General features: G+C 39.8%; 4 protein-coding genes, 2 non-coding genes and 2 pseudogenes across 33 annotated transcripts; 4 read left to right on the top strand and 4 right to left on the bottom strand.

Moving 5' to 3' along the window:
• The first annotated feature begins 3,203 nt into the window (after positions 1 to 3,203).
• Positions 3,204 to 210,640, top strand: NEB (nebulin). Of its 27 annotated transcripts, XM_066346076.1 has the most exons (160): positions 3,204 to 3,266; positions 3,842 to 3,925; positions 4,593 to 4,657; positions 8,460 to 8,501; positions 10,196 to 10,396; positions 12,331 to 12,438; positions 12,919 to 13,023; positions 13,705 to 13,809; positions 14,529 to 14,633; positions 20,229 to 20,333; positions 28,137 to 28,241; positions 28,863 to 28,970; positions 31,890 to 32,006; positions 33,976 to 34,080; positions 34,162 to 34,269; positions 34,367 to 34,471; positions 34,886 to 34,984; positions 36,070 to 36,174; positions 37,137 to 37,244; positions 37,329 to 37,442; positions 40,984 to 41,181; positions 43,066 to 43,173; positions 44,782 to 44,880; positions 45,645 to 45,749; positions 45,837 to 45,944; positions 47,448 to 47,759; positions 47,863 to 48,069; positions 50,594 to 50,698; positions 51,604 to 51,711; positions 53,451 to 53,762; positions 55,124 to 55,330; positions 58,399 to 58,503; positions 60,063 to 60,170; positions 61,110 to 61,421; positions 61,971 to 62,177; positions 62,619 to 62,723; positions 62,876 to 62,983; positions 63,635 to 63,946; positions 65,146 to 65,352; positions 71,134 to 71,238; positions 72,219 to 72,326; positions 73,866 to 74,177; positions 74,304 to 74,510; positions 74,963 to 75,067; positions 75,988 to 76,095; positions 78,411 to 78,722; positions 78,925 to 79,128; positions 82,424 to 82,528; positions 83,754 to 83,861; positions 84,213 to 84,524; positions 84,940 to 85,143; positions 85,385 to 85,489; positions 85,576 to 85,683; positions 86,613 to 86,924; positions 87,218 to 87,421; positions 88,276 to 88,380; positions 89,981 to 90,088; positions 92,346 to 92,657; positions 95,013 to 95,216; positions 95,526 to 95,630; positions 97,145 to 97,252; positions 98,486 to 98,797; positions 99,380 to 99,583; positions 100,290 to 100,394; positions 101,433 to 101,540; positions 102,665 to 102,976; positions 104,654 to 104,857; positions 105,062 to 105,166; positions 106,092 to 106,199; positions 107,415 to 107,726; positions 109,692 to 109,895; positions 111,666 to 111,770; positions 111,914 to 112,021; positions 112,363 to 112,674; positions 113,331 to 113,534; positions 114,587 to 114,691; positions 115,883 to 115,990; positions 117,601 to 117,912; positions 118,693 to 118,896; positions 119,608 to 119,712; positions 120,294 to 120,401; positions 121,384 to 121,695; positions 124,445 to 124,648; positions 124,997 to 125,101; positions 130,028 to 130,132; positions 130,233 to 130,544; positions 131,273 to 131,377; positions 132,272 to 132,370; positions 132,551 to 132,652; positions 132,735 to 132,842; positions 133,405 to 133,716; positions 135,065 to 135,169; positions 135,279 to 135,383; positions 136,619 to 136,726; positions 137,530 to 137,637; positions 137,737 to 137,850; positions 138,227 to 138,424; positions 138,806 to 138,910; positions 139,630 to 139,734; positions 139,821 to 139,925; positions 141,177 to 141,284; positions 143,463 to 143,576; positions 143,894 to 144,091; positions 144,418 to 144,522; positions 145,182 to 145,286; positions 146,230 to 146,337; positions 147,681 to 147,788; positions 149,551 to 149,658; positions 151,012 to 151,116; positions 151,218 to 151,322; positions 151,961 to 152,059; positions 152,382 to 152,492; positions 153,721 to 153,825; positions 154,386 to 154,490; positions 154,748 to 154,852; positions 156,958 to 157,062; positions 157,219 to 157,323; positions 157,970 to 158,074; positions 159,125 to 159,229; positions 160,540 to 160,644; positions 161,260 to 161,364; positions 163,576 to 163,680; positions 164,273 to 164,380; positions 167,191 to 167,295; positions 168,813 to 168,917; positions 170,089 to 170,193; positions 170,842 to 170,946; positions 171,033 to 171,143; positions 171,735 to 171,845; positions 172,066 to 172,167; positions 172,277 to 172,381; positions 176,439 to 176,549; positions 177,138 to 177,242; positions 177,788 to 177,892; positions 179,227 to 179,331; positions 180,800 to 180,910; positions 181,328 to 181,438; positions 182,011 to 182,124; positions 183,324 to 183,428; positions 185,947 to 186,051; positions 186,564 to 186,668; positions 187,744 to 187,836; positions 188,834 to 188,926; positions 193,277 to 193,369; positions 193,887 to 193,979; positions 194,984 to 195,076; positions 196,935 to 197,027; positions 198,009 to 198,101; positions 198,679 to 198,771; positions 199,732 to 199,824; positions 200,401 to 200,493; positions 202,096 to 202,188; positions 202,495 to 202,587; positions 202,875 to 202,967; positions 203,729 to 203,836; positions 203,942 to 204,125; positions 204,452 to 204,544; positions 206,236 to 206,385; positions 206,700 to 206,806; positions 209,797 to 210,640. In XM_066346076.1, the coding sequence occupies exons 3-160, from the start codon at positions 4,622 to 4,624 to the stop codon at positions 209,968 to 209,970; spliced, it is 22,020 nt and encodes a 7,339-aa protein (XP_066202173.1). In that variant the 5' UTR covers positions 3,204 to 3,266; positions 3,842 to 3,925; positions 4,593 to 4,621; the 3' UTR covers positions 209,971 to 210,640. The 27 variants fall into 27 exon arrangements, with proteins under 27 accessions (XP_066202173.1, XP_066202145.1, XP_066202146.1 ...); XM_066346048.1 differs by lacking the exon at positions 160,540 to 160,644; XM_066346049.1 differs by lacking the exon at positions 161,260 to 161,364.
• On the bottom strand, positions 187,394 to 187,469 carry TRNAS-GGA (transfer RNA serine (anticodon GGA)). Its single transcript has one exon. It is a non-coding gene; the product is annotated as a tRNA-Ser (tRNA).
• A 3,845-nt stretch (positions 210,641 to 214,485) lies between the features above and the next one.
• On the bottom strand, positions 214,486 to 285,993 carry RIF1 (replication timing regulatory factor 1). 2 transcript variants are annotated; one of them, XM_066345501.1, is made up of 36 exons: positions 285,265 to 285,993; positions 284,985 to 285,098; positions 284,189 to 284,264; positions 279,391 to 279,487; positions 277,911 to 278,038; positions 277,725 to 277,819; positions 276,159 to 276,348; positions 274,687 to 274,779; positions 269,998 to 270,136; positions 265,887 to 266,038; positions 262,747 to 262,864; positions 261,091 to 261,264; positions 259,466 to 259,573; positions 258,276 to 258,338; positions 257,963 to 258,063; positions 256,947 to 257,048; positions 256,055 to 256,128; positions 255,671 to 255,851; positions 253,524 to 253,631; positions 253,005 to 253,154; positions 248,427 to 248,526; positions 244,305 to 244,566; positions 243,234 to 243,276; positions 241,908 to 242,110; positions 241,263 to 241,362; positions 240,080 to 240,199; positions 237,973 to 238,124; positions 237,192 to 237,272; positions 237,058 to 237,112; positions 233,470 to 236,724; positions 224,930 to 225,076; positions 224,567 to 224,644; positions 224,362 to 224,477; positions 223,662 to 223,815; positions 221,338 to 221,446; positions 214,486 to 220,866 (listed from the first exon to the last, which is right to left on the bottom strand). In XM_066345501.1, exons 1-36 carry the CDS (start codon positions 285,288 to 285,290, stop codon positions 220,652 to 220,654), a joined length of 7,479 nt encoding a protein of 2,492 aa, XP_066201598.1. In that variant the 5' UTR covers positions 285,291 to 285,993; the 3' UTR covers positions 214,486 to 220,651. The 2 variants fall into 2 exon arrangements, with proteins under 2 accessions (XP_066201598.1, XP_066201599.1); XM_066345502.1 differs by having other exon boundaries at positions 256,962 to 257,048; positions 285,265 to 285,992.
• Positions 285,994 to 363,640: 77,647 nt separating this feature from the next.
• TNFAIP6 (TNF alpha induced protein 6) lies at positions 363,641 to 379,402 on the bottom strand. The gene is made up of 6 exons (XM_066345238.1): positions 379,254 to 379,402; positions 376,125 to 376,262; positions 372,913 to 373,074; positions 369,480 to 369,708; positions 366,100 to 366,140; positions 363,641 to 364,815 (listed from the first exon to the last, which is right to left on the bottom strand). The coding sequence occupies exons 1-6, from the start codon at positions 379,345 to 379,347 to the stop codon at positions 364,646 to 364,648; spliced, it is 834 nt and encodes a 277-aa protein (XP_066201335.1). The 5' UTR covers positions 379,348 to 379,402; the 3' UTR covers positions 363,641 to 364,645.
• Positions 379,403 to 392,040: 12,638 nt separating this feature from the next.
• Positions 392,041 to 392,664, bottom strand: LOC136378387 (protein S100-A10 pseudogene; annotated as a pseudogene).
• Positions 392,665 to 444,468: 51,804 nt separating this feature from the next.
• LOC136378908 (ATP synthase subunit ATP5MJ, mitochondrial pseudogene) lies at positions 444,469 to 444,652 on the top strand (annotated as a pseudogene).
• A 15,741-nt stretch (positions 444,653 to 460,393) lies between these two features.
• Positions 460,394 to 477,421, top strand: NMI (N-myc and STAT interactor). The gene is made up of 8 exons (XM_066345503.1): positions 460,394 to 460,598; positions 464,017 to 464,114; positions 464,853 to 464,948; positions 467,215 to 467,377; positions 472,314 to 472,420; positions 472,508 to 472,694; positions 474,917 to 475,023; positions 476,257 to 477,421. Exons 2-8 carry the CDS (start codon positions 464,022 to 464,024, stop codon positions 476,440 to 476,442), a joined length of 939 nt encoding a protein of 312 aa, XP_066201600.1. The 5' UTR covers positions 460,394 to 460,598; positions 464,017 to 464,021; the 3' UTR covers positions 476,443 to 477,421.
• LOC136379215 (U6 spliceosomal RNA) lies at positions 462,103 to 462,205 on the top strand. The gene has a single exon (XR_010746709.1). It is a non-coding gene; the product is annotated as a U6 spliceosomal RNA (small nuclear RNA).
• Positions 477,422 to 487,587: the final 10,166 nt, after the last annotated feature.

The raw sequence follows: 487,587 nt of genomic DNA, 5'->3' as shown, positions 1-487,587 counted from the left end.
AATTTTAAGTGGCGGCCAGGTTAGGAGCATACATTACTGATGAAAATATAAACTGGCACCAACACTGGAAAACAGGTAGTATTATTTAATGATGAACATATTCCTTGACCTATAATTTTCACTTTTACTTCATATTCTGATCATTTAGTTGTCTGTGAGCACTAGAATACATTTCAAGAATGTTCATTTCATCTTTGTTCCTAATTGACAAATGCTAGAAAAACTTAATTGCCCTTCAACAGCAGAATGGATAAATTGAAGTACAGTCATACATGGGATATTATCCAATAATAAAAATCAACAAACATTGTAGGGAATCACCCATTTAGCCTTGAGCCCTCTATAACTTGGATTGAGGAACTTTAGTTACTGTAAAAGCCCCGAGTGAACGTCTCTTGGATGCAAACTCCAAGAAAGTGTGAGTGGGTGACCTTTGTGCAGACACAAAAAAATGCATGTGAATGGGTTTTAGAACCCGGGACTTCCACACGCCAGGCCGACGCTCTACCTGCCAGGGCCACACTGGTCACATTTTAAATGCCCCATATTGCATGGCGCTGGCCTAGAGCATTTCCATCACTGCAGAGAATTCTACTGGATATTGCTTGTCCAGAAAAATTAAGCCAAGAGAGAGAAAAAAGAGAGTAAGAAAAATATCAACTCCTAGAAAAACAAACCATTGTGCAGGAAACAAAAAATCATCATAATATATGGGTTTCAATCATGAATAGTGTTTTGCTAATCATAATGATGTAAACATTAAATTCTAAATTACAGAGATAGAACTTGATTACCAGGCTATACTAATAGGAGATGAGATTTGTATCTCAGGAGAATGTGGGTTTACATATATGAAGGAGAGCTAAACCGCATCTCCCAAGGTGGGAACTTAACAGATACTGCCTATGATTGAAAAAATCAGTAAACAGCAATATAGACTTTTTGTAAATGTGTAGAGATAAATAACAAAAGACTCAGCTAAAAGAGTTGAAATTATTTTCTCTAGAAAGAGAAGAATAGAGGAATAGTGGGAACAGGGCACACTGGTGTTAATAATAAGCTTTACAAACTGGGTGATTCTTAAACAATGTGCAGATAGAATTTGATTAAAATAATTAATAAAATCAAATAAACTGCAACAACAAAAACTCTGTCCCAATGCCACCTCCCCATCAAATCTCTTCTGGTCTGCAGACATGACACTGACACGTCCATATTTTGATCTTCAGGAAAGCATTGTCTGATGCTTTGCTGTTGGCACTGAACTGTCCCCTGCTCTGCTTTATAGCCAATCATAGAGGCTTCTAGTCAAACTCCTCTTGATTCATAAATTCTTAGACTAACTAATGTTTGATTTCAGAAGCTGTGCAATATTCTGGTGTTTTGGTCTACTACAGACTCTAATCAAATGTAAAATATGTCCATAATTTACAAATAATAATAGCTAACATTGATTGAGCACTTACTATGTGATAAGAACCTACCGGTGAATCAGGGCAACAGTTTATTCTTCCACAGAAGAGAACATAAATAGGCCAGAAAAATAGATAGAGCTGTTCTTTCATTCCTAGAGGGTGTAATTTCAGATTAGAACTAGAACACTTATTTATCTTTATATTATATAATTTTGTACTATATCTTTTTTTTTTAGTGGGGCATGTATTATTCCTCAACTTAACACCATCTTAATTTTTTTTTTCTTTTTCTTTTACGTGAGAGAAGAGGAGATAGTGAGACAGACTCCCACATGTGCCCCAACTGGGATCTACCTGGCAACCCCCATCTGGGGCCGATGCTTGAACCAATCGAGCCACTGGTTGTGAGAGGGAAAAAGAGAGAAGGGGGAGAAGGAGGGAGAGAGAAGCAGATGGTCACTTCTCTTGTGTGCCCTGACCAGGACTCGAACCCATGATGTCCACACCCTAGATTGATGCTCCATCCACTGAGCAAATTGGCCAGGGCCTTAATATCATCTTTTAAAACACATAATGAATAGTAAGTCACAATTCATCTAGTATACAGCTACCAAGTGAATGATCTCATGTTATACACATGTTTTGGTCATAAGACCTGTAAGAATGTACCAAATTGAATAGGTATAATGAGTAAAGGTGACAAAATGATGTTCAGTTTTATTTATGACCATATGAAACACAGAAGGGTGAGAGGGACATATGTGTAAAATATGCAATTACCTTCTAACATTTCATTGAAAAACAACTGCTACCATATGTTTAATCTCAAATCTATATCAAGATATGGGTGACCCACAGGGTTTTTGCCTCAGTACAAAGGAGTGAAAATTGTCTTTGAGTAGAAAATTTTTAGATAATTTTTACAAAGTCAATGTCTTATATTCTAGTTGCCTAATAAAGCATTATCTTCTCCTTGTAATTTACTACCGTATATCCATTTTATCTACTCATGCAGTTCAGAAATTGCACCCGTTAGTGTCTGCATTCACGCTTTGCTTCTGGAAGCCATCTGAGTAAATGGAAAATCGGTGACCTTATTACATATGAGAGAGGCTCTGTAGTCCTGGCGGCTAGCCTTCCCTCGGGACAGAGAAGATGATGAGTATGATCTTGGCATCCCCCCTTATTGAGTAATAGAAAAACGATGGGGCCTAATTTCTCTAATTATACCCTGTGGAAAGCTTACCTAGTGTCATCATCAAATATTTTCACCTATCATGTCATTCTGTTACATTTTAAAAAATTATGTTTGCCAACTTGATGCTTTCTGGATCTTATTCCTCTATTTCTTCCCCATCAATACCTGCATATTACCTGTAGCTCACCTGGTGATCTGTCTGCGAGTGAGCATGTTTATTTACCTCTGTGAAGACTGGACAAATGATGTGAAGAAAACAGGTACTGGAGGGTCAAAGCCCCACAAAATCATGCTGATTTTCTCCTAAATTCTTTTACACCAACAGGGTATTAAACAGGGTTGCAGTAAATGAGAGATATAACGTAAAATTGAGCCCCATATGCTGGAAGTTGGGTAAAATTTTATTACATTTGACTTGTTCTAAGCAAGCAATTTGTTACCCTTTATCCTTTAGGAATTGATGAACAGGTGGTTTTCAGAAGATCACACAGTATATTTAGCTTCTGAAATTTGAGCGACTCAAGATCTGATTGGCTGCTCTTGCCACATGATAATTCAGAGTGCAGGCACCACGCTGGCTCTTGCGTGGGGTTCTCAGGAGGGGAGAGTTGGGAGAGGCTTTGCTGCTGAGGAATTTATTTGATAGATTGAAGGTAAGGCCGGTTTATGGCTTTTTCTGAACTGTTCTTTCAGGAGACAAACCACAATCTCCCTTGAAGTGTTTTCCAAAGTTTGGGGCCCTAACTGGGGAAATTACTGATGGAACCGGTGGCTAGAAAATTATATAGCCGTATTGCTGTACTCGGAACCTACTAACGTGTGGTTAGATTCAAGTCTAGCACTAACCAATTTCTTGCTTGACTGAGTTGGCTCTCTTGTTTAACAATTTTTTTTCTCTAAATATATTAGTACAGAAAAGGATCTATATTCTGTGTTCCTATATTTATCGTTTTCTACTGGGCTTCATTTGCCTCAGGAGTGGCAGTTTTGCTAGCTTAACAAAACCAGCCATAGCTGGGTATTGGTTTACATGGCAAATATCTTTGGGCGAAGGGACAGCTGCTCCAAGTCATCATCCACTTTTATCAAGAGAGAGTCCCGCTCTCTGGCGTCAAACTGCAAAGGCCTTGGAGATCCTCTCGTTAGTTCCTGAATTAGAAGCTTAGGCGAAAGACCCACAGTCTGATACGTCCTTCAATTAGTACCTCAAAATTTTGTTATTTTCCAGGTTTGAACAGAGCTACAGAAACGAAAGAGAAAACGCCATACAAGCCAATGGTGTTCGGGAAGAAAATAAACCCATTGCCTTGAGGTTTATATTTTTCTTTTAAAATCTTTTGGCAGAATTATTTTAATATGTTCTCTTTTGAGGCATAAGATATATTTCTTATCACGTATTAAAACATACAGAGGCCTAAAGCATCCCTCTTAGAATTCTGGTGCTGCTGGGAAGAAATTACAACTTCTTCCAAAAGCTGAGCGACCTTCCTCTTAACTAAAACGTTTGTTTGAGGCTGCCAGTTCGATCCCCGGTCAGGGCACATACAGGAACATTGTTCCTGTCTCTCTCTCTCTCCATTTCTTTCTTTCTTTCTAAAATCAAGAAAAATAAACATTAAAAAAATAAATAAAATGTTTGTTTAAAAGTGTTTCTCTTCAAGTATTTGGAAATTTAAGAACTCTATTCCTTTGAATCTAAATCCTCTCACTCCCTTACCTCAACTTTGTTTTATTTGAACTAAGTTGATTATGTAGCTACAGGCAGCAATACCCTACATGATCCTGAAGGAGTCAAGAGAAAGAAATGTGAAGTTTCAGTTTTTCAAACCTGCCTTTAAACATCTTTTCTCACTTGGCCTGCAAACATATATGTATATGAAGGATGGATAAGCTTTAAATTCTGTTTTTTATAATGTTATAAGATGATTTCAGTCCTGGATATAAATTCTAATGTGTTTTCATTTTTCGGAATATGAAAGTTTGTAGGTGCCACTACTACTCTGAGAAAATGGCAGATGACGAAGAATATGAGGAGGTGGTAGAGGTAAGATTAAAAAAAACAACTGACTCTGACAGCAAAGTATTTTATATAGCAACAATCAAAGCCCTGGAGGTGAATTAGTCATTTGAAAAATACATTGTCTATTATAACTGCACAGAGTCATCATTAAAGCATGAGAAAGGAATATTTTATGTTCGATTTCACTATAATTACGTGGGCTTTAACATTGAAAAGAAATATCACTGTTTCCCACTTTTAATTTTCTTTAAGCTCTCAAAGAAATAAAGTATAGGGTAAAGGCAGATGTTAATTTGTCTTCTAAACTAAAACTACCTTCTTCCCCACATCCCAACCCCTTTTATCAAAGGGACAGAGAAGATGAAGAAAATATCCTGGAAAATGAACTCTATTTCTTAGTGTCTGCACAGAAATAGCAGAAAAACTCTTTGCTTCAGCCAGCTGAATATCTATTATCAGATATAAATTAAATGTTCAGAATAATATATATGAAATTATATGCACATATGAGATTTTATATACATGTATACATGCATGCACACACATATAAAAATAAACTCAGGAGAGAGTGAGTTTGGATTCAAATGAGAATTGGATTCACACTTTCCCACCAACCTCATTGTATTTACCCCAGAAAACAAAGCTAGCTTTTGCATTTAAATTTTGAAAAAAGCAAAAAAGAATGGCATCTTGAAAAATTCCCTCCAGATTATTTGTGGGTGTCTGACACATTTTACAAAGCTGTTGTTTATTTTATATATTTTTTATGTAATTTTGCTTTTATTATGTTATGATTTTTCTTCACCAGATCTTGCCTTTAGTTTCACATCTATGTAAATATACTGCCATTTAACATAAAGGTGGTTAATAATGACTAATTGGTGATGATCTAAATACATATAAGAACGTAGAGGCTGTTTTGAAAATCTGTGCCTTTTAAGAGGAGTGAGATTAACTTTAAAAGCTACCCAGAATCAAATTTTAAATGAAAGTGCCAAAATTTGTCTTTGGAAGACTATTTTATGGACCAGTCTATATTTAGATGAAGAAAATCTTATTTTATTCTATAAATAAAAATGTTTTTATTACTGAAGGCTATATATATATATCAAATCCAGAATGATTCTCATACAATATAACATTCAAACTCTGGTTTCAATGTCAAAGGCCACATCATCAATGTTCAAGATGATTACTAGTGTTCCTTTTACATATGTGCCTAAGGGCCGAATAATCAGTATAAAACACTAACACAATTATAAATTAAATTGCTTTCCCTGTGATGGTAAAGCCAAGAATACTTTTTTAGCTTCCAACTTAAATATCCCTTGTTTTTCTCAGATAATTGTGCTCATTGGTCACTGGAAACTGTCGCCAGCACTGAACTTGATTGATTTAACTAGGTGTCATAAAAATGGAGGGAGCTATTTTTAGGCATCTCATCCTTGCCATTTTGTTCCTGTTATGCTCTGGGTCTGACCAGCAGGTGTTAAAATAATAGACTTCCTGCCAGAGAGTCTTGAACCAAGGTCTCTCTGACCTCAAAAAGAATGGCATGAGAGTAGGGTGGTGGCAGATTTGAGAAAATAGTCAGGGGAGAGTTCCCAAAACAGACAGGAATTTGTTTTTAAAATACATCTCCAAGGGACCTTGGGCATGTAAATAAAACTGCACTGTCAGTCCACTCAAATTTAAATAAACTTGGAGAGAAAGGAAAAGAAGCAAGAATGTGCTATCTAATTAGTGGCAAAGCTCTTTAGAAAACAGAGAGACTTGGCATATAAGTTAATGCCAACCATTTGGATAATGTTGCCTTTTTTATAAGCTTAGTTCTAAGATACCTTTAACCAATCATGAGAAGCCAGCAAAGGTAAAATTGGATGACTACCAAAGAGCTGCTTTCCCTTGGATGCTAGCAAAACCCAAAACGGTTATGAATCATTCATTGAAGTTTAATATTTCTTTTCAAGTCCTTGAGGTTTGTGTGACCACAGGCATGGTTCCATGTGGCTCAGCATCAAACAGTATTTCCCAAAGGGTCCGAAACACACGGTATTTCCCGTGTGATGGAGGCCCAATTACGGAAAAGACATTCTAAGTCCTGTAAGGGCTCTGATTTCTGCTGCTCTGTGTAAGGACACAGGGGTGGAACTAGATTTGAAATTCAAAAATAGTAAGGGAGCAAGGAAAGTGAAAATGCGAGGGGCATTAGACAACGTTTATAAGAATTTTACTGCAAGGGAAATGGAGCATGTGGCCTACTGACAATGGTTAAATAATTTTGTGAGAATTCACTGAACCAAGAGAAGGGAAAAGGCCACCAAGGGAAATTTTGTGTTTGATGTTCTTCCATTTCCCCAAATATATATTTTGGTGGCAGAAAAAAGGAAAATGAAACATAAAATTTTATACACTTTTTTAAACTGTGAAAATGAGCCAGGTGTTTCATCTTGACCCCCTTCCTCGTGTGTTGGCCCGCGCCAGTCTGCCCCGTTCACCAGCTCTGCTGGGTGAGGCCGGGCGCACAGAATTCCACACTCCTTACGCATCTAAAACAAAATGTCAGCCAGTTCCTATCCACATCTATTTATTGCTAGTGATGTCAGAAGCAGAACAAAAGCAGATGGGATTTCAGGTTCAGCCTGAGGGCACCTCAGAGCCCTCAGTGGCAAATTGCTGCCTAACTTTCCCACTTTGTGGTGAGACGTCTCCTTATTTTTTTTTCACTCTGTGGCATTTGTAAATTTTTATGTTAACTCTCCTGTTAGGATCATCACACTATTGGAAGGGTTTCACCCATCACTGCAGAAGAAACTCTTATTACTTAGCAACCAGGGCGGTGTAGGCAATGGTGGCATTCAAATAATTTAACAACTAGTTCTCTGCCCCAATGACCATTTTAAGTATAAAAAAAACATGCATTTAATACTTAAATAAGAACAATAAAAGAGGTACACAAAACTAGATTATAAGAGTTTTAAAATATTAATGAAAAGTATTAAATACTACCTGACAAAAAACAATACTGTTATTTAAGGTATTTTCATATTGCTTCTTGATTGGGGTCCTCGCTTGCAAATTTTGTCACCCATGGACGGAATGAACATTACTGAGGATGCTTAGAATATGTTGTTGTGCAGGTAAACGTTAAAAGAGAGTAAGGAATGTAAAATTTGTAATTTCCATATTGGGTGACTACCCAGGTGGCAACCTTAGAGAGGACCCTGATTACAAGTGCCATTTTAACAACCGGTTCGCTGAACTCAACACAAAATTAGGTATTGGTTCTGCTGAACCGGTGCAAACCAGCTGAATTCCACCACTCGGTGTACGGATAATTGAGATGTCTATGCCTTTGGATCTATTATTTCCATGATACAATCCATTTAAAAATTTTATTCACACTGAGGTCTGTGTTTTGTTTTATTGTTAGTCAGCAAACAATGAGTTTTATCGGAGTTCTTCTCTGCCCAACCCACACATTCAAGGTATTGTTATTATAGTAGTATATTCTTTTCTCCACAAATTCTACTTAGGTACCAGAAGAAAAAATTCTGCTTGTCCAAGTGAAATAGCATCCCATGATCAATTACCAGCCCCATACCTCTCTCATCCCGTGGCTTCTCCTTGTCCAGTCTGATGGCTTCCCTGAAGTTTCCCAGGTTTAAAATAGGGTCCAAACTATGAACAGGCTCCCTCTTGTACTTCCTCCTCACATACAGCACACAAACCAGGCTAGTGAAGTGACCCTGGTGGCTCAGCTGAGGCGTAGAGAGGTGCTCTCTGCATCGGTTCTCATCATGACATCTTTGTGCTCTGTTTATAGTACTACACAGAGGAGACCGTCTATGAAGAGGTGCCAGGCGAGGTAAGATGCAGCCCAAGCCTGCATGAACTGTATGCTCGTTAGAGTGGGAAGGGCCTCTTCTTTCTCACACTCCCAGAGCCACACAGCTGGCAAGAGCGAGAACCTAGGGGCGAGGGAACCACTCACCTACGTGTGCTCAACAGCTGATGGAACAAGAATGAGCTCCTTGTCCGACAGATTTTATCACTGTTTTTTGCTTTTCAACATATCCAAGATGTTGGGAGATGGTTCTCCCATTGCTCATGTGGTATTGTTAATGCTGGTGATGCCAGTTAGGGTAATGTCAGCGGTTTTCACCATTCTGACTGCAGCACAGGAATGGCCTTGGCCTTGTGATTTGCATGGGTACCAGCAGCTGTATTGTGTAGAGCTGTAATTTGTGGGGCACCATCTCCGACAACAGGGATGGTGCCTCCAACTCTTTGTCCTTGACAGTGTCATAAAATGCTACTTAGATTTTAGCACCTTAAGAATTCTAAGAAAGCTATTCTCATAAATATCCCAGGTTGGAACTATTTTCCCCAAAGATGAAATACTTCACTCATGCCTCATTTTCTGCATGGAACTATTTCTCTTAAACACAACAAACAGTGATATGGATGGCTAGCCCTAAAGCCTACTCAGAGTCTGTGACGGCACCTGTAGAGGCTGTCAATTGGTTAATTTCTCCTGGGAAACCACACATCATTAATCATGAGCAGAAAATGTCTTGTTAGCAGTGATCTGACAACACCAGGAAGAGTTGTCTTAGACATACAATTTCCTTATTACTCAAGTTTCTCTTCTCAACATTGATGCTTGAGCTCTCTTCCTTTGACACAGCTGCTGTTAGCTGTAAAGAAAATTATGCTATGAGATGGATTGAAGATGTGACTACTTATCTTCTTTTCTTACATGCGGTTTGATCTAGACTCCAACTCTGGGCCTCAGTTTCTCCCACTACAGCTTACTGAAAGAAACAGTATTTTCCCACTGCCACACGCATGGGACAGTAGTGAGGATGGTTGCCCCATTAAGTGTCATCACTACATTTGTCCACCTAAGCATTTATTATTGAAAATGACATTCCAGTTCACATTAATTAACTGACTAAGCCAAGAGAATGGTAATCACTTGTAATACTGATGTGATTCATTTTTTATAAAGTTCATTATTCTTTGTCTCATACTATGGAGGGTGGGGGATGCTTAAATACCTTCAGAATAAGCAATTGACTTTTCCTTAGACTTTTTAAAAAGTTATTCATTTAAAAGCTATTAATTTAAAAGTTAATATTAAAGTCAAGAGTTTGAGCCTTATTTGACTATCTTAATCTTTTATTCTCTGATCCTGAGTTTTCTTTTACTTTTCCTAGACAACTTGAGAAAACTTTTAAATGTTTAAGAATATTTTACTTCTTATTTATATCTCACTTTAAAGTGTCTGAGTTCCTTTCTGCAACTGGAATTTGAAGGCAATGTCATAAATTATAAGGAGTAACGTTTTTACTCCTTGCAATCTTGAACAACCAGCGTTAAGTATGTGACATAATGTGCTTTCAAATGGAACAGTGCATGATTTTCTGCTTTGGCCTGTGTTAGTTATGGAGAAGTAACATCAGGAATACAAATGTGACTTAAAGTCAGAATACCAAGATCATGCTTATCACAGTTTCTACTTTTGTAACAATGTTGAACTTCCTGTCAAAATTTCAGACAATCACAGAAATCTATGAAACTACAACCACAAGGACATCTGACTATGAGCAATCACAACCTTCTAAACCAGCACTGGGCCAGCCAGAACCAGGGAAGCCAGTGGAGAGGAAGAAGGTTGTCAGGAAGAAAGTGGACACATCAAAGTTCATGACCCCCTACATTGCACATAGTAAGAAAATGCAGGATCTTTTTAGCACAGTAAGTTTCAACCTGACTTCTGCTAATCTAGTCTTATTATGGAAGAAATTACTAATTTCAACCAGCTCTGTTTCGGATGCTGGCTGGATTGTGTTTCTCAACCTTGTATAAAACAAAACTTATTTTGCAGAAATATATGCTCTTGTGAGTCTTGGGTTTTCCTTTCCTGTAATTTATTTGTATCGTTGCAGCATCAGGAAAAACATCCTTTTGAAATTATTCCTTCAAAATAAGAATATGGCTATAATAAAGCATTTACTGATATTTAGTCACAAATTGTTAACCAATCTAGAATAATGAAATCATAAATGTAGATTTAGTTGATATCAGTTCATGGAAGCTAAATAGCATCTACTTAATCTATGTGGGTCTCTAAAATGGGAGTAGTGAAGAAGAACATGTAGTTTAGAAAACCAGGGTCGGAATTTCATAAGAAATTAAAGATCGAAGTATTCAACTGCTCCCTGGAATGGTGGTTTTGAACTGTGGCTGCACATTAATCCTCTAACAGAGGTCCCCAAACTTTTTACACAGGGGGCCAGTTCACTGTCCCTCAGACCGTTGGAGGGCCGCCACATACAGTGCTCCTCTCATTGACCACCAATGAAAGAGGTGCCCCTTCCAGGAGTGCGGCGGGGGGCCGGATAAATGGCCTCAGGGGGCCACATGCAGCCCGTGGGCCGTAGTTTGGGGACGCCTGCAAAAGTACTAATGCCTGGGACATTCTGGTTTAGTCTGTCTGGGCTTGGGGCCAGTGTAGAAGGATCTTTAAAAGCTGTTCAGGTGATTTTAAGGTATGGTTTAGGTTAGGAATCACAGCTCTTGATGGTCCCTGGTCCTTAAAGTTCTCTAAGTTATACAGATTGGTAGCTGATTCAGACCCATTTGAATGGATCTAATTTGTTAATTATCTATGGTGGGCTGAGGTCTCATTAGGTAGGCTGATTGCATGTCATCTGAAGGCTCAAAAATAATGTCAAGTATCTCAGGGAACATTGGATCATATAAGACTAATGCTTATGTCAGAAGCATCCAGTTGTGGCTGGCCAATAAATATTACTTTTGGTTGAATGTTAACTCTTGGGGATTATTTGGTGAATTTCTAGTTCAGATTCTTAAAATAACCTAAAATTTAGGCTAGATTTCTAAAAACAAGATAATCTTACCTCTTTTATCACTGCAGTATTCAGCAAAAATAGAAATTACTATGTCAATTTATTGTCATAAAAATCTCATTAATTCAGCCACTAATATCCTTGAATTTCTGGTAAGCTGAGCAGAATGTGAGCAAAGTTTTTAATATTTTAAAAGTGGTTGGTAACTAAATCAATACTCTAATTTAGATTGTTGACTACTCCACTCAAGAGTATTTTTTAAGCATTAATAATGATAAATTATGCACATCATATTTAAGGCAAAGATTTGTTATATATTTAGCAGAAATAATAAAATTGCATTTCTTTTCAAAATATTACATAATTGCGACTTTTTATTAGTTCAGGTGGTATCTCAGCTATCCACAGCACTGAGCTTCAGCAGAAACTTCTAAATTGAATATTTTTGCATTTTGTTAGCAATTAAGTCTTCACATTTAGTTCAATTTCTGTATTTATTTTCTAAAATGATTGCAGTTCAAGCTTTTTATGTGTTCATTCAGACAATAAAAACATTGAGAGAATCACTTTAGGGCATTTCCAATACAATAGTCTGTAATACCATTTCTACTGTCTCTGTTATACAACCATGTTTAGGAAGAGCAATTAACAGATCTATTTTAGTGTTTGCTGAGAATCGAATAAGGGGGAAAATGCTGTTATAACTATTAACTATTATAACTTGCAGTATTTTTTTAATCAGGTGGGTATGAGTGCATTGCCAGAAATTTCTGCTGCTGCTTTATAAAGTTTTAAGCTAATATCTGATGTTCTTTTTAGAATAAATACAAGGAAAACTACGAGAAAGCAAAAGGACAGCCATCCACCATCACAACCGATACTCCAGAACATCGCAGAATCAAAAAAGTACAAGATCAGCTCAGTGAGGTGGGCTGCACTTCTAAAATAAAACAGACACATATCAAAACTATGCCCACCACTGGGAACTGGGAATTGCCTTTAAGTAGGTGTGGAGAAAATAAGGGGTTGAATTATTATGAATTAGTCCAGAAGTTGAAAGGAAACATTGGCTATAGATGGTGTTGCTCTACGTGTAAACACTAAGAGGCTTCTAAAAGCTTGGCTTAGTTAGCTTAAGAGGTAATATGCTTTGGAAGTTCCAGCTCATTGTGGTCCTCCATACTGGAGCACAGGGAGGCTGGAATTAGGCCAGGAAAGCAGACAAGCAGTAAACATAGGTGTTCTGCAGATCTTTGGAGATCACAGCTTTCTAGCCGAAATAGAGAAGCTTTGCTTTGTGATGCAGACATAGAGAGAGTGGGTCAATGCGCTTTGGTTATAAGATATTCTTTTATATACTCGCATGGTCATTCTGTCATGATTTCTAACTGTGCATTGCTTCTGCAGGTCAAGTATCGAATGGATGGTGATATTGCTAAAACTATCTGTCACGTTGATGAAAAAGCCAAGGACATTGAACATGCAAAGAAAGTGTCGCAGCAAGTCAGTAAGGTAAGATCATGGTACGAGTGACTGGATAGAAAACAGAATGTGTATCGCCTCTGCTGGTCTCAGAGGAGGCCACTGGACAGGCCTGGTCGTGTGTACCAGGCCCCCTGAACCACAGGCATCGTGAGCTCTGAGTGCACACACGCCAGGGAGGCTGCGCGATGACTGCAAGGCCCGTTGGGAGCTGTGTGCATTGGCGAGCCCATGCGACTCAGCTGCAGGCCGCAATGCACAGAATGCAGTCTCGGTGTCATCAGTCTCTTTTATTTTTTAAAAAAGCTGGGAAGCTGAATGTTTATGACAAATATCCAAATTTCAAATGTGGTAAACTAATTAGAAAAAAACTTTTAAAAATACCATTAAGTCAAAAGAAACACATGTACCATCCAAATTCATTCGGTGACTGATAGGTTGCAACCTTTGAAAGGAATCTATAGAGAATCAGAATCATGATAGTGTTTAAAAATCAGATTTCTCAAGGAAAAGCTTACTAATGCGGAAAAAGTATTATGGGATATTGGCATGGGCAACATTTTCCTAATCAGTGCTAGAAGCACATCAGCATGCCGGCAGCCATTGTGGGAGGACCCCTGGAGTATGAAAAAGTCTTCACCACGCTTGCCTTTGTCCTCTAAATCCTCATGCCTATGGAGGATACATCAAGCCCTCTGCCCTTTCTGTCAGGTTTTATACAAGCAGAACTGGGAAGACACCAAGGATAAGTACCTGCTTCCCCCTGATGCCCCTGAGCTTGTCCAGGCCGTTAAGAACACAGCATTGTTCAGTAAGGTAAGGGCCTTTGCTTTGTCACCACCTCTGTTCTCTGTTTTCCTACCATGTCATTTGGAGAAATACTTGCTAAACTCTTAGTAATCTGAAATACAGTTCCCCAATATTTTTCTAAGTAGCTTTGAGACCTGTGAGGCTGCTGGTATAGGGCTTGGCAAGGAAGAACTGAGAGGAAAGCTCTGGGCCGAGTGGAGGAGAGGGTCCCATCAGGAGCCTGAGCAGCCTGGGGCGAGAGTGTGTCGGGAGAGCAGTGATGCTCCTGACGTCCAGCTCCGGTGACCCACAAAGCAATACTTTAGTTTTTGGCAGACCTTGCCCTCACTGCACTTTGGCTATTCCTGGCTATCACTCTGAGTAAGGGTCTGTTTCCTGACAGAAACTATGCTAAGTAACTTCCTGGCTCCTTCCCCTTTGCATTAGAACTTGTTGCTGGAGACTGGTAAAGTCGCAGAGAGGAGCTGGAACAAAGTTAGACACGTCTGCCCTCTGGGAATAAGACCCTGCCCTCTGGGAATAAGACCGTCAGGAGAAGCAGGAGGGTCCATTGATAAACAGGACGTAGGCTGCATGGGGAGAGGGAGGCTCTCTGTGAGCTCGGTGGGCTTCTGCTCCCCCCTTGCCCTTGGCTCTTTGTGCCAGGGATGGATGAACGGGATATTATGTATTTCGTGTAAGTGTGATTGCATTTTCTCACAGCTTGTCATTCCTTTCTGGTTTAGAAACTGTACACCGAAGACTGGGAAGCAGACAAAACTTTGTTTTACCCATATCATGATAGCCCGGAGCTGAGGAGGGTTGCCCAAGCCCAGAAAACTCTCAGTGATGTAAGTGAACTGTAACCAGCACCTTTTGTCATGTGGAATCAGACACTTCAGACTCCATCCCTGGGCCAGATGTTCATTGCTGTTCTGTAAAACAGACTAAATGCCATTATTGAGGAGGAACACGCCTAGGATCATTTTAATTTTTAGTGTTTAACTTAAATTAGATTTTATAATTTATATTAAGAAGAATTTAGTCCAGTCCCCTTTTCTCATAGGTGAGGAACTAAAGTCTAAGGTCACACAGTTAATTAGTGGTAGAACCGGGCTAGAAGCCTGGTCCTGTGGATCCCAAGACTGCTGTTCTATCTGCTGGAGCCTGTTTCCTTCTGTCCCCTTGGCTGGAGCTGAAGTTTCTCTGTATAATAGAGTAGCATTTAAAAGCCTATTAGAATCTAGCCACCTGCCCTGGTTTGTTAAGTAAATGATATTGTTGAAAGATTTTTATTTTCTATCTTAATCATTGAGTCAGAATTTGGTGTCTTCTTTCCCTGCATGAAAGATCTGACTGATGGGCCTGCCCAAACATGTGTGTAGTTGTCCCACAAAGACCTCTTGTCACTGATGTACACAGAGGATATTGCAAAGTTAGTAAAAAAAATCAGCAGTCCCATTGGCTAGAATTTTAGTATTTGAGACCCTGAAAACTGTTTATTAGGGGAACTGAAAAGCCCTGATGGAGTCCTTAGGGTTGAATAGCAGCAGCAGCAGCAGCAGCAACAGCAGAGACCCTTGCTTGGGCCCAGTGCTTCCCCTTGCTGGGAGTTACTTTATTTGTTGGCCCCTGGATTTGCTAAAGGTCATGCTGAAAATTCAAAGTCTTTAGGAGAGCACTCTATTATAAAATGACAAATTATTTTTTATTTAGTTGTCAGCTAGATCCCTGGAACCTCTTACATTCAATATGAACTTAACAAGCCAGTTGGCATCTGAAAACTCATTAGAATTTACTTCCAATGGATCTTAGAATTTTATCTTGCCCTGAACTAACATTATACATACTCATTTGATGATGTATCCAACTTTTCAGGTCTAATTTTTATTGCCACTAATTTGATAGCACCTGCAAATTTAGTGGACATATTTTCTATCTCCAGTTGCATATAACTGGTTATAATATAAGAGTGTATAAAATATACTCTTATCCTTGCATGAAGTAATCTAAAAACTAAAGAAGATGTTACAAAATTTTAAGGGCATCTAGTGTACCAATTTTAATGTATGGGGATCTCATCCTTTTCTTTTAAGATTAGCTTTTTGGTTCTGTATCTCATGAATATGTAATATTGTATGATCTTTACCATGTGGTCAATAATCAGTTATTGAAAGGTCATTATGCATGCATACCTGGCAGGACAGAGAAGTACAAGAAGTTTTTATTCTTTCCCTTAAAAATCTTACAACTAAGCTGGTCAGATGACAGTGTTATATATTAAACCACAAGAAACAAATTTTAAAAAATGACAAACCCTATAGTCTAATACTTGCTGAGAGAGAGAAGATACATGTGAGTAATCAGAGAGGGCCACGTGGAGGTGGTGATTTGGAGAGAATGGGCTATGATGAACAGGAAGGGAATTTATGTAGAGAGCACCCGAACAAAGGGACAAGCATGAAATGAGTCTGGGGCTTTTATGGGACAAAGAAAGTGAATGCTGTGGGTGCCAAGTTATGAGGGCACTTGAAAGAAACCGGAAGCAGGCCCTTAAAATCAGACAAAATAGCCTTGACATGATATGGAAGTCAATAAGAAGCATCATAAGATTTTGGAGAAATCCTATTACATGATAAAAGTATAACCTGGGGAAGTTTTGATGGACAATATGATAAATTGGGACTAGGCAAAATTGTAGAAGACTATTTGTAGAAGACTATTTTAGTGATATAGATGGATCAAAGGGATGATGGGAACAAAGAAGAGGAAAAAAATTCTGAAGGTAATAAAATAAAGTATTTTAAAAGTGTTAATGATGTTGAATATTGGAGACAAAAGAGAGAAAGGAGCCATAGATGAATTTATAACCCACACTGGCAATCCGGGTGACAGGGGTATAACTGGTAAAGATGCTTTAGTTAAAGAGAAACGGTTGTGACAATGGAGGGAACATTCAGATCAGGATAAACTAGAAATTCCGTACTGTTGCATAAATGTGAGATGACATGAGATTAATATTTGAGAGTCATCAGAATATAAGTGACAACTGAATATGACTTCAGACATAAAAATGTCTGAAGGAGGCAAAACAGTATTTGACCAAAGGCAGAGTTGTGGAGGACACCCACCCTGGGACATCTGGAAAGGAACCAGCGAAAGAACGAGGGAACAGATAGTCAGAGAAGTTGAAGGGGAACCAGGAAAGGCATGTTTTGTAAGCCAGAGGAGAGGTTTCCAAGAACACCCTTCATCTCCTAATGTCACCTTTTTCATAAAATGGAGAGATGAAGGGTTGCTTCTGTGCTACTCTAGTGCTATGGGCTTTGAACAACTACAATTGACCACATTTTTTGAGATAGCTCAAGAGAAGACATAATGAAGGAGAATTAAAATAATGAAGTAAAATCTTCCCATCTTTGCTATGCAAGATTTGGCAGTTAAGGTACACTTTTATTTTTTTGCAGACTAAGTATGTACTAAGTATCAGGTTACTGACATGCCTGTTAATATTGTTGTGAGCACCCTGAACTTTTACAAGTATTGGGCACAGAGCCCCAAGCAAGCTGCTGTTTGCAGAATATACAATTAGGTAGGCACTTAGTTCAAGCTAAGGGTTTGGGATCCAAGGCTCCCTCTCTTGCTCTTGTCCTCCTTTCAGTGTTTCTCTTGACCCTAATTATCATGTTTTCTTTATTAATTAAATAGAAACCAAAGACTTTGCAAACACTAAGAGAGTCCTTAAGCTGATCCAGAGTACAGAATTCTACATAGACAAAATCCTGACTAAGGTCCTGAGAAATTAGGACTTCTAGATTTGATTTCTCCGAAAGTTCTTGACAGGATGTCATACTTAATAAGCATTTCTCCAGGAAAAATGTTGCTTTCTCCTCAAGGACTTTGCCAGCCATGGAGAACTCCGGTTGCCTTTTACCTAAAATAAGTCTTCACTCATTTAACGGAAATGAAGCAGTGGGATTTAAAGATTACATTTTAAAATCTGTCTCTTGTATCCCAATTGATTTAATGTTCATGAAAGCTTTTACTATAAGCACTAGGTAGGTACTTTTGGGATGAGATAGTGTTAGACTTGGTTAAAGCATGAAGAAAATGATTGGGAACTTGGAACTGTATACAACTTCTTTATAAATAAGAATTCTGCCACATGGAAGGAGAAATGATTTGTACAAGTCTCACAGGTGAGGAGCGAATGAATTAGAAGGCTCATTCTTCTCTTCAAACCTGCCCTGACAGGCTCAGTGTGGGACCCACCCATTCAGAAATCAGTCACTGAACCTTCGCTCTAGTCAGGTACTATGCAGGCCACAAAGATTCCCAGATGAGCGGTTATGTCCTCCGCCATCCTGGAGCTCAGAGTCTAAGGAGGGACAGACATGTAAACATCCAGTGACAGTGTCATCTGCTAATTTCTTTAAAGGAGGTAAGGGCTAATTTGAGTGAGACCCCAGAGAAGGTGATGGCGTGAGGGAGGGCACAGGAGGGGAAACTGTGCTCATCCTGGGACTTGGAGAACAAGAAGCAGTTTGCAGAAGAAGGTGGGGTTGGTGCACTCCAGGGAAAAGAAGCAGCATGTGTGAGGACCAGAGACATAAGAGAGCTGCTTGTGCCGGGGGCTCTGTGAATATTCTGTGTTGTTGGAGGCAGGGATCAAGATTGGTGGGGAGAAAAGCCAGAGGAGTCAGTAGTGAAGAAAAGAGGAGAGGTCTTTTATAGTCTGAAGGAAAGGAGCTAATGAAGAGGGAGAGGTTAAAGCTAAAAGAAGGAGGAGAGGTGACTGATAGAATTAAGTTACATAAGGGTTGCTGGAGGGCACGGTAACCTGAGTGCCAGGCTCACGCCCTGTAAGGACACTTCTCCTGAGCCATGCAGGAGGTGGGAGAGGCAGGGATGAGTATAGAGAAAGATAAATGTTTAGCCTTTCTTTACTCTATGAATGAGGAAGTTGTGGGTAAGATGGAATTGACTGGGGGCTTAAGGACAGCGCTGGGCTTTTAGACTAGCCCTTGGGAGTAGAGACTGACCGGAAGCACTTAATGATGTTCAAGCTACAGTAAAGGCAAAGTGGCAATTGAATAAACTTAGAGTATTGGGCACAGAGTTCCAAGCAAGCTGTTGTTCACAGAACATATTGTTGGGTAATTATATAGATTCCAAGCTAAGGGCTTGGGTGCAAGAGACCTTCTCTCTCTCCTCTGTACCTTCTTCCTGTAACCCTTGTAGCCTCGCTTATCATGTTATCACTACCAATCCATAGAGTTGAGTGATTTTCTTCAGTAGCACTCAGCATCCTGGATATAAGAACAGAAGTGTGTGGTTAAGTTGATCCAGAGCTGGCAGTTTGCTAACAGCTTTGATGGAAAGGCAAGACTTTAGAAGTTGAGGATGCTGCTTAAGAGAGTAATTTCAGTTGCAGATGATGACATGGTGTGAAATGGAAGGAAACAGATCTAGGGCTAATAATCTTGGAGAGGAAAGAAAACTCAGAGAAATCACCAGTAATGCCGAGAGAAAGGTCATGTAACGTCTATAAGGATAAACGATGGTTATGTGGTACACTGAAGTTTAAGAAATGATGACATAGTGCCACTTAAGACAACATGGATGACCTTGAGAACATTATACTGAATGAAATAAGTAAATCAGTAAAAACTAAGAACTATATGATTTCACACATAGGTAGGATATAAAACTGAGACTCACGGCTACAGACAAAAGTGAAATGGTTACCAGGGGAGGGGAGTAGGAGAAAGGGAGTAAAAAGGGACAAACACATAAATTATATGTTGACAGAAAACGATTTGACTTTGGGTGATGGGCACACAATGCAATCAGCAGTTCAAATGCTATAGAGATGTTTACCTGAAACCTATGTGTTCTTATAGACCAGTGCCATGTCATTAAATTTAATTTCTAAATTTAAAATAAATGAAGTTTAAAACTTCAAGCAAAGATAAAAACAGTCTTTTTTTTTTTTTGTATTTTTCTGAAACAAGAAGCGGGGAGGCAGAGAGACAGACTCCCGCATGCACCTGACTGGCATCCACCCAGCATGCCCTCTAGAGGGAGATGTTCTGCCCATCTGGGCCACTGCACCGTTGCAACTGGAGCCATTCTAGTGCCTGAGGTGGAGGCCATGGAGCCGTCCTCGGCACTCGGGCCAACTTTGCTCCAGTGGAGCCTTGGCTGCAGGAGGGAAGAGAGAGATAGAGAGGAAGGAGAGGGAGAAGGGTGGAGAAGCAGATGGGTGCTTCTCCTGTGTGCCCTGGCCAGGAATGAAACCCGGGACTTCCATACACCAGGCTGACTCTCTACCACTGAGCCAGCTGACTGGGGCTGAAAACACAGTCTTTTTAAAATGCCAACAAATGGAACATGGCAATAGAATAATTATCTATGGCTCATTTACATCCATTTTATTTTGTCAGATTGTCTACAAAAAAGGTCACGCTGAACAGCAAACAAAATTCACATCTCTGCCGGATCCTCCAGACATAGAATTTGCCAAGAAAGTGACCAGTCAAGTGAGCAAGGTAAGTAAATAGGGCTGGAACACTGTCTCCTGTGAAAACTCTGCTTAATAATGCCAACCCTCAGAAAAAGAAACTAAGGTAAAAAAAAAAAAGACAAGATAAACACTGAATATTTTTGCATATGACCGTAAAAATGCTACAGCAAGAGCAATATATCCATGAACATCATAAACTGTTTATAAATGTTCAGCCAGCTTGAATGCTCGGTAAGTGCTAACTGTGTTTTGAAAACAGAATCCATGTCCTAATATCCTTTGTCATTTGACTTATGGAAGTGACAAGGACAGAACCAAGTAACCACATGGCATCTGACTGTTTCAATTCAGTTTGAAGACTCCATAGAGTTTTGTGCTCTCAGTATGACTTGGAGAAAATTAGAATGCATGAATGGTCTCCCAGGCATAGCTCAGATTGACAGCCAGGCAGAGGCCACCTTATAACTTGTAAGGCCTTGGAAAACAGCCTGGTCTGCTTATTGAGGCTGGTAAACTAGCTCTGAGGAATGCAGAGAGACAGATGGTCAACTGATGAATAGACCCATGTTAAATTCCTTTTTAAAAATGGGTCCAAATCAGGCCACTTTCTCCTGGGATATTACTGCTTTTAAATAAATACTTTTCTTTGCCCTGTGTGGAGTTGAGTCTCAGTTTGGTCTTAAAGTTTGATGAAACCTCAAACCTCAAGATTTCTATCTTGTTCAAGTATTTTTTTTTTAGAAAGGATACCTCCAGTAAAGAAGGAAAAAAGTTATGGATGATGAAGTCTATTCATTTATGTGTTTAGTGTCTGATATTACAGATTACCTAATTGTATAACTAAGAGCTACTTGGATAAAAGATCTAGTAAGTACAAGAAAATTTCACAAATAAGAATGCCATGAACCTGAGATTTTTGCCCAGGGCTGAGTAGAAATTAACTTCAGAACTGTCCATCAAGAGATGTCCTACTGAAAGTGTTGATTTTGTAAATAAGACTGGGGAGCAAGGACCATTTCTTTTCTTGGAATAAAAAGAAAAAGCTGTTTTCTAATAATCACTTAGAAAGAAACAAATCTATTTTAATTTTTTAAAGCATATTTTAAAAGACATCTTACTGAGGCAGCATTCTTTTACCTTATTTGAGTATGCAGTGTGGGTACTTGAAAGTGATTTTTTTAAAAAGCCACTTTCAAACTCCCCTATAATCAGTCTCTGTACTAAATTAGGCTTACCAGTTAGTTTAGAGCTACACTCTTCAAAATAGAAGCTTCTAGCCACATATGTCTATTGAGCACTTGAGATGGGATAGTATGAACTAAGTCAGGGGTCGGGAACCTATGGCTCACAAGCCAGATGTAGCTTTTTTGATGGCTGCATCTGGCTCACAGACAAATCTTTAATAAAAAAATAATAACATTAAAAATATGAAACATTCTCATGTATTACAATCCATTCGTTTCCTACCGCTCATGTTCATGGTTGTGGGTGGCTGGAGCCAATCACAGCTGTCCTCCAAGACAACACCAAATTCTTATTGGATAATGCATAACGTACACGGGTCATTGTATGGCTCTCACGGAATTACATTTTAAAATATGAAGCATTCATGGCTCTCTCAGCCAAAAAGGTTCCTGAACCCTGAGCTAAGTCCTACATGTGTGAAATATACTCTAGAACTTGAATATGCAGTATGACATTATTTTATATTGCTATATGTTTTGTTGCAATCGTGAAGGGGATTATTCTTTTGAGTTCCTTCTCAGTTGTTTCATTGTTGGCATATAGAAAGGCTATTGACTTCTGTATGTTAATTTTGTATCCTGCGACCTTACTGTATTGGCTTATTGTTTCTAGTAGTCTTTTTGTGGATTCTTTGGGGTTTTCGATGTATAGGATCATATCATCTGCAAAAAGTGATACCTTTACTTCTTCTTTTCCGATATGGATGCCTTTTATTTCTTTGTCTTGTCTGATTGCTCTGGCTAGAACCTCTAGTACCACATTAAATAAGAGTGGAGAGAGTGGACAACCCTGTCTTGTTCCTGATTTAAGGGGGAAAGCCTTCAGTTTAGTGCCATTTAATATGATGTTAGCTGATGGTTTATCATATATGGCCTTTATCATGTTGAGATATTTTCCTTCTATACCCATTTTGTTGAGAGTCTTAAACATAAAATTGTGTTGTATTTTATCGAAAGCCTTTTCTGCGTCTATTGATAAGATCATGTGGTTTTTGTTCTTTGTTTTGTTGATATGGTGTATTACATTAACCGTTTTACGTATGTTGAACCATCCTTGAGATTCTGGGATGAATCCCACTTGATCATGATGTATTATTTTTTTAATATGTTGTTGTATTCGATTTGCTAGTATTTTGTTTAGTATTTTAGCATCTGTATTCATTAGAGATATTGGTCTGTAGTTTTCTTTTTTTGTGCCATCCTTGCCTGGTTTTGGTATGAGGGTTATGTTGGCTTCGTAAAATGTGTTTGGAAGTATTGCTTCTTCTTCAATTTTTTGGAAGACTTTGAGTAGAATAGGAACCAAGTCTTCTTTGAATGTTTGATAAAATTCGCTGGTATAGCCGTCAGGGCCTGGACTTTTATTTTTGGGGAGGTTTTTAATGGTTTTTTCTATTTCTTCTCTACTGATAGGTCTGTTTAGGCTTTCTGCTTCTTCTTGACTCAGTCTAGGAAGGTTGTATTTTTCTAGGAATTTATCCATTTCTTCTAGGTTGTTGAATTTAGTAGCATAAAGTTTTTCATAGTATTCTACAATAATTCTTTGTATATCTACGGTGTCCGTGGTGATTTCTCCTCTTTCATTTTGGATTTTGTTTATATGAGTTCTTTCTCTTTTTTCCTTGGTAAGTCTTGCCAAGGGTTTGTCAATTTTGTTGATCTTTTCAAAGAACCAGCTCCTTGTTCTATTAATTTTTTCTATAGTTTTTCTGTTCTCTAATTCATTTATTTCTGCTCTGATTTTTATTATCTCCTTTCTTCGGCTGGTTTTGGGTTTTCTTTGTTCTTCTTTTTCTAGTTCCTTAAGGTGGGAAGTTAAGTGGTTCACTTGGGCTCTCTCTTGTTTGTTCATATATGCCTGAAGTGATATGAACTTCCCTCTTATCACTGCTTTTGCTGCATCCCATAGATTCTGATATGTCGTATTGTCATTTTCATTAGTCTGTATATATCTTTTGATCTCTGCACTTATTTCTTCTTTGACCCATTCATTTTTTAAAAGTATGTTGTTTAGTTTCCACATTTTTGTGGGATTTTTTTCCTCTTTTTTGCAGTTGAATTCTAGTTTCAAGGCTTTATGATCAGAAAATATGCTTGGTACAACTTCAATTTTTCTGAATTTGCTGATGTTGTTTTTGTGGCCTATATTGCTATATGTTGAAATGATAATATTTTTGGATTTATCAAGTTAAGCACAATATATTATTAAAATTAATTTCCCGTTTGTTCCTTTTTCTATTTTAAAATATAGCTACTGAAAAATTTTAAGTTATAGTGGTGGCTTGCACTATATGCTAATTAGACTACACCACTCAGTTGGATATACAGCTAGTGCTTGACTTACGACCACAATTGGTTCCGACAGACCGGTCATAACACAATTTGGTAGTAAGTTGAGTAGGCTATATGTACAGTACTGTGAAATGATGTTATAAAAATCTTTAAGTCAAAGTCAATTTCCTCTTGGTAGACATCTTGGGAGGGGTTTGATGAAAAATATCCAAGACACAAAACACAAATTGCTGTACTGAGTCTGGGATAACAGTTGAAATGGTGCATGCGGAGATGGTAGTGCTGCCGGAAGCTGGTCCACACTGTCGTACACCCAGCTGGGCAATGCTTGCGCTGCCAGACGCGGAGCAGTTGTGGCTAGCAATTGTGGTTGTAAAGTTGAATGGTCGTAAGTTGCATAGGTCGTAAGTTGATCAATACCTGTAGAGGTATCATTAGGAACTGTGAAGGCATTTCCAGAGCTGGGTTTGCCCTTCTGGAATAACAGTATGAGCCAAGAGGAGGATGGTTGTAGATAAAGGTCACAAGATTTGGTCATGGTGGTTGCGATTTATCCGAATCTTACCCAGATTTCCAAGTTCTTAATGGCTGTTGTGCTTCCCAAATAATGGTCATGTTGAGAAGAAATGCTTGTGAGTGGTAGTAGCCCATTTGACAACGAGCCATCCAATAAGAGATGTATAAGGCTGCTGGGATTACTTAGATGTGAGACACACTTCCTTTTTCTTGAAGTCTTCCCCACTATCAGGAGGCTTGGCCCCATGCTTCAATATCCTTTTCTTTCTCTCCCCAATAGGTAAACTTTCCTTTATCTACTCACTCCCATACATTCAAACTCTCACCATTTTCTTGTGGAATCATGTCTCCCAGATTGATTGATTTGTCTTACGTTCTGTTTACCAGCTTTCCTTACTATACCTGTCAGACACCATACTCTCACACTTGTCTTCGGCCAAAGCCATCAACTACATGCCAGCACCTCCTCCTTCCTCAGCTCACTTTGTAGCTAGAGCACAGGTGGGCAGACAAGCGGGCTTGTTCATGTACACAGGCATCCCAGGTGAAGAAACCGCGCACACTACCACCAGCAGCAAATGGGGTTCTGAATGCAACACTGGAAAGCCACTTTAGTTTCTCTGTGCCTGCTTCTCTGCAAGATTTCAGTTTGTGATTTCCAGTTGATGCTCAACTGGGTTCTAGACATAAAAGGAAAAAGTTTGCGCTTATAGCACTTCTGATAGTCATGTAGTTAAACAAGACGTTAGGATACCTAATTTATGGTCCAATGAAAGTACCCTCAGCTGATTTCTGGGGAGGAGGGACTATGATTTGAGAAAGCGAGCTTAAGCTTACTACATCTATCGATATGTGGTTACCTTCTTGCCCACAGACAGTGTCCAAGAGCTTATAATTGGACTAATGTACCTTCCTCTGTTAAATGAACAAACACAAAATCTTAGAAAACGTGAAATCAATTCTTGCCTCCAGGTTTCCATTGACTGACTCCAAACAGGACAGAGTTGGAGAGAAGCGTAGGGTGGAGGATGGGGGAAAGTTGGACATTGGGCCCCTGATGTGGCGAATGCATCTCCCTGTATCACACCCCCAGGCACTGCTGTCACACAGGCAGAGGGACAGGAGGTTGCCGGAGGGGGGTCTCACATGGACACCTACTTCTCTCTCTTTTTCATTTCTCTAGCTGTGTTGTAGGCCTTTATCTTTTCAACTTTTCAGCTCCCCACAAATGAAGGTGCAGACCACAACTTTCTCAGAAGGTAATGGGCCCTAGCCTCCTCCCTTGTAGTGAAAATCTTCCCAGACTTGGGGGTACTCAGACATGTGTTGTGGGATATCCGCCTCCCCCTGACTCACTTCAGCTCTGGGTAGGAAGAAGCGATGAGTTTTGGTTCACGAAGGGTAAGGAGAAAAGGACTCTGGATAAGGTGGTGTTCCAAAACTCTTGTTTTGCTTCTTATTTTAATATCTTTTAAAAATCAGGCATCTCTTGCTGTGAGAATTAATCTCCTACTCAATTTTGCTTAGCAAATCAGTATATGTGATTCTTATTTCCCTATAATAGCTAACTTTTTTACTTCATTAAGAATATCTGCTGCACACCATGGTATACTATTCAGCCATAAGAAATGATGGCATTGGATCACTTACAACCAAATGGTGGGATCTTGATAACATTATATGGAGTGAAATAGGTAAATCAGAAAAAAACAAGAACTACGTGATTCCATACATTGGTGGGACATAAAAATGAGACTAAGAGACATGGACAAGAGTGTGGTGGTTACAGAGGGGGGGGGAGGGAAGTAGGGAGGGGGGAGGGGGAGGGGGAGGGGCATAAAGAAAACTAGATAGAAGGTGACAGAGGACAATCTGACTTCGGGTGATGGGTATGCAACAGAATTGAATGACAAGATAACCTGGACATGTTTTCTTTGAATATATGTACACTGATTTATTGATGTCACCCCATTAAAATAAAAATTTATTTATATAAAAAAAAAGAATATCTGCTGCCTTCTCAACTTCAAATTATGTTACAAAGTTCTCAATATCTCAGTTTGGGGATGCATTTGGCCCAATTGCTCCCCACCCCCAATCCTAGAGTTTTCTTCCTTTGTCAGTAAGCAGAGGAATGGCAGTATCTCGACAAAATGTTGTAGGTTAGGAGATCTTAACCTCAGGTGTGTGCATATCAAATATCTTTGAAATTGTATGTATTTATGGGCATTTTGTAGTTTTCTCAGATTCCTGTTGAGGTCTATTCTCCCAAAATATTAGAAACACTTCTATAGGCTCTCTTATCAAATTGAAAAATCAATGTTATTGACTTCAATTCTTTAAAGCTTCAAAAGAAGAGGGTGGGAAAATTAACCAGCAGTATAAAGCAAATTTTATCCCAACAAAACTTTCCATTGAAGAGTATACACACACACACACACACGTGCACACACACATGTATGCAATTTTCTTTTCTTTAGTTTCTTGCTCTCTATTATGTTAGTTATTATACTTTACATTTGTTTATCACTGTAGAGTTTACAAAGTATTTTTTAGTATATGTATGATCTTATTTAATTTTTTCAACAATCCTCTGTGTAAGTATTATTGTCAGCACATATGGTTAAGAAAACTGAAGCTTAGAGAGGCTAAATTAACACCTTTGGAAAGATGGAGTCAAGTGTTGGGCCCAGGAGTTCTGAACTCAGGTCCAAGGCTCTAAAGTTTATAACTATTAAAACAATGTAGTTATTAATTAGCACACAAAGCTTTGGAGAAGGCAGGATATAGGACATTTGAGAGGGAGGGGGGCTTCCTGTAACTCAAACTCACTGGCTCTACTCATCTGTTGCCCTGGGTATTTGTTGTTAAAGGTATACCAGAAAACTATTTTCTTTTTCTGTAAAGAATATGTTGGAGGGTTGGGCATTTAAACACTTTGAAACACATTAGTTACGTTTCTTAACACATTCTGTGAGCCGAGGAAGGGAAATTGCTTTAACCCAGCTCTGACTCCGGTTCGTGCTCAAGTTTGGGATTGGCTAGGCTGATTCTGTTCAAATAACACTCAAGACAAACTCATTAAAACCACATACCATGGACTCAGTTCAATTTAGTGTAGTTGAACAAACATTTATAAGGTTAACTTGTGCATGCTGCATTTTGTGTTAGATTCTGAGGAGACAAAGCTAAGAAGATATAATTCCTCTTTCCAAGGATTTCACAACCTAGGATCAGGTGCTATGATATTTAGGAGTAAAATGTGGCAGCAGTTTAATTTTTTAATTATTTGCCAGTTTTCACTAAAATTTCTTGAATTCTAAACTAGAAAGTCTTATTCATTGGTCTGCAAGCCAAATTTTGTTGTGTTATTGCTTTCTGTATAACGAGTTTTGTTAAAACTCAGAAATTAACAGCTAAGTTCATCTGGCATGGAAATTTGGGGTTGAGTGGTTTTGTTATACCAATTAATTATAAATGGAAAATACTTTTATCTCTCTCCTTTCTCGAATGTCAGGGAACATCTATGAGTTCTGAAATTGACTAAGTTCCCGTACTCATTAAGAGGAGGTAGAATTAATACCTCTATCCCCCTCGCTCAACTTATTGTTGAGTAAATTGACACTGTATTAGAAGGTTTGAAGATATCTATTAAGGGGCCAAGAAGGGTCTGGTCAAGATATTTTTGAAAGCTCACCAATACCAATTAGTTTCATCTTTCATTTGTCAAATCCTGTATTTTACTTGTCTTATTTTCTTTCTTTATATTTTCTTAGCTAAAATACAAGCAAGACTATGAAAATAAAGTCAAAGGCAAATGGAGTGAGACGCCTTGCTTTGAAATTGCAACCGCCAGGATGAATGCTAAAAACCTCAGCACAGTAAGTAGGAGGAGGGGGGGCCGGTTGACAGGAGACCCTCCCTTTATGACTGGTACCACCGGCTGCTGCACCTGAGGTGGCACTGGCACATGTATGTCCTGGGCACGTAGTACCTTTTCTCGGGGGTAAGACTTGTGTAGAGTTCCTATTAAGAAACAATTCACAATCTTTCCTTCTTGTTGAGAAATATTATTTGAATCAGATACCATTATTCTTGCCTCATAGGAACAATATGGTTTCAAAGTTAAAGAGGCCCTTTTTAATTTATTCTTTGCTGGAAACAGTACATTTATGAAACTGCTTAGATTCTTACCAGAATTTCCTCACTGAAAAACAGAAGTTTTTTCCTTTTTTTCTTTTCTCTTAATTGTCTGTTCCTGGTCTTTGAGACCTCCTTATTGAAGTCTGTCTTTCAGCCTATTGTAACTGCTCCAAATCTCTGTTAAGTTGCTAATTGTTTTGCTAATAGCACCACATTCAATCATTGTAACTGAGTTTGTGGAAGCCAAGAGAACACGGTGTGGGTAACTAACTTCTCTCAATGGCCTCTGTCTTCCCATGCAAAAGCCTTACCCAGGTTGTTTTCTACAGCAGTTCTTTTGTATGTTTAATGTCTTACAGAGGAAATATCAGGAAGGCTTCGAGAATATGAAAGACCAGATCTACTTCATGCAGACGGAAACACCAGAGTACAAAGTGCAAAAGCAAGCTGGAGTGGCAGCCAGCAAGGTATGAAGAAATTCTCTCACTTATCTTCATGGTCTCAATGTGGGTGAATTATTCACAACTCTTGTTTTTGTACGTAATGAAAAATATCAGATTCTTTGGAGACAAAAAAAGTACTTTGGGACTGTAATAAGGCTACCAAAATTTAAAAAGAATTTGCTATGTATAAGCGTTAACAATATTCAGTTACTATCTTCACTATTTCATACAATTAAGGGCCTTTCATACCCAGAAGTAGAAATGCTATAATCTCAGACAGAAGATAGAAGAGCGGTCTTGAGACCCTCTCAATAAAAAGCAATTGGAACCTGACCAAGGTTGCTGCAGTGGATAGAGTGTTGGATTGGGACGTGGAGGACCCAGGTTCAAAACCCCAAGGTTGCCGGCTTGAGTGCAGGCTCACCAGCTTGAGTGCAGGGTCACTGGCTTGAATGTGGGATCATAGACATGACCCCACGGTTGCTAGCTTGAGCCCAAAGGTCGCTGGCTTGAAGCCCAAGGTCGCTGGCTTGAACAAGGGGTCACTTGCTCTGTTGTGCTCCCCGCCCCCGTCAAGGCACATATGAGAAAGCAATCAATGAACAACTAAGGTGCTGCAGTAAAGAATTGATGTTTCTCATCTCTCTCCCTTCCTGTCTGTCTGTCCCTATTTGTCCCTCTCTCTGACTCTTTCTCTATAAAAAAAGGGGGTGGGGTAGAAAAGACAATAGGCAGCCTTCTGTGAATATAGACACTCCCACCATCACTTTGTTTTTATATTTCTACCAACTGGTGAAAATATATTCATAAACAAGGTATAGGAGTCCATGGATATGCTCATATATGCTATAGAGTGACTTCGGTAAATCATCAGAATCCCTGGCATTCTGGAGCATGGTGGGCACTGGAAAGAGAACAAACTTCAAAGCCAATCAGATTTGACTCTTACGCTGGCCTAGGCTCTACTAGAGGAGTGAGAGAAGAAAGATAACATCATGTAGGAGGCTATCTCAATATCCAGCTGCAAAACAGTGATGCTTTGAACCAGGGGTTAGCAGGACAAGTGATGAAACATATTTTGAAAGGAGAGTTGATCCAATTTGATGATGGGTTGGATGTTAAATATGAGAGAAAAGTTTTGGTCTAAGCAAGTATATGGATGGGGTTTCCCTTTATCCAGATAAGAAAGACTGTGAAAGGAATATATATATATATTAGATTTTTTTTTAAAGAAAGATCTGAGCTGAGCTTTATACAAGTAAGATTTGACATTAAAGTGGAAATGTCAAGTGGGCAGTCAGTTACATGGGTCTGAAATTTCAGGGGAGATATCTGGCAAGGTTGTATAAATATGCGAGTTATTAGCATACGAATAGTATTTAATGTCATAAGAGTGGAGGCTATCAAGGGAGCAAGGGGGAACGGTCTAAGGACTGAACTCTGGAATGTTCCATGTAAGATATCAGCAAGATGAGGTAGGAGCAAAGTCCTAAGAGTGATGTGAAGGGGAAAAGGAGTGATCAACTGTATCAAATATTTCTAAAAGGAATTTACCAATGTATGGTCTCTGATAAAGTTAACAAGAGCAATTCAGTTGAGTCTGCTTAAAGAGTGTTTATGAGTGAATGAGAAGAGAGGAATAGAAGAGTATGAGCATACTCAACTCTTTCAAAGTATTTTGCTGAAAAGAAAAAGTTGCAGTAGCTGATGGATAAATTGCGAAGAGGGATTTTTTTTAAAAGATAGGAAACAAAAACACCATGTTACTATGCTGATGCCAACAATCCAGTGTGGAGGAAAAAAGTGATGATGTTGGATGGGCAAGAGTGGCCTAGTGATGTCCTTGAGTAGTAAAAGAGAAGGGGACCTGACACGTAGAGGAAGGGTTGGCTTTGCCACAGGCCCTGACGATTCACCTGTGAACAGGAGAGGAGGCTGCGTGTCCCAAATGCAGCTGGGGGGATAGTAAGGCTTGTGGAATTTCCTTTCTGGTTATTTCTGTTTTTCAAGGAAATACATAACTCTATGAGACAGCAGTTATCTATGCCTTCCATCCCCTGTGATACCTCTGTGTGGTCTGTAGGGGGCAGTGCATCAGTGCATCTGGTTTTCAGTTGTGCACCTCCACCCTTGGGTACCAAGCTGATTGCATTTGTTTTCTGAAGGTCTTAAATGTTGATAGATTATCTAGGATTCTTTGAACTTGTCTATATTCTATGGTTATATTGGCTAAACAAATGGCTGGCCCTGGGAATCATGGTCAGAACTCAGATCAGTTTCTTCTTCTCCTCTCGTTGGCACATTCCCAACAGGGGCTGTTGAGCCCTCTTGTAAAGCTTCTGCTATAGCTAGAATTAAAAGTGCAAAGTGGGAAGGGCAGAGAAAAAAAGTTGAAGTTGTCACCATTTGTCCAATCTTCAACCCCTTCCTCCTCCTATGTGTACATTAAATATACACATAGTCACAGATGAGACCTAAAAAGGTCGAGTCATGATGCTTCTTTTCTTTAAAAATGTGTTGGCAAGTAGGCAGCTGGACATTAAAACTGAGCGAGGATCTAGAGCAGCAGATATCTGGGATATGTGCTGTCGTTATTTGTGTTTCTTTCTCCCATTATTACATATCTACCTCTATCTTTCAGGGCAGGGACCATGTGTTATTATTCTTTCCTGTGTGTATCCCAGAGCCTGGCACATAATCAATACCCAAAAATAGCATAATAGATATTTTTGAATGAATAAATGAATAGGAAGAAAAGATATCCTGAAAGTGTATGCAGTTTCTCTGCTACTGTTAGGAGTTACTGCATTTTGTTTATAAAATGCTGAGCTGTTATTTTTCTAAAGAGGAAACTGCTTTGTGGAATGGTCCTAATATTCATGATAGAAATGACAGCAAAAATAACCCCTAGAGTTTCTTTATCATTTTATTTCACTCCTATAGGTAAAATACAAAGAAGACTATGAAAAGAATAAAGGAAAAGCAGATTACAATGTACTTCCTGCTTCTGAGAACCCACTGCTCAAGCAGCTGATGGTGGCAAAAAATACCCTAAGTGATGTAAGTATATCCTTGTCAAAACGTGGTTTTTTAGCATTAGCTGCAAGAGAGATGAACTCTCTCTCCTTCTATTATGATTAAATGCAAGTATAACTTTGCAAATACTTGAAAGTTATGGTTTAGCTGTTCTCCTAGAACCATCTAAGCAAGGAAGGCCATAGTGCCCCTGAGTATGGTGTGTGTCAATGGTGTGTGTGCATGTGCATGTGTGTGTGTGTTAGCGTGTGTGTATGTGTGTGTGAAGCCTGTGGATTAAGTTCAACAGGCATGTGTGTGTGTGTGTGTGTCTGTGAAGCCTGAGGATTAAGTTCAACAGGTGTGTGTGTGTGTGTGTGTGTGTGTGTGTGTGTGTGAAGCCTGTGGATTAAGTTCAACAGGCATGTGTGTGTGTGTTAGTGTGTGTGTGTGTCTGTGAAGCCTGTGGATTAAATTCAACAGGCGTGTGTGTGTGTGTGTGTGTGTGAAGCCTGTGGATTAAGTTCAACAGGGGTGTGTGTGTGTGCGTGAAGCCTGTGGATTAAGTTTAACAAGCACAAAAATTCTAGTTTGCTTAACCGCTCCTGGAGCCTGTGCTTCCATGAGTGTACATTGCAGGAGATGTGTTGTAATTCAAACAGAGGTAGAAGGTTCTGAAAGGGGAGGGAGAAGGTGAGATGAATCAGCATTAGCCCCTGCCCTGTGTTCTTCATGCCCGTTGCTGGCAGAAGAAGGAAAATGTCCTGTGTTGTACAACTTCTCTCCCTACCTCTGCCACTGTTTCCTCAGATCTTGACCACAGAATCTGTCACTTGCAGAGAGCAGGACTTAAAAGAAGGTCCCCTAAATCTTCACAGGAATTTCTACGTGTGGAATTGTTAAGAACATTACTAATCCATAGGAATTAAAAGAGATTAGATAAGAAAGAACTGGGTCTGGCATTAAGACTCTCAGTCCAAGTTCACTTGGACGATATATTTAAAGACACTGAGCATGTGATGAGTTGAGTTTTTCCCTTATGGTGAGGTTATATTAAGCTTTCCCAATACTTGAAGATTATATATGGCTCTCTGGGTGAGTTACTTATCTTTTGTTTGTCCCTTGGGTTAAGTCAGCACTGTTGAAATGAGCACACGTGATTGAAAAGTGGGTGAATGAAGTGACAGGTGAGAGAGTGTAAATGAATCTGTCCAAATAGGCCTGCAGAGAAATCAATGCTTGTCTCCTGCTTCCCAAATGAAGGCCACCCTTATCAAATACAGAAAAGCCAAAGTTTAAATCCACTCTGCTGATAGACAGGATATGAAAATGTTAAAAACAAATAGTACCATTTATGCTGTCAAAACCCAACATGAAAAAGTGACAATCTGCTTCCTCAGTTGTTCATTTATAGTCTAATAATAATTGTTTATTGTTATTGTTAGAGCAGAGAAGAAGAAAAGTTAATAAATTCATGATCTGAGTTCTTGTTTACACGTTATTTTTATGGTACAGTAAGAAATTTTTTCATGGTAGAAAGAGGAAGAAAGAGTGTGTATTTCTCAACATTTACTAACGTTTTTCATGAAGGGTTGTTTAAAAACATTTGCTATTTCTCAGAAGTGTCCTTCTCATTCCTTGTGGCACTCTCAGGGAGGGAAGGCATGTGAGCTGGGAGACGAGGCACCAATTCAGAATTCTGCAACTATGGGTTTGGGCTGAGGCAGCACATTGGTTTCTTAAATTTTTTTTGAAGAATATTAAAAACTTAGGCCTGACAATAATTGCTAATAGAGAAGGATTATCATTCATGACACCCAGATATCTGATTATCAGTTTTCTTTTTTTTTTAATTTAGAAATTAAATGTAATGGAGTGACATAATTATCAGTTTTCAAAACAGTTGATAGGTGATAAATTTTTTCCTTCTTTAGTTTATTGTTGGAAAATAGGAGTGTTATAATCAGTGTGGAAGTGACAGGGATCTACTTTAACTAATGTTTTTTTTTTACAGAAAGTGTACAAGGAAAACTATGAAAAGACAAAGGCAAAGAGCATAAATTACTGTGAGACCCCCAAATTTCAGCTTGACACAGTTCTGCAGAAATTCAGCAGTGATGTAAGTAATCCCGCGACCACTCCAGTTAAAAGGAAGACCCATTGTTTCACAAATAAATAAATGAAATGCCTTGTCTTTCAGACTAAATATAAAGATTCCTACTTAAAGAATATTTTGGGACATTATATGGGCAGCTATGAGGATCCATATTATACCCACTGCATGAAAGTCACAGCTCAAAACAGTGATGTAAGTTCTAAGACAATTGTTTGACTTTCCAGGTCACACATTTTTCGGGCACAAGTACAATGATTGAGTCCTTATATATGATTTATTTTTTTCATAGAAAAACTACAAAGCAGAATATGAAGAGGACAGAGGTAAAGGTTTCTTCCCCCAGACCATAACTCAGGAATATGAAACAATCAAGAAACTGGATCAGTGTAAGGATGTAAGTCTGTGTGTGAACTGTGAACATCGCTGTCCTCTGTAGCATCTAGTGGTCAGGATATGTTGAACATTTTGACACTTTTACAAATAAAGGCAAGCAATACATGCAAGAAAGAAAATGTATTCTATAGTAGATATACTATGTTTTTTATTGTCCATTCATTTCAAGAATGAATGCTAGTTTATTTACCCAAGGAATAGAATTGGGCACCGGAAGTATGGGAAAGTTTCTTGTACAGATAGATGTAAAAGTGTCTCTCAAAGACACTGCAGTCTAATTAGAAAGAAAAATAAGTGTTTTATTAACAACAGGTATCTTTTCTTTTTAGGAATAGGGCTCTACTCATTTGTCCTATAGGCCAGTGTGGATTTGACAGGTGATATTGCTAAACCTGACTCCTTTTCTTCTCCACAGCATACCTACAAAGTCCATCCGGACAAGACAAAATTCACTCAAGTAACTGACTCACCTGTTCTGGTGCAAGCCCAAGTCAATTCCAAACAACTGAGTGATGTAAGTTTCTTTCCATATCCAGGAAATACAATTATGAGGGATAACGTAGCATAACTCTAAGTAGAAAACCCAGTAACTGGTCACAATTACAAAAAGGCTAAGTTGTACACATGTGTAATCACCTAAAATGTTTTCCCATTTAGTTGTCTTGCATCTTTTGCATCTCTTGGGTGGATAATGATTATATTAAAATGGTTCTGTAAGGAAAACTACTGTAGCTTAATGCACTGAAAAGAATGAGTTCTGAAGTCATGTAAAACTGAACTCAAATTCCAGCTCTGTTTTGGCAAATTATTTAACTTCTCAATGCCTCTTATTTCTTTTTTAAAAATTGTGGTTGCTTTGAAAATTAAGTGAAGGGAGACATGTGCACAGTATACACCTGGCTCAGAGCAGGTGTTTTAACACATGGGATTTCTCTCTCAAAGAAGTTTTTGGAAAATGGAGTATTTTCAGTGTTTTAGCATGTGAGTTTTAAGTATGAATTTCCTAAATTATGTTAAACTAAAAAAAGTAAAAATAAAAGTAACCTCAGTAGATTTATGGACAGAAATGAGAAGCTCTAACGAAAGTGTGAACACACTATCGTGTGTGGGACACAACCATACGGGCGGGACCAAAGTAGGTTTACAGTTGTGAGCATGCACAGCTCAGAGATTATTCTTGTGTTGTTATTTACTAATTAGTGTATTATTTTCCATACACACAAACTTACTTTTGCCTCGCCCTGTTTTTGTTAGAAAGGATTCTCCTATGAGAGTTAACACTGAAAAGGAAGAAAAGGCTGTCACTTTCCGAATCCGTAGGCCCAATGTGATACATGCAAAAGGGACCACATATGAGAGAGCCACCTCTTTCCATTGGGTCTTACATGGTAACAGATATGACAGCTGTAACATGGCCAGCACACAGGTTGTCAATAATGCGAGGTGGCCTACCCTAGCTCTGGGTTTCTCTTTCAATCTTAACAATTTTGTCCGTTGTTATTTAACAAAATGTACTTTGCATTTCATCTTATAAAAATTTGTTTTTGTACAATTCTTCTGAACTGATTCTCTCTCTCTTTCTCTCTCTCTCTCTCTCAGCTAAATTACAAAGCGAAACACGAAAGTGAGAAGTTTAAATGCCATATACCTCCAGACACACCCATCCTTATCCAGCACAAAGTCAATGCTTATAATCTGAGTGATGTAAGTTCCTTACCACTATGCCGTGTGACATGTTGACAACTCGTGCTTTTATTTTTTTAATTGTTTCATTAAATAAATATCCCAATGTTAAATATGGGAAGAACGGTTAACATTTGTATCATGTTTTTATGTCTCTGTCAGTGTAACTTTGAATGTACCTTATAAAATGTGTGCAGCAATTGTGTAAGTAGCTTCATACAACTAGACAATCCTAATTTATTCTAATCAACCTTCAAAATGCCACCACTCATGTATGTCTAATTATAATTTAATGTTAGATTTATTTGTCATATAGTCTTTTACACTATACTATTAATTTTCTTCCAGGATTTGATTTGTTAAAATTTAGCTTTATATCATTTGTTACCCAAGCTTATAATGTCTTTGTTTTACACAAATGATACTTATTTCTATATGTCAGAGTACTTACACTAAAAAGGATATGGGTATTCAAAAGGCAAAAGGCCAGATATTCATAGTTTTCTTTCATTTTCAAACTTAATTCTATAAAAAAGTCAAATTACCTTTAGGGGTTTCCATTTCTTGAACGATCTTATAAATAAGTACTAAGATTATCCAGCATCAGTGAGTACTATAATTCATGAAATAACCTTTGCAGAGGGCTTTGAGATCAAATTAAAGTAATGTCATAAAATGTTAACTATGAACTGTTTGTGCCATTCTATAAAATATTCAATGTTAGGAATCAAATATTAGTATGATTAATTTGAATTAAGTTAATTTGATGAAATATTCCAATGGAGAGTAGAAAAGATAAATCTTGTAGAATTAGAAACTTCAGCTTGAGGAGAATTATGTAAAATATGCATGATTTCATAGATGATGAAAACAGTCTCTTTCTTTTATATTAAGACACAGTATTGGATTACCTTTTAGTCTTCCAAGTGTGATAACATGCATATTCCTTTTTCCAATTTCTATATTAAAAATTTCCTGTCCAGACTATTTATAAATATGACTGGGAGAAGAGCAAAGCTAAGAAGTTTGACATTAAAGTGGATGCCATTCCCCTGCTGGCAGCCAAAGCCAACAGCAAGAATGCCAGTGACGTGAGTATGACCAGGGGACGTGGGCAGGAGGGGCGCAGTGATGTTTCCTGACGAGTGGGATCTGGCATGTGTGGTGTTTTTCAGGTGATGTACAAGAAAGACTATGAGAAAAACAAGGGGAAAATGATTGGCGCCCTAAGCATTAACGATGATCCCAAGATGCTGCACTCTGTGAAGACGGCCAAACTCCAGAGCGACGTAAGTGCTCTTGTCGATCTGTCTTGTTTTCAAAATGGCATCCCTGTTAACACACCCAAGGGTGGTAGCATGTTAGAGGATTCTACATCCATGGGATCTCTTGGGTTCAAAACTACAAAGTCCTGGGGAGAACTTCAGAAGTGGAATGATCCCCAGGATCTTATGGCTCTCATGATTGAGGAATAAAATCGCTGATTTGTACCTGATGTCCATTTCCCTTTGAGAAAAGGGTTAATAGAATATCGGTTGTAATTCTTCTAATTGAAAATAACCTTTAAATGATGGTTTTAAAACTGTCTTTATTTTAGAAGAAAATCTTGAGTCACAGATGAAAGTCTTAGCTATCATTGCTCTTCACTGACTTTGCTCATTAATATTGACCTAGGTCCAAGAAAAAACACTTCATTAATCAGAAGCCCCCTTGAGGATCTGATACAATATTTGAATCATCTAGAAAAACAAACTTTTTTCATGCCTTTTGCCTGAATTACAGAGAATATATGAATTTCTTAAGGCTTGTTTATGGGCTAAATATTACCTTTTGGTTAAGATTCTTACCATAAAGAAGAAAACATTTACTACAGCAAATTGCAGTATAGAGTGTATTTTAAAATGTTTAGAGAATCACTTAAGAGTGTTAAGAATGTCCAACATAGCTTTCAAATACTAATTTTTCATGATTAAATAGAGGATGTTTGTATTATTTGCTTTCACCTTACCAGTGTGCTCATTTTGCATTTACTGTATACTTTAAAGAACTTCATAACATCCCACTCAGTTAATTTATTTAATAATTACATGCTAAGGGCCCTGGCCGGTTGGCTCAGCGGTAGAGCGTCGGCCTAGCGTGCGGAGGACCCGGGTTCGATTCCCAGCCAGGGCACACAGGAGAAGTGCCCATTTGCTTCTCCACCCCTCCGTTGCGCTTTCCTCTCTGTCTCTCTCTTCCCCTCCCGCAGCCAAGGCTCCATTGGAGCAAAGATGGCCCGGGCGCTGGGGATGGCTCTGTGGCCTCTGCCTCAGGCGCTAGAGTGGCTCTGGTCGCAACATGGCGATGCCCAGAGCATCGCCCCCTGGTGGGCAGAGCGTCGCCCCTGGTGGGCATGCCGGGTGGATCCCGGTGGGGCACATGCGGGAGTCTGTCTGACTGTCTCTCCCTGTTTCCAGCTTCAGAAAAATGAAAAAAATAAAATAAAATAAAATAAAATAAAATAATTACATGCTAAATTATGTCATATACAATGCTTACATAGTTCCTTATCCCTCCTTAACTCACAAAGGTTCTAGCTCCCTGTTGAGAATGCATGTATGTTTATCATTTTTTTATTTTTTTTTTTTTATTTTTTGTATTTTCCCGAAGTTAGAAGTGGGGAGGCAGTCAGACAGATGCCCAACGGGGATCCACCTGGCATGCCCACCAGAGGGCGATGCTCTGCCCATCTCGGGTGTTGCTCCGTTTCGGGGAGCCATTCTAGTGCCTGAGGCAGAGGTCATGGAGCCGTCCTCAGCACCCAGGCCACCTTTGCTCCAATGGAGCACTGGCTGCAGGAGGGGAAGAGAGAGATAAAGAGAAAGGAGAGGGGGAAGGGTGGAGAAGCAGATAAGTGCTTTTCCTGTGTGCCCTGACTGGGAATCGAACCCGGGACTTCCACATGCCAGGCCAACACTGTACCACTGAGCCAACCTGCCAGGGCTTACCTTTGTTTTTCATCCTATCACAGAACTCATTAGAACACTGGGCACATAATAAGTACTCAATAAATAGTTTTTAATTGATTGATGTTGGCCACCAAAAAAAAGGTAGTTGATGATGAGTCATTCTCACATATATCTGAGCTCAATGCTAAGTTGCAGTTATAGAGCATGCTTAGCTTTTTAAAATAGACTTTTAAAGCCATTTGGATCTTCGACAACATTTTGTATGTGCAGTTATGTGTGAACTGGTATGAACATGAGCAAGAGTCAAAAACATATCTATACACCAGCTGCTGTTGCAACACTACTATAAAGCAGCTTATTTTAAATGTTTTTGCATACCATCAGAAAGATTTTATATTTTATTTTCATTAAACTTGAATCTAGATTTTATAACTAAGTAATAAATTTATTCAATGAAAGTTACTATTTACAACATATTAGGAGGAAGATCACATTCCTTAAAAAAGCTAAAAGACTAGATCGTTTGCAAAACATTTCTACAGAAGATTTATAATGCACAGCTCTACTCACTAGCGTGGGTCACTGTTTCTACTGCTTATATGACTACGGGGGGAAATGAGGGATTAGGAATTTTCCTAAAGGAGACTAGGTCAGAATTTTTCTCTCTGTCAAGGTAATTAATGAGTAGACCTGATGAAGCTGGGACTTTGACCTAATTAGCAATCTAACCATTCCAGAAAACCAGCCAATGGAAGGGCCTCTGAGACTCAGTCAGGACATTTGGTTTATGAGATCACTGTACATGAGGGCCGAGGTCACTTGAACAGCTCAACTCCACAGGCTTCCCTCCTTTGAGGTGTTATAACCGCTGCCATCTGAAGCTTCTTTTAAACTGTTACCAAAATTAAACCTGGTATGAAAAAAACCTTTGGGATTCTCAATGGGTCTTATCTACTGACAAAAGTAGAATAGTTAGGTTGAAAAATCAGAAACTATTTACTTAAAGATGACTTTAGAAAAGACAAGAAGTCGGCCCTGGCCGGTTGGCTCAGTGGTAGAGCGTCGGCCTGGCGTGCAGAAGTCCCGGGTTCGATTCCCGGCCAGGGCACACAGGAGAAGCACCCATCTGCTTCTCCACCCCTCCCCCTCTCCTTCCCTCTGTCTCTCTCTTCCCCTCCCGCAGCGAGGCTCCATTGGAGCAAAGATGGCCCGGGCGCTGGGGATGGCTCCTTGGCCTCTGCCTCAGGCACTAGAGTGGCTCTGGTCGCAACAGAGCGACGCCCTGGAGGGGCAGAGCGTCGCCCCCTGGTGGGCAGAGCGTCGCCCCCTGGTGGGCGTGCCGGGTGGATCCCGGTCGGGCGCATGCGGGAGTCTGTCTGACTGTCTCTCCCCATTTCCAGCTTCAGAAAAATTAAAAAAAAAAAAAAAAAAAAAAAGACAAGACAAGAAGTCAAGTGTACAGTTCTATTTATCAAGTAGAGTCATTTTTATAAAATCAGAAGTGTGAAATGATTGTCATATGATTTTGGTCAATAAAAAGAAAATAGTCCCTTACTGCAAAACTCCTCCAAGGCTGGATTATCTCAGGCGATCATAATACTTGTTAGTGGTCTTTGAAAATCCCTGTTTTAAAATAAAGTAATACCTAGCTGCAGCGGAAGCTGTGGTCAATTCCTAAAGTCTGATGGCTGTGTTTTGATCTAAAAAGAGATTTGAGAAGATCTGTCCAGATATGATTTTGAGGGGTATGTCAGCACTGTGTAACATATGAACACATTTGGATCTGTTTTTATTTTTCTAACTCATATCTGTTGTTTATGAAAGATCTCTGTGCTTTTCTGGAAATCCATTAAGGTAACAAATGGTAATTTCTTATTCACAGCGTGAATATCGTAAAGACTATGAAAAGTCAAAAACTAACTACACGGCACCTCTTGATATGCTCCCTGTCACTCAAGCTAAGAAGTCTCAGGCGCTTGTCAGTGATGTGGACTACAAACACGTTATACATAATTACAACTACCCACCTGACAGCATGAATGTGGACCTCGCCAAGAAGGCTTATGCACTGCAGAGCGATGTGAGTAATCAGATTTTTTTCTGTTCCTCTTTTAAGGTGGAAACTGAAAAGAACTTCTAAATTGAGTGAGTGTTTTGGCAATTCTCAGAGGTGTCTGCATGATCTCTTGTATGTAGAAAGTATGGAATGGGAAAGTTACCCTTGCAGTTCTATGAGAGCAAATTCTTCAGAGTTAGAGACCTGGGTCTAGCAGGCACCCATCACTGTTTCCCTTTGGGGAAGTTATCAACCTTGCTGAGCCTAGAACCCTCCTTGTAAAATTAGAGTAAAACAAATTAATTGTCCTGAGGATTTAAATGTATGCAAAAATACTTAGCAGGGTGCCAGGCCGTGTCAAATTCTCAAAAAAGAAAAAAAATTCACTATTATAATCATCATCACTATCATAACAATCACATTCATCAGTATCAATAATTTTTTACATAGATTGCTATCTTGTCTAAAAATAAAAGCTATGATTTACAGCATCAATTTTTTATAATATCTAGGGTTATTTTTCTTGCAGATGAAAATCTCTTTAGGCAAATTATTTGTCTGAACTTCATATCAAACATTTTATCCTAACAACTTTATATTCTAAAAGTAGAATAAAATGCACTTAACATAAAATTTGCCATCTTTACCATTTTAGGTCTCTACTTCACTAGCAGTTAATTATAGTCACACCTCACTCAATCAATCCCCAGAATTTGGTCATCTTGTAAAACTAAACTCTATGCACATTAAACAACTTGCCATTTCCTCCTCCTCTTAGCCCCTGGAAACCATCCTTCTTCTATTTTCTGTTTCTATGAGTAGGATTACTCCAGAGACCTCATGTAAATGGAATAATCTAGTATTTGCCTTTTTGTGACTGGTTTATTTCCCTTAGCATAATGCCCTCAGTATTGTAGCATGTGTCAGAATTTCCTACCTTTTCAAGGCTGAATGGTGTTCCCTTTTCTGTTATACCACATTTGTTTAACCATTTATCTGTCAATAGACATTTGGGTTGCTTCCATTTTTTTGGCTATTGTGAATAATGCTGATATGAACATGAGATACCAACATTTTCCATCACTAAGAATTTTGTTTTATACATTATCATCTTATCTGTTTGTTTAATTTTTTTATGTTTCTTCCTCCCAAATAGATTGTAAATCTTTCAAAGGCAGGAACCAAGTGGTTTCTTGATTTTTCGTTTCAATTTAAAAGCCCACACTAAAGAACAGCAATCTGAATTTTGTATCTAGAGTGCAAGTTTTAGGCACCATCTATAACCAGATCACAAGAGTAGTTCATTATTTTAATAACACTAAGTAACTGTCCTTAATATGGAACCAACTCCAAATGATAACTGCTCTCTATAAGCAAATTAATGACTGAAACTATATTAAATTGAATTATTAGCCAATGTAGAAAAACTTCTGAGCTGAGTATTACACATGAAGTACATTTGCACTAAACTGCAAACACTTAGTACAAATAACTACTATTGCGTCTTATCTAATCAATAGGCAAAATTATCCACCTTTAATGTGGCCTTCAGTCTTAATTCGACCATTGAAACATAGTATATATTAGAGCTCTAGTGAGCAAACATCTCATATTTGATTATCTAAATATATCAATTTCACTTATTCCTTGAAATAAAGCTTTGAATTTAGCACTTTCCAGATTGAACTTCCATTTAGTTGGAGATAAGGATGAAGTGAAACATATGCCAACTGGAAAAACAATGAAAACCTAAGGGCTGTTAAAATCTCTCATCAAGAACATGTTTAAAATAACCTTACTGTATGGAATAAAGAAGCTGGTCAGAAATCTTAACATCCTTTCGGGTAAAATGTTGATGTTTTACAAATAAGGACGGTGCTAAGTTCAACTGTTCTGTTGGCATTTCAGGTCGAATACAAAGCTGACTACAACAGCTGGATGAAAGGCTGTGGCTGGGTGCCCTTTGGGTCCTTGGAATTGGAGAAGGCAAAGCGAGCTTCGGAGATCCTGAATGAGGTAAAGCCAGTGCATCTGTCACAGAGAGAGGTCTGTGCATGAGCCACGTGAGAAGTCCCCAAACCATGGAAAGGGCCTCCTCTCCTCCTTCATTCTGTAGTACTTGTTGGTGAGGGAAAAAACTAACCACATGCATGAATTACTCTAATAAATAAACATACACCTTTACATCACCAAAATAATACATGTGAACAGTTCATGATAAAATATTTTAACAACTTCATGTACCATAAAATACTGTATTATGTGTACTTCTTCGTAAGTTTTAATAGGTTCATATAGTTGTACAGTCATCATTCCATTGAATTTTAAATTTCTGCTAGTGCTCCAAGAAGATTTCTTGAAAAATTCCTGCCCCCTAACTTCAATGCAAAGCAGCCCCTCATCTGTTTTCTGTCGCTATAGTTTTGATTTTCTAAAAATTTTTTTTATGAGTCTTCTTTCATTTAGCATAACGTGTTTAAGGTTCATTTATATTCTTATATGTTATTGAGTAGCATTCCTCTGTATGGCTATGCTGCGTTTTGGTAGTCCAGGTAGTGGACATCCAATTTTTGGCAATAATAAATAATGTATATAATGACTATTATAGACATTGTGTCAAGTATTATATACTATGTCATATTCTTGATGACTTTGAAGTATTATACAAGTTATTACTCAAGCTAAGAAAAAACAATGATAATCTTGCCATCTTAAACAAGCCAGGCTATTTGTCACTTCTCTGCCCACAGTGAAACTTTCTGCTACTGTCAGGCAAAGCCATTATCAAGGAAGTTAGACTACATGAGGAAGGGACAGAGGTGCTCAGTGAGAGTTGTCTTCCACACTCAAGATTTTGTTATTTTGTGCTTTTGTTTGTCTTTGGTAAAAACCATTTTATCTACTCAGAAATTCCTCAAAGTTCTGATGAGTTGGTAGTTGTCAAAAGTCCGAAGCTGAGAGAGTAATAATGCAGCCGTGGGAGAGTGAATGGAGAAGAATGCAGGACTCAGGGCAGCTAGGAGTCGGCAGCTCCCAGGGGCACAGCTCCCAGTGTTCTCTCTTCAGTGCCTTTTCAGCACTTTAGTGACAATCTATGTACTAACCATTTTAAGGCTTGCAGAGCAAAAGTCCTCTCTCTCTTTTTTAATATTCTCTAGCCATTGTCCTAATTCCTCAAATAAAAAGCTTTTTTACTTTATCTGCTGACATTGTAACAGGGAAAATAACATCTCTAACACTTGTTAGTGTCATGCAAAGACACTCTAAATTGTTTTTCTGCATGGTATACTGTTAATGCTTTAGAAAAAATTGGCACATTTCTGGATTCTGCTTAGCTGGATGTGCCCTCTTTTATGTCATAAGCAAGAAATTAAGAGAGTAAAGTCTGGTTCCTGAAAGTTGTATTGATCTGTCATGCCCCATTAAATCGAAGATTAAGTCAATTTTAAACGGTTTTGTATTGTATTCATTTTTTTCCCCCAAGCCAACCAAAAACCTCGTGTTTTTATATTTAAAAATCAAGGAAAGTCCTGTCTATCCAAACTAATTTTAAGAATTTTTATAGCTCAGCCTTCAGTGAAAGTTATTTTATTTTTCTCCTTTCTTTTTAAATTCACCAAACAGAAAAAATACCGCCAACCTCCAGACACTCTCAAGTTTACCGCGATTGAAGATGCTCCAGTTATAGTCCAGTCTAAAATCAACCAGGCCCAGAGGAGTGATGTGAGTGTGAACCCTATCTGTGCCTTGATAAGTGTTAACTAATACAAATATATTTGTGTTCCAAAGGTACCAATTACCTGTAATTACTATAGAATCTGAAGAGACTCAATTACATGAGCAACTGTAATTCCTGATCAGCAATTCCCTCAGCTTTTCATTGATAAAGCACATCTAATTCGTATCATTAGAGTATCAGGTACCGTGTGCTGATTGTCCTTTCACTATTTTGACATTTCTTTCCAAGGAGAAGGTAAGAGAAGCTTCTTTGGATAACAACACTATAAGCTTATTTCTAGAAAAGGACAAGAAAATAAATATAGTCACTGCATCATATTGAGGAGTTACATTTTAAGTCAGAGCTCAGACAAAAATCATCTGTAAGTATAATATAGATAGTTGGTGTAGTCTACATATTTGCCTTTCTTATGCACAGGAAAGTGTCTGCAGGTTAACATTTTCATCAGGTCACCTTCCTGGGCTTATTTCCACCAGGTGCCCCTACCTAGGTCCAGAGGTTCCTAGTACATAGATACCAAGGGGCCTATGTCCAGGATGAACCAGCACGAAGATATGTCCCTGTGTAATTGCATGTGAGACCTTGAATACCTACAGACATTTGCAGGTGAACACAGGGCCCACACAAAGAGTCTTCCATAAAAAGCATCTCTCTGTGCAGTATGATCCTTTCTGAAATCCTTTTCCTGTGCCATTCAATCCTTTTTCCTACTTTATTAGTTTGTTGAGGCATTTCTTTTCTCTTTCAGATTGCCTACAAAGCCAAAGGAGAGGAAACTCTTCACAAATACAGCCTCCCTGCGGACCTGCCCCAGTTCCTTCAGGCTCGAGCGAATGCCTACAATATCAGTGAGGTGTGCGCCGGGGCTCTGCGGCTGAGTGCAGGATGAGCCTTTTCTCAGTGTGCACTGACTTCTATTTAAATGACATTTTTCTTTCAGAATATTTACAAAGCAGACTTGAAAGATCTGAGCAGGAAGGGCTATGACCTGAGAACCGATGCGATTCCCATCAGAGCTGCCAAAGCTGCCAGGCAGGCGGCGAGTGACGTAAGTCCAGCTGGTGGTCACCTGTGTGTCACTAGAAAATGTGGGTGGGATGGACTCATTATCCAAACGTCACCACATCTGTTGTCCCTGACTGGAAGCAAGTCTGGTTGAAAACTGTTTAGAAAAGAAAGTTCCCTAAGCAGATCTAAATTGGGGGGAGGGGTAAGGATTTGTATAACCTTTACTGATCGGTTCCAATCAAACATCTTAATTAAAAATTCTCATCTATATTTCTACTCAAGTGCACTTTATCCTTCTTGTGGAAATAAATAATTTACATATTATTCAAATCATAATAGCCTCCTGATGGTACAATTTTATTTCAAAACTTGCTTAATTTATATAAATTCCCTATTGCTTAAATAAGAAAAATAACTTTTTTAAAATTTCATTACTTCTACAAATGATGACTTGGCTTCAACTTTTGTAGCCTTTCATGATCAGTTATTGGGTTCCATTAAAGTTAGGAACTCTGTTTCTTTTGTTATCTTACTTTAACCCAGCTGTGAATTGAAGTCACTTTGCTCTTTCAGATCTAAATAAAATTGACTCGAGCCCCGCCCTGTTGCCCTGTGGGGAGTGGGAGGCCCTCCCTGTGATTGTGTGATTGCGGCAGGTGCCCGGAGGTTGTTGCCTTTTGACCACCTGTCTCCTGGTTTGCCCATGGTGCTTTCTCTCTGGCTCACGTGGGGTCTTCTCCCCTGAAGTCACTTCTCTTTCTGCTCTGCTTGATCCAGGGACAGAACACAGCCCCTTGCTTTTCATTTCCCCCAAGTTCCAAGCACAACTATACTGATTGTTTGAAAGGAAGTGGACATTGCACCAACATAAATTTGTGACAATTGAATAATAAATACCTGTGTCCTAAAGGCCTCGCCCTACAAAATTTCTCACTGACTCCCATTCCCCGTGGATAGTTTCCTCCGGCCACCCCCCCCCCCAACATTTACACAAACCTTCCCTCACATATCTGCTTCTCAGTTCCCCATGTTTCTTCCCAGGTCTCCCCAAGGAAGCTCGGTTCTCTTTTCTTTACTAATCAGAGCCGATTAGTTTTTATACACTACTGGCTCTTGCTCTCCCTTTGAATATGCAGACTCATTAAAATTCTACTACTACCACTATGTTCTACTACTAATCAAACAGCCTGCTGTTTGGGATCCTCGTTAGCAGCACAACACAACTGGTAGAGTTGTGGATTATTTATCTCTTCATTGGTCTCTCTCGAGTGTCTAAATGGGAAGGGACTTACTTTAGCTGGTCATTGATATGAATTATGTTAACGTCCCCCTCCTCAGTCACTCGTGTGGCAGAAGCAGCTATCAGCAATCAAATGGGTTCAAAAGAACATTTATTTTTACCTGGCTACTTACAAGGGAGTGTCTAATTATTTGGTTATTGACATAATTTCCAAAAAGCTTAATTGCTTCAAACCATGGTCTCATTATTCAGTACAATCTTCCTTACTGCATTTTAAAATATGCCCACTCTTGTTTCTAATAGGTTCAATACAAAAAAGCTTATGAAAAAGCCAAAGGAAAAATGGTTGGCTTCCAAAGTCTCCAAGATGATCCTAAACTGGTTCATTATATGAATGTAGCCAAGATTCAATCAGACCGGGAGTATAAAAAAGATTATGAGAAAACAAAGACAAAATACAACACACCCCATGATATGTTCAATGTTGTGGCAGCTAAGAAAGCTCAGGATATTGTCAGCAATACCAACTATAAGCATTTACTCCATCATTACACCTACCTGCCTGATGCCATGGACCTGGAGTTGTCTAAAAATATGATGCAAATACAGAGTGATGTAAGTGACATTTACTTCACAAGACAATGCCCCTTCAAGGTCAGAGCCCGTGCAAGAGGACCCGTGCCTGGGTGCTCACTCTTCTCTTGTCCCTTTGCTGCAGAACGTCTATAAAGAAGACTACAACAACTGGATGAAAGGCATTGGCTGGATACCAATTGGGAGTCTGGATGTAGAAAAAGCTAAAAAAGCAGGTGATGCTGTGAGTGAGAAGAAATACAGGCAACACCCAGACACCCTCAAATTTACCAGCGTTGTGGATTCCCCAGTTATGGTCCAGGCGAAACAAAACACACAGCAAGCCAGTGACGTAAGTGCAACGAAACAGAGGGTGCAAAGCGTGGAGGGAGGCTTTTATCAAATAAGTATCAGTTCACATTTTATTCTCTGAACCAGTGTTTTTTTCTTTTGAAATTATTTAACTTAAAATGAATAATTACAATTATTTTTAGTTTGGTCACTAATATTTTCTTTTTCTTCTATTTTGGGCCTTAGCTTCCTTTTTAAAAATTCTTCCACTTTAACTACTTTGAAATACTGGATTATTAGATAATTGGACATGGTGCAAAAAGTTCTACTCTACTGCCACTACTACTACAGACACACACAGAGTACATGTAAACTTTAAGTCCCAGACACTTTTTATTATGGCAAATTTATTATATCCAATTTTATATTAATTTCTTAATATTTCATTTTCATATGTAATACAGAATAATACACACGAGTATATGAGTTTGCTCCTCAATTCATCATATACAATTATTATAGAGAATTTTTATACTTACGTCTTGGTGAAAAGTAGTACATTGCTTGCCTGCCTGTCCACAAGCCATGTTATGGTCTGGCTAAAGTCAGATCTAAAAGAAGGTCTGGTGCATAGAGGAGTTAAAGGGACATCAAAAGCATTCATTCATTAATTCAATGAATGAATGTTTTGATCACCTTCCATTTGCCAGGCACTGTTGTAGTGGAATAACCCATTGCATGGCCTTGGATGGGAACACAGCCAACAAGAAAAGAATGTTTTGCCAAGAGAATTGTTTTGTGACTTGAAGGCGGGTCACTGAAACAGGTCTATGTGACTGAAGGCAGTTGCTGGGCTTTTCTCAGAAAAACATTCTCATAAGATTTCTGTAATTTCCAAGGTTATCCCTTAAGGCTTAAGATAAGGAGAGGAATGTTGTGGGATCCATAGAAGCAATAGCAATTAATGCCTTCTGATATTATGTTGTTACTAAGCTATCTTGCAGGTGCACTCCATGTATCTTTAAGTAAAAGTTACACTTGATGTTATGCCAATTTCTCAGTAAACAAGCTTTTTGAAGTCTTGTGAATAAAATTAGGACACTGCATGAACTCGGGGCCATTTGCCTGAGCGAGTGGTGGTCCTTTGCTAGTCCTTGATGATTCCATCTGCTGATCTCTCTCTCTGTGCCCCCGACTCACAACAACACACTGTATTATGTACTGATGGTATAAAGGTTAAATAGACGAGGATTAGTGGGATATAGGACATCACAAGGATATAGGACAAGCATATAAGACAAAGGTATGGATAGAAACAGCATTGCCATAGAGACAGATGAATGCTACAGGAGAGGCATGTGCTAAGTAAGCACAGGGAAGAGGGCAACTGCCAACCAGAGCTTCCCTGGCAAATAAGGGAGGGAAGGGTGCATTCCCAGCAAGGGGAAAACATGACGGTCAAGAAGTAATGAATGGAAGAACAGTGAAAGGCTCAGGATTGTAAACTGATCACTGATGGATGGTCTTGGATGTTAATTTATAGTCTGGACATTATGGGGTAGGTAATGGGATTTATTGAATATTTTTAATCTATGGAGTTGTATTATCAGGTCTGTGTTTTAAAAGAGAACTGTGGCAAAAAGTACAGAGGCTATATTGGAGAGGGGAAGAGTTTGGAGGCAAGGCGATGAATTAGAAAACTGTTACAGATGTCCAACAGAATGCTTATTTGGACCAACTAAGGCAGTTGGTTGGATTCCTAGGAGAAACTCTTTAGTATTTGAGGATTCACTTAGATATCAGCCATTCAGACTTTACGTGCGATACGTACACACCAGTTCGCATGTGATATTCCACATAGATATGCCTGGAATGTGCAAGTATATATGACAAATGACAATCAATCAAGAGATTGAAAATCTACTTGAGACTCTGGTTCTGTTTTAGTTTTAGAAATTAAACAATTTTTTTATTATCAAGAGGAGGATATAATATGATTTCTACATCATATACTTTGATATCTTTCAAGCATCTTTAAAATAAGAAGCTAGGGTAAATACAAAAGAGTAAACCTTTTGAGTATATTGGGTTTATGTATAAGCACCTTCATTTTATAAGGAAATTATTATATGCTTTTTACTGATACAATTATAATTGGAAAGTTTTTTAGCAGAAGTAAAAGACCCATTCTAACTATCATTTTCTGTCTAAAAATAAAAAACCCAAACCATGAAAAAACCACAAGATTTCTAATTTTACTAGCAAAGAATGAATCTGGCTTTGGTGAATTATGTCATTCACGTTAGAGTTTCCCATCTGAACTTATTTTTTATCTATCTCTGGCAGTAAATGATTTCTGTTCTCTTAAGGATTTTTTTCCTCTCTGTTATAATAGAGTTGTTGGGTCTTCCTAAAGATAACAAAATGCTTGAATTTCTTACAAATAGGAAAATGCCCTTGATACTTTTAAACAATAAAAATATTGGGAGATTGTGCTAAGAGTAACTCCTTTAAGCATTCGATAAATGCATTTTCCTTTTTGTGCTATTTGCGACGCATTTAGTCTTTGTGGCTGTGTGTTGCAGATCGTGTACAAAGCCAAAGGAGAAGATGTGAAGCATAAATACACTATGAGTCCCGATCTTCCTCAGTTTCTTCAGGCCAAGTGCAATGCTTACAATATAAGCGATGTAAGTAGCGTCTTCGACGGGGTGTGAAATAAAATCATAGAATCATAAGGTCTGATAGGACAATTACTGAGATCAACTTCCCACACAGCCTCCTTTGCAGCATGTCCTGCGATGATGGCTCTGTGCCTCTTTTTCAGTTTGTTTTCTTTTCCTTTTTATTGGATTTACTGCCCTTTTCAAGTGTACGTAACTATAAAGGATTCTTTTTTAAAAAAAATTTCATTGAACTTATTGGGGTGGTACTGTTTAATAGAATTATGTAGGTTTCAGGTGTACTGTATATTGTATTGTGTGTTCACCACCTTAGGTGAGGTCTCCTTCCATCACCATTTATGCCCCTTCACCCTCCTCTACCTCCCCTACTCCTTGTCCCTCTGGTGATCAGTAGAAAGGGTTCTTTTTTACGTAAAGCTTAACATCTAGTTCACTAAAACTTTTATTTAGTTTTTCCTAGTTTTGCATGTGGAGGAGGTTATTATCCTCCAGAAAAAATAAGAATAAAGAAAATCCTTTTCTTTTCTGTTCTTTTTTTTTTTTTTTAACAGCAATCCAGTAATCCAGAATTCCTGAAGGTAGCCACCAGGTCTCCCCTTGACCTTCTTTCCATAAGACTGGGCAGCTTTATTTCTCCCGTTAGTCCTCACACACTGTGGTTTCCAGAGCCGTTACTGTGCCTCCGGTGCACCCCGGTTTCTCAGGTCCCCCTTCACTAAGTGCCACAACCACTCGGGGGGATAATTAGTGCAGAGTCCAACAATTTCATGCCACATAAAGTGTGACATTTTGCTATAGGAAATTCTTTTAGCTTCTACCTTCAGAGAAATTAAACAACCCCAGCTGTTGAGGAATCGCTGTAGCTGATTAACGCACAACGGGCTGACATCCTTTTGATTTTCCTGTCTCAGGTCTGTTACAAACGGGACTGGCATGATTTAATAGCCAAGGGCAACAACGTGCTGGGCGATGCTATTCCCATCGCTGCTGCCAAAGCATCGAGAAACATTGCCAGTGATGTGAGTAAACATTTTAGGGGGAAATCTGAGTGATTGCTTTTTAAAAAATAAACAAATGTATGCTTGTTGAAATGCTATCACATTGAAGAGAGTATTTTGAATTAATGACACTCAAATTCTCCACAAAATATTGTTTTGAGAAGCTGTCACTTTTTCAGTGTTGTGATTCTTTTTAGTTGACCGCCCCCTCCCTGTGACGTTGTCATAAGCCTGACAGCACCTTCCCCCCTGATTCATGGCCCAAATTACCTTCACTGATGTGTTCCCTGACAGCCCACATTTATTCTCAGTGAGAACACCCTGACTGACATTTACACATTAAATTCAGATGCCTGCCTGTGTTGTACTTGTATTAAGAAGATTGAAAAGGTGTTACATAAAATGTACAGATTTTATACAACAAATGGAAAAGGGCCCACTTTTCTAGAATATAATTTGGATTTATGTAAATTGATGCCCATTTCATCCGTAACAGACCAAGTATACATTTATTCTTCTTCCCATCATTGAAAATCAAAATTTTCAAAAAGCCTACATGCCCTGCAGGTGTCACACAGTGTTTCAGGGCTACAATCTTGGTTTGAGAAAGGAAGATAGACCACACAGGAGACAGGGGTATAAGAATTCGACAGCTTTTCCTTGTAGGGCTGAAAATGTGATCTACCAAGATTTGCACATCACAGTGAAACACATTTCCAGTTTAAAGAGAAAGTGAACGTCTAAAGTGTGACGTTACCTTTTTATTTTTTTAACACTTGCACTGAGTTTTTCCTAACATGCTTAGAGATTACTCGATAACCCTCTTGCCTGCCAAACTCTTGTTGATAAAGCCATGCTTAAATGGCAGGAGCAGTGTGTCTGCAGAGTTTAGGTGGATTTGAATTCTTTGATGTAAAAATTGAGGTTTTCACCTGTTACCTACAGTAGAGCTCAGTCTACACCACATTGCTGAGCCCAGTGAGAGAGATTCTGGACCGCAGGGCTTTGTGGTTAGATTTTTACTGATGGAAAACTCCCCACAGTTCCTTCCCTGACTATGTGGTTCCTTTATCATCTGTAGCTGCTTCAGCCGAGAGCCTGGAGAGTAGCTGCTGGCAAATGGGTGGCAAATGGGGTGATGAGGCCCAGCCACCTGCCAGTGCAGTGCTAATCTGACAAAGAAGAGGGTTCTTGTTTTAACCCTATTAGGTCAACATGAGACAAAAATCACAGTAATGATTTCCTCCCCGACCCCAGGACTATCTAAGTGCAAACATCTCACATGTAGAGTTTTTTAGAGTTTCTTCTGCACCTGTTGTGTACATACTACTAGGCCAATTGGGACATAAAATGGAAGATTTTTCTCAATAATTTCTAATATTCCATGATGTGTAGTAATAGAATGGATTGGGTAAATTCACATTCTTAGAAATCCAAAAGATATTGGTCTTATATTTAGAATGTGTCATCTTTATAAATTCAGTTGGCCTTTATATAAAGTTCCAAATGCAAACATCTGTCGGACTGATAACAAAAGAAGAAACAGGTCCTGAGTGTATCACACCCACATATAACCAGGAGTGATGAAAATAAATGCTGTCACTGTGAACCTTCTGGGGACTGCAGGGGGGGTATGGTTTGCATTTTTGTACAATCTTCCAGAAAGTCACAATGTTCTGAGGGTGTTTGTGTGTGAATGTAATTGCTTCACCTAATATTATAATGTCTAGGACTTGGCTAATTGAATTCTGCCTCTGCAGTATAAATACAAGGAAGCTTATGAGAAGTCAAAGGGCAAGCACGTGGGCTTTAGAAGCCTCCAGGATGATCCCAAGCTGGTCCACTATATGAATGTAGCAAAGTTGCAGTCTGATCGTGAATACAAGAAGAACTATGAGAACACCAAAACCAGCTACCATACCCCTAAGGACACGGTTAGCATTACAGCTGCAAAGATGGCCCAGGATATTGTTACCAACGTCAACTATAAACAACCGGTGCATCACTACACATACCTACCTGATGCAATGAGTGTCCAGCACACCAAAAACGCGAATCAAATTCAGAGTGACGTAAGTACGGAGGTCAAAACAGATCCAGAGATTTTGGCAGTTACACGATGACCATTTCTTCCTACTTTAATAGACTTAACAATACAATATTTGAAAAAAGGGTACTATAAAATGAACAATCATTATTGAAAGACTAACAAAAGCATGGTAGACAAGCTGTGTTTTTGCTGGCTTTCTGTGCTCCTATTGTAATCATTGACGCTGCCTTTATTAACTTTTGGATCAAAGATAAAGCCATATTCCGCTAAGCAAATAAAACAAGAGATTCTCAAGAGGAAATGGCTGTTCCTGGGAGGTGGGTGGCTGCTTTCATGGTAATATGTGTAATGCAAAATAGGAGCATTCGTTATTCTTTTTGAATTTAGGAAAGTTATTTTTGACGTTTTTAAACTCTCATGCTTGAAAATCTGTGCAGCGAGTCATCTAAAATGAACTGGGAAGGCTTAGTGATTACAGAATGATTCACGGAGAGCTGCATGGGAGGGTGTTTAACATTCAGGGCTCTTCCTTCTGCAGAAGTCAGATTTCTATAAGAATCGTCCTTCATAAAGGGAAGAAATGGTGTCTGTTTATTGTTGCTCAATGAAAATGTCTCTCCCCAACTGAGATCAGGAATAGCTAGGTGGACAGTGAGTGTGAAAATTCAAAATTGTGGAGTTCTCAGTGAAATGAAAAGGAAAGCCAGTTTATTGTCAAAAGAGAATATTTTTTAGCAGAACCCATGGAAATACTATATGTGGCCTACATTAAGGTGACCAATGTTTTTACAATGAAAAGGAGGACAAAAATAAATGGAAGAAAACAATACCGTAAATAAAAGAAACATTTTATTCATTGCAACAATAATACAGTATAATATGATAAATGCATAATAGAAACATTTGTAATATTTTATATTGTAATTATGCTTACATGCCTATTAATTTTTAATAATAATTGTAAGAAAAAAGTACTCATTTAGATACAAATACGTCACATCACACGCAATGGATCAACTCTGCATCAATCAAATATGGACATTTACAGATTAGTCTTCCAATATCAAAAAGGAGGACATGTAGGAGGACACTTTTTGAGGGAGGATGGAACTTACAAAAGAAGGACTGTCCTCCCTAAAGGAGGTGGATTGGTCACCTTACCTACATTTTCTCTGTGTTGTATACTGCACTCTAACAACAGAACTGCTTCTTTTTCTTACCAAGTTCCGAGTAAAATGTGGTGGCAGACATACCAAAGCTCCGTTACAGACACGAGCATGCTGGAAAGGTTGCATTCATCCCCCTGCAGAGAATTGCCGGTTTCAGAAACACTGCTTGACTATTTGCTAGGCTTTCTCCTCATATGAGATTACTCTTTTACAGAATGTATATAAAGACGAGTATAACAGCTTCCTCAAGGGCGTTGGATGGATCCCTATTGGTTCTCTGGAGGTTGAGAAGGTCAAGAAAGCAGGCGATGCATTAAATGAGAGGAAGTATCGGCAGCACCCAGACACCATCAAGTTCACAAGTGTGCCTGATTCCATGGTCATGGTTTTGGCGCAGCAGAACACAAAGCAGCTAAGTGATGTGAGTGGTTTCCCTTCAAAAGGATTTGTTCATGAATAACCCCATGACCAGCCATCCCACCATCCTTCTTAATTAGATATGTGAGACTGCGTCTACTGTTACAAAATCAACCACTTCCAGAGCTATAATCAAAAGGGTTTACTTTTTTTTTTTTTTTTTTTTTTTTTGCATTTTTCTGAAGCTGGAAACAGGGAGAGACAGTCAGACAGACTCCCGCATGCGCCCGACCGGGATCCACCAGGCACGCCCACCAGGGGCGACGCTCTGCCCACCAGGGGGCGATGCTCTGCCCATCCTGGGCGTCGCCATGTTGCGACCAGAGCCACTCTAGCGCCTGGGGCAGAGGCCACAGAGCCATCCCCAGCGCCCGGGCCATCTTTGCTCCAATGGAGCCTTGGCTGCAGGAGGGGAAGAGAGAGACAGAGAGGAAGGCACGGCGGAGGGGTGGAGAAGCAAATATGCGCTTCTCCTGTGTGCCCTGACCGGGAATTGAACCCGGGTCCTCCGCACGCTAGGCCGACGCTCTACCGCTGAGCCAACCGGCCAGGGCAAAAGGGTTTACTTTTGAAGCAACTTGGAACTTGAACATAAACAGAGCAAGGAGGGGAGAAGGAGACTGTTTCAAATGTGCTTTATTTTCCAAAAGTAGGGAATCTGTGCTATTCACTAGACATATGAAATGAAATTGTATCTATCACCGTGTCTAAATTGCAAATCAAGCTGTTTGTTGCTCTGAGTTGCAATTGTTCTACTTAGCTATGCAGGGAAAAGGCATCATAATGTCCTAATCCCCATGCACACAGCTCAATGTTCTGAGCAGCAATCCTGAGAGCAGCCCCTGAGGAGGCAAACAGTTCACGCTCAGAGCCATCCGGGTCCCCTCTCCCAGCGCAGATCTATTTGGAGCCTTATTCTTAGTCAGAGTGTCATTACAGTGCTCAGTACTTCACCCCGTTTGGTCGTCCCAGAGTTCTGTTAAAATGCCTCCACCAGAAAGAGGGAGATAAGAAAAAAACAAGGAAGGGAAGACTTTGTGCTTTAGCCCCAGATATTAGAGGGTGGGGGGAATGCTTTGCTTGGCTCAGATTTGAGGCATATCTGTGGATTTTATTTCTCAGGCCGGTCCCTGATAGCACATAACCACAGATGTTTCCAGATTAATTCTATTTCAGTGGCAATTAAAGGGTGTGGAGTCTTCTGATTTCTTTTGTACTGACCGAGGTGTCAATTCTTAATGTGTTTTTTTCCAATTAGCTAGGAAAACTGTGCTCTCACTAATTATGTGCTCCCCAGCCCAATAAATGCCATCAGGATCTACCTGGTTACTCAAGCCAGAAACCTGGCTGTCCCCAGGGATGCCTCTCTGTGTGAGCCTCGCATCCAAAACCTCTGCTGAGTGCCCCTCCCACATCTCTCCCTGCCACCCTGTGGGAACACCTCTCCATCTTTCAGCCGCCACCAACCCCGTTCCAGCTTCCATAACCCTCATGTGGACAACAGCGACCATCTGTTATTGGGATTCCATCCTGAGGCGCACACCACAGCAGAGAGACCACCTTAATCAAGTCACACCTCTCCTATACTTAAAACCCTTTAGTAGCGTCTCCTTGAACTGAAAATAGAACCTAAACTTACTAACTTGGCTGAAAAGGCCCCCAACCGGGTGGCCCTGCCCCCGTCCTGTCCAGCCCTCTGCCCTCCTGTACACACCCCAGCCCTGCCCCCGTCCTGTCCAGCCCTCTGCCCTCCTGTACACACCCCAGCCCTGCCCCCATCCTGTCCAGCCCTCTGCCCTCCTGTACACACCCCAGCCCTCTGCCCTCCTGTACACACCCCAGCCCTGCTCCCCTCCTGTCCAGCCCTCTGCCCTCCTGTACACACCCCAGCCCTCTGCCCTCCTGTACACACCCCAGCCCTGCTCCCCTCCTGTCCAGCCCTCTGCCCTCCTGTACACACCCCAGCCCTCTGCCCTCCTGTACACACCCCAGCCCTGCCCCCGTCCTGTCCAGCCCTCTGCCCTCCTGTACACACCCCAGCCCTGCCCCCGTCCTGTCCAGCCCTCTGCCCTCCTGTACACACCCCAGCCCTCTGCCCTCCTGTACACACCCCAGCCCTGCCCCCGTCCTGTCCAGCCCTCTGCCCTCCTGTACACACCCCAGCCCTGCCCCCGTCCTGTCCAGCCCCCTGCCCTCCTGTACACACCCCAGCCCTGCGACGCGGCTGCCGTCCGCCTTCTACACTGGCTGTGCCCTTTCCAGACTCAGGGCCCAGGATGCTGCTCTTCGTCTTCCTGGACCCCACCCTTTTCTTAAAGTTTGGGCATAAATATCACCTCCTTAGAGAGCCTTTGCTGGCCACCTTTGTTTCTTTCCTAAAGTTACTTTATTTTACAACATATCACAAATTCTAACTCTGTCTTCTGGTTTCTGTGTTTATTCTCTGCCTCCTCTACTGGGCTCTAAGCCCCAAAAGTACAGAGCTGCTATTTCCAACCCTTTAAACACAGAACCTACCACCCTACCCGGCCCACGGTGCTGTCTAAAAATTACTGGTGAAAGAAGCCAGTGACTGTCCCCCCGCCCCTTGGTATGGCAGTGCTGGTGTTTGCCTTACCGGGCACACCTCGTTTTATCGTGCTTCTCTTCTTTGCCCTTTGCAGATTCTATGTCTTCTTCAACTAGAAGGTCATGCCCTCTACCAGCAAAAAGGTTATGACTCACTAAAGGCTCAGCTGATAATTAGCATTTTTTTTAGCAACAAAGTAGTTTTGAATTACGGTAGTAGTACATTGTTATTTAGACATAAAGTTATTGCATACTTGATAGAGTACCGTATAGCATAAACATAACTTTTATGTGCACTGGGAAACCAAAAAAATTCTTGTGACTCACTTTACTGTGATAGTCACTTCGTTGCAGTGTTCTGAAACCAAACCCACAGTATCTCTGGGGTAGGCCTATCTATAGGAAAACACGAATGATAGCCTTGCTTTTTGAAGGAGTATGTGCTTGATGAAACTTACATTATGTGAGTTACTGACATTTGTCTGCTTCCTCCTTTGTTTTTAGTTGAACTACAAGGTGGAGGGGGAGAAAGTGAAGCACAAGTACACTATAGATGCCGAATTGCCTCAGTTTATTCAAGCCAAGGTCAACGCCCTCAACATGAGTGATGTGAGTATTTGTCCTGGTGGCAGCCTGATATTGCTAACGTGGGCCTTTCCTTCCCAGTTCTGGGTAACAGCAGAACTTAGAATATTGAGGGGAGCAGACTGAGTGGTGCCCCCTTTGAGTCTCTGTCAAAGGAGGACATAGGGAAGCTGCAGCTGCCCGTCGGCTTTGAGCTGGATGAGGCAATTGCAGGCTGCTCAACTTCTTCCCTATCCTCCGAGTGTACCTTCTGCCCCTTCCTACCGTGGGAGTCATTGTCAAGGGCACAGCCTTGACAGAGCAATGTGTTGTTGAGACCACCTGGACAGTATATGAGACCGAACTCCGTTAGGGCCTCTATATAAACTTTTAAGATTCTGGAGGGCAGGTGCAGAGATCTACTACAAGGCCACTCAAGACGAACTTCATGTGTAAATTCTCTTGATTATTAAGCCTGCACCTGCCAATCTGGAGTGACCTGCTTCTTTCCTCAGTCTCTCCTTCTCCTCGGTGTGCAGGGCCCAACCAACAGTCTTCGGGTTTGACTCTTTACAGAATATGAGACTAGAGGCTACCACAAAATTTCGCTTAATGCAGACTTTTCCAAGCTGTGGGCTATGACTCTATCGTGGGTTATAAAATCAATCTCATAGGTTGTGTTCCATTAAAAAAAAAAAGAAAAGGAACCAAATGGAATAGACAAGATTGGAAAATTCAATAGTATATATATATAATCTGTAGATAAATTTTGCCTTTTAAAACCTTTGTTTCAGATATTTATTAAAACTTCTTAGAAAGTTTACTGTAATTTTCTTTAAAACTTTTTTTCTTTGCTTTTTTTTTGTATGTAACTAGCCTCTCTCTCAGGTAGTCTATCTACGTAATTGGTAGTGATGTTTAAATTCATTAATATGATTTGGGGTTTTTTGCTTGTTTTTTTTAAAAAAAGTTGGTGAATTTTACTTTAAATACATAATCAAACCTTGAGAAATTTGTTCATTTCTTAAAAGGTATCTTAGTCATTCTTCCTAATATTTAGGCTCTCTCTTATCTTCAAATAAATATTCTTTTAGTATTCATTTCTATGCTTTTATTTATTTAAAGTTTTTTTCTGCTGTTATAAGTAATATATTACCTTAAGGTTAATTTAAACTGGATGATACTATATCTAAATTTTTAGTTTCAGTATCAAATACTGTACCTTTCTATAAATTAAAATGTTTTATTATTAAAAAGACAAGAAAATGAAAAGATTATATTCCTGTTATAGGATGGTTGGAAATATAGAAAATTATGAAAAAAATTAAAATCTATTATTCCACATTTAGAGCATTACTTTTCAGTTGCTTTATTATGCCAACATATATATGTTTAAAGCAGTTGAATCATACTATGTATAGAGTTGCTGATGTTTTTTTCAAAGAATGTGATAGATACATAAAAGATGACCTACTAACCCTAACTCTGTGAATTCTCTTTTAAAAAGAGGTATATTATGACATGTTTCATAAGAGAGATTTTGGCATCCTGTTTCATTCTTCTTTTAATAATGTCAAATAATAAAATAATATCTTTTTTTCAAGGCATATTATAAGGCAGACTGGAAGAAAACGCTTGCTAAGGGATATGATTTGAAAACAGATGCCATTCCAATTGTTGCTGCAAAAAGTTCAAGAAATAATGCTAGTGATGTAAGTCTAATCTGGAAGTAGTAAACTCTCTTTCTCCATATTTTCAAAATCTTTACATGGAAGCTATATGAAACTGTCTTAAGAAGGAAATAAAAGTTATGATACTAAAATATTTTTTAATATTCTAAGTACAATGATATTTTTATATTACCCTACTTTAAAATCTTTTAAAATTAAATACAGTTGTTACAAAAAAGAAAATTCTTTTTTAAAAACTATAAAATATTTGGAACTCCCATTAGTATCATTGTTATGAACTTGAAAACTGATTTTTGTTTGAATTTTGTCAAGAAAAAGGCTTGGTATATTAAAATCTCACTAAATTGAAAAGTCTCCAAGTGTTTTAAAAGAATACAATTTTTTAATATCATTTTCATGAAGAAATTTTGGTGAAATATAGAATCAAAAAGAATCATGGACTAAAATGACAGGATTTTAGTTACTTACTTATTTTTAACTAGTTAACTTATAATTTCTATATAAATTGATATAATACCTTGATAGAATAAAAACTTTTATGGAGTCCAATACACTAATCCATGTAAGGGCTTTGCTGAAATTTACTCAGTATTATACAAATACTTTATAAGATAATGCAAAGTAATTATGAAAATAAATAATTGAAAAAATGCACAAAATACTTAATAAACAAACTTTTCAGGAACCTTTGATTGTATTCAATATGCTTATGAGTAATTTAGGTATCTTATGAAAAATCTAGATATAAACTGCAAACTATTCCACTCTTAATTATCCCCAGAGCACCTCAAGACCAACCATTAAAAATACCTTACTAGTTATTTATTTAACAATACTAAAACACAAGATTTAGACTGAATTTACCTATTGCTTAATTTGTTACATAAATTCAGTTTAATACTTTGGTATTCCTTACATTATATCTTATCAAACTTCTGTCTACCCGTCTTTTTCATATAGTTCAAATACAAACAGGCCTACGAGAAGGCCAAGGGCAAGCAAATTGGATTCCGTAGTCTTCAGGATGATCCTAAACTGGTTCACTACATGAATGTAGCCAAAATGCAGTCAGATCGTGAGTACAAAAAAGGCTATGAAGCCAGCAAGACCAAGTACCACACACCCTTGGATATGTTCAGCGTGACAGCAGCCAAGAAATCTCAGGAAGTTGCTACCAATTTCAATTACAAACAACCCTTCCACAACTACACTCTGCTGCCCGATGCCTTGAATGTGGAGCACTCCAAGAATGCGATGCAGATTCAAAGTGATGTATGTAACGATCAACACATTGTTGACATGGATTTATTTATTTCTAGCCGGTGGGAGGGGAGAACAAGAGACCCTCCATTCCACTCCCACAACTCCAAACCTGACTAGACTCACTGCAATTAGGGGTCTTCTCCAGAACTTGGAGTTTTAGCATTTTACTGATTTACACTGTGTGTAGCTTCTTTTAGGGGATACTATATTATATTATAAAACTTTGGCTGTTAGACCCAATATATAATGTACCTTTAAAGAAAATAAGAGATTCAAATGGGTGCTATGTAATATGTTTTCTAGCACAAAATTCTCTTTACTTTAGCCTCAAGAAAGTTAAATTTTAAAAGAAATTACTAGGTAAGTATTTATTATATGAAACCACCATGAACACTACTATTTTTATAATTAATTGTTTTTCCAACAAGATGATAGGGAATAAAAAGCAGATTATTCTCCCCCAACTTCCTTTTTGATAATGAATGAATCATTTAGCCAAAGAAACCCAAACCCTGACTCTTTCTGAAATGAAAATTTCCCTTTTTTTTTGATGTAAAGAATCTATACAAATCCGACTTCACCAATTGGATGAAAGGGATCGGTTGGGTCCCAATTGATTCGCTGGAAGTGGAGAAGGCCAAGAAAGCAGGGGAGATTCTTAGTGAGAAGAAGTATCGCCAGCACCCTGAAAAGCTGAAGTTCACATACTCCATGGACACGATGGAACAAGCACTTAACAAAAGTAACAAACTGACTATGGATAAGGTAAGAACTCACCTGCTGGCCCCAGCCCGAGAACCCTCAAGCCATTGAGTCTGGCACTGCCATCGTGATCTTTGTCAGCATTTCAACCTTTCTGAAGGTGCTGCTGGTGGTGGGAAGGGCATTCTATAACTTTTATTATGACTAGAGACCGCTCACTTATATAGACCTGTCTGTCAACACTAGGCTGACAGTACCACAAAACCTACATAGTGTGAGGTTGGGGCAAGATGGTATTTGTTGTTTTAGTGGAAAAGGACTCCCTTGTTTCATCATTTTTTTTCCTCATCATGTGTCTAGACTCCTCAGCCCTTCTTGCTATTTCACTCACTTCCCAATGTCAGATTTAAGCTCGTCTACTGTGGAGTTGTGAATCTTCCTCTCGATAACATTATTACACACGGGTCCTGCTCTACAATCATGTGCCTGTCCTTCTTATTATAGAAGCGCTACATTGAGAAATGGAACAAAGACAAGACCACCATTCATGTCATGCCCGATACACCAGACATTTTACTCTCCAAAATGAACCAAATCACCATGAGCGATGTAAGTAGATGAACGACAAAAGTAGGGGAGAAAGTAAAGGGAACTAATGTTAATGGGACATTTCTCTTCTACATGCCAACCACTTTGAAATCAGAATCGCCGTTCTAACCCAAGTGACAAGATGTTGATGTTCTTTCTATTTGATCACTTAGAAACTGTACAAAGCTGGCTGGGAAGAAGAAAAAAAGAAAGGATATGACCTGAGGCCGGATGCCATCCCAATAAAGGCTGCAAGAGCCTCAAGAGACATTGCCAGTGATGTAAGTACTTCCACTGGGCCTTCTCTAGCCTGACCGAGCAAGAGCCAATGAGCCAAGCATGCGTGTTTTCAGGAGCTGCAGTCAGCTCTACCCAGTGTGGGCGGACCATCCCCTGTACCACACAAGCCACATTCCTCCACTCTGTCCTAGGGCCCTCAATAATTTGTTCATTATTTATGTAAAAAGTGACTGGGTCTTGTTAAAATGAGTTGTTTTTAGAGTATTCAGATCATTTGTAGTAAGCAAACATAAAGATGCAAGCTATAATTTTGCTTATGAGACCCATGACCAGGCTCTTCCTGAACTTAAAGATGCACCATGAAAAACTATATCTGCAGCCTTTCCTGCTAGTTAGACAACTGAGTGGGGAGAGCTGCTTTGTTAAGCACCTCAAATAATTCATTTCCACATCTCTTTGATTAATTCTGAGGTCATTTTTTCCCCATGGACTCAAGTCAGGCAAGAAATTTGAAGTAAGAAGATTTTGCTCCTTGCCACCATGAGCTCTTTTCTTTCTAATTTTAGAGTAGCTCTGAAAATCTATACCTATGACAAAGCTAATGGCATCTAGTTTATTATATTTTCTTCCATTTCCTCCACTATCTTCATCACCATGTCTTTTGTTTTGTTTTGTTTGTTTTCTGTCCGTAGTTCAAGTACAAGCGAGCCTATGAACAAGCCAAAGGGAAACACATCGGCTTCCGGAGCCTAGAAGACGACCCGAAGCTGGTGCACTTCATGCAGGTGGCCAAGATGCAGTCAGACCGGGAATACAAGAAGGGCTATGAGAAATCTAAGACTTCCTTCCACACCCCGGTGGACATGTTCAGTGTGGTGGCAGCCAAGAAGTCTCAGGAAGTGGCCACCAACGCGAACTACAGGAATGTGATCCATACCTACAACATGCTTCCTGATGCCATGAACTTTGAATTGGCCAAAAACATGATGCAAATTCAAAGTGATGTACGTGACAGCCACAACGTTTGCAGAGTATTCACTGTAGATAATAAGCAAATCATTAATGACCATGATTAATGACTTTTTGAAAATCTTGAAAGAAGTTCATGTACAATTTCCCACAGAGGTGTTTCATTTTTAAAGTTAAAAAAAGTTTTTTAACAAAAGGGGATCAATTCTAAAAACTAAAGTCTTATTTTCTACTATTATTGCTGTGAGCCTTGTTCATGCTGGATTCAACAATGGCAACTGAAATTTGGTTTCAGACAGGATGTGTTGGAAGAGTATGCCTAACAGAGGAGTCATAAGCATGAAAGGCTCCTAATAAAGGAGTAGGAGGGAAAGCAGAAAGCCCAATGGCTGAGAGCTCCTCCCCCTCACTCCCAATCCGCTTTCATTCTACTGTGTCCAAGTGTGTAGCTGCCTCTCTGACTTCCTGAGGAGGTGGTGGCTGCAGCGGCTTATTAGAATGAATGTGAGGAAGGCACAGACAGTGGAGAGCCAAGAATTCAGCAATAGAGGACATTTGGTGGCTGGGAAAAATGAATTTAAATTAAAAACTAAAAGCAGGCCTCACAATGCCTGTATTTATATTTCTCTTTGGGAATGTAGAAGCTGAGTTATTATCTCATATATATATTATTGACATAATATCTCATTATAGACATATAACATATATGGGGAGGTACCTAAGTGCCCAAATGAAAGCAATCATGTGTACAATTGTAGAGGAAAACGCCAGAGTTGAGAGGAGAAAAATGAAATTTGTGCAAAGTACCAATAAGGTTTCCGGTATACCTGGGGGAGTTGTAACCACGGTAACTGATCAAAAACTTATAGGAAACAAGAGAAATGGGGTCCCTATAAGTCATCTGTTAACCAAGGGAACTTGAGAATTTTTGTAAGGAGGTTAGGCCAGCATAGTCACCTTTCTCAAGATAGAAGTAACATGATAAATTAATTGGTAGTTTTTAGCACTTCTTCAGAAAGGCATTGAGAAAAACAAATCACCAAAATATTCCTACTTATATTGAATATCTCATGCAAAGAAATGTGTAAAAGATAAAGTTTATGGATAAAAATAGTAGATGTTCAATATACTACTAGTTGAAAACTAAAATGGAACTTATAGAATATTAAATACCCAAATATGGTTCTTAGAAGTTTCGGTTTCTTCTCATCCTTGAATGTATCTTCTTTTGCAGAATCAGTACAAAGCTGACTTCACTGACTTCGTGAAAGGTGTTGGATGGGTCCCTCTGGGTTCCCTGGAGGCTGAGAAAAACAAGAAAGCCATGGAGATTATCAGTGATAAGAAGTACCGCCAACACCCAGACACTTTGAAGTATTCCACGTTGATGGACTCAATGAACATGGTTTTGGCCCAGAATAATGCAAAAATTATGAATGATGTAAGTCTTTCAATAATGTGGTGTGTCAGCTCCATCAGGAAGAAGCTAGGCACATCTTACACTTTATCTACAGATTTTGCTGACAGTTTTAGGGCATCGTAATTAATGTTTACTCTACCTTGAAAGAGGGCTTTGTAACTTAAAAAAAAAAGATAGAAGTTAGTCCTAATAGGTGCCCCCACTAAAATGTTCAAAGAATCACTCTACCCAATAGATGTAGCAAAATAAATATAGACTCTCTTTTTAAAAAACAAACCTTAAAAATGAGTCCTGTCTGTCAGGTGAGTTTGACTAGATGTTTACAAGATTGAATCAGAAGATTGCCTGCCTAAGCACAGCTGTGTGTTGCATCTCACCCCGCTTCCTAGCTGCTTTGATGGGATCATGTGGCTAAAGCAGCATTCTGAACAAGGACTTTCTCTGGTCAATCTTGAGAGCAATCTTCCTCCCCAGTAGTTAGTTAGTTCCTTGCATTACTAATTATTCTAGCCTTTAGAAAAGCCTTAGTGTGTTTTTACATTTTTTAGCTATAAGTTGATATTAGGACCAACAAACAGTATGACATCCTTGGACATCTGTTACAAATCATAAAATAACTGCAGCAACATTAGCTGTATTGTGTGGATCACAATTTAAAATGCTGTTAATTAGCAAAAAAAAAGTAAAACTATTTGGACTTTAACATTAGGCAGTTGCAGAAAATGATGGTCCTAAATTTAGAGCTGTATTATGTATAATGCTAAGTCTCTGAGGAAATCCCCTGGAGTCTCCTGAGGAAACCGATTTGTCAAGAAGGTCAATCTCCCTGAAAGGAGTTTGCCTAAAAGCCAAGGCACGACTGTCAGTGCCCCCTTTAGCGTTTAATATTTAAACCACAAGTGTACATTTATTTTTAAAACAGTAAAACTTTCATTTTTTTTCCTTCATTGTTAATGATTACCATTTCAGAATAATGATGCCAAGATGAGAATCGAACAAATGATAACATTGAGAGATAGCTTGGTGATCAGCAAGTTGAATCCTCTCATTGAAGTGTGAAGGAAATTGTGGCCCAGAGAGGCAAGGCACCTTTCCTAAAGACACACAGCAGGTTAACTACTGGGTCTGAACTAGAATCAGACTGATGACTAGTTATTGTTTTTCCCACTAGAATTGTGCTGTCTCAACTATAGCCACTAGCCAAGTAGCCATTTACATTTAAAGTAATTAAAATATTGCATACTGTCTGCTTTTGTACTACAACAGCAGAGTTGAGTACTTGGTGACAGAAATCTTCTGACCTACAAAGTTTGAAGTATTTGTTATCAGGTTTTTTTCAGGAAAAGTTTACTGATCCCTTGTTTAGAGAAGCCTCCAGAAGTTTTGTTTTTGTTCTCTCATTAAAATTGGCTAAGACAAAAAGATAGCTTTTTTTTTAACCAATCATATTGCAAAGATTAAAAAGTTGTGTTATACGCAGAATTTGCAAGAGAGTTCATCTTAATGTAAACTTTTGATTAATATTTTGTTCATATTTGCTAAAATTAGATATTCACATGCCAAATAAATACCCTATAGAAATGTTTATATATGTGCAAAGATAGACATGCATATGTATACATGATATATTTTGCAGGTTAGAGTTTCCAGAAAGAGATGTTGAGATGGAAGGTAGAGTACGAGGCATTTTTTAGGGTTTGGTACCTGTGGGAGAGAGAGCTGTGCAGAAGGAGGGTCTGACTGTGAGGCAGGCCCTCAGTATACACAGCCTGCTGGGCATGCCCTGCCTCGGCCTGGCCCTGCGCACACACACTTGGATAAGTCACCAGCTGTGGCCACCAGGGAGAGGTGTGCTCCTGAGTGAGGCAGCAAACCCTGCAGCGCATGACAACTGGCGGCTGTCTGCCAATTGTTGGGGCAACGTGTTCTTTTTTGAACGGGTGTCTGGGCAGTGCATCTCTAAGTCCACCACAAAGGTTATGGTGCCATTACTTGAGGAAAAAGAGACCGAAAACAACAAATAAAGGTCTGTCAATGGAAAACTGCCTAAATCAGGCGTCCCCAAACTACGGCCTGCGGGCCGCAATGCAGCCCCCTGAGGCCATTTATCCAGCCCCCACTGCACTTCTGGAAGGGGCACCTCTTTCATTGGTGGTCAGTGAGAGGACCACTGTATTTGGCAGCCCTCCAATGGTCTGAGGGACAGTGAACTGGTAAAAAGCATGATGTACAACATTATGCATTATATGACCTCATCCACATTAGAAAAGACTATATAGCCCTGGCCGGTTGGCTCAGCGGTAGAGCGTCGGCCTGGCGTGCGGGGGACCTAGGTTCTCTACCCCCCCCCTCCTTCCTCTCTGTCTCTCTCTTCCCCTCCCGCAGCCGAGGCTCCATTGGAGCAAAGATGGCCCGGGTGCTGGGGATGGCTCCTTGGCCTCTGCCCCAGGCGCTGGAGTGGCTCTGGTCTTATAATTTTCTGAGTACAAGTCTTTTACCTCCTTGGTTAAATTACCCGTAGGTACTTTATTTTTTGTTGTTGTAATAGTGAAGGGGATTATTTCTTTAATTTCTCTTATAGACAGTTTATTGTTGGTGTATAAAAATGCCACTGATTTCTGAATATTAATTTTATATCCTGCCACCTTGTTGAATTCATTTCTCAGTTCCAGTAGTTTTTTGACTGAAACTTTAGGGTTTTCTATGTATAGTATCATGTCATCAGCAAATAATGATAGCTTTAGTTCTTCTTTTCCAATTTCAATGCCTTTATTTCTTCTTCTTGTCTGATTACTGTGGCTAGGACTTCCAAAACTATGTTGAATAACAGTGGTAAAGGGGGGCACTTCTGCCTTGTTCCTGATCTCAAGGGATTAAGAGAATTCTCTCTTTTAATTTTTGTCAATTGAGTATTATGTTGGCTGTGGGTTTGTCATAGATGGCCTGTATCATGTTGAGGTATATTCCCTGTATTCCCACTTTGCTGAGAGTTTTGATCATAAATCGATGCTGCATTTTATCAAATGCTTTTTATGCATCTATTGATATAATCATGTGATTTTTTATTTTTCCTTTTGTTTATATGATGAATCACATTGATTAATTTGCAAATGTTCTACAGCCTTGCCTCTCCAGAATAAATCTCACTTGATCATGATGTATGATTTTTTTAATGTATTGCTGGATCTGGTTTGCTAATATTTTGTTGAAAATTTTATCATCTATGTTCATCAAGTATATTGGTCTATAGTTTTCTTTCTTTGTAGTGTCTTTACCTGGTTTTGGAATGAGGATAATGCTTGCCTCATTAAAGGAACTTGAATGTCTTCCCTCCTCTTGAATTTTTTGAAATAGCTTGAGAAGGATAGATGTTAGTTCTTCTTTGAATATTTGGTAAAAATTCACCTGTGAAGACATCTGATCCAGGACTTCTGTGTGCTGGGAGTTTTTTGATAACTGTTTTAATTTCATTTGTTGTAATCAGTCTGTTTAGGTTTTCTGATTCTTCTGGATTGAGTCTTGGAAGAGTGTATGTTTCTAGCAATTTATCCATTCACCTAGGTTGTCCAATTTTGGGGCATATAGATCTTTATAGGATTTTCTTATAATTCTTTGTATTTCTGCAGTGTCAGTTGGTACTTCTCTTTCATTTCTAATTTTATTTATTTGAGTCCTCTCTCTTAATTTCCTGATGAGTTGGTTAAAGATTTGTCAATCTTGTTTACCTTTTCAGAGAACCAGATCTTGGTTTCATTGATCTTTTGTATTGTTTTTTTTTTTTAGCCTCTATGTCATTTATTTCTGTTCTGATCTTTATTATTTCCTTCCTTCTACTTCCACTGTGCTTTAGTTGTTATTCTTTTTCTAGTTCTTTTAGATGCAAGGTTAAGTTGCTTATTTGAGCTTTTTCTTGCCTCTTAACGTATGCCTGTAATGCTATGAACTTCCCTCTCAGGACTGCTTTTGCTGTGTCCCATAAATTTTGAATTGTTCTATGTCCATTTTCATTTGTTTCAAGGAAATTTTTTATTTCTTCCTTGATCTCATTGTTAACTCATTCGTTATTTAATAACATGCTATTTAGTCTCCAAGTGTTTGAATATTTTTCAGATTTTCTATTGTAGTTGATTTTTAGTTTCATGCCATTGTGATCAGAGAAGATGTTTGGTATGATTTCAATCTTCTTAAATTTATTGAGACTTGTTTTGTGTCCTAACATGTGGTCTATCCTAGAGAATGTACCATGAGCACTTGAATATACTGTATATTTTGCTGCTTTGGGGCGAAAGGTTCTGAAGATATGTATTAAATCCAGTTGATCTAGTGTGTCATTTAAGGCTGCTGTTTCTTTGTTAATTTTCTTTCTGGAGGATCTATCCATTGATGTTAGTGGAGTACTAAAATCCCCTACTATTACAGTATTGCTGTTGATCTTGCCCTTTATGTCCATCAAACTTTATATATTTAGGTGCTCCTATATTAGGCCCATAAATATTTACAATGGTTATATCCTCCTATTGGATTGCTCCCTTTATCATTATGTGGTGACCTTCTTTATCCCTTACTTTTAAAATCAGATATAAATATTCCTATCCCAGCTTTTTTTTCATTTCCATTTGCAGTAAATACTTTTTTCCATCATTTCACTTTCAGTCTATGTGTATCTTTTGTTCTGAGGTGGGTCTCCTGTAGACAACGTATGTACGGGTCCTGTTTTCTTATCTATGCAGCTATCCTATGTCTTTGATTGGGCATTTAATCCATTTACATTTAAGTTTATTATTGACATGTACTTATTTATTGCCATTTTATTCTTTCGACCTACAATCATCTTTTTCTAGATTTTTTCTTTGTTCTTTTTATAGCTGGTCTCTTAGCATTTCTTGCAGTACCTGTTTGGTTGTAATGAATTCCTTGAGTTTGTTTTTTGTTCTTGAGGGTTTTTTTTGGTCTTGAATGTTTTTTATTTCTTCTTCAATTTTAACTGATAACCTTTCTAGATAAAGAAGTCTTGGTTGTAGGTTCTTGTTTTGCATCAGTTTGACTATTTCTTGCCAGTTGCTTCTGGCCTCAAGTGTTTCTGTTGAGAAGTTAGATGTCATCCTTATGGGGGCTCCTCTGTAAGTAATTAAATGCTTTTCTCTTGCAGCTTTTAGTATTCTTTCTTTGTCTCTTAACTTTGGCACTTTAATTATGATATGTCTTAGCGTAGGCCTCCTTGGGTTCCTCTTTAATGGGACTTTCTGTGCTTCTTGAACTTGTGTGACTCTCCTTCATCAGTTTAAGGAAGTTTTCAGCTATGATTTCCTCAGTCTTTTTGAGCCTTTTTTCTTTTTGCTGCTCTGTTTCCGCGCTTTCATTTATCTTATACTCTAAATCACCGATTTGATCCTCTGCTTCATCTGATTCCTTCTAGTGCAGTCGTCATTTCTGAGATTGTATTTGTCATTTCTGACTGGGTTTTTTTTTATAATTTCAATGTCATTTTTGATGCTTGCTATCTTTTTATTTAGGTGCTCATTATATCCATCCATTGTTGCTCTAAGATCCTTGAGCATCCTAAAAATCATTATTTTAAACTCTGCATCTGGTGAGAATATTTTACTTTCTATTCTACATTCTCTCAACTGTCTTGTTTGAATGAGCACCCTTTTTAAATTTTGTAAAAATAAGACTTAGCTAATAAAAATACATAAACTCTTGATATTTATGTACAATGACATGTATGTACTAAGCAAGGCTCCTTTTAAGATACTAACTTGTGCTGAGGTTTTTGTTTGTTTGTTTGTTTTTACTTTCTAGCACCTCTACAAACAAGCATGGGAAGCTGACAAGACCAAAGTCCACATCATGCCTGACATTCCCCAGATTGTTCTGGCAAAGGCAAATGCAATTAACATAAGTGATGTAAGTATAATACCCCTTGTTGTCATCTTTCTTTCCTGCCTTTTTGAACCAGTAAAAATGAATTAACTAATTAATATGCCTTAATTATGAGAGTAAATGTTTTGAAAGTAAGAGTGGGAATCCAAAAATGAGAATCTTTCTCCGTCTTGCTTTGCTGACAGAGGCAGCCTATCGATGGGACTTGGGCCAGAGCAATTAGGAATTTGAAAGGCAGGTCGTTTTGTTTTAGGGGCAGGTCTTTCTTCTCAAACAAAGACACTTGGCAAGAAGAGAAGAGCTTGGGGGCCAAGAGAAGAGAAAAAAAATGGGAATCCTAGAACTTTATTCCTAGAGAGTCCATCACCAAGCTTTTGAGATGGTCCTAAAGAAGAGTCTGGGAAAGGTTGAATGGAAAGGAATGATGCACATTTTGAAGAATTTGGGGCAATCTTCATAACAGAAATGTGCAGCACTTAATGTTAGAAAACACATAGGTGTTATATTTCATTTCCTTTCTTATCCTAATCATAGTTGCTAAGATATTGTCTAATTCTGCCAGGTTTTTTCTTTTCTTTATTTGAATTACATAGTGATTTAGTATTGCTGACTTCTTTTTGTATTGTAGAATTCACACAATTACATAAATAAAAATGTGAACTGCAAAACAATGAAATGTTCTTCTGATGTAAGAATATGGCTGTTTTGCAGTTTTCCCTTAATGCCTATTTAATAAAATGCATCAAAAACAATCTACTGGGCTTTGACATTTCTAAAAGGCATATTTATAACCTAATAGTGATGGAGAGCTTCTACTTTTCTGGTGGTTTCTTGAAGATATGTTTGAGTTTGTAATTGATTCTTTTCATACACAATTATGTTATTTGTGAGAACATTCAACCATTGAACCACGAGTGAAACAATCTGTTCTAAAATAAAAATAATGCCACATTGCTAGTTTGACTCTATTTAGACAAAAACTATTCCCTTTCCTTTATCTACAGAAACTCTACAAACTTTCTTTGGAAGAGTCTAAAAAGAAAGGCTATGATCTTAGAACCGATGCAATTCCTATCAAAGCTGCCAAGGCTTCAAGAGATATTGCAAGTGATGTAAGTCCGAGGGAGAGCAGTCACCTGGCTGGGGGTTCTAACTTCACGAAATAAGAAGGGCTAGGTTCTGGAAAAACTGAGTGGATAAAATGTGGGGGCAGGGGGTAGTGTGCCTGGTAACAATAGCTTCATTCTATTTTGTGAACACTTCTTAGCTTTCCTCTTTTGTTTTCTCTGGTATTTCTAGGGAAAAAAAAAAAAAGAATGCTGACCATATTATTACCACAATGAAGTCTGCTCCCTGTCTCATGAGATTTAGGTGAATTTACCTTGAACTCTGTCACCAAGGCTATGGCCTGCAGAAATCCATCACCAAGGTTATGGCCCACAGAACCCTGTCACCAAGGCTATGGTGTACAGAAATCCAAAGAGCTGCATTGTTCTTGCCTCTTAGGACCTGTCCTTCTAACAGGATGTCTCGTAAAGTGGTGTGCTGGGGACACTGTTCCTTTGCGTTTATGACAGCTGATTGTCAAATAATTGGGAGTTGTGCAAACCAGTTGTTAAGCTGTTGGTCACTTGCCATCAGCCACGGCGGGAGTATTGACACCACAAAAATTGACAAACCCTACAACTTAGGACTTTTCCCCCAGAAAGCTGCTATGCCAGCACACCACTGCCATAACACAAGCTTTGTGAAACTCAATTCTTTCATCTGGTTGTTCCCTCTTGGAATCCACTCACAGAGAGTATGCAATGATTTGGGCATAGTGAGAGGAGCTCATTTCAGAGCACTTTTTCCTTAACTAATCCCCAGTTATACTTTCTCTTTCCTCCTCTTTCTCTGTTCTCCATCTTTCCTTTCCTGCCAAGCCATCCCTATCTCACTTCTACATTGTCCTGATAACTCCGAATTCTTCTCCCTCTATTAGGCTAGAAGAATTTGGCTTTCCTAGCTCCTGCCCCCTAACTTGCACACGCAAACCCACAAGAGGTAGGTAGAATGTATTCATGTGCCAAAATCTTCCCTCTATAGAAGGAAATTGGGTGATAAATAGTAATATGTTTCCCCATCAGACCAGTATAGAGAGTCTTAAAAGAAAAGAAGCCACAAATACAAAAGTACTCTAAAATCATGCTGTGTATCTCATAATCAAACCCATTCTTACCAGTAGAAGACTGACTGGATGATTTCTCATGGAAGCATTATGCTGCTTAGAACTTTCTGCTTTTTTCTTTCATTTGTTGTACTCTTATCACCAACTAAAGGCCTCTTTACCACTAACAGAGGATAGGTGTAGAAGTCAGTGTTGTGTATCATCACAAGGTCTGGGTAATAATCCTTATTAACCTTACAAATCCTTCACTTCTGGTTCTCAGTTTACTCATCTATAAAGTGAGGGCAGTAACAATAACTCTGCTATCAACTTCACAAGGTAAAGTCCTATCAAGTTACACAAAAAAATGTGAAAAATGTGTTTTGTGAACTGTAGAATTCTATACAAGTATTACTTCTTATGAAATACAGGGTGCCAACACTAGAATGATTTCTCTAGTCAAGAGAATTGCTCTAAATAAATATTCAAATTTTCTTCACAGTATAAATACAAACATAATTATGAAAAGGAGAGGGGGAAGATGGTTGGTTTCCGTAGTCTTGAGGATGATCCCAAATTAGTCCATTCCATGAAAGTGGCAAAGATACAGTCTGATCGTGAGTACAAGAAGAACTATGAGAAGACGAAGACCAACTACCACACCTCTGCTGACATGCTCAGTGTCACGGCCGCCAAGGATGCCCAAGCCAACATCACCAATACCAACTATAAGCGCCTGATTCACAAGTACATCCTTCTTCCGGACGCCATGCATATCCAGCTGAACAAGAATGTGAATCAAATGCAGAGTGATGTAAGGCTCTCTTCTTTCTGGGTGATGGTTGGATTCCTAGCATGGGAAGGGAGATCACAGTCTTTTATGCCACCCCCTTGTCTCTAAATTGATAGAGTAAAGTAGGTTTGCCTCTTCTCTTCATAGAATGTGTATAAGCAAGACTACAATGAATGGTACAAGGGGCTCGGCTGGAGTCCAGCTGGTTCCCTAGAAGTGGAGAAGGCCAAGAAAGCAACTGAATATGCCAGTGATCAGAAATACCGCCAGCATCCTAGCAATTTCCGGTTTAAGAAGATGACCGACTCCATGGACATGGTTCTTGCCAAGCAGAATGCACATACTATGAACAAGGTATGGACAGAACAGCCATCCTTCCACACAGTTCCAGCAGGGCAGGCTAACTGCCTCTGGCGCTGGTCGGGGACCTTTGATTCTGGTTCCTCACGTCTAGGCAGTGTCAAACCATTCCCGAGCACGCCCCTGTGCCGTTTCTTCTGCTGCTTACCTCTTATTTTTATTTCTCATGCCCTTTTAATTGAGTTAGAAATTATTTTTTAATTATTATATCTTAAGCATTTGATTTATCCTAGAAGATAGAAGACATTTAAAGGGTTATTTTTTAAAGTCTGAGTTTGGTTTTGATGTCTCCTTTGAATTATATACTTACTTTAGTTACTAAATTAATTCAGTCTAATTCAAATTGCACACATTCAAATACTCTGCTATGTATATATACTTCTTTCTTTCCAGTTTGTCCTAAAAAGTGATTCAAATTTCAAATGCCTTTTTTTTAAACTTTCTAGCACTTATACACTGTTGATTGGAACAAAGACAAAACCAAGATTCATGTGATGCCCGATACACCAGATATTTTACAAGCCAAGCAGAATCAAATACAAAACAGTCAGGTAAAGCTACATAAAATTTGACTTGAAACTAATTAAACATATTAAACAATGTAATAGTAAATGATTGATGTAAATGCTGAAGCATTGGAACTGGCTGGCCTGGGGATGTTGCAAAGTGTGGTCAAAAGCAAGAGCTTCAGCTACGATGTCTGTTCCATGGGTCCAGGCGCTGTGCCTGTTCTGTTTTTCTCAGTACTTGTGCTCCTCAGAGAAAAGAAAATCAATAAATAATTGTAGGAAGAAAATATTGTAACAAACGGATCTGGTGTGAGTTTTAGTTTTGCCAATTTATAAGTTGTATACTATTAGGTCTAAACCTTAGTTTCCTCATCCCTAAACTTGGGACTATAAAAATGCCTATTGCATTGACTTGCTGTGTGGACCAAGTGTGAAATTTCACTTAAGGCTCTCAGCATAGTGCCTGGCGCATAGTAAGTAGCTGTTTTGATTATTATCCAGTGTTCACACACATGCATCTGTTCCATGAATTTGACTCAGAAAGTTTAATTCATTTATTGCACCTTATAAAAGGCATTTCATCATCTATTACTTTTGTCACTTAGATAACTAATATTATTGCCTAACTTTTTGTTATCAAGTATTTTAACATGTATGTTCAAAATATGAATATGTAGCATGAGAAAGTTACTTGATATACCTGATATGCCCATATTGTGTCTGAACTGAAAAGGCCATACTCAATTATACCCACTGCCCTGGGGCAGAAGGTATATCAGAGCCCAAAATCTGAAGCCAGATCATGTGATGCTTAGTCAGTGCTTTATTAAACAACTTGTTTTGTTTTTATCCTTATTTTTAGGGTTGAGGCAGATCTCTATCCTTTAGGTAAATTTTTATTCACTGATCTGTTGGGGTTTTAATAAGCACTGAATAACATTAAATCTTTTTTTAATTTTTAGAAACTCTATAAACTTGGATGGGAAGAAGCTTTAAAGAAAGGCTATGATCTCCCAGTTGATGCAATTTCTGTACAGTTGGCCAAAGCTTCAAGAGACATTGCTAGTGATGTAAGTATTACTTTGATTTCTATGAGAATATATTTTTATCTGAATCAGGCACCTGAATGCCTCATTTTGTTAATCCCAAGAATTAACAACAACAACAAAAACTTCAGAGGACTTTGACTATGGAGAATAAATTACCAGAATTTCATAGGGAAGCACAACCTCTTAACCAAAATCTTTAAAACCAAACAAGATAAGGAATTGGTTTGGAGACAAAGCCTGTCTGAAGACCAAATCTAACAAATTCTAAAATTATAAGGGAAGATTCTACCTAATTTACATAATCTGTGGTACTCCAGAAGTGTTGGAAAACTAATTAGATAATGTATCTAATGTACCTAAAAGCATGTTCTTTCTGGCTTGAAGGTCAATTATTGTTAAAATAATCAATGAGTGATGAAACCAGAGGACTAATGGCAGTATTGATGATAATAAGTTCCCCAGATCATAAACTCATTTTTTTTTGTATTTTTCTTAAATGAGAAGTGGGAGGCAGAGAGACAGACTCCCACATGCACCCAACCAGGATCTACCCGGCAAGCCCAGTAGGAGGCAATGCTCTGCCCATGTAGGGCCGCTGCTCCATTGCAACTGGAGCCACTTCAGCGCCTGATGCCAACCTGCTCCAATGGAGCTTTGGCTGCAGGAGGGGAAGAGAGAGATAGAGAGAAAGGAGAGGGGGAAGGGTGGAGAAGCAGATGAGCACTTCTCTTGTGTGCCCTGACCCAGAATTGAACCTGTGACTTCCACATGCTAGGCCAACACTCTACCACTGAGCCAAATAGCCAGGGCCTAAACTCATTTTCATTTGATCTTATGTGCTCCCCATGAGGTAAAACTAGTTTAGGAAGTGAAGAAATAGCAATAATTTTTTAACAACACAACATTTGATAGTACCTGTTTTCTTTCAACGTGAACCTATTACTTAGAAACTTTTGAAATCTTACCCTAAAATTAACTATAAGTGAACTTTTCTACTATTGTAGAGATTGTATCTTCTCTCAGTTTCAAATGGTTCTTGTATCTATAAAATTTAAGAAATTAGAGCTATTTTTATAAATAATAAATTAAAATGATAGAATTTAGAGGTAGAAGATAATTTAATGCCCTACCTTCTCTCAGTTTCCAACACGTGGTCATTCAGTCTGTGAACACAAATATAAGAATTTTTGTGTTCATTTTTTTGTTGGATCATCTCAAATTGTTAGTATACATTTTCTTACGTGGAACTCAACTATGCTACCGAACAGCTCTAGTTCTACACCACACAATAGTCTATTTCCTCTTCCACCTGATAGCTCTTCAAATATTTCAAGTTCCTTATTCTCCTTTGATTTTCATTTTATAAGTCCTTCTATATTCTGATCATTCCACTTGTGATTTATTTTACTCTATTTTTTCAAAACTTTTCTCAATTGTTTTCCTGTTAATAAGTCAGTCAAAAGTAAATGAGCTTCTGACTTGTCTTTATCTGTGTTCTTAGAGAATCTGTGACACTACTTTTTTACAAGCAATTTTGTCAGATTGCCCATATAGAAGTTATAGAACCCCTGAATATTTTTAATATACATAACCAGGAAGTTTGGTGTCAAGAGAGTAGAACCCATTCCCATGAGGTATACTGTGTGCTCAGCATCTAAGATCATGTAAATTTTATTATTACTACCATTATTATCATTGTATTGTCATCCAGTACTAATGCAGTTTTTCCAGTTGAATCTAAATACTGGATTTCACTTTTACTTTCTTAATTTTATGTAGTTCATTTTGACCCACCTTGACAGTATGTTGAGATCATGTAGAATTTTCTTTCTAATCTAACATATGTCACTGTTTTTAGCCATATGCGCATTAAGAAATGAATCCTGAACAGGACAAATTTATAACATAACCATATGGCAAACCACTAACAATTCTGCTGCTTAATAAGTTAATCTACACTATTAAACTATTCATCAAGTCTCGAATCTTCCTAATTATTTTTTGCCAGTCAGCCCAAACTTTCCCATTAATCCCATAAGGACATCACAAGTGCTTTATCATAGTCTTCCCTAACATCAGCATACACAATATACACATCTTCCAGAATATATTTCTGCCTCTAATTAGAATTAATTTCTGACTACAACCTCTCTTGATACTCATCTACCTTACATTTGTTTGGAAGCCTCTACTTATGTGTTTATATTTCTTGCCAAGTTAACATAGACATCCTTTCTCTTGTTTCAATTTTGGAAAACACACATACAAATAAAGCAAACTGAGCTTAACTTAACCTCTGTTTATGTTAATAAAAGAACTGTTTCATCTGATTTCAGTTTAAATACAAACAAGGTTACCGCAAGCAACTCGGTCACCATATTGGATTCCGAAGTCTGCAAGATGATCCAAAGCTTGTGCTGTCCATGAATGTGGCCAAAATGCAGAGTGAAAGAGAGTACAAGAAGGACTTTGAGAAGTGGAAAACCAAGTACACCAGCCCAGTGGACATGTTGGGAGTGGTGCTGGCCAAGAAATGTCAAGCTTTGGTCAGCGATGCAGACTACAGGAATATCCTGCACCAGTGGACATGCCTGCCTGACCAGAATGATGTTATTCAAGCTAAAAAAGTTTATGAACTACAGAGTGAGGTCAGCTTCTATTAAATCTAATACTGTAGTTTATATACTACTTTCTATCTCCTTTGAGTAGCCATTTAGTCATAGAGAAACAAAAACTACAAAGAATTATCACTGAAGATCTAAAATGCATCTGTTTGTAATGCGTAGAATCACTTGAGTCAAGGGTGCAGATAAGGATGGGATTTTGATGGCTTGCTCTGTATTTTCACAGAATCTGTATAAGTCTGATCTTGAGTGGTTGAAAGGCATAGGATGGAGTCCCCTGGGTTCTTTGGAGGCAGAAAAGAACAAGCGGGCTTCAGAAATCATCAGTGAGAAGAAATATCGTCAGCCTCCAGACAAAAACAAGTTCACCAGCATTCCTGATGCCATGGACATAGTTCTGGCCAAGGCAAATGCTAAAAATAGGAGTGATGTGAGTACAATTCTTTGGAAATAAATTATACTGCCTGGTACTTGGTAGGTATTCAATACAATTTTCTCAATAGATTAGTAGAATAGCATAGTATCACATCACATAGCATAGCACAACACAGCATAATGTGTTATATTTAGTTGTTTTATTTGGATTATCAACTACTTCACAATGGATCATGTAAAAATTGGTTAGCATCAACTTTTGTCACTCAAAGCTTGTTTGTTTATCCAAAATGTAATGAAAAACAATTCAACATGCTTTTTTTTCTTTGAAACTTGAGTGCATAAAACCCAGATATTGTTGTATGTCCCTTTGGGGGCATGATGGAGATAAGCTGAGTACTATACAAGGCACAATGGAAAGGTTATAAAGAGTATATTTTCCTCCAGGTGATTACAATGCATTTTGTTTATCGGATTAAGATACATAGACAATTATATATAATATATAAGATAATATAATAATATATCTGTCTATCTATCTCTCTATCTTTCTGTATCTCGTCTTCAACTTCCTTCTTCAACACTGTCATCAGTGTCTGGCATATACTAGGTGCTCAATAAATATTTATTGAATAAAATAAATGAGAAACAGTAGTATAGAATAATTTTATGCAGAAAAGAGAAAGAATAATCATCATTTGCTCGGTTAGAAGCATAACCCTGAAAATTACAAAAAGTTGAACTATGTTCACTGAGATTCTAGAATTGGTAAGAAAGCTTAAATGTATAATAATAACCAGTTAAGTCTTAGAAGGATGTAAATATATATATATAAAGTGCTAAATATTTTACATGTCATACATATTAGTTTTCATATAATATATATAACCAGCTTATAGTAAGCATTTGATAAATTATAGTTCCTCTCTTCCCAATCCACCTCTCATAGATTTCTTGCTATTTTGGTATTCAAGATTCATAGTAGATTCTGACCTGTCAGCTTCATTTGAATGTTTAAGTTTTCATTATTCTTTTTTGTTTTTCTGATGGAAATTTGAATCCAACTAGCTGGCAAATAAAGCAACAAATTTAAGCAAAATATTTTTCCCTTTACAATCCAAGTTTGTTTGTTTTTCTCTCCATGTAACAGGCCTTTTTACAAAGCTCTGAGCTAATAAGGTGGCCAAGAGTAAAACCTTTGATGAAATTTACCAACATTAATGCCTCAGGACAGGCTTCTCAACAGTGTGCACTGGTTACAGAAATGCTGAGATACTAATTCCCTTAAGTCTCAAGAGAGGGGCCCCAAGATCCTTGAGCCTGCTCTTTTTCCTTGACCAATACATATATCTCAGTATAAACAAATATTAGCATTTTCTCTGTTTTCCATGGGGTACAAATGACACATGCCATTAAACAAATGGGTTGCTTACTTGTTCTCAACCAGGAACAATTTTGTCACACAGGGTTATTTGGCAAGACCTAGATATATATATATATATATATATTTTTGGTTGTGACAATTTGAGGATGGTATACTACTGGCATCTAGTGGATAGAAGTCAGATACGCAGGAAACATCCCGAAATACACAGCACAGGCCCCTTCCCGCTCTGGTCCTGCAAAGAATCATCCAGTATACAAGACTTGTAATACAGGTTGAGAAACTTGATCTTAATTAGTCAGAAAGGTTAGTACAAAACCAGGATAAATTCATATGGAAATTCACAAGCCTTGTTTTGTTTTTGCCTTGAAGTTTTTAATCAGCTTCTCTGGGTTATAGGGACTGTAGTAAGCGTGTTCAGGAAGGAGAAAAGTGCCAACCTCACACACCCCAAAGAGAAAAACTGAGAAGTCCAAGGAACTAGCGAGACTTAAATTTTTATATTGAAATAACTTCAGGCATACAGCAAAGTTTCAAAAATAGTACAAATGATTTATACATATATACATATATAAATATATGTGTATATATATAATATATATATCTTCCCTCAGATTCCCCAATTGTTAACATTTTGCCACATTTATTTATTTTTTCTCTCTCTCCACTCTATTCCTAAATACTTTGTTGTGTATTTCCTGAAAATAAGAACTATTCCACAAGAACATAACCACAGTACCATGATCAAAAACAGGAAATTAGTATTGAAACAACTCTAGTATACAGAATTTATTTAATTTACCACTAATATTCTTTTTTTTTTAAGTGAGAGGATGGGATATAGTGGGAGACTCCCATATACACTCCGACTAGGATCCACCCAGTAACCCTTGTCTGGGGCCATTGCTCTAGTAATCAAGCTATTTTTAGCACCTGCGGCTAATGCACTGGGACCAACTGAGCTATCATTAGAGCCCAGGCTGATGCTTGAACCAATTGAGCCACTAGCTGAGAAAGGGGGAGAGGAGGAAAAGAGGGAGGGAGAAGGAGAGAGAAGCAGATGGTCACTTCTCTTGTGTGCCCTGACCAGAGATTGAACCTGTGATGTCCATATATCAGGCTGACACTTTATGTATTGAGCCAATCAGCTAGGACCCACTAATGTTTTTTAGAAAAATTTTTTTTAAGTTTTTCTTATCCACTATGCAATTGAAGATCACACATTGAATTCACTTGTCATGTTTTAGTCTCCTTGAAACTGAACTGGTTCCTCATTATTTCTGTGTCTTCCAAGTCCTTGACATTTACAAAGAGCACAGGCCACTCATTTTTTAGACTCTTTCTGAATTTGGGCTTGTATGGTGAATCCTCATGATTAGATTCAGGTTTTGTATTTTTAGCAGGATCTCTCTGACAATGTTAACATTCTAGTTTGAGTAAATCAGTAAGATTTTTGTTTGCGTCCCCTTCCCTTCTGTAAAGAAAAATACAGGATGGCCAGGGACAGTCAAGAATTTTTGATGAATTTCCATACAGTATCCTTTTGGGAATCCTGATTTCCCCAAATAATTATGGGTATAACTATAAATAATAAACCACAAAGAAAATGAGATACCCTAACTTCTAGAAATATCTTGACTATGTCATCATTTGAGTAAGTAAAGGCTGTCTCCCAGTTAAACCCTGAGGAAGACTTTTACAATTTAACAGATAGAGAATTACTGCATATGACAGTAATTATAACAATATTGGCAAAGGCTCCAATTACTTGGGTCATCCATAATCTCTATTTTGAAAGGCAACTATGTCCCAGATAAATCAAGAAGAACTGTAGCTATTTTCTGCTTATGTTATCTGCTTATGCTATCAATCATAAGGCTAATTCAGTTGAAATATTAAGCCTGTTTGAAGTTAACTGTGTCACTAATCTAACAACACCACTGAAAACCCTTATTTCTCATTTTAGAGACTTTATAGAGAAGCTTGGGACAAGGACAAGACTCAAATCCACATCATGCCTGATACACCTGACATTATTCTGGCTAAAGCAAACTTAATCAACACAAGTGATGTGAGTTTCCAATTCAGCATGTGTTTTCAGAAAGTTCATTTCAATTGTTTCTAAGGCAGTAAATTTGTTTGGAGTTATTTTGAATGCCTGAATTATTTTCATTAGTGAATTACATGTGACTCAGGTTCCGCATTTAGTTGCTTTTAGCTTGAAAATAAACATAATTGTCACTCCCTATGGTAGGCAGAGATGCGGGCACGTGCTGTCTCTTCCTTATAGTCCATTATTACACATATTGTCACAATGTAATGGTTTATTATCACTCTCCTCCTATATTAATAGGAACTTCTGAGGGGCAGAAACAATTACTATTGGATCTGCAGTGTTTTGCTGGTATAGTGCCTGACACACACACAATTCAATGCAATTTCAGATGAATAAGCATAAAAAACTTGTGCAGAGAATTTCATATTTTATTTTTATTGTCATTATAGCATAATCTTCTGAAATTTATAGACATAAAAATTAAATATTTTATAGACAAATTCTAAACTTTAATAGAAAGACTTTAATATTAAGTAATGAATGAAAGTAATACCACAAAGGAAAAAATAGACATATAAACACAAACCCAAAATCAATAGACATTTTAAACAATCTGATTTCTGGATAAGGTACATTAAATTCCATTCTCAACTATATGATTATATAACAAATCTGAAGAAACAAATTATTTCACTTAAGTTTTTTAAATTCAGTATTTCAATTTCCCTCAAATAATCTTATATTTTAAAATTTATGAAGGACTTTGTTTCATACTTACAGATGTGATCTTACTTAGGATGACCTTATACTGTGAAATAGACCTTATATCACAATGCTTTAGCTACATGGAAGAAACAGCTCATTGGCCATGTTTTTTTCCCCCACTAGAGGTGTTAAATGAAAAGGCATTGCTCTTTTCTAACAAAAACTTCTAATGAAACACTAAGTTAATTGGAAAACAGCACCTGAATAATATTTCATTTCATCTCTTTATCAATTTACTTCTGCTTCATTCTCCTAAGCATTTGAAAAGAGCTGACATTTGATTTTGTTGATCTAGGTCATCGAGGAGCTTTGAAGTTTAAAACAAGATCATTAGCAATCAATTGACTTAATTTGCAATTAAATTTGAGTATTCTAAGCATGGATACTATTCCCATGAACTCTTAAAACATTTAGCACATTGGATTCCTTAGGCTGCGGTTGTTTATTTCTCAAAGTGACCTTTATCTCCTAACAGAAACTCTATCGGATGGGCTATGAGGAGCTGAAGAAAAAAGGCTATGATCTTCCCCTTGATGCCATACCAATCAAAGCAGCAAAAGCATCCCGAGAAATTGCCAGCGAGGTAAGACTTTATCCTATTTATATTGATTGAAATTTATCACTTCCAAGCAGTCTCAATTTCATTTTAAATTGAGCAAATTTTTTCAAGGAGTAACAAATTAGAACAGGGTGAAATGATTCCAGAGGTGTAGTGTGGGTGAGGATGAGCTCAAGGATGCACTTCTTATGTAGGAAATTTGAGCTGGAGTTAGCCTTTAATATTTCTTATCAAAAAAAACAAAACAAAACCAAAACTCTGCAGCTCTCTAGGCTTAGTGAAATATTTGCAGTTAATGTGCTTTGTAATCTGCCACAAAGATAGCAACATAAATTAATCTAGAAAGGAATGAGACATCTTTCTTTTTTCCTTTAGTACAAGTACAAGGAAGGCTTTCGCAAGCAGCTCGGCCACCACATCGGAGCCCGGAACATCAAAGACGACCCCAAGATGATGTGGTCCATGCATGTGGCCAAGATCCAGAGTGACAGGGAGTACAAGAAGGACTTTGAGAAGTGGAAGACCAAGTACACCAGCCCAGTGGACATGCTGGGGGTGGTGCTGGCCAAGAAGTGCCAGACGTTAGTCAGCGACGCAGACTACAGGAATATCCTGCACCAGTGGACGTGCCTGCCCGACCAGAATGATGTCACCCACGCTCGGCAGGCCTATGACCTCCAGAGTGACGTGAGTATAAGTTTTTCCTTTGGCCAACAAAACACTGTGTATGTTTTTCTGACTAGCAAAGGTCCTCAAAGTAAGGGGAGGGGAGTTTATACAACTGAACTCTACTTCCCTGGACTAATGCCTACAATCTATCTAGTCACCCAAACATTATTCCACAAAGAAAGAGCCCGCAAAATCCCCATTGCTTTGGTAGAAACCTAGGGTGTTGTCCTAGAAGAATTGGGTTTTTCTCTACATGCTTCTATTTAAAATGTTTTTCAAAATATTGCTTCTATCTGAATATTTTGTTGATCCATGAGACATACCAAAAGTTTTTAGTTTCTCATGAATTCAAATGTTGAAGTATATACTATTAATATTTTATTTCTTTAGAGGCATATTATTATGTTTAGTGATCTGTCACTTACAATTTCAGAATTTGTACAAGGCTGACCTTCAGTGGCTAAAAGGCATTGGCTGGTTACCGAGTGGTTCTCTTGAGGCTGAGAAGAACAAGAGAGCTATGCAGATTTTGAGTGATCATGTATACCGTCAACACCCAGATAAACTCAAGTTTTCCAGCCTGATGGACTCCATTCCAATGGTCTTGGCAAAAAACAATGCGATTACCATGAACCGTGTAAGTTCTTTTTTACCTAGAAGGAGTATTAATTTGTGTGTGTGTGCGTGTGTACACTAAAATTTATTTTTATAAAAAAAATCATATTTAACTCTTTTGCTTTTTTTTTTAAGTGGTTTTTAAGTGAGTGTTGTGCTTCTTACTGACATGAGACTCTTTTTACTCTTATTAAGAGCTAGATTATTTTTATATACTATCCATTACTGGTCTGTGCTAGTCATGTCTTATTTCTTTGTTTTAGCGCCTCTATACGAAAGCTTGGGATAATGATAAAACCAGTGTCCACATTATGCCAGACACCCCTGAAGTTCTACTAGCTAAACAGAACAAAATAAATTATAGTGAGGTAAGCAGTATATTCATGATGCCTGATATATTTTCCTTACACTGTACTTTATAAATCAAACTTCGGATGATTTGTATCTATTTCAGAAACAATATAAACTTGGCCTAGAAGAGGCCAAGAAGAAAGGCTATGATTTGCGGCTAGACGCCATTCCCATCAGAGCAGCCAAGGCTTCCCGGGACATTGCAAGTGAGGTAAGTGCACCTGGAGAGCTCTTTGCCTTCGCTTTGGCTCAAAGATTTGTTTTTTTCCCCTCTGGATATATAGTAGAGCAATTAATCTATGAGGTTAAAGTTCTTGCTAACAGTTTTTTCCTCCTCAGTAAATAGTTTAAAATAATGGCAATAAAATTCTCAACTCAAAGGCTAGTTGTGGCTGAGTTCATAGCAACATGCATTTCAAAATATTGTCTATTTTCTGCTGAACAAAAGCGCTGGGTGCTTGATTATAGCTCAGACATCACTCTGGCTTTTCCACACAATGTATTCTTATATAAAACCAAACTTCATGGATTCCTTCAGCAACGAATCCATGTCCTAGGAACCAGTGAACCTCCAATGGCTGAATAAATGGGACACATTATTCTATACTATTCATGTGTACCATATGTTTGTCCCTGCATCCAGTGATTGCCTACAGAAATTTATTTACTTTAAAACATAAATTTATTCAAAAATATTTTTAATTATTTCTAAAATATGGGAAGGAACCATCATAACTTAAAAATAAATGTGCAATGATCACAGAAAGGTTAAAAATATTAATATATACCAATATAATAGAATGCCTGCTGCCATTAAAATTCATGTTTATAGAGAATATTTAATGATATGGAGAAATGCTTATGTGATCATTGAAAAAAGCTGGCACAAACTCATATATAGTATGACTTATTTTAATTTTTCTCTCTCTCACATACACACCACAAAAAGCAGTTTTTTCAGTGGTTATCACTGAATGGCAGAATGTCTTCATTTTTATTTTTCTAAATGGTTTATAAGATGCTTATTTATATGTTTAGGGTCAAATCATTATTTTTTCAATGAATAGAAAAATTTGGTCTTAGTAATTGCTTTCTACTAAAAGTTAAAATGGTTAATGTTCAGCAATTTTCTTCTCCTAGTTCAAGTATAAAGAAGGCTATCGTAAGCAGCTCGGCCACCACATTGGAGCCCGGAACATCAAAGATGACCCCAAGATGGTGTGGTCCATGCATGTGGCCAAGATCCAGAGTGACAGGGAATACAAGAAGGACTTTGAGAAGTGGAAGACCAAGTACACCAGCCCAGTGGACATGCTGGGGGTGGTGCTGGCCAAGAAGTGCCAGACGTTAGTCAGCGATGCAGACTACAGGAATATCCTGCACCAGTGGACGTGCCTGCCTGACCAGAATGATGTCATCCACGCTCGGCAGGCCTATGACCTCCAGAGTGACGTGAGTACTGAGAATCATAATGGCATGCAAAGATGGGAAATTAGTGAACTCACACCCCTAGGAGAAGGTAGCAATAGGTGGTACCAGGTTCACCAGTTTCTGCAAAGGAGGGGAATAGCATTTTATTCCTTATATTATTTGTTTAACCTTCCAGACCAAAAAGGAATGTTGTCTAATACCCTACCTCTCCACCAAACTATATTTTCAAGAGTGCTTTTACTTTATTTCATAACCTTTAAATGAAATTTTTTCCCAATGCAGGATAAATATTTATTGACTGTTTTTGTCAACAGAATATGTACAAGTCAGATCTCCAGTGGATGAGAGGCATCGGCTGGGTTCCCATTGGCTCTTTGGAGGTGGAAAAATGCAAAAAGGCAACTGAAATTTTGAGTGATAAAATCTATCGCCAGCCTCCAGACAAAATTAAATTTACCAGTGTGACTGATTCTCTGGAACAAGTGTTGGCCAAAAATAATGCTCTCACCATGAACAAGGTGAGGCTTTAAAATTCAGAGAATCAAGGTAGGATTCCTAAAGTTGAATCAAAGGGGAAGAAGCATAATCAAGAAAAGAGAGAAAGAGTGTTGAATAACAAAAGACATCTAGCTATCTATCATCTAACTATTTATCTATAAATTTGATATGGTTGTTTTGGGTTTTTTTTTGTATTTTTCCGAAGCTGGAAATGGGGAGACAGTCAGACAGACTCCCACATGCGCCCAACCGGGATCCACCCAGCATGCCCACCAGGGGGCAATGCTCTGTCCATCTGGGGGCGTTGCTCTGCCACAATCAGAGCCATTCTAGCACCTGAGGCAGAGGCCACAGAGCCATCCTCAGCGCCCGGGCAAACTTTACTCCAGTGGAGCCTTGGCTGGGGGAGGGGAAGAGAGAGACAGAGAGGAAGGAGAGGGGGAGGGGTGGAGAAGCAGATGGGCACTTCTCCTGTGTGCCCTGGCCGGGAATCGAACCTGGGACTCCTACATGCCAGGCCGATGCTCTACCACTGAGCCAACCGGTCAGGGCCTATAAATTTTATATGTTATTTATAATATTTACTTCAGTAATGTTTTCTGGGTTTTTTGAAATGGCATATTTTTATGGAAAATCATTTTTGCATAAAAGATATTCTCAATTTTCTTAGTTAACATAAGAGTCAGCTTATCAGAAATATCCCATTCTACTGTGTACTAATTATGTCACTTGAAGAAATGTGTATAAAATATATAATGTGTGTAAAATGCATAGCGTTTTGCTATTTTTATTTATAAAGTTTAGTGGCCCTGAGACTCCTACTAATTATACACTGAATTTTTTCCCTGGTGACATTATATGTTTCCTTTGATAGCGTTTATACACAGAAGCCTGGGACAAAGACAAAACCCAGATCCACATCATGCCAGACACCCCAGAAATTACATTGGCAAGAACGAACAAAATCAACTACAGTGAGGTAGGAGCGGATGCTGATTCCATAGGATTTTCATGCTGTTTCTTACTTCAATTAATCTCTCCCATGGTGATATAATACTAAATGATAACTTTATAAAAATTTCTTTTTGCTCCATGTGAAAACCTACTCTTGCATTTCTCAATCACCATCTTACACATCAAACTTCAAATACAAATTATTATTTAAGAAGTACAAATTATAAGGACTAAGTAACCATAAGATTAATTAGATCTTTTCCTTTTATTAATTTTCTTAAGTTAAGAAATTAGCAATAGACCAAATGTGCATTTATTTCCTCCTTTGATACATAGCTGTGCCAGGTGTATATTTCTCTACAAGATTTATTTATTTTTCTATATTATTATTTAGGATCAAAATTTAAGATTTTATCATATAAGGTTAAGTCAAGGATGAAAATCACAGTAATACTACCAAACAACACAGAGAAAGAGAGAACCAGAGAGAGGATCTGTCAGTAGATATATTAGCAAGCCTGTTTTCTTTTCTCTCTGTGAGTGTAGGGCCATGTGCCCCCGTGGCAGAAGCACAGATGTCTAGGCTGAGAGGTCAGCCTCTCCTGGCACAGGAGTCCCACCCAGTAGGTTGTCATTCTGCTTTTGCTGAAGTGTCTTCAGCGACAAGGAGCTTATCTCATAAGTCAACTCATTTGCTCTGGGAAATTTCGTCAGAAGATGCTTCTGATGTACTGACTCAAAGATTACTCATTGTGGGCCCATGTAGTCTTCCGAGGCTATGGCAGAACCGATCTGTGCCAAAACCATGAAGAGGGGAATAGCAACTATTGTGCCTCTGCTGCCACTTCACCCCAGATTCTCTCCTACTCTAAACATCCCAAGATCCAGGCCGTCTCTCACATGACATCCCTGCTAGAGAGTGACTCTCAGAACCAAACAAAATTCTGCAAGTGAGGAATGATCAATGTAGAATACAGCTGGCATTTTATTTCCTCTTTTGGACATTTGACCTGCATTTCTGCATAGCGTGTCTCGGGGCACGTTTGCAGCTATGTCCCTGCAAGGTGCATCAGCTTGGGAATGGCTGAAACCCTACCTAAGGCATCTTCCATGGGCATCAGCTAGGTTTCCTCCAGCCTACATGTCTATGTTTGACAATTTAAATCTCAGTTCAAAGATTACCGTGTATCTATCTCCCTGAGGTTTCTTCTTCCTAGATTGAGCCTCTTTGTTTCAGCCTGTGGAGACTTTTGTGACTTTAAGATTCTGTCAGATGATGTATTAGTTATTTTTCCTAGCTTCGTGCTACCAAGCAAAGAAAATAATGGGGTTTTTTTAGAGTAAATCAACAGTATATTACTCTCCCACAGAATATAGTTTAAAGAGTTTAGATAGGTTTGGCATCATCTGAAGTCATTTTATTGGGGTAAGAGTGCAAACTATTATTTTAGTGCTTATGTAACTACCTCTTGATTCTCACCAAAAACTAAAAATGTGTAAGGCTTAGAACTCTCGAAAGTAAGATTATTATTGGCACATACCTGGGTAGAACTTAGTAAATTATTTCAGTCTCCATCAGTTTTTGGATATTAATGTCAACATCTTTTTTTTTCCCTGAAATTTAGAGTCTGTATAAACTCGCCCACGAAGAAGCAAAGAAGAAAGGCTATGACCTGCGAAGTGACGCCATCCCCATCGTGGCCGCCAAGGCTTCCCGAGACATTGCCAGTGATGTGAGTTATCAATTTTATTCCAAGAGTATGATCTGTCAGAAGGGACATTTTCACTGAACTAAATCTTTAAAAAGAACTTTCCTGGCCCTTTGAAAATATATCCTGGGCCTGACCTGCGGTGGCGCAGTGGGTAAAAACGTTGACCTGGAATGCTGAGGTCGCCAGTTCAAATCCCCAGGCTTGCCTGGTCCAGGCACATATGGGAGTTGATGCTTCCTGCTCCTCCCCCCTTCTCTCTCTCTGTCTCCTCTCTCTAAAAAATGAATAAATAAAATCTAAAAAAGAAATAAAAAGAAAAGAAAATATATCCTGATGTATTAATGTAGGATTTTTCAAAAACCTAATTTTGAGGAAATGAAAATGTGATGTTTAAAAAAAGGAGTTTGTAACCTTTAAGACACAGTATCTTCAGTTAAAACTGGCTCATCAACAAGAGGAAAAGATCCATTCTTGTGGAAATTGTTAGACGGTAGCTGCAGGCTTGGAGATGCTTGTATAAAAATGATCACAGTACTTATAGAAAGTGAACTCAAAAATGTGAGTTCTCTCTGTGAGAATCAGGGTTTGGCTTCATGTAATATTTTAGTATGCGATATTTTCTTTCTTTCTTTTTTTTTTTTTTTTTGTATTTTTCTGAAGCTGGAAATGGGGAGAGACAGACAGACTCCCGCATGCGCCCGACCGGGATCCACCTGGCACACCCACCAGGGGGCGATGCTCTGCCCACCAGGGGGCGATGCTCTGCCCCTCCGGGGCATCGCTTTGTTGCGACCAGAGCCACTCTAGCGCCTGGGGCAGAGGCCAAGGAGCCATCCCCAGCGCCCGGACCATCTTTGTTCCAATGGAGCCTTGGCTGCAGGAGGGGAAGAGAGAGACAGAGAGGAAGGAGAGGGGGAGGGGTGGAGAAGCAGACGGGCACTTCTCCTGTGTGCCCTGGCCGGGAATCGAACCCGGGACTTCTGCACGCCAGGCCCACGCTCTACCACTGAGCCAACCGTCCAGGGCTAGTATGCGATATTTTAAAAATGCATAGGACACTTGCACTACAGTTCACTCTTACAGGATTACAAAAAGAAGACAGTTGATCAGAACCAGCGGTGGTTGCTAACCCAAGCTCTACCCTTAACAATAACTCCTGGCTATGTAGCTGATGCCTTCCAGAGTAAAATCATTATCCTTTCCTGGAGCCTCAGGGTGTTCCCAAGGAACAGACCCCTGCTCTGAAAATCAAGGCCCAATGTTCAGGAATATGGTAACACCCTGCGCACTGCTCTTTTTAACTGGAAGATCATGTTAGTAGCTTACTTTAATTTATGTATGTAGGACTTCCCCTACTAATGGATTTATGCCAATAATAATAAATAATGAAATAATAATAACCCAAAGTATTGATAACTCCGTGCTAAGAGCTTTACATATATTATTTTACTCACTCTTCATAATTACTCATAATAAACACTAGTAAATGTTGTCACTATCGCCATTTTGTGGATTGCTTAAACAACTTGTCTAAAATAAAAATCTTGGTGGTGGAGTTGAAATTCCAGACAGCCTCGTTGCTTTCCACTGTGCTGTACTGCCTCCTGCTGATCATTGATACTGTCTCGGCGTTCCTTAAAACTGGAAGCATGTATTTTAGGTGACTGGTTCAGATTTCAGGACATTGGACGTAGAATAATAAAAACATTGTTGGCCCATGTGGAACCATGACTTTGTAAGGAGCATGCCCTACCCAGTTGGGTTGCTATAGCAGCTTTATCACAACCATCAGTTTTCAAAGTGATGCCAAACATATACCACCACCAATGAATGTGTGGGTCCATTATGAAATAATAAATTCTCCTCTGTTGCTATTGTAGGTAGCCCTTGATCTAGAATCATGTCATTACTTATTAAACATACCATGTCACCAAAAGCATCTCTTTTCTAACATGCTTTTAGTGCATAAAATCCATTTCTCCAAGGTTCAAGTGGGCTCTCCCCCAGTTCCGCAGGCAACTCTCCCCACTTCCTGCCTCCAAAACTATTTCTCATTACCAGGGTGTAAATGATTTAGGGCATACACTGCAATTATACTGATTACACCTATTCAACTACCTCTATAAACTTTTAAGGTAAAAGGTCAGGATACAGACTTGAGTTAGTGCTTATTAGCAAAAGTCAACTTACAACTGAGATGTAAGCAAGATGACTTTGTACAGCCTTGGGGCCTCTAAAGGTTTACAATCAGGATCTTACCTGTACATTTTTATTTCAGTACAAATACAAAGATGGTTACCGCAAGCAACTTGGCCATCACATTGGAGCCCGGGACATTAAGGATGATCCCAAGATGATGTGGTCCATGCATGTGGCCAAGATCCAGAGTGACAGGGAATACAAGAAGGACTTTGAGAAGTGGAAGACCAAGTACACCAGCCCAGTGGACATGCTGGGGGTGGTGCTGGCCAAGAAGTGCCAGACATTAGTCAGCGATGCAGACTACAGGAATATCCTGCACCAGTGGACGTGCCTGCCCGACCAGAATGATGTCATCCACGCTCGGCAGGCCTATGAAATCCAGAGTGACGTGAGTACACCATCTATAACAAAGCTGTGTGCAGAAATAAACTAGACAAACATTGTTCTTTGTATACACTCAATGGCCTCCTCAAACTAGCATTTATTGAATGATATTTGATACTTGAATCTATGTATAGTTTTATGGCTTTATTGTGAATGTGTGAGTAGGCTTTATAGGGAAGTAAAGTTTATAAACTAGGCTTGATCTTATAAAAGTAAAACCAGTATTAAATAATATTAGAATTCAGAGTCCACCAGAGGGAGATGTATTTCTTTATTCTTTTAAGGGGGAAAGAACACATTTTTTTTTTTCTGAAATTGGTTTTTAGCTCTCCTTACAAAACAAATGAGGTTATAATTAATGGAATACTAATGCCTGCTATGCTACTAAATGTTATTCTTATAAAATAAAAATGTCACTGGGCCCATAAGCTGCTGGACCCTTTCAGTGGCATTTCCCTCAGCACGGCTCTCTTTGTGGAGGGGTCACATAGTAATGACAGAACCTGAGACCCGGGATCTATGAGAAGCAGGTGCACCTTCCCAAAACTGGGTGTGAGAAGTACATTTCCGGCAGCTTATATTTGATAAATGTTTGAAGGAATTATTAAACATTAAAGAAATTTGGAGAATAAAACAAATTAATAATAATTAGACACAAACTGGCTGCTCCTAGAAACAGTACAGCCCACCTGTGAAAACTCCCACATCTGCTTTGTGGCTTTCAACACACAGAACCCTGTGTTTTGAAATTGTTTCCAAGAAGAAAGACTTTGCCTGCACATGAAACATAGTTTAAAATGGTTACTGTTGCCCAGAGTGTGATCACAATGACAGACTGCTTGCATTCATCTGTTGACTGAGTACTTTTTCAAGGTCCCTTTCCGCACACTGTGATCAGTCCTAGTAATGTGGGAAGCATTTGGACATTTAAAAACCCTCCAGAGGTAAAATGTTATTGCTTTCATTCTTTCTGAGTAATAACTAGTCAGCACAGAGTAATTCCAATAGTTTTTTTGTCTAGAATGCAAAATATCAGTCTATTTTTCTACTTAGGTGTTGTTACAGGTGAAATTCTTCAAATGGGTTAGGCAAAGGTCCAATCCCGTTGTTGTGAAATAGCTATAAATATTTAAGGGGTACACAAAAATCCTTTTTAAATAAATATTTTAAGCTTTTATTTATTTTTTTCAATTACAGTTCACATTAATATTATTTTGCATTTGTTTCAGGGGTACAACATAGTGGTTAGACAATCACATACTTTACAAAGTATCCCCTGATATTTCCAGCACCTACCTGGCGCCACACAGTGGTTACAGAGTTGCTGACTCTATTCCATATACTGTACTTTGCATCCCCGTGACTGTTCTGTAACTGCCAATCTGTGCTCCTCAATCCCTGCCTCTTTATCACTCAGCCCCCAACCCTCTTTCCCTCTGCTAACCGTCAGCCTGTTTTCTGTATCTACGAGTCTCTTTCTGTTTACAAAAGTCTTTAGTGGAAAAAAATGATTTACAATAAAGTGAGAAAAAAAGATATGAGAAGATGATTCTGGGAAAGAGTTCATGCTTCTTATCCTGAAAACTTGGTAGGAAAGAGACTCAGGCCTAGACCGACGAAACGGTCCTTTATTGCCCTGAGTCTTAGACAGTGTTATAGCCATCAAAGTCCTGCCTCTGGTTTCAAGAATTCTACATCATTATGATATTTTAACCTCTCTCTCTCTCTCTCTCTCTCTCTCTCTCTTTTATAAAAGAGCACTAGAGATATTTTGAAATATAAGAAAAAATACATAGAAGGCAATAAAAATCCAACATAATCCAAACACTGAAAGAGCCCACTTTGGTTTATGTAATTTACCCACACAATATACCTACATAAGTTATATGCTATTTTTTCATTTAATATTATATTAATGACATTTCTACAAGCCATCAGTATTCTTAAAAGTATGGCTTTTAATAGCTGCAGACTATTTCATTTGACAAGTCCTAACATTTATTTACTGATGACCTGTTGATGGACATATATGTGGTTTCTCTCTGGGTTGGCCTTCTTTTCCTGTTCACGTGGACATTAAAATAACATTCACTGAACGGACTCTCAGAAGATAGCAGTTTGCATCCCTTCTCTCCTAACAACTTGAAATATTTGGTCACTTTTTCTTATGGCTGGGAGATGTTTCGGGGTAATTTTTTCTAACATAGTTTTTCTTTACATCAGCCTAATGTAGTGAGCTTATTTTCTATGAAAAACAACAACAACAACCAGAATTGTACTTTATTAATGATTTCATTTGCATCTTTACCTTAAATCTTTTGGTCTTGCTGAAGTGTATCTATCTTTTTTATCTTCACAGAATGTATACAAGTCTGATCTCCAGTGGCTGAAAGGCATTGGCTGGGTCCCCATTGGGTCTCTGGATGTGATCAAGTGCAAGAAAGCTACAGAGATACTCAGCGACCACATCTACCGCCAGCCCCCAGACAAGCTGAAATTTACCAGTGTGACTGATTCCCTGGAGCAGGTGCTGGCAAAGAACAACGCCATCACCATGAACAAGGTGAGCCCCAGCTGCCCCAAACCTCTCCAGGATGCCAAAAGGTGTCATTATACTTTAACAATTAGTGAAGATATAATTATCCATGAAAGTGTGGGGTCATATTTGCCTCCTAAATTACATACTTGAAAGCCTGTAAATCATTTCTGTTATTCTTGGCTTTAACCTTGATAACTAGTATTAAGACTCAAACCTCCAACTGAATACTTTATATTCAAATTTGGTTTATTTCCTTTAATTAGATCAATAATAATCTTTGACATTTCGTAATTCCTATTTCAAATGGCTTTCCGTCAACATCTTCTTTGATAGCGTTTATATACAGAAGCCTGGGACAAAGACAAGACTCAGATTCATATCATGCCTGACACTCCGGAGATCACGTTGGCAAGGCAAAATAAAATCAACTACAGTGAGGTAGGAGCGAATTTCTGCGGTACTACTTACTATGTTTCTGCTATTGTTTGTTTCTCTACACTTACTTTTATGGAGGTGCTCAGCTATCATGATGCATGTCACTCCATGATATGAACACTCGCCATTCAGCCTTTCATATCTGGCTTGCATATTCTATGCTATAGGGTTCCAGAGGCAAACTGAAGTCACAAGATCTTTGCAGTTTGTGGCCACTGCTACTATGAGTAGTATTTTTGACATTTCCAAGAGGAGAGATTTGCCAGATAAAATATGGCTCAATACTTACACTAAAATATTATTTGTTATTTATCTGAATTCAAGTTCAATTGGTCAAGCTATCTTTTTATTTGCTAAATAAGACAATCTGTTAAAGGGGCTCTAAAAATATACACCTCTTTTCCACTTGGATCCTCAGTAAAATTGAGAAGTAAAACTAAGGAGAAATAAAACTCAAAATCTCACATTTTTTATTACTAGTTAAGTTCAAGGACACATTTGTATAAGAGGCAAACAAGCTGCTAACCAAACCACAGAATTGGGTTCCTCATCCAGACACAGGCCTCACTGGAGGAGGACCATCAGCTCCACCCCTCTCAGGACCGAGGTCCTGCTTAGAGCCCAGAGAAGCAGAGAATGGCACTGAGCTTATTCCGAGAGGCAGCAGCTTAGGGTGGAGCTGGGCAAGGCCAATTACCCCCTCCCTTCCAGTTAGATAAATCAGTGAATCACTACACCTCTTCAGTGGCAGAGAGTAAAGGTGCGGAGAAAAGAGTAAGGCCATAGATCAAAGAACTGAGCTAGCTTCTCTTATCTGAAGAAAACCTCAGGTGTGGAAAGAAGTGTTCTTCATTAACAACACTGATTACTGTTTATTTGTTTTTAGAGTAAAATGCAATTTTATAGGTACATGTTTTAATAATACAGCTAAAATTTAGAATCAAAGTTGTACTATGATTATGATTGAATGATTTACATTTTAAATTATACTTCAATTTTTTTCTCTTTTGTTTTTTAAACATTATAAAATATTCCATGATTGTCAAAAATTTTTCAAGTAATAAAGAAATGAGTAAATGTATATAAGTATATATAATAAGCAAATACATTAAACATTGTTCTACAATTTCCTTTTTGATTAGAAATATGTATAGATTGATGTCTTCTCCATTGATCCACATTACTAGATTATATTAATCGATGTTCATATGCATAATATACTATATGATCTGCTAATATTAATATACTAATATTAATATATAATATTAATCTATTATATATAGATTAACAATAGATTAATGTAGCAATCTGTGTTTACATAAATACATATCATTTGTTTTTAATGCTATAGTTTTTCTTTTTTTCTGGTAAGATATAATTTATTTACTTTCAATATTGATAGAATTTTAAATCCTTTACATAGCCTTCCCTTTTTTAAATGATGTAGTATGTCACCTGATAACCTCTAAATGGCTACTGTCAAATTTTTTGCTTTAACTCTGAGTCTCTTTCTATAGAGTCTGTATAAACTTGCCAATGAAGAAGCAAAGAAGAAAGGCTATGACTTGCGAAGCGATGCCATCCCAATCGTGGCAGCCAAGGCTTCCCGAGACATCGTCAGTGACGTGAGTAACAGCACCCCACATATGTGTGTGCCTGGATGGGGTAGGGGTCGTCACAGGCATTATCACAACACAAAGATGCATCTGGGTGCCAGTTCAAGCACATTTACTGTGATTTAAACGGGAGAAATATTTTTCATCTGAAAAAGCTTTTTCATGTTTTTAACTCCAGAAGACTTTAGGAAGGGGGTGTCCTAAACATCAGTATAAAATTGAATTTGAACCTACCATTGTTCATACACACAGTGATGAGACATTCATCTCCATATTTTGAGCACGTAGCCCACACAGAAATAAGAAAGTGTCAGAAATGTTAGAAACAAAACAAAATAGAAAAACTTAGTTTCATGTATTGGTTCAACATCAGAAAAAGACCTGTTTACAGGTCTAGGGAAATATACCTTTTCACAAACCTGCTCTGGATATTTGTCAACTCTTTCTTTGAAAAGTTACTTAAGTGCTTCTTTTTGAGTTCTTTTTAAATGAAAATAGAAAAGGAAAGGTGAACAACCAAAAACAACAAAATGATGACCCGGATTTCTCTTTCCGCCATCTCCAAAGGAAATGGATCCTTTGGTGGAGAATTAAGACTTCCGCCAGTACCCATTAGGATTTGGGTGATGTTGTCACCTCAGTGGAGAGATGATATTGAGAGTCAGCACTTAACCACCACCTCCAACAATATGCTAGTTTATAATTATATAATCTATTTTTCTACTGGAGTAATCCCAACAAACCTCAGCCAAACTTGATCTCTGACAGAGCAAGACATGCAGGGTGGAAAACCCAAGCCGGACCATTTTATAGAGTCAAGTAACCCGGTAGAAGTCAGCAGAGCCAAATTTGGGAAGGATAATAGGTGGCTTGGAGGGTGAAATGATAGGTGTTGACTCAGAGGTAGCATTCTCAAAATCATATGTAAAACTTCTGGGTTAGCGATTTCACTGACCCAAAGTGAAAAGGCAGCAAACAATTCCGACTGATTTTCTTAAAAGTGTCGCTACTTTTATTTCCAGGAACTTACTGCCTGCAAACCATAAAACTATGTAGTTTGGCGTATCTTTCCATTAGAGTATTATTGTGAAGTCTAATCAAAGTTAGGAAGAAGAGCTAAGTTAATATTCAGATTATTCCACTTCTTGGCAAAATTATCAATTTTAAAATAGTATACTTTAATAAGACTTTTAGCCTTTTTTATTTTTATTTTTATTTATAAAATGGCTGTTTTTATTTCAGTACAAATACAAGGATGGTTACCGCAAGCAACTTGGCCATCACATCGGAGCCCGGAACATCAAAGACGACCCCAAGATGATGTGGTCCATGCATGTGGCCAAGATCCAGAGTGACAGGGAATACAAGAAGGACTTTGAGAAGTGGAAGACCAAGTACACCAGCCCAGTGGACATGCTGGGGGTGGTCCTGGCCAAGAAGTGCCAGACGTTAGTCAGCGATGCAGACTACAGGAATATCCTGCACCAGTGGACGTGCCTGCCCGACCAGAATGATGTCATCCACGCTCGGCAGGCCTATGAAATCCAGAGTGACGTGAGTACTGAGACCTGTTCAATGACACTGGTGACCACACTCACGATAGTAATACAGTGATTTTCAACTGGTATGCCGCAGCAGGCACACTGGTGCGCTGCAGGAATGTTTAAAATATGCAATACCTGACTATATATATAGTCAGGGGCGCTGACCTCTCCTTCCTTAGATTGTCAAATAAAAATGACAACAGCCAACACAATAATAGCCATCTGGTGTGAATGAATCAAAATTATACCTATTTGTTTTTTGTCAGATTGGCAAAAAATCTTTTTTTTTGGTGTCCCACAGAATTATAGTAACTAGCTTTTATGTGCCACGATGAAAAATGTTGAAAATTGCTATAGTAATGTGTATGATCTAGGATTAGGTAAAGCTCTCAGAAAGAATATTTTTTCTCTACACTCCTCGTTCACTGTGCCGTACTTTTCTTTTAGAGAGAACATACATGAAGCTCTTCAGATTTTAAAAGACATAGACATGAAGTTTGGCTATCCAAGTTTTCCAGTCTTTTTCTTTTGTTTTTGAAATCAAATGTCATAACAACTTGACTAATACTTGCTTTTGTGTTTTTCTCACCAGAATATGTATAAAGCAGATCTCCAATGGCTGAAAGGCATTGGCTGGGTCCCCATTGGGTCTCTGGATGTGATCAAGTGCAAGAGAGCTACAGAGATACTCAGCGACCACATCTACCGCCAGCCCCCAGACAAGCTGAAATTTACCAGTGTGACTGATTCCCTGGAGCAGGTGCTGGCAAAGAACAATGCCATCACCATGAACAAGGTGAGTAACCAATTTGGGAGAGAGTAAGACAGTTCTTGAGAATATTTATAATTAAGTTGATCTTTTTTGTATTATTCAATTGCCATTCTATGTATAGTAATTTGGGTGAGTTCTTTATTCAGTTACATTAGGATTTCAAAAAGGTATGTGAGAATTTCTGCTTTGATATCTGTTGTGAAATACCGGAGTGAAGAATAGGACAGCTTTTTGGTGTACACATTATTTGAAGTCTGTGAGAGTTATACATGGTTTGGTATCAAGGTTTCTTTCTTGTTGGATACTTATCTAGGTAAGTACAAAGCAAACAAGTCAAATGAAAATTTCCTTATCATTTATAAAATAACAAATCTAGAGATGGCTAATCCAGGTATATTTTCAGTTAATAAACAACAAACAAAATTCTGGAAAGAATTTATTTATATACTAGCCACAGTACAAGTGGATTACGTATATATTCTTGGAAAAATACTTGCTTTTCATTTAAATGGAGTAGAGGTGATCTTGTAATAAAAGACACGTTTATTTGTTATATTTAGTGATAATAAATATCTTGCGATGTCAAAGAGACTGAAGAGTATTGGCATATAGCGTACAGCCCAGATAGTGAGGATGCCGGCTTTCATCTTTGTCGTAATCTCTAAATTGTAAACTGCTGTTTACATCAAACTTTGTGTTTCTAATTCATTCACCGTTTTGCCTTTCACAGCGATTATACACAGAAGCCTGGGACAAAGACAAGACACAGATCCACATCATGCCTGACACACCTGAAATTACGTTGGCAAGACAAAATAAAATAAATTATAGTAAGGTAAGACTATTTATTTTATTTCCTGATCTGACCAGATTGAGTTTTGTTGATGTAGTAGAAAAATCAGGATTATGGGTTTAATTCTCATGTGGATCAGTTTGTTTAGTTTTATTTTTATGCCCATTATGCTACTCTGAAAATATGTATTATTGTGTTCAAAAAAGTAGATAGATAGAAAAATAGATACAAAAATGTCTCCATATCAGAAGAGAAAAGCTCTCAAAGTCAATATTAATGATGGAAACAAATGGTAGTTTTTAATTAAAAAATAATTATTGCTATTTATCAGATGAGTGCTTCTTTCAAAATTTGTTGAGTTTTTCTTCAGTTGCTTATCAGTAAAACAGGATAAAAATGCCTATATTGAAGAATTTCTGTGATGACTAAATTAAGTCATATATATAATTTGCCCAGTGTGGAGCCTGGTACAAAATAGTTGTTTAATAACTTTAATATTTTCTTTTTCACATTCAAGTCACCATGAAAACTAGATTTTTAATATGCTCAACATAACTTAAGGTTTATTTGTAAAATAAAAGAGAATTCTTAAATCCATTCCTTTTAGACTTGTCTGAGGACAGTAAAATACATTCTTTTATGAGTTATCCAGATAAATTGTCACCATGTATCTTTGCTGTCCAGGAATACTGCTGCAGAAACTGTTTCTTGCCCAATTGTTCTTAACAAAGAATTAATCTGGTTTATTTGGGAAGACTTCTGATTTCCTGTGTATATGTGGGGGTGGGGATGAGTGTGTCTTTAACAAAAGGTGGAAGGCAGACTTTTCTTTAGTTTGAGAACACTGAAAAATTTAAGTGCTGATTTTTAAGACTTGGCCATATTAATTTTACCCATATTAATTACTTTTGCTTATAACGAGGAAGCCCTAAAAAAGAGATATGCTTATATCTTTTTTAATTCATTTAAGGCTGAATATATGAGTGCAGTTCTGCATCCAAAACTAGTCTTCTTTTGTCAAAAATCCATTTTTAGAGTGAACGCGGGTGCTGTATCTAAAAGCCCTTCTTCTCTCCTCAGAGCCTCTATCGCCAGGCCATGGAAGAAGCCAAGAAGGAAGGCTATGATTTGCGAAGCGATGCCATTCCCATTGTGGCGGCCAGGGCCTCCAGGGACATTGCCAGTGATGTAAGAGCCGATTAAGTCCCTGCCATTGTTACTAACAGACCAATCCCTGCACAGGGAATCACATTATTGGAACACAGCTGGCAGTCTCTTTGGTCATCATCCATCTTAACCACCTTTATTGTATAGGCAAATAAATTGAGGCTTTGAGCCAGACGAGGCTTTGAGCCAGTAGGTAACCTGCTCATGATCATAAGCATCATAGGACAAAGCCTGAACTGGGATGTGGTTCCTTTGATTCTTGTCATTTGGGCTTTGCTTAATAAAACTGAGTGTCTTGATTAAAGTTAGCTGGACATATGTGAACTACTCCTAAAACCTCATGAGCTCTCCTCAGGATGAACCCAAGGCAAAAGTTCTAGAGAGAAGTGAGTTTAACTGAGTTCTACCCCATAACTTGAAGGACAAAGAATAGCAAAAAAGCTGTAAATTTCCTTGCTGAGGCGTCCACAAAATCAAGATTCCTTTACCCTAGAAATAAAAATATTATACATCTTGCCAACTTAAGTATCAATCCATAGGCAACGATATTGTCCATTTGTGTAGGTTTTTCTTTTTTATCATGATAAAACAACATATAACATAAAATTTACTATCTTCACCATTTCAAGTATACAGATCAGTAGTGTTAAGTATGCTCTCACTTTTTCATCTTGCAAAACTGAAACTCTATATATGCATCAATGAACAAAAACTGCCCAGTTTTAGGCTACCCCCCAGGTTATTTATGCAGAGAAAATAATTTCTCAGAATGCTTTAGAAAAAAATAAAATTAATAATTCGTGTAAACACATCTCAGATATACCCACCCACATGACTGACTTCTGAGACACTGTTGATCATTCTAATTGAGCTCACCCTTCAATGTTCACTTTTAATCACTTTTGGTCAACTTATAATTTTAAGCATAATATAAAGGAGTCATTCCGGAGTTACACTGTGGGAGTGTGACAATGAGCACACCATCCCCTTCTTCAGGAGTCAGCACGCCCTGGTGTGCGACATCACAGCAGCACGTGGTGACGCTCCCGAGCGTGTTAAGGATTTCACAGAAAAGCATCACCGCAGAAAGAACAACAGGGACCAGCTTTGTGCTTCCTCCTCATTTACTGGGTTCTCTCTTTCAGTACAAATATAAAGAAGCTTATCGTAAGCAATTGGGTCATCATATCGGTGCCCGAGCAATACATGATGACCCCAAGATGATGTGGTCCCTTCACATTGCCAAAGTGCTGAGTAGCCGAGAGTACAAGAAAGAATTTGAGAAATACAAGACCAGATACAGCAGCCCGGTGGACATGCTTGGTATTGTTTTGGCCAAGAAATGTCAGACCTTGGTCAGTGATGTCGACTATAAACATCTTCTGCATGAGTGGACATGCTTGCCTGACCAGAATGACGTCATCCATGCTCGGAAAGCTTATGACCTCCAGAGTGATGTGAGTATTCCTGATGTTGGTTCCTCTGTTAAAAGCATATCTGAGCCTGACCAGGTGGTGGTGCAGTGGATAGAGCGTCGGACTGGGATGCCAAGGAACCAGGTTCGAGACCCCGAGGTTGCCAGCTTGAGTGCAGGCTCATCTGGTTTGAGCAAAAGCTCACCAGCTTGGACCCGAGGTTGCTGGCTCAAGCAAGGGACTCACTCTGCTGAAGGCCCACAATCAAGGCACATATGAGAAAGCAATCAATGAACAATTAAGGTGTCGCAACAAAAAACTGATGACTGATGCTTCTCATCTCTCTCCATTCCTGTCTGTCTGTCCCTATCTCTCTCTCTCTCTCTCTCTCTGTCTCTGTAAAAAAAAAAAAGGAAAGAAAAAAGAAAGCATATCTGAAACATGTCCATGGGTTCTCACTACTTACTGCCAATGGACTGGAATTTGTTTGCATATTTCTAAAAAATATACAATTGAATATTCATAAACAGTTACCCATTGGTAGCATTACAATTTTTTTTTTTTTTTTGTATTTTTCTGAAGCTGGAAATGGGGAGAGACAGTCAGACAGACTCCCGCATGCACCTGACCGGTATCCACCCAGCACGCCCACCAGGGGGCGACGCTCTGCCCACCAGGGGACGATGCTCTGCCCCTCTGGGGTATCGCTCTGTTGCGACCAGAGCCACTCTAGCACCTGGGGCAGAGGCCAAGGAGCCATCCCCAGAGCCCAGGCCATCTTTGCTCCAATGGAGCCTCGGCTGCAGGAGGGGAAGAGAGAGACAGAGGAAGGAGGGGGGGAGGGGTGGAGAAGCAGATGGGTGCTTCTCCTGTGTGCCCTGGCCGGGAATCGAACCTGGGACTTCTGCATGCCAGGCCGACGCTCTACCACTGAGCCAACTGGCCAGGGCGGTAGCATTACAATTTATTTCACAATTTTCCCCCAAAAGTTATATGTGAAAAAGGAAATAAAGTCTATATTAACAATTTAATACAGGTGTATTTCTTCCTGGTGTTTCAGGCTTTCTGTGTCTGAGTCAAATAAAACTTAATCCTCAAAGATATATAGCTATACCTTTTTTAGGAGAAGTGGTGGAAATGTATGTATATGTCAGTGGAGGGCAGTATAGAGAGAGGAAACAGAAGTGTATTAGGTTAAATTATTTTCACAAACACTCATATTTTATACCTATTGACAGGAAACTACTAAGATATTCTTATCCTTTTCATGATGGTTTGTTGAGTTGTACACTTGAAACCTGTGTGTTTTTGTGAACCAATGTCAAATTTAATAAAAAAATAAAGTTGGTTCTTGAAAAGAAAAACCCAGTAATCTAATTTTATTAGCCTTAGCATGCTTTATTGAGCGTAAAATAAAATGAATAATTAGGAAAATATCTAAAATATTATCTTGTATAAAAATTTTGTAATCACTCAAAGGCATAACTGTGTCTTTCACTTAAAAAAATCTTTCATAACTTTTGGTATAATCCTCTGTACCAAAATTGCTTAGGGGAAAATATATGCATACTCAGAATTCAATAATGACTGAGTTGTCAACTGTGCTGGGAGCCTTATCTGTTCATCAACACTTTTGTATTTTCTCTAGTATGGGCCATTTTGTTACTATGAATCTGAAATGCTAATTAATAAATGTTTTTTTTATCTGTTAATTTACAGAACTTGTATAAATCAGATCTTGAATGGATGAAAGGCATTGGCTGGGTTCCAATTGGCTCTTTAGAAATTGTTAAAGCCAAGAGGGCCACAGAGATACTGAGTGATACTATCTACCGTCAGCGACCAGATACACTGAAATTTACCAGCATCACTGACACCCCAGAACAGGTGCTGGCAAAGAGCAATGCTATCACCATGAATAAGGTGAGTTAAATTAAATCAAAATTAAAATTAAAGAATTTTAATAAGAAACAATAAAAATTGTAAGTCAATAAAATTCCTAAAAGGTAGGAATTTATGCAAATTTAATAATTTTATTTCTGCTTTGCTTGGGTGAGGGGTGACTGCCACATAATCAAAAAAATGTCTTGAACTCCAAAATAATTTTTCTCATCAATTTTTCCATAGCGCTTGTATACTGAAGCCTGGGACAATGATAAGAAAACAATCCATGTCATGCCTGACACGCCAGAAATCATGCTAGCCAAACTCAACCGAATAAACTACAGTAATGTGAGTAAACTGTTGATCCTATAATGAACAGAAAGGCAAAAATGAACTATTGTAACTGTTTCCTTAGTGAATGGTTTTGTCTAATTCATTATACATTCTCCAAACTAACATTGTCACTAAGAGATAGTTCTCCCTTGATTCGACTTTAGGCTATGTGATAGGTCCAAAGTAGGCCTGCCCTTAAGCAGTAGAATGAATGCTTATGGAGAAATATTCCAATAGGAGTTTTACTCCAAAAGTGTTTTCCTACCTCTCAGTATGGGTATCAGTCATTATTTTATTCAACAACTATTCATTAGGCAGGCACTGGCTTGGAATTCACTTGGTAATCAGTGAGTTTTCATGCCTTCCATTATTTTGCTGCTTCCTTAATGTTCTGGTTACCATTTAATGATATTTGCAAACATTTTTTAGGCATCTCATTCAGAACCAACATTTTCATCAGGGCAATGATTTGAACCCCTACCCTACAGATAGATTATAGTGTGTGGTGATTGTCCACACAAAATGAAAAAAAAAATAAGGAAAATTCATTGAGTTTTTATGAATTCAAATATAGTATTCAATTTTAAAATACTTTCCTTATTATTTCGCCTTTAGTATTAAATTGGCCTTTATTTTACATCGTGACAGTGATAGTAAATAGTTTTTTTTAACATGTGCTTGTTTGGCAAAACAAAATTTTGGCAACAATATGCTGATCTCCTAAAATTTTTGTAATTTGCCAATCAACAAAATTCCAAAGTTTACAACGCTTGCTTAAAATTCATCAGTGCCCATGAAACCAAGTTTTGTACAAACCCATCTTAATACTTCACTTTGTGGATTCATTTCTGTAGTTTAAATGAGGATGGAGAAATTTTTATAATTAACAGTTTTATTTTTTATGAAAAGAGGAATAATTTAGTTACTCTCTTTTCTGCAGAAACTCTACAAGCTGGCTTTGGAAGAGTCCAAGAAGGAAGGGTATGACTTGCGTGTGGACGCCATTCCAATCAAGTCCGCCAAGGCTTCACGAGATATTGCCAGTGACGTAAGTTGATGCTTTTAGAAAAGGCATTTCTTATTCAAAGATGTTCACAAATGGAAGTTTTTCCATAGTTTTTCTTGACAGAATTTTTGTTGTCCCTACATTTTATTTAGTAATCCCCATGCACAAAGTTGCAAATAAAAACAAAGAAAAGTATAAGATACAATGTCCATTATACCTATTGATCATTAAAAATTGAGGTATTTTCTTTAAAAAATAAATATTTTAAGGACATTAAAATGGGTTCTTAATTTTAAATGTCAGAAATTGAGCAGCAGTTGACCCAGATATCTGTTAAAAATGAAAAGAAAAGAAAAACATTAATACCACATGCAAATCAACCAATATACATGTGAATATTTTTCTACTACTTCTATCCATTTAGTCTGGCATTAGAAGAAGATTCAATGATGGATGCATATGGATGTGTTTTAGAGTTTTGGTTCATACTTTGTAACTTTTAGTGTGGTTTTCCTACTAACTGTCCAATGATTGCTAAGAACCCAAATCCAGACTTTCCTTCTTCTAGAAAGATTCCATGCCTTAGATTTATGCTTCATTCCTTCTATTATTTAAATTTTTTTCTGGTTGTTAAACTGGAGAAGCCTATACTATGATCACTTCATTGTAAAATGGACCATAACATGTTATTCTTGAATTATAAAAGAAGATAGAGTATTGATCCAAGGCACAGCTTTCTCATGGTAAAAGTTCAATGATATTTACAGGCTAATAGGGAGCTATTTCCTAGTGAAATCTAAATGTAACCCATGTCTTCAAACAAAGAAATCATTATAAAGTCTAATTATAAGAAATATATTCTAAAATACTCTAAATATTAAAGCATTTTTTTAAAAAAGCCACATCTTTAAATTGCATTGATGCCCCTTTAAATTATACAATGTTTTACCTTTACTTTTAAGCAATCCAGTGTAAACTAGGTAGTATAGTTTAGGAGAAAGTCAAAAATAGTAAAAACTAGAAACTACTTCATTCTGGTCTTAGCTCTGCCACCTTCTTGTGATGTGACCCTGAATAAATACTTAACCCTGCTAAACTTTAGATTTCTATTTTATAAAATGGGATTGATAATATTAACCTTTCCTCCCACACTAGTGGTAGAAAAATTCCAAAGAAGTAATGTGTGTATGAAACTATGAAATGTGAGATAAGTGAAATGTTTTTATCATTAAACTCATATCCTTTTTCTTTTTTCAGTATAAATACAAGGAAGGCTACCGTAAACAGCTTGGCCACCACATTGGGGCCCGAAACATTAAGGATGACCCCAAGATGATGTGGTCCATGCATGTGGCCAAGATCCAGAGTGACAGGGAATACAAGAAGGACTTTGAGAAGTGGAAGACCAAGTACACCAGCCCAGTGGACATGCTGGGGGTGGTGCTGGCCAAGAAGTGCCAGATCCTTGTAAGCGACATAGACTACAAGCATCCCCTGCACGAATGGACCTGTCTGCCGGATCAGAACGACGTCATTCAGGCGCGGAAGGCCTATGACCTTCAGAGTGATGTGAGTCTATCTAATATTATTTATCATGTGTTTAAATGGCTTAAAAAATAAAGTCTAACTTTTTTTGTGCCATGGAATCTTTTGGTAATCTAGTGAAACCTATGGATTATTTCTCAGGACAATGTCATAAAATGTGTAAATTTTAAAAATATGTACATATTTATACATATATAGGTGTATATGTATATAGATGCTTTTTTATTAACACATTAGATAAAAAGATCTAGCAGTGGGTGTAATAACTACTTTAATTTCAAAGAAGTGATGAGCATAAATATTTCAGGAAGTCTACAACAACTATAATAGGATATGAAAATATTTGTGATTTCTACTGTTGATCAAGTCCCACGTAATGTTAATACTACTATGATCTTTGGTCTAAACTTATAATCGAAAGAAATGCTATATTTCAGTTATAGGTTAATTAAAATAAATATATTATGGGTTTTTTTAAGAATTCCTGGTTTAACACAATCTAATTTTCCAATGAATTGATTGCATTATCAATTCTTTGACTACTTAAGTTACAAGAAATATCTATTCTAACTTGTAAAAGGAAGTTTAAGAATGAATTCTACATTAAGATAATTTATCTAAAAAGCTAATAACAATATCTGCCTAGGAATATGTTAGGCACTTTTATTGTAAACCTGTAAATTGTCCTCAGGACCTAAATGCTACCTCATTGATTTAGTAGCTCTTAGTTTTGTTTTAATCAGGCTTTAACAAGTAGTTACTTTCAAAAGAATGATAAAAGTAGTCACATTGTCAAAAACAGTTTCAAAAAAATGTATAAAAATAGAAAAGATTGTTACCTTAATAAAAAGAAAAATTCTTCTTCAACCAATTATTTAAATTCAAAGAAGAAAACTGAAAGATGAAATGTCTTTTACTTAAATTATAATAGGAAAAGGGGACTGAAAATAAGATAAACAAGAGTAAAAAATATATGTACTATTTGGCTTAGAAGCATGTATACAGAATTATATGGGAAAAAATACCCTTTTCGTTGCCCCAGAAAACACATTAATTCAACATGTGGTCAGCAGTAGGATTCATCCTTGCTTTATATGACAGGACTGGCTGTGAAAGCCATTATCCAATTAGATAAGAACAAACTTTATTCTACCCAAGTGTTAGGCTTATACAGGGAGCTATGGGCAATCAAATCAGAAAATAAAATCTTTATATCAAGAAGTAAGCAGTAATTTCCTTAAAAATGGTTTTGTATAAATGAAATCACATATTATTAGAGAGATTTTATGGGTCTTTAAAACAGGGCTACCCTGCCTGACCAGGCAGTGGCACAGTGGATAGAGCATCAGACTGGGGCACAGAGGACCTATGTTCAAAACCCCGAGGTCACTAGCTTGAGTACAGGTTCATCTGGCTTGAGCGCTGGCTCACCAGCTTGAGCGAAAGGTCACTACCTTGAGTATGGGATCATAAACATGACCCCATGGCTGCTGGCTTGTGCCCAAAGGTCTCTGGCTTGAGCCCAAAGGTCACTGGCTTGAAGCCCAAGGTTGCTGGCTTGAGCCCAAGGTCACTGGCTTGAGCAAGGGGTCACTTGCTCTGCTGTAGCTCCCCCGCCCCGGTCAAGGCATATATGAGAAAGCAAATCAATGAGTAAGCAATCAAAGAACAACTAATATGCCACAACAAAGAATTGATGCTTCTCATCTCTCTCCCTTTCTGTCTGTCTGTCCCTATCTGTCCCTCTCTCTGACTGTCTCTGTCTCTATCAAAAATAAAATAAATAAATGAATAAATAAATAAACAAACAAACAAGGCTACCCTCAGGGACAAAGCATTTGACGAGCTCCTCTAAACCTAAATGGATCCTCCCAGAAAGTTACACAAGTAGGGTTCAGAAATACACATCCTGTGTATATGCTAAACCTGGGTCAGACACCAGGTTGTCTAAGTAATTTCTATAAATATTTGACATTATTTCATTTTCAGGCTATTTACAAGGCAGATCTTGAGTGGCTGAGAGGCATTGGATGGGTGCCCATTGGCTCCGTAGAGGTTGAGAAGGTGAAGAGAGCTGGAGAAATCTTGAGTGACAGGAAGTACCGCCTGCCTGCTGACAAGATCAAATTCACGTGCATTACAGATACCCCAGAAATTGTCCTGGCAAAGACTAATGCCCTGACCATGAGCAAGGTTAGTCTTCAGCTGTGTCCATTTGCCTGAGTCATGACCGTGGCTGATAAAGTGAGAACTATATAACCATTTAGCATTTTGTTCTAAGGTCTGGGAAGCATGGTGTTCATAGCAGTGCATGCACAACTCAGATGAGTTGCTTGGTTCATTCTTTCTCTTTAGACCAGGCGTAATCAACCTTTTTATATCTACCGCCCACTTTTGTATCTCTGTTAGTAGTAAAATTTTCTAACTGCTCACTGGTTCCACAGTAAAAGTAGGGAATTTATAAAGCAGAGTTACAGCAAGTTAAAGCATATAATAATAATTACTTACCAAGTACTTTATGTCCTATTTTCGCTAAGTTTGGCAGAATAAATCTTTATAAAACAACTTACTATAGTTAAATCTATCTTTTTATTTATACTTTGGTTGCTCTGCTAGCACCCACCATGAAAGCTGGAATGCCCACTGGTGGGCGGTGGGGACCAGGTTGACCAGCACTGCTTTAGACTATGGAAATCTATTTTGAAAAGTGAGCTGCTACTGTTGCTTTCAGTTTTATTATACAAGATAGATGCTCAGTTCTTTTTCCAGAGTTCCAGTGCTCTGTTTATTGGGACTGCATTAATTCTTTAGCCAATGAGTAGGGTCTCAATATGCACAGTTTAGATTGAATTCAACTTACCCAAATTCTCCCACATCTGCCTGGATATCTACCAAACATTTGGGTGGTGAGATTGAGTGCTTCCCCAATGAAGAATGTGAAATTGGCTCTCGGCAAACTCCAGAGTTAGGGATATTAAATTTCCAGAAATTCTATCTATATCACACCCATCAATATCACCACAGTGATAACAGCAATAGAAAACAAAATTGTGGTGTGTGCCACTATGACTAGTCCTTTCATGTATGTTATGGTTGAACTTCAAAAAGTACTCCATAAAAAATATATGATTATCTTCCTTCAATAAATGAGAAATATGAGGCGTTATGTAACCTTTCTCAAGATCACACAGCACAGATACAGTAGAATTGGGTTGGAACTTGGAATTCACTCTGACGCCTAGGGGTTTCTACTATATCACATTCTATAGCCACGCTTCATCTTGGAGGTCCTATGAGTAAACTTGAGTTTTAATGGATAAAAAGAAGTAATAATTGAAATCATTATGTTGTTTCATTAGCTATAAAACGATCATATTGCTGTTTAAATATCACCATATTTGGGCCCTGGCCGGTTGGCTCAGTGGTAGAGCGTCGGCCTGGCGTGCAGGAGTCTCGGGTTCGATTCCCAGCCAGGGCACACAGGAGAAGCGCCCATCTGCTTCTCCACCCCTCCCCCTCTCCTTCCTCTCTGTCTCTCTCTTCCCCTCCCGCAGCCAAGGCTCCATTGGAGCAAAGTTGGCCTGGGCACTGAGGATGGCACCATGGCCTCTGCCTCAGGCGCTAGAATGGCCCTGGTTGCAACAGAGCGACGCCCTAGGTGGGCAGAACATCACCCCCCCCCCCCCGGGCATGCCAGGTGGATCCCGGTCGGGCGCATGCGGGAGTCTGTCTGACTGCCTCCCCGTTTCCAACTTCAGAAAACTACAAAAAAAAAAAAAAAAAAAAATATATATATATATATATATATATATATCTCACCATATTTGACTCTCTTCACTATACTTTTGCTTCCTTCACATCCAAATAACCTTTAAAAGGCTATTTTATAGTTAAATTAGTTCAATTTGATAACAACTGTTATGTATTGCTTTTAAAAAGGGTTTTACCTCACTTTCCTCATAGCGTTTATATACAGAAGCTTGGGATTCTGACAAAACTTCCATCCACGTGATGCCAGACACCCCGGAAATTTTGCTGGCCAAGAGCAATTCTGTCAACATTAGCCAAGTAAGAAGTTTTCTGATTGTTGTTTAAGTCTTCCTAGGAGTAATTCAAATATATTTTCTGTCTTACCAACTTCCTTTTTGGAATTAGCCTGTTAACCTTCTATATCACTTTTCTTTTTCGGTTGTGTATTATTCTTTACATAGAAACTTTACACAAAGGGATGGAATGAATCAAAGATGAAGGACTATGACCTAAGAGCAGATGCTATTTCCATCAAAAGTGCCAAGGCCTCGAGGGACATCGCCAGTGACGTAAGTGCCACACTTTGTACTGCTTCAGCATGTATTCCTCCAGTCCTGCTTCCTATGTGCTAAGAGCTTTTTCCCTTTGTCGTCACAGAGAAGAAAAATACACTTTGGAATTATAGTTAGAATTGATGCAGGTAAAGGTTACACCAATGAAGATATATGATTACACAACAGTTATGTTTATGATAGTATAAAATGTTAGTTTAAAATTATCTAGAGATGCCAAAATGTTTGCAATATAAAATTCTTATCTTTTTGCTTATGGATGGTCATGTTGTCTGTATTTGTCAATGTGTATCTGGTCATGGAACTGGGTTTCTAAACCTGTATTTCTGATACTTTAGTTCAAATACAAAGAAGCATATGAAAAACAGAAAGGCCATCACATTGGAGCCCAGAGCATTGAAGATGACCCCAAGATTATGTGTGCTATACATGCAGGGAAGATTCAAAGTGAAAGAGAGTACAAGAAGGACTTCCAGAAGTGGAAAACCAAGTACAGTAGCCCAGTGGACATGCTAGGCATCTTGCTGGCCAAGAAATGTCAGATACTGGTCAGTGACATCGATTACCGAAATTACCTGCGTAACTGGACATGCTTACCTGATCAAAACGACGTTATCCAAGCAAAGAGGGCCTATGACCTGCAGAGTGATGTACGTAACATGAGTTTTGGGAAAGGCGGACTGGGAAAACACAGATTTACTACTTGTTCAGGCACTTTCTCTGTGGACAGATCCATAGGTTGTGTACTGCACAGCCCCAGGGGACGCCATTCTCATGTTTAATAAAAACCACATATTTAGGAGTTATGTCATGGGAGCAAAGAATGTAGATAAAGAACCCTACTTGGGTCATGCCCTTTATTCCACGATCTATATGCCAGACCATTTTCCTCGTGTCGTTTTTATTTTGCAGCAATGAAAACATATTTCAGGCAAACATAAATTACATGAATGATTTTTAAAAACTGCACTGCTGTGCTATAGCCAAAACATTAAATGGACCTCCCATGGGTCTCTTATTATAGGATGAACATGGAATGGCAGTCAACAAATTTCTTTTTTTAAATGTTTCAGTTATATAATTTATCATGAAATGTAGCATTACTACTATTGTATTTCTATTCATGGCTCATCTAAAAAATTATAGTCTTACAAGTTACTCTGTTATTGATATTAAAATGCCCAAGTCATGTAAAATCTCAGGTCCTACTTTTTTGGAACCGTCCTCTCCCTATGAACTTTATTTTTTAATTAAGGAATGATAACATCTAATATAAGAACAAAATTTCACCCTAACATCTCTTTAGAATGTGTATAAAGCAGACTTGGAGTGGCTGCGGGGCATCGGCTGGGTGCCGGAAGGCTCAGTGGAAATGACCAGGGTGAAGGGTGCCCAGGACCTGCTGAATGAAAAGCTCTATCGAACGCGACCAGATGCCTTGAAGTTCACTTCCATTACTGACAGTCCAGAAGTCGTCCTGGCAAAAGTCAACTCTCTGCAAATCAGTGATGTAAGAACCATTTGACCTCAAGCTTTTCTTTGGTGGGTCTGGGCTAGCAGATGAGGCCACCCACACCGGACAAGAGGACTGTTTCTAATCAAAGACTCTAGTGATGGGAGCAGTTCTGAGAATCCTTTGGCTAGTTCGGTGAAGGCACATGCAAAGTAGAACTCTGATGAATGCCAGCATGCTTTTCCCCTACCACATACTTGGAAGCACTAAAATTAGAAAAATGTTACTCTATTATGATTCAGGAAATCAATATTCATTTAAGTCCTATGAAACAGTGATTTTTCAACCATTGTACACTTGGGGACCAATGAAAAAAGGAGAATTATTTCAGGGACTGCTAAGGCAGAAATCACCCTGAGCATAGCAAATTTGGCAAAGATCACTGGGTCTAAAATCTTTTACAATATCAAGGTGGTTAACTCTCATGGATTGGCTGGAAATTTCTGGCACACCAGCAATGGTCCACGGACCAATGGTTGAAAAACACCACTATGAAATACTAAAATGTGTGGCATATGACTACGTATTGAATGGTATAACATCGTATTAGTCAGGGTTCTCCTGAGAAACCAAGCCAATGGCATGTGTAGGAGAGAGACTGGTTTTAAGGAATCGGCTCACACTGTTGTGGGGCCAGCATGTCCAAAATCTGCAGAGTGGGCTGGCGGACTGGAGACACAGGAAGGAATTGCAGTTCAAGGCCAAGGGCAATTGACAGGCAGAATTACTTCCTGCTCAGGGGAGGTCAGTCTTTTTTCTATCAAGGACTTGGACTGGACAGAGCTCACCCACATTACTAAAGGTAGTCTGCTTTACTGATATACCCAAAGTTTACTGATATGTTAATCTCATCTTTAAAATACCTTCAGAGAAGCATCTGGAATAATGTTTTACCAAATATCTGGGTAGCGTGCTTAGACAAATTGACATGTAAAATTAACCATCACAGACATACCGCATATAAAATCGTTAAATGATTGCTAAGATTTTATGTTTCAGATCTCCCTTCTCTATTAAATATTAAAATAATATTTCTCTTCTCTCCACAGAAACTGTATCAAGAAGCCTGGAACAAAGACAAAACCAACATCAGCATTCCCTCTGACACACCAGTCATGCTGCAGGCCCAGATCAATGCCCTGCAAATCAGCAATGTAAGAGGCATGAATATGAAGTGTAAATGCCTTTAGGAAACCATATCTGTAAGCTTATGGAATGTATTATAACCAACAAATTACCTCTCTTAGAAATGTGTACAGCTTTTGATGCTGGACACTTTCTCTTTAGCGACCATTCCCAATGCAATATAAATGGAAATTCTCTTTTAAATGCTAATTTAGATACATGGCTGGGTCTCGGGACTGCAGCATTTGGGATACCAGTATCTCATTGTTGTAGTCCTTTCAGCCTTGAAAAACCACTGTCCTATATCCAATGTTTACAGCTCGGTTTCATTGTATGTTATTCGAGAATAATGGAATCCCTAATTAAATGCCTCTTATGCAAGAAAGTATAAGGGGTAACAGTCTCTATTGTCTTCTTAGATTTTTGATGGATCCAGAACTTTCTCATTTGACATTTAAAGACCACAAAAAAAGCCAAAAGCACTTTTAATTATATGCAAAGTGCAGGTTATGTATGATATCTATGTCAGTGGTCCCCAACCTTTTTTGGGCCATGGACCGGTTTAATGTCAGAAAATATTTTCACAGACCAGCCTTTAGGGTGGGATGGATAAATGTATCACGTGACCGAGACAAGGGTCAAGAGTGAGTCTTAGACGGATGTAACAGAGGGAATCTGGTCATTTTTAAAAAATAAAACATCGTTCAGACTTAAATATAAATAAAACAAAAATAATGTAAGTTATTTATTCTTTCTCTGCGGACCGGTACCAGTCCGCAGCCTGGGGATTGGGGACCACTGATCTATGTCACATCTTGTTAGCAGAGACCTCAAAAGACAGCATTAGGGAGAAAATCTAATCAGGTCTCACGTGGTACTTTGTGAAGGTGCATGGTTGATGCTTAGTTTTCACGTGCTGTGTAATGGGATTTCTTCACACATGGACCATAGAGTAATGACTGCAAATATTCAAACATTAATTTGAATTCAGATGTTCAGATTTAGAGAGTTAGCTGTTAGATTTAGATGTTTACCTTAAAGCTTTTATTAGAAGTATCCTGCATTCCACAAAGTAAGTAACCAATAACCAACAGAAAAAGTGACAGGTTTTTTCCTTATGTTGCCTTCCTCGACATTATGCCTTATGATTCATAAGACTACTTTGAGTATATGCACTTATTTTCAATTCATGTAAACAAACCTGTGTTTGCCCTCAATAGAAACTCTACCAGAAAGACTGGAATGAGGCCAAGCAGAAAGGCTATGACATAAGAGCAGACGCCATTGAAATCAAGCAAGCCAGAGCCTCCAGAGACATTGCCAGCGAGGTACAGCCTGTTTCCCTGTGATTTTCTCCTTTATACAGCAAATAGGGGTGGTATTTTTTAAGAATTTAAGTGTTTTTATAAAAATCTACACTAACAATTGTGTTTTGTCTTTCAATAAAGACTTTATTTAAAAACATTAAAATGAGACCAAAAACACTAAGGTAAGCATAGATGAGGTAAATAACTTCTGAGTTGCTCCTGAGTAGAAGAAAAATATTGTGAAAGGTCTGAGGAAAATTCTCGAGAAAAATTTAGAAACCAATACAATGGATTTTTTTTACCCCCAAAATATTTATGACATTCTCCATAAATATAAATCAGAGATGAAATTTCAAACAAGAAGACTTAAGAATAAAATCACATTTTGTAAAGATTTTATATCCTGGAGGCTTAGGTATAATGCTCTTAGTAAGTTTTGGAAGTTCATTTAACAGGAATTTTAAACCTTAATAACAGTCAAAACAATTATCCTATCAAGTTCCAAATCTTTAAGCCACCTTTTTTCCCCTTCTTTGAGTTCTTTTCTATTTTTTATTACATATACCAACTGTTTCTTCCTTCTTATTCCTCATCTTTATCTTTAAAAACCATAGTCAAGCACCATATCTGCTATTCCCATTGTTTCTATTTTCCTTTTGTCCAAACTTGTCTCTGTTATCTAAATAGTATAGGAAAGAAAGAGAAACCATCTGACTCTAGTCCTAAGACACTTAAGACAAGTGTGGATCAGATGAAACCCTTGTCCACAGGTCTTTTACTGTCATCTTCTGATTCAAACCAACAACGTTCCTTTCCATTTCCATACACCTTGTCTGTCTCCTAAATCACATGACTTCTTCTCCTTAGTTACCTTCATGACTCTCGGGGCACCATCTGACTTAATGTTCCACCTGCCAGGTAACCTTGGTGACAATGGTTACCCTAACTGTGCCTTATTTTCCCCATCTGAAATATGTGATAATAATAGTAGTACCACATAGGTATGTTGTGAGGATTAAATGAGCTTATAATTGCCACTGTCAACCATCTTTAACTAAAAAATTCAGCAATATCATATGGATCAACCTAATACATTTGAAGCACTCGTAATAGTGTCTGAAGTATAGTGATTGCTCAGTAAATGTTAGCTATTATTATTTTTTATTACTCTTGATCACCTTACTGTTTCCCTCTTGATTTACTCATGTCCTTTATAAAACTATACTGCTCACAAAAATTAGGGGATCAGGAAACATGCAGATACTCCAGTACTTTTAGCCTTTTGTACAGTACATTTTCACCAATGAAATAAAAGTTGGTTTTGCATCTCATTTGCATAATCAAACAACTTTCTTGGACTTGTTGTTTGCTTTTCTGATGTTCTTATTTAATAAAAGAAATCAAATGCTTTTTTTTTTTATCACTTCTTATTTATTTTGAAATGTCCCCTAATTTTTGTGAGCAATATATCTAAATAACCCTATCTACTTTCCTTAAAGTGAGCTGACGTATGTAATGACTGCCAATGTTGAGCCAATTTACATTAAGAAAATATTATGACACATTTAATGAAAAATCCTCTTAATAAATTATTTTCATATGTCTTTTCATCTGATTCTTGACAACTTTAGTACAAATACAAAGAAGGTTACCGTAAGCAGCTGGGCCACCACGTGGGTTTCCGCAGCCTACAAGATGACCCCAAACTGGTATGGTCTATACATGCTGCCAAGATCCAGAGTGACAGAGAATACAAGAAAGCATATGAGAAGTCTAAAGGAATTCACCTGACACCATTGGACATGATGTCAATTGTTCAAGCCAAGAAATGCCAGGTCCTGGTTAGCGACGTTGATTATCGCAATTACCTGCACCAGTGGACATGTCTGCCAGATCAGAATGATGTGATCCAGGCTAAGAAAGCCTATGAACTGCAGAGCGATGTGCGTATATTATCACCAGAATCTTGGGGTGATGTGTGTCTGTGTTTAATCACAGTGTATTCTGTACGGATATAATTTAACTGGTAATCTTAATAGAACCTAATATGTTCTGTACATTTAATAATAGTAGAATTTTTCTGAACATTTTTTTTTATCTTAAAGAAGGTTCCTTCTTATGCGGAAAGGCCTTAATCATTAAGATGAAAATCATTCTGCTATTCTATGTAATTAGGTAGAAAATTTCAGTCCCAGTCGTTCTGATCCAGTAGATTTACACTATCAGATATCTAAATTTCAGAAACAGGTTGAGCATAAGAAAATTTTGAAATTTAAGTTTATTGATGCCTATAAGAAAATATATACTTATATTATATTTTATATTGGAGAGTGTATATAAATGCATATTTTCTCAGTATTCATGCATCTGAGCACCATTTTTAACTAAATTCTTACAGATGTTTTCCCAATGGTACATAAAAGGCAGATTTCAGATGGTGAGCACAGAAGCTCAACCTTGTATTTTATGCCATTACTGTCTGTCTTTCCCCAAATGCCACTTGTTAGCTCTGCTCCAATTCCTGTAGGATACTATGAACTTCTCCCAGAGACATGTGCCAGAGGCATAACACACAAATGTTAGCATTTAATGCTAATCCTTGAATTTCATGGGATTTGGCCACCCAACTAATTTAGACAGAGATAGCTGTGTGGTTTGTTGGCATTGTGCTCCGGTGGGCAAATTTGACTCTTCTGCACTCTGTGGTCCTGACCTTCATGTAGAATGTGTACAAATCAGACCTGGAATGGATGAAAGGTATTGGATGGTTGCCAGAGGGTTCTGTGGAAGTGGAGAGAGTGAAGAATGCCCAAAGTCTCCTCAATGAAAGGCTGTATCGTACAAGGCCTGAGGCCCTCAAATTCACCAGCATTGCTGACACCCCTGAGGTCATTCTGGCAAAGACCAATGCTCTACAGATCAGTGAGGTAAGCGAGTTTATGATAAGTTCAGACAAACTGAAGAAGTCACAGTAAAAATTCTAATCATGCTCTTTAAACTGCTTAAAGAAGTCAAGGTGAACAGTTGCCTGCAAACCTTAGAATCTTAAAGATATATGTATCTAGATGGAATTTTACATACTCAATCCATTAACAGGATTCACATTTAATTTGCTTAGATAACTCTTTAAACAATATAAGTGTGGTGAGCATCTTCAAGTTTTACAAATTCTTTGAACACATTTTGAGACCTTGCCTACAATACAGGTCAACCAGTTAATACCATGATTACAAAATTGCCACCTTTTTTTTCTTGGCATTCAATCTTGAAGTAAGTTGAAAACTCCAGGGGCAACAATATTAGACATTATTTGAGCTAAGAGAACTAGGACTTGATTATCAATGTGGAATACCATAGTTACCTCTAATGTGGGTATACCTGCTTGATAATTACGAGTGAATAAATGCAAAAATAAATAAATGACTACCTGTTTCTGACTCATTTTACATTTTTAATTATATTACACATGAATTCATTCCTCTTGTTGTAGTCACTATTGGCACTTTCTAAATAAAAGGAAAATGTGATCTGTATTTATATAGGAGAACCTCCCAAGGGACAATTGTCCATATGATTTTATTTATATGGTAATTGACTTATTTCCTGATCAATCATACTTTGTTTTTCATTTTTACCAGTCATTGTATCGCGATGCCTGGGACAAAGAAAAGACTAATGTGAACGTGCCGGCCGACACTCCAGTGATGCTGCAGTCCAAACTCAACGCCATGCAGATCAGCAATGTAAGACACGCCACTGCTCTTGCTTTATGCCCTCTCTCTGCCTGACTGAGCCTTTCAGCAGTTTGCTTCAGAGAGAGTTTAGCAAAAGGCATTCCCCTACCATTCCTTTTATTTCTAGTCTGTAAGCTAATGATAAGTGCGCTCTGTGTGTGAGTGCTGTGTGTACACGCACCTGTGTGTGTGTTTAAAATATAGAGATGTGTTCCTTTATCTTTGATGGAAGGAAAAATGCAGTGGTTTTGTCAAAACACAACATAAACATACATAGACATATATAGTAATATTTGGTTCTCTATATAGCAGCCCATCATTCTAAAAGCCAAACTATGTATTTTCTTCTCATTTTTACATAATTTACTATCTCCTAAATTTTCTTCTTAAAAAAAGGTTATTGGAGGACTTTACTATATTCTGTTAAAAATTTATTGGACCTTATGTTCAATATGAAACCAGCCTATTTTATAAATCTTAAAGGGAGATTAATTTTCAGTGTAACTGGTAACATGATCTTGAACACAGCAGTAGTGCTGAGTCAGTAGCTCCCTTTCAGATTGACTGTGGCATTGCAATCTCTATTTCAGAAACAGTACCAGCAAGCTTGGGAAGACGTCAAGATGACGGGCTATGACCTGCGAGCAGATGCCATTGGGATCAAGCATGCCAGGGCTTCCAGAGATATTGCCAGTGATGTAAGAGCTCCTCACCGCCCAGCTTTAACAGCACTAACTAGTAGGCACACAGGGAGTTAATACTGTACTAATCTTTAACTTACTTCCTCAGGAATTACCGTATTTTTTGCTCCATAAGACACACTGTTTTCATCCAAAAGTGGATGGGAAAATGCCTGTGCATCTTCTGGAGAGAAGCATATGGTATTTTATTAAATATTTTAACACACCATTTGGTTCAGAATATTTTTTTCTTATTTTCCTCCTTAAAACCCTAGGTGTGTCTTATGGTCAGGTGCATCATATGGAGCGAAAAACATGGTATATTTAAGTTGTTATGAATGTCTTGTTTTAAAATCCCCAATTCAAGAACAACTTTTATAACAATTTTTCATACATCTCTGCTTAGTTCTGCTCTTCTTAGGTTCAAAAGCAGATTTTTATTTTCTTTCCAATATCTTCTCAATACAAGTTAATTTACAATCACTTAAAGACTTATATGCCAAGTGAATTCTGTTGTTTCCCGAAGTGCAGTGTGCATAGGTGGTTCCTGTGATCATTTTATGCACTGCATAAACAAGCATTTTTTAAAATGGTTATATAATCACTTTCATGTGTGCTAAAAAATACTGATTTTATCCCATTTTGGTAGAATTACAAATTTGAAAATAAAAATTTAAATAAGCTTACACTTTAAGAGTAAATTAATTTAAACAAAGAGCCAAGTTGACTTAAAGTATGAAATACACGTGGTACGTGTGTGTGGAAAACCTGTGAGGGAACCGAGCGGGGACTGAAGTGTGAGAGACACTGGCAAGCCTACGCTGAAGGCCAATCTAGAAGCACAGTTCTTGCCTTAGAGGGGCTCACAATGTTCTTGCCTCGGAAGTGTTTACAGTGCCCACAATGGGTAATCTAAGGGAATGAAGCTATTTTGAACAACATTTCTAGAAAAATTGAGTTTGATAAAACAACTCCTCTTTCTTCTGTTCACATCCACCAGTATCTATATAAAACTGCTTACGAGAAACAGAAAGGTCATTATATTGGATGTCGCAATGCCAAGGAAGACCCTAAACTGGTTTGGGCAGCAAATGTGTTAAAGATGCAGAATGACAGACTATACAAAAAGGCCTACAATGACCACAAGGCCAAGATCTCCATCCCGAAGGACATGGTGGCCCTCAGTGCTGCCAAAGAAGGCCAGGCATTAGCAAGCAATGTGGACTATCGCCAGTACCTGCACCAGTGGTCTTGCTTTCCTGACCAGAACGATGTGATCCACGCCAGGAAAGCGTATGACCTGCAGAGTGACGTAAGTGTGTGCTTGTGAGGGGGGCACCAACCTGGTGCCTGAGGGATAAGCTATCCCTAGGAAGGAAGCCTTCCACAGTTCTGCCTGGTCCCTCCTTCCAGTGCTTGGGAAAACACAGCTCTTTCTGCACAAGCACTTTTCTTTAGTGTTTTACCAAGTTTATCAATTGCCTACCTTACGGCTGAGTTTATTTGGAAAGTTTTTATTTTCATTGTTAAGTTTTCACTTGTATAATTTTTCTATAGATTTGTTAATAATACAGTGTTTATACTTTAACATAAGAATTGTCAAAGTCCTTCAACTAAGTATGGAAGAGGACAGGGCTGTCTTCCTTGAAGTTAATTTCGATCGTTAGCAGCGTGCTCCAGCCTCACTAGTTTCCCTTAACTTGGTGTTCTTCACATGTTGTTCCGTCAATTCACCTAAAATATTTTTAGATTTAGTCATATTTTATGCCAATTCACTGTTTTGGAAATATTAGGTTCCCTTAGGCTGTTTATTTCTTCTATAGAAGAAATACCTTTTTTAATTATGTAAACTTGGTTCCCCTTAGCTTTAAGAGAGGCTTTCTCATAATGAATGAGTTTCCTCCAGGAAAGCATGCCCATCCCCTGAAATGATGGATGTAGGCTGTTTTCTAAAGAAATACAAGCTCTTCATAACCTGAACCACGTTAGTGTACTGAGTCATGCGCATCAATCAAGTTCTTACAGAATGAGGAAGGGAAGTTTCCAAATCTGTATGTACTCTTCTTTGAGAATCCTTTCTTCTGAATTCTGGATATCTGTCAAACTTTACACACTAAAACATATATGTCATTCTTCATTAAGATAGAAATTTCCCTACATTTCTCACTCCTCTTACTACCTTTTAGTCTGGTATTTGTATCTTATTAACTAGTTACTAAAATATCATTTCTGAAAAACATCATGGTTTTTTATAAAGTTAATAACTGGTATTTAACGTAGAGCAATGTCTTATGTCAATTATTTACTTATGTCTGGGGAAGCAGGTTTAGATAACCAGGAAAGTGAAATCTCAATTCAAAGGGAGGTGCTTTCTTAGAAAAAGAAAATTCAATAAGGTCAGAATTGTGGAGCTAAGGTAAGGATTAAATTCTTCTTCTTCTTCTTTTTTTTTTACAGGGACAGAGAGAGAGTCAGAGAGAGGGATAGATAGGGACAGACAGACAGGAACGGAGAGAGATGAGAAGCATCAATCATCAGTTTTTTGTTGTAACACCTTAGTTGTTCATTGATTGCTTTCTCATATGTGCCTTAACCATGGGCCTTCAGCAGACCGAGTAACTGCTTGCTCGAGCCAGAGACCTTGGGTCCAGGCTGGTGAGCTTTTCTTTTTTTGCTCAAGCCAGATGAGCCCACGCTCAAGCTGGTGACCTCAGGGTCTCAAACCTGGGTCTTCCGCATCCCAGTCCCACTGTGCCACCGCCCGGTCAGGCATAAATTCTTAATTGTCTTTTAAAAAAAATTATTAAATTTATCATGTGCCAAACATTGAGCTAAGTATTAAAGATACAATTGTGAATAAATAAGAAGAAATAGGACCAAGTTCCTGAAGTTAGGGAAATTCAGGGAATTCACATTGTTAACAAAGAAAGAAATATTAGAGAACATCAGTAATAATGAGACGGCTGAGAAGTAGTTGTCTTTGTCTCTACGAGAGGTAGGAAAGCTTATCTAAGGAAGTGCTGAGTTAGTGGGGATACAAAGAGAAAGTAAATGGACACAGAGGACATTCTTGCAGAATGACCAACATATACTAAGGGGCTTGTATGCAAACCATTATCTGAAAGAAGGCCAACATGGTCAGAATGCACAGGTCGAAGGGAAGCACATATAAGATGAGGCTGGAAGAACAGGTTGGGACTGGTGCCAGGTCATCCCTTGCCTTCCAGCCCATGTTAAGGATTATGATCTTTATCCTAAGACCAATGGGAAGCCACAGAATGGGAGGATATTGTGACAGATTTGAATCATGAATTTTGAAAAGATTATTCTGGCTGCTTTGTGAAGAACTTACTGGACAGCCTCTATCATTGCTTTTAAAGTGCCCATTGACTAGTAAGATGATTAGTTAGTTAATTTTATTCAAAAATTCGCCATGCTTCCCCCAAACAGAGAGCTCCTTCTACATCTTTCTGCTTTTTAAAATGTACATATATAGACCCTGGCCGGTTGGCTCAGTGGTAGAGCGTTTGTCCAGTGTGTGGAAGTCCTGGGTATGATTCCTGGCCAGGGCACACAGGAGAGGCAACCATCTGTTTCTCCACCCCTACCCTTTTTTCCTCTCTCTTCCCCTCCCACAGCTATGGCTCAATTGGCTCGAGCAACTGGCCTAGGGTGCTGAGAATAGCTCCATGGCCTCTGCCTCAGGTGCTAAAAACTGGTTCTGGTTGCAGTGGAGCAATGGTCCCAGATGGGCAGAGCATTGCCCCCTAGTGGGTTTGCTGAGTGGATCCGGGTCCCGGTGAATGCAAGAATCTATCTCTCTGCCTCCCCTCCTCTCACTGAAAAATAAAACATAAATACATATCTACCCCAGTGTAGACCCCTGCCACAGAAAACAAGAACAAAACATTGCTGTGCTCATGAGAAATTATGTTTGTCAGGACAGTGCTCAATTTTGTTATTGTTTGTGGGAAATAAAATATAATATACAAGATTGCTTCTCTATTTTACTAGAGTTTTTTTTTTAAACCTGTTCTAGCTAACTTTGTTTCCTGTGCCAGGCTATCTACAAGGCTGACTTGGAGTGGTTGCGAGGCGTCGGCTGGATGCCCGATGGGTCTCCCGAAGTGCTGAGGGTCAAAAACGCCCAGGAGATCCTGCGAGACAGCGTCTACCGAACACCTGTGGTGAAACTCAAGTACACAAGTATCGTCGACACACCTGAAGTTGTCCTCGCTAAATCAAATGCTGAAAATATTAGTATTGTAAGTTACCATTTTCTCTATAATAAAATCAGGTTAGTGTCATAAATAAATGAAACAATTGACCTAGTAATTTAATAATAATAATAATGATGATAGCAAAGATTTTAATAAGTAATGCTGACAGGGTTGTTTTATTACTACTTACCAATTTTAAACAAAAAACTTAAAGATTAATAAAAGGTATAAATACCTTTGAGATTTCATATCAAGTTTGAGTAACTTACGTGAAAAAAACTCTAGAAGTTTGTACCTTAATATGAAAAGATTTTGGATCAGAAAAATTGAAATTTATGCACTGAAACTAGCAAAATTACAAAGTGATTTACTTACCATTGGTTCTGTCCATAGCCAAAGTACAGAGAAGTTTGGGACAAGGATAAAACTTCGATCCATATAATGCCAGATACTCCAGAAATTAATCTCGCCAGAGCCAATGCTCTTAACGTGAGCAACGTAAGTACTGCAGCAGACTCCCTTTCTGTTTAAAAAGTCACTCAGTTGGTGCCGCAATATCATCAGTGAAACTTGTCATAGCCAAGGGGCTGAAGACTGACTAGGGAGGCAGGGGAGACTCCTCCCATCGGCCCCGGACCAGGGAGGCAGGGGAGACTCCTCCCATCGGCCCCGGACCAGGGAGGCAGGGGAGACTCCTCCCATCAATCAGCCCCGGACCAGGGAGGCAGGGGAGACTCCTCCCATCGGCCCCGGACCAGGGAGGCAGGGGAGACTCCTCCCATCGGCCCCGGACCAGGGAGGCAGGGGAGACTCCTCCCATCGGCCCCGGACCAGGGAGGCAGGGAGACACCTCCCATCGGCTCCGGACCAGGGAGGCAGGGGAGACTCCTCCCATCGGCCCCGGACCAGGGAGGCAGGGGAGACTCCTCCCATCGGCCCCGGACCAGGGAGGCAGGGGAGACTCCTCCCATCGGCCCCGGACCAGGGAGGCAGGGGAGACTCCTCCCATCAACCCCAGACCAGGAGTGACAAAGGAGCAGATCTCTGGCTCAGAGTCACTGGGCAGATCAGTTACTGGTGAGCCAGTGTCAACATGATACAAGGGAGAGGGGAATAAGGATAAGAAAGATGAACAAGGAATGAAGCGACCCACAAACAAGAAAAAGGAATTAAGGACAGAGTCAGATGAACTCAAAACATGAGAATTCTTTGCAAAACCCTCCAAATTAATTTTAAAACCTGGATTATAGAATGTTTTAGGAGATTACAAATTACCAAAATTGACACCCAGAAAAAGAACAAAAACATATAGCAAGAAATTAAGAGGGTTGTTAAACACTTTCCTTTCTCTTCTCAAATGCCAGGGTCACCCACATGATTTCACAGAAGAATTCTTTCAAAACTACAAACCACCGTAGAGCCCAATAAAAGAAAAAAGTCATCACAATTACCAAAACTTGTCAAAATAGTTTCACAAGTGAAAGCTAGGAAGATCTTAAATAAAAAGTGAGCAAATCAGAGTCAGTTGTTCATAAATATATGACACAAATAACTAGGAATCATCTAGGAATTCTAGGAGGGCTCTATATTTAGAAACCTAATAATGTAATAGAACAAAGGGGAAAAAGTCACATGCTCTCTTAATTAGATTTGAAAATGTAACAAAATTCAATCTGTTCTTATCCTTTAAAATCAAATATTAGGCAAGTGAAAATTAATGGACATTTTCTTGACATGACTAAAAAAATAAATCTCAAATCAAAGGTCAGGCTCATCCTCAGTAACTAAGCTTCTCAGTCAAGTAAAGATGCCCACTAACATTATCATTGCACTGAAAGGTCTAGCAGAGGAAGTTTCACATTTGATCCAAGATAAATAAGATAAGAGATAATTTTTTTAAAGAAAAAAGGCAAATTTTTTATTATTTTCAGAACAAATCATTATATACCTGGGAGAAACAAGGGAATCAACATTAGAAATCTGTTAGATGAAATTAATTTAGTGCCTGACCAGGAGGTGGCGCAGTGGATAGAGCATCAGACTGGGATGTGGAGGACCCAGATTTGAAACCTGGAGGTCGCCAGCTTGAGTGCAGGCTCATCTGGATTGAGCAAAGCTCACCAGCTTGGACTCAAAGTCACTGGCTTGAGCAAGGGGGCACTCAGTCTGCTGTTGCCCCCTGGTCAAGGCACGTATGAGAAAGCAATCAATGAACAACTAAGGTGCCGCAACGAAGAATTGATGCTTCTCACCTCTCTCCCCTCCTGTCTGTCCCTATCTGTCCCCCTCTCTGACTTTGTCACACACACACACACACACAGACACACACACACACACACACACACACACAGAAATTAATTTAGTTATGTGGTTAGCAGCACAATTCAGTGATGTTCAAAAAAGCACCACCTTTGTGGATCACAGAGGTTTCTTACATGTACAGTAAGACCTTAGGTACTTCCTGTACCTACCTTAGTACAGTTCACCATAGTTTGAATCTTTCAAAATACAATACATCTTTGTGAGAAAAAGAATGTGCCAAGCATCGTTTCCTCACCATGTGCCAAACTGTGCACCATCAGCTCGATTATAATGAGCCACTTGGGAGCTAATTTTTTCCAGGGATTAAGAGGAAAACACACAAAATTTTAGGCCACTAAACACTTTTTTGGATCAGAATCAGTAGAATGGGGCAGTGCACTGAAAACTCTGGAAAGTCACGTGCTCTCCTTCTGCATGATCAGTTTCTTCGCTGAAAATGCCAGAACCCCACCATTGATATGATGACATAAGAAAGACTAATATTTGAAACCATGCCAGAAGTAAATTTGTTAACTTTAGATATTTAGATATTAATGAGAATGGCTTGCGTTTTGGAATAAATCAAACATCCCATTTGCATGTTAACCAAAATGAACATTTTCATTACACATGGTGTTATTATAATCTTTATATAACTTGCTATTTAAAATTCTTTTCATCATTTAGAAAGTGAAAATTGTTAGACTATTTGTATATAATTATATAGGTAACCAAGCATATTCATATTAAATCAACTCATTTAATCTTCAAACTAACCACATAAGTAAAATATAATTATTTTGTTTTTATCAGATAGGAAAGTTAAGACTAAAAAAAAAATAAGGAGGCCCTGGACGGTTGGCTCAGCGGTAGAGCGTCAGCCTGGCGTGCGGGGGACCCGGGTTCGATTCCCGGCCAGGGCACATAGGAGAAGCGTCCATTTGCTTCTCCACCCCCCCCCCTCCTTCCTCTCTGTCTCTCTCTTCCCCTCCTGCAGCCAAGGCTCCATTGGAGCAAAGATGGCCCGGGCGCTGGGGATGGCTCCTTGGCCTCTGCCCCAGGCGCTAGAGTGGCTCTGGTCGCGGCCAAGCGACGCCCCGGAGGGGCAGAGCATCGCCCCCTGGTGGGCAGAGCGTCGCCCCTGGTGGGCGTGCCGGGTGGATCCCGGTCGGGCGCATGCGGGAGTCTGTCTGACTGTCTCTCCCCGTTTCCAGCTTCAGAAAAATACAAAAAAAAAAAAAAAAAAAAAAAGGAATTTGCCTATATTCTCAAAGTTAATAGATGAAGAAGCTTAGTCTCAAGCCAGATTTTTTTTAGTTCAAATAAAAAATATATTTGACCACATAAGCAAACAAAAAATAAGACATAAGAAAAATAATAATGTAATAATATATGTAATAAACTGAAATAAATAAAAAACAAAAAAATTAAAAACAACATAATGACAAGTTTGCATTTAATATTCTCCAGTATAATAGATTTAAATGTGGGGAATGGTTTTTCTTTTGTATAGAAAACAAGTCAATTGTTAAAAGAGGACCCCAAATTCATACAAAAACTTGAATGAAAATTTCTACAAAACATATCAATACTTACAAACACAAAATTTATCTGAGCACTCACAGTTCAGATATGCAAAGGCCATGAAATGGTCAATAACTAAAATTTACCTCTCCTTTCTCCACTGTTCAAGATTCCATACTGATTGATATGCTTTTAAATTATACATTTAAATGATTATTTCTGAGTCTTTTTGACATTTTTAATACAGAGTATGCCTATTTAAATATGATCATATATTTTTAAAGTTATCTATGAACCAGTCACTCCCTTAATTAACTTCTCTTTACAAACAAAGAGACACTACATTTTTTTCTTTTTCTTTCTTTCTTTCTTTCTTTCTTTCTTTCTTCCTTTATTTTTGTTTAGACAATTAATTTTAATGGGGTAACATTGATTAATTAGGGTACATATATTCAGAGAAAACATCTCCAGGTCATTTTGACATTTGATTATGTTGCATACCCCTCGCCCAAAGTCAAATTGTCTTCTGTCACCTTCTATTTGGTTTTCTTTGTGCCCTTCCCCTCCCTCTACCCCCTTTCTCTGTCCCTTCCCCTCCCCCTGGTAACCACCACACTCTTGTCCATGTTCCTGAGTCTCATTTTTAGAGATACTACATTTTTTTAAAAATGACTGGTGGCCCTGGCTGGTTGGCTCAGCGGTAGAGCATCGGCCTGGCGTGCGGGGGACCCGGGTTCGATTCCCAGCCAGGGCATATAGGAGAAGCGCCCATTTGCTTCCCCACCCCCCCTTCCTCTCTGTCTCTCTCTTCCCCTCCCACAGCCAAGGCTCCATTGGAGCAAAGATGGCCCAGGCACTGGGGATGGCTCCTTGGCCTCTGCCCCAGGCATTAGAGTGGCTCTGGTCACGGCAGAGCGACACCCCAGAGAGGCAGAGCATCACCCCCTGGTGGGCAGAGTGCCACCCCTGGTGGGCGTGCCGGGTGGATCCCGGTCGGGCGCATGCGGGAGTCTGTCTGTCTCTCCCCGTTTCCAGCTTCAGAAAAATACAAAAAAATAAATAAATAAAATAAAAATGACTGGTAACATCCAATTGTACCTCAGCAGGAACTTAAAACAATCCCAAATAATATGCATCTTTAATCACATAAGATCTAGGAAACCATATTGGGGGAAGAAAGAACTCACAAATCTAAAATGTTTATACTTTTGAAGATTACAAAATTGAATTAACTTAAAATTTAAATAAGTTGAATTATTGAATTAAGGAAATTCCATAATAGCCCATTAATATCTGAACTTAAATTTATCCCAAAGCTACCAATGTAAGAAGCAACTAAACTCTTTTACCTGAACCATAAACAACTACATCAAGGCTATGATTCAAATTAAAGGGAAAAAACTTTTGTTGAGCCGAAATATTGGGACTCCAGTCTCAGTTTTGAATTTCATCCCATGGTGCAGAATGTTTCTCTCATCTATTCTCTTTTCTTTAACTGGTTCTGGGACTTCAAAACTGTACCCCTCTGATAATAATTCTACGTGAGCACTTGGAGTTATTAGGAACTTTGAACCTGGAACGACTCTTTGTTCTCTTCAGAAAATTTACCGTGAAGGTTGGGATGAAATGAAGACGAGCTGTGACATACGGCTGGACGCTATCCCCATACAGGCTGCCAAGGCTTCCAGGGAGATCGCCAGTGACGTACGTATGGCTTGTTCAACTTCTCAGTGTTTTCAGCAGATGTCCTTGGTGCATCGAGAGTACCAGTTGCGATCCATCTGTTTTGTTTTTGCATCTCCAGTATAAATACAAGCTTGACCACGAGAAGCAGAAGGGCCACTATGTGGGCACCCTCACAGCCAGAGATGACAACAGGATCCGGTGGGCCCTCATAGCTGGCAAGGTTCAGAATGAAAGAGAGTACCGGCTGAATTGGGCCAAATGGAAGACAAAGTTCCAAAGCCCTGTGGACATGCTCTCTATCTTGCATGCTAAGAACTGCCAGACTCTGGTCAGCGACGTGGATTATCGCAACTACTTGCATCAGTGGATATGCCTGCCCGACCAGAACGATGTGATCCAGGCCAGGAAAGCCTACGAACTGCAGAGCGATGTGAGTGGACACCTTGTGAGAGGTGCTCTTCTATAGGTTGCCAGGACTCCCAGAAAGTTTATGTCTTTAAGTCCTTGTAATGTAATTTCATGTCTTCATATAGCCAAGATTTGGGTTTTAGTCATACCTTATAGTTTGGTATCAAAATCACCAAAACCATAAATGATAGAGATTTTGTGTCAAGAAATGAATGGTAGTGTGAATATAGTTCTTAACTGTTGCAGGATAAGGAGAAGTATGGTGAAAATATTTACAAATTCACAGAATAAAGCTCTGAATGTGCATTGGCCCTGACAACAATAACCTCTAGATCAGGCATCCCCAAACTACGGCCCCGTGGGCCGCATGTGGCCCCCTGAGGCCATTTATCCGGCCCCCCGCCGCACTTCCAGAAGGGGCACCTCTTTCATTGGTGGTCAGTGAGAGGAGCACTGTATGTGGCGGCCCTCCAACCGTCTGAGGGACAGTGAACTGGCCCCTTGTGTAAAAAGTTTGGGGACCCCTGCCTAGATGAATTGAAGTGAATTCCTTTTAAATAGAAAATATGTTTCTTAGTTTGTCATACCACCTGGCCTCCTAATTTTTCATACCACCTAAAATTACTTATGTTACCTGCCTGACTGCTTGAGTCTATCATTGTTAAATTGTAATTCTCCATCAGACCGATGGATAAAATAAACAGGACTGTGGCTACAGTTACTGACTTCATCCCGACCTTGTTTTCACAGGCTATTTACAAGGCTGACTTGGAATGGTTGCGTGGGATTGGTTGGATGCCCCAGGATTCCGTTTCTGTCAATCATGCCAAATATGCTGGGGATATCTACAGTGAGGTATTCCTATGTTTTATCCTGCCATTCATTACATTTCCTAAAAGACTGAGAAAAAATACACAAACTGCTTGGCAGGTGGTAGCGCAATGGACAGAGCATCAACCTGGAGCGCTGAGATGCCTAGCTCAAAATCCCCAGGCTGACAGCTTGAGCGTGGACTCAGTTTGAGCACAGGGTAGCTAGTTTAAGCAAAGAGTCACTGGCTGTCCTTGAGCCTTTCCCCACCACTGTCAAGGCACATACAAGAAGCAATTAATAAACAACTAAATTGAAGCGACTATGAATTTGAGGCTTCTCACTCTCTCCTCCCTTCCTCTCTCCCTCCCTTCCTGTCTCTCTATTTATATAAAAAACAACAACAAAACAAAACACAAAAACCCAAGCCAAAATTTAGTCATTCCTTATCAACAATTTAAGCAATTTTAATTGCTGTCATTTAAGCCAGGCATACTTTTTTTTTTTCAAAATAATTCTGTACTGTTACTATGACACTATAGGACCACATCCATAACATAATATTTAGCATATTCATTGATGTTTGGAGTTGTAGATATAAAAAACATTTTTGGCAGCAATAGGAACATACTTGAGTGAAGTTTGTCCCATTGAAAAATAATGTATTGAGTATTATGATACATATAATGTGTATAATGACACATTACATGACTTTGGGAGCTAAGAAAACCTGCTACTTTAAAATCTGTGGAAGGTATAGGAAGCCAACCCATTTGTTAAAAAGTAAAATGCTGAGAAGAAAGATTGCCAAGAAGACACCATTCAAATATGGTGCTTTCTGCTTGTAGTAGAAAAGGATCCTTTTTTTTTAGCATATCTTTTTCAGCTCACACAGGGCCAGTGGCTACAATTGTCTAAAAGATATTTTCTTTTCCATAGAATAAATATCGCACAAAAATTGAAACTCTGAACTTTACTCCTGTGGATGACAGAGTTGATTATGTGACAGCAAAACAAAGCAGTGAGATCCTAAATGATGTAAGTACATGACTGTTCTTCTAAAATGGCCCAATCATAAAGATGTCATTTCCAAAGCTTTTCCACCTGCTTACACACGGCATGCAATCATTGCCTGAACTACAGGTTGTAATCATTGAAATCATTTTACATTATGTTTTCCTAACACCCAGTAACTTACCCCTTGTCTCTTGTTTCCAGATTAAATACCGGAAAGACTGGAACGACACCAAATCAAAGTACACCCTCACGGAAACCCCGCTGCTGCACACGGCCCAGGAGGCTGCCCGGATACTGGACCAGGTATGGGTTAGGCCCGTGCACGTCTTGTCCCCCCATTCGGACTCCTCAGTTTAACCCTTTGCTGTGGCCCTCTGTCTTCTAGCACCTCTACAAGGAGAGCTGGGAGAAACAAAAGGCTACGGGTTACCTTTTGCCTCCGGATGCTGTGCCGTTTGTTCATGCCCATCATTCTAGTGATGTTCAGAGCGAGGTAATTCATCCTGCCATGAGTGCACGTTGCAGACTGGACCCTGCCCGTGGGACTACCCAGTTACGTTGAGGCTTGGCACGGGGGAGTGTCCCTTGTGGCCCAGCAAGCCTGGCCAGGCCGTGGGATGGTGGGAACACCTGCTCCCTTCTGGTCCTTTGTCCGTGGGCTGTGAGAGTCCCTCCACATTGGCTTCTTTAAGGGCTATCCTTCGAGTTCTTTACTTTTTCTTTTTTATGTATTTTTTTAGATTATCAACACAGTAAGACTGGTTTATCCCCATCACCATCTTCAGTTTTTCTCCTATTTCCTGGCTTTTCTAAGATCTTGAGGCCTTCAGATAAAATAGTGCCAGAATTAGAAAGCACATGTCTTTTTTTTTTTTCATTTTTAAGTTGATATATTTTTAATATGTATTTTTTTTTCAGTTTTTTGTTATTTAATCTCGTAGTGGGGATGTGTGACACAAAAAGCTGGGGGTGGGCTGAATTTACGGATATTCAAAGTCCCTTGTGCCCTGTGTGCTTAGCTAAGCTGATGGAATCACTGTGCTTCTTCCCACCAGCTGAAATACAAAGCTGAACATGTAAAGCAGAAAGGCCACTATGTTGGTGTCCCGAGCATGAGAGATGACCCTCACCTGGTGTGGTTTGAGCACGCGGGCCAGATTCAGAACGACAGACTGTACAAACAGGGCTATCATAAAACAAAGGCCAAAATCAATATTCCCGCTGACGCAGTATCAGTGTTGACCGCCAAGCAGGGGCAGAGCCTTGTCAGTGATATTGATTACCGTAATTACCTGCACCAATGGACATGTCATCCTGACCAAAACGATGTGATCCAGGCAAGGAAAGCCTATGACCTACAGAGTGATGTAAGTGATTTTTGTTTCTTAATTAGCTACAAACATATGGTATAGTCTGAGAATTATTAAGTAGCATTCCAGAATCACCACTCTTTGAAACTTGGAGCCATAAATATTTAGTTTGCTCCCAGCAGGCACTGAAGCTGGACGTGAAATAGAGGAAGATCAGGAGCAGTGATTGAGTGACAGCGTTGCCCACTGGCTACCTTTCTGAATACATTTTAAAGTCAGTTATTTAAAAATCTGCTTTTGTACCATTGCATTGTTCCTCACTCACATTTACATGAAAAAATATCAACTGATTTAGAATAATAATTGGCGTAGGTGGGAACTGCGATTGAGTTGGGATTTTGACAATCTTGCATGAAAGAATACTCAAGGCCCTGGGCGGGACCCATGCTTGCTTTGCCGGGTGTCTCATTCCTCAAGGCATTTATGAAGTTAGTTGCTCATAGGAATCAAAGCAAAAGGGACACAAAATACTGGCAGGCCGCAGGAGGGCCAGAATTTCTCGTGCAGAGCTTTGGTAAAGCCAGGGCAGAGAATATCACTAGGCCGCCACACACTGAGGCCTGAGTCAGGGTCTCTACCTGACAGCAGCAGTCTGTAGGGAACAGAAACACGATGCACCAACACGCCGCGCAGGGCATCACGGAGCTAACCTTACAGGGCCTCCCCTCACTGCCCAAACAGGAAGAGCAAGCAAAGACTGCCTGCCACGCAGGTGCCGAACTCGAGTCTCCCCCTCCCAGGTCGCTGCAGCAGAAAGACCGCTGTGGAACTGGACTCAGATTAGTGACACCGCTTCAGTCGGTGTGGGTGGGCTGCGAGAATCCAGGAGCAAAATGGGAAGTGGAGAGGCAGGCTTGATGGGAAGGTTGCCTCCCAGGCCCTATAATACATCAGCATTTACTTATGTGACTTCCTTTATTCTAAATGGCCCACGTATTTCTTGATAACTAAATTTACTAAGTTCATCTAAAATTCCGCCTCCTTGTGAAACCCTTTGTTCAAGCTCCCAGAAGAAGATGCCGGCTCCGCCCTTACCTCCCAGGGTACTTGACCAGCCTTGCTCTCACCGCGCTTACCGCCCTCCACTCTGTAAAGGATTTCTCTCTGCACCTAGACCCCTTCTTAACACTTCTCCCTCAACGCACCTAGCACAGTACTTCATTCATAGTAAGAAGTTCAAGAAATACGGCCCAGTTATACAGAGGAAATCACAACTGAATCAATGAGACAACAGCTATAGGAGACTGAACTCCTTTAAAAGCTGTAAAAAAAAAATTGTTTTTAATCTGCTGTCTGTAACCCTGTGTCTGGGTCATTTTTCATTCTGTCTCACTTCCTGCTCTAGAATATCTACAAAGCTGACCTGGAGTGGCTCCGAGGCATCGGCTGGATCCCCCTGGATTCTGTGGAACACGTGCGGGTTACTAACAACCAAGAGCTGGTGAACCAGGTACACGAAGCCTGTTCTTCTTCCCTGACGCCTGCCCTCCTTCCCTGCCAGGTGGGGACAGGTACTCTGTAGGGCGAGACCTGCCTTCATCATCTCTATTTCTTTGCAGGTGAAATACAAGAAAGCTGCTCTTGACAACTATCCTAACTTTACAAGTGTGGTAGACCCTCCAGAGATTGTTTTGGCCAAGATGAATGCAGTCAATCAAAGTGATGTAAGTTTGCTTTGTGCATGATGAGGTACATTGACTAGGAGCTAGTGGTCTATCATTGAACAGACTGGCTTATAAGAAAACTAGAAAGCCCGGCAGTCATACGAAATGACCGCTGTTCTAGATATTATAAATTGTAATTAAAATGATTTGTGCAAAAGTGTTTGCTAATTCAAACTGAATTACCCAGGGCAGGCAGCGAGGACACCCCTTTGCTTAGTGCCCCACGGGGTTTCCCCCTTCTACTTGCTTAATTGCTTAGAGTGCAATGAAGGAAACCACTGGCGGTACATTTCTTAAGAGCCACCACTAGCTCAATAAATAAAGGTGATTTAAATAATAAAATGTTAATTCACATGTCAAAGATCTCTTTGTACACAACATTTCTTGTATAGATCTTTCCATCATTTTTAAGCTCGCCTTGCAGAGGACCATCAATTATTTTTAATTTTACATCTGTTCTTTCACGAACTCTTGAACAGGCAACATAAAGTTGACCGTGTCCAAATGCAGGCTCAGGTAAAAAAATGCCAACACGCTTAAGCGTTTGGCCCTGAGACTTATTGATGGTCATAGCAAAGGCAAGTTTTACAGGAAATTGTCTACATCTCAATTGAAACGGCAACCCTGTTTGAGATGGAGCCAAATCAATTCTTGGAATGACATGTATTTCACCTTTAGAGGAGCCAGTCAAAGGCTTAGCTATTATGACATTATTTTTCAATTGGAGAACCTCTAGTCTTGTACCATTGCAAAGACCCCTTCTGGTGTTAAGATTTCTTAACAGCATAATAATTGCTCCAATCTTTAACCTCAATTTGTGAGGTGGCATGCCAGAAGGCGGGACTATTTGAATGCCATGGCAACTTCACCCCATTGGCTAGTATAGTTACGCAAGCAACCAATAAACTATCGGCGACAAACAGACACTTAAGCCGCTTATATATAAGATGAGGGGGCCGGGGGTTGTAAGATAATCTTTGGGAGAGAAAGTCTTACAAGTCACTAGCAGGTGGTACAGTTAGTTGTACCCACTTTCAGTTAATATCCATATCCTTGCCCAAGTTATTTTATTGGCTTATCTGCAATGGACTGAAATTAGTCCCTTTTCATCTCTAGTCCATTAGTTGGTTTTAATCTCAAAATGTAGGCTGATTATTATCTTGCTAGGTAGATCTTATGAAACTTTAAACGTACATTTTATTAATCAAAGGTTTTTTTTTGGTTTTCCTCCTTAGATAAAATATAAAGAAACATTTAATAAATTAATAAAGGGCAAGTACACGTTTTCTCCGGAGACACCGTATATCACCCACTCCAAAGACATGGGGAAACTCTATAGTACTGTAAGTTCTGTCTTCTGCAATACAGCTTAGTTCCTCATTTTAAGCTCTTGTCAATATTCATATTCCTGGATGATTTTGTGAACAATCGAACTTATAAGGAGATCAATCTATTATTTTTATTGTATTGAATCTTGTTTAGTGAAAGTAGCATATTATTCAGAGCACGTAGCTTTTATTCAGCTGGTACTTTTTGAGCTGCTACGATGAGCCAGGCACTGAAGAGGTAAAGCTCAAATGAGTCAAGCTGGTCAAGGGTTCATGAAAGCCAGAGGAATAGACATGCAAATAAAAGGATAATAATGTAGCAAGTGCTCTACCTGCTCTGGGTGCACACAGGCCCCAGCAACTACCCTCTGAGAAAAGACAGAAAAGGCTGGTCCCACTTCAACAATCACCTACAGACATCTCCAGCCACTGAGTGGAGGACTTGCCCTCCAAATTTTAAGTCAGCTAATTTAAAGGACATGTGTGTGTGTGTGTGTGTGTGTGTGTGTGTGTGGTGTGCATAAGTTTAACTTCGGTCGTAGACGATCTTCAGCGACTCTCTCCCTTGGAGCAAATTTGTTTTCACTTTTATTAGCACTCTAAATACAGTTGATCTTCATTATAAAATGCCTCAGAGTTTGTTGATTTCGTTTGCAACAAGCCAAAAGACTCTCTACCTTGTTCTTAGGTAGGTACACTAACAGCTATAAAGATTTAAGCCATGCTTTTAAACATAAATATTTTACCTCGATTTTACCACTTTCTTTTTCATGGTATCTGAGAGCAAGCTTTTGTTGACACCCATGTCTTTGTTCCAGATCTTGTATAAAGGGGCCTGGGAGGGAACCAAGGCCTATGGCTATACCTTGGATGAGCGCTACATCCCCATCGTCGGAGCCAAAAACGCTGACTTTGTGAACAGTGAGGTCGGTAGGACTCTGTCCTCTCACAGATTTCAGCATCTTTATTGGGGAGCGAGGGCTGGTTAGAACCTCCCAGTGGTTCTCACTGTTCCCACTTCACAGCTTAAATACAAAGAGACGTATGAGAAGCAGAAGGGTCACTACCTGGCTGGAAAGGAAATCAGCGAGTTCCCTGCTGTGGTTCACAGTCTGGATTTCCAAAAGATGAGGAGTGCAGTAAGCAAAGTTCACTTTAATTTTGTTTCTGCCCTGCCCTTTGGTTTGAGATCAGCTGGGGAGGGGTGGGGAGGGAGGAGCAAGTCCTGAGACTTTCCCCCGCCCCTGCAGTGAGCCTGTGTGGCTTCGATGGCTTTGGACTCCCCCTTCCCTCCCGCCTTCACCACCAGTGATGGCTCTGCATTTGACAAGGCCGCTGCTTACCCTGTGTTATAAAAGGATGGGAAATTTTTAAAAAGAATATACTAAAGTATATTTGTTTAACCTTAGTCTATTCTAAAGGTATTGATCTATATTGGAGATAAAATTAAGAGATTGAGCCGGATAATTTACATTTTCCTTTCTTATTTTTGTCTTTTTTTTTTTAATTCTTTAGTTGAACTACAGAAAAAATTACGAGGACACCAAAGCAAATATTCATATCCCCAATGACATGATGAACCACGTGCTGGCCAAACAGTGCCAGTACATCCTCAGTGACCTGGAGTACCGACACTACTTCCACCAGTGGACATCGCTTCCAGAAGAACCCAGCGTTATACGGGCCCGGAACGCACAGGAGATCTTGAGCGATGTATGTCTTCTCTGCAACTCGACTTAATCACAGGCTTCACCCAGCCCTGCCTTGGCTCCCCTGCCCCCTAGGTTCTAATTAACCCTGCTCTTCTTCATTACAAACTGACATCTATAACCATTTTTGGTGTAAGAAGTCCATCTGGACCATGGACACCTATGTTCAATATTTAGTTTGTTCAACACTAGACTAACACTTAGCTATTGCTTTCCTCCTAAGCTTCTTCAGGCCAGAGCATTAAAGACCCCTCAGCTGTTGAGAAGCCCTCCCTATGACCATTAAGCACCAAGCACAGACAAGAGCTGATATGAAATCATCAAAACGTTCGATTGTAAATTCATTTGATACCTATTGTCTTTCACTGTTCCTTCTTTCTTGCAGAATGTGTATAAAGATGACTTGAATTGGCTGAAAGGCATTGGATGCTATGTTTGGGATACACCCCAGATCCTCCAAGCCAAGAAATCGTATGAACTCCAGAGTCAGGTGAGCCAGTCATTCTAAAAGGACTAATTCGCTGTGGATTAATGGACTCTATGGTGCTGTCAGTGGCGTTTTGGCAAGGTTGTCCCTGAGCCCAGGTAGAGAAAGCTTTCTAACAGTGCATGATCAAAGGGAACCAGGATCCACTGCCCAGTAAGAACCTCTCCTAGTGCCCTGCTCTGATGTTGGGCCTTAGGGTTTGAGTCTCTCAGTAATTGAAGGCATTAGACATTTCTAACAGAAAGTATCTGGAGGTGTTCCATAGTAAATGACTCTCAAGCATTGATACCTTAGTTGACCAGGTTAACTTATAGATAGTAGAATGCAAATGCATACTTTGACCGTAAATAGATATGCTTTAAGGTAAAAAAAATAGCTATTTGGAAAATTTCCCAGCATGTGGTTCAGCTCTGATAGGGCAGACTAATGGAATGTCGAAACTGAGGGGCTGCTGTCCAGGGCGGAGTATAGGCGTGGAAGAGACAACAAAATAAACAGGGGAACCTAAAAAAGATCCAGACCTCAATCTTGGTCAAGAGAAACTAATTAGTTTTGACAAATATACAAAACCTGCAGAACTATACAATAGTAGTCTCTCTGTTAGGATTAAAGCCAGAAACCCAGACTAAAAATAAGGGCACATCTAAGTTGGCACAAAGTGCTGACGCTGACGGCAGACCTGGATCTTACCATCTGAGATTGACTTTTGGTTTTCTTCACAGCTACAATACACGGCAGCAGGCAAAGAAAATTTCCAAAATTACAGTATGGTCACAGATACTCCAGTTTACGTGACTGCTCTCCAAAGCGGCATCAATGCCAGCGAGGTGCGTCCCTCTTGTCTTAACAAGCCATTATTTGTCTTTACATCATTTCAAACAGAAAAGAATAACCCATCTTTTTTTTACTGTAGGTGAGGTACAAAGAAAATTATCATCAGAATAAAGACAAATATACAACGGTACTAGAAACAGTGGATTATGACAGAACCAGGAATTTGAAGAATCTTTACAGCAGCGTGAGTTGAGCTTTCTTCCTCTTTCATTTGAGTTACCTTTCCATCCTTTTAGAGACCATAAGAAAATAAGGATAGGCACTTTACTCCCAAAGTTTCGTCCAGTTTTTTTTTCTGGACCCTATGATATATTTACTTATCTGTGCAACTCTGGTATGCACATCAAACATTTCAGAATTGCTAGCTTATATCCCTGTCAGAATCAAATTTCCTAACTAGAGCACAATATTCTGTATAGTTTTTTTTGTCGATAGCCTTAGAGTATCTTGTCAAAATACCATTTTTCAAAATATATTAGTTTTCTTCCCCACTTCCTTCACTGTAGTCTTGTTATGCATTTGTGATACAATTAGATTTATTTGTTAAAGTTTGTATTCCATTTTAGTCCCCTCCCTCATTCTGATTGTTTTAATTTACATACAGTAAATTTCACTATTTGTAATATATAGTATTGTGGCTTTTTATAAATACCTTAAAGTCATGTATTCACCACCACAGTCAAGATACAGAAAAATTCTGCATCACTTTTGAATTTCTCTCTTGCTGGCCCTCTCCTCTCTCTTGGCATCCACAGAGATGTTTGCTATCCCCAAAGTTTTACCTTTCCCAGCATGTCATGTGAATGGAATTATACAGTAATTTATGCATTATGCACATTGCTGCATAAATCACTAGTTTATTTATTTTTTTATTACAGAATGGTATTCCATTGCATGCACATACTACAGTTTGTTTATCCATTTATCATTAAAGGAATTGGAGTTGTTTATAGTTTTTTCCAATTATGAATAAAGCTGCTATGTATTATATATTTGCATATAGGTTTTTGTGTATGCATAAGTTTTCTTTTCTCCTGGAGAAATACGTAGGAGTGGAAACAAATGTATTTTGAGCTCCCACTAGCTACATAAAAGTGGGGAGGGGGTAAAGAGGTGTGTTTTTTTAAAATGTTAGTGTTTTTCACCCTCCAGGAATTCCTAGATCTATGGAGAATTGATATGGCATCAAAAACTCTGGTACCTATCAAACTGTGTTAAATACTATGGGAGAGAACAAAATAACGGACTATGAGAGGATGGCTGTGGCATTAAACCAGTTATTCCCTTAGGGGCCCTTGGATCCACAGAGTGAGACAATCGGTGGTTGTTAGGAAATGACTGAGAAGGGCAGAAACAGAGAGGAAAACATCTGCTGCTCAGAAGATAATCAGAATGTATTTTTTCATACTCACAAGAAGGTTTTTAACCCCTACAGAACTTGTACAAGGAGACCTGGGAAAAAGTGAAAGCCACCAGCTACATCCTGCCTTCTAGCACCATGTCCCTGACACACGCCAAGAACCAGAAGGACCTGGTCAGCAGTGTAAGTCAAGTGCAAATGTGATAGCCTTCCACCCACTCTCTGCCCTCCCCTGCTCTCCACTCCCAGGATTCTTCTGGCTGATACATATGTTGCCCAGAAGTACCCCCGACAGTTTCGGAGGAGTATGCCGTGAGCAAGTAGTTCCAGATGCACAGGCATCACAATCTCTGTGCGCTCACGTCTTCCTCCTGAGGGCCCCGAAGTCCAGGGAGAATCACAAACACTCGTATGAAGAATGCAGATGTAGCCTTTTAGGCCGGTTGCTTGCAAATGACATAGATGGACATACTGTTTCAGCCAGAAGTGGGGCTAGATGGAAGACATAACATACCACACAAAACGGACTCTTTTTCAATAGAATTATGTGGGTGGTAGTACAAAAATAACCCAGCGACTGTGGTAACTAGTCATTGCGTCATCCTTGAATAAATGATTAAAAAGTAAATGATTATCTTTATAACCATGAAACATAAAATTCTTTGAGTCTTTTGAAATTCTACTTTTGTAAAGCACAGCTCCTTAGCGATAGCTGTGATAATAAAAAATCCTAAACCACATAAGCTGTTTAAATATGCTATAAAGTCTTATGCTCTTTAACCTTTTATGCCTAAAATGTTCTTAAGTAAAACCATTTATTATAAAATTTCCTGTAACCTTCACTGCAGTTCTAACAAACCCAGTTCACTTCCAAGAACTTTACCTCTTTCAGAAACTTTTTCCTCTTAATTTTGAATATTTTATATAATATTTTAGACCGGTATTTCTCAAGACTTTTTTTTTCATTAATACCCACAGTGAGAAATTTATTTTATATTGCACATTAACACATATGCATGCACACACACACACACACACCTGAAGTTTATTTGAGTTCCCTCTAACATAAATGTTTTAGATAAGAGTACTTACTGCTACAATAAAGACAATGAAATTTGACCATTTTAATTCTATTCTATTCATTTCAAATGATAGTGACCTAGTATATTGATTTTACTGCCATCTAATGGACCTAGAGATGCATAGTTTAAAAAAAAAGACTTTGTTATATTAAATATGAAATGTGGAAGACTGCAAACAGACTAGCGCAAAGGAGCAAACATTTCATTTGGGAGCAGAAAGTTTGTAGATAAAAGTTTAGATAATTTAGCAGAGACTTTTTTGTTCTTTTAAAGTCATGAAAAAAGTTACAAAGGCAGGATTCTTGGCAACTCATTTTTGGAGCAAGGTGGGGCACAGAGAAATTAATCCTTTAATAGGAGGGTTCCAACAGTAGTTTTTTTTAAAGGTACCTTTGGATACTATCTTCTTTATAATTGAGCAATCTTATAATTGGGTTAGATGTAAGGAGTATGTGAGTTAATGTTCTGGAAAATTCGGATGTGAATTTTGGTTGGTTTCTAATCAGTGAAGAACTTTGCAAGAATTCTAACACAAATACTCTCATCTCCCATTATTTTTACTGAGAGGTGGGCCTCTGAGTTGGGAAAGAATTATTATTTTATCGTGTGCTAGGAGTTTGTATCCTAGTCTCCGAAAGGGCCTTGCCTCCTACTTCATGAAATCATGCAGCATTAATTAATAAGCAATACAATTTATAAATTAAAAGTTGGTTTTCTCATAGATATTGATTGCATTGTAGTTTTGGAAAAACTTATAGGAAGTAAAACTCAAAGATTGTGTCTCTTAAGTACCAGACTTGTCAAAAGCAAAGAAATTCCTGAAAAACACCTTTTTCCTCTCACTTACGATTAAGAAAAAAAGCTATGATCACAAGAGATTAAAAAATTACATAATCTTTGAAATGAGTTAGTTGTAGTAGCAATACAGTACTAATATTGGTATAAAAGTATTACATACATTTTTATACCAATGTATACTAAAATTATTATTAATATAATAATAGTTATTAGACCAGTAACTGAAATTTTATAGCTCTCTACAGCTTAAACAGTTCTTTGAGATCTAGTCTGAACTAAGCCTCAAGATAACCTGTGGCAGGTGCGACTACTGTACCTCTACCTGTGTGCACAGGTGAAGAAAGGAATTCACAGAAGCGGTGACCCCAAGTTGACCAGATCTCAGAGATGGGTTCTTCCTATTAAGTCTCATGCTCTTATAACAACATAGATCCGTTACTCTCCCAAACTATGTGTCTTCCTCTGTGCTTTCTCTCTGTAGGTAAAGTATCGGGAAGAATATGAAAAGTTCAAAGCTCTTTACACTTTACCAAGAAGCGTTGAAGACGATCCAAACACAGAGCGATGTCTCAGAGTTGGCAAGTTCAACATTGATGTAAGTAATCTTGAAGGCCTTCCTTCAAATTGAAGCCAAATACTGTAGTCATCCATTCTAAATGAGGATGGTTTTTATTAAATAATGCATATGGCACTGATTGTGCACATCTGAGGAAGCTAGGGCTTATTTCAGCCCGGGCTGCTTCTTCTGCCCACAGAAATGTATAGAAGGTGTCAGAAAGCTCCAGTCCCTGCCCTGCCCCCAGCTGATTGCTGTAAGCTGGTCATCCTGACTTCTCCGCTGTATAAGGAAGTCATATATTGCCATGATTCTGTACACAATTTTCTAAGTGGCATGTCATTTGAACTTCACAGCGCCTGTACAAATCAGCATATGAAAAGAACAAGATGAAAATCCACATTGTGCCCGACATGGTAGAGATGGTTACTGCCAAGGATTCTCAGAAGAAAGTCAGTGAAATTGATTACCGTCTACGCCTCCATGAGTGGATTTGCCACCCCGACTTGAAAATCAACAATCACGTCAGGAGTGTCACAGATCAGATCAGCGATGTAAGCTCGTTGCTTATGAAGGGCCACCCCACCCAGCCCCACAGGCCCACCCTGAGGAGAAGCAGACTAGCCTATTCCTTCACCTCAGCCTTTTTCCAGTATTGCTTTCCTACAGACCCGTGGGTTCAATTAGAATTCAAAGGTTTCCCTGGAAGCAGGGCTCTGTGTGCCAATGTCTGCATGACACCCTTGACCTCATTGCATAGTGCCTTTTGCTTTTCATTCCACAAAGTCAACCTCAGTCCTGAAGGTGCCCATGTCTTTGGTGTTAAAGTTATGGTCAAATTTTACTTTGCCAATCCCCTTCATCTGTTTCGATTCTGTAGATTGTGTACAAGGATGACCTCAACTGGTTGAAAGGCATTGGTTGCTATGTCTGGGACACTCCTGAAATCCTCCATGCCAAGCATGCTTACGACCTGCGCAATGATGTGAGTGTGCCTTTATATTGGGGTGGGGGGCAGTTATGTATGTTTTCTTCTTTACGTAGTCTAGAGTCAAGACGAGAGTATGTAAACTGAGGACATTGTCATAGACCAGATGTGTCTTAAATGGTGGTGAGGATGGCTGAGCTAAAGGAAGATGATGAGGAATAGAAAGCAGCCATTTCTCAGGAGTGCATACAGCACTCCTGGTCGACACGCAGTTAAGCTAGCCTGTTGTGTTCTGGGGGAGAAGGGACACATGGCTCTCCTCTCTGCCCTTTGGGCTATTTTTGGATACATTAATGAGCAAGTGATTGTCACTATAGGAAAATCTCATTTGTTAGAAATTTTTGATGCTATAGACAGGTTCTATTGGTAAAGAGAGAATTTGCTGGGCAAATTAATACCATAATCAAGATTTTAGTAAGAAAGCTTAAACATTCTTAGAAGAGCAATTGTCAAACCTCTTAGAAGACTCTAGAAGTTCCAAATGACTGTAAGCATTGGTTATGCTGATTGTCAAAAACTTTAAGCACATCCTGGTCTGTTAAATAAGTACTAATGAATGTAAAAACCATGAGTTAAAAAAGAATCCTACTGTGAAAACTAGCAATTTCTAACATAGTGAATGGTCTAACACAGGCTTATTTTCTTCCTCTTGGCAGATCAAGTACAAAGCTCAAGTTCAAAAAACGAGGAATGACTACCATTTGGTCACTGATACTCCAGTCTACGTCCAGGCTGTCCAAAGCAGGAAACAAATAAGTGATGTAAGTGCCCTTGGGGATGTTACCATGAGCAGAAGTACAGATAGGGACCACCATTCAATACAAGCAGCAATAGCAGAAGTGTGGGCAGTGACTGGCCTTTTCTCACTGGGAAACCAGAATTGGTGCCTGAGAAGCTACTTGAGAGTCTGCTCTTCACCTAAAACTAATATAAATCAACACTGACTGTCAACTATAATTGAAAAACAAAAATAAAAGATTTTGCTCTTGCTTCCTAAAAACTTGATGTGCTCAAGTAGCTCCCTGGGGTAGGATTGTAATAAGCTTTTAAAATACTAGTTGTTTCAGAGATTGCAAAGTTGCTTTTTGTAAACTTGTATCAAGAGCAATGGTTTATGTGTCCCTGTCAAGACCTTCTAATAACTTAGAGCCAACTAAAGTGGAATGAGGAGGCAGCAGGCTCTGAAGTTAGGGATGTGGATGAAGCTAAGGAAAAGCAAGCACATCATCCTCCAAGCCTCAGCATCCTCATCTGTACAATGAGGAAATGGATGAACAGCGCCCACTATGATGCCTGGTATAAAGCAGGAAGGACAAGCATGAAGCTGCCCATTTTTTAATGAACCCCACAGGTTAATAAATAAATACCATCCCACCAGTGAGTTACAACATGAGACCTATTATAAATATTTTTTAACATGTAGTGGTATAATGACCACTCTTCCTCTTCTTATGCCTGAGCCAACTCTTCCAGTTATTTCTCAGTGTGGGGTCCACACCCTGGCTCTGATTTTACTGACAAGTCACAGTAGTCTATCATCTAGAATTCTCCACACAAAGGGAAGCAGGCAACCCTTTACAAGAGAGAGAGAGAGAGAGAGAGAGAGAGAGAGAGTGTGTGTCTTGGGTTTCCATTCACTTTGCTGCTTTCTATCAATGCTGCCATTAGTCCAGACCAACTCCTTCTGCTTCTCTCTGCACCCAGGCTGTCTACCACTACGACTACGTGCACAGTGTCAGAGGCAAAGTGGCTCCAACTACAACAACTGTGGATCTGGACCGGGCTCTTTATGCAAATAAGCTCCAGAGTGAGGTGAGCAGTGAGAACCTTACAAAGTGCCCGGCGAGTATTCTGGGTGCAGCTTACAAGGGCCAGGTCACTGGCTTCTCTAGAAGATACCTCAGCTTGCATAGCCTCTTAGCCTGACCTGTTCCATACTGTACATGCTGTTCCAGTCACATGAGTTATGGTAAGAAAAAAAAAAAATTTTAAGGGCATAGCCTGTTTTCCTTCTCGTCTGGCTAGTTCATCATTTTAAGCAAACAATGGGCATTTTTAGAGCAATGTTTACAAGTTACAAAAAAGGCCACTCTAATATCTCTGTTCTCAAAAAGCTTAAAATCAAGATGGCAAAGATGAGGCATATAATCATAAAATTCTATTAACAATAAGAGATAATAGATAAAACTAGAAATTGCTGTTGAAATTCAGACAAGAAAGAATGTGGATTCCACTTGCACATTTAATATCTCTATTTTGTTTTACCTGATGCTGCTATTTTGTTTTCAAACCTTTAGTACTATCCTATATTGAAGTAATTTGATTTTTAATATTTTAAATACCCCTCACTCTACCCCTTCTCTGCCTCTTTCCCTCCCGCAGCCAGTGACTTGATTGGTTTGAGTGTGGCCCAGGTGCTGAAGATAGCTCTGTTGGAGTATATTGACCTCAGGCACTAAAAAGAGCTTAATACTCAAGCATTGGCCCTAGGTGGGGTTGCCAAGTAAATTCTTGTCAGGGTCTGTGCAGGAGTCTGCCTCGCTATCTCCCCTCCTCTCACATAAAATATATATATATATACAATATATTTTTAATACTGTTTTTACTCTTGTAGCTCCCTCCCCTGAGAGACAGACTGAGGTCACAGGTAGAAACTCCTTCTGACTTTTGCCAGGAATAAAAGCATCTTGCCCATGTCTTAGTCTGACACTGAAGCTGTGTTTATAGAGAAAGATGGGATTCCAAAGATGTGCTTTATAATTATGACTTCCTCTGAGATTGATGCCAGCTTGAATATCACCTAAGAGTGTGGTTATGAACAGAGATAGCACTTGGCAACCAGTTTTCTCTGCTTATCCCAATCCTTGCTCATTGCCATGAAGCCAGTTAGGCTTATGTTCAGAAGCATAGAAGAATCCATTTCTGTAAGTCTCCATATTCATTGCTCTTTTTCAAAAACAATTGATTAAGAGTAATTTGATAATTTCTTAACTCTCAGAACTTATTTTATCTCTTTCTGAAACCAATTCAGTAGCATACCGGTAAGTACTTTAAGTTTTTAATTGGAAACCTCATGTGAGCTGGATGGAGCTTGTTTAACATAGGTCAGTTATCTGATGTAGACGTCGTTTGACCCTTTCCTCCTCATTCGGCAGAACATGTACCGAGATGCTGGCAAGCGCTCCCTGCCTACTGGATACAGCCTTCCCGTGGACACTCCTCACTTCAAACACTCCAAGGATGCCCAGTACATGAGCAGTTATGTGAGTGCTCTCCTCCGCATTAAGATGTGGTCTGAAGTGGGAGTGGGCGCTAATATTCACTAATAGCCCATTCTCAACCCCCATCCCACCCCAAAGACTCAACTGATACAATGATAAGAGCAGAGGAGGGAGACAGCACGTTTCCCAAGGGTGCTGTGGAATTGGCGTGCTCCTTTAGTTGGGCACAGCCCAGTGTGTTAACATAGAACCTCTGTGGGATGACACCTGCGTGACTCAGTTACCTCGGCTTGGGTCTCATGGCTGCCGTGGTGCTTCTACTTCTGCTGGCTTTGGCACAAAAGCATCCTGAACGATCCCCGAGCCATGTACTGGAAATTTAAATCACACATTCACTACTGATGTGTGACAATAGTATTGTCTTCCTCCTGCAATGTTCCATTGAAAAAGATACATCACTGTACATTTCTGTGCAAGGAAAGAACTTCTTGTTTGGCTGCTGGCTCAGGTACTTGCCTCACTGCTTACCCTCTGTACCCATTTCACAGAAAGCTCAGAGGAATAGGTAGGCTCTTACTACCTGTAGCTTGCCTAGGCGTTAGCTCTGATACCAACCTTCCCCACTTTTTATTTAGTTATTTATTTTAAAATTTTTTTAAATTTTATTTAGACAATTAATTTTAACAGGTTGACACTGATCAATTAGAGTACATATATTCAGAGAAAAACATCTCCAGGTTATTTTGACATTTGATTATGTTAAAATTGCCACATTGGGACTTGACACCATTCACCTGAAGGACAAAGCCTAGGAAAGTTTTGTTTATCCCAGTGATTCTAGCCTGTAGACCATATACACAAACTATCAGCTGAAGAATAGGCTCTCCCAGTGGTGGGATTCAAATAACTTAACAACCGGTTCTCTGCCCTAATAACTGTTTTAAGTATAAAAAAACAATATACCGAAAGGTAGTTTATTATTTCATGCATTTAATACTTAAATAAAAATAATAAAAGAGGTACACAAAACTAGATTATTTTATAAGAAAGAGTTTTAAAATATTAATGAAAAAATATTAAATAATACCTGGACAAAAAACAATAAAGCTGTTATTTAAGATATTTCCATATTGCTTCTGATTGGCATCCTCACTAGCAACCTTTTTCACCTGTGGATGGAATGAACATTACTACAGGCGCCTAGAATACGCTGTTGTACAGATGCACGTTAAACAAGAGTAAGGAATGTAAATCGGTGGTTTCCACATTGGGCAGCTGCCCAGGCGCCCACCTTAGAGAGAACCCTGATTACCAGTGCCATTTTAACAACCAGTTCACCAAACCGGTTCTACCGAACCAGTGCAAACCAGCTAAGGCCTCCACTGGGATGTCCCTTCCATGTTGCCCATCAGAGTCCTGGAATCAAATGGCTGGCCAAGCAGGATCCAATATCAATTCGTAAAGCTATTCATCAGTCTTTGAAATATTCTCCTACTTCTTCTTTGCATTTCTTAATTTACTGGCCATATGGAGGCTAAAAATATAAGTGCTTTTTGCATTTTTTTATGCCTCCCTACAAACAGATTTCATTGAGGCAACCTTAAATTTTATTGCTTTCTGGACCTGCCTTTATTAGCCAACAAAATAATTTTCAAGATTCAGATTATTGAAATTTTGTCAATGACTTTTCCTTATGCTTAGAGAATAATCTTCAAGTGAAAGTGGCAGCTCTTTTCTATTTGAGAAATGTGATTCTTCTCTTTGTTTACCCATCTGTGATCTCATCCTGACTTTTACTTTGCAGTTCAAGTACAAAGAAGTTTATGAACACATCAAGGCAAATGGGTATACACTTGGCCCCAATGATGTTCCATTTGTCAATGTCCGGAGGGTCAACGATGTTACCAGTGAGGTACTGTGAATTCTAATTCTGTGGGGAAAATACTGAGTTTCAAAGACTATGGCTTTGTTTGAAATGCATTAAAAATTTATTGTATTTCAGCTATAAATTTACACATCAGCAAATAGTAAAGGGGTCTTCTTTGTCACAGTTTGATACTGGTATCCCATGACAATGTTTTTCTATATTTAGAAATGCCATTGTAATCTGACCAGGTGGTGGCACAGTGGATAGAGCATCAAAGTGGGACACGGAGGACCCAGGTTCAAAACCCTGAGGTTGCCAGCTTGAGCACGGGCTCACCAGCTTGAGCATGGGGTTGCTGGCTTGAGCATGGGATCATAGACATGGCCCCATGGTTGCTGGCTTGAGCCCAAAGTTCGCTGACTTGAAGCCCAAGGATGCTGGCTTAAGCAAGGAGTCACTCACTCTACTGTAGCCCCCTGGTCAAGGCACATATGAGAAAGCAATCAATGAACAATGAAGGTGCTGCAATGAAGAATTGATGCTTCTCATCTCTCTCCCTTCCCGTCTCTCTATCCCTATCTGTCCCTCTCTCTGACTCTCTGTCTCTGTCAAAAAAAATGCCACTGTAAAAACTCTGACTCATAAATTATAATGCAGATTAATTTCATCTTTTGACATTTGAATTAAAAAATCTTTAATAAATTTGTATTTTAGCCTGACCTGTGGTGGCGCAGTGGATAAAGCGTCGACCTGGAAATGCTGAGGTCGCCGGTTCGAAACCCTGGGCTTGCCTGGTCAAGGCACATATGGGAGTTGATGCTTCATGCTCCTCCCCCTTCTCTCTCTCTCTGTCTCTCCTCTCTCTCCCTCTCTGTCTCTCTCTCTCCCTCTCTAAAAATGAATAAATAAAATAAAACTTAAAAAATAATAATAATTAAAATAAATAAATTTGTATTTTAATCTCATTCATCACCCTAGTTTTCTACATGAACTATTAGTTTGTATATCTGATCCACTATTCAACCATTTGATAGAAAATGGAAGACTTTGTGCTCAAAATTCTTCACCTAAATAAAATATTATTTTCTTTTTTTGTTCATAATCTAAATCATTTTCTATATCCTCAATCTCTCATCTCATAGCTCTTTTTTTTATTGATTTTACAGAGAGAAGGGGGGGGGGAACAAGAAGTATCTAGTTGTTCATTGATTGCTTATCGTATGTCCCTTGACCGGGCAAACCAGGGTTTTGAACCAGTGACTTCCGTGTTCCAGGTCCATGCTCTATCCACTGCACCATGACAAGCCAGGCCTCTCATTGCTCTGTAGGTAAAATATGTTCTTTTGATCAGTCAATATCCCACACTCACCACCTGAAATGGTGTTTCCTCCAATGTAGAGGCTGTATCGACAACTGTACCACAAACTAAAGGACAAGATTCATACAACCCCCGATACACCTGAAATCCGCCAAGTCAAGAAGACACAAGAGGCTGTCAGTGAGGTGAGTATTTTCTTAGGTGAGAAGGCAGGCCAGGGAACCCAGGGGTGATTGTCAGCCATTCAGTCTCTAATGTGTATATTTCTGGACATTTTTTTTTTTAGTTGATCTACAAATCAGACTTCTTCAAGATGCAAGGCCACATGATATCACTGCCATACACACCCCATGTGCTCCATTGCCGTTATGTGGGAGACATCACCAGTGACGTAAGCATCTCATAGAATCTTTCTGGAAGACTCTTACCGGGAGGCTGGCTTCTTTCAGCATTTAAGCCGACCAGTGGTCTTTGAGTAATAGCCTTTTCCAGTAAGTACTTCTAAACTAAGTGTGCAAGTTGGAGGTGAAATAGTGTGGAAGCAGGAACCCACATTTTACCAGGTTTGGAAACAGTGGTAAGAGGACTACTTGGGAAATACAAGAATTTAAGGCCACTATTCTTCATTCAACACTGAATCATCTTCACTCTCTAAGTGGCCTGTTTCGAGTCATATTTAGTACCTTTCTATTGTTCATCCCTACTTTCACCACCTTAAGCAAGTTTCTGGTGCCATTTTCTTTTCCTCATTGGATATTTCCTTCTTTTAAAAGACCATTTCATTCAATCTAGGCTCTTCTCCCATAGATACAGTAATAAAATAGTAGCATGTCCTCTCCTCAGCTCAGGGTTAAAGGTTTAAATTTAAAAATCTGTGATTTACTTGTGTGCAAGCAAACTAAGAGTACGAGGTGCATGTGTTGAATTAAAATGAAAGATATATCAATAAAAATTTGTCACTACTCTGTCTTATTTATTCTGGATTTATTTTTGCTCATGACTAGCTATATTTCTATTTCTGCCACACAGATTAAATACAAAGAGGACTTGCAGGTCCTGAAGGGAATAGGCTGCTTCCTGATGGACACTCCCGACATGGTCCGTTCTCGGCACCTGCGGAAGCTCTGGGTGAGTGCCGCCTTCAGTCTTCACAACACGTGGCTTCAAGGAGCTGGGCAGAAAGAATCTTGGCCTGCAGCTACTTTTAAAGGGAAAAGTGCCATTAACCTACTTGAGCAAATCATGACCCTGTTAAGCTGATCTGTGCCTCCTAGGAAAGGCAATGAGCTTAGGTCGGTGAGAATTGTTTTTGTTCCCTCCTGGGAAGACATCCAGAGTACATAGAGGGTCAGCTTGACTTGCACATACCGGCCATTTGAAAGACAATGTGTGACCGTGACATGCATTTCCTTAATTGATGAATCAACTTCTATTTTTGTATTTTTTTAAGTCTAACTACCTGTACACTGACAATGCAAGGAAGATGAGAGACAAATACAAAGTGGTGCTTGACACTCCAGAATACAGAACAGTTCAGGAACTGAAGACACACCTGAGTGAGGTAAGGATGCCAAACCTGTCACTACAAGGGATGTGTTCCTCTAGGGATCATTTTTTAGGCAACTATGCTAGGCAAAGATCTCCCCTCTGCCTTTAACTAGAGAGTCACCACCATGTGTAAGCAAGTCAGCTGATCTCACTTTGCCTCCGTTTACTTATTATGTCCCCTTTTAATAAGATGAGGCTATTGATACTTGCTCAATCTATGACTAGGACTGCTGAGAGTTTACCTGATTTTATAGATTAGAAAGTCCTTCTATCTTATACTATTATTATAGTCTACAAACTGAATTATTTCAAAAGTTGTTCTTTTTTTCATTTCTGCTATTGGGAGCCCTAATCATGGTAGTGTCCTTTTAAATGTCTTCAGTGGCACACTGCTCTGTTTGGGTCTATAGCTCAGGGAAGACACTGGATACACAGATTTGGATGTAATCGGTCTCAAATTAATGGTTGAGGCCCTGGTACAAATGAGGTCATTCAAGGAGAATATATATGGCGAATGGAGCCAACCCTGACTCCAGAGAATAGCAGCCTTCAGGAGAGGGCAGAACCATAGAAGAAAGCTGAGAAGGAAGTTGCTCCCCAAGCACGTAGGGGAGAATGGTGGAATGGTAAAGGCAGAGAAGAGAGTTTTCAAGAATGAAACTGCTCAGCAGTTTCAGTTGCTACAAAGGAGCATTCTTGCATTTGGCAAGTATAGAGGTTTTGGTAATCTTACTGAGAGTGATTTCATTGCAGTGGTTGGGGGGAAGCCAAACTTATCGCCTTGAGAAATTAATCAAAAGAAAGAAAAAGAACAAACACTTAGCTGCTTGGTTGTAAAAGAGAAACAAGGCCATTGGTAGAGGTTGGAAAAAGCTTAATGAAGAAAGAGACTTGAGTCCATTTGCAGATGAAGTGGGCAGATCAGAAACACAAGAGGGTTGAAGATATGGAGAAGAAGGGGATAACAGCTGGAACAGTGTCCTGGAAGGGACAGGAGAGAAGGGACCAAGATCACAGCAGGAGGCTTGAATCTTGGAGAGGCTACAGAAGGTATTTTGTTAGAAGGGGGGGAAAGTAACGAAAGCCTATGCAGGTAAATAAATTGTTGGTTTACTGGAAGAAGAAACTGATAATGTTACAGTGGGAGGGCCCCTGCTTCTTCCATGAAGTAAGCAATGAAGGCATCTGCAAAGAACATGTTGATGAAGCAGAAATGATGGTGATGACTGTTTTATGTCCAGCTGGTGTACAGAGCTGCAGGCAAGAAGCAGAAGTCAGTCTTCACTTCAGTTCCTGATACTCCTGATCTGTTAAGAGCCAAGCAAGGGCAGAAGCTTCAGAGTCAGGTAAGATTAATAAACTAAGATTCATAAACCTTCTGTGGTGGCATCACAGGAGTGGTTGTGTGTGCCTGACCACTTCTGGTCAATAGCAGCCTCTGGCACGAGGTTGTCCTTGATGCAATCACATGCCTATGAATTTCAAGAGGCAATGTTTGTTTAGGTTATCATAACTACAGTCTTGTTCTACATGAGGGGGTAATGCCATGTCTTCTTTTTCAAGTTTTTACACCTCCGTCATTGGATGAGAGTTCTGTGGACTCTAGGTACTGAAAATAAGTTGCTGATTCATTCTATAAGACCTATCTGTTGTCACAGATGAATGAAACTATATTTCAGGCATTTAGGCAAAAAATGGGGGAAAATATGTTGAAGGGTCTGTCAGAATCCTCTGGTTCTTCTATCAGCATTATTTATTATATAGGTTTAGATTGACATATACTCAGCCACAGACTATTAGACAACTGGAGTGTGAATATGTTTACACCTGCTGAATAAAGAAGACTGAATAGTAAATAAGAAATGTTTTCTCTCTATAACATCCGATCCCTATTCTGATTATCTAGTATCTATATGTTGAACTTGCCACTAAAGAGAGACCCCATCATCACGCTGGAAACCAGACCACAGCCTTGAAGCACGCTAAAGACGTGAAGGACATGGTCAGCGAGGTAAGTGGGCAATTTGGCACCAAGGCACCGAGTTGAAGAAAAATACCCTTCATTAAAACCTTCCTCTGCTGCCTCTGATGGGAGAGCTCATGTTCATAAACTGGGCTCAGCAGCATCAGGAACAGAAGGCAGAGCCATTCTCCTAATGAGCACAGTACATTGTGTCCCTAGAGAGGATTTGTGACATGGTTGTGAGTTGTGAAGAATGAAAGCAATTGAACTGAAGTTTGTCTCTCTCTTCTATCTTTATTTCTTAGAAAAAGTACAAGTTTCAATATGAAAAGATGAAGGACAAGTACACGCCGGTTCCAGATACACCAGTCCTCATCAGAGCGAAGAAGGCTTACTGGAACGCCAGTGACGTAGGCATCCCTTCCTTCTTTCCTTCTTTCTTCCATTGTGATAGGGAGAGCTGAGGTTGGCACCTAAGAAACGGAGATATTACAGTCTTATCTGTACTTCAAAGTCCTGACCCACAACATGGACCAGGAAAAAAGCCCAAAACTTAAGAAGAAAAAAAAACCCAACAACACATAGGCACAAACGATACCATTCAGGCAAAGTAGTAGCTAAGAGTAATGTTGAGAGATGCAAAAAGCCTATGACTCTTCTCATTGCTCTTCTAGGGAGAATAATGACCCCTTCTTGTGATTGTTTACTAGAAGTTCTTAGGGTTACTTGATAACTAGTTGTTACCTATAAAATCATGTTCTTGGAGTCAGCCAAACATGGTTTTAAATCCTGATACTGTCACCTGTCTGCTGTATGGCTCTGTAAACCTTACCTAATTTTTCTGAGACTGTTTTCTTGTATGTGGAATCAGGATAAGAATTGTGATAATTAAATTAGACTAAACAAGACAATGTTTCTCACATGGGGCAGTTCTCTTAATTACTCCTCAGGAAATGTTTGTTCCCTTTCTTCTCTTGATTAAATGAAACGTTTGTTAGAATTAAGAGGGACAGACTTTTACTTCCATATCACATGATAAAGGACAACACTGCCTGCTAATGGTAATGGGGTTATCTGTCAACAAAGACATGAAATTAATAAACTCAGAGTAGAAGGCCAGTCCTTACCAGTTTTGTGTTTCAGACCCCAACTGTAAGTGAATGGACCCATTGCCAGAACCGGGAACCCTAGAGGACTGGCCATGTCGGGACATAAACTCAACCAAAACAAAAAACAATAAAAGCTCAATCAATCTCATAACCCCTCAATTTAGCAACATAGCTCTGGGATTTCAAGGCATCTTAGAGTAATTATAGTAATCCCCAAACAGAAACGTGAGAGGGTACAGCAAATTGGAACAATATCTCAGTTCCCTAATTTTTTTAGAAATTATTATTTGGAGCTGAAAGGAGTCTGCTAGTTGGAAAGAGACAGTGCCAATTTACTTCAAATATAAGCTGGGAAAATTATATGCTACCCTTCAAATCTATCCCTTAAGATATTTTTAGTCTCCTTGTGACATCCCCATCTTTATCAATGCAAAGTTACCATTGAATATTAATTTGAAGCACACTTCCTCTGTATCACCACTTTTGGGGTGGCCACCCTGTGAAATTGGCCCCTGGAGTTCATTATGCCCCAACTGGACAGCCCCATGCCTAGGGCTCTGTCAATACCAAACCAATAACTCTAACCTTTAAACTAGTCCAACGTAGCAAGGGTGGTACGTAGCATTAAGTTTAGCCGTTCCTCTGTGGTTATCCTGACAAGTAGAGGTAAGCAATCTCATGAGATTATCCATCTGAAGAACAAAGCTAAAGAAAAGACATCTTGTATCCTGTGTTTCCTCAGCTACCCAAAAAGAAAAGATATTTTAGAAGTGACTGCTTGGAAAAGTACCCATCTTATATAGATGGGATAAAGCTTCCATGATATTCTTAGGTTAAAGTAAGAGTTGTTGTCTCTTGAAATATGACAAAGATAAAGAAAACAATGAAATAAAATTTCAGAACTGCTTCATGGAGAACACATTGTAATACCAGAAGTTAGAAACAAAGTCTTTCTCCTCCTTCCAAGTACCCCACTATGTCTCGGGCTCAACAAGGTTACGTTTGGGTTCTTTTTTCCTCCTCTCAAATGGGCTTTTTGCTTGTATGTTTTACATTTAAGGAAACTTTTTATTTAAGTAGGTTTAGGTTTACAGAAAAATTGAAAAATAATACAGAATTGCCTTACAGTCTATGCCTACTCTCCCCTATTAACACCTTACATTGGTCAAAATCAATGAACCAATATCAATACATAATGAACTAAACTCTATATTTTACTCAGATTATATTAGGTTCTTCTTCATGTCCTTTCTCTCTTTTAGGATTTGAAATGAGTTTTTAAATCTCTTCTAAATTTATTCATGAGAAAACCTAAGAGAGAAAACTCCAGAGAGTTCAAGCTTAAAAGACCTCAGTTATTTAACTCAGTAATCCTTCATAGGCCTTGTGCATTTTCCCCTTTCCAGCTGCGCTACAAAGAAACATTTCAGAAGACCAAAGGGAAATACCACACTGTGAAAGATGCCCTGGACATTGTTTATCACCGCAAAGTCACCGACGACATCAGCAAAGTACGTCCCTCCATATTTCTGCTTGGGTGCAGCTCAGTAACCCGCCGTCAATTTTAAAAAAGATCCTCCCCTTTCTAATACTTTCTGGAGATAAGTAGACGTTTTTACATGAATCTAGGGTAAGATTTTATACCCGTCTTTGTGTTTTTACCACAGGTGAAATACAAGGAGAACTACATGAGCCAGTTGGGAATCTGGAGGTCCATTCCTGATCGCCCAGAGCATTTCCACCATCGGGCAGTCACTGATGCAATCAGTGATGTGAGTCTTCAAAGTTCCCATTTTTACATATAAATTCTTATGCCCATATGACTTAGGGGATCAAACACTGCATAAAAACTGATTAAACCTTTGACTCAATGTTAGTTCTTATGTATGGATACTTAAATCTTAAAACTCATTGATAAGTGAGTGAACTTCAACTTGGGAGAGAGGTAGAGACAAAATATATTCAAATTTATAAACCTATATTTTTCTTCTAAATATATTATATCATATTGAGTGTCCAGAAGAGATATACTTCATCTAACCAATAACCTATTTTGGTCAATTGAAGAGACAACTTCATGAAGTAATTAAGACACATAACAATGCTCACTAAGAAAGATACTTCAGCTCTCTATATGAAAATACAGCTGCCAAGTTAATGATATTCTCTTTAGGAAAATATACCTGTTAGATCTGAATTGCTTTAATTAGTATTAAAAATAAAAATGTTTATTTAAAAATATACCGTAAAATGGGCAGAAATCATATTACTGAAAACTTCTCTTAAAAAGCTGATATAATACCTTATTATTCTATATGTCTCAGTGGTCAGTTTCTATTTGTTCCATTTGTATCAGTCCTAACCTATTGCTATTTAGACATAGATTCTTACCACTCCTTGATGATATTCTTCTACCAGGTAAAATACAAAGAAGATTTGACCTGGCTTAAAGGCATTGGTTGCTATGCCTATGATACCCCTGACTTCACTCTGGCTGAACAGAACAAGGCTCTCTACAGCAAGGTATAACTACCCCAAAATAATGGCCACATCCGTTTAACATATTTCAGTGCCCACAAAGAGAATTAGCACTGAGGATCCAACCTTTTCATATTGCCACCCTTATCCCTGCTTCTAGCCCCTGTAGTGGAGCACGTACTGAATTGTTCACCATCTGATGGGCTCGGCCAAAATGACGTCTCAAATTGTTTTAGTACTGACCTCATCGACTGTGGCCATCATTTGTTTATATCATTTATTGGAAGTTGATGAATGATCATTTCAGTACAACTCCTCATGTCACTGTCAGAATTCTCTCCCTATTAATAATGTCTCTGGGTAACCCACCTTGTTAGAGTGGACATGGTAGCAAATATAAAGTGGGATTATTTTAATCCACAAACTTGATGTCTGTCTTGAGGCAAATGACTGCTTTTATGGCCTCGTTTTCCTATTTTCAAAATAAAGCAGTTGGATTAGCTTCCTTTGAGTTCTAAAATAGGAGTCAGTCAACTTTTCTTAAAAGTGCCATATAATATATATTCCAGACTTTGTGAGCCACATTTATTCTGTCACATATTTCTTGTTTACAATTCCTTGAAATTGTTAAAACATACACAAATACACACAACATTCTTAGTTCATGGGGCCATTTAAAAATAAGTGGTGGTTTAAATAATAGCCCACCCCTGTCCTAAAATATGACTATCTAATTAATTACTGGAAAATAATTTCAAATTAATGGCCTTGAAAAATGCCACATGATAATACCTTCAAAGTAAAATAATAATCTTTATAATATGTAGAAACAAGGGAAGAAATTACTTGGATTTTTGTCTAATTTGAAAAAGAGATCTGTTTGTCATCTATTCAATAAAAGTATATACTTTGGGGTGAGTTTTTAAGAAACCCAGATGCATATACCCTTCGTTGCCTTGGGAGACAGAGTAATCATTCAGTCATTACTTGTTAACTCCATGAATAAATGGTCACAATTGTATGATAAGATAAATGGTATGTCTTGTTTTTAAGATAATAGCCTGCTATCAAGTTACCACATTCTGTTTTCTCTAGTACAAGTATAAAGAAGTATTTGAAAGAACGAAGTCAAATTTCAAGTATGAAGCCGATTGTCCAATCAATAGGCATTTCAAGTATGCAACTCAATTGATAAATGAGGTATGTATGACCGAACCCAGTTACACCTATTCAGTTCCTTTAAGGAGTCTATAGAGTTATTTGATTATAACCCAATAAATAAAATGACAGGAAAGCCATTCTAAGTGCTGATTCAAGGTAAAGATTTGGAAAAACTCTTATAAAGTCACCATCTGATGGGCCCTGCCAAAAGCCTGAATTAGAACAAAGGGAGGGACTGTGTGTGGTGTGAGAACCACAGCCATCACCACCCCTGCTCACACTAGGGTGGGGCAGCACAGCCTTTGGGTGATGAGAGCAAGGGGGTAAAGGATTTTGTTGACTATCAGATAAACTCCTTTAAACATGATATTGTGTATTTGGAAGACATAGAAGTTCAAAGTTAATTTAGTATCCCTTATTATGGCACAGAAATGATGGAGGTTACAAAGTCACCCCTATGGGGATAGTTATGACTCAGCATTCAATTGTATTGCCATCGTTACTCAGCCATTGGTGCAGAGAGTATCCATTTGTACCCAGAATATTCCTTTATGTTCTTCTCAGTCTTTCCTGGAACTGTCTTTGTAATAATTTAAGTTAAATTTAACCTAAAATGACTGAAATAAGTAAGCTATAAATTAACTTACCTTTGGATGGTTTTATATTTAATTTCCTGTCTTTGGATTTCCACAGATTTATATAAATTAAAAAACAATGTTAGAAAATTAGCATAATGTACCTAAAAAATGGAAATGTTGCCAATGATATATTTATTTCAATATATAACTTTTTCATTGTTGTTAAATTGATTTTGTTCATTTTCAGTAGATTTCCAGGTGGGACAGCTCTGAAGAATTACTGTTAGTAGGCTTCCTAGAATACAGTCTTGATATAGTTTCTATTTTCCACATTCACAATGGATTTCCAGGTCTCTTTTCTAATCAAATAAATTAACTAGTATTAGAAGACTATTAGAATTTTTCATGAATATTCTTTTTTATTCTCACAGCCTTATATAGTAGACCTATAGATTATCAATGCCTTATTTTAAACACAATGTAAGGTGCCATAAATCCTAACATTGCGAATGGCATCACTGTGTAGAAGGGGAAATGTTTAGACACAAGGCACTCCAACTTTGGGGTCACAAATGTCATCTAGCCCCCCCAGCCTTCTCCATCTTCCTTCACTTGACTTTCTTTGCCTCCCTGTGTTTACTACTCTGGATGACTTGGGAGTCCATCTGCCAAAATGACATATTACTGGCTCTCTGGAGTGATTATCTTGGGACATTTCTGTGTAGTCTTGAAATTGTACTCTTGCTATAATTTGATCTGATGTCTGAGCAGAAAAAATACAGAGCTGATTATGAGCAGCGGAAAGATAAATACCACCTGGTAGTCGATGAGCCTAGACATCTGCTGGCTAAGATCGCAGGCGACCAGATCAGTCAGGTACTGTGATGGGGCTGTTTGGATGGCCCAGGCAGGATTGTGCTCCAGGTTTCTCATGAGATGTCGTCTGTCTGCTGCAAGGATGTCATAGGTTCTGCCTATGATATTGGGATGTCCTGTTTCTAAGTATCTGTCTAGCCACCCAAAGAGCCCATGAGCTATTTGAGTGTGCCAGTCCATGCTCTGTGTCCTCACATGTGCTGTGGTGAAGGGGAAAGAAGAGCTGGGTCCTTCCACCCTTTGTTCTTCTGGAAGGCCCGTTTATAACCTGCAATTGTAAATTGCAAACCAAGTTGCAAATGCAAAAACAAATTGATGGAAGAAAAGTAGACAGAACTTTCTACCATATTTTTCTTCTCCAGTGATATCTTTTTTCCTATAAGGAATTTTGGTGGCACTAGCTATGTCATTCCCCACTCACAAGGACTATGAATGGTCAACTGCAAGTATTGCAGTCATTCTGCTTGGCATTGTAATGTATTTGGTGCCTTCACCCACACGTATTATGTGAGTACATAAAGTGTGTCTGCCTACATCTCTTCACTCAGAGGTGACTGGGATATAGAGCCACGTTCTTAAGTCTCTTTTGTGCTTCACTGCTCTTTGCATGAACAGAGAAAATATAAATCTAGTGCCAAGATGCTTCTGAAACAAGGATGTAATGAACTTCTGCGCCCAGATATGTTGACTGCCCTGTACAACACATACATGTGGAGCCAGGTAATTTCAGATGTGATGTGAAGAAGAGCTCTAGAAGCCTTGGGGGTGTTCGCCTTTATGCTTTCCTTGATGTCCTTCCCCTGCCCCCTGCCTCTTGCCCCCTGCCCAAGCTGGCTTCCCATGATAAAGCTGCATAAATAACTGATTCATTGTAATGAACTCTAGATGTGGCTAATGGTGAAGATGCAGTAGCCACCACCTGTATGTCACCTGACACTTTCAGAACTCCTAGGAAGATTAACTGAGACTTTTCCAAACTTTATTTCCAAATCAGTATAACATTAACTTATATTTCTCAATATTTACTCCCTGAATCGATTTCTAAGAGATTGAGGATATTAAGTAGATTCAACAGCATTTAAAAGAGCTGAATATTAAATATGTCTTCATCTAATTTGGCCATTGTTCAATAATCACTACAAGTGTACCACTTAAGAGAGACAAAGATTACAGTACAGCTCTTTGAATATTGTATTCATGGCCCCTGTTGAGTTTGATGCTGAATCTGCTCAGTAATTTCCAGCATATCTGTACTCTCACACACTTGTTAACAACGTTGCCGAGTAACATGACCTTCCTCCAAGGTCAGCAGGAGCACACACCAACCACCTTTCCATCATATCCTGAAAGGCAAATTTGAAGCAGCAAAAAATGGTGATAATTGCTTTACTACCAGATACAATGTTAATAAAATGCCATTGTTCCCATACAAAAGTAAATTTCTAATTGATCTTTTGTATTAGGAAATTGTTTATCACTTTAGTTTGACATCAAATCAACACATGAAATGAGGGCGATGAGGTCTGGCTAAGAATATTCTATTTACCAGCCACTTTTTTTGTCCTGATATGATATCAAATAGTTGTGCATGAAATTTTGTTGTGTTTTCTGTATCTGCACTGCTTGAAACAGTTCATATGCATGAAAAAAAAATTACTTGGAAATTATAATAATAAATTTTTTTTAAGTGATAAATACTTTAAACTGTATATACTCATTTTTAAATTTTACACCTATTTTATCTTTGCTATGAAAACATTCCTTAAAAGCAGTGGTGGGATTCAGTCAGTTTGCTCCGGTTCAGTAGAACCGATACCTACTCCTTTGTTGAGTTTGGTGAACCGGCTGTTAAAATGGCACTTGTCATCAGGGTTCTCTCTACGGTGGGCGCACGGGCAGCCGCCCAATGTGGAAATCACAGATTTACATTCCTTACTCTTTAACATTCATCTGTGCAACAGTGTTTTCTAAGCACCTGTAGTAATATTCATTCCATCCATAGGTGAAAAAAATATGATGGAACTATGCTTGTAATATTTATTTACTCATTTCATAAAACTCATTATACCTTTGATGAAATACTACACTTTAATTCCCTCGTGTTAGTTACTTCAGTAAACCAACTTATACTGTAAAGAGAAACAGTGCCCAACAACCAAGGGGTGACAACTTGTACAGTTTTTGTCAGGTATTATTTAATATTTTTTCATAATATTTTAAAACTCCTTATAATCTAGTTTTGTGTACCTTTTTTATTGTTCTTATTTAAGTATTAAATGCGTGAAATAATAAACTACCTTTCGGTATATCATTTTTTTATACTTAAAACGGTCTTAGGGCAGAGAACCGGTTGTTAAATTATTTGAATCCCACCACTGCTTAAGAGGTCACACATATTCAATGTAGCATACAGGATGGACAAAAGTAAGTTTGCAGTTGTGGGTACACAAAACATGGAATTGATTCCTATATTATTATTTATTAATTATTGTATATATTATTTTCCATATGAACAACCGTAAATCTACATTTGCCCACCCTGTATTGTCAGTGAATCATTGCTAATTAGCATCCAGAGAACAAGGGTCTGCTACTGGCTCTGAGACTCAGTCTGTATGTGCCCTTAGCTTAGTCTCATAACCCCTCGGGGCCTCAGTTTCCGCATGTATAAAATATATGAAAATTATCACTTATTATTATTATTATTATTATTTTACTTGCTCACTCTACTACACAATAGCTACCAAATACAGGTTTGTGTTAAATATTTTCAGTCTGTATGTAAAGAGAAAGCATGTCCCCCTCCCCCACATCTGTGGCCTGTATAATAATCCTGTTTGCTGTGGGACTCTCTCAAGAGGAAAATTAGATTCCTTAAAGCCCTCTCTCCTACTTCTTAGAGGTAACATATTCTTCTCTTCCACAATTTAGATCAAGTACAGGACAAACTATGAAAAAACTAAGGACAAATTTACCTCAGTTGTCGACACTCCAGAACACCTGCGTACCACAAAAGTCAACAAACAAATCAGTGATGTAAGTACAAGAAACATTGAATGGATTCTCAAACTCAGGGGGCATTTGCAAATATGGAGGAGCATTTTAGATTGTCACAATGTCTGAAAGACACTACTGCCGTTGAAGGGGAGTGAGACAGGGGTGCTGAACATCCTGCCACGCTTAGGACTTCTTTTACAGTGAAAAACTGTGCCAGCCGAATTGGCAGACATCCCATTGCAGAGGCATTGGCGCCTTACTAGAAAGCACAGAATTTATAGCATTCTATCTCTTTTATACACACTCAAAAAGACTCTTGCTTGACCTGTGGTGGCGCAGTGGATAAAGTGTCGCCCTGGAATACTGAGGTCGCCGGTTCGAAACCCTGGGCTTGCCTGGTCAAGGCACATACAAGAAACAACAACTACAAGCTGATGCTTCCTGGTCCTCCCCCACTTTCTCTCTCTCTCTCTCTCCTCTCTCTAAGAAATCAATAAATAAAATAAAAAATAAAAGTAATAAGATAATATTAGAAACAATTTTTTTAAAGTTTTACGTTTATAATTTTACATTACATTACATTGTAAATTAAGATGTATAACACTCTTTCTGCTTTTTCAAACTCCTTTAGATACTTTATAAATTGGAATACAACAAAGCCAAGCCTAGAGGCTACACCACCATCCACGACACGCCCATGTTGCTGCATGTCCGGAAGGTCAGAGACGAAGTCAGTGATGTAAGTACCAGAAAGTCTTTGCAGTGCCTCTCAGCTTGGCTGCTCTAATGTGATGTAACAAGCCCTGGTCCATTTATCGATTTCTGTGTACCAATCGCCCTAAGACTTAGTGACTTAAAAGAACAATCATATTTTTGCTCATGATTCTGTGAGCTGACTAGGCACAACCAAATTCCTTAAAGCCCTCTCTTCTACTTCTTAGAGGTAAGTTGTTATTCTCTTCCACAATTTAGTGGAAATGAGTGGATCTTCGTTCCTCAAGCTGTTGGCAGACAGCTGAGGCTCAGATGGGCAAGATCTCAAGGTCGCTCCCTACAGGGCTAGTAGTTGGTGCTGGCTGCAGGCTGGGAGTGTGGCTGTGATACAGTCAGGAGCCCTTTCGGGTGGCCCTTCATGTGAATTGGATGCCTCACAGCACAGTGGGTATATTCCCAGAGGCTGGATAGAAGCTTTCATACCAGTTAAAGACGACTCCTAGAACTGACCCCAGTCATCTCTGCTATATTTGACTGGGCACAGTAGACACCAGATTTATGGGTAAAGAGATAAATGCCACCTCTGGATGAACAAATGACAAGGTTACACTGCAGAAAAGTGTGTGTGGGGGGAGGGAGGTATTGTAGAGACCATTTTGAAAAATGCAGTATGCCATCATTGCTATAAATACTCTGTAAGCTATATCTTGACTAAGAGGAACAAGGTAGCCATTAAATTCTAAGACCCTGAATTTGAGAAGAAATTATATTCATAAATTTTCAGATATATAGCTAAATTTAATGGTTGAAAACTATGATAATTTTAAAAAAAAATGTAAAAGGCCCTGGCTGGTTGGTCAGCAGTAGAGCATAGGCCCTGTGTGTGAAGTCCCGGGTTCAATTCCCGGCCAGGGCACACAGGAGAAGCACCCATCTGCTTTTCCACCTTCCCTCTCTCCTTCCTCTCTGTCTCTCTTTTCCCCTCCCACTGCCGAGGCTCCATTGGCTCTGCCTCAGGTGCTAGAATGGCTCCGGTTGCAGTGGAGCAACGCCTCAGATGGGCAGAGCATTGCCCTCTGGTGGGCTTGCCAGGTGGATCCCGGGAGTCTGTTCTCTCTGCCTCCCAGCTTCTAAATTCAGAAAAATACACAAAGAAAAAAATGTATAGAGAAAAGAAAACTCCATGGCTACATGTGCACTCAAGACAGGCAACCGTGAAGTGAACTCATCCTCACCCCAAGACTTGATTATGGCTGGGGCTTTTTGAGAGATGAATAAATGTGTTCACAGTGTTGACCCTGAGTTGCCAAGAAAAAATGTAACTACGTGTACATTCAGCATACCGTTCATGAAGGGAGAAATCTATAAAACATTTAAAAATATTTTTCATGTTAAAATAAGCTTTGGCGTTTCAAATGTGAACATCAGGTATTCATAAACATCTGTCAGGTGGACCCTTCTGAGGGACAGCCCTGTTTCTCTCACCATAGAAAGTGAAGCTTTTCTGGGTCCATTCTCCCATGCTTCCTGACGATAACAATAACCTGAGCTATTGATGAAAAATATAGATTTCCAGGCCTTTCCCTTAAAGATACTTATGATGAAGTGCAGGAATTTTTTATTGATTTTACTGAGAGAGGAGAGACAGAGAGACAGAAACATGGATCTGTTCCTGTATGTGCCTTGACCAGGGATCGAACTAGCAACCTCTGTATTTTGAGAGAATGTTCTAACTAAGCGAGCTATCTGGCCAAGACTGAAATGCAGGAAATCATGATCAAGCAAATTTAGTAATACTACTGAGTTTCCTTAGGACAGTTTCACTTCAATTGAGCAAAGAAAGACAAAAATAAAAAAGAAGAAACTCAAACCCTTATGGACAGGAACAACAATACTGTGATTGCTGGGCGTTTGGGTGGCGGCAGAGGAGTACAGGGGAAGACACAGTGATGGATGGAGACTCGACTGCGGGGGTGGAGAACACAATGCAGTGTACAGGAAAAGAAAAGACAATGTCACTTCCGATTTCATCACCTTAAAACCTTAGCTCCCTCAGCAACAATGAGTGAGAAAATCCAGATGAGGTTCTAGGGCCCTGAAATCTAAGAGGAGAGAAATGGAATGAAGCTAGAATTTCCAGGCCTAGGACGGGGAAACTACCTACTGGGCCCTCAGAGACGAAGCCTTCCCTGACACTCCCCCTCCCATGCAAACCCACATATGCCCAAACTTACTAGATGTGGCTCTAACCGTGATGACAGAGAGGACCACATCCACCCATCAGTTCATTCATCCATCATATATATATTGGGTTTCTATGTATGCCACACTAGGCACAGATGATGAATGACACACAATTTTTGCCCTGCAGAGGTTCAGCCCAATAGAAAGCATAGACAGATAAACAAATAATTATAACACAAGGTAGTAACAGCTGGAACATGGGGGTCACAGAAGGAGGGCGAGACTCATTCCATCTGGGTGGGAAAAGTTTTTCTTCCATCAGCAGTTTTCGGGATGTTTTGAACTTAGAATTTTCTGCTTTGGAAGAGAGGAGACATTCAGGGATGGCTGTGCAGCTGGCCCTTTCAGCACAACCTCAGGGGATATAAATCCCACGGTGACACTAGTGAGCACACAGTGTGTCCTGGAAGATGATTTTAAGATCTGAGACAAGAAAGTACACGTCTGCATGGCTGTGTCCTTTCTACGTGCAGATTTATTCTGTCTTAAGGAGCATTATATACACTACTCAAGGTCTTTATTTCTTATTTTTTTAAATGCTTAGTAGGCTGCTATAAAAAGTTAACGTTGTCATTGTGTTTCCTCCCACAGCTGAAATACAAAGAAGTTTATCAAAGAAATAAGTCCAACTGCACCATTAAACCAGATGCTGTTCATATCAAAGCAGCCAAGGACGCCTACAAAGTCAACACCAATGTAAGTTCCGGAAACTTCCCCAAGCCTAACAGGGAAGTTATCAGCTTCTGCAGGAAATATGATCTCTTTTACATCTCTTCAGGGGATTGGGCTCTAATGAGTCCAGACCAACCAAGAGTTAGTCCCTAAGACCATGCGCGATGACGCTGAAATCTACAAGCTGCCTTTGGTTCTCGCAAAGGACGGTGGGGAAGAGCAGGCTGGCCTAGCCCCTGCTACAGACACCACATCAACTCAGCCCTTGTGCACAGTGGTGGAGAAATAGGAGGCTTAATTCTGAATGAAAGCTGCATGTTGGAAAGTGTCTCAGCATCTTTCATCCCTCCCACCCTCTGTGTTCTTTTCCTGCCCCAAACCTTAGAGCCTACTTCTTATGAGAAAAAAAATTGTTTTAGTCATTTGTTCCTGTCAGGAGCTGGCCTAGACCCTCTTTCTGCTCAGAACTACTTGGGCTGACTCATTTCTTTGTGATAGGACATCTTAAAGCCTCAACCACAGGAATATTTTTGTGCATTTAGACGAGTATTAGTTTTTTAAAGCATATATCAATGGTATTATAATGCAACTGTTATAACCCAACTAGTGCACACAAGTGTCAGAGAGAACATGTCTGTGAGGGCTAGCAAACTGAAATGCCTGTAGGCGGGCAGGTGACTTACAGGTGTCCTGAGGCCGGATTAGTAGCAGGACAGATGTGAGAAAAGGCAAGTGCCGTAAAACGTAGAGTGCAGGCGGTGGGTGTTCTCTGTAACATTCTTGCAACTCTGTTGAACGTCCAAAAAATTTCACAGTAATATGGGAAAACACTCACCAAATAGTATCCATAGATGCATATACATTTTGTGTGCAAATTAAACTTTGACATAAAGAGAGAGAAAGAATGAGGAAGAGAATGTGCCTGACAGAGAGGACGCCTCCCAAGCATGCTCAAAGTAAACCACAGACACTCAGATGCGGCTCGAGGCAGCCAGCTCTCCAGCTCAGGGGGGTCTAGCAGTGCACAAGCACCCTAAGGCCGGGTGGCCTGGGTCAGACTCCCAGCTTCACGTTTTCTAGCGGACGTACCCCCAGCAGGTTATGTTCATTTCCTGCAGTTACACAGATTGAAGAAGTTAGCCTTTATAAAGTACTTAGAAAAGTGCCTGGTACAAAATAATTTACTATATATGTTTAATATTTCTTTAATTAAGGATGAATTTAGTTAGAAATGAGAAGTTCTCAAGTACTCTGAAAATGATTAAGCTACACTGGCAGAATAAGAAAGATTATAGTCATTTCACCCATAGGCCTTTAAAATTTGTAGCCCCTATTTTCAGACCACAGAGTCCCACAAGATGACCTCTTGAGTGGCTGAGTAGCTGCATAGATTGTAGAGGAGTGTTCATCGGGGCTCTCTCTTGCATGAAGAACTGGTTTGTTGTATGTTGAAATGCAAGACGAGTCCTTCTGTGCCACACGCATGGTTAGGAGTTCAACCCACTGACTGACATGGCTTGTTTTCCTCTTGTTAAAAACAGCTGGACTACAAGAAGCTGTATGAAGCCAACAAAGCCCACTGGAAGTGGACCCCTGACCGACCGGACTTCATCCAGGCCGCCAAGTCATCCCTGCAGCAAAGCGATGTGAGATAGGAGAGACATGGCTGAGACAGAAAATTAATTATCAGTCATAATAGGCACTGCCGTGGGTGTTAGCCTGAGCTGATTAGAGATCCAAGAAGGGCAGGCGGGTGGTGGGGAGCGGAAGGCAAGCTCAGGAAGCAGCCCCGGCCACAGAGCCTGATCTCCCCCGGGTGGGCCCAGACACGAGTGGTTCAGAGTCCTGAGCGAGGCTGGGAGGGGCTTGAGGCAGGCAGGCTGGGGGGCTGGGAGGAGCTTGAGGCAGGCAGGCTGGGGGGCTGGGAGGGGCTTGAGGCAGGCAGGCTGGGGGGCTGGGAGGGGCTTGAGGCAGGCAGGCTGGGGGGCTGGGAGGAGCTTGAGGCAGGCAGGCTGGGGGGCTGGGAGGGGCTTGAGGCAGGCAGGCTGGGGGGCTGGGAGGGGCTTGAGGCAGGCAGGCTGGGGGGCTGGGAGGGGCTTGAGGCAGGCAGGCTGGGGGGCTGGGAGGGGCTTGAGGCAGGCAGGCTGGGGGGCTGGGAGGAGCTTGAGGCAGGCAGGCTGGGAGGCTGGGAGGGGCTTGAGGCAGGCAGGCTGGGGGGCTGGGAGGGGCTTGAGGCAGGCAGGCTGGGGGCTGGGAGGAGCTTGAGGCAGGCAGGCTGGGGGCTGGGAGGAGCTTGAGGCAGGCAGGCTGGGGGCTGGGAGGAGCTTGAGGCAGGCAGGCTGGGGGGCTGGGAGGGGCTTGAGGCAGGCAGGCTGGGGGGCTGGGAGGAGCTTGAGGCAGGCAGGCTGGGGGCTGGGAGGAGCTTGAGGCAGGCAGGCTGGGGGGCTGGGGGGGGCTTGAGGCAGGCAGGCTGGGGGGCTGGGGGGGGCTTGAGGCAGGCAGGCTGGGGGGCTGGGAGGAGCTTGAGGCAGGCAGGCTGGGGGGCTGGGAGGAGCTTGAGGCAGGCAGGCTGGGGGGCTGGGAGGGGCTTGAGGCAGGCAGGCTGGGGGGCTGGGAGGGGCTTGAGGCAGGCAGGCTGGGGTGGGGCCCTGGCCCTTGGTCTTTGTCTGGGGCTGGAAAGGAGGAGCTCAGCACGAAGTGAGGGGCCGGGAAACCCCTGCTCCCATCCTGGTAGCAAATCTTCGTTATGAGGAGGATGGTGTAGGGATTTAACCAAATTCTGGCTTTCCCATCTTCCTCTTTTTCCTTCCGTGACAGTATGAATACAAGCTGGATCGAGAGTTCCTCAGGGGCTGCAAGCTTTCCGTCACTGATGACAAAGACATGGTGCTGGCGCTGAGGAACTCCTTGATAGAGAGTGAGGTAAGTGTCCAGTCCCGCCCAGCATGCTGGACCTCCATCCGGGCAGGGGCTGTCTGCTGCCCACCCCCCCAGGGACACCCAGAGGAGGACCGGGGACTGCTGCCGCAGGAGCTCGGGGGTGGGTCCTGAGGCACAGCCTGCCCCCCCCCCCCCCCCCCCGGAGCGCCAGGGACATGGCAGCGGGGCAGCAGCACGAGGAAGCTCCTAAATCCAGGTGACCGTTCTTGCACCATGAGATCATTCACACAGCAAGAACTGGGAATCTGAAGGCCCCGCTGAATTCTATAAGGAAATTAATTCATATTTGTAGGATTCTGTCCCTCCCATGCTGCAGTTTCCTCATCTGGAGAGGAGAACTAGTAATGCCTCCCAGGCTTTGGGGGAGGTCACATGACTTACTTGAAAGTGCTTTGAACCAGACTCTATGTAGAAAGACTCATCGCGACACCCATTCTGATCGACATTAAAACCTCAACAACCTGCAAGAGATAAAGAAAATTGTTGCTATTTCCCAAGATTTCCAAACACCAACTATTTTATTGAGTTTAGTGTTCCTCCTCTGTCGACCATGCTATTTCCCCAGCTCTATCTAGTGACTTAATAAAAATATGCAGAGCTGCTAAAATTATGTTTTTTTCACCCCTGCAGCTGAAATACAAAGAGAAGCATGTCAAGGAGAGAGGAAGCTGCCATGCTGTCCCCGACACTCCTCAGATCCTCCTGGCCAAGACCGTCAGCAGACTGGTGTCCGAGGTAACCGTCCAGCTGCCACATGCTCCGCTTCTACCTCGGGCTAACGCCCAGCCAGACTCTAACCGCCTTTCTGTGGGTTCCCTCAGAACAAGTACAAGGACTACGTGAAGAAGCACTTGGCCCAGGGCTCGTACACCACACTGCCCGAGACCCCGAACACTATCCGCGTCAAGGAAGTGACCCAGCATGTCAGTGATGTGAGTGACCAGCCCCGGACGCTGGGCAGCCGGGAGGCCACTTTACCTGAGAATGCAGCCACAGGCTGCAAGCTGCCGTGTTACTTACAAACACTTTCCTTTATGTGACTTCACTCTTGCCATCAGTACCTGTCTGTGAAATTTAAACTCTGGTTTCAAGGACAACTCATTATTTAGCTTTCAAACTATGGCAACTGTGGCAGATGTGGGTTTTGCCACACATGTTATCTGGCAATATCAGAAGTAAAATCACCTCATTGTATCTCGGTAGTCTCTGCCTACTATGAATTAATCAATAATACTTTAATAATCACAGTATCATATTTTATTCCGTGTATTTTAAGAAGGTAGAAGTGGTGCATGGGAGAGTGTAGGTTCCTTGTGGTCATTTCTCCAAAGATTGGTGTGTGGGTCAAGTTTAAGTTGCAGGACAGAAACAATAGAGAAAAACTAGAATGTGGATCAGAGATGGACCCAAGTTTCAGAAGGACCCAAGATGGGGAGCTGTGGGTTGTCCTGGAGATCTTCTCAAAGCTCTCAAGTAAATCAGTTCTGTTCCTTTGCTCACTATGTAATTCTGGATCTTTTTAGACAAATTACAAAAAGAAGTTTGTCAAGGAGAAAGGAAAATCCAACTACTCCATCATGCTGGAGCCCCCAGATGTGAAACATGCTATGGACGTGGCCAAGAAGCAGAGTGACGTGAGTCCTTCCTCTCCACACCTCGGGGCCCGCTGAGCCTGTGGGCTTCAAACTGGTGCATGCTGGTTCCAGTCAGCGTAGTTTTTGTATCTTCTAGTTTAATAGATATGGCGGTGGCATTAATTTGGTTTTAATAGAAAGGTTCCTTGTACTTAAGGAGGACTTTGGAAAAATAGCACATCTCTCAAAGGAATAAACATTTTGTTTTCCCAATGTCAAGGTCGCTTACAGAAAAGATGCCAAGGAAAACCTGCATTACACCACTGTGGCTGATCGGCCAGACATCAAGAAGGCCACGCAGGCAGCCAAACAGGCCAGCGAGGTAAAGATGTGGTTAAAATGTACCTGGTCCCCAGTGGTCACTGCCATCAAATAGTAACTGGCACCTGGCATCTGGAATGCATTGCCCATTCTGGTTCTCTCTGATGCAGGTGGAGTACAGAGCCAAGCACCGGAAGGAGGGCAGCCATGGGCTAAGCATGCTTGGTCGCCCAGACATTGAAATGGCCAAGAAGGCAGCCAAGTTGAGCAGCCAGGTAATGCAGATGGGCAAGAAGCAGATCTAATGTGAGGAGATTTTTTTAAAACCTTTCAGGAGGAAGTGATTCTCAAAAGGGAAATGCAATATTAGCACCCAAAGAGGTCCTGGGTCTTGGATAAACACTACAGAGTTTTGAAACGTTGTACCATAAGAAGTGTGCCATAAGACCTTCTTTCTTGTTTCCAGTTAACATCCAGCCTTTCTTTTCCTTCACTTTTCCATTTATGGGTATGTGTCTAGGTGTCTAAACGCTTAACCACACTTCACATGACAAGAACATCATCTCATTCGGAACCTCCCTCCAGGCATTGAGAGTTATGTCCCAAAGGCTTGATTCATACCTAACTCACCTGTGGGATCTTGTCAACATGCAAGAGTCATGAAATTCTGACTTCTAGAATCCAACCAGATGCATAACCTTTATTCTTTTATTCAACATACATATGTTAAATGCCTGGGTTAGGAACTAGGATGAGTAAATGTCCTCAGACTATATACCCATGGATAAATAAGTTTAATGGGGGCGGTGAGTGTTTGATCAAGGTATGCACAGGGTGCTGAGGGGAGTGCTTCATTCTAGCAGGTTTTATACTGTTGAGAAGATGGACTCAGAAATGTGTTGCCCAAACCTGATTGCCACCTCACCTAATTTCCCTTGGTAGGCCAGTTACCTAGGACACCCCTGAGTGGTGACAGGTTTTCAGACGTTAGCTCAGAGACCCCATGGTCTACCACCAGCTCTTTTAGAGAGCAAGCTTTAGTCCTATGGGACTTGAGCTCAAGAATATTTTATTTCTTCTCCAATCTAGAGGTCCTACCTTCTTCTTCACTGTCTGTTCTCTCAAGTGTTTGTTTAAAGAAATAGGCTTGGGATAGATTAGGCTGTTGTATGTATCACTTTCAGGAATAGCACACATGGGATTCCAATCTTTTAGAGGATAAAGAAGTAATATCAAGTGACAAATCAAGTCACAGTTATGAAGATACAAAAGGTTTAGATGAGTGATGACAAGCAGATAAGATTTTTTGAAGTTTTTTCCTTTAACACTCTTATGCAATGTTTTTACTATAAATTTATGGAGTTGTATAAGCATTTGAGACCAAGATATGAAATCACCAACAAAAAACAGTGTCATCTCTAAGAGTAATGAAATATAACAAGAATTTTTAATGTAAAAAAAATGGTAATGTGTTCAAATGCCCAAGGTCATACCATTATCAAGTGAAAAACTAAGAAATGACTTTGATGTTGAAATTTTGAAGACTTTGCTGTTTTTAAAAATCAAAAGGCTCATATTTCTAACTCTAAGCCAATGCTCTGATGTGGAAAGGGAGACCCAACCAGATGCTTTCACAAGCTCATCTTCCTGGGTTTGTTCCTGGGTGAGGCTCGCCTCGGGACTTGGAGCCCCCGGTGCAGCCCTGGCCCAGCGGGCGGCACTCACCTGGGGCCTCCCCGTTCTCACTCTGCTGTCTTGCTGGCACTCTAGGCAGAATACCTCAAAGGCCAAAGGAGAGGACACGGGCACGGCGCCGCATCTTATGACACCCCTATGATGAGGCATCTTAAGAAAATTAATGCACTCATCAGCGATGTAAGACTGGCACCAGCAAGCCGAGATCTCTGTCTTTCTCTTTTTCTTGTCGACTTTCCTAGCCTTGGTCAGGGAACTGACCAAGTGGCACTCTTTTCTGTTGATTTTGTGTTGGAATGTGTAGAATGCTGTGGAGACTTGTCAAAGAATATACTTTTGTACACACCCATCTTTTCTTGCATGAAGCTTTCCCTCGGGAATCTATCATTTGCAATGGAAGATAGACTAGACTTGAACATGGCCTCCCAATGTATTCTGGGTTGCTGACAAAGATCAAATTGAAAGATGAAATGAAAACAAATGAAGAATCTAACCTTCAACCCCACAAAGAAAACCTCTGCCGATGGCCGCTGTTGATTTAAGACCAGTACTTAGTAGTCTCTCAGTTGGGGCATACTGTGAACCAACAGAATAGGCTACTTACGTGTTTTACTCACAGTTCTTTTACCCTCTGTTTTACAGTCTTAACCGCAAGAATATGTCTAATTCATGGGTTTGTTCTTCTGTCTTCAGAAGTACCAATTTGATGATAAGGAGCTGAACAGTTAGATGTTAGACCTTTAAGTATAAACGCTGAAAGAATAACTACTTTAAAATCACTTCCTGTTCTATATCCATACAAGCCAGTGTCTGAGCGTGATGGGATTATAAACACTGGCGCACAGCATTGCATGGTGCCTCTCAGGCTTCCATGATTAACAAGAAAAAGAAGGCTTTACCATTCCATAGTGTACGTGTGTATAGTTGTACTATACTCACTACCTAGTCCATTGCCAGGAATTTACTATACCTTCTGCCTAGGCCAAGAATTCCTGGAGTCCTGAATCTGATGTGTGTCCATATCTTTCAAAATGTAGTGAGTAGTTCTTAAGAAGATCCAGTCAAAAAGGAAGGCTTTCTGTACTGGACACGTTTGTATTAGTAGTTCGATAGGCTGCATTTGCTGGAAGGCCTTTCTGTGAAACAGGGAGGCATAGATATATCTAATTTAAAAGTTGAAAATTCAAGTTTACTGGAAATTAACAGAAGAAAAAGATACTGAAGTGAGAGACCAATCAGTTTGCTGCTCTTCAAGTATGTATTTCTTCGGAAACAAGTTATTTTCTTAAAGACAGAGGAATTTAACGTACTTTAAATGAAGTGGATTTTATTCTCGCCCCAGCTGGGCCTTTGCAGCTTCTCTTCCTCAGCCTGAGTCTGGACACCTAGTTTACTTTGCCTGTGTGTGTTCCACAGCTCTTGGGATCAACCCTAGTCTTTCAGGTTCTTACGTCCCATAGAAAGTGTCCTTTGGGCCACGACACCAGCTCACCACCTCTGACTTCCTTTTTCATTTCTTTACCTTGAGGATGGGTATTTTCCGGAGAGGAGCCATTGCAGCATTTATTGACATTCTCTTTTCCTTCCATGGCGTGTTTCCACCTCTTCCTGGGTGTCTGTCGCAGTGTGCTTGCATCACACAGTCCTGTTTTGCATGCTTATTGTTTTCTATGCATTTCCATTGTCGGTTTATTCAAAATTAGTGAGTCTTAACCTTGTGAATGCGTTTTCTCCAAGGTGGCAGATTTCGTTGTTCTTAGCATTGAGTGGTCTCATTTTGTGTCTGTTCTGCGGACCCTGTAAGCTTGGGGGGAAGTACCGTGAAGTGAGCAAGCATGAGGGTACTGACTTTTAATGTCTACACAGTGACGTGTCCAGGGGCCTGGATTCTGCTGAGCTAACTTTGAATGAGCGAGGCTTCCATCTTGCCACTCACAGAAATTCTAGATTTCTCAAAGAGCCAAATATTGTCCTTTTCACTGACTAACATCTAGAGATATCTTGTTTTCATTCTTAGAGTGAATAACTAGGGAGAGTTTTATCTGGACTTAATCTTAGAATACTCTTAACAAAGACATTAGTCTTTTTATTCAGTAAGGAAAGGTTTCTGTCAGTTTCAGTTCATACAGGAGGAAATACGGTAAATGATATAGCCAAATACTATTTTAAAATAACAATAAATTCTCCTAATTTAACAGTTGCCTAGCATCTCACCCTTCTTGATGATAGACAAACCCTCTTGGAACTCCTTGCAATAAATCTAAAACAGTTTCAGCTTTTTCAGTTAGGAGGGCCAAGGTGTTCCGAATCAAATACATCAGATCGCCTCTCTGAATTTAGCCTAATGTGTTTTCCACTTATTTTTGTTTTGTATTAAAAAGAGGTGATCATAACTCTGAATAATATAAAAATGAACAACTCAAATACTATATCATTAGATCTTATTGTTGATTGACTGTTGTCCCAACCTAATTACTAATAGTGCCCCTTTTACTGTTAAAAGCATCCTAGTTTAGATAAATTACATGATCACTTTATGTATAGCATATATTCTTTTATATTTGTATTTCCTCCATTACTCAGTTCTCAAATTAATGTGTGTTCAGGAATAATTTTGATTTTTCCATTTGCTGTTAGGTTAAATACCGAGAAAATTTTGACAAAGAGAAGGGCAAGACACCAAAATACAATCCAAAAGACAGCCAGCTGTACAAAGTCATGAAAGATGCTAATAATCTCGCAAGTGAGGTAAGATGTTTTAAATTGTGGTAAAATATATAACATGAAGTTTGTCCTTTTAACTATCAGTATTTTAAGTGCACAATTCAGTGATATTACTTACACTCATAGTTTGGCCCAACCACCATCATAATTTCCAAGACTGTTTTTAAAGCCCCAAATAGAAACTCTATATTAAGCAAATAACTCTCCATTCCCCCTGCAACCAAACCCTGGTGATCTCTGATCGATTCTGCATCCCTGTGAATTTACTTACTAGAGATTTCATCTGAGTAGAATCACACAATATTTGTTTGTTTGTTTTTTTTCTGGCTGATTTCACCTCACATAATGTTTTCAAGCTTTATCCACATTGTAATATGTATCAGAACTTCATTCTTCTTTATGACTAAATAATATTCCATGGTATGTATAAACATTTTGTTTATTCCTTCATCTGTTGATGAATTTTGTTGATTCCACTTCCGGGCTACGTGAATAAGGAATGGTTTTTCATTACCATTCCAGCATTTGTTTCAGGATGTCTTACTATGGTTTCCATCTGTGCTCTTTACCTTTTCCTATTTATGTGATATCCTTTTTCCGATTAACATACAGGTGAAATATAAGGCTGACCTGAAGAAACTTCACAAGCCTGTGACTGACATGAAGGAATCTCTGATAATGAACCATGTCCTGAATACAAGCCAACTGGCCAGCTCCGTAAGCTGTCATTTGCTCCAGAAACAGCTTGGTTCACCCATTTGCAACTAAATTCCTCCTCTGAGCTCACACACTTCTCCTCCCCTGCTACTGACACTAGCCTGATTAGCAAGCTCCTCTCTTGTTTGACTGCATTCTTCCAAATTGCAACACTAATCTACCACTATGCCACTAACTGTAACACCTCTCAGAATATTTTTAAAAATGCTTTTTCTTAGAATACTTAAACTCTTTTTTTCTTCAATTAACCAATCCCTTTCCTCCTTTAAAGGACTTCTTTCACTTTTAACTGTTCACTCTTACAACTGCTCTGAATAAGCCATAGAACCGAAGTGTTTACACCCTTCGGTTGAACCCTTGTGTTGATTGACAGTGCTGAACGTGAATCGTGGATTGTCATCCTTTAACACTTCTGCTTAACCCCCCTGTTCGTGTTTGCTCATTTTAATGTGGCCCTGATGCGGCTGCTGTGTAAACGTCTGATCTAAAGAGGAACACCGAGCAGCTTTGACATCAGTGTGCCTCTCTGCCCCCTCCCCCGCCAGTACCAGTACAAGAAGAACTATGAGAAGAGTAAGGGCCACTACCACACCATACCCGACAACCTGGAGCAGCTCCACCTGAAAGAGGCCACAGAACTGCAGAGTTTAGTGAGTCGATCCAGACTGACCTTCCCCCTGACAACCATGCATCTGCAGTGTCGGAAACTTCCGTGGGTTCCCCCCAGCATAGTGCTGATAGTTTTAGTAACTACTGCTTGAGAAAAGGCCCAAAGGAAAAAGGGGTTTTGAATTTAATAACATTTTGAAACAAATTTTTATGTTATAAGCATAACAGTATCAACATGTATTGGAGAAACAGTGTATACACAGGCTGTGTGTGTGAATCAGTGTGTGAGTCAGGTTACTGACTGGGACCAGAAGCATCAAGTTATGTTACACGGGAGAAACCCCCATACAGGAACCCTGCTGTGCCCCCCCCAGCCTGCACCGCAGGGTAGGAAACAGTGGATGATAGGGAGGCCTAGGGAGATTTTAATCGGAGAAGATTTTAATATGATCAGATGTTCCACTGAAGTAGTCTCTGGCTATTTTAGAAATTGCACATTTTGTAAAACAATTAAGATTATCGGAGGAAAGAACTCAGAGAAGGTGCTGCTGTCACATAACCACCTGTGTTACAAATTCAGCATTGTTAAGGTCCTCTGTTGGGCATTAACCAAGAGCCACTAAGATACTCGAAATGTCCCCTTATGGTCTATAAAGCGGCCCATGCCCCCAGGCCTCTGTATTAAAGTATTGTTACAAGAAAAAGAGCTTATACTGACTGAGAGCCTCGCCACCAAGATGCTGCACAGACAAAGGCCTCTGCCCTTTCATCCCATGAGGATGAGGGGAGTGTGTTTGTAAAAGAGTGTTGGGCGTTTTAGAGAATGTCAGGCTTATTTGTAAGTCAGTCAATATGTTAACTAGTTTTCATTTTTATAACAATTTATGTGGTTGCATTAAATATGTGACCCAGATAGAGTTATTAACCTATAAAGTGGCATACATTATCTACTCATTCAAGACCCCAGGTGTCTGATAATAATAGTTCTTTTGAAAGAAAAACTGGAGATTTTTTTAAATCGGAAATATTGACTACTGCCATGGTTAAAATGTTCACCCCTACACATAACAAAGCTTGGGCAACGTGACCTGTGTGGTTGTTTCTGGGCAGTTCCTCCCTCAGCAGTTCCCTCTGCTGATCCTTCTGCAGAGATTCATTGTCTCTCTGCATTGTGCACACATCCTGATTCTGCCTCGCAGACAGTGAGGGTGTTTCCCCCCAAGCAGCAACAAAAAGGTTCTGGATCCGTTTCAAGTGGCAGAGATGCCACCCAATTGGACATATTATATCAGTGGAAACATACTATCCTTAAACTAGTATCTGTCTACAAATTGACCTAAGGAGAGAGATCTCTAATAAGGCTTTTCATCACTAGGTGAAATACAAAGAAAAGTATGAAAAGGAACGAGGAAAGCCCATGTTGGACTTTGAAACACCAACGTACATCACTGCCAAAGAGTCTCAGCAGATGCAAAGCGGGGTAAGTCCTACAAAAGCACTGCACAGCAAACACACCATCCACCTGAAGAAAACAAGCTCTGCCCACAAGTGTACCCAGCTTTGTGTTATCCGAAACCAGTAGATGATGGGATTTTTAATATGTGATCACTGAACTCTTTTCCATCTCAAAAACCTATGATTCAGTGATCAAAAATGTTCTGAATGGTATAATTGACCAGATATGTTTTACTTCAACTATCACTTTTATAGAATTAGAACATAATAAACTATTCCTTACACTAAAAGAAATTATATTGGGTATATATATATATATATATATATATATATGTATTTATTTATTTTTAATGAATGAAATGTTTCCTCTGTATAGACTTACCATCAGTTTTGGATTGCTCTTTTCTTGATATGTAGCCCCAAGCCGAAGAAAAGGAGATCAGTGATCAATATGCTTCTCAAGCCCTGACGGGATACCTCCTTTGGTTAGAGTGTTGTACCGAAGTGCAGAGGTTGCCAGTTTGATCCCCGGTCAGGGCACATATAGGAACAGATTGATGTTTCTGTTTCTCTTTCTCTGTCTCTCTAAAATCAGTGAATAAATAAAAAAAAAAAGATGTTTATCAAAACATCCAAAATCAAGGTGACATAATGCCTATTTTAGAGATGTAAGCAGAAGCATCTAAAAATAATTTTGTCCACATACTCTAGTTAATGATTAAAAATAATTATAGATCATGATTATTAAAAAAAGCCATGTTTCTATTTGATGTCCTCAGGCTCTCCTTCCTCTGCATTGTTTTTTTTTCTTCTTCTTTGAATCACTTACTTCTAACTCAGAAGTAAAACCTTTTATTGCCTTAAAAAAAATGTCATCAGGCCTGACCAGGCAGTGGCACAGTGGATAGAGCATCAGACTGGGATGTGGAGGACCCAGGTTTGAAACCCCAAGGTCGCCAGCTTGAGCGTGGGCTCATTTGGTTTGAGCAAGGCTCACCAGCTTGAGCCCAAGGTCGCTGGCTCGAACAAGGGGGAGGGTCCCTCGCTCTGCTGTAGCCCTCTGAGCAAGGCACATATGAGAAAGCAATCAATGAACAACTAAGATGCTGCAATGAAGAATTGATGCTTCTCATCTCTCTCCCTTCCTGTCTGTCCCTCTCTCTCTGTCTCTGTCACATAAAAAAGAAAAGAAAAGAAAAGAAAAATGTCATCAAGAGAGATGACAGTGACTTCCAAGTATGGATGGCACACACGTCCTTCCTTCTGCTCTGGTGAAGGGCCAGCCCCAGTCACAGCATTGAATACAGGGCTATTTGCTCCAAACAAAGAATTTCCATCTGACATGTTTCAAACGGGTGACCATTAGCAGAACTATGATCAAAGTAACACGCCAACATTGAAAGAAAATGTACTATTTTGCCTTCCTAAGATTAAGAAATAAATTATAATAAAGGTTCTTCTCTTAACTTGTCTTTCCTTCCTACTTATATTAGAAAGAATATAGGAAAGAGTATGAAGAGTCCATCAAAGGCAGAAACCTGACTGGCCTGGAGGTCACGCCAGCTTTATTACATGTCAAATATGCAACCAAAATAGCCAGCGAGGTAGTGCCCAGTCGGTCTTTTCTTTCCCTCTCGATTCAATTAACTGCACTATTGTCACTTATCAATATGTTCCTTCTACCATGTTTTACCACCACCTAATTTTGCGTGTTTCAAGTTGGGTTCACATTTGGTACTACCACCTAATCTATTACCCATGTTAATTCTTCTAATTTTTTAATTGACTAGCTAATAAAATGTGTTTACCTTACCATTCCATTAAATTCTAGTTTTTTATTGAATATTTAATATTAAATGATAAAGCTTATATCTTGCTTTTGTTTGATATCTTTATTTACTAAACTGCAGCAGTTTAAAATTGAAAGGGTTTGTTATCTTGTGGGAGATTTTTGGCTCTTTACCTGAGAGGAACAATCCAGGCTTTCTGGTGATTATTGCTGCTTTTATTTTGTGGTATAGAAAGAGTACAGGAAGGATCTAGAGGAAAGCATCCGTGGGAAGGGTCTCAATGAAATGGAAGATACTCCTGATATGTTAAGAGCAAAGAACGCCACTCAAATCCTCAACGAGGTGAGTCCACAGACAACTGCATGCGCATAATTCACAAAGCACCTTCTCCTTCCCAGCCAAGTCCCCCCTTCACACACACACACACACATGCACAAAGAAATAAAAAGTGTTTGAATTTCATATTCTATATCCAACATGAACTAAAATATACTTTAACATATCAACTAAAATATATCTTAATTAATAATGAATGGATATTATAACAGCCTGTGTCTGTAGTGCTTATCACTATCATAACCTGTTATTTCTCTACTATTATTTGACTTAAACTTGACTCATTTGGTGTGCTCATTTAAATAAAAATGCCCACACAGGAGTGGTGTGTACCTAAATTTAATCCTAGTTGTGTACCAAACCAGATTTAAAGTTTGCTTTATACTTTAATTTTCTAACTAGAGGATGCTGAAGTGTTCAAAAGGAGGCCTTAATACAGGCTGTGGCAGTCGCCTGTCACAGGGAAGGGCAAACACTAGCGACCGAGGAGCATGTTGTGTGGACATGTATTTGCTCTGTACATCTATCATCTAATTGTGGAAATGGGGTAACTTCTTCTTTTTTTAATGCTACTCTAGAAAGAATATAAGAGAGACCTGGAAGTAGAAGTCAAAGGAAAAGGCCTGAACGCCATGGCCAATGAAACTCCTGACTTCATGAGGGCCAAGAATGCCACTGACATCGCCAGTCAGGTCGGGGTTCCCGCTCATGCCAATCTCCCCCCTCCAAAAGGAGTAGCTGTGATTACAAGGGCACAGATTCCCTTCCATTATCTTATTTGTTGGTCAATAACAATCAAGTGCATGTAGTATCATTCTTAAATATCTGCCTGGTGAGTCCATTCTAATAAAAGATTTAAGGACTCTTTGCCAGGCCTACTTATACCTGCCGTTTCAAGTCTATCGCCATAGGAGACATTCAAAGCAAAGGCTAGAAGTTGGTGAAGCAAATAGCAGCTTGAAAAGAAGGTAGACTGACATCCAGGCCTTGTTTCTTAATCAATACACTCCCTATTTGGCACGAAGAATTTCTTGCTTAGAATATTTTGGGAGTTCTTTCTATCTCTCCTTTCAAGGCCTAAATTTAAAACACAGTTTTTAGGCATACACATTGTCTCACAGTGATTGGTATGGGTCTTTTTCTTACTTGTCTTGCTTCTAGCTCTTATGTATATAAACAATCCATGTCTCACTATTTACTGATTATCTTTCTCATTTCCCATTACCCCTTCCCTTCCCCCTCACTCCCTTCTCTCCTGTTTCCATGCCTAACTAGTCTTTCACCAACTAGAATTCAATCATTCTTTCTGAATTTCACTCTTTATAAATATAATAAGAAAAAGTCTGTTGAATGTCAAATGAATAAATTTTTTTGGAAAAGAAATATTGAGCCTGACCAAGCGGTGACACAAGGGATAGAGTATCAAGCTGGGATGCAGATGACCCAGGTTCCAAACCTGAAGTCGCTGGCTTGAGTAAGGGCTCACCAACTTGAGCGCGGGGTCACTGGCTTGAGTGTGAGATCATAGACATGACCACACGGTCACTGGCTTAAGCTCAAAGGTCACTGGCTTGAAGCCCAAGTTTATTTACTTGAGCCAAAGGTCACTAGCTTGAGCAAGGGGACACTGGCTTGGCTGTAGCCCCCCAGTCAAGGCACATGTGAGAAAGCAATCAATGAACAACTAAGGTGCCGCAATGAAAAATTGTTGCTTCTCATCTCTCTCCCTTCCTGTTTGTCTGTCACTATCTGTCCTTCTCTCTGTCTCTCTTGCAAAAAAAAAAAAAAGAAAGAAAGAAAAAAGAAATAGTGACTACTTCTTAATCAAACTAAACTAAAAAGTATGTGCATATTGTAAATATTTACCCAATCGTTGGGTGTTCTTTTGCAGATTAAGTATAAGCAATCAGCAGAAATGGAAAAAGCCAATTTCACTTCTGTGGTTGATACTCCAGAGATTATTCATGCCCAGCAAGTCAAGAACCTTTCAAGCCAGGTAAGGATATTCATCAGAATATCACACATAGGCCTGGCCGGTTGGCTCAGTGGTAGAGAATCAGCCTAGCATATGGATGTCCCAGGTTCAATTCCCAGTCATGATGCACAGAAGAAGCACCAATCTTGTTCTCCACCCCTCCCCTTCTCCTTTTCTCTCTTTATCTCTCTCTCTTCCCCTCCCACAACCATGGCTCATTTGGAGCAAGCTGACCCTGGGCTCTGGGTATGGCTCCATGGCTTTGCCTCAGGCACTATAATAGCTCATTTGCTGAGCAATGGAGCGACAGCCCCAGATGGGCAGAGCATCACCCAGTAGAGGGCTTACCGGCTGGATCTCAGTCAGGGTGCATGTGGGAGTCTGTCTTTCTGCTTCCCTGCTTCTCACTTAAGAGAGAGAAAAAAAAGAGTATGACACATTGACCCAATCATAGAGAATGAAATCTTTCAACTTGACCAGTGGTGGTGCAGAGGGTAGATCATCGAATTGGGACGCTGATGTCCCAGGTTAGAAACCCCAAGGCCGCTCGTCCAGCTTAAACATGGGATCACAAACATGATCCCATGATCGCTAACCTGAGCCCAAAGGTTGCTGGTTTGAAGCCCAAAATCGCTGGCTTGAGCTCAAGGTCACTGGCTGGAGCAAGAAATCAATGGCTCAGCTGGAGTCTTCCCCACCCCGCCCTGGTCAAGGCATTGATGAGAAGTAATCAATGAACAACTAAAGTGATGCAATTGCAAGTTGATGTTTCTCATCTGTCTCCCAAACAAATAAACAAAAAACACAAAATCTTTTCATTAATTCTTAAGGAGGTTCTTTTAAATCAGTTTTGCCCAATGAAAGGGAAGGTATTTATATATAATGCAAGTTTGATTTAAACTTTGAGATTCAAGGTTCAGAATTAAAAATAAATTATATGACAGAATTTTAAGATACTGAAAAACTTTTACATGAAATCCATAATTAATGACTCAGTATCTTAACACACAAAGTCTTTTATAATGTGGATGTAAAATTTGTGCTCAAATATGGAAGAAACAAAGTAGGGAATTCACATTTGTATTATCAATTTCTTTAACCAGACAGATGTCATCACTGCTAACCACACAGTCTAGCCCCAGTTCCTCCCATGGTGGATAACTCTCTCTCATCCTACAAATAGAGAAGTGAAGAAATGTAAGATGTCCTTCATACACCAGGATGTACCCTCATCTGTTTTCATCTTCCATAATATCAGGAGTCTGCACTTTATCTGAGTAGCCCCGAACTAGAATTTTTGCTGTCTTCTGATCAGCGAGTTCTAAGCAGTAGTTACCTGACCTGGTGACATTTTTAAACACCTGGGAATTAGATTTTTCCCAGTTCCACTATAGAATTTTTAGCTAGTAAGTCTGATGTAGGCCCTAGTAATGTTTTATTTATTTGTTTGTTTGTTTTTAACCTTCACAGATGATCTCTTAATGACAATCAGCTTAGAGGATCATAAATTTAAACACTTCCTTAGCAGCATATAATTTTAATCATAAAGTTTAGACATAAAAAATACAGTTACCGCCTGACCTGTGGTGGCGCAGTGGATAAAGCGTCAACCTGGAAATGCTGAGGTCACTGGTTCAAAACCCTGGGCTTGCCTGGTCAAGGCACATATGGGAGTTGATGCTTCCTGCTCCTCCTCCCCCTCTTTTCTCTCTCTCTCTCTCTTCTCTAAGATGAATAAATAAATAAAAATAATAAATAAATAAATAAATAAATAAATAAATAAAATACAGTTACCACCAGAGAGTGACTTAATTAGGAAGCAAATATATTCAAATAGGAGACCTGAATCTTTTATTTTAGAGGTGGGAGGTGGGAAAGAATTTTATTACCAAATCATATGGGCCCCAAACTACCATGTTGTGCTCATTGGGAGAGCCAGGGAGACCAACATTCTTGGGGCTACGCATGGCTCACCAGCCAAATATCCTCTGCCCTTTGACCTTATTAATCTTTAAGGTAAAACTCAGCATGGGGATCTTTCCTAGGGAGAAATTAATTCACTTACTGTGCTTCTGTGTGCTTTCCTAGGCCTCTCCTGGCTTCGTCCCCAAAGTCTAAGCTATGGCCAGCCAGGCTACTCCCTCCAGTTCAGAGCAGTGTTCACCTCTGGTCTCTTACCCTCCTGCTTCCGTCCATCTGCCAGCTGAACTATCTGGCTCCATCCAGTCTGCTGTAGGCATCCCTGTCTCCCAACCAGGAGCCTCGCTGGCTGTCACCTCCCTCTGTGGACAATCCAATAGCACCTTCCTCTGCCAGTTTCACCATGACAGTGGGTCCTGTTGAATCCCTAGGCTCGGGTCTTCAGGAAAGAAAAGGCATGGTGCTTACTCACCGAGAGAGCTCTGCTTTATAACTCCCTACCGTCCTTGAGCAGTCAAGAGCAGAAAAGATGTTCCCTCTGCTGAGCGGAAGGGGCTAGGTCCCGTTGGTTCGGAGTCATGTGTTGGTAACCACCCGGATTTTTGCAATCTATTTCCAGAAAAAGTACAAGGAAGATGCAGAGAAGGGCATGTCATATTATGAAACAGTTTTGGACACCCCAGAGATGCAGAGAGTCCGGGAGAACCAAAAGAACTTCAGCCTCGTAAGTTTTTACTGAATCTACAACACAGCCCACTGGCACCCGGGAAGAGGCAGGGCAAGGGGGCTGCCTCCGCGCACCCCCACTTGGGGGCCATGGAACAGGCCCCCAAATGTGTGTGCCATTCTTCCAGACTCCCCTCATACTTCAATCCCAAATCAAAACATGAAAGACCCCTCTGTCACTTTGTTGGTGACTTTCTGTCACTGAATATGAACTTTCACCATTTTTCATTAGTGGCAACATCCGTCTTTTTCAAAAGTTAATTCTAGGTAAGCTGTACATTAAAAAATAATAATAATTTGACATGTTACAAGTTTTAGGGTTTTAAAAAATTTAGCCTCTCCACACCATTCTTATTAAAGAATTTCCCTTTGGCTATCAGACTATGATTATTGTGACATAGACATTTTTCTTAAACACAGGATTTTAACTTCCTTTACACAATATAAGACGATTAAAAATATATAAAACAATGTTGAAATCTTAACAAGGTGTTTACTCTCTCTTCATAGCTCCAATACCAGAGTGACCTTAAAAACACTAAAGGAAAAATTACAGTTGTTCAAGACACACCAGAAATACTGCGTGTGAAAGAAAATCAAAAGAATTTCAGCTCGGTACATTTACTATTTATTTTCCATTCAATGCTAACCTAATAATTCCATTTTCCTTTTTAAAAATATATAAGCCTCACGTTTATTCAGACAAATAACATCTAACTTCCCCAGTTAATCCTAGCAGTTCTTTGAAATTTCCCGTACTTTGCTCTAAAATCATCATTCCAGAGACCATTTGAATAACAATTTAAATCTGCTAACAAAGTAATTTCTCTTTCTTTAACTTTTTTTTTTTAAATCCCACAGCAGTAACATGTGCTGTCTTGCTCCAGGAAGATGGATTTCTTTCTGACATTGTGATTTCTTTTAGTATGCCTTCCCCCAAAGTAACTAACTGACTTTGTATTTCTTTAATGAAGTTTTTATTTCGTATGAGCGCGGGCTTTTTTTTTTTTTTAATCTTTTTTTTTTTTTTTTTTTTTGTATTTTTCTGAAGCTAGAAACGGGGAGAGACAGACAGACTTCCACATGTGCCCGACCGGGATCCACCCGGCACGCCCACCAGGGGCAACGCTCTGCCCTCCAGGGGGCGATGCTCTGCCCCTCCGGAGCGTCACTCTGTTGCGACCAGAGCCACTCTAGTGCCTGGGGCAGAGGCCAAGGAGCCATCCCCAGCGCCCGGGCCATCCTTGCTCCAATGGAGCCTTGGCTGCGGGAGGGGAAGAGAGAGACAGAGAGGAAGGAGAGGGGGAGGGGTGGAGAAGCAGATGGGCGCTTCTCCTGTGTGCCCTGGCCGGGAATCGAACCCGGGACTTCTGCACTCCAGGCCGACGCTCTACCACTGAGCCAACCGGCCAGGGCAGCACGGGCTTTTCTAAACCAGTGTTTTCTGGGGTTCCTCATTCTGTGTTAATATGGTGTGATAATCTTAAAAGAAATCTCAAAATGTGGAAAGTGAACGGTCACTGGGCCGGAGTCACTCGGGCTGATGCAGAGACACCAGGTATTCGGGCACTTGCCTGAGACACTCTCTAGTGTCTTTTGTTTCCACAGAGCCATGTTTCCTAGAGTTTCTCCAGGAATCGCTGTGTTTTCCCTTCCTCTGTGTAACACTGTTTTGATTCTGAATGTCCAGGTTTTGTACAAAGAGGACCTCTCACCAGGAACAGCGATCGGAAAGACACCGGAGATGATGAGGGTGAAGCAAACTCAGGACCACATCAGCTCGGTAAAGACGCCCACTGTGGACTCACTCGTCCTATTTTCTACCTCCCTTTGACAGCTGACTCTGATGTCTGAGCTGCACTCAAAACCTTTGTCACCCAAAGCAGCTTAAGTTGGTAAAATCGGTTCCTGTGGCTAGGGTCATCTGACAGTGCAGTGCCGTGGTGATTTTCCTGAGGTGAGGTTAGATATGGAAAATGGAGAAGCCTGTGTCAGAGCAAACCAGAGCGGGATGGTTGTTAAAGTGGTAAAAAACAGATTTTATTCAGGACTATTGCAATACAGGGGGAAAGAGCTCTCAGTATAGAACCAGACCTTATTTCAAACACAACAAGGAAAAGTGAGACTTTATAGCTCGGGGGAGGGTCAGTGGATGGAAAGTTCCTTAGAGGTAACACCATGGGTAAGGAGGCTTGTGGCTGAACCGGCCTAACAGGACTCCTGTGGAGGCAAGCCGGGTGACCAGGCTTCACCAATGGGATGGGGTTGGGGACAGAGGAACTTGATCAGATATGGAGGGTGGGAGATTCTGGCTAAACTGACTTATCAGGATTTTTGCTAAACTTGGGTAATGCAGAGATAGATGCTATAGTCTGAAAGTCAAGGTCCAGTTGGGAAGAAGATTCAGAGGAGCCCAACTAAAGTTTGGTTAAGGAGAGACTCTTTGTCACCTGTAAGAAAATAGAGTATGTTAAGAGGCAAAGAATTTACCTTCCTGAATCTATCTGTACTCGTCAAATGAACTGTTAATAAAAACACCCGAGTACAGAGGAAAGAGAAGGGACTACAGTCCAAGTATGGAACCCACCACCCCCAGCCCACCCCACAGGGAGAAAACAGACCAACCAAGTGTCCTTGTCCTTGGCATTGTTCTCCTCTGACCTAATATCGGAATGTGGCCCCATTCAAAATAAGTGTAGAGCTTATGCCATTTGTGATTTTAAAAATTGAAGAACTACTAATCAAACACACTGCACATGGTCCCCCTTTTATATCTGCAGGTCAAGTATAAGGAAGCAATTGGACAAGGAACCCCAATCCCCGACCTGCCGGAAGTGAAGCGTGTCAAGGAGACGCAGAAGCACATTAGCTCGGTAGTAGCCCTGATGCTTGCTCCGTGTGTGTGTGTGTGTGTGCACACGCGTGTGCGCGCGTGCAGCCAGCCCCATCACAGTCGTTACCCAGCTCCATCTCACCCCTTCTTTCTTTGGCCAAGGGCTCCCCATGCCTTGGGGATGGTGTGAACTCTCACTTGGTCCTGAGAAGAGCACTACAATTTGCAAAAGTAGATTAAGACAGTTCTATTTTCACATGATCAAGGAGCAGAAGGCAGGGGCTTGGCTTCTTGATTAATTACACTTGCAATTTGTAAACTGAAATGTGCCGTCAGTAGTAATAAGGTTATTGGGATGATCTCAAGTTAATTAGCCAAAGGCACATACAGGGGGTCCCTGGGTTACGACACAGTCCGTTCCTATGACAGTGAAGTAACCCGAACTTTAGTGTAAGTTGAAACACCCTAGACTGAGTCACTTACCTATCCTAACACAGTTGTAAAATCATAATCTAGAACATAAAAACACAACTAAGCCACAGAAAAAGGAAAAGAACATAAATATACTATACTGTACACTGTAATGTAGTAACAGAAAAAAAAATGACAAAAAATGAATGTTAAAAAAAAATTCTGCCTGACCAGGTGGTGGCACAATGAATAGTGTTGGACTGGGATGTGAAGGACTCGGGTTTGAAACCCAGAGGTTACCGGATTAAGCGTGGGCTCATCCAGCTTGAGGGTGGGCTCACTAGCTCAAGTGTGGGGTTGCTGGCTTAAGCATGAGATCATAGATAGGACCCCATGGTCACTGGCTCAAGCACAAAAGTCACTGGCTTGAAGCCTAGGGTCACTGGCTTGAAGCCCAGGTTCGCTGGCTTGAGCCCAAGGTTGCTGGATTGAGCAAAGGGTCACTTGCTCTGCTGTAGCCCCTCCCCCATCAAGGCACATATAACAACTAAGGTGCCACAATGAAGAACTGATGCTTCTCATCTCTCTCCCTTCCTATCTGTCCCTATCTGTCCATCTCTCTGATTCTTTCCCTGTCTCTGTCAAAAAAAAATTCCTTGCCATTATTTCTGTGGTTGGCTTGCACACTGGAAGGGGCATTGCAAGGTGGGAGAGAGTGGCCTATTGGGAGGAGGAAGCTGGAGAGGCAGGAGAACCAGAAGGTGCTGGAGATGCTGGGTCAGGTGAATGAGGATTCCTAAGGAACGTGCAGGAGACGCTGGAAATGATTCTACCTGTACTACAGGTGTCTCATCTCAAGAAGCAGTTGATGTAGAGGGTACAGGATGTGTTGTAGGCCTTTCCACCTTCTTAAAGAATTGTTCCCGGTTAGTCTGGAACTATATAGTTTGAGCACATACTCCATAAGTACGATGCTAATGGTATAAGCTGAAACATTCATATCTCAATTTTTTTAAGGTATTTGTTTGTTTGTTTGTTTTTTTGGTATTTTTCTGAAGTGAGAAGCAGAGAGGCAGAGAGACAGACTCCCACATGCACCCGACTGGGATCCACCTGGCATGCCCACTAGGGAGTGATGCTCTGCCCAACTGTGGCATTGCTCCATTGCAACCAGAACCATTCTAGCGCCTGAGGAGGAGGCCATGGAGCCGTCCTCAGCGCCCAGGCCAACTTTGCTCCAATGGAGCCTTGGCTGCGGGAGAGGAAGAGAGAGATGGCGAGAAAGTAGAGGGGGAAGGGTGGAGAAGCAGATGAGTGCTTCTCCTGTGTGCCCTGGCCAAGAAATGAACCCAGGACTTCCACACACCGGGCTGACACTCTTCCGCTGAGCCAACTGGCCAGGGTCAATTTTTTTAAGTCTTTATGGGAGTGAGCATGGTAAACTCAAAACATCATATGTCGGGACTGTTGAAACCCAAGGATCACCTGTATATATAAACAGAAAGTAATATAAAATAATTTTTATATATCCAGCCTGACCAGGCAGTGGCGCAGTAGATAGAGTGTTGGACTGAGATGTAGAGGACATAGGTTCAAAACCCCAAGGTCGCCTGGCTTGAGCACAGGCTCATCCACTTGAGCGTGGGGTCGCTGGCTTGAACATGGGATCATAGACATGAACCCATGGTCACTGGCTTAAGCCCAAAGGTTGCTGGCTTGAACAAGGGGTCACTCAGTCTGCTGTAGCCCCTCTTCCCTGTCAAGGCAGATATGAGAAAGCAATCAATGAACAACTAGTGTGCCGCAACGAAGAATTGATGCTTCTCATCTCTCTCCTTCCTGTCTATCCTTATCTGTCCCTCTCTCTGATTCTGTCACCAAAGTAAATAAATAAATAAGAAGAAATTTTATATATCCATATATTTGTGTGTATGCATGTATGTGTATATCTAAAGACAATCTCCATCATCCGGAAGGCCCTAGGTAGACTTGTGAAGTCTCTGCAACTTTCTCCCCTCCCTTTTAAGATCTCTTGCCCTGCACCTTCTGCTCTCTTTTTGTGTGTGTTTAAGGTGCGAGCTGTAATCTACCCACAAAATGTTAAGCCTGTTCTCTAACAGGAATTTCATGTGTGCTTCTACACACACACATGCACACACTTTCTCATCCATCAACAGATTCTAAGCAATTGCTGGCTACCAGCAAGAGACTGTATGAAGTTTGAGAAATAGTTTATGGCCAACAAACAGTGAACACCCTGTTATTCAAGATTCTTTTAGTCCCGGAATACTGGTTTCTCATTTAATTTTCATTAGAAGACATTTCTCTTGCATGTCTTTCCTATTGTTTAGACCTCATTCCCTTTAAACTCCCTTCTTACACTCTGGCTTCCTGGTGGTTCAAGCTTCACTTAGAGTTTTGTGCCAGCTAATCCAAGAAAAGTAGCCTACGGCTCCTCTGTCATTTTATTGCAAGCTCCAGTCCTACCTGACTTTATAATGTTGTTCTGTCCGTGGCTAGTCTGCTGCCTTACTGGGTGAAGAAACACAACTTGATACCAAGATAGACTTTTAACGATCTCCAGTAGTCTCCTAGCAAAACAAAGATAGCAACACTAGTTGATCAGTGATTTTAGGAAATTCATCTGTGACACAAATCCCTAGATTTCCCTGTTGCTCCCACCCCAGGGACTAGTACACCATAGAATCCATCCATTTAAAAAGAGCTCATTCATTCGATTAGGCTGAAAATCTTAACATTCAGAGGGAAGAAGGCTAGAGGTTCAGGAAGTCCCTCACTCTCATGAAAATGTACCGTCCACTGATATTGCCCCTAACAAATAGAGACTTACCCCTTTAACAAAACACCAATTTACAGCTTACATGATCCAGCATTCACCAGTAAAAAAAAAAGATGCTCTTCTGAAAAAGTAAACTGTTTTAGTCTCACATTAAAGGTACCTGCAAACTAAGGGCCAGGTACGCTAGGTATTTTCTAATCTTTCATAGAAAATACAAAACACACACCTGACGTCACTGGTTCAAAACCCTGGGCTTGCCTAGGCAAGGCACATATGAGAGTTGATGCTTCCTGCTCCTCCCCCTTCTCTCTCTCTCTCTCTCTAAAACAAATAAAAATTTTAAAATCTTATAAAAATAAAACAAACTCTCAGTAACCTTGAAGGAATACAGTACTGTGTGATTAGAAAAATTTTAAGCAAGCGACCTATTTATTAGGTAAAATAGATTTTTTTGTGGACCTACTATATTAAAGGCACGAATATGAGATGTGACAAAATGGAGAGATTTTTCCCATCGTTGAAATTATTACTACTACCAGTATATAGTGCATTTTATTTTTTATTTTTTGCATTTTTCCGAAGCTGGAAACGGGGAGGCAGTCAGACAGACACCCGCATGCGCCTGACTGGGATCCACCTGGCATGCCCACCAGGGGGCGATGCTCTGCCCATCTGGGGCGTTGCTCTGTTGCATCCAGAGCCATCCTAGCACCGGAGGCAGAGGCCACAGAGCCATCCTCAGCGCCCGGGCCAACTTTGCTCCAGTGGAGCCTCAGCTGCGGGAGGGGAAGAGAGAGACAGAGAGGAAGGAGAGGGGGAGGGGTGGAAAAGCAGATGGGCGCTTCTCCTGTGTGCCCTGGCCGGTAATCGAACCCGGGACTCCTGCACGCCAGGCTGACGCTCTACCACTGAGCCAACCGGCCAGGGCCATAGTGCATTTTAGGAACATGCTATGTGTTGACTATAAAAAATGCACAATTTAGGTGCAGTTTTCAAGGTAGTAAAACTGCTTTTGAAAAGAAAATGTAAATATTTGTAGAATTTCTTTTCCTTATTTCTTGAGTGTCATAGTTAAAAGCAATTATTTTTCTGAGTTTCCACCAAATGATAAACACGTAGCTGTAATCCGAAGCTCTGCGGTCATTTTACCTTTCTGGGTATTCTAATTATCTCCTACAGGTGATGTACAAAGAAAACTTGGGAACAGGCATTCCAACCTCTGTCACTCCCGAGATTGAGAGAGTCAAACGCAATCAAGAGAACTTTAGCTCGGTATTTATAAATATATCAGATAAGAAACTCTCTTTCTCATTTAAAAAATTACCAGAATAACCCATCATCCTTTTCTTAAAAAGTAACATCTTAACAACAATTCTATGTGTATTTGTGTCTCTGTGTGTGTGGTTGTGTGTGTGTGTGTTATTACCTGACCAAAACCCTCTGGACTCACACAAAGTGACTCACTTTTCTGATGGTATTTTAACACTTTCAGCAACTGACAAGTGTGAGTACTTAGATGTGAGTACTTAGAAGTGTGAGAACTTAGATGTAAATAAAATTAACACAAGATTCTTCATCATTATACTCATATCCTTTAACTCAATGTGTACTTTTCCATGATTAGAATTAGCATTGGAGAGTTTGTCAAAATTGTGAAGTAAAAGCTAAATGACTAAATATTATTCACTAAAAAACTCCCCCCTCACACATCCTAGCCTTTACATTTCTCTCTTCCTTAATCTTTGTGCTCATTCTGAATGTCTTCTGGGTACTTTCTTGTATCTCACAGGTTTTGTACAAAGAAAATTTGGGGACAGGAACCCCAACACCTATCACTCCAGAGATGGAGAGAGTCAAACGCAATCAAGAGAACTTTAGCTCGGTATTTCTTAGGGGACAAAAATAAAATCCCTTCTTATTTAAAACATTTTAACACATTACAAACATCTGACTTTTCTTCCTATAAAATTACTAAATTCATATGTATATAATGATACCAAATATTACCTCAGCTTTCTATCTAAACCTAATTTAGTATTTACTTTAGTTCTGGTGTGAAATTTTAACTGTGTTTTCCCTGAAACATAGTATTGATCACTCCCTTAAACACCTGTACTATTCAGTGTTTCCTTCCTCAGATCCTGTTTGAATAACAATAAGTGTTTCTAACTGGTGTGGCACACCTCAAGTAAAATCTAACACCCCTTTAAAAGGTCAATCTTAATTAGAATTTTAGTTGTATTTATTCTGGCCTCTGTTTGATGTATTTTTTGTGTTTTCAGCTTCTCTTAAAAGAATATGATTCTTAAATATTTTCATTCAAAAGACAATATAGCAATTTTTAGTAACTCAGAAATACTGTACAAATTTCCTTGACTTAGCTATTTTTGTATACTGTGCAAGATAAAATTGAGCTTTCTTTTGGAATAATTTCAGGATCATTGAAAGCTAATATTTATTTAGCTTTTTAATATTTGTTAATATTTATTTTATTCCCCCAAACCTTTCTCCCTCCCGTTCCCTAATTCATTGTTAGCAACAACTCATTATGGATATTAATTAGAATTGACTTGAATGCTATCTGATAAGGTCCAATCCTCCTGTCCCTGAGAGAAGGCTTATTTATGTGAGTCCTGCCTTATCCTGGCAGTTGTGTCTGTATTATTCTACTTAGAGACAGACATCATATTGTGTGTGACTAAATGTCCAAAGGTGGCCTAGATTCGCTCTGTTTCTTAAAGTTATTTAGGCCTATTTTATGTAATTATGGAAACAAACAAACAAATATTTTTAGAGACTATTTTAAAGGTTACATCTGCCTAAAAGAGGCTGATGTGTCCAGGCTTCCTGTCCAGGCTGATTTGATTGTTGGTTTTGTGCACACAGATTTTGTACAAAGAGAATTTGAACAAGGGGACCCCCATCCCTGTCACTCCTGAGATGGAGAGAGTCAAACGCAATCAAGAAAACTTTAGCTCGGTACTTGGAGAAAGCTCCTTTAACTCATATTAAAAAAATAATAACTCTATAAATCCAAACTTCCTCATGAGTCCCTTTAAAATGATCAATTTAACAAATTGTCTTCTTAATCTCAACTGAATCCTTCTGTTTTTCACATCTTTAATCACCATTTGATTCTAACATTTTATGCTTTTGATAATATTTCCGTAAAATTTTTAATTGGTTCTTTTCCTTCCCTTTTCATCTTTTATGTTACTACTGGGACTTTCAAGTTAATTGATGTTCCGAAGGTTTCTACCACTGTAGTTCTTATTTACTTAGAACTCGTTGTGTTCAATGTTTCTGGGTTAGCATTACAAGAAAAGACACAGGATTGAGGCCTCATGAAAAACCAGTGGCTCTTGCTTGGGAACAGGCATTAATTACCTTCACATTGTATCCTATCTGCGTAAACAGCAGAACCAAGAAAGAAAATGGCTCAGTAGCAGGACCCAAGCAGCCTCGTCTTGATACGTGTCTTAAGCCATTCCATGGGTAGAAATCCAAATCTTCTGATTTGTTTTTAACACATAAATCAGATCATAAGCTTATATTTAATGTGATTTTCGCTTGTATTTTTATTGCTGAAAACCTCTAAAATCCTCAAAGAGTCTATGAAACTGTAATGTAAAGATCTTAGATTCAGATCTAAAAATTTGAGTCTGATCTAATCAAATGTTATTAGCTGGATTTTGGGGGTAGGAGAATGGGAGGAGGTTTCATGCAAAATGTTTTTTAATTATCAGTTGAAATTTTTTTTTTAAGTTTGATTCTTCCACATAATTAGATCATTAACTTTCTTTGGTTGGTCTCACTAAAGAATTTTTTTAATAACTTAAAAAAATTTTAGTTACAGTTAATATACAATATTATTTCTGTTTCATGTGCACAACATAGTGATTAGACATTTATGTAACTTACAAAGTCATCACCCCAATAAGTCCTGGTGTGTTTTTGTTTTGTTCTCCTTGGTTTTTAATTACTCACTAACAATCTTGATTTTGTTTAAATTTTCAATGTAAATTAATATTATTTTTAGAATGGTATAATCACTGTTTTCCTTGTGGATTTATTATTATTTTTAAAAGGTTTGCATTAATTTTTCAAAATTATTTTCAATTATTTTCTTTTATGTTAGAGTAAATATATTATTATTATTTATATTTGTTTAAAATCTTGATGACCCTGCTGATCCTAGACAATTTCTCTTTTTTAAGTAACCATTTGTGTTAATTTTTACACAAGTTGCATTTAGGTAAGTAGTCCAGTGGCGCAGGGAGCCTTTATGATACTCTGGTGGATAAACAGTGCTAGGTATTAAAACCTTGACTTGTGCCTTGACCCACCTCCGCAACTTGAATTTACTCAGCAAAGACCAATTTTGCCAAATTGCATAGGTATGGCCTGGGGTTTTAATTCTCTATTATTCTGTAAAACAGATGTTCTGGGTAGGGAAAATACATATTTGCCAACCTAACTTAAAAGTAATCTTTCTAAAAAAAAAAAAATCTTTCTACTGTACACTAAGTATTTCAGTGCTCTTATAAAATTAGCATTTGTATTTGTTTCTTTATTTCCTGATACCGGAAACAGCATTTAACATATGAGTTAGACTAAGGTTGAGAAACAAATACCCTGGCACTTTAGCTAAGGATATGGGGGTGCGAGTTCTAATCCAGATTTGTGCTTGAAATGACAGGCTGACTTAATGAAGTTAAGTTAAATGACAGTCTCTCCTGTTTGATGTCCTAGTCCCCTACTAGGCCCTCTACAAGACAGAGAGGAAGGGCTGTGTTGACTGTTCTGTTTTTCCTGGCTGCTCTCTTGTGTCACACAGGTGTTGTATAAAGAGAACGTCGGGAGCGGAATCCCGATTCCCATCACTCCAGAGATGGAGAGAGTCAAACACAATCAAGAAAACTTTAGTTTGGTATTGAACACAGAAAAAAAAACTCCCTTAACTATTTTTAAAACATTTTAAAAAGATTAATGGCTATTTTTAAAAATCTAATCAACTTATTTCAATAAAATCTTTGACATGTCTTTTTTGCAAATTAATGCTACCATTCCCTATGAATCAGTTTTCCCATTTGAGTTAAACATTAATATAATCCCTTGATTTTTAAAAAAAAGTACTCAGTAGTATACTCCAGCCTATAAAAGCATAACATTTTCCATGTCTAAGCACCCACATTTATCCTGCTTTGGAAAATTTTATCTGAACTTACGCTTGTGAAAATTCTGCAATAATCAGACTGCTGGCCTGATTTCCTATTCTAACCTTAGTCTCTGCCTTACTGGTATTGGTACAGATATTTTCAAGTTTCTCTTCTCTTTTCTTTTATTTTCTCTGCATCTCCTCGTTACCCTGCATTTACCTTAAAAATGATTAATTCTTCCAAATATGTTCACCCAAACTAAAAATCAAATACTTGGATTTCTTTTGAAAGTCAACAAAAGATGGGTGTGTGCTATGTATCTTCATATGTGCAATGTTTAAAGGAAACCTCAGTATCTTTATGTGGTTCATCAATAACATTTCCAAATCAAAAATAACCTCCTCTGTTGTCTTTCTGTCTCTTGCCCTTTTAATTTTATCCCCCCACCTCTTTAACAAGCTGGGAGGGGCTGATTGATCCCTTCAGTAGTGCTCTTCCTTGCTCAGCGCTGCAGAACTTAAACAACACGATTATGAAACTTTCCTTTCCTGCCTCTTAGTTTTCACTGCTCTTTCCTGTGTTCCCATGCTTTCCAGCGTGCCCCGGGCGCACACAGGTTGGATCTAGAAGCTTGCGGAATGTCCCTTCCTTTAACTCACACTCTTCCCTCTTCCTCTACCCTCTGCGGCCAGCTGCTCCACAGAGGGGGGAGGGGCTGATGGCCCTTGTCCTGGATCTTTCTTATCACACAGGTGCTATACAGAGAAAACGTGGGGACAGGAACTCCAATCTCCATCACTCCTGAGATGCAGAGAGTCAAACACAATCAAGAAAACATTAGCTCGGTATTTTCAACAGACAGGGAAAAGAAGATTTAACCTCAGAATCAAATTGATATTTAATTGTGATATAATTGTTAAACCCACCTCCCTCCCTTTGCTTATAATATGTCTCACTTAGCAAAAGGACATACGACTTTTGCATTTCACTGATGCTACTATCAATTCTTTTCTTTCAAATTTCAGTTAATAGAAATTAACTCTAATTTCTATTCCATCTGGTATTTTAACTATTTTTTAACACCTTATCTTTTAGTTTGCTTGGATAACAACACCACCAAGTTCTAACCATCCGGAATCCCTGTATGTTCATAAGAATGGTACCCTGCTCATAGGAATGAAAATATAACATGACTTAGCCTTCTCCACAGCTGAGGTCCTTGGTGCCTAGAGAGTGTGCTCCTATCCCAAGTATGGCTGTCATAAAGTATCTTGTGGCATCCTGTCATTATATACAGTAACCCCTGGCTTCTTTGACTACTGTGTAATTTGGCAACAAGAAGGTTGAACTCACCCTTAAAAATCTCACAACAAACAAAATGTTACTTACGGTTGTTTCTCTGGATGCTTTCTCATCACACAGGTGTTATACAAAGAAAACATGGGCAAGGCAACCCCTTTACCTGTCACTCCAGAGATGGAGAGAGTCAAACACAATCAAGAAAACTTTAGTTCGGTATTTAAAAAGAAACAAAATTTCTTAACTATTTTTAAAGTATTTTTAATTTAAAATCTAATCAACTTATTCCAATAAAAACTTTGACATGTCTTTTTCGCAAATTAATGCTACCATTCCCTATGAATCAGTTTCCCCATTTGGGTTAAACATTAATATAATCCCTTGATTTTTAAAAAAAAGTACTCAGTAGTATACTCCAGCCTGTAAAAGCATAACATTTTCCATGTCTAAGCACCCACATTTATCCTGCTTTGGAAAATTTTATCTGAATTTACGCTTGTGAAAATTCTGCAATAATCAGACTGCTGGCCTGATTTCCTATTCTAACCTTAGTCTCTGCCTTACTGGTATTGGTACAGATATTTTCAAGTTTCTCTTCTCTTTTCTTTTATTTTCTCTGCATCTCCTCGTTACCCTGCATTTACCTTAAAAAATGATTAATTCTTCCAAATATGTTCACCCAAACTAAAAATCAAATACTTGGATTTCTTTTGAAAGTCAACAAAAGATGGGTGTGTGCGTATGTATCTTCATATATGCAATGTTTAAAGGAAACTCCAGTATCTTTATGTGGTTCATCAATAACATTTCCAAATCAAAAATAACCTCCTCGGTTGTCTTTCTGTCTCTTGCCCTTTTAATTTTATCCCCCCACCTCTTTAACAAGCTGGGAGGGGCTGATTGATCCCTTCAGTAGTGCTCTTCCTTGCTCAGCGCTGCAGAACTTAAACAACACGATTATGAAACTTTCTTTCCTCCCTCTTAGTTTTCACTGCTCTTTCCTGCCTTGTGCTTTCCAGCGTGCCCCCAGGCGCACACAGGTTGGATCTAGAAGCTTGAGGAATTTCCCCTCCTTTAACTCACACTCTTCCCTCTTCCTCTACCCTCTGCGGCCAGCTGCTCCACAGAGGGGGGAGGGGCTGATGGCCCTTGTCCTGGATCTTTCTTATCACACAGGTGCTATACAGAGAAAACGTGGGGACAGGAACTCCAATCTCCATCACTCCTGAGATGCAGAGAGTCAAACACAATCAAGAAAACATTAGCTCGGTATTTTCAACAGACAGGGAAAAGAAGATTTAACCTCAGAATTAAATTGATATTTAATTGTGGTATAATTGTTAAACCCACCTCCCTCTCTTTGCTTCTAATATGCCTCGCTTAGCAAAAGGACATACGGACTTTTGCATTTCACTGATGCTACTATCAATTCTTCTTTTCTTTTTAGTTTCAGTTAACTCTAATTTCTATTTTATCTGGTATTTTAACTTTTTTTTTTTTAAACGCCTTATCTTTTAGTTTGCTTGGATAACAACACCACCGAGTTCTAACCATCCGGAATCCCTGTATGTTCATAAGAATGGTACCCTGCTTATAGGAATGAAAATATAACATGACTTAGCCTTCTCCACAGCTGAGGTCCTTGGCACCTAGAGAGTGTGCCCCTGTCCCAAGTATGGCTGTCATAAAGTATCTTGTGGCATCCTGTCATTATATACAGTAACCCCTGGCTTCTTTGACTACTATGTAATTTGGCAACAAGAAGGTTGAACTCACCCTTAAAAATCTCACAACAAACAAAATGTTACTTACGGTTGTTTCTCTGGATGCTTTCTCATCACACAGGTGTTATACAAAGAAAACATGGGCAAGGCAACCCCTTTACCTGTCACTCCAGAGATGGAGAGAGTCAAACACAATCAAGAAAATATTAGCACGGTACTTTGGCAAGAAAATAAAAAAACTTTTTAATGATCTAAAATAATACATATTAACCCTACTTTTAAAGACAACTTAAATTTTGTGAATTTATCACATTTATCCTTTTTTCCCATTGGGCTAGTCTTAGCCTTAACCCCATAATAACAAGGTTGTTTTAATCCATAATTTAAAATTCTAATATCAGGAAATAACAGATTTTCCAATAAAATATTTTGCACATCTCTCCCCAAACTTACTGTCTATTCACTACCCCCAAGGTCTCTGTTTTCCGTGTGAAATTTGGGAGGCAGCCTTGTATGTGTAAAGGGGTTCTTTCCCATCCATTGGAGTTAGGATTTTGTGTGTGTTTTTGAGCCTATTCTTCAGATTTTAATCTATTCTGTCCGATTTGGACTAAGAGACCTTGGGGAAAAATAACCCCAGTCCTCTCCTTCAGAAATAATGATATAAATTAAGACTCAGTAGTGGTTTTGGCAAATGGTTAGCAATTAACTTAAAAAGTGTCACTAGAACTGTGTTTTGTTTTGCCAATTTTAGTTCTTTTTTGTTCTTTTGTCTTTATCATGGTCTTTAACCGCTAATTTAGTAAACTGTGTCCTGTAAGCCTGTGTCTGTGATATTAGATCTGTTGACAAGTTACCAGGGGCTGGGCTTTGCGCCCGGAGGAGTTTAGCTCACATAATGAAGGCCCTGTGTTCCTCCGCATCAGCGATGCCTACAGGTCTCCCCGTAGCTGAGCGCAGTGCTCTGAAACCTCAGTGTGCGCCTGAATCCCCCCGAAGGGTTTGATAAACCAGATTGCTGGGTGCTGCCCCCACAGTTTCTTAACTGTAAGTCTGGTCTGGGGCCAGAAAATGTGCCTTTCTAGCAAGTGCTCAGATGATACTGACCTCGCTGACCAGGAACCTCACTTTGAGAACCACCATGTCAACAGAGGTCTTCCTCTAGCATGACATTTCCCAAACCTCTGTGTCCCCAAGAATGACACTGAGAGGCGACATCGAGGTTGAGGATTTGTCATGATGTGTTACTCTGTGTTTTATTGATTGACCGTGATATAATTGTTGAACACATTTGTCCTTACTGAGAAGTTTGAGGTCATAGTAAATTACAGCAAGAGAAACGACACAGATGATAGCAAGAAAAAGAGAGAAGAGAAACCCTCTGCTTGTTTAAGGACCCACGTTTCACAGAGGTGTCTGTAAGATTTTAAGTGCTGCAAAAAGGTCAAGTTCCCCACTGCTGTATCAGAAGTGGTCTCAACCTTCTCAGTGATATGGAAGCCTGGTCCCTAAGTCCTGCGAGGCGCTTGAAATTCATAGACAAAGGCAGCGTGAGGGTCCCTCGTCTCCGCGGAGCACGCGCAGTTCTGTCTTGCCAGCTGCCAGAGCTCAGGAGGGTCCTACGCTGGAAATGTGTGTCCGGCTGTAACTATAATACATCAACTTCCTCTGGAAGAGTATTTCTTTGCATCTAATCTCACTGCCCAAACGGTTTGGCACCCTGCACCTCCTAACAAGTTATTTGTTCTGTTTGATCTTTTGGTAACTGCAATTTTTTTTTTCTTTTTGGCTTTTTGGATCCATTGGACTCGTGTAGGTTTTGTACAAAGAAAATATGGGTAAAGCCACCCCAACCCCGGTCACTCCAGAGATGCAGAGAGTCAAACGCAATCAAGAGATCATTAGCTCGGTATTGTCTTGAGAAACGAAAGTGTTTTTCATATTGCAAAGTAACCCCTGCAGTTTGGCCTGCTCCTAACTCCATCCCAGGTTAAAAACAAACAAAATGCCAATATTCTAGAACCTCCTCTAAATACTACACTTAGTGTTGCCATTAACTGTTTTGTTTTTTGTTTTTTAATCTTTCTTCTTGAGAGCTCTTCTCACTAATAATAGATTAAACATGGAATTTTCTCCCCCAAGTTGCATTATATTATACTTATTAGCCTGAGAATTGCCTCCTCGTGACTTTCGGGTCCAACTTTGTATCTCACAGGTCTTATACAAAGAGAACATGGGGAAAGCCACCCCCACACCTTTTACTCCTGAGATGGAAAGAGTCAAACGCAATCAAGAAAACTTTAGCTCGGTATTTCAGAGAGGAAAAAAGAAACTGTTACACTTTTAACAAGCCTGGTTATACCACTAATTTATCTCACAGTTTTCCCCAAACTTTTGTTCATCTATTAAAATTCTTCTTAAAAACAACAAACCAACCCCTCTAGCCCAAACTTCATCTTTTGCTTTATACAATAACATTTTAATGGCTTTATCTTATAGAGTGTGATTTAATTGAGCCGTAACACCAGCTAGATGATGGTTTTTAGAAATGGTTTTCTGCTCTCTGATGTCTGGATGCTCTCTTGGCTCCTCTAGGTATTGTACAAAGAAAATATGAGAAAAGCAACTCCGACACCTGTTACTCCAGAGATGGAGAGAGCTAAGCGCAACCAAGAAAACATTAGCTCGGTATTTTCTAGGATTAAAAAAAAAAAAAAAAAAGGAATGCCACAACTTGGATAATAACATGTTAACATCATAAAATGTGCCTTTCTCATTCGACTGAAAAACACACTAAAATGAAATAAAGAAAGGGAACTGTAACATCTTGGAAAATAACATTTTAACACCATAAAAATGTGACTTTCTTATTCCACTGAAAATTTACACTGAAATTAACACAACTGTGCTTTTAAATTCCAAATGATCATGCTAAGACGTAACAAGTTAATTGCCAAAGGTTTTTTCACCCCTTTTACTTTACTCTGAGGTAGTTTTATGTAACGAACTGTAACAAATTGACTTCCTAACACCCTTAGTCTTCAGCTTTCCTTTATTTTTAAGGCACTCCATGAAACAGGTAATACTCTGAAATGGATGCCTTCTCCGGTTTTGATGTGGGTTTTTCGTGTCTGGAGGACTTTAAATTCTGTGTTTGTATATTGGTTTATGAAATCTTTTCCTTTCAAATTTATACTGTGCACCTTCTCCTTTGAAAATGAAAAAGATATTTTCAAAGTCAAAGCAGGTCCTTTTGCTCTGAATGCGAGCCCTGCCCACCACCCTCACACTAACCCATTCCGCCGTTAGTCACGGGTCTTGCTGGGTCCTTTCAGTTGACTCAAGCTTCCCTCCCCAACTCCTTTTATCTCCATCTGCTGGAAAGGTTTTGAGGCTTCAGAATGAGGACAGTACCGTGACCTGTACTCACTCATGCTTTCTCCTGTCAGGTTCTTTATTCGGATAGCTTCCGGAAACAAATACAAGGCAAAGCTGCCTATGTCTTGGACACCCCAGAGATGAGACGGGTGAGGGAGACCCAACGCCACATCTCAACAGTGAGTCAGGAACTTCTTAGGATGGGCTGCCAGCCTGTGGGAGCCTGGGGAAAAGGAAGTGGTCACACCGTCGTATTTTCATAAAGCTGACTCGTGAAATTTCAGGTGAAATATCATGAAGACTTTGAAAAAAACAAGGGCTGCTTCACACCAGTGGTGACAGACCCTATCACTGAGCGAGTGAAGAAGAACACACAGGACTTCAGTGACATTAACTACCGAGGGATTCAGAGGAAAGTGGTAGAAATGCAACAAAAACGAAATGAACAGGATCAGGAAACAATTACAGGTGACTGAGCCCTGGGGTGGGCGCAATCGACTTTTAGTTAAAGGGGTAGAAGAACAAAGATGGCATTATCTATAACAAGGCGAAGGATGAAGGTCCCTCAGTAGGTGTTTTCATTAGATGTGAAAGAAAACCTCTTATTATTTTACAGTTTGCAAATCTGACCTCTCTTCTACCTTCTGCTTTGATCTCCTCTGAAGAGAAGACATGATGAGAACCTAACCTAAATTAGTATTATTCTATCCTCCTCTGATTAAGCTTGTACCTTGGTTTCCAAGTTACTGAGATAGTCCAAGAATATCTGCTCTGATCCTTAATATCATTCTCAGGTTTACGTGTCTGGCGTACTAATCCTGGCTCCGTTTTTGACTATGACCCAGCAGAAGACAACATTCAATCACGAAGCTTACACATGATTAATGGTATGTTATGCCACAGAAGGATTACGACAAAAATGTCACCATTGAGTGGGCTAGAGTTCATAACTTTCTGAAGTTCTTTTCCTCTAGCGTTTTCAGTTTCCTGAGTTGCCTGTTCAGCATGAAAACCCCTTGACTACGGGCCAAACTTATTTTCTAGACAAATTTCACTGCCTTGGTGTCAGTCTCCCTCAGGCTACATAATTTTTTTTTTTTCCTAAAGAAAAAAACAGGTAGTGGATCTTTCTAATATAAAAATAATGAAAAAAATACACAGGCAAAGGGAAGAGAGAATGGATTTGACCTTTAGCAACTTTCTGAACTTCAAGAAAGAGTAGTCATTCAACAGAAGCCACATGCATGCCTTTGTGCCTTCTCTTTGCGTTAAAATGTGAAATGTGTAGTGCCTGTCCTCAGAGGATTTACACTCTGTCTACTGACGAAGAGAGATGGGTGAATCCGTACTTACACTCTGATGGGGCAGTGTTAAAGAGCCACCCATGGGTTGTGGGACCACAGAGAAAAGGCATTTAATTTTTTTTTTGGGGGGGATTTTTCTGAAGTTGGAAACTGGGAGGCAGTCAGACACACTCCCACCTGTGCCCGACCGGGATCCACCCGGCATGCCCACCAGGGGGTGATGCTCTGCCCATCTGGGGCATTGCTCTGTTGCCACCAGAGCCATTCTAGCACCTAAGGCAGAGGCCACGGAGCCATCCTCAGCACCCGGGCCATCTTTGCTCCAATGGAGCCTTGGCTGTGGGAGGGGAAGAGAGAGACAGAGAGGAAGGAGAGGGGGAGGGGTGGAGAAGCAGATGGGCGCTTCTCCTGTGTGCCCTGGCCGGGAATCGAACCCAGGACTCCTGCACGCCAGGCCGACGCTCTACCACTGAGCCAACCGGCCAGGGCCAGGGCATTTAATTTTGATTGGAAAGTTAAGGAGGACTTTCTGGAGAGGTCAGAGGTGGAGCTTAAATGTGAACATTACTATCTTTTCATTTTGGTGCGCCAGGAAGATGAGCTGGGTGGGGGAAGGAGTCATCTCACGGACAGACTCTGGGACCAGTAGCTAGCTGTACCACTTAGCTGTTACCTGTCTTTTGGTAATTTACTTACTCTCTTTTCCGGAAAACAAGGATGACACCACATATCGTAAGAGTTTTGAGGGTTTCATCCATGGACATCTAGTTAAGACCATGCTTGGGAACAAGCAAACAAAAACCAATGGAGATTTGGCCCTGGCCGGTTGGCTCAGTGGTAGAGCGTCGGCCTGGCGTGCAGAAGTCCCGGGTTCGATTCCCGCCCAGGGCACACAGGAGAAGCGCCCATCTGCTTCTCCACCCCTCCCCCTCTCCTTCCTCTCTGTCTCTCTCTTCCCCTCCCGCAGCCGAGGCTCCATTGGAGCAAAGATGGCCCGGGCGCTGGGGATGGCTCCTTGGTCTCTGCCCCAGGCGCTAGAGTGGCTCTGGTCGCAACAGAGCGACGCCCCGGAGGGACAGAGCATCGCCCCCTGGTGGGCGTGCCGGGTGGATCCCGGTCGGGCGCATGAGGGAGTCTGTCTGACTGTCTCTCCCCGTTTCCGGCTTCGGAAAAATACGAAAAAAAAAAAAAAACAATGGAGATTCAATTACTGTGTGGGGTTACTGCCATCAAAGTTTCATCTCTGCCCCCTCTCAAAATCTCACCTCCTCCAGCCCAAGCTCAGCGCAGGAGCCGGGAGCAGTCACGATCGGCCAGCGCACTGAGCGTCAGCGGTGGCGAGGAGAAGTCTGAGCACTCGGAGCCCGCCCCCAACCACCTGTCTGCCTACAGCAACAGCATCTTTTTCTCTGCAGCCTCATCAGGTACAAGCAGCTGGTGCTGATTCTGACAGTACGGCCGGCCAGCTCACTGGCTGTTACTATAAAGATCTTTGAGTTAAAAATATATACATAAATGTATGTATGTATACCTATCTGGGTTATTTCTTCTAATGAGAAAAGACCAGAGCTGTAGAGGGATACATGAGTTAGACGTTTCATTTTCATCTCTCCTTTCTTTGAAATCACTCTTTTTAAATTAGGGGGGGGGGGGGGGAATAGCCGCTAAGCACAGCTGCTAAACACAGATCTAATGTCTCGCTCTGTTTTCTTCTTATAAACTATGTCATTTCTTTCAGCTTACAAACATGCAAAAACCACAGAGCTCCCACAACAACGGTCATCTTCAGTTGCCACCCAGCAGACCACAGGATCCTCTATCCCATCCCATCCATCAACTGCTGGGGTAAGTAAATAATAAAGCACTTACTCGAATAATTTCATCTTTTGATATGTGCAAAAATAATTATAGGTATCCGGATTTTTTTAAAACCAAACCTTCTCTTTTATATAATGCTTTTTTACTATGCATCTCAGGTTAACAGTAATGTTCGAAAACCTGCATTACAAGGCTATAATTAAAAAGCATGATTCAATGATTTAAAACAAAACAAAAAACTAAAGCAAATGATTAGCTTAGGCTCTTTGGTTCCACCTACTATGTTATCTTAAATCAGCGGTTCTCAACCTGTGGGTCGCGACCCCGGCGGGGGTCGAACGACCAAAACACAGGGCGACCCACAGGTTGAGAACCATTGTCTTTTTTTTTTTTTTTTTTTGTATTTTTCTGAAGCTGGAAACGGGGAGAGACAGTCAGACTCCCGCATGCACCCGACCGGGATCCACCCGGCACGCCCACCAGGGGTGACGCTCTGCCCACCAGGGGGCGATGCTCTGCCCCTCTGGGGCGTCGCTCTGCCGCAACCAGAGCCACTCTAGCGCCTGGGGCAGAGGCCAAGGAGCCATCCCCAGCGCCCGGGCCATCTTTTGCTCCAATGGAGCCTCGCTGCGGGAGGGGAAGAGAGAGACAGAGAGGGAGGGGGGACAGAGAGGAAGGAGGGGGGACAGAGAGGAAGGAGGGGGGACAGAGAGGAAGGAGGGGGGGTGGAGAAGCAAATGGGCGCTTCTCCTATGTGCCCTGGCCGGGAATCGAACCCGGGTCTCCCGCACGCCAGGCCGACGCTCTACCGCTGAGCCAACCGGCCAGGGCCGAGAACCGCTGTCAAACTAAAACGTTTGCTGCTTGGATTCATTCTTCAAGAGTATATATCTTAGCACATGTCATACATATAAACATGTCATATCTTAGACCTCTCATATATATATATATATGTTGAAGAGTTAAGTCAAATCATGTTCATAATTCACCAGATTACTTTAAAACTCTCAGTTTAAGACCATGCATCTCATTCATAATAGCACAAAAATATAATTCTTTAGGATTGAAATGAATGTATCTATGAAGAAAACCCCTTTACTAAATGGAGATCTAAATAAGTGTTGAGACTGATTATATTTCAGGAGGGGAACCTTGTAAAGCGGTCATTTCTGCTACAACAACTTCATAAATTTAAGGCAGTTCCAATCAAAATCTTAATAGGATTTTGAAAAATGTTGTATGTTAATCCTAAATTTTTTTTTAAAAGAGTAAAGATGCAAGAATAACCAAGTAAATTTTGAAATGACAATAGGAGAGAACTTAACCATGTTAGAGAAAAACATATATAAAGCTATCATAACCAAATATGGATTTAGCCCAGGGATAGTTTTTTTTAAAAAGGTAAAGTCAAAAAATGAATACTAAAATAATTATAAATCAGCAGGAAAAAAAAGCCACAAAATTTTAAAATACTATAGCACACTACTGTTATGTTCCCCAACTCCCTGCAATATTGTTAGGGTTTTTCAAATTCTTCTCCAAAACATAAGTCTGACCTCCCCAAAGGGAAAATAAAGGCCATATATAAAAGAAGTACATTGTTCTTTATACAGACACATATCCATGGTTTTACGAATACATTATTAATCAAGTTCATCATTTGAAGTGCACAGTTCCAAAATTTTTAGTTCATTTACAGAGTTGTTGAACATGACCGTAATGTAATTTTAAAACATTCTGATCACCCTAAAAGATACCCTTGTATCCATCAGCAGTCACTCCCCGGCATGAGCCTTTTCCTCCACCCTCCATCCAATGCCGGGTATCCCACTACTATACTTTCCGTCTCTATATATTTACCTCTAAACACATAATGACATTTCATATGAACAGAATCACACAATTATGTGGTCTTGTATGACTGGCTTCTTTTACTTTGAAGTTTACCGATTATTATTTAGTAAAGTGGTTTAGTAAAATAAGTACCGATACTTATTTAGATCTCCATTTAGTAAAGTGGTTTTCTTCATAGATATATTCATTTCAATCCTAAAACTTTACTTTGAAGTTCATCCATGTTGTATCATATATCAGTACTCACTCCCTTTTATTACCAAATAATATTCCATTGCATGGAAATACCACCTTTTTTTTTTTTTTAATTATTCATTCATCTTGATGAACATTTGAGTTATTTTTACTTTTTGGTTGTTATGAATAATGTCACTATGATGAATGAATATGTGTGTACAAGTTATTGTATGGACATATGTTTTCATTCCTCTTGGGTATATAAAACTAGGAGTGGAATTGCTAGGTCATATGGAAACTTTATGTTTAACATGGGAAGAACTCCCCCAACATTTTTCAAAAATGTTTGTACACTTTACATCCCCATCAGTAGGTTATGAGGGTTCCAATTTCTCCACATCCTCCCCAGCACTGTTACTGTGATTTTGATTACCGTCACTCTGGTGTGTGTGAAGTGGTACTTAACTGTGGTTTTGATTTCATTTCCCTGATGACTAATGATATTGTTCTTCAGATACCTCTTTTGGAGAATTTAGATCATTTGCACCCTGCTCTCTCTCTCTCACTCTCACTTTTTTTGTATTGAATTGTAGGAGTTCTTTATATATTCTGGATAGTAATCCCTTATCATATATATGATTTGCAAATATATTCTCTTATTTTGTGAGTTGTCTTTTTACTTCCTTGGTGGTGGTTGCCAGGGGTGGATTTAATGGTGGGTGCACCGGGTGTGCGCCCTGGGCCCCGACTTCTGAAGGGCCCCACAAAACCCTCCCTAACTTTACACTTTTTCCTAATGTTAGGGGCCCAACCTTTTCTTCCGCACCCGGGGCCTCAACCAACCTTAATCCGCCTCTGATGGTTGCACATTCTCTTTTGGGCAACTTAAATTTATGGAGTAAGCAATCAGAGACCTTAAAATTGAGCGTTTGGATTAATTGTTGCAAACCTAATATATTCCCTCTTTTTTCCATCCTCACGAATAGAAAATCTTCCGTGCCATGTATGACTATATGGCCGCTGACGCTGACGAGGTTTCCTTCAAAGATGGAGATGCTATAGTAAATGTTCAAGCGATTGATGAAGGTTGGATGTATGGCACTGTACAGAGGACCGGCAGGACTGGCATGCTCCCAGCCAACTATGTTGAAGCTATATAGGCATTTCAAAGCATCATGCCCGTCTGCAGGACCCACACACCCTGCAGTCCCCGTTCCCATTTAGACTCTCCACTACTACCCAAGTTCTCAAGCTGCCTAATGGTTTTCCGTATCATATGATTTATGGTTATATAATCCTTTAATTTTGTCATATATGAACCCAAATAACTATCCAGTAAAAAAATGTTAGCATCATTAATCTGTGCAATGAGTGAACAGGGTACTTCCTCATTATCTTTTGGACTTACACATAAAACAAGAGAAAATATTAAACCACAAGTTCATTATTTTTTAAATCACTACTGTCAAATTTTCTTTTGGTTTTTAAAATAAGTTTAACTTCAGAAATTTTTTTTTAAAGTTTCTGCAATGTATCAACACAGATCTTTCTCCATCATTAACATGTTTAACATTATTTCTTTTCTAAAACAAGAATTCTGAACATGTGCACGTTAAAGAAAAAATTGCAGAGATATTCACCTTTTCCTTGCTTACTGAATGCTGATGCTTTTATTTCTAACCCAGTTCTGAAGTTATAAGCTGATAGTCAATATAAAATGGTGTAAGCTAATATAATAAAGTCTGTAATTCTGCAACAAATACCACCAATGGAATGAACATTATTTTTAAGTTTTCAGATCTACAAATAAAAATTTCAATAGAGAAAATACTCTATTTACACTAGACTTCACTAAAAAAATTAAACTTGAGAAAAATGTACTGTTAAAAATGCATAAGCGTAGACTTTCTCAAAACTCTATCCATACTTGTGGTCAGCAACCTACCCTAATGGCTCAGCTTACATTTTACAAGGTGTGGGATCCAATCCCAATTTTGGGACCTTTTTCCTTTGGATCCAGTGGTCTGGCAGAACTTGGCCAAGGCATTAAATGGCAGAAGGTGGAATGCCAACCAATGATGGCTTAATGCTCAACTTTGCGGAATATCTTTCTAAAAAGCAAAAGATCTGTCCATGTTACTTTAGAGCTGTAGTAATACTGCTGTCCTCATGAGGCAGGATAGTAAGAAGCCAGGAAAATTCCTTGGCAAGTGGAATGGGGAAACTGAGACAGCGGAAGCAAACTGGCCCCACCCAGCACCCTGACCCACCCGCCTCCTCTCCCTTGCACATTAAGCCCTCAGGACAATGAGGTTCTTTCTTTAAAGGACTCAAAAACTTTTTTTTTTTTTTTTTTTTTTCTGAAGTTGGAAACGAGGAGACGGTCAGACAGACTCCCGCATGCGCCCGACAGGGATCCACCCGGCACGCCCACCAGGGGGCGAGGCTCTGCCCATGTTGGGGTGTCGCTCTGCCGCAATCAGAGCCATTCTAGCGCCTGAGGCAGAAGCCAGAGAGCCATCCTCAGCGCCCGGCAAACTTTGCTCCAGTGGAGCCTCGGCTGCAGGAGGGGAAGAGAGAGACAGAGAGGAAGGAGAGGGGGAGGGGTGGAGAAGCAGATGGGCGCTTCTCCTGTGTGTCCTGCGGGGAATCAAACCCGGGACTCACGCACGCCAGGCCGACGCTCTACCACTGAGCCAACCGGCCAGGGCCTGCCTTTTTTTTTTTTTTTTATTTTATATTTTAATCCACTTTATTAATGAGGCAGGGGAGAAACCTGAGCCTGGTGGGTTGGTGCTCCTGCTCCTCCAGGGAGGCGAGCATGATGGGAGGAGGCAGGATAACTCTCTGGAGCATAGAGTTGGGGTCTCTACCACCCCGGGCCCCCTGCAGTCGGGCCTCTGTACGTTTGGGAAGGCAGTGGGAGGAGGAAGCAGGGAGAGGGCGGCTCACTGGCCCTCCGGAGAGCTCAGGTGCAGCGGGTGGTACAGTGCGCAGCAGGCAATGGGAAGCCAGTGTCCCAGGCATCCCCGGGCAGGAAGCACTAAAGGATAGGGCCACGTCCCTCCTGTGTTTCTTGAGTCAGCCCCACCTATCTGTTCCTGTGCACTTACCATCTGTCCACTTCTCTTCCCATCGGACCTAGGGCAGTTCTGACTTCTCAGCTCTCAACACCAGGGTATCAAGGAATGAGTGTTTCTTTGTTTGCTTTTAAGACTTTACTAATTTTCGAGAGAGGAGAAAGTAGGAGTTGATTTCTGTATGTACCTTGACTGGGCAAGCCTAGGGTTTTGAACCGGTGACCTAAGCATTCCCTGTTGACTATCCACTGCGTCACCACAGGTCAGGCAGGATGGCTGGTTTTGAGTCACCCTGGATGCCTCTGGGGCAGGGACATGGAGCTGGGAGTGGAACCCTGGGCATCCAGAGGGAGGCAGCTGTGGTCAGGTAGGGCCTGAGTGACGGCACTGGAGAACAGGGATGGGAATATGGGAGACGGATAAACGGACTTGTGGGGGACAAGAATACAACCATGGAAACAGCAATGTCGCTATGGGGTCGAGAGGTCTGGGGGAACAGAGAAGTGGCCGCCGGGACAGTGATGGGTCTGTGAGCACAGAGATGGCACCATGGAAACTAAGTACAGTGAAGAGAGATGGGCCCACAGTGGCAGAGGAGAGCCAAGGGCATCAAGGATGGGCCAGTATCAGCTGGGACCAGCGACCAGGAATTTGCTGTGGTAGAAATGGGAGGTGGGTCCTAGAGGCCCAGGGGCTATGCCAGACAGGACAGGAGTCACAGGAACCACTGTGAACAGAGGTGTGACGGGAAGGGTCACTGGCATTGCCATGGGGTCATGTGGGTCTTGATATTCTGAGAAGGGACCACTGGCTGGGCTCAGCCCAAGAGTGAGCACTGTGCCCTGGGCCAGGGTCAACTAGCCCTCTTTAGCCAGCCTCACCCCTGGCACCTGCCATGAACCCTTACAGGCACCAACCTGAGCCCAGAGGACTGAGCCACCGTGGGCACAGCTCCTGGGGCCAACTCGCAGGCAAGGCCAGTTGGGACATGGTGGTGCATCACGAGTGCTTCTCATCTTCTCTATGATGCAGGGCACTGTGTCCATCGTGCTGGTGCTGGCCTCTGGTGCTGCCCCTTGGCCGCCACCTTCCTGCTCTTCCTCACCAGCTTGCTGGCCACCAACCTGACCGGCCATATGATCCTGGGTGTGCTGGCACCGCGTCTATACGGGGGTGGAAGAGGGGTTAGGGAGTGGTACGTGCTGGCCCCGGGCGCCTGCCATTCCTAGGTAGCTGCATGGCCACAGCCTGGCGTGGAGCACTGCGTGGGAATCAGGCAGTCCGGCCGCCCGCACTGCGTGCATGAGCCACGGTGGCCTTGGCTTGGTGAAACATCAACCCAGGAAAAGGCAGACCATTCCTAAGCATTCTAATGGTGGGTAGCTACTCTTGCCCTCTCAAGTCCTCAATCTTCTCCTAAACTGGGTTAAAAATCCAGGTTAAACCTGGCAACAATCTCATTGGTGCACTATAAATCCCCCTAAACTTTGGAAACATCCAAAGTGTATCTCAGTTCCAGGAAATGCTTTTTAAATTTCCCATTCACTTTATAAGGATGCCAAAGCACACTTTTATAGTTGTTATACAAAGAATAAACATATTTCCTAATTTCGTTTTAATACTTCAATGTTTCAACATACACAAAAGTAGAGAATCCTACCATATCCACCTTAGTCTCAAATTAACAAAAGGTTCATCTGTCCCTACCCCACCGACACTTCCCATTACCTCCAAGTGGTTCCTAGTAATCACATTTCCTAAACATTATGATAGCTGACACACCTCAGAACACTGACAATATCTAGTTTCCAAATTTTCCTGTTCAATTTTCTAGCCATTTCTTGGGTCCCCATTTTGTAAGTGCACAGACACTGTATGTATCTTAAGAACTGCACACTCATAGCACATAAGGCTGCTTAGAATCTCAGCGACTACTCATCCTGTAACTGAAAGATTATAGACATGAATGATATAGATTACACGCTAGGCAAAACTCAAACATGGTTCCTCCATGACCAGTGCTGCTGGCACTACTCATTGATAATTCTGTGAAATGTTGGGCTTTTTTTGTTCCCCCACCTACTGTGACCTTGTGAACAGGGTAATTGCAGAAGTTATGATGATTAGCGCATTAATCCAATGGAACTGGTGTCTTAATGAGGGAAATTTGAAGAGACAGACACACCGGGAGAACATCATGTGACGATGAAGGCACAGCTCAGTGTGGTGCTTCTACATGCCAGGACAGCCCAAACTGCCAGCAAACCAGAAGCGGGGGGGGGGGGGGGGGGGGGGGGGGGGGCACGGGGCAGTCTTCCCGCCAGCGCTCACGCAGAAATGAATATTGTTTAAGGCACTGTTTGTAGTTGTTACAGCAGCCATAATACACTCATATATCTTTCAACATCAAGTCTATATTTTTAATTTAAAAAATGTAGATTTAAAAGTGTGTAGAACTCATAAAATAAGAAAACCTAGTTAAAAACACGCTATAAAAGGAAGCAAGCATGAATGGTTCATGTGTTTGTAGAAAACAATGTTCACTTTAATTTGGCACTTGGATTGAAAAAGAAAACCAAACAAGCACCAGAATGGTTTAGTTTTTAGTTTTATTTCAGATTAAAGTGCATTTCTTTAAAATGTTTCAACGTCCAGTTTCAAGTGGCAAGAGAAAACAGTCAAACTCTTAATAGGTCATGAAAAGTTTTACTGTGAATCAATCATAAGATTTCCCCTCCCTCAACTCAGTCATAATGAATCTGAAAATACACTGTTAGTATAGGTCCACTTTCTGCAAACATTGTATAAAGCGTAACACAGGTAAAACTGCACCCTTACTTATGATCTACTACTGCAGTCAACTGAGGGATGAACAGGTACTTCTGTGAAGTTTTAACTTAAATCATTTGACTTACCAAATATAAATACTTTTTGAATGCAAAACTAAGCTCTCTTACAAAGTTTATCAAGTCACGAGAACAAAAATATTACAGGGTAATAAATGTCTGATTTGGCTTCTCTTGTTTCCTCTAAGTGCATATTAGTCAAGTCTATCCACAGGAGGTAGTGTTAAGATTGAAAGCAATTCAGTAATTCACCAACACAGAAAGCAAACTGTGACTTAACCAGTTAGTGCCAGATGCCTTCCCCTGACACATCCAAGTCCCCTAATAACCATGCCAAACACAAACTATATTTTAAGTTTACAGGCAAGGAAAAAAGTACTCCTAAAGAAGTACAAGAACCTCCTAGAATGTGTATCTGAGCAATATTAAGACAAATGGGATAAGGGGAACCCATTTTACACAGCAACAAAACTAAGAAATTAAGGAAGCAAGATGCCCCTCCTGCCAGCTGGGACCAAATAACTAAACCGACTACATGCCACGTGTCAAAAACTATTCTTTACAAGACTCTGCACTAAAATTTTAACTTCATATATTTTCATGTCACAAAATATTGTTTTTATCAACCATTTATAAAATGTAAAAGACATTCTCAGCTCATAGGATTTTTAAAAAAACAGGTGTCAGGCTGTACTTTATAATAACCCTCTAAAAATGTACTAGGGTCAGACTGCCATCTTTGTCTTTATATTCAAAACTAATTGTTAATTCCATTTTTCTATTACAAAGTTCCCATTAGATAATAAACTATTCTTTAGATACTTGCTAACAATACAAAAGAACTGTTACACTATATTCCACTTTCAGTTCCATGACACTATTTTGAAGGTGTTAATTACACTTTTATCCAAATAAGAAATAATGCTGTTGCCTGACCAGGCAGTGGCGCGGTGGATAGTGTCAGACTGGGATGCGGAGGACCCGGGTTTGAGACCCCAAGGTCACCAGCTTGAGCGTAGGCTCATCTGTTTTGAGCAAAGCTCACCAGCTTGAACCCAAGGTCGCTGGCTCGAGCAAGGGGTCACTTAGTCTGCTGTAGCCCCACGGGAAAGGCACATGAGAAAGCAATCAATGAACAACTAAGGAGTCACAATGTGCAACGAAAAACTAATGATTGATGCTTCTCATCTCTCTCAGTTCCTGTCTCTCTGTCCCTTATCTATCCCTCTCACTGTTAAAATAATAAAAAAGAAATAATTCTGCCAATAGAATAACTAAGTGTAACAAGTTGATGATTCTCTCTGCCCCCTCAAAACAATGAGAAAAATTTAAATGTTGCCTTTTGTTTGAAATTTTATCATTTATCAGTGCATCAATATCTATCAGCATATAAACTTGACATATATAAGCTTAGTTTTGCCCACAATTATAAATCAGTATACTCTGGCCTAAAGATAATGTTTCCCTCTGATAATAAGAACAAAAGCTAGGCAGGCTTTCCTTCTTCCTCATGACATCAATTTAAATTATTGCCTTCAATTTTATACTCAGGTAAAAAGATGATCATTTACTCAAATACTTCAGGGGAGTAAGAATTTACAGCTTGGCACTTGAACGGAATAAACACTCATAATTCTGTTTGACTCCTATTCTATTAACTATCTATACATCTTTTTTTTTTTTTTATTCATTTTAGAGAGGAGAGGGAGAGACAGAGAGAGAGAAGGGGGGAGGAGCTGGAAGCATCAACTCCCATATGTGCCTTGACCAGGCAAGCCCAGGGTTTTGAACCGACGACCTCAGCATTTCCAGGTCGACGCTTTATCCACTGCGCCACCACAGGTCAGGCTATCTATACATCTTTAAATACAAATGGTTCAGATTTTAATGGATACTTTCAAAAAATATAAAAAGCCAGAAATATGTAATAGGCACATTAAGCGATCCATCAGAAACCATATAGCCCAGATTTGTTTTACAGACTGAAGAGGCAATTTTGATAAAACGATTTTAAAAATACATCCTTATATTCTGGCTACCTTTTTACTTTGGATGAGGGCAGCTTTTACAAAAAGGAGTATTTAAATATATGAGAGCAATATAACTCTGTCTTTCAAACTCCATTTTACATGGAACAGTTTTCAACCATGTAATGTAACAGCAAAATCACCAGAAGTCTTCTCTACAATGAAAGGGCAGACCTATCAACACATGACTTATTTTGGCACTAACTTGACTGCCAAATTAATCTCAGGGGTAATCTGTTTTAAACAAAAATATACGTTCTATCACTTAGAAGGCAAGATTCATTTAAAGACTAAATGGCATCTCTAAATTTTTATCTTCAAAAAATCATAATTTACATATAATCATAGGGCTCACTGTCCAAACTGCTTAATAGGGTTCTTTATAACAAATACTTAACTATCTGCCTACTTGACAATCTGAACCCGTTTCTTCCCCTTTTATTAGCACGCACAAGAGACAGGAAGGGAGATGAGAAGCATAAACTCCTAGTTGCGTCACTGTGGTTGCTCATCGATTGCTTTTTTTGTATGTGCTTTGACTGGGGCTCCAGCAGTCAGTGACCTCTTCTTGGATCAAACCAGTGACCTCGGAGTTTCAAACCTGGGTCCTCAGAGTCCCAGGCTGATGCTCTATCCACCGCGCCACTGCCTTGTCAGGTTACAATCTGAACTTTAGTTTGAAACATTTGAGACATGTCTCCATCTCCAATTCATAAACTTGAAAAACTTCTTTTAAAAAAAACCCAGAAAACTAATTTTTTAATTTTTGTGGCAACAGGTCTTAGGACTTCAACCTGCTTGGGCTATGAAAACCTCCCTCACAGCTTGAAGCCTCCTCAGACTACCTATTTCCACGTGCAGACCACAAACATCAGCACTGTATTTGGGTCATGTGAAAGTTTTTAGAGTCGAATAACCAGGCCCCACTACAGGCCTGCTGAATCAGAATCTGCATTTTTACACACCCATGCAAATTTCAAAAGCATTGTTAAAAACAAACAAACATAATTTTGTTATTTGCATACAAAATACAAAGACTTTTCTAAAGGTTTGGGAATAAATTGGACATGGGGTTGTACTGATGAGCAAATAGCTTCTCACCCCTACTCAAGTCTTAACCCAATGTTCACAATTTATTTCCCTAAAAATCGATAATGTAGATTATGAGATGGAATCTAAGCCTTTCTCACTGGATTATCAAGTTAAAACTGGAAGACACAGCATTAAGGGAAAATGTGGCCTGTCACCCTTAACTTCTCTCTTGTTCAATTTCAACTAAGTCAACTTTTTAAACAGCACTTACACTTTTAATTTTTTCCATTCCTTTACATTTAAAAATTCTATTTTGTTTCTTGCTTTTATTGATGCTTTTATTTTAGGCAATATATAATCTTTTTTGGCAGTCATATGATTCTTAAATATATAACAGAATCCCTAAATATTTTCAAGCTGTATAGAAAAAACCCACTGGCAATGTCATGAACTACCACGCTTGTAGTGTTCAGGTTTTTCAGATGTAAGTCTTACTTTTGACTGTATTATTCAATGGCATTATTACTTAACTTGACTCACCCAATACTATATGGAATCAGAGCAAAGTCACAGAGTATTCAACAACGCTTTCAACTGTGTTCAAACAGCAGAGCATCTTTAGTGGGCTTATAAAATATTGAAAATTTATATTGACTATGAAATCCATTTGGAAACATAAAAAATTATAGTATGCTTCTGCATGCAAATAGGTTCTTATAATAACTACATAATAAAATCACATTTGAGTGTTATAATATTTGTCACTTGTTTTCTCAGTCATCAGAAAATATCTGAAGAACCTGTTTCACTTAATAGTGAAACAATTCAATGGAGCTAATCAAGAAACATTAATGCATTTTGCTATTCATGAATCATTCAAGGAAAAATTTGTAGAAACTTTTAAGACAAGTAAGTGTTCCTCATCCAAGATACACTTACAATTGTATCAACAATGAAGACTTCAGCAAACAGGTTTTTGTCCTCAAATATTTAACAAATATCCTAGTTAAATCAAAATGTTATAAAATTACTAACTGTGCTTGGGTCAAATTCAGTGCTTTTATTTTGGTCCCATTTTCACAATACTGTTCAGATTTCCAAGAACTTTATTCCACAGCAGGTTAAAATTTATATGCCACTTCACTATTAAATATTTGGGAAATGATAGACAATATAAGACACAATTATGATTTAGTAAAAAATATTTTTTCATTAGTTATATTTTCAAGCTACAATCCTGTTAAACAGTTCCAGAATTTCTTGTAAAACCATCCTTAGTATAGAAATACCAAACTTAAGACTAAAAAATATTTGTCATGATAATGGATTTACGATTACAAAAGACACTTTTATTGTGGCTGGCTGGTGGTCCCCTTCTGAATATAGAAGCTAATTAGACACAAGGATTAAAATTTCTGTAACTTGAACAATGTGTGCCTTTTTCAAGTAGGGATTAGTTCTGAATAAAGTGTGAAACTGAGATCATTCAAAAAAATGAGATATTCTCACTAAATTAAAAAAATACATGGAAAGTCAGGCACTACTAATATTAGTTGGTAAAATTTATAAATGTTTTAATTATATACACCCTATTTTTAAAAATTAGACAAAACACATTTCAAAAAGAACAGTATTAAATTTCTTCCAAGTTTGCTTTAGGTGCAGGTGAAAAGCACAGGTAAACTCTATATTTCTTACAGTCCAAGTTGTACTGAAAATACTCTTAACTCTCCATTAAAAAGTAATTCCACTAGGCATGCTGTCAAGTGGCTTATACCCTCTTTCAAACCAAAAGAAAAAAAAACACAACAGAAAACAGTAAGGACACAAATAGCAAAACTGTCACATAACACTTTCTCTTTTCCAAAACTTGACCCATTCTGGTTACTTTGGAAAATACTCATGTTTTAACTAAGACTATTAACTAACTAAGTACAAAACTATCTGCTGATTTATTTGTAAACACAGAATCCTACAAACATCTGCAGCAAATCCACAAAGCATTTCTATTGTCCATACCGATATTTCGTCTCAGTTCTTAGTATATACAAAATATATTTCTATTAAACAAAGGTATTCACAAGCTGCAGAAAAACTCACGCAGTTAATGAAAGCTGAAATTTATAAATTAAAGCATTGTAATCTATACATAATATACAAATAGTTCTGCATTTTAAAATGAATACTATCCTCTTAAGAGTATATTTCCACAGACAAATGCTGCTTCACAAATATTTGCTAACGCAAGTAAAAGTGAATGACATCTTAGTAAAATCTGCTTTAAAACTTTAACTCAAAGCTAAAACTTTTGGTATTTTTCTTTAAAGAGTCCAAAGGTGACATTTCTGAAAAATATTCTAAATCTTTTACATTGCATATAAGGTATTTTACCAAGAATAAATTTCTAAAAACTTCAAGCACAACAAAGATAAATTAAGAAAGGAAAAAAAAAGTCAAATATAAACATCCTCTATCAGTCCAGCAAAAATTTTAAATAAAAACAATTTCAATTTCACTTCAAATAAGGTATTTAACATAAAGTATTTTATCATAATATGCATAAGTTTAAGTGAAATAAATGTATGCTTGTTTCTAGTCCTTGCTTTCACGTTTCAATAAGATATTTAAATTTCTGGGAAAACTATGCACAGTAGCCAACAAAATACACAATACAGAGTGGTCTTACATAATGTACGTACAAAATTGAACTTATAGAAGTCATTGCCCTTCAGGTACTGAAATGTTACCAACTTTGCAAATGTTCAGTATGAAATTGTATTATATTACAGAACTTCCTTATGAGTCAACAAATTCAGTGACATTATTTAAAAAGCCCTTCAATTTTCTCTTACAATACTAAACAGAATTATCATAGGCTGGTGACCTCCAACGTGACTGCAGATTTTTTATTATAGAATTTGCCATGCTTCCCAGCTTCTCGTGCATTTCAAACAGCTGGCTCCCTGAATAATTATGGAGATCCTCAGAGTCCAGCTGAAGGGCAAGCGCACTAACCTGGGCCACAAGATTCTTAGACAAGGGCGTTTCTAACGTGACAGGATCAATGAAATCTGAAGAAAGAGAAAAGGTACAATTAGATCTACTTCAGACAAAACTTAACTTGTGCATATGTTTTGACAAGTTAATGGAAGGCTTAAGTGCTTAGGACTCAAATGGAAAGTGCAGGCTGGGTATGCACCTGTTCCTCAAGAGAACAAGCGACAAGAAAAGCTAACAGCTGATCCTCTGCCACTGAAGACATCACCAGCCTACTTCATTTTTAGGAAAAGCATGACCAGAACACAGTATTTAGTTCATATCCATATTTAAGACCTTAATGAAGTACAGTTGACAATTAGATAGAAACTAGACATACTTGAAGTAAAGCCAAATTTTCATGTATTTGGTAACTAACACAAAAATGAAAAACGTGTGTAATTCATATGGCATGGTCAAACTAAAACTAATAGCCTAATTACAAAATATTTACAGAAAGTCAGCTGATCTTGTAAGTAAAATTGTTATACTTTGATAAAATATACCTGACACAAGTCTTTCTTCCTCAGAAGAGAGAGGCTTATTTTCTGTCTCATTTATCGTTTTTTCAGATATATCAAAAACTGGAATCTCTTCTAGTCCACGAGATCTCACCTTGATTATACATTCAGGCCAGTAAACATAAAAACAAAACCAACAAATTGAAAGTTACTCTTAATAGGATGAACAACAGTACCAACACCAGTAAATAATTTGACAGCTCATCACATGATTATTAGCTTAGCTAATATTGCTAAGAAACAATATTCTACTCGTACACATACAAAAACTACATGTGAGCCTCGAAAACATTATGGTCAGTGAAAGCCAGTCACAAAAGACCACAGGTTATATGATCCCAATTTTATAAAATGTCTATGATAGGCAAATCTATAGAGAAAAATGATTGGTAGTTGCCTAAGGGTGGAGATGAGTGACTAACAGCTACAAAGGTTTCTTTCTGGAGGTTAACATTCTAAAATGATACCAGTAGTAGTTTTATACTTTGTAAATATACTAAAAAAACAAAAACAAAAACACACTATGAAATCGTGTGTTGAGGGTACAGTGAGTTTTATAGTATGTGGATGTCTCAATAAAGCAGCTTTAAAATTTTTACTGGTTGGAGCATCAAGGTTGCCAGTTCGATTCCTGGTTAGAGCACATAAAGGAACAACTTGATGTACCCACCCCACTCTCTCCCCCTCTCACTGAAATTTAAAAAAAAAAAAAAAAGTAGTGTTCAGAGACAATTCCCAGGGCTCATGGATCACAAAAATACTGCAGAAACTAATTCTTGCTCTATGAGACTAAAAATTACCAATATACTTTTTTAAAACTAATAAATGTTTTTAAAAATCACAAATAAATTAATATTAAATTTAGGTCTTTCAAGTCCTCAGGATTCAGTAGTTGCTAAACTCGTCTCAAAAATTCTCCTCTAGAATGCTGGTCTTCATCTCTGACAGTCCCTAGTTTTCCTTTACTCACTATTCTGCATGTCAGTGGATAACGTGTCCCTGCACTGGTTTCAGGAGGGCCAGTGAACCCTTCTGAAGTGATATACAAAATTTCCCATTTCTATTTTTATAGGGAAAAGACTCCAGCTTTCATCAGAAACTCTGAAAACATCATTGACCGAAATGTTTAATGTGAGAAAAGGTCAGACTGATCAAGACAAAAAAAGTCACACTGCAAGATTTTTGTAAATGTTTAGATTTTAACTTTGGGGTTTTAAGAACAGCAGCCGTGAAACCAATTGCCAGTTTGGTGGTAGGAAAACAGAATTCAAAGGATCAAGAGGTGCACTGCATAAGAACGGTTCAAAATAAATGACAAAAACTTCTCTGTGAAATTGTAAAATGATCTTTTAAGTTACTCCTGGCTACAAGGGAGAAGAAAAGGTGCCATGAAATGAACTTTTAAGCATATGTATAATTGAAGTACAAACTTGTGTTAATTGTATTACTAGATTATTTACAGTCATGCACTGTTTAGAATAGGGATACATTCTGAGAAATGGGTTAGGCCCCTGGTCAGCAATCTGAGGCTCATGAGCCACATGTGGCTCTTTGGTCCCTTGAGTGTGACTCTTCCACAAAATACCATGTGCAGGTGCTACCTCGATAAGGAATGTTCCTGCCTATATAGTTTAAGTTTAAAAAATTTTGGCTCTCAAAAGAAGTTTCAATCGTTGTACTGTTGATATCTGGCTCTGTTGACTGATGAGTTTGCCGACCACTGAGTTAGGCAATTATGTTGTTGTGTGAACACAACAGGGCAGTCACACAACCTAAATGGTAGAGCCTCCCATACAAGTTAAGCTATATGGTATAAGCTACTCCTCTGAGGCTACAGGTTCAGCATGTTACTGTACAAAACACTGAGGTTAAATCAAGCCTAAGCAAAACAGATGCAATCAAGAGATGCAGTACATGTGGAAGTTAGGAGGCTGACAGGGTAACATGGCAAACTGTTTCACAGCAAACTTTTTTAGCATATGAAGAAAGGGTACACTAAAATAACAACACTTTAGTGTAGCAAATACATAAACCAGCAACACAGCTGTTCATCCAAGTATTACATACTATACATAACTGCAAGTGCTATACTTCTATACAACGGGCAGAGCAGTGGGTCTGTTCTCACCGGCATCGTCACAAACATGTGAGCAGTGCACCTGCACTACGATGTCAACAGGAGCCGGGAATCTCCCAGTCCATTATAACCTGGGACCACTGTTGTACATATGATCTCTTGTTGACGGAAACATCTTTGTGTGGCACAGGGTGTCTTTATACATGATTTATAACTGACACTGAGTTTTTACCTGTTGCTCATGATATACTCTGAGAGCCTTCTTTACATTGGACACTTTTGGTGAACGGATTGGAAGAGTTTTTATTTCAGATGCTGTAAGAGCACTCAAATCACCAATTGTTCTTATATTCTTGGCTCTAATGAGTTGTCCCAGTCCTCTTGCCCTGAACAAATGAGAAGGTAAAATGTCATTATACAGTTTCATTATTTATTCTATTTAAGGACCTACACCCAGCTGAATTTCCTGATTTAAGGTCAATCAAAACTGGATTAATACAGGCCCACCTAACCTACTGTGAGGACAGGCACGTGTACATTTAAAAAGAAAAGTTATCTGATGTGTATACCTGGTTTAAGCAATAGCACTGGAATTAGACAAAGCCTAATGTGTGTCTCATGCTTCACTAACACGATGACCATTAACATTTGTACAATTCATCTTATAAAATGTTCTTACACGGTTTATGAGTAAAAATAAGTTAATGCATACAAAGAATTCAAAACAGCACCTGGCAAATAAGCACACAATTATGAGAAACGCTTTGCTTGTTGTCCTGTCAGGCCCATCTTTCCAGAAGAATTTTCATTTCTAAAATGTGTGTAAAGGTTTATATAAATCAATCCTAAATATAAAAACTTTGGTCATTTAAATAGTCCTCTTAAGTAAGTGGCATCTTTAAGAGCAAGGCAGACGCTAATTAATCGCTTACCACATGTTTGATGTAATCTGAGGTAAAATGATGTCGACTGGTGCCATGCAGTTCACCAGAGCTGGGTAAACGCTCTCCGCTGGGCACGGGATGGATTCTTGAGTCATTTCTGTAATCTTAGAATAAATTTCAAAAGTCACTGAACAGAGATCACCATACTAAACATGAAAAAAAAAATTGCATGAATAACTAAAGCACTTCTTACTAAACACTTCTTTGAGCTCTTAAATTTAGGGCTACGTGATCCTGGAAACAGAAATCCTTTGCTTGAAGTGGTATTATGCTAGACAGAAGAGAAAAAAACAAAAAAACTCAGAACCCTAGAGAACTAAAATTTTACAACTTAATTTTCACAAAATCTGAAATGTAATAAACTACATTAGCAATTATTTGTTGGATAATCACTGCCTCTTACCACCTCCTCTCTTCATGTGGGCTTATAAGTAGCAGACAAAAGAACAATGTATCCAAACAAATCACACTTTTTTTTTAGTTAATCTTAAAACAAAACTATGCAACAGAATTCTGTCTCTGCATATACATGTGTATTTTAAAGCCTACAGCTTACCTTAGATTGTGCGGTAGGTGAAGTTTTAACACCTTCTGCTATGGGGGAACTATTTGAAGAATGGGCCCTAAAAACAGAACATCGCCTATCAATGTCATCTGCCAATCCTGCTTGATATATTGGATCTGCAAAGGAGACACGGCGAACCTAAAAACACAGGTCATGTTTATTTGACAATAATAAAGTTTTTTAAAATAACACCATAAATTCTTATTATAAGGTTACCCAAAAATAGAATGTGAGTTTAGAGTCTTAATTTATTTCACTAGAACTGCAGGCAGTTCTTCCGATTGACTGCTTTTGCAGATCTATGCTTTAGGTGATCTATGTTCTACAGCAACAGAGTGAACTGGGGACAATAGCGGAAATTTGATCGTGCATGTGGCAGTGAAAACTGTATAATCCAATCCTGCTAGGGTTATGGGCTTAACTATATGCCACACGGACAGTAAAGAATAAGGTAAAGAGGTAGACAGAATATGAACTGGCCCCTGGTATATATTACTAATCTCTGTTCTGAACTCTTGGAGGGTACTAGACTCATAGCAAATGGGTGGTATTTTTTTTTTTTGGAGCCAGGAAGGGGGAGAGAGGGGGAAGAAAGGGATGAGAAGCATCAACTTGTAGATGCTTCATTTTAAGTTTTACTGACTGCTTCTCATACGTGTCTTGACAGGAAAGGGGAGGAAGGGGGAGCCCAAGGTTAGCCAGCAACCTTGGAATGTCAATGATCCTGGGTGGAAATTTTTGTTTCTTTTTTTTTTTTAATTTTTATTTATTTATTTTTTTTTACAGAGACAGAGAGAGAGTCAGAGTGAGAGATAGACAGGGACAGACAGACAGGAACGAAGAGATAAGAAGCATCAACCCTTAGTTTTTTGTTGTGCATTGCGACACCTTAGTTGCTCATTGATTGCTTTCTCATATGTGCCTTGACCATGGGCCTTCAGCAGACAGAGTAACCCCTTGCTTGAGCCAGTGACCTTGGGTCCAAGCTGGTGAATTTTTGCTCAAACCAGATGAGTCCATGCTCAAGCTGGCGACCCCGGGGTCTCGAACCTGGGTCCTCCGCATCCCATCTGACACTCTATCCACTGCGCCACCGGCCAGTCAGGCAATTTTTGTTTCTTATCTCCAGCTTGAAGTCATTTCAGTTTCTTCTAAACTCTTACAATATGTTCACTCTACTTGATATAAATATGCAAAAGAACATTTACATTTTGTTGTATATGCATGTTTCCTAGTCTTGATCCCCAAAACGTGGGCAGATTCTGTATGTATCTACCATAGAAAACTACAATGTTATACTGTTGCCTAAATAAAAGTGTAATATGAAATTCTATCAAACAAAACATAACTAATTGGCAGAACAATCTAAAGCATAATAAAAACCCAGAAACAGATCCTCCTTATAGGTCAATTACTCTAAAACAAAGGTCATATAGTTGTCTCTGGCCGTATCACGGTTCACTTTTCACGATCTCACTGTAAAGTGATTTTTAGTATGTTGTATATATCTAATTTTGTATTGAGGATTTTTTGCTGTCACAGGATTTTGCAGTATATAGGAATTTTTATATATTTATTATTTTAATAATTTTGCAGTAAAATAAGCAAAATAAGTGTGGGAAGGTTTATAAGAGTGTGGGGCGGATTTATAAAGCCTTAAATATATATAAATAATAAACATAAGTTAACTACCAGCAGATTTTTGCCTATTGCAGGGGGTTGTGGAACCTCTACAGTAGGGTAAAGACAGTTTTCATTAAGTGCTACTGGGAAAACTGGACAGGCAGATGCAAAAAATGATATTGGACCACTTCCTTATACAACATACAAAAATAAACTCAAAATGGATTAAAGACCTAAAACCTAAACCAAAAACACCTAGGAAACAACACAGGCAATAAACTGACATCAATCTTAGCAATATTTTGGTTGTGTCTCCTTGGGCAAGCACAACAAAAGCAAAACTGATATAGGACTATGTTAAAAGTTTCTGCAGTGAGAAACCACTAACAAAATGGAAAGACAACCTACCGAAGGGGAGAAGATATTTGCAAATGACACCTTTGATAAGGGAGTCTATATACAAACTATATAAAGAAACTCATCGTATTAAAGTAACACCAAAAAACCAAACACTGAACATCACTAATCACCAGAGAAATGTAAATCAAAACCACAATGAGGCCCTGGCCGTTTGGCTCAGTGGTAGAGCGTTGGCCTGGCATGTAGAAGTCCCGGGTTCGATTCCCGGCCAGGGCACACAGGAGAAGCGCCCATTTGCTTCTCCACCCCTCCCCCTCTCCTTCCTCTGTCTGTCTCTTCCCCTCCCGCAGCCGAGGCTCCATTGGAGCAAAGATGGCCTGGGCGCTGGGGATGGCTCCTTGGCCTCTGCCCCAGGCACTAGAGTGGCTCTGGTTGCGGCAGAGCGACGCCCTGGAGGGGCAGAGCATCGCCCCCTGGTGGGCGTGCCAGGTGGATCCCGGTAGGGCGCATGAGGGAAGCCTGACTGTCTCTCCCAGTTTCTAGCTTCAGAAAAATACAAAAAAAGGCAAAAAAAAAAAAAAGGCAAAAAAAAAAAAAAAACCCAAACCACAATGAGGTACACTTGTCAGAATGACTACCACAAAAAATAAACAAATATAGTGGGCCCTCGTCTATCGCGAGGGAGGGGGGATTAGGTTCCAGAACCCCCGCCCCCACAATAGTCGGAAATCCGCGAAGTAACGACCTTATATTTATTTATTTATATATATTTTAAGGCTTTATAAACTCTACCCACACTCTTTCATTATTTTTTAAAAACTATTTTATTTATTCATTTTAGAGAGAGGAGGGGGAGGGAAGGAGAGAAAGAGAGGGGGGGGGAGGAAGGGAGGAAAAGAGAAAAGGAACAGGAAGCATCAACTCCCAAATGTGCCTTGACCAGGCAAGTGCAGGGTTTTGAACCGGCAACCTCAGCGTTCCAGGTTGATGCTATATCCATTGCGCCACCACAGGTCAGGTCCTCCCCACTTTTATAAACTTTCCCCACACTGTTATTAACCTTTCCCACAATTAAAATAATAAATATATAAAAACACCTACATACTGCAAAATCCTGCAATATAGTGAAAAATCTGCAACACAAAATTAGACATATACTGTAGGGCCAGTAGTTGCAGCCACTGTCATGGCCATGCCCATGCAGGTTCCCACTGGGATTTGGGCAAATGGTAAAGAAACAGTGGAGCCAGAAAATGGTGGGCCATTCCTTTATTCAAGTCTCTCACAATGCCTGACCAGGCCAGTGGCGCAGTGGATAGAGCATCAGACTGGGCTGCCAAGGACTTGGGTTCGAGACCCTGAGGTCGTCAATTTGAGCACGGGGCTAATCTGGTTTGAGCAAAGCTCATCAGCTTGGACCCAAGGTCGCTGGCTCAAGCAAGGGGTTACTTGGTCTGCTGAAGGCCCACGGTCAAGGCACATATGAGAAAGCAATCAATGAACAACTAAAGTGTCACAACGAAAAACTGATGATTGATGCTTCTTATCTCTCTCCGTTCCTGTCTCTCTGTCCCTATCTATCCCTCTCTCTGACTCTGTAAATAAATAAATAAAGAAAAAGTCTCACACTGGTTGACGAGCAAACACACAGGGAAAACACTTCCCTTTCAATCAGGGCTCCCAAAGCCACCGACTCATTCTCTGGTTCCACAACCAGGAGAATATTCTCTTGTTCTTCCTAGAATCACAGGGCCCACCAATCTTGGTGGAGTTCACAAAAGCCCCTTACTTACATCTGGTTCCCCATCTGCACACCTTCTCCTTTCTCTGCCAACATGGCTTCTTTCTCCCTTCTATCCTTCTCTCTCTACTTTTCAAAACTTTCTGGCATGAATATTTCTCCTCCAGCAAACATTAGAAAACAATGGCCCTTCCCAAGAAGGAAGGCAATTTGCAATTTCAGACTACATATACCTGGCGCTGCCCAGCCCCCAATGCAAACTATAAGTGAGAAAACATAAAAATCATATTTTACAGTTATCTGACCAACACAGTTTAAATATCTGCGATACAGTGAGATAGTGAAGTGAACTGTGATATGGTGAGGGACAACTGTAGTAAGTGCTGGGTGGTGGGTATAAGGGGAAGTGAAGAAAAGGGGCCCTTCATAAACCTGTTGGTGGGATTGTCAATTGGTGCAGCCACTATGGATAACAGTATGGAGAGTTCTCAAAAAATTAAAACAAAACTACCACATGACCCTGCAATTCCACCTCTGGATAGCCAGCCAACGATAGATAAAGTGGCTACGCAGCAGCCATCTGGAGACCAGTGCAGGCCCAAAGGAGGAAGAAAGGCTCGAAACAGAACCTTCACCCCCACCCCCCCCCCCGTAAGGTTCCAGTTAATTTGCTTGCTATTCTTTCTTTAAATTTTCCTCTTTGAACACACACTAGCTTCATGTTTTCAGTTTGGTCCATGGTTTCTATCTTTCAGCCAACACTAGATGCCTATTGACAGCTGAATGGATAACGATGCAACATATATATAAAATGAAACGATACTCAGCAATCAAAAAACAAAACAAAAAAACCCAGGATAAAATCTTGCCACTTGCAACAACATGGATGGATATTGAAGGTATTATGCTAAGTGAAGTCAGAAGAGAAAAACAACTATCACATGATTTAACTTATATAACTTCTGTTATCTAAAGAACAAAACAAGCTTGACCTGTGGTGGCATAATTGGTGAATACGTCAACCTGGAATGCTGAGGTCAGTGGTTCAAAGCCCCCATACTTGCTCAGTCAAGGCACATGCCAGAAGCAACTATAAGTTGATGCTTACGGCTATACCCTCCCCGTCTCTCGCTCTCTCTAAAATCAATAGATAAAACCTTTAAAATAAATAAATTAGCAAAACCAAACAAAGATCAACTGTTACAGAGAACAAGCAGATGGTTAGCAAAGGGAGTGGATGAAAAAAAAATTTTTTTTAAAGTTTAATGTGAATAAAAAAAGAATGCTAAGTAGTTCATAGAAATAACAGGAAGGCAAGAAGGCCAAGCCTGGGGAAGGTATAGATGGGTAATAAAAATAAAGTACACTGAAGACAGACATAAATCTCAACGCACTGCCATCTTCATAAACTTTTTAAGAACTTCTATGCCCTATTTAATTAAAACTTAAGATACTTAAATAGTAAGAGCCTCAAAACAAAAGCAAAAAACTAAAAAGCAAAAACAAACAAAAAAAACCTTCAAAAAAGGTATCTTTACAAGGACTAATCTCTAAATTTTCAGTTTAAGAATTTACAATGCATCCTGGGGAAGTCTTCACACTGTGCTTGCTAAGAACAAAATCATCATATCTATATACGTATACACATTTGTATGTATGAACACACCTACTGTAAATGGTAGGCTCAATTTAAGATGGCAGTGGAAGTCAATGTGACTCATCCTCCCATAACCATATCAAAAACAAAACTGCCTGACCTGTGGTGGTGCAGCAGATAAAGCATTGACCTGGAAACACTGAGGTTGCTGGTTCGAAGCCCCAGGCTTGCCTGGTCCAGGAACATATACAATGTGTCTGTAAAGTCATGATGCACTTTTGACCCGTCACAGGAAAGCAACAAAAGACGATAGAAATGTGAAATCTGCACCAAATAAAAGGAAAACTCTCCCAGTTTCATACCTATTTAGTGCAGTTCGATGTGGGCTCACGCACAGATTTTTTAGGGCTCCTTAGGTAGGTAGTTATCCCGTATAGCCTCTACAGACTCGTCACTGACTGATGGTCTACCAGAACTGGGTTTCTCCACCAAACTGCCGGTTTCCCTCAACTGCTTATTCCACCGAGTAATGTTATTCCTATGTGGTGGCGCTTCGTTATAAATGTGCCGATATTCACGTTGCACTTTGGTCACGGATTCGAATTTAGCAAGCCACAGAACACACTGAACTTTCCTCTGTACCGTCCACATCTCGACTGGCATGGCTGTCAGCTGCTCTGCTGTATACATGGTGTTACGTCATCATCTGCGCATGTGTACATGCTGCCACATCATCCTACAGAAACTGGGAGTTTTCCTTTTATTTGGTGCAGATTTCATATTTCTATCGTCTTTTGTTGCTTTCCTTGTGACCAGTCAAAAGTGCACCATGACTTTACGAACACACTGTAAATGGGAGTTGATGCTTCCGACTCCTCCCCACCTCTTTCTCCCTCTCTCTCTCCTATCTCTCTCTAAAAATATGAATAAAAAAAGAAGAAAAAAAGGTTTGACTTAAAAAACTAAACTGAGTGTTATATTTAGTGGGACACTTGAAAGCATGTCAACATAAAAAATTAAAAAATACTGAACTGCAGAAAAGCTGTCACTCAGAACCACTTGAAATCTAGTTGAACCATTGTCCTACAACTAAGAATATAAAGAAGCCACATCAGCCTGACCTGTGTTGGCGCAGTGGATCAAGTGTCGACCTGGAATGCTGAGGTTACTGGTTCAAAACCCAGGGCTTGCCTGGTCAAGGCACATGCAAGAAGTAACTACAAGCTGATGCTTCTCTCTCTCTCCTCTCTCTAAAACCAATTAAAGAAAAAAAAAATTTTTTTATAAAGCCACATCATGACTGGCAGAAGGGCAGAGACAGTGAACAGGCTGGATGAACATTCACGTGTGGCTGATAAAACTCAGGAGGGATACCTTGGGCTGTGGAGGTCCCCTCCAAGGATAAAGGGGCCCCAGCCCCACACTAGACACCCCAGGCCAGGGTTCCGGTGCCAAGAAATCTCATAACTTGACTGTAAAACTAGAGAGAACTGTGGCTGAGTGAGATGGAGGGTTGCTATAATCCCAGGCAGTTCCACTTAAAGGGTACATACACTCTCTTACTTCAGTCTGGGGGGTAAATCCCTACCCTGTTGACTGCCAACAACAATCAAGGCTCAACTGTAACAGGAGGGTGTATATAGCTCACATGGGAGGGGAGGGGGAGGGTGTGTATAGTGGGGAGGGGGGGCCGCATGCACCCAGACTGCCTAGCATGGGTTAACAGGGAAGCTGTGCCAAAGGACTCTACAGAACAAAACTCAGAAAAAGAACTAAACAAAATGGAGACAAAAAATCTACTAGATGCAGAGTTCAAAACTCTGGTGATAAAGATGCTCAATGAACATAGGCGAACAGTAGACAAATTCAGAGCTTCAAAAGCATAAAAAAAACATAGACAGGGGCTTGAAGGGTTTGGTGAAAAAGGTGGAGATTAAGAAGTACAAATTGGCCTGATTAGGCGGGTACACAGAGGACCCAGGTTCGAAACCCCGAGGTCGCTGGCTTGACCACAGGATCCTCTAGTTTGAGTGCTGGATCACAGACATGACCTCGTTGCTGATTTGAGCCCAAAGTCGCTGGCTCTGCTGTAGCCTCCCCGTAAAGGCAAGTGAAAAAGCAATCAATGAACAACAAAGGTGACATAACGAAGAACTGATGCTTCTCATCTCTTTCCTTTCCTGTCTGTCCCTCTCTGTCTCACTAAAAAAGGGGAGGAGGAAGAGGAAGTAGCAGTAGTACAAATTGGTACAGTGTAGGAATTATAGTCAATTAACATTCTAGTAACTGTGCATGGTCTTAGATGGGTATGAGATCTACAATGATCACTTGTTATGTAATGCCTAATCACAGGGGTATACATCTGGAAACAATATTGCATGGCAACTATAATTAAAAATTAATGTAATAAAGTTAAGTCACCCTAAAAAAAGATAGGCTTTATTTTAAAACTGAGAAATGGACCTGGCCAGTTAGCTCAGCTCTTTAGAGTGTCATCCTGAAACATCATGGTTGCAGGTTTGATCCTTGGTCAGGCAAATACAGGAAGCAACCAATGAATACACAACTAAGCGGAACAAGTCTAAAAATCATACAATCAGAAAAAATTAGTTTTAAGATTAAAATAAAAATTAAGAAAAGCCCACTTTGTTAATAAAGTACAAGTTAATCTATCTTATAACACGTAACTTGCCTTTTAAAATTAATTCAACAAATTTTAGGGCCAGGAAGTAAAACAGACTTAGAATAAATATTCCATGTGTATAAACTAAAGGAGTTATACTTTACTGAAGATGGAAAAATAATTATAAGTGAATTCATATCTAGAAACTGATGAAAGACACAACTAAGATTTTTAATTAGGCAAGGCCTGGAAATAAAGTTCCACTTAAATGTTGAAACTGCAAGCATAATGTCCTAGTACACACAAGGGCTAACAAAGCCACTGCACCAGATTTTAAATGTGTCTCCATATATTAGGGTATGAACAATGCTCCCAATTGTATCAAGATCTTTAGTGTCCTGAAATAAAATATCTAAGGGCTCGTCTCCTTTTCTCACATCTTTCTTCCACCTGCCCCTTTCCCTGGCAACAGGAAATATTCCAAATGAGTGGCTATTTAAGTCTAATATTCTGTCATTCACCAGCTGTCACCATGTGGCCAAAATATTCCAATTAAGCATGGGTCATATTCAGCCTCAAACCCCTACCTTGTGAACAGGCGATGAGATCTCATCTTCTTGGGGTCTCTTCAGTCCTCTCTTTAAAATGCTGCTGGATGGAGAAGCCAAAGGAGACCAAAAACAGCGTGTCTGCATGCCACTAGGACTGTTAGTTCCCGAAAAAAGTAAAGAATCAAATTCGCTTAACTTTTGAGGAGATGTATTATTGTCTCCTGTTATTAGTTCAGAGATAGCTCTTTCAGATGTCAGAGATTGTGGTGTTTCCTTCATTTTCTCTGAATGGGGAACTTCCTGTAAAATTTCACCATCATTTTCCACTTTCATTTGACTGGCATCTAATTCTGGTTCTTCAGGTTTATTAAGTACAATGTTTGTTTCAGTTTTATTGGAATCAACATTTTCTTCTTCAGTGGTCTTCTCCAGTGAGTGAGAAACAAACTTGTCCATTTCTATCTCCAATCTGTTTGTTTTAGCTTCTACAGGATTTGGTGCATTGGTAGTCAAGTCCCCATCCACTGCTTCATAGATACGGTTAGGTTCAGTCTTCACCTCACCAATCAGTCTTTCTTCACAATTTTCCATTTCAACATGCACTGCTTCAGATATGCCTGGATCAGATTCATCATTTCCCCCATCTAGTTCCCCAATTGCTGTTTGGTCAGAAACATGTACCTGAGCTCTTACTTTTATAAGTGTGGTATTATCAGGAGGAAGAGCTGAATCAAATTGCTCGCTTACTGCTTCTTCAGTATTCAGTATTTCAGCTGCATCTGATTCAGATTCATCCCTTCTTTTACTGTTTTCCTCTGTTGCCTCTTCCTCAAAATTATCAGTTTTGGCATTCTTTTGTTCAGAGACGCTAGCTTCAGATTTACTATGTTCTACATCCAATTCCATAGCTTCTACTTCTTCTAGATTAAATTCTGGTTTTACTTCACACACATCTGCTTTTAAAACATTAACTATGTTCTCTGCACTTACTTCCTTTGTCACGATAGCCTCTGGCTTTCCTTCTTTGGTTTCCAAAGCAGAACATTGTAGTGAAGTATCTCTGTCATCACCTAAACATGGGCCAACAGTTGTACTTATCTTATTGGACGTCTCTTGGTTTTCAACAGGTAATGCTTCCTTAGAATCTGTATCACAAGTTTCTTCTGTAAAATTTACTATTTCAGAAGGAAGAGAGTCTTGAATATAGTTTTCTTTCAACTCAGTTTCGGGTACAATTATTGAATCATGAATAGTATCATTGTGCTCCTTGAGACCCAAATGAAAATTCACACTATGATGCTCGTCTAGAAGTTTACCCCCAGAGTCCAGATTAGCATTAGAAGTCTCTGATATAGTTACAGGTGTCTGCACATCTGTCTTTTCCATTTTACTGATCTTTACTTCGTCATTTCCTGTATTCATTAACCCAAGGAGTGACTTTTCTGAAGGCTGTGATTTTTCCCTACAGCAATCACAACCTTTATATCTCCTTACCCTCCTACTTCTTTTGTGTTGGCATTCAGGTGTCTGAAAAGATTTTTCAGAAAGCAAAGAAATGTCTGATGTCCCTGTTTTGGGGCTTTCTTTCACACTGTTATTCTCTATGGACTCTCGCTTATGTAATCTCTTATTGGTATTTCTAGTTCTCAGATTTAATTCTGATACAGAATTTTTAAGAGAATGTTCTATACATTTGTTGGTTTTACTTTTTCCTTCGTAAGTATTCAGTGCATCAGAAACTTGCAATAAATCTGAAGGCAGTGTAGAATCTTGAAGAGCTACAGTATTACTTTCATCAGTTTTTTCACAAATTTGAGCTTTTATATTTATGCCCACTTCAGAATTTGCTTTATAATCATGTGTCTGATTTTCAACTCTTATATATTCCCGTTTTTCCATTTTCTCTTCTAGATCTTCAATGTCAACACCCTCACTGTTTTTGTTTTTCCATTTTCCAGATCTCTTCTTTCTAGAACTTTCTTCCTTTGCCTCAGAATTATCAGATTCAGAGTTTTCAATGCTGGAAAGTAAGCCCTGGGATGCTTTTCTGGTTTGGTATCGTGTTCGTCCCCTTACTGGTTTCTCAGAGGACTTATCTGCAATGTCCTGAGCAGCATCTCCGTCAGATTTAATATTCTCAAGGTCTGGCTTTCTTCTATCTTTGTCAATTTCAGCATTAGTGCTGGTTTCTCCGAAAGTCTTTTCATGTAATGTACTTTTCTCAGTTAAAACTTCCTCTACAGTTTGTTCAAGAATCAGCTCTTGCTTAGGCAGCGTATCATCTTTTACATGCAACGGACCCTTCTGAAGAGTCTTTTCTTCTTCGTTAAGTCTTTCCTTTTTTTGATGATTATTTTCTTTATCTTGGCTATCAATGGTAGGCTCTGTTATTTCTGAACGTCGCCTTAATGATCGTCTAAGGGTTTTCTGATTTGGAGTTATTTGAACACGACTATCCTCATTTACCATTTGATCTTCTGGAATCATGGCTGGGGGTGTATTTTCTTTAGACTCCAGATTACTTCCTAATGAGGTTTCCTCCTCCACAGTACTGTGTTCTAACATAGCACTTTCTGTTGCTGGTTTAAGCATTGTGTCCTCATGTTCTAGTGCAGATTTCAAGAGATGAGCTTGATTATCTAACACACATTCTGTTTGACTAAGCAAACCAGCTGAGTTATTTTCTAAGGCTACCATGCCATCAATAGATTCCTGAGCATTTTTCTCTTGATAAGATCTCATTAAGAACTTAGACCTTTTATTCCCTATTTGCTCAGCAGTACTTGACCTTAGGCCTGTTCGCTTACTTCCATAAACTATTTTTCCAGAGTCAGATTTTGAAAGAACTACTTCTCTTTTCCTTGCTTTTGGTGGAACATCTGTATTAGTCATGCCTTCCTGGTTATTTTTCACTGTAACAGCTGACAACATATTATTCAAGGGGGATGGACTAAAAGGTCTATTTTCTGAACCAAACTTCTCCAAAGTAATAAAGGTTTGCCTTCGACTTGTAGGCTGTGGGGGTGTTGCAGAAATAGTGGTGTTGGAAACTGAGCTACTGCTGACACCAGAAGTGTTTTCTGGTCTAGATTCACAGTGAGATGACATTTTCTTTGATGAAATTAAACCTTTTTTTCTGGCATCATTATTACCATTCAGTACTCCCAGACTGGTTTCCTCAGGAAAATCACACTCATTATTTGAAAAAGAAGTCTTTTCAAGATGTTCTTCCACACCACAGTTTTCTGTGACATCTTGAGTAATGACAGGGTCTCTCTTCATTTGTTTCTCCTGCACAGAAATGTACATATACATAGATTAACCAGCAAATAATTGACTTTCTAGGGAAATTTCAGTGTAAAATCTTAGTAATTCAAAATGCCATCACCAACTTTCAATGTTTTGTAAATATTCCAAAGGTAGTGGTAGGGCCCACTAATTTTTTCTTATTATAAATATACAATAAAGCCAAATACATTTAAACACACCAACATCCACACACCTACACAATAAGTACAATTCTGTTCACATTTGCTAGTGGGAGTTAAGAGATTAAACAGCAAATCTTAAAAGAACGCAAGAGACCCCATAAAGGAAGAAGGATGTGAAAACCCCAAAATATACCTTAAACAGCATCTTGGAATCTTCCTTTGATTTTTCAGCTAAACAAGAAATTTCCCTGAAATAAATAAATATAAATTAGAATAGTTTTAATTAAAACTTTAAAAACCAATTACTTCAGCGTCTTCCATACTTACATAGACTCTTCCTGGCTATACTGAGAAAAAAATGCATCTTGTGAAACATCCAGATTATTATACATGGCAGGGATATCACACCTGAAAAAAGATTTTTTAAGTTCAAAATCTGATATTCTGATAATTAGAAATTAAAACCTACAATCTAGTTCTAAGAACAATATACAATCAACGCTTAGATTCTTATTTTCCATAAAATCACCTGTACCCTCCTATCCAACACTAATTCAATAAAGGAATTCAGTTTAGAAACAACTGGTGCAATTACTAGGGAGCTTTATACAATTTGAAATGTAGTTTATGTACAATTTATCTTAATAGCCTTAAAGTACAATATATTATACATGGTGGTATCTTAGCTTGCTGCATGAAATCTAAGCATGATTACAAATACCCAATTCAAGATAAAAGAACTGCAGGCCCTGGCCAGCTGGCTCAGTGGTAGAGCATCGGCCCGAAGTGTAAAAGTCTCAGGTTTGATTCCTGGCCAGGGCACACAGAAGTGCCCATCTGCTTCTCCACCCTTCCCCCTCTCCTTCCTTTCTCTCTCTCTCTTCCCCTCCTGCAGCCAAGGCTCCATCAGAGCAAAAGTTGGCCCAGGTGCTGAGGATGGCTCCATGGCCTCTGCCTCAGGCACTAGAATGGCTCTGGCTGCAACAGAGAAATGCCGCAGATGGGCAGAGCATCGCCCCCTGATGGGCACGCCGGGTGCATGCAAGAGTCTGTCTGCTTCCCCACTTCTAACTTTGGAAAAATACAAAAAGATAAAAGGACTACAAACCTTTTTGTTTTGAGTACTTCTTTCTGATGGTCAGTCAGTATTCTTTCCTTTCCTTCTTTTCCTTCCGGAGATATAAACACGAAGTCAGTAGACTTTTCTTCTTCCAAAGGCACTTCACTCTTTGTCTTGGGAGACGAAGATTCTAGTTTCAACTGCAAATTGTTAAAAAAGTAAGTGTATGCCTTACTGTGGTGGCAAAGTGGATAAAGCATCAACCTGGAATACTGAGGTCACCTGTTCCAAATCCTGGGCTTACTTGGCCAAGGCACAGATGAGAAGCAACTACTACAACTTAATACTTCCCTTTCAACCCTCACCTTTCTCTCTCTCATGTCTCTAAAATCAGGAAAAAAAACTCTCTAAAATTAGAAAAAGAAACTTTTTTCTTTTGTATTTTTTCGAAGCTGGAAACAGGGAGGCAGTCAGACAGACTCCTGCATGCACCCGACCAGGATCCACCTGGCACGCCCACCAGGGGGCGTCGCTCTGTCGCGACCAGAGCCACTCTAGCGCCTGGGGCAGAGGCCAAGGAGCCATCCCCAGCGCCCGGGCCATCTTTGCTCCAATGGAGCCTTGGCTGCGGGAGGGGAAGAGAGAGACAGAGAGGAAGGAGAGGGGGCGGGGTGGAGAAGCAGATGGGCGCCTCTCCTGTGCGCCCTGGCCAGGAATCGAACCTGGGACTCCTGCACACCAGGCCGACACCCTACCACTGAGCCAACTGGCCAGGGCCTAGAAAAAGAAACTTTAAAAAATAAAGGGCGTCGGCCTGGTGTGCGGGGGTCCCGGGTTTGATACCCGGCCAGGGCGCACAGGAGAGGCACCCATCTGCTTCTCCACCCCGCCCCCTCTCCTTCCTCTCTCTCTCTTCCTCTCCCGCAGCGAGGCTCCATTGGAGCAAGGATGGCCTGGGCGCTGGGGATGGCTCCTTGGCCTCTGCCCCAGGGGCTAGAGTGGCTCTGGTCGCGACAGAGCGACGCCCCGGAGGGGCAGAGCATCACCCCCTGGTGGGCAGAGTGTCGCCCCCTGGTGGGCGTGCCGGGTGGATCCAGGTCGGGCGCATGCGGGAGTCTGTCTGACTGTCTCTCCCCATTTCCAGCTTCGGAAAAATAAAAAATAAAAAAAAAACAAAAAAAAATAAATAAATAAGTAAATACATGTACACTTCAGTTACTAAATTACTTTTCCAATATGTCAGTAAATCTCTCTCCTAACACACTCTGAAGAGTTGAAAGGTTTTAAGTTCAAACCCATACAATATTCCTGGTAAATAACAATTAGTACAATGTCCCTCCCTTTTACTGCACTTCTAATGTTCAGAAAATAAAAATTATTATTCCTCTTTTAAAAGTAGACAAGTGTGCGCCTACCAACAAAACAAGGGAAAATATGTTTTTCAGGCCACATAGAAATAAAGTTGTTTAACAGGAGAAAAGTATATCTGTGGCTGTCAAGGTGAAACATGAACTAGTCAAGGTTCAGTTATCAAAATACTATGTGCTACATATCAATACATTGGTATTATAATGTTATTTTTACAAATATTCAGCATGACTATTATTTTCATTCTACTTCACTATAGCTGCAAGACTATATTGGAATGTCCTTGAAAAATAACATTTTTCTTTTATTTTGCCAGGGCCATGATCTCAGGATTCCAAAATATCCCTTATTAAGAGGTCATAAAAGAGAATCACTATCAAAAATTGGTTAGATGACAAGATATTTAGTTTTAGAATTGAAGTTAAAATAGATTCTTAACCCTAGTATTGGTTTTTATTCAATCAAAAAATTCTAAAATTTTCTCCTCTTACACTAACTCTGTTATAGCTATTCATCTCTAGTATTATTCCATCTCTGGGAGCTTCTCCTTAATGGATGCTAAGTAGCATGCAGATCTAACTTTACTAGGAAGGAATTATCTCCAATGTTTCTAGATTACCATGCCATCCTAATATAGTCTTTTCTAGATCAACCTCATTTTCTCCTGCAATCCCATCTTTTGTTTGGTCTTTAACAGCTTTTCCTTCCAATTAGAAGTTGTGTGTTTTCAAGCTTCCATATACTCTAATTTTGTAAGTTCTAGGAAATAAACTTTGGAAAAACATACTTTAGCTGGTGCTTTCATACTTTCTTTTGTGCCCTTCGATTGTGCCAAAAGAGACTCTCTTTTTCCACTTGATTTTCTTTCCATGCCACTTATCTTCATATTCAATTGTGAATTTTCTGTCTGTTTTATGACAAAACAATTTCATTAAGTGCAACTGTTCTACTTTATTATTCCTTTTCACGTTTTAAATATTCCAGTGTTATGAACATTTATTTCAAATTTCTAATAAAATCAAGTCAAAGAAAAGAAAGGTATCATCTAATTCAATAACAGCAACAAGATTTGGTTATCTCCAACACACACAATAGCTGTTTTGTACTATTTAATTTTATGAACTCTAAAAAGATATACTACATAAATATTACAAAAATAAATCAAACTGCTTGACTCAAATACCCCTTCCCATTACTGGAAATAGTTCTAAAAGCAAAGTCAAAGACACAAAACAATAAAGCAAGGGCATTAGAAAATACTAAATATCAAGTTCTTCCCTATTGACTATATGGGTTTTTCAGGCCAAACTACAACAAACAAGTCTCAACAAATCTAAATAATATTTTTATTTTAGCCAAAAACCAAAGCCAATACATACAAACAAACAAAAAAAACAGGTAGATTATATTGTTATTAGAGGAAAATGTCATCTAAGGATGAAATTGTCTTAAGGATGTTTCTTCTACCTCATGGGGAAAACATTATCCTTGCCTTTACTCCCTGACCTTCAGAGAGTAATCAAGTATCATTAGCTAAAGTAACTTTAGTCCAAATGCGTGATGTAATAGCAGAGATGTGTTTTTCTGACAGTAGAAATTACTTATGGAAAAAAATGAGAGAATGAAAAGGAGCTCTTGCTTAGATGTAGACAAGTAACTATGACGCCTAGTTTATCTAAAGGAACATTTAACGATGTATTTTAATAAATATAGCCTTTCCAAACAGTACATATGAAGTTCAGTAATTCAAGAGATTAGTGAACAAGCATCAGAGATTATTTACATAAGAATCTATGGTGAAATTTACTGCCCTTAATTCATAAATTTCAAGCCAGACAACTGACTTTACCAAAAATATCCTATATTATGAAACATCTCTATTCAAGTTGTATTTAACTTATCACTAAAAATCACATTACTAAAAATCCTAACTGAACATTATTCAAAAGTAAAAAACAAAACAAACTTACTGCTTCTGAATACAGTCCACTGGATTCCTCCACAATTTCAACATTTTCCAAACCAGGCAACAGAAGGAGAAATTTTTGTTTGGCTTGTCTTAGTATTGGTCTTTAAAAAAGTACATAAATATATATACCTTGAGTCAAATAATATTGATGAGTACTGACAATATTACAAGAACTCTTTAATTATAATTTTAAAGTGACAAAATACATATACCTTAAAGACTATTTCTTACTCTATGTATACAAAACTGGAAGGAATTACTGACAATAAATTTTTTCCTAAATTCTTTGGTTTCCAAATTTTCTTTTTAAAAAAACTTTTCAAACTTTCCAAATTTTTATTGTGGAAAATTTCAAACAAAGGCAGACTCATGTGCGTATCACCTTGACTGAATAACCATTTCCTGCCCTCTGGGTTTCTTTTGTTAAGATTAATTTCAGATTGTCTTTTATGCTTCTAAAACGAATAGGTTACTATTCTAAAATTAAAACAAAAGGGTCAAAAAATGTTTAATAATTACACATAGTCCACATATTTCAACTTAAGAATCCTCTGCATTAACACATAAGAAAAATTTATGCTAAAAACAAAAAGAATTTACATGATCACAATAAAACAACTATATAAAAGTATAGTGGTCAGCGTACTTTAACTCTTCAGGATAAATCAACGTCGTCCCTTTAGCAAAAGTGGCATTCCAAAACTGAGCACTCTGTTTTCGAATCTGCTTATTCTTATGCAAAAATATGACGCATAATAACGGTGCAATCTCTTCGAGAAGTTCACTGTCGTAAGTTCCAGTATAGGTGAAGTGTAGACAAGCAATAATTTCTCCTAGTAGCTTTTCTAACTAGGGGAAAAAAAGTTTATTAGGGAAATACTTGGAAAAATTACTTTGTAAGGGGGGAGGGAGAAGCATGACCCATATTAAAATTAAAAACTCACAGAGCATGTGTCTATTTCAATTTTTAAAATGTATGTAAATGGCTTTTCACAAGATCCCATCTAGGCTTGGCCAAGTGGCTCAATGGATAAAGTGTTGTCCTGTGTGCAGTGAGGTTGTGGGTTCTATCCCTAGTCAGATCATGTACCTGAAGCAACCAATGAGTACACAACTAAATGGAACTAAGAAGAACAAGTTGATGCTTCTCTTTCTCTCACCCTACCCTGTCACCTCAAATCAATGAAAAAAATTAAAAAAATAAAAGTAAAAAAAAAATTTAATCAAAACCTCCCATTCATCATCTTAAATACATATATACTCCTCTTTATAAGCTGACACCTAAGTTTACTTTATTAATATTATAACCTTATTTCAAGATTTTCCTTTGAGAAAAAAAGTTTTTGCAGCAATTATAATAGATTAATAGTGTACATACAGTTATACATAAAAAACAGTGAAACCAAGAACCCATATAAAGATAAGATGGGAGTGCCTGAGATATATGAATTTAAAACAATATTATTCCATCCTTCTACGAAAAAAAATAAAGCTTTGCTGAGAACCAGCACCAAGAGAAAGTGGTCCAGAGGGAAAAAAACAGGGATTCTCAAAGCATGGGCCTCAGACCAGCAGCATCACCATAATCTATAAACTTGTCAGAAATGCAAATTAGTAGGCTCCACGCAACTCCAGGCTCTAGCCTAGAATTTGTGTTTTAATAAGCCCTCCAGGTAATTCTGGTGCAGCGAAAGTTTGAATGCCAATGGTATAAAGCATTTGTATCAGAACCAGGAAAGAAGCCCAGAGAGCCCTGATTCGGGCAGGCCCAGGTTCCTCATCTGCAAACTCTGTAACTAAAACATTTAAACAAACAAAATAAACAAACTATCCTTTGATTGTTTTTGTCATGTTATTAAAGCTGAAGTATAATAACCCTTTCAAAAATCAGCAAAATTATATTTAAGGAAGACAATTATTTAAACATATTTTCTCATCATAAAAGTGTATTTATGGATAACTTAATTTTTACCTTGTTGCTCATACAACTATATACTTTAGGAACTTCATTAAGCCTGTGAAAAAAACAAAACAAAAATATGCAATATCATTATAGAAAGTTAAACCTAAAAGTATTGTAATGCAGACATAAAAATCATACATGCATGCATAGTGATAAGAGGTGCCCCAAGACTTTAATAAAAAAAAAGCAAACGGTCAACATGATACACACCTATCTTTAAAAAATGAATCATAAGACAAACACCTGGAATAAACCCCAAAGTATTAATTCCAGTTATTTGTTTCTATACTTTTAAAAGGTATGATTTCTAATGAAGCTTAAGAATTATAAAAAAAAATTTCCAAAAGGTTGATACAAAATTCTATTTTGTACTTTATAAAGTCTGTTCCTAAAACTTTCTGTGAATTTAAGTTTTAAAATACAGGTTAAATTTTGATTGAACCACACAAGCTTGCTATAAAGAACACTGATGAATCCTTGCAACTGCTTTTTAAAAAGTATTTTATTTACAATTTTTCAGGTTTTTTAAGGCATTATTTACTTGTTTCAACTACATTTAAATTAATACAAACTTTGGGAAGTAATTAAGAAATTTAAATAAGCCTATCCCTTTGAACCAATAATTTCACTTCTAGGACCTTGTTCTGCAGAAATGATTTATGTACCAATATATTCAAGTCTAACGTTGTTAGTTAAGAAGGAAAAGGCTAAAAAAAATATGTCCACCAACAGGAATATGAGTAAAAAGTTTCATGAAACCCTATACAGATATTAACAATGAGATTCTTAGATGTTAAGATCCAAGCAAGATAGGTGCATACAATATATTCAGTGCACACCATATACTTAATTGCAAGGTAGCATGTCAAATATGATTGGACATCATACATTTAATAGGTATGCTTGTTTGTATTAACGAATCTAAAGAGATATGCACTAAAGTGAAAAGGGGGTTGGATTATCCTCTCCACTAAATTGTAAAATATTACCATCTGTAACAAAGGTGAGAGAAAATTAAGTTTGCCACCTAGATCTAAATTACATACATATACTTCAAAGCTATTAAGCCCAAATACTTACTTTGAGTTTTTGTAAAATAATGCCAGAGGTCTTGATAAAGTTGCAAATATTTTTCGGATCATAGAAGGCAAAGATATATGTCCAAGTACATTGGAAAGAATGCTGGTGATTGAGTTGCCGACAGCGAGGAGAGTATCAGAATGTACTTCCTTGAGGCTCAGAGTGTGGAAAGAATCGATGACTCTCACAATAAGTTTAAACAGAGAAGCCAACTTTCCTAGGGGCTCCTTCTTTTTGGACCACCCTGATGTTCGCTTCAGTGCTAAGATAAAATTAAATTTATTAAAAACTCAAGTACTTTAAAGTGTCACTATCTTTTTATATATAATACAAATGACAGACACATCTAATATACTTGCTTCTGTAGTAAATTAGACCTACAAATCTTAAAATGGTATATATACAATTAATTGACAATTATAATACAGCATTATCTTTAAAACAAAATTACAGATAAAATGAAATGTTCGCAGATCTAGAATAAGAATTCCAGAAAAAATAAATCTTTTTTCTCGAAAGGATTATAAAATGTGCTTCAAATTTTTATTTTAGTCTCAGAATTTCAACAACTAATTTGTAAAAAAGTACTAGATCATGGTAGGTTGTAAAATTAAATTTTAAGTCAGTTTAGAAAATTTAAAACAAAAATTTCCTTAGAAGTTTTTACTTCCTAGCTCAACTATAGTATTAAACCCATAAATAATACTGAATAAGTTAAGAGATCCAAATTCTAAAACAAACAAAAAACCCACAAAAACAAAAAAAGGGCGCTTATATTTAAAGAAAGAAATGTATCTTAAAAGCACTGTCAACTTTTCTTGTACAGCTTCTTAAGACTCCTGGAGAGACTTACCTATAGAGACAAACCTATGTCAAAAAAACTTCTCATTCCAAAATTATCCTTGTTTCCCTCAGAGTCCATTATTTTAAGCTAAGACATTTCAGATTTAACAAAAAAAACTCAATTCAGTGCTTGTTAATAAAAAATATCATGTGGTGAAAAGAATAACATGTGTTGCTACTAAAAGAAAGTCAATAATCCTCCCTAGAAAGTTTCCCAGACATGAAATTAAAATTGGAAAAGCTACCTAAAAATTCTTGGTCAGGATGTTGAGGCTGAGAAGATAGCCCTTGAGTCAGAAGACATGTTACATGTAAGAAACTGATTAAACAGTAAATATATTGAGGGTAATGGGGAACAGGTTCCTCACTACGAGAGAAGGTAGGTAAATACAGGAAAGAGTAAGACTCAAACCACGTGACACTAGGTGGTAACCAAAAGTTTATCTAGAAAAATAAATAATAACTGTGCAGTTCACAAACACATGTATTTTTTTTTTTTTACCTGTCTACTGAGAGGATCCAGACCAGGGGTCCCCAAACTTTTTACACAGGGGGGCCAGTTCACTGTCCCTCAGACCGTTGGAGGGCTGAACTATAAAAAAAACTAGGCCCTGGCAGGTTGGCTCAGTGGTAGAGCGTCAGCCTGGCGTGCAGGACTCCCGGGTTCGATTCCTGGCCAGGGCACAGAGGAGAAGCGCCCATCTGCTTCTCCACCCCTCCCCCTCTCCCTCTTCCCCTCCCGCAACCAAGGCTCCACTGGAGCAAAGTTGGCCCGGGTGGTGAGGATAGCTCTGTGGCCTCTGCCGCAGGTGCTAGGATGGCTCTGGTTGCAACAGAGCGATGCCCCAGATGGGCAGAGCATCGTCCCTTGGTGGGTATGCCGGGTGGATCCCGGTCGGGCACATGCGGGAGTCTGTCTGGCTGCCTCCCCGTTTCCAGCTTCAGAAAAATACAAAAACTATGAACAAATCCCTATGCACACTGAACATATCTTATTTTAAAGTAAAAAAACAAAACGTGAACAAATACAATATTTAAAACAAAGCAACAAATTTAAATCAACAAACTGACCAGTATTTCAATGGGAACTATGCTCCTCTCACTGACCACCAATGAAAGAGATGCCCCTTCCGGAAGTGTGGTGGGGGCCGGATAAATGGCCTCAGGGAGCTGCATGCGGCCTGCAGGCCGTAGTTTGGGGACCCCTGATCCAGACACAGAAATAGCTTAGTAGCAGTGAACAATGAACAGATCTTAATAGTTTCTAAATACCATTTTCAAATAAAGAGAACCATAGTTCTCTTGGAAATATAAACCCTCACTTTGGGAATCAGTGAATGATAAACTCATGGCTGCACGTTTGCTGAGGAACAGGATTATTTACATATCTCAAAGCATCTGCCAAAAATTATTATTTTCTTAATTACAAGTATTTTCTAATTTACAGTGGAAAACCTGGCAGATACCATCTTAACCAAATAGACTCAGGAATTGTTCCACAATTACTTCAAAATGGTTTCCAAAGGTTCAGAATGAATAAAATGTATATGTTGGGGTGTGTGTGTGAAAATTAAAAAAAAACTGCAATCAACTATTTTATTTATCAAGAGACAGAGAGACAGGGAGAGAGAGAGAGAGAAAGACAGACAGGAAGGGACAGAGATGAGAAGCATCAGACTGTGTTGCAGCACTTTAGTTGTCCACTCATTACTCTTTTATGTGCCTTAAGGGGAGGGCCCTCCAGGTGAGCCAATGACCCCTTGCTCAAGCCAGAGACTGTGCGCTCAAGCTGGTGACCTAGGGGTTTTGACCTGGGTCCTCAGCATCCCAGGCCGATGCTCCATCCATTGCACCACCATCTAGTCAGGCTGCAATCAACTAATTAATTCAGGAGTTTAAGTAAAGGATATAAGGTGTCAGTCAGTGTATAATTCCTGTAATATTTCTATAAAATAAATTATTATAAAATAAGTTATCAAAAACTCCAACAGATCCTGACAAGACAGAGTGAAAAAAAACCTGTAATTGTAGATTTAATTCTAGTCTTTCAGAACTAACAAAAAATGTGTCAAAATAGGGGTCATCATGGAGGTCTTACAAAACTTGAGTGCTTTACAAAATAACCAAATAGTAATACAACCTTTTAACAGTTATGGTATTTAGAGAAAATTATATTTTCCTGACAAACTGAGGTAATCATATTAGGTCCTGCTCAATCAACCCAAATGGGATGTTGAGATAAAAAATTTAAGTACATCTATAAACTGTTTCTATGGCAGTCGGGCTGGGATGATCTGACCTGTAATATACTTCAGGCACTTAACATTTCTCTATATTATTATTTAGTAAAAAGTAAAACATCAAAAAATTTTTCTAAAAATATTTTATGTTCTAGAAATATTTATACTAATTCATCAATGATTGACCTTATTAAAGAAAAATAAGTATTTTCCTAGTCTTTATAAAAAAAATCAGTATCTTCAAACATTACTAGAAGGTTATTTTCATATAATATAAATTAAATATATGTACTCATTGGTGGAAACATTTAATTTCAAAGAATCAATTAGATTAAAATAGGCCAGAATTTATTAGAATATAATTAAGAATTAACAAAGGCATGTAGTTTTAAAAACCGTATCACTCACAGTCACTGGCTCAGCTGAGGCCCCTGGTCAAGACACATACGAGAAAGCAATCGATGAACAACTAAGGTGCTGCAACAGAGAACTGATGCTTCTCATCTCTCCCTTCCTATCTGTCTGTCTCCCACCTTTCACTTAAAAACAAATAAACAAAAAAACACCACTTACTGTCAATTGTCCAATTTTAACTAAAGTTTTTAGAATAATTTTAAATTTTCTGTAAATCATAACCAATTAACTGTCATCATTTTCTATTTAATTTAATGTCAACTCAATGATTATTTCAAATCAAGTGACCCAGAACATTTTAACAAACGTTAAAGTTTTTTGACTAGATAGTTCCTTGCACCAGATGAAAGAAGTAAAATCACTTGTAGTATTAACCAATGTCTAAACAGGATATTTATCTGAGTTAAAAAACGAAATGAAGGCATTTTGTGTGCATGTGTGTTGAGAGAGAGACAAGAGAATGAGAGCACTTTTGAAGCCCTTGCATAGTAACTGACAGGATATATATAACATCAAAAGTAGGTAAAATGAGTAGGAAAAAAAATCATCAGGATTTGCCATGACAACACACAGCCATGTTTATAAAATTATTTGGCAAACAAATAAAGGTAAAGGAAATACTTACATTTAACTCTGGATTGATATTTAATATTATATGGTGAGAAGTCAATGCAATCAACCATTACAGTAATAATATGAATGATCCTATCCAAGAACAACAAATTCTAGAAAAGAGTTTTTAAAAGTATATTAGAACCTTTCAATTACTGGTATAGTTTTCAAAAATAGTAAGCATCAACAAAAACACATATAAGACTTTTATTACATTATAAAATATATATTAACAAATAAATAACACCTTGTACCATATAAGCTATATTAAGTACATGGTTATGAGTATTTCCAGTTAACTGCTATGTGCCAAATACTATACTTCTGTTTCTCAACATACAGAGAAAATAATTCAGCTTTAAGATGTCCATAAAATTAAGCATACAAACCAATAAACTGAGAATGAAAGAGCTAAGTTCAAAATTAGATTCTTTAAGAAATTCCTCTTAAAAATTATGTCCTCATTAAACCCCCCAAAATACAAAACAAACAAACAAAAAAAATCAAAGTTACTAAAGCTTCCTTAACCCTTTCCTCCTCCTCCAATCCAACTGAAATAAACTCATAAAAGCACTGGAGATTTTTCTAGAAATATATTTAAAGGCGAGAGCTGGGTGAGGATAGATGTGGGGACAGATTTTGGGGGGAAGACTAAAAGTGAAAGAAAATCCCAGCACCATGAGTCAAAGAATACCTCAAAAATAGATTTGCTAGCAGAACCTGAGTAATGGAAAACAGTGAGGGTTCTGTGAAAACAATGAGTTATTAAAAAATAAATGGTTAGGGAGAAGATCCCAGCTGGACTTTCTTTTTTTAATGCTCTAGTACCTTCCATTTGTCCACTTCACAGGACTAGTTACACATGTCTGTCCCCCAAAGACAGCCTCCTTCAATGGGTATAAAGGAATAGGAGCAGTAAGGCAGTATACCAATTAATCTGAGAAAGCCGCATAGAAGGTCGGTCCATATGACAATCTACATACTCATATAGAAAAGGTGTTTCCTGCCTGACCTATGGTGGATCAGTGGATAAAGCATCAACCTGGAATGCTGAAGTCGCCGATTTGAAACCCTGGACTTGCCCGGTCAAGGCACATAAGGAAAGCAACTACTATGAGTTAATGTTTCCCGCTACTTGTCCCCACCCTCTTTCCCCTAAAAATCAGTAAATTTAAATAAAAGGGGGGGGTGTTTCCTTCTTGCTCACAGTGACAAGGTAAAGGATGCCTATAATTTGCTACCAAAACCAGAAAACAGGGGCTCTTTCCTGGATTAGAAAACATATGCCAGTCTGACTTGTGGTGGTGCAGTGGATAAAGTGTTGACCTGGAAATGCTGAGGTCGCCGGTTCGAAACCCTGGGCTTGCCTGGTCAAGGCACATATGGGAGTTGATGCTCCTCCCCCATCTCTCTATCCTCTTTAAAATGAATGAATAAAAAAAAAAAAAAAAAAAAAAAGAGGAAGAAAACATATGCCAAATAGCAATATATATTTTTTTAATTTTTATTTATTATTTTTTAAAGGTTTTTTTTTAATTTATTCATTTTAGAAAGGAGAGAGGGACAGAAGAGAGAGACAGAGAGAGAGAGAGAGAGAGAAGGGGGAGGAGCAGGAAGCATCAACTCCCATATGTGCCTTGACCAGGCAAGCCCAGGGTTTCGAACCAGTGACCTCAGCATTTCCAGGTCGACGCTTTATCCACTGCGCCACCACAGGTCAGGCCTATTTATTATTTTTTTTTACAGGGACAGAGAGAAAGTCAGAGAGAGGGATAGATAGGGACAGACAGACAGGAACGGAAAGAGATGAGAAGTATCAATCATCAGTTTTTCGTTGGGACTTCTTAGTTGTTCATTGACTGCTTTCTCATATGTGCCTTGACCGTGGGCCTTCAGCAGACTGAGTAACCCCTTGCTCGAGTCAGCGACCTTGGGTCCAAGCTGGTGAGCTTTTTTGGCTCAAGCCAGATGAGCCCGCGCTCAAGCTGGCAACCTCGGGGTCTCGAACCTGGGTCCTTCTGCATCCCAGTCCAACGCTCTATTCACTGTGCCACCACCTGGTCAGGCCCAAATACCAATATTAATTAACATTAGCACCCATACTGACAAATAGGCACAGTCATGAGGAACCAGTACTGAAGGAATGCTAGATACCGAGAGAACTAATCCAAGAGGAAAAGAGCTAATAACTAAAAGGGAGAAAACTAATATCCTCAAAAGTAAGAGGAAGATCATAGCCACTTAAAATACTAGGTGTAAAAACAAAAACATTATAAAATACCTGAACATCTAAACTGCAAAGGAAAGGACTCAAAAATATCAAGCTCCCAGAAAGCAGTACCAGTACCAAAAGCAAGAAAGAAAAGGAATACAATGTAAACCCAAAGGTCTAAAAATCATTTAATATGGTACTCAAAAAGGACTGAGGTGAGCAACTAAAGCAGGAAATTTACGATACAAACACAGCTCTTTACACTATAAAGATCAAGTAAGTATTTAAAGATTAACATAAAAAGATGTCCCAGAATACACGCTGGTGAAATACCTAATTCAAAAGACAAAAAAAATTCCTGAACTACAGAACAAAAAGGGAGGCTAATAAGAAAAAAACTAGTATTTAAACTATGTATTTTGCAATAGAAGCCATAACAAACAAACAACATCTTCTATAATACAAATTTTCTGGAACCTAAAAATCATATCTAATCAATTTATTGCACATTAGATGAGGAAATACCAGTCATATACATGTGAGTTTGCTGACAATACTTGTCTTAAAAAATAAAATATCGATGAAGTAAAACGGGGAGGAAAAACTGAGATTTAAGAAACATGGTCACAGGGCCCTGGCCGGTTGGCTCAGTGGTAGAGCGTTAGCCTGGTGTGTAGGAGTCTCGGGTTTGATTCCCGGCCAGGTCACACAGGAGAAGCGCCCATCTGCTTCTCCTCCCTGCCCCCTCTCCTTCCTCTCTGTCTCTCTCTTCCCCTCCCGCAGCCAAGGCTCAATTGGAGCAAAGTTGGCCTGGGTGCTGAGGATGGCTCTATGCAGGGGTCTCAAACTTGCGGCCCGCCGAACAATTTTGTGCGGCCTGCGGGCCGCGAGTTTGAGACCCCTGCAGTATGGCCTCTGCCTCAGGTGCTAGAATGGCTCTGGTAGCAACAGAGCAATACCCCAGATGGGCAGAGCATCGCCCCCCTGGTGGGCATGCTGGGTGGATCCCGGTTGGGCGCATGCGGGAGTCTGTCTGACTGCCTCCCCGTTTCCAACTTCAGAAAAATACCAAAGAAACAAGGACCCAAAATCAAATGTCTTCATTAAAAACAAAACAAAACTTATTTTGGCCTGACCAAGCAGTGGCAAAGTGGATAGAGCATTGGCCTGGGACACTGAAGTACCCACATTCAAACAAAACCCTGAGGTCGCTGGCTTGAGCAAGGGTTGACCAGCTTTAGTATGGGATCACAGACATGACCCCATAGTTGCTGTCTTGAGCCCTAAGGTTGCTGGCTTGAGTAAGAGGTCACTGGCTTGGCTGGAACCCCTGCTCAAGGTACATATGAGAAAGCAATCAATGAACAACTAAAGTGCCGTGACTATGAATTGATGCTGCTCATCACTCTCCCTTCCTTTGTGTCTGTTCCTGTCTGTCCCTCTCTCTCTCTAATAATTTATTTTGCAAGTTTTATGATATCTATACAAGTAGCTACAACTAAAATTCATACTAAACCCCCCCCCCGAGGTGGCAATACAAAAAATTTTGGAATAGTGATATCATATTAAAATCTTCTTTGCTAGAGTCAGATGTTACGTTAACTCTTCAAAGCTTACAGATTTATAATCTGAAAGAGTGTATATGTATATAATATAGAAAATGATAAAGTATGAAGCCTAATTAAAATGGTAGTAATGGAAAAACAGAAACGATGTAAAGGATAAGAGCATACTCATTGTATATGAAAATTAAACATCCCATCTTTACTTATATGCCAAATAAGACACAGAAAGATTAATAAAACTGAGAAATACATACAAAAAAAAAAAATTCCTAAATCAACAGTGGAATAAGCAGCAAGGAAACTGAATGAACTCAGTGAAACATAACATAAATAAAACTTTCAACTATAACACTGAGTCCGAAAGACACACAGTATGATTTTGTTTATATAAAATTCAAAAATGGGACAGTGCTAAACAAATGTGTCCAGTATATTCAAATCTGCAAACTTCCAAAGGGTTGACTTTAATGTTCTAACACCTAATATGAGGACGTAAGGTCCTTGTATCCAGAATGCAGAGCAGTAAAAGGGCATCACTGCTCATGATCCTGTAACATGGACCTTGGAGTCCAAAGACAAAAACATTTTTTCCAAAATCTGGTCCTAATTTTATGTATTACCTTAGTCATTTAGAAACGAAAAGCCATTAGTAACTGAGAGTTCACAAATGTTATTTCCAAATATACACAGCTCACAAAAATTAGGGGATATTTCAAAAATAAATATGAAGTGATCGAATATCCCGTTAATTTCGTGAGCAGTGTACTTGATAAAAAATCCTTTAAATACAAAAAAGGTATCAGGATAAACTCACTGAACAGTTTTCATCTTCCAAACTGGCCATTATCTTGGAAGAAAGCTCCTCACAGCACAAATTCTCTTCTGCAGTTGCCACCAAAGCAGCACAGCGGGCAAAGGCTCTATATAATTCCGACCAAGTCCTAAGTAAGGTCTTCATGGTGGCCTAGCATTCAGAGGGGAAAAAAAATTTAAGTATATTATTTACCAATCAAACACCTAATAGAATAAATACATCGCCAACATTTTTAAAAACACTGTAATATTAACGTGTCATAGAAGAACTAACGTAAAGTAGTAAGTCTGCCCACCCTCGACAGAGTTCTAATGGAAGAATTGTAATAATGCCACAATACCAGCAATCAGCAAGGATTAAAAGGAACATCTCTTTTCCTTCACCAGTTTTCTTTCCTCTACACTGATTAAGTTGTAAGGAAGTCTTATTTTAGAAAATATTGCCATAGGAGTTCACTGTAAAAGTTGTATTGTTTTCAGAAAAATATAAATTCCTTAAGTAAAATTTTGACTGCCTTACCACTGGAAATTTCTGTACTGAGAAAATATGGTTTATTGGTAAAGTCAATGCACCATAGATGGCATTAAAATTATGTTCTAAGGCATCACCTTGATTCACTTCATTGGTCTGAAACAAGAAAAATTACAAAGTTAGACAAATCATCATCTAATTCAAGAGTCATAGTAATAAAATCTTACTATGTGTAATGAGTAAAATTGTATCCCCCAATGTTAAGATGTTCTAATGGCAAATATTTATAACTGGATGTGACCTTATTTGGAAACAAGATCTTTACAGATTAAAAGTCAAACTGTATTAGGGTGTGAATCTTAAATCCAATAACTGGTGTCATAATTGAAGTGAAATTTACACCAAGATATAAAGAACAATACCATGTGAAGATGAAAGGCGAGGCTGGAGTAATATATTGTATCTCCCCACGTATAAGACACACCTTTTAAAAAAATTTTGGGATCTAAAAACTGGGTGTGTCTTATACAGTGGTTATAGATATTTTACTTGCACTTTCCACCTTTTTGTGTTCATTGTTGAAGACTAATTCGTCATCAGACAAAAATGAGGACAAGCTAATGCATGGGAGTTCTGACAGTGATGAGTTGTATGAATGTTATGATGAATAAAACTTGAGTTCAGTAACTTTATATAATACAGTTTTGATTTTTTTTCAAATTTCAGGCCCCAAAATTAAGGCACATCTTATACACGGGAGCATCATATACAAAGGGAAATATTGCATATACAAGCCAAGGACAATCAGAAATTGCAAGCAAGCATAGGAAGCCTGGAGAGGCATGAAACATTACCCCTCAGAAATCCAGCAAGACAAACCCTTCCAACACCTGATTTTGAATTTCTGGCCTTCAGAGAATAAATTTCTGTTGTTTTAAGCCAGTAGTTTGTGGCAAATTGTTACAGTAACTATGGGAAACAATAGTTTCATGTGCTTAAAAAGAATCTCAGAAATGACTCCCAAAATCTTTTAATATATACTGAAGGTAGCATTCAGATAAGGACTTAAAGAGAGGGTCTTGCTGGCCTGGCCTGTGATAACTCAGTTGATAAAGCGTTGACCTGGAATGCTGAGGTCACCGGGTAAAACCCCATGCTTACCCAGTCAAGGCACATACTGAGAAGCAATTACTATGATTAGATGCTTCCCACCTCCTTCTCCTTTCTTTAAAATCAATAAATAAGATCTTAAAATAAATAAATAAATAAATAAATAAATAAATAAATAAATAAAAAGGGTCTTGCTATCCTTCAAATTGTGGGAAGCTATTTAAGAAATGTAAACAACTTTCTTCCAGAGTGTATGTTTAACAATGTGCTGGCTTAAGTAGCCAACATAAAGCCTACTACATTATCACTTATTAAATTCTTTGGAATAATGCTTCATTTGAAAATTATAGTGAAATATCCCCCAAAGAATAATTCCATTTAAAGATTGATGAAGTAGCTGATGAACCACCAATAGTGACATAAATTGAGCTCCATACGTTGCCATTATTGCCACATTTAATGTAACAGTTAATCAACTCTCAACAGATTTTGGTGGTACTATGTAGCTTCACCATTAAGGCTTGGATCATGGCAATCCTAATGTAGTCTAGTCAAGAAGGCCCTTATTATTCCCTATAATACAAATACTGCAAAAACCCAAGATAGAAACATGAAAATTTGTTTCACGTGTGAGTCTTCTGGCTTTGTAATCTCTATTGGAGAAAATAAACCTGATTACCACATTTTTAGCTCCAGAAGAGGCACTCCCCCCCCCCAAAAAAAAAGTGGAGGGGAAAATGCCTGTGTGTCTTAATGGAGCGAAAAATATGGTATTTTATTAGATATTTTAACACACCATTTGGTTCAGAGTATTTTTTTTCTTATTTTCCTCCTTAAAACCCTAGTTGTGTCTTATGGTCAGGTGTATCTTATGGAGGGAAAAATACGGTAGTTCCTCAAAATTCTACTTTCGTGAACAGGCAGAAATGCAGTGAAAAGAAATCAATCTAAAGAGCAGAAAATTAACCAAAAGCAAAGGAAAAAATATTTAATATCTTCTATTCAAATTATTGCCCCATATGCTCTAACAAGGGAAAAAAGTTCTACTTTGGGGAAAGCAAACATTTAGCAGACTTATTTCATACCTGATTAATCAATTCAGTTAATGGGGTGACTATTACACTCCACATTCTCCAGAGATGCTCCTTGTTCTCCAGCAGCTTTGCATTTTGATCAATAACATTTAAAACAGTGTCACTGAAAGCTAGTGGTGAAGTTGGACCAGAAAGAACACAACCTACAAGTGTTTCCAGATTAAGAAAAAACCTGAAGAAGAAATTTTGAGCCATGAATTAAGTTATACTTTTTGCCAAAATACACTAATTACACTGCAAAAAATATTCTACAAATAACTGACAAACAAGAAAATTTCAAAACTTATTTTTATGTTAACTCAGAAGAATCTCATTCATCACATAACCAACCACCTTTTCAAGATGAACATGAAGAATAATTTCAGTTTAAATTACCTTTCGTCTTCTACACCATATCCCAAGAGATTATTGTTGAAAATTAACTGAATTAAGAACAAAGCAGGAGTTCCCTGAAGAAAGATGGGAGACTGCAGTCAATCTTCTTGTTATAGAGTATAATCTTCTTGTTACACTTGTTTTCTACAATCAATTATGTGAAACATGATCCTTTTAAGATTGAGAAATTTAACTTTTGACATTACTTAGGACATAACAAAAATGATAGCAAATATACTGTATTTCCAAAAATTACCCAAAGAATCAAGCTCTTTATATTTTAATCATAGCTGTTTCATCTACAATTGAGAAAAGGTGAGATTCCAAAATAAAAAGAGTAACTTAAAAAATATCTACATTCAGCAGATTATTTGGTATATTTCACAATTTAGCTAATATTACTAAACTCCAAAAATTTGTGAATAGTAACTAGCATCACTATGTATAAGCAAATAGAAAATTTTTCTTCCGAAGCCTTTTTTTAACCCAAGAAAACAGTTCATTAATAATGCTGTATTTAATGTTTAACATTAATCACTTGGTCTATTGATTTTTAACATCATCAGCAAAATCAAATCCAATTCTCTGAAAATTTCAATATCTAAATCTATTTTTTTTTAATTTTTATTTTTTATTTATTCATTTTAGAGAGGAGAGAGACAGAGAGAGAGAGAGAGAGGACAGACAGAGAGAGAGAAGGGGGGAGGAGCTGGAAGCATCAACTTCCATATGTGCCTTGACCAGGCAAGCCCAGGGTTTTGAACCAGCGACTTCAGCATTTCCAGGTCGACGCTTTATCCACTGCGCCACCACAGGTCAGGCCTCTAAATCTATTTTTAAAAAAGAATATCATAGAACTTTTCCCTTTAGCTAATTTTAAACATGTAATTACATTTAAGATACTTGCATTAAGAATATCCATATTAGCAACCTGATATGCTGGTGAACCTAACACTTTCTGAGGAAGTCCTTTAATTGTAATTTCCATGAGGACCTAAGAAAGACAAAAGGTTTTATTGTAAGTTATCCATAAAAATATATAGTACTTTACATAGTAAAAATCCAATATTGTTTAACTATATTTTTAACTTACCAATTTGTTATAACACTCATTAAATACATTGTCATTAGTTGAAAAACTTCAAATACAGCCATGTTTATGTATTAATGTAAATAAGTTTACATTAGTTTAAAAAGCTCAAATACAGGCCCTGGACAGTTTGCTCAGTGGATAGAACACCATTGATATCCTGGGTTCAATCCCTGGTCAGGGTACACAAGAGAAGTGACCCATCTGCTTCTCTCCTCCCCCCTTTTCACCTCCCACAACCAGTGGCCCCACGGGTCCTAGCATTGACCTGGGTGCTGAAGACAGCTCAGCTGACTCAATCATAAGCCCCAGACAGGGTTGCTGGGTGGATCCTGATCAGGGCGCACTCAGGAGTCTGTCTCACTATCTCCCCTCTTCTAACTTAAAAATTTTAAAAAGTATATCTAACTAGCTTTTTTTCTTCTCTGCATCATTATATTGGCTAGAGAGTTCACTTAAAATGTAAAAGCTCTGCAAGGTTTTTACCAGATATTTTTAAATGCATAAAATAAGTTAGTGGAGCTTAGCAATCTTGTCATAAAATTAGTGTTCATCTTGAGTTCCTTCAATTCCAGTTTCATGTCCGTCACCCATTTTGTCTATGTACCTTATCCTTTTTATCACAACAGATTTTTTGTTGCCATTATAGCCATTAACTTTATTAGTTTCAAATGACTCTAAAGTCAATGGAAAAGTATTCATTCCTGATTAAAATTTAATTTATTTTCATCAAAAATCCTGATTTATCCAAGTATCGTCAATATAAAATTCAATTTGAGTGTGGTTTTTACATCCCAGCACACAGGAATTGCACTTACCAGTGTCTTAGAAACAGGAAATACTTCTGATTTTACTACGGTTTCCAAAGATTTTAACAAGAGGGTCAGAACCTCAGAACCTGGTCTCTCTTTTTTGTTACCTATCAACAAGCAAAAGGAGGAATATAGGTTTTTGCAAGTATTTTTAAGGGTAAAAACATACCTTTAAGAGAGCTATAAAAATATTTTACTAAATCAACAAGTACTTTTGTTAAAAAGAAGCTATACTTCAAAAAATTACTTTAAAATAAGTAAAAGCCATATAATTCACTCAGTGCTGTAAAAATCATTTGATCAATATTATGGTACTTACCTGACTCAATAACTGACCTCACCAAGTTAATTAGCTCCTTCCAAATAGCACAGACAACTACATCTGTTAAAAATAAAAAAAGGAACTTTAGAACAAAATAGATGACTATAATGGCACCCCTTTCATCCTTATACATACTAAAGAAATAAATAAACTGAGCAATATTTAATTTAGAAGATAATTTTCCCTATAATATCCAGATTTGTAATCAGTATATAAAACACTATCAATTCATTTGTTTAAAAAAATGTGTTTTTTTTTAAGGACTAGTTTTTTTTTTTCTTAAGCAAGACAGGGAGAGAAAAGCATCAACTCAATGTTGTTTGAAGTTAGTTGTTCATTGTTTCTCATATATGCCTTCATGGTGGGGGTGGGGACTCAAACTGAGTCAGTGACTTCTTCTTACTCAAGCCTGCGACCATGGGATCCTGTCAAAGATCCCACGCTCACGTGACCTGTGGTGGCGCAGTGAGTAAAAGCGTCAACCTGGAATGCTGAGGTTGCCGGTTCAAAATTCCTGGCCTGCCTAGCCAAGGTACATATGGGAGTTAATGCTTTCTGTTCCTCCCCCCTTCTCTCTCTCTCTAAAATGAAAAAAATAAACAATAAAATATATATCCCATGCTCAAGCCGGTGACCCAGCACTCAAGCTGGATAAGCCTGCATTTAAGCAGGTGACATGGAGTTTCAAACCTGGAATCCCAGAATCCCAGGTCAACACAGTATCAACTGAGCTACCACTCATCATGCCAGTTCACTTTTTCAATTTTTAGCATATTTTTTTTCTGTCTTGAACATCTTTAACTTTTGAGAAAGAAGAAACAATGATCAGGGTACCAGAAAACCACTAGAAAAAGATTTCCCAAGCCAATTAAATAGCAAACTATTTTATTTATGGAATTTCTTCTCCACTGATTGGCTATTGAACAGTTTAGGTGCAAATGCTGCTGCATTAGAGCCTGGATTTGAATCAGGCTCTACAACGTCCTATGTGACATTGCACAAGTTCTTTACTTCTCAGAACACTGGAATTTCCTAATCTGCAAAACGGACTAACAAAAAAGGTCATTCATTGTGCGGATTAATTATATTGCTCTTAAAGCACAATTTGGCAACAAGTGACACAATGTAAATATTTGGTATTTTGTTTTCTGGATAAATAATTTTTAAAACTTCTCTTTAATATTTACCAGAAGCCTCTTTTCCAACTGCAACAAAGCTATCATGAACAGCAGTAATAAGTGTATTTGCATATTTGGAAAAAAAAGAGTTGCTAGTTAACGGATATTCAAGTGGTTCTAGAAAAGAAAAAAAGAGACAATTATGTAAAATCAAAGCTCTACAAATAAACTTCTCAACATAAAATTTTAGGTGATCTGACTGACATGTTTTCTAATAAAAAAATTTATACATATTTCACACATAATCACAATAGTTTTATTAAACTATATTTGTCCTAAATGCAAATGATCTATAAATTTCAGTTCTAAATTCCAAATTATACACAATTTTTACAAATAACATCTACCTGAGCTTTAATGCTACTGGTAGGCTTATTTAAAGCTTTATAAAAAACACATCACTGGTGGGATTCAAATACTTTAACTACTGGTCCTTTGCCCTAATGATTGTTTTAAGTATAAAAAAGATATACCAAAAGGTAGTTTAGTATTTCATGCACTTTTTTATTTCTTTCTGAAGTGAGAAGTGGGGAGACAGGCAGGCAGAGAGACTCCCACATGTGCCCGACCAGGATCCACCTGGCAAGCCCTCTAAGGGGTGATGCTCCAGTTGCAACTGGAGCCACTCACGCACTGAAGGCGGAGGCCATGGAGCCATCCTCAGTGCCAGGGCCAACTTTGCTCCAATGGAGCCTTGGCTGCGGGAGGGGAAGAGATAGAGAAAAAGGAGAGGGGGAGGGGTGGAGAAGCTGATGGGCGCTTCTCCTGTGTGCCCTGGCTGGGAATTGAACTCGGGGCTTCCACACGCCAGGCTGGCACTCTACCACTGACCCAACTGGCCAAGGCCTATTATTTCATGCATTTAACAAATAAGAATAAAAGAGGTAAACAAAACTAGAATGTTATAGGAGTTTTAAAATATTAAAAATATTAAATATTATGACAGAAACAATAAAACTGTTATTAAAAATATTTCCATATTGCTTCTTGATTGGCATCCTCACTTGCAATTTTTTTCACCTATGAATGAAATGAACATTACTTCGGGCACTTAGAACACACTGTTGTGCAGATGAATATTAAAAAAAAGAGTAAGGAATACAAATTTTTAATTTCCACATTGGGAAGCTGCCCAGGTGCCCATCTTAGAAAAAACTCTGATTACAAGTGCCATTTTAACAACTGGTTTGCTAAACTAAAAAAAAAATTATGTAGTTACTGGTCCTACCGAACTGGTATGAACCAGGTGAACCCCACCACTGAAACACATAATAAATAAATACAAACTAAGACAACTTCAAGCTCATTTCTAAAATTATTCCAGTAACAGTCAAATCACCTCAAAGTATTGTTCTTAACTGTTTTAACCCTTTTGAGGAGTGAGTTTCTTTCATGCTCGCTGACCCCCCAGGAGTGAGTTTTTTTTCAAAAAATGAAATTATTTCTAGTTTTATTAACTTAAAATCATGTTTGATAACTAACTTATGGAAACAAGAACATGTATTAGCTTTCTTTGATTGTTGCCTTGCACATTTTTAATATAAATCGATCATACTCTGGATGGTGAGGAGGCATGAGGACCACGTTTGCACTACTCAAAGGGTTAATAAATGAAATTATTTTTAAAACAATACCTAAGCTCAGTACAAGTTTGTTTTGCTTAGCAAAACTTAAAACTTCTGGACCCAACAAAAAATGAAGTAACATTTCAAGTCCTAAAAGTTGAATGGAGGGGATTGTGGCCATTACACCAAAATTCGAACTCAAGTTCACCCGGGTGGTTACAGAGGCTCCAAATGGGGAAGAACCTTTAAAACAAAGAGAGAAGTTATATAAGTTTAAATTATCTAACCAAACAAATATATTGTTTACTTCCTTTCAATGAAATGCATCTTTAATTATAAAGTGTGTGTCTCAAATAAAATTTGAGTTTTTGTTTAAAACCCAGAGTTACAACTAAAAAATCTTATTAGATTAAGAACGAGGGTAGAGTTAATATAATTCTCAGGCATTAATCCATACCTTGAATTACATTATTAACATGCAGGCACTCCTTAAACATTAAAATTCGGTTCAGAATGGCTAACAGAAAGTATTTTCTTTCAAATAGTGTACATGCTAAACCAATTTCTTTAATCTATTAAGATCTATTGTTTTTAATACAGTAGTACCTTGACACACAAGTTTAATTCGTTTCATGGCTGAGCTCATGACTCAATTTGCTCTCGTGTGTCAAATTGAATTTCCCCATTCAAATTAATGGAAATGCAATTAATCTGTTCTAGCCCCCCAAAACCACATGAATTTTATATGCTTTAAACAAGAAAATGCACTTTATAAATAACAAATACATACAATGTATACATAATAAAAGAAATAACTGGTTTATGAAGTGTATTTACCTTCAAGGTCAGGCTAAGATGCTGGCAAAGGGGGAGAAGACTGGTGGGGGTTTTCGTTTCCTGCGCTATTACTTAACGTAACTTACTCTACACACATTGCTACATTTAATCGCAAATTTTAACTTACACACTATGTATATGTAACTTTATCGCTAAACTTAATTGCTATTTTTTTTACTTTGCTTAATCATCATCATTTTCTTCACTGACTTTTGGCTTTTTTGCCACCCCTTTCCTAGCTTTCACTTAGAGCCGTTTCAACAAAAACCTTTCCATGGAAGTTTGTTTCTTCCTCCCTCTCAGAACATTCGGCAGGCCATCTAGTGGAGGGTGGCGGGAGCTTGTGATTCCAATATCCGCTCATGACTTAAAGCAAAAAATCCCACGAGTGACTGCTCATCTCTCAAACCGCTCGTGATTTAAAGTGCTCGTGTGTCAAGGTACCACTGTATCTCCAAGATTCTGGTTCTGAAAGTCTAATGCACCTCACACGTACAGTGCAAAGGTTGATCTTTCCAACTACAACAATGCAATTACAGCAGCAAACATTAACACATACAGAAAACAAGTATGCAAGAATATGCAACGGAGTTTGTAGTGGTGGGGCCAAAATTACAAAGTGTTTCACTTTATGTAATACTAAACAAAGTCTTCATTCAAAGCATTTTTAAAAAAAGTAAAAAAATAAAAAGGTGCTCTCCCTCTCAGGAGTATGCCCATGCCTTTCTCTCTTGTAAGCCCCAAAAGACTTTCTACTGTCTCTTTAACTTGTTTCCTGAGCCTATGCAGCCCAGCTGCCTTACTTCTCTCTCTGTAACTTTCTAAATAACCTTTCTCTTAAGATTTCAGAAGAAAAACCAGATAAAAACAAGTACGTCTATCCCTTACCTTTGTGTGGTGGAGTCATAGGACTTAAGCCAGGAGAAGTAGGCACACGCAATGAGCTGCCTTGATGTAGAGCATTAGCATCACTGCTTATTGTGCTCTGAATTAGAGGCACACAAACCTATTGAGGTAATAATTTTAAAAAAGCAATTATTTGTAAACTGCGTAACTTTCCTATTTTCATACGAGCCTTGCATAATACACTTAAATTTCTTTAAGAAGCAGTCTAAATTCTTTTATGGACTGTTTCAATGCACAGGCTAAAAACTGAAATTTGGAAAAGTCAAAATTGTTATTAAACTGTTATTTGTGCTAAATGTGTACTACCTATAAATTCCAAATTATACAAAATAATTTTTGCAAATAACATCTACCTAAGTTTTAATTGCTACTGGCAGACAGAATCATTTTAAGCTTTTTAAAAACACATGCTAAAAATATATAAACTAAGAAATCTTTAAGCTAACTTCTAAGAGCATTCTAATGCAAATCATATCTAGCCAGTGAATAAATTACACCAATGAATATATGGACCAACTAGGCATGATTAACCTAAAAGGGCCTTTCAATGGTAGAATTTGGAAAAATTATGCTCAATTACATATTGCTATCAATGTTCATTTTTTTTTAAAGATTCCATTTTATTCATTTTAGAGAGGAGAGAGAGAGAGAGAGAGAGAGAGAGAGAGAGAGAGAGAGAAAGGGGGAGCAGGAAGCATCAACTCCCATATGCGCCCTGACCAGGCAAGCCCAGGGTTCTGAACCAGAGATGTCAGCATTCCAGGTCGATGCTTTATCCACTGCGCCACCAGAGGTCAAGGCTCAATGTCCAATTTTTTTTAATATATATTTTTTAATTTATTCATTTATTTTATTTAATTTTTAATTTTTTTAATTTTTTATTTTATCAATGTCCAATTTTAATTAGTTCATCTTCTACTAAGTTTAAAAGCCCTAATATATTAAAACTAGTAATTTAAAACTTGACTAACAGTTCAAGTATATTTAACGTCTCCCTTTCCAAGAATATACTTACTGCTTATCAGTTAATCACATAGACTAGAAGGACTACAGGTCAAAAGTAAAATGTACTCGAAAATCTAAGATAAGCAATACTGAAATAAAATGATAGAAAAGTTTGTAAACCTGCCTGACCAGAGCATTGACCTGGGATTCTGAGAACCCAAGTTTGAAACCCTACGGTTACTGGCTTGAGCAAGGGGTCACTGGATTGGCTGTAGTCTCCACCACACCACCACCAACCCCCGGGTCAAAGCATGTATGAGAAGCAATCAATGAACAACTACAGGTGCCACAACTATGAGGTCGTATCTCTCCCTTCCTGTCTGTCTCTATCTGCCCCCTCACCATTTCTTGCTGGTAAAAAAAGTTATCAAACCTGTCTTTTTTTTTTTTTTTTTTACAGAGAGACTCAGAGAGAGGGATAGCCAGGGACAAACAGACAGGAACGGAGAGATGAGAAGCATCAATCATTAGTTTTTCGTTGCGCATTGTGACACCTTAGTTCATTGATTGCTTTCTCATATGTGCCTTGACCGTGGGCCTTCAGCAGATCAAGTAACCCCTTGCTCGAGCCAGCGACATTGGGTTGAAGCTGGTGAGCTTTTGCAGATGAGCCCGCACTCAAGCTGGTGACCTCGGGGTCTCGAACCTGGGTCCTCCACATCCCAGTCCGATGCTCTATCCACTGCACCACCGCCTGGTCAGGCAAACTTGTCCTTTTTTACTTAACTTTTACTTTACTAATAAATAAACAGCCTGACCAGGCAGTAGCGCAGTGGATGGAGCGACAGACTGGGATGACAAGGACTCGGGTTTGAGACTCTGAGGTCGTCAGTTTGAGCACGGGCTCATCTGGTTTGAGCAAAGCTCACCAGCTTCAACCCAAGGTCGTTGGCTCGAGCAAGGGGTTACTCGGTCTGCTGAAGGCCCACAGTTAAGGCACATATGAGAAAGCAATCAATGAAATAACGTGTCACAACGAAAAACTAATGATTGATGTTTCTCATCTCTCTCCATTCCTGTCTGTCCCTATCTATCCCTTTCTCTGTCTCTGTTAAAAAATAAAATAAAAAAATAAACAAATCAGGAACCAAAGATAGGATTAATTGTGAAAGAGAGGTGTATAGATAAGATTAAGCTTGCAGCTAAATGTCCCCTAAGACATCAAAATTGAAATTTATAAAATCATTTTGCAATGCTGAATAGCTATGATATGATTTGAATGATTGGAACTAATACAATTATCACCTGCCCAGGACAGTGCTTGATTTCCATTTCAGTAATATTAAATCTACTCTCAATTATATTTTAAGCCCTATAAAATTTTTTTTTATAATTCTTCATGCCTTGCTGTGGTGGTGCAGTATATAGAGCGTCAACCTGGAACAATTGAGGTCGCTGGTTCGAAACCCTGGGCTTACCTGGTCAAGACACATATGACAAGCAACAAGCAAGCAATGAACAATCAAAGTGAAATAATTATGAGATGATACTTTTCCCTCAGTGCCCCTCTCTCTCCTCTCTGTTAAACCAATAAATCTTAAAAAAAGCAAACTCTTCATAATGCTTCTAAAAAATAGGTATTTGAGGGTCTGCTGATGTAAATGACTTTACAGACTTCATTTCAGGCTAGAAAATATCCTATTAGGAAAATGAACTAAAGTCTGTATTAAGAAAAAGATACTTTATATATTATGGTCTGCTAACGTAAAGCAAAAATAACACTGAAAGATTAAAGATATTACATTAGCCTGGTCAGGCGGCGATGCAGTAGATAGTGTCACACTGGGACACGGGGAACCCAGGTTTGAGGCCGTGAAGCTGCTAGCTTGAGCGCAGGCTCATCTGGTTTGAGCAAGGCTCACCAGCTTGAGCCCAGGGTCACTGGCTTGAGCGAGGCATCACTCAGTCTGCTGTAGCCCCCGGTCAAGGCACATGTGAGAGAGCAATCAATGAACTATGGTGCCACAATGAAGAACTGATGCTTCTCATCTCCCTCCCTTCCTGTCTCTCTGTCCCTGTCTGTCCTCTGACTTTCTGTCTCTGTCACAAAAGGGAAAAAAAAAGATATTAAAAAGAAAAAAAGAAAAGGAAATTATAGTCAACATTTGTAATGTTACCTGTTCAAAATTAGCAGAAAGATGAGGTCCAAGTCTCACTAGTAAATACCACCAGACTTCTAGTTTTGTGAGTGCCAGAGCTTCTGTTCTCACATGGATGGAACTCAAAGGCTGCATTAACAACTTGAGTCTTTTTGCACTACACAGTATTTCTAAGCAAAAAAGAAAAAGAAGCGCACAGGTAAAAACATTTAAGAGCTAAAGATTAAATTTTAAGGAGTAAGCAAGTCTTTTACCATAGCAAGAGAATATAATTTTTTTAACCAACAGCTTTTCCTATTTCACCCAAAATTTCCACTGACAAACTCCAGTATGTATAGACCACAACACTTAGGAAGGCAACAAGTAAAAAGTACTATTTATTGAATACTGTGTGGCAGGGGTGATTTTTCCAATCAAGTAACATTTGGCAATGTCCAAATTTTGTGTTGTTACAATCTGAGAAGCAAGGATATGAAGAATGTCACTGGTATCTAGTGGGTTACATCCAAGGATGCAGCTAAACTTCCCATAATACAGAGCAGTCCCCAGCCACATACTGTCTAGCCCCCCTGGTCAGCAAACTGCTGCTCATGAGCCACATGCGGCTCTTTGGCCCCTTGAGTGTTTAGCAAAGGCCAGCTTAGGAGTACCCTAACAAAATTAATAACAATGTACCTACCTATATAGTTTAAGTTTAAAAAATTTGGCTCTCAAAAGAAATTTCAAACATTGTACTGTTGATATTTGGCTCTGTTCACTAATGAGTTTGCCGACCACTGGTTTAGCTCAATATACCAAAATCTTGAGAAACTGTCCAGGCTGCTTTAGTATTCTGCTTATCTCCATATTACAAATTAAAAAGAGATATATTTTTTACATTCTGTCTCAAATGGTAATTTTTAAGTTTTACTAGTTTATCTTACAAAGCATTGACATTTTTGGTTGCCACTTGATTTTGGAAACCTAAATAGATTCATTCAGATTCAGATCTACTCTACATGAACAATAATCATATTATTAAAATCAGCAAAAAATTAAATCCAAGTCTTTAAACAAAATATTTCTATCAGAAATATCTAGTATGTGTGACTAGGAATATATAAAAATAACAGTTTTTGCTCAAGTAACTTATTAAAAACACTTAAAAGGACTTTGAAGTATCTGTCAAGCCATGTATTTGGTAAGATGACATTCATCAATGTTTTCTTACAACTATTTTGCCATTTAGCTTTTAATTAACCTTTCCAGCCTGAGCAGTCGGTGGTGCAGTGGCTTGAGCATTGGACTGGGATGCGGAAGGACCCAGGTTCGAGACCCCGGGGTTGCCAGCTTGAGCGCGGGCTCATCTGGCTTTAGTAGCAAAAAGCTCACTGGCATGGACCCAAGGTCACTGGCTCGAGTGGGGGTTACTCAGTCTGCTGAAGGCCCAACGATCATGGCACATATGAGAAAGCAATCAATGAACAACTATGGTGTCGCAAGGAAAAACTGATGATTGATGCTTCTCATCTCTCTCCGTTCCTGTCTGTCCCTATCTATCCCTTTCTCTGACTCTCTCTGTCCCTGTAAAAAAATTAAAAAAAAAATTAATTAACCTTTCCATAAAAGAAGATAAAATCAGATAACTGTGAAAACAAATCCTCTATACTTGAACTACTTACGAGAGGAGCTCCACAATAACACCCCCACAGCAGACTGCCACCTGCCGTACAATAAACCATTCTCTTCTAGTCACAAGACCTGCTTTCACTCACATTGATGGGTTGCCAATTTTGACTTCATCTATTCTCTTTAGCCATTCTACCCAATGAGATTTAAGTGACAGTGCATGTGGAATTTCTAGAATGCTCATTATAGATAGCTGCTCAGCCTAACCTATGGTGGTGAGTGAGTAAAGCAGAATGCTGAAGTTGTCAAGTTGAAACCCTGGGTTTTTCCAGTCAAGGCACATATAAGAAGCAACCTCTATGAGTTGATGCTTTCTGTTTCTGCCGCCCTACCCTCTCCCCCCACAACTTAAAAAAAAAAACCACAACACAGACACACATATTTCTTCTTTTCCAAAAGAGAAGGGAGATAGACTCCTGCATACACCCCGACCTAGATCTACCTGGAAACCCCCGTCTGGGGCCAATGCTCTGCCCATCTGGGGGCTACTCTCAACAGAGCTATATTTAGTGCCTAAGGCAGAGGCTCCATGGAGCCGTCCTCAGCACCCAAGGTCAATGTGCTTAAAACAATCTAGCCATGGTTCCAGAATAATGGGGGGAGTGGGAGGGAGAGAGAGAGAGAAAGGAAAGGGGAGGGGTGGAGAGGCAGATGGTCGCTTCTCCTGTGCGCCCCGACTGGGAACCAAATCTGGGACATCCACGGGTCAGGCCAATACCACTGAGCCAACAAGTCAGGGCCAAAAAGTTAAGTAAACTCCAGTAGAAAGCTGGATCAGCAAGAATTTAATTGTTGCTCTCTTTTCTCCCTCCTTCCTATAGTCTACAACTAAGGTATATTGAAGATGACAGGATAGAAAGTCAAGCATCGGATTCCATAATGACTTCCTGAACCCATACCAGTCATAAAGACTGTAGCTCTGAACTTATTTTATCTTCTTTAAACCACTCCTATTTTATGCTATAACATTGGAATTATATATAATTCCAATATATTTAGTTCTGAACATCATTTCAAGCTGATGGTTCATAACCAACAACAAAAAAAGGTGGCATTTATCAATGTCCCGTTGACATTGATCAATAAGGGTACACAGGTTTCAGGTAAACAGGTACCTGGCAATGCACCTTTTTTTTAAAACATTTTTTTTCTTTTTATTTATTCATTTTAGAGAGGAGAGAGAGAGAGAGAGAGAGAGAGAGAGAGAGAGAGAGAGAGAGAGAAAGGGGGAGGAACAGGAAGCATCAACTCCCATATGTGCCTTGACCAGACAAGTGCAGGGTTTTGAACCGGCAATCTCAGTGTTCCAGGTCAACGCTTTATCCACTGCGCCACCACAGGTCAGGCTGGCAATGCACTTTATCAATAATTTTCAATAAAAGCAATTCTGGTTAATGTAAATAATAATTTTTTTCTAAAACACTTATTAAAAGAGAAAGAAAAGGATTAATGATCTTTTGTAAAAAAGATATAGGATGAAATAAACATTTCTTAGCAGACCTGGTAAATACATACCCTTATTTCCCTTATACTGACCCATTTTTGGCTAAATATTCTATTCATTTATTTATTTATTTAAAATGATTTTACTTATTCATTATAGAGAGGGGACAGAGAGAGAGAGAGAGAGAGAGAGAGAGAGAGAGAGAAGGGGTAGGAGCAGGAAGCATCAACTCCCATATGTGCCTTGACCAGGCAAGCCCAGGGTTTTGAACAAGCAACCTCAGTGTTTCCAGGTTGACGCTTTATCCACTGCACCACCACAGGTCAGGCTATTTATTTTTCATATACATGTCAAACACCTTCACTAGATAACAGAAGATTAAGATAAATTTAAAGAAATCACATAAATAATATTAACCTATTAGGTATAGTTCTAAAGATAAAATATCATCACTGACATGTTTACTCAATAACATTCATAACTGTTTCCTATCATCCATCTACTGCCCACGTGACCTTTGCTAAATTCCTTATCTCTCCAAAACAGCAACAATACTTACTATCAGATATAGTGCTATGACATTTTTGGCTTTTTTTTTAACTTTTTATTATTTAGAAATTAAATAATATTTATCAATGTACTATTAACATGGATCAATAAGGGCACATAGGTTTCAGGTAAACATCTCTATAGCATTTGAACTGTTGACTGTTGTGTGCCCAACCCAAAAGTCAAATTATTTCCTGTTACTATATATTTGTCCCTTTTTATTCACCTCCCCTGTAAAGACTTCATTCAGTTTTATCTATGTCCATGAGTTTCAGTTTTATAGTCTACCTATGGGTGAAGTCATATAGTGCTTAGCTTTTACTGATTTACTTACTTAACAATGTTCAGATGATTAAATGAGATAGATAAAGTGCTCAACTAAGTGTTGGGATTTACTAAGAAAGCCACAAATGGTATGTCAGTTTGTTCACTTTTTGAACATAAATATTTAGAATATTTAAATATTACCTGGATTTAACGCAAAATTATCTATTAAACTCTTCCAAGCAATAAAAGCTATTTTTTTAATTACAGGTGCTCCACTACGAAATCCCAGTTCTTCCAGCTGTAACAGAGAATTAATGAAACTCCCACTTCGATGCAAGGTCTAAAAGATAAAAAATCATTAAGTTATTTACCTGTCTGAAACAACACATAATGCAACAATAGCATTCATTCAAATTAGAAAGGTGAGAGAGCCTGTCTAGGTGGTGGCGCAGTGGACAGAACATTGGCCTGGGACATGAGGACCCAGTTACAAAACCCCGAGACCACCAGCTTGAGGACTGGGTTGCTGGCTTGAGCCCAGGGTCACTGTCTTGAGCAAGGGGCCACTCACTCTGTAGTCCCCTGGTCAAGGCACATATGAGAAAGCAATCAATGCACTAAAGTGCTGCAACTATGAGATGATACGTCTCATCTCTCTCCCTTCCTGTCTCTCTCTCACTAAAACAAAAAAAAAAAAGGTAACAAATACCAAAAAGGGAACACCTGTATAAAAAAACCATTCATTAAATAAGAAATGTTAAACAGGCAAGAAAAACAATTAAGAAAAAATTATTAAAAACAAACATGAACCATTAAGAAAATTAAAAAAATATTATAAGTGGTTATAAACCACATATTATATAACAGAAATATAACAGAAGAGAATATAAATAACAGAAAAAAAATGGCTTAGAAAAATCACAAGAAAGCTCTTAGAGCTGGTGAAATTAATCCAACAGTATTTCAGAGTATAAGATCAACACCTGAAAATCAGTTGTTTCTACATCAACAACTCGAAAAGCAATTTGACCTATAGTACCTAAAAGAATACATAGGAATAAATCTAATCAAGAAGGTGAAAAACTTATATAGTAAAAGTGATAAAACAATGCTGAAAAAAATTTAAAGATTTTAAATAAGTGGGAAACTATCCCTCTTCATGAGCAGAAAGATTTAGTATCATTAAAATATTGCCTGACCAGGCAGTGGCGCAGTGGATAGAGCACCGGACTGGGATGTGGAGGACCCAGGTTCGAGACCCCAACGTCGACGGCTTGAGCAAGGGGTCACTCACTCTGCTGTAGCCCCACGGTCAAGGTACATATGAGAAAGCAATCAATGAACAACTAAGGTGTCACAAGGAAAAACTGATGATTGATGCTTCTCATCTCCGTTTCTATCCGTCTGTTCCTGTCTATCTCTCTCAGTGACTCTCTGTCTCTCTGGTAAAAAAAAAACACCACCACAAAAAAATAAGCCTACCAAAAAGCAATCTACAGATTCTACTCAATCTCTATCAAAATTCCAACTGCCCTTTTCACAGAAAAACAATCACTTCTCAAATTCAATATGGAATTTCAAAGAGCTCCCCAAAGCCAAAGTTTTTTGAAAAATAAAGTGGAAGGACTCACACCCTTGCAAGACTTCTAAACCTAATACAAAACTATAGTAATTAAAACATATGGCAGTGGCAGGCCCTGGCCAGTTAGCTCAGTTGGTTAAGTGTCATCCCAAAACAACATTGTGGGTTCAATCCCTGGTCAGGGCACACATGGGAAGCAACCAAAAAATGCACAACTGAGTGGAACAACAAAAGCTTCTCTTCCTCCTCCGCACTCTCTCCCTTCCTCTCTTTCTAAAAATTCAATAGAAATGTTAAGCCCTGGCCGGATAGCTCTTGAGAGTCCTCCTGTAACACAGAGGTTGCTGGTTTGATTCCCCAGTCAGGGTACATACAGAAGCAGCTCGACAGGAAAGGCGATGAAAAGCAACTCATGGTTTGAGGTACCTTAGTTGTTTACTGATTGCTTTCTCATAGGTGCCTTCACAGGCAGGATGGGGAAAGACGGGGGTGGGGGAGTGGGGAGTAGCAGTTCCAGCTGTGCCAGTGACCGTTAGCTCAAGCTAGTGACCATGGGTTCAGGTCTATGATCCCACATTCAAGCCATTAAGCCACTGCGTGGTCAGGCACCATATTTACATTTTATTAAGTCATCTTAAATACTGTATTAAGGAATAATGAGTTATCTCTCCTAAGAAAAATACATTAGGTTCCTTTAAGTTTCTGGTCATATTTGCATCAACCAATCAATACACAACCTTATTTTATGTTTATTTTTTAAAAGAAACCTTAGTTAATATACAGCCGTGTACTGCTTAACAGGAATATGTTCTGAGAAATAAATCTGGCAATTTTGTTGTGCAAACATTAGAGTGTGCTTACACAAACCTAGATGGTATAGCCTACTACACACCTAGGCTATATGGTACAGCTTGCTAATGCAGAAAAGCAAGATTAAATCAAGCACAAAAGAAAACGATGCAATCAAGTGATGAAATGGGGAGAAGCCCGAGCCAAGGTACACAGCATACTACTGTATTTTATGGCATATGCTTTTTTTTAGTGAGAGACAGAGAGGGACAGAGAGACAGGAAAGGAGAGATGAGAAGCATCAATTCATAGTTGCAGCACCTTGTTGTTCACGGATTTGCTTTCTCATTCGTGCCAGGGGGAGGGGGCCTCCAGTGAAACCAGCAACCATGGGGTCAGGTCTATGATCCTGCGCTCAAGCTGGCAACCTTGGGGTTTGAACCTGGGCCCTCAGAGTCCCAAGCTGATGCTCTATTCTCTGAGCCACAGCTTGGTCAGGCTATGGCAAACATTTTTCTAGTTAAGTAGAAAGTGTACACTCTAAAAGAGCAATAAATAGTATAGTAAATACACAATCCAGTAAGTCGTTCATTATCATTATTATGTACTGCATGTAATTATATGTGATATACTGTTATGCAACTGGCAACGCAGTAGGTGTGCTTATACCAGCATCACCACAAACACCCATCACTATGCAATAGAAATTTTCAGCTCCATTATAACCTCACAGGACCACCATTGTATATGCAGTCTGTTGTTGACCTAAACACCGTTATGCGGTCCACAATTGTATAGGGTTATTTCATTAACACTAAACTCCTGACCAATAGCATTATAACTCAGGCCTTATCTAACATCCACATTTTCTCCACAAAGCAAATCAGTCTTCCTATACTTAAGAAACTTGAAAGTCTTTTAACACTACATTTGGGGGCCATTTAAAAGATGCAAACAGCAAAAAAAGCACAAAAAGTAAAAATGTGCCACTGTATGGATCACAAAAAGAACCCTGTTTAAAAGATATAGAGAAGCTCAGCCTGATCAGGTCGTGGCACAGTGGATAGAGCTTCGGACTGAGATGTGAAGGACCCAGGTTCAAAACCCCGAGGTCACCAGCTTGAGCATGGGATCATAGATATGACCCCATTGTCGCTGGCTTTAGCCCAAAGGTGGCTGGCTGGAGCCTGGGGTCACTGGCTTAAGCAAGGGATCACTTGCTCTGCTGTAGCCCCCCCCCCCCCCGCCCCTGTCAAGGCACATGAGAAAGCAATCAATGGACAAGCAATCAACACACAACTAAGATGCTGCAATGAAGAATTGATGCTTTTCATCTCTCCCCTTCCTGTCTTTCCCTATCTGTCCCTCTCTCTTTTAAAAAAAAAAAATATATAGAGCTCAAACATCAACTGGGAACAAACCCACTGGGGAATTCAATTTTAGGAAATTATAGTCTGGCCTGTGGTGGTACAGTGGATAAAGTGTCAACTTGGAATGCTGATGTCCATGGTTCGAAACCCTGGGCTTGCCTGGTCAAGGCACATATGGGAGTTGATACTTCCTACTTCTCTCATCTCTCCCCTCCCACCCCCACCCCTAAAATGAATAAAAATCTAAAAAACAAAACAAAACCAAACACTCTCAAAGTGAGAAAAAGGAAATTATACACCACCAGTATTGAAGTTGGGTTTACAAATGAATTTTAGTGAGCAGGTGATTTTATACATTATGGGATGATGAACAATGAGGATTGACTAAGCTACGTAGATCAAGTTAAGAGCCTGACCAGGTGGTGGTGCAGTGGATAGTGTGTCACTCTGGGGACACAGAAGACCAAGGTTTGAAACCCCGAGGTCACTGGCTTGAGTGCGGGCTCATCTGGTTTGAGCACAGCTCACCAGTTTGAACCCAACGTCACTGGCTTGAGCAAGGGGTTACTCAGTGTACTATAACGCTCCAGTCAAGGGACACATGAGAAAGCAATCAGCCTGACCAAGCGATGGTGCAGTGGATAGAGCGTCGGACTGGGATGCCGAGGAACCAGGTTCGAGACCCTGAGGTCGCCAGCTTGAGCGCAGGCTCATCTGGTTCGAGCAAGGGCTCACCAGCTTGGACCTAAGGTCGCTGGCTCCAGCAAGGGTTTACTCGGTCTGCTGAAGGCCTGCGGTCAAGGCACATATGAGAAAGCAATCAATGGACAACTAAGGTGGCGCAATGTGCAACAAAAGACTAATGATTGATGCTTCTCATCTCTGTTTCTGTCTGCCTGTCCCTGTCTATCCCACTCTCTGACTCACTCTTTCTGTCACTGTAAAAAAAAAAAAGAAAAAAGAAAAAAAGAAAGCAATCAATGAACAACTAAGGTGTCGCAACACAGAATTGATGCTTCTCATCTCTCTCTTTTCTGGTCTGTCTGTTCATATCTGTCCCTCTCTGTCTCTGTCACAAAATAAAGTTAAGAAATGAAAGGGTCTGGCCTGTAGAATAGAACTGTGACCTGTTCTTTAAATGGGACTTACCTTCCCAAGAAGTTTGATAAACAAAGGCCATAATTTTAAAACGTAAGTCTCATTTTTATTCATGAATAGCTTTTGGAGTTCTGAAAGTAATTTCTGCAAACAAAAGCAAAGAGGACTCTTAAAAAGGAAAATATACTCAAAAAAAAAAAAAAAAAAAAAGGAAAATATACTCTATCAAATTGGCTGATTGTCTCAGCCAAATAACTTTAACCATGTTTTATCAGGATAACTTTCAAAGCAAAGCTGAGAGTTGTATAATCAATGTTTAAATATAAATAGCTATTTAAGCTTTCCTATGCTTGTCTTATCACAATCTGGCCATTTTTGCAAGAATCAATGCAGCCCAATATTCTTTCTACCAATATTCTTTCCCCTAAAAACTTCAGCATGCATTAATCAAGAGTTGAAATTACAATGTTTTAACTTCATACCCTCGTAACTTTAAAAATACATTAATTTCATGGATAACATATTTGAGAAAATTTTAGTTCAAAATTATGAAGAATTTTATATATGCTCTTAAAAATAAGTAAACTCATCAGAATAAACAAACTTCCAAAGACAAGAGAGATGCTTTATTGGACTCCAAACATTACCATGAAGTAACTTTTTTAAATGAACCAACAAAACCCCAGCACTTTGAATCTGGAAAGTTCCCTCATTGTCTGGATTACTATAGTATGTCCCTAAACTAGTTTTCCTGCTCCTACTCAATCCCCTTTTGAGTCTATTCTCAACACAGGCAGAGTAATCCTCTTAAAACCCAACTGAAGGCCCTGGCCAGGTAGCTCAGTTGGTTAGAGCATTGTCTCTATAGGCAAGGTGGAGGGTGCAACCCCTGGTCAGGGCATATACAAGAATCAACCAATGAATGCATAAATTAGCCGAACAAATTGATGTTTCTCTCTAAAAATTAATAAACAAACAAGTCAGTAACTATACCACTCATGGACTCAAAACCTTCAAATATGGTTTTCAATAGAACACAGTCTTAAATGATCCCCAAGGTCCTTTGTGATTTATCCGTTTCTCTGAAATGATCTCCTACACTTCACCCTCATGAAGTTCACTGTAATACTCTCCCTTCACCCCCAGATTTCACGGAACACAACTAACAGAGCAGGGCCTTTTGCTCTCACATTTCCTCCGAAGACCTAACTCCTTTATGACCTTCAAATCACTGTTCAAATATCCGATTCTTTTATTCCCTGACCACCCCCCCTTCCTCCTCTGCAGTGACCCTTCCCCCTCCCCATCCTGGCCCTGCTGTTCTCCATGTTTGTCACTTAATCTACTATATATACTTTACTATCTCTATCACTACAAAACAATCTCAAGTTACCTTTTTCCCCTAGTATATTCAGTGCCTAAGACACTCAGCATATTATAAATGATCAGTAAATGTTACAACAAAGGTTACAAAACATAAAGCCTGGGGCAAATAATTTTAGAAAACTGAAAGTAATACTTACAGTAGTCATAAGCTGCTCTGTGATGGATGCTATTTCTTGTTGTTTGTGAAGCAACAATGGCATTCCCATCTCTAAAGCAGTCGCTCCCCGTAAATGTACTTTTTGAGCCGAATGAACAACCAAAGGTATTACCAATTTTGCCCACCTAACTGACTCTTCTCCCATTTGAATTGGAGCTTGTTCTATTAGCCTACAATAGAGAAATCAATGAATAAATTACCTTGACCTCACTACCAGGAAAATACACACAGAAATATGCATAGTACGGTCCATTTGTTTTAGAATAAGTACATGTGTATACACGCCAAAAAGATCTATTTTTTACCTGTTTTTTTGGTTTCTGTATTATTCTTATACATTTTTATAAATAAACACTTATTCTGTCTTCTTTTAAAAATTTTTAACTACTACTTATTTTTTTTTTAGAATTAAATTGGAAAAAAAAAAAAAAGAATTAAATTGAGCCTGACCCGGCGGTGGTGCAATGGATAGAGCATCAGCCTAGGACGCTGAGGACCCAGGCCTGAACACTGAGGTCACTGGCTCAGATGGAGACCGCCCCCCCATAAGGTATGTATGGAGAAAGCAATCAGTGAACTAGGTGTTGCAACTACGAGATGATGCTTCTCATCTCTCTCTCCCTTTCTCTCTCTCAAAAAGAAATTCAATGCTTTTATAGGACAATCAAGAGAACTGTGACATAACAATGATCAGGGCATCAGAATACTAAAGTAGTTAAAGCAAAACGTTCATTACAAAAAGCAAGGATGTAGAAAAAAAGTAAGGCATTTTCTTGTTCTCCCTTTTCCTGCTAGGCACTGTTAAATGACACCCTAAATATCCCCTATAGCTCACTCGGGAGTCTACATTATTTTTTAAATTCTTACGAGCCTGACCAGGTGGGGACGCAGTGAATAGAGCGTCGGACTGGGACACAGAGGACCCAGGTTTGAAACCCTGAGGTTGCCAGCTTGAACATGGGCTCACCAGATTGAGTGCAGGGTGGCCAGCTTGAGTGTGGGATCATAGACATGACCCCAGAGTTGCTGGCTTGAGCCCAAAGTCACTCACTGGCTTGAAGCCCAAGGAGCTGGCTTGATCAAGGAAGGGGTCCCCGCTCTGCTGGAGGCCCCTGGTCAAGGCACATATGAAAAAGCAATCAACAAACAATTAAGATGCCACAACAAAGAACCGACGCTTCTCATCTCTCTCCCTTCCTGTCTGTCTGTCCTTACCTGTCCCTCTGTCTGTCACAGAAAAAAAAATTTTTTTTTCTTGCGAAAACTTTAACAGGAACAATTTCTAAACCAGAATTGTGTTAATGGCAATAGTAAACCAAGATTTTATTTTTAAGACTCTCTCAGTAAATATAAACGTAAAAACCTACTAAGTTAACACAACTACTTCCTTCTTCCTGCTAGTTTCCTCTTGAGACTTTTAGTCCAGAAGACATTCCCTTCTTTTAATGTCTAACTCAAATTCAAATACCAAAAACTCCACTCCTAGGGACAAATTCTAATAGTCCTGAAACTATTCCTCCAATCTGCAGAGCATCCAAATTCATACCTTATGATGACATTTAATGCTTCATAATCAACAACAGCAGAATGCATCTCTCCTTTATTATATATTACTTCTAATGAATCAATTATATTGGATACCTAAAAGACAGGACAAGATAAATACAAAGCAAGGAGTAAGCCTAAGTTTTTTAAATGGCATGTAGCTAAAAAATATAAAAACTATACTCACTACTTTACCAACAACTTCAGTGGGAAACGTCTGCTTGGATATCACCCAAAGTGCCCTACTACGTACATTTCTGTCTGAAGTCTTAACAATATCACTCAATTCTGAAAACAGTTCTTGAATATTCTTCTCTGAAAAACAAGCAGCTTTAATTATGTGATTACTCTACATCCTTTAAAACATCAAATATAAAAAAAGAGGTAAATACCAGTTTTCCCTGTCAAAAAATTTAATGCATATCCAAAGAAAAGGAGTAGAGAACCAACTTTTCCCACTTCTTCCCAAACACTAAGATGACATTGAAGATGTTAGTTAAAACAGTAGACTCTAAATCAGGTATTTGTACAATAAAATAATTTTATAGTTATCATTAGTAGGTTTGACCATAAAAGAAAAATTTTGCCAAAATGTTATGAATCCTACATTTCTGCTCTAAAATAACTCCTACTTTAGATTGCTAACATTCATATACAAGGTGGGGCAGTGTAGGTTTATGGTTCCGAGTATGGGAGTTTAAATTCTTGCGTTAATATTTATTGTATTGCCTGACCAGGCGGTGGCGCAGTGAGTGGATAGAGCGTCGGACTGGGATGTAGAGGACTCAGGTTCAAGACCCCGAGGTCGCCAGCTTGAGCACGGGCTCAACTGGTTTGAGCAAAGCTTACCAGCTTGGACCCAAGGTCGCTGGCTCAGCAAGGGGTCACTTGGTCTGCTGAAGGCCCATGGTCAAGACACATATGAGAAAGCAATCAATGGACAACTAAGGTGTCACAACAAAAAACTGATGATTGATGCTTCTCATCTCCCTCCATTCTTGTCTGTCTGTCCCTATCTATCCCTCTCTCTGACTCTCTCTCTGTCTCTGTAAAAAATAAAGATAAAAAAATAAATAAAATATTTATTGTATTATTTCCCATCTGAACTGTAAAACCTACTTTTGCCCCATCCTGTATTACAAAAAAAAGGCAGAAACTTCCCTCAGAAAATGATGGCAGCAACTTTCTTTTATTGTTATTCCCTGTTTCCCCTTCTCTAAAGATCACATCCTAGGTTTCCTTTACTATGACAAACTACTAAGAGCAACAATTTAGTTGAAAACTTATAGAAAGCATCAGGTCAGTCTTGTATTCATTACCATTTTAGTTCCAAATTATCCCATTTACCACTACGGAAAAACTTCAATTCAGCATATTTTTTAGTGTAATGACCATCTAAATCAACTTCTAAAGTAGGTAAGGGTTTTATAAAAGAAAAAGTTCAGTTTTCATAGCAATTATTTATAAATAGGTTTATTTCCTTTTAGAGCAGATTTTGTAATTATCAAAGAGCTATCTATGTCTAAGAAAAAGAAACTTTCCAATGATAACCGAAATATTTCTATCTCAAAAGCAAACTCTAAACTATGAGTCTAACAGAACAGTACTTTGAACAGTATTAAAAGTATTTACTTATAAACTCTTAAAAATATAATAAACTTAACTACCTGATAATCCTGAGGTAATTCTGGGATTATATACGCAAAACCCCAAGGCCTGTAGAGCGGCACAACTGACCTCCGAGTTTTCACTGGAAATGTGAGTCTACCAAAAAAGAAACAAACAAACAAAAAAGGGAAAAATTAAACTTGTTACAAATAAGTACAATTGTGAATCAATGTTTAGACATAATCTGATTAAAAAGCCGAATTACATTTTAGTGCAATCAATCAACATATCTTTGAAAGTGGGTGAGATAAAATCAAGAGGCCATGTACACCGCTTGGCAAAGAGGCAAACTAGACAAAGACAAACTAAATAAAGGATATTTTTCTTAAAAGAATAAGAACACCTCCACACATTTGAAAGCAAAGAAAAAGCCAAAAAAAAAGGTGAAGATGTTACAGACACTAGACAGGAAATAGTAGTAAAGCCCTTCCACAAAGGTGAGGAAGACTCAAACACAAAAGCTGACATTAAAAGTGGAGTGATATCTTTTTTTTTTTCTTTTCTATTTTTCTGAAGCTGGAAACGGGGAGAGACAGTCAGACAGACTCCCGCATGCGCCCACCCGGATCCACCCGGCACGCCCACCAGGGGGCGACGCTCTGCCCACCAGGGGGCGATGCTCTGCCCCTGGGGGGGGGGGTCGCTCTGTTGCGACCAGAGCTACTTTAGCGCCTGGGGCAGAGGCCAAGGAGCCATCCCCAGCGCCCCGGGCCATCTTTGCTCCAATGGAGCCTCAGCTGCGGGAGGGGGGGAGAGGGAGAGAGAGAGAGAGAGAGGGAGGGAGGAGGGGGGAGGGGTGGAGGAGCAGATGGGCGCTTCTCCTGTGTGCCCTGGCCGGGAATCAAACCCGGGACTTCTGCACGCCAGGCCGACGCTCTACCACTGAGCCAACCGGCCAGGGCTGGAGCGATATCTTTTAAGACTGCTGTTGAACTGTAGCATTTACTGAGTAAAGTGCAAAGCTTTAAATATTATCTCAATAATTAAAAATCCCTACTTCACAGACAATTCAAATACAAATCCACCTAGAAGTAGAAGTCCAACCCATACTTTATATGTAAAAAATATAAAATCCCAAACTTCTCAAATACAGCGTTGGGCAAAAGTAGATTTACAGTATGAAAAAAAAAAAAAGACATGCAGGTTATGATTACAATAGTTTTAACTGTTTTGTGTACTTGCCAACTGTAAACCTACTTTTGCCCACCCAATATTTCCCCTAATCCTGTTACTTGAAAGCCTATGTCTATCTTGGCACCTTTCCTATTCAAAAGTGATTTGTGGCCCTGGCCGGTTTGCTCAGTGGTGGAGCGTCGGACTGGCGTGCAGAGGTCCCAGGTTCGATTCCCGGTCAGGGCACACAGGAGAGGTGCCCATCTGCTTCTCCACCCCTCCCCCTCTCCTTCCTCTCTGTCTCTCTCTTCCCCTCCCGCAGCTAAGGCTCCACTGGAGCAAAGATGGCCCGGGCGCTGGGGATGGCTCTGTGGCCTCTGCCTCAGGAGCTAGAGTGGCTCTGGTCGCAACATAGCCACGCCCAGGATGGGCCGAGCATCGCCCCCTGGTGGGCGTGCCAGGTGGATCCCTTGCGCATGCGGGAAGTCTGTCTCTCCCCGTTTCCAGCTTCAGAAAAATACAAAAAAAAAAAAGTGATTTGTCTTCAAAATCCTTCCATTTCTCTGAATCAGCTATGCAAGGAAACTTCTGCTATTTGTTACTCTTTAGAAGAATAAATGCTGGTAGTAAATACATGAATAGGCACTTCCGTACAGCATCCCTTTTATAATTTATCAAACAAACCAACAAAGAAACCAAACCCTGGGGCATAAGGGACATTCAAGAACTCTATTCAGACAACCATAAACAGTCCTATACACATAAGATTCTGAGAAGTACCACTAGTATCTCCTGGGTTACAATCAGCATGTGCCTGCAATCAACTTCTTTTTAATACATGTTGCATTCAAGGGTTCTTTAGAAGTGGTGTGTCTTATCTTCAAGAATGCTGTGGGTTCACAGAAACAGTACTAGCAGAATTCTAAATAACACATTTTACTTAGTATAATTCTTCTTCTAAAGAAATTCAAATATCCTCTTGGTGCTTAAGAAATTCACACACAAAGCTTCTGTTGAGTGTCCTATCACTAATCACCCATGTACTTCTAAATACTGTATAATTAATTTTAGGAGTCACAAGTTATAAATGGATTTTTTAATGCAGGGGGTAAGTGGAATTTTGGCATTCCTAACCCCTACGATGTTCTAGAGTCAACTGTAAGTACTCATCAGGCATTTAAGTTACAAACTCTATATACAAACAGTGCAACTTGACTCAAATGCATGCAACTGACTTCTTGACTCTATACTGTCAAGTACCAAAAATACGAAGATGCATGTTTTCATAATATCAAATACAGTTTTGTGCCGCTTAATGGGGTTATGTTCTGAGAAATGCATTGTTAAATAATTTTGTCACTGTGTGAACATCAGAGTGCACTTGCAAAAACCTAGATGGTATAGCCCAGTGGTCCCCAATCTTTTTTTTGGGCCACGGACCGGTTTAATGTCAGAAAATATTTTCATGGACCGGCCTTTAGGGTGGGACGGATAAATGTATCACGTGACTGAGAAAAGCATCAAGAGTGAGTCTTAGACTGATGTAACAGAGGGAATCTGGTCATTTAAAAAAGATAAAACATTGTTCAGACTTAAATATAAATAAAACAGAAATAATGTAAGTTATTTATTCTTTCTCTGCAGACCGGTACCAAATGGCCCACGGACTGATACCGGTCCATGGCCCTGGGGTTGGGGACCATTGCTATAGCCTACAACGTAAGTTGTATATAGCCTGTTGCTCCTAGGCTACAATCCTGTACAGCGTATTACTTCACTCACAATGAGACAAAAATCAAGCATCAAGAGATGTGATTAAGTGCAAGATATGAGGCTGCTGCCAGGGTAACACAGCATGCTATTTTACATTCTAAAAAAACAAAAAGTTTAGTATAGTAAATACATAATCTGGTAACACAGTGTTTATCCTTATCAAGAATTAGTACTGTACATGCTGTATGTAATTGCATTCATGATCCTTTTACATGACTGGCAGTACCGATGTTTGTTTACACTAGCACCACCACAAAGGAGAGTAAAGCAGTGAGCTGTACTGTTATGAGGGCCACAATGTTACTAGGTGATAGGATTTTTTCAGCTCCCTAATAATCTTATGGAATCACCTTTGTTTATGGTTGGTCCAAATTGTTGACTAAAATCATCATTATGCAGAGCATGATTATACTATTGGAATGCCAAACATGATGAAGAAAAATGGGACAATATCACTGATATTGTATAATAATACTATTAGTTCCTGCTTACATGAACAAAAAGCACTGATAACTGTTAACAGGAATACTTAAGAATAGGCAGTACCTCAAATGCAGCAACATTCAGCCAAAAATCATACTAAAATGTACCATGAATATCTTGATAGAATATTTCTACTTACAAGCACAAAAACAGGTTCATAAAAATAAAAACTTGAGCCTGACCAGGCGGTGGCGCAGTGAATAGAGCATCCGACTGGGATGCGGAAGACCCAGGTTCAAGACCCCAGGTCGCCAGCTTGAGCGCAGGTTCATCTGGTTTAAGCAAAGCTCACAGCTTGGACCCAAGGTCACTGGCTGGAGCAAGGGGTTGCCAGGTCTGCTGAAGGCCTGCAGTCAAGGCACATATGAGAAAGCAATCAATGAACAACTAAGGTGTCACAACGAAAAACTGATGATTGATGCTTCTCATCTCCCTCCATTCTTGTCTGTCTGTCCCTATCTATCCCTCTCTCTGACTCTCTGTCTCTGTTAAAAAACAACAAAAATACTCGAAGGGACTTTGGAGATTGAATTCAACCTTTAATTCTAAAAACAAGAAAACTCACAGTTTAAGTGTTAAAGATGGTACAAAGCCAGTGTACTCAAGCAAGGACAAGAATATATATATAGGTTTGATGTTAAACTGTGTCACTTTCCTATAAACAAGCAATAGATAACCTTAACGGTTTTTAACCAGGCAAGAGTAGCAAAATCTGATGTATGAAGATTAAAGAGGAAAGCGCGGCGGAGGGGTGGAGAAGCAAATGGGCCCTTCTCCTGTGTGTCCTGGCCAGGAATCGAACCCGGGTCCTCCGCACGCTAGGCCGACGCTCTACCGCTGAGCCAACCGGCCAGGGCCTGCTTTTTTTTTTTTTTTTTAACAGAGACAGTCAGAGAGAGGGATAGACAGGAACGGAGAGAAGAGAAGCATCAATCATCAGTTTTTCGTTGCGACACCTTAGTTGTTCATTGATTGCTTTCTCATATGTGCCTTGACGGCAGGCTTCAGCAGACCGAGTAAACCCTTGCTCAAGCCAGTGACCTTGGGTCCAAGCTGGTGGGCTTTGCTCAAACCAGATGAGCCTGCACTCAAGCTGGTGACCTCGGAGTCTCGAACCTGGGTCCTTCTGCATCCCAGTCAGCCGCTCTATCCACTGCACCACCGCCTGATCAGGCTGATCACTGCTTTTAAACTAAGAGCTAGATTCTCATTCAAATGGCCCTGGGCAATTTTAGACAAATTAAACCAAATTCTTCTGCAAAGTGGGGATTAAAGACTAACCTCACAGGAACATGGAGTTCAATTAAATGGGAGAATACTGTAAATTCAGAGTACGTTATATAATCTCAGATAGTACTATAACTTGCTTTTGTCTTCTTGAAATCCAAAGTTTCCCCCACAAATAAAAAATATTTAACAGATACATACCTTTAAAATATCAAAGAGCTGAGAATTTTTCTCAATCTCTGTAAAGACTTCTTTCCCATCTTCTCCAGTAATACGACTTAAAAGCAGAAATAATAGGTTATTATGCAAACAGATGCAAAAAAGTAATCACTCCCTAAAATACCTGTATAATCTTTTTAAAGTTTATGTTAGAATTCTGGCACATTAACTTGACCTATTGCTTAAAACCCTTAAATACAGAATGCAATATACATTTGAAGCAAAAAAAAAAAAAAAATCCGCAGTGTACAAGTTTGGACAGTTTCACCGTGTGAAGAGGGAAAAGAGAAAGCTTCCCTAGTTACAAACACTACATCTTTATGGTTTTGTATCGCTTGTTATCCTCTCCTTGCAATTTCCCAGTAACTACAAAAAACTCAAAATGGTTTGTGCGGCGGGTAATATTATAAAGTATTTGAAATTCAAATAAAACTCAGGTTATTTCCTTGATTTAAAAAAAAACAACAAAAAAAAAACAAACCAGTCTGGGTTGCCACACTGTCTCAATACACGTGCGACTTACGCTAGAAACCACTCCTCCAGCATGCCCGCTTCCAAACTTTTCCACCTTCGATCACAAGGCACAGGAGCTGGCTTCCTCATTCCAAACGTGCCGCTCGGCAATGCAGCAGCAGCAAGCCCCCCCACCGGCCGCGACCCCGGCGTCCTCCCTGCTGCCTGACCTCGACCACACACAGACTCGGGTGCGCGCCCCACCCCCACTGCGTGCACCCCGAGGACCACCAGACCGCCCACCCCCACTCCCAGCGAGCCTCACCTGGCCAGGGCGAGGTAAGCGTCCGTCAGCTCTCCGGGGGAGGCGGAACTGTCTTCCAGCGTCTCCAAAAGCGGCGCGAGGGGGCTCTGATCCGCGGCCGTCATGCTGACCACCCTGAGCGACCGACCGGAAGAGAAAACCCAGTGACCAAGGGCAACAACTCCCGGCCGCCGGCCGGCGCGATTCCGAGCCCCAGCCCCGCGCACCCGCCCGGGGTCCGGTCCCACCACACACGTCCACAGCCCGGCCGCGGGCGCACTAACCTAACCCAGACCCTAACCTGCTCCTGCGCCCCGCAACCCACATCCAGCCCACCCCGATGCGGCCCAGGCGCTCTCCCGCCACTTTCCCGGGTAGCTTTCAACAGGGGGAGGAGACCGGCGTGGGGCGGGAGAAGCCGGGAGTACCGCGCGTCTCACGGCGAGGGATGGGGGCGCTCGGCGGAGGGTTTCCCGAGACCAGCACCGTGACCCCGATATTCACCCCCACGTCTGAAAACCAGAACTGCGTCCTCCCCGCCGCTGCGCCGCACCACCCACCGCGGGCCCGCCTAGACCTTCCCGGCTTGACCTGTTTACTCACGCGTGCAGCCCGCTCCTTCCTAGACCAAGATGGAGTCAGGGGCGGGCTCAGGAGCGCGCGGGAGCAGGCAGGCCTGGCGGGAGAGGCTCGAGCGGATCCAACAGGCAGCAGCGCGCCGAAGTCATCGATCTCCGCCCTTCGCCGCCGGCGGCCCCGCCCCGTGCTTCAGGGCGCACCTACGGGTGGGGCAGTTTTGGCCTGATTTTCAACAAGAGGAACTTGTAACTCGAGATGTTAAGCTCCCAAATTCATCAGAATAAATTTAATGAGACTTCAGACTGTTTTCAAACGCCGCGTTTAATGTTTATTGAAGTATTAGCAACAAATCATTTAGCAAGAGGACATAACTGTACTGCAGTGTTTTTTCTTTTTAATTAGATTTATTGGGATGACATGTACTGCAATGATTAAAACTAAGAGCTGCGTCTAAATTTGTCTAGATTCCAACCCTAACTAAATGTAACGTTAGCAAGTTCATCAACCTTTATATGCCTCCGTTTCGTCTTCAGTAAAATAATGATAGTAGTACCTACTTCATATATACTGCTCACAAAATTTAGGGGTTATTTCAAAATAAATACAAAGCGATAAAAAAAAGCATTTGATTTTTTTTTATTAAACAAGAACATCAGAAAAGCAAATGAGAAGTCAAAGAAAGTCATCCAATTAGGCAAATGAGATGCAAAACCAACTTTTTTTTATTGGTGAAAATGCACTATACAAAAGGCTGAAAGTATTGCAGTATCTCACGTTCCCTGATCCCCTAATTTTGATGAACAGTATAAAAGAGAAGTGAGAAAAGGTAAGAACCAATGGTTCTCAGGTTTTTAAGTGTGCATAACAATGGCCTGAAATTATTCCTGATTAATTTGCTGATTTCTGGGCCCTTCCCTTAGACATTGTGATTCAGTAGATTGAGGTAGTCTAGGATGTGCATTCTATTAGGCCCCAGGTGGTGAAGGGTGGGGACTTGGCTGGGACTTCACAGCTAAAGAAAATGCAGTAAACCCTTAATGCGGGGGTTCCCAAACTTTTTACACAGGGGGCCAGTTCACTGTCCCTCAGACCGTTGGAGGGCCAAACTATAAAAAAAACTATGAACAAATCCCTATGCACACTGCACATATCTTATTTTAAAGTAAAAAAACAAAACAGGAACAAATAAAATATTTAAAATAACGAACAAGTAAATTTAAATCAACAAACTGACCAGTATTTCAATGGGAACTATGCTCCTCTCACTGACCACCAATGAAAGAGATGCCCCTTCTGGAAGTGCGGGGGGGGGGGGGGGCGATAAATGGCCTCAGGGGGCCGCATGCTGCCGAAGGCCATAGTTTGGAGACCCCTGCCTTAATAGAAGTCAGTTCTTATGTTCCTCCCCTTTAAACAGGCTTCTGAGCGCTCCCTACAGTACACTGGATTGTATTCACTTCAAACTAGTCACCTTAAGGCTCTGCACCTGCAGCCACAGGCGCTTGCACTGAGGCCTGAGGGGTTCCAGGCACTGAGCTTGAGCCTCCGCTTACTCAAACTATCAGCTCCAGAGATGGGGCTGTGTTTTGCTCTTTTCTGTGTTATCTGCATGTAGCAAAGTGTCAGTCAAACTAAGCATATGGATACATAATTTGCTTCTTAAAGGAAAAAAAAAAGAAGAGAGGCAAGGAGCATACAAGTTCTTGGGAGCCAACCTATGGATGTTCTGAGGGTGTTGCTGCAGCACTTAAGGTGGATGTTTGGAATAAGACCCTGGTCACCCTTATTGTCCTGCCTTACCTCCACTAAAGTCAGGTTCTGAACAGTCTGTCCTGATTTCTAATTTATCTCTGTCTTTAAAGGTCTGTGTTGCTCCCTTTGTTTGTTTGAAACTAAAACCACACCTTTTTGTGACATCTTTGCCTCAAAGGAGAATAAAGCTTTCCACTTCCATCTGAGGTAGCTCTTTACACATAGGTTAATTTACTATTGATTGGCTACATATCTCTACTGAGGTGAGGCTCTGCCTGAGAGGAATTACTTCAGGCCACAATCTCAGTCAGTGCCCCCTTCCTCTTCTTTGGTGTTTTCTGAATCTGATCTAAAGTGCTAAGAGATTAAGGAGATAAATCCCCTTCCCCACACAAACCTCTCCACACATCCTTCCAAATAGGTTGTGTTGGGCAGATATAATATATTATGCTCACTTTGTTAAAGATGGCACTGCCCACATGTACGCCCGTCAACCAGGTGATATTAATGTGTGTTGGGGGCGGGCTGTGAGCAGGCAAGATCCTTGTAGCCTGGGGCTTGGTTGTAGGACTAAGCCTTTCCCACCCTTTTTGATGTGGGGTGGTACAATCCCATCATGCCTCAGATAAGTGACTTTGTATTAGAGACTTCCCTATTTTGTATATTGGATTAAAGGTTTTAATTTCTGCACTATAAAGTGGGGCAAACCAGGAGTTTGCTCTCTCTTGGTTCCTGAGATTAGCATTAGAGGAGACAGCAGAGAGCAGAGAGAGGCCACATGGAGGAGACCAAAAGAAGCAGCCAAGATGGCGGAGTGCTGAATGAGAGGCCAGTTTGTGCAGGGAGAAGGAAAGAGTTGGGGAACGGAGGTGAATAAGTCTGGTGAGCTAGAAACCTTTGATCCTAGGAAACTTGGATAAGTCAGTAGCTTTGTGAGCACTGAATGAGTGGGTTTTGGAGCCCAGTGTGTGTTTTGACTTGCCCGCCGCGTGAAAGCTAGGATTAAAGATGATAGCCTACCAGTTCTTGACTCCATTGCTTCATTACCATCTGTCTGAATCCAATGTGAACCTGCATGGGCCAGGCAGCTATGATGGTGGCTGTGGATACTGGCTTTACAAATTACTACTCCCAAACTTCACTTTTATAGGAATTCTGGAGCCACCACCATGAATCAACTCATACAGAGCAATGTGTTCATAGTATCTGGCACTCAATAAATAGATTTTTAGTTAATTTGTTCACGTGTTCAACTTATTTATTTATGTGTTCAACTAATACACAATTTCTATCTCCTTTGCCTTGCTAAGTCTTATATTTCTTTTTCTCCTCAGAGCATCTTTAGGAGTCAAAAAGCCTTTTACTTTGAATCTTGTTGGTCAAATAAGTTTGTAAATATGATATATATGTTTGCTTGCTTGTGACTTATATTGGGTGTGGGGGACAGGCTATAAGCAGGCCAGGTTGTTGTAGCCTAAGGTTTGGTTTTGGGACTAAGCTTTTCCCCACACCCTTGACTGATTGTATGATCTGGGTGGTGCACTCTCATGAGGAATCCAATTATGCCTTGGATAAGTGACTTTGTATCAGAGACTTCCTTGTTTGTATATTGGATTAAGGGATTTTGGTTTTCTACACTATAAAGTGGGACAGACCAGGAGCTGGCTCACACAGTTCCTGCTATCACAATTGCAGGGGCTTCCCTGATCCCTTGCCCTTCATGGGAAGAGCTGGTTTTCTGCTTTTCCCTTGTCTTCTTTTGTGGTTTGCCTCTATTGGTGAGACACCAATAAATAGGATGGCCCCCCATCCTCTGACTCCGCCATATCTTTATCGTCTGCCCGAATCCAATGGGAACCTGCATGTGAATGGCCATGATGGCGGCTCCTGGCCCTACAAATCTAATTCTCCTTTCTAACTTCCCCATTCTTGTCTTTAACCACATGTCAGGTATCACATAGCAAATTAAAGTCTATTGTTGGTTAAAGAAGCTTGTAAATATGATATATATGTTTGCTTGCTTATAGTTTGTGTTGGGCGAATAAAATGTATTATGCTCACTTTGTTAAAGATGCCGTCGCCCAGGTGATATTAATGTGTGTTGGGGGCAGGCAGGATCATTGTAGCCTGGGGCTTGGTTTTGGGATTAAGCCTTTCCCACCCTTTTTGATGTGGGGTGGTACAATCCAATCATGCCTCAGAGAAGTGACTTTGTATCAGAGACTTCCCTATTTTGTATATTGGATTAGAGGTTGTGAAGCTACACTATAAAATAGGGGTAGAACGGGAACTTGGGCTCTCGGTTCCTGGGATTATTAGCATTAGGGGAGAGAGTAGAGCCAGCAGCGGAAGGAGGCCACGTGGAGGAGGTCAGGAGAAGCAGCCAAGATGGCGCAGTGCTGAGTGAGATGCCAGTTTGTGTAGAGTTTGTATCTGGGATAAGGAAGGAGATGGGGAACTGAGGAGAATAAGTCTGGTGAGCTAGAAACCTTTGATTCTAGGAAACTCAGATAAGTCAGTAGCTTTGTGAGCACTGAATGTGAGTGGGTTTGGAGCCCAGTGTGTATTTTTACTTGCCCGCTGGGTGCAAGCTAGAATTAAAGACTATGGCCCATTAGTTTTTGGCTCCGCTGTTTCTTTACCGACTGTCCGAATCCAATGCGAACCTGCATAGGCCAGAAGGCTGCTGTGATAGTGGCCCAGTCCGTGGCTTCTGGCTTTACAGTTTGCATTGGGTGTGGGGGACAGGTTGTAAGTAGGCAGGGTTGTTATAGCCTAAGGCAGTGGTAGTCAACCTGGTCCCTACCACCCACTAATGGGCATTCCAGGTTTCATGGTGGGCAGTAGCAGAGCAACTAAAGTATAAATAAAAAGATAGATTTAACTATAGTAAGTTGTTTTATAAAGATTTATTCTGCCAAACTTAGTGAAAATCTGACATAAAGTACTTGGTAAGTAATTATTATTATATGCTTTAACTCTGCTTTATAAATTTTATAAAGTAAAGTTACTTCCTTACTTTATAAATTACCATTACTGTGGAACTGGTGGACAGTTAGAAAATTTTACTACTAACAGATACGAAAGTGGGCGGTAGGTATAAAAACGTTGACTACCCCTGGCCTAAGGCTTAGTTTTAAGACTAAGCTTTTCCCGACCCTGGCCGGTTGGCTCAATGGTAGAGCGTCGGCCTGGCGTACAGAAGTCCTGGGTTTGATTTCCAGCCAGGGCACACAGGAGAAGCGCCCATCTGCTTCTCTACCCCTGCTCCTCTCCTTCCTCTCTGTCTCTCTCTTCCTTTCCCACAGCCAAGGCTCCATTGGAGCAAGGTGGGCCCAGATGCTGTGGATGGCTCGATGGCCTCTGCCTCAGGTGCTGGAATGGCTCTGGTTGCAACAGAGCAACGCCCCAGATGGGCAGAGCATCGCCCCCTGTTGGGCATGCCGGGTGGATTCCGGTCGGGCGCAGGTGGGAGTCTGTCTGACTGCCTCCCCGTTTCCAACTTCAGAAAAATACAAAAAATAAAAAAGACTAAGCTTTCCCCCACACCCTTGACTGTTGCATGATAGGGGGTGGTGCACTGTTATGAGGAATCCCATTTATGCCTCAGATAAGTGGCTTTGTATCAGAGACTCCCTTGTTTGTATATTGGATTAAAGGTTTTGATTTCTACACTGTATAATGGGGCAGACCGGGAGCTTGCTCTTTCCTGAGAACTTCAGTGTAGTCATGTGTGTAAGGCCAGTAGCCACGGCCACCATTCACAACCGCTTGGCCCGTGCAGGTTTGCATTTGATTTGGACAGACGGTAATGAAACAATGGAACCAAAAACTGGTGGGCCATTACCTTTAATCCTAGCTCGCACCCAGCAGGTGAGAAATACACACAGTGGGAAAACATTTCCCTTTCCATTCAGGGCTCCCAAAGCCACTGACTTATCTGAGTATTCCTAGTGTTGTAAAGTATTGTACCCCAGATTCTGCAAAGTACTGTACCTCACTTCAGTGGGTTTACGTAGAGACACCAAGTCCAGATGAATTTTGAAAGGTTTTATTAAAGGAGAGATTTATTACAATATGCCAGGTGCATATAGCTGACATGGGGAGGTCTGGAAGCCCAAATCATGTGCCCCAAGTATATTTCAGAGACTGGTTATATACCCTTTGACTACATACAGGTTGAGGGGGCATGACACCATGACACAATCATTAACAAGATTATAACCTTTGTCTAGGGGATTTACAAAAAACATTAAAAATTTCAAGGTAATACAATCAAAGACATTCATAAACCTTTTAGTATCTATCTTTCCTCCTTTGCCTAGAGGTGCATGTTAATCTCAGATCTAGGAAGAGAGGGAGAGCTAAAATCCGTGTAGGGTGGTATGTAAACTTAGCCTCTTATTGAAAGTGAAAGGGTGTTCTTTAGATAACCTTAATCCTTTCAGAGAACTTAAAATCAAATGACCCTAGCTTGACCAGGGAGTGGCTCAGTGGATAGAGCATTGGACTGGGATGCCAAGGACCCAGGTTCAAGACCCCAAGGTCGCCAGCTTGAATGCGGGCTCATCTGGTTTGAGCAAAAGCTCACCAGCTTGGACCCAAGGTCACTGGCTTGAGCAAGGGGTTACTCGGTCTGCTGTAGCCCCATGGTCAAGGCACATATGAAAAAGCAATCAATGAACAACTAAGGTGTCACAATGTGCAATGCAAAACTAATGATTAATGCTTCTCATCTCTCCGTTCCTGTCTGTCTGTCCCTGTTTATCTCTCTCTGTCTCTGTAAAAAAAAAAAAAAAAAGAGTGACGTCAGAGAAATGGTGCCATAAGGAGCAATACCAATAAATCTCCCCCAAAATTCAACAAGATCTTCAACCAGAGACAGAAAAACCTATCCTTGGAGCCTCCAGAAGTTCCACACTAAACGTGAAGTACTCTCAACAAAACCACCCCCAGATGCCATTAAGGAAAAGGAAATCGAATATCATGGATACAAAAGACAGAGAGGTAGCACAGATAGATGAGGAAAAATCTATGGAGAAAAAATTTAATACATTGGAAAACTTGGAACTAAATGACAGACAATTTAAAATAGAAATCTAAAAATACTCAGAGATATACAAGAAAACATAGAAAGGCAATTTAGGGAGCTCAGAAAACAACTCAACGAACACAAAGAATATATTACCAAGGAAATTGAAACTATAAAAACAAATCAAACAGAGATGAAAAACTCAATTCACGAGCTGAAAAACGAGGTAACAAGCTTAGCTAATAGAACAGGTCAGATAGAAGAGAGGATTAGTGAAATAGAAGACAAGCAACTTGAGGCACAACAGAGAGAAGAAGAAAGAGACTCAAAAATTAAAAAAATGAGAAAGCCCTATAGAAATTGTCTGACTCCATCAAAAAGAATAACATAAGAATAATAGGTATATCAGAAGGAGAAGAGAGAGAAAATGAAATGGAGAACATATTCAAACAAATAATAGATGAGAACTTCCCAAGCCTGTGGAAAGAACTAAAGCCTCAAATTCAAGAAGCAAACAGAACTTCGAGTTTTCTTAACCCCAACAAACCTACTCCAAGGCACATCATAATGAAATTGGCACAAACCAACGACAAAGAAAAAATTCTCAAGGCAGCCAGGGAAAAGAAGAATACAACATATAAAGGAAGACCCATTAGATTATTGTCAGATTTCTCAATAGAAACTCTACAAGCTAGAAGAGAGTGGACCCCAATATTTAAAGTCCTGAAAGAGAGGAACTTTCAGCCAAGAATACTATACCCATCAAAGCTATCCTTCAAATATGAAGGAGAAATAAAAACATTCACAGATACAGAAAAGATGAGGGAATTTATCATCAGAAAAACCCCACTCCAGGAATTATTAAAGGGGGTTTTCCAACCAGATACAAAGAACAAAACAAAACAAAACCACAAGCAAAAGCTCCACCAAGAACACAATAAAACCACTGACCTCTGGTGGTGCAGTGGATAAAGTGTTGACCTGGGAACACTGAGGTTGCTGGTTCAAAACCCTTCACTTGTCTGGTCAAGGCATATATGGGAGTTGATGCTTTCTGATCCTCCCTCATTTCTCTCTCTCTCTCTCTCTCTCTCTCTCTCCCCCTTCCTCCTCTCTAAAAATGAATAAATAAAAAAAATAATAATAAATGAAATGAAATGAAATTAAAAAAAAAAAAAAAAAAAGAACACAATAAAACCAAATTTAAACTGTGACAACAAAAAGAAAAAGGGGAGAAGACGGAGATTAACAGTACCAAAGGACAATGGAGTGCAGAAGTACTCACAAGATAGTGCACTTGTGAATAGGGTAGGAACCCTTTTTGCCGGGGTCCAGCCCCGGGGGGAATCCAGGGGTTCCACAGGAAGAGACAGCATCGGCACGAATCGAGTGATAGAGCCGAATTCTTTTCTTTCTCTTTATTCTCTAGTTAGCATTTACTGCCAGGCATCTCTGCCAAATGCTGGTCTAGTTTTCTTTTTATGTACACACACTAAGTTACAATCACATGGTATTTTGTTTCACTATGGTTACATATTTCCAGATAACAGTTAATTCATATCTATAAGCTGCAAATCAGGTGGTAAGTCATTCAAAGTACAGATATACAATAACTTGAATAGCAATAACAATATCAGTACAAACTTCTAAAAGATTAGTACTAATTAATAACTCTACTTTACTGTTGTTGTGAGTCAAGGGCGCAGAGAGAGATTAGCAGACGAAATCATCAAGGACTAGCAAAGGACCACCGCTTGCTCAGGCAAATGGCCTTAAGTTCATGCAGTGTCCTAGTTTTTCTCACAAAACTTCAAAAGGCTTGCTTATTAAGAAATTGGCATAACATCAAGAGTAACTTTTGCTTAAAGATATATAGAGTGTACCTGCAAGATAGCTTAGTAGCAACATAATATCAGAAGGCATTAATTGCTATTGCTTCTACGGATTCCCCCATATTCCTCTCTATTATCTGAATGAAAAACCTTGGAAAGTATATAAATCTCATGAGAATGTTTTACTGAGAAAGCCCAGCAACTGCGTTCAGTCATAAAACAAGTCTCTTAGCAAAATATTCTTTTCTTTTTTCTTTTTTCTTTTTTTAATTTTTATTTATTTATTTATTTATTTTTTACAGAGACAGAGAGTGAGTCAGAGAGAGGGATAGACAGGGACAGACAGACAGGAACGGAGAGAGATGAGAAGCATCAATCATTAGTTTTTTGTTGTGCGTTGCGACACTTTAGTTGTTCATTGATTGCTTTCTCATATGTGCCTTGACCGCGGGCCTTCAGCAGACCGAGTAACCCCTTGCTGGAGCCAGTGACCTTGGGTTCAAGCTGGTGGGCTTTTCCTCAAACCAGATGAGCCCGCACTCAAGCTGGCGACCTCGGGGTCTCGAACCCGGGTCCTCTGCATCCCAGTCTGATGCTCTATCCACTGCGCCGCTGCCTAGTCAGGCCAAAACATTCTTTTCTTGCCGACTGCGCTCCCATCCCAGGCCATGCAACGGGCCATTCCATAACACCTTACCTAAGATTCTATTGTCTAGTCAAATTTTATTTATTTACTATATTCACACACTACTTAAGTTCTAACTATATTCTTCTCAGACTGTTCCACCATCTGCAGGTCAGGTAAGCAAGAAGAAAGGAAAGTTTCTCTACTCTATCACATGAAAAGGCTAGGGAGGAAAGATGATGAATTAAGTGAAGGCCAAAAGGTGCTCTGTGCACAGCCACTGCCTCCTATCCATTTACAAGTCACAATCTATTCTTTCTAACATGATTAATAAGAAGAAATTCTCCTACAAACTTAACCCTTTACGAGGGATATCATAGCCAGCCTCTTATGTTTATGAGCCCAGTTCAAGGGGCTTACAGGCTTTTCTGTGGAACTCACACCCTCTGTCTCATTTCCAAAGAAATCACTACAAATCTACAGGGAAAGCACGGTACTATTATCCCTGTGCCACAAATAATAGCACACATCCAGAAAAGGGGGGATATAAGGCCAGATCAATTCAAAAAGTCAAAGGGGGAAGTATCGTTATGCCTTTCCTTTGCGGTGACTTTGTCAACCCGCAGCCATTGGTCTTCACTGCGGTGACTTTGTCAACCAGCAGCCGTTGGTCTTCTCTGCTGTGACTTTGTCAATCAGCAGTTTTTGATCTTCTCCTGCTGTGACCTTGTCAGACAGCAGTTGTGGGTCTTCTCCTGCTGTGACCTTGTCAGCCAGCAGTTGTTGATCGGCTCCCGACACCTTTTCATTACTTAATGGTAACCACCTCTAAAAAAAGCCACAGAAGCACATGATTTAAAAAAGATAGCAACAGAGGAAAGAAGTATGGAATACAACCAAACAAAAACAAAGGTTAGAAAAACAAAAGAGAAGAATTAAACAAGACACAAAACTAACAGAAAGCAATGTATAAAATGGCAATAGGGAACCCACAAGTGTCAAAAATTACACTAAATGTAAATCGATTAAACTCACCAATAAAAAGGCATAGAGTAGCAGAATGGATTAAAAAAGAAAATCCAACTGTATGCTGCCTACAAGAAACTCATCTAAGCAACAAAGATAAAAACAAATTCAAAGTGAAAGGCTGGAAAACAATACTCCAAGCAAATAACATCCAAAAAAAAGCAGGTGTAGCAATACTCATATCTGATAATGCTGACTACAAGACAGTAAAAGTACTCAGAGACAAAAGTGGTCATTTTATAATGATTAAGGGGACACTGAATAAAAAAGACATAACAATTCTTAATATATATGCACCAAACCAAGGAGCACCAAAATATATAAGACAGCTACTTATTGACCTTAAAACAAAAACTGACAAAAATACAATCATACTTGGAGACTTTAATACATTGCTGACGGCTCTAGATCAGTCATTCAAACAGAGAATCAATAAAGATATATTGGCCATAAACAAAACACTAGGGCACCTGGATATGATAGACATCTACAGGACATTTCATCCCAAAGTGACTGAGTATACATTTTTCTCCAGTGTACATGGATCATTCTCAAAAATTGACCATATGTTGGGCCACAAAAATAACATCAGCAAATTCAGAAAAATCGAAGTTGTACCAAGCATATTTTCTGATCATAAAGCCTTGAAACTAGAATTCAACTGCAAAAAAGAGGAAAAAAACCCCACAAAAATGTGGAAACTAAACAACACACTTTTAAAAAATGAATGGGTCAAAGAAGAAATAAGTGCAGAGATCAAAAAGATATATACAGATAAATGAAAATGACAATACGACATATCAGAATCTATGGCAGGGGTCCCAAAACTACGGCCCGCGGGCCACATGTGGCCCCCTAAGGCCATTTATCCGGCCCCTGCCGCACTTCCGGAAGAGGCACCTCTTTCATTGGTGGTCAGTGAGAGGAGGCAAAGCGCGGCGTCGCTCACATACAGTACTACTTCCGGTGACGCAGGATGCACGCTTCACGGCTCCAGAAGCACGTCATATCACTTGTTATGGCTAGCAGTGACAAATATGGAACTGGTCATTGACCATCTCATTAGCCAAAAGCAGGCCCATAGTTTTCATTGAAATACTAGTCAGTTTGTTGATTTAAATTTACTTGTTCTTTATTTTTAATATTGTATTTGTTCCTGTTTTGTTTTTTTACTTTAAAATAAGATATGTGCAGTGTGCATAGGGATTTGTTCATAGTTTTTTTTATAGTCTGGCCCTCCAATGGTCTGAGGGACAGTGAACTGGCCCCCTTTGTAAAAAGTTTGGGGACCCCTGATCTATGGGATGCAGCAAAAGCAGTGATAAGAGGGAAGTTCATATCACTTCAGGCCTTTATGAACAAACAAGAGAAAGCCCAAGTGAACCACTTAACTTCACACCTTAAGGAACTGGAAAAGGAAGAACAAAGACAACCCAAAACCAGCCGAAGAAAGGAGATAATAAAAATCAGAGCAGAAATAATTGATATAGAAAACAGAAAAACTATAGAAAAATTTAATAGAACAGGAGATGGTTCTTTGAAAAGATCAACAAAATTGACAAACCCTTGGTAAGACTTACCAAGGAAAAAAGAGAAAGAACTCATATAAACAAAATCTAAAATGAAAAAGGAGAAATCACCACGGATATCATAGATATACAAAGAATTATTGTAGAATACTATGAAAAACTTTATGCAACTAAATTCAACAATCTAGAAGAAATGGATAAATTCCTAGAACGATACAACCTTCCTAGACTGAGTCAAGAAGAAGCAGAAAGCCTAAACCCATGTTTCCCAACGTGGGGCCCACGCCCCACAGGGGGGCAATTTGATAGTTAAGGGCGGCAATTTGAAAATGGACTCGACACGACTTTAACTCTTTCGCCCCGGGCCATTTAAATGCAATGCTAGATATCGGTGCCAAATTTAACCAAAAATGCAATTCTTAAATAATTGCGGTAAATAATTATTAAGTATAATTTCATTTGACGAGACCAAAATATCAACTGGGTGATTGGCGTCGTCAAGTAAACTTCGTCCTGGGTTCACCGCGGAGCGTGCCGTCTTCCGCAGGGAACCCCAGATGTTTTAAAAACTCACTAAACAATGCAGTTATTCTCACCTAATTGGCCCATCGCAACTCCTGTAGTATTTCACATCATTCAGTTGGTGTTAATTTGAAATAAGTGTCAGTCAAAACTGTTGTAAAAGCTCGTTGATTTAATAAATATACATATATATATATTGTATAGATATAATTGGTAAGTATTTGATTTTATTTTATCAATATTAAACTCTTTATTAAGTACTTCTTGCATCGGGGCTAGAAAGCACTAATATTTTATAAATATTATTGGGGCTATAATAGTGCATGCACGACAATTTTAATTTTAGAAGCATAACTTTCCAGAAAATTTTGTCAAGTGGAAAAAATATAGATACCTTTTGATTTGTGGTGGTAGTATAGTAAATGTGTTATATACATTTAAATAAATATGAATTTTTAGTATACATTTACTTTATGTCACATTGAATATATTTTTACACTTTTTTTTTTTTTTTTTTTTTCATTTTTCTGAAGCTGGAAACAGGGAGAGACAGTCAGACAGACTCCCGCATGCGCCCGACTGGGATCCACCCGGCACGCCCACCATGGGGCGACGCTCTGCCCACCAGGGGGCGATGCTCTGCCCATCCTGGGCGTCGCCATATTGCGACCAGAGCCACTCTAGCGCCTGAGGCAGAGGCCACAGAGCCATCCCCAGCGCCCGGGCCATCTTTGCTCCAATGGAGCCTCGGCTGCGGGAGGGGAAGAGAGAGACAGAGAGGAAGGCGCGGCGGAGGGGTGGAGAAGCAAATGGGCGCTTCTCCTATGTGCCCTGGCCGGGAATCGAACCCAGGTCCTCCGCACGCTAGGCCGACGCTCTACCGCTGAGCCAACCGGCCAGGGCTATTTTTACACATATTTTAATATTAGTTTTTAATTGATCTTATTTTTATTTCTTATAGCCCATAGTAAAATGAGTGGTGCAAGCAAGAAAAAAACTTGTCAATATTCAGAGGAATATTTAAAATTTGGGTTCATACCCCCTGTTCACGATGAGCGGATTCCTTTTTGTCTTTTATGCCAGCAATGCTTGACCAACGCATCAATGAAACGAGGTTGTCTTGAGGCGCATTTGAAGGTGAAACATAGTGCTCATATTAATTCAGATTTGAGTTACTTTAAAACTTTAAAGAAAAATTTTGAAAAAAGAACAACATTAAAGTCTCTATTTACTGCTCATACTTCAACTAATAATCGTGTTCTTGAGGCTAGTTATCAAATTTCTTTATTCATCGCTAAAACTGGAGAAAATCACACTATAGGAGAGAATTTAATAAAACCGTCAATATCAGCATTTCTTAAAACGGTTCTTGAAAAAGATGACAAAGATGTAAAAGCTATGCCACTCAGTAACAATTCTGTTAGCAGAAGAATAGACGAAATGAGTGAAGATATTGAAAAACAACTTATTGAAAAGCTGAAAACAAGAAAATTCTCCTTGCAAATGGATGAATCAACTTTGAGAGACAGTGAGGCAGTATTGATAACTTACGTAAGATATATTGATAAAGGACATTTTGCTGAAGAAATGTTCTGTAAAAGATTAGAAAGCACCACTACCTCCAAAGATATATATAATAAGCTAAACAACTACTTAGATGTCAATGAAATACCAATGAAAAATATAACATCTTGTGCTGCAGATGGTGCTCCCAATATGATGGGCAAGAAAAATGGCTGCTTAAAATTGATGAAAGATGCGAATCCAGAAATGATTCTTGTGCATTGTGTTATTCATAGGGAAAACTTGGTAGCTAAAAACATCTCGCCTGTTCTGAATGAAGTATTACATACAGTAATAAAGTGTGTTAATGCTATTAAAGCTAGTGCCAAATGTGAGCATCTTTTCAAGCTACAATATTTGGTGAAGAACAAAATGAAGACCATGTGAAACTTTTACTTCATACTGAAGTCAGATGGCTATCTAAAGGAAACTGTTTGAAAAGATTTATGGAACTGTTTGATACTCTTAGTGATTTTTTAAGCGACAAACCTGAAATGAAGTATCTGTTAACAATAGATGGTAAAGCATTTGTGAGTTATTTAGCCGATATCTTTGAAAAACTAAATATATTAAATAAGCAACTTCAAGGAACAAATAAAACTCTTGTCGATGCAAAAGCAAAGATATTTGGTTTCACTACCAATATTGAGTTATGTCAGAAACATATTAACAACAAAAACTTTAAACAGTTTCATTGGCTCCAAAAATGTGAAGTAACTGATACCGCTTTACTTGTTATTGTCAATCATTTGAATATTCTATCGGCTGATTTAAAAGAAAGATTTTCTGATTTAAAACAAATTGATTTCCCAACATGGATGATGCAGCCAATGTTAGTGGATTTGTCTGATATATCAAATATGCAGTATCAAGAAGAACTCGCAGAATTGCAAAATGATGAGTCAGTTAAAGCTTTATTTAATATCAAAGGAGTGATAGCATGGCTTTGTGAGGCAACAGAAATCAAATACCCAAATTCAACCAAATGTGCAAGAAAACTATTGCTATTGTTTCCATCTTCATTTTTAGCTGAATGTGGATTTAGTGCTGTAAATGATTTACTGGTAAAAAAAAGAAATCGGCTGGATATAACACAACGTGGAGACTTGAGATTAAAGCTAACCAAATTGGAACTTAATATAAAATCTCTGTGCAGCAAGCATCAAGCGCAAAGATCACTAAATTAAAATAATAAATTAATATAGAAAAATCTGTATTAAAATTATTTGGAATTTAAATTTGTTTTTCATTATATGTTTTGAAATTTTACTTACTGTGTTTTGTTAACAATTTCATAGTGATTTCTTCCTAGAACCTATCATTTATGTTTATTAAGTGAACAAATCAATTTTTTAATGTTAAAAATTATGTATGTTACATGGGGGGGGACATAAAAATTTTAGAAAGGTTAAGGTGGGGCATGGCACAAAAAAGGTTGGGAAACACTGACCTAAACAGACCAATTAGAAGGGAAGAAATAGAAAAAACTATTAAAAACCTCCCCCAAAATAAAAATCCAGGCCCAGACGGTTATACTAGTGAATTCTAGCAAACATTCAAAGAAGACTTGGTTCCTATTCTACTCAAAGTCTTCCAAAAAATTGAAGAAGAAGCAATACTTTCAAACACATTTTTATGAGGCCAACATAACCCTCATACTGAAACTGGGCAAGGATAGCACAAAGAAAGAAAACTACAGACCAATATCTCTAATGAATACAGATGCTAAAATATTAAACAAAATACTAGCAAATCGAATACAACATATTAAAAAAATAATACATCATGATCAAGTGGGATTCATCCCAGAATCTCAAGGATGGTTCAACATACGTAAAATGGTCAACGTACTACACCATATTAACAAAACAAAGAACAAAATCCACATGATCTTATCAATAGATGCAGAAAAAGCATTTGCTAAAATACAACACAATTTTATGTTTAAGACTCTCAACAAAATGGGCATAGAAGGAAAATATCTCAATATGATAAAGGCCATCTATGAGAAACCATCAGCTAACATCATATTAAATGGCACAAAACTGAAGGCTTTCCTCCTTAAATCAGGAACAAGACAGGGTTTTCCACTCTTATTTAATGTGGTGCTAGAGGTTCTAGCCAGAGCAATCAGACAACACAAAGAAATAAAAGGCATCCATATTAGAAAAGAAGAAGTAAAGGTATCACTTTTTGCAGATGATATGATCCTATACATCGAAAACCCCAAAGAATCTACAAAAAAACTACTAGAAACAGGCCCTGGCCGGTTGGCTCAGCGGTAGAGCATCGGCCTAGCGTGCGGGGGACCCGGGTTCGATTCCCAGCCAGGGCACATAGGAGAGGCGCCCATTTGCTTCTCCACCCCCCCCCTCCTACCTCTCTGTCTCTCTCTTCCCCTCCCGCAGCCAAGGCTCCATTGGAGCAAGGATGGCCCGGGCGCTGGGGATGACTCCTTGGCCTCTGCCCCAGGCGCTAGAATGGCTCTGGTCGCAGCAGAGCGACGCCCCGGAGGGGCAGAGCATCGCCCCCTGGTGGGCGTGCCCGGTGGATCCTGGTTGGGCGCATGCGGGAGTCTGTCTGACTGTCTCTCCCCGTTTCCAGCTTCAGAAAAATACAAAAAAAAACCAAACACAAACAAACAAACAAACAAACAAACAAAAACTACTAGAAGCAATAAGCCAATACAGTAAGGTCACAGGATACAAAATTAACATACAAAAGTCCACAGCCTTTCTATATGCCAACAATGAAACATTTGAGAACGAACTCAAAAAAATAATCCCCTTCACGATTGCAGCAACAACAAAATACCTAGGAATAAACATAACAAAAAATATAAAGGACCTATATAATGAAAACTACAAAGCATTGTTAAGGGAAATTGAAAAAGATACAATGAGATGGAAGAATATTCCTTGTTCTTGGATAGGAAGAATAAATATAATTAAGATGGCCATATTACCCAAAGCAATATACAAATTTAATGCAATTTCCATCAAAATTCCAATGACATTTTTTAAAGAAATGAAACTATAAAATACCCTGAATAGCCAAAGCAATCCTAAAGAAAAAGAATGAAGCAGGGGTCATTACAATACCTGACTTCAAACTATATTATAGAGCCTCAATAATCAAAACAGCATGGTATTGGCAGAAAAATAGACACTCAGACCAATAGAATAGAATAGACAGTCCAGAAATAAAACCACATATATATGGTCAAATAATTTTTGATAAAGGGGCCAACAACACACAATGGACAAAAGAAAGCCTCTTCAACAAATGGTGCTGGGAAAATTGGAAAGCTAAATGCAAAAGAATGAAACTTGACTACAGTTTGTCCCCTTGTACTAAAATTAATTCAAAATGGATCAAAGACCTAAATATAAGACCTGAAACAATAAAGTGCATAGAAGAAGACATAGGTTCTAAACTCATGGACCTTGGTTTTAAAGAGCATTTTATGAATTTGACTCCAAAGGCAAGGGAAGTGAAGGCAAAAATAAATGAATGGGACTGTATCAGACTAAGAAGTTTTTGCTCAACAAGAGAAACTGATAACAAAATAAACAGACAGCCAACTAAATGGGAAATGATATTTTCAAACAACAGCTCAGATAAGGGCCTAATATCCAAAATATACAGAGAACTCATAAAACTCTACAACAAACAAATAATCCAATAAAAAAATGGGAAGAGGACATGAACAGACACTTCTACCAGGAAGAAATACAAATGGCCAACAGATATATGAAAAGATGCTCATCTTCATTAGTTATTAGAGAAATGCAAATCAAAACTGCAATGAGATACCACCTCACACCTGTTAGATTAGCTATTATTAACAATACAGGTAATAGCAAATGTTGGAGAGGCTGTGGAGAAAAAGGAACCCTCATTCACTGTTGGTGGGAATGTAAAGTAGTACAACCATTATGGAAGAAAGTATGGTGGTTCCTCAAAAAACTGAAAATAGAACTACCTTATGACCCAGCAATCCCTCTACTGGGTATATATCCCCAAAACTCAGAAACATTGATACGTAAAGACACATGCAGCCTCATGTTCATTGCAGCATTGTTCACAGTGGCCAAGACATGGAAACAACCAAAAAGCCCTTTAATAGAAGACTGGATAAAGAAGATGTGGCACATATACACTATGGAATACTACTCAGCCATAAGAAATGATGACATTGGATCATTTACAACAAAATGGTGGGATTTTGATAACATTATACGAAGTGAAATAAGTAAATCAGAAAAAAACAAGAACTGCATTATTTCATACGTAGGTGAGACATAAAAACAAGACTAAGAGACATTGACAAGAATGTGGTGGTTATGGAAGGGGGGAAGGGAGAGGGGGAGTGGGAGGGGGAGGGACACAAAGAAAACTAGATAGAAGGTGATGGAGGACAATCTGACTTTGGGGGATGGATATGCAACATAATTGATAGACAAGATGACCTGGACATGTTTTCATGTCACCCTTGTAAAATTAATTAAAACAAACAAACAAACAAAAAACAAGTGCTTAAAACCAAATGATTGTAGTTGTCCTTGTAAGTCAGGAGACTTCTATATTCTTTTTCCTCCATTTTCCAAAGAAAGGACAGGACAGAAAGCCTGACTTTTCCTTTTAAAATGGCATTGCCAATACTTAGTTTTACAGTTCTCTGGCATCTTACAACACTAGAATCAAAGGTTTCTATCTCACCAGCTTTATTCACTTCTGTTCTCCATCTCCTCTCTGCACAAACTGGCTTCTCCTTCAGCACTCTGCCATCTTGGCTGCTTCTCCTCTGCAATTCTAATGTCAGGAACCGAGAGAGAGTGCCCTTGGTCTCCCTCATTTTATAGTGTAAAAATTTAAGTCCTTAAGCCAATATACAAATAAGGAAGTCTCTGATACAAAGCCACTTATTTGAGGCATAAATGGGATTCCTCATAAGAATGTACCACCCCACATCATGCAACAGTCAAGGGTGTGAGGAAAAGCTTAGTTTTGAGAGGAACTTAGTATTAGAAGGATGTTGAAAAGATCTTAGTATTAAAAGGGTGGGAAAGGCCTAGTTTAGACTAAGCCTTAAGCTATGATGACTTTGCCAGCTTACAGCCTGTTTTTCACACCCCATGCAAACTATAAGCGAGCAGACATATATATCATATTTACAAACTTATTTGACCTACACATGTGTAACTTCAAAACTAATCTGTTTAAGCTACATTTGTTTATCAACATTTAATGAGCTCTGCTCTGTATAAAACAATGTGGTGATATAATTTTCATAGCAGATTTGAAACCAGAAAATATATTGGAACTGTGCTGCCTGTCACCAATTCAGTGACAGAGATTGAATCTTTATGGGTTGCTTTATTCAGTTGACTGGCAATCTGGGGAGATGGAGGTTACATTCCCAAATCATCTTAAGCCTCTATTCCCAGCCAACCTTTCTATAAAGAGAAGGAAAGGGTAGGTAAGGGTTTTGGATCATAGGGATGTTCAGTTCTTGGAACAAAAGCTTTGCTTGAAATGCCCTGGGGCATAAAGGTAGATCACTTGCAACTCACATTAAGCCCTGTAAGTTTGACAAAGGTGGATCAATCAAAGATCTCATTATGTCACATAGGTCTTGTTCAGGCATTCCAGTTCCTGGAACAAAGCTTTTACTTGCACTAACCATTCTGCCCACTGATCATAACCAAAGCCACTAGAACTCAAGCTAAAATTTTAACTCTTGAGTTCCCCCTATCAGAGTTACTCTTGAACATTGTAAGAAAATTCAATATAAAGAGTCCTATGGGCTCTGGCCGGTTGGCTCAGTGGTAGAGCATCAGCCTGGAGTGCAGGAGTCCTGGGTTCGATTCCCGGCCAGGGCACACAGGAGAAGCGCCCATCTGCTTCTCCACCCCTCCCCCTCTCTTTCCTCTCTGTCTCTCTCTTCTCCTCCCACAGCCAAGGCTCCATTGGAGCAAAGTTTGCCCGGGCGCTGAAGATGGCTCTGTGGCCTCTGCCTCAGGCACTAGAATTGCTCTGGTTGCAGCAGAGCGATGCCCCGGATGGGCAGAGCATCGCCCCCTGGTGGGCATGCCGGGTGGATCCTAGGCGGGCACATGCAAGAGTCTGCCTACCCGTTTCCAACTTAAGAAAAATACAAAAAAAAAAAAATAGAGTCCTATTGAAGCTCACCATTTAACGAATTCCTATAATAATTCATTTAGTAAAATAAAATCTCCATGCATAATCCAAATTACTAATTTTTTTTTGTTGTTGTTTTTTTACAGGGACAGAGAGAGAGTCAGAGAGAGGGATAGATAGTGTTGGGCAGATAAAATATATTATGCTCACTTTGTTAAAGATGGCGCTGCCCACATAGAGGCCCGTCACCCAGGTGATATTAATGTGTGTTGGGGGCAGGCTGTGGGCAGGCAGGATTCTTGTAGCCTGGAGCTTGGTTTTAGGTCTAAGCCTTTCCCACCTTTATTGATGTGGGGTGGTGCAATCCCATCATGCCCCAGATAAGTGACTTTGTATTAGAGACTTCCCTATTTTGTATATTGGATTAAAGGTTTTGATTTCTACACTATAAAATGGGGCAGAATGGGAGCTTATTCTCTTGGTTTCTGAGATTAATATTAGAGGAGATAGCAGAGAGCAGAGAAAGGCCATGTGGATGAGGCCAGGAGAAGCAACCAAGATGGCGGAGCGTTGAGTGAGAGGCCAGTTTGTGCAGAGTTTGTATCTAGGAGAAGGAAGGAGATGGGGAACAGAGGTGAATAAGTCTGGTGAGCTAGAAACCTTTGATTCTAGGAAACTCGGATAAGTCAGTAGCTTTGTGAGCACTAAATGTGAATGGGTTTTGGAGCCCAGTGTGTGTTGTACTTGCCTGCCAGGTGCAAGCTAGGATTAAAGATGATGGCCCACCAGTTTTTGGCTCTGTTGTTTCTTTGCCGACTGTCTGAATCCAATGCGAACCTGCATGGGCCAGGCGGCTGTGATGGTAGCCCTGGCTATTGGCTTTACAGATAGGGACAGACAGACGGAAATGATAAGAGATGAGAAGCATCAATCATCAGTTTTTTGATGTGACACCTTAGTTGTTTATTGATTGATTTCTCATATGTGCCCTGATCGCAGGCCTTCAGCAGACCGAGTAACCCCTTGCTGGAGCCAGCGACCTTGGGTCCAAGCTGATGAGCTTTTTTGCTAAAGCCAGATGAGCCCGTGCTCAAGCTGGCGACCTTGAGGTCTTAAACTTGGGCTCTCCGCTTTCCAGTTCAAGGCTCTATCCACTGTGCCACTGCCTGGTCAGGCCAAGTTACTAATGTTAAAGCAATGAGCCCAGTTTGGGAGTCAGATAAATGAGGATTCAAATACTGGCTTGCCACTGTGCAACCTGAGATCTTGCAGAAAAATGCTTAGCTTCAACATGTCTTTATCCATAAAATGAGAAGAAATACACCAAAATCAATGTTCAGTAAAGGGTAATTATTATTACCCGGTGCCTAGCACAAATCCTGACACAAAATAGGTATTTAAAAAGTGTTTATTACATGAATGAACGAATGTTGGGCAAACAAGTTTGTAAAAGGTTTGCTTGCTTGTATTTGGGCAGCGCCATGTGTGTATAGTCTAGACCAGGGGTCCCCAAACTTTTTCCACAGGGAGCCAGTTCACTGTCCCTCAGACTGTTGGAGGGCCGGACTATAAAAAAAACTATGAACAAATCCCTATGCACACTGCACGTGTCTTATTTTAAAGTAAAAAAACAAAACAGGAACAAATACAATATTTAAAATAAAGAACAAGTAAATTTAAATCAACAGACTGACCAGTATTTCAATGGGAACTATGGGCCTGCTTTTGGCTAATGAGATGGTCAATGTGCTCCTCTCACTGACCACCAATGAAAGAGGTGCCCCTTCCGGAAGTGCAGCAGGGGCTGGGTAAATGGCCTCAGGGGGCCGCATGCGGACTGGCCGGGCAATAGTTTGAGGACCCCTGGTCTAGACTCTATGGAACACTGTGGGTGCTTGCCCTCAGGGCTGCAGATTGCAAATTGCAGGTTGCCTTCCTGCTTGGGATGGGCCATTGTTTGCTATTGTTTGGTAAAGAAGGGTTTTTTTTCCTCCCAGCCTATTTTGCTGGAGAGTGCAGAGAAAGAGAGGGAGTGCTGAGGGGCTTGGGAGCCTTGAGATTTGGGCCTGGCCAATTTTGCCTGTAGAGTGCTGAGGCTGGTAGGGGCCTAAGTCCAAGAGAGTCCAGAGAAGGAGTCCGGGTTGTGAAACCAGAGATCAGGTTGGGCCTTGGGAGCCCTGAGGAGAGAGAAGCAGTCTTCCCTGCCTGTTTGCTTGTCTGCACTTATGAGACTTTAATAACGGAATGGCCCACCATTTGCTGGCATCACAGTTCTTTTACCATCTGCTCGAATCCAATGAGAACATGCATGGTGTCCCAGTAAAGCCCAAGCTCTAGGTCGATCAGGCATCCCTGATTCGACCTCCCCGTGCAGTGGGACATTCCTGCTTATCAGCAGGGCTGGCAGCCTCTTTGAGGCTACTCTTGAGGCGGCTATGAGGATTCTACTTATCAGTGCCGAGACCAACTGCCACAGGAGGAAAGACACACCAGTTAGTTGCAAGAATCACACAGGCAGTTTATTACTCACAAATCCTTTTGGCGTGCCTGGGTACAGCTTAAGGGGGCCCCGTCAGCGTGCTCCTCTCGGCTGTCTTTTGTCAGAGCAGTGTGGAGAGAGTCCACGTTCACGTTGGAGTCTGGGTGACTACCACAGCAGGGGGACCCCTTAGCTTTAGTACCTTTTCTGGCCAACGCCTTCTAACAGGTGTCAATCTACAGGATTATCACTTCAAACTATACCTTTTTGGGAGTGTATGGCCAGTATCCACAGCCACCATCACAGCAGCCTGGCCCATGCAGGTTCACATTGGATTCGAACAGACGGTAATGAAACAACAGAGCCACGAACCGGTGGGCCATTATCTTTAATCCTAGCTTGCACCTGGAGAGCAAGTAAAAACACACACTGGGCTCCAAAACCCACTCATCAGTGCTCACAAAGCTACTGACTTATCCGAGTTTCCTAGGATCAAAGGTTTCTAGCTCACTAGCCTCATTCTCCTCTGTTCCCCATTCCCTTCTCTCTACACAAACTCTGCACTAACTGGCTTCTCCTTCAGCACTCCACCATCTGGGCTGCCTCTCCTCTTCTCCATGTGGCCTTACTCTGCTCTCCAACCTGCTCTCTGCTCTAATGCTAATCTCAGGAACTGAGAGAGAGCAAGCTTCAGGTCTGCCCCATTTTATAGTGTAGAAATCAAAACCTTTTATCCAATATACAAATAAGGAAGTCTCTAATACAAAGTCACTTATCTGAGGCATGATGGGATTCCTCATGAGAGTGCACCACCCCACATCAAAAAGTGTGGGAAAGGCTTAGTCCTAAAACCAAGCCCCAAGATACAAGGATCCTGCCTGCCCACAGCCTGCCCCCAATCCATATTATTATAATCACGCCATCCCAAGCAATCACCTGGGCGATGGGCCTCCACGTGGGCAGCACCATCTTTAACAAAGTGAGCATAATATATTTTATCTGCCCAACAGGGAGTTCCTCACAGAGAGCCCTTTTTATGTTAATCTACTGAAATGTTACATCAAGCCATTTTTAAGATGTTCAAGGGAAGCCTCTTGTCTACATCAACCCACAGAGTTAGGACATCAAGCCACTTCTTATCTATCTGTAACCACACACACACTAACTGAGCCCTGCGTGAAAGGCAGTCTGTTTATCATGTCTGTACACATTAAATTAATTCCTATCTAGACAGCATAACTTGATTTAATTTAATTGCTTTTTAAATATATATATATATTTAAATTTATTTATTTATTTTAGTCAGAGAGGGAGGGAGGGAGAGAAAGAGAGAGAGAGACAGGAACATCAACCTGTTCCTGTATGTGCCCTGACCGGGGATCAAACCGGCAACCTCTGTGCTTCAGTCTGATGCTCTAACCAATCGAGCTATCTGGCCAGGTCTCTTTAATTGCTTTTAATATTATATCCTAATTATTTTTATATATCTTCCATATTTTTCTATATTTCTATATACTATTTAATTACTATAACCTTATATTACTGCAACACATGGCCACCACGGCCTCAGCCTCCAGCCCTACAATAAATAAATTAATTGAAAATATACAATTTTAGTATATGAATTAGTTTAATGTTTGTCGTTTAGAAACTGTGGAGTATAAAGTTTCTGAGGGACATGTGTAGCATTACCCAACAGGATAACACTTTACTGGATTTATGTATTTCAAGAGAAAATTGCTTTGAGGTTTTTTTTTGTTTTGTTTTTTGTTTTTCCTCCTGCTTTGAGGTCTTTTTAGCCTTTAATTCTGTATTGCTTAAAGATCTTACAATAGACTTTTCGACAATTAATGGATGGGAAAAAGATTTTTAACTATTTTATTCCACCACTAGTCCATATACAATAAATATACACAGCTAGTAACATGCCCTATGACTAAGATGAAATCTGCTACCCTTATATTCAGACCTACTATACCATGTTACCAAATTGTATTAACTGAGAGTTACTTTAATTTTTTAACAGACCAAAAGTCTTCTTTGGACAAATAATTTCACTCTTTTCACTCAGCTGTACAGAGTTCCACCATTAATAATCAAACCAATTTATTTTTAGATAAAAAATTTGAACCCCTTCAGGTTCAAATAAAAAGAGACAAAAATAGTATAATGGCTAAACTTGGAGTTTGATGGATAAGGTTTGGATCCTGACTCTACAAACTTCTTAGCTGTGTGACTCAACCCCCTGTGCCTCGGTTTCCTGTTTTATAAAATGGGAACAACTGCATTTACCTCATAGACTTTTGAGGTATATGTAACTTAATATGTGGAAATTGCTTAAACAGTGAATGGGTACATGATATAAATATCAGAAAATATTAGCCATAGAAACACTGGTTTCTCAGGTTGAAGTAAAAACACATTACATATACAACCATGAATTTTTGCCCCTGGCTGAGGAGCTCAACTGGATTAGAAAATTGCCAGACACACCAAGGTTGCGGTCAGGGTACATCCAAGAATCAACTAATTACAGCATGAATAAGTGGAACAACTAATCAATGTTTCTCTTTCTCCCTTTTTCTCTCTCTCTAAAAATCAACTTAAAAACAAAATAAAACCACGAAGGTTTTAAAAAATACCACTTTGTCCTTGTAACGGGTTTCCTGGCCCACACTAAAAATATGAGACTACAGCCAATCAGCAATAATTTAATGTTATATTTTTCAAAGTTTGGTTGCAAGATCATTGTATCAGAATCAGAAGGAAGCATCTTTCTATGAAAATATCTGGACCATACCTGTCAGACTCCTGGACTAGAAATCTCCGTGCAAGCCCAGCCATCTAACATTTAAGTGTGCATCTGAATGGTTCTTTTCACTTCCACAGTCTGAGCTTCCTACTGCGCTCCAGGCACAAATTCTCTTTACCATTAAAGAATAGCTCTTAACTAGTCATTTTATTTGCAATTGAAATATAAGATCTATTTTTGAAAGATCCTTTATCTGTATCTCAAAACATATGGAAAAAAACAAAACAAAAGTCTTTCAGAAACTCAAGAACTAAAAAAATAATTTAAAGTGACAGCTGTGAGGAAGCAAAGGGTAAAGTGACTCATTGTTATGCTTTAGGCCTTTGTGGAAAAAGAATGTAATCACAAATTTTGAAAATTGGTCCAGCTTGAATTCATCACCAGGCCTACTCACGGGCAGGGTTAAATGCCTTGTTTTTCTTGATCACTGGGTTAAGAAAAGAATTTTTAAACCGACTCTTCTAATAAACTAATATAATTGAAAAATTTAAATAATCTAAATGTAATATGGATAAAACTGAATTTTAACCTAAATGTCTAAGCTTGGTTGTTTGCTTTCATATGATACTGGTGGAAATATAAATCAGTACAGCTTCTAGGAAGGACAACTTGCAGTATATTTCAAAATAAAAAGTCCTCACCATCTCTGATGCAAAAATTCCCCTGCTAGCTCAGGCAGGATAACTTGGTTGCCTCGAGTGTCGTCCCCATGTGCTCTCGGTGGCGTATTCCATCCCTGGTTAGGGCACATACAGGAATGGGTCCATATTTCTATCTCTCTCTTTCTCCCTTCTTCTTTAAAATTAAGAAATAGTCCGACCAGTGGGGGCATGGTAGATAAAGCGTTGACCTGGAACAGTTAGGTCAATGGTTCGAAACACCAGGCTTCCCTGGCCAAAGCACATGCGGAAGCAACTACGAGTTGATGCTTCCTGCTCCACCCTCCCTCACCTTTCTCTCTCTCTCTCTCTCACTCTCTCTCTCTCTCTCCTCTCTCTAAAATCAATAAGTAAAATCTTTAAAAATAAATAAAATTAAATTAATAAATAAATTCTCTAAAAATTCCTTCTAGATGATTATTCTACAAATATACTCATTCATGTGCAGAGTAAAATGTTGAGACTATTAACTTAAAGATAAAAAGGACTTTCAAAAAATGAGAAACAAACAAGCATTTATTTGAGATCAATAAGAATTGATACATGTGGCTGCATTGGCTCAGTGTAGAGTGTAGGCCCAGCATGTGGAAGTCCCAGGTTCGATTCCCAGTCAGGGTACACAAGAGAGGTGCCCATCTGCTTCTCTATCCCTCTCCCTCTCACTTCTCTCTCTCTTCTCTCCTGCAACCATGGATCGATTGGAGCGAGTTCCCACCCTCCCCCCGCACTAAGGATGGCTGGATGTCCTCTCCCCAGGCTCTAGGAAGAGCTTGGTTGCTAAGCAACGGAGCAACACCCAAGATGGGCAGAGCATCACCTCCTAGTGGTTTTGCCGGGTGGATCCTGGTTGGGGCACATGCCGAAGTCTGTCTCTGCCTCCCTGCCTCTCACTGAATAAAAGAAAAAAAAAAGAGTAGATACACGGGAATCATTAATTCAGGCAGAAGGCCATATAATGTTCCATTAGGATACAGCTCCAAGGTAGACAAGAGCACCCAGCAATTACTAATTCTTTTTTTTATTTCCCAAAGGAACCACAATAGCTTTTCTGTTTATATAGGTATCACTTATCTAATAATAGTTCCACCTTTACAGCAGAGTAAAAATTTAAGTTTCTTAAAAAGCAAAAAGAAAGACAAACTAACTTTGCAGTAGAAAGAAAACCAGAAAATATGTATATTATAGTAGAAACGGCAGTGTCAGATTATGTGAAAAAAGGCACGACAAATTTGAATCTATACGGTAAGTTGTGAGAAGAAATAAAGTTTACCTCAGTTTAGTAGAACCACTGAAGTTAAAAATCTTTTTTTTAAACATCTTTAATTATTTTTATTTATTTATTCATTTTAGAGCAGAGAGAGAGAGAGAGAGAGAGAGAGAGAGAAGGGGGGAGGACAGGAAGCATCAACTCCCATATGTGCCTTGACTAGACAAGCCCAGGGTTTTGAACCGGCGACCTCAGCGTTCCAGGTCGACACTTGATCCACTGTGCCACCACGGGTCAGGCAAGTTAAAAATCTCTTAATTCAATGTCTCAAGTGTAATGGATAATTAGAGATCATTTTCTGAAGAACATTCTTTATTCTATGTGATACAACATTGTGCAGAATATAGTCAACATAGCAGGCTTGAACTGTAATCCTTTGAAAGGACTGTTTGTAAGGTTGGCCCTTGGCTGGCATCTGAGAACTTAGATTTGGGGAGGTTCCCTGGATTAAAGGATACGAGTGCCTCACTGAACTCTTTATAGAAACAATATGGTTTTGGCTGAACAGTTGCTTTTCCTCCTAAGTGTCTAGAATTTGGGCAGTGTGTGCCTGTGTCATTAGCCCCCAGTAGAAACCCTGGACACTGAGTCCTGAGCTTCTGAAGATGGTAACTTTCCACACATGTTGTCACAACTCAGTGCTAGGGAAATAAAATGTGTCCTGTGTGGCTCACTGGAAGGAGAGTACCTTCGGAAGCTTCCATCTGGTTTCCCCCAGACTTTGCTCAGGTGCCTTCCCTTTGATGATTTTGGTCTGTATTGTCTATAGTCCTGAACCATGAATACAATTATATGCTGAATTCCATGGTCCTCCTAGTGAATCATTGTACCTGGGGTGGTCTTGGGGGTCTCTAATCCAAACATCTACAAGCATAATAAGTAAGATCTATTTTTAGACAAAAATATACTGCAGCTCTAGTACATGATCTAATAATAGTTGATTTAGATATGAGGATGTGTACACTATGTATGATTCAAGAAACTACCAAAAAAATAGCTATGATTGCAAAATGTTTATGAATGATAGATTCCATAGACATAGGCAGGTTAATATGTAACAGAGTCCATAGATTACAGATTGATTTTTTTCACCCTTAATTACATAAGTCTTTCTCTCTGTATAAACATGAAAAGGTTACATCAAGTTTTAGGTATTTTAACTCATTTAAAAATATATCTATATGACCTATCTCATAAATTAAAAGAAAAGTAAGCTTCCTTGTTTCAGAGCAATTCCAAGACTCAAATAAGAAGTCAGAACAGCCTCTGTTCTCACACCAGGCCTTGTAATCTAATGTCGGCACATGAACTCAATTACTATTGCTAGCAGGAACAACTCAATATTTTTGAATTATCACTCTCTTCTTATAAAATGAAATATTAGTGTAGCATACTTAATCCAGCAACTCCATAACCCTATGAAGGAAACTCCTATACCTGTGTTTCTGTAATTCAAGATGTCCATAATCAGAAAAGAACTTTTGATACTATAATATCAAGTCCTAACTCAATATTGTTTGTTGATAGATTTTATATATATATATATATATATATATATATATATATATATATATATTTTTTTTTTTTTTTTTTTTTTTTTTTTTTTTTTTTTTTCATTTTTCCGAAGCTGGAAACGGGGAGGCAGTCAGACAGACTCCCGCATGCGCCCGACCGGGATCCACCCGGCATGCCCACCAGGGGGCGATGTTTTGCCCCTCTGGGGCGTCGCTCTGTTGCATCCAGAGCCATTCTAGTGCCTGAGGCAGAGGCCACAGAGCCATCCCCAGCGCCCGGGCCATCTTTGCTCCAATGGAGCCTCAGCTGCGGGAGGGGAAGAGAGAGACAGAGAGGAAGGAGAGGGGGAGGGGTGGAGAAGCAAATAGGCGCTTCTCCTGTGTGCCCTGGCCGGGAATCGAACCCGGGACTCCTGCACGCCATGCTGACGCTCTACTGCTGAGCCAACCAGCCAGGGCTGATAGATTATATATTAAAGTATGAAAAATATCAGGCTTGATATATAAAAAATAGCCCTGTCTCTTATAAAATCCAATTTTATACCAAAAGGTAAATTGTTCAAATAACTGAACCATGATCCTCTCTAGGGCATATTAGATTGTTAATATAAAAAAGTACATATATACATATATATGTATAAATTAAGACTGGTAAGCTTTTAGAATAATTCACTTCTTTTAAAAGGGCATACAAACACAGATTTTTAAGGTAACCTTTAAAATTGACTAGTAAATATATCAATTATTTGATATTTTCATGCTAGAATACTTGTTGTCATAAAGCTCCAGACTCACAGTAGAAGAGATAGTATAGAAATGAATATACTATACTACAGTCACTAAACAAATACTTTATATATATTATAAAAATACATTAACAGATCATTATGGTAAACAAATTTTTCTGATTAAAGTTCTAATGCAGGACATGATATAAAACACCAGAAAAAAAATACTAACAATATAGCTAGCCATGTAGAAGTTCAAAGATTGTATTATCAGTTCACAAAACCTAGACACCCAAATTCTGAAAATAATCATTGGGAATGATCAGGTTATAAGATCCATAAAGCCTGACCTGTGGTGGCGCAGTGGATAAAGCGTCGAACTGGAAATGCTGAGGTTCCCGGTTCGAAACCCTGGGCTTGCCTGGTTAAGGCACATATGGGAGTTGATGCTTCCAGCTCCTCCCCCCCTTTTCTCTCTGTCTCTCTCTCTCTACCTCTCCCTCTCTCTGTCTCTCCCCCTCCTCTCTAAAATGAATAAAAAAAAAAAAGAAAAAAAATATTAAAAAAAAAAAAAGATCCATAAAGATAAAATCTGGCAAATCTAGAATATCCACTTGAAAGCACCCATTAAACCCCAAGTGAATGCTTGTGGAAATCTTTCATGAAATAACCCATCCATGGTAGGGATAAATTGGCCACAGAATCAAACTCTCATGTAACATCTTCTAGGACAGAAGATTTAGCCAGTTCATGTCCCATCTGAAACTAAATGAACCAGGAAATATTGTAAAGGTAGGGCATAAGCTAAGACCATGCTCTACAAAATCCTTTGACTCTCACTGAATGAAATGTAACAATTGCTTTCCCCCATCATTCATAAATATGTACGATTAATAGTACATTTGTGTTCAGGATAGGACATTTCCTGTTGAAAAGCCAGGACACTCACATGGTTAAAATACTATTAGATCTTGTGTTTCCTATGTAGGGTGTTCCATCTTTTTTAAGATTTTATAGAGAGGAAAGAGAGATAGAAAAGGGTGGGTGGGGGAGCAGGAAGCATCAACTAATAGTAGTTGCTTTTTATATGTGCCTTAACTGGGTAAGCCCAGGGTTTTGAACCAACGACCTCAGAATTCCAGATCAACGCTTTATCCACTGTGCCACCACAGGCCAGGCTCGTTCCATCTTATTGTATCCAATAATATAGGAATACATTTAACTGGATGTTGAACAACTTTCATGAATAAGATTTATGTAGAATTTTGTTCTTTTCTCCAAAACCTTATTGTCTGTATCACTGACAATCCTATAGAAAAATATAAAAGACCTTTAACATAACCAAAATTACATTTATAGAGATTCTAAACTGAGATTCTTTGGAGAACCTCCTCCAGAAGTTGATGGTCCCGAAAGCTGACTGCTGGTCCCAGGTCTTAGGAAGAAGGTGAAAATTGCACACTGTAGAATATGTCTGCCCAGGACCATTGGAACAATATTCTTCTGTATGTCACATTCTTTTTTTTTTTTCCAATTATAGTTGACATTTAACATTATATCAGTTTCAGGTGTGCCACATAGTAGTTACATTTATCTAACTTATAAGGTGATCCTCCTGACAAGTCTAGCACCCATCTGACACCATACCTAGTTATTACAATATTATTGATTATATTCTCTATGCTGTGCTGCACGTCTTCATGTTATACTTTTTAAAATACTTGGTTTGCCCTGGCTAAGTAGCTCAGTTAGTTAGAGTGTCGTTCAGACACGCCAAGGTTATGGGTTTAATCCTGGGTCAGGGCACATATAAAAATCAACCAATGACTGCATAAATAATTAGAACAACAAATTGATATTTCTCCCTTAAAAAATAATAAATAAAATAATTTTATTGATTTATACTTGTTACTTATGAACATTGTTTACTTTTAACTCTATCATGTTCCCTTAACCAATAACGATGTGTTCATATAAAACCTTTACTAAATAAATCATTATCTCTACCCAATACATTTGGAAGTAAATGAAGAAATAAATAAAATTTTTAATGTTGGGAAAGAAAAAAAAATTGAAAATAAAAATATCACTTTCCACTCTGGCCAGATAGCTCCATTGCTTAGAGCATCAGCCCGAAGCACAGAGCTTCCCAGTTTGATCCCAAGTCAGGGTACATACAAGAACAGAGTGATGATACTGGTTCTCTCTCTCCATTCCTCTCTGGCTAAAATCAATAAAATACAAATTTTTTTTAAAAATCACTTTTCGAGGTTCTGGCTGGTTGAGTCAGTGGTAGAGCGTTGGTCTGGCATGTGGAAGTCCCTGGTTCGATTTTTGGTTAGGGCACACAGGAGAAGTGCCCATCTGCTTCTCCACCCTTTCCCCTCTTACTTCTCTCTCTCTCTCTCTCTCTCTCTCTCTCTCTCTCTATATATATATATATATATATATATATATATCTTCCCCTCCTGCAGCCATATCTCAACTGAGGCAAGTTAGCCCTGGGTGCTGAGGATGGCTCCATGGTCTCTGCCTCAAGCACTAAGAAGAGCTTGGTTGCTGAGCAAAAGAACAACACCTCAGGTGGGCAGAGCATCGCCCCCTAGTGGGCTTGCTGGGTGGAGCCCTGTTGGGCACATGGTGGTCTGTCTCTGCCTCCCCTCCTTTCACTTAATAAAACAAAACAAAACAAAACAAAAACTTGTTGAATAGGTAGTTGTACAATACTTCCTTCAGGTCTGCTGGTCCCTTGAAACAGCCCTGTCTCTTCAGGGCTGAAATTTCTCACATTTCTTGGACATTGTCTTGTTTTTCAAATGTTATACAAGTTTTGTACTCTGTAAAAAAAAAATCACTTTGCTAATTTTGTAATTTTATCCTCCTCAGCTTTGTTAGGACAATCAATTTGAAAAATAATATGAAGGTATGTTATATAATAAAAATATAAAAACTTAGCCTTACCTGTAGTGGTGTAGTGGATGAAGTATTGACCTAGAATGCTGAAGTAGCAGGTTCAAAACCCCAATCTTGCCTGGTCGAGGCACACATGAGAAGCAACTACTACAAGCTGATGCTTCTCACCCCTCCCTCTCTGCCTTTCTCTCTCTCTATCATTTCTCTAAAATCAATAAATATTTAAAAATGTATATATAAATTTATATTATAATATAAGATTATATCATAATATACATGTATTAGTCATTTTAAAAATGTTTACTTATTGATTTTAGCAAAAGAGGAAAGGAGAGAGAGAGAGAGACAGGAACATTGATCTGCTCCTATCTGTGCTCTGACCAGGGTTCAAACTGGCAACCTCTGAGCTTCCAAATGATGCTCTAACCAACTGAACTATCTGGCCAGGGCTGTATTAATAATTTATATTAATGTAATATATAATATATTAGTTAACAACAATATATAAGAAAATGTATTCTATAAAATTATATTGGGCTCTGGCTGGGTTGCTCAGTGTATACAGTGTTATCCCAGTGCACTGAGGTCACGGGTTCAATCCCCAGTCAGCAAACATATGAGAAGCAACCAAGAAGTGCACAACTGAGTAGAACAATGACTTGATGCTTCTCTCTCTCTCTCTTCACCCCTCCCTTCTTCTCTCTCTATCTGTCTCTCTCCCTCAAGTCAATGGAAAAATTAAAATCATATTATTATTTTTTACAATAATGAAGAAAAATGTCCTTTTGCTAGAAAAGGGGGATAGAATTATTGGGCTATAGCAGTAACTGTTCCTCATAACCACACCGAGAGTCAATGTATCTATAATTCCACTGACATTAAACATATCTCTTAGGCACCACCTGGATTCATTTCCTTATGTGAAAACCAGACTCTTCAATGATGACCCAGAACAGAGATTAAGTGATTTATAGGGTATGCCATGGATATAATTCCCAACACTCAATGAAATACGGATTTTTTTTTTTTTTACAGAGACAGAGAGAGAGTCAGAGAGAGGGATAGGTAGGGACAGACAGACAGGAACAGAGAGAGATGAGAAGCATCAATTATTAGTTTTTTGTTGCCACACCTTAGTTGTTCATTAATTGCTTTCTCATATGGGCCTTGACTGTGGGGCTACAGCAGACCGAGGAACCCCTTGCTTGAGCCAGTGACCTTGGGTCCAAGCTGGTGAGCTTTGCTCAAATCAGATGAGCCCGTGCTCAAGCTGGAGACCTTGGGGTCTCGAACCTGGGTCCTCCGCATCCCAGTCCGATGCTCTATCCACTGCGCCACCGCTTGGTCAGGCTGAAATATGGATCTTAAAAAAATAAATTCTGGAGGATAAAACCCCTTCTGGAAAAAGACTCCCAAGGGTGATATTTTCGCATTATTCAGAATCAAAAGAGAGGACTAAGAATAACAGTCTCCACAAATGCAAACAAACAAAACAACCCCCCCCAAAACTCTGCTTGTTCAGGAGCCATGATAACAAGTACCCATTAAAACTGGTCTTAAGCCTGCTCAATTGACTGGCAACTCACCTCAATCAAAACAATTTTAAAAGACCACTAACAATGTTGGGATTCAATTAATTTAACATCCGGTTCTCTGCCCTAATGACCACAAAGAAAAGGATATACCAAAAGGTAGTCTCTTATTTTATGCATTCAATACTTAAATAAAAACAATAAAAGAGGTACACAAAACTAGATTATGTTATAAGAAAGCTTTAAAATATTAATGGAAAAATATTAAATAATACCTGACAAAAAACAATAAAACTGTTATTTAAGATATTTCCAATGACAGTTTGTCATCCCCTGATTGTTTGGCACTTTTCCTCTTTACATTATATGTTTGTTTGCTGAAATACCAAATGCGAGAGAATTAAAATGTAGTATTTCATCAATGGTATAATGAGTTTTATGAAATGAATAAATAAATATTACAAGCATAGTTCCATCATATTTTTTTCACCTATGGACGGAATGAACATTACTACAGGTGCTTAGAAAACACTGTTGAGCAGATGAAAGTTAAAAAAGAATAAGGAATGTAAATTTGTGATTTCAAAATTGGACACTGCCCAGGTGCCCACCTTAGAGAGAACCCTGATTACAAGTGCCATTTTAACAACCGGTTCACCAAACTCAATGAAAAATTAGGGATCAGTTATGCTGAACCGATGTGAACCGGCTGCATCCCACCACTGTGGCTATTCCTGTTCATTCCAGGAGATTCCTGAGCCTGCCATGTCCTGGGCTCCCAAGCTCAGGGACGGGCTGAGCCCCTTGACCCTCCCATGGAAGAGTGACTGGGAGATGGTGGATGTGCCAGGAAGGAGGGGCCCCTCCAGAGCACCAGCCTGCAAGACGTTCAGGTAAGAGAGCAGGGTGCTGTCCCACGGCTGCGAGATAGGAATGAACTACAAGCTGATGCTTCTCACCCCTACCTCTCTGCCTTTCTATCGTTTCTCTAAAATCAATAAAATAAAATATTTAAGAATGTATATATAAATTTCTATTATAATATGAGATTATATCATAATATACATGTATTAATCATTTTAAAATTTTTTACTTATTGATCTTAGCAAAAGAGGAAAGGAGAGAGAGAGACAGGAACATTGATCTACTCCTGTCTGTGCCAACTCAGGTTGTAAAAGGACTGCCCTGGTTCTGGCCCGAGGACTGCCTCTGCTTATGTCTACAGTGCACACAGTCATGCTCAGGCAGGGCTTCAAGATCTCTCTCTAGAATTCTCTGCCTCTGAGGTCACAAGGACAAAGCGTGAGGTAACAGAGGCAGACACCTCATAGTCCAGAACCCCACGGTGCCTGGACTCTCACTCTGCATCTGCGAACAATGAAGAGAAAGCAAGCGACCCGTTTTCCTGCTCTCCCTGCACCTCCCCTGTCCTGCTCCACTGTCCCTTTCCACTCACCTTCCTGCCGGGAGCTCTGCCTTGGGCCGGCCCCCACTGCAGGCCCTGGGCCTCAGCCTGGCCCTGCTCCTGTGCCCCCACTGGGCCCATCCAAGAGCTGTCCACGCACCAGCAGGCCCAAACCTCTCTTGGCAGCCAGCAAAGGCCGCAGCCTCCATGGGTCCTCTGTGGTCCCCAGCTTCCCCCGCTCTGCCTGTCCCCCTTCCCTTCCTTCCATCTTCCCCTGCCACCTGGCCTCCAGCTCTGTTTCCCAGCCTACCTTTGTCCCTCACCCCCCTCCTGGCCCTTGTCTGCCCTCCAGGCCCCTGGGCAGACCACAGATCTCCATCCCCTCCTCCTCTCCTGCTGCCCAGTTAAAACTTCCTGCCATCTCGCCACTCTTGCACCAATCTTCAAACTGTCCCCCAGGCAGGAAGAGCCTGCGAGTGGGGACGCGGACCTCTCACAGTACCATCAGTCAGGCCCCTGCTGACCGCCGGGAGCAGGCCGTGGTGGGCAGCAGCCTCAGGTAATCCTGGGGGGCCCTCCAGCGACCCAGGAAGCCCCCTCTCCACCCTGAGTTCTCAGCCATTGGTGGTCTGGCCCGTGTCACCGGGTGGCTGCCCCTACGGGGAGAGGTCCACAGGCTGAAGAAAATGTAGCAAGCTCCTCTGTGCCTTCACATGGGCCCCCCAGGCTCTCCAAGCCGCCATTAGAAGGGGGTGCCTGCGCTTGATGGACTCCGGGCATTTCTCCCTGCAGGGCCCTGGTCCTTCATGTGGCCGAGCACCGTCCACTTCTCAGAAGGAGTGGCTGTGTCCTGGGCCTGATATACACCCCACTCTCCAACCAGCCCCCCCAGGAGACAGTGACTAGGGGTCCCTCGGGAAGCATAGGGCCGCCTGGGTGGGGCCGGCGAGGCCGTGGGAGAAGAGGTGAAGCCCTGAGTAGGGTGTTGGGGCCTGGAGACTGGGGGAGGGCTGGGACCCCCATGGGACAAAGCGCCTTGTTCACGTGGTCCTGGGCACTCAGCGGGCAGCTGCTGAGCTCTGCACGTGTGGCTGACCTTCACCCTCCTGGCTGATCAAGACCCTGTTCTTGCCGCCTCCCTGGGGGCAGCCCTCGGCTTCAGGGGGTTATGAGCCTCAGTTGCAGCTGGAGGTGATGTCTACCTGGAGGGGTCTCTCGGGGGGGCCTCTGGGCCCCCACACCCTCCTTCCTTCCCTTTCCTGCAGGAGGCAAGGCAGCCGGAGCTCCTCCCACTTCCCACCCTGCTTCCCAACCCGGAAGATAGCAAGCAAAGTCCCCACTGCCCAGCAGTCGGGGAACCCACGTATTGATCCTGCAGTCGGCCCGGCTGGGCCCGACTTCCTCCGATTGGACGGGCAAAAAATGTCACTGAATGTCCATAAAAAGTATGTCTCGGGAACTCTGGCAGAGTAGAGGGAGGACCCTAAAAACTCACAAACCACACAGGCTTCCAGGGGGACATCCTGGGCTGGCTCTCCTGACCACAGCCTGGTGTGCTCAGGGGCCAGAATCACACTATTTCTTTTGTCCCTTTAGACATCCAAGTTCTGATAAGTGCCTTCCTGTGAGCTCAAGTCCTGGCCTGAAGACACCACCAGCCACCGGTGCCCCTCCTCCAGGAAGCACAGCGTTTCAGGCCCAGGGAGCCCAGATCCCTCCTGATGTTGGCCTCCTGTTTACACCTGATTATCAAGTGGATACAGCCAGCCAGGAAGCCCTGTCACTCAGCACTGCTCTCTAAAGCCAACAGCCTGGGGGGAGCCTGGCAGAGTTGGAGACCCCCTGCTAAGACCCTGCCTGAGCAGTTAGCTGTCCTCTCTCCCTGTGTCTGCTCCAAGTGGAGGTCTTACCTTAAGTGGAGCCTCTGCCGGGGCCTGGTCCAGGATCAGGTCAAAGCCAAGTCGGAACCTGCTCCCGGACACTGTGGCTTCCCCAGGCCCAGCTCGGCAGGACCCCAGAGGTGCCACCCAGACTGAGGGGGAGGGCTGCCTCGGTGCTGCAGCCTGTGTGCTGTCTGGGAGGGAGAAGAGTCATCTCCCGACCCTGCTCAGAGCAAGGTCTGCCCGGCCCGCCATGTCCAATTGTTATACTCACTCCTTCCTGTTCACTATCTGCACACACACACAACACGCATGCACACACACACACACACACCAGTTCTCCAAATAAGGTATGGTATACCTTTTTCTACCTTAGACCTCACACTTTTCTGTATCCTTAGTCTCTCTTCTTGATGGGGTAAATGGACACTGTGGGCCTGTGTCACTGCTGAAACCCACGGACACTTGTGATTTGGGGTTTGAGAAGTCCTTTATTCTCTTGCTCAGTGACCTAGAAGTTACCCCTGTGAATGACTATGGTTTCATTTGAATGAGGCCTGGACTTCTGTGGCTTGGAGGACCCTCGCAGCCTGGAAGGCACAGGCAGTCTTTTTGGGACAAGAGAAGTAGATTATGTTTATGAATACCACCTTGGACCACACCCACAGTTTAGGGTTTGAAACTTCTCTAGGAAACATCTGGAGTTTCAAATAACTCCATTCCTGAGGAACCCCTCCCTTCTTGTCTTCCTGACCTGTGGGCCCCAAGCACCAGCTCCTCAGACAAAACTGATGAAGGACTGACCTGTGCAAGGTCAACTTAAGTATGGAAACCAATGACTTAGCTGTATTGTTTCTTGAGGCAAAAGAAAATATTTGTTAAAAGTATATCACAAATAACAGGACAAAGGACCAGAGTTTGCAGGGCAGGCTCAACCATGTTTTGGTCATCTGGAAACAGAAAGATAACTTTGATTGTATTTTATAATGAATAAATGTCATTAAATGGTCTTTGAAGTTAATTATTTTTTAAATTATATTTTAATCATTTAAAAATGATTTTTTTTTTTTTTTTTGTATTTTTCTGAAGCTGGAAACGGGGAGAGACAGACAGACTCCACATGCGCCCGACCGGGATCCACCCGGCACGCCCACCAGGGGGCGGAGCTCTGCCCACCAGGGGGCGATGCTCTGCCCCTCCGGGGTGTCGCTCTCGCTCTGCCGTGACCAGAGCCACTCTAGCACCTGGGGCAGAGGCCAAGGAGCCATCCCCAGTGCCCGTGCCATCTTTGCTCCAATGGAGCCTCGGCTGCAGGAGGGGAAGAGAGAGACAGAGAGGAACGAGAGGAGGAGGGGTGGAGAAGCAAATGGGCGCTTCTCCTGTGTGCCCTGGCCGGGAATCGAACCTGGGACTTCTACACGCCAGGCCGACGCTCTACCACTGAGCCAACCGGCCAGGGCAAAAAATGATTATTTTTTAAATGATTAATTTTTAAAAAAATATTTTTAAATCAATAATACATTTTTTATTTATTTAAAAATAAGGTTAACATATACTTTTATTTTCCTTGTCTCTTTTTTTATTGATTTTAATTTATTGTGTTTACATAGATTCAAGTGTCCCACTGAATACATCCCCCTCACCCCCGTGTTCCCCTCAACATCCCCCTTGCTCCCCTACCCCCAATGCCTTCCACCCTTCCCTTCAGGATTTGCTTTTCTGCTCTCTAGAACGCTGTGTTATGTATATATAATTTCACCAATCTCTTTCCCTTCTCTGATCCCATCCTCTCATCCCCTTTCCCTCTGTCCCCTTTCCTTCTATCCGCTTTCCCTCTGGTCCCTTTGATCCTACCTCTGTCTCTATTCCATTCCTCAGTTCACATTGTTTATTGGATTCTTCAAATGAATGAGGTCATATGATATTTTTCTTTATCTGCCTGGCTTACTTCACTTAACATAATAGTTTCCAGGCCCATCCATGTTATTGCAAAAGGTAAGATTTCCTTCTTTTTCATGGACCCATAATATTCCATTGTGTGTAGGTACCACTGCTTTTTGATCCACTCGTCCAATGACAGACACTTGGGCTGTTTCCAGATCCTGGTTATAGTAAACAATGCTACAATAAACATGGGGGTGCATTTCTTCTTTTGAATCAGTGATTTGGTATTCTTAGGATATATTCCTAAAAGTGGGATGGCTGGGTCAAAAGGCAGTTCCATTTTTAATTTTTTGAGGAATCTCCATACTGTTTTCCACAGTGAATGCACCAGTCTGCATTCCCACCAGCAGTGCAGGAGGGTTCCCTTTTCTCCACATCCTCGCCAGCACTTATTCTGTGTTGTTTTGTTAATGAGCATCATCCTCATTGGTGTGAGGTGATATCTCATTGAGGTTCTAATTTGCATTTCTCTAATGATTAGTGATGTTGAACATTTTTTTATATGCCTATTGGCCATCTGCATGTCCTCTTTGGAAAAGTGTTTATTCATGTCTTTTGCCCATTTTTGATTGGATTATTTATCTTCCTGGTGTTAAGTTTTACAAATTCTTTATAAATTTTGGTTTTTAAACCCTTATCAGACATATTGTTGAATATGTTTTCCCATTGTGTGGGTTATCTTTTTATTCTGTTCATATTATCTTTAGCTGTGCAAAAGCTTTTTAGTTTGATATAGTCCCATTTGTTTATCCTGTCCTTTATTTCACTTGCCCTTAAAAATCAGCAAATATATCACTGCAAGAGATGTCAGAGAGCTTACTGCCTTTGTTTTCTTCTAAGATGCTTATGGTTTCACGATTTACATTTATGTCTTTTATTCATTTTGAGTTTATTTTGTGAATAGTGTAAGTTGGTGGTCTAGTTTCATTTTTTTTTTTTTGCAGGTAGCTGTCCAATTTTCTCAATACCATTTGTTAAAGAGACTGTCTTTACTCCATTGTATGCTCTTACCTCCTTTGTCAAATATCAATTGTCCATAAAGGTGTGGGTTTATTTCTGGGTTCTCTGTTCTGTTCCATTGATCTGTATGCCTGTTCTTATGCCAGTACCAAGCTGTTTTGAATACAATGGCTTTGTAGTATAACTTGATATCAGGAAGTGTGATACCATCCACTTTATTCTTCTTTTTCAAGATTGCTGAGGCTATTCGTGTTTTGTTTTGTTTTTTTTTTTTGGTTCCATATAAATTTTTGGAATATGTGTTCTATGTCTTTGAAGTATGTCATTGGTATTTTAATAGGAATTGCATTGAATTTATAAATTGCTTTGGGTAATATAGACATTTTAATGACGTTTATTTTTTTTTATCCATGAACATAGTATATGCTTCCACTTGTTTGTATCTTCCTTGATTTCTTCTATCAATGTTTTATAATTTTCTGAGTACAAGTCTTTAACATCCTTGGTTAAATTTACTCCTAGGTACTTTATTTTTTTGGTTGTAATAGTGAAGGGGATTGTTTCCTTAATTTCCCCTTCAGACAGTTCATTGTTGGTGTATAAAAATGCCTCTGATTTCTGTGTATTAATTTTATATCCTGCCACCTTGCTAAATTCATTTTTCAGGTCCAGTAGTTTTTTGACTGAGACTTTAGTGTTTTCTATATGCAGTATCATATCATCAGCAAATAATGATAGTTTTACTTCTTCTTTTCCAATTTGAATGCCTTTTATTTCTTCTTCTTGTCTGATTGCTGTGGCTAGTGTTAGATTCAGGGAGTACTGATATGCTGGGGCTGCCAAAGAGTGTAACTATTGAAGGAACAGGGAGTGCTGATATGGCCCCTGTGAGGCTGAGAACAAAGAAGGTCAGAGACCCTTATCAGAAGTTTATGTTTGAAATTCGCCACTAAGCTAAAACAGGCCCCTGTTGCTATGCCGGCCCTTGTTGCTATGCTGCGTGCGACCTCCCTAGCCAATAGCTAAACTGCCACATTTGCTTCTGTATAATGCTTGCTCACTTAGGATATATAAGGACCTGGCTGTAAGCGCCAGGTGCGGCTTCCGTTTGCAGCTCCTCGTGAGCACGTTGTCTCCAGACATCTTGGGAGTTCGCCCCTGTGCAGGTTAAACTGGCCAATAAAGTAACATCTAAACTCCTGAAAGTCTCTGACGTTTGTTCTCGTACCCGGTGGATGCAACATTTTGGGGGCTCACCCGGGATTCTCCCTTGGCGGAGTTTTGGGTCGGAGACCAGAAGGACAGCTCGAGCTGAGTAAGTATTCATGGAGGATCATCATTTGGTTTGGCTTTTGGGCTCCGGAGCACACAATCCTGAGGTAGTAGGTGGGATGCTGCCGGTAACCTACCCAGGGCTTTCAGAAGCGAGACGCCGCTCTCTGAAATTTGGATATTTGGATTTGTTAACTTTAGGATTGACCGGTCACATTAGGAATCTGTTTTGCGCTGCGCTGCACTGCATTTTGTCTGAGTTCAAATGACTGAGTTGAGTGTGAGAGAGACAAGTGTGTTCCTTGTGTTAATAGTGTGTGTTGCCTGTATCCTACCCTTTCTCATTATTCCTGAGTCATCTAGGATGGGACAACAGGAGTCTGTGCCGGGATCCCCGCTCGAGTGCCTGTTGAAGAGTTTTTCTGATTTCTAGAAGAGGGCTCAGGGGTATGGAGGTCCGCAGCTGAGTCCAGGTTTCCTCCGGACCTTGAGCCAGCTGGAATGGCCTGCATTTAATGTGGAATGGCCCACAGAGGGCACTTTTGACATTCCAACTTTATTTGCTGTCAGAGCCACGGTCTATAGGGCTCCCCACCCAGACCAATACCTGTATATGGATGTGTGGGTAGATACAGCCATTTTGCCTCCTCCTCCGGGAGGCACAGCCATTTTGCCTCTCCGGGAGGCACAGCCGGCACCAGATGCTGGCCCACGGGCACCTCCTCACCTCATCTATGTGCCTTTTTCCACTAGTGATTTATACAATTGGAAACATCAGAATCCCCCATTTTCCGAGAAACCTCAGGGACTAATATCTCTCCTTGAGACCATTTTTAGGACCCATCAGCCCACATGGGATGATTGTCAGCAGATTTTATAAACCCTCTTCACTTCTGAAGAAAGGGATAGAATAATAAGAGAAGCTGCTAAGGCGGTATTAGGAGAAGAAAGGGAAACTCGGGAGGGAAGAAGGGAAATAGAAGATGCTCTCCCATCTCAACCTCCTACCTGGGACCCTAATACTGCTAGGGGAAGGGACGTGCTCCTCCAGTATCGCCAGGCTCTGTTGAGGGGGCTCAAGGTAGCAGCTAGAAAGCTAACCAACTTCAGTAAGGTTAGTGAAGTCATCCAGGGAAGAGAGGAATCCCTAGCAGCCTTTCTAGAAAGAATCATGGAGGCTTATAGAGTATATACCCCTCTAGATCCTGAGGCAGAAGAGAACTGGAGACTAGTAAATATAGCCTTTGTGACTCAGGCCGCTGCAGACAAAGGAAAAAGCTTCAGAAGATTGAGGGGTTCGAGGGAGAGAATAGAAGCAAGCTATTAGAGATAGCCCAGAAGGTGTATGTCAATAGGGATGATCCGGAGGTTGGCAGAGCAAAGGAGGTAGCCAAGATCCTGATTGCTGCTCAGAAACCTCCCCCCAAAGGAAAAGGGGGACAGAGGAAGGGTCAAGGACAGCGAATAGACAAGGATCAATGTGCCTATTACAAGGAAAAAGGACACTGGAAGAGAGAGTGCCCAAAGTTGAGGGCCGACAGCCAGAGGCCAAAACAAGCCCCAGAGGTATTGCTCCAAACCTTAGACTGACGGGGCCAGGGCTCCATTCCCGTCAGCTCCCAGGAGCCCGTGGTCAGCTTAACAGTCGAAGGAAAGCCAATAGACTTCCTAGTCGACATGGGAGCCACCTACTCAGTCCTAAAGAAACCACAGGGCCAGATGCAGATGACAACTACTAAGATAATAGGGGCAACAGACAAAGCAGAAGCCTACCTATGGGCCACCGCAAGAATTACTGACTTAGGTCGAGGCACCATCACCCACTCTTTCCTAGTCATTCCAGACTGCCCTTACCCACTGCTTGGAAGGGACTTATTGCAGAAACTTCAGGCCACCATAACCTTCCGACGGGAGGAAAGCCCTATGGGGAACAAAGAGGCAGAGGTCAGCATAGAAGTAACTGTCCCACTGTCTGAAGAACACTTACTTGCCACCGTCCTAGAAGGTAAGGAGGCCGAGGAAGGGGTTCCAGATGCCCTGCGTGCCCGGGTACCTGAGGTTTGGGCGGAAACCAACCCCCCAGGTTTGGCTGCTCACCAACTGCCTGTTCTGGTGCAACTGTTTAGCACTGCTAGACCGGTTGGGATCAGACAGTACCCGGTCCCAGCCCGAGCTAGACAGGGAATCGCCCGGCACTTGCAACACCTGCTGGAGGCAGGCATCCTTCGAAGGTGCCAATCAGCCTGGAACACCCCGCTGCTTCCCATCCAGAAACCAGGGAGCCAAGACTATCATCCGGTCCAGGACTTGCGGGAGGTGAATGCACAGGTAGAGACTATTCATCCCATGGTGCCCAATCATATACCTTACTGAGCTCATTGCCCCCAACCCATACCTATTATTCTGTCCTGGATTTGAAGGATGCCTTCTTTTGTATTCCCCTGGCACCTCAGAGCCAAGGGATCTTTGCCTTTGAAAGGAATGACCCAGATAATAGACTAGTGGGGCAGTTCACTTGGACCAGACTACCACAAGGGTTTAAGAATTCCCCCACCATTCTTAATGAAGCCCTCAGCAAAGATCTGCAGGCTTTCCGCTCCTCCCATCTGTTGATCGTACTGCTCCAGTATGTAGATGACATTCTCATAGCTGCCAAGGACGAAGGAGAGTGTGAGGAAGCTACCTCGGACCTGCTTCAAGATCTTGGGCGAATGGGGTATCAAGTCTCCGCCAAGAAGGCCCAGATTGTGACGCAAACTGTAAGTTATTTGGGGTATAACTTACAGGGAGGGCAAAGGACATTGTCCAGCCAGCGAATTCAGACGGTCTTGCAGATCCCCAAGCCTACTAACAAGAGACAGGTACGAGAATTCCTGGGTGCAGTAGATTACTGCCAATTGTGGATATTAGGCTTTGCAGAACTAGCTAAATCCCTGCACAAACTGACCAGGGGTAAGGAAGAGCAGTTCACATGGACAGATAAGGAGAAGCAAGCATTCCAAGCGCTTAAAGAGGCCCTGGCGGCTGCCCCGGCTTTGGCCCTGCCAGATCTGGCCAAACCCTTTCAGCTATTTATAGCAGAAAGGGGTGGGGTAACCTTAGGAGTACTGAGCCAGGAACTTGGGCCGTGGAAGAGGCCTGTCACCTATCTGTCCAAGAAACTTGATCCTGTAGCCTCAGGATGGCCAACATGTCTGAGGGCACTTGCTGCCACCTCCATACTAGTAAGGAGGCTAGTAAATTGACTTTAGGGCAGGACATCAAAGTCATTGGGGAACACTATGTAGAGCAAGTGCTGCGAGCACCTCCTGACAGGTGGCTATCTAATGTGCGGCTAATGCAGTATCAGGCTCAGCTGTTGAACCCTCCATCTGTTCAGTTCTTCAAAACTGCTGCCCTGAACCCAGCGACTCCATTTTGGTCCACAGTTGCAAACAAATCCTTGACACAGTGACTGGCTCCTGCCCGGACTTAAGGGATCAAGCATATGGGAAGGCAGACCTGACTGCTCTTTACTGACGGGAGCAGTTTTATTAAGGATAGACAGCAACATGCAGGGGCAGCAGTGACCATGGAAAATAAGGTCCTGTGGCAGAAAGCACTGCCCGCGGGAACATCTGCACAAAGGGCAGAGCTAATAGGACTAACCCGAGCCTTACAGATAGCAGAGGGAAAAGTTGCCAACATCTACACTGACAGCCGGTATGCATTCGCCACTGCCCATGTCCACGGAGCCATATACAAGGAGAGAGGCCTCCTGACAGCAGGGGGGAAAGACATTAAAAATCGCAATGAAATTCTTGCCCTCCTAAATGCCATTTGGCTACCTACCAAAGTTGCCATCACCCACTGCAAAGGACACCAGAGAGGGGACTCGCCTATTGTAAAGGGTAACAACCTAGCAGACTCAGCTGCAAGAGAGGCAGCCACTGGGCCACAAGAAAGCCTTCTGCCATTGCTGCCTCAGCCAACACTACCTCTGGATCCTAAATATTCCCCAGAAGAAGAGCAGGAAAGGATACAGTTGAAAGGAAAGAAAAATTAGCAGGGATAGATAGAGCTTCCTGACTCCCGGCTCTATTTACCCCAGGGGAATAGTAAGAGAAATAGTAGAAAGTATTCATACTAGTACCCATCTAGGACAAAACAAGCTAGAACAACTTATCAGGAAGTATTATGTAGGGTCCAACATCAGGGATATTGTCCACTCCATTGTCTTGAGGTGCAGCATCTGTGCCAGAGTAAATGTGCAGAATAAGAAGCTACCCCACTTTGTGAGGTATTGGGGGGGGGGGAAGCTCCGGGAGAACTGTAGGAAATAGATTTCACAGAGATGACCCCTGGGAAGTCAGGTTATAAGTATCTATTAGTATTATTAGACACCTTCTCAGGATAGGTGGAAACATTCCCCATGCGAGGAGAGGCTGCTTCCACAGTCTGCAAAGTCTTATTAAGGGAAATTATACCTAGATATGGCATTCCCCTAGCCCTAGGATCAGACAATGGATCTGCATTCATATCCAGGATATCTCAAGAATTAGCCACCAAGTTAGGTATTAATTGAAAATTGCATTGCATTTATAGGCCCCAAAGTTCAGGACAGGTAGAAAGAATGAACAGGACTCTGAAGGAAACTATAATTAAGCTGAGAGGGGAGACCGGCGAAAACTAGGTTGAGCTCCTCCCTTTCGCCCTTTTTAGAACCAGATGTACCCCCTGTCTCAATAAATAGACCCCTTATGAAATCTTATTTGGGCAACCTGTGCCCCTTGTACCTCGATTGACCAGAGGGGAACTAGAGATTTCTAATCATAATTTCCTCAAGTCCTTGCAGGCCCTGCTCCAGAGTAGAAAGAAAGGTCATTGAACTGAAGCCTGCCAGGCTTCCCGGCCCCATCAAGGGACACGTCTGTGCTGTGGAAAGAGGGACATGAGAAGGTTTTACAAGTTACTCAGCAAACTGTTCAAAGACTGTCCAAGAGGCACTTCTAGCAGTACACCACCCAAGGACTGACTCCCACGTAGACGGGTCCACACACCATGATCCTGAGCACCCCCACTACTGCCAAGGTAGAAGGCATACCCACCTGGGTCCACCGCAGCTGGCTGAAGCTTGCAGTCCCAGCAGAGACACCTTTGTGGACAGCAAAGACTGACCCCCGCCAACCCTTGTAAGCTGACCCTGAGAAGGACAGCATGCCCTGCTTCAGCCACAAACCAGAAGTTAACTGGTCCACGCATGGCTAATGCCTAGAGGAACCAACTAAGGACTCTTTTAATCAGGCTTTAGGAAAAGGGAAACTAGGATAAAAAGAAAGTCAACTTAATTGTCACTAAAGGTTAAAGATTTTTAAATCAAGAGTTCTGACTAGAAAGGAATTGTATAGTTTTGATAATAGAAGGTATGAGGTGTAGAGGTACTTTTGAAAGGAAAAAGTAAGTTGTTGTGAAAGCTAGTTATATATGAAAGTGCATAAAAGTTGAAGGTTTGTGTAAGTTGTAAGAAGTTAGTACAGAGAAGAAAATAAAAGGCAGAAAGAAATTAGTGTAAGAATTTATTCTCTTCATCCCCTTAGCTCACTATGTTACTTACTGCTCTTACCGGACCCCTCGTTTTGCTTATAGTAGGGGGGTCACCATTAGTCCGTATATTATCAACTGCCTCACGCAGTATGTACAAAAGAGAAATTAGTCCATAAAGCTTGTAGTAATAAGGACACACTATCAGCGTGCCAGCACATACTAGGGATGACCCTTGACCCAATTAACTTATAGCTACAGCTAAAGTAGAAAATTCGCATGAGTCCCAACCTTATACCATTCTCCCCATGGATGAAGAATCAAGGGTTTGATTTATGCCCAAAAGAGATGGGGGAATGTTAGATTCAGGGAGTACTGATATGCTGGGGCTGCCAAAGAGTGTAACTATTGAAGGAACAGGGAGTGCTGATATGGCCCCTGTGAGGCTGAGAACAAAGAAGGTCAGAGACCCTTATCAGAAATTTATGTTTGAAATTTGCCACTAAGCTAAAACTGGCCCCTGTTGCTATGCCGGCCCCTGTTGCTATGCTGAGTGCCACCTCCCTAGCCAATAGCTAAACTGCCACATTTGCTTCTGTATAATGCTTGCTCACTTAGGCTATATAAGGACCTGGCTGTAAGTGCCAGGCGCGGCTTCTGTTTGCAGCTCCTCGTGAGCACGGTGTCTCCAGACATCTTGGGAGTTCGCCCCTGCGCAGGTTAAACTGGCAAATAAAGTAACATCTAAGCTCCTGAAAGTCTCCGACGTTTGTTCTCGTACCCGGTGGATGCAACAGCTAGGACTTCCAGAACTATGTTGAATAAGAGTGGTGAAAGGGGGCACCCCTGCCTTGTTCCTAATCTCAAGGGGATTGCTTTTAATTTTTGTCCATTGAGTATGATGTTGGCAGTGGGTTTGTCATAGATGGCTTTTATCATGTTGAGGTATGTTCCTGTATTCCCACTTTGCTGAGAGTTTTGATCATAAATTAGTGCTGGATTTTATCAAATGCTTTTTCTGCATCTATTTATATTATCATGTGGTTTTTATCCTTTCTTTTGTTTATGTGGTGAATCACATTGATTGATTTGCAAATATTGTACCAGCCTTGTCTCCCTAGAATACAGCACACCTGATCATGATGCATGTTATTTTTCATGTATTGCTAGATTCGGTTTGCTAATATTTTGTTGAGAATAATAGCATCTAAGTTCATCAGGGTTATTGGTCTATAGTTTTCTTTCTTTGTATTGTCTTTGCCTGGTTTTGGAATCAGTATTATGCTTGCCTCATAAAAGAAGTTTGGAAGTCTTTCCACCTCTTGAACTTTTTGAAATAGCTTGAGAAGGATAGGAGTTAGTTCTTTGAATATTTGGTAAAATTTGCCTATGAAGCCATGTGGTCCAGGACTTTTGTTTGTTGGAAGTTTTTGGTAACTGTTTCAATCTCATTTGATAAAATCGTTCTGTTTAGGTTTTCTGATTCTGCTATATTGATTTCTGAAAGATTATATGTTTCTAGGAATTTGTTCATTTCACCTAGGTTGTCTAACTTATGGCATACAGTTCTTCATAGTATTTTCTTACAATTCTTTGTATTTCTGCCTTGTCAGTTATTTCTCCTCTATCATTTTTAATTTTATTTATTTGAGTTCTTAAAGTATGCCTGTAGTGTTATGAACTTCCCTCTCAGGACTGCTTTTGCTGTGTCCCATAAAGTTTGAGGAGTTGTATATTCGTTTTCATTTGTTTCAAGGAAATTTTTGATTTCTTCCTTGATCTCATTGTTAACTCATTTGTTATTTAATAACATGCTATTTAGTTTCCAAGTGTTTGAGTGTTTTTTGGTTTTTCTATTGTTGTTAATTTCTAGTTTCATGCCATTGTGATCTGAGAAGATGCTTGATATGATTTCAATTTTCTTAAATTTGTTGAGACTTGTTTTGTGTCCTAGCATGTGGTCTATCCTAGAGAATGTACCCATGAGCACTTGAAAAGAATGTATATTCTGCTGCTTTAGGGGGAAAGGTTCTGAAGATATCTATTAATTCCAGTTGATCTATTGTGTCCTTTAAGGCTGCTGTTTCTTTGTTTTCTTTCCTGAGGATTTGTCTAGTGATATTAGTGAAGTATTGAAATCCCCTACTATTATAGTATTGCTGTTGATCTTGACTTTATGTCCATCAAAATCTGTATTATATATTTAGATACTCCTATATTAGGTGCATAGATATTTATAATGGTTATATCTTCCTGTTGGATTGCTCGCTTTATCGTTATGTAGTGATCCTTATCGTTTACTATTTATTGCCTTTGTTTTGAAGTCTATTTTGTCAGATGTAAATATTGCTACCCAACACTTTTTTTCATTTCTGTTTGCATGAAATATTATTTTCCATCCCTTCACTTTCAATGTATGTGTATCTTTTGTTTTGAGGTGGTTCTCTTGTAGACAGCATATGTACGGGTCCTGTTTTCTTTTTTCTTTCTTTCTTTTTTTTTTTTACAGAGAGTCAGAGAGAGGGATAGACAGGGACAGAAAAAAACAGAGAGATGAGAAGCATCAATCATCAATTTTTTGTTGCGTATTGCAACTCCTTAGTTGTTTATTGATTGCTCTTTCATATGTGCCTTGACCGCGGGCCTTCAGCAGACCGAGTAACCTCTTGCTCGAGCCAGTGACTTTGGGTCCAAGCTGGTGAGCTTTGCTCAAGCTGAGCCCACGCTCAAGCTGGGGATCTCGGGGTCTCGAACCTGAGTCCTTCACATCCCAGTCCGATGCTCTATCCACTGCGCCACTGCCTGGTCAGGTGGGTCCTGTTTTCTTATTCATGCAGCCACCCTATGTCTTTTGATTGGGGCATTTAATCCATTTATATTTAAAATTATTATTAATATGTAGTTGCTTATTGCCATTTTATTCTTTAAATCTATATTTCTCTTTTACTAGATTCCCTCCCCCCCCCTTTGTTCTGTTTACAACAGGCCCCTTAACATTTCTTGCAGCATTGGTTTGGTTGTAATGAATTCCTTGAGGTTTTTTTTTTGTCTGGGAACTTTTTTATTTCTCCTTCAATTTTTTTTTTTACAGGGACAGAGAGAGAGTCAGAAAGAGGGATAGATAGGAATAGACAGACAGGAACGGAGAGAGATGAGAACCATCAATTATTAGTTTTTGTTGCAACACCTTAGTTGTTCATTGATTGCTTTCTTGTATGTGCCTTGATCATGGGCTGTCAGCAGACCAAGTAACCCCTTGCTCGAGCCAGAGATTTTGGGTCCAAGCTGGTGAGCTTTTTTTCTCAAGTCAGATGAGCCCACACTCAAGCTGGCGACCTTGGGGTCTCGAACCTGGGTCCTCCACATCTCAGTCTGATGCTCTATTCACTGTGCCCCTGCCTAGTCAGGCTCTCCTTCAATTTTAAATGATAGCCTTGCTGGATAAAGAAGTCTTGGTTGTAGGATCTTGTTCTGTATTATTTTGAATATTTCTTGCCATTCCCTTCTGGCCTCAAGTGTTTCTGTTGCAAAGTCGACTGTCATCCTTATGGGGGCCCCTTTGTGGGTGATTGACTGCTTTTCTCTTGTAGCTTTTAGTATTCTTTCTTTATCTCTTAGTTTTGGTATTTTAATTATGATGTGTCTTGGTGTAAGTCTCTTTGGGTTCCTCTTTAATGGGATTCTCTGTGCTTCTTGAACTTGTGTGACTTTTTCCTGCATCAATTTAGAAATGTTTTCACATATGATTTTTTCAGTCAGATTCTGTATCCCTTGTTCTTTCTCTTCTTCTTCAGGAACCTCTATTACAGGGGTCGGGAACCTATGGCTTGCGAGCCAGATGTAGCTCTTTTGATGGCTGCATCTGGCTTGCAGACAAATCTTTAATAAAAAAATAATATCATTAAAAATATAAAACATTCTCATGTATTACAATCCAATTCCTACCGCTCATGTTCATGGTTGTGGGTGGCTGGAGCCAATCACAACTGTCCTCTGGGACAACACCAAATTTTTATTGGATAATGCGTAATATACACTGGTCATTGTGAGGTCAGGAAATAAACTTCCCTCCTTTTAATCAAGTAGTCAGCTAGCTAATTGCAGAAACCCTTTTGATGAAGAAGATGGCTAAAAGAAAAAAGATGAGGAGTATCATACTTTTCAGCAGGAATGAACAGAGGAATCACCTTTGTGGAGATAGCAGGTTCTGCAGTGTGTCTAATATGCAATGATAAAATTGCATTGATGAAACGGTCAAATATAAAGTGGCACTTCGACACATGCCATACTACATTTGCATCGAAATATCCAGCGTGAGACAGCAGGAAGAAAGCATGTCAAGAACTACTGTGCAGAGTGCAAGCTAATCAGCAGCAACTCCGTGTTTGGACCCTACAAGGTGACTGGAATTCAGCTAGCTTTGCTGGTGCTTTAGCAATTGTGAGAAACGGAAAGCCATTCACAGATGGGGAGTATGCCAAAACATTCATGCTTGATGTTGCCAATGAACTTTATGATGACTTTTCGGATAAAGATAACATAATCAAATAAATAAAAGACATGCCTCTGTCGGCAAGAACTGTTCACAATCGTACCATCATGATGGCAAGTCAAATTGAGGCAACACAAGTGAAGGACATAAATGCAGCACCATTCTTTTCTCTTACTTTGGATGAGTCAACAGATGTAAGTCATTTATCCCAGTTCAGCGTGATTGCAAGGTATGCTGTCGGTGACACACTACGTGAGGAAAGTCTTGCTGTTTTGCCTATGCAAGAGACAACAAGAGGGGAAGATTTATTCAAGTCTTTCACTGAGTTCGCTAAAGAAAAAAGTCTACCGATGGATAAATTTATTTCGGTGTGTACTGATGGTGCTCCGTGCATGGTGGGGGGAATACAGAGGATTCGTAGTGCTTCTTCGTGAACATGAAAAGAGACCCAACCTAAGTTTTCACTGCATCCTACATCAGGAGGTGCTTTGTGCTCAGATGTGTGGCAAGCAGCTTGGTGAGGTGATGTCGCTGGTCATTTGGGTGGTTGACTTTATTGTTGCCCGAGCTTTAAATGATCGCCAGTTTAAAACACTGCTGGATGAAGTGGAGAATAATTATCCTGGTCTGCTTCTGCACATCAGTGTGCATTGGTTGTCAAGAGGGAAGGTGCTCAGCTGTTCCGCTGCTTGTTTGAGTGAAATCCAGACTTTTCTTGAAATGAAAAACTTCGAGCATCCTGAGTTAGCTAACACTGAGTGGCTCCTGAAGTTCAACTATCTCATAGACATGACTGAACATCTGAACCAGCTCAATGTGAAAATGCAAGGCATTGGAAATACAGTCTTATCTCTTCAACAAGCAGTGTTTGCATTTGAAAACTGCTGGAACACTTCATCACTGACATTGAAACAGGTCGTTTACTATACTTTGAAAAACTGGCAGAGTTTAAAATGTATATACAGCAAGTGACCCTGCTCAACATCTTGATCTCTAGCAGCTAGTGGGCTTCACATCTAATCTGCAGTCATTCAAAGCATGCTTTGGAGAATTTCATGAGTGCGTTCGTCTTTTTAAGTTCATCACCCATCCACACGAGTGTGCAGTGGACAGCGCCGACATGAGTTACATCCCTGGTGTGTCTGTCAGAGATTCTGAGCCACAAGCTGCTGATCTGAAGGCCTCACACATGTGGGTGAATAAGTTCAAGTCACTGAATGAAGATTTGGAAAGACTTGCACGACAGCAAGCAGAGTTGGCGAGCAAATACAAGTGGGGAGAAATGAGAAAACTTCAACCCGCGAACCAGCTGATTGTCAACACTTGGAATGCACTTCCCGTCATATACCACACACTGCAGCGTGTAAGTATTGCTGTACTGACAGTGTTTGGCTCTACATATGCATGTGAGCAGTCTTTCGCACATCTAAAGAATGTTAAGACCAACCTATGATCACATTTAATGGATAGAAGTCTCAACGCCTGCATGAAGCTTAACCTTACTACATATCAACCAGACTACAAAGCCATTAGCAAAACCATGCAGCACCAGAATTCGCATTAATGGTAAGAGGTACTTTATTCATCATTGGTTAGCAACAGCATAACAACGTTATTAAAAAGAATTCAGAGAGTTATTGTACTTTAAAAGCGTTGGTCTTACATAAAATGCACACATTTACTTGTATTTAGTGTTAAACATATTGTATGGCTCTCATGGAATTATATTTTAAAATATGTGGCGTTCATGACTCTCTCAGCCAAAAGGTTCCCGACCCTTGCCCTATTATGTGGATGTTGTTTCTCTTCATGTTGTCACAGAGCTCTCTTAGAGTTTCCTCAGACTTTTTGATCCTCTTTTATTTTTGCTGTTCTGCTTCCATGCTTTTGCTTATCTTGTCCTCTAAATCACTGATTCGATTCTCTGCTTTATCCAGCCTGCTTTTAATTCCTTCTAGTGTAGACTTAATTTCTGATATTGTGTTTGTCATTTCTGTCTGATTCTTTCTTTCCTTTTTTTAGATTTTATTTATTCATTTTTATTAGAAAGAGAGGAGAGAGAGAGAGAGAAAGGAAGAGATACAAAGAACGGGGGGAGAAGCAGGAAGCAACAACTTCCATATGTGCCTTGACCAGGCAAGCCTGGAGTTTCAAACCAGTGACCTCAGCATTCCAGGTTGACACTTTATCCACTGCACCGCTGCAGGTCAGGCTCTGTCTGCTTCTTTTTTATGATTTCAATGTCCGTTTTGATATCTGCTATCTCTTTGTTTAGGTGCTCATTTTGTCCATCTATTGTTGCTCTAAGATCTTTGAGCATGCTAACAATCATTATTCTAAACTCTGCATCCGGTATCTTGGTTAGTTCCATCTCATTCAATTCTTTTTCTGGGGATTACTCTTGTTGATTTATTTGAATTGCATTTCTCTGTCTTCTTATTTTGTCTCTGTATAGACTGCTCCTTTGTATGTGTTGTTTGTGTAGCTGAGTATAGGGTTAGTGTTGTCTGCCTCCAGCTTTCAGTTGTGTTGTTTCTATATCTTCTTGGGTTGGTTTTAGCTGTTTGTATTCTTCTGTGGGCTACTTGTCTGTTGCTACTGCTCTTTTTGCTGTTTGTGACAGCGTTTTCTATGCCTTAGCTGGGTCAGGTGTGAGGAGCCTTTCCTTAAGATACCACTCTAACTATGGTTGTTAGGTCCTAAGCTGATGCTCTCCATATCTGGCTGCTGGATGTACCAGTCCTGGACCTCCCTGGCTGGAATTTGGTGCAGACCAGTGGGGGGTCACTGCTTTTGACTGGCCCTTAACAACTTTCTTGGAGCTACAGGTGATCCAGAATTTGTGGCTGCCTCTGCTGGGCCATGATGCCATTGTAAATATCAGCTGCACTCCTAGGCTGGCTTTTATTTACTCTTGGCCAGTGTGTGTGGCCTCTCTATTCCTGAAGTGTGGTCTTTCTGCCGGCCCCCGCTGCCTCCACCTCCTTGGGCACTCAAGCACCTGCGCGGGTTCATGGGCCACAGCTTGGGCTGCTATGCGGGCGCGGGGGACTCCTCACCTCACTGGGCTCCATCTGCTGCAGTCGCGCCAGCTTCCTCTTTGGTCTCCTTCCCCCATGGGCGTGCAGGAGGCCTTGCCCCGCTGGGGGACCCTGCACTGGTGCAGGGGACGTCTGCCCCACAGGGTTCTGCTCTTCATGTGCACGTTGGAGGCCTCTCTGGGCTTTTCCCCCTGCCTCAGTCACATGGGCCGCCTCGCTGGTCTCCACTCCCATCTGCCCCACGGGGCAAGCGCCACAGCCGCCGCAGCATCCAGACCCTCCCGCCCTTTGGAGGGTACTCAGCAGGTTGTGGGGGCCATGTAGCCCAGACCTCAGCACTCAAAACCTGTGTCCCTGATGCACCCCGCGCTTCTAAGTGTCTCTGCACTGACTGGAGCAGGAGAGCCTCAGGTAGGCGAGGTAATTGCTTCCCTCTGCTGGCTTGGTTCTCCCAGGAAGAATGGCCACTGTAGGTTTGGGGAGTGACTCAGTGCAGGATTCAGAGTGGTCATTCCCCACAGTCTCTCCCTGTGACTCTGAGACTACACGGTCTTCCCACAACTCCAGTCCTCTCGGCACTCCCCGCTCCTGGAGCCCAGGTAAGTGGCTGTGAACAAGGTTTTCTGCATGGTCCCTTTAAGATGGAACCTGGGTTTGAGAGTTCTGGCTCCCTCTCGCAAACAGTAACCCGGCTCTTCTTTCAGCTAAATACTGTGTTTATGCCTCCTCTAGTCTCTGGGGCTCCAGGCTGGGGTTCTGGACCAGTGGCTGAGGACTCACAACTCTCCGGGCAACCCACCCCACCATGAGAGACTCTCCAGGCCACCTCTCACTCCTGGGAGCAGGACAGCCCTTTCTGCATTTCTGCCTTTCCTACCAGCTCAGTGTGGTTCCTTCGGTAATGCTTGGTTATAGATTCCTCTTAATTTAGTCCAGAGTTGGTTTTTCAAGATGATTGTTTCTAAGTTAAGTTGTAATCCACTTTGGTTCTGGGAGGTGGGAGTTGTAACGTCCGCTTACTCTGTCGCCATTTCCCCCTCCTCTCTATTCTTTTAAGGGTCCACTATTTTATTCTCTGCCTGGGGCCTCAACTGACCTTAATCTGCCTCTGTCTACATGAACTGTACTAAGTGGCACAGCTGTGGACGAGTGAATGATTAGCTGTGGACCAGCCTCCAGGGTAATGTGAAGACACATCTACTGAACCAACATTCATGGCAATACCTGCCCAAATGACCCCTGCTAACAAGAAGGGTGACTTAAATCAACCATCTCATCAAATGAACTGTTTTTTCAGCTCCCTTTTCCCCTCCATGGAGGCACTTACCCCTAAAGCTGAGTGGACCCTGGTGAGGTGAAGGACTGGGATTGGATGTCCGGCAGTGCCATAGGGTGGTCCCTGCTGAGGGGCGCCTGAAGAGGCTCTCACACTGTATCCGGGTGGCCCAGAGCAGAGTGAGGAGCAAGGCTGCTGCCGAAGCCACAGCCCTTTCAAAGGCTTACCATGGCTGGGGCGGGGTTTGCACCTTCTTGGGTGAAAGTCAGAGGCTCTGGAAGATCTTCAGTAGAGGGACAGAGGGGAAGACCAGAGATCAACCCACCAGGAACTACAGTGACCACTGCAGTGACCCCGCACAAGATGGCAGTGGCTCTTACCCTTGGTGATAGTGATGGGGTGACATTCAGTGAGTGACATTGGCTGGACTTGGGGAAGCCTGGGAGGTAGGCATTGAGGGCAGAATGAGTCCTGGGTGTCCTGAGGGACCAGCTGTTTTGTCGTGAAAGGAAGCACCTGGCCTGGGATCTGTGGCACGTTGTTATAGTAATGTAATGTTATAGTAATTAAATAAATAGAAATATAGAAAAACATAGAATATATATAGAAATAAGTTAGGATATAATATTAAAAACCATTAAGGCATGTGAATAAGGCTACACCCTCCAGGTGGGAGCTAATCTAGTGTGTAGGGATATGATAAGGAAGACCATGCCCTATGCCAGGGGTCCCCAAACTTTTTAAACAGGGGGCCAGTTCACTGTCCCTCAGACCGTTGGAGGGCCAGACTATAAAAAAAACTATGAACAAATCCCTATGCACACTGCACATATCTTATTTTAAAGTAAAAAAACAAAATGGGAACAAATACAATATTTAAAATAAAGAACAAGTAAATTTAAATCAACAAACTGACCAGTATTTCAATGGGAACTATGCTCCTCTCACTGACCACCAATGAAAGAGGTGCCTCTTCTGGAAGTGCGGTGGGGCCGGATAAATGGCCTCGGGGGCCGCATGCGGCCCGCGGGCCGTAGTTTGGGGATCCCTGCCCTATGCAAAGGGCCCAGTTACTGTGTGTGTGAAATTATACATAGATAAAAAGAGCTCTCTGAGAAACTCCCTAAAATCATAAATTCAGAATTGGCTTGATGTGCCAATTCTGTAGACTAACATAAATTTTTAAATATAGATTAACATAAAAGGGAGCTTTTTGTCAGCAACTTCCCAAAAGTGGCTGGTGTGATAATCTGGTTGATTAACACGTGTTAGAAGGCGTCTGCCAGAAAAGGTTCTTAAACCAAGGGGGCCCCAGCTGTAGTCAGTTGTCCAGTCTCCAACGTTGAACGTGATTCTCTTCACGCTGCTCTGACGAAGGACAGCCAAAAGGAGCACGCCGACGGGACCTCACTAAGCTGTGTACCCAGGCACGCCATAGGATCCATGAGTAATAAACTGCCTGTGTGATTCTTGCAACTAACTTTGTGTTGGTTGTGTCTTTCCTCCAGTGGCAATTGGTCTCGGTAACAATAAAATGAATCCTCATAGCTGCCTCAAGAGTAGTCTCAAAGAGGCCACCAACCACTGCACAGGGAAATCAAATAGAGTAGGCTGGATCAACGTAGAGCTTGGGCTCTACTGGGACATATGTCCTCGCCCCAGGATAGCCACCTGCCACTATAGTAGCTCCCCAATAAGATTACTGCTCTGTCTGTACTCCAGTGTGACCTGCACTCTTCCTGGTAGATTAGACACGTGGGCCGATGCCCCTTCTGGCTGGTGGCAGAAGGAACGAGGTGGCAGCTACACAGTGAGAATCCTGTTTCCTGGAGGACAACGTGGGGCCCGGTTTTCTGCCTGGATATCTCCTTCTGCACCAGGCAGCCCAAGCCTGTGACTAGGTGATGCCCCAATTCATCATTGTGTCCTTAGGATCTATCACTGTCACTTGTGACCTCAAGAATCTTTCCTTGACAAGGGTGTGGGCTGTGTACTGTCTTTGTTGTCTTTGGGAGGATGACCTGTGCCCAAGGAGTTGTGACCAAAAAGCCCCTTATGAATTCATCTCTACTCTTGAAAGATTATGTGAAGCTCTGACTGAAGCAGATGTGCTGCACAACATGGGTGCTGAGTCATCCTCGGGCCTCCCACATCCATGACAACCGTGTTTTTACTGAGATCATTCTCTTGTGTGCCACGGTTATCCTCTCTGCAGGACTTTCCCTTCCATTATCCAGCGATGGTTAATGGAGTAGAAGTTCCCTCTCCCCTGGGGGTTTGCCCACACTGCAAAGGCTGAGACACAACTCAGTTCCCAAACTCAGGTGTGATGGGGCCATAGCTGCTCCATGTTGTCCAGGGCTTAATTTTTGTTTGGAGCACATTTCTTTTTGCTTAGCTCAGAATTCTTGTCCTCTTTCCCTAGGATGACACAAGTGTGGCAGGTGGGGTTCTGTAGGGTGTGTTGGTAGGGTAAGACCCAGGCCTTTGAGAGTTCTTTGATCTACTCTTCATAAAACTTGGAGAAGCCCTATCCCGACACGGCCTGGGCCATGGGCTCCTCGGGCTGTGCTAACCCATCACAGCCCTCTCCTGGATTCTCACCTGCTTCCTCCCCACTCACAGTCTCGGCGACCATTGCATGGCCCCTGACGTAGAATCCCCAGGACTGACTGGATGAGGTCCTCATGGTTTCCCACCACTCACAGGTGTGCAGGGGTCAGTCTGGAATCCCACATCAGTCTGGGTCACCGGGGTAGGCACACGACCCTGCTCTCCGCCTGGGCAGGGGGAGCAGCAGAGCCACCTGCCCACTTTCTGATCCTCACAGCCTCTCTAGAACTCTGTCATTCTCTCCCCTGGCTCCCTCACTGTGGGGATATGAGAGGCAGGCACAGGGCCCTTTCTCAATGACCTGCCAATATCTTGGAGTGTCTGCAGGGAGCCATTATAATGGGGTGAGTGAGGAGAGGAGGGCAGTGGAAGACAGTGAAGAGGTGGTGAAATAACAATAATGGATGACTGTCCAGGGCCCTGAGAGGGGCTGGAATGGAGCTCTAGAGGAAATGCAGGAGGTGGTGCTCAGTGAGATGGAACAGACGTGAGGGATGGGGTCTCACAGAATATGAGCTCTTGGTGGCTTGATGGAGCTCAGGATTCTTGGACATTTACTTGGGGACAATGCAGCATCTAGAGGAGAACACATGAGGGTGGATCGATTTCTCAGGTGAGGCCACTAAGACTCCAAACCCCAGGTCCTGAGCCCTGGGGTTCAAGCTCATGGAAGTTCTAGGGAGACTCATTCAGTCCCATGTAGAGAGTGTGGATTGGCTCCTCCCTGTCAGGTTCCTGAGTCAGGTGTCCAGTGCTAGGTCATCTCCATCCCTGTCCTGGGAAGTCTTATTGAGGTCCTTCCTGACACCCAGGGAGCAGGGGATGTCACTGTGTGAGTGACAAGTGACTGTACAAAGGTGTTTGCTCCTTGACTTCTCTCACTGGTCCTTCTCCTGGGCCAGGGGGGCAGCTTTGGGGGCCTGTGCCTGGCTCACTGTGTCCTTGCTCACAGTACTAGGGGGACTCAACTCTCCAGGCTCTTGCTTCTTGATCAGTATTCATTGCTGCTTCTGTTGCCCTGCACCCCTTGGCCAGGGGTGCCCAGAGGTGAACATGGTTATCCAGTGGTGGGATTAAAATACTTTAACAACTGGCTCTCTGCCTTAGTGGCCAAGTTAAGTATTAAAAAATGATATACCAAAAATTAGGTTATTATTTCATGCAGTTCATACTTAAATAAGAACAATAAAAGAGGTACATAAAACTAGATTATGTTGTAAGAAAATTTTAAGATATTAATAAAAAATATTAAATAATATCTAACAAAAAACAATAAAACTGTTATTTAAGATATTTCCAATGATAGCTTGTTATCCCCTGGTTATTTGACACTTTTTTTCTCTACATTATATGTTTGTTTACTGAAGTAACAAGTGCAAGGGAATTAAAATGTATTTCATCAAAGGTATGAGTTTTATGAAATGAATAAACAAGAATTACAAGCATAGTTCCCTCAAAATTTTTTCACTTGTGGACTGAATGAACATTACTATGGGTACTTTGACTATACTGTTGTGCAGATAAACATTAAGAAAGAGTAAGGAACGTAAATTTGTGATTTCCACATTGAGCATCTGCCCAGGCACCCACCTTAAGGAGAACCCTAATTACAAGTGCTATTTTAACAACTGGTTCACTGAACTCCACAAAAAATTAGGTATCGGTTCTGCTGAACCTGTGTGAACCAGCTGAATCCCACCGCTGCCCCCTAACCAGCATCAGGTCATCACTTTTGAAAGTCTGCTAAACAGGTATGAACTCACTCTGGTAAACAAGCCTTGTAATTCCAAACAATCAACAGTAGCACCACCTGACTAACCACACTTCTATTGATGACATCAATTTATGTATGCCTCTGAAAACCTGCCAATCCCAAAAGCCTTATAAAAAGTCCTTTTCTGTGGTAAACAATGAACTAAACATTAAACAAAAAAATTTAATTTATTGATTGATCTTAGAGAGAAAGGGAGAGAGAGAAACATTGATTTGTAGTTCCACTATTATGCATTCATTGGTTGATTCTTGTGTGTGCATTGACCTGGGATCAAACCTGCAACCTTGGCATATAGAAACATCGCTCTAACCAACTGAGCTACCCAGCCAGGGCTCAACAATTTTTATATTACGTATTATTGAGTGTTGGTCTTATAACCATACAATAAATATGACCCTGTTCTTAAAGCATAGATACATATGAAATATTGAGAGTAAAACATGAGACGTCTGCTACTTAACTTCAAATAATTTAGAAAAGTCCATTTCTATTAAAGGCAGAGAGATAACAAATGTACCAAAATATTCATATTTTGTTAGTAAATCTAGGTGAAAGTTCATTATAGAAATATGTAACTTTTCTTTAAATTTAAAATATTTTCCAAATTAAAAAATATCAACAAGGATGGTGGTGTCAGCAAGATGGCAGAATAGGATGGTCCAAGCCTTTGTTTTCCCATGGTGACACTGACTTATCAATGCAAGCGGTGCCAGCTTGCCTTTGTGGGAACTCCAGGAAGCAGTTAACAAGTTGCAGCGCCCTGGCTGACTGCAAAGCCAAGAAGAGACTTGTGTGACAGATAGGAAAGTTTGTCCCATTTATTTGTCCTAGCTCTTACCCTCCCAAGCAAAACATCATGCTAACTCTCAGAAGAAAACCCCCTAACTTCCAGCTTTTTTTCTTGGGGGAGAAAAAGAAGATGGAACCTGCATTTTCATGTTCTGGTTTTTCAGTGGGCTGTTCAAAGGGCTGGTTTCTGCCTTGCCTGACTCAGACTGCTGACGGGAAAGGAAGTGTATTTGGATGCCGATTCAGTGCAGCTGGGAACAGTGGCCAGCACCACAGCTTGTTCCTGCACCAAAGAGCCCACAGTTCTGCAGACAGACGGTAGGGAGAGAGGAGATGATGGGCTCCTGAGACGAAAGAGTGCCAAACCTCGCTGTCTGGGAGATTAGCTCCACAAACCCTGAGAGGACAAACTGTCAGAAATAGTCTGAGTAGTCCCCAGAATCTCTAGCCAAGATGACTGGTTTTTCAAATGCCTAAATCTTAACAAATGAGCATAAGGCATACAAAGAAACAGGGAAACATGGCCAAATCAAAGGTATAAAAATAATGATAAAAACAAAACAACTAAAACAATTTTGAAAAATAAGCAGAGATTTGCAAAACTTTCTAATTTCTAAAGTTGTTATTAAGCTACAGTAATCAAAAAGAGATGGCGTTGGTCCCTGATCAGTGGTGGCACAATGTGGGTGGGATGTTGAGGTCCCAGGTCCAAATCCTTGAAGTTGCCAGCTTGAGCACAGCCTTGCTCAGCCTGAGTGCGGGGTTACCAGTTTGAGCATGGGATCAAAAACATGATCTCATGGTCTCTGGCTTGAGCCCAAAGGTCACTGGCTTGAGCAAGAGGTCACTGGCTTGGTTAAAGACCCCTCCCCCCAGTCAAGGCACACATGAGAAGCAACCAGTGAATAACTAAAGTGCCACAACTATGAGTTGATGCTTTTCATCTCTCTTTCTCTAAAAATAAATAAATAAATGAATGAATAAATAAATAAAAAGAAGAAAAAAGAAAATAAATAAAAATATGGTATTAGTAAAAATGTAGACCTATATAGGTCAACAGAACAGAATAGAGTCCAGAAATAGATCCACACATATATGGTCAATTGAATTTCCTCAAAGATGCCTGTTCAATTCAGTGGGGAAAAGGATAGTTTTTATTATTTATTTATTACTTTATTTCCTTTTTCAAGTGAAAGGAGGAGAGATAATGAGACAGACCCCTGCATGTGCCCCAACTGGAATCCACCCAGCAGACTCTGTTTGGGACTGATGCTCAAATCAACCTAGCTATTTTTAACTCCTGAAGCTGGCACTTGGATAACCTGAACTATTCTTAGTGCCTGGGGCAGCGCTCAAACCAACCGAGCCACTGACTGCGGGAAGGAAAAAGGGAAAGAAGAGGGAGAGAGAGGGGGAGAGAAGCAGATGATTACTTCTCTTTTTTTTTTTAATTTTTATTTTATATTTATTCATTTTAGAGAGGAGAGAGAGAGAGAGAGGAGAGAGAGACAGAGAGAGAGAAAGGGGGAGGAGCTGAAAGCATCAACTCCCATATGTGCCTTGACCAGGCAAGCCCAGGGTTTCGAACCGGCGACCTCAGCATTTCCAGGTCGACGCTTTATCCACTGCGCCACGACAGGTCAGGCATGGTTACTTCTCTTGTGTGCCCTGACTGGGAATTGAACCTGGGACATCCATATACCAGGCCAACACCCTATCCACTGAGCCACTGGGCAGGGACAGGAAAAAGATAGTTATTAAAGAAAAGATTGTTAGAACAAATGGATATCTATAGGCAAAAGAAAAAAGAAAGAAAACAATTTTTTAAAGAATTTATTCATTTTGGGAGAGGAGGAAGAGAGTAAAAGAGAGAGAGAGAGAGAGAGAGAGAGAGAGAGAGAGAAGGGGGTAGGAGAAAGAAGTGTCAACTCCCATATGTGCCTTGACTGGGCAAGCACAGGGTTTTGAACTGACAACCTCAGCAATCCAGGTTGACGCTTTATCTACTGAGCCACCACAGGTCAGGTAAAAGAAAGAAATTTGAGAGTTACCTTATACTGTATAGAAAATTAACTCACATTAACTGACTTAAATGTCAAAATAAAAACTATAAAATTTTTGGAAGAAAACAGAAGAAAATCTTAGTAACTTTGTAGTAGGCAAATGTTTCTTAAATAGACACAAACCAAATAAAAACACAAATTAAAAAAGAAAAAATAATAAGTTAAACTTCCTCAAAATGTAAAATTTTGGGTATAGGCTTCCAGTAAAGTGGTGGTGTTAGTAAATATGGTATTCATATTCTTTCATGACTACATCAAAATTACAGCTAAATTATAGAACAATCATCAACCAAACCACCTGAAGTCTAGCTGAACAGAAGTTCTAGAAATACATATATTGTTATGGTGGAAGAGCGAGATAACAGATGTCTTGCCACACAATCAGCCAAATTAAGAAATTAAGAAGTCTTTAATTAACCGGCTGTGCGGACCGCATGGAGACCTAAGTCATTCAAATCAGTGCGGTGGGGAACTCAGTTTGAGGCTGGCTTTTAAAGGGAAAATTATGTACTGACTGAGGAATGGGGAGGAGAGGAAGCATAGTAGTAAAACAAAGCGGTGAAACAAGTTTTCTTACAATGTTTATCTATAGAGTTAATTCAGGGAGAAACATTCTGAGAACACCCGCAACTTTGCAAAGCTAGCCGAAGGCCACACAGTCTGGGAGACTGGCCTCAAGGCCGGCCAGGAATAGGGAGTCTTTTCAGAAAAAGTAAGTTCTGCTAAAAGTCTTTGTTTTAGAGAAAGTAAGTTTTTGCCAAAAATTATTCATGTTAAGAGACTTTCTTTTCCACACTTCAATATAAAGAAGAAGTCATATTGTGACTGGTAGCAAGGGTGGAGATTCTGAACATGTTGGTCCTGCACCCACGTATGGCAGTTAAAACTCAGCAGGGATATCTCAGCTAAGGGGTGTGCTCAGAGCAGAAAGGAGTCTCAGCTCCTCACCAGGCTTCCTAGCTCAGGATTCCGGGGCTAGGAGGAGAAGTTTCCATAACTTCTGGCTGTGAAAACCATCAGAAATTATGGCTGAGTGCAAATGGAAAGTTGCTGGAGTCCCAGACATTCCTCTTAAAAAGGCTGTGCATGAACTGACGCAAGGATGGACATCTGTGGGGTCCAGCCCTGGAACAGCCATTTGAAAAGAACCAGGGACATAAGGGGAGAAACTGAGTTGTCTAGCTTACGGTACAACTGGCGGGGCAGCTTTTTCCAAGACAAAAGGACTGGCAAAAGCTATAATTTCTTTGCTGAATCCTCCCCCTGCAGATGAAGGTTAGTGTCATATCTGAGTCTCCATCAATCTGGCTAACACTGTTCACCTGGTCCTGGTGATTCCCTGAGATCCCACTCCATCCAACCCACCCAAACCACTTCTAATGGTTTTCCATACAAATGGCCTGTCTTAGATCAAGATTTGAACTTTACTAAAATCTCTCAAAGGTTCACAAACCCTAAACAAGTAGCATCTGGCATCTGCATGCTCTGTATCTCCTGCTAAGTGGCCCAAGCCTGGTACTAGCAGCAGCTGGCCTCAATTCACAGCACAAGTAGCAGTCATTGACAGATAGCTCTGTAGCTCATGCTGGGTGGCCCCACACAGAGCACAGAGGATGGCATTGGCTTGTACCTCCTGGGAGGCCCCAGAGCCAGTGCAGCCAATGCAGACAGTGGACAGAGTCAGACCACATCAAAGCATCAACCCAATCAACTCCACAAACAACATGCTCAAGTGGTTGACTAATCAGACACCAGAGCTCCAATGAAGTGAGTTTTACTCCTTGGTGTTGGCCCCTGCAAGCAACTCTTCCACTGTAGTCATGGTGGGTCCTTAGAGCCAATTGGCCTGAGTGTCAATCCCTCCCATTCATGTGCCAACAACAATAAAAGGTCAGTTACAACAGGAAGGTGCACATAGTCCACATGGGAGTAGGGGTGGGGAGAGGTGTACCTGGAGCGCCCAGCTTAGGGCACCAGGAAAGCTGTACCATTGGGTCTTACAAGACACATACTACATAAGGCCTCTCTACCACAACTGGGAGATGTGACAGGTCTACCTAATATGTAGAACCAAATACAGGAAGGTATACAATATAAAGAGACAAAGAAACCTGTCCCAAATGAAAGAACACGAGAAATCTCCAGAAAAAGAACTAAATGGATGAAGTATCAGACTACCAGATAAAGAGTTCAAAATAATGGTTATAAGAATGTTCAAGGAACTTAGTGAGAACCTCAACAGCATAAAACAATGGACAAAGAAACCCTAAAAAAACCAGTCCAAAATGAAGAATACAATAACTGAAGTGAGAACTACATTAGAGGGACACAATAGTTTAAACAAAGCAGAGAAGTCAATCAGAGATTTGGAATATAAGGTAGCAGAAAACACCCCATCAGAATAGCAAAGAGAAAAAAGAATCCAAAAAAATGAGGATAGTATATGGGTATACCAACATTCATGTCATTAGGTACCGGAAGGAAAAGAGAGAGAACAAGAAATTGAAAACCTATTTGAAGAAATAATGATGGAAAACTACCCTAACCTGGGAAAGAAAATAGACATATGATCTCAGGAAGCACAGAGGGTTCCAAACAAGATGAACCCAAAAAGGTCCACACTAAGACCCGTCATAATTAAAATGCCAATGGTTAGAGACAGAGAGAGAATCTTAAAAACAGCAAGAGAAAAGCAGTCAGATACCTAAAGGGAGTTCCCATAAGATTGTTAGCTCATTTTTCAAGAGAAACTGGGCAGGCCAGAAGGGAGTGGCAAAACATATTCAAAGTGATGCGAAGCAAGGACCTACCACCAAGATGACTCTACTCAGCAAAACTGTCATTTAGGATCAAAGGACAGACCTGGCCAAATGCTCAGTTGGTTAGAGTATTGGGCCCATAAACTAAGATTGCAGGTCTTACCACTGGTCAGGGCACATATCAGAAGCAACAAATAAATACACAAATAAGTGGAACAACAAATTAATGTTTCTCTCTCTCTCTTTTTCCATCTCTCTCTCTAAAATTAATAAATAAATTTAAAAAGAGAAATATCAGGGAGGAACACTTTGTAAAGTATATGATTGTCTAATTATTATGCTGTACACCTAAAAATAATACAAAATAATATTGAATGTAAACTATATATATATTTATATATATTCTTTTCTTTTTTCTTTTTTTTGGACAGAGACAGAGAGAGAGTCAGAGAGGGGAACAGATAGGGACAGACAGACTGGAAGGGAGAGAAATGAGAAACATCAATTCTTTGTTGCGGCACCTTAGTTGTTCATTGATTGCTTTCTCATATGTGCCTTCACAGGGGGGCTACAGCAGAGCGAGTGACCCATTGCTCAAGCCAGTGACCTTGGACTTCAAGCTAGCAACCTTTGAGCTCAAGCCAGCGACCCAGCACTCAGGCTGGATGAGCCTGTGCTCAAGCTGGCGACCTCAGGGTTTCAAACCAGGGTCCTCCACGTCCCACTCTGACACTGTATCCACTGCGCCACTGCCTGGTCAGGTGAATATAAAACTATATTTTTAAAAATAAAAAAAAGAAACCAATTACAAGTCATTCTTACCTGTGTGTGTGTGTGTGTGTGTGTGTGTGTGTGTGTGTGTGTGTATTTTTTTGAAGTGAAAAGCAGGGAGGCAGACAGACTCCGCATGTGCCTGACTGGGATCCACCAGGCATGCCCACCAGGGGGCGATGCTCGGCCCATCTGGGGCATTGCATTGCTGCAATCTGAGCTATTCGTGTGCCTGTGGCAGAGGCCATGGAGCCATCCTCAGTTCTCCGGGCCAACTTTGCTCCAGTGGAGCTTTGGCTGTGGGAAGGGAAGAGAGAGACAGAGAGGAAGGAGAGGGGGAGGGGTGGAGAAGCAGATGGGCGCTTCTCCTGTGTGCCCTGGCCAGGAATCAAACCCTAGAATCGAACCCAGGACTTCCACACAACAGTCCGATGCTCTACCGCTGAGCCAACCGGCCAGGGCCAAGTCATTCTTACCTTTTCACTTCGCTCTTTCAGGTTTTATTAAAAATGATTCATACTCTGGAGCAATTTTTTCTACTTCTGCCTAGAATATGTTAAAACCTATTGATGAGCGTATTTATCATCTGGTATATAAATTTATTAATAATGTGGGAAAAGCCTAACCAGGTGGTGGAGCAGTGGATAGAGCATTGTCCTGGGACACTGAGGACCCAGGTTCAAAACCCTGAGGTCACCAGCTTGAGTGTTGGCTCATCGGCTTGAGCCCAAGGTTGCTGGCTTGAGCAAGGGGTCACTGGCTCGGCTGGAGCCCCCTACTCAAGGCTACGTATGATAAAGCAATCAATGAACAATTCAAGTGCTGCAACTACGAGCTGATGTTTCTCATCTCTCTCCCTTCCTGTCTGTCTGTCCTTGTTTGTCACCCTCTCTTCCTCTCTCTCTCTTGCTAAAAAATAAAATAAGATAAAGTAAAAAATTATAAAAAAGTAATAATGTGGGAGAAGTTGATTTCAAATGCAACAAACCTTCGAGACTGAGCTTTCGGGGTTCTGCCAATGACACCTCCTTAGGCACTCCTCCGTCTGATTTTCTGTGACCTTTAAAAGCCTTATGCTCCCTTATATTTTCAGGTTGACTTTAGGGAAGGACCTATGTCTGATATATCTTAAATAAACTCGTATAAAGAAGAAACTGTGGGATCTTAGTGGGAAATGTTCTGAGTGTAACTGTGACCAAGATCCCTTGAGACAGAATGTTTAAGAGCCTTGTCCAAGAACATTCTGGTCATTTTGGATCAAAAAGAAACATAACAAATAGAAGTTTAAGTTAGTAAGAAACACGCAATTTTCATGCTTGATGTTATTATAGTGGACCCAAGTTTTCTTAGAGTTGGCATTTCTTAGACTTCTGTCCAAAGTATACCACAATATTTTAAGCAAATCTGTATTACTGTAATTCAAATACGTAACCAAAAATGACAACATAGAAGACGTTTTGTAATTGCTGCAGTTAACATTAAAGGTTTCCAGTTCTAAACATACTCCCTTTTATCCTTTTATATTTTTACCCCTGAATTTACGTACCATTCCTGAACAGCTTGTTAATTTATTAATATAGCTATCACTTGTAAAACTTGAATGAGTTTGTCCAGTAGACTCTGAACACAGATGGGATTTAAAAAAAAATATATTTTTAATTTATTCATTTTAGAGAGGAGAAAGAGAGAGAGAGAGAGACAGACAGACAGACAGGAGGGGCAGGAAGCATCAACTCCCATATGTGCCTTGACCAGGCAAGCCCAGGGTTTTGAACTGGCGACCTCAGTGTTTCCAGGTCGACACTTTATCCACTGCATCACCACAGGTCAGGCATACAGATGGGATTTTTAATTTAGAAAATCCAAATACTCTGAATGCCTACATATTTCAGATGGTACTTCTGTAGAATAAAGGATTGACCTATATCATGTAGTCCTTTAAGAATAAAGGTTTAGAGTGGGATATATACATTTTCCCAAATGTCCAAGGTTATGTAATACAGTACAATATTTATTATGATAATTTTTGGATGTAGATATTGTGTTTACAGTATTCAGTTTATTGCTTCTTAGTTCTAACGCTTCACTGCTTACCCTGTGAAAATAGAGATGGACCCTATTAAACTTATTTTACTCACATTGAACAACCTTATCCTTTGTCAGTCAAGGGCACTGGAGAGATGGGGAGCAGGGAGGGCTTCTTTCTGGTGCCACTGTGCTTGCCCAGCAAGTTCCTGTAATGTGCATGGTTTCTTCAGCACACACCTCTTGCATCAGCACCCAGCTTCCCCTGACACCCACCTCAGATGATTTTGGTAACGAAGCGTCACCCGTGAAGCACCTCTCTATGAATAGGTTTCCTTGGCAGGGTGCTTTCCAGCAAGTTCCACCAGAGCCGCACCACAGTGACTTCTCTGCCACCTAGGAGCCACTTTTACCCTCTCCAGCAGCATCTCCACCTCAGTCCTGAGGGGAACGTTATCTAGGGTTCCTTGTTTCAGCCCTAGGGGTCGTGGCTGCTCTATATATCTGCTTTATAACTCTTTACATGTTTACTTTTCAACAATCTGTTGTTGCTTCCTTCCCCTGTAGTAGTTAATAATTCTTTATATAATCTTTCCCTAGTCAAGTTATTGTGTGATTTCTGTCTTCTGACTGGACCCTAAATGATGTAGAAGTAAAACAGACATTTTGTATTACTCAACTCTTGGCAAATATTAAGAATGTTTATGATAGCTCATATCTTCACAGTTTTCCCACTGGCTTTAGGATTTTTAACTGGTTATATTTTATAAATCATATTTCAATCTGAAGAAAAGGCTAATTATAATCTGACCCTTTATTAGTTGTTTCAGGGTGTGTAGATACAACAATGGGGAAAAAACACCAGCAGAAATTACTGTTGTTATGAAACTTACATTCTAGTAGGGGACCAAACCAAGGTAAATAATTAAAATATGTAGTATGCTAATGTTGACTTTAACCGAATAGACAGCCAGATAGTTCTTTAATGAAATGAGTTTATTTGGGAACAAAACAAGAAATTGTAATTTAGGACATGGGGTTTATTGGTGATACAGCACAGGTCCAGAGAGCAAAAGAGAGGAACAGTTTTTTATTTATATATACAGAGAGAGAGAGGAAAGAGGGAGTTCAGAAAGGCTGTTGTAAACAAAGTGTCTATTGGAAAAAACTGGAGGTTTGAAGTGCAGTTAGTGGCTTTTCATTGCCTGCGTTGTAACCGTCTCTCACTGGCTGAGTGGTTGCTGGGTAAGGAGAAGATCCTCCTTCTGCTGCAATAGTAGAGAAGATAAAAATCTCTCTGTTGGAGATGACAGGTCAGTGTCTTCATGTTTGGGATAATTGATGGTGAGTGATAGAGTGTGAGAGCCATCCCTACAGGTTCTCCCAACTCTAATTTAAATAAGGTTTCTGTTTATTAATCTTTACACTAACTAGTGATATTAGGATAATAAAGTAGGGGAGGGGATAGGAGATTCTAGAAAATAATTAAAATAAAGGGTCCAGGAAGACAGAGGATGTGACTTTAAAGACCTGAAGGCAGTGAAATATGAGCCGGGCCTGACCTGTGGTGGTGCAGTGGAAAAAGCATCGACCTGGAATGCTGAGGTCGCCGGTTCGAAACTCTGGGCTTGCCTGGTCAAAGCACATATGGGAGTTGATGCTTCCAGCTCCTCCCCCCTTCTCTCTCTCTCTCTCTTTCTCTCTCTCTCTCTCCCTCTCTCTCTCCTCTCTAAAATGAATAAATAAAAAATAAAAATAATAAAAAAAGAAATATGAGCCGGGTGGCTATCTAGCAGAGAGTATTCCAGGCAGAGGAACAGCATCGCATCAAAAAAGGTCCTCAGATAGAAAGGAGTGTGCTCATATGTCAAAGTAGAGTGAGGACACCAGTGTGGCTAGGGTGGAGATAATGGTGGAAAAGGGGGAGAGAGAGAAATAAGAGGAGATGAAAGAGGTCAGAGGCGGAGCCAGATCATGATGGGTCTTCTGGTTACAGGAATAACTGGCTTTCCTTCTGAGTGAGATAGGAGGTTACCATCATTGTCCTCATCCATACACTATTATTTAAGTGCAATTCTGTTTGAAAAGTATTGATTACTGAAATATTTGGTATTTTAGAATAGAAAAAGAAAAACCCTTTTAAGATTGTTTTGTAAGTGATTCCCATTCACTCTAGTGTACATATACTTTTATTTTAAATAAATATCTTGATTCAATTTAATCTAGTATCATGAAGCCTTTCTTTGACATCATGAGAATCGCTGGTAGGTTGTTAATAGTTAGGCAAGGAAGTCCTATTTATAATTGTTTGACAGTCAGATAAATACTCAAAAACTATTTTGTATTTTATAAATACTTGTAAGGATGTGGCTCTTCCAGTGAAAGCTCAACAACCTATGTTAGTAGGCAGTTTAGTTTTATACATTTAGGTTTTGGGGATGTGATTTCTTCTCGTGTTTTTTTTTTTTTTTTTTTTTTTTTTGCTAGCCATTTGTTCAGAAGGGAATGAAACAGCTGTGGATACATGTTTTAGACATTTTAAAAGTTATGCAAGACATGTAAACAACTTATCTTCACAATAACATAGCCTGGAAAAAAACCTTTTTTTGAAGGAGATTTGTTATAAAGCATATTTTTAAAAAAACTTCCTTTTCAAAAACTGTTCTTCCATAAAATCTGAACTCTAATATTATATTAAATATGATATTCAGAAAATGAAATTGATACAAAGATCACATTACACTGAACATAAGTAAAACTTAAGAAACAGAACCTCCCAAAACCACACATAAAAATGACAGAGAAAAAAAGAATTTTAATACATCTGAGCAGATATTAAACTGAAAACATTCAAATAAAGTGTAATAAGTAGAATGTAAAGAATACTAAAGTAGACATAGAAAAGGATATTTTTTCTGTTGGTTTCTTTTTTTTGACAGAGATAGAGAGGGAGTAAGAGAGAGGGACGGATAGGGACAGACAGAGAGGAAGAAAGAAAGATGAGAAGCATCAATTCTTCATTGCGGCACCTTAGTTGTTCATCGATTACTATCTCATATGTGCCTTGACCTGGGGGGGGGGCTACAGCAGAGCGAGACACCCGTTGCTCAAGCCAGCAACCTTGGGCTTCAAGCCAGTGACCTTTGGGTTCAAGCCAATGACCATGGGGTCATGTCTATGATCGCATGGTCAAGCTGGTGAGCCCATGCTCAAACTAAATGAACCTGCACTCAAGCCGGCGACCTCAGGGTTTTGAACCTGGGTCCTCCGAGTCCCAGTCTGATGCTCCATCCTCTGCACCACCACCTGGTTAGGCAAAAAAGGATGTTAAATTGAATAAAGAAAATCAAATTTTAAAAAATGTTCTATAAGGTCATTTAGCAATTCACCTTAAAAAGTCATCTATATATTATAACTTTTCCTTTCTGATTATTTCTCTATGTCTTAGCATTCTAATTATAATGTATCCCAACCCTTAGGGAGACTGGAAAATGATTCAGCTAAATCTCTAAAAGTCTTTTTTAATTTTATTTTATTTATTGATTTTAGAGAGAGGAGAGAGAGAAAGGTGATGGGGTGGGAGGAGGAGCAGGAGGCATCAACTTCAGGGGTCCCCAAACTTTTTACACAGGGGGCCAGTTCACTGTCCCTCAGACCGTTGGAGGGCCACCACATACAGTGCTCCTTTCACTGACCACCAGTGAAAGAGGTGCCCCTTCCGGAAGTGCGGCAGGGGCTGGATAAATGACCTCAGGGGGCCGCATGCGGCCCGCGGGTCGTAGTTTGGGGACACCTTTTAGTTGCTTCTTATATGTGCCTTGACAGGGAAAGCCTGGCATTTTGGATTGGTGACCTGAGCGTTCCACTGCAGCACCACAGGTCAGGCTCTAAAAGTCTTTAATAACCCATCTTTGATCCTGTATATACACAACTCTTGCTAACTATTGAGATATAAGGAAATATAGGTCAGTGGGAATAAATGACATTTAATATCATTCTAAATATTTCACACATCTGAATATTTTTAGGGAAATTTTAGTGGTGTTGCATTCAGCATCATTATGAATAATAACACCTTATATCCTAGAGTGCATTATACTTTTCAAATTGATACACATTCTTCAATTTCCTATTTAAATCCCATTCATCAAAACTTCTAAAGAAAACAAACAAAAAAAGTGAATTCTGATAAAGACCAAAAAGCTTATGGAGATGAAGAAGAGAGTAAAGAAAAAAGTGAAAAAAAAATTCATGAGCAAGGAAGTAAAAAATTAGATGTAGGCAAGACAACAAATAAACAGACAGATGTTCTACTAGTCTTAAATATTATTTATCTCAGTCAATTTCTCAAAGTTTAGAGAAATAGCTATCTTCTGTTTACTGCTTCTCCTTGTTTAGGCTTTGTCATCTAGAATTATACTTTAATTCTTCTAAGTCTAAGCCTGCATAAAACTGATTAAGAGGTGTGTTCATTTTTTATCACTGCCATAAAGAAATTGTAACACAGTTAGTGGTTTAATACAATATGAATTTATTATCTGTTTGACATGGGTCTCATTGAGAACCGATGCGTCTGTAGGGATATACATAACGGAAGCTCTAGGGGAGAATCTCTTTCCTTGCCTTTTCCAGCTTCTAGAGTCAAAATGAAACTGGAAAATGCCAGAGCTCATGCTGCCTGTCACCACAAATCAATATGACAAAGATCAAGTCGTGATAATGTGCTTTTGATCAGATGGCCAGAGACCTGAGAAAGCAAAGGGCTTCAGACTCAAAGTCTGCCTTCCCATCGCTTTTCAAGCTGGGCTTTTCATAGTGATTTTTAGGGTGATTAGTAGCATTTAAAATCATAAACATAAGTGATTAGCCAAGCAAACATAAAGATGGTGAACTTTTCTCAGGATTGTCTTCAAAGACTTTGAAATTTCTCCCTTCAGACTGTCCAGTCAGGTTTTTCTGTCCTGAAGATCTTGTGATTGATATCAGGACATCTGGTCTACTCCCAGATCTCAGGGGTGATCCATCAGGCCACCTAATCCTGCAAAACAATGTTTTAGCCAAGTATCTTTGGAGAAAAGGAAAAAAGCAAATTATTAAGACACATTGTCTAATGTTACCCTCTGATCTCCCTCTCCTCTTTCACACCCACACTGCTTGGCACACAGCACCTTTCCTCCATCTTCACAGCCATGAAAGCTGCATCTCTCTGATCCCACTTCTGTTGTGACATCTCTTTCTCCGACTCTATTTTTTTAGTTCCTCCCTCATTCACTTTTTATAAAATTTATTGACTTTTTTAGAGAGAGAGAAACATCAGTCTGTTCCTGTATGTGTCCTGACTAGGGAGAGAATCTTCAAACCTCTACTTATCAGGATGGTGCTCTTTCCAACCGAGCGTCTGGCCAGGGCTCCCTCATTCACTGTTAAGGGCCCTTGTGATCACACTGGGCCCCCGGGATACTTCAGGATAATATCCCATTTTAAAGTTCTTCACTTACATGTACAAAATCCCTTTTGCCACATAAGGTAAAATATTTACAAAATCTGGCGATTAGAATGTAGACATGTTGGGACAGGTGCACTAGTCTGTTTACCATAAAAGGTTATATTTAAAATCTTGGTTTTTGATCACTACTTTCTTTCTTTTTTTTTTTTTTTTTTTTTTGGTATTTTTCTGAAGCTGGAAACGGGGAGGCAGTCAGACAGACTCCCGCATGTGCCCGACCGGGATCCATCCGGCACGCCCACCAGGGGCGACGCTCTGCCCATCTTTGGGGCATTGCTCTGTTGCGACCAGAGCCATTCTAGCACCTGAGGCAGAGGCCACAGAGCCATCCCCAGCGCCCGGGCCATCTTTGCTCCAATGGAGCCTCTGCTGCGAGAGGGGAAGAGAGAGACAGAGAGGAAGGAGAGGGGGAGGGGTGGAGAAGCAGATGGACGCCTCTCCTATGTGCCCTGGCCGGGAATCGAACCCGGGACTTCTGCACGCCAGGCCAAGGCTCTACCACTGAGCCAACCGGCCAGGGCCTTGATCACTACTTTCTATCTCTTCATATCCTGATTCTACAATCTTTTGAGCCCTGTGGATTCTTCACTTCATTGAATCTACCACCTTTTTTACTCTCCTTCACTTTCTTGATATTCTCTTTTCTCTCCTAATTAAACTAAATTCCATGGGTTATCATTACATTTCTTCTTATGTACATCCTCTACTCCCTGGGCCTCTTTTGCTACACTCAGTTGGCAGAATCCTAACTTTGGTGATTCCAACTCTCTCCCTAATATGCCTTTGTTTATGTGTACTTGAAGATTGGTGGAGGAAAACATAACCTCACTTACCAGTCTCCTATTTAACTCTCCTACAAACTTCAAATGGGCCCTTAATGCCACTTGATGATGACATGCTATTTTCCTAGTCTGTTTATTTTCCCACTCTCCTGTCTTGTCAAACCTAATACATTTCCTTCTCCATCCTCACTCTTGGTTCATAAATTGACTCTTTTTTCACTGAGAAAAGCAAAGTAAGCAGAAGGGGGCTCAGCATTTTCCCATGTGTCTCTCCATGGCTCAGCTGGGGAGACTAAATCCAGGCATTCGTGAGCTTGCATGCAAAAATGCATCTTCATCTCCATGAACTCTTAACTTAAATCCAGCATTTTCTTCTATTATGATGTAGGTAGCAAAACACAATAGCATTAATAGTGCCTATGCTTTGTCACCACTAGACATCATAAGTACATACATTTATATTGTGAAAGGGTTTTCTCAGATATCTCACAATGTTGTGTACACATGGATCCCTACTTTGAAATTGTACTTATTAGGTCCACTCCCAGATCTTACTATTTATAACATTAATAAAGAAATATATACATTAAGATATCACAGATTTGACTTTTTAGACAATTTGATAACTGTTTCAATAAAATTAGTTTTCTTTCTGGTCCAATGTATTTTATGCATTTAAAAACACTATTTTGGCCTGGCCTGTGGTGGTGTAGTGGTTGGAGCACTGACCTGGAATACTATGGTTGCCAGTTCAGAACCCTGGGCTTGCCCAGTCAAGGCACATACAACAAGTAATCAATAAACAAGGTGAAGCAACTCTGAGTTGCTACTTTTCATACCCTCTTCCTCTCTCTGTAAAATCGATAAAAAAACAAAACAAAGCAAAAAAATCCCCTTAAAATAAAAACATTAAGAGCCCTGGCCGGTTGGCTCAGTGGTAGAGTGTCGGCCTGGTGTGCAGGAGTCCCGGGTTCTATTCCCAGCCAAGGCACACAGGAGAAGCGCCCATCTGCTTCTCCACCCCTCCCCCTCTTCTTCCTCTCTGTCTCTCTCTTCCTCTCCCGCAGCCAAGGCTCCATTGGAGCAAAGTTGGCCCGGGCGCTGCGGATGGCTCCACGGCCTCTGCCTCAGGCGCTAGAATGACCCTGGTTGCAACAGAACAATGCCCCAGATGGGCAGAGCATCACCCTTTGGTGGGCATGCTGGGTGGATCCTGGTCGGGCGCATGCGGGAGTCTGTCTGACTGCCTCCCCATTTCCAACTTCAGAAAAATACAAAAAAAAAAAAAAGTGGAAAAAAATAAAAACATTAAGAGATGTGTCCATAGGTTTCATTATTTAAAAGTTAAATGGCACACAAAAGAATTAAGAATCCGTTCTGTAAAGGCACTGTCCACGTTTCTATCTAAAACCAGTCCCTTTGCTGGTACACTTGAGCCTGTCTCCTTTCACCTGCTGAGCAAGATGTGCTCCCTTTACTCTTTCAGACCTGTATTCTACCTTCTCCTCCTTGCTCTGGGCAGAGGAGCTGATGTTTGTGGATATATCAACTGGATTCCTTGTATTCTGATTTCTGCTTGGACTCAGAAAAGGGGAGGTACCATCAGAGCATAGAAGGGAAAAGTAGGGATATTTAACCACAATTTCTCCCCACAGTCTTGAGTTGGCAGAGACACTGTTCCAACTTATGTTTACAACTTTTTCCTAGCACTGAAGCTCCTTCTCTGGATTTAGATAATTGTCCCTGATCTTTCCCGTCAGGGAGACCTCCATCTGTTTGAATGTCCAGTGATTCACCATCCCTTGGAAGTTTCTCGTAAGTCAACCCATAGTCTCTTCAGTCTCCCTCTTTTGAATATGTTATTTACTTTCTGCCAGGACCCTGAGTATTACATTGACTCAAGGAAATTGCCCCAGCATCTCTCCCTTCTCTAAGTTTATTCCCTTCAAGAAAGCCTTCTTTCAACCCAGTTCCCATGACAGTTACCATTTCCTTGATAGCCACACTCACTACCTCCAATTCTTTCCTTTAGATCAGTGGTAGTCAACCTGGTCCCTATTGCCCACTAGTGGGTGTTCCAGCTTTCATGGTGGGCGGTAGTGGAGCAACCAAAGTATAAAAAGATAGATTTAACTATAGTAAATTGTTTTATAAAGATTTATTCTGCCAAGCTTAGCAAAAATCCAACAGAAAGTACTTAGTAAGTAATTATTATTATATTCTTTAACTTTGCTTTATAAATTTTATAAAGTAAAGTTACTTCCCTACTTTATAAATCACCATTACTGTGGAACCGGTGGATGGTTAGAAAATATTACTACTAACAGAGATTCAAAAGTGGGTAGTAGGTATAAAAAGGTTGACTACCCCTGTTTAGATCAATCTCCAATAAACTCCAATTAGGCCTTTGTCTTCTCCCATTGAAAATGCTCATCAAAGTCACCAACGATCTTCATGTTGCTAAACCCTATTGCCATTTTCAGTACTCATTTGTAGATTTACTGGCAGTATTTAACACAATTATTTCCTTCAACTTAATACATTTTCCACTTGGCTTTTAGGACCCCACAGGATTTTCTTTTTAACTCACCCTTTGCTCCTTCTCAGTCTTCTCTGCTGATCTTTTTCTTTCAAGGTTTAGTTCTTAGCCTTTCTTTTTTTAAAGCTACACTTACTCCTTTAGTAATTTAATAACTTATGTTCTATTTTTAATATATAGTTTACTAATTTATTATGTTAATTAGTTATTGTGTCTCTCTCTATACCAGAAGCTTCCCCAAGCTTAGGGATTTTTGTTTATTTGGCTCTTGGTTATTGTTCAAGTGTCTAGAACAGTACCTGGAAGATAATTTTTTGTTAAATTTAATTGGATAATGACAATTACCCATCATATGCAGAATAGCAACTATGATCTTTACCTTCTAAAAAAACAAAAAAAAAATCATAAAGCAACAAAAATAAAATACAAATGACTAAATATCTAAACTTTGAAGAATAGAGTGAAGATATAAAATGGAGTTACTATGGTCAAACTGCTAAATTATTAAAATAAAGTAGGTTGAGCCATGAGGAAATAGTTCTATTATTGCCATTTACTAATCTGGGAACTTAAACTTGTGAAATTTCCAGTCTTGCATCAGTACCTAGATGGACATCAGGTCATTGTACATTAATACCTGGCCATACATCAAACGCTCAGATGACCATCTGAATGACCTCAAGAAGAAATTGTTCCATTAGACTACTGGACGTCTGAATATTACCATTGTCTATGTAAGAAACATTGAGACATGTAGAGAATTTTTATGAGTTTATTTGAGCCAAACTGACAACCATTGCCAGGAAACAAAATCTCAACGGACTAAGAAAATGCTCTGGAGAGTGGCAGTTTTGCAACTTATTCTGTACATTAGAATTAAATGAGAAGACGTCAGCAGGGTTATATGAAGTCTATTGGTGGTAGATTAGAGAAGTGGGAAAAAGCAAAGTGAGGAAATCACTGAGATCGGGTAAAGAGTAAAATGGAGAGACACAAACTTCTTTAAATTGGTGGATACAGGATAGTTAACACTTACAGTCATATGGAGATAGTATGTAGGGAACAAGATAACAATGAGGGTTTTGTGATCTCTGCTCTGGTCCAGTGGGTATACCCTGAGGGGTCTGGAAAAGGGGGATTATTCTGACATTTTAAGGGTATGTTATCTTAGATGCAAAAAGATAAGACAGGCTCTCTTAAGGTAATGATTGACCTTTGTCAAGGAAGCTATGGGGTATTCAATGATATTTATTGAAGCAATATTTACAAAAACAATCTAAAATTCCCACATTAGAGACAAGCTTAAATAAAGTATAGAACAATCACAACATAGAACATTTTACAGCTGTTCAAAATTATGTTTTGTATAATACTCAATGATATGGGAAAATGCTTAAGCCATATAGTTTCAAGGTTTAAAAAAACCTTGAATATAAAATATAAAGGTATGAGCAGAATTCCAAAAATTCAAATACAAATATATATATATAAAAACACATATACAGATACCACAAATCAACAAGTGAATAAAGAAAAAAATATATAAATGGTAACACCTGTTATTTTCATGCAGTGAAATTAGGAGAGATTCGTTTTTTTCATTTAGAATTTTCTGCATTTTACAATTTTTCAAAATTATCAGGTATTGTATTTACATTTAGAAAAGTAATAAATAAATGTTAATAACAATAATAACATTACAAAAGTGAGATCCAAAAGGTTCCAAAAGGTATAAACATAAATACTAAATGTCCTTTTTGGTTTTATAAATGGCTAAATCTTCCGGCTAAAAAGTTTTTATTTCCAGTAGAAGTACTATTTGTATTTTTTCCTTGACTGGATTTCGATAGAGGATCCACTGCAACATACTTGATTTGGAAACCTCCTGCCGTCACTGAAGCATCACTCAGAAACTTTAAGGTCATGACATTTCCTGGGGAGAGGAGGATGCAAGAGAACAAAGATGATACTGTCCTTCAATTTAGCTAACAAAAATGTCACGTTTCAGGGCGTCCTTTGGACTCTCCCTCCCTCTCTGTAAAAATAGGATTCTTATCTTCTAATTACCTCTTCCAGCCCTTACGGTATTTTCTTTCAACTTTCTGTTAATATAAAATATGTCCTCAAGAAAAGAATCTGAGATAGACCAAAGGTTGAATAGCTTACAAAGCCTAGGAAGATTGTAGCAGAGTAATGAATTAGTAAGTTTCAAGCATTGTCCATTCAAGAATTGAACAAGGAGTTACATCTCTCGTAATAATGATGAATACACGAGAATTGTGTCCACTGCAAAGCTAAAGGGTAGAAGTAATCTAGGTCTTAGTATCTGAGCTTGAGGACTGTTATTTTTAGTTGCATAAGCACTGTAATCATTTTATGACTTGGAGAAAAATTAGAGCATGTAAAATGCCAACTATTAATACTGGTGATTAAAAAAATCTAAAAAAATAAAGGTCCTTAGAAAATAACAGTTTTGGTTAATAGTGGTATTGCCTACTGAGATAAACTTTGGATACTACAGGGACATTTTTTGAGGTACATTTCATGGAACAAAGTCACACAAAATAATTTGCAGGACGTAAAAGGTTTGGAAAACATTGCCTACCATAGCTAAGTTTTTGAGATTTACTATGTGAAATTAACAAATTAAAAGGATTCTGACATCTTCTAATAAAGAAACCTGTTTAACATTATTTAACCCAATGTTACCCAAATTTATTTGCCCTTAAAACCCCTTTCTCATTTACCATCTATTGAAAACATTTCACAGTTCTGTGTTTTTTACAACTCTCCCTGGGAAATTCAATACTAAGATAAAAATGCAATAAACATGATGTAAAATTTTTTCAGCGACAGAAGACATTTTTAACAACTTTATAAATTACTTCAATTCTTTGTCAATGAAAAAATTTGGCCTTTTACTACATTTTATGGAAATCATAAGCTCCAGCAGTATTCATGGATTTGCAGATTCAAGACTATCTCAGACTACATTTGCTGCAAATAATAAGACTCTATACATTTTCAGTGCATGGAGTTGGCATAAATCCTTAAGTATAAACAAATACATTTGTGAATTTTATAAGCCAGCAAGCTACGTCTGTCCATAGATCTCTCCACTATAAAAAGTGAGTACTAATGACTATTGGGTCCTTCACTTTCAAAGATACCATGAGAAAATAAATCATAGTTTTTCTCCTTAATTTAAAGCCATTACCTGTACTAATGATATCTTCTGGAAGCTCATCTCCACAGTATCTAAAAGGGAATTTTTAAAAAAGAGAGATCACATGAATGAATATTATACAATTATTGCAAGTAGCTCTTACTGATAACTAAAGTGCTTTATTTCCCTTAAGAAACAGCTTATTTCCTAAAAGGAAAAAAAAAAAAGAAACGGCTCATTTTTTATTACTTTATAGTGTTTTACTGTTTCTTTGTAAAATTTGTATTTGTAAGAAAAAGAGGATAAAACATTGTTTAAAGTAACCTTCTCAAAGCATTAATGAGATTCTTAAGAAGAGATATGTAGCTTTTTGATTCTGTGTACCTGCAAAACTAATTGTGTAGTAGACAATTTGAATCATTTTGGAAAAATTAAAAATTTGTTTCTGATTAATCTCAAAGTTTTCTTCAAACTTGAAGGAAAATTGGTGTATATGGTAATATGGTGGTATTATATTTTGAATTCTAGAGTAGACAGATTTAAATGTGGAAAAATTATATTGGAACTTATAGATATAGGAAGGATTGGTTTTTATATGAATCATGTCTTGAAAGGAACTTTCTTGCACATTATATAAAAGTTAAAGGTTTTGTCAGTTTCTGTAAAGTGCAATTCATTCCAGATGGGAGGAGAAATCTATTATAAAGGTACCGTATTTCTCCATGTATAAGATGATCCCATGTATAAGATGCACCTCAATTTTAGGGCCTGAGATTTGAAGAAAAAATATATTACATAAAGTTATTGAACTCAAGTTTTATTGATCATAAAATTTATACAACTTCATCACTGTCAAAACTCCCATCCATTAGCTTGTCCTCATCTGTGTCTGATGACAAACCACTGTCTTCAACAATGAGCACAAAAACAAGCATGAAAAAACAGGAAATGCAAGTAAAAAAATCTACAACCATTGTATAAGATGCATCCAGTTTTTAGACCCCAAATTTTCCAAAAAAGTGAGTCTTATACATGGGAAAATATGGTAAATCACACACTATAAATTTATAGCCTGTTTAAAACCTTTGAAAAATATTGTATGTGTGTGTATATATAAATATATTTTTATTTATTTTATTTTATTTTTTACAGAGACAGAGAGAGAGGGATAGATAGGGACAGACAGACAGGAATGGACAGAGATGAGAAGCATCAATCATCAGTTTTTCGTTGTGACACCTTAGTTGCTCATTGCTTTCTCATATGTGCCTTGACTGTGGGCCTTCAGCAGACTGAGTAACCCCTTGCTCAAGCCAGCGACCTTGAGTCCAAGCTTTGCTCAAACCAGATGAGCCTGTGCTCAAGCTGGCGACCTTGGGGTCTCGAACCTGGGTCCTCCACATTCCAGTCCGACGCTCTATCCACTGCACCACCGCCTGGTCAGGCTATAATATTTTTTTGCCTAGGCTTAGTAGCTCAGTTGGTTAGACCAGTGGTCCCCAACCTTTTTTGGGCCACGGACTGGTTTAATGTCAGAAAATATTTTCACAGACCAGCCTTTAGGGTGGGACGGATAAATGTATCACGTGACTGAGACAAGTGTCAAGAGTGAGTCTTAGACAGATGTAACAGAGGGAATCTGGTCATTTTTAAAAAATAAAATATCATTCAGACTTAAATATAAATAAAACAGAGATAATATTATAAGTTATTTATTCTTTCTCTGTGGACCAGTACCAAATGGCCCATAGACTGGTACCAGTTCGTGGCCCCGGGGGTTGGGGACCACTGGGTTAGACCATTGTCCCAATATATTAATGTAGTGGGTTCAATCTGCAGTCAGGGCACGTACAAGAATCAACTAATACATAACTAAGTGAAACAACAAATTGATGTTTCTCTCTCTCTGTCTAAAAATTAGTAAATAATAATTAAAAAAATTTAATAGTATACATTTTTATCTAGGGCTATAATTGATTTTTAAAACTATAGAACAAAAGCACCCTGATTCCCAATGTAAGAGGTACATTCTTTCAAAAAATATTTTCTTTTTAATTCCTCCAACATACTTCATGTCTTCTTCAAAACACTTTAAAATCTATTTGTACTTGTTCTATAGCAGTAATCTCAGCCAAAGAACCAAGCAAAACAAAGCAAAAAACACTTCCTTCCAAAAATTGTTGTTCATTTATGCAAGAAATGCCTTTGTTTTTCTGTCTTTTTAATTACGCATTTCAAAGTCAACATAAAAACTATTGAGTCTGCCATTTTTAACTGTCCCATATTTCTTTATTAAATTACTGTCATCGGTAATGGAGATTTGATAACTGACAGTCTGTTGATAATGGATAGTCTAAAATACACATTATTAAATGGTGACCTGAATATATAAAACACTTAATTGCACACCTTTTAAATTGAAATATTTTGTAAGGCTCTCAAAATTTAAACTATATATATGAAAAATTTGGGGTGAGGACACAAAAATATTGTGTCCAGCATGTTAAAAACCAAGGGAAAAATATTAAAGCAAGGACCATCTGTTTTTATGGCAAGGAAAGAGATTTTTAAGAAGCTACCCATTGGCCCTGGCCTGTTGGCTCAGTGGTAGAGCGTTGGCCTGGCGTGCAGGAGTCCCAAGTTCAATTTCCGGCCAGGGCACACAGGAGAAGCGCCCATCTGCTTCTCCACCCCTCCCCCTCTCCTTCTTCTCTGTCTCTCTCTTCCCCTCCCACAGTCGAGGCTCCATTGGAGCAAAGATGGCCTGGGCGCTGAGGATGGCTCTGTGGCCTCTGCCTCAGGCGCTAGAATGGCTCTGGTTGCAACAGAGCAACGTCCCAGATAGGCAGAGCATCGCCCCCTGGTGGGCATGCCGGGTGGATCCCAGTCGGGCGCATGCAGGAGTCTGTCTGACTGCCTCCCTGTTTCCAGCTTCAGAAAAAAAAAAAAAAAAAAAAAGAAGCTATCCATCATAGGTTTAGCTAAATCGTATGAAAGAAGGGGCTATGCTTTGTTTATTTACCTTGTACCTATAAAAGTTATCACAATGCTTTGTACACAGAACAAAGGCACCAATTACTGAATTTGTGATTATTTTTAGAGGCTGACAGAAATTAGAACACTTAGAAACCTCAACAAATTTCCCATCTCACATCTTTCTTTTTCCTGCTGTTAGTCAATCTTGAGATATTTATAAGTAGACTAATTGTTACAACTTAATAATCAAAAGGCAGCTATCATTTTAATAAGTAGCAGCTGACTATAGCTTAACTTGTTAAGAAAAATTTTTGTTAAAAAAAGATACGGTATTGTAGGAGTATAGAAGCACCGGAAATCAATATTGTATGGACAGGTGGGGAAAAAAATTGAAGAAACATCAAACACAATTTTGAATGTTCCTTTACCTTCCTGTATGGGGAAACAACACGTACCTTCCCACAAAGCCATGAACATCATCATAACTGTCATATACTTCAACATAGTCAGCCAAGCAAGCTGGGTCATCTTCAAGGTCAAAGTCCAAAAAACTCAAGTGTACACGCTGACCATACTTAAGTCTAATATGCCAGTAGCAGATTTGGTTATCCTCATACTCATTTGGGAAGCCTGGAGATTTAAAAATTCTTTTTGGATCTGTAAAGACACCACCACATTCTTTTGCTGAAATAAAAAACAAACAAACAAAAAAGATAAGAAAGCAATAGAAAAAAATTATTCTTACTTTAAAATGATATTCATGTCTTATTGTTCATCTGTTGATTACTCTTTTTTTCAATTGGTTACTCTTTATGAAATAATAAAGAAATTACTTAATATACAACATCTTTAATATGTAATACATTCTTGTAGCTAAAGAATAAATGTATTTTGCCTGACCAGTGGTAGTGCAGTGGATAGAGCATGAACCTGGGATGCCGAAATCGCAGGTTTGAAACCCCAAGATCACCGGCTTGAGCACGGGCTCATCTGTCTTGAGCACAGGCTCACCAGCTTGAGCATGGAGTCGCTGGCTTGAGTACGGGATCATCTGTATGATCCCGTGGTCACTGGTCACTGGCGTGAGCCCAAAGATTGCTGGCTTGAAGCCCAAGGTCATTGGCTTGAGCAAAGTGTCACTGGGCTTGGCTAGAGACCCCCAGTCAAGGCACATATGAGAAACAATTAATGAACAACTAAAGTGCCACAACTTCTTAAGAGTTTGTGTTTGTTTGTTTTTGTGACAGAGACAGAAAGAGAGACAGATAAGGACAGACGGACAGGAAAGGAGAGAGATGAGAAGCATCAAGTCTTTGTTGTGGCACTTTAGTTGTTCATTGATTGCCTTGGCCGGGGGCTACAGCAAAGTGAGTGACCCCTTGCTCAAGCCCGTGACCTTGGGCTCAAGCCAGCGACCATGGGGTCATGCCTATGATTTCACGCTCAAGCCAGCTACCCGGCTCTCAATCTGGTGAGCCTGCGTTCAAGCCAGTGATCTTGGGGTTGTGAACCTGGGTCCTCTGCATCCCAGTCTGATGCTCTATCTACTGCACCACCACTTGTCAGGAGCCACAACTAAGCTGATACTTCTCATCTCTCTCCCTTTATCTGTCTGTCTCTCTAAAAGAAAAGAAGAATAAATGTATTTTTCATCTATAGTTGTTCAACTCTGTAAAATAGATACAGTATTTGCGATTTTAAAAAAATGGCAATAAAATAGTAATTTAATTAATTGTTACATTAATTATGTTACATTAATTTAAAAAATGTGGTTACAGCCTGGCCTGTGGTGGTGCAGTGGATCAAGCGTTGACCGGGAATGCTGAGGTCGCCGGTTCAAAACCCTGGGCTTGCCTGGTTAGGGCACATATGGGAGTTGATGCTTCCTGCTCCTCCCCCTTCCTCTCTCTCTCTCTCTCTCTCTCTCTCTCTCTTCTCTAAAATGAATAAATAAATAAAAATAATTTAAATTTAAAAAAAATGTGGTTACATTTTTTTGCTTCTTTAATTTTTTTTTTTTTTTTTTTTTTTTTTTTTTTTTTTTTTTTGAGTGAGAGGCAGGGAGAGAGAAAGACAGAAGGACATAGAGCTGTTTTTGTATTTGCCCTGACTGGGAATTGAACCAGCAACCTCTGCACTTCAGGACAATGCTCTAACCAACAGAGCTATTTGGCCAGGGCATCTTTTTATGTTTTGAGCATAGAATACACAAAGCTTATGTGTACACTTCCATGTGCTTTGACAAATAAATATATCCATGTTACCATAGCCTCATCAAGATAGCAGGGATTTTAATTAATTAATTTATTTTTTTGTCCTGTGGTATCACCACTGTGTTTTCAGGAACTTAAATATTTAGAATAATGAGTCCAATAAATTCTGCTTGGAAAATCATTAAAGAATTTTAGGATTACAGAGACCTTGAAGGTCACTTCAACACAGGTAAAAGGAGTAATTTATAACCTTCCTATACGTTTTTTTTTGTTTGTTTTTTTTACTGGTTTTAAATGAACACCTTAATCTTATTTGAAGATTTAGTCAAAATATTTATGTTTGTTTTTTCAAATAAATTTTCATTTATAGGTTTATGTTGTGGCACATAACCCACTATAGGAACAACCTCTGCCAGAACCAGTGACTTGCAGTGTGACCTAGAGAATTGCCTGTATAAATATATTGAAGAAACAGAGAGAGAGGAAGCGAGAGGGAGGAAAAGAAGATATTAGTGAATTAGTAACAATGACTAAAGTATGTCAAAGTGATTTGGAAATTATTGTCCTATATAAATGCACTATAAATATTTATTCATATTTGATGTCAAGTGGGAGTAAGTGATAGCTCTAGGTAAAATTCTTTTGTACTTGAAATATATATTATTTATATATTGAGATATAAATTAGTTACAAGGATGAGAGACTGCTCTCTAGTGGTTAATATCATTAAACAATAAATTCTATAATAATATGCTAAAACTTTACTATAACTCTCCTACTGTGTCACGGACTTTCTTATAAGGTAGAGCCAAATGTGACACCTCTTGAGGGTGTTTACAATTATAAACGAAGGAAAGGCTTAGTGACACGTTCTAACACCTTGTAATATTATCCTGGAGGAAATACATCCAAAAAGAATAGTCTCTAATTTTCTCCAAGAACATGAACAAAAAGTAAACTTATAGTAATGATAATGAGTTAATTTTCTCTTTAAATTTTTCCTAGCTACTATCTACCCTGGAAAAATAATAGGAATAAAAATATATGATATGATGATAACAAGTATATCCAATAGGTAATTGTTAAAATAAACCGCAGAGTGAGAGTTGCTTAGTTTGGAAGTTGAAGAATTGATGCACAAAAATAAATTAGGGAGTTTGTCTATTCTGTCTCCTTTTCCCCATTCTATAAAAGGGATAATTTTGAACAGTTAACATTTGGAAGTATCATTTAATTATTTTAGCTAATTAAGTGTAACAAGTTCAGAACCTGCTTTTTTTTCCCATTGTGGTCAGGAAGTTTCATGGCACAAAAAAAATCCAAATTAAAAAAAAAAAAAAAAAAAAGATCCAAATTCATGATCTTACCTGCCTACTAATTATTGGCTGTGTAATTTTGAATAAGTTACTTAAGCTCCTAAATTCTCAGTTTCTTGATTTCTAAAATGGGTATAACAATAGCTTTTTGCAGGGTGGTGAATATTGAGTAACAATGTAGATTAAGAAACATAAAATTAGTGTCTGGCACAACAAAATCACTCTATGAATGGCAGTTATTAATAACTATCATCACCAAATTGATTTATCTCTGGAAGAACAAGCTATTTTATTTTAATAGACTCTTAGTGACATATAACTGTTTTTGCAAAACATTAAACTTGTTATTTTTAACAAACCATGTGGGTTGTAGCAATAGGCATCCCATCTTTCACTTCTGTTGAGACGGACTCCGTAATCAATAATACCAGTTTTTCCAAATCCACAGTTGGACCCTGGCTTCACAATGGGGTATCCAACTCTGCCCTTGGCCATCCACCCAGCAGCACAGACATGAAATCCTGCAGAAGAATGAAAGAGTTTAACGCTTAACTGGTAAATCTCTTCAGCCAAGAAAAGGTCATCTTTACCAAGGTACTCCCTTCCAACAGTGAGTTTCTTAGCTGCCCAAATTCAGTTCATGTAAAAGGGGAAAACTGTTTTCTCAAAAAATAAAATTGGGCCTGACCAGACTGTGGCGCAGTGGATAGAGCATCGACCTGGGACTCTGAGGACCCAGGTTTGAAATCCCAATGTTGCCAGCTTGAGCTTGGGCTTGTCTGGTTTGAGTGCAGGCTCACCAGCTTGAGTGCGGGGTTGCTGGCTTAAGCATGGGATCATAGACATGACCCGATGGGTGCCTGCTTGAGCAAGAGGTCACAGGCTTGGCTGGAGCCCGCCCCCTCCACCCTCTGTCAAACCACATATGAGAAAGCGATCAATGAACAACTGAGGTGCTGCAATGAAGAATTGATGCTTCTCATCTCTCTCCCTTCTGTATATCCCTGTCTGTCTCTGTCTCTCTCACTCTCTAAAAGTAAATAATTAAATAAATAAATAGAATAAATAATAAAAATAAAATAAAATTAGGGCTCTGGCCACTTGGCTCAATGGATGGAGCATCAGCCTGGCATATGGACATCCTGGGTTCAATCTCAGGTCAGGACACACAAGAGAAGTGACCATCTGCTTCTCTCTCCCTCCCTTTCCTTCTTCTCTCTCCTCCTCTCCCATAGCCAGTGGCTCAGCTGGTTCAAGTGTTCATCCTGAGTGCTGATGATAGCTAGTTTAGTCCTAGCACATTCCCCTCAGGTGCTAAAAATAGCTTGGTTGGTTCAAGCATTGGCCCCAGACAGGGGTTGCTGGGTGGATCCTGGTCAGGGTGCATGCAGAAGTCTGTCTCACTATCTCCATTCCTCTCACTTAAAAAAAAAAAAAATAAATAAATAAATAATAAAATTAGAACACACATATATAAAATATAACATCTAATTTTTACTAGAAAATGATATCTTAAATAAAAAAGATGCAGATAAACTAGAAATTATAAAACCAAGGATCTGAAAACAATCTAAGTTCAGAGCTGGTGTCTTTTTACCAATGAGCTATCCAGTACTAGATAATTTCTGAAATTAACATCAATTCTGAAAAAAAAAATTTAAATGGTAGTTTAATTAATTTTTATTTCAGGATCAATTAAGATACTGCTAATATTTTTTTAATTGAAAAGGAATAAAAGCATTCATAAATTTCAAACAAAGCCTCAGCTGTTTTTTTTGCTCAACTTTGGAGGATGTTTAAATATTTGCCAGTGCCATCTATGACAATTGTATTTGAAGTCCAGGGCAGCTAGTAATGGCTCTGGTTTTTGTATCCATTATTCCAGTTAATGTCACACTCAGTCCTGTGGGAACAGATTGAGCAGTTATCTGAGGAGACTGTGGGATATTTTAGAGCAGTGGTCCCCAACCTTTTTTGGGCCGCGGACTGGTTAATGTCAGAAAATATTTTCACGGACTGGTCTTTAGGGTGGGAATGGATAAATGTATCACATGACTGAGTCAAGCGTCAAGAGTGAGTCTTAGATGGATGTAACAAAGGGAATCTGGTCATCTTTAAAAAATAAAACATCGTTCAGACTTAAATATAAATAAAACGAAAATAATGTAAGTTATTTATTCTTTCTCAGCGGACCGGTACCAAATGGCCCACGGGCCAATACCGGTCAGTGGCCCGGGGTTGGGGACCACTGTTTTAGAGAACACCTGTGTTTTTGCCTTAGGTAATGTACAATAATAGCCTAAGTCTTCCAGGGATTCTCCTATCAAGCAAAAGTGTTTCTTCACTGGTGAAGAGTTCCAAATGGGGTGGCCTGTTGGAGTCTCCTGAAAGTCCAGGAGAGACAGTAGCAGCTATTTATTTTTTTAAATAAAGAAACAAAAAGCATTAGTTAACTACTGGGTTTTCAGCAGGTCTCCTGACATTATCTTCCAAGTTCCTTTCACCTGCTATCTTACAACTTGCTCATCCTTCTTTTCCTCATAGCTTTTGATCCTGAAATGCATTCTCCAACTTAGGGTTAAAAAAAAAAGAAAGAAAGGAAAAAGTTGAAAAATTTGAAAAATGTCACTAAATTCAATATTTCTCCCACCAAGTAAATTTCCTTGTCAGACTCAAGGAAGCAACATCATTCAACAGCTGCTGAGCCTGACCTGTGGTGGCGCAGTGGATAAAGTGTCAACCTGGAAACGCTGAGGTTGCCGGTTCAAAACCCTGGGCTTGTCTGATCAAGGCACATATGGGAGTTGATGCTTCCTGCTCCCCAACCCTCTATAATGAATAAATAAAATCTTAAAGAAAAACAAACAGCTGCTGAAAACCATACTCAGCAGTCAAGAAGAGATAGACTAGTATTAAAAATGAGTAGCAATGGGCCTGACTGGTGATGGCACAGTGGACAGAGTGAGGTCCCAGGTTCCATACTTTGCAGCTGCCGGCTTGAGCACAGGCCCATCAGCTTGAGCATGGGGGTGCTGGTTTGAGTGTGGGATCATCGACATGATCCCATGGTTGCTGGCTTTAACCCAAGGTCGCTGGCTTGAGCAAGGGGTCACTGACTCAGCTGGAGTCCCAGGTCAAGGCACATCCGAGAAGCCATCAATGAACAACTAAAATGCCACAACTATGGGTTGATGCTTCTCATCTTTCTCCCTTCCTCCATCTCTCTCTCAAAAAAAAAAAAAAAAAGAAAAGAAAAGAAAAGAAAAATAGCAAAGGCTTTAAATTTATGAAGTATGTGAATGATATTGAGATAATGTCTTCATTTTTAAAAATTTTTTATTTATTAGCTCATACTGGGTTGTGACCTCAAATAAGCTGCTAGTACTAGAAACTATCGGTTAGCTAGCTCTAGGCACAGACGATGGGAAAAGCCAGAGGGCAGAGATGTCACAGGGGCTTAGCGAACTGTTAGCACAGGGAAATAGACAAGTCTTATGAAGGGCTTACAGGAAAGATGCCATATTTTTTTTCCCACAAGAGTGAAAAAGAAGACCATTGTCAAGTCAGTTACCAATTTTTCTGGCTGCCTCCAGCTGCTTGTAGGTGGCGAGACGGCCACCTTCGTATTCACACACCGCCTTGGCCTCTGCGTAGGTGAGCTTGTATTTGCCAGACCGAGCTTCTCTGTGGTATACGCCTGCAGCTTGTTCTGTGAATTCACAAAATGTAAATGCACTACTATTATTCTGTGGAACAAGGGAAATTTTGTGGCCTCAGTTGGAAGATTACATCAGCTATTGTTCCTGCCAAAGTGTTCCCTGGATCAGCTGCCTTGGGTAGCTAAGTTTTCTTTATTAGAAAGCTTTGGGGAAAAATATGAATGAGGGGAATTTTAAGGGAATCTGGGAACACAGACAGAAACTTGAGGGTAAATTACGTTTCTGAACTGACAGCCTGAAAGAGTTGTAGTACAACATTGTGTTTCTACACTACCAAAGGTGACAAAGTTTTGACTATTTCTGGCTTTAAGCCATTTAAAACTTGACAAGGTCACTAATAGGGGAGGAAAGGTGGTGAAGTCAAAAGAAACCATAGAAATTGATTCATTACATAGACTCACAACGATGGAGAAAAATAAGCAAAATATCCATTTGAGGGAAATGACTAATGCAATATAATTGAGGATTTAGTAAACAAATCAAAAACTGAGGGAAAGTTTAAAGAAATCCAAAGCAAACAAATGTTGCATTAAAGAAGGAAGAAGTAGATTCAAACACAGCAGAGAAGAACTTGGGCACATCTAACTGATGGTTTCTACGTTCTTTATCTGTTTTGTCTTTTTAAGTTCACATTTGTTCCCAACATATTTTCGGTAGTGTTAAATCATACATGAGTGGTCTCCCAGTAGATCACTATTTAAATGGATTGTTTTGAGTTTGGAGTGCATTTTGCCATGGAAACAATGTGAAAAGACTCCCAGGACAATAATAACAACATAGCTCTAATAAGTTCTATGTAGACTCTCAGATTATGGTTCAGACCTTGTACCCTGACCTGGGCAGTCAGCCACCGTCAAGACCATTTCCAGTGAGAGTGGGTAGGTCTTGGCATGCAGTGACAATAAAGCCAGCAGTATTAGAAATATTATTTCTTGCTCTTCTCCCCAGGTTGAGGTTGGCACTGCTACACTTCAGTAAGAGATGCTGTTGGGCACTTTCTCTGTTTTTCTGGACTCCAAGGGTTCTTCTTACACATTAAATGGTAAAGACCCATTACTGAAGACCTTAGTCAATCTGATCCTTACAGGTCAGAGAACTCAAGGACATGGAAGTCATTTCCCCTTTGTAAGTCACCTACTGCCCATTGCCCTTCATATGGTAAAGCCTCAGTAACTTAACTTTCACTGGTTTTCAGTCTGGTTGTTTTGAGCATACAGGATGAAGTACTTTGCTAGGTGCCATGGATCAAGTCCTGTTCCCAAGCTAGTGGGCAATGCAAGTACAGACAATAACAATTTACAGTGGTTCAACTTACAATACCAGAGTTGAAAATCAACGTTAGGGGTCCTCTATTTCACTCAATCTTAGTCAAAAGGCTGAGAAACTTAGGGGTTCTCTATTTCAACCATCTCATATTACTAGGGTGGAACCGAGACCAAGGGTTTAAAATTCTTTGTTCTTGATAGTTGCTAGCCAATTTCTGCCTTCTAATCCAGCTCTTTTTCCTCTTTAAATAGTTTCTCACACTATATTGACCCAACCAACTGTAAACGATTTTTGCTAGTCTGACTGGTCAATAATTTGTCTCAGATTGAAGCAATGTGCAATTACCCCAAGCCTCAAACTTGCAACATACTATTAACAAGCTTTTGGGTTTGCTCTTCTTTACCTCTAGGACAGAACTTCTGTTGTTTAGGTTGATATTTAAGTAAAGTAAAAATTCACTTAAAAAATCAACAACAGCTCCAAATTACTTGATCATTAGAGCGTTTTACAGCATTTCAAAGTTCATCCATGTGGGTTTAATTCTTACCAGCTTCGTGACTAACAAATATGTGCATATTTCCTAAGTTTGATCGTGTGCAGTGAAAATAAACAGAGACCTGCTCGTTCCTCTAGTAAATCCCAGACCCTGTCTAGGCCAAATGAACCCCACTGCTCAGCACAAAACTAGTTCACTGGATCAAGCTGAAAAAGGAGGCAGTAAGGCTGTGCATTACAAATCAAGCTTTTTAATGAAATCCACATGCCTGCAGTTATTACCAGGGAGAAACATGCTGAAATATTCTACAGTGTGGACTGCATAGCAAGCATAAAATCAGGATGAAGGTTAATTTTTGCTTTCTCTTTATTTCTTTATTTTATAAAGGAATTCCATTATTTTTTTCTTCAGAATTCAAAATATTTTCACTATCAAACACAATCATGAACATAAAGCAATATTAATTTGTATCATTAGAATTAAAGCAATCCTTGAAATACTATAATGGGTTTTCAGTATTTGGCTTTTCTTGGTCTATTGTTTGTACTCATAGTTAGGCCCTTGTCATTCCTCACTTACATTTAACAAAACGAAACGACAAAAGAAACTTCTCATTGTGTAACAAAAAAAGTAGAAAAGTACATGGCTAGCTCAAACAGAAAGAATTGAAGTGGTGAGAATGCATTTAGAAATAAAAGGGTTTTTTTTTCATTTTTTTTCCTGTGTCACAAGCTATCTCTGTCAAACTAGTCAAAAGATGTTTGGTAAATGCAGGACATACTCTACAGGTCAGAGTACATGGAGCAATAGTTATAAAGTTGTTGTATATTCCATTTACCTATGTTTCTGTTACAATTACCTGCTACAAAATCTGACTGCTAATGCATTCAAATAAAACCAAAATAATATATTGGTGCTTTTGTTAAAGATATATTCCGCACTATACCACCACATTTGATTTTAAAATGGAATATAAATATTAATCTCTATTTCCTACTGAACGGTTTACTTTATAGAAAACTATTTTCAAATTTTAAAAGGCAAGAACACAATTTTAAACATGGTATAGGCATTCCAAAAGCTATCTGTCCTAAGCATTTTCTCTGAAAACATCAAGCCTGAGCAGAACCAGAAAATCTACTGCTTTGATTCACTTCTCCATGAATTCAAAGAAGTGACATTCCCCACAAGAAGCTCAATGATTGAAGAAGTTTCTTACCAAGCCATATGGAGTTATGAAAAACTCCATTCTTGTATCCCCATCCGTGAGCCTCTTCCCACAGCAAGACAAATAAGTACATTAAGATGATCATATCTCAGTTGTAGAGAAGTAATAGCCTATTAGGGGCTCCACAGGGTAAATTCTCAGAGCAGAGGCTGAAATGCAACCGAAACATCTGGTTTCCACATCTTTTAAATGGTTTTTTCAACTGTGAGGTCAGCAACTACTCTCCAATGGCATTTCCCGTTGTAGAGTTTCACAATTAACTCAGTGTCTGAAGCAAATCCTCTGACTCATTTGCATTGGCAACTGCAGCTAAGGATATAGTGATCATCTACATTTTAAAATTCACTTATTGGGAAAGGGTTCATTAATTCTGTCTATCACAAACACTTTTCTCTTAGGAAGTTTGTGTAATTTGGTGCAGATTCAGCACTGATTAAAAACCACAACTAAAAACTTTGGTGGGAATTTTATGAAAAAAATCTGAATGTCTTATTTATAGTAAGTCAATCATGGAGTATGAGGTTTGGGATTAAGCACCAATTTTGAAGTAGATCCTGGTAATATTACTTTTGTTTCCCCTAAACATTGCCAAGCTTGCATAGACAAAATAAATCTGCACAATCTGGAAAATCCTAAACCATCTCCAGTGGTGTAGGATATTTTTATACCCTCTGTCTGCCTTTCTCCTGGGGTAGAGTGTGTTGCAGTCCTTGGTTTATTGTGGTTAGCAGGTAACTACATCAGCCTTCTGAAAAGTAATTGTTTCATAGCCTTAGGGTCAGTTGCTATTCTAAAATAAAATTTTTTCCAAGCCACATATCCTTGAAGTTTTGGGGAAAAGGTGAATGGATAGATTATAATAAAGTTAATAAAAATATGGTCCTACCTTCCCCAAATCACTTTAACTTTGGAGATGATCAAAATTGTAGGTAATAATTATTATCATAAAGTCACTATACCTTAAAATACCCCAAACTTTGTTCTCCTTTTGTGTAGGGTCCTTCAGTCTGGTGATAGCCCCAGGGCTGTGATGCTAGTGGCATTTCCTGTTGATTGACAGCTGATTTTTGACAGCTTTTGCCCTCCTTCCCTCCCTCCCTCCCTCCCTCCCTTCTTTTCTTCCTTCCTTCCTTCCATTTTTCCCCCTTCTTTTTCCAAGTGAGAGGAAGGGAGATAAAGAGAGACTCCCACATGTGCCCCAACTTGGATCCACCTAGCAAACCTCTTCTGGGGCTCAGGCTCTGCTCAACAGGGGGCCATGCTTGCAGGTGAGCTATTTTTAGCACCTGAGGCAGAGGCTCCACAGAGCCATCCTCAGTGCCCAGGGCCAATGTGCTTCAATCAATAGAGCATGGCTGTGGGAGGGGAAGAGAGGGAGAAAGAGAGAGAGAGAGAGAGAGAGAGAGAGAGAGAAGGGAGAGGGGGAGGGGTAGAGAAGCAGATGGTTGCTTCTCCTGTGTGCCCTGACTTGGAATCAAACTGGAATATCTACAAGCCAAGCTGATGCTCTATTACTGAACCAATTGGCTAGGGCCACTTTTGCTCTTTCTGGAAGGTTATTTTTTGCTAGTTAGTATCTCCATTCTTGCTGCCAAACTGCTTTCCATTTGCTCCTGTTATATTCATTTCTTTCAGACTTTCTTAGTTTCCCCAGTAATATTGGAATCCTTTGAAAAAAAACCCAACTTTCACTCAGCACCAATGGCGCAGTAGATAAAGCATCCTCCTGGATGGAGCACTGAGGTCTCTGGTTTGAGCCCTGGGTCAGGGCACGTATGAAAAGCAATCAGTGGGTGCACAACTACGTAAAACAAGTTGATGCTTCTCTCTCTCTCTCAAAATGAAAGAAAGAAAGAAAGAAAGAAAGAAAGAAAGAAAGAAAGAAAGAAAGAAAGAAAGAAAGAAAGGAGAAAAGAAAGAAAAAACCAACTTTCTGGCCATGCTGTGTCTGAAAGTAGTCTCAAATCCCTTAGGCATCACTGCATTGAACATTGAAGGCTTGGCCTGGTCTCATCTTTCCTCAGAAAAGCTGTTTTGGGGTTGAGGGCACAGAACTATGAAATGCTCACTGAGGTATGCAAAGTTATTAAGATTCTAAATCTTTATTTGGGGTTCATGGAAAATGAGAGATGAGAGAAATGTATCGCAGTTCAAAAAGTGAGGGTTAGAAAGTTTAAGTTTGGTGCAAAAGGCTACATAGTCTAGACCAGGTGAGCATGACCATGGAGAAGACAGGAATGGTCAGCAAGAACAGTGTTGGTCAAATAAGTTTGTAAATAATGATATATCTGTTAGCTCGCTTATAGTTTGCATTGGATGTGGGGGGACAGGCTGTAAGCAGGCAGGATTCTTATAGCCTAAGGCTTAGTTTTAAGACTAAGCCTTTCCCACCCTTTTTTTTTATTTTTTATTTTTTTATTCGTTTTTAGAAGCTGGAAACAGGGAGAGACAGTCAGACTCCCACATGCGCCCTACCGGGATCCACCCGGCACGCCCACCAGGGGCGATGCTCTGCCCACCAGGGGGCGATGCTCTGCCCATCCTGGGCGTCGCCATGTTGCGACCAGAGCCACTCTAGCGCCTGAGGCAGAGGCCACAGAGCCATCCCCAGCGCCCGGGCCATCTTTGCTCCAATGGAGCCTTGGCTGCGGGAGGGGAAGAGAGAGACAGAGAGGAAAGCGCGGCGGAGGGGTGGAGAAGCAAATGGGCGCTTCTCCTGTGTGCCCTGGCCGGGAATCGAACCCGGGTCCTCCGCACGCTAGGCCGACGCTCTACCGCTGAGCCAATCGGCCAGGGCTCCCACCCTTTTTGATGTAGGGTGGTGCACTCTCATGAGAAATTTCATTATGCCTCAGATAAGTGACTTTGTATCAGAGACTTCCTTGTTTGTATATTGGATTAAAGGCTTTGATTTCTATACTATAAAGTGGGGCAGACCCGGAGCTTGCTGAGATTAGTATAGAGAGGAGAGCAGAGAAAGGCCATGTGGAGGAGGCCAGGAGAAGCAGCCAGGATGGTGGAGTGCTGAGGGAGAAACCAGTTTGTGCGAAGAGAAGGAGATGGGAAACAGGGGTGAATAAGTCTGGTGAGCTAGGAACCTTTGATTCCAGGGAACTCGGATAAGTCAGTGGCTTTGTGAGCACTGAATGAGTGGGTTTTGGAGCCCAGTGTGTGTCTTTACTTGCCCGCTGGGTGCAAGCTAGGATTAAAGCTAATGGCCCACCAGTTCTTGGCTCCGTTGTTTCATTACCTTCTGTCCGAATCTAATGCGAACCTGCATGGGTCAGGCGGCTGTGATGGTGGCTGTGGATACTGGCTTTACAAACAGGATGAACAGATAGTGGGAAGGAAAAAAACTGACATTGCTTTGGGAAGTAAAATTACATGAGTATTTTAAGTTTGTGGTTTAGGATGTAAATATAACTTCACTTGTGCAAGGCTACAGCAAAACCCGCAGAGCCTTCCCCATTCTTTGTCTGGTCACAACCTCTGATTATGCTCTTGCTGCATCTCTTCACAGTACTCAATTCCCCTATTTTTTGTTTATCAAAAATTACTCTCAAGAATGGGTTGGAAATTAATCTTTACTTAGGTCAAATAACTAAAAAGAGATAACTTATCTTTCTTCATTTGCATTTTAATGAAGCTCCAGATATGGCAGGGTATGAATGTTCAACTTGTTTTAACATGATAATTTAATGACCGTTTTGATGGATTAGTCCAGTCTAGGGTAGAGGATTTCTTTTTCCCTTTCCCAGTTCTTCAAACAGAAGACAATTATTTCCCCTCACCCCTGTATAGTGTTTGGAAACCTTGTCCTCCTTATTATCCAGCAAATACAAAAGAGTGACAACTGATGTGGGATCTGTTTTTGATTTAGAAATGTCCAGCCCTGGCCAGGTAGCTCAGTCGATTAGAGCATCTTCCTAGTACACCAAGGTTGTGAGTTTGATCCTTGGTCAGGATATATATAAGAATCAACCAATGAATGCATAAACAAGTGGAACAATGAATAGAGGTTTCTTTCTCTTTCTCCTTTCCTATCTCTCTAGAGTCAAGATATAAAAAAGTTATTTTTAAAAGAAATTATAAGAAATGTCCAAACCTGTAGAGAATTTTCATGAGTTTATTTGAGCCAAACTGACAAAATTGTCAGGAAGCAAAATTTCAACAAATTGAGAAAATGCTTCAGAAAATTTTGTAACATTTTGAAACAGTTTTGAAACATGTTATATGTTAGAATCCAAGGTGGAGATATAAGGAGGGTTACATAAAATCCACTGGTGGTAGATTAAGGGATGAGAAAAAGCAAAGTGGGGAAATCTTTGGGATTGGATGAAAAATAAAATGGAGAGACACTTCTTTTAAACTGGTGGGTACAGGACTGTGTTGGGCAGATAAAACATATTATGCTCACTTTGTTAAAGATGGCGCTGCCCACATGGAAGCCTGTCTCCCAGGTGATGATATTAGTTGCCCTTATGCTTGGAATGGGCATAATTATATTAATGTGTGTTGGGGGCGAGCTGTGGGCAGGCAGGATCCTTGTAGCCTGGGGCTTGGTTTTGGGATTAAGCCTTTCCCACCCTTTTTGATGTGGGGTGGTGCAATCCCATCATGCCTCAGAGAAGTGACTTTGTATTAGAGACTTCCCTATTTTGTATATTGGATTAAAGGTTTTGATTTCTGCACTATAAAGTGGGGCAAACTGGGAACTTGCTCTCTTGGTTCCTGAGATTAGCCTTAGAGAGCAGAGCAGAGAAGGCCACGTGGAGGAGGCCAGGAGAAGCAGCCAAGATGATGGAGTGCTGAGTGAGAAGCCAGTTTGTGCAGGGAGAAAGAAGGAGATGGGGAACAGAGGTGAATAAATCTGGTGAGCTAGAAACCTTTGATTCTAGGAAACTTGGATAAAGTCAGTAGCTTTGTGAGTACTGAATGAGTGGGTTTTGGAGCCCAGTGTGTGTTTTTACTTGCCCGCTGGGTGCAAGATAGGATTAAAGATAATGGCCCACCAGTTCTTGGCTTCATTGTTTCATTACCATCTGAATCTAATGCAAACCTGCATGGGCCAGGTGGCTATGGTGATGGTTGTGGATACTGGCTTTACAGACTGTTAATAACAGTTACAACACATAGTTATGGTATGTTGTAAAGCCAGTGGTCACTGCCATGGCCATGCAGGTTCTCATTGGATTCACGCAAGTGGTAAAAGAACTGTGGAGCCAGAAAATGGTGGGCCATTCTGTTTATTTAAGTCTCGTAAAAGTGGACGAGCAAACAGGCAGGGAAGACTGCTTCTCTCTCCTCAGGGCTCCCAAGCCCGTCAGCACTCCGGACTCACAGGGCTCCTAGGCCCCTACTAGCCTCAGCACCCCCCAGCCAAACAGGCAGGGCTGAAAATACCCTTCTCCAGCAAACAGTAACAAACAGTGGCCCTTCCCCATGGAGGCAGGCAATCTGATTTTTTGAAGGAACTGTGCCACCCTGAGTGCAAGCACCCACCCCGATACAAGTGTGCAAACCTAAACACACTTGTTACAAACTTGTTTGCCCAACACATGGGGAAAACAAAATAACAATGAGGGGTCCTGTGGTCTCACACTCTGGTGCCTTGAGGGGTCTGAAAAAGGAGACTACTCTGACAATTTAAAAATATGCTATCCTAAGTGCAAAAAGACAATGGACAGGCTCACTTAAGGTAAAGATTGACCTTGTCAAGGAAGCTACAGACCTAGGACATGAGTATTCTTCGTGACCCTCTTTTAATTAGGAATGTGTATGTATGTGTGTGTGTGTGTGTGTGTGTGTGTGTGTAATTTTTATTTATTGAGTTTAGCAAGAAGAAGGGAGAAAGAGAGAGAGAGAGAGAGAGAGAGACAGCAGCATAGATTTGTTCTTGCATGTGCCCTGAGTAAGGATTGAACTGGCAACCCCTGCCCTTTGGGACAATGCTAACCAACTGAACTATTTGACCAGGGCTAGGGCTAGTCAGGAATATTTAAGTTCAAACCATCTTATGTAGTTACTATAAGGTCTCTGAGTATAAAAGGCTTGCCATGTGAGCTTTCCCTGAGCTTGTCAGGTTTAGTATGTGGCCCCTTTATTGTCCACAAGAGGGTGTTTGATTCTTTTGTGGAAGAAAAGAGAATGAGGTTTTTAAACGGAAAAGATGTGGTGGGCGTGAGTGGGAACTAGGGGAGAATGAGAGGGAGATGAAAAGTAGCAAAGAGACTGTTGTCTATCAAACTACCTTGGAAGTTGCTCAAGATAAGTGGACACCTCCACTGAACTGCCAGTACACACTACCTAGGATGTGTCTGAAGAGCAGAGAGAAGATGCACTGGAATAAAATTCCGTTGAAAAGCTCAGGAGAGCTCTGGCCAGACAGCTCAGTTGGTTGGAGCGTTGTCCTGAAGTGCTGAGTTTGCCGGTTCAATCCCTGGCCAAAGTACATTCAGGAACAGATTGATGTTCCCATCTCTTTTTTGCCCTTCTTCTCTCACTAAAATTAATAAAAAAATAAAATAAAATAAAAAGGCTCAGATGACTTTACCAGTCAAATGCTCTGCCTTCATGGATGAATGGCACTACCCCCTCAGGAAGTCCCCCAATCTCTTGATCTGTTGGCAGGGTGAGCAGTGATTCCTTTTGCACATGCCAGTGACTGTGGAAAGCCCAGCAAGACTCTGTTTTGCAGAGGCAGCTCCTCTTGTGGTTGTTTTCCCACAATGTTCCAATGCCATAGGCCTGAACATCCACTCGCTACCTAAAGACACAGTGGGAGAACTCCACATCCGGTTTGGGCCGAGACAGCACTGAATAAGCTTAAGATCTCATAAGTTGGCAAAGTGGTTTAGTGACATCATTATTACACAAACACTCTTAAAAAAATGAAACTCTATTCTGACCTGTGGTGGTGCAGTGGACAAAGTGTCGACCTGGAGTGCTGAGGTCGAGGGTTGGAAACCCCAGGCTTGTCTGGTCAAGGCACATATGTGTAACAACTACGAGTTGATGCTTCCTGCTCCTTTCTCCCCCTTTTCTCTCTTTCTAAAAATCAGTATATAGCCGGGTTCGATTCCCGGCCAGGGCACACAGGAGAAGCGCACATTTGCTTCTCCACCCCTCCGCCGCGCCTTCCTCTCTGTCTCTCTCTTCCCCTCCCGCAGCCAAGGCTCCATTGGAGCAAAGATGGCCCGGGCGCTGGGGATGGCTCTGTGGCCTCTGCCTCAGGCACTAGAGTGGCTCTGGTCGCAACATGGCGACGCCCAGGATGGGCAGAGCATCGCCCCCTGGTGGGCAGAGGGTTGCCCCTTGGTAGGCGTGCCGGGTGGATCCCGGTCGGGCACATGTGGGAGTCTGTCTGACTGTCTCTCCCTGTTTCCAGCTTCAGGAAAAAAAAAATGCAAAAAAAAAAAAAAAAAAAAGAAATAAAAATCAGTATATAAAGTCTTTAAAAAACTACAATAAGGAATGCCCCACCCACCCTAAGATTTCCGAAAGGAACTAGGATGGAGATAAAGGCAAAATAAAAAATAAATCTCATTCTCTTTCAATTAATACAATTGAAAATAAATTCTAATGCAGAGCATCAAATAAGTGTAAAACATGAAATATGTGGCATTCCATTTATTTATTCAATAAAGAGTTAAGAATCTTGAAGTAAAATGCAAACTATTACAGGGCCAGTGAGCAGGAAGAAGCCTGTATAGAACAATGGCAAATATATGGAAAAGTGAAACATTTAATTTTTTATATCAAAAAGCTTTTAGAAAGTGAATGACACTGAATAGAATAATGTGTTTTCAAGTTTATGGGAAAACATGTGTCAGAAAGAGATGTGAAACTGCCATTGAACTTTCCATAGGTATATGGTATGCCAGTCATTAGTAATGGCTACTAGGAATTTCCTGCAGGACATTAGCACTGTACTCCCTGGCCCTCTGTGGTTTGGTGGGATCATGTGACTATTTCTGGCCTATAAAATGTGAACAGAAATTATACATGTTATCTCAGAGATGAGCATTTGATTGCTGATGCTCCAGAACTCTCTGTCCCCCTGGCAGGGAGGAAAACATTGAGATGGTGGCTACTCCATCACCTGAGTCCCTGGTCTTACATAGCATGAACAAAATATAAATCTCCAGTATTTTAGGTCACTGGTATTTTGGGGTTGTTCGTTACTGTCCTGATTTATAAGAAGCAGTAAGCTTATACAGATATTAAGACAAAGGATAACTTCAGAAGACTGGGGGCCCAGGGACACTTAGAGGTAAAATTTACTACAAAGAGGAGAAAGAGGAAGAGGAGGAGGAGAGAACAGGAGAAGGAGACAATGATTAATGTACTTAATATTCTTTCTTTCCCCCATCTCAGCTTCTTACATCATAAAGCTGCCCAACTGGTCCATGAGCTGCCTTCCAAATTTTTTTTACCAATACTCCTCCACATATATTCATTCCAACCAACTGTTCCCTATCTCTTTGATTGTCTTCACATTGCTTTGTGTCTCCTTCCACTCATCACCCCTCCTTTCAGTACAATAGGTGGAGCCCCAGGACAGAGAGGAATCGAGCATCTTTCCCAGGTCCCCTTTCACCACTGTTACCAAGCATCACTAGTGAGAGAAATCCGAGGCCATTCTTGATTCCTTTCCTCCTCTCACCAATTTCACCCAACCCATTTCCATGTTCTGTGGTCTCTACCTCCAAAACAAATGGTGGCAAAGATTATTAGACAGTCACTAAAACAGGTGCCCTTTCTGCCTAGACACAGTCACACATTACACTGCTCTGCCTCCTTTGCTGTTTGGTGCATACAGAGTGTGGGTTTACTTGACGTATAACAGTTTCAGATCAGGCCCATGGAAATCTCTCACATGTGGTCACCTGTTTGCCATCTGATGACTGAATGAGGAGGACTTTTGTGGCCCTTGAGGATGGGCAAAATGTAGAAGGGGTCTCATTCTCTATGTGACCAGATAGAAACACACCAGTCAGGAACGTGAGATAAAATTCTGTGTTAAGACACTGAGGTCGGAATTTACTTGTTTCCCTAACTTGTACCGTTATACTGTATGACAGTAGTCCTCCCTATCCTTGGTTTCACTTTCTGAATTTTCAGTTACCTGCAGTTGGTGTGATCCAAAAAGATGAAGTGGAAAAGTCTAGAAACGAACAATTCATAAGTTTTAAGTTGCATACCATTCTGAGTAGTGTGACGAAATCCTGCACTGTCCTTCTTCATCCTGCCGGGACCTGCAGCCCCCTCGGCCCAGCGCACGCACGATGTATGCTCCTAGCCCTTAGTCGCTCACAGCTCTTGTTATTAGATTACTAGTTATCAGAAGGAGACCACATTCACATAGCTTTTATTACAGTACATTGTTATAATTTTCCTATTTTATTATTATTTTTTTAAGTGAGAGGAGGGGAGATGAGACAGATTCCCGCATGTGCCCTGATTGGGATTTACCTGGCAACCCCCATCTGGAGCTGATGCTCGAACCAACTTAGCTATGCTCAGCAACTGGGGCCAACACTTGAGCCAGTCTAGAGGGGAAAAGAGAGAGCAAGGGGAGAGAGAGGGAGGGGGGAGAATTAGATGGTTGCTTCTCATGTGTGCCCTGAGTGGAGATTGAACCCAGACTTCGGCATGCTGGGCCAATGCTCTACGACTGAGCAAACAAGCCAGGGCCAATTATTATTAATCTCTTACTGTGTCTAACTTATAAATTAAATTATTATAGGTATGTATATATCTGAAAAACATGGAATATATAGGGTTTGGTACTATCTGTGGTTTCAGGCATTCACTGGGGTTTTGGAACGTATCTCTGCAAATAAAGGGAGACTAGAGCATCTGCCTCTTTTAATCTATATGCCTCCACTTTAGTTCAGAACACCATAATCTTTTGCTTAGACTATTACAATAGACCCCTGGTTCCCTCCTTCTACTCTTGTTTCCTACAAGCCATTTTCTGCATAGCAGCCTGAGTGATCTTTTATTTTATTTATTTATTTTTTTTTTCATTTTTCTGAAGCTGGAAACAGGGAGAGACAGTCAGACAGACTCCCACATGCGCCCGACCGGGATCCACCCGGCACGCCCACCAGGGGCAACGCTCTGCCCACCAGGGGGCAATGCTCTGCCCATCCTGGGCGTCGCCATGTTGCGACCAGAGCCACTCTAGTGCCTGAGGCAGAGGCCACAGAGCCATCCCCAGCGCCCGGGCCATCTTTGCTCCAATGGAGCCTTGGCTGCGGGAGGGGAAGAGAGAGACAGAGAGGAAAGCGTGGTGGAGGGGTGGAGAAGCAAATAGGCGCTTCTCCTGTGTGCCCTGGCTGGGAATCGAACCCGGGTCCTCCGCACGCTAGGCTGACGCTCTACCGCTGAGCCAACCGGCCAGGGCCTGAGTGATCTTTTAAATATGTAAATTAAACCCAAGGTTTCTTGTGGCATTAAAAATAACATCAGCCTTTTGATCTTGGTTTCTAAAATCCCCTCATTCTCTGGTTCCAGTCCACATTGCCAACCTCACCCACCCTGCTCTAACTTGGACATACCAAGCTCATTCCCACAGTAACGATTTTGCAACTATTTCCCTTTTCTGGAATAAACTTCCCCTTCATTTTTTTTCTTGTACTCATATCTCAATTTAATTACTACTCTCCCAGTCATGCCTTTGTTTCCCAATTTAAAGTAGCTACCCATCACTTTTTATTGTAGGATTCTATTTTTTAAAGGTCAAGTTTATTGTGATACAATTTACATACAATTGTGGAACCACCACATTCAAGCTGTAGAGCATTTCTATCACCATAGGGAAGTCTTCTTTTTATGGTCTTATTTTATTTTCTCAAAAAATTTTATTTATTGCCTGATGAGGCAGTGGCACAGTGGATAGAGCATCTGCCTGGGACACTGAGGACCCAGGTTTGAAACCCTGAGATTGCTGGCTTGACTGCAGGCTCACCAGCTTGAGCACTGGGTCCCCAGCTTGCAAGGGATCATCCACATAATCCCATGGTCACTTCTTTGAGCCCAAAGATCACTGGTTTAAGAAAGGGGTCACTGGCTCAGCTGGAGCCCCCTGAACAAGGCACATATGAGAAAGCAGTCAATGAACAACTAAGGTGCCACACTTTGAGTTGATGCTCTCATCTCTCTCCCTTCCTGTCTGTCTGTCCCTGACTTTCTCTCTCTCTCTCTCTAAAAACAAAAGCAAGAACAAAAACAAAAACAAAAACATCCCATTTAGAGTACTTGTGAGGACCACAGGAGATGTTGACTATAAAAGACCTTAGCATCATGTTGGTGTTTAGTAGTGGTCAGTCTAGAGTTCCTGTTGCATTTGAAGTCAGTTTATGAATTATTTTTGGCTTGTTTGACACTTTCTTTCTTTAAATTGAATTTATTGGGAAACAGGTTCAGGTATGCAACTCACTAAAACATCTGCACATTGTACCATGTACCCATCACCCCAAGCAAAGTCTCTTTTGTCATATTTCCTTCCTCTGTGCCTACCTCCACCTACCTTTCACCCTTCTTTCCCTCTGGCTATCACTATATTGTTATCTGTGTCTATGTGTTACTGTGATCTAGTCATCTGACCTCCTCCTCTCTGACAGCTGTCATTCTGTTCCATGTCCACGGCTGTTTTGTTCATCAGTTTAATTTGTGCCGGTGTCCAGCCCCGGGGAGAATCCAGGGGTCCCACAGGAATAGACGGCGTCGGCACGAATCGAGTGAGAGAGCCGAATTCTTTTTTCTCTTTAGCATTTACTGCCAGGCATCTCTGCCAATGGCTGGTCTAGCTTTATTTTTATATACACACACTAAGTTACAATCACATGGTATTCAGAATACATTGATTAATCATTGTTTTTGTTTCACTATGGTTACATATTTCTAGGCAACAGTTAATTCATTTCTATAAGCTATAAATCAGGTGGTAAGTCATTCAAAGTACAGTTATACAATAACTTAAATAGCAATAACAATATTGGTACAACCTTCTAAAAGGTCAGTACTGATTAATAACTCTACCTTACCTAAGATTGTATTGTCTAGTCAAATTTTATTTATCTACTATATTCATACACTAGTTAAGCTCTAACTTTATTCTTCTCAGAGTGTTCCACCACCTGCAGGTCAGGTATGCAAGAAGAAAGGAAAGTTTCTCTACTCTACCACATGAAAAGGTTAGGGAGGTAAAGTAATGAATTAAGTGAAGGCTGAAAGGTGCTTCTGTGTATAGTTACTGTTTCCTACCTATTCATAAGTCACAATCTATTTTCTCTAACATGATTAATAAGAAGAAATTCTCCTACAAAGTTAACCCTTTACGAGGGATATCATAGCCAGCCTCTTATTTCTATGAGCCCAGGCCAAGGGGCTTACAGGCTTTTCTGTGGAACTCACACCCTCTCTCTCATTTCCAAAGAAATTACTACGAATCTACAGGGAAAGCACGGTACTATTATCCCTGTGCCATAAATGATAGCACACACTCAGAAAGGGGAGATATAAGGCCAGATTAATTCAAAAGGTCAAAGGGGGAAGTATCGTTGTGCCTTTACTCTGCGGTGACTTTGTCAACCAGCAGCCATTGGTCTTCTCTGCTGTGACTTTGTCAATCAGCAGTTTTTAATCTTCTTCTGCTGTGACCTCGTCAGCCAGTAGTTGTTGATCGGCTCCCGACACCTCCCCCTTTTTTATTTATTTATTTATTTTTTATTTTTTATTTTATTTTATTTTATTTATTTTTTTTTTAAGAACTAAAAAAGACATTTGTTTATTGAGGGCAAGAGGATGCAAGCAATATAAAAATCAAAAGCTTATCTGGCTTTAGTTGGCTTTTCTTTCTCTTGTCGAATGGGAGTGGGATTTTATTTATACATTTTCTAGGGGTCCCAATCTGCTCATGAAATCCTTATACAGGGGGAAGCTGGGGGGCAGAGATTTTTTAAGGGACTCATTGGGAGAACTCTTATCAGGGTGGAAGGAACTGCTCAGCACTGCCTACTTCTTCCCCTTCTGCTTCATGTGTACTACAAAATAGTCATTGCACGCGATGGTGAGCCCAGCGATTAGTGAGAAGAAGCTCTGGAAGCCCACTCTGCCGTCTCGGCACTGGTCCAGGTCCTTCATTATTTTGTCTATAGCCAGAGGGTCTTTCTGATTTTCCAAAAAGCCAGGGAACTCCTTTTCCATGAGTACTCTCAGGTCCTCCTTTGTTAAGTAACCTTTATCCCCAGCAAATTTATGAAACGTGAACATCATGGTTTCCATGGCATGTTCCATTTGAGACGGCATTTTGGTGAGGTCTTGGCCGGAGGCTCGGCTGAATCGCTCGTTGGGACGCGAGGCCAGTGAGCGGAGCGCCGTGGGCTGGGCGCCTTAGTAGGTGGGGGTAGGGGGAGGCAGGAGGAGCCTTTTTTTATTTTTTAAATAAAGCTTTTGCATTTTCACCGCTGTTTCCCTGAGACCGTTGTTTAAGAGTCGGAAGATGACTGGAAGGACAAGAAGAGCGATAATTACCACAGCTATTATTATGCCTATATCAGTAGCCAAAGAGGTCAGGCCATGCATAGAAAACATACTTTTTATATTTTCAACAAATTGATCTGCTACTTCTGAGGCAGAAAGTAAAGAGCCTGAATATCCTAAGTTTTGTATCTGCTGATGTAATTCCTTCAAATCTAAACTAATATCACTATTATTCCATACACCTAACAAATGATTCTGTGTATCATTCCATGCTATGATAGACTGATTGTATTCTAAAGGAGTCACACATATCCACTTGAATCCTGCATGGCATCTAAGAGTCATCCTAGCCTTCATAGCTAACAGCTCCTTACCTATGTGAATAAAAGCCTCCTCTAAAACATTCACTTTCATCTCTAACTTCCTATCTATAGTCTCCTGTACTGCTAGTGCAAGAGATATATTACGAGATAAACTGCTAATGCAAGAGATATATTACGAGATAAACTATCTACATGATTTGCAGTATGAACCGATTGAGCTAAAGAAGTGGTGGAAGCAGCTACAGATCCTATAATAGCAATAAGAGCAGTAATTCCTAAAATCAATTCTGCAATAAATCGCTTTCCTCGATGACGAGCAAGCGCTTCAGAAGCAGCCTGTAGCGCATGCAACCCTGGGTCATCATACCAAGGCTGAGACAGACTAACAGGTAACATCACATAAGGTGGCTGCTGCAAAATAAACATGACTTGAGCTTTGGTGTCATAAGATAGACAGTTTGTTAAAACACAGCGAGAGCAGGAAATGCTAAACATAGAATTATAAGTGCTAACAGAAAGATTACTGTCCATTGTAGCAATCAAGAGTACATAAGGAGCCTGTACACAAGCCTGAACAAAAATATTCTGAACAGGATAAGGGCAAGGCCTAACCATATATGCAGGTGCAGCAGCTGCAATTAGCTGCCAAAGCTTTGTTTGATATCTGGTGGTTGATTCATCCTGATAAGTCAGCTGTGCCGGTATCCATCCAGTAGACTGCCAATGTGTGATGATTTTATTTAAAAGATTATATTTATTTGACCAATTGTAAACGTCTTTCATTTCCTGCACTAATTTTCTATAATCATATTCAAAATAAGGACTAGACCAATCTTGCACAGTGAAATTAACAGCACATAGAGTATAATTCATATAATTGGAATATGCACATTCTTGCCTTGGGGGGAAACTAAGTCTATTCTCCACAGACCACCAGGAAGGCTCTTGAGTTGCCTTTTTTGGAGGATAAAGTTTACAATTTTAATGCCTGGAGGCCCTGACCCCCATGAGTGTAATCCTGTTATGTTGCCTCCTAAGGGATTTCATCCATGTAAACCATGATTTGTTTTGTCCAATAGCCTCAGCATTAAGTACCTGAATTGAAAGTACAGCTAGCATAGCAATAAATATACTAGCAGGGTTACGATGTATATTTTGTTGATGACAAATTAAATCAGCTCTTTCAGACAATGCCCTCAACTGGTCCCAGGTTGGTGGGATGACAGTTCGAGTAGAGTGAGTCACCTGTTGACCACGATAGGGAGGTTGTCTAGCTTCCTGTAGTGACAATCGCTGCATCACTCGAGTAACAGAATCATATGGAGAGTTCCTTGATGGCCTTTGCTGGGAAGTCACTGGTGTTGTGGGTTGCACAGGAGTCTCCTCCTGGCTGGACGTACAAGGAGGATGGAGATAAGGAGGGGGCAGCGGCGACCTCCGATGAGACATGGCGATTCAGCCGGTTGGTCTGGGATCCAGAGTGGCGAGCCAGCGTCCCGTGAAAATACACAAGCACACCCTCTCCCCTGGGTCAGAACCACATCTGGCCCCTTCCACCGACCTGTCAATAAATCCCACTGACTCAGGCCCACACAGATCCAGATTCCAGTGACTCAGCATGCGAGTGTGGCCTTGATAGTCTGAATTAAGATTGTTAATAACAAAGCATGATTTAAAAGCTGATGTGGGGAATTATATTTTAATTCACCTTCCTGTAGTTTTTGAATTTGCATTTTCAGGGTCTGATGAGTCTTTTCTACTATACCTTATCTCTGTGAATAATAAGGGATGCCAGTAATATGTGAAATGTTAAAGGTGTTACAAACCTTTTAAAGACAGGCTTTAGCTCAAATTACCTTTCTTTTCACTCTTGCTCAGATTTTGTTGAGGGATTTGAGGGTTCTTATTCGCCTACATAATTTTTTTCCGTATATCTGGAGCTATTTGGAAAAAGACAAAACAGTGTTATTAGCTGGATCAAACAAAAGAGGGTAAAAGTTTGCAGGAGAAACGGGTTCAGCATTTCCTGTAGGATTCCAGAGTCTCTCAGCTGTTGAATAATCCTGTATATCAGCATTCAAAAGAATTTTTTTTTAAGTAAAAAGCATGATAAAGAAGATTTGCAGGAGTTCTAGTATATGACTTTCCTATATTCATAAAAACATTTCTACTCCATTAACTAACAAGCAATTTAAAGAACACATTAAAGCTGGAAAATTCTAGTGTGGCTCTCATTATTTTTCTATATTAAAAAAATCTATACCTTTGTTAGGTAAATCTACTCTGCTTCATGCTCTGCAGCCACAGCAAGCAGCCTGAAGCTTGAAGCAGTTTAGTCAAAATTAACAAGTCTTTAGAATTCATATTTCATACTATTTAAATTTAAATGAGCGTACTTTACTTGTTTCAATTAAAATTATAAATTTGTAGGGATGATATTTTTATAATATTAGAGCCGGCATATTCAATTTTTGCATACAAGAACTTAAGAAATCATATTTAGACAACATTAAACAAAGACCAAACACAAACAAGAATCAGACAATGTAGACAAATCAGACAAAATAGAGAGAAACCCAGGATTTTAGAGATTAGAATATGGCCTGCTTGATCTTTACACAGGGCTATTTTGATTGGAACATAAAGGATAGAAACCAAACAGAACTCTCTCTCTCGAAAAGTTTTGAGAACGGCCATTTATGAGATTCTGTTTAGCCATATTCAAACAGGTGTTTCCTTTGCCCTTTTTTCAGGCATAGAACAGGAAAGAAATAAAATGAGTTTAGAGAAAGAGAAGAACAGAAAAAGCTGTATTTTTCCAAACTCTTAAGTCCTTCTATTTACTAAAGAAAATCAGATAATAGCACAACTTTAAAACTCATCTCAGTCTTCTAATCATTCTTAAATTCTAATAGCTGCTACAACCAGCAGCCGAAATCCCTCCATTTCAACCCCCGCAAAAGCCTTGCTTCTTGTATTCTGCATTCCAAAGGAGGTAATTTTCTCCAGATAAACAAGCTTTAGCTGCCTGTTCCCAATCATAAGGAGTTATCCAATTATGAGAAACTGTTTCCACCAAGGACATAGTATAAGGAGAGGTGGGTCCATATTGACTGCAAGCCATTTTCAACTCTTTCAATAATTTATAAGGAAGCGGCTCCCATGTAGGGATCTCCTCATCATCAAATTCACCAGCCACAGCCACAGGGAAACATAATGCCAAATCAGTTTCCCCTTGGTTGCAAGAAGCTTGAATTGCCTTCTGCAACCCTGTTAACCCTGATGATTTTTTCTTCTTATTAACATCTGGTGATTGTACTGGTAGAGGCAAAGACATTCTAATAACCTTATTTTTATTCTTTTTGTCAGTCTTGGGGGGATATAATATGGGCAAGATTGTTTTTGAATCCCAATCCTCATTATCCCTATTATATTTAGCTGCCTCATTTTCTAATTCAGCCTCATCAGATGGCAATAAATGATCTTCATTATCATCCTGTTTACTTAATTTTAAAGAGGCCATTCCATAATCTGCACTATCTTGAGACTGCCTTCTATTTCTAATTAATGGAGTCTCTTCTTTTGAAGGAGCAGTTGCCTTAGAAAATTTATGCACCTCATGTTCTGGATCTAAGGCATCTTTAATTAAGCTCCATAAAGCAAATGTATCAACTGGGACCCTTTCTGGTCCATGTAGCTCATAGTAAAGTGTTAAATCTTCTCCAACCTTAGCCCATGTCTCGAGACCCAGTGTCCCCTCATCTGGAAACCATGGAGAACATTCTTGTACAAAATGCAGAAAACGAGCTACTTGTTGAGAGGAAACACTAACTCCTTTTAGAGAAAGTGTATACTGAATAACTTCTATAAAGAGTCTTCTTTCTTTAGACTCAGTATGGCCCATGACTTCTCAAAATCTTAAATTATGTAATCCTCCACCTATGCTCACCTTGTCTTCCTTACAGGGGGGTCTGCAGCACCCTGAGTGGAGTCCCAGCCATCCTGCGACAATGAGGGGGCTTACCTGTGGGTCCCTTTTCGGGCACCAAATGTCGAGGTCCAGCCCTGGGGGGAATCCAGGGGTCCCACAGGAAGAGACGGCGTTGGCACGAATCGAGTGAGAGAGCCGAATTCTTTTTTCTCTTTAGCATTTACTGCCAGGCATCTCTGCCAATGGCTGGTCTAGCTTTATTTTTATATACACACACTAAGTTAAAATCACATGGTATTCAGAATACATTGATTAATCATTGTTTTTGTTTCACTATGGTTACATATTTCTAGGCAACAGTTAATTCATTTCTATAAGCTATAAATCAGGTGGTAAGTCATTCAAAGTACAGTTATACAATAACTTGAATAGCAATAACAATATTGGTACAACCTTCTAAAAGGTCAGTACTGATTAATAACTCTATCTTACCTAAGATTGTATTGTCTAGTCAAATTTTATTTATCTACTATATTCATACACTAGTTAAGTTCTAACTTAATTCTTCTCAGAGTGTTCCACCACCTGCAGGTCAGGTATGCAAGAAGAAAGGAAAGTTTCTCTACTCTACCACATGAAAAGGCTAGGGAGGTAAAGTGATGAATTAAGTGAAGGCTGAAAGGTGCTTCTGTGTATAGTTACTGTTTCCTACCTATTCATAAGTCACAATCTATTTTTTCTAACATGATTAATAAGAAGAAATTCTCCTACAAAGTTAACCCTTTACGAGGGATATCATAGCCAGCCTCTTATGTCTACGAGCCCAGACCAAGGGGCTTACAGGCTTTTCTGTGGAACTCACACCCTCTGTCTCATTTCCAAAGAAATTACTACGAATCTACAGGGAAAGCACAGTACTATTATCCCTGTGCCATAAATGATAGCACACACTCAGAAAGGGGAGATATAAGGCCAGATTAATTCAAAAGGTCAAAGGGGGAAGTATCGTTGTGTCTTTACTCTGCGGTGACTTTGTCAACCAGCAGCCATTGATCTTTTTATTTTTTTTTTAGTTTTTTAAATTTATTCATTTTAGAGAGGAGAGAGGGAGGGAGAGAAAGAGAGGAGAGAGAGACAGGGGGGAGGAGCTGAAAGCATCAACTCCCATATGTGCCTTGACCAGGCAAGCCCAGGGTTTCAAACCGGCGATCTCAGCATTTCCAGGTCAACGCTTTATCCACTACGCCACCACAGGTCAGGCAGCCATTGATCTTCACTGCGGCAACTTTATCAAGCAGCAGCCATTGGTCTTCTTCTGCTGTGACCTTGTCAGCCAGCAGTTGTGGATCTTCTTCTGCTGTGACCTTGTCAGCCAGTAGTTGTTGATCGGCTCCCGACAAATTTGTTCATTAGATTCCACATATAAGTGAGATCATATGGCATTTGTCTTTCTCTAACTGGCTTATTTCATTTAGTAGTGTCAATAATCATCAGAGAAATACAAATTACAATTACAGTGAGATATCACCTCACACCTGCCAGAATGACTATCATTAAGAAATCAACAAACAGCCCTGGCCGGTTGGCTCAGCGGTAGAGCATCGGCCTGGCGTGCGGTGGACCCGGGTTTGATTCCCGGCCAGGGCACACAGGAGAAGCGCCCATTTGCTTCTCCACCCCCCCCCCTCCTCTCTGTCTCTCTCTTCCCCTCCCGCAGCCAAGGCTCCATTGGAGTAAAGATGGCCCGGGTGCTGGGGATGGCTCCTTGGCCTCTGCCCCAGGCGCTAGAGTGGCTCTGGTCGCGGCAGAGTGACGCCCCGGAGGGGCAGAGTGTTGCCCCCTGGTGGGCGTGCCGGGTGGATCCCGGTCGGGCGCATGCGGGAGTCTGTCTGACTGTCTCTCCCCGTTTCCAGCTTCAGAAAATACAAAAAAAAAAAAAAAAAAAAAAAAGAAATCAACAAATAAATGCTGATGAGGATATAGAGAAAAGGGAACCCTCTTGCACTGCTGGTGGGAATGCAGATTGGTGTAGCCACTGTGGAACATAGTATGGCGCTTCCTCAAATAATTAAAAATGGACTGCTTGACACTTGAAATAGGATTGGTTTTCTTATTTTTCTCTTTTGCTATTTTGTGCTGTGGTGCCGCCCTCCACTGGTCCAGGGCTTCTCTCTCACTAGTGCCATTTCTTCAGGTCAGGTTGGTCACTGACTTTTCTCAGCAACCTTCCTACTAGCAGAAGAAAGAAGTTTCCAGTTTCCTTTCTTCTCTGACTAGTGATTACACGTGTTTCCTCTGCAAGACCCACGAGCAAGAGAAGAGACTCCCTGTTGTCTCCCTTTTTTATGGCTCTAAGTGACTCAGCAAACCAAAGGGTTCATCTTGTTGTGAGGTTCTGGGCCTGTCTTAAGAATTTACTCCTGCCCTGGCCAGTTGGCCCAGCAGTAGAGCGTTGACTGGCGTGTAGAAGTCTTGGGTTTAATACCTAGTCAGGACACACAGGATAAGCGACTATCTTCTCCTCCACCCTTCAGCCCCCCCCCCCCTTTCTTTCTCTCTCGCTTTCTTCCCTTCCAGCAGCCATGGCTCGATCAAGCCAGTTGGCTCTGGGTGCTGCAGATGGCTTCATGGACTTGCCTCAGGCGCTAAAATAGGTTGGTTGCCAAGCAATGGAGTAGCAGCCCCAGATGGGGCATCACCTAGTAGGGGACTTGCTGGGTAAATCTTGGTTGGTTCACATGTGGGAGGGAGTCTGTCTCTCTGCTTCCTTGCCTTTCACTTAATAATAAAAAATAAAAAAAAAGAAAGAATTTACTCCCCTCTGTAAGTCCCTTTTAGCATTCAACTTTGGTCCAAACCTCAAAGGGATCAGCATCCTACATGTCAGCCCTGACATCTTTTTCTGAGCTGCCCACAGCTGACACTCATTCAGCTCCAGATTGCAGTAGATTTCCTGTGGCATTCAAGTGAAAATGCTTTGTCACTATTCTGAAGCTCCCATGTCAAGGACTTTTATCTGAATATGCTGAAGGCTTATGCTTTCTTTCTTCTTAGTTGATTTGTGTTGGTGACAAAGCCTGGAACACAGATGTTTTGCTCTAAGTAAAGCAGAAATACATTAGAAAATATATAACTTCTTACCAGGATGTTCACTCTAACATTGTATATGATAAGACGAATTAGAAGCAACTATGATGCCAGTTGACAAAGGAATAAATAAATGATGGCTTGCAAGGAGAACATCTTTTATTCAGTATTATTTGAGTGTTTAAATGACAGTGTGTCAGAGAAAGACAAGTACCATATAATTTCACTCATGTGTGGAATCTAACAAACAAAATGAACTAACAAGCAAAATAGGGACAGACTCAGACACAGAGAGCAGGCTGACAGCTATGGGGTTGGGGGGCTGGGTGAGGGAAGTGAAAGGATAGAGCAAAAAAGAAGAAAAAGCTCATGGACATGGACAACAGTGTGGTGATGCCAGGAGGTGGGGGAGGCGAAGGAGGGTATGGGGGATAAATGGGGTTGGACAAGGACTTGACTTGGTGGGGGTGAACGCACAATACGGTGTACAGAGATGTGTTGTAGAATTGGGCACTTGAAACCTGTATATTTATGTTAACAGTGTTACCTTAATAAATTCAATTAAAAAATAAAAAAGAAGTGGGAAAAATAAGAGGGACCAGGACCAAGGGCAGCTGCCCCAGGATTGTCTGGAATGTGTAAACTATTCACTTCTATTTAAGTGTCCTTGGTTGGGGAGGACAAAACTTTGTGATTCATTGAAAAAATAAAGAAAAAGACAATGTAGTTACTGAGTAAGCAAATTAATCTAGAAATAAAATAAACCAACGTAAGGCCAGGGGCCACCGCCATCGCGGCCATTCACATGCAGGTTCTCATTGAATTAAGACAGACAGTAAAGAAACAGTGGAGCCAAAGAATGGTGGGCCATTCCTTTATTCAAGTCTCACACTGGCCAATGAGCAAACACACAGGACATTCAGGGCTTACAAAATCCTGACACGTTCTCAGGTTCCACAACTCAGAGAATCTTCTCCGGTTCCACCTAGAATCCAAGGCCCCCACAAGCCTCAGCAGGGCTCCCAAAGCCCCTCAGCTCCGGTTCCCCATCTGCACACCTTCTCTTTCCCCGCCAACATGGCTTCTCCCTCCTTTTTCTTCTGCTCTTTCCTTTCAAAACTTTCTGGCGCAAATACCTCTCCTCCAGCAAACATTAGCAAAACAATGGCCCTTCCCAAGAAAGAAGATAATTTGCAATTTCACAGACCACATATACCTGGCACTGCCCAGCACCATTTTTTTTACAATAAAAGTGAGCAAACTCAAAAAAACCAAATTTTACAAACTTATTTGCCCAACAACCAATTATCTGATCTGTTAGCTAATTTAAACCTTAGGAGTGAACTTGGGGAGCTTCTTACTAACACCCATATGCTGAGGGTACATCCTTAATGTAGAGATGGAGGCCTAGAGAAATAAACTGTCTTAGCTTGTCAAGGTCATACTGTATTTATAAGAATCTGGACTAAGGCCCAAGTTTTTGTAAAGTAGCTGAATCCACAAATCTGCGGGCATTCGTCGAGGCACGTAGACCAAAGAAGTTTTTGAAAAGTTTTATTGGCCCTGGCTGGTTGGCTCAGTGGTAGAGTGTCGGTCTGGTGTGCAGAAGTCCCGGGTTCGATTCCCTGCCAGGGCACACAGGAGAAGCGCCCATTTGCTTCTCCACCCCTCCCCCTCTCCTTCCTCTCTGTCTCTCTCTTCCCCTCCCGCAGCTGAGGCTCCATTGGAGCAAAGATGGCCCGGGCGCTGGGGATGGCTCCTTGGCCTCTGCCCCAGGTGCTAGAGTGGCTCTGGTCGCGACAGAGCGACGCCCCGGAGGGGCAGAGCATTGCCCCCTAGTGGGCAGAGCATCGCCCCTGGTGGGCGTGCCGGGTGGATCCCGGTCCCGAGCATGCGGGAGTCTGTCTGACTGTCTCTCCCTGTTTCCAGCTTCAGAAAAATATCAATACAAAAAAAAAAAAAAAAGGAGTAAAAAACATGAAAAGTTTTATTAAAGGAGGAAATTTATTAAATACGCCAATCGCATATGACTGACACAGGGCAACAGACCCAAATTGTGCAGCCCCTAAAACAGTTTAGGGGCTGTTTATATACTCCTGATTATACAGGGGAGGGGAGAAAACCTGACATCGTGGCATAAGTTTATACCTTTTGTTTAGAGTTACATACATTAATTACAAGCTTTCAGGAGGAGAGGGGTGGTTTCCATGGGAACAAATGCCTGCAAATGGTCCATCAGCCCAAGAAAAGATTTAATTCTTTTCTTCCTACACCTGGGTAGCCATTGACCCTTCCCCCATAGGCATAGGCCAGGGGAAGGTCAGGAAATCCAAGTCTCCTTCCTCTTTCTGCATTTACAACACAATGCCATCTTGGTCTAATGCTAATCACACAGATATAAGGATTATTTTCAAATCTCTCTTTACACGCCTAGCCCAAACCAATAAAATGTTCTTTAAACTTTCTAAAATATTAATATTAATTCTGTAGCTTTTGGCACCTTACAACAAAGTCTGTTGAAACCTGTTCACATATCATTGATAAAGTTAACATACTATCTTTTAGTGAGGGGAACAGGGTGTTTTCTGAAAGCCTTTATACCCATCTAACGCCCCATCACTGCACAGCTAAGGCTCTGCAATACGACGGCCTTGAGATCAATTGGACACTGGCACGTTGATCATGCTGTGGTGTCTTTGAAAAGGAAGATGATAACCGCATATACTGGGGTGAAACATGGTAGCTCATCTCAACAAACACACCAGCAATTAGGTTCTTTAAAGAAAAAATTATCTTTGAACAGTATGAGTATTCGGATGAGACATACTTGCCAGGGCCAAAAAGTTCCAAACAAGGGCAAGATTACAGGGAGGTTCAGAAACTGAAACAGCTGCCTCCCTTGAAAAACAGCAAGTTCTTCCGCAGGGCTGGAGAACAGGGCGTAGCAGGAGGGGGAAAGTGGTTGGAGATGAGGCCAGACGGAAGCACAAGCCAAATCTTTGCAAACTTATGAAGTTTGTATTTTATCCTGGAAGTTAAAGGGCACCATTTAGGGGCCAAGAAATTGTCTACAACATGTTTCTTCCTTAACAACTATAATTCAACTTTCAAGACTCTTTTCAAGAGTCCTTCTTGTTCAGGAACTTCTATGACTTCCTGGACCAGATAAATGCATTTATTTGAGAGATTTAAGAGCTGTAATCTTTTTTATTTATTTATTTTTTTAAATTCATTTTAGAGAGGAGGGAGGGGGAGAGAGAGAGAGAGAGAGCAAGAAAGGGGGGAGGAACAGGAAGTATCAACTCCCATATATGCTTTGACCAGACAAGTGCAGGGTTTTGAACCGGCAACCTCAGTGTTCCCAGGTCGACGCTTTATCCACTGCGCCACCAGAGGTCAGGCGAGCTGTAATCTTTTAAAGAAAGAGACTTTTTAATCTAATGGCAAAGTGTGTGTGTTTGTGGTGTGTGTATTCACCATATATTTGGCATACCTTGTCATCAGATGCTATCAGAAGAATAAGTAAATAAAAATAAATGTAATAAAAAACAAACATATATTTTAAAAATAATTATTTACCCATGCTTCAACAGCATCTTATGTATACTATTAGATTTAAAAGTGTCTTCCTTAGAAGCCAGTTGTAACCCTTAGATCTCTCCTATGTAGAAATTTCACAGCTGCCATAAAAAAAAATTCAAAAAGAACATATCCATAAAATGACTAAAAACCAGGAAAAATGCTATCATCAAGCAGAAATTTAAAAAAATTCCAAAGAGATACAGATGTGGTTAGCTGAGTAGCAGAGAATGCACAGCAGGAAAGTACTACTATGGGTGAGCTTGATTCCAAGAATGCTCTGAGTGCACAGCACTGGCTGTAAGGAATAGAAAGAATACCTCTAGCAATCATTACTGCGATTGGGGGAAACATCTCTGTGGTCAAGCAGGTCAGCCCTGTCGGGCAGGAGGGAGACAGCAGCACTCTTCTCTCCTAGATGGAGCAGCAAGGGTGAACACTTGGTTCAGAGACAGGACAATACCTTGGGAGACTTTTTAGCTTCAGAAGGAAAGGGGAACTGGTATTTCCAAAAGATAAGCTACTGTAACATCACATTAGGCATCAACTTCTACCCCCTCCCAACAATAACTGGTTCAGAGAAGAATTCTCAGACAAGAAAACATGGGATCTCAAGGACACAGATGAAATAAAAAATAAATATCACCAACCATTAAAGTAAAAGTCAAAACCATGAAAGGAAAGTATCAAACTCCACTAACAACTACCATCTTAGGAGGCTGAATTTATAGAGTAAGAGATAAGAGTGGATCATAATTATGAAACAAGAACAGAATATTAGGAAAGAGAACAATGAACAATGATGGTAATTGATAGATACGTGAATTCCAAACTGCCCTCTTGATGTTCCGCTTATCTGTCAGACCTCATCCTTACTGGACTATCTCCCCTGAGACAAAGGAATTCCAAAAAGCTGACAAGCCCTGGCCGGTTGGCTCAGCGGTAGAGCGTCGGCCTAGCGTGCGGAGACCCGGGTTCGATTCCCGGCCAGGGCACACAGGAGAAGCGCCCATTTGCTTCTCCACCCCTCCGCCGCGCTTTCCTCTCTGTCTCTCTCTTCCCCTCCCGCAGCCAAGGCTCCATTGGAGCAAAGATGGCCCGGGCGCTGGGGATGGCTCTGTGGCCTCTGCCTCAGGCGCTAGAGTAGCTCTGGTTGCAACATGGCGACGCCCAGGATGGGCAGAGCATCGCCCCCTGGTGGGCAGAGCGTCGCCCCATGGTGGGCGTGCCGGGTGGATCCTGGTCGGGCGCATGCGGGAGTCTGTCTGACTGTCTCTCCCTGTTTCCAGCTTCAGAAAAATGAAAAAAAAAAAAAATAAAAAAAATAAAATAAAATAAAAATTAAAAAGCTGACAAGCCGCCCCAAGGAGGGGCTCCAGATATACCAGGACTTTTGGTTCAACACCCACATGCTCGAAGCCCCCCAAGGAGGAGCATTCTGGACATACCAGGACTTTTGCCTCAGTATCCCCTCAGGCTCTCCCAAACACTATATAATTCTCCTCTAGTCTGTAACCGTGCTCTTCTCCCCGGGAGAAGTGCCCAGCAGGGTTCCTTTCTTCCTTTCAATAAAGCCTGTTACTCTGGTCTTTCGGACTTCCATGGATTCCAACAGTAATGATAAATACAACCATTGAAACAAAAACTCAATAAATGTGGGGAACTGGAAAGAGGAGTTATTTCAGGGCTTAATACAAAAAAATAGAAATATGAAAAGCATGTGAATTGTTGAGAAGTGACTTACAGCCCCATTGTTCTCACATTTATTTAGGTAGATTCTAAAACAATGAGGTTGAATATATTCTCAAATGTTTATTGATTATTTGTATTTCTAGCCCTGGCGCTTCTCTTTTATGTTAGGTTAAACTACTAAAGCCAGTCACATTTTAAGGATTGGCAAGAATAATGACTCAAACGTGCCCACGGTTAGTTTTGCACAAGGTTGAGGACACAGGGGGTCCGCAAAGGGGTCCGCTCCATTGCACTTCATAGTTAAATGGAAGCACGTCTAGGGTTGGATGATCTCTGTTCCCTGTAAGAATGTGGAATCTCTCAGACCAGGAGCTCCCAGAACTGTGGGCCTTTTATGTCTTTTCGGCTTGAGGAGGAGGAAATGAAGGTCAGGAATGACAGCACTCATGAATCTACCTTGAGGCCTGCACATTGTTTTTCACATAACCTTTGCCTTTCTTCACTGGGTATTTGCCTTTTATATATTTTTTGAGAGACAGAGAGGCAGGGAGAGAGAGAACAGCAAGCTGCTCCTGTATGTGCCCTGATTGGGGAATCAAACCGTCAACCTCTGTGCTCTGGGGCTCTGTCACAACCAAATGAGCTATGGCCAGGGCAGGAAGAAGGGAAGCATTCATTTGTTGTTCCACTCAGTTGTGCATTCATTGGTTGCTTCCCATGTGTGCCCTGGCCAGGGATCAAATCTACAACTTTGTCGTTTTGGGATGACTCTCTTAATTGACTGAACTAACCGGCCAGCTCCACTATTGACCTTTTTTTTTTTTTTACAGAGCAGAGAGTCAGAGAGAGAGGGATAGACAGGGACAGATAGACGGGAACGAAGAGAGATGAGAAGCATCAATCATTAGTTTTTCGTTGTGACACCTTAGTTGTTCATTGATTGCTTTCTCATATGTGCCTTGACTGTGGGGCTACAGCAGATCGAGTAACCCCTTGCTCAAGCCAGCGACCTTGGGTCCAAGCTGGTGAGCCTTGCTCAAACCAAATGAGCCCTCGGGGTCTCAAACCTGGGTCTTCTGCATCCCAGCCTGATGCTCTATCCACTGCGCCACCGCCTGGTCAGGCTATTTACCATTTTTAAGCATACCACATACATCTATGTTTCCCCTCCTTTCATAAAAAAAATCTATTTAATATTTAAAAATTTGCTTCCTATCCCTTATGAAACCTTTCTATTATCCTCCCAGATAGAATGAATTTCTCTCAGACTTTCTTAGAAAGTCTTATCATTCTTATGATAACAATATTTTCTGAATCAAAAGTAAGTTCAGTAAGTTCTGAATCAAAAGTAAGTTCAGGACACAGTAAAGTTTGTTGAGTGAATAAATAAGCATTCTTTGAAAACAACACTGTTTTGGAAAAGCCCCGCCAAAATATAGCAGTTATTCCATTGAATTAATAGGTGTGGCTTGAGAAATAGCACTTTCTCCTGACCAAGTGGTAGCGTATTGGTTAAGACATCGACCTGGGAGGCTGAGGACCCAGGTTTGAAACCCATCAGTCTCTGGCTTGAGCATAGGGTCACTGGCTTGAGTATGGGATCATAGACAGGACCCCGTGGTCTTTGGCTTGAAGTCTAAGGTTGCTGGCTTGAGCAAGGAGTCACTGGCTCGGCTGGAACCCTCCTGATTAAGGCCCGTATGAGAAAGCAATCAATGAACAACTAAAATGTCACAACTACAAGTTGATGCTTCTTATCTCTCTCTCTTCTTGTCTGTCTGTCCCTGGCCCCCCTAACCTCTCTCCCCCCTCTCTTGCCAATAAGTAAGTAAATAAATAAATAAATAACAGCAGTTTCAATCTGAGAAGCATGTCAATCATAATAATAATGATATCCTGACCAGTAGTGGCACAGTAGATAAAGCATAGACTTGAAATGCTAAAATGCTGAGGTCATGGGTTTAAAACCCTGGGCTTGCTGGGTGTAAGGCCAGTGGCTGCTGCTGTGATGGCCAGGCAGGTTCTCATTGAATTCAGGCAGATGGTAAAGAAACAGTGGAGCCAAAAAATGGTGGGCCATTCTATTTATTAAAGTCTCACATCGGCTGATGAACAAACAGGCAGGGAAAGCACTTCCCTTTCATTCAGGGCTCCCAAAGCCATGAAGTATTCGGTTCCACAACAGGAGAATCTTCTCTGGTTCCTCCTAGAATCAAAAGCCCCGCCAGTCTCAGTGGAGCTTGCAAAGCCCCTCAGCTCTGGTTCTCCATCTGCACAACTTCTCCTCTCTGCAAAACTGGCTTCTCTCTCCTTCTTCTTCTCTCTGCAAAAACTTGCTGGAGCAACAAAAACCCCTTCTCCAGCAAACATTAGCAAAACAGGGGCCTCTCCCAAGCAGGAAGGCAATCCGCAATTTGCAATCAACTGCCCTGCTCTGAGGGCAAGCACACATGTGGCCGTCCTGAGCCATTTTGTAACAATAAAAGTAAGCAAACTAAAAAAATACAAATATTACAAACTCATTTGCCCAACGCCAGGTCAAAGCACATAGGAGAAGCAACTATGAATTGATGCTTTCCGCTCCTCCCCACCCCTGCCTTTCTCACTCTCTTTCACTTCTCTCTAAAAGCAATAAATAAAATCTTTACTAAAACAATGATAATGATAATAAGTGAGAGACAATGTGGAACTGGCAAGCTTTGTGACCCTGAGCTTGTCGTTTTAATCTCACTGAACTTCAATTTACTTGTCTTTAAAAGGTAGGTAAATACAGGGTGGGGCAAAAGTAGGTTTACAGTTGTGAGTATGCAAAACACAGTTTATTCTTGTACTATTATTTATTAATTATTGTATTATTTTCCAAATGAGCAATTGTAAACCTACTTTTGCCTCACCCTGCACATACATGCTTTGCAGGGTTCCTGTGAGATTTAAGTGACCTGACATATAAGGGTGTTGGTCAAATAAATTTGTAAATATGATATATATGTTTGCTCACTTATAGTTTGCATTGGGTGTGGGGACAGGCTGTAAGCAGGCAGGGTGGTTATAGCCTAAGGCTTAGTTTTAAGACTAAGCTTTTCCCCTCAAACTTGACTTATTGCATGATGTGGGGTGGTGCACTCTCATGAGGAATTCCATTATGCCTCAAATAAGTGACTTTGTATCAGAGACTTCCTTGTTTGTATATTGGATTAAAGGTTTTGATTTCTACACTATAAAGTGGGGCAGACTGGGAGCTTGCTCTCTCGTTCCTGAGATTAGCATGAGAAGAGGGATTATCTTCTAGGAGGAGCCCATGCTGTAAGAGAGCAGGGTAAGGCCACGTGGAGGAGAGGAGAAGTAGCCAAGATGGTGTGTGTTGAAGGAGAAGCCAGTTTGTGCAGAGAGAAGGAGATGGGGAACAGAAGTGAATAAGTCTGGTGAACTAAAAGCCTTTGATTCTAGGAAACCCGGGTAAATCAGTAGCTTTGTAAGCAGTGAATGAGTGAGTTTTGGAGCCCAGGGTGTGTTTTTGTTTGCCCACCAGGTGTAAGCTAGGATTAAAGCTAATGGCCCACCAGTTCTTGGCTCCGTTGTTTCATTACCATCTGTCTGAATCTAATGCAAAACTGCATGGGCCAGGTGGCTGTGATGGTGGCTGTGGCTACTGGCTTTACAAAGAGCCTCTGGTACCTGGTATACAACAGGCACTCAGTGAATGCTAATTCTGTTGGTGCTTTATAGCACATTTTTCGAAGTCCTCATTAAGTATTTCATTGGAGTATTGCAATTCAGCTAATACTCTTAAGTTTGGAAAATTAGTTATGGTACATGAAAACTTGCCCCTGAGTATTTCACTGGCAAATTAGAATAAAACATGAGTCCATATTTTAAGTTGTCATTCTCCTTATATCTTTCCCCCTCACCAAAAGAGTGGTGTGGAGATGGCAGCAACACTGCAAACCAATTGGCAATTGAAAAACTTCAAATCCCCCCCTACTCTCCTCCTTCTGCTTGTCTCTGTCTCACTATTGCTCTCTCTCTCTCTCTCTCTCTCTCTCTCCTCCACTCCCCACACTGGTTGCTTGAGAAAATTAACGAGAAGAAAGACATTCTAGGAGATAGCAATGCATTTAGGGGTCTCCAAGTGGAATTTCCTTGCTTTTTCCCCCTTTTTGGAGTTTCCCCTCCTAGGGCGTCAGAGAAAATTGTGCGCTACAGGATGTGCAGGCACGGCAGGGTGTCCTGAGGGGCACTCTACTCCTCACTGCTGGCCCAAACCCTTCCCAGTCAGGCGTTTCCCAAAGGAGAAGGGATGGGGAGATGGAAGAAGAGACTTTTGAAGGAGGAGACAGAAAATCACTCTGTTAAGCCTAATCCGGAGGGACCCGAAACATTGAAGACACGAACAAAGTCCGTTAATTACACACCAAAGCTTTATTGTCTAGCTTGGCCAAGCGGCGGCTCCTCCAACCAACAGTGGTCTGAGAGAGAGCGTGCCGGCCCTTTGTTCTACCTAGTTTTTATAGTTTTGTAAGTGGGAAGTACAGAAGCAAAAATTGCAATTAGGAGCCCCTTACCACTATTGGTTATAGTCATATGTCCTTTAACATGATAGGACCATGTTCAATTTGCAAGCCATACATCCTTTTGGAGAAAACAAAATTTACAAGTCAACACAATGGTAGGAAGATGTCTCTTTACATATTAAAAGGCTTTCCTATATTATCTAGTGTTTATCTGCTATCTCTCTGTCTAGAGTCACACGTGTTAACCACATGCATTTACATAGGAGAGGTAGTTTCTGTGGGGACAAATGCCTGCAAATGGCTCATTGCTATAAGAAAAGGTTTATTTTGGCTTTTCTCTCCCTGGACCTGGTTAGCCGTTCACCCCTTTCCCCACAGGTGTGGTGGAATGTCAGGGAATCCATGTTTTCCTTCCCTTTGCATTTACAATACAATGCCAAGGGCCATCCTGGTCATGCCAATCACACAGTACAGGGACTATTCTCACAATTTCTCTGCACATCTTAACCCAAATTAATAAAATGTTCTCCAAGCCTCCCAAAATATTAATATTAATTCTGTAGCCTTTGGTACTTTACAACACCTGCGGGTGAGGTGGCGCAGTGGCTCCTCAACTCTAAACCAAGAGAAGAAGAAAGGAAGCTCAAGGTGCAGGCAGACAGACACCCAGTGCTCTTTCTTCTCTTCGTTAACACCAGTGCCTAGCAACTGCTACCTGCCGCATCCAGACCTTGCTGGGCTTCTCTTTCCTTTTTTTTTTTTTTTTTAAAAAAAACCCTATTTCAAATTCTCTTGATTTGTGTCACCTTCCTGGTGTGATTACAGATGAATGGTTATAGAAGTTCATTTGTAAAAGTTCTCAAAATAGTCAATATAATTATCATAAACAAAATATCATTATTTTATTCTTTAAAAATTTAACATAATTCTAATTGGAGATGTGGCGCTGACCCTTTCGTGCCCTTCCATTCTTTGTGAACCTGGCTGCCCTTTTGCATGGAATGAATGCTACTTCAGCTTCTGAAATATTTGCCTCTATGTTAGCCTTGTTGTTTTATCTTCTTTTTTCCAGACTGGGAATTTTTTAGTGGTTGGGTGGGAGGGGTTGTTGCAGATGGGCAATTCTTAACTTCTCTCTACCTTGTGATTTTAAAAACAAAGTTTATCTAACTAAAAAAGCAGATGTTTTTCCTCTCTTCATTGCTCACCAGTTTTTAAATGATGAGTTTTGTCCTTCAGCACCATTTCCTAGCTTTCTAGCCACATCAGAAGTCTCACTGTTGATGAAACGCTTTCCCTTCCTGTTAAACCAAATTTGGAGGGACCCAAAATATGAAAGACACGAACAAGGTTCCTCGTTTACACATCAAAGCTTTATTGTCTAGCTTGGCCAAGCGGTGGCAGCTCCAAAAGAAATCTGAGGGAGAGTGCGCCGGCCCTTTGTTCTACTTAGTTTTTATAGTTTTGTAAGTGGGAAGTACAGAAGCAAAATTTGCAATTAGGAGCCCCTTACCACTATTGGTTATAGTCATATGTCCTTTAACATGAAAGGACCACGTTCAATTTGCAAGCCATACATCATTTTGGAGAAAACAAAATTTACGAGCCAACACAATGGTAAAAAGATGTCTCTTTACATATTAAAGTTACTCCTATATTATCTAGTGTTTATCTGCCATCTCTCTGTCCAGAGTCACACACGCATTTACATAGGAGAGGTAGTTTGTTTCGGTGGGGACAAATGCCCGCGAAAGCATCTTATAATATTAATATTAATTCTGTAGCCTTTGGTACTTTACAACACCTGCAGGTGAAATGGCTCAGTGGCTCCTCACTTCCCACACCTCCACGCTTTTGTGTAGTGGTGTGTAATTCATGAGAAGGGTGACTACTCCTGAAATACTTCTCTCTGCAAGTGAACTTTTATTACAGTATTTCTCCATGCATTTTTTGGGAAAAAAATTTGGGGTCTAAAAATTGGGTGCATCTTGTACAGTGGCTGTAGCTTTTTTAATTTGCATTTGACAATAATGAGGAGTTGTATGAGTTTTATGATGAATAAAACTTGAGTTCAATAACTTTATGTAATACATTTTTTTTTCAAATTTTGGGCCCCAAAATTAAGGTGCATCTTAAACATGGGATCATCTTATACATGGGGAAATACGGTACTTCTCCAAAATCCATTCAAATGCCACTTGTGTTGTGAAGTGATCTTTGCTTCTTTTGAGCAATTAATCACTTGAATTATTTCTACCTCTGTGTTTCCGTAAGACATGGGACACATCTCTATTGCATAGTATGATATATTTAGTCTGTCTCCTGCACTAGACTGGGATGAGTATGAATGTTTTAAGGACTTATAATATGTAATATCAGCTTGCTCTCTAGAAAGGATTTTCAACTTCAACAAATGAATGAAAAGGGGCCACATGCTGACCTGACAAGCTTAGGGAAAGCCTTCACAGCGGCCTTATTCAGAGACCTAAAGTAATCACACAGGGTGGTCTGAAATTAAAACTTTCTAACTAAAAGCAGTTCAAGGCAGGTAGATGTGTCCTAGGAAAGTATTTTTCTCTATTTTATTTTACTTATTTTTATTATTATTATTTTAGTGAGATAGAGACAGAGGGGGGGGACAGATAGGGACAGATAGACAGGAAGGGAGAGAGATGAGAAGCATCAATTCTTCCTTGCAGCACCTTAGTTGTTCATTGATTGCTCTTTCATATGTGCCATGACCAGGGGGCGATAGCTGAGCCAGTGACTCCTGCTCAAGCCAAAGACCTTGGGCTTCAAGCCAGAGATCTTTGGGCTCAGGCCAGTGACCATGGGTCATGTCAATGATCCCACGTTCAAGCCTGTGGCCCCACATTCAAGCCTGTGACCCCACACTCAAGCCTGTGACCCCACACTCAAGCCTGTGGCCCCACACTCAAGCCTATGGTCCCACACTCAAGCCTGTGGCCCCACACTCAAGCCTATGGTCCCACACTCAAGCCTGTGACCCCACACTCAAGCGTGTGGCCCCACACTCAAGCCTGTTACCCCACACTCAAGCCTGTGGCCCCACACTCAAGCCTGTGACCCCACACTCAAGCTGGTGAGCCTGCGCTCAAGCCGTGGACTTCAGGGTTTCTAACCTGGGGCTTCTGAATCCCAGGCTGATGCTCTATCCACTGTGCCACCTTGTGGTCAGGCTATTTCTTTCTTTATTTATTGGAGATAGAGAGAGAGAGAGAGAGAGAGAGAGAGAGAGAGAGACGGTGTCAGATAGCGACAGACAGGAAGGGAGAGAGATGAGAAGCTATAATTCTTCACTGCGGCACCTCAGTTGTTCACTGATTGCTTTCTCATATGTGTCTTGATGGGGGGTAGGGGGGCTCCAGCTGAGCCAGTGACCCCTTGTTCAAGCCAGTGACCTTGGGCTCAAGCCAGCGAGTTTGTGGTCATGTCTATAATCTATGATCCTATGCTCAAGCCAGCGACCCCACAGTCAAGCTGGCGACCTTGGGGTCTTGAACCTGGGTCCTCTGCATCCCACCACCTGTTCAGGCTCTTACTCTAACAAAGGTCAATGCTTACCTTTATCTAGTCTCTCTATTGACTTTTGCAGCTACAATATTGTATCTGATAACATGCAGATATTCTTGCCCCGCCTTAGAGCAAGTGTCCACCAGGGTAGGAACCCACAAATCCCCTTAATGCTACTGTTACCATGTTAATTAACTATGAACTATTTTATTCTTGCCTATATAAAAGAAGTTTCAGTACTTTTAAATCCAGTCCCAGAGATTACACCCCCCTCCGCCCTCCCTTCCTTCCTCCTGCCTCCCTAATCTGTCACCAATCAATTTCATGTAAACCCCTTACATCTTTCCTTTGGTTCTAATATATTGTATAAAATAAGTGGTAAAATTGCCATTTTCTGAGCACTTTCTCAATTTGTTGAGACTTTGCTTCCTGGCAATTTCAACAGTTTGGCTCAAACTCATAAAAAATTCTTACAGATTGGGAAGTTGTTTTATGTTGAGAACTAGATAACATGATTTTTAAAATCTTTGCTAATTTCATCAATCAAATTTGTCATCTCATTATCATTTAGATTTACATTACATTGATTAGTTTTGAGATGAAACATGGAACTGTATGTTTTGGCTAGTAATGGCTATTTGATTAATCATATTTTGAAATCAATTCAATTCTATTATGTTGTTATAGTGTCCCATTCACTCCAACATCTTATCTCATCTTATTCTCTTATTCAGCACTTCTGGGGACTATGATATTTATTTTTTAAAATATTGCACTATGGTGATATGATTAAGTAACTTCGTGGGAAGATACTATTAAGGTCATAGCATTTTCTTGGAAAATGGTATTGCTAAACCAGTTTTATAGTTATCTCTGCCCTGTCACAGTACTTCTGAATCCCACATCACTACCAGTAAGTTCAATAAAAGTTATTCCAAATGATGTGTCAGTAATAAGCCTCGAGAAAATTAGAAAGGTCCCTGGGAGTTAGTGAAAAGTTGTTTCTTGCACTAATAAAATTTTATAGTACATCTTATTTTTTTAGAGAGAGAGAAACATTAATTTTTTTGTTCCACTCATCTATGCATTGATTCATTGATTCTTGTCTGTGCTCCTACTGGGGATCAAACCTGAAACTTTGGTGCATTGAAACAAGGCTCCAACCAGCTGAGCCACTCAACCAGGGTACAATACATTTTATATATTTGTACTGAACAATCTTATTAAGGAAAGAGGAAAGGGATTTGAAAAATGATTAGAAAGTTTGTCAGTATTTGACTTCATGTAAATTTTTATAGTGCCTTCTTAATAACAATAATGATGATAAAATTAACAACAATAATAATAGCTAAGACACTTTCTAAAAAAATTTATTAGAGATTTCTTTTCTTTTCTTTTTTTGAGACAGAGAGAGGGATAGACAGAAAGATGAGAAGCATCAATCATTAGTTTTTCGTTGCGCGTTGCAACACCTTAGTTGTTCATTGATTGCTTTCTTATATGTGCCTTGACCGCGGGCCTTCAGCAGACTGAGTAATTCCTTGCTCGAACCAGTGACCTTGGGCTCAAGCTGGTGAGCTTTGTTCAAACCAGATGAGCCCGCGCTCAAGCTGGCGACCTCGGGGTCTCGAACATGGGTCCTCCGCATCCCAGTCCGATGTTCTATCCACTGTGCCACCGCCTGGTCAGGCAGCCAAGACATTTTGAAGACTTAAAAAGTGGTGGGCATTTTCCTAAAGGCTTTATACATTTTAACAAACTTAGTCTTTATAGTATAACTTACTCTACCAGTCTCTACCTTACACAATGTTCTATAGAAGGCAGAGGTATATAGACAAAATTGTTGGAGTCACTTCCCATCTGTCCTTCAAACTGTCTGGCCAGTGGAAACCAAGGGCTGGAGAAAGGCAGGAGAAGGCGGATTGGAGAAAATGTTTTTTGGCCTCCCTCTTCCCAGCTCTACTGAAGGATGCAGCTCTTGTCTTGTGGCACTCTGTGTGTAGCCCTCTTCTGGGTGCTGGTAACTTGTTTTTCCTTTTGTGCCTCAGTGGTAATGATGCTCTACCCAGACCTTTAGAGCCAGTCCTTTTATTAAACCCTCCACCATTACTCTCCCGGAGAATACTTAATTGATAATTTATAGAATTCTCAGAAATAATTCTCCTAAGAACTTTTTTTTATTGATTGATTTTTAGAGAATGGAGAGAGGGAAAGAGAAATGGGGGATGAAGGGGGAGGAATGAAAAGCATCAACTTCTAGTAGTTGCTCTTTTTTTTTTTTTTTAGTGAGAGAGAGACAGACAGACGAGAGAGAGATGGAAGCATCAACTCATAGTTGCAACACTTCAGTTGTTTACTGATCGCTTTCTCATATGTGCCTTGATGGGGGGGGGGGGGCTCCAGCTTAGCCAGTGACCCCATGCTCAAGCCAGTGACCATGAGGTTTTGAACCTGGGTCCTCAGCGTTCGAGGCTGATGCTCTGTCCACTGCGCCACCATCTGCTCAGGCAGTAGTTGCTTCTTGTATGTGTCTTAACTGGGAAAGCCTGTGGCTTTGAACGGATGACCTTAGCATTTGAGGTGGACGCTTTATCCACTGCACCAACCCAGGTCACACAATCCTCCTAAGAATTTTAATGATATCACTTCATCACTTCAAGCTTCCAGTGTTGCTGTCAAAAAGTCTGATACTTTGTTTCCTAAATTTCTGTCTCTTCAACCCCAGAATTTTGTTAAATCTTTTTTTGGTTGTTCTCGGTGTTGTGAAACTTTACAAAATTGTGTTTTTTTTGAAGACTTTTCCCACCATTGTGTTGGAAAATGGGTTCTTAGAATCTAGAAGTTTAAGTCCTGGAGTATTGGAAAGTTTTCTCTATTATTTTGCTATTGATTTTCTTCTCTGTGTTTCCCAAATTCTCTCTTTCTAGCACTCATATTACTGTATATTAGATACTGGAACTTCTTGTCTTATTCTCTAGTTTTCCTAATTTTGTCTCTTGTCTTTTATGCTTCTGTATCTTTTTTGTTTATTTTCTGAGTTATTGACCTAACTTTATCTTTCAACACTTCTACTGAGTAGTTTCATTTCTGCCATCATTTTTTTTAGACTTTCAAGATAACTTTCCTCCTCCTGAAATGAATCATTTTAAAAGTAAATATTTATAAGGCCCTGACTGGTTGGCTCAATGGTAGAGCATTGGCCCAGCATGTGGAAGTCCTGGGTTCGATTCCCAGCTAGGGCACACAGAAGAAGCACCCATCTGCTTCTCCACTCTTCCCTCTCTCCTTTCTCTCTATCTCTCTCTTTCTCTCCCACAGCCAAGGCTCCATTGGAACAAAGTTGGCCTGGGTGCTGAGGATGGCTCCATGGCCTCTGCCTCAGGCACTAGAATGGCTCCAGTTGCAACTGGAGCAACACCCCTGATGGGCAGAGCATCTCTTTCTAGTTGGCATGCTGGGTGGATCCCGATTTGGTACATGCAGGAGTTTGTCTGTCTGCCTCCCCGCTTCTCACTTAAAAAAAAAAAAAGTAAATATTTACATTTCATGGATATAACATCTTCTTTTGACTATATGAAGATATTGATGATGTTGAAAATTAAAGTTTTATTCTCCCTTCTTAGTCTGCTTTCACCAACTTTTTTTCGTTTGTTTTCATCACCGGTTTTTTGTATTAGATACTTTCTCAATTTCTGGTGACCTTTGCATGTTTGGGGAGAGGGGAAGTGGAGGAGGGTATAAAAGGGATAAATGGTGATGAAAGAAGACTTGACTGGGGGGGGGGTGAACACACAATACAATGTAAAGAGATATTTTATAGAATTGGGCATCTGAAACTCGTATAATTATGTTAACCAGTGTCACACCAATAAAATCAATTAAATTTTTCTTTTAATCATTAGACTTTCAATTCTAAAAACAACAACAAACCAAAACTGAATGGAAGTCCTGATGCAAGGATGAGTCTGGCTGGCTATGATTTCCATTCTAGGGTGATCTGGCTGGGCTGTGTTGATGGAAAACCTCAGAGCCGGTGTCTTAAGGTCTGAGTTCTTTGACTTATTGAGTAGATAAGAATCTTCCAATGACTTGCCTACAAAGTACAGCCCGGCTGCCTGCCTGGGAGCCGTGTGAGGGAAGAAGGCCAGGTCCTCATTATCCATTATACAAATAGCCACTTAATCCTCCTGTTTGTAGTACACCACCTCCGCTCTTCGTTGTAACTGATTTTGTCCTGTCCAGAGATCCTTTATTTTGTATCTTCAAAGCAGAAAACTCTTTAGCCTTCTATAGGGGGTGGAGAAGACCAGTGACCAAGCTGATCAGAGTTGCAGCAGAGATTTGGAAGTTACGTGATTTCTCAACACATGTTTAACCAATTCTCACATTTTTACCATTTCTACAAGTGTATGGCACTATCATTTGTTGAGCTTGAGCCACCTTTTCTCTGTACTTTAATAGTTACTTCTCAGAATCCTTCACTAGTAAGACAGGATTTAGCTTTCTTGTTCTGCTAAGGTGGCCGCCACCCTTACATCTGCTTTCTAGCTTCCAAAATCTTCATATTAAATAAAGATCTTTTCAAATACAGTAGTCCCTCCATTATCTTTGAGGGATATATTCCAAGACCTGAAGCCATGGATAGTATCAAATCCTATATACACAATGTTTTTGCCTACACATACATACTTATGATAAAATTTAATTTATAAATTAAGCACAGTAAGAAATGAACAATAACAAATAACAAAATAGAATAATTTTAAGAATATACTCTAATAGAAGTTATGTGAATGGCTTTGGGGTCATTATTAAGTAAAGGCAGGTTTATTTAAACACAAACACTGCAATACCACGACAGTCTATTTGATAACTAAGATGACTGCTAAGTGACGAAAGGGCAGGTAGGATACACAGCATGGGCACACTGGACAAAGGGATGATTCGTGTCACAGGTGTGAGATTTCATCATGCTACTCAGAACAGCACATGACTTAGGACTTATAAATATTCATTTTTGGAATTTTTAATATATATTTTTGGACCACCCTTTACCACAGGTATCTGAAACTACAGAAAGCAAAACTGTAGATAAGGGGGGACTACTATATATTCATTTAGTATCATTTTAGTGTGATTTCAGAAGGGAGAGAATATTAACGCACTTGTCGCACCTATCATCTTTACCTATTTAAGGCTGATTATGACTTCTTATGGCTAAAAGAAGAGATCCACAATAGCCTATTCTGTGCCTTCTCCAAAATTCAGTTGCTTACTGATTGCTAGTGAAATAATAGCACTTTATAATAGGTGAGACTGGTAAGATCTATTATTCTTACATTGAACTGGGTGCTCTTGTAAAAAAGCAAAGACAACTCAAGAACTATCACTGTTAGCGTGCCATGTAACAAGTTAATGCTAAGTTCACAGTTGGGCTGGATAATTTTGCCCTAGGTCATGGCCACTTTGCAAACTATGACATTTTGTTACAGCACTCTCACCATTTAAGAAATCTTCCAAAATGAGGAGCCACTGAGTCATTTCACCCGCAGATGTTGTAAAGTACCAAAAGCTACAGAATTAATATTAATACTTTGGGAGGCTTGAGAAACATTTTATTAATTTGGGTTAAGGTGTGCAGAGAAATTGTGAGAGTAGTCTCTGTACTGTGTGATTGGCATAACCAGGATGGCCCTTGGCATTGTATTGTAAATGCAAAGGGAAGAAAAACATGGATTCCCAGACATTCCACCACACCTGTGAGGAAAGGGGTGAATGGCTAGCCAGGTGCAGGAAGAGAAAAGCCAAAATAAACCTTTTCTTATAGCAATGAGCCATTTGCAGGCATTTGTCCCCATGGAAACTACCTCTCCTATGTAAATGCATGTAGTTAACACGTGTAACTCTGGACAGAGAGATGGCGGATAAACACTAGAAAATATAGGAAGGCCTTTTAATATGTAAAGAGACATCTTTCTACCATTGTGTTGACTTGTAAATTCTGTTTTCTCCAAAAGGATGTATGGCTTGCAAATTGAACGTGGTCCTATCATGTTAAAGGACATATGACTATAACCAATAGTGGTAAGGGGCTCCTAATTGCAATTTTTGCTTCTGTACTTCCCACTTACAAAACTATAAAAACTAAGTAGAACAAAGGGCCGGCGCGCTCTCCCTCAGATTTCTGTCGGAGCTGCCACCGCTTGGCCAAGCTAGACAATAAAGCTTTGATGTGTAAACGACGGACCTTGTTCCTGTCTTTCATGTTTTGGGTTCCTCCAAATTTGGCTTAACACAAAACATACATTTTCAATGTGAGATAGTAGCCACTTTGGCCTTGATAGATGCAAGGGACATATGACTTTGGATTCTCTTATTGGACACTCTGTCCTGCACTTTGTCATGCAAGGTTGTGGGAACAGATGGAAGCCAGATTTAACACAGTGTCAGAGATTTAATTTGTTGTCTTGTTGGGTGATTGTTGCTAGGGTTTCTGTTAATCAACCTGGACATTCAGTCCTTCCTGAAATTATTCCCACTCCTTAAGCCTGGCCATCTGGCTTCTCATCAACTCACTTAGCCCCGATGACCTTCTAGCAAATTTCTCCTTTGTTTAGTTAGCCAGTGATGTTTTAGTCACTTGCAATCAGAACTCCTGACTGATAACATGACAACCACAGGAAGGCAGTTTGCAAGTGCCACAGGAGGTGGGGAAGCTGGCACGGACAGACGCAAATTCAACAAGCCTTCAGAAAATAAACTTAAAACACTTGCTTATTAGGAACTGAATACCAGTATCCCCTATCTATGAAAACTGTGATGGACTTTTTCATCTCTGCTGTGTACAGTCTGAGAGTAGGTCAATGTTCACTTCAGTGCAAAGCCACATTTGCTTTATCAGGGCCAAAGGGAATGACTCACTAATGAGCACCAGATCTTGTGCCTTTGTCTAAAATGCCAAGGGGGTTGTTTAGAAATATTTGGGAGAAATCCTTGAAAACAGCACAAATCTAGAAGTCTGATATATTAGATGGGAAATTCAACTGATTTCAGCTGCCAAAATCATATCACTCTTATATACTCAGTTAAATCAGATACGTTTGGTTTGACTTATGGTGAGAGTTACTTGACTTGTCAGCAATTTAACACGTGCAAAATAACATCTTAAAATATTATAAGTACTAAAGAAATGTGCGAAACAAGCTTAATGTAAACATAATTTCCAACAACAAAGAAATATATAAAGTGGAACCTGAAAGGCCTGTTCTCTAGCTGTCACCATCCCCAATCTATCCCAATCCCATCCCGCCATACACAGCCTCTGTTAACTGTCAGATGTATCTGTTTCTCCAGTTTATTCCTGCATATCTCTACACACATTTACAGATCTGTATTTTTACATATTTATAGTTTTATTATACATGTAATACTATGACATGCATTTTTTATTTATCCAGTGTATCTTAGAGATATTTTCATTTTATACATAAAGATTGCCTTTGTTAAAAAAAAAAAGGAAAACCTACATGGTATTATATAATATGGTTAAACAGAACTTGATGTGTCCCTTTTTATTAATTTAGCCTGTTTGCATTTTTATCTGTTAGAAACAATGTTAACATGATGCCCTATTTCTGTATACATTTAAGTATTCTGTATGATTCTTAGAAGTAGAATTGTTAAAGACTGTACATGTTTAACATTTTGAAAGATCTTGTCCCCCAAAGTCTCCTATGACTTCACTTTGTGTTTCTAAACTTACTAGAGAGTTTGAGTATCCTTTATGTCTTTGTTTTGTGAAGTTGTCTTGTTTTCTTTTTATTTATTTATTTTTTTTAGCAAGGGAGAGAGAGAGAGAGTGAGGAACAGACAGGGACAGGCAGACAGAAAGGGAGAGAGATGAGAATCATCAATTCTTTGTTGCGGTACCTTAGTTGTTCATTGATTGCTTTCTCATATGTGCTTTAACCTGGGGGAAGGGGCCTCCAGCTGAGCCAGTGAATGACCCCTTGCTCAAGCCAGTGACTTTGAGCTCAAGCCACAGACCTTGGGCTTCAAGTCAGTGATCATGGGGTCATGTCCATGATCCCATGCCCAAGCTGGTGACCTTATGCTCAAGCTGGTGAGCCCACATTCAAGCCAGTGACCTCGGGGTTTTGAGCCCAGGTCCTCAACATCCCAGGACAATGCTCTATCCACTGCGCCACTGCCTGGTCAGGCTGATATTGCCTATTTATACTATTTGTTCACTTCCTTAATGGGTTGGTTTTCTTTTTCTTATTGGTTTGATTGAATGATGTAGTCATTATAAATCACTTTTATGCTATGCAGAAGTCTATAAAAAAACGGCAGTATCACCTCTGTACTCCGTCACCTTAATTGAAGCACTTAAAAGCCTAATGACTTACTCAACAGTATAAATTGCAGAGCTAAAAAGTCAACCAGTGCCAGGCATGTGCAGTACTCTAGCTGGTACTAAATATCTCAAAATAATCTAAAAAGGCAAATAAATTACTAAAGTAACATTTTCTAGGTAGTTTTTAAAAGCTGCATACATGTAATAAATGTAAATATTAGGATATTTGACAATTTTATTCTAAAATTTATATTGAAAGGCACAGGTCATGATATAGCAAAAACAATCTTGACAGGGACAAGTGGAGTGGGAGGAATCACCCTCCCTGATATGAAGTCCTACTGCTTGGCTTACAGTGGTCATGACAATGTGATACTGGCAAAGCAACAGACACATAGATCAACAGAGCAGATAAAAAGCTGGAAATAGGTTTATACAAATATGTCCAACTACTTTTGACAAGTATGAAACACTAATTCAGTTGAGAAAAAATACAAATAGACTTTCAACAAATGGTGCTGGAGCAATTGGACATTCATAGATCAAAAAATGAAGCAAGACAAATCTCACATCTTATTTAAAAATAACTCAAAATGGAAATATATTTAAAGGTAAAATGTAAAACTAAAACTTTTAGAAAAGAAAACCAAACAGAAAACATTCAGGTTTTAAGACTAGATGACGACTTCATGATCAAAGGAGTAAGTCTTAGACTTCACCCAAAAACACTATTTATAAAAGGAAAATTATTAAATTGGATCTTACAAAAATGAAAAACAAACAAATAAAAACTTTGGTATGTGGCCTGACCTGTGGTGGCACAGTGGATAAAGCATTAACCTGGAATGCTGAGGTCGCCAGTTCAAAACCCTCACCTTGCCCAGTCAAGGCACATATGGGAGTTAATGCTTTCTGTTGCTCTCCCCCTTCTTTCTCTTACTCTCTCCTCTCTTAAAATAAATAAATAAATAAAATCTTACAAAAAAACACCCAAACAAAAAAAAAAATTTGATATATGAAAGATTCTGTTAACACAATTAAAAGACAGCCTACAAACAGGAGAAAATCTTTGAAATCCATAAATCTGACAAAGGATTAGTACCTAAAATAATAAGAAACTCTCAAAGCTCAATAGTAAACAAAAAAAATTTAATTAAAAATGAGCAAGACACATAAACAAAATATATAACTCACTGAAAAGGTATACACATGAAAAGATATTCATCACTATTAGCTATTAAGGAATGAAAAATTAATACCACTACACAATGATCAAAGTGCTTAAATTAAAAATAATGACAATGCCAAATGCTGATGAGAATGCAGATAAACTAGAACACTCATTCACTGTTGGTAGGAATACAAAATGGTAATACCATTCTGAAAAAATGATTGATAGTTTCTTATAAAATTAAATATGCAAAAGATAATCCTCAGAATGGGAAGAAATATTTGCAAATCATATATCTGATAAGGGTCTAGTATCCAAAATATATAAAAAATTCTTACAACTCATTAATAAAAAAAGAAACCCTCAATTTTAAAAATGAAAGAAGGATCTGAATAGACATTTCTCAAAAGAAGATATATAAATTGCTGATAAATACATGAAAAGATGCTCAGTACAGAAATGCAGATCGAAACCACAATGAGATACCACTTTATATCCAGTAGAATGACTAGAATCAAAAAGTTAGATAATAACAAGTGTTGATGAAGATGTGGAGATATTGGAACCTTTATACACTGCTGGTAAGAATGTGAAGTGGTACAGGATCTTTGGAAAAAGTTTGGAAGTTCCTCAATTAAACGTGGAATTACCTGATGACCCAACAATTCCACTCCCAGGTATATGCTTAAGAGAAATAAATATATATGCCCACACAAAAACTTGTACATGAATATTTATAGCAGCATTATTGATAATAACAAAATAATCCAAATGTTCACTGACTGATGAATGGATCAAGAAAATATGGTATGCTACATAATGGTATATTATTCAGCCATAAAAAGAAATAAAGTATGATACATGTTAGAACATGAATGAAACCTGAAAACATTATGCTCAGTGAAAGAAGCGAGTCATAAAAAAACACGTATTATATGATTACATTTACATGAAATGTACAGAGTGATCAAATATGTACAGACATTAGAGAAATTGGATTAGTGGTTGTTTAGAATTGGAGGATTGGGAGAATAAGGGAGTGAAAGATCAGGGTATGGGGTATCTTTTTGAGGTGATGAAAATACTTTAAAATTTATTGTAGAGATGGTTGCACAAACTCTATAAATATACTAGAAACAACTGAATTGAATGCTTTAAATGAATAAATTGTAGGTTAATAAAACTCTTACAAAAGATACGTAAATGTGCAACTACTGTTTGACCCCAAAATTGTACACTTCAACATTTACCTTAGAGAAATGAAAAACATGTCACTTAAAATCTGCACACAAATGTTCATAGCAGCTTTATTTGTAATAACCCCAAATTGGGAACAACGCTGGTGTTCTTCAAAGAGTGAATGGTTAAATAGATAATGATATATTTGTACTTTGGAACACTAAGATTAAAAAAGAATGAATTGCTATTATTTTTTATTTAGAAATTAAATTTGCCTGACCAAGGGGCAGCACAGTGGATAGAGCATCAACCTGGGATGCTGAGGATCCAGGTTTGAAACCCCGAGATCACCAGCTTGAGCGCAAGGTCGCCAGCTTAAGCATGGAATCATAGACTTGACCTCATAGTGGCTGGCTTGAGCCTAGAGGTTACTGGTTTGAAACCTAAGGTCACAGGCTTGGGCCCAAGCTCACTGGCTTGAGTAGGGGGTCACTAGCTCAGCTGGAACCCCCTGGTCAAGGCACATATGAGAAAGTAGTCAATGAACAACTAAAGTGCTGCAACAACGAGTTGATGCTTCTCATCTCTCTCCCTTCCTGTCTACTCCTATCTGTCGCTCTCTGTCTCTCTCACTAAAAGAAAAGAAAGAGAGAAAGAAATTAAATTTAATGGGGTGACAATTATCAATAAGAGCACATAAATTTTCGGTGAACATCTATAACATTTGAACTGTTGAAAGAATGAATTTTTGATTCAAGAACCTCTAGGGAATTATGATGAGTGAATACTGTATAATTTCATTTATAAAATATTCTATAGTGACAAAGTTGTAGAAGTGGAGAACAGATTAGTGGTCGCCAGGCCTCTGGGATGGAGTTGGGGGAGGCAGAGGGAGGTAGGCATGACTACATTAGGGCAACATGACGGATCTTTGTGGTGAAGGAACTGTTATCAATATCAGTATCCTGATTGTGATGTTGAACTACAGTTTTACAAGACGTTACAATTGAGGAAAACTGGGCAAAGACCACATGGGATCTGTATTATTTCTTACAACTGCATGTGAATTTATAATTTAATCAAAATTAAACTTTAATTAAAGAAAAATTGGGCACAATGAGAGCAGAAATTTTGTCCAATATTTAACAGATAAACCTATTAATGAAACAATTAAGGTAATATCTTCAAGTCAACTTACGTTCAGAACAGTTCCTTCTAGGAAAAAACATTCATTTCAACACCCTTTATTATTTTTTTTACCTTAATTTGTTATTTTTATCAGAGTTTTAAAAGTCAGACTATTTTATAAGATTGAAAATATAGCAACTTCATGTCTAATCTCTCTTATCTAATTTGTTCCCTTTGCCAACTTCCAGAGTCAATCGTTTTATATTCTTTCAGTAGTTTCTTTAGGTATTTACCTCTGTATTTCTATTATAGTATACTTATATGGCTATTTATTAAGTGTTCACTTTTCATTATTATCCATTTATTTTTTAACTATGAAAGATAAGGATTTAGCTCTCTTAGCTCCTTCCTATCATCACCACACTTCCCTGCCCCCATTTTCCAATATAGTTATATCAGAAATATAAACAGATATTTAAGTGAATATGACTATGTAAATACTTTTTTTTAGCTAAGTCAGATAGTATAGGATTGTTAAATATCCATTCTTGTACAAGTCTTTGTTTTTCTCTGAAGATAATAACCTAAAGTTCCCATAGAACTATAAAACTACTTTCAATATAGGCAAACAAGTTGACTAGACTATCTGTTTAAATTTGCTGCGAGACATCCTTCCCAAAGCCCTCACAGAGGGGGGAGGGTAGTTGTCTGGTTGTGCAGGAGTGGTGAGGAGATTTAGTGGTTGAACTGATTTTATGCAAGCCATCAACCAGTCCTCCTGTTTTCAGTCTCCTGTTTTCAGTTTCGTCTGCTTCCCATATTCAGAGACAGCTTACGGCTCTAATTTCTGGGCTTTCAATGGTTTGGCAGGCTAATCAGTTTGCTTCTTGGCGTCTCCACCCTCAACCCTACTGCAAACATTTTATTTTAACTTCCTCCACTCAGTTATATTATAAGTCTGTTTTGTTGACATCTCTTGGCTGCAATTATCTCCTCTCTGTTTTCTCTGTGCTTGTGAATTTTTGAGGTTTTCTTTTAAAAAGTTCTTTACAATAATTTCAGTGAGAATGACAATTGGGGAATGACAATGAGGGTAAATAGGTGTGTTACTTTGCCATATTTGAATGGCATACTAAACTTTGTGCATTCGATATAAGTACATAGGGTGATTGCTTCTAAATAATCAAGCTTCTGAAACATCTATATTCCTAGGGCATCAAAAGATAATTGTAGAACCATCTGCTAATTATTCTCCACTAATATTTGGCCAATGGAATATAAAGAACTGATGCATACCAATTCTGCTATTTGGAACGTAGACATGGACATGAGGATGAAAGACGCACCTTAGAGAAAAAAATCCAGATCCTTGACCACTGTGGGGCTGTCACATCCTTATTCTTGGAAAGTAATGTGGGAGAGCAGTTAACTTTAACTTCTATTTTGTACAGACTTTTCTTATTGCTTTTTTATTTACTTGGTTTACTGCCACTAAATCAGTATATTACACAATAATCAACAATATTTTTCATTAAGGGAGTCAAGGATATGAGAACAGTCATAAACACGAAGGGTGAAAAACAAAAAATAAAGGGAAGAATAATTTTTTCCTATGAGTGTTTTTATATTTCATTAAAAACAAAACATCATTTATTTAAGGTTTAGAGTACAAAAATTCTCATTACTTTTTTGGAACTCTTTCTAAAAAGGTCTTGTGTGTACTATGTAATTTTAATTTTCTTTAAAAAATATAAAAACATTGCAGAAAAATAGCATTATTTTCTACTTGGTAGTTGACTAATTTGAGGTTTATTTTTGTTATTAGTGAAAAATGGAACTTTTTCTTCCATTTCTACATTTTGGTCAGACATGATATCATGCAAACTGATTATATTTTTTGAAAAAATAGCTTTTCTCTGGTAATTCAGTATCTTTCTCAATGTTTGCTCTCATGTTTAGGTTCTTGGATTGGAAGAAGATGATGTTAAAGTAATATGTTTTATTTAACATTGACTAAAAGAGTTCAGAATGCTGATATTAAAACTTTTGTTTTTAAGAAATAAGACTGAATTACTTTATTTTTAAGAGGGGGGAGGGAAGAGAGAGAGTGAGAAGCATCAACTTGTAGTTGCTTCACTTTAGTTGTTCATTGATTGCTTCTTGTATATGCCTTGACAGGGGTGGGGTTAGATGTAGGGATGTGGAGGGTGACTCAAGTCAGCCAGCAACCCCTTGCTCAAGCCAGTGACCTTAGGTTAAACCAACAACCTTGGGCTTCAAGCCAGAGTTTCAACCTTTGGAGTTCAAGCTGGCCCTCCTTGGGATCATGTTGATGATTCTGCACTCAAGCCGGCAAGCCCACGCTTAGACCAGTGATCTCATTGTTCCAGGTTGACGCTCTATCTTCTGTGCCACCACTGACCAGGCTGAATTACTTTTTTTATTGTGAATACTTTGGCATACTTTTAAATTCCTTTTTCTCTGCATATTTTAAATTAAGATCATTCATTTTATACAGTGTTAACTATTACTTTCCCTCCCTCTATTTAACATACAAAATGAGAAAACATATATAGCATTTTTTTAAAAACCATCTTAATGGTTATGAAGAACATCCTTGCATGGGTGTTTCACTTTTACTGGACCAGAGTCCCTTTTAGTGGAGAGTTTAGGAAGCTTCCACTGTATTGCTTTTTTTTTTTTTTTTTTTTACTTTTTATTAAAATGATTAGGGTAACACTGGCTTAAAAATTATACAGGTTTCAGGTGCACAATTTTACAACACATCATCTGTACATTGCATTGTGTGTTCACCATCCCCAGACAAGTCTCCATCCAGGGCAATGTATCCTCCCTGTACCCTCAGCCACTGTGGAAAGCAGTATGGAGTTACCTCAAAAAATTAAAAATGGAACTGCCTCATACTCCAGTGATTCCACTTCTGGGAATTTATCCAAAGAAACCAGAAACATTAAGTCAAAAGAATATGCACCCCTATGTTCACTGCGGCATTATTTATAATAGTCAAGATTTGGAAGCAACCCAAGTGTCTATCAGTAGATGAGTAGATAAAAAAAGCATAGTACATTTTTACAATGGGATATTACTTGGCCATAAAAAGGAAATCTTACCTTTTGCAGCAGCATAGGTGGACCTGGAGATTATTCTGCTAACTGAAACAAACCAGACATAGAAAGGTAAGTACTGTATGATTTCACTCATATGTGGAATCCAATGAATAAAATGAACTAACAAATGAAATAAAGACAGACTCTTAGATGGAGACCAGGCTAACAACTGTTGGAGTGGGGGACTAAATTGGGGTGGTGGTGAAGGAATTGAGCCAAAAAGAGAGAGAAAAACTCATGGACACAGACAACAGTATGGAGGTTGCTAGGGAGAGGTGAAGTGGGGGAAGACTGAATTACTTTTTTTTTTCTTTTGACAGCTACAGAAAGGGAGAGAGAGGGACAGATTGGGACAGACAGACAAAAAGAGAGAGAGATGAGAAGCATCAGTTCTTCCTTGCGGCACCTTAGTTGTTCATTGATTGCTTTCTCATATATGCCTTGATGGGGGGGGGGGCTACAGTAGAGCAAGTGACCTGTTGCTCAAGCCAGTGACCTTGGGCTTCAAGCTGGTGATGTTTGGGCTTAAGCTAGCGTCCATGGGGTCATGTCTGTGATCCTATGCTTGAGCCAGTGACCCCACGCCCACGCTGGTGAGCCTGTGCTCAAGCCAGCGACCTTGGGGTTTCGAACCTGGGTCTTCCGTGTCCTAGTCTAATGCTGTATCCACTGCACTACCACCTGGTCAGGCCTGAATTACTTTTTTAAGATTCATTTTTATTTTTTAAGCAGGTGTAATTTACATAAAATGCAGATTTATATGTTCCATTTCACGAGTTTTGACAAAACAAGATGTAAAACACCTCTAGTACCTGAGAACTCTTGCTTTTGCTCCTTTCTGTGCAATATACTCCCAACATCCATAGTTCAGCACTGTTCTGATTTCTGTCAGCACAGATGTGCTTCGCCTTTTTGGATATTATATAAATAGAATTGCATCGTGTGTATTCTTTTGTAGCTACTGTCTTGTCTTTTGTTCAGCATAATTAAGTAAAATAGGCCATTGCTACATCTTGTCATGATTGAGACACTGGTCACAGGAGCCAGCACCGACACAACACTGCCTCTGCTTAGTTTTGCGCCAGAAAAATAGATGCTCTGTGTCTGGCCTCATTTACCAAGTACTAATTTCTGTGTCAGTCTCATGTGATGCTTCTGATTGGTATGTAATTTATTTCACATATCTGCACCCAGCAGCGAGAAAGCTGGGAATTATGTGTTTGAATTCTTTATTAAGATGAAAAAAATTCTACTGTGGCTAACTATCAAAATATGAAGAAGGTATTTAAAAGATTGTGATTAGTCACAAATGACAGATATCTGCTATCTCCAAATCCTTCAGTAAAGTCTAAAAAGCTTTTATATAACACTGAGTGGTGGTGGTATACAGAATTAAGGAAAAGAGAAGTAAGTGGAAGTGAGACTTATCACACATTTACTTGATACTCAAGCAGAAGGAATAGCATACTATTGAAATCTTATGCCCAAGAAGCCCAGAAAATAACAGCAAAATGGGTGTGGTCCGCACGCAACTTGAAGAGGCAGAGGGAGCACGAGGTTCCAGACTAATGATGTACTAGAGAAAGGTGACTGGTATTAAAAAATAATTTTTACAGACTTTCAAAAATATAAAATGAGCATGTATCAAAGATATTATTTAATTCATTTATTTATTGAAAAAATAGTAAACTTTAATTGAATAAAAATTAGAAAATACAAATAAACAAAGGTAAAAAACAAGCAAAACTCATGACTTTACTTTCAAAGAAACATATTTATACAGAGACATTTTATCTATGTATATTATGGGGGCCCATAATGAGTCACCCCAAGATATGCTCTGTGGTTTGCAGATTACTTTGAGCAAAGGCAGCTATGCCGCAGGCTCAAGAAAAGCTTCCACCCTACCCTTCCCAATTCCCTAGAAGAATTTGGTTAGAGCTTATTCTAGATATAGCGAAAGTTGAGGGTTTGATCTCGGTCAGGTACATATAGGAACAGATTGATGTTTCTGTCTCTCTCTCTCTTTATCTAAAATCAATCAATAAATGAAGAATTTTTTTTTTTAATTCATTTTTTAGAGAGGAGAAAGGGAGAGAGGGAGAGAGGGAGAGAGAAAGGAGAGAGAGAGAGAGAAAGAGAAGGTGGGGAGGAGCTGGAAGCATCAACTCCCATATGTGCCTTGACCAGGCAAACCCAGGGTTTCGAACCGGCGACCTCAGCATTTCCAGGTCGACGCTTTATCCACTGTGCCACCACAGGTCAGGCAATAAATGAAGAATTAAAAGAAAAAAATTTTGATTCAGGGACTTTAGCTACAATATGCTATTGCCAGAGATAACCTTTTTAGATCTATCTACAGGGCAGGGCAAACTTTCTGATCGTCCTGAAATGACCCTTTGAAGCCCCCAAGGCACCTTACCTCATCCCTGGGCCAGGATGTCTTATTACCTTCATTTCTCTTTCTATCTCTGCCTTTCTCATGCATGTGGGTTCCCATACATATGTATGTACAGTGGTACCTTGACACACAAGTTTAATTCTTTTCATAGCCGAGCTCGTGACTCAATTTGCTCGTGTGTCAAATCGAATTTCCCCATTTAAATTAATGGGAATGCAATTAAACCGATCCGGCCCCCAATCACCACACAATTTTTTTGTTTTATATGCTTTTAAATAAGAAAATGTACTTTATAAATAACAAACACACACATATATACATAATAAGAGAGAATGTAAAGAAATAAACTGGTTTATGAAGTGTATTTACCTTCGAGTTCAGGTGAAAATGCTGGCGGAGGGGGAGGAGATTGGCGGAGTAAGTTTTCATTTCCTGCGCAATCGCTTAACATAACTTACTCTCTACACACTTAAAGCTACATTTAATGCAAAATTTAACTTACACACTACATATGATATGTAACTTTATCACTAAACTTAATTGCTATTTTATACTTTGCTTAATCATCATTGTATGACTTCCTTCTTATTCCCTTCTCCTTCTCTGCTTTTTTGAAAACTTTTTGGCTGGAAAACCCCTCCTCCAGCAACATTAGCATAACAATGGCCTTTCCCAAGCAGGAAGGTAATTATTAGCAACTTCACAGACAGCTGCCCAGCACCATTTTTAAATTTTATTTATGATTTTAATTTATTGTGTTTACATAGATTCAAGTGTCCCACCGAATATATATCCCCCCACCCCTGTGTTCCCCTCAGCCTCCCTTTTGCCCCCTCCCCCCAATGCCTTCTCCACTTCCCTCCAGGATTTGCTGTCCTGTTCTCTATAATGCTGTGTTATGTGTATATAATTTCACTAATCTCTTTCCCTTCTCTGATTCCATCTTCTTTTCCACTTTCCCTCTGACTGCTTTCCCTCTGGTCCCTTTGATCCTGCCTCTGCCTCTGTTCCACTCCTCAGTTCACATTGTTCATTGGATTCCTCAAATGAGTGAGGTCATATGATATTTTTCTTTCTCTGCTGGCTTATTTCACCTAGCATGATAGTTTCCAGGTCTATCCATGTTGTCACAAAAGGTAAGATTTCCTTCTTCCTGACAGCTGTGTATTCCATTGTGTATATGTGCCACTGCTTTTTAATCACTCATCCACTGAAGGACACTTGGGCTATTTCCAGATCTTGGCTATTGTAAACAATGCTGCCATAAACATAGGGATACATTTCTTCTTTTGAATCAGTGATTTGGTATTCATAGGACATATTCCTAAAAGTGGGATAGCTGAGTCAAAAGGCAGTCCATTTTTAATTTTTTGAGGAATCTCCATATTGTTTTTACAGTGGCTGCACCAGTCTGCATTCCCACCAGCAATGCAGGAGGGTTCCCTTTTCTCCACATCCTCGCCAGCACTTACTTTGTGTTGTTTTGTTAATGAGTGCCATTCTGATAGGTGTGAGGTGATATCTCATTGTGGTTTTAATTTGCATTTCTCTAATGATTAGTGATGTTGAACATTTTTTCATATGCCTATTGGCCATCTGTATGTCCTCTGTGGAGAAGTGTCTATTCATTTCTTTTGCCCATTTTTGATTGGATTATTTATCTTCCTGATGTTGAGGTTTACAAGTTCTTTTTAAATTTTGATTATTAACGCCTTATCAGACATATTGGTGAATATGTTCTCTCATTGTGTGGGCTGTCTTTTTATTTTGTTAATGGTGTATTTAGCTGTGCAAAGCTTTTTAGTTTTATATAGGCCCATTTGTTCATCCAGTCCTTTATTTCACTTGCCTGTGGAGATAAATCAGCAAAAATATTGCTACGAGAGATATCAGAGAGTTTACTGCCTATGTTTTCTTCCAAGATATTTATGGTTTCATGACTTACATTTAGGTCTTTTATCCATTTTGAGTTGATTTTTGTGAATGGTGTAAATTGGTGATCTAGTTTCACTTTTTTGCAAGTACCTGTCCAATTTTCCCAACACCATTTGTTGAAGAGACTGTCTTTACTCCAATGTATGCTCTTACCTTCTTTGTCAAATATCAATTGTCCATAGGTATGGGTTTATTTCTGGGTTCTCTGTTCCGTTCCATTGATCTATTTGCCTGTTCTTATGCCAGTACCAAGCTGTTTTGAGTACGATGGCCTTTTAGTAAAACTTGATATCAGGAATTATGATACCCCCTACTTTACTCTTTTTCAGGAATGTTGAGGTTATTCGTGTTCTTTTTTAGTTCCATATAAGTTTCTATATCTTTGAAGTATGTCATTGGTATTTTAATAGGAATTGCATTGAATTTATAAATTCCTTTGGGTAATATAGACATTTTAATGATGTTTATTCTTTCTATCCATGTACACGGTATATGCTTCTACTTGTTTGTATCTTTCTTGATTTCCTTTATCAATGTTTTATAATTTTCTGAGAACAAGTCATTAACCTCTTTGGTTAAATTTCCTCCTAGGTACTTATTTTTTTGTTGTTGTTGCAATAGTTGAAGGGGATTGTTTTCTTAATTTCTCTTTCAGACAGTTTATTGTTGGTGTATAAAAATGTTACTGATTTCTGAATATTGATTTTATATTCTGCCACCTTGCTGAATTCATTTATCAGTTTCAGTAGTTTTTTGACTGAGACTTTAGGGTTTTTTTAATGTACAGTATCATATCATCAGCAAATAATGATAGTTTTATTTCTTCTTTTCCAATTTGGATGCCTTTTATTTCTTCTTCTTGTCTGATTGCTGTAGCTGGGACTTCCAGAACTATGTTGAATAAGAGTGGTGAAAGGGGGCATCTCTACCTTGTTACTGATCTTAAGGGGATTTCTTTTCATTTATGCCCATTGATTATGGTGTTGGCTTTGGGTTTGTCATAGATGGCCTTTATCGTGTTGAGGTATGTTCCCTGTATCCCCACTTTGCTGAGAGTTTTGATCATAAATGAGTGCTGGATTTTATCAAATGCTCTTTCTGCATCTATTTATATTATTATGTGATTTTTATCCTATTTTTCTGTTTATGTAATGAATCACATTGATTGATTTGCAAATATTGTACCAGCCTTGCCTCCCCAGAATAAATCCCACCTGATGATGATGTATGATTTTTTTTTCAAGTATTGCTGGGTCTGGTTTGCTAATATTTTATTGAGAATTTTAGCATCTAAGTTCATCAGGGATATTTTTCTATAGTTTTCTTTCTTTGTAGTGTCTTTGCCTGGTTTTGGAATCAGTATTATGCTTGCCTCATAAAAGTAGTTTGGAAGTCTTCTCTCCTCTTGAAGTTTTAAAAATAGCTTGAGAAGGATAGGAGTTAGTTCTTTGAATATTTGGTAAAATTCGCCAGTGAAGCCATCTTGCTCAGGACTTTTTTGGGGAGTTTTTTGATAACTGTTTCAATCTCATTTAATGAAATTGGTCTGTTTAGGTTTTCTGATTCTTCTATATTGATTTTTGAAAAATTATATGTTTCAAGGAATTTGTCTATTTTGCCTAGGTTGTCTAATTTTATGGCATATAGTTCTTCATAGTATTTTCTTACAATCCTTTGTATTTCTGCTGTGTCCATTGTTACTTCTCCTCTCTCATTTCTAATTTTATTTATTTGAGTCTTCTCTCTTTTTTTCTTGGTGAGTCTAGTTAAGGTTCATCTACCTTGTTTACCTTTTCAAAGAACCAGCTCTTGGTTTCACTGATCCTCTGTAATTTTTTTAGCTTCTATTTATTATTATTTCCCTCCTTCTACTTCTCTGGGTTTCACTTGCTGTTCTTTTTCTAGTACTTTTAGATGCAGGGTTAAATTGTTTATTTGAGCTTTTTTTTTTTTAGCTTCTAATGGTATGCCTGTAGTGCTATGAACTTCCCTCTCAGGACTGCTTTTGCTGTGTACCATAAATTTTGAGTTGTTTTATGTTTGTTTTCATTTGTTTCAAGAAAAATTTTGAATTCTTCTTTGATCTCATTGTTAACCCATTTGTTATTTAATAACATGTTATTTAGTTTCCAACTGTTTGAGTGTTTTTTAGTTTTCCTATTGTAGTTGATTTTTAGTTTCTTGCCACTGTGATCTGAGAAGATGCTTGATATGATTTTAATCTTCTTAAATTTATTGAGACTCATTGTGTGTCCTAACATGTGGTCTATTCTAGAGAATGCACCATGGCACTTGAAAAGAATGTATATTCTCCATTACCATTTTTAACAATAAAAGTGAGAAAGTCAGAAAATACAAATTTTACAAACTCATTTGCCCAGTAATCATCATGTTCTTCACTGACTTTTGGCTTTTTTGCCACACTTTCCTTACTTTCACTTAGAGGCCATTTCAACAAAAACCTTTCCATGGAAGTTTGTTTCTGCCTCCCTTGCAGAACGTTCAGCAGGCCACCTAGTGAAGGGTGGCAAAACTCCTAATTCAAATATCCACTCGTGACTTAAAGCAAAAAATCCCATGAGTGACTGCTTATCTCTCAAATTGCTCATGATTTAAAGTGCTTGTTTGTGAAGGTACCACTGTATTACATTTGGTCATACAGTGGTACCTTGAGATATGAATTTAATTTGTTCTGTAATCGAGCTCGTAAGTCAGTCAACTTATATATCAAACTGCTGATACTGGACCCATGCGCCAACGTGCCAACTAGTGGCAGCTTCCTGAATCATGACTCATATTTCGGAATTTCTCTCAGATCTCGAACAAAAATACGGACCGAATAGCAGTGCATATCTTAAAAAATTGTATGTTGGGACAGATAACAGCTGATACCAACCCAAGAAGACCTAGAAATAACACAACTGAAAACTGGAAGCAGACAACACCAAGCCTAGACTCAACCAACTCTACAAATAAAACAAAAAAAAAGAGGATGAGAAGACAAAGGAGTGCAATCCAAATGAAACCACAAGAGACACCTTCGAGAGATGAACTGAGTGATATGGAAATAATCAAACTTCCAGATGCGGAGTTCAAAATAATGATTGTAAGGATGCTTAGAGATCTTAGAAGAACAATGGAGGGGCAGTTTGAAAACCTAAATAAAGAAATAGCAAGTATAAAAAAGAATCAGTTGGAGACCACAAATACAATATCAGAAATAAAGACCACAATGGAAGGAATTAAAAACAGGATAGATAGAGCAGAGGATCGAATCAGCGAGTTAGAGGACAACTGGAATAAAGGCATGAAAGCAGAGAAGAAAAGAGAAAAAAGACTCAAAAAGTCAGAGGAAACTCTTAGAGAGCTCTGTGACAACATGAAGAGAAATAACATCCGCATCATAGGGGTTCCTGAAGAAGAAGAAAAAGAACAAGGGATAGAGACTTTGTTAAATCATATCATAGCTGAAAACTTCCCTAAATTAATGCAAGAGAAACTCTCACAAATCCAAGAAGCACAGAGGACTCCATTAAAGAGAAACCCAAAGAAACCTACACGAAGACACATCATAATTAAAATACCAAAGCTAAGCGATAAAGAGAAAATATTAAAAGCTGCAAGAGAAAAAAAAGTTATCACCTACAAAGGATGACATCTGACTTCTCAACAGAAACACTTGAGGTCAGAAAGGAATGGCAAGAAATATTCAAAGTAATGCAGAACAAGAACCTACAACCAAGACTACTTTATCCAGCAAGGCTATCGTTTAAAATCGAAGGAGAAATAAAAAGCTTCCCAGACAAAAAACAACTCAAGGAATTCATTACAACCAAACCAATGCTGCAGGAAATATTAAGGGGCCTGGTGTAAACAGATCAAAGTGGGAAAAGAATACAGCAAAAAAAAAAAAAAAAAAAGGAATACAGCTTTAAAGAAGAAAATGGCAATAAACAACTACATATCAATAATAACCTTAAATGTAAATGGATTAAATGATCCAATCAAAAGACATAGGGTAGCTGCGTGGATAAGAAAACAGAACCCATACATATGTTGTCTACAAGAGACACACCTTAGAACAAAAGACATACATAGATTGAAGGTAAAAGGATGGAAAAAAACGTTTCATGCAAACGGAAATGAAAAAAAAGCTGGGGTAGCAATACTTATATCAGACAAATTGGACTTTAAAACAAAGGATATAGTAAGAGATAAAGAAGGCCACTACATAATGATAAAGGGAGTAATCCAACAGGAAGATATAACTATTATAAATATCTATGCACCTAATATAGGAGCACCTAAATATATAAAGCAGACTTTGATGGATTTAAAGGGCGAGATCAACAGCAATACTATAATAGTAGGGGATTTCAATACCCTACTAACATCACTAGATAGATCCTCAAGAAAGAAAATTAACAAAGAAACAGCAGACTTATTGGAAACACTAGATCAACTCGATTTAATAGATATCTTCAGAACCTTTCACCCTAAAGCAGCAGAATATACATTTTTTTCAAGTGCTCATGGTACATTCTCTAGAATAGACCACATGTTAGGGCACAAAAGTGCTCTCAACAAATTTAAGAAGACTGAAATCGTATCAAGCACTTTCTCCGATCACAATGGCATGAAACTAGAAATGAATCACAACAGAAAAGCTCAAAAATTCTCAAACACATGGAAACTAAATAGCAGGTTGTTAAATAATGAATGGATTAAGAATGAGATCAAAGAAGAAATACAAAAATTCCTAGAAACGAATGACAACAACTCAAAATTTATGGGACACAGCGAAAGCAGTGCTGAGAGGGAAGTTCATAGCACTACAGGCACACTTTCAGAAGCTAGAAAAAGCTCAAATAAACAACTTAACCCTGCATCTAAAAGAATTAGAAAAAGAACAGCAAGTAAAGCCCAAATGTAGTAGGAGGAAGGAAATAATAAAGATCAGATTAGAAATAAATGACATAGAGGCTAAAGAAACAATACAGAAGATCAATGAAACTAGGAGCTGGTTCTTTGAAAAGGTAAACAAGATTGATGAACCTTTAAGTAGACTAACCAAGAAAAAGAGAGAGAGGACTCAAATAAATAAAATTAGAAATGAGAGAGGAGAAATAACAACTGACATAACAGAAATACAAAATATTATAAGAAAATACTATGAAGAACTGTATGCCAAAAAACTAGACAACCTAGATGAAATGGATAAATTCCTTGAAACATACAATCTTCCAAAAATCAATCTGGAAGAATCAGAAAACCTAAACAGACCGATTTCATTAAATGAGATTGAAACAGTTATCAAAAAACTCCCAACAAAGAAAAGTCCAGGGCCCGATGGCTTCACAACAGAATTCTACCAAATATTCAAAGAAGAACTAACTCCTATCCTTCTCAAACTATTTCAAAAAGTTCAAGAGGAAGGAAGACTTCCAAGCTCCTTTTATGAGGCGAGCATAATTCTGATTCCAAAACCAGGCAAAGACAACACAAAAAAAGAAAATTATAGGCCAATATCTCTGATGAATATAGATGCTAAAATCTTCAACAAAATATTAGCAAACCAGATCCAACAATATATGGAAAAAATCATACACCATGATCAAGTGGGATTTATTCTGGGGAGGCAAGGATGGTACAATATTCGTAAATCAATCAATGTGATTCATCACATAAACAAAAAGAAGGAGAAAAACCATATGATAATTTCAATAGATGCAGAAAAAGCATTTGATAAAATCCAGCACCCATTCATGATCAAATCTCTCAGCAAAGTGGGAATACAGGGAACATACCTCAACATGATAAAAGCCATCTATGAGAAACCCACAGCCAACATCATACTCAATGGGCAAAAATTAAAAGCAATACCTTTAAGATCAGGAACAAGGCAGGGGTGCCCCCTTTCACCACTCTTATTTAACATGGTCCTGGAAGTCCTAGGCACAGCTATCAGACAAGAAGAAGAAATAAAAGGAATTCAAGTGGGAAAAGAAGAAGTAAAACTATCATTATTTGCAGATGATATGATATTGTATATAGAAAACCCTAAAGTCTCAGTCAAAAAGCTACTGGACCTGATAAATGAATTCAGCAAAGTGGCAGGATATAAAATCAATACTCAGAAATCAGAGGCATTTTTATACACCAACAATGAACAGTCAGAAAGAGAAATTAAGGAAACAATCCCCTTCACAATTACAACCAAAAAGATAAAGTACCTAGGAATAAACTTAACCAAGGAGACTAAAGACTTGTACTCGGAAAATTACAAAGCATTGATAAAAGAAATCAAGGAAGATACAAACAAGTAGAAGCATATACCGTGCTCATGGTTAGGAAGAATAAACATCATTAAAATGTCTATATTACCCAAAGCAATCTATAAGTTCAATGCAATACCAATTAAAATACCAATGACATACTTCAAAGATATAGAACACATATTCCAAAAATTTATATGGAACCAAAAGAGAACATGAATAGCCTCAGCAATCTTAAAAAAGAAGAATAAAGTGGGAGGTATCACACTCCCTGATATCAAGTTATACTACAAGGCCATTGTACTCAAAACAGCCTGGTACTGGCATAAGAACAGGCATATAGATCAATGGAACAGAACAGAGAACCCAGAAATAAACCCACAGTTCTATGGACAACTGATATTTGACAAAGGAGGCAAGGAAATACAATGGAGTAAAGACAGCCTCTTTAACAAATGGTGTTGGGAAAATTGGACAGCTACCTGCAAAAAAATGAAACTGGATCACCAGCTTACACCACTCACAAAAATAAACTCAAAATGGATAAAAGACTTAAATGTAGGCCGTGAAACCATAAGCATCTTAGAAGAAAACATAGGCAGTAAGCTCTCCGACATCTCTTGGAGCAATATATTTGATGATTTATCTCCATGGGGAAGTGAAATAAAAGACAGGATAAACAAATGGGACTATATCAAACTAAAAAGCTTTTGCACAGCTAAAGACAACAAGAACAGAATAAAAAGACAAACTACACAATGGGAGAACATATTTGACAATACGTCTGATAAGGGGTTAATAACCAAAATTTATAAAGAACTCGTAAATCTCAACACCAGGAAGACAAACAATCCAATCCAAAAATGGGCAAAAGAGATGAATAGACACTTCTCCACAGAGGACATACAGATGGCCAACAGGCATATGAAAAAATGCTCAACATCACTAATCATTAGAGAAATGCAAATTAAAACCACAATGAGATATCACCTCACACCAGTCAGAATGGCGCTCATCAACAAAACAACACAGAATAAGTGCTGGCGAGGATGTGGAGAAAAGGGAACCCTCCTGCACTGCTGGTGGGAATGCAGACTGGTGCAGCCTCTGTGGAAAACAGTATGGAGATTCTTCAAAAAACTGAAAATCGAACTGCCTTTTGACCCAGCTATCCCACTTTTAGGAATATACCCCAAGGACACCATAGAATGGCTCGAAAAGGAGAAATGCACCCTCATGTTTGTGGCAGCACTGTTCACAATAGCGAAGATCTGGAAACAACCGAAGTGTCTGTCAGAGGACCAGTGGATTAAAAAGCTTTGGTACATATATACTATGGAATACTACTCAGCCATAAGAAATGATGACATCGGATCCTTTACAATAACATGGATGGACCTTGACAACATTATACGGAGTGAAATAAGTAAATCAGAAAAAAAACTAAGAACTACATGAATCCATACATAGAAGGGACATAAAAATGAGACTCAGAGACATGAACAAGAATGTGATGGCAACAGGGGTGGGGGGAGGGGGGATGGGGTGAAGAAGGAGAGAGGGGTTGGGGGAGGGGAGGGGCACAAAGAAAACCAGATAGAAGGTGACAGAAGACAATTTAACTTTGGGGGAGGGGTATACAGCACAATCAAATGTCAAAATAATCTAGAGATGTTTTCTCTCAACATATGTACCCTGATTCATCAATGTCACTGCATTAAATTTAATAAATAAATTAAAAAAAATTGTATGTTGGTCTGTTCGTATCTCGAGGTACCACTGTATTTTCTTGCTAAACTGTCTCATGTCTATTTGATTATTAGAACAACCAGAAGAATCTTGAAGGTGAAGGAAATTTTGTTACTCCTGTACAATATATATACACATACACATATACGGACATACGTATTTGAGAGGGGATAAAAATAGACTTAATGGCCTGACCTGTGGTGGCGCAGTGGATAAAGCGTTGACCTGGAAATGCTGAGGTTTGCCGGTTCGAAATCCTGGGCTTGCCTGGTCAAGGCACATTTGGGAGTTGATGCTTCCAGCTCCTCCCCCCTTCTCTTTCTCTGTCTCTCCTCTCTCTCTCTCTCTCTCTCCCTCTCCTCTCTAAAATGAATAAATATAAAATTAAAAAAAATAGACTTAATGTTTTGCAGTTGGATTTAAATATTTTCTTAAAGATATAATTAATAATTGAGAAGAACTGGCTCTGGCTGTTTGGCTCAGTGGTAGAGCATCAGCCCCGGCATGTGGATGTCCTGGGTTCGATTTCCGGCCAGGGCACACAGGATAAGCACCCATCTGCTTCTCTACCCTTCCCCCTCTCCTTCCTCTCTATCTCTCTCTTCCTCTCCTGCAGTCAAGGCTCCATTGGAGCAAAGTTGGTCCAGGCGCTGAAGACAGCAGCATGGCCTCCGCCTCAGGCTCTAGAATGGCTCCGGCCACAAAAAAGCAATACCCAGATGGGCAGAGCATCACCTTCTAGTGGGCATACCGGGTGGATCTCGGTTGCGCGCATGCCGGAGTGTGTCTGACTGCGTCCTTGCTTCTAACTTCAGAAAAATACAAAAAAATAAAAAAGGGAGAAGGACTTAACTTTTAAATCAGAATGTGTTTCTTTTTCTTTTCCTTTTTTCTCTGAGAGTAGTTTTTATGTGAAATTATTCTATGGGCCCAACTGGGAAAAATGAGTGAAAGATCAAAAATAAGATGTCAGCCCAATTTAAGGAACAATTGTATAGAGAAGATTCAAGCATCTAGGTGACAGTTGGACTAGATTAACTCTGAATTCTTCACCACTGAGGTGACTATAACATAAGGGGATTTGGGGAAATTGGAAAGTCCGATTTTAACTTTGCATTTATATCTTGGGTCCAAAAACTTCGGGTATTGTAACTGTGTCAGGGGAAACTTATGTTATGGGAGCAAATTTGCTTAAGAGTGCCAAGGTCAAGAATCTTTTCTTCTTTTACTTTTCCTTCCTCTTCTCTCTTTTCCTTTTCTTCTTTTCTTTACTTTTACCTGGAATGAATAAATTCTTTCAACTTTCTGAGCCTCTTTTTTCTTGAATTTTCATAGAAAATAACTTGCGTTCACTTCCCAAATAAAAAAAGAAAGTTCAATGCCAGACACACAAATCTGTCTTTTTCCCCCCCATCAATCTGAAAATACTAAATCTCTGTAAAAAAAGTGACTAATTTTATCTACATCATTTTACAATGTTAGATAAAGATTCACATGCAAACAGGGCTCATTCACATTGTAGCTTGTGTCAAAATTTATTTATGCTTTCAAGTAAAATAATATTCCATTGTATATAAGTTCTGCATTTTGTTTATCCATTCATCTTACTACAACAAAAAAATGATATTTCTGTAACCTATAGTTCTATTAAGGCCTCTTCTTTCTTTTGGGGCCTATACGAGTTACCACTCTTCTACTCTGTATTTCACGTACTCATAACTGTAAGCCTACTTTTGCTTATCCTTATATTCACAGGCTATTCCTGTGTACCATGCACCACCTTCATTGCTATGGTAGCCACTCTTCTCACAATGGCCAGATGTCCATTTGGTCTAGAGAGTGGACATGACTCCTAAAACATTGAGCTAGATAGTATTTCAGGCTCTGTGCCTAATAACCAGGATACATTGTTGGAAGGAAGCTGTGTCTTTATCACTCACATACAGGGGTTGCCACAAATCAAGAAATGGAAGAAGATAGCCAAGTAATTCTTTGCTTCCCCTCTTCTCCACCATCCAGTCCTCCTCACCCAAATCCTGCTTCTGGTAGCTTGGTTTTGAGACCATGTTGTAAATTAGCTTTGGAAAAGAGCAGGGAAAAGTCTCCTTCTAATGCTGTTTTCTTGCAGCACATGAACTCCCCTGAATCTCGTATTATTGTCTGGTATCTTCGATAGGATTTATCCACATCGAGAACAGGGCACCACACTATACAGAATGACATAGGGAGCATGAGTTTTTTCCTTTCAGACACGTTCGTTTGTTATCACAGTTGTCACAGCAGATGAAACATAGGGCTGCTGCTGAGTCAGTCTCTGTGGTTGCACACTGTCTCTTCCACGTATTCAGAGAACTGATGCAATTTCTCCAAAGAGTTCTTGGAAAACAGTGACTTTTTTTGTGTCTCCCAATAATATTACTTTGGTCTAAGGCCAGAAAAACATAGTTTAGCTCTAATTTTAATTAGCATTTATTGAACTATTTTTTCCTTATTCCGGAGTTTTCTTCATGTCCATTTTTAATATCTTTGTCATAGTAGTGTACTCCACGAAGAAGTTTCAGATAATAGAAACCAATCCAAAAATTAACGTTATGTAAAAGATTTTTACTTTTCCTGAAGTGAAGCCAATTGGTATGAAATATGGGAAAGTATCATTTTCCTCAACTTTTATGTTTCCACCATAGCAGGGATCTTCCCTTGTAATTAAGTTTTCTTCTTTCTTCCAGAAAGTTTATTACAAGAAAGCTAGCTCACTGCCTTTGGGAGTTGATGGAAATCCCATCTCTTTGAGTCATGGTGCGTAACTCAGTGGGAGTCAGTTTTACACAGAGTTTTAGTGACGATGATCTCACTATTTTACACCTCATGTCTACAGTTTCATTTACGCATGAAGGTTGCTTCCCTGATGAACAAAGTCTTGTCTGAGACAAAGTTGATCTTACATTTCCACATGCACCCCCCTCCCAGTTAGACATGAATCACAGTTTTCACACTGAAGCATGTAGTACTTGTTAAATAGTTCTACCAGTCAGTGATGGTCCCACACCAGATTGTTACTGGCACTTGTTATATGACATCCATGAGAATAAGCAGTAATGAGTGGGCTTTAATTGAAACCAACAGTCAGCAGTACAACATTCCCGGAGGAGACTGGACCACTACCTCGAGCATATGGGTCTTGCTGCTCTTCTGCCTTCCAGGCAGAGGCGAGGAGACAAGCACTTAGAGACCATGAGCTAAAGGATAAAAAGGATGAGCTCTCCTAAAGTAGCTCTCTCACCAGAATCCTTAGGTAACATCAAAATTCACCTTTAGTCGTAGGCCAGGGGTCCCCAAATTACAGCCCGCGGGCCGCATGCGGCCCCCTGAGGCCATTTATCTGGCCCCCGCCACGCTTCCGGAAGGAGCACCTCTTTCATTGGTGGTCAGTGAGAGGAGCACATTGACCATCTCATTAGCCAAAGCAGGCCCATAGTTCCCATTGAAATACTGGTCAGTTTGTTGATTTAAATTTACTTGTTCTTTATTTTAAATATTGTATTTGTTCCCGTTTTGTTTTTTTACTTTAAAATAAGATATGTGCAGTGTGCATAGGGATTTGTTCATAGTTTTTTTATAGTCCGTCCCTCCAACGGTCTGAGGGACAGTGAACTGGCCCCCTGTGTAAAAAGTTTGGGGACTTCTGTCGTAGGCTGTAGGGCTTTGGTGTGTCCTAAACCGTTCATCCTTCATCAAAATGCTCCAAAGCCTTGTAAAAAATGTTTGGTTCTCCCACGAAGGGCTACTATCCTTAAGCTTACCTGGAGATTTGGGTAGGAACTGGGTTGATGGGTTTCATTGTTTATAAAATCAAGAGTGCTGATAAAGGAAGTAAAGCTTTGAGAGCTTTGAGTTCTAGGCCTGCTCCTGATCATCACTAACTAGCTTTACTTGAAGTGTGTATCAGATAAACATCAGTCTACCTGGAAATTTAAGCAAGCTCTGCTAGATAGGAACATGGAATCTTACCATATAGATGCTGTTTTCTTTGTGACATGAATAAATAAATGTACCTGTAAGATGCAAGTATTTTAAAGTTAATTCTTTAGATTAGTGTTCTAGTTCTATAAAAGTCCATTTAAACCATGGTCTTTAACTGAGGCTCTATTGACTCCTCTATGAATCAATGAATGGCTTAAGGGATAAATGATATATCTAAATTATATGCACAATTTTGTGTAGCTATGTATATTTCTGGGAAGAGAATCCTTAGCTCTTAACAGAATCTCAAAGATGTATGCAATTCCCTTACTCTCTAAGTGATTTAAAATGACTACATTATGATGTATATAGTTCCCAATTATTCAATCAATCAATATTCATTACTTTATTCATGAATATATATAGCATTTTATTCATTAATAAATATTGGATTAGTGACTGCCTAAGAAAAGTTCTATATTTGACTTTTAGGAAAAGATAAAATACAGTACAACACTTGTTTTAGAAAAGATTACCACCTTCGTGGGATGAATTCCATGACAGTTCTCAAAAAAACAACAACCTCCCTCCCCCCTACAAAACAATGCAAGGCTGTAAATGTGTCCAGTAAGTAGTATGGCCAATGTGCTAAAATAATTTAGCGGGGGAAGGATCACCGCTTCTGAGGCTGTTGGACAAGGGTCATAAGTTGAGCCTGGGCTGCACCAGCAAAGCCTGATGCTGGTGTTCAGCCAGTATGTCCTGGGTGCTCATATCCAATGTTAAATAATGAAATACTTATTGCCAATTGGCTGCAGTCTTCCCCTATAACTACTCCCTTCCTCCGCTGCCCTGGCTGTGTCTACCAGGAATTCCCAACATTGTCCCCTACCCTCCAACCACTCTCCTAGGATCCAGTAATAGTAGGATTAATGTCTGGCCCAGAATGGATTGTCTGGGACAACACTCCAGTACTCTGACTAGAGGCTTTTCTGATGATTCAGTGTCCATACTAATCAGCTCATATTTTGAATATCATCATTCCATTTAAAAAGCGCTATGTGTTTGTTGGAAGTTCACTTGTACAACTAGATGACAGAAATAATAGAACGGAAAGGGGAAGCCTCTCAGGAAAGGGAAATAATGAGAATGAGCAGGTACTCACTTTGTCGATAAGACTATAGGGATAGCTGACTAATTTAATTGGATACAAAGAAGGGGTGTAATGAATAATAAAATTAAAAAAACAAGCTTAGCCAACCTTTTGTGGAAACAATTTGAGATTGGGAACATGGGAAGTGTAGGTCTTGTGATTTGGAGTTTAGGTCGTAGATAATCTTAGATGTCATCTGCAGGTGCTTCAGGTGTGGAATGACATAATGAATGTGGCACTTTTATAAGAATAATCATAAATGTGCAGGGGTGTGCAGGATGAAAGGACAGAGGGGATCATTAGCAAGGTAAATTCCAGATGTAAATTAGCCATAATGAAAAGTCCTGGGGAAATAAAACCATCAACTATAAATTTAAATGCAAGAGGGTATGGAGGAAAAGAGACACTGGCTGGGACACATGAATAGAACTGGGTGAGATATTTGAAGTAGAGTATTAAGAAACCTGGGCCATCTGGTCACATTATCCCTAGGAGGAGAGCAGATGTTAGTGGCCACAGAAAGAGCCCTATGAAGAGCAAGGGAAAATTGCTCTACTGCTTGAGGTAACTTCAGGGTAATAATGATGGAGACTAGATAAAAAAAATGCCACTAAACAATTACCTGTCCCTTTATGTAAAGTTTATAAAATAATAAGACAAAAATATTTGAGAGAGAAAGAGAGAGAGAATATGAATGAATCTTGGACTTATTATTTGACTGACCCATTGTTACCTGTACTAACTAATCCTAGACTAGCAACCAAGCGAGTCTTGGGAGCCCAGAAACCCTCCCTAGCATTCATCGCACCATTCCAGGGACCAGGGGGCATTACACAGTACACGCTCAGTGTGGTTCAATGCAATTGCTTTGATGACTCAATGAGATTGTAACTTTTATTTAAATTATCTAGTTATTTTCTCCTATCTCAAATTACCCCAGATAATCAACTCTTCTAATTGGAGCACAAAACCAGAAGACAATATTTACATTAGCAATATTGCTCTATTTTGCATTTACTGTTCAGAAAACATTTTTATGCACAATAGCTCATTTAATCCTCACAAAACATCATATGGTTATTTTTTTTGTCAAATATATTTATTTTTTAATTTTTTGTCAAATACATATATGTATACATTTTTTAAAAATTTGAATTTATTAGGATAACATTGGTTCGCAAAACCATACAGGTTTCAAGTGTACAACTCAATATAACACCGTCTTCACACTCATTCTGACCCAAGCAAAGTCTTCTCTCATCCTCACTTTCTCCCCTTTCGTCCACTTCCACACACCGCATCTCCCTTCCCCCTCTGGCTCTTACCACCTTGTTGTCCAGATCAGTGTGTGATGTATATATGTTTTCTGGCTAATCTCTTCACTTTCTTTGATCCAGTTCCCTCTTCCCCCTCCCTTCTGACAGCTGTTCTTCTGTTCCTTGTGACCTTGCCTCTGTTTCAATTTTGTTCATCAGTTTATTGTGTTCATTAGATTCTACATATAAGTGAGATCATATTGTATTTATCTTTCTCTGCCTGGCTTATTTCACTTAACATAATAATCTCCAGGTCCATTCATGCTGTTGCAAAATGCAAGATTTCTTTCTTTTTTTAAAATTTAAAATTTTTTATTTATGGTTTTAATTTGTGTTTACATAGATTCAAGTGTCCCACCGAATATATCTCCCCCCACCCCTATTTCTCTCATTCGTTTTTAATGGCCACGTAGTATTCCATTGTGTAAATGTACCACAGCTTTTTGATCTACTCATTTATTGATGGGCACTTGGGCTGTTTCCAGATCTTGGCTATTTAAATAACACTGCAATGAACATGGGGGTACATATGTTCTTTCGAATTAGTGTTTTGGTATTCTTAGGATATATTCCCAGGAGTGGAGTTGCTGGGGCAAAAGGCAGTTCCATTTTTAATTTTTTGAGAAAAATTTGTACTGTTTTCTACAGTGGCTGCAAGGGTCTGGATTCCCACCAACACTGCACAAGAGTTCTCTTTTGTCCATACCCTCATCAGCACTTGTTTGTTGATTTGTTGATGTTTGACATTCTGGCAAGTGTGAGGTGATATCTCACTGTGGTTTTAATTTGCATCTCTCTGATGATTAGTGATATTGAACATTTTTTCATATGCCTATTGGCCATCTGTATGTCCTCTTTAGAAAAATGTCTATTTAAGACCTTTGCCTATTTTTTTTTATAATTTTATTTTTTTAATGGGGTGACATCAATAAATCAGGATACATATATTCAAAGATAACAAGTCCAGGTTATCTTGTCGTTCAATTATGTTGCATACCCATCACCCAAAGTCAGATTGTCCTCTGTCACCTTCTATCTTGTTTTCTTTGTGCCCCTCCCCCTCCCCTTTTCCCTCTCCCATTCCCCCCTTCCCCCCGATAACCACCACACTCTTATCAATGTCTCTTAGTTTCACTTTTATGTCCCACCTACGTATGGAATAATGCAGTTCCTGTTTTTTCTGATTTACTTATTTTGCTTCGTATCATGTTATCAAGATCCCACCATTTTGCTGTAAATGATCCAATGTCATCATTTCTTATGGCTGAGTAGTATTCCATAGTGTATATGTGCCACATTTTCTTTATCCAGTCATCTATTGACGGGCTTTTTGGTTGTTTCCATGTCCTGGCCACTGTGAACAATGCTGTAATAAACATGGGGCTGCATGTGTCTTTACGTATCAATGTTTCTGAGTTTTTGGGGTATATACCCAGTAGAGGGATTGCTGGGTCATAAGGTAGTTCTATTTTCAGCTTTTTGAGGAACCACCATACTTTCTTCCATAATGGTTGTACTACTTTACATTCCCACCAACAGTGTATGAGGGTTCCTTTTTCTCCACAGCCTTTCCAACATTTGCTATTACCTGTCTTGCTAATAATAGCTAATCGAACAGGTGTGAGGTGGTATCTCATTGCAGTTTTGATTTGCATTTCTCTAATAGCTAAAGAAGATGAGCATCTTTTCATATATCTGTTGGCCATTTGTATTTCTTTTGAGAGCAGTGTCTGTTCATATCCTCTTCCCATTTTTTTATTGGATTGTTTGTTTGTTTGTTGTTGAGTTTTATGAGTTCTTTGTATATTTTGGATATTAGGCCCTTATCTGAGCTGTTGTTTGAAAATATCATTTCCCATTTAGTTGGCTTTCTGTTTATTTTGTTATCAGTTTCTCTTGCTGAGCAAAAACTTCTTAGTCTGATGTAGTCCCATTCATTAATTTTTCCTTTGCCTATTTTTTAATTGGATTGTTTGTCTTCCTGGTGTTGAGTGTTATAAGGTTTTTATAAGTTTTGGATATCGACCTCTTATCAGGAGTATATTTTCCATACAGTGGGTTGTCTTTTCATTTTGTTGATGGTTTCTTTTGTTGTGCAAAAGCTTTTTGGTTTGATATAGTCTCATTTGTTTATTTTTTTTCTTTGTTTCCCTAGTCTGAAGAGATATATTTGGAAAAATATTGCTAAGAAAGATGTCTGAGATTCTACTCCTTATGTTTTCTTCTAGGATTTTTATGATTTAGTGACTTACATTTAAGTCTTTTAACCATTTTGAATTTATTCTTGAGTATGGTGTAAGTTGGTGGTCTAGTTTCATTCTTTTGCATGTACCTGTCCAATTTTCCCAGCACCACTTATTGAAGAGACTGTCTTTATTCCATTGTATGTTCTTGCCTCCTTTGTCAAATATTAATTGACCATAAAGACATGAGCTTATTTCTGGGCTCTGTCTTCTATTCCATTTATCTATATACCTGTTTTTATACCAGTATGAGGCTGTTTCAATTACAATGGCCTATTATATAGTTTGATATTAGGTAGTGTAATACCTTCTACTTCATTCTCTCTCAAGATTGTTGAGGCTATTTTGACTTTTTTTTTTATTGCATATATATTTTTGGAATATTTGCTCTAAATCTGTGAAGTATGCCATTTATATTTTAATAGGAATTGCATTCAATCTATAGATTGCTTTGGGTAGTATGGACATTTTAATGATGTTAATATTTCAATCCATGAACATGGTATATGCTTCCACTTATTTGTATCTCTCTTAAGTTCTTTCTTCAATGTCTTGTAATTTTCTGAACACAAGTCTTTTACCTCCTTAGTTAAATTTATTCCTAGGTACTGCATTTTTTGTTGTTGTAAAATTAAAAGGAATCATTTCCTTAATTTTGCTTTCTAATAATTATTGGTTTAGAAAAATTCCACTGATTTCTGAATATTAATTTTGTATCCTGCTATTTTGCCAAATTCATTTATTCGGTCTAGTTGATTTTTGGTGGAGTCTTTAGGATTTTCTATGTACAATATCATGTCAGCAAATAATGACAGTTTTATTCCTCTTTTCCAATTTGGATGCCTTTAATCTGCTGTGGCTAAGACTTCCAGTACTATGTTGAATAAGAGTGGTGAAAGTGGACATCTCTGTTTTGTTCCCGATCTTAAGGGAGACACTTTTAGTTTTTGCTCATTGAGTATGATGTAGCTATATGTTTGTAATATATCACTTTATTATGCTGAAGTATGTATGATCCCTCTAATTCTACTTTTCTAAGAGTTTTTAATCATTAATTGGTGCTGGATTTTATCAAATGCTTATTCTGCATCTATTGGTATGATCATACTTGTGATTTTTTTATCATTCATTTTATTTGTGATATATTATACCAGCCTTGCATGACTGAAATAAATCCTGCTTGATCATTTTTTTTCTTTTTCTTTTTTTTTTGAGAGAGAGAGAGAGAGAAACATCAACTCTTAGTTGTGGCACTTCAGTTCATTGATTGCTTCTCATACATGCCTTGACCAGGTGGGGGGTGCTCCAGCTGAACCAGTGACCCCTCGCTCAAGCCAGCGACCTTGGGTTTGAGCCAGTGACCATGGGACCATGTGGATGATCCCATGCTCAAGTCAGCCACCCTGTGCTCAAGCTGGTGAGTCTGCACTCAAGACAGACAAATGAGCCTGTGCTCAAGCCAGCAACTTCAGGGTTTTAAACCTAGGACCTCAGCATCCCAGGTCAATGCTCTATCCACTGTGCCACACTGCCTGGTCAGGTAATGTACAATCTTTTTAATGTATTGCTGAATCTGGTTTGCTAATATTTCTTTGGGAATTTTAGCATCTATGTTTATGAGGGATATTGGTCTAGAGTTTCCTTTCTTTGTAGTGTCTTTATTTCATTTTAGAATTAAGATACTGCTTGCTTCATAAAATCAGCTTGGAAGTCTTCTCTTTTGGCTTATGCCATTAGCATTGTACTTATGGGCTACATGGGCAAACTAGTTTGGTTACATGTGGTGGAAGAATACACAGTAATGTGGCATATGAGTGAGAGAGTTGGCATCCCCAAGTATGCTTACTTATGCCATTTTGGACTGTTAAAAGGGCAAGTGTTCCATCTGTGTTAGACTAAGGTGTGTTTCAACTTATATAAAACTTTAGGTTATGTCACTGTCACAGGAACAAAATTGTATCATAACCTGAGGACCCCTTATAGTTGTCATTGATCTATTGTATTAAGCTTTTCTAATTCTTCCAAATTTGTAAGACTGTATGTCTTTAGAAATTTATCTATTTCACCCAGGTTTTCCTTCAGGGATTTTCAACCTTTGTTTCTCACGCACTCATAAACTAATTACTAAAGAAAAAGGGGCCCTGACCTCTTCTTCCTTAGTAACTAATTTATTTGTGCCATGAGATAAAAATGGTTGTATTTAGTAAGGGGCACTGACCTTAGTAATTAGTGTGTGTTTGTGCCATGAAAAATAAAGGTTGAAAATCACATTTGTTGGCATATAATTCTTCATAGTATTTTTTTTTTTTTACAATTCTTAATATTTCTGTGATGTCAGTTGTTATTTCTTCTCTTTCATATATGATTTTATTTATTTGGATCTCTCTCTTTTTTTCTTGATGAGTCTGGTTAAAGGTTCATCAACTTTATCTATTTTTTTTAAAGAACCAGATCTTTGTTTAACTGATCTTTTTTATTTGTTTCTTTGTTTTTTTAGCCTCTGTCATTTATTTCTTCTCTGATCTCTATCATTTCCTTCCTCTACTTACTCTGGACTTTTTTTGTTTTTCTTTTTCTAGTTCTTATAGGTGTAGGATTAGATTGTCTATTTGAGATTTTTTTTTTTGCTTCTTGAGGTAGGCCTGTAATGCAATGAACTTCCCTCTCAAGACTACTTTCACTGTTTCCCATAGATTTGGGGTTATTGTATGTTTATTTTCATTTATTTCCAAGTAATTTTTTATTTCTTCCTTGATCTCATTGTTAATCCATTCATTGTTTAATAACATGTTATTTAGCCTCCATGTGTTTGAATGTTTTTCAGGTTTTTAAATTATAGTTAATTTCGAGTTTCATACCATTGTAGTCAAAGAAGATACTTGATCAAGACTTGTTTAAATTTATCAAGACTTGTTTTGTATTCTAACTTGATTTATCCTAGAAAATGTTTCATGTGCACTTGAAAAGAATGTATATTCTGCTGCTTTGGGGTGAAATGCTGTGAAGATATCAATTAAATTCAGCTGATCTAGTGTGTCATTTAAGGTCACCATTTCCTTGTTGATTTTCTGTTGAGAAGAGCTATCCATTGATGTCAGCAAGGTATTAAAATCCCTACTTTAGTCTCTATTATGATTATATTGCTGCTGATCTCTCCTTTTATGTTCATCAAGATCTGCTTTACATATTTAGGTGCTCTTTCACTAGGTGCATAAATGTTTATAAAGGTTTGGTCTTCTTGTTGGATTGCTCCCTTTATCATTATGTAGTGTTGTTTTTTGTCTCTTACTTTAGCTTTTGTTTTAAAGTGTTTTGTTTGTTTTGTCAGATAAAGTATTGCTACCCCAGTTGTTTTTTAAATTTCCATTTGCATGAAATATCTTTTTCTATCTCCTTCGTATCTTTTGTTCCCAGGTGGTAGACAACATATATATGGGTCACTTTCTTATTCACTCAGCTTTGCTATGTCTTTTGATTTGAGCATTTAATCTATTTACATGGTTATTATTGATATATACTTATTTATTGCCATTTTATTCTTTATACCAATATCTCCTCTCTTTTTCTTTCTTTTTTTCTTTCCTCTTTTTAAAGAAGTTATTTATTGATTTTAGAGAGAGAAGAAGGGAGAGACAGAAACCTTGATCTGTCCCTGTATGTGCTCTGACCAGGGATCAAACTCACAACCTTTGTGTATTGGGATGATGCTCTTACCAACCAAGCTATCTGGTCAGGGCTCCTTTCTTCTTCTTGAATAGGCCTTTTAATGTTTCTTGCAATATTGGTTTGGTAATAATTAACATCTTAACTTTTTTTTTTTTTTTGGTCTGGGAAACTATTTCTTCTTCAATTGTAAATGATAGCCTTGCTGGATAGAGTATACTTGCTTGGTTGTGGATCCTTGCTTTTCATAGCTTTGAATATTTTCTGTCAATCTTTTCTGACCTTAAATGTTTCTGTTGAAAACTCAGCTGACAGCCATATGGAGGTTCCTTTATAGGTAACCAATTGCTTTTCTCTTGCAGCTTTTAAGATTCTCTCTTTGTCTTTCATCTTTGGCATTTTAAATATGATGTCTTGGTAAAATACCTTATCACTATTAAGTAAACATTATTATCTTCATTTTTACATTTGAGGAAACTGAGAAACTGAGCTTAAGTTGAAGGGAAGTATGACTAGAACTCACATTTTTTTGTGCACCTAGTATGTGCCAGACCCATTACATATGCCCAAGTTCACATTGCTAGTAAGGGTCAGAGCAGACTTAGTCAGCTGTCCTGGTCATTTTAAGGTGTTGCAATTTTTAAGACAAGCCAACCTACCAGTCATCATTCACCCACCTGAGAAAACTTGCTTTGAGTATTGGAACCAAAATTAGGGTTTTTATTCTGCAAATGGTTGAAAAACAGCTGAGGTCATCCTCCCAAAAGGCAATAATGTTTCCAGTCCAATTCATAAAGTCGCCAAGTAATAAGATCTGAAGGACATTTTTTTGTTGTTTTATTTTTATTGGGGACAAAGCTTGTTTTTATTTATAATTTCTCTGGAGGAGTTTAAGCACTGAGAGGGATAAATTACCTTTGGCTTCTTGTATCCAATATCATCAAACTGCCCCATGCAGATATTATGTTATTAAAATGAACACCATTTGTGAAGTCATTCTATCTTGTTACATTGTGCACTAGGGCAAATTATTTAAAATAAACTGAAATGAATACTTAATGAAAGAGAAAAGAATATTCCTTTCAATGTTCCCAGATATATTATTCCTGTCCTTTTTTTCTGGCTTCTTCTTATTTCCTTTTTCTACTTTTTACATCATTTTGACCCAATCAACCTCATGGTTTATTCCTTCCTTTCCATTTCAGAGTTGCTGTAATGGTAGCCTAGCTGCAGACAAGGGACCATTGTTCTTTGTTGGAAATGCCATGGAAGACAGGAACAGCTGTTGCTCTTTCTTCTGTGGACAACTAGAAATGCCTTGCCTTCCATCCAGGGACCCACCCACTAGACTGGCAAACAGGAACAGGGCTCCCTAACTGATCCAGGACAGAGAGAATACACAGTACCCATCCATTGGAATGACTATTTCTGGTTAGTCTCTGCTCGTTTAGTAAACTGGACGGTTTACAGCCTTGCTACTTAAAATATAATCAAGAACCAGCACCATCAACATCACTTAAATATGTTTGAAATGTAGAATCTCCAGCCTTAACCTATAGAATCAGGATCTGCATGTTAAAAAGATCCCCAGCTGATGCGTGTGGACATTAAAGTCTGAGAAATATTGGTCTACATGATGCCCTTTCTCCACAAACACATATTCTCTTTCTTGTAACTGTGGCACACAGTGCAAGGAAAATCAATAGAAATCATATACTATAATGAGATATACCTTAGTAAAAATCATGTCTTTTTATAGAAATAGATTCCTAAGACCAACTAGAAAACAAACTTAACTTTGAACAAAAAATTGAGCTCTTTTGTCTGATATGTTTTTATTTATTTATTTATTTATTTTTATGTATTTATTTATTTGAAAGAGAGAGAGAGAGAGAGATGAACAGACAGGAAGGGAGAGAGATGAGAAGCGTCAACTCATAGTTGCAGCACCTTAGTTGTTCATTGATTGCTTTCTCATGTGTGCCTTGACCGGGGGGTTCCAACCGAGCCAGTGAGCCCTTGCTCAAGTCAGTGACCTTTGGGCTCAAGCCAGCAACCACGGAGTCATGTCTATGATCCCATGCTCAAGTCAGTGAGCCCGTGCTCAAGCTGGTGACCTCGGGGTTTCAATCCTGGGTCCTCAGCATCCCAGGTTGATGCTCTATCCACTGCGCCACTGCATGGTCAGGCAACTTGGTATCTTTTTAATACTCTGAGACCAGTGAACTTCCTTATTGCAATGATTTGACACCTTCTGTAAAGTACTATTCAACATAGGGAAATACTTAGAAACAGTTTATTCAAGAACTAGCCTAAATCTTTCTTCTTAGTAATATTTAGGACGCCTCAGACAGCCCTTCAGGTAAAGCTAATTACAAATTTTCAAATCGATAAACAAAGTTAGTCAAGCAACATAAATTTCTCCTAATATTTCTTTAGCTGTTTTCAGTATATTTATGCATGTTCCCTTAACAGCTGAGCTCCCTAGAAGTTACATTGCTTTATTTGGATGTATAGCCTTATTCTTTCTTATTTGAGATTTTGGGTGATAGCACAACCAAAACTTAATATTTTGATTTTTTCCAACATCGCAAGGCCACATCCTCTTAAGCATTCTGAGAAAACAATTTCAAAGTTCTTTGACTTTTTTCTGTCCTGTGATTTTAAGTTCAAGCCAAGCAATTGGGTTTATCCTATTATTACTTTATCTGAGAGAGCTCTGTCAGAAGCAGTACTAAGTTCACTTTTGTTTCAATTCACCTTCCCCAATTTTAAGAGTCCACTAAATCTTCACTTATTCTTGGAGGAAACTTTCCCTACCCTCCCGAGAGAGAGAGAGAGAGAGAGAGAGGACTACTGTTTCTTTTGTGTTTTGCTACTACCAGTATCTGACCCCTTCAAACTGGGTACAATCAAAGCAGGAAAACATCAGCAGTATTCTCAGATTTCTTTAAAATAATTTCCTTAATATATAATATCGAGATTTACTGCTTGAGGTCTTATAGACTTGGATATTAAGGATCAATGTTTATTTTTGAGTCTCTATTTAAGGAACAAAACAATTATCCCTTTTCCAGCATTGTCAAAGACAGTTCCATTATTGTCTAAATTAAATACTTCAACGAAACAGACTTTTCTGACTGATCAATTATGTTTATATGGATAAATTAGTGGTTCAGGCATGATGCAAGAAGATAACATACTTTATTCTTTAAGTTTATTTTTATTATTTTACTTGGATAAATTTCTACTTCTAAATATTTGATCTATCTCACAATATTTTATTCACTAATACAAGCTTATTCACACACACTAATATGAAAACATATATGTTGGGGCCAGAGTATTTGACTCCTACTCTTGTATTTAATCACTTGTTAGAATAAGTATTTATATAACACGTACTAGATATAGTCACTGTTCTAGTAACTGTAGGTGACACAAAGAATAAAATGCGGTCTTTGTCTTCAAAGTACTTCTTTAGGTAGGAAGACAAAGCAGAAAAAAAATGTGAGAGAAAAACAAAAAAATGTCTCATTAGTGTATGGTAACTAGCACTAACTGAGCACTGACCATGGGTAAGAACCGTGTTTAACCCTTGACATGCAGCATTATCTCATTCACAACAGTTCCATTTTACAGATGAGAAAACCAAGGCTGGGCAGTTTGGTACCTTGAAATTAGCATTCAAACCCATATTTGATATCAAAATCATGTTACTAACTATATAGTACTGCTTGCCTGATACAAAGTAAGGGATGGGATACTTATTTTTCTTTACTTTTTAAAAAATCTGTTGTCTACTAATTGTTTTCTAGCTTTCTTGTGATATAGTTGATATACAGCACTTTGTAAGTTTAAAGTGTACAATTCGATTTAATACACTTATATATTCCAAAATGATTACCACCACAGTGTTAGCTAACACCTCCAGTACATCCCATAATTACCATTGGTTTCTGGTTGTGAGAACATTTAAGATCTACAACACTCCTTTACTTTTATATATTCTAATTGCAAACCTTTTGAAAACTAGAATGATGTTTCAAAATTCCTTTGTTTGCTCAAGGACTTTGCACAATGCTGGGCACATTATAAATTTTCTGAATTCCCCAGGGAACTGTAAACTAGGTAACCAACATCTTGGCAACAGCAGCATAAGCTTTTCTGAAAGAAAGAGCAATAATATCATGGATCTCAGGTCATTTTCTCATGATTTGCACACCCACTAAACTCTTAATTTCTCCCAAGTTGTTTCATGTCTCTGGGAGTTTTCACCCAAGCTTTTATTTCATCCACCTCCTCTAACATTAAGTGTCAACTCAATCTTCACTTTTTCTGTGGAGGAAACTTTCCCTGACCTCCTGAGACAGAAGGCACGACTCTTTCCTTTGTGTTTTGCTACTACTGGTATCCTACTTCTTCACAGCATACATTGTACTGTATGTAACACTGGTGTGTGTGTGCGTGTGAATTTATAGTGAAGTCTGGAAGGAGCTCATTGCCATCCTGTGGGGGAAATAACTATGTAGTATATATACACTTCATAGCATGGTAGAGTATGCTTACAGGAGATGTCCAAGACGTTCCATGTGCAACATAATATTTACTGAGTGTGTGATAGCCTTTCCATAAATAATGGCTTTTATATTAGGAAAAGGTATACTACAATGTAGGGTAGGAAAAAGTTTTCCTTTACCCTCTTAGGATCCTGGCTGGGTCTGAAAACTAAACTGACAAAAACAGATTAATAGGAGAAAAAGCACACAAATTTATTTAAGTGTTATGTGACACAGGAGCCTTTAAAAGGAAATGAAGGCCCAAAGAGTTAGACCTGAGTATTTTATGCTAGGTTTGATGAAGAATGGACAATTGTGGAGAAATATGATAAGTAAGGAGTCTGAGGTGAGTGTAGTAAACGAGAAACTTAGTAAGGACTGTTTGTTCAAATTCCTCTTAGTGTCCATTTGTCTTTGGAAGTGAGAATCCTTCTTTTTTTCTGGGTACAGAAAGGGCACCTCTCACAGGAGGGTTTTAGGACCTGTTTAAGAGAAGCAGGGTAATGGTGGGGGAAAGGTCAGAATGATGTTCTACTGTTTTCTCAAACTCCTTCAGCTTCAAATATTCAAAATGCTAAATTGCCATATTTTGGGGTAATATATCCTAAACACCATCATTAGTAAAGCGTTACTCAAATTGCCCCATTAGAAACTCTACAAATTTTAATAGCTGCTCCATGAAATAAAGGATTTAATGGTCAAATTAGTTGGAATAAAGTTTAACTTTATAATGCGTTTAATTTTTTTTCTGCAATACTTCTCAAAACTCTTAATGTGCTGATCTGTGTTTGTGAGTTGCTAAAAGTGAATGCAGTACACAGCATTTTCTAATTATATTGGTCTTACAGTTCTTTCTTCACCATGTACCGCCCAACGCAGTATGGAGACAGTGGTTTCAGGTGGATAGTCAAGTCTGATACCAGTGTCACAGTGCCTGTTGTGAGTCATGTCTTTAAGCCTTAGTGTCTTCTGCAAAATGTGGATAATTCTTTTATCTCATATAGTTGTTGGTAAAATAAAAAGGTTTATAAGGACTCCTAAGAAGATGGTAGCAATTATGACTGTTAATGATAGTATGTCCAGGAGTTGACAGTTCATCTTCAGGGTCTCAGCACTTCGCAGAGTACTGGATCTGAAGCTATGTTGAATGCAGGCTGTCACACAGGGCTCGGCTTTAGCATGTGATAGCCAAGTGACTTCCCTACTCTCTCTGTATCCTTTGCCCTTTAACAGGATCTGAGTCAAGATTAGCTCAGTCCTGTTCTGGCCATGGTCCTGCTACTTATGATCTTAAAACAAAAATAAAGCAAAAGAAGAAATGGGCCCTGGCCGGTTGGCTCAGTGGTAGAGCGTCGGCCTGGCGTGCAGAAGTCCCAGGTTCGATTCCCGACCAGGGCACACAGGAGAGGCGCCCATCTGCTCTCCACCCCTCCCCCTCTCCTTCCTCTCTGTCTTTCTCTTCCCCTCCCGCAGCGAGGCTCCATTGGAGCAAAGATGGCCCGGACGCTGGGGATGGCTCCTTGGCCTCTGCCCCAGGCGCTAGAGTGGCTCTGGTTGCGACAGAGCAATGCCCCAGAGAGGCAGAGCATTGCCCCCTGGTGGGCAGAGTGTTGCCCCTGGTGGGCGTGCCGGGTGGATCCCGGTCGGGCGCATGCGGGAGTCTGTCTGACTGTCTCTCCCCGTTTCCAGCTTCAGAATAATACAAAAAAAAAAAAAAAAAAAAAAAAAAAGAAGAAGAAATGAAGTTGAACTAGATAACCTCCAGGGTCAGGTTCTCTCTGAAATATGGAGTAGAATGGAAGTCACTCTTAAGTTGCAACAAATGGAATATTTGTATTTTGTAACTGGGCTGATGAGCACAAAAGTCCTTATTACACACCACTTACTTTTTCCCCCCATTTAGAAAAACTACTTTAAACTGATTCCCATCAATATTCTTGGTATAAAGGAGTTTGACTTTTGTTAATTTGTTATTTTAGACCACTGTATTGGTTATTATATACAATTACATTGCATTATAAACTAGAATTTATGCCTGGAAATCATTTTGATACATTTTCTCCCTGTCTTCTATTTATTGTGCAAGGGCAGCTGTGGGGTGGTTCTGATATTTTTTATTTTCAAAGGAAAAGATCACATCTAGTGAAGGATTTATTTACAAGCTTCACAACAAAACAAAAGATTAAAAGAAAACTTTCAAGGGACATGGGTCATAGAAATCATTGAACACCACAGCTTTCTCAACTCCAGGGCCCAGAGGATACAGGAAAGTTGACCTTGTGCTAGTTGTAAAAACTTGTGGACTAAGGTTACAGTGACCAAAAAAGTACAATGAAAGTTAATCTGAAGAGACTCCCGCTTTGACTTTATTTCCTGCGTCAATCCAACCATACGTCCAGTAATATACACACACATGAGTATTTTAAAAAATATGTAGGCCGGGCGCTGGCGGGACAGCTGGCTGGTTGAGCTTCCTCCCCAAGCACAGAGGTTAAGGGTTGATGCCCACACCGCCTCCAGGCACAAGCAGGAGCAGGTCCATGTTCCAGTCTTCCTCTCTCATTAAAATCAATCAATAAAAAAAATTAAACAAACAAAAAACAGGTATAGGCTACTGATTTTTAAAAAATGTCCTAAAATGATGAGTATTAATGGAAACTTCAGGAATACTTTTGGGAGAGATTTCCTCAAAAACAAAAAATGAAACCACCATGTTTTAAAAACCGAAAGTGAAACGGTAATAACTTGTTAATGATTGGTCTTTGGAGACAGCAGGTCTGGTACTGCGGCTGGTGTTAGAGAAAATCGCCATTTGAGCAGAGTTTTCTTTTCTTTTTTAAAGAACCGAAGCGTTCATCTGAGCGACACCGGGCTAAGGCAGAGGCAAGCCCGGCCCGGCCACCCAGTTCCGGAAACGCCGCAGCTCGCGCTTCGCGGGAGGGTCAGGCACCCAGGCCTCGGCGTGGCGGCGGGTGAGTGGGGCGCCTGTTCCCCGACTGCCATCCCTGCCCCCCCCCAGTCCCGGGCGAGGGGCTCTGGGTGCGGAGGGCGGCGGGCTCGCGGGGCCAGGACGGCGCGCGGGTGGAGCTCTGGGCTAGGAGCAGCCCCGCGGCGGCTCTGCACCCCCACCCTCACCCCTGGTACCCCCTGCCCCTCCCCCCTCGCGTCCCCTCCCCCTCCCCACCCCCACCCCCCATCCCTCTTCTCCACCTTTCCCCCGCTCCCTGCTCGCTGCCACCGAGGGCGCCCCTGACCCCGTCCGCTGTGCCTTGTCTTTGCCGTTCTGGCCTCGGATCCCGTCTCCTTAGTCTGCTTGGCTGCTTTCTGGAAATTGAAACTGAATATGGTTTGTGTTTCCCCGCTGCGCCTGTAGTGTTTCTCCAGAAAGTTCTTAGAAAAACTGATTACTTGCTTAAGGCTTACTCTCCGTGGCAGGCGCAGGCTTTGGCAGCTGCCTCACGTCTCAGAATACGGAGAGATAGTCTTGAAAGACACCCAAAGGAGAATATGATGTTTCTCTGCATAACACACATAAGTTAAAAAACAAACAAAACAAAACTATGTGTATTACCATTTTACTAATTACCACCTTCTTTCTTTCTTACCCTCATTCTTTATTTTAGCTACCAGGCACGCATAGGGGGAAGATTTCTTTCTGGCCCCAAGCTTATTGGGAGAATAGGTGGAGGCGATTGCTACTGTTTTTTTTTTTTTGTTTGTTTTTTCGTATGCTGGCATAACAAATTACCACGGATCTAGTACCTTAAAAACCATCCCTATATTAAAAAACCATCCCTATATTACCTTATAATTCTGTAAATTAGAAGCCCAATCTGGGTCTCACTGGACTGACATCAGTGTGTCTGCAGGCTGCCTTCCTCTCTGTGGGCTGCTGGGGTCAATCTCTTTTCCTGCTCCTCTAGGCTGTCCGCCTTTCTTGACTCAGTGCTGCCCTTTCTCCATCTTCAAAGCCAACAACGTTACATCTCTGACCATTCTGCTGTCACATCTCACCCTGACTCTGATCTTCTGCCTTCCTCTTTCACTTTAAAGGATTGTGGTGGTTACATTTGGCCCCGCTGATAATCCAGGATGATGTCCGTATTTTAGTCAGTTGATTAGCAACCTTAATTCAATCTACAAACTTGTTTCTCCTTAGCAGCAACCTAACATATTCCCATATTCACAGGTTAAGGGGGCCATCCATCTGATTGCATAAATAGGAAGGCTATCACTATACATCTTGTTGATGCAAAGAGGGAGTTTCCAGATACTAAATATGTCATAAGAAGTTCTGGAGTATTATGTAGTGGACCATTTATATGAGTTAAATATATTAAAAGCCTTTATTACAATTTTTAAAGACTATTGACTTTAAAAAACAATTAAATAATGTTGCAGTTTCTGCTTTCTGGAAATGCCTGGGATGTCCTGAGCAGAACAAATATCTTAATCAAGTTACTGCACAGTGCTAGCTTGCTTTGGCAGCATGTATACTAAAAGTGGAACAATACAGAGAAGATTAGCGTGGCCTCTGGGCAAGGATAACACACATATTTGTGAAGTGTTTCATTAAAAAGCCCCCAAAACCAGACACTGCACAATTCTATAAATTTTTAGTGTTTGCAGGGTGTATACGTGTATTGTCCTTTGAGTGAGTGCAAGAAGGAGGGGACATGGACCCTGACCTCAAGGTTGTGACCATCTATTTAGTTGTGGAAAATGACACAGGTGCACAAACAAAGCTCCTAAAAGGAGGTAAAAGAGGGAGAAGTACCATCCTTTGGGGGAATCAGAAAAGACCTCAAGAACTTGTGGGCAAATTTGAGATGGACCTTAAAGAACATTTTGAAGCCATATCAAACTTATAGAATAGTGGCAAGTACAATAGAAAAAATTTTTCCCCTGAATTATTTGAGAATAAGTCACCAACCTCATGATCCATTACCCCAGAATTCTTGAATATGTATTTGTTACAAAAAATGGTGTTCTCTCTACATAAAACAATATAGTGATAAAAATCAGGGAATTAATATTGAACATTACTGCTATCTAATTCTTGGATCCAATTCAAATGTTGCCAGTTGTCCCAATAATATCCTGTATAACAAAAAGATCAGAATCTTTCGTTCCATTTAGTTATGATGTCTCCTTAGTCTCCTGTCTGGCACAGTTTCTCAGTCTTTCTTTGGCTTTTATGAACTTGACACTTTTGAAGTTTGTGTAATGTTTCTTCATGCTTAGATTCAGATCATGCATCTTTGGCAGGAATATCATAGAAGCCATGCTGTGTTCTCAGTGCACCCTATCAGATGGCATATGAGTTCAATTTATCTCATTATTGACTTTGATTATTTCATTATGGTGGCGTCTGCTTGGCTTCTCCACTGTAAAGTTACTCTTTTCCCCTTTGAAATGAATAAGTAGTTTTTGAGGAAGTATTTTGAAACTAAATGGTTCTCTCCTCACCAAATATTTAATTAATTTATTTACATTAGTATGGACTCATAGTTTTTTACTTTATTCTGGATTTAATCATTACTGGCATTATTGACTGTTATGCTTAATTTATTCCTATGCTTGCCCAGTGGGTCCTTTGTCCTTTTCAGGTGTCTTCAGCACTCGTTGTTCACTTCTTTGCTTTCTTTTTTATTTTTATTTTCAGAGACAGAGCGAGAAAGTCAGAGAGAGGGATAGATAGGGACAGACAGACAGGAACAGAGAGAGATGAGAAGCATCAATTATTAGTTTTTTGTTGCCACACCTTAGTTGTTCATTGATTGCTTTCTCATATGTGCCTTGACCTTGGGGCTACAGCAGACCGAGTAACTCCTTGCTGAGCCAGTGACCTTGGGTCCAAGCTGGTGAGCTTTGCTCAAACCAGATGAGCCCGTGCTCAAGCTGGTGACCTCGGGTTCTCGAACCTGGGTCCTCTGCATCCCAGTCCCACGCTCTATTCACTGCGCCACCGCCTGGTCAGGCATCACTTCTTTGCTTTCTGGCACTATAAGTCGCTCTCTTGTACTTTTTCTGTTTCTTGTCCTAGAAAAGGCTAGACTACCAAAATATGATAGTAGTTGTTTAAAACAGAGCAAGATATTATGATTGAGATGTTAACTACAAAGGAATGTTAATACCTATCATTTTCTATTACTGTGTTGAAAGTGAAGGACTTTTAGCACCCTTGTATATATTTAAGGTGTAAAGTTATTTGAAACGTAGACTTTGTTCAGATACAAGCCACATGATAATGAAGTCTTTGATGATAAAAAGAGATAGAGCAGAGATGTTTCTTCTGTAAAAGGGTCAAAGTTGTTATTTCTTGCTTATTGAGTTTATATGTATTGTATACTTAATATTTTTAAAATATTAAAAATTTATGATATTAAGGAATCATGGCAGCTGCTGAAGACAACAAAATACAAGTTTTTATAGAGGAATGGCCAGTTGATGATCCAGTTGATGAACTTATGGAAGAACAAACTCAGGTAAAATGGAAAAATTACTGGGTATTATTAAAAATTAATTTATGTACATTAGTTTTTCCATGAAGCATGTTTTATATGTCTTTATCCAACACTACCTTGAATTTGGGAGGATATTGGGGTTTTCAAAATATTTTTCTTCCATTATTCAAGCCTTAGAAGAATTATATTTCTATTTTGTTTCCTACAAGGCTTACAAAATTATAGCTTTCTCCCTCTCGCCCTCCCTCTTTCCTTTGATTTGCACATAGAAGTTAAGAACTTGTTAATTGTTAACTGATCAGACCCAGGAGGGAAGGGCTATAACATCTGACATGGCAAGGCAGCCAAAAAAAAAAAAATCACAGCAAATTAAAAAAAATTGTTCCAGAGTAATATATGTACAATTTAAAAGTCATATTGCAGTCACAAATAGCTAGAAAAGGATTTGAGAGAACATTGGACTGAGATTCAGAAGTCTGAGTCTCAATCATTGCTCTACTATAAAAATTTCTGTGACTTTGGTCTATGGGAAAGGCAGTTTTCTTGTTTGTAAAATGGAGATAATAATATTTGGGAGTGGTAGGAGCTGTTGTAAAACATTCAACAAATTTATTATTCATGTGATCATATTTATTCTGAGACTATCTAAAGTCTTTCTTTGCCTTGTTCAGGGTGAGAGAAATTTAGCTTCTTTAATTCCTTTATAAAAATGAGGACAGGGCTGTTTAAATTTTTGATGCTATTTGATTTTTTTTAAAGAACATAATTGAAGAAATAGTAAAGGAAAATATCGAGTTAAAGAAGGAGATCCAAAAGCTTGAAGCTGAGCTACAAGAGGCCACCAGAGACGCACAGGTACCCTATTACTTAATGTATCATGTATATAATGACACCATTTTTTAGAAAAAGCGATGTTATTATAAAAATTCAATTTTAAAACATTATGATCATCCCCAGCACCACTGATTATAATAGTCCCAAAGTGAAAACAACCCCATGTCCCTCCCTAGTAGAGTGAATTAATAAATTGGGGTGTATTCACACAATGAAATACTACACAACGAGAATGAAGAGATTGCTTCTATATGTAACAACATGGATGAACACAGTGTAGAGCCAAATGAAACGAGGCTGTACCATATGCTTCCATTTAAGTATTGCACAGAAGCAGGATATTAGAAGTTAGCATGGTAGGAACTAGAAAGTAACCTTCTGGGGTGTTTGGTCATGTATTGTTTTGATCTGATTGTTGGTCCCATGTGTGTGATCACTTTGTAAAATTTCATCTATTGTACACATACGATAATTCACTTTTTATATTTAAGTATACATTAATAAAATTTACAAAAACAAACCAAAAAACCCCATGATGATCATTGTCAACTACTTTTGGACCAAACTCTTGGTCTTCTCACTAAGTTCTTTTTTGTTCATCTTATCCAAGGTGTTGCAGTAATTCAAATGAATTTAAAAATATGGATGTGTATCTTCATCATTCATCTCTCTTAAATTTTCATGCATTTGAATTAGACATAACGTTTACTCTTTTTTTTTTCTTCATAACAATTTATAATTGTTTCTACATGAGTTAAATGCTTAAAGCATTGTCATTTTTGTTTCTGAAATGGGGAATAAGAAGATGAATAGAAGGAAGTGAGATTTTCCATGTTTATGGGATTTAGAGAAGACTTAAGATTCTGGTTACTTTGGACTGGAGCCAAAATTATGTAGTCTTGAACTGAGAGGGCCCTCAGAAACCAGCCAGTTCAGCTGACCCACTATACAGAAGACTGCCATTATGGTTCAGTGGGCATAAGTGAATTGCTCTCTGCGACTGTGTGCTTAGGTCGAGAATCAGGAACTCTCACACACTGTCAAGGTATAAGTCTCTCTAGGTATAATAAGCACATACCAGAAGTACTGCAGGTTCAGTTCCAGACTACTGCAGTAGAACAACTATTGCAATATAAGTGAGTCATATGAATTTCTTAGTTTCCCAGTACGTATAAAAGTTATGTTTACGCTATACTGTAGTCTATTAAGTGTGCAATAGCATTATATCTAAAGAATAATGTACTACCTTAATTAAAAAATACCTTATTGCTGACAAATGTGAATTGTAATCTTTTTGCTGTTGGGTCTTACCTTTAGTTTTTAAAATACACTCTGTGAAGTGCAATACAGTGAAGCACAATAAAACAAGGTGTGCCTGTATGCCGGGTATCTCCACATTATTGGGAAACACTTTGCCCTTTCTCAGACATTACAGATTGTTTTGAAGTTGGAATTATGGTAATCAGAAATCCCACTGAAGACACATGTAGATATACAATGAATAAAAGATTAGATAAAATGACTCAATGAATATTTCTAATCTTTTTGATAACACTTTTTATTTCAGCATGTAAGTAAACATAGGAAATAGAAATGCAAATACCAGACTACTTTGTGCGTTTACATCTAGTTGTATAGATCTGTTGATTTCCATGATTTTAAGCAACTAAGTATAACTACTACTTGTCCTCCAGATTACAGATCTTATTGATAGTATCCCTTCACATTTTAATAAACATAATTTATAGTAATGTTGATGGGCAGGTGTTGGGGATGAGAGAAATTGAATTTGGTAAATTTTAAATTATATAATCCAGGAGTCTTTTAGGATAAAATGTTCTGGGTTTGTTATCAAAATAACCATAGTGTATTCCCGATTTCATTTCATACCTCTTTGTAGTAAGAATAAACATTCTAATGATCCCCTTGTGTACACATTTGATTCTTTGCACACTTGTTTAAAAGGTACTTATCTGTAGGAATGATGTAGTCTTTAGAATCAAACCATACAATCTTGATCAATAAATTATTTATTAGACAAAGTGAGAGATTATGTATTTATAATTTCATCTGTGAAATAAGATGAAAGAATAAGCATCTGATTACACTACTGAGTACTTACGTGGGCAGGAACAATTACTAAAGTTATTAAATAAGATCAAACTCAGTATTCTGTGGGGTTCTGAAATCATTGGGGAATGAAGTATTGGATGATCAGATCACATCACTGGAAGGACTTAAGTTATTTCTTGTCTTGATTTTAATCAAATATTTCTGTTTGAATTAGATTAACGAGGATATTCCTGAACCAAAGATGAAATTCACATCTTTAGAAAAACCTGAGAATTACAGCCAGTTTTTAAATATCTCCTGTTCATTTCAAGTGAGCTCACAAATTCCTTATGAGTTACAAAAAGGAGAAGCACTTATCACCTTTGAAGAAGAAGAAGGTATGACTAATATTTAACAATATGACCAAGTTACCTTTGGAAAGCACTTGCACTTTCAAAGAGTTTCATAGATATTTCTATCACTTTACAATTTTACACATATTATTTCATCTCATCCTCAACTCTGACACAGTTTTTTTGTTTTTTGTTTTTTTCAAGAGACACACACAGAGAGAGGAACAGACAGACAGGAAGGGATAGAGATGAGAAGCATCAACTGGTAGTTGTGGCACCTTAGTTGTTCATTGATTGTTTTCTCATTTGTGTCTTGACTGGGGGGTGCCAGCTGAGCCAGAAACCCCTTGCTCAAGCCAGCGACCTTAGGCTTTAAGCCAACAACTTTTGGGCTCATGCCAGTGACCATGGGGTCATGTCTATGATCCCATGCTCAAGCTGGTAACCCTGCACTCAAACTGGTGAGCCTGCACTCAAGCCAGATGAGCCTGTGCTCAGGCCTGTGAGCTTGGGGTTTTGAACCTGGGTCCTCAGCATCCCAGGCTGATGCTCTATCCACTGTGCCACCGCCTGGTCTGGCTGACTCAGATATAATTATCTCCATTTTACAGATAAGAAAACTGACTCTGAGACATTAAGTGAATTAAATATAATCATTCATTCAGAATGCAATGGCTCTGAGAGTCAAGACCAAGTGTTGTTATGTCCAATTGCTAGCATCTTCCTATTCTATCTACTACCTCCAAGTGATAATACAGTGTTTTAAGGATGCAGAGCTCTATACAGTACTCGGGGAGTTCTCACAGACATCATCTCATTATATGCTCACATGACTCCATGAAAGCAATATGTAATATAGGAGAGTTACTCTACATTGTATAGCCAAGGAAACAGATTTTCAGGTGTTTAAGTGATTTACCAGAGGGCACATGACCAATGAATGGACAGAGCCCAGGAGTAGAGATGTGGGGTGTGGACCTGATGCTTGTTAAGTCTGCCATGTTAGAAGACCCTGTTCAGAGCTGGAAGCCCCTTAATGAGGAGAATCTGGATTGAATGTCATATTTGCCCCTTCTAAAAGTATGATTTGGATTGAGTTTGTTATAAATCTCAGATTAAAAGAAATTATTGATTGATTTTAGAGAGAGAGAAAGACAGAAAGATGTCTATCTGTTCCTGTAAGTTCTCTGACTGGGGTCAAACCTGCAACCTTTGTGTATTGGGACAGCGTTCTAACCAACTGAGCTGTTCGGCCAGGGCTAAATCTTAGATTTTATGACAGGCTTTGTGGTCATACCGACCTTGTGGGTTGCTTTGAGTATTAAATGAGAAATATTGATAACATACTTAAGATAGTGTCTAACACACAGTAAACACTTAGTGAATGTTAGCTGTCATTATTGCTATATGTTAGGAATTTTCCAGATAAGGAAACAAAAGATTAAAGAAATAAGGAGGTTGGAGGGAGGTGGAGGAGAGTATAGATAGTAATGGAAGGAAACTTGACTTGTGGTGAACACACAATGCAGTATACAGATGCTATATTGTAGAATTGTGTATTTGAAACCTGTATAATCTTATTAACTCTTTGAGTAGTACGAACATTTGTGTATGTCCTGGTGCCTTCTGACCACCCAGAGTTCGATCATACAAAAGTTTTTATTTTAAAAATGTGTAAGGCAACATTAAAAAAAGGTAAATGTATGTTCTTCTTGATTCCATAAATTGGTTATCAAACAAACATGATTTTAAGTTAATAAAACTGTAACCGGAACTAATTTTATTTATTTATTTATTTTTTGTATTTTTCCAAAGTTAGAAGCAGGGAGGCAGTTAGACTCCCGCATGCACCCAACTGGGATTTACCCGGCATGCCCACCAGGGGGCAATGCTCTGCTTATCTGGGGCATTGCTCTGTTGGGGCCAGAGCCATTCTAGTGCCTGAGGCAGAGGCCACGGAGAAGTCCTCAGTGCCCGGGCCAACTTTGCTCCAATGGAGCCTTGGCTGCGGAGGGGAAGAGAGAGATAGAGAGGAAGGAGAGGGGGAGGGGTGGAGAAGCAGATGGGCGCTTCTCCTGTGTGCCCTGGCTGTGAATCGAACCCAGGACTTCCACACGCCAGGCTGATGCTCTACTGCTGAGTCAACCAGCTAGGGACACTAATTTCATTTTTTGAAAAAAAAATTCACTCCCAGGGGTCAGTGAGCATGAAAAAAACTCACCACTCAAAGGGTTAACCAATGTCACCCCAACAGATTCAATAAAAAAAAATTAAAAGGAAACAACCAAAAGTTAGTTCTTTGGAAAGATGAACAAAAAAAGGGACATCATTACCAACTTCACAAAATAGAAGGAATTTTAAGTTAATACTATGAACAGCTGTATGCCAATAAATTAGATAATTCAGATGAAAATAGAACTCATAGAGAGATATAAACTACTGAAAGTTACTCAAGCAATAGAAAACCTGAATAGACGCATAACAAAAGATTGAATTAGTAATTTAAAAACCTCCCACAAAATAAAGCCAACATAGATAGTTTTACTGATGAATACTATCAAAATATTGAAAGAATTAATACCAATTCTTCACGAATTCTTCCCCCAAATACAACAGGAGAGAACACTTCCCAGCTCATTCTACCAGGAATATCCTGATACCAAAACTAGACAAAGATATCACAAGGAAACTGCAGAGCAATATTTAAGAATATAGACACAACATTTCTCAGAACACTAACACATTGAAAAAGAAGATAAGGAACTTGCTCAAAGTCCATACAGTTAAGAAATTGCAGAGCTGAGAGTCAGACCCTGAGTACCCATGAGTATGCATTTACTTCGTTTACTTTCTACTGAACTAACATTCCTTTGAGCATCCCACCATATGTCAAGTTATAGGGTGGGACCAGATGGTCTTCACAAGCCCTTCAAGTGCCCAGGTGCTGAGAATGTATTATCGTAACTCATGTCTCCTGCTGCCTGGTCCATCACTATAGACTGAAAATAAATGTTAGAAAGAAAGGGATTCAAGGGGTCAAGAGGCATAATCTTCTAGATATAAAATAAATAAATCATGAGGGTGTAATATACAGCATGACAAGTATAGTTGGTAAGAGTGTATTGCATATTTGAAAGTTACCAAGAAAGTAAATCTTAAAAGTTCTCATCACACACACAAAATTTTTTGTAACTTTATATGGTGGTGATGGTAACTAGACTTATTATGATGATCAATTTCCAGTGTATACAAATATCAAATTATGTATACCTACAACTAACATAATGTTATATGTCAATTTTACCTCAATTAAAAAATCAGAACAATGGCCTTCTAAGCAGGTCAGTGTATATTCCTAGTGTTCGTTCACCCTGGGTCCACCCCTGCATCTGAGGGTGGAAGGGGAGGCAGAGCCACATGGGCAGCTGGCATTGGTAATTGGGATCAACTGGAGAGGCCAAAGTGAGGATTTGGGAGGCAGGGATTTTGCACAGGAATTACCTGGGAATGCTGAGAATGGGATTCTCTTCAGAAACAGCTGCATCACTGCTTCCACCATAGGCGTGGCTCTGAGTCCTGCCCTCCTGGGACTACTTTGGGTTTATACAATTAATAGGAGTTGGCATTTGATAGCGTCACAAAAATTGAAATCAGCTGCCTCAGATCAGCAGATGTTGGAGGTTTGGGTGTGGGGAGCGGGAGGGAAAGAGCATCATTTAAGTATTACTTCATTGATATTTTCTGTTAATGTTGCCTGTTGTCATTAACAAAAAAAGTCATAATTCAAGTTATAGAGTCATACCCTGATACTGTGTCTGTGAATTCCCTCATGATAATGCCCTGTCTTCTAGCCCAGTTCTTCTCTTCCTCCAGCTGTAGTGTGCTGGCTGGTTGTCATAAACACGTGAGGTTAATTAGACCAGGAGTGGGCATCTCTTCCCATTGTGACAAATTAGAGCAAGCAGCTCCAAATATATACAACTAAAGTGTTATAACTTTTCATGTCACACATAAAAAAAAAATCCCCAGTCTACCTGTGCTGGCGCAGTGGATAGCGCTTTGACCTGGAATGCTGCCATTGCCAGTTTGAAACCCTGGGCTTGCCCGGTCAAGACACATATAAGAAGCAACTACTGTGAGTTGATGCTTCCCATTCCTCCCTTGCCTTTCTCTTTCTCTATATTCTCTCTAAAATAAATAAAGGAAATCTTAAAAAAATAACATACCCACCTGCATTTTAAATGGCTATACAGTTGCTGTTTACAGTTCTAATGATTTTGGGCATAATTATACTACCAAGGCTCTCCTACTTGCGTGGGTAAATGTGACATGATAATTTTGTGATTGGTATAGCAAAGCTGTCAGCTTTTTAATGTAGGATCTCAAAAACATTTTAGTGAAAGTAGAATTCCTAATTAATTATGGCAAAAAAACAGAGATTTACTCCTTGACAGCCAAACCTTTGTGGTCTTCAATATGTAGTCCTTGGGAAAGGCAGAGACAAAAAAATAAATTTTTTCTATATTGCGTGTAACAGATTAAAAAGGAGTGACAAATGACAAATAAGGTTAATTGTCAGAATACCACTAACCCAAAAAGGTTTTCCCAGCTTACTCAACATGAAAGAAATTTCTGGCTGTGCTTTAATGTCCCCCGGGAATTCTCAGTAATTCTGTCCACCGTGAAGAGGAAGGGTGTGACTATACTGAGATGAAGTACGCATTTCTGAAGAATTATCAGGCTTATTTATCTCTTAAGAGATGAATCTAGAGCTTAATGAGAATTTCTCTATTGTAATTTTTGCTGATTTTGACATTAATATATCCTACTAGGGTGGCAAGAACATTATCACTTGAAAATCTTAAGAAAAGTTTAAAAATTAGATCCTTTAGAATGAAGGAAAATCGAGACTATTTAGGATAATTTGTTCTTAACATTAATTGATATATTGGAAATTAATACTTTCCATATTATTTTTCAGTTGCCCAAAATGTGATCAGAATGGGGAAACATCTTGTGGATATAATGAATAGAGATGTGGAGGTTAAGGCCAAGCCAGTTTCATTAAAATCAGGAGTCAGATTCCAGGTAACACGGCGAGCAAAGCTTTTCAGGATTCTATTAAACATGGACACTGTTTTCATCCATATCTCTGAATATGAAACGTTTTCCCAGGTTCATGCAGAAGTGTCTAAAATGAAGATCAGTGTTACTGAAATCCCTGATGAGTTGCCTGAAAGCCAGATGAGAGACAAGCTAGCACTGAGCTTCTGTAGGTCCCGAAACGGAGGCGGGGAAGTGGAGTGCGTGGAGTACTACAAGCAGACCGGAAGTGCTGTCATCACTTTTGTGGAAGCTGGAGGTATTCTGTTCACACGTTTAGAACGTTAAAAAAAATACTCTACCATTTCAATTATGTTCTGCCATTTCTAAAGGTATTTCTTCTCTACTTCTTTTATTTGGAATTTACTTAGACAGCATAATAATAGGGGATATTTTTTTAACCTTATAAAACAGCGGAGTCCTGAAAATGATTTTTGTGAATGGTAATATTACAAATGACAAGTACATACACCTTACTTAGTGCATCCTCATCACATGTCAGGCGTGGAGCTGGGTGTCCTATACATTTATCTCCTCTGACCTGCAGCACAGCTCTGCAGGTAGGTGTCATACTCATTTTATTGATGAGGAATCTGGGGCCTAGGGAGGGTAAGTAACTAACCCAAGATCACACAGTGGGTGTATGGCAGAGAAATATATAATATATGTATATTTATATTTATTAAATAAATGTATATGTATGAAACTGTCTTTGTTCATTCCACCTGTTAAGACTGACGGGGGTCTCTTAGGCAGAGAAAATCAATAACAGGAAAGACAAGGGTCTTCCTTGGGAGGAACAGCTGGATATCAGCTCCCCTTTTAGGCAGAAATGGACTTTTACCAAATCATCTTGGGGAGACTTACATTCTTATGGTTAAAAATAGAGAATTCTGCAAGTGCTTCTGTTAATCTGTTCAAGTGATTCTCAGTATAAGAATCTTGCTCTGGTTCTTAGGGCTTCTCCTGGGTTAGCACATATAATAATAGAAACCCAACTGTACAGTTAAAAAACATTAACTGATTAGGTATTTTCATAACAAAATAATCCATGCTTTCTAAAGAAAACTGAAATACAGAGAAGAGCACTAATTTGGTAAAAATTGAGACTTTTCCTTCCCTTTTTCCTACTATTTGGATAGGTTTAGTTAGATCTTTCTGGAATTGCTGGATCATATGGTAATTCTATGTTTAATATTTTGAAGAACTGCCATACTGTTATCCACTGTGGCTGCACCATTTTGCATTCCCACTAGCAATGTACCAAGGTTTCAACTTCTCCACATCTTTGCTGGCAAGAGCCCGCACTCTTCACCACTGTACATGCTGTCATGCAGGGTGGACTGGGGGAAGAGAGAAAAACAAAGTGATTGGATATTCTTCGGAACTGTTTCTATTAAATTCTATGCTATCTTGACACATTACCTTTCTTCCCTTTAGGAGGAAAATGCTACTAAACATAAATCTGATTATTCTTTGTTTTGCAGAAGACTGATGAAAGTTTAGTATTTGCCTTTACTTTTTTTAGATGACATTCAACACTCCCCTGACCCTTTTGGTTAACATCATTACATCCTTTTATTGAGTATCATGTATTAGTTACAGGATAACAAACACATACATAAACACACACATTATAGTAATATAGTAATTTATTATATATATGTATATACATATATATAGTAAAGTATATATTACAAGTACTCTTTTATTTTTATTAAGTGACAGGAGGGGAGGCAGAGACAAACTCCCGCATGCGCCTGAACCAGATCCACCCGGCAAAGCCCCCTACTGGGCGATTCTCTGCCCATCTGGGGCATTGCTCCATTGCATAGCAACCAAGCTATCCTTAGTGCCTGAGGCGGAGGTCACGGAGCCGTCCTCAGTGCAGGGGCCACCTTGCTCTAACCGAGCTATAGCCGCAGGAGAGGAAGAGAGAGAGAGAAAGAGAGAGAGAAAGAGAGAGAGGTGAGAGGTAAGAGGGGGTGGGGTAGAGAATCAGATGGTCACTTCTGTGTGCCCTGACCAGGAATCGAATCTGGGACATCCACACGCTGGGCCAACGCTCTACCACTGAGCCAACTGGCCAGGGCACATATAGTATTCTACTCACAGTTTTTCTTTATATTTCCTTAGAAACTGGAAAACGCTCTTGTTAGGATGGGTGGGTTGCTTTTTATAGTTGGTAATTGCATTTTATATAGCTAGCTTAGGTGGTTCTCTTTAAGGATATTGAAAGTCCTTCTTTGACTTACTGCAGTGGATAGTTCAAGAAAGAAAGATCTATTTAAACGTTATTATTGTTTGGTCTTATAGTTTTCAAAATTATGTATTGTGAAGTCTTTAAAGTGGACTATAATTTCTTTAAACATTAATATTCAGTGTACTGTGTATTGTGATATTGTTCTGTTGGAAGGAAGTTTTAACTTAGATTAAAATGTCTATGATATAAATATAATAACTAAAAAAATTTACTCCTAGTGACTGACAAGATTTTGAAAAAGAAAGACTATCCTCTTTATATAAATCAAGACTGCCACAGAGTTGTTGTTTCTCCATACATAGAAACACATTTGAAAAAGTTTCAGGTAAAGTCATCTATTTTCTTTCAGTTTGGGAACTTACTGCTTAACCACCCCACAAAAAATAAAGAAAATATTGTGAGTCTATTCCTGTCTGAATTCTATTAGTGAGGGATATCAAAATAGTTTCCTCTTATCTGCTTGGTACAGAGTGAGTTTGTCTTTTAAAAGAGTAAATTTTAATGCAAAACTGTACCTTATTTAATTTATACACTTTTTTAAGCCAAAATTACTCAGCTAATGGCACAATCTTTATTTTTTATGTGGAGACATAGCTACATTTCTCTCATGTGTCTACTATCATTAGCATTAAAAATGATTTTTCCTGTCTGACCTCTGGTGGCGCAGTGGATCAAACGTCAACCTGGAATGCTGAGGTTGCTGGTTCAAAACTCTGGGCCTGCCTGATCAAGGCACATATGGAAGTTGATGCTTCCTGCTCCTCCCCCTTTCTCTCTCTCTCTCTCTCTCTCTCTCTCTCTCTTCTCTAAAATGAATTAAAAAAAAAGTTAAAAAAAATAAAGCCTGACCAGGTGGTGGCACAGTGGATAGAGCATCTGACTGGGATGTGGAGGACCCAGGTAGGTCTGGAATGGCACCAACATCTACCTAGTCCACCAACCTGAAAGCTAGAACTCATGCTTAACTCTTTGTTTTGCTTCAGCTCAAATTCATTTTGGTCACTCAGCCTCCTCACTCCTTTCTCTGAGGAGTTTCCTGTTAGTAGACTCGCCCTTCTTTATTTTTATTTTTTTTTGAAGTTGGAAACGGGGAGGCAGTCAGACAGACTCCCGCATGCACCCGACCGGGATCCACCCTGCATGCCCACCAGGGGGCGATGCTCTGCCTATCTGGGGCGTCACTCTGCCGCAATCAGAGCCATTCTAGCACCTGAGGCAGAGGCCACAGAGCCATCCTCAGTGCCCAGGCCAACTTTGCTCCAATGGAGCTTTGGCTGTGGGAGGGTAAGAGAGAGACAGAGAGGAAGGAGAGGGGGAGGGGTGGAGAAGCAGATGGGCGCTTCTCCTGTGTGCCCTGGCCGGGAATCAAACCTGGGACTCCTGCACGCCAGGCTGACGCTCTACCACTGAGCTAACCGGCTAGGGCCCCTTCTTTATTTTTCTAAGGCTCATTAACTTTGCTCAGATAACTCCAAAATATTAAGTAGATCTTATCAATGTTTTGCAGTTCAAAACTCTTAGAAAATTTTCTGTTTGTCTTTTTTACTTTCCATTTTAGGTGTTTTCTGGAATATCTAAGAGGACAGTGCTTCTGACTGGGCTGGAAGACCTTCACTTGTTGGATGAAGAGACTGTAGAGGATTTAGTTAATGTTTACTTCCAGCGGCAGAAGAATGGAGGTGGAGAAGTGGATATGGTCAAATGTTCTCTCCATCAACCTTACGTAGCATACTTTCAAGAATAGGTTTAAGGAGTCATTTGACAATTAGAACTTCTGAGCACAAATCATTATCTGTGTTTGACAAAAATGACTATCCTTCTCTTTAACAAAATGAAAATTTTAATTCTTAATGTCCATATATTCTTAGAGACAAATATATTTTTATGTCTGAATGCTTCTTTGTTTCCAGCTGTGCTGCATATTTACAAATGCACTCAGCGCACTGTATTAAGAACAGGTTTTTTCGTGGATTATGTGGCTTGGTGCCATGTCTGTTGACATCAGCTGTAAGTGATTCAATTGTCTCCCCGCCACTCTGGCTCCTCTGTCATAGTCATGTGGGCCAGTTCAGTTTTGGCCCTACCTCTGCCCAAATGCAGACTTGACTCTTGACATTTTTCAAGAGAATTGTTATATTCAGCAGTTTGCAATTTCTGTAGACTTGACTAAATCTAAAAGGGAAATCATTTCTCCTCTTCTACTGTATTCCCACGGCTCCAAAGGTATTTCTCAGAGCCAAGTGACTTTTTTTTTTTCCTGGAGTTTCCTTCACCCAGAGTGTCAAATGCCTTCTATTCCTTCCAAGACATTCCCTCTCCAAATAGATCTTGTAAAGACCGATTTCTTTCTTTCACACTTACAGTAGAAAATACAGGTTTAGGGGATCAACAATCTTGGAATAGAGCGAGCGAGAGAGAGAGAGAGAGAGAGAGAGAGGTAAACGGAGAGCTTCTGGCTCATCTCTCATGCTTGATGCTGGGTAATGCCTGAAGGTAAAAACATAGTACCTATCTATACTTTAGGAATTAAAACGTTAGTGGGGGAGAGACCCAGTTTATGAGCATCCCTCTGTTTTCACTTTCAGAAACTTTCAATGATAAAATACAAGGTTCCTATTCAAAGAAGGTAAAATTCTCTTTGGTAAAGAATGTTTGTACAATTTTTAGCTTAATAGGGTCTGTTTCATGAAGAGCCAATAGCAGAATTAAATTCATATTAAAACGTGGGGAAAAAATGGAATGCTTTCAGAGAAGATTCTAAACCTGAACCTACCCAGTGCTGCTTGCCACATAAAGTACGTGAAGGAAAGCTAAAAAAGAAGTGCTTTGTCTTTCTTCCGCTATTTTATTTTTAGGTTTTAAAGTTGTTATACTATCATCAGAAGTAGTCATCACTCTCACATTTCTCTTTGGATTGAGAGATGGTGCCTAAAAGCTGGGCATTTATAGTATGTCTTCATATTCACTGTTTCAGGAACAGTCTCCCATTGTGTCACTTGTTCTTTGGCAATAGTAAGATTATTTACTTACTATTTAAACAAAAAGTCGTATTTATTTTCAATTGGTTCAGTCTCACTAACCCAGAGTGTGGCCTTTTTTGTGTGGGCCGACTGCCAATCAGCAAGAATTTTTCCCTAATACTTAGAACAAGGTTTGAAACAATCACTTTTGTTTTTTTTGGAGGCCTTTTTCAGGCAGTAGGTAGATAATTTTATTCAATTCTAAATTTCACAATGGTTTTTTTGATAAAAATGGTCTATTTTAGAAAATTGTACCCTTCCTCTTTTCACTGCACCACCCACATGGGTTCTGGCTGGATCTCAGAAATTAAGTATGGGCTTATAGGAGGAAATTTGTTTTTGAAATGTACTAAAAGATACTGGATTAATCATTTAACATATTTGCATTTTAAAGATGAATAGCTTGACCAGGAGTGTGGAAATACATTGTCAATATATAAGAAGTTAGCTAAGATAGATCTGTGGGATTACAAGTCCCTCTTGTTTTTTGTAGACTTTAACAGGCTAGGTTATGCTATGATAACAAACCACCTCCCAAATCTCAGAGGCCTAACAAAATTAAAGTTTAATTCTCAACACCAGTTGGTAGTGGACTCTGTCCTAATCATGTAAGGCCCCATCTCAAGACATTCTTCCAGAATCATGGAGGTTGGGAAAAGTGACATCTGGGTATACTTGCACCAACAATTAAATGCTGTAACTCAGAAGGGACCTGTGTCATTTTTTATTTACTTATTTATTTATTTTTTCCTGTATTTTTCTGAAGCCGGAAATGGGGAGAGACAGTCAGACAGACTCCCGCATGCGCCCTACCGGGATCCACCCGACACGCCCACCAGGGGGCGATGCTCTGCCCACCAGGGAGCGATGCTCTCTAGTGCCTGGGGCAGAGGCCGAGGAGCCATCCCCAGCGCCCGGGGCATCTTTGCTCCAATGGAGCCTCGGCTGCGGGAGGGGAAGAGAGAGACAGAGAGGAAGGAGAGGGGGAGGGGTGGAGAAGCAGATGGGCGCTTTTCCTGTGTGCCCTGGCCAGGAATCGAACCAGGGACTTCTGCACGCCAGGCCGACGCTCTACCACTGAGCCAACCGATCAGGGCCACCTGTGTCATTTTTTGTCACATCTTATTGGCCAGAAGTAATCACGTGGACCCACAGAAACATAAGGGGACTAGAAAGCTCTGTTGTGTAAAAATAAGGAGAACCAACCCTGCCCTGTGGTGCAGTGGATAGAGTGCTAAGGTCGCCAGCTCAAACCTGGGGTTGCAAGCTTGATCACAAGGTCACTGATCTCGAGGTCATTTGCTGGCATCCATCCAGGGTCCCGGTTGGAGCCCGGCATCACCGTCTCAATCCCAAGGGCACTGGGTCCACCTCTGAGGTCACTAGTTTGAGCCTTGGTTGTCGGGAGCCCATCAACAGCTGCTGGTTGACATAGTCACAGCAAAGAAGAAGCACAGCGACACTTTCCCCCTAACTTCTTAAGGTTTATTTGAGTTTTCTCCCCCCCCCCTCTTTTGCTGGGTATGTGTGCTGTCACTTATGACACAGGGTCAGCATCTGGAGTTAATAGTTGCACCGTGCTTTCCCTGCAGATTTGCAGTAATTTCTCTGGAAATGAGACAGAGAGTGTAAATTCCACAGAAAAGCCTATAAACCCCCTTGCCTAGGCCCATAGACATAGGAGGCTGGCTATATGTCCCCCGAACGGGGCTAAGTCTGTAGAAAATCTCCCTCCTAAAAATCTTATTAGGAAAAAATAGATTGTGACTTATGAATAGGTAGGAAACAGAGGCTAATCACAAAAGCACCTTTCAGCCTTTACCTAATCCATTACTTAACCGCCCTAGCCTTTTCATATTATAGAAGAATAGAAAAACTTTCCATTCCTCTTACATACCTGATTTTCAGGTAGTGGAACACTCTGAGAAAAATAAAGTTAGAACTTAACTAGTACATGAAAATAGTAGACAAACATAATTTGACTAGACAATAGGCCCTTAGGTAAAGTAGAGTTATTAATCTGACCTTTTAGAAGCCTGCGCCAATATTGTTGCTGCTTAAATTATTGTATAACTGTACTTAGAATGGCTTACCACCTGATTTATAGCTTAAAGAAACGTACTAACCTCTTCCTGGAATATTTATCCACATTAAAGCAAAAGTAACTATTAATGTATTCTACATAACATGTAATTGTAACTTAGTGTATAAAAATAAAGCTGTACTAGCAATTGGCAGAGATGCCTAGCAGATGAACTAAAGAGTTTGTCTCACTCATTTTCTCGCCAACGCTGGCACTAGGTCAGGGCACATGATAAGCAATCAATGGCACAACTAAGTGGAACAATGAGTTTAAGTCTCTTTCCTTCTCTCTCAAAACAAACAAAAACAGAACAAAAGAGAACCAGATATAGTTGAGCCAGAATAATAAGGAGCACAGTCTGTCCTGTCCTCCTGGTTATCAATATTTGAATTACTTTTTCACATGCAAAATTCATACTCACCCTATTCCTAAGGGAGAAAAACAAAATACTCTTTCAAATATGGCAGCAAACTCAAAATGCTTGAACTCTTAAGTGGTATGTAGTAGTTTCTATTTCAGGTCTGAATGTTACTCCTCTTAATCTAGAGAGTAGTATATTACTCTAATATACAGTGTATATTATCCTAATATACAGTGGTGTATGGTGTAACTGTAACAAAATAGCAGTGGTAAACTCTGTTGCATTGTTGCAGGAAGCACACCCTGCAGAAGAGATACTCAGACAACTTAATAAAGGAAAGAGAATTTATTAGTAACCTGCAGAGCACATGGGGCTAGTAACACCATAGCATGAGCTAGCTCCTGAATTAGATTTTCTTAGGTTATATACCTTTACAGTATCCGAACAATGGGCGTGTGATTCTTTTAAGGTTTCCCAGGACTCAAGGAGAGGGGAGAGGGAATTTTGATAGGGTCAGCAAGGAGAAAAGGGTTTCTGGATCACTGGTCGTGGCTACATACAGATCCTGCTTTTCTTGCTTTGCGTTACAAGTGGCTCTAAGCAACCATTTAGAGAACTGTGGGATGTAGTTAATTTATAACTCAGTTATCCCTGCTGGCTCCTTTCCCTTGTATTCTTCTGGTTTCTCCCCTCTCAAAGCAGAAGGAAAGCTTGCTCCCTCCTCAATGTCTTCACTTTCTTTGCTGCAAACTCCTGTTGGCAGTTTACTGGGCTTTGATGCCTATAGTCAAACAAACTCTTTAATTTAGTAACACTACTAATTTTGTTGTTCACATTCTTTTCTAAAAAACTATAAAACTAATTTAATACATTATCTGCCTTTCAAGCTATCATGTGTTTTATGAAATGTTTTTTCACTACATGTTATGGATCAATAACCTTGCAATTTCTGGTAGTTATGTTCTAATTACCTGCCACTTGGTTCTTAAGCCAAAACCATGTAGTATTTTAGATTGTGTTGTGGATTGTCTTTTTCCCTCTTTGGTTATAACAATATTCTCATTCAGAATACCAATTTCTAGGCCCTGGCCGGTTTGCTCAGCGGTGGAGCGTCGGCCTGGCATGCGGGGGACCTGGGTTCGATTCCCGGCCAGGGCACATAGGAGAGGCGCCATTTGCTTCTCCACCCCCCCCCCTCCTTCCTCTCTGTCTCTCTCTTCCCCTCCCGCAGCCGAGGCTCTATTGGAGCAAGGATGGCCCGGGCGCTGGGGATGGCTCCTTGGCCTCTGCCCCAGGCACTGGAGTGGCTCTGGTTGCGGCAGGGCGACGCCCCGGAGGGGCAGAGCATCGCCCCCTGGTGGGCGGAGCGTCGCCCATGGTGGGCGTGCCGGGTGGATCTCTGTCGGGCGCATGCGGGAGTCTGTCTCTCCCCGTTTCCAGCTTCAGAAAATTACAAAAAAAAAAAAAAATAATAAAACAAAAGAATACCAATTTCTATATCAATCAGAATAGACTATGTAATGCTAATGTGAAAAATCATCTCTAAATTTCAAAGATCTAAACAAAAGTTTACTCTTTGCTCTTTATGCTATGTGTCCATGGTCGATCAACAAAAAGAATGCTTATGATAGAAACTCGGTGACCAAGGTTAATAGCAGCCACCATCTTTATTGTTGGATGCCATGCTGGAGGGAAAGAACTTTGAAGGGTTTTGAAATGACAAATTCTTGGTCCAGCCCTGACTGGATAGCTCCGTTGGTGAGAACATCGGCCTGAAGCACAGGGGTGCCTGTTCAATCCCCAGTCAAGGCACATACAGGAACGGATTAATATTTCTGTCTCTCTCTCATTCCCTTCCTTTCTGGCTAAAATCAATAATAATAATAAAAATATTCTTTGTCCAGAAAGGTCCCCTCCACTCACAACTCAACCAGAACTAAGTGTATGGCTCTACTCAACCATAAAGGAGCTTGGATGTTCAACCCGAAAATATGTTTGGAAGGCAGAAAGCCAAAAGCTGTATAGTGAACAGTATTAGTGATATCTCGCTGGCATTCAGAAAGAAAAGTTGCTCATTCTTGAAAAATATACAAAGTATAATGAAGATAATAAAAATCACCAAAAATCTCCCCTCAGAGATGATGGTAAATGTTTCATGTCCTTCCTTCTGTCCACGTGATAAACTGCCAGACCTATAAGAATTTTTTATGAGTTTATTTGAGCCAAACTATTGACAATTGCTGGGAAGCAAAGTCTCAATGAAGTGAGAAAATGCTCCAGAAAATGGTGGTTTCACCACTAATTTTACACATTAGAATCAAAGGGAAAGATGTAGGGGGTAACATGAAATTGACTGGTGACAGATTAGGGAGCTGGGAGAAACAAAAGTGGGGAAATCTCTGGGATTGGATAAAAAGTAAAATATGTATAGACTGAAACTTTTTTACATAGGCAGGCATTAGCTAGTTAACAGTTAATTCACGTAATTATACAATGAGGGGGTTTGTTGGTTTTGGCTCTGGTGAGAGCCTGCCCTGAGGGGGGCAGGAAATGAAGATGACCCTTACATTTCAAAGGCATGTTAACAGGTAAGTTATTATAGATGCATAAAAAAGATAGGCCGGGTTAAGGTAAGCTTTGACCTTTGTTAGAGAAAAATACCTCCCTAGGACATGACTGCCCACCATGAACAGGCCTTCCCTGAGCTGGTCAGTTTCAGCATGTGGCTTCCTTTTTTATCCACATATCCTTTTTTCCCCCCCAATCATATCATATTTTATCTTATAACTATACCTTATGCTCAGTGCTGAGACTCAGCCAATTTGCACCAGTTCCACAGAACCGATACCTAATCTTTTGTTGAGTTTGGTGAACTGGTTGTTAAAATGGCACTTGTAATCAGGGTTCTCTCTAAGCTGGGCATCTGGGCAGCTGCCCAGAGTGGAAATCACAAATTTACATTCCTTACTCTATGTTAACATTCGTCTGTGCAACAGCGTATTCTAAGTGTCTGCAGTAATGTTTGTTCTGTCCAAAGGTGAAAAAAATTTGAGGGAACTATGTTTGTAGTATTTATTTATTCATTTCATAAAATTCATTATACCTTTGATGAAATACTACATTTTAATTCCCTCACTTTTGTTACTTCAGTAAAAAAACATATAATGTAAAGAGAAAGAGTACCAAACAACCAGGTGGTGATATGCTGTTATTGGAAATATCTTAAATAACAGTTTTACTATTTTTTGTCAGTTTTACTATTTTTTGTCAGGTATTATTTAATATTTTTTTTAATATTTTAAAAGTATTTAATATAATATAGTTTTGTGTACCTCTTTTATTCTTCTTATTTAAGTATTAAATGCATGAAATAATAAACTTCTTTTTGGTAGATCATTTTTTATACTTAAATGGTCATTAGGGCTGAGAACCGGTTGTTAAATTCTTTGAATCCCACTATTGGGTAACCATGTTCACCTCTGGGCACCCCTGGCCAAGGGGTGCAGGGCAACAGAAGCAGCAATGAGTACTGATCAAGCAGCAAGAGCCTGGAGAGTTGAGTCCCCCTAGTACTGTGAGCAGGGACACAGTGAGCCAGGCACAGGCCCCCAAAGCTGCCCCCCTGGCCCAGGAGAAGGACCAGTGAGAGAAGTCAAGGAGCAAACACCTCTGTGCAGTCACTTGTCACTCACACAGTGACATCCCCTGCTCCCTGGGTGTCAGGAAGGACCTCAATAAGACTTCCCAGGACAGGGATGGAGATGACCTAGCACTGGACACCTGACTCAGGAACCTGACAGGGAGGAGCCAATCCACACTCTCCACATGGGACTGAATGAGTCTCCCTAGAACTTCCATGAGCTTGAACCCCAGGGCTCAGGACCTGGGGTTTGGAGTCTTAGTGGACTCAACTTGCAAATCGATTCACCCTCATGTGTTCTCCTCTAGATATTACATTGTCCTCAAGCAAATGTCCAAGAATTACTGAGCTCCATCAAGCCACCAAGAGCCCATATTCTGTGACCCCCCCATCCCTCACGTCTGTTCCATCTCACTGAGCACCACCTCCTGCATTTCCTCTAGAGCTCCATTCCAGCCCCTCTCAGGGCCCTGGACAGTCATCCGTTATTGTTATTTCACCAGTTTATCATTGTCTTCCACTGCCCTCCTCTCCTCACTCACCCCATTATAATGACTCCCTTGCAGATACTCCAAGATTTTGGCGAGTCATTGAGAAAGGGCCCTGTGCCTGCCTCTCATATCCCCACAGTGAGGGAGCCAGGGGAGAGAATGACAGAGCCCCAGAGAAGGTGTGAGGATCAGAAAGTGGGCGGGTGGCCCTGCTGCTCCCCCTGCCCAGGTGGAGACCAGGGCCATGTGCTGAGCCTCCCAGAAACCCCAGTGACCCAGCCTGATGTGAGGGTTCTGGGCTGACCCTGCACACCAGTGAGTGGTGGGGAACCATGAGGGACCTCATCCAGTCAGTCCTGGGGGATCTACATCAGGGTCCATGCTATTATCCCCGAGCCCGTGAGTGGGGAGGAAGCAGGTGAGAATCCAGGAGAGGGCTGTGATGGGTAAGCACAGCCTGAGAAGCTGATGGCCCAGGCCATGTTGGGCTAGGGATTCTTCAGGTTTTACGGGGAGTAGATCAAAGAACCCCCAGCAGCCTGGTCTTACCCTACCAACACACCCTACAGAACCCCACCTGCCACACTTGTGTCATCCTGGGGAAAGAGGACAAGAATCTTGAGCTAACCAAGAAGAAATGTCCTCTAAACAGCAATTAAGCCCTGGACAACATGATGCAGCTATGGCACCATCACACCTGAATTTAAGAACTGAGATTGGCCTGACCTATGGTGGCGCAGTGGATAAAGCGTTGACCTGGGACACTGAGGTCACTGGTTCGAAACCCTGGGCTTACCTGGTCAAGGCACATATGGGAGTTGATGCTTCCTGCTCCTCCCCCTATCTCTCACTCTCCTCTCTAAAAATGAATAAATTAAAAACAAAAACAAAGAACTGAGATTGTCCCAGCCTCGGCAGTGTGGGCAAATCCCAGGTGGGAGGTGAACATCTACTCCATTAGCCACTGCTGGGTAATAGGAGGGACAGGCCTTCAGAGGGGATGACCACGGCACACACGATAGCATGATCTCAGTGAAAACACGCTTGCCATGGATGCAGGAACCCCAAGGATGACTCAGCTCCCATGTCCTGCAGCACATCTGCTTCAGTCAGAGCTTAAGATAATCTTTCAGGAGTAGAGAGAATATAACTGAATGCTCTGCCACAAATTCATAGAATTCATAGGGACTTTTTGGCACAAGTCCTTGGGCACAGATCACCCTCCCAAATACAACAAAGACAGTACACAGCCCATGCCTATCTCAAGGAAACATTCTTGAGGTCACAGTGACAGTGATAGATCCTGAGGACACAACAATAAATTGGGTCATCACCCAGCCACAGACTCAGGCTGCTGGTGCAGAGGAGATATCCAGGCAGGAAACCGGGCCCCACGTCCTCCTCCAGGAAACAGGATTCTGTGTAGCTGCCACCACGTTCCTTCTGCCACCAGGCAGAGGGGGCATCAGACCACGTGTCTCATCTACCAGGAAGGGTGCAGGTCACATTGGAGTACAGATAGAACAATAATCTTGCCGGGAAGCTGCTATGGTGGCAGGTGGCTGTGCTGAGGCTGAGGACAGGCCACAGATCCTAGAGCGAAAATTTCCTTTCACAACAGAGCAGCTGATCCCTCAGCACACCCAGGATTCATCCTGTCCTCATAGCCACCTCCTGGACTTCCCAAGTCCTGCCAATGCCACTCACTGAATGTCACTGCATCACCATCACCAAGGGTATTAGCCACTGCCATCTTGTGTGGGGTCACTGCAGTGGTCACTGTTGTTCTTGGCGGGTCCACCTCTCGTCTTGCCCTTCTGTCCTTTTACTGAAGACCTTGAAGACTCTGACTTTCACTCAACAAGGGGCAAAGCCCTCCCTGGGTGGGGAAGCTCTTGAATGGGCCACGGCTTCTGCAGCAGCCTCGCTCCTCACTCTGCGCTCGGCCACACGGATGCAGTGTGAGGGTCTCTGCAGGGTACCGCTCAGCGGGGACCCCACTATGGCACTGCTGGAAGTCCCACCCCAGTCCTTCTCCTCTCCAGGGCCCACTCAGCCTTACGGGTAACTGCCTCCATGGAGGGGAAAAGGGAGCTGAACAAACAGTTCATTTGATGAGATGGTAGATTTCAAAGTCACCCTTCTTGTGATGAGGGGCCATTTGGCAGGTATTGCCATGAATGCTGGTTCAGTAGATGTGTCCTCACATTACCCTGGAGCCTGGTCGAGAGCTAATCATTCACTTGTCCACAGCTGTGCCACTAAGTACAGTTCACGTGGACACTTATGTCCCTGCACCATGCTGGGCATTCTTCTGATTGTTTAACCTTCATAACAACCTGGTTGGTTCTTACTGTTGTCCCCATTTTGGCCGAGGAGGAGGTAGGGACCAGCCCAGTGTCACGGCTGGTAAAAAAGACTGGAATTGGAAACTGCTCTCTGTAGCTTTCACATCTCAGGCTCCATGGCCCACCATGGTAGGTGGGGAATGATGCTTTTAAGAGTTGAATTGTGACTCCTACCTTCTTCCAAAACAGAAAGCTGTGTTGAGTTTCTATCCCTGCTGCCTCAGAAAGTGACCAGTTTGAAATAGGATCATTGAAGATTGTAAGGCCAGTAGCCACGGCCACCATCACAGCTGCCTGGCCTGTGCAGATTTGAATTTGATTCGGACAGATGGTAATGAAACAACAAAGCCAAGAACTGGTGGGCCATTAGCTTTAATTCTAGCTTGCACCAGGTGGGCAAGAGATACACACAGTGGGAAAACACTTCCTTTTTCATTCAGGGCTCCCAAAGCCACTGACTTATCCAAGTTTCCTAGAATCAAAAGTTTCTACCTCACCAGCCGTATATACTTCTGTTCCCCATTTCCTTCTCTCTGCACAAACTCTGCACAAACTGGTTTCTCCTTCAGCACTCCACCATCTTGGCTGCCTCTCTTCTCCTCCACGTGGTCTTTCTCTGTTCTCCTCCAGTATGGGCTCTGTTGGGCAGATAAAATGTATTATGCTCACTTTGTAAAAGATAACGTTGCCCACGTGGAGGCCGTTGCCCAGGTGATATTAATGTGTGTTGGGGGCAGGCAGGATCGTTGTAGCCTGGGGCTTGGTTTTGGGATTAAGCCTTTCCCACCCTTTTTGATGTGGGGTGGTACAATCCAATCATGCCTCAGAGAAGTGACTGTATTAGAGACTTCCCTATTTTGTATATTGGATTAGAGGTTGTGAAGCTACAATATAAAATGGGGGCGCTGTTGGTTCCTGAGGTTAGCATGAGAGAGCAGAAAGAGTA

This window comes from Saccopteryx leptura, chromosome 7 (assembly GCF_036850995.1).
Source record: "Saccopteryx leptura isolate mSacLep1 chromosome 7, mSacLep1_pri_phased_curated, whole genome shotgun sequence".
In the NCBI taxonomy this organism is placed as follows: domain Eukaryota; kingdom Metazoa; phylum Chordata; class Mammalia; order Chiroptera; family Emballonuridae; genus Saccopteryx; species Saccopteryx leptura.
Note: the sequence above shows the minus strand (reverse complement) of the source record. Positions and strands in the feature narration are given on the sequence as shown.

What these genes read in the sequence shown, in the direction of transcription:
- NEB (XM_066346076.1), top strand. Translation starts at nt 4,622, where the DNA reads ATGGCAGATGACGAAGAATATGAGGAGGTGGTAGAG. An exon ending in TGATGCAAATTCAAAGTGAT is followed by an intron (nt 63,947 to 65,145) that starts GTACGTGACAGC and finishes CTTCTTTTGCAG; the next exon opens with AATCAGTACAAAGCTGACTT. An exon ending in CTGGGGATATCTACAGTGAG is followed by an intron (nt 131,378 to 132,271) that starts GTATTCCTATGT and finishes TCTTTTCCATAG; the next exon opens with AATAAATATCGCACAAAAAT.
- RIF1 (XM_066345501.1), bottom strand. Translation starts at nt 285,290, where the DNA reads ATGTGGGTTGCGGGGCGCAGGAGCAG. An exon ending in TATGACTCCACCACACAAAG is followed by an intron (nt 261,265 to 262,746) that starts GTAAGGGATAGA and finishes TTTGTTTTAAAG; the next exon opens with GTTCTTCCCCATTTGGAGCC. An exon ending in AGAGCTCAAAGAAGTGTTTA is followed by an intron (nt 224,478 to 224,566) that starts GTAAGAAGTGCT and finishes ATTTATTCTAAG; the next exon opens with ATTACAGAAATGACTCAAGA.
- TNFAIP6 (XM_066345238.1), bottom strand. Translation starts at nt 379,347, where the DNA reads ATGATCATCTTAATGTACTTATTTGTCTTGCTGTGGGAAGAGGCTCAC. An exon ending in GGAGGCAGCCAGAAAAATTG is followed by an intron (nt 373,075 to 376,124) that starts GTAACTGACTTG and finishes ATTCTTCTGCAG; the next exon opens with GATTTCATGTCTGTGCTGCT. An exon ending in GTTCATGGCTTTGTGGGAAG is followed by an intron (nt 366,141 to 369,479) that starts GTACGTGTTGTT and finishes ATTCCCTTTTAG; the next exon opens with ATACTGTGGAGATGAGCTTC.
- NMI (XM_066345503.1), top strand. Translation starts at nt 464,022, where the DNA reads ATGGCAGCTGCTGAAGACAACAAAATACAAGTTTTTATAGAGGAATGG. An exon ending in AATCAGGAGTCAGATTCCAG is followed by an intron (nt 472,421 to 472,507) that starts GTAACACGGCGA and finishes ACGTTTTCCCAG; the next exon opens with GTTCATGCAGAAGTGTCTAA. An exon ending in CACATTTGAAAAAGTTTCAG is followed by an intron (nt 475,024 to 476,256) that starts GTAAAGTCATCT and finishes TTTCCATTTTAG; the next exon opens with GTGTTTTCTGGAATATCTAA.